At 39.2% G+C, this 576716-nt stretch overlaps 1 protein-coding gene, 3 non-coding genes and 2 pseudogenes across 4 annotated transcripts; 1 reads left to right on the top strand and 5 right to left on the bottom strand.

The window, feature by feature from the left end:
• Window positions 1-102409: 102409 nt before the first annotated feature.
• LOC142423634 (small nucleolar RNA SNORA25) lies at window positions 102410-102538 on the bottom strand. The gene has a single exon (XR_012779242.1). It is a non-coding gene; the product is annotated as a small nucleolar RNA SNORA25 (small nucleolar RNA).
• A 1527-nt stretch (window positions 102539-104065) lies between these two features.
• LOC142423604 (small nucleolar RNA SNORA62/SNORA6 family) lies at window positions 104066-104206 on the top strand (annotated as a pseudogene).
• A 71913-nt stretch (window positions 104207-176119) lies between these two features.
• On the bottom strand, window positions 176120-461250 carry TLL1 (tolloid like 1). Its single transcript, XM_075564238.1, has 21 exons — window positions 460521-461250; window positions 295688-295798; window positions 290747-290827; window positions 288910-289062; window positions 288289-288406; window positions 283682-283860; window positions 275064-275169; window positions 266854-266978; window positions 252934-253049; window positions 242364-242466; window positions 240529-240645; window positions 239289-239434; window positions 224239-224434; window positions 219543-219668; window positions 217973-218133; window positions 215520-215700; window positions 201601-201726; window positions 198348-198475; window positions 187362-187575; window positions 179058-179308; window positions 176120-177912 (listed from the first exon to the last, which is right to left on the bottom strand). The coding sequence occupies exons 1-21, from the start codon at window positions 460687-460689 to the stop codon at window positions 177778-177780; spliced, it is 3042 nt and encodes a 1013-aa protein (XP_075420353.1). The 5' UTR covers window positions 460690-461250; the 3' UTR covers window positions 176120-177777.
• On the bottom strand, window positions 278516-278679 carry LOC142423624 (U1 spliceosomal RNA). The gene has a single exon (XR_012779235.1). It is a non-coding gene; the product is annotated as a U1 spliceosomal RNA (small nuclear RNA).
• On the bottom strand, window positions 376565-377811 carry LOC142422239 (transforming acidic coiled-coil-containing protein 3 pseudogene; annotated as a pseudogene).
• Window positions 461251-535932: 74682 nt separating the features above from the next.
• On the bottom strand, window positions 535933-536070 carry LOC142423718 (small nucleolar RNA SNORA47). The gene has a single exon (XR_012779319.1). It is a non-coding gene; the product is annotated as a small nucleolar RNA SNORA47 (small nucleolar RNA).
• Between the last annotated feature and the right edge of the window lie 40646 nt (window positions 536071-576716).

The following is a 576716-nucleotide window of genomic DNA, read 5'->3' as shown; positions in this document are numbered from 1 at the left end:
ATAAATCATGTTATCCCAAAATCAAATTTTGTAAAATTCATGTTGGAGTTAGTCTCATTTTTCCTTACCATTGTTACTTCCCCATGATGATTATTATTTGCAAACAGTCAATAGTTTCATAATTTAAAATAAATATCACTGTTATGAATTGAATTGCGTGCCCCCATGCATGAAGGACTTCAATACATTTGTCAAAAAATGTAATTAAAATGATAATTTTTTCAAAGAACTTTTTGAAACTATATATCTTGGAATGTTGGAACGGAGTCAAAATTGTAGAATAGTTAATTACTCAGCTGCTAACTGCAGTTCAACACATTGGCTGCTCTGAAATAGAGTAAGGTGGCAGTCGGCTTCTGTTAAGATTTATAGCCTTGAAACCTCTATAGGGAAACTCCTCTCCACTATAGGGTAACTACGAATCAACTTAACACCACACAGTTATAGCAGCATATCTGTGGATGTACTTTCATTTGAGAACAGGTATTCTTTGTGTAAGGATTTTTGGGGCGCGAAACAGAACCAAAGATCCAATTGGCAAAGTTTAGAAGCAGGCTTTATTGGGAGGTTTGCGGGCGAATTCAGCAACTCGGGAATTGAGCCTTTGAAGCTGCGCTTTGGGGAATTTAGGCTGCGTTTTATACCCCTGCTGGCAGGCACAGCTGGGAAGGATCAAAGCTGGGGAGGGTCTGTGCACACTGGGGCTTCAGCAGGGAAGAGTTCGTTAATTTTATCTATACGTCCAGGATGCTTATCTTCAGAAAACATTCTGGCTCCAGGTGTTTGGGGTAGAGCAGGGGAGGGGGAAGGTCAGTGAGAGGGAGGTCAATGAGAGGTGAATTCTAAGAGCCAAGCTGAAGGCACCGGATTTAAAATGGAGTCCCTTTTGCCAAGACCAGGCACTTTGTTGTGTTAATGAGGACACAGCAGTGTAAGATGTATCCTAAGTCTATTGATTCTAATTTATAAGGAGCAGCATAGACGCAGAGATCAGCGAGTGTCAATGTGGTGGGGAAATACGGATGCCATATGGAGACCTCTGTGGAACTCAGGTCACATGGCCACAGAAGCTGAAATAACATTCTTTCTCCTGAGCTGGCACAGAAATAACGTTCTTCTATTGCCAGTGCTCTGAATTTGGATATGCAGATTCCTAAACTTTGAAGAGTCGATGCATTTGAATTGTGGTGTGGAGAAGAATATTGAGAGTACCATGGACTGCTAACAGGACAAAGGAATAAGTCTGGCCAGAGTGCTCCTTCGAGGGCAGGATTGCAAGCCTTCATCCTACATACGTTGGACATGTTGTCAGGGGAGACCAGTCCTCGGAGAGGACATCATGCTTGGTGAGAGGCAGTGAGAAAGAGGAAGACCTCCAGGAGATGAGTTGACGCAGCGGCTGCAACACTGGACCCAGGCGTAGGAGCACTTGTGAGGATGGTGCAGAGCCTCGCAGAGTTCATTCTGTTGTGCCTAGTGTTGCTACGAGTTGGAACTAACCGCATGGCACCTAACGGCAGCAACAGCAAACTTGAAGAAAGTAAAATTCTGTTTTCTTAAAGTCGTCCATGGAGGGTGGTTTTGTTTCAGCAGCACTCAGCAGCTAAAGAGAATTATTGTCTCAAGTTTCCAAATACTTAACTTAGTATGATCAGGCCATTCATTTTGACAGACTATAGCTAACACTTTCAAAATCGCAGGCTAAATATTAATCATTAGGTTCTTTTGCGAAAAGTTAACTCACTCAAGGACGAGGCAGATTTCAACTCATAGCAACCCTGTAAGTCACCATAGAGCCACGTCTGTGGGTTTCTGAGGCTGTAACTCTTTTTAGGAACAAAAACCATGTCTTTCTCCCACAGATCAGCTGGTTTCAGGGAGCTGACTTTTCAGGTAGTAGCCCAGCTTGTGACCCACTCTTCTACCAGGGTTCCTTGAGAAAATTACGGGCTTTGCATAAAATTCACTACACATAAATTTACTATCAATGCTTGCTTTATCTTCATGAAATCTCTCAGCTTCACACTTCATTTAATTATTCTAAATAGATAACATCCCAGTAGAGGGGGGCAAACTAACACCAAGACTAAACTCCTCCTGAAATCATGTACTATAGTTCGAAGTAGCATGTGACTAGATGATAGGAGCTAAACTTAAAACTTCTGAGGAATATAAGTGAATCTCCTACACCACAGTCATAAGAAGTAGACTGGTCAAGAGTTCACCTAACATCAAAGAAAGAGTAAATGGATAGAGTTATAATTTTCCATGTGTACTTATCTACACCTAAAAAATAAGAGTTTTGAATCAATTGTATTTTTATTTTTCAATTTTATAAGATCTAATTGCTGAGGTAAGTTGTCCACACAGAATGAAAGATAATGGTGCTATTTTCAATCACTGCATATGCATGTGCAAGGTGGATAATGAATAAAGAAGACTTTGGAAAAGTTGATGCATTTGAATTACGTGTTGCCAAAGAATAGTGACAGCACCATGGACTGACAAAACAACATGCAAATCTGTTTTGGAAGAAGCACAGAAACAATGTTCCTTAGAAATAGGAATGGTGATAATTTTTTTTCTCAAGTACTTTTGATATTTGTTTTAAAATCATTTTATTAGGGGCTCTTACACCTCGTATAACATTCCATACATCAATTGTATCTAGCATATTTGAATGTATGTTGCCATCATCATTTCCAAAACATTTTCTACTTGAACCTTTGGAATAAGCTTCTCTTTTTTCCGTTCCCTCCCCCACGCTCTCACCCTCATGAATCCTTTATCAATTATATATTGTTATTATTATTTCATATCTTACACTGTCCATTGTCTCCCTTCACTCACATTTCTGTTATTCTTCCCCTTCAGAGGTGGGGTGGAGGAGACATCATACTTAGTAGGTCGCTGAAAAGGAGGAATGCTCTCAATCAGTGGAATGGCAGTCTGTAACAATGGGCTGAGTCATTAACAATTGTGAGTTTGGTGTTGACTGATCAAGCAGTTATCTTCTGTTGTACATCTGGTCTCTCTGAGTTAAAACTAAATGGATAGCAAAAAACAATTAGAAAAGAAGATATGAAACTCTCTTTTTGGTTATGATATGACCATCTATATAAAAAATTCCAAAGACTCAGAAAAAAAATTCTTGGAACTAATTGATCATGGATAGCAAAACTTAACATTGTGAAAATGTCAATACCACCCAAAGCAATTTAAATCCTGATGCAAAATACAATATCATTCGTTAAAGAAATGCAAAAATTTATCACTCTTTATATGGAAAGGAAAACAACCTTGGGTAAGCAACCCAACCTCAAATCCACAAGAGCCACAATAATCAAAACAGCATGTAGACTTACTCTAAGGAAAACCCTAATAGGGAATTTTAAAATTCCCTTCTGAAAAGAAACCATGCCAGGTTCCTCCTAGTTCCTGGAGAGCACTCATCCCCTAACCCCATTTTCTCCTTTACTAACAGCCACACCTGCACTAGAAATCCCTACCCTTTCCATTTGTTTTGGTAACTCTGCTTGTTTCCTGGGGCAAAGTATAAAAGCTGCACTGAACCACCTAATCAGGTCCAGATGTTCCAAAACGCAAGTTTTCTGGGTTGCCAGCTAATAAAATGTTTTCTCTTTCAAGTTCTCCAAGAATGCTGCCTGGTCATTCCCCAGTCATGTTTTTGTTGTCACAGTATAATGATAGACACATAGGCAAATGAAACATAATGGAGAAGCCAGAAATAAATTTATTCACCTACAGATCTTTGACAAAGGACCCAAACACATTAACTGTGTAACAGTCTTTTCAGGAAATGATACTGGCAAAACTGAATATCCACTTGTAGAAGAATGAAAAGAGTCATATCTCACATCAGATACAAAAATGAACTCAAGATGGTTCAACGACCTAAATATAAACCTAAAATGATAAAGATACTTCAATTCAAAAGAGAGAGGCAAATATAAGGACCCTAATATATTACCAAACATAATGAAGCACACACAAAAATAGAAGACAAACTAAATTATTAGGACCCCTAAAAATTGAAAATGTATGTGTATAAAAGTACTTCACCAAAAGATGATAAAGAGAGCCCACACAATAGTAAAAATATTGGTAATGACCTATTGGACAAGAGACTAATTCCTAAAATTCATGGAAAATTCAGACCCTCACAAGACAAAGAAATAATACAATTAAAATTAGATATAGGATATTAAAAAACACTCCACCAAAGAAAATATTTAGGTGTCCTTAAGAAATTTATGAAGAAATGCTTCTATAGTGAACTGTTTAAGATATGCATGTCAAAGCAACAATGATACAGCATCTCACCCCCAGCATTAATAGCAAAATTGGAGTGAAAAAAACCCTCAGAAAATAGCAAATGCTGGAGAGGTCTTAGAGAGACTGTAAAACGTATAAAATGCTAGTGGGACTGTAAAATGGCACAACAACTGTAGAAATCACTATGGGGCTTCTTCAAAATGTTGAGAATAGTAATATTATGACCCAGTTGTGGGTTCTAGAGCTCAAGCCAATGTTTCTGTAGAGTGATGTGCAATTAAAGAAGACCAAAAAGGGGACACAGGAACTCAACTCCATTCTCAGGAGAAGAAGAAAGAGTTCTGAATTTATTTAACTATGGGTTTTTATACCTCTTGGGTCATGCAAGCCTCTCATTAATCACATTCACACGCACAAAGGAGGGCAATGTGCTACTCTTGGTATTCCAAGCATTCAAAGAGAATACGTCAAAGGGTACACATAGCATACGAAAGGCAAGAGGAACGAATGCTCCTTAACATGAGAGACAAGAGGGGCAAATGTCCTTTGAGATAAATGTCCTTTTATCTGCTTACATGGTGGGTTAAGGGTCCATAGGGAACAGCTTTACCTAACATTTATGGGGAACAGATGTGCAATGGAGAAACGTCCTTCCTAGAATTTAGTGCTCAAGGTTCGTCCCCAGTCTTGCATCACTGGAAGCTTGCTTCTGTACTAGGGATGGCATGCCAAGCCCTGCAGTCATGAGGGCTCAGACCAGACCATGTACACCTTCTTGCAGATCCTCAGTTTCCCACCCTGTTAATCCACTTTATTGATATCCAACCTAGATAATTAAGAGCCATTGCAAGAATTGATAAATTCACACCCAGGTTTATTGTAACAATATTCATAATATCAAGAAGATGGAAACAACCTAAATACCTATCAGCATAGATAAGTAAATATTTGTAAAGAATATTGTGCAAAAGGAAAAAATGAATATTTAAAATACTCTAAACATAGATGAAACTAGAATACACTATATTCGTGACTTTAGTGAATCACTGTGTAAACCTATTATAAATAGATCACCACTTGTCTGTCAGTTTGTCATACTGAGGTGGCTTGTGTGTGGCCATGATACTGGAGGCTGTGTCAATGATATTTTAAATGCCAGCAGGGTCACCAAAAGTGAATGGGTTTCAGCAGATCTTCCCAACTAAAAACAGACCATGAAAAAGGAGTAAGCTGTCTACTTCACAGGGATTAGCCAAAGCAACCCTACGGACAACATTGAAACAGTGTCGGATTCTGAAAGCCTAACGAATAAAAGCAGAACATAGAATGTGGCCAGAAGAGGAGCCCCTCCGTTCAGAAAGCACTCAAAATTTTCTGAGGAAGAGCTGTCTTCTTAAAGTAGACTTCACCATAATGAAGATCTGTAAGAAGAGAGCTGGCTGAACTTTCTCTGCAGATACATGAAAAGAAGCAGCTGGAAGTATCCATTAATAATCATAACTTTGAATGTACAAAGTACGAATCTAAAATTGACATTCTAGGTCTTAGTGATCTTAAATTGATGGCTATTGGCCATTTTGAATCAGGTTTACAAACCTGAGAAGGAAAAAATCAAGAGGAATGTCACTGCATTTATCAACAAAGACATTTTAAGATCTAGCTTGAGGTACAATGCTCTCGACAATAGGATTTATATATATATATATATATATATATATATATATATATATATATGCATACAAAGGAACCCAATCAATACAACTCATGCAAATCTATGCACCAACCACCCATGCTATTTGGAAAACTTCTGAGACCTAATCAAATACCTTGAGGAAATTAACATCTTTGGGAACACTAAGGTCAATGGTATAGCATTGTTCCCAAAGACAATATTCTACATCCTACTTTTTTGAATAGAGGCTTGGATCTTAAAAACTTGTGAGTCACCATGTAAGTTGCAGCTATGAAAATCAAAACATAGGGAGATTATTAACCCAATGAGCTAATGGATCATGCAAATATTAGTCTCCATAATTTGGAGACAAGAAAAATTAGCTAGTTCCCAGCTACCGATTCCAACTGCTTTGGAAAAGGTTCCATTAAAAAGACCTGAATCGAGTGAGAGAATAATGTAGGGGAAATTGAAAATCATAGGACTACCGTAGGTTTATTCAGAAAGGAGGAATGAACCTGGAAAACACAGGGAAGCAGTGAGCTAAGTGATGGCGAGATAAGGGAAGGCATTGCAATGAAATTGAACGGAGTTGAAAAAATGTGTTTCAGTTATCGATAAAAAAAATGTTTTCAAAATCATATTGATATTTATTGCCAAGGCTAAAACCTCACCAGATATTTAAATTTTATTTTAAGAAAGCATGATTTCTAAATTTAAATTGAGATTTCAACCTTCCTTGCAATGTTTACTTCATCTGCAAATTGCTGTTTTGTGTAAGGCAGCTTTCCTCTAAACATGCTAAAAGCTTCACTGATGGGAGAAGATGTCTATGGAGTTTGGTGAAAATATATTAGTTCCCATATCAAATACCCCCAGCCCTCACCCCTACTGCATGATAAACATGGTTTTGAGTCAACTTACTGGACCAAGCTTCTCAGTGGTTTGACAATTTGTTCGGTTCTTATTACTGCCATCCAGGGGATGCAGACTCACAGTTACCCCATAGGGCAGGATCGAACTGCCCCTATAGTGACTCTGCAGAGCAGGATAGAATTGTGGGTTTCCTACATTGCAGTGGTTCTCAACCTTCCTAATGCCGTGACCCTTTAATACACTTCCTCATGCTGTGGTGACACCCAATCATTAAATTATTTTCGTTGCTACTTCATAACTGTAATTTTGCTACTGTTATGAATCATAATGAAAATATCTGATATGCAGGATGTATTTTCATTGCTACAGATCGAACATAATTAAAGCATAGTGATTGATCACAAAGACAAATGTGTAATTATATTTTGTGAAATATTTATTTCTAGTGACTAATAAATGCAATTTTGTCTTGAAGCATGGGTAACAGTCTTCACGCCAGGCCAGGACTTCTTGTCGAGGGCCTTCCTTTTTTGTTGTTGTTCTCTCTCTACTTTACCAAACTTGACGTCCTTCTCCAGTGATTGGTTTCTCCTGACAATGTGACCAAAGTACATGAAATAAAATCTTCCCATCCTTGCCGATAAGGTGCTCTCTGGTTGTACCTCTTTTGAGAGAGGTCTATTTGTTTGATTTTTTTTGTTTTGTTTTTGGTAGTCCATGGTACTTTCAGTATTCTTAGCCAACACAATAATCCAAACGCATTGGCCCTCTTATTCAATATCCAACTTTCACATGCATATGAAGCAATTGAAAATATTATGACATGGGTCATTCCACCTAAGTTCTCAGAGTAAAATCCTTGTTTTTCTACATTTTAAAGAGGTCTTGTGCATTAGGTTTTCCCAATGTAGTAGAATGTCCATTGATCTCTTGACACACACTTCTCCTGATTTTAAACCATACCATTCCTTGTTCTGTTCCCACAGCTGCCATATGATACATGTACAAGTTCTGAACGAGCACAATGAATGAAACACTCTGGAATTATCATTCTTCTCAAATTATCCGTAGTTTGTTTTGACCCACAGTGTGGTGTGGTCAATAAAAGACAAATAAACATCTTTGTGATATTCTCCACTTTCAGCCAAGATCCATCTGCTATCAGCAGTGATATCCCTTGTCCCAAGTCCTTCTCTGAACCCAGTTTGGACCTCTGGCAGAACCCTATCATATATTGCAGAAATCATTGCTGGATGATCTTCAGTAAATTTTACTTGCATGCTCTATAATTTGAGCATTCTGTTGGGTCATCTTTCTTTAGAATGGGTAGAAACTTATGACAGGGTACTCAATAAAAACAGGAATTCTTTTTTTCCCCCAAAGCGATGCATTAAATTTTTTAATGAAACAATCTTATCACCTTCAAAGTAGTCTCCATTACTCTTAATACATTTGTCAAATTTGCAATTTCATTCTTGGAAACATTTGTCAAACTCAATGATTTGGACGGCTGACAGCACCTCCATCATTTTTTTCTTCACGTCTCCTACCTTGTCAAATTTCTAACTTTTTAAGTCCCTCTTCATTTGAGGAAACATAAAGAAGTCACATGGAATGATGTCAGGTGAGTAAAGTGCATGGGGCAAGAGAGGTATGCTTTTGTTTTGTTTGTTTGTTTTTGCCAAAAACGGGTGCACTGAGATGGCAGGTGCATTGTTGTGGTGGCAAAATCAGTCCAATTTCTGTCACAAATCAGGCCCTTTTTTGGTCACACACAGTTACACAATCTTTTCAGAACCTCTAAACAGAATGCTTGGTTAACAGTCTGACCTGGTGGAACGAAATCCAAATGCACTATCCCCTCACATCCGAAAAACAAATAAGCATCGCCTTGATCTTTGATTTCACTTGACAAGCTTTTGGGGGGCAAGGTGATGAGCGTGTCTTCCACTGGCTTCATTGATGTTTGCTTTGGGGGTTCTAAGAATAGCACCATGTCACCAGTAATCACCCTGGGAGAAAAGTCTGTGTCGCTTCAGAGCTGTTTTTTCAGAGCATGGCATGTTTCTACTTGACAATCTTTTTCCTGGTCAGTCAGAAACTGGGGCACAAATCTCACAGAGACCCTTCTCATCCCAAATCTTCCATTAAAATTTGCTACACCAAGCTCCAAGATAGTCGCAATAACTTCCCCAGCTAGTCAATGTCCATTGTAGGTCTTCAAGCACAGGTGCACGAATTCTGTCATCAATCAACATTTCACCTTTTTTGAAATGAGAAAACCACTCATACACTTGAGCTGCTCCCATAACGCTGTCCTTGTAGACTGTGTTCAACATTACAACAGTTTTTGCAGCATTTTTCCTAACCAGGAAACAAAATTTCACAGCTACACACTGTTTTCTTAAATTGGCCATCACAAAAAAGAGGTTCAAATGAAACTGCTTTTACAAAAAAATTCATAGTGACTAGAGAGAAACTTCCTAGGCAATGCTACTGAGTACACTAATTCAGAGAGAGATGCTCGATGCTATCCTATTGGGAGAAATGTGTACTAAGAAAGCTCTGCCCTGGGGAAGTTTTTTTTCCTGTGTGTGTAATCTCTGACAGATCCCTTTCAATGAGTTGGCAGAGTAGTTGTCTTCCAAATTTCTTGTCATAAATAAGTGAGAGCTTCCAGTGCTTCATAAGCTTGTTGAAATGCTTCAATTCATATTCCATCAATTTCTGGAGACTACCTTTTGGCTAATGCTTTCAGGGCGATTTGAATGCTTCATTCAGTACCATTAGCTCTTGCTCATAGTCTGTCTCCTATAATGATGGAATGTTGACTAGTTCTTTAAAGCACAGTGACTTTCTGAATTCTTTCCATCTTCTCTGGATTCTTCCTGCAGCATTCAATATTGTGCTCATAGAATCTTTCAATATTGCAACTCAAGGCTTAACTTTTTCTTGAGTTGTTTCTGTTTAAGGTATTCTGAGTATGATCTTCCCTTTTGATTTTCAGCGATAGGTTTTTGCACACTGCATTATAATACTTTACCTTGTCTTCTCCGGGTACCTTTGAAAAACTTTTCTTTAGCATTTTGACTTCATCATTTCTTTCATTTGCCTTAGCTACTTTTTGATTTAGAGCAAGTTTCATAGTCTCTTCTGACATCCACTTAAATCTTCTTTCTTTCATGTCTTTTTGATGATCTTTTTCTTTCTTCGTAAATGGTGATCTTGATGCCTTCCCACAGTGACTCTGTCCTTCAGATGTTCTAAAAATTCAGGTCAGGTAGACTCAAGGTTGTACTTTGGCTTTCATTAACTTGTTTTTTCAGAAGCCTTCATGGTGTAGTGGTCACAAGTTGCGTTGTGATGCTCATGGTCAGCATTCCACTGAATGGTAGTGAGTTTGGGTTTGGGAATTTGGATTTGCTTTAATTTTCTTCCGTTTCAACGTGAATTTACAAATGAGCAATTGGCGGTCTGTTTCACAGTCAGCCTCTAGCTTAGTTTTAGCTGCTGATATTGAGTTTCTCCACCGTCTGTTCTCACAGATAGATTCAATTTAATTTCTGTGTCTCCCATCTAGAGAAGTCCTTATGGATAGTCATTGTTTGTGTTGTTGAAGAATTACATTTGTTATGAACAAGTCGTTGATCCTGTCCTGCAATCGCTAGCTTCATTTCCATTATTAGACCATATTTTCCAACTACTCTTCCTTCCTCTTGGTTTCCAACTTCTGCATTCCAATCACCAACCATCATCTATGCACCTTGACTGCATGCTTGATCGATTTCACACGGAAGACTTTGACAGGATTCTTTCCTTTCTTCATCACTAAGATTACTGTTTGGTACATAAATTTGGATAACAGTTGTGATCAGATTATCTTCCTTTTTATGTTTATGGGCATTTAATTCACAAATCACACAATTTGATAGTTCTGATTGGATTTTCTTGGATGTGGTTAGATATGTTTCTATTTCAGACAGAAGCATACTTTAAGATCTATCATGAACTATCCTTTTTGATGATAAATTCAATTCTATTGATTATTTTATTCCCAAGATTGTGAGAAGGAAGCTGTTCCTCAGTTATATTTTTAATGCATTCTGACATCAGAAGCTCACCATCTGTCACTATCTCTGATAATTTTGTGTTTCTACCCTTTAGGTTTTCAGTATCTAGCAATGGTTTTTGATGCTACTCATAAAGTTTTCAGATGCTAACTCCTCCAAAGTGGACAGCCAATTCCATTTTTGTATTCTGGTCTGTGTATGGAAGCTCTGCTGAACTATGCCCATTTTGGGCAACCATGCTGGTATTTGAAATACTAGTGACAGGCTGTGTCAATAATCATAGCATCACACAAACCATCACAGTATAATAAAGTGACAGACAAAAGGTGAGGGTTGACCATGAAGAGCTAGTAAACTGATGGAAATTGATACAATGTAATCACACCACAATTGGATCTGCTTTGAGCAGCCAATTAATTGTACTATGGTTAGGATAAATTGCAAGACTCTTCCTTGGATCACATCCCCAACGCAATCCATTTAAAGGTGTTTTCCTTCAACACCTCGTGATCATACAGGCTGGTGTGCTTCTTCCATGTGGACTTTGTTGCTTCTGAGCTAGAAGGCCTCTTGCTTACCTTCAAGCTTTTAAGACCCCAGGTATCTTTTGATAGCCAGGCACCATCAGCTTTCTTCACCACATTTGCTTATGCACACATATGTCTTCAGCAATCGTGCTGGGAAGGTGAGTGTCATGGAATGTCCATTTGGTTGAGCAAAGTGTTCTTGTATTGAGGGAATACGTGAGGGGAGGGCCAATGTCCATTTGCTACCTTAATACTAAACCTATAAAGACATGCACTTAGATCTATTTCCCCATCATCATGTATAAATATATTTACATATGTGCATGCCTGTATTTAGGCCTCTATGCATACCCTTTGCCTCCTGCTTCTTTCCTCTATTTCTTTTTGCCTTCCTCTTGTCCCACTATCATGCTCAGCCTTCATTTGGATTTCAGTAATTCCTCTGAATTACATTGCCCTTGATCAATACCTACCAGGCATCTCACACCGTCCTTGCCACTAATTTTGGATCACTCATTGTTCCCTTGTCGCTGGGTTGGTTAACACCATTTCCCTTCCCCCACCTCCCACTCTCCTATGTCCCCCCAGAACCATCAGTCCCATTGTTTCCTTCTCTACATTGTTTATCCAGACTATCTTATCTAGATAGATCTGCAGAGATAGTAATATGCACATAAAATCTCAACAGCACCAAACAAAGTGACACAGAAAAACAAAGTGATGACGGCAGCAACAATAAAACAAACAAGCAAACAAAAATGACATACAAAATATAAAAGAAGAAAAAGAAAGAAAAGTCTGTAAATAGTTCAAGGTCTGTTTGCTGAACTTTAGGAGTGTTTTCCGGTCGAGTCTGATGTGGTGCAACACCCTGGTCCCTAAGTCTATTTTTGATACTTCCTCAGGACTTCCTTATTCTGCTCCCCTTACTGTTCTATTGCATGCCTTTAGTGCTTTGCCTCGGTGTGGTGGAGTCAGCTCGGTCACACATCCCACTCTGTGCCTCCAGTGTTGTCCCATGTAGGGCAATGGGTCAGTGCAGGATGTTGCATCTCATAGTGGGGCCAGCCGAATCGTCCTCTCTGTGCACTGGCTGCTCTGAGCAGAGCTACTGAAGGCATCAGGTAGCAGACAGCAAAGAACAAGAATCATCATTGTGTGCTCACCTTCCCCATACAAACACTGAAGACAAATGTGTGCATAAGTAAGTGTGGTGAAGAAGGCTGATGGTACCCAGCTATTGAGAGTTATAAGATCTGTGGTCTTAAAAGCTTGAAGGTAAACAGGCAGCCATCTAGCTCAGAAGCAACAAAGCCCACATGGAAGAAGCACGCCAGCCTGTGCGATCATGAGGGGTCGAAGGGATCAGATATCAAGCACCAAAAAACAAACAAAAAAATCATATCATCATGAATGAGGGGGACTGCAGGGTGAGGATCCAATGCCCATTTGTAGAAAACTGGACATTCCTTTGCAGAGAGGTAGTGGGGAGGTGAAGAGTCACTTTGGGTGTAGTGTAGCATCGATGAAACACACAACTTTCCTCTTCTTAAATGCGACCACCCCCTTCTCCGCCCCCACTAACATGATCCATATTCTACCTTACAAACATGCTTAGACCAGATTATGTACAGTGGTGAAGATAGGAACTCTAAACACAGGGAGTCCAGGACAAATGAACCCCTCAGGACTAGTGGTGAGAGTGGTGATACCGGGAGGGTGGAGGGGTAGGAAGGGGAACCAATTACAAGGATCTACATATAACCTTCTCCCTGGGGGGATGGACAACAGTAAAGTGGGTGAAGGGAGATGTCGGGCAGTGTGAGATATGATAAAATAGTAATAATTTATAAATTATCAATGGTTCATGAGGTAAGGGGGAGCGGGGAGGGAGGGAAAAAATGAAAAATGAGGAGCTTATTCCGAGAGTCCAAGTGGAAAGCAAATGTATTGAGAATGATGAGAGCAGCAAATGTACAAATGTGCTTTACACAATTGATGTGTGTATGGATTGTGATAAGAATTATTTGAGCCCCCAATAAAATGATTAAAAGATTATCAAGGATTCATGAGGGAGGGGGAAAATGAGGAGCTGATACCAAGGGCTCAAGTAGAAAGCAAATGTTTTGAGAATGATGATGGCAACAAATGTACAAATGTGCTTGACACAATGGATGGATGGATAGTGATAAGAGTTGTACAAGCCCCCAATAAAATTATTTTTTTAAAAAAACAAAGGTATTTTCCTCAGTGTTATAACCTGGGAAAGAATAGTAGTTAGCAAAAAGAGTCTTGGTGGTAGAAACCAAACTGGAGATTACATTATAGGACATTTCATAGTGCTCATCCTGAACTTGTCTAGTTATCAAGAGGCAGCTTGTAAACAGATTAAGGAAACACTCTTTGGTTTAAAATCAGGATAGGTTTGTGCCATGGTTGTATTTCATCGCCATACTTATTCAGTCTGTACACAGATCTAATAGTCGGAGAAATTGGGTTATCTGGAGAAGACCATGGCACCCAGATCGAGGGAAGGCTTATGAACAGCTTGGCATAAGCAGATGACACAAAGATACTTTCTGAACGTGAGGAGGACTTGAAGCACTTGCTGATGAAAATCAAGGGTTTCAGCCTCTAGTACAGATTACAATTCAATATAAAGAAGACCAAAATCTTCACAATTGGGTCAGTAAGTAACATCATTATAAATGGAAAAAAAGATTGAACAACAAACTGTGAGAAAATTAATTTCTGGTCTTTAAAGTCACCCACTAATAATATTTGTGTTATAGCAAAACTAGATGGGTAAAGTAATTACTTCACTTCATATTTAATATTTATTTATCTCCTTATAACTTATTTTACAAACTTCAGCAACTTAACTTATTTCCCATCATGTTTTGCCTCTTTCATTCTTCTGTAATGCTTCCAGCCTAACTATTGTAAAATATAAACTTGAATACTTATTTGTTATACATAACTGATTGTTATGATGGTGAATATAGTCAATTTGGGCCACAGAACACTTAGCAAATATATGAGTATTGCTGTTTTAGTAAGATTTTTTTTAAATAAATCTTTTTACTGGGGGCTCATACAACTCTTATCACAATCCATACATACATCAGTTGAGCAAAGCACCCTTATACATTCATTGCACTCATCATTCTCAAAATTCGCCTTCCATTTGAGTTCCTGGAATCGGCTTGGTTTCCTTTTTTTTTTCCCCTCCCCTTCCCATCCCACTTCCCCCCTCCTCCTGGTCCCTTAATAGTTTATAAATAACCATTTTATCTTATCTTACACTGCCCGACGTCTCCCCTCACCCACCTTCCCACTGCCCATCTCCCAGAGAGGAGGCCACACATAGATCTCCAAGATCGGTTCTCCCTTTCTACACCCCATTCCCTCTCAGTGTCGCGACTCCCACCGCTGGTGTTGAGGGGTTCGTCCTTCCTAGATTCCCTGTGTTTCCAGATCCCCACTGCACTGCTGTACATCCTCTGATCTAACCAGGTCCGCAAGGTAGAATTGGGATCATGATAATTGGGAGAGAAGGAAGCGTTCAGGAACTAGAGGAAGGTTTTGAGTTTCATTGTTGCTATACTGAACCCTGAGTGACCCATCTCCTCCCCACTACTCCCCCAGAAGGAATGTCCAGCTGTCTACAGATGGGCATTGGGTCCCCATCACGTACTCCCCCTCATTCACGGTGATGTGATTCCCACCACCACCCCTGCCTTTGTTGTTTGAGACCTGGTCTCCTCTGCCCTTAATGATCACCCATGTTAGTGTGCTGCTTCCGTGTGGGCTTTGTTGCTTCTGGGCTAGATGGCCGCTTGTTTGCTTTCAAGCCTTTAAGTCCCCAGACACTACATCTCTCAGTAGCCGGGCACCATCAGCCTTCTTCACCACACTTGCTTATGCACACCTGCATCTTCAGCATTTATGTGAGGAAGGTGATCACACAATGATTGTTTTTGTTCCTTGGTGTCTGCTACCTGGTCCATTCAGCACCTTGTATTCACTTAGGTTCTGTGCTTCTTCTCTGTGGGCTTTGTTGCTTCTGGACTAGATGGCCGCTTGTTTGCTTTCAAGCCTTTAAGTCCCCAGACGCTACATCTCTCAGTATCCAGGCACCATTAGCCTTCTTCACCACACTTGCTTATGCACACCTTTGTCTTCAGCGTTTATGTGAGGAAGGTGATCACCCAATGATTGTTTTTGTTCCTTGGTGTCTGCTACATGGTCAACTCAACACCTTGTATTCACTTAGGCTATGGGCTTTGTTGCTTCTGAGCTAGATGGCTGCTTGTTTGCTTTCAAGCCTTTAAGACCCCAGACGCTATATCTTTTTGATAGCCGGGCACCATCAGCTTTCTTCACCACGTTTGCTTACACACACGTCTGTCTTCAGTGATCATGTCGGGTTGGTGGGTATCATGCAATGACCGTTTAGCAGGGCGAGGTGCTATTGTATTGGGGGAGTATGCGTGAGGAGGCCCAATGTCCATCTGCTACCCTATTACTGAACCTGTAAATATATGCACATAAGTCTATTTCCCCCATAATTATAAATATATTTACGTATGTACATGTCTGTATTTAGGCTTCTCTGTATGCACTTTGCCTCCTACTCCTTTCCTCTATTTCCTTTCACTTTCCTCCCATCCCACTACCAAGTTCAGCCTTCATTCTGGTCTCAGTAATTCCTCTCAGTTACCTTGCCCTTGGTCACTCCCTACCAGTCCTCCCATCCCCTCCCTCCTCTGGTTTTGAACCACTCGCTGTTCCCTTGTCCCTGGGTTGGCCAACACCTTCTCCCTTCACCTACCTCCCACGCTCTCAAGTCCCTCCAGGACTGTTGGTCCCGTTATTTTCCTCTCTCGTTGTTTGTTCAGCCTATCTTGTCTAGGTGGACCTGCTGATATAGTAATATGTGCATACAAATGCAGATGACTTTGACAGCGCCCAAGTGGCACATATGAACATGACTTCGACAGCAGCAACACCGACACACTGATAATCAGAAAAGCCACTAACATACAAAATTTATAAGGTTAAAAAAAAAAGACAAAACAAAAAGATAGCAAAAAAAATTGCTAGTTGTTCAAGGTCTGTTTGTTGGCCTTTAGAAGTGTTTTCCAGATGAAACTTGTGTGGTGCCACGTCCTGGCCCCGAAGTCCATCCTTTATACTCCCTCAGGATCTCTTTGCTCTGCTTCCCCCGCTGCTCCATTGCATGCCCCCAATGTTTGCTTCAGTGTGGTGGGGTCAGCTCAGTTGCACATCCCCCACTGTGTCCCAAGTGCTGGCCCGTGTAGGGCCATGGGTTGGTGCAGGATGTCGCATCTCGCAGTGTGGCCAGTTGTATGGTCCTCTCTGTACGATGGACCCTTCAAGCTGGGCTATCGTCCTGTGGGCTTGGTGGGCCCAGGTGTACTCCACTACGTCCTTTCTCCTTCCTTTGTTTCAGCTTCCTTCTGGATGTGGTGTGGTGAGTCAGTTTCTTTCCCACACCAGACGATCTATTTTCATTTTCTGTGGTATTCCCTTCGAATGTGGGGGTCGGACTAATTCTGGTTTTGGCCAGCGTATGGTCCAGCCTCTTTGTGTAGTCCTCCGTACTTTACGTTGCCCTCCTTGTTTGGTGTGTCGTGGTGGGGTCCGTATGCATGTTCCAGTTCTGTGGGGACACAACCAATACTCTCCCCCGGGTGGGTTAGTACCCTGTTTCCCTGCCCCCCCATCCATGCACTCGGTTTCTCCCCCTCCCGGTTCTCCCTCTCCCTGCCCCACTACTCCTTTTTTATGCTGGGCTCCCATGTACCTCCCTAAGTGTGGCCTGCCCTCCCTCCAACTATCTATGCTTCCCCCTGTTTATTGTGGGATCGATGTTTATTCTTCTATTTCTGTCATGCTGATTGTACTTACCTCAGGGGACTCATGTTGTACCTGTCCCTTTCGGTCTGGCTTACCTCGCTTAACATAATTCCTTCCAGCTCTTCCCATGAAATAACGTGTTTCGTGTGCTCATCCGTGCTTTTCAGTGCTAGGATTCTTAAACATATATATCAAGATCCTTAGACAACATTTCAGATTATTTAATATTTATGTTCAAAACAGTATATGGGGCCCTTGCAAAAGTTGTGGGAAAATGGAATTATATGATAATAGAATATATTAAAATATTACTAAAGTTTAAATTGAAACTTTGCTAGAGAATCATAAGATTACTGAGTCATGATTACAAGAACCCTGAAGTTTTTAAAACAAAATATATTCATTAGTTAACCAAAAAAGACATGTTTATTACTCTTGAAAGAACATTTTTAAAGAATGTTTCCAGTGAAAATTAATGAAAAGTGAAACTTGTCTCTTATTTTTAATGAACCTGGTCACCTAAAAACAGTTGTGTAAAATTACTTCTAAAGACTGGTTTAAAGCATAGTGAAAAAATTATTTATTTATTTATTACAGTGGATCAATTTATAGTGCCATATAACAAGTTGTATCTGGAGAAAGATAAAGTTTAGTGTTATACATAAGATAACTCTTCCTGTTTCCACATCGCAAAAGTTATCATTTTTTATATCCCCATCAAGCACAATTTACTGAAGACAAACTGCTTTAAATACTGCCAATATATCATTCAACCATGGCTTTGCTATCCCATAGCCCATCATAACTACTTATTTTGAAAATCTTAAAAATTTATTCTATAATTTTACATTTATTTCTATGAATTTCTAATTCCTTTATAGGCTCTTTAGTAGTGATCCAAGGAGCACTCTGGCTAAACTTCTTTAAAGACAGGTTTGTTCACTTTTCAGGCAGTCCAAGGTACATTCAACAATTTTCTAGCAACATAATTCAAATTTATCTTTTCCCCCATTGGTCCTCCCTATTCAATGTCCAGCTTCCATAAAAGGTTACAAAATATCATGTCTTTTGTCAGGCTCAATCTATTCCTCAAAGTACTATCCTTGCTCTTTTTAAAAATCATTTTTATTAGGGGCTCATACAACTCTTATCACAATCCATACATACATCAATTGTGTAAAGTACATTTGGACATTCACTACCCACATCATTCTTCAAACATTTGCTCTCCACTTAAGCTCCTGGCATCAGGTCTTCATTTTTTTCCCTCCCTCCCCACACCACTCCCTCATGAACCCTTGATAATTTATACATTATTATTTTGTCATATCTGGCCCTGTCTGACGTCTCCCTTCACCCACTTTTCTGTCGTCTGTCCCCCAGGGAGGAGGTCACAGGTAGATCCTTGTAATCGGTTCTCCCTTTCCAACCCACTCTCCCTCTACCCTTCCAGTATCACCACTCACACCACTGGTCCTGAAGGGACAATCTGCCCTGGCTTCCTTGTGTTTCCAGTTCCTATCTGTACCAGTGTACCTCTGGTCTAGTCAGACTTGCAAGGTAGAAATGGGATCATGATAGTGGGGAGGGTCGGGGAGGAAGCATTTAGGAACTAGAGGAAAGTTGTATTTTTCATCGTTGCTACATCTCACCCTGGCTGGCTTGTCTCCTCCCCAAGACCCTTCTGTAAGGGGATGTCCAGTGGCCTACAAATGGGCTTTGAGTCGCCACTCCGCACCCCCCTCCCCCATTCACTATGGTAGGATTATTTTGTTCTGATGATGCTGATCCCTGATCCCTTTGACACCGTGTGATTGCACCTACTGGTGTGCTTCTTCCATTTGTTGCTTCTGAGCTAGATGGCCACTTGTTTACCTTCAAGCCTTTAAGACCCCCAGATGCCATATCTTTTGGTAGCTGGGCACCATCAGCTTCCTTCATCACATTTGCTTATACACCCGCTTTGTCTTCAGCGGTTATGTCAGGAAGGTGCACATCATAGAATGCCAATTTAATAGAAGAAAGTATTCTTGCATTGAGGGAGTACTTGAGTGGAGGCCCAATGTCTATCTGCTACCTTAGTACTAAACCTATAAATATATGCACATAGATCTATTTCCCCATCCTCATATATAAATATATTTGCATGTGTACACATCTTTATCTAGACCTCTATAAATACCCTTTGCCTCCCAGCTCTTTCCTTTATTTCCTTTGACTTTCCTCCTGTCCCACTATCATGCTCAGTCCCCACCAGGGTTTCAGCAATTCCTTTTGGTTACATTACCCTTGATCATGCCATACCAGGCCTCCCACACCTTCCTCACCATCCATTTGGATCACTTGTTGTTCCCTTGTCCCTGGGTTTGTTAACACCACTACCTTTCCCCCACCTCCCCCTCTTCCATGCCCCCCCAGAACTGTATCTTTTGCGGTAGATTTGTTCAGTGTACTACATATTTTGCTTTCTTGACTGTGGTTTCCATGAATATTGATTGTGGGTCCAAGTAAAATGAAATTCCTAACAATGTCAATCTTTTCTCCACTTTTCATAATTTTCCATCAGTCTAGGTGAAAGGTTTTTTGTTTGTATTATTGTCGTTGTTCATTACTTTGAAGTGTAATGCATACTGCAGTCTTTGATCTTTATCAGTAAGTGCTGCAAGTCCTGCTAGATTTTGTAAACAATGTTGTGTAATCTGAATATTTTAAGTTTTGAATGATTCTCTCTCCAAATCTGTTGTCCCATTCTACTTCATGGAGCCGGTTTCTTCAATTATTTATTTAGCATACAGATTGAGTAACTAGGGCTCCAGGATACATCCTTTCTTGATTTTGAACCACTCAGTATACACTTGTTCTACTCAAATGACTGCCTTTGGGTCTACGTATCAGTTTCACATGAGTACTGTGGTAGTTACATAATCTGTTGTCAATTTGAGGATTACGAGTAGATGGGTAGAGTCTATCTAGCCTGTCAATTCAGATCATAATCAAGGAGACTTCTGTGTGGGCATGGCATTCTATTGAGAATTCTGGGAAATCTGTTTTTTTTCCCTCCTTGGAGGTGGAAGATTTCTTTCTCCTGGTTCACTCCCTGTGAGATATTGCAGCTGACGAGAAACATGGAACTACTCTCGTGCCCTGAGCTGGAGAATTCAAAATGAGGCCCCTGCCACCACTGAGACACTGACAACACTACCAGATCCAATGACTTTCTACCCACTGGCTGTGATCTTCCTGCATTTGGCATCATAGCATGTGTTTCAGGAGTCTGAGGAAGACTTTATATATTGGTATCAGGCATATGGTATAATATTGGACTTATGGACTTAGACTGGTCTGGGTTGGGATGCTTTATTAATGTACAATTACCCTTCATATAAAATTCTCTCTTATACAATATGAGTTTCTATAGATTTGTTTCTCTAACATACCCAGACTAACACAAGCACAAAAGTGGTCCGGAATTCCCACTCTTCATAATGTTATTCATAATATATGATCCACATAATTCAATGCCTTAAATAGAAAGCACACATAATCATCTTTCTGTGATTTTATGATTTCAGCAAAGATCTATTATCTGCAATGATATTCCTCATTGCAGGCCCTCTCCTGAATCTGGCTTAAATTTCTGGGATTATCACTAAGATTTTTTTAAAACTTGTCTGATTCAACTCTATGAGGTCCATAAATAATTCATCATAGCACCAAAATTATTCTCATAAAGCTCTTTTTTGAAAAACAAAAACTTGTGCTATTTTAACTTAACTTCCTAATTCGTGTCAGTACCAGGTGTGGTTCTAGAGAAATAAAATCCTAAATATGAGCTTCTTAAATTGATTCCCCAGCCTGGTTAGGCTTAACAGCACTGATCATGCTATCTCTACCCCTACAGGCATGGATGAGTCTGCCACTCTTACTAACCCATGGTGTGAAGGAGGGAGGCTAATATTCACAGCATCACCACCAATAGATGAAGTTCTGGTTAAAGGAGAGGCTCTGGGTGATCGTGTGTTTGATATTTTCCAGCAGTTTGTCATGATGACAAGTACAGCAAAGATGATTGGCTGGTCCTCCTTAAGTGTGATTAAGGAGAGGGATGGCCTCAGAAGCTCGTCTGAAATGCTGAATAACAGACCTAAAAGCTTCCACATGTGCTACAAAGCAGAGACTTCTCTCCTCTAGTAATAGAACTGACATTGCTGAGAACCAGGTCCAGCAACACCATGAGAGTGGCTGAATTACAACATCAGCTGAATTTCAGGTCTAGAGCAGTCTCTGATGCCAAAGTAAGGGCATTGATAGGAAAAGGTTGGGACCCTAAGACATGGGATGGGAATAAATGGGCTAATGATCCAGAAGAGGAGGATATGAGCCCCTAGAAACAATTGACCCAACCCAGTCAATAGATCCACCCCTCCCAGCTGAGGAGATTAATCCACTATGAGTAAAGCCATGTGTTAGAATTGAGGTTAAAAATAATTAAATCTGGGGGCAAATTCTATAATAATTTCAATAGACTAAATACTAGTATTGGTATAGTTCAATTGGCTGATTTCTATAACAGTGAAAAATTATATTTCCTACCAGTTTTGGATTGAGTCTAACAGTCATATGTTTTGATAAATTCTAAAGACATGGTGTTAGAGTTTTATTCCTTGCCAAAATAACATTTTAGGAAAGCTCTATCTTGATGTATAATGTTGTCTATGATAGGATAAAATCTGTACACCCACAAGGAAGACCCGATAACAGGACTACTATTCAAATTTCCATACAAGCCACTAAAATTAATGATGAAGAAATAGAGTTCTACTCTCTTCAATCAGAAATGGATCAAACATGAAATCAATGTGTATTGATGATTACTGGTGAGTAGAGTATGGAATTTGAAAGCAAAGAGAAAGGATTTCAAAAATATTGCCTTCATTATAGAAATTAAGCTGGAGATCACATGATAGAAGTCTGCCAAGACCAAGAACTTCTCCTTAGCAAATACCATTTTTCTACCACATAGTAGAATTATTATATTATTATATTGAATTATTGAACACTTATGTCTTACCAGATTGTAAAACACAGGTATAAAATTGACTATAGAGAATTGATGATAGAGAAGCTCAATATCATCAGCCAACAGAAATCCAGGGAAAACTGTGGAACAGATAGACCTGGAGACAATTAAAACAACCCCACAAGAGCAAAATATACACCCTTCATCACACTCCACCTGAATTTAGAGAGTCTCTCAAGCACAATTGTGATATACTGAACACTAATGACCCAAGACCAGATAAATTGTGGGATGACATGAAAATCATCCCAAATGAAGGAAGCAAAAGATAGTTTAAAAATGTAGGCAAGAAGGAAAAGTGACAGAGTACTAATAGAAATGTTTCAACACACTGGGCCTGCCTGCAAGTACTCACTAGTCTATGCCAAGAAAGTTGGAAGACAGTTCCCTGAACTAAAGTCTAGAAGAAATTTGGATTTGTGTTTATTTCAAAGGAAACCAACCCAACAGAATGGGGAAAATATTAAACGTGATCATTAGGAATATTACATGCAAGTAAATTGTTGCTTAAGATAATTAAAATAATTTCAGCAATGCATCAACAGAGCTGCTTGGAATTCAGGTCAGAATCAGAGGAACTGGCATAAGTGAAATTATTGCTGATGGCAGATAGACCTGAAAACAGAAAATACTAGAAAGATATGTACTTGCATGTTTTCTTTGTTTGCTATGAAAGTATCATTGGACTGTGTGGATCATAGTGTATTATGGATAATTTTGGGGATAAATGAGAATTCCAGAACACTTATTTGTGCTCGAGTGGAAAGTGTATATAAACCAAGAGGCAACCTTTCTAACAGAATAAGAGAATGTGGCATGTTTTAGAATCAGGCAAGGTGTGTATCAGAGTTGTAGCTCTTCATTATTCACATATTGAATCTTCTTTCTTAGAAAATAATACAATAAGGTGAACTGTGTCAAGAAGAGCATAGCATCAGGACTGGAGGAAAACGCACGTGCTATTTGAGATATGCCTATGACGCAATCTTGCAAGTTGAAAGTGAGGAGTACTTGAGGAATTCCTGATGAAGATCAGCGACAGAAGCATTTAGTATGGATTGTAACTACATGTAAAGAAACCAAAAATACAATTAGCCCAATAGAAAACATAATGATAAATTTCGAAAAGACCGAAATTGTCAAGGATTTCATTTTACTTGGATCCGCAATCAACACCCATGGAAGCAGCTGCCAAGAAATGAAATGTCACATTGCATTGAGCAAAGATATCTTTGAAGAATTAAGGGACAGAGATGTCTCTTAGGACTAAGGTGTTGACCTGAGCCATTATATTTTCCATCACCTCATTTGAATGTGAAAACTTGACAATGAGTTGGGAAGACCAAAAAATAACTTGAAAAGTCCAAATATCATCTCCCAAATAGCAAATTAAACTGCCTATTTAGTCGAAGGTACAGGCCATAATTCTATTTATTCTTCCCTGACCCTTGCCTTTGGAGTAATCACCTTCCAATCCTCTCTAACCTTTCTTTCCTCCTCTTTGAAAGTAATGAGGAGGGCATGTAACTCGTCAGGTGCCACTATTTTCTTAAGATGAGGGTCCCTGGTGACGTCGTTTCGAAGGGCTGGTAACAGCTCCGCAGTTTGAAACAAACAGCCAACTCTTGGGAGAAAGACTGGACTTTACGCTCACTGTAGACAGGACTGTAAAGAGTTACAATCTCAGAAACTCACAGGCGCAGTTCTTTCCTGTCCTATACGGTAGCTAGCTATAATTCAGGATTGAATTGGTGGCAATTAGTTTGGTTTGGTACTTAATATATATGCGTATATTTTAACTAAGAGGAATAAGTCAGAAATGAATGGGCATAGAAATGGATCAAATTTGATTTTATGAGTTATGCAAAGCACAAAAAAGCATAATTATGCATCTCATTAATTAGTTAAAATTTCTTCACAGGCAATCATGGCTTTGAATTTAATTAAGCACTAATTTACCATAAAATATATAAACCAGGTTCTTATTTTTGTTTTTATATTGTGTCAAATTGCTTCCTGGAATTGAAAATCAACTTAGAATATTTTAGTAGTTTTTTATGCATTCTTCACCTATTTAACATTTATAATGTTTGGGGCAGTGGAAATGAACTGAAGTTTTCTAAATAATTAGTTGTGACTAAGATAAGATTAACTTATTTGCTACAGTCTAGCATCAGTTAGAAATGGAATTCAAATTGACTCATAAATATTGAAATTATAGGCTTAAGAAAAGGCTGTTACTTGATGCATAACCTATCTTGCAGTATTGCAATAATGTGAAAATTGCCGATAACATGCTGCTCCTTTATTATGAAAACTCTTCTCACAGTACAGTGGTACGATATCAGCAGGAGTGTAGGTGAACAGACAGCCCATCCCACCTTTACCACTAATGCTATTGCCAAATATTTTCCTCATGTATAAGAAAACATCAATATTTTCTTATGTGTTAGTATAATAATACAGAAAATAAACACTTTCATATTAACATTTTATATTTTGTTTTTATTTACTTTTATTTTTTGGTCATGGGTAAGAAGAGTTTATAACTAAAGTTTCCTCTATGGAAACAGAAATAGAAATGTGTTTTATATTATAATTGTCCAACAAGTCCATTTTGGGGGAAAAAAAGAAAAAGTATGACATATTTTCTTTAGAATCAGTGTTCTTGCTTGCTTTCTCTAATAGCTAGACGAAACTTTGAATCTAACACTTCATAAATATAATCTGTGTTAAAAGTTTTCTAGTCCAAATGATTCTGCTATTTTGCTGTAAGTTTTGGTTTGCTATATTTGCTATAATTTTGGTTAGTTCTTAACATATTACATTGTTTAACAATGAAGAAAACTCCTGAGAAATAATTTCATAGCCAGCTATTTTATTTTACTCATTTGTATTAATGATAAAAATAATCATTTGAAGTACTTTTAGCCGTGAACATTATTATTTATTTATTTGATTTTGGCTTTAGAGAAGTGAAATTTAGTTTTGTGTATTTCTAGAGGCTAGAATTTCATATCAGGATGTTGATCCTTTTTGAGGGCTTCAAGAGAAGACTTGTTTGCTCCAGGCCATCTTCTAGTTCTAGTGACAGCTGGCAATCCTGCTGTTCCTTTCCTGGTGTATCACTGTGTTTAAAATGTGTTCTTCATACTATAACATCACTCAAATATGATTCGGATTAGGATGCACCATACTTTATTATGACTTCCTTTGGTTTAACGTGTATGAAGAGAAAGTATATATTACCAAAAATGCCACATTGACAGCTACAGGGGTTATGACTTGAATATATATTTTTAGAGTACACAATTCATTCCATAAAAGTTCTTTTACAGTTTCATCCCATGTCAGAAAATTTGAGGTTATATATCATGCTTATAAAATGTAATTAAAAAAATCTTGTTTGTGTTGTTAGGTACCATTGAGTGTGTTCCAACCAATAGTGATTTTTTAATAATTATTAATCATTTTATTGGGGGCTCACAGATCTTATAACAATCCATAATCCATTTGAATCAAGCACACTTGTATATATGTTGCCATCATCATTTCCAAAACATTTTCTTTCTACTTTAGCACTTGGTATTGGCTCTTCTTTTTTTCTTCCCTCCCCCACCCTCTCACCCTCATGAATCCTTGACCAATTATATGTGAATGTTATTTCATATCTTACATTGACCATTGTCTCCCTTACGCACATTTCTATTACTTGTCCCCCTCGGGTTGGAGGTGGTAAGTATATATCCAATCTTGTTATCAGTTCCACTTTCTCCCTCTTCTCTGCCTCTCCCCTCCCCTCTTGGTATTACTACTCCCACTACTGTTCCTGAGGAGTTTATCTGTCCTGGATTCCAGGTGTTGAGAAGTGGAAGTATCTTGTGTGTGTTATTGGTGCTACATTGCACCCTGGCTGAATTTCCCCTTCCTTCTAACCCTTCTGTAAGGGGATATGCAATTATTTACAGATAGGCTTTGGGTCTCCAATCCAACACTTCTCATTTGCATCAATATACGTGTTTGTTTTGGATCTTTTGATACCAGATACCCAATCCGGTTGACACCTTGTGGCCACACAGGCTGGTGTGCTTCTTCCATGGGGGTTTTGTTGCTTCCTTTTTTTGTTTTTATTGTAACATATATTTTATTTAACTAAGTCAACTTTAGTATATTTTTTATGGTTTTTTTAAACATTTTATTAGGGACTCATACAACTCTCATCACAATCCATACATATACATACATCAATTGTATAAAGCACATCTGTACATTCTTTGCCCTAATCACTCTCAAAGCATTTGTTCTCCACCTAAGCCCTTTGCATCAAGTCCAATATTTCCCCCTCCCTCCCCGCTCGCCCCTCCCTCATGAGCCCTTGATAATTTATATAATTGTTATTTTGACATATCTTGCCCTATCCAGCGTCTCCCTTCACCCCTTTTCTGTTGTCCATCCCCCAGGGAGGAGGTCACATGTAGATCCTTGGAATCGGTTCCTTCTTTCCAACCCACTCACCCTCTACCCTCCCAGTATCGCCCCTCACACCCCTGGTCCTGAAGGGATCATCCACCCTGGATTCCCTGTGCCTCCAGCTCCTATCTGCACCAGTGTACAACCTCTGCTCTTTCCTCCAGTTCCTAAATGCTTCCTCCCCCACCACCCACTACCATGATACAAGTTCTACCTTGCAAGTCTGGATAGAGCAGAGGTTGTTGCTTCCTTGTTAGATGATTGCTTGTCTAACTTCAAGCTTTTAAGATCCTAGCTTAGATGCTATATCATTTGATAGTTGGGCACCATCCACTTTCTTCACCACAGTTGCATAGGTACCCATTTTATCTACAGCAATGTCAGGAAGGTATCCCAGAGTATCAGGTTACTAGAATGAAGTGTTCTTGTGTTTAGGGAGGCCTTGAGTAGACACCCAAAGTTTTTCTTCTATCTTAATAATTAACATTTAAATATATGTACATTGATGTATATTCCTATCATAATAAATTAATATATTTACGTATATATCCCTGTATCTATACCTCTATAAATCACTTTGCGTCCTTGTTCTTGCCTCTATTTCTTTTCACCTTCCTCCTATACCATTATCACCTTCACCCTCCAATCAGCTCTCAATAATTCCTCTCAGATACATTGCAATTGATCAAATCTCACTGGGCATTCTACACCCTCCTTGCCATCGATTCTTGTCTGAGTTTGCTGGGTCACCGCTCCCCCTGCCCCCACCACTCTCCCATGTATCCCTCACCTGCCCCAAACCACCAGTCCACATTGTTTTCTCCTCAGGATTGTTTATAGTGCCTAGCTTATATACATGGATACAGAGAAAAGATAAAAGGGGGGGCTATTAATAGTTCCAGATCTGTCTACTGATCCTTATGAATGTCTGATGAGATGTCTGATGAGATGCCAAGCCCTGTCCCCTGAGTCAGAGGTTTTTTTGGGGGGGATCCCTCAGGTACTTTGTTCCTCTTGCTGCCCTGTCGTGCTCCCTTCATGTTTCTCCCCACTCTGTGGGGGGCAGATTGGGCACACTTGCTACACTGGGTCTGTATAGCTGTCCCCTGGAACACTGTGGGTCAGTGAAGAGACATCATGTCTCCTGGTGGGGCTGGCCCTATAGTCTTCTCTGTTCATTGGCTGCCCAGAGCATGGATGTCATTCTTTGGAGCTTAGTGGACCATGATGAGGTCCACTCTCTCTCTTTCTCTCTTAGTTTGTGCCCGTGTGGTCTGGACAGACCTGCCACTATCCCAGGGCTGTATGCTCAGTGCTGTTCTCTATATTAAATATTTCTGGGGAGGTGGGTCAAGATTAGCTTGGCTTGGGTCTTGCCCAGTCGTCCTGTTAGTTCACTACTCCATACGGGTATGTTGCCCTCAAGGCTTGGTGCTCCGGAATGAGGACTGGCCCCTCTCTAACTTTCCTGTGGAAACATAAACAATATCCTCCCTGTGGGTGGATTAGTGTCTGTTCCCCTATCACTCTCTTCTTTTCTTTTCTTTCTCTTCCCCTCCTTTTTAGTTACATGTCATATGCATCCTTGAATTGAGTCTAATCCCTGTCAAAGTGCCTGAACCTCAACCTGGGAATTATTCATTAAGTAACTTATCCTCTATGCCCATTGTACTTTTTGAGTTCATTTCAGTGAATTCATGCTATGCTTGTCCTGTTGTGCTTGGCTAACTTCACTTAGCATAATTTCCTCCAACTCTTCCAATGGCCTGATGTGCTTCATGTGTTTGTCACTGCTTTGTATGGCTGCGTAGTACTCCATTGTATGTATGTACCAGAATTTTTAAAATCCATTTGTCAGTTGATGGAAATTTAGATCGTTTCCAGCTCTTTGCAGTTGTGAACTGCACCGTGATGAACATTGGAATGCAGATCTTGTCTTGATCTGTTTCTTACATCTTCTGGGTATATGCCCAGAAGGGGGATTGCTGGATCCTATGGTAAGGTGATTTCTGTTTGTTTTAGGTATCACCAGATCGATTTCCATTGTGTCTGCACATGCAGGACCACCAGGAGTGGATGAGGGTGCCTATCTCACCACACCCCCTCTAGCACTTGCTGCTTTCTGATTTTTTGAATTGGGCTATCTTTGAGGGTGTTAGGTGCTATCTCATAGTTGTTTTAATTTGCATTTCCCTTCTGTTGTTGTTAGGTGTATCCCTAGATATTTCCATTTGTCCTTGCCTCTTGGGAAGGGTGTTTCCTTTTTTGATCTCGTCTTCTGTGATCTCATCTGATATATATATATATATATATAGCAATCCAATAGACTTCTGTTTGTTGATTCTGTATCCTGCCACTCTGCCATGTTCTTCTGTCACTTCCAGCACACTCCTTGTGGAGCATTTTCAACCCATACAATAGAATGAAACATTATATGGCCTAGTGCCACCCTCACAATTGTTGCTTTGACTGAGCCCATTGTTGCAGCCACTGTGTCAATCCTTTTGAGTGTCTTCTTTTTCACTGCCCTTCTACTTTACCAAGTATGATGTCCTCTAGAGTCTTGGATCCACCCAACAACATGTTCATCCTTTCCTCTAAGGAGCACTCTGGCAGTGCTTCCTCCGAGACAGAGTGGTTTGCACTTTTATTACTCTATTGTAATATCAGTATTCTTCTCCAGCACCACAATTCAAATACATAAATTGTTCTTTAGTCTTCTTTATTTAATATCAAATTTTAGTATGCATATGAGGCAAAGAAAAATAGCATGGTTTAGGTCAGGTGAGCCTTAGTCCTCGAAGTAACATCCTGGCTTTTCAATACTCTGAGCAGGAATTGTGCCGCAGATTTACCTAATGCATCTCCTCTTTTGATCTCTTAACTGATTGCTGCTTCCACGAGCGTTCAGTATGGATCCAAGCAAGACAAAATCCTTGTAAATCTCAAATTTTTCTCCATGTATGTTGCCTAATTCTCCAGATGTGTGGACTTTGGTCTTCTTCACATTGAATTGTAGTCCATCGTGAGGCTGCAGTCCTAAAATATGAGTCAATAATAATATGCCTGTATTGTGAGCTGATTATTTTAGCCTCAGAACAATATGATCAATTATTTTATCTTTTTTTTTTTGTAGAAGTGTTTACTTCTGTTCCCTGGTGGTTTGTCCTTTCATTACTCTGTCTTTTTGTTAGTAGTGGTTACACATTAGGCTGCGATCCTATGGTGAGCAGTCCAAAACCCCTAGCAGCTTGGCAGGAGCAAGAATGGGCTTCCTACTCCCTTACGCACTTACTGTCTCTGAAACCCACAGGGGTTGCTATGAGTCAGCATTGACTGCATGGCAGTGAGTTTGGTTTACTTCTGATCCAAGATTTTTTTTTATCATTTTACTGATATGTAATTCATATTATCAGACGCTTCAATAGAAGAATTATATTAAAAGGCTTGTGCAATCATTGCTATACTTAATTTTAGAACATTTTCATCTTACTTTTGCACATTGTTGTTAACTCCTCATTTTTCCCCACCTTCCTCTGCCATGATCATCCAAAACTGCAACTCAATGCCATTGAGCTGATGTGGATTCATAATGAACTATATAGGACAAGATAGAACTCCTTTGTGAGTTTCTGAGACTGGAACCCTTTACAAGAGTGTCCATATCTCTCCTGTGGAGCAACTGGTCATTTAGAACTGCCAACTTTTCAGTTAGCAGCCTGCCTAGTAACCACCACACCACCAGGGCTCCTGCCATGACCCTAGGAAACTACTAACCCAGTCACTGTTTCTATAGATATTGCCTTTGCATTTTATATATAGAAAATGATGAAATTTTAAAAAACAAAAATACAAAGAAAAAATAAGTAGAAAAACCTTTATTGAAAAGCAATAAGAAAATATTAAAAACTAGAACAAATTTAAAATGGCTCCAAAGGGAGATCAAATAATAAGGTGTGACATTTTAACCTAACTACATCTGCCATAATTCAGTTTACAATGTCCTCTGTATAATAGGTAACAGCATGGTAAATAGAAGTTTGAAATTATGGAGGACTTACCAGTGTCATCCCTAGCTTTCTGCAAACAAGGTGTTCATAGTTGAAGTTCTAATACTATTGTTTCCTTCAGATTTGGATTCTATTTATAATCTTTGTCTCACACCAGCTGGTGAGCTTCTTACATGTGGACTTAGTTGTCACCTAACTTAGAGAGGTGGCTGCTCTTCTGAAACCTCAGAGAATATTATTTCTGATATCTGGGCACTATATGATTTCTTCACCACACTTTGAGTCAGCACCCTAATCTTCAGTGATCTCTTCATGAGGGTGTTTCTTGAGTAGGCTCATGTCTTAAGAATTAACTTTTCTTCAGTTAGGTCTATGATTAGATGGGAACTCAAAATCTGTCTATGGTTTATTAGAGATATCATAATCATTTTATTGGAAAACATTCTAAATCATCTCTATTGGGCATAAGTTAATTTTACTGATAATGTCATTAGGTTAAGCAATGGTATAGGATTTAAAACATTGTTCAGAAAAGGACATTATAAATGGATACGACAACTTTTTAGATCATTCAACAATGGTTGCAGCAGTACATTGACAGGGGTTCAGGCCAGATTCAGAGGAGGAGGATGCAGAAGAAGGGATATCATTGCCAATGCCATTTGGAACTTGGCTCAAGGCAGAGAATTGCAGAAAGATGTTTACTGTTTTTTTAATTATTATTAACTATACAAAGACATCCAATTGTGTGGATTTTAACAAAATATGCATAGCATTGAAAAGAATGAGACTCCTACACCCCTTCAATGTTCCCTTGTGGAGCTTGGATCAAGAAACAGTTGTGTAAACAGAACAAGGGAATGGTGCGTGTTTTAAAATCAGGAAAGGTGTGAGTCATGGTTGTATCCACTCACTATGTTATTCAATCTATGTTCTGGGCAACTAAGCGGAGAAAGTGGCTTATATGAAGAAGAATATTGCATCAGGATTGGAAGGCTTATTAACATCCTGAGATACACAGATGGCACACCCTTGCTTACTGTGAACTGAAGAGGCACCAGGGCTCTTGCTGATGAAGGAGCGCAGCTTTCAGGATGGTTCACAACTCAATGTAGAGAAGACCAAAATCTTCAGAACTGGATGAATAGGTAAAAGTATGGTAAACAGAGAGAAGTTTGAAACATTGGAGGATTTGATCTTCCTTGGATCCAAATCAATACATATGGAAACCGCAGTGAAGAGATCAAATGATACATTGCCTGCCGTAAATATGCAGCCTAGGCCCTCTTTAGAGTATTGAAAAGCGAGGATATTAATTTGAGGACTAAGGTGTACCCGAGACAACCATGGTACTTCCTGTTGCCTCTTATGATTGCTAAAGTCGGTCATTGAATAAAGAAGACCAGTGAAGAATTCATGCACTCGAGTTACAGTTATTCCAAAAACTATTGAAAGGCCCATGGACTGTTAAAAAGACAAACAAGTCAATCTTGAAAGAAGTAAGGCCAGAGTTCTTTTCAGAGGCGAAGATGGCAATACTTCACATACTTTGGACATGTTGTCAGGGGAGACTAATCTCTAGAGAAGGACATCAGGTCTATTAAAGTAGATGGGGCAGCGAAAGAGAAGAAGCCCCTCAGCAAAATGGAATGGCCCAGTGATTGCCACAATAGGCTCAAGTACAGGAACAATTGTGAGGATGGTGCAGGACTGCGCAGTGTTTGTTCGGTTGTCATGGGGCTGCTATGGGTCTGAACTCACTTGATGGCACCGAACAACAACAGCAAATTTTTTTTTCATTTTTTAAAAAAACATTTTATTAGGGGCTGCTATAGTTTATTGTGCCAGCCTGGCCGATAAACACAAGTAGGATTAACTGAAGGGCAGAGGGATAAATGACTTGCTTGTTCTGTGCCTCAGTTTAAAGGGGTACACTACCTGTGGGATGCCTAGCCTGCGGACTGTGTCGCTGTAAGTTGAGGTCCCTTTAAGCCCACATGGTTGGAATGTTCACCTCTGGAGCTGGGGACTGACAGTTGATGACAGTTGGGGACCTGCCCTGCAGTTTGCTGCCTGGATATATATATAGCCCAGCTCTCTCTACAGAAAAAAAACTAGTAACTGGCAGCTCTCAAAAACTTGAAGGACTGCTAGTGTCTCACTGCTTTATAACTTAACTGTTAATTTCTTGTATTATCTATCTGTATATTATTTAACGGTTTATTTCTTGAATTATATATCTATCTTTATAAATATATTTATATATAATTACTAGCAATCTGCTTTGTCTCTCTAGAGAACCCTGTCCAATACATTTTGGTACCAGGAGTGCTTCTAGAGAAATAAACTATAAATATGGATTTCTTAAATTGGTTTTCCAAAATATTTAGTCTTGATGGGGATACGTCTACTACCCGTACTAATCCATGGTCTGAAATAGCAAAGATAATACCTAAAGTAGCACCTAAGGTAGATGACGTGCTGGATAAAGGAGATGCTCTAGGCAATCGTATATTTGATATTTTTCCAGGAGTTTTGTGATAATGACAAGTATAGGGAAGCTAGTTGGCTGGTCCTTTGTACAATGGAAAGTGTTATTAAGGAGAGGGATGATCTCAGAGCCTCAAAAGCACGCCTCACGTGCAAACTAACAGATTTGAAAACGTCCATCTGTGCTACAAAGGAGAGCTTTCTCCCCTCTAGTAAAAGAGCTGACATTGCTGAGAACCAGGTCCAGAGTCTCATTATATGAGTGGCTGAATTACAATGGCAGCTGAATTGCAGATCTAGAGTAGTGTCTGAAACCAAAGTAAGGTCATTAATTGAGAAAAGTTGGGACCCTGAAACATGGGTTGGGAACATATGGGCTGATGATCCAGAAGAGGATATTGAGCCCTTAGAAACACCTGAGCAGATTAGACAAACTATTCGAGTTGATATGCCAGGTGGGGCTGCATTAGTAGCATTACCTGAGGAAGATGCCTCACAAGATATTGCTGAGAGCGCCCAGGAAACACCCTCACCACTCATTATTTCCGCTAGACCTGTCACTAAAGTTAAGTCTCAGAAACCTCCTAAAGGTGAGGTTGAGATGATTATCCAAGAAGAAGCGCGCTACACACATAAAGACCCGCTCGAGTTCTCAAATACGTACAAGCAAAAGCCTGGAGAATACCCCTGGGAATGGTTACTCAGGGTGTGGGATACTGGTGCACGAGATGTAATATTAGACCGGTCTGAGTTTCTGGATATGGGACCCCTAAGCACAGATTCTTCTTTCAATGTCTTTTCGAGACAGGCTAAAAAAGGATCTAAGTCTTTATTTGGTTGGTTCAATGAAGCATGGACTGCCAGATGGCCTAGATTAGACCAACTTGAAGTACCTGACCTACCTTGGTACACTGTAGAGGAAGGCATCCAAAAGCTTAGAGAAATTGGTATGTTAGAATGGATCTATCAAGATATTCCCATAGATCTAAAAAGGGGGTGTCCTGAAGACATACCCTTTACCACAACCATAAGGAACAAGTTTGTGAAGTGGGCCCCAGCATCTCTTAAGACTCCTGTAATTGCAATTCTATGTGCACCAGGATTAACAGTGGGCATTGCCCTAAGCGAACTCTGACATTTGCCCACAATGGGGCTGATTGGTCCCCGTGATGGTAGAGGGCAGGTGTCAGCACTGAATCAACAGAGACAGGGTGGGCGTGGTTATAATAGACAACAAATTTTCAATAATAATCAAAGCAACCTGTCTCGTGTGGAATTATGGCATTGGCTACTTAGCCACGGTGTCCCTAGGAATGAAATAGATGGGAAGCCTATGATCTGTACAGGCAAAAGAATGGTAGATCAGGTGAACAGCAGAATAGACAGTCAGGATCGCTCAATCAATTCCCAGACCTGAGCCAGTTTTCAGACCCACAACCCCTTGAATGAAGGGGAGGATGGGTCCCTTGTAAGGAGGATCCTGCTACATAACTGAAGGTTTATACTGTTAGTCTTTCTTCTAGCCTTCTCAAAAGGGACCTGCAGCCTTTCACAAGAGTGACTGTTCATTGGGAAATAATCAAACTTTTCGGGGATTACTAGACACAGGCTCAGAACTAATTCCAAGAGACCCAAAATGTTTCAAAGGCCCACCAATCAGAGTGGGGGCTTATGGAGGTCAAGTTAACAATGGAGTTTTAGCTCAAGTACGCCTCACTGTGGGTCCAGTGGGCCCCCGGACCCATCCTGTAGTTATTTCCCCAGTTCCAGAATGCATCATTGGAATAGACATACTTAGTAACTGGCAGAACCCCCAAATCAGATCCCTAAAATGTGGAATAAGGGCTATCATGGTAGGAAAGGCCAAGTGGACACCATTAGAATTGCCATTACCTAGGAAAATAGTGAAACAAAAGCAATACCACATTCCTGGAGGGATTGCAGAGATCAGTGCCACCATCAAAGACTTGAAAGATGCAGGGGTGGTGATTCCTACTACATCCCCATTTAATTCACCAATTTGGCCTGTAAAGAAGACAGATGGATACTGGAGAATGACAGTGGATTATCGTAAACTTAACCAGGTGGTGACACCAATTGCAGCTGCTGTCCCAGATGTGATTACATTGCTTGAGCAAATTAATACTTCTCCTGGTAGATGGTATGCAGCTATTGATCTGGCTAATGCCTTCTTCACCATACCAGTCTCAAAGGACCACCAGAAGCAGTTTGCCTTCACCTGGCAGAGGCAACAATATACTTTTACAACTCTTCCCCAGGGGTATATCAACTCTTCTGCCCTGTGCCATAATTTAGTCCAAAGGGACCTTGACCACTTGTCTATTCCAAAAAATGTCACACTGGTCCATTATATTGATGACATTATGCTGATTGGGCCCACTAAGGAGGATGTACCAAAGACTCTAGATTCATTAGTACAATATCTGCATACAAGGGGTTGGGAAATTAACCCAACAAAGATTCAGGTACCCTCCACATCAGTAAAATTTCTAGGAGTCCAGTGGTGTGGGGCATGTCGAGATATTCCTACTAAAGTGAAGGATAAGCTATTACACTTAGCTCCCCCAATGACTAAAAAAGAGGCACAACGCCTAGTGGGCCTCTTCGGATTTTAGAGGCAACATATTCCTCACTTGGGTGTTCTACTTCGACCTATTTATCAAGTGACATGAAAAGCCTCCATTTTTGAGTGGGGCCCAGAACAAGAAAAGGCTCTTCAACAAGTTCAGGCTGCCGTGCAAGCTGCTTTGCCACTGGGACCATATGATCCAGCTGACCCAATGGTGCTAGAGGTGTCAGTTGTAGACAAAGATGCAGTGTAGAGTCTTTGGCAGACCCCTATTGGTGAATCACAGCGTAGATCATTGGGATTTTGGAGTAAAGTCTTGCCATCCTCTGCAAACAACTACTCCTCCTTTGAAAAACAGCTGTTGGCCTGTTACTGGGTCTTGGTGGAGACTGAATGCCTCACCATGGGCCACCAAGTCACCATGAGGCCTGAATTACCTATCATGAACTGGTTATTGTCTGACCCACGTAATCATAAAGTTGGACGTGCGCAGCAACACTCCATTGTTAGATGGAAGTGGTATATACGAGATCGGGCCAAAGCAGGACCTGAAGGAACAAGTAAGCTGCATGAAGAAGTAGCCCAAATGCCAACAGTCTCCACTCCTATCACATTGCCTCCTTTCTCCCAGTCTGCACCTATGGCCTCCTGGGGAGTTCCTTACCATATTTTAAGTGAAGACCAAAAAATTCATGCTTGGTTTACGGATGGCTCTGCACGATATGCAGGTGCCATTCATAAGTGGACAGCAGCAGCACTACAGCCCCTTTCTGGGATCTCCCTAAAGGACAGTTGTGAAGGGAAATCTTCCCAATGGGCAGAACTTCGAGCAGTGCACCTGGCCGTTCAGTTTGCATATAAGGAAAAATGGCCAGATGTGAGACTATATACTGATTCATGGGCTGTGGCTAATGGCTTGGCTGGATGGTCAGGGAATTGGAATGACCATGATTGGAAAATTGGTGACAAGGAGGTGTGGGGAAGAGGTATGTGGATAGACCTCTCTGAATGGGCCAAGAAAGTAAAGTTGATTGTATCTCACGTGAATGCTCACCAAGGGATTACCTCTGAAGAGGAGGACTTTAATAATCAAGTGGATAAGATGACACGTGCTGTGGAGACTGGTCCTCCTCTTTTCTCTGCCACCCCTGTTATTGCCCAATGGGCACATGAACAAAGTGGACATGGTGGCAGGGATGGAGGTTATGCATGGGCACAGCAACATGGACTTCCATTCACCAAGGGTGACTTGGCCACTGCCACTGCTAGTGCCCCATTTGCCAGCAGCAGAAACCAACATTAAGTCCAAGATATGGGACAATTCCTCGGGGAGATCAACCAGCAACTTGGTGGGAGGTTGACTACATAGGCCCACTTCTATCATGGAGGGGACAGCATTTTGTTCTTACTGGAATAGACACCTACTCTTGATATGGATTTTCCTTCCCTGCATGTGATGCTTCTGCCAAAACTACTATTCGTGGAATTACAGATGCCTCATCCACCGGCATGGCATCCCACATAGCATTGCTTCAGATCAAGGAACTCACTTTACAGCAAATACAGTGCGGCAATGGGCCCATTCCCATGGAATCCACTGGTCGTATCATGTTCCTCATCATCCTGAAGCTGCCGGCTTGATAGAACGATGGAATGGACTCCTAAAGACACAATTACGGCGCCAACTAAGTGGCATCAACTTACGGGGCTGGGGCAATGATCTCCAGGAAGCTGTATATGCTCTAAACCAGTGGCCAATATATGATGCTATGGGTCTGAACTCACTTGATGGCACCGAACAACAACAGCAATTTTTTTTCTCTTTTTTTAAAAAACATTTTATTAGGGGCTGCTATAGTTTATTGTGCCAGCCTGGCCGATAAGCACAAGTAGGATTAACTGAAGGGCAGAGGGATAAATGACTTGCTTGTTCTGTGCCTCGGTTTAAAGGGGTACACTACCTGTGGGATGCCTAGCCTGCGGACTGTGTCGCTGTAAGTTGAGGTCCCTTTAAGCCCACATGGTTGGAATGTTCACCTCTGGAGCTGGGGACTGACAGTTGATGACAGTTGGGGACCTGCCCTGCAGTTTGCTGCCTGGGTATATATAGCCCAGATCTCTCTACAGAAAAAAACTAGTAACTGGCAGCTCTGAAAAACTTGAAGGACTGCTAGTGTCTCACTGCTTTATAACTTAATTGTTAATTTCTTGTATTATCTATCTGTATATTATTTAACGGTTTATTTCTTGAATTATATATCTACCTTTATAAATATATTTATATATAATTACTAGCAATCTGCTTTGTCTCTCTAGAGAACCCTGTCCAATACAGGGGCTCATACAAGTCTTATCACAATCTATACATATACATACATCAATTGTATAAAGCACATCTGTACATTCCTTGCCCTAATCATTCTCAAAGCATTTGCTCTAAGCCCTTTGCATCAGGTCCTCTTTTTTTTCCCTTCCCTCCCCACTCCCCCCTCTCTCATGAACCCTTGATAATTTATAGATTATTATTTTGTCATATCTTGCCCTATCCGGCATCTCCCTTCACCCCCTTCTCTATTGTCTGTCCCCCAGGGAGGAGGTCATATGTAGATCCTTGTAATCGGTTCCTTCTTTCCAACCCACTCACCCTCCACTCTCCCAGCATCGCCCCTCACACCCCTGATCCTGAAGGTATCATCCACCCTGGGTTCCCTGTGCCTCCAGCTCCCATATGCACCAGTGTACAACCTCTGCACTATCCAGTCCTGCAAGGTAGAATTCGGATCATGGTAGTTAGGGGGGGAAGAAGCATCCAGGATCTTGGGGAAAGCTGTATTCTTCATCAGTGCTACATCGCACCCTGGCTGACTCATCTCCTCCCCTAGATCCATCTATGAGGAGATCTCCCTTGGCCGACAAATGGGCTTTGGGTCTCCACTCTGCACTTCCCCCTTCATTCACTGTAGTATTTTTTTTGGATGATGCCTTATACCTGATCCCTTTGGCACCTCATGATCGCACAGGCTGGTGTGGTATATACATACAATGGAGTACTACATATCACTAAAAAGCAGTGATGAATGTATGAAGCACATAGCGGCATGGGAAGAACTGGAGGAAATCAGGCTAAGTGAAGTAAGTCAGGCACAAAAGGACAAGTACAACATGAGCCCTCTGAGGTAAGTATTAAAAAAAAATTTTTTAATGCAAAAGGGGAAGAGGGAAAAAGCTACTGTACACAAACATTTTTGTGGTGAAGACTGTGTAGTATGGCAGAGACCAGATCAAAACCAGGGATACACATGGTAGACAACGGTGGAGGAGGTGGGGAAAGGAAAATAAAAGGATGAATATTGTTTATATCTCCACAGGGAAAGTGGGACCAGACTTCAACCCAGTGCCGCAAGGTGTGAATGCAACATCCCGGTGGAGTAGGGAACCAGTGGAGAGGTCTGGGAGGCTGGTTACAGCACCAGAAATTAAGTGGATTCCTGCCCCTCCCCCAAGAAGAATTTGCTTCAAAGGACAACATTGATTCTGCAGCTCTGGAAGAGGGACATATCTGATCAGAGCACACGGGAGCAGATGAAGGGGGAGGAGGAGAGAGTAGAGCACAGCCTGGCCCGCCAGGCCGTGAGGTTGATGTTCCTGATTTGAGTAGCAAGTCCACAGAGAGAACAACATGGCTGACCCCACTATGAGAAATGATGCCCCTCAGTGGCTAAGGGCGATACAGGGGACAGCACCGGAGACACAGTGTGGGAATTGCACCTGACCTGATCCCACCACACCGAGGCAAAGCACTGGGGGAGTGCAGCAGAACAGCAAGGGAATGGAGCGGCAAGGTCCCCAGGGAATGCTGAAAGTGGACTTTGGGGCCAGGGCGTGGTACCCCAACAGACTGGACAGGAAAACACTCCTAAAGGCCAACAAATGATCCTTGAACTAACTACAAGCTTTTCTTTCTTGATGTGTTTTGTTTTGTTCTTTGTCAGAGGTTTATTGTTGTTGTTTTGTTGTCTGGTTGTATACTGATGCTTTGTTTTCCTCTGTCTTGTTTTTGTGCATGTTATTATCTCCACAGGTCTGTCTAAATAAGACAGGCTGGATGAACTATCTGGAGGAAAAACAACAGGACCAACAGTTCCGGGGGGACTTGGGATAGGTGGAGGTGGGGGTCGGGGGTTAAGGAAGTGGTGTTAACAAACCCAGTGACAACAAAACAACATGGGACCCAAATTGGTGGTGGGGGTGGGGAGGAGTGGCAGGTCTGGTAGGGAATGATCAAGGGTAAGGTTATGTAAAGAAGAGGTATAGCTATAACCCAGGTGAGGACGGAGCATGATAGTGGGGCAGGGGGAAAGTCAAGAGAAATAGAGGAAAGAGCTAGGAGGCAAAGGGCACTTATAGAGAACTAGACAAAGACATGTAAATACATATATATATATATATATATATATGGATGGGGAACTAGATCTGTGTGTCTATATTTATAGGTTTAGTATTAAGGTGGCAGAAGGACCTTAGGTCTCTACTCAAGCACTCCCTCAATGCATGAATACTTTCTGCTATTTAATTGGCATTCTATGATGCTCACCCTCCCGACACAACTGCTGAAGCCAAAGCAGGTGAAAAAGCAAATGTAGCGAAGAAAGCTGATGGTGCCTGGCTATCAAAAGAGATAGTGTATGGGGTCTTAAAGGCTTGAAAGTGAACAAGCGGCCATCTAGCTCAGAAGCAACAAAGCCCACATGGAACAGCACATTTTTAATGACATTTCTTTCTAGATTTCTGTTTTGAAGATTTTTTTCCACAGGTATACAGGAATCTAATAGATTTCTGCTTGATAACCTTATTTCCTATTACTTTCCCCAATCCCTCAATTGTTTCCAACAATCTTCTTGTTGTGTCTCTGGTTTCTCTATATATGAAACTGTCTCATTACCAAAGAGTGAGAATTTCACTTCTTCGTTACCAGGTATATTCCTTTTATTTCTTTCTGGTGGGAGCTTTAAGTGTTTCAAATTTTTAGATTTATTAAACTACAGTGATATTAAAACTTCCCTTACTGCTCATTGTTACTCCTGATGATCAATTTTCTATTGCGTTAGATTTATTTGTGTCCCATCTGCTTTGAAATATCAGCTCTTTGGTTTTTAATTCAAATCCACTGAATACAACTAGAAGATGACCAGTTACTTCATATCCTGACATAGAGACATAGCCAAAGGATATATTTTGCAATAAATCTAGGACTTAATGTCTTTAGGAAATGGTCATAAAATCATTTCCTTTGTCTTCACATTATCAGATATTTCCCATTCTCTGCAAGAATATATACATTTTAATTGGCTTTGATAAGTTAGATAATGATGTGCAAAATAGCAAGGGAGTTTGTAGCATTAGGGAACTACATTGTATATGCAACCAGAATGCCTAATGCTTTGAGTATAAGGTAAACTAATAATGTTTTATCAGTAAATCCTACTGCACCATGGAGGAATAGCATATATTAATTAAGATGGGCCATTACAAATTATGTAATAAATATTAAAAATCCTACAATAAAAATAAAATAATAAAATATTATAATAAATATCCACCAGGAATTTTAAAACAGCATAGAAACTATATTTTTTCAAAAATTAATTTCTCCCATTACATTTTTTTATTTTCCAGATGTATCCTTCAGAACTTGAGAATCCAAGTTAAGAGGTACTTGGTGTATGTAAACAATACAGCCAGAAAAAGTCTTAACGCCATCTTAAATTATTAACAAGAATCTATAATTCATGTGGAATTTTAAAGTGCCTTTTCTAACCATTTTGCTTTTTCTCTACTTTGCTTAACCGTTGTGCTGAAATAATGATATACCATAAAGAAAATCTATTTTTCTGTGGTCAGGGGGATGCACAGTGTCACAATCTGTTCCCAAGGAATCTTTCCACTGTGGTCAGACAGATACAGGATGTAATTAGTAACATATAACCAAATAGTCCTGATATACAAACTTATCAACAAATACAGCAATCATATAGTTTATGTAACCTTACAATAGTGTGGCCTAATTTGACAGACATTTTCATGCTGTCCATTAATGATAGTTGGAGTGAATGATAAGAGAAGACTTAAGAAGTGATTCATGTTGAGAAAACTAATGTAGAAAAAATTAAATAATGGCAAATGGGTTCCAAAGGAAGAAGTTAATGTAAATCAGCTGTAAAGGGAATAAATCCGGATACAATAGTTGACAAAAGTAAATAGTAAAAATACTAAAACCAAAAAGATATTGTTGAGAAATTACCATTTCCCCGAAAGTAAGACCGTCCCGAAAGAAAGACAGCCCCGAAAATAAGACCTACTTACAGTTTTGCCTCAGCGGCACGCACCACTGCGCAGCTCACTGTTGGCCGCAGCGCCGCCGGCTCAGACAGGAAGTGCGAGGTCCCTTTTAATCGGAGAGCCCTGCCATTGCCAGGACAAGCTGCCGCCTGCTGCTTGCTCTGCCCTGATCGAGTCTGGCTGACTCATAATTAGACAGTGAGTCGCACGGGGCAAGAGTAACAAGAAATTCTTGATACTGTAGGATTCATAGTTTGCTTATACTGGTTTGTGATGACAACTACTACCATACCGTATATAGGTAATACATGTCCTTTTTTGTTGTTCAATAATAAATATGTACCGTATTCTTCTTCATGGAAATATAAGACATCCCCTGAGAATAAGACCTAGTGCATCCTTGGTAGCGAAAATTGATATAAGACATTGTCTTATTTTGGGAAACAGGGAATATCAGTATGTGTCTATCAGTATGCCATGTTGTAGTGGTGCAAATGTTTCTGTAATAGTGGAAGCTCTGTTACTATCTTTTCAAATACCAGCAAGTTCACTCACAATGAACATGTTTCAGCAGAGCTACCAGACTACGGACAGAACATGAAGAAGAAAACTGTCTCCTTCTGAATAATTAGTTAATGTCATTTTCAGATATAGTGTAAGAAGATGAGCCTTTCACATTGGAAAGTACCTAAAATACAACTAATGAAGAACTGCCTTCTCAAAGCAGAATCAGCATAAAGGACTTAGATGGAGTAAGGCATTGGAGACTTTCATTTGCTGATAGGGCACAACAGGAAATTATAAGAAACAACTACAAACATCCATTAATAATTGGAATGTGAATGTTCTAAGTATACCTTTAGGAAAATAGAGATCATCTAAAATGAAAATAAATTTATAGATTGATATCTTAGGCATTAGTGAGTGGAAATGGTTATTACTAGACATTTCTGGTTGGAAAATTACATAGTTTAGTATGCTAGAAATTATACATTAAAAATTGGTATCTCATAAAAAGAACATTTAAAAATTTGCCTTGAAGTACAATACTGTCTGTGACAGCATAGTATTTACATGCCTACAAGGAAGTTCACATAATACAAAAAATGTTCAAAGTTAGCAAAAACCATTAAGCTAAAGATAAAGAATTCTGTCTAATTCTTTAATCTGAGATTGATCAAATATGTACTCAAGATGCACTGATAATGCTTAACCCGATAATGCTTAACCCAATGTACCACAAGGGATAATTTATACCCTATATTGGGATATATTAAGGATGTAGCAAGATTATAATATTTCTAACTTCTACAATATAACAAAATTTATTTGAATTGATAACATAAATTCCTCAGTTAAAATTATTGGTTTAAAGATTCTTGATTTAAAGGCAGTGAATGATGTAATGAAATTAGCATGCGAAAAAATTTTTATTTTTAAAATATTAAAAAATTATGCCATAATATAATTTAATTGGTATTTAATATTAACCAAACACAATTGACATGGATATTTGACCTTAAGACTACTTGACACTTTTCAGAGTGCTTGTGTTTTATATAGTTTATAGCATATAGAATAAACATTTGGGTTTTTTAAAGCATTTTTCTCCTTAGCACACAGAAACATTTTTGTGTGGCCCAAAATATTTTAAAGTTGTCAGTAATTTTTTACATATTGCTAAGTGACTAAAAGCAAATATTTGAAGGTAAAAAAATAATCAAGAGACCCTGAGAAGATGGCATCTAGTTAAGACTCACCCACCCGGAGCTCCTGCTGCCAGACCAGAAGATTGGGAGGTAAGGTGAGGGAGACTGGGGGGTGGAGTCTTGAATTAGAACTAGGGTACTTGAATCTGTCCTGACCCTGTTGTTTTGTGATTTCCACTCACAAAGCAAACCAAGAACACACTAAATTGCTCTAGGTTCAGCGTGCTGGACTCACAAGCTTCTGCTAAAAAGTTACCTCCACCCTTTCGCAGAGAGTAGCGATTTCCCCAGGCTGACGCCCTAAAGGGGACATAATTCGAGACATGAGGAGAACCGCACACCAGAGCTCTCTGTACTTTTAGTACTTTTAGCTGTACAAAGCCTGGGGAGTTGGGTCAGCGTGTGGCCATAATTTGGAGAAGAAAAAGCAGGAATTTATTTGTGGCAGGTCATGAGTGGATACTCATAGTCCAGGGGGCAAAATTCAGTTCCAGGTAGCCAAGAAGAAAACAACCCCCTAATAAGCTGGATCTCCCCCCTGGGGGTCAGTGTGACCACCGCAAAACAGGGCACCTCATAAGCATTATATAAAAAGAGAGAGACTGTATATTCTTGTTATAAACTGCAAATCCCAGGCTTATTGCTCAACTCCAAGGAAGCACGTAGAAGGAGCCCCTTAACATACTTCAGCATAAGAAGGGACCCCACACTAAGGAATACCAGAATTTAGCTACACTGCCTGGAGGCTTTCAGCATAACAAAGACAGTTGGAGAAAGTCTAAGTTTCTAACTGAGCACAAATCTAGAGCCCAGAGTCAGGGAGCCAATTTAATTTAATTCTATTCTAGTTGGACAGGGGGAAAAATTACTAAATAAAGTTTTAGATCCTCTGATCTAGTGGGGCACCAGCAGTCTAGAAAGGAAATAAGCCCAGCTACCCTCTCATGATTCTACACACAACTGAGGAGGGTCTGCCTGTCCTGGGGCCCTACACGGGGCTGTGGGAACACTCCGCCCCACCCTGCTGCAGTGCTACATACAGCACATGGTAGGATATCAGTGAACTCCAGCACTCAGTACCACAGTGGGAACTGAGACCTGGCCATTGTTACGATCTTGCCTTCGAAGGGAATCCCACCCAGCATCTGTGGGGCCCTACATCAAGTGGGCACACCACCCTGCAACCCTGAGGCAGAGTTGGAACTCCTCCAGCCCCACAGTTAGGTGATCAAGTCTCAGTTATCTCCTTACTTACCACTCTATTTCTTCTTCATTCTCTCTCCTATCTATCTTTCCCACCACAATCGGTCTCAACTGACTCAGTTTTGTTTTGTTTTTGCTTGCTTTCAGTTTTCTTCTTTTTCTCTCTTTTTCCTCTTCTCTCCCTCTCTTTCCTATCATACGCCACTGCTGGCTTCCAGGCCACTACCCTCTGCCATGGGTAATTCAACCCAAACAGCAGGGGGAACTCCAGCCTGCCTCTGTGGGAGTGCTGCACACCACACAAAGCATCTGTGACAGCCCTCTACAGCGCTCCTCACTGCTGAGGAAACCTCCGTCGGACCTCTAAGTGATCATGCCAACTAGGGCAATTCCGCGCAATACCACTGGGTCCTGCATTAAAGGGCACACCAACCTGCCATCTTGGGGCAGGGTTTAAACTCCTCCGGTCCCACATTCAGGAGACCAGGGATCAGCTATCTCTATATTCTTTCCTTCTCTCTTTCGTCTCTCTTTACCATCACAGCCAATCTGAGTGAGCACAGTTGTGTTTTTCCCCTTCTTTCTATTTCCTTTCTTTATTCTCTCTCTCTCTTCTCATCTCTTCTCCTCTCTTTCTGCTTTTCTGTGTCTCGCCTCTCCCTCTCTTACCTTCCACATGCCACTCCTGGTTTCCAGACCCCTATCCTCTGCCTAGGGTAACTCCACCCACCCAGTGGAGAGAGCGCCAGCCTGCTCCCTAAGACAGGCAATGCTGTACACGGCACAAGGCAGTGCTGCACACGGCTTGGCACGGGGCTCAGTTATCTCTTTATGGTTTTTGTCTTCACTTTTCTTTCTTTTTTTTGTTGTTCTTTCAGGTTTTCTTCTTTCCCCTTCTTCTATCTGTTCTCTCTTTCCTGCCGCAGTCTCAGCAGATTCACTTTACCTTTTTGTTGTTTTGTTGTTTTTACTTTTGTTTTGTCTTTGCATTTTTGTGTGTGAGGGGTACTAGTTTTCTTAGAATTTTCACTCCCATCTTTGTTTTCTTCTTTTTCTTTTCCTTTCCCTCTCTTTCCTTTCACAAGCCACTATCAGCCTCCAGGCCACTCTCCTCCACCTAGGGCAACTCCCCCCAATTGGGGGAACTCCACGCTGCCACAGGAGAACATCCACCCAACCTCCACAGAGATCTCTCTGACTAGGGTAATTCCACCTGCCAACTATGGTGTGCTTCACCAAGGAGGGCACACCCACACACCTTCCTCAGCACTCAGATCCAAAGAGAAATACTACATGCCACCCGTGGTGCTCCAAGCACACTGAGACAAACCACACTGGCCTACTTAGAGACCAACCACTGAAATGACACACTCATGCCTTCACAGCAACCTGGCCAGCCTCTCATGAGAGGATTATTCAACTCATATTCCAAATAACGGGATACTGGTTGGCTAGGGTCAGAGTGAAACCAGGAGGATACAGTGGTAGCCTAACCACCAGTACAGGTACCTGCAGTTAGTTCACAGAAGCACTCATACAAGTCCCCAAGAGAGAGCCAAGTGCTCTTCAACTCTGTAAGATGCCATTGGGATCCTCTAAAACAATACGTAAACAGCAAGCAGTTCGAAGAGCCTCAATGACAAAGCAGGAGGAATAGAAGACAATGCCAGAAGAAGTCATGAACCTAATGATGTGCATAGAAGAAGCAGATATTCACCTGCCACAGAAAGAAATGTTCAGAATGCTGCTTGGAGTCATCCAGGATATAAGGGAAGCAATGCAAAAAAAAAAGGATGAAATGATAGCCTTGTCTGATGCTGTGAAGAGGAATAATATTAGAATAATTGGACTTCCGGAATGAGACACAACAAAGAAGTCAACAGCAAAAACAGTAAGGGAATTCTTAGAGGAAAATTTCCCCAGCTTAATAAATAAAAATCAGGCAACCATTCAGGAGGCTGAAAGAACACCAGTCAGAATATCAGAAAGATGTTTACTTGTATTCTAATGCCTATCATAAGACATTCCATTGTGTGGAATATAAGAAACCATGGATAATTTGTGAAGAATGTGAACTCCAGAATATTTATTCATGGTCTTGCAGAACCTATATACATAGATCAAGAGGCAGTCATTCGAGCAGAACAAGGGAATGCTTGAAGGTTTAAAATCAGAAAAGGTGTCAGTGTTGTGTATTTTCACCATACATATTCAACCTGTGTGCTGAGCCGTTATAATCTATAAAGAAGAATGTGGCATCAGGATTACATGGAGGTTTATTAAGAATTCGCATTGTGCAGAAAGAAAATCTTGCTTGCTGAAATTGAGGATGATATGAAGCACTTACTGATGAAAATCAAAGGCTCTAACTTTTAGTATGAATTACAATTCAATGAAAAAAAAACAAAATATTCACAACTGGACTAACATACAACATCATGATCATGATAAGCAAAGAAAATACTGGACGTATCCAGGATTTAATTTTACTTGATTCCACAATCAATTCCATGAAAGCAGCAGTCACGTGAGGATTGACTAGGATAAAGACCTCTTTTTGGTGGCGAAGGGCGAGATGTCACTTTGAGAACTAAGGTGTCCCTGACCCAAGCCATGATATTTTCAACCACCTCACATACATATGAAAACTAGAAAATGAATAAGGGAGGCTGGAGAAGAACCCATGAATTTGAACTATTTTATTGATGACAAATATTGAACCAGGGATGCAAGAACAAACAAATGTGTCTTTGAAAAAATTACAACAGGAATGCTCTTTAGAAATTAGATTGGTAAGACACAGTCTCACTTATTTCTACATATTGTCAGAAGGGACCAGTTTCTAAAGAAGGATATCATGCATTGTAAACAGAAGTTCAGCTAACAAGGGGAAGCACTTCAACAGATACATTAACAACGTGGGGTCAATTTAACAATGATTGTGAAGACAACACAGAATCTGGTTGGGTTACATTCTGTTGTCATTTATGGTCAGACTTCACAGCCCCTGTTCTGTCTCCATCATTTCTCCCATTTAATTGCTTTTTTTAGCCTCTGGATATTTAACCATTATATTCACTATAATTATCTGATCATTTGTATGGTGGTCTATTTAAATATAGACAGAATGGATCAAGATTTCTATAGTCTTCATGAGAATATTTACAAAAGAATTCATGTGGATCATTATACAGTGAAATCATATCACTCCTTTCAGGGACTGTTAGCCATTAGATACTAGATGTGGGCGGTGCATATTTCTGCAAAGACTGTATAAAGTAGTTTATGTTAATTAATGAAATTCACAAAGAAGTAATTAGTAATATAAATATCTAGACAAATAAATCTTAAAATTTCATTTTCCACTTTTGTTGTTCACAGTTACCCATAACAATATAGCAAGCATAGGGAAGCAACCTAGTTAATTACTCTAACAACTCAAATTTGACATCTACCAAAAAAATAAAGGTATGCATTTGAAATTTGAATTTTTAAAAAGGGAAGAAAAACTGATGTTTCTGACGTGAAATGTGTTAAAGAAGATGTTGAAAGTAAACTGGTTTGTCAAAAGAATGAACAAATGGCCTTAGAAGAAACACAAGCAAAAGGTTCTAGAGAAGCAAGTACTGTGAAACATAGTCTGGCTTCCTTCAGGTATATAATCGGGAAGGAATAATTGCTTTAAAAAGGCATCATGTCTGTTAAGTTAGAGAACCAACAAAAATGAAGGATGGATTAGATGAATTGACACAAAATTGACAGCAATGACAAGTTCATGACTGGGTTTGCACAGGACTGGGCTTAGCATTATACATCTTTGATGAGTCAGGGCCTACTCAATAGCAATGAAATCAACCACCTCGGGCTGGCCAGGGTCTTGAGTTAAAAAGAACAAATGCCTGTCACTAGACAGCTAAATGTTTGAAACCTGAAACCCAAACCAGTGATAATCTTGGGTGATAGAATCAATGGCTGTGAGTGAGTCAAAAATCACAGAACCAAGTTTGTCTGCCTTGCTAGACTTTCTTTTCGTACCCACCTACCCAAATTCACTGTCACCTTCACTTGATCTTCCATTTCATTTTGAACATGTAAAGCAGAAAACTTACTCTACTTGATTTTCCTTCCTAAATCATATTTTCCCTTCCACCTAGTTGACTCTCAGTGTGGTTATAGAGTACCAAATTCCTTCTGCAGGGTACAATTCTCATTTTAGTTATTCACCAAAACTAAGCAGCATACTAGTACACATTATTTTTTAGAAAATATTTCTTTGCATATACTTTTTTCCCTAGTTAGTATTTTTAAAATCATTTTATTGGTGTCCCATACAGCTTTATCACAATCCATACAGCCATTCATTGTGTCACGCACATTTGTACATTTGTTGCCATCATCATTTTCAAAATATTTTCCTTCTACTTGAGCCTTGGTATCAGCTCCTCATGTTTTTCCCTCCCTCCCTCATGAACCCTGGATAATTTATTACTATTATTTTTTCATGTCTTATACTGACTGGTGTCTCCCTTCATCCACTTTTCTGTTGTCCATCCCCCTGGGAGGAGATTATATGTAGATGATTGTGATCAGTTCCCCCTTTCCTTTTCTCCCCCCACCGTCCTCTTCCCCTCCTGGTATTACTACTCTTAATTATTGGTCCTGGGGTTTTTATCTGTACTGGATTCCCTGTGTTTCCAGCTCTTACTGTACCCATGTACATGCTCTAGTCTAGCTGGATTTGTAAGATAGAATGGGAGTCATGGCAGGAAGCATTCAAGGACTAGAAGAAAGTTGTTTGTGCTATATTGCACCCTGCCTGGCTTATCTCTTCCTTGTGACCCTTCTGTAAGGGAATGTCCAATTGTCTACAGATGGACTTTGGGTCTCCACTCTGTACCGCCCTCCCCCTCATTCACATTGATATGATTTTTTTGTCCTCGGTCTTCAATGCCTGATACCTGATCCCATCGACAGCTCATGATCACACAGGCAGATGTGCTGCTTTCATGTGGACTTTGTTGCTTCTGGGCTAGATAGTCGCTTGTTTATCTTCAAGTCTTTAAGATCCCAGATGGTATATCTTTTGATAGCTGGGAACCATCAGCTTTCTTCATCACATTTGTTTATGCACCAATTTTGCTTCAGTGATCATGTCGGGAAGCTAAGCATCATGGCATGCCAGGTTATTAGAACAAAGTGTTCTTGCATTGAGGGAGTACTTTAGTGGAGGCCCAATTTCCATGTTACCTTAACCCTTCACCTACACATATATGTACATAGATCTATTTCCCTCTCGTTATATATAAATATATTTACACATGTACATGGATGTATTTAGCTATCTATAAGTGCCCTTTGCCTCCTACTTTTTTCTTCTATTTCCTTTTTTAAAAATCATTTTGTTAGGGGCTCATACAATCCATACATCCATCAATTATGTAAAGCACGTTTGTACATTCATTGCCCTCATCATTCTCAAAACATTTGCTCTCCCCCTAAGCCCCTGGCATCAGCTCCTAGCTAGTATTTTATCAAAGTCCTTTTTCATATTGGTGCTGCATAGTAAAATATGTCTAGAGAAAATATTAACAGTGACAGAGAAAGCCAAACTGTGTTTGGGAAGACTAGAAAAGTGAAAATCTTTTGCTTTAAAATATGCTCCCCTTCTCCAGAGACACAGGTGTGGTTTATTGCAGTGGAAATTATGCTTTAAATGAAGAGGATTTTTCTTAACACAGAACTAGAAGCATGTTTATTTTTCTCTCTAAACTTGCTGCTTTATTCTGGTGAAAAGATTTTCAAGAGTGAGGTGTAGATGAATTCTAATACTATCTCAGAATTCTCTAGACCAAATAGGTAGAAAAGAGAAGGTTCTCTAAAGAAGTAAGAGAAGATGGGGATAACCCAGGATTTCAGTCTCCAGATGTAGGAAATCTATACATCTACACATTCATCCTGGAAAATAAAAGGTATACATTTCAGAGCTCGAGGAAGAATCGCTAGTGATACCTACTTGGACAATGCGCAAGTGCTTCCTTGTTCTGACATGAGACATCATTTTATAATGTATTCAAATAAATTTAACATGGTTAATCCAAAATTATACTCCTATGAAGAATTGCAATCTCAGAAACTCACAGGAGCAATTGTATCTCCTGTCCTCCAGGGCCTGTCCTCCAGCATCGCTGTGAGTCAGAATTGACTCCAGGGAATGTCTGGCCTTCTTTTGAGTGCACAAAATGAGTTTGAGCCAGAGTTAGTATGTTCCTACACGTAGAAAATTGCAGGCACATATAACTATCTTACCAATATTTTCAAAATAAATGGCTGGAGACTAAGCATGGCCTTCTAGTATAAGCAGTGTTGTTGCCTAAGTAAGTCCATTTCAATTTCAATGCCGTCGTTCTTCCATTATCAGTCAGATTTGTGAAAGAAAACAAAATTTGTCAGAAACTGCGTATACTTTAGATTTCTAAGTCCTACAGGACTTTTTTCTCTGGGAAAGTCTATCAAGGTAGGGAGAAAATACTGTGTGTGCGTATGTGTGTGTGTGTGTGTGTGTGTGTGTGTGTGTGTGTGTGTGTGTGTAAGAAGATATCAACCTAAAAGGCTTTCTATTTATGTACAGTGAAAGTCAAGACCCTACTCTGGAAGAGCAGCAAAACTTTCTACTCCCCCAAATTGTGGCAATCTACGAAACCAATAGAGGCATTTCTATCATGTCCAATAGGACTGCTATAAGCCATCATATACTTAATGGCAGAGAATGAGAGATTGGAAGAGAGAGGGTGAGAGAGAGAAAGATCCTCTGGTTTGGAAGGGACAAACTTGAAGCACCAGGCAAACATTAATGAAAGTTAGGTGTTAGAAAGAACTAATACAATTAACAATTCCACATTTTACTTATTATCATTTTTAGAATTTTGTTTTATTTTAAAAACAATTTTATTAGGGGCTCTTACATCACTTATAACATTCCATACATCAATTGTATAAAGCATATTTGTCCATATGTTGCCATCATCATTTTCTAAACATTTACCTTCTATTTGATCCCTTCATATCAGCTCCTCTTTTTTCCCCTCCTTTATTCACCCAACCCTCATGACTGCTCGATAAATTATAAATTATTATTGTTTTCATATCTTACATCAACCACTGTCCCCCTTCACTTATATTTCTGTTGTTCATCCCTGGCGGAGGTTGTTCTTGAGACGTTCTCTAAATTCTCACGCGATATGCTCTAGGTTATATTTTGGGTACTTGTGGCATTTGACTTTTTCCCAGTTTCAACTTAAACTTATAAATGAGAAAGTGATGGTGTATTTCATAGTAGCCCTTGCTCTTGTTTTCCCTGATGATAATGAACGTCTCCAGTGTCTCTTCCCACAGATGTAATCAATTTGACTTCTGTGTATTCATTCTGGAGGCATTCACCTGGGTAAGTGCATAGCTTTATGCCTCTGAGCAAGTACAACTAATTTAATTTTGATTCATGTTATTGCACAACCACTAAATGTAGTGTTGAAGATATTGGGGAATTCTCCTATTTTTTTAATTCTGAAATTGATCAAACCCACAATCAAGAGCTTCCACTGATTAGTACTGGCAATTGAAATGTGAAAGTTGGAAACAAGAAGGATCAGTTATTATACAAACTTTGACCCTGGTGATAGAAATGCAGCTGGAGATTTCATGAAAGAATTTTGCAAGTCCAATGAATTCTGCATTGCATATACAATTTTCAAACAATATAAATGTTAACTATTATAGTAAATATATTGATTCATTGGGAATATAAAATCATTGCAAATTTATTTTTAATTTCCCATTCCATAAGGTTATATAGTATCCATTGATTCAACTTTTAAATTTTTGTTGAAGTTTTACACATTTATAAAAGCTGTGAACACAGTTTATAATATTAATTTCTAAATATTTTAATAGTCTTTTTCTTTTTATGAATTCTTTAGTTTCCCACTGCATTTTCTACTTATTAATTGAACTAATATACAAACACTCTGCAGGTCAGTATCTTATACCAAGATCCCACAATTGATAAAGTAGAAGGGCAGAAAAAATGAAATATACCCTCAAGCAGATGGATTCGCACAGTGGCTGCAACACTAGAGTCAAAGATAGCAACAATGATGAGGATGACTCAGAACCAGGCGGTGTTTCCTTCTATGAAGTAGGAAGTCTCTGTGAGTTGGAGGTGACTTGACACCTAACAACAACAATCTAAGGAGGGAAAATTACATACTCTTTAGGGACTTTGCACTTCTATCGATCTAAAAATTAAAACTGGTTAAACATTACAAATATACTACCAGTCCCAGAAAATTAAGAAATAACCTGTATCTCAATTATTTTTTTGTCCTGCATTGATCTAGAATCTATTTGGAGAAGTGGCATGCATCTCAGTTGCATTTGGGAAAAGATACAAAAGATACCTTTGAATTTTATTGGTGGGGGGAGGGGGTCTGGATACTACATGCAGAGCTCTCATGAAACCAGAGATTTTTGTGGCACTTGGGAAAAGAATGTTTTATTTCTATCTGGCTTTGTTCAATTGTGTACCTCAAAAGAGTACATCAAATTTCAAAGTTGGTTACAATCTAGTTAGAGTTCCTCTCTTGGAAAACATTTTCCCCTTAACAAAGCATGAAGCTGTAAAGAACAATTTCCTTCTTGCTTATGGTTTTTGGTTCAACTGATATTTTTTATATAGAGCAGTTGTTCAGGAGACTGTGGAATGCATTTGTTCAGAGAGTAGAATGTGTGTCTCAGCAAATAAGGCAACAGAAGAAAAATGATCTTCGAGGCAGTATAAAAATGTATATGTAAGAAGTAAATTTATGATCAAAGCCTATTTTGGCATGATTGGGAAATCTAATTGATTCTTATTCATGTGAAAACATAAGTTTGAGGAGAATTTTAAAGATACATTGTCACACACTTGCAAAGTTATGCATGTTTGTCTCTATTATTAAAACCGTTTCAAAAAAGAACCGAGTTATACCTATCAACAAAATTTCACCCGCAATTTTCAAGGAAAATGGAAAATTAATCACTTCTAAAAAAAGTACATATAAAAGAAATGTTCATGACCATTAGCCATTTGCAAGATTCAAATCAAAACAACAATGAAGTATCATGTCACACCAGCATTAATAACAAAGTTCAATACAGCAGGTAGCAACAAATGCTGACAAGAGTTTGGAGACCAGAACACTCATACATTGCTCATGGGACTATTAAATGGTGTATGGCAGTTACATAGTCTGTTGTCAACTTGAGCGAAGGGGTGGAGTATGGCCTATCAATCAGGTCATAACCAATGAGGCTGTTGTGTGGGCATGATCTTCGGAGGATTCTGGGAATTCCTGTTTTCCTACCTGGAGGTGGGACACACACTCTCTCTGCTGGACATTCCTGTTGAAAAGCCACATGATATCACACTGATGGCAGCCAAATCCCTGGAGTTGGAGGACCCATGTGGAGATTCCCACCAAGTCTGAGATGCTTCCTCTGCCACTGGATCCACCACTGGCCTGGACATATGGGCTAATATTGGACTTATGGACTTGATCTGGACTGGGCTGCGATATTTTCTCAATATACTATTCCTCTTTTATATAAAGCTCTCTCTTACACAGGTATGAGCGTCTATGCATTTGTCTCTCTAGTTAACCTGGATTAACACAGAGGGCAACCATGTGGAAATTGGAATAGCTCGACCTCAAGAGACTTCTCTGGGCAGAGGAGGTTGGGGAGAAATGGGGACCCAGTAACAAGGAGTACAAGAAAAAAGAAAGTGTTCTAAAGTTGATTCTGGTAATGATTGTGCAACACTTCTTGATATAATTAAACTATTGAGTTGTATAATATTTGCATTATGTCCCAACGAAAATATTTATTTAAAAACATTCTCTCTATTGATCCAATGTATAATTGTTCCAGCATTTTGTACTTTCTGCATTGTTATTGATTGAGGTTCTTCTCTGTTTCACTCTGTCATTGTTGGTGAGTCACTTGGTTTTGTTTTCATTTTGTACATTTATCTGCAAATGACGCCCAACACAAGTAACCCTATAGAGACAACAACTGAATCAACAGTTTCACTGGGACATGGCAGGGAAGGTTGGAGGGAAATGGGTAGCTAACAATGAGTACAAACAAGGAGGAAAGTAAGCCTCTGCTGGAATCCTGGTGATGGTTCACAATTCTTATGACTGTGATTGAACTATTGAAATCTATGACAGTTGAATTGTATGTGGGTGAAACTATTTATATTTAATTTGGGAATAGAAATAAATCTTTGCAAAAATAACTTTATCTGTAGCTTGTTTCAGAACACTAGTGAATATTACATACAGATAAGAAATATATGTAATATAACATAGTTTTGAAATATATAATCACTCTAAAACTCAACATTTGATTAATTTTTGCATATTTTAAAATATATATTTTTTTATTAAAGTCAAATTTTCCAATAAAATTGTAAAAAGTATTTAGTAAGATTGAAGTTTGATTTTTTAGAATATTTTTCAAACCATTAAAAATATACCTCAAGCAAAATAATAAAAATCAGACCCATTTGTATTTTATGTGTGTATAGTATTTATATTTACATATAAGTAAACTACTTATAAATCTAGCATTAATTATCCCTTTAGTTTTCAATTTTATAAAGATGGAAGGCAAAGGAATTTCTTTAATATTAAAATAATTCCTATACTACAGTTTCTGAAACTATTGAGCCAATTGAAAAGGAATTTGGGTCTTCTATTGTAAAACATAGAGAAGCAAGAATATCATTATTCTGTACTACTAGGGAAGTAGCATGGTAAAATTAATTTTATAATTGGTGTTTAAGTTAAGCAATTCATAGAATCTGCTACAAAGCATGAAGTGCACATAATATTTTTTGTCCAGGGCCAAAAGAGGTAATAGGTAATGAAAAACAAACAAAAGCTCAAGTTTTGAGGGATACTATTACAAACACCCGCTGACCTCTTACCATATCTGGTGCCTAAAGAAAACAGAAAGACGCTATTAAAGATTCCATAGTGATAAAGCATAACAAATACATAAAATGCAAAAATAAACCCACAAAAAGAAAGGCATTACTGTCAGTGAGGTGATTCCCACTCATAGGGACTCTAGTCCTCAGCAGAACTACACCTGGGCGTTTCCTAGACTGCTCCTCTTTTTTTAAACAGTGTTATTGGCATACAATTCACACATCATACAATTCAATAGTTCAATCATATTTAAGAAGCACTTGATATCTCTTTTGATCCATTTTAGAGTAACTCTATGGGAGTAGAAAGTCAAATATTTGTTCTTCAGAGCAACTGATGAAATTGAACTGTTTACCTGGTGGTTAGTAGCACAATCACCCACTGTGTCCCCCAGAACCCCTCAAATATATATACAATATAGTATTATAATATATATTTAATATATATTACTATATAGTGCACCACTATAATAGATAAAGTAGATTAAAACGTGCACAGAAAAAAATCCCCAAATGTTACATTTGCTATGGAAATGACTACTTCATCAAATTAAGGATGTGTAAAGGGATCAGACTGTGATACAAATAGAGAATCTTTGAAGACATACTCTACAGAGAGCTATTGTGAAGCCATGAGACAGTTTGACATTAAGAGAAACTGAGAACTTTCTATAATGCAAGGCATTAACGCTCAATATAAAATGTAGTATACAATATATTAGAGGTCGTTTGAGAAGTTCTTAAAAGTACATTGAAATCATGAGGAAAGAATAAGATTTGTGGGGAACGTTTATTAAAATTAGTATGCAATTAGGTGATCCAGGTAAATTAGAAACCATGTAGACCTGTGATCTATATGTGTAATAGTTGACTAAGAAACAGAAAAATAAATCATTACTCATCTCTTCTAGTATAAAGCCAGTGATAATTATTGAAAATATTTTCTAATAATATATCCTGTCATTAACGCTCAATTTTGCATAGTTCACTGTGAACAATACTAGCCCATCTCCAAAGACAACTAAAGTTGATTCGCTGCAAAACTTATATCTCCATTGCGTTTTTAACCTGACAGTTTCTAAATACCCTGCACAAACAATAGCCTCTGGCAGATGATTTTGACTATTAACTTATCTAATCCCTTCTGTGTATATTAGCTTTAAAGCACTTTATATCAGTTGCATAAATCATAGCCATTTCTAGTAAACTTGGAAAGAAGAAAATATGCCACCTGACTGTACTACAAAAGCAATTGTAGATGTTCAGAAATACAATCAAATACTTTACAACTATATCCAAGAAGAGCATGCATAAATCTCAGCTGCCTGGGTTTCCCCAGGGCGTATGCAAAGAGATAAAGCTCTGAATTGGGCATAAGCAGCTTTATTTCATTCAAAGTGTGCTTTTTTAAACTTAACTGACTATTTTACTCATCATCAAGAAAATAGTTATAATAAATATGAAAAAGAGTTTGAAAGAAATAGTGGAATTCTTTTTTTTAAAATTTTTTTATTTTAACAATTTATTGGGGCTGATACAATTCTTTTCACAGTTCATACATATACATACATCAATTATATAAAGCACATCTGTACAGTCTTTGCCCTAATCATTTTTTTCTCTTTTCTTCTTTTACATTTTATTAGGGACTCAAACAACTCTTACCACAATCCATACATATACATACATCAATTGTATACAGCACATCCATACATTCCCTGCCCCAATCATTCTCAAGGCATTTGCTCTCCACTTAAGCCCCTTGCATCAGGTCCTCTTTTTTTTTCCCCCCTCCCTCCCCATTCCCCCCTCCCTCATATGCCCTTGGTAATTTATACCTCGTTATTTTGTCATATCTTGCCCTATCCGGAGTCTCCCTTCCCCCCTTCTCTGCTGTCCCTCTCCCAGGGAAGAGGTCACATGTGGATCCTTGTAATCAGTTCCCCCTTTCCAACCCACTCACCCTCCACTCTCCCAGCATCGTCCCTCACACCCTTGGTCCTGAAGGTATCATCCACCCTGGATTCCCTGTACCTCCAACCCTCATATGTACCAGTGTACAGCCTCTGTCCTATCCAGCCCTGCAAGGTAGAATTCGGATCATGGTAGTTGGGGGAAGGAAGCATCCAGGATCTGGGGGAAAGCTGTGTTCTTCATCGATACTACCTCACACCCTAATTAACCCATCTCCTCTCCTAAACCCCTCTCTGAGGGGATCTCCATTGGCCGACACTTGGGCCTTGGGTCTCCACTCTGCACTTCCCCCTTTATTTAATATGATATATATATACATACATACACATACATATATACATATACACATATATACAAATACATACACATACTTATATCTTTTTTTTTTTGCATGATGCCTTATATCTGGTCCCTTGGGCACCTCGTGATCGCACTGGCCAGTGTGCTTCTTCCATGTGGGCTTATTTGCTTCTGAGATAGATGGCCGCTTGTTCACCTTCAAGCCTTTAAGACCCCAGACACTATCTCTTTTGATAGCCGGGCACCATCAGCTTTCTTCACCACATTTGCTTATGCACCCATTTGTCTTCAGCGATCCTATCATGGAGGTGTGCAGTCAATGATATGATTTTTTGTTCTTTGATGCCTGGTAACTGATCCCTTTGGGACGATTCGATCACACAGGCTGGTGTGTTCTTCCATGTGGACTTTGTTGCTTCTGAGCTAGATGGCCGCTTGTTTATCTTCAAGCCTTTAAGACCCCAGTCACTCTCTCTTTTGATAGCCAGGCACCATCAGATTTCTTCACCACATTTACTTGTTCACCCACTTTGGCTCCAGCCGTTGTGTCGGGAGAGTGAGCATCATAGAGTTCCAATTTAATAAAAGAAGGTATTCATGCATTGAGGGAGTGTTTGAGTAGAGGCCCAAGGTCCTTCCGCCACCTTAATACTTGACCTATAAATATAGACACATAGATCTGTTTCCCCATCCTCCTATATATATTTGCATGTACATGTCTTTGTCTAGACCTCCATGAATGCCCTTTGACTCCTAGCTCTTTCCTCCATCTCCCTTGACCTTCCTCCTGCCCTACTACCATGCTTCATCGCCACCTGGGCTAGAGTATACCTCTTCTCTAAGCAATCTTACCCTTGATCATTTCCCACCAGGCCTGCCACTCCCCCTTCTCTACCATTTGGGGTCCCATGTTTTTCCCTTGTCCCTGGGTTTGTTAACACCACTTCCTTACCCCCACTACCCCCCCACCCCATGTCCCCCCGGAACTGTCGGTCCCGTTGTTTTTCATCCAGATAGTTCATCCAGCCTGTCCTATTCAGACAGACCTGTGGAGTCACTAACATGCACGAAAACTAGACAGAGGAGCGCAAAGCAACAGTATACAACCAGACAACAAAAAACCAAAACAAACCACTGAAAAAGAACAGAACAAAACAGTTCACAAGAGAAAAGCTTGTAGTTAGTTCAGGGATCGTTTGCTGGCCCTTAGGAGCGTTTTCCACGCCCTGGCCCCAAAGTCCACTTTCAGCATTCCCTGGGGACCTTGCCACTCCATTCCCTTGCTGTTCCGCTGCACTCCCCCAGTGATTTGCCTCGGTGTGGTGGGATCAGGTCAGGTGCAATTCCCACACTGTGTCTCCGGTGCTGTCCCCTGTATCGCCCTTAGTCACTGAGGGGCATCATGTCTCATAGTAGGGCCAGCCATGTAGTTCTCTCTGTGGACTGGCTGCTCTAATCAGGAACATTATCATCACGGCCTGGTGGGCCAGGCTGTGCTCCACTCTCTCCTCCTGCCCCTTCATCTGCTCCCGTGTGCTCTGATCAAATATGTCCATCTCCCATAATTGCAGAGTCAATGTCGTCCTTTGGAACAAATTCTTTTCGGGGGAGGGGCAGGAATCCACTTAATTTATGGTGCTGGGGCCAGCCTCCCAGACCTCTCCACCGGTTCCCTCCTCCACACCGGGATATTGCATTCACACCTTGCGACACTGGGTTGAAGTCTGGTCCCACTTTCCTTGTGGAGATATAAACCATACCTTCCCCTTGGGTGGATTAATGCCCCATTTCTGTCATGCTGATTGTACTTACCTCAGGGGACTCATGTTGTACCTGTCCCTTTGGGTCTGGCTTACCTTGCTTAACATAATTCCTTCCAGCTCTTCCCATGAAATAACGTGTTTCATGTGCTCATCGGTGCTTTTCAGTGCTGCATAATACTCCATTGTGTGTATGTGCCAAAGTTTGCTAATCCACTTGTCTATCGATGGAAACTTAGGCTGTTTCCAAGTCTTTGCTATTGTGAATTGTGCCGCAATAAACATTGGAGCGCATATGACTGGTCGTGTTTTATTTGCTGCTTCAACCGGGTATATGCCCAGTAGAGGGATGGCTGGGTCGTAAGGTAGATCAATATCCATTTTCTGTAGGTATCGCCAGATTGCTTTCCACAGTGTCTGTACAAATCTGCACGACCACCAGCAGTGGAGGAGGGTTCCTACTTCACCACAGCCCCTCCTACACTTTTTGCTCTCTGATTTACTGATCTGGGCTAGCCTCAGGGGTGTTAGGTGGTATCTCATGGTTGTTTTGATTTGCATTTCTCTTATGGCAAGGGACTTCGAGCACTTTCTCATATATTTATTGGCCATATTGATCTCCTCTCTAGTGAAAGTTCTTCTCATTTCTTTTGCCCACTTCCTTAGGGGGTTAACTGTTTTCCTCTTTCATGCAGGTCATGATGGTGTTATAGATTTTAGTAATGAGCCCTTTGTCTGACGTGTCATTACTAAAAATCTTCTCCCAGTCTGTGGGTTGCCTTGTCACCCTCTTGGCAAAGTCTTTCGAGGTGCACAGGTGTTTTATTCTTATTAGATCCCATTTGTCGATTTCCAGATCACCTGTTTGTGTCCCCTTCCCTGTTGCAGTGAGCCTATGTGCTCCCTGGGCTAGTGCTCTGAGATTAGTCCCGATTCCCTCCTTAATGGTCCTGATGGTTTGGGGTTTGACTTCTAGATCTGTGATCCACCTTGAGTGTATTCTTGTGCATGGGGTGAGGTAGACGTCTTGTTTCAACTTTCTACATGTGGATATCCATTGTTTCCAGCACCACTTATTAAAGAGGGCATCTGCTTCCCACTTGACGTTTTTGGGACCCTTGTCGAAGATCAGTTGTCTATATGCTGATGATTTTACTCCTGGGCTTTCTATTCTTTTCCACTGGTCTGAGTGTCTATCATTGTGCCAGTACCATGCTGTTTTGACCACTGTAGCTGTGTAGTAGGCATTAAAATCTGGTAGGGCGAGTCCTCCAACTGTGTCCTTCTTCTTGAGGAGTTCTCTGCTAATTCTGGGTTTCTTCCCTCTCCATATGAAGTTGGTGGTCAGTTTTTCCAATTCTTTGAAGAAGGTTGATGGTAATTGGATTGGTATAGCATTGAACTTGTAGAGTGCTTTAGGAAGAACTGTCATCTTTACTATGTTCAGCCTACCTAACCATGAGCAGGGGAGCTTCATCCATTTGTGAAGGTCACTTTTAGTTTCCTGTAATAGGGTTTTATATTTATGCTTATAAAGGTCTTTAGTATTTTTTGTTAAGTATATTCCTAGGTATTTCAGTTTGTTCTTGGCTACTGTGAAGGGTACTTCCCTCTTAATCGCCTCTTCCCTGGCCCTGTCCGATGTGTATAGAAACCCTACCGACTTCTGTTTATTGATCTTGTATCCTGCTACTCTTCCGTATTCCTCTATTGCTGTAAGTATTCCAACTGTGGAGTTTTGGGGGTCTTCAATGTATAGGATCATGTCATCTGCAAATAACGATAGTTTCACCTCCTCCTCTCCCAACTGGATCCCTTTGATGTCCTTCCGCTGTCTTATGTTGTTAGCCAGAACCTCCAAAACGATATTGAATAGAAGAGGGGACAGGGGGCATCCTTGTCTTGTACCCTTTTTCAGTGGTATTGTTCTTGTCTTTTCTCCATTGACTATGATGTTGGCTGTTGGTCTTTCATAGATAGCTTGTATGAGCTTGAGGAACTTACCTTCCAATCCTATCTTCATGAGTGTTTTGATTAGGAATGGATGCTGGATGTTGTCAAATGCTTTTTCTGCATCTATGGATATTATCATATGGTTTTTATCCTTTTTCTTCTCGATGTGGTGTATGATATTGATGGATTTTCGGATGTTAAACCATCCCTGCATCGCTGGGATGAATCCTACTTGGTCGTGGTGAATGACATGTTTGATGTTCCTTTGTATTCTATTGGCCAATATTTTGTTAAGGATTTTTGCATCTATGTTCATTAGAGATATTGGTCTATAATTCTCTACACCTGTGGGGTCTTTTCCCTGTTTGGGTATCAAAGTAATGCTGGCTTCGTAAAATGAGTTTGGGAGCTTGCCGTTCTTTTCTATGTTATGGAATACTTTGTGGAGGATCGGTGTCAGCTCTTCCCTGAATGTTTGGTAAAATTCTGCTGTGTAGCCATCTGGCCCTGGGGCCTTTTTCCTTGGTAGGTTTTTGATGACACTCTCTATTTCTTCCTTCGCTATGGGTTTGTTGAGGTTCTTGATCTCTGTCTCAGGTAATCTAGGGAGAGATTGTTTTTCTAAATATTTATCCATGTCTTCCAGGTTTCTGAATTCATTAGAATACAAACCTTCATAGTACTTTGTGATTATCCTTTTTATCTCATTGGGGTCTGTTGTTATTGCCCCTGATTCATCCCTCATCCTGGCTATTGATGATTGCTCCTTTCTATCTTTGGTAAGCTTTGCCAGGGGAGTGTCAATTTTATTAATTCGTTCATAAAACCAGCTTCTAGTTGCGTTAATCCTTTGCATTGTTCTTTTGTCTTCCCACTGGTTTAACTCCGCCCTGATTTTTATTATTTCTTTTCTCTTGCTATTGGAGGGGTAGTTCTGTTGACTCTGTTCTAGTTGTTGGAGGTTTTGTGTTAACATATCTGTCATACGCCTTTCTTCTTTTTTCATATATGCATTCAGTGATATCAAGCTACCTCTGATAACTGCCTTTGCAGTGTCCCATACGTTTTGATATGTTGTATGCTCGTTCTCATTAGTTTCTAGAAATTTCTTGATATCCTCTCTGATCTGGACCTTAACCCATTCATGTCGCAGGAGATCGTTGTTTATTCTCCAATTGGTGGCCCTTGCTTTTCTGGGTGCCCTCCTATTAATCTCCAGCTTTATGGCATGGTGGTCTGAGAAAGACGTCTGGATAATATCTATGTGTTTGAATTTACTCAGGCTGGCCTTGTGCCCCAGCATGTGATCTATTCTTGAGAAAGATCCGTGTGGATTGGAGAAGAATGTGAAACCTTTTGCTTTTGGATGAAAGGCTCTATAGATGTCTATCAGGCCCTGTTGCCTAATTACATTGTTTAGCTCTCTGGCCTCTTTGCTGAGCTTCTTTCCCTGTGGCCTGTCTTTCTCTGATAGTGGAGTGTTGAAGTCCCCCACTATTATTGTTGTTTCCGTGATTTCTTCTGTCATTTTTTTAATAGTTTCTTTGACGAAATTTGCCGCACCATTATTAGGTTCGTAAATATTCAGTATGCTTAGTGCTTCCTGGTTTACTGAGCCTTTGAGCATTATGTAATGTCCCTCTTTGTCTCTTTTTATGTTTTGGATCTTGAGATCCATTTTGTCGGAGATTAAGATAGCCACTCCTGCCTTCTTGGAGTTACCATTTGCTTGGTAAACTTTCTGCCAGCCCTTTATTCTCAGCATATGCTTGTCTGCTTGCTTAAGGTGTGTCTCTTGCAGGCAGCAGATTGATGGGTTATGTTTTCTAATCCAATCCTCCAGCCTCTTTCTTTTAACATATGAATTGAGCCCATTTGTATTCAGATTGATTATTACAATCTCTGGCTTCATGGTTGCCATATTGTTTTGTGTTTTGGGTCTTTGCCTATCTTCCTTCATATCAGTGTACTGCGTTTGAGTGGAGGGTTTCTATCCTGTCCTCTTTTCCATCTGAGACCGTGTTGTCCTGGTACGTGTTGCTGGCATGTTGGCTTCTAGATGGAGATGGGCTCCTGGTGGTTCTAGTTGGAGCTTGATCTTCTGGCCATAGTGAGTCAGCCAGTATGTTCTGCAGGGTCGGGTGACTTGCAGTATATTTTTTGAGTTCTTCCTTGTCCTCGAAGACCCTTATCTTACCCTCTATCTTAATGGATAACTTGGCAAGGTATAGGATTCTGGGGAGGCATTTTTATCTTTCAGTTTTTGGAAGATGTTGCTCCATTCTCTCCTCCTCTTCATGGTTTCTACTGATAAGTCTGAGCATATTCTTACCTGCGCTCCTTTGTATGTGACTGTCTTCCTTTCTCTTGATGCTCGTAGAACTTTCTCTTTTTCCTCTAAGTTGGATAATTTTACAATTATATGTCTTGGCGTGTTCTTCTTGGTGTTTAGCTTAGCCGGCGTCCTCTCTGCTTCCTGTATGAGAGTCGGATTCTCCTTTGTTAGGTTGGGGAAATTTTCTTCCAGGAATTCCTTTGCTATCTTGGCGGTCGATTTGTGCGTTATGTTGTGTTCCGGTAGACCGATTATTCAAATATTATTCCTCTTCATAGCATCTGTCATTGATCTCAGGCTGTCTTCTGTTTCTTTAATTTTCCTATCTGATTGTTTTTCTCACTTGCTTCGTTTGGTTTGAGCGTCCTCGAGTTCACTGATACGGTTCTCAGCCTCCTCAAGCCTAGATATAGCTTCTGTGACCTTTTGTGTGGCCTCTGCTACCTCCTCTGTTAGTTTCTGCAGTTCCTTTTGGTGGATAGTATTCATCCCCTCTATTGTGGACTTCATCCCCTCTATTGTGCATTTCATCTCCTCTATCGTTGCATCCTTATTTTGGTTTGCTTCTCTTAGCTCCTGTATTACTGCAAGCAGAGTTCTGAAGATTTCCTTTTGTGGCTGATCTATATCTGTTTCTTCTATGAGTGACGTTAGGTCTGTTAAAGTGCCTTGTTTCTCTGATTTTTTTGTTGGGAGTGATATGGTCTGTTGATTTTTCCTTGATCCTTTCATAGGCCCCATGCTTCTAGGAGACAGGAGTAACCTTATTGTGTGGAGGCTCAGGCCACTGTGCCGTCTCCTAGGGTGGCTGGGGCGGGCTGCGGCAGGCTTAGGGCTGGCACTGGGGACCCCACAGGGCCCCCAGGTGGTGAGAGCTGGCTGTAGCTCACTGACGACTCCTCAGGGACTGCAAAGCCGAGTCCCAGGCTCCACTGCAGGTGGAATGTTTGATCTGCCTGGGCTGTGAGCGGGCGCGGGGAGGCCCCTCAGACAGCTGCGCAGACAGCGGTGCGACACTGCAGGGAACAATGGTGTTCGCTCTCCGCCCTGCTCTGAGCTCAGAACCCCGCGGACTGTAGTGGCTTGGCGCGAAACCGCAGGGGGTAATGGCGCCGGCAAAGGAGGCTTGGCGCGAAACCGCAGGGGGCAATGGTGCCCTTCCTCCGCTCAGGCTCAGAGTCGCGGCCGCCGGGGTCCCCGCAGCACCCTGGGGAGGGCACCTACTCTTGTGCCTTGCGCAGGGAGGGGCCCTTGGTGGGCAGACTCAGCAGCCCGGGGCGCGGTGCTCCGCAGAAGCTCAGGGTCCGGGACAGGCGCGGGTTGGGCTATGGCTCCTGTTGGCGGGAAGTGCTCAGCGCAGGGTCCCCGCCCGGAGTGGAGCTGGCGCTAGGCTGCCAGGGGCTGGCGGGGGCGGGCAGGGGTGGGAGGCCGGCGCACGGAGGGCAGGTGGAGAGGTCCGCGGCAGCGGTGCGGGTGGATGGTCCCCTGTGGGGGTCGCCAGACAACCCGCGGGTCCGCTCCCCTGAGCTTGGATGAATTGAGGGAGGGACGTGGGCCCGAGGGCTGATCGCTGCCCTGCGGGGAGAGGGGAACCGCGGGAGAGGAAAGCTTCTCTCTCAGTGGGGATCCGCGAGTGGGCCACTGGTGTAGGGGAGCGTGACCTGCTGCGCCTGTCTAGGCAGGGCAGGCAAGCAGCTCTGGGCTGGTGTCCGGTTTGGGGATGGAGCCTAGGCCGGTTACTAGTGAGCTCACGGCAGCTTAGTGGCCAGAGATGTCCCACTAGTCCGGTCCTCTTTCACCTAGACCCCTGCTCAGGACAAATACGTGGGGTAGGACTGGGGTGCTGTCCCAGGGGGATATTTCACTCACCAGACTCTTACTATTCAGCTACCTGGTCGCCAATCCCGCTTTGTTTGGAGGAGCTCTCAGAGTATGCCGGTGTCCCTGTCGGCCATCCCAGTGGAATTCTTATTAGCATACTTTATATTTATTGATAGAGATAAAATAAAATGGCAATTAGAATGTAAGTGCATTTTAAAGGAATATTTTATTTTCAATCTACAAACAAAATCATGAAGTCCAGTATATTTTGACAAAAGAGAGGGGCATATTTTCATTTCAGTTAATAATTTGAGAAATGTTTATATCCATTTCTAGTGTACCAATAAGGCCAAATATACAGTGATTAGAAATTAACATATTTCCCTCAAAAGTGTGTTCTTTAGAACAGATATATCACAAAACAGCTTATAAAAACGATACTACAGCCTTGTATACTGGTAAAAGATACATTCGTAGGCAAATTAGTGGAACAAGGACAGGGTCCCGGGCTGAACTCACTGAACTAGAAATCTAATCCCTGGTTGTTAACCCTTGTGTGCTTTTTAATGTCCTTGTGTCTCAGTTTCATCATTTCTGAAATTGAGATAATCGTAGTATAATTCTTAGAAGTTTGTGACTCTGGTTAAGAAAACTAATATTTGAATAACTAGAGTAGACACCTGTAACAATGTCTGATACCTAGCTAAGTTAGTGATTCTAATATGCAAGATTGGAACATATTTCACTTCAAAACTTTGAAGAAAAACCACAATATTGTACACAGTCATATATTGTACCAATTATATTTCCTCCATTCACAAGGCAAAAACCTATGATAGCTCTTTCTTCCCTGGCTGTTTTGAATTTCTCTAGCTCCATAATTCTGTTAACATAAACACCTATCTAATTTAAAAAATCATTATAATTGAGCCTTGTACAACTCTTATCACAATCTATCCATCCATCCATTGTGTCAAGCACATTTGTACATATGTTTCCATAATTTTCCAAACATTTTCTTTCTACTTGGGCCCTTGCTATCAGCTCATTTTTCTCTCCCTCCCTCACCTTCCCTTCCTCCTTCCCTCATGAACCCTTTATAAATATTATTATATTTTTACTTCTTACACTCATCAATGTCTCTCCTCACCCACTGTTCTGTTGTCCGTCCCCCACCTTCCTTTCTCCCCCCACCTTCCTTTTATCCTTCTGGTATTACTACTCTCATTATTGGTACTGAGGGGTTTATTTGTCCTGGATTCCCTGTGTTTCCAGCTCTTATCTGTACCTGTGTACATGCTCTGGTCTTGCCAGATTTGTGAGGTAGAATTAGGGTCATGATATTTGGTGGGAGGAAGTATTAAAGAACTAGAGGAAAGTTATATGTTTTATTGGTGCTATACTGCACCCTGACTGACTCTTCTTTTCCTTTTGAGCCTTCTGTAAGGGTATGTCCAGATGTCTACAGATGGGCTTTGGGTCTCCACTCCGCACTCACCCTCATTCCCATTGATATGATTTTTTTGTTCTGGGCCTTTGATATCTGATTCCTGATCCCATAGAAAACTCACTATCACACAAGCTGATGTGCTTCTTCCATGTCAACTTTGTTGCTTCTCACCTAGATGGCCGTTTGCTTATCTTCAAGCATTTGAAGACCCCAGATACTATATCTTTTGATAGCTGGGCACCATCAGCTTTCTTCACATTTGCTTATGCACCCATTTTGTCTTCAGCAATCGGGTTGGAAAAGTGAGAATCACAGAATTACAGGTTATTAGAACAAAGTGTTCTTGCATTGAGGGAGTACTTAGCAGAGGCCCACTGTCCGTCTGTTATGTTAATACTTAATATATATGTACATAGATCTATTTCCCTATCATTATATACAAATATATTTACATATGTACATGCCTGTATTTAGACCTCTACAAATGTCCTTTGCCTCCTATTCTTTCCTCTAATTACTTTTACTTTCCTCTTGCCCCACTATTATGTTCAACCTTCACTTGGGTTACAGTTATTCCTCCCGGTTACAATCTCTTAATCAAGCCCTACGAGGCATCCTATGCCTTCCTTGCCTTAACTTTAGATCACTAGTTGTTCCCTTGTCCCTGGGTTTGTTAACATCCACTTCCTTTCCTCCACCTCCCCCTCTCCTGTGTCCCCCTGAAATCATCAGTCCTGTTGTTTTTCTTCCAGATTGTGTATCCCGCCTATCTTATCTAGATAGACATGCAGAGACAATAATAAGCATCCAAAAAAGACAGAACAAAACAAAATAACAAAAGATAACAAACAACAACAACAAAAGCAATAACAAAAAAATAAAACCTATAAATTGTTCCAGGTTGGTTTGTTGACCTTTAGGAGTGTTTTCTATCCAAGTCTGATGGGGTGCCATACATTGGCCCCAAAGTCTATTTTGGTATTCACCGGGGATTTCATTGTTTTGCTCCCTTGCTGCTCTGTTGCACTGTTGCACACCCTTAGCATTTCACTAAGGTATGGTGGGGTCAGAGCCTGTACAATTCCTGCACTGTGCTTCCAGTGTTGTCCCTTGTAGTGCTATGGGTCAATGGGGGAGTTCATGTCTCCTGATGGGGCCGGCCCTTGTCTTCTCTGTGAATTTGGCTGCTCTGAACAGGAATATCATCCTTGAGGCTTGGTGGTCCAGGATGTGTTCCACTCTCTCTCCTTCCCTCTTCATTTGCTCCTGTGTGCTGTGATCAGAGGTGCCCCTCTACATGAACTGTAGTTCCAGTGCTGTCCTCTGAAGTGTATTCTTCATGGGAGAAGGTGTCCATGTAGTTGGGATTGGGGCTGACTCACAGACCTCTCTATTGGTTCCATCTTCATGCCAATACATTGCATTCATGTTTTGGCACACCAAATTGAAGTCTGGTCTCTCTCTCTCCCCTGTGGCAATATAAACAACACCCTTCCCTTGGGTGGGTTAGGTAGGTAACCCACATATATAATTTTTAAATTAATTTTAAGCTCCACTCACTGTCAGTTTGTTGTTTTTGGGTGGTTTGTATGATAATATTAAATTACTTGAGAGTATTAAATTAATATTTCAAATACTAGTAGGGGGTCTGAAGTTGAACAATTTTCAATGGAACTTCTAAACTAAGAACAGAAGAAGAAAGAGGAATAAGCCATCTACTTCTGAAGGATTCTAAAGATTCACAGCTATCCTGTCAATTCCAGCTCACAGAGACCCCATAGGACAGGATATAACTGCTTGAAGAGCAGAAAGCAGTTCCTCCATTGGAGTAGCTGGGGCTTTTAAATTTAGACCTTAGCAGACCAAAGTATAGCCACTATGCCACCAGGGTTCCACTCAGCCTGTCTTAAACTAAGACAACTGAAGAAAAAGTCATCTTCAGTTGAAATATTGAACGATATGGGCAAATTATCAAATTATGCAAGAAGTATCCAAAGCAGATAGAAGGAATACATAGCATCACTGTACCAAAAAAGAATTGATTCATGATCAACCATTTGAAAAGACATGTCCAAACTGCACTGAAGCGATTAGCAAAAAACAAAGGTCCAGGAATGAACAGAATGCCAACTGAAATGCTTTTAAATAGCGATGCAGTGCTGAAAGCACTCACTCGTGTATGTCAACAAATTAGGGAGAGAGCTACCTGGCCCAAACGATTGGTATAGTACCAAAGAATAACAGTTCATACCTTTAAGAACAATTTAAAGAACATCGTATATTGTGCCCATTTCAAGGAAAGGTGACTGAAAGAAATTATTGAATAATATCATTCATATCACTTGCAAGCAAAAATTTCTGAAGATAATTCACAAATGGTTGCAATGAACCTTGCACAAGGAGTTGTCAGAAACTAAAACTGGGTTCCGAAGAGGACATGGAATGAAGGTTTATCATTGCTGACATCAAAATCACCACACTTGTAGCCGTGGAGCTGATGCTGACTCGTAGTGACCCTGTAGGACAGGGTAGAAATGTCCCTGTGAGTTTGTAAGTCTGTAACTCTTTATGGCAGTGGAAAACTCTTTCTTTCTCCCGTAGACTTTTTAGAATCCTGTTAAGTTCAAATAAAACTTGGTTAAAAGCAGAGCATATCAGTAAAACGCTTACTTGTGTTTTATTGACTATGAAAAAACATTTAACTTTGTTGATCATAATATTGCAAAGATGGTGAATCCAGAACACTTTATTGTGCTCACGAAGAAGCTATATAGGCCAGAAGGCAGTAATCCGCACAGATTAAAAGGATACTGCATGATTTAAAATCAGGAAAAGTCTGCTTCAGGGGTGAAGCTTTGACCATTTTAAGTCGTTTAACCTTACTAAGTCTGTATACTGAACAAATAATCTGAGACTCTGGACTATGTGAAGGACGACGACATCAGGATGAAAGGGAAGATTCATTAACAAACTGTGACTTGCAGAGAACACAACCTTGTTTGTTGGAAGGTAAGAGGGCTCGGAGCACTTACAATGAAGGTTAAAGAGTAAACAAACTTCAGTATAAATTACCACTTACTATATTAATATAAAACTAATGATTACTTTAATTATATAATAAAGCCAAATTCGCTGCCATCAAGTCAACATTGACTCCTAGCAACCCCCTGTGGGTTCCAAGTCTGTAACTGTTTACTGTTTACTGGAGTAAAAGTCCACTCTCTCTCCTACAAAGCTGCAGGTGGTTTGAACTGCTGAGAATGCAGATCGCAGCCCAAAGCATAACCACTACACCACCAAGGTATCCCTACTTATATAATTATGTAATATATATTTCGATTATTATTTTTCTAGATGAATCTGTTGCTTTGAATTATAATTATGTAAATATAGATACCAAAATGACAAGTATTTGATCTTGTATCAAAGATTTCAAATCATGAATTTTCCTAACACATTGATTTTACTAGCATCAAAATGTAAGCACTAATCTCAAAGCAGGCATACTGCCACATCTTCTGTTGGACTAAACTTAGAACAGTTATGGTGTACTTGGGCTTGGGAGAGGTCTGAGAAAATTATCAATCACCATGGGACAAAAAGCAGAGCTAGCTAAGGTGATGGAAGCGCCACAGAAGTCCTTAACCACATTGGCCCAAGTGTCACTGGCCAAAGGAGTGACTTTGGATTTTTACTAACTCATCAAAGAGGAGCTTGTGCCGCGGTGAACAATCAGTGCTGCACATGGGTAAATAATGCAGGAGAAGGAGAAGAGAATACACACATAAGTGGACAACAAGCCCCATGGCCGCACACTGTTACATCCTGTAGACAACAGGGGGCGGGGCTGTCATGAGATATATGCACATGGGCAAGGACAATTTTACAAGGGATCTTAATATTTCAAACTTTCTTTCTCTACAGACTAGGCATAAATAAGCTTAATTTTTAACTGACTTGTGGTAGAGGAAAGAGGAAGCTTGGACCAAGGTGATGTACCTCCGCTCCGATCAATACTGCGGTATGCTTGATGGAGATTTCACTTGTGTCGAAATCCTGGTGAAGAAGCAGATGGCATCCTGTGAAAAACCAGAACTTTGAGTTTGAAGAGCCTTCCAATAGTCGCCATCCACAAGTTCAGCAAAGTTCCGGTTGATCATCAACACCCTAAATCTCTGATCAAGAGGAGGTAATGCATTAGAACCTAAATTCAATGGCACTCTGGTCAGACATCTGGTTTCATCCTATGCATTGAAATATGAGTACAACATATTCACTTATGACCCTGAACAGTCTCCCTGATGATCCAGAAGGAGGGAAGAGAAGCTTCCCTAGGAGAAAGACCAACAGATGAAGCAGGAAAATAAAGAATAATGAAGGCAGATTTAAGGGAATCCCCCTCAAGACTAAGATATGTCAATTGAGGAAAGCCATCTCCTTTGTCCTCCCCAATGACTTGACGGATCAACAAAAGACCCCTCCTGCCTATTTTTACTACAAAAGCTTTTAATACCGACCTTTGGAACAGTTACTATTTAATTTGTCTATTGAAAAAAATTAAACAATCAACAATATGAACTTATGATGTATTTCTCAGACAACTTTGATGGCATGTCAGCCCATTTCCTGACTCTCTTCTCTTTAACACATTTGCTGGAAAAGGTTTTGTTTCTCCTAATTGGGAAAAAATTCTAAACTATAATATTCAATCAACCAAAGACACCAAACTCACTACCATAGAGTCGACTGTTTATTGAAGAAGAAAGCCAAGTCTTTCTCCCACAGAGCTGCTGGTGGTCTCAAACTGCTTTCTTATGAGGATCTCAGCCTAACATGTAACCACTACAATAGCATCAACTAATTCAGTGAAAGTACAGCTATTTGTCCTCAAATTGACCCACTCTTCAAATTAATAACAACCATATCTGTCCTTGTTGTCTTAATGTTAATGGACCGATAGCCCCAAAGTGTATAGAACTCCTTATTGGATTCCTTCTGCTTTACTCACTATGTCTTTTCTCCGTGGAGGGGCTGGCGGTTCCAACCACATACAATAGTAGGCATTCACGTAGGCATTCAGGTAGTAGGCACCAGCTAAACCACTGCATTTCCAGGACTCCTTAAGACCGGTAACTTTATTTATGGCTAATTTTCTTTTTATATCTTAAAAGAGTGAATCTTAACTGGGCCAAATCTCAGCAGTGAGTGCAAAGCAAAAGTCTTTCGGCGTGTGCACAAGAGAGAAAAGATACCCAAAGGTTCCCAGCAACCATTCTTCTCCAAGGATAGGTTTGTTTGGGAGAGGGAATTTATTTACGTATATGTGACCAGTGTTCTAATGCAAAAAATAATAACATTCTGTATTTGAGCTTATAAATATTTATATTAATAAATTCAGTAAAGGAAAATAATACATTCTTAAAATTCCTGTTATTTTCATTTTGTAAGTCTGTGGTAAGATATAAATGTTTGCATGTGAAATATATATTAGTATTACTAATTTTTTTTTAACATTTTATTAGGGGCTCACACAATTACTAAAATTTTTATGACATTGTCCCCGGAGCAAATGTTTTATTTCAATTCTCATTCAATGCCAGCAAGCCAATGCCAACTCTCAAATATCCTTTAGGACATGCCAGAACTGCCCTTGTAAGTTTCTGAGGCTACAAATTTATATGGACTAGAAAGCCAAATCTTTCCCCAAGGGAGAGGCTAGTGTTTTGATTCACTATCTTCAGTTGTTCCTTGTATATGAAATGAATGGATTTAATATTTGCCTTTATATTTCAGGGAAGATATAATGTACAATTAAATTCTTTATCTCACTACATTTTGATTCCACCACATTTGTTTTTATATACGGCTGGTGACCTCAAAGGTTTTTCCAAATATTCATTTATTAGAATGAACTATTTAAAATAGAAGAGTGAGGCCAGAAATTGTAAGTATTGGTGACATTGATTTAAGTCAGTAGGTGTTATATCAGATGCTGCCTGGTGGCAGAATGGTTAGGTGGTAGGTTACCAACAAGTAGATGCCACAACTCACCAGCCATTCTGTGGCTTGGTAAGCCACTACGTATTTCAGCTACAAAGCCCGATGTTGTTGGTGCCACCAAGTCAGTTCTGACCCATAGGGACCCTCTGGACAGCAGAGTGAAACACTGAATGGTCCTGAACCAGACACAATTTGTCCTATGCACGAGTCCATTGTTGAAGTCCCATTGTCAATCCATCTCAATCCATCTCCTTAAAGGCCTTCCTTGCTTTTTCTGCCCTTCCACTTTGCCAAGAATGCTCTCCTTTTCCAGGGACTGATCTCTCGTGACATGTCCAAAATATGTAAGGCAAAAGTCTTGCCATCCTTGACTCCAAGGAGTACTCTGGCTGTACTTCTAAGAGAGATCAGTTTGTCTCTTGCAGTACTTTCAATATTCTCCAGCACCATAATTCAAATGCATAGATCCTTCTTCTCTCTGAGCAGTTCTAATCTGTTCTATATTGACTCAACAGCAATGGGGTTTGGGGTTGTTGTATGTCATCAAACTTGAATTTGATACATGGTAGCACTATAGGGCAATGTAGAACTTCCCCATAGGGTTTCCTATGCACAGGGTTAGCTTTGAAAAACATATCATATGCATAGGAAATCCTATGGGGAAGTTCTGCTCTGCCTATAGTGTCATGATGAATCAGACTCAACTTTATGACACCCAACCCCAAGCCCTATTTCTGTTGAGTTGATATAGAACAGATTAGACGAGCCCTACAGAGCTTCTATTCCTGTAAATCAAATGACTGGGTGGCTTCATTCCTCTCCCTTCAAGCAGCTGGTGGGTTTGAACCGTTGACCTTAAGGTTAGGGATTCAATACTTAGTCTACTATGCCTCGAGAACTCTACAACAGCAAAGTTTTACTTGGTCTCAACATTGTGAGTTTATTTTAGAAATTAAAAAAATATATAAAATTGCTTGCACTTTGATTTTACACAATATTTTAAAAACTAGATGTTTGTCTTAAACATGACTTGAATATTTTAATACTGAATACTTGTAAACTTTAGGAAGTTTTTGCTTGAATATTATCCAAATATGGATTTTAATTTATTTGACACTTGGAAAAAAAACAATATGTGGAGACTCAAATGAAGATTCATCAGCATCATTTTGAGTCCAGAAAAATGGTCTTAAATGGTTTTCCTTTATTTTTTTTAATTTTTATTATTTTAACAATTTATTGGGGCTGATACAATTCTTTTCACAGTTCATACATATACATACATCAATTGTATAAAGCACATCCATACATTCCCTGCCCCAATCATTCTCAAGGGATTTGCTCTCCACTTAAGCCCCTTGCATCAGGTCCTCTTTTTTTTTTTCCCCTCCCTCCCCTTTCCCCCCTCCCTCATGTGCCCTTGGTAATTTATACCTCGTTATTTTGTCATATCTTGCCCTACACGGGGTTTCCCTTCCCCCCTTCTCTGCTGTCCCTCTCCCAGGGAAGAGGTCACATGTGGATCCTTGTAATCAGTTCCCCCTTTCCCACCCACTCACCCTCCACTCTCCCAGCATCGTCCCTCACACCATTGGTCCTGAAGGTATCATCCACCCTGGATTCCCTGTACCTCCAACCCTCATATGTACCAGTGTACAGCCTCTGTCCTATTCAGCCCTGCAAGGTAGAATTCGGATCATGGTAGTTGGGGGGAGGAAGCATCCAGGATCTGGGGGAAAGCTGTGTTCTTCATCGATACTACCTCACACCCTAATTAACCCATCTCCTCTCCTAAGCCCCTCTATGAGGGGATCTCCATTGGCCGACACTTGGGCCTTGGGTCTCCACTCTGCACTTCCACCTTCATTTAATATAATATATATATACACATACATATATACATATACACATATATACACATACATACACACACTTATATCCTTTTTTTTTTTTTTTTTTGCATGATGCCTTATATCTGGTCCCTTGGGCACCTCGTGATCGCACTGGCCAGTGTGCTTCTTCCATGTGGGCTTATTTGCTTCTGAGCTAGATGGCCACTTGTTCACCTTCAAGCCTTTAAGACCCCAGACACTATCTCTTTTGATAGCCGGGCACCATCAGCTTTCTTCACCACGTTTGCTTGTGCACCCATTTGTCTTCAGCGATCCTATCATGGAGGTGTGCAGTCAATGATATGGTTTTTTGTTCTTTGATGTCTGGTAACTGATCCCTTTGGGACCACTCGATCACACAGGCTGGTGTGTTCTTCCATGTGGACTTTGTTGCTTCTGAGCTAGATGGCCGCTTGTTTATCTTCAAGCCTTTAAGACCCCAGTCACTATCTCTTTTGATAGCCGGGCACCATCAGCTTTCTTCACCACATTTACTTGTTCACCCATTTTGGCTCCAGCTGTTGTGTCGGGAGAGTGAGCATCATAGAGTTCCAATTTAATAAAAGAAGGTATTCATGCATAGAGGGAGTGTTTGAGTAGAGGCCCAAGGTCCTTCCGCCACCTTAATACTTGACCTATAAATATAGACACAAAGATCTATTTCCCCAACCTCCTATATATATTTGCATGTACATGTCTTTTTCTAGACCTCCATGAATGCCCTTTGACTCCTAGCTCTTTCCTCCATCTCCCTTGACTTTCCTCCTGCCCTACTACCATGCTTCATCGCCACCTGGGCTAGAGTATACCTCTTCTCTAAGCAACCTTACCCTTGATCATTTCCCACCAGGCCTGCCACTCCCCCTTCTCTACAATTTGGGGTCCCATGTTTTTCCCTTGTCCCTGAGTTTGTTAACACCACTTCCTTACCCCCCCTACCCCCCCACCCCAAGTCCCCCCGGAACTGTCGGTCCCGTTGTTTTTCATCCAGATAGTTCATCCAGCCTGTCCTATTCAGACAGACCTGTGGAGTCACTAACATGCGCGAAAACTAGACAGAGGAACACAAAGCAACAGTATACAACCAGACAACAAAACAACCAAAACAAACCACTGAAAAAGAACAAAACAGTTCACAAGAGAAAAGCTTGTAGTTAGTTCAGGGATCTTTGCTGGCCCTTAGGAGCGTTTTCCAGTCCAGTCTGTTGGGGCACCACGCCCTGGCCCCAAAGTCCACTTTCAGCATTCCCTGGGGACCTTGCCACTCCATTCCCTTGCTGTTCCGCTGCACTCCCCCAGTGATTTGCCTCGGTGTGGTGGGATCAGGTCAGGTGCAATTCCCACACTGTGTCTCCGGTGCTGTCCCCTGTATCGCCCTTAGTCACTGAGGGGCATCATGTCTCATAGTAGGGCCAGCCATGTTGGTCTCTCTGTGGACTGGCTGCTCTACTCAGGAACATCATCATCACGGCCTGGTGGGCCAGGCTGTGCTCCACTCTCTCCTCCTGCCCCTTCATCTGCTCCCGTGTGCTCTGATCAAATATGTCCATCTCCCATAGCTGCAGAGTCAATGTCGTCCTTTGGAACAAATTCTTTTCGGGGGAGGGGCAGGAATCCACTTAATTTATGGTGCTGGGGCCAGCCTCCCAGACCTCTCCACCGGTTCCCTCCTCCACGCCATGATATTGCATTCACACCTTGCGACACTGGGTTGAAGTCTGGTCCCACTTTCCCTGTGAAGATATAAACCATACCCTCCCCTTGGGTGGATTAATGCCCCATTTCTGTCATGCTGATTGTACTTACCTCAGGGGACTCATGTTGTACCTGTCCCTTTGGGTCTGGCTTACCTCGCTTAACATAATTCCTTCCAGCTCTTCCCATGAAATAACGTGTTTCATGTGCTCATCGGTGCTTTTTAGTGCTGCATAATACTCCATTGTGTGTATGTGCCAAAGTTTGCTAATCCACTTGTCTATCGATGGAAACTTAGGCTGTTTCCAAGTCTTTGCTATTGTGAATTGTGCCGCAATAAACATTGGAGCGCATATGACTGGTCGTGTTTTATTTGCTGCTTCAACCGGGTATATGCCCAGTAGAGGGATGGCTGGGTCGTATGGTAGATCAATTTCCATTTTCTTTAGGTATCGCCAGATTGCTTTCCACAGTGTCTGTACAAATCTGCACGACCACCAGCAGTGGAGGAGGGTTCCTACTTCACCACAGCCCCTCCTACACTTGTTGCTCTCTGATTTACTGATCTGGGCTAGCCTCAGGGGTGTTAGGTGGTATCTCATGGTTGTTTTGATTTGCATTTCTCTTATGGCAAGGGACTTCGAGCACTTTCTCATATATTTATTGGCCATATTGATCTCCTCTCTAGTGAAAGTTCTTCTCATTTCTTTTGCCCACTTCCTTAGGGGGTTAACTGTTTTCCTCTTTTTGCAGGTCATGATGGTGTTGTAGATTTTAGTAATGAGCCCTTTGTCTTACGTGTCATTACTAAAAATCTTCTCCCAGTCTGTGGGTTGCCTTGTCACCCTCTTGGCAAAGTCTTTCGAGGTGCACAGGTGTTTTATTCTTATTAGATCCCATTTGTCGATTTCCAGATCACCTGTCTGTGTCTCCTTCCCTGTTGCAGTGAGCCTATGTGCTCCCTGGGCCAGTGCTCTGAGATTAGTCCCGATTCCCTCCTTAATGGTCCTGATGGTTTGGGGTTTGACTTCTAGATCTGTGATCCACCTTGAGTGTATTCTTGTGCATGGGGTGAGGTAGACATCTTGTTTCAACTTTCTACATGTGGATATCCATTGTTTCCAGCACCACTTATTAAAGAGGGCATCTGCTTCCCACTTGACGTTTTTGGGACCCTTGTCGAAGATCAGTTGTCTATATGCTGATGATTTTACTCCTGGGCTTTCTATTCTTTTCCACTGGTCTGAGTGTCTATCATTGTGCCAGTACCATGCTGTTTTGACCACTGTAGCTGTGTAGTAGGCATTAAAATCAGGTAGGGCGAGTCCTCCAACTGTGTCCTTCTTCTTGAGGAGTTCTCTGCTAATTCTGGGTTTCTTCCCTCTCCATATGAAGTTGGTGGTCAGTTTTTCCAATTCTTTGAAGAAGGTTGATGGTAATTGGATTGGTATAGCATTGAACTTGTAGAGTGCTTTAGGAAGAACTGTCATCTTTACTATGTTCAGCCTACCTAACCATGAGCAGGGGAGCTTCATCCATTTGTGAAGGTCACTTTTAGTTTCCTGTAATAGGGTTTTATATTTATGCTTATAAAGGTCTTTAGTATTTTTTGTTAAGTATATTCCTAGGTATTTCAGTTTGTTCTTGGCTACTGTGAAGGGTACTTCCCTCTTAATCGCCTCTTCCCTGGCCCTGTCCGATGTGTATAGAAACCCTACCGACTTCTGTTTATTGATCTTGTATCCTGCTACTCTTCCGTATTCCTCTATTGCTGTAAGTATTCCAACTGTGGAGTTTTGGGGGTCTTCAATGTATAGGATCATGTCATCTGCAAATAACGATAGTTTCACCTCCTCCTCTCCCAACTGGATCCCTTTGATGTCCTTCCGCTGTCTTATGTTGTTAGCCAGAACCTCCAAAACGATATTGAATAGAAGAGGGGACAGGGGGCATCCTTGTCTTGTACCCTTTTTCAGTGGTATTGTTCTTGTCTTTTCTCCATTGACTATGATGTTGGCTGTTGGTCTTTCATAGATAGCTTGTATGAGCTTGAGGAACTTACCTTCCAATCCTATCTTCATGAGTGTTTTGATTAGGAATGGATGCTGGATGTTGTCAAATGCTTTTTCTGCATCTATGGATATTATCATATGGTTTTTATCCTTTTTCTTCTCGATGTGGTGTATGATATTGATGGATTTTCGGATGTTAAACCATCCCTGCATCGCTGGGATGAATCCTACTTGGTCGTGGTGAATGACATGTTTGATGTTCCTTTGTATTCTATTGGCCAATATTTTGTTAAGGATTTTTGCATCTATGTTCATTAGAGATATTGGTCTATAATTCTCTACACCTGTGGGGTCTTTTCCCTGTTTGGGTATCAAAGTAATGCTGGCTTCGTAAAATGAGTTTGGGAGCTTGCCGTTCTTTTCTATGTTATGGAATACTTTGTGGAGGATCGGTGTCAGCTCTTCCCTGAATGTTTGGTAAAATTCTGCTGTGTAGCCATCTGGCCCTGGGGCCTTTTTCCTTGGTAGGTTTTTGATGACACTCTCTATTTCTTCCTTCGCTATGGGTTTGTTGAGGTTCTTGATCTCTGTCTCAGGTAATCTAGGGAGAGATTGTTTTTCTAAATATTTATCCATGTCTTCCAGGTTTCTGAATTCATTAGAATACAAACCTTCATAGTACTTTGTGATTATCCTTTTTATCTCATTGGGGTCTGTTGTTATTGCCCCCGATTCATCCCTCATCCTGGCTATTGATGATTGTTCCTTTCTATCTTTGGTTAGCTTTGCCAGGGGAGTGTCAATTTTATTAATTCGTTCATAAAACCAGCTTCTAGTTGCGTTAATCCTTTGCATTGTTCTTTTGTCTTCCCACTGGTTTAACTCCGCCCTGATTTTTATTATTTCTTTTCTCTTGCTATTGGAGGGGTAGTTCTGTGACTCTGTTCTAGTTGTTGGAGGTTTTGTGTTAACATATCTGTCATACGCCTTTCTTCTTTTTTCATGTATGCATTCAGTGATGTCAAGCTACCTCTGATAACTGCCTTTGCAGTGTCCCATACGTTTTGATATGTTGTATGCTCGTTCTCATTAGTTTCTAGAAATTTCTTGATATCCTCTCTGATCTGGACCTTAACCCATTCATGTCGCAGGAGATCGTTGTTTATTCTCCAATTGGTGGCCCTTGCTTTTCTGGGTGCCCTCCTATTAATCTCCAGCTTTATGGCATGGTGGTCTGAGAAAGACGTCTGGATAATATCTATGTGTTTGAATTTACTCAGGCTGGCCTTGTGCCCCAGCATGTGATCTATTCTTGAGAAAGATCCGTGTGGATTGGAGAAGAATGTGAAACCTTTTGCTTTTGGATGAAAGGCTCTATAGATGTCTATCAGGCCCTGTTGCCTAATTACATTGTTTAGCTCTCTGGCCTCTTTGCTGAGCTTCTTTCCCTGTGACCTGTCTTTCTCTGATAGTGGAGTGTTGAAGTCCCCCACTATTATTGTTGTTTCCGTGATTTCTTCTGTCATTTTTTTAATAATTTGTTTGACGAAGTTTGCCGCACCATTATTAGGTTCGTAAATATTCAGTATGCTTATTGCTTCCTGGTTTACTGAGCCTTTGAGCATTATGTAATGTCCCTCTTTGTCTCTTTTTATGTTTTGGATCTTGAGATCCATTTTGTCGGAGATTAAGATAGCCACTCCTGCCTTCTTGGAGTTACCATTTGCTTGGTAAACTTTCTGCCAGCCCTTTATTCTCAGCATATGCTTGTCTGCTGGCTTAAGGTGTGTCTCTTGCAGGCAGCAGATTGATGGGTTATATTTTCTAGTCCAATCCTCCAGCCTCTTTCTTTTAACATATGAATTGAGCCCATTTGTATTCAAAGTGATTATTACAATCTCTGGCTTCATGGTTGCCATATTCTCTTTTGTGTTTTGGGTCTTTGCCTATCTTCCTTCATATCAGTGTACTGCGTTTGAGTGGAGGGTTTCTATCCTGTCCTCTTTTCCATCTGAGACCGTGTTGTCCTGGTACGTGTTGCTGGCATGTTGGCTTCTAGATGGAGATGGGCTATATGGTGGTCTCCTGGTGGTTCTAGTTGGAGCTTGATCTTCTGGCCCTAGTGAGTCAGCCAGTATGTTCTGCAGGGTCGGGTGACTTGCAGTATATTTTTTGAGTTCTTCCTTGTCCTCGAAGACCCTTATCTTACCCTCTATCTTGAAGGATAACTTGGCAGGGTATAGGATTCAGGGGGAGGCATTTTTATCTTTCAGTTTTTGGAAGATGTTGCTCCATTGTCTCCTCCTCTTCATGGTTTCTACTGATAAGTCTGAGCATAATCTTACCTGCGCTCCTTTGTATGTGACTGTCTTTCTTTCTCTTGATGCTCGTAGAATTTTCTCTTTTTCCTCTAAGTTGGATAATTTTACAATTATATGTCTTGGCGTGTTCTTCTTGGTGTTTAGCTTAGCCGGCGTCCTCTCTGCTTCCTGTATGAGAGTCGGATTCTCCTTTGTTAGGTTGGGGAAATTTTCTTCCAGGAATTCCTTTGCTATCTTGGCGGTCGATTTGTGCGTTATGTTGTGTTCCGGTAGACCGATTATTCAAATATTATTCCTCTTCATAGCATCTGTCATTGATCTCAGGCTGTCTTCTGTTTCTTTAATTTTCCTATCTGATTGTTTCTCTCGCTTGCTTCGTTTGGTTTGAGCGTCCTCGAGTTCACTGATACGGTTCTCAGCCTCCTCAAGCCTAGATATAGCTTCTGTGACCTTTTGTGTGGCCTCTGCTACCTCCTCTGTTAGTTTCTGCAGTTCCTTTTGGTGGATAGTATTCATCCCCTCTATTGTGGACTTCATCCCCTCTATTGTGCATTTCATCCCTTCTATCGTTGCATCCTTGTTTTGGTTTGCTTCTCTTAGCTCCTGTATTACTGCAAGCAGAGTTCTGAAGATTTCCTTTTGTGGCTGATCTATATCTGTTTCTTCTATGAGTGACGTTAGGTCTGTTAAAGTGCCTCGTTTCTCTGATTTTTTTGTTGGGAGTGATGTGGTCTGTTGATTTTTCCTTGATCCTTTAATAGGCCCCATGCTTCTGGGGGACAGGAGTAACCTTATTGTGTGGAGGCTCATGCCACTGTGCCGTCTCCTGGGGTGGCTGGGGCGGGCTGCGGCAGGCTTAGGGCTGGCACTGGGGACCCAACAGGGCCCCAGGTGGTGAGAGCTGGCTGGAGCTCACTGACGGCTCCTCAGGGACTGCAAAGCCGAGTCCCAGGCTCCACTGCAGGTGGAATGTTTGATTTGCCCGGGCTGTGAGCGGGCGCGGGGAGGCCCCTTGGATAGCTGTGCAGGCAGCTGCGGGACACTGCAGGGAACAATGGTGTTCGCTCTCCGCCCTTTTGGCGCGAAACCACAGGGGGTAATGGCGCCGGCAACGGAGGCTTGGTGCGAAACCGCAGGGGGCAATGGCGCCCTTCCTCTGCTCAGAGTCGCGGCCGCCGGGGTCCCCGCAGCACCCTGGGGAGGGCACCTACTCTTGTGCCTTGCGCAGGGAGGAGCCCTTGGTGGGCAGACTCAGCAGCCCGGGGCGCGGCGCTCCGCGGAAGCTCAGGGTCCGGGACAGGCGCGGGTTGGGCTATGGCTCCTGTTGGCGGGAAGTGCTCAGCGCAGGTTCCCCGCCAGGAGTGGAGCTGGTGCTAGGCTGCCAGGGGCTGGGGGGGGCGGGCGGGGGTGGGAGGCCGGCGCACGGAGGGCAGGTGGAGAGGTCCACGGCAGCGGTGCGGGTGGATGGTCCCCCGTGGGGGTCGCCAGACAACCCGCGGGTCCGCTCCCCTGAGCTTGGATGAATGGAGGGAGGGACGTGGGCCTGAGGGCAGATCGCTGCCCTGTGGGGAGAGGGGAACTGCGGGAGAGGAAAGCTTCTCTCCCAGTGGGGATCCGCGAGTGGGGAGTGTGCCTCTGGAGTAGGGGAGCGTGACCTGCTGCGCCTGTCTAGGCAGGGCAGGCAAGCGGCTCTGGGCTGGCGTCCGGTTTGGGGATGGAGCCTAGGCCGGTCGCCAGTGAGCTCACGGCAGCTTAGTGGCCAGAGATGTCCCACTAGTCCGGTCCTCTTTCACCTAGACCCCTGCTCAGGACAAATACGTGGGGTAGGACTGGGGTGCTGTCCCAGGGGGATATTTCACTCACCAGACTCTTACTATTCAGCTCCCTGGTCGCCAATCCCGCTTTGTTTGGATGAGCTCTCAGAGTATGCCGGTGTCCCTGTCAGCCATCTTCCCTGATCCTGTTTTGCTTTATTTTAAGCCACAGACAATCATACTTGTGAGATGAAAATTCTAAACTGCAACGGAATTACATGATTTATGTAATTGCCCATAAGTTAAGCTCCTTAGGTCTAAAATAATAAGAAATATTCAAATACTAAGTATAAAATCTCATTTAGAGATCCAAAATATAGACACATAGATATTTGTGTGTTAGAAAATCTGCAGGAAAACTTGCAGTAGAGTTTGATTAAAAGACTCATTTGCGATTACATATCATGTTAGTAATATGACCCATCTACAACCCCATTCTGCATAGTCCATTACACTGCAAAAGGTTGTTTTTTTAATGATGATTACTTGACTTAAATAGCACACACATATATAGCAGGCTTCACTTAAAACTTATCTCTGAATCTCTCAAAAGAAATAATGCTTACATGGGAGCAAATTCCTTCAAATGACATTTTATATCCAAAACAGTTAACTAAATAAATTATTCAGGCAATGAAAAATATAGGTTGAATAAAGAACATTTATGTGTTAGATACGATCAAGACTATGTTCTTTAAATTGCTCTTAAAACGTTTAGCTATTACGCTTTGCTACAATAAAATCTGTTCTCACAACTTGCATATTTAAATACACTCTTTTACCCTGGCTAAATTTAAAATTCACTCCATGCTGCGCAATTACTACCTATAATACTGAACTATTTATTTGAACAAGAGCATTTAAAGATGTTCAATTTTGTTCATTGTATCTTGAGATATAATTATGCAAGCCACTGAATTTTATGGTTTGTCTATTTTACAATAAGATTCAATGGTCTGGTAAAAACACTGATACAAAGGGTCATCATTTATTTTTTAGATTAGGAAGCGAACTTTTAGTTTGGGGAGAGTTTACTGCAAAGTTTGAGAATTCATTGAGTTTTGATTTTTTATGCTGAATAATGAAGATAATTTAAGAACCTGATCTGCCTAAGAATTAATTTAGGCTTTCAAGTAGCAGATAAAATGAAAAAAAAATGTGACTTTTCAGATCATTTGTGGCTGGAGAAATTAATAAACTGGGTGTGCCATTTCTGATGTCTTTAATGTATCTGATGTCTTTAATGTATCTGGTGTTGATAGCTGGAGGAATTCTACACTCTACAAGGGTGGATGTCATAGAATGGGAATAATGGCTCAATAAAGGGGATAGATTTTTTTGTTTGTGTACTTATCATAATGTTACTTATCCTATCTGTTGCTGCTGAGATATAAATAAAACCCCTGAAGTATTAGGAACTGCACCATCATGCTCCTCCCCTGCCAGCGGAAACAAAATCCCTTCATCTCCTGGGACCCTGTGCTTGCTGGAAAAAGCTCTGAGCGCTCTTTGTTTCTGTGTGGGGTTCTCTTGATTGGTTTTGCTTTAGCTGGCTGGCTACATGTTTCATTCTTATGCACCTTACAAGAAAGCAAAATCAAGTCAAACTTCTCCCATGAAGGGACCAATGATTTTACTGCATTTTCTTTTCTATGGCATTTAGCTACTCAGCAAAATAGAATCATTAGTGGTTTTAAATGCACCATTTTTGATGGTTTGGGGAATTAATAATGCTTGAAATATTAAGTGTTTACATTATATTTATTGTATGGTTCCATTATATAATCAGTGTCAACATTTATTAATAAACATCTGCTTCTATAAAACACCCATAAAGGGACAAACAGTGCTCTCTATTCATTAGAACTTGTACAACATTTGTGTCAAATGAAAAAAATAAGCAAATATAATGTTTACAAGTTCCAGTGTATTTAGTTAATTAGTAAATTTTTTCTCAACTTGAGCAATTAGTTGATTGATTGCTTTTTACTAAATTATCTGAATACTGCTCCCATTTTTTAAAAATTCAAGTGATAGAAATATAGGCATGATAAGCATAATAGAAGCCAGCCTCCATATTGAAAATCCAGGATGGTCCCAGATTTATTTCTTCAAGAAGCTCTGGTGGTGTTGTTGGGTAAGCAGTGGTTTGCTAACCACAAGGGTGATATTTCAAACCCACCAGCTGCTCCTTGTGGATAAGATGAGGCTACCTGCTCCTGTAAAGCTTCGTATCTTGGACATCATATATTGGGTTGCTAAGAGTCAGAATGGACTCATACCAGTGAGCATGTACATAATGTAAATATTCTTTAAATATTAGTAATATTTATTTTAAATGATCCGTGTTTATTTTGTATTTTATTGTGTGTGTGCCCCCACCTAAATTAGTGTTGCAAGTAATTCTTAACCTCTATGCTTTGGAAACCGGTTCTCTTTGCGATGTTAATGGTCAAGATTAGTGTAGGGTGTATTGCAAGTCAATCTTCTTTGAGGTATAAAATAAATCAAATAGAAGTTAACAAAAAGAAATCTGGAAGCATTATTTATGCTAGGCTATAGGAAGAGCTAGAAGCAGAAGCTTCTAGAGACAGGACCTTTCTCCAGGTGGCAGAGGAAAACTGCCCTGGTGCCATCACCAGGAATTCAGATCTCTAGCGTCCCATTCCATGAAGGAAAAGCTTCTGTTTGTTAAAGCTATACTTTAGTGGCATTTCTGTTACAGTGGCACTAAATATATGATATTTTTGAATTCATCATCTCAAGCAAAAGGAGCTCAATACACCCCTTTAATATTTTAGCACTTCTAGTAACTTGTAGTAAACTGAAAATTTTTATTTTCCTTTCAAAAAACCTCAATTTAAAAATGTAAAATAATGAAAAGAAAACTTGTAATAGGATGACTTGATGAAATAGATTGGGACAGATACATTGTTTAATTTTTTCCCCAATGCATTTGGTATTTGGGGCTCTGATTAATTTCTTTATTATCTCTCTACCAAGGTTCCAAAGTCACTCACTCTGCTTTAAAATGGAAGCCAAAATGGCCAATTTAATTTGGGTTTGTATTCTATGCTTCATGCATAGAATATTCTATGCAAATATATGAATGATGGGAAGTTGACACCCATTTCTCTTTCTTCACTTTTTTACTTTAATATTTTCTATGTGTACATAAAATTTAATATTTGAAATAGCATTTTAATTTTATACTGTTGTATAATAACTGATTTTATACGGTTAATTCTGTTAATAGCTGATTTTAACAGCACATTTTGCTTTCTACTTACTGGTCTTATGAAACATTAGCATTTCAAACATCTACACATGGCACTGTTTCATAAGTTCCTAGAAGGGAAATTTTCACATCAACAAGTTTCATAAAGAAGTATATAAATATTTCAGGATTCTTTTTCACACCAGAGACATTCTTAAACTAGCACATACCCATTTACATTTCAAACAATAGTGAATGAATACTTATTTCCACATACCTTCATCAATATATTATGTTCCCAAACTTTTATTAGTCTATAGTAAATTAATAGATAAAAGAGATCTAGTTTTAGTTTTCCTTTGCATTTTTCTTATAATGTATTATTATAATATTTTATTATTCATTAAAGCCAATCCATCCAAGGCACTACCATTGAGTTGATTCTGAGCTCTAGTAATCCAATCTACTGCTATTGAGTTGAATACAATTATATAAGGTTTCTGAGACTGTAATCTCTATGGAAGCACCATCCTGACCTCTCTCCGGGCAAGTGACTGCTAGGTTCAAACCGTCCACCTTGTGGTTGATAGACTTATGTGCAATAACACCAGGGTTGCTTTGTTATGTATTGAGAGTGATAATATTACTTTGCTTATATTATAACCTGCTTATATTCTAGTTTTCATATTATATAGTTGTTTATATGTTTATTATTAACTTGCAGGATTCTTTAAATTAGCACATTGTTGCATAAGCACTCTGCAGTGAGATGTAAATATATTGCCCCCATTTGTTTCATCTCTTGTGGTTCCATTTATGGTGTTTTGCTGCCCCGAAAATTTGATTTTCATCATGTAAAACTCATCAGACTTTCATGGCGTCAGGTATGGCTTCAAGCTTGAAAGCTTTTCCCATGCTCAGGTCTGACAAAATAATAGAGATGCTCTTTACATTTTCATATTCATATGATTAGCCATTCAGCATTTAGATGTGAGACTGGTTTCCAATTTAATGTTTTTCATGTGCTTATTGAAATCCACATGAAGGTTAAAAAGTTGAAAAACAGTATCTTTCATATAGGAAACTAGTATGAATTTGATTTTATAACTTGGCTGTCCAATTTATTCACCGTAAGTAAATAATTCCCTTGCAAATATGCAATATGTTATAAATAGGTAATATAAACACATTACCTATTTACAAAATAATAATATCCAACAGTACACAGATGAGACCTCAGCAAGAAAAAACAGGGAGAAGCAGCAGGAAAAATATGTAATTTTCATCTATATGTTTCTACTGTATGTCTCAGAAGCAGTGAGACACACACCACTATAACTTCATCATTACACAAGATTAATTACTGTAAAATGTTACACTGTTCCACAGAAACCAAATGAGAGGTTTTCAGAGATCCTCTTTTTCTTTATGAGTATTGAGTATAGATAGAAACAGACTAGGGTTAGGGTTAGGGTTAGGGTTAGGGTTAGGTAAAAAAAAAAGAAAAAAAAAAGAAACAGACATATATATTGTAATGGAACTGAGAAAAAAGGAATTTGTATCAGCCCTTTTGGTACTTTATAAAATATAATATTCATATTTTGAATTATAAATCAAATGGAAAGCAATGTCAAGTGAGGGGAGAGGAAGATAAATATTGCAATGAAAGTAATACAGGGAATGGTAAGTAACAGGGGTAAAAACACTTTGAAAACTGTCAGAGCCAGTAGCCTACAGATGGGCTTTGTGTCTTCACTCTGCACTCACCCTCATTTACAATGATATGATTTTTTGTTCTTTGCTGCCTGATACTTGGTCCCTTCTATACCTCATGTTCGCACAGGCTGCTGTGCTTCATCTATGTGGGCTTTGTTGCTTCTGAGCTAGATGTCTGCTTGTTTACCTGCAAGCCTTTAAGACCCCAGATGCTATATCTTTTGATACCCTGGCACCATCAGCTTTCTTCACCACATTTGCTTATGTGCACATTTGTCTTCAGTGATCGTGTCAGGAAGGTACATATCATGGAACGCCAATTCAATAGAACGAACTGTTCTTGCATTGAGTAAGTACTTGAGTGGAGGTCCAATGTTCATCTGCTGTCTTAATACTAAAACTACAAATACATGTACATAGATCTGCATGGACACCCCCTTACAGAAGGGTTGTGGGGAGGAGAGGAGCCAGTCAGGGTGCAGGGAATCAACGATGAAACATACAACTTTCCTCTAGTTCTTAAATGCTTCCTCTCTCCATTATCATGATCCCAATTCTACCTTATAAGTCTGGCTAAACCAGAGGATGTACATTGGTACTGAAAGGAACTGGAAACACAAGGAATCCAGGACAGATGATCCCTTCGGGACCAGTGGGGAGAGTGGTGAAACTGGAAGGGTGGAAGGAAGGTGGGGTAGAAAGGGAGAACCGATTACAAGGATCTACATATAACCTCCCTCGGGGATGGACAACAGAAAAGTGGGTGAATGGAGACATCAGGCCATGTAAGATATGACAAAATAATAATTTATAAATTATCAAGAGTTCATTAGGGAGGAGAGGAGAGGGAGGAGGGAGTGGGGAAGGCAGGGGACAAATGAGGCACTGATATCAAGGGCTCAAGTAGAAAGAAAACGTTTTGAGAATGATGATAGCAACAAATGTACGAATGTGTTTGACATAATGGATGGATGTATGGATTGTGATAAGAATTGTAAGAGCCCCCAATAAAATGATTTAAAAATATATATTTCATCAAAAAACTATGAGTAGTGATACAGAAGATAAACAAATATCTTTTGCTCTTAAAAAAAACTCTCAGAGCAGATATACAACCTAAGGAAAGGACATCTCCTTAATTAAATAACATTTCAAAGTAACAACAAAATATAAACTTTTTGGTCCTTTATATAGAAGAAAAAATGCAACACTCCTTTTAAGACTGATTTTTAAACTTGTGTGAATGTTAAATACAAAGGGAAAATATACATTTTCATGCTTAATGCTGCTTAATTTTCATAAATAAACAAAATAATGTATTATCCTGCTTACTTACTTCCTTGGTAAATATACACCATTTTAATAGCATGCTGTTCATTATTCCAAACACTATACAAAGTACGAATTACTTTAAATCACTGAAATCCTAAATAATAATTTACTATAATTTAAAATATACTCTTCTTTAAATGTCTATTGAGTTTTAGCTCAGAGCTCCCCTGGGTACAGAAAAGAACTGCTGCCTGGCCCTGGGCCGTCCTTACAATGTATGTATGCTATGCTTGAGCCTTTGGCGCAGCCGCTATTTCAGTCCAGCTCACTGAGGATGCCACCTCGACTGCCACAGCACAAGAGTCCCGGCATCCATTCACACTCCATCCTCCTTTACCCTATTTTACTACCATGGCACTCTACTTCTTGGCCAAGCCAATAATTCATTGTAGGGACCACACAGAGTTCACAGAAAATAAAATGTTGGGGGGTTATTAGAAAGGATAACAGGTTGCAACGTTAACTTTCCCCTCGTACTTGCTCTCAACCACTTTTTTTCTTACCCTCAGCTTCTAAGGCACATGATAGCTTGGCTTCTGCCTCCATGGGCCAGGATGCCAGCCCACCACTTTGCTGCATGGTCTCATTGCTGCTCTTCTGCTCTGCGTCAGGATCAAGTTGCTCCAGTCTCGGTTGCCTTTCCTGCCTCTGGCACGTCCAGGAGTGATCTTGGACCCTCTCTGCTAGTGGATCTTCTTCATCAATAGTGATAGGATTTCTTGATCCTGCTTCTCTGATGGCTTAAAGAGAATGGTACAAGTTCTCTTCCTTAGGCATTTCTGACTACAACTTATGCTGGGTTAACAGAGGCCACTCCGGCAACCTCCAATAACGCAGTTCTTACAACCTTCATTGGATCAATGACTCTTGCTCTATGTGACGCAGACTCGCTGCCCTCTAGTCAACACTGAGGGTAGGGGAGAACTGCCCCCGTGGTATTTCTGAGACTGTACCTTTTTACAGGAAGAGAAAGTTTCATCTTTTTCTAGGTGAGGGCTGGTGGTTTCAAACTGCTAACCTTGCAAATCACAGCCCAATTCAGCTCGTCCCTCCAAAATTTTGCCAGACCTTCCTTTTCCTATTCATTAATTTTAACACCCAACTGCTCCAGGCTGTCTTGAGTATATTTCTCAATTTTAGTCTTGTCACGTTTCCTTTTAAACACAGGGCATAATCTTTGGTAACAATGACTTCTCCAACTTGCCCTAAGTAATGAGGCTGAAAATCTTGAAGATTCGAGATCAAGCTCTCTTTCCCAAATACCATACCACCAATATGGTATTGGTGGTAACAATAGTAACAATACCACGTCACTATAGCCATGTATTTAACAATAGCCATGTATTTAAACTGCTTCCTACTATCACCAAAACTTGGAGCTTTTACTGCTCCAATGATCCACTTTTAGCCTCTTCAAACTACATGTACTTAGAGCTTCTTCATCAACTTCATCAGCAATTATGCCCAAAGGCTGAAGGTGAACACTGGCAATTTTATGGTCAGATACAATAGACTGGACACTAGCATTTTTCTTTTCACTTAATAGAACATAAGCACCCTAGAATTCATATTTTTGACCCCTGAATATATTAATAAAGTATGAGGAAACATAACCTCAGTCAATAGCCACACTTTCAATGCTTTATTTAAATTTGTCACCCAATGTTTTCCATTCGTTACTGTGATGACATCCATTCTCCCAACCTTTTTCATTGTATCCAAAAGGATGTCACCAGGTTTTTGGTTTCCATTTGTAGATCCTATGAATCTGAGCAATTTCTTCAGGGGCTCACAAGAGTTGAACTTCTTAAAGTCAGCAATTACAGCTGGCACCACACCTGTCCTGCTTTCCACTGGATCAGCACCTTGGCCCATGTGCTTGAAGCCTTCCTTGGCAAATGGAAGTGCCGTCTAGTGGCGATGGCAGTGCCATCCCTTTCCTCTTCAGTTGTGCTATTGGCAGCATCTTTAACACGGTTGATCCTGATAGCTTTGTATTAATACTTTATGCAAATCGATGATTCTGCAACCGTGCCACCATCTTTTGTTACTTTGTGGCTTCCCCACCTCTGCTCAAAACTCACCTTTCTTCCATTTGGCCCTAGAGTAATGGCTACAGCAACCTCTGAAAGGTCTGTTTGTCAACTATTAAGGCTTAGGTGCCTGCACCACATTTTGCATTTCTGGCATAAGCTTTTGTGAGGTGAGGTTAGGAGCCAGTAGCCCAGACACTGGCTTCATTTTTTTCCCAAAGACTACAGGTAATCAGAGCATTTCTGCAGCATAGCCAGTGGGTGAACAAGCTGGGAGACCCACGGTCAAGAATGGGTGAGGGACACAATTCAGGAAGCACGTGGTAGTGCGGCCAGGGCCCCTCCACTGCCATGCCTAAGTGCAACCTTCTTAGCCTCGCGGAAGCCTTCACTCTGTACAAGCTGGCACTCGCTCACCCTCCCCACAAACACGATGTCCCCAATGCATTTGGTCTTTGGTCACTGGTGTTTCCTCGGTCAAGTCTGCTCTTGTGACAGTCTCTAAATTCAGGTGGACTCTTCTTAAGGTTGACTTTTCGTTTTCATCGTCTTCTTTTAATCATCTTCAGCTTCGACCTGAACTTGCATAGAAGCAAATGATGGCCTGTTCAACAGGCAGCCCCTTGCTTTTAGCACTTGATGATATTGAGCTATCATCTCTTTTAATAGATGTAGCCGGCATTTATGATGTTAAAAAAAGAGATTTGCAATAAGGAAATCTTTGATGTTGCCAAATAATGTTGTGTTCTGTTTCTATCACCAATGCTATATTTTCTAACTATGATCCTTACTCTTTACTTCCAATTTTCATATTTCAATCACAAGTCATTATACTACATTTTGATTGCATGTTTGCTCAATTTCATACTTACGAAATTGGTAGAATCCATTCCATTGCTTCATTATTGGCTTTAGTGACTGGTGGGTAAATTTGAACAATTGTTGTATGAACTGGACTTCAAGGTAGCTGTGTGGCTGTTATCCTCTCATTGCACTTCAAGATGAATTGTGAGATGTATTTTTGATGGTGAATTGAATTTTCTATTGCTGACCTGGTAAACCATATGATTGTCCAATTTACAGTGGCCAGTGCCAGTCCATTTCAGCTTACTGGTGCTACTGGGGGCAGGCTCCAATGGTTCAGTTCTCTCCACTCTCCAGTTCTTGTCCCACTCCAGGCGAGGGACATAACTCAGACCAGAGAGAAAAAGTTTGAAGAGAAAAAGGAAGTTTATTGAAGGGGGGTACTTTGGAAGAGAAATTCAAAGGGCCCTTAGCTAATCCAAAAGCCTGGTAAAAAGTGAGGCTGGACCTCATATTCAGCTACTGGCAGACCTCCCACCATAGACTGGCTTTCTGGCCAGGCTTCTACTATTGGCTGATTCTCGCTAGTGGCCCCTCCTCTTTTCTCACAGATGCACCCCAGATTTCAAGCTGTGCTTTTTTCTCAGACCCAAAACTCAGGGGTCTGTTCAGTCATTGTGGGGGTTGTGTGAATGTCCTATTTTTCTTCTCCAGACCATTTCATTATCTCCAATATATCTAGGTCTCGTCCACTGATACGGAAATGTGCTTGATTCTGCTCTTCCTCTTCCTTTGTTCTACAGAAGTGTGTGTTAAAATTCTTGCCACATTCCTTCCAATCTGACCTCTTCCCCACTTGACAGCCTCTGACTAGTTTACACTAATATCTAGCCTACTGACCTGTCAGTCTTCAATTTCATTATTGACCACTTCCAGTTTTCCAAGTTAGACACTTAGTAAATTTATCATTTTTTCCCCACTCATTGTTCCAACTCTGCCTTGGGAGAAATGCAGTCAGAATCCTCCTTAGAAGGAGAGATGGTGAGACTTGGTTTCATGTACTTTAGACATGTTTTCAATTGATACTAGTCTTTGCAAAAGGACTTTACTTAGTAAAGTAGAGGGCAGCAAAATGAAGAAGAAGAAGAAGAAAGCCCCCTGGATAAAGTGGATTGACACAGTGGCTGCAACAATGGACTCAAACCTGAGAACAATCTTGTGGATGGCCCAGAACTGGTTGTCCTTATGAGTCAGAACTGACTTCAAAATATCTAACAACAGTTCCAATCACTAATGAATCTTGCAGCTGTTTCTTCCCTTTTCAGTAATGTCATATTAGCAAATGAAGGGCCTGAAAGCTGTGCTCTGGTCATATAAACATGCCTGACTATTGTGAGAAGGTATTTTCCTTCATCAGATTTTGAGTGTCTTCCAGTCTGACGTGCTCATCTTCTAGCACTTATGTCAAACAAGTTCTATTGTTATTCATAAGTTCATCAGTGGCCAAGTTTTTCAAGGTCCTAATTTCTAGTCTGCTTAGTATCAAAATTCCACTGAAACTTGTCCATCATGGTCATCTTGTTGCAATAGTACTGCCATACTTCTAATATCACAGAAACATGCCAATATAGCCAAACAAGCTGATACACAGGGATGGAAAGCATACATAAAGAGTCACATTTTCTTATCGTCAGTTATACATTCCTTCTTAATCTTCATAGTTTTCTTTTTCTCATTACTACATTCACCTCTTTCTATTCACAGGGTTGGCACAAGCTTTTGTACTGTTCTTTATTACATCACTTAATAGACCAATATACTACTGCTGTAATTGTTGCACTCATGAGAACTAATACATGTATAGATACTACTCATATGACTAATTACTTAAGAAATATTCATATTATTTAATACTGTAAGGCATAGCTGAACATAAAAGCAAGGCACCCTGCTATAATTGATATAATACCTGCAATTAAATATACAAGTCTGTAAAAGTAACAGAGAAAAAATATGGACAAGTTATATTAGTGGAAGTTTTATGTAATGCAAGAAAATATTTTAGAGACATAAAAGAGAATTAAAAGAAAAACTTAGGTCACTTTTTACACTTCCTTTCCTATTATTTCTATACAAAGTGACAACTACTAGACCTTTAATACCACAAACGAGGAAACACCATACTAAGTATAAACTAAGTGAACATGTGTACAGCAGTTGAGACTGTAAATTTAGACTTGGGCTAAGGTCGTGGCAACAAAACATCGATTGTCTCCTTGCTCTTCTCTTCTAAGATAACCACCCTGTCGATTATCATAGCTGCTTCCACTGCTTCGGGGCTCAGCGTGCAATGGTCCATGCTTGTGACAACTAATGCATGGGATGAGACGGTTATTCACAGGAGAATTGGTGACTTGGACTCACAGCTATTTTACAATTATCCCTACATTATTAATATATTTGGTATAACATCCACTAGGAATTGAAAGAGTAATAATTTGAATGAATTATCCTTATGCAAATGTAAGGCAATGTGTATTTAGGTACCCTAATGCATAATAATGCTCTAATTTTGTCTAATGTCAGGTGTGTTTCATACTAAAAAGTATCAGAAATACTTCTTTGACACTTTCAGGGACAAGGTTTACTCTACTTTTAAATATCACAATACTTCAGAAGAGCTAAAACTTTACAGCTATGGGACATTCCTTCACAGAGGGTCACAAGGAAGGGATGAGTCAATCAGGGAGCAGTATCGCTCCGATGAAGCACACAATATTCCTCCGGTTCCTTGAGGTTCATCAACCCCCAGTATCATGATCCCAGTCCTGTCTTTCACTGTGGGCTAGGTCAGAAAAGAGCTCACCACACATGGAATCCAGGGACAGAAATGGGCGTAGCAATACAAGGAGGGTAGGGGGAGGTGTGGAGAGAAGGGCAGGAAGGGAGAACCTATTTCAATGATCAGCACATAACCACACACCCCTCACCCCAGGAGTTGAACAAGAGAAACCATGGGGGAAGGGAGACAGCAGTCAGTGTAAGATATGAAAATAATAGTAATTTTTAATTTAGTAAGAGGTCACGAGGGTGGGACAGAAGAAAAAAAGAGGAGCTGATACAAAGGGCTCAAATAGAAAGCAAATGCTTAGAAAAAAGTGATGGTAACATGTACAAATATGTTTGATACAATCGGTGTAATAAAATGATCTTTTAATAAAAGTAAAACAAAATTGACATTTTAGGGAAAAAAATGAATTCACTAGTAGAAAATTTAGAGCAGACAGGAAGTCAATATATGTTGTAACAAGTGAAGGTTAAGGTTTTAAATGTATGTTTTCTGAGATCAAAGCAAGCAAAATAATATCAAGGCATCATCATCAAGAAGCAATATATAAGTACAAAGGAAGGATTTGAATTAGAAAAGCATTGTGTATTAAAAAGAAAGTGGCAGTTCTTACATATCTACTTACATGGAGGCTGATTGAGGCTAGGACTCTCATTGGAATAAATAAAATGTAAAAATAAATTCCAGTAACATATGACTGGATTAAATATATTCCAATTTGTCACACCCCTTTACCTGCTTCTACTAAAAGCTATTGGCAAGTAGAGAGTCCGACATTCTATTTTTCTCTTCTGACCATTATAAGACTTTGTCCTTATGATCTTGTTTACACTAAAGCCTAGTTACTACTGTAGATATGACCATCTGATAGACTTCTTTTTAAATTGATGTGGTAGTTAAATTATAGCGAAATAATTTAGGGACACAAAATGTTCGTTGTTAGGTGAGTCATTTAGATAAACTGTAATGGATTTACTTCTTTCATCTTTACAACTTTGATTCCAGGTTCGTTCACTTCAGCTACTCACTTGTCAGAACTATCAACTCATTCTAATTTTTCATTTTAAAATCCAGCAAAATTCCAACCCTGGACCTGTTCAGCCACTATTCTCTGCTCTACAACACTCATACAACTAAGTGTTGCTGAAGTTAAATCACAAACCAGGAAGATTGTTTCTACTGCATTTTATGACCTCTAATTGCAGTTCAGGCTTCAAAAAGCTCCTAATATGGACCTATAGTTTTCTAGTCAACCTTTTAAAATTCATTTGTCCATGATAGCTATGTTACCACCATTTATTTCACCAGGAACTTTATATTGCATTTTTTTGCTAAATAATAAATAATAAAAAAACAAATCCTTATCATTGAGTCTGCACCTATAGATATTGACCATACTGAACACAGATTAACTGTGCCACAAGTCTCCAGTCCTGAAATATTTACACAGGCAGACTGGCTGGTGGTTTCCAATCACTGACTCTTCAGTTAGCAGAGGAACATTTAACTACCGAGCAACCAGGGCACATGAGTCCTCTGCTGCTGTTGGGGGCGGTGTTAGGTGTCATCTAATCAATGTCAACTCAGAAAGGCCACCATGTGACAGAGCAGAACTGCTCCATAAGGCCAGAATTTTTAGGCAAGCAGATTTCCAAGCGTTCCTTCTCCTGAACACAGGGTGGGTGTGAATCACTGCTAAACAGCGCTAAAACTGAGCCAGCTAGCCTGTCTAAGCAACTGAAAAAGATTTTAATCCAAGCTTTCTTTGCCCCGTGTCCCTTTCTCCTTCTCTCAGATATGTGCACACCCTCTGCATCATGCTCACTTAAGACTGTAAAGATGCTTGTCCTCAGGAAGAAGACCTGTCCCTGATGTAAAACAAAGTTAATCTTTATAGTTAAAGGAATGAGAAGAATCTCTTCCAAAAATAAGAAAAATGTTTCTGAAACTGTTTGTGTATATTGTTTACCTGTGCAAAAAATCTCTGATTCAAAGTAATTCAATGATATTATGAGAAATTTACCTAGGACTCATTTGTAACTAGTGTAACCATACACTCTCCTGACTCATGTATTCATGTAAAAATCTCTATCCCCTTATCAGATGCTTATCAGACCACAGAATTTGATGTTTTACCAAGTTATGCCCTAGTTTCAGTTGTAGCAAATCCAATAATAAAATCGTGTCATTTCTCTCATTACAGTAGTTCTTATTTTGTATACTCTGATACCACCGTTAACTATTATGCCATCAGGACTCCTACCCCTTCTCCAGATAACCTAAGTCCCTACATCTAAGAGAAAATTAGGCTCGCTGTGAAAATTGTAAAATACTGTATTTGTCCAAATACACAAACTCATGGACCCTCTTACAACCACAGATCTTTTTCTTAGTCAAAATGCATATGCTTGCCTGATTTCTTTTTTGTGTGCAGAGCCAGTGAAGCACACACATACATGTGTAGATGTAAATGTATATATACATATATATACATAGACATATATAGAGCATATCTATATAAAGAAAGAGATAGAGTTTTACATTTATATCATGGCATGGACAAATAAGGAAGATCATGATAAACAGAGATTATCTTGAAATTATCCATGATTTCATTTTACTTGGCTCCTCAATCAACGCCTATGAAAAGAAGAGTCAGTTAATCAAATGACATATTGCACTAAACATATGTGTTACAAAGGACCTATTTAAAATATCATAAAGCAAATAAATCACCTGAGGATTAAGGTACACACCCAGGGTATTTTTTAATCATTTCCCATGCATGTGAAGGCTGAACAATGAATAAGGAAGATCAAAGAACAACCAATGCTATTGAAATAAGATGTTGGTGAAATATATGAAATACACTACCGACTGTCAGAAAAACAAACAAATCAGCTTTGAAAAAGATATGAGCAGAATGTTCCTTAGAAACAATGCTGGTGAGATTTTAGCTGAAATACTCAGACATGGCATCGAGAGGCCTGAGTGCCTATAAAGGAGAACATGCTTGTTCAAGTAGAAGGTCAATGACAAAGGGGAAGCCCCTCAGCGAGATAGATTGACCCCACGCCTGCAACAGAGGATGAACCATAAGGATGTTTGTGAGGATGGCGCAGGTCTGTGTTCTGTTTGTTTACACAGGGGTACTTGAGTCAGTCAGAACTAACTCACAGGTAAATAGTAACAATAACAGCAACACTTCAAAGCAATTACGAATTTAATCGTAGAGTCTAGCAAGTTTGGATTCTATGGGTCAGGACTTGGGCTGAAGACTTAGACAAGTTTCTGTTCCAAAGACTGTGGTTGCAACAACAGGTAGATGGCAGGGAAGAAAGAGTGCCTTCCTGGGACACCTACACTCTAAGGAAGCTCCCCTGTGTGAGGAAAAGCTGCTTGTTCTTTAGACAAATGGGACAGGATCCACACATTTAATGACTTAAGGTCATGGAAGAATGATGACAGCTCATCCAGGGGAGCTGATGGAAACAACTGTTGGTCTGTCTCTCTTCCTCAGATAAAATGGACACTCTGCACCTTGTTCCCTGGAAAAGGCTATAGAAAGCAGCCGCCTGCAAATGTATCCATTTTGTCACGTTCCCAGCTTCATCCTCCACCCCTGTCCATGAATAACTTGCCTGAAGAGCGAATGGCTCTTTGCATGCCTTAAGAATTGTGAATCGCCCTAGCTCAACCCTAATAAAACTTTGGGCTCTGAAGTGTTTGTGCTTCAGAGACTCCCACGGTTCAGCTATATCCTGTTGTCTTTTCTTTTGTACATGTTTTCTTATTTGCAGTCACACCCCTTTCAAACCCATTTGTAATGTAAGATGAAAGCTGGTCTTGCACCCCTGCAGTGGAAGGGTTAATCAAGTCAGATCATATCACGAAGGTGGTTACACTATAATATATGATGGAATAGTGATCAACCCAATGTCTGCCATAGCCCTGAAAATCATAGTCTAGCCAAATTGACACTTAGCATGACCACACAGTAAGGAGGACATCTGAATGCATAGCCTGTCACAGCAGGGTTTTCATTTGACTGCCTATTCTTCGCATCACTTTATTTTCTCTCCTAAGTGAGTGTCGACGTAGTACATTTCAACCTTTGCTGTAGATTAGAACCAGAATGTTTAAAAATATATACCGGTCTGAGGGCTTAGTCAGATCACCAAGCCAAACTCACTTCCACATGTTGATGCCGACTCATAGTGACCCTATAGGACAGAGTAGAACTTCCCCCTGGGTTCCCAAGACTGGAACACTTTGGGGGAGTAGAAATCCTGGGCTTCCGCCTTCAAAGAAGCTGGTGGCTTCAAACTGCTAATTGTGGTTAGAAGCCCAAGAGACAACTACTACGCCACTCGAAATTCTAACCCAGTTGGATTCATTCTTTTTGGCAGAGGGTGAAAAACCTAAGTATGTCAAGTTCAAACCCTTTCTCACTGGCAGCAATTGCTTAACAAACAGGGGCCCAGTCACCTTCAAAGCGATCGCATCACAATTTGATGCCTCCAAACAGTACTTGGTGAAGAACGGATACTTTCTGCTTTTGACAGAAAAACCATCACTTGTATGTGCTGATGTCCACACTGGATGCCGGGTAGCTGTGCCTCCCAGTACACCACCAGGGGATAAATTCACTCCTGGGAGGAGCTGGTTGCCTGCCCAAGTTGCCTGATTTTTATCTTCTGGTAAAAGGGGCTTCTGTGTGCAATTCCTCAGCTTCCAAGAGGATTTTCTATGCGTTTCTTCCTGTTCTTGTCTTACTTTGTGTAAAACAGCAGACCCCATCTGAGACTTACAGCATTGACTTTTACACAATCAAATTCTTTCCAAATTCCTCAAAGTTTCTGTTCCCTTATCTCCCACCTACACCCTTCCTCCCAAAGAAGAGTGACATGGGCCTTATTTGCTCTTTGTTTTGTGATAGAAAACTGGAAGGCACTTCTCACTGGTGCTTTTCTGTTTCATTGCCCCCAATCTGGAACCCAGTGATAACTGTAACTATGCCTTAAAGGTTTTTGCTTCAGTCTTTTTGTGCTGTTTTCTTTTTAAATAAAGTGAAAGAGGGGGGGGGTAGCTGGAAAATAGGTCTTTATAATGAAAGAAGAGGCATCAGAGATTACATATAGAATTTTGCTAGGCCAGTGACTTATTCAAGGCAAATACCTATTTTCAACAGTGACTATGCACATGGGCCTCTCAGATGACATACACAACATGGTAGTTAGATGAATTTCTGTCAACTTTGAAGATGTATGGAAGTATAGGGGTGGAATCCAACCTGTCAATCAGGTCAAAGACTGATCATGTTGCTTTGGGGTGTGGTCTTCTTATCAACAGTGGCAACTGAGAACCTTCCCTCTCTCCCTCTCCCTTTCTGCCCCTTTGCCTTCCTCATTACTGGCACTCTGCCACTGACCCTGAGAGCTACCAGTGCCCTGCCATGTTTCCCCTGACCTTTGAATTCACACAACTCTGCAACCACCAGCCTGTGATCTTCCAGCATTGTGCCTCACATTCTTGCACCACAGCCATGTGGATACATGGATTTGAAGGAGGACTTATGAACTAGCATTGGACCTATGGACTTGGGTTGGACTGGACTGGTATACATTCTTGATATATAATTACTTCTTGATATAAAGCTCTTTCTTATACATAACTAAGTGTCCCTTGTTGTTGTTTTTTTCCTAGAAAACACAGCCTATCACACCCAGGAATCAATTAGACTATATTAGTGGAAATAAAGAAATTTAGATATAATTTCAAGTTGAATTTTAAGAAAATTAAAATATGTCCACAAAAGTCAAAATTACAACCTTGACTATATGCCACCTGGATTTAAAGATAAATTTAAAAATAGGTTTCACACAGTGAACACTAATGATTGAAGATTACATAAATTGTGGGATATCATGATAGATACGACATTATGCCTTAGGGAGCAAAGGTCATTAAGAAGATAGGAAATAAATAAAAGTCCAAAGTGGCTGTCAGGAGACATTCTAAAAGTTCTGCTGGAATATAAAGAAACTAAACAAAATGGGGGGAAAACATGACAAAGTAAAAGCTCAACATATTATTATAATGGCAACCTTATAACTTTATAATTAAATGTGAAAAGACCTTGAAGACTAAGATGGGCTTGAACTATACCATGATATTTTCAGCACTCATGTATGTATGGACAAGGAATGAAGAATACTAGAACTGAAGATTCCTTTGAATGTGGTGTTGGTGGAAAATATTGAGTATATATGGACTACCAATGACAGAAGTAATCAGTCCTGGAAAAAGTTCAGACAGAATGAACATTAGAAAAGGGGATAGTTAGACTCCATATCTCATATACTTTGGATTTTTTAATTAAAAATCATTTTATTGGGGGCTCCTACAACAATCCGTACCTCAATTGTATCAATCATATTTGTACATATGATGCCATCATTCTTTTCTAGACATTTACTTTCTATTGAGGAGCCACGCCCTAAAGAAAGGCATTATACTTGGTAAAGTTAAGGATAATCAAACAAGAGGAAGACCTTCAACAGGCCAGACTGACACAGGACTGCAATAGTAGGCTAAATTATGGCAATAGTTTTAAATATGGTGCAGGATTGTGCAGGTTTCTTCTTCTTTTTAATTTTCTACATTATTAAAGTTTTATTTTACAAATCTTATTTAAACTTAATAAATTTGATTTAAGGAATTTCACGTCTTTCATTTAACATCCAAATCTTGTAAAATTTCATCCTCAAGATAGCCCTAATATCGCTTCTCAGCCTTTTGGCTAAGATCAAGTGAAGATAGTCCTAGTAAGAAAGAAATTATCCTTTGGTTAAACTTAGACCCACTTATTTATAATCATGACTCTAATCTTGTATCTACTCAAGAGAAAACATAGCACTATTGAGTGACTGTGACATTCTATGGAGAATCTTAATCTTTGATCACAACATTAAGAGCTCTTGATTTCAGTTCCACAAGCCTTCTTTGAAATTATCTGATCTTAGATTGTACATAGAGTTGCTATAAGCAAAGATTAATTTGACAGCACTAAATTACTACAAAAACCTAAATCTGTCCTACACCAAATTCACGTATGTAATAAGAACATTTAAGGTAATCATGTATGTATTTAAAGTGTAATTGAATTGATTATCTTAAAGCTTAATTTTAATTGAGTCTTTTGCAATATCTGATGTAATCATTAATTTCTTTTACTTGGACTTATTTCATTCTTCATCTTCTTTGACATATTCCTTTTTTGATTTTTCACCCATACACATCTCTTGGTTTTATTCTGAGGTAATTTTTTATATCCTTCTATGTACTGATGTTTCTAAGAGTTTCAATTGTTTCCATTTTTCTCTACTCAAATTACACATTTCCCCTGGATGATTAAAAATATAACTTCTATTATAACCTATTAAAATTAAATGGGAATCCCAGAGCACTTCATTGTGCTCATGTGGAACTTCTACATGGGCCAAAAGGCAGTCGTTCGAACAGAACAAAAGAATAGTGGGTGCTTTAAAATCCGGAGAATTGTGGTTCAGGGACTTTTCACCATACTTATTCAATACATATGCTGAGCAGATCATCAAAGCTGGGCGACATGAAGAAGAACATGCAGCATGATTGAATGAAGGCTGTGAACAGCCAAAGATATGCAAGTGACACACCCTTGCTGGCTGAAAGCCAGGAAGACCTGAGCGCTTGCTGAAGAAGATCGAGGACGGCAGCTTTCAGTGTCATATAAGATACTTTTTAAATAACTTGTGAATTACTTAAAAATTAACTAAACATATTTCAAAAATTGAATACTCTATATACATGGTAAGCATGCAAAATGAAATTATTGAAGCATATTTTAGATGCATACATAGGTTATAGATATTTTCATACCTCATGCATTATATTGCTCTTTAGTCATTTGAAAATTGAGTAACATAATGAATATTATCATTATCAATGTATGAAGACCAACAGTGATCTTTCAGTTTCATACACAGGGAGATAGCTAATGAAACTCTTATACATAATCTGTTTCTTTGCAACATTCCTCGAATTTGATTTATTTTTCTGATCTTTTACTTTGAGGTTAAACTAATCTTCTAATTACTCTGCTAATCTTGAGGTTTTATAATATTACTACCTTATTTAAATTCTTACTAGTCAAGATTTTCCAGGTGGTGCTGGTGGGTAAGCAATGTACAGATAACCACAATATCTTTGGTACAAACCCACTAGCAGCTCTGTGGGAGAAACTTGAAGCTAATTGAACTTGTAAAAATGATAGCCTCAAATGGAATGGACTCACAATGGCAGTGTTTTTTGCTTTTTGTTTTTGTTTTTCTGTTTTAGTGTCACCATGTTGTTATTGTTAGGTGCCTTGGAGTGGGTTTCAACTGACAGGGACCTGATGCATAACAGAACGAAAGCACAGACCTGGTCTGTTCCATCCACACAATCGATTCTATGTTTGAGCCCATTGTGACAGTAACTGTGTAAAGTCATCATATTAAGGGCCCTCCACTTTATTAAAAATGATGTCCTTGGCCAGTGAACTCTGAGTGTCGGAAGTGCGCTATATTAACAGGCAGGATTTTCGCTAACACCAGTAGAGCTTGCCTCGATGACTGCAGTTTGATAGTATTCGCTGCCACATGTGAAAAAAAAATGATGTCCTTCTCCAGGGACAGATCTCTCCTGACAACTTGTCCATAATATGCAAAATAAATCTAGCTATCCCCACCTCCAAGAAGGATTACGGGTGTGCTTCCTCCAAGATGGATCTGTGCGTTCTCTTGACAGTCTGTGATACTTCTCATATTCTTCGTCAGCATCATAGCTCAAATACATCGATGCCTCTCTGGTCTTCCAGATTCAATGTCCAACTTTCACATAACCACGAGGCAATGAAAAATACCTTGGCTGGAGTCAGGAGGACCTTGGTGCTCAAAGTAACACTGTGTTTGTCTGGCTACTTTAGAGAAACAAATCCACAGAAACTCAGGTATAAGAGAGAGTTTTATATAAAGGGTAAGTGCCCATTCCCATCAAGGAAATATCCCAACCCAGTACTGCCCAAGCCCACAAGTCCAACATTAACCCATATGTCTGACACCAATCTGCAAAGTCCTCCTCCGTCTCACAAAACACACACTATGATGCCAACTGCAGGAGGAGAGCTGAATAAGTGAAAGTGTATGCATCTCAGTGATGGCAGGGGTCTCCATCACCCAGGCTGCTCCAGCACCCAGGGTTGCATCAGAGTAGGTCCATGTGGCTTCTCCTCCAGGATGTCTTGCAGGAAGTGACCCTTGCCAGCTGAAGCAGGGAACTTGCTAAGGCAGCTGCACCCTGGTCCGACCATCACAAAGCGAGGCCCGAGAACTCGAAAGGCGAGGCTCACCAAAACATTTATCTGTCTGTCCTTCAGTTAACCCCACATGTGTTTTTATCAGACAGGTTGGCACAATAAAATTTAACTATATCAAACAGCTTGCTTTTCAACACTTTACAGAAGACTGTGCAACAGATTTACTCAATGCAATGGGTCGTTTGATGTCTTGGCAGCTGCTTTCATTAGCATTAATTTAAAAACATAAACCCTTGACAATTTCCATCTTTCTCCAGTTATCACAATGCTCTTCCTATAAAGTCTTAGAAACTCACAAATGCAGTTCTACCCTGTCCTACATGGTTGCTACAAGTCAGAATTGACTCCATGGTCGATAAACCTATTGGTCCATTTGTGAGGACCTTGGTTTTCTTAACACTGAGTTTTAGTGAATATGGAAGGTGGAAATTCTTGATTTCATCAATAAGTGCCTCAAGTCTTCTTCATTTTCAAGATGGTTTCATCTGCATATTACTACCTTCAATCCAGATTGCCATTCTTTTCCAACTTCTCTGATAATTTTCTCAGGATACAGATTGAATAATTATGGTGAAGAGATACAATGATAACTCACACATGTCCTGATTTTAAACCATTAGTACTCCCTTGTTCTTCCTCTAGGGCAAGGTACAGGCTCCACATGAGCAAAAATACGTGTTCTAGAATCCCCATTTTTCTGGACTATCTATAGTATTATAATTCACACAATTAAATCCCTTTACATAGTGAATATAAAACAAGTAAATACCTTTTTGGTATTCTGTTCTTTTGGCCAAGGTCCATCTGACCTCAGCAATGATCTTGTTTGTTCTATGAACTTTTCTGAACCCAGCCTGAACCTCTGGTAGCTCCCTGTCAGTGGATTGCTGCAACCAGTGTTGCACAATCGTCAGCAAACTTTTATTTCTGTGCACAATTAATTATATTGTTCTAAATTCTGTTGGAAAAAGAGGAGGGTATCTACTCCCATAAAAAGTTACAGTTTCTGAAACTCATAGGGTCAGTTCTACCCTATCCTATAGGATCACTATGGGTGAAATTGATGGAAGAGTTTGGTTGGGGTTTGGCTCTATAATTTTCTAATTCTATAGGGCCACCTATCTCTGGAATGGGAGTATCAATCTCTTTCTATCAGTAGGCCAAATAGCTTTCTTCCTTATTTCCTGGCATAGATGGGTAAGTGCTTTCAGTTCTTCATCACCTTGTTGACACAATGCTACCAGTTCCTGTAGTCTTGGTTTTGGCCAGTGCTTTCAGTACAGCTTGAAATTCTACCTTCAGCACCATTGGTTCTTGCTTATATGATACCTCCTGAAATGGTAGAACATCAATTAGTTTAGTTTTTTTAAGTTAAAATAGAAACATTTTATTATTTATAGTAAAATTATTTACATTATCTCTAATATTACCTATAACAACATGGGAATACTTGTTATTAAAATATGTAATGTGGACATTTGACTCTTAAAGCTAGGTATATTAATAATAACAATGAAAACTTTGACATACTTACCACCACTTATTATTTATTTTTCAGATCCTACTTTACCAAAAGGTAACTTATTACACATGCTTGAACAAGTGGGATAAGTATAGTATGTATATGTAGGTATAATCTATTAGCTATTGGATTACATATTTGAAAAGAGAAACCTTGAGTGTTTTCTTTTTCTTCTTTATTGCTTAATGTTTGTGTTTAGTGTTGTATTGTTTAGTGTTTATTGCTGTCATTTAGAAATATTTTGGGGGGAAACATTTAATTATTTTTAATTGCTAATTCTGACAGTTGTCACTACTAAGAAGGACAAAGGGATCCTTATTCTGAAATAGTTGTTTTTGGCACAGTGACTTTGTGTATATTTTTTCATCCACTTTGGATGCTTCCTACATCGTTCAATATTTGGCCTATAGAATCTTATAATATGGCAAATCGAGGCTTGATTTTCTCTTTATTTCTTTTGGTTTAAGATATGCTGAGCATATTCTTATTTTGGGGTTTTCTAATTGTAGAGCAGTGCACATTTCATTATAATATTTTATATTATCCTCTTCAGCTGTTCTTTGAAATTATCTGTTCAGCTTTTTCAATTCATCATTTTTTCTATTTGCCTTAGCTATACTATGATTAAGAATCTCATCTAACACACGCTTTATTTTTTACTGACTTTTTAATGACCTTTTAGTTTCTTCATGCTTGATGTTGGTTCTTTTGGAGGGGTTAATCATTTTATTGGTGACTCATACAGCTCTTATAATCCATACATATATCCATTGTGTTAAGCACTCTTGTACATGTGCTGCCATCATTTTCGAAACATTTTCCTTCTACTTAAGCCCTTGTTATCAGCTCCTCAATTATGTTTGATGTTGTTGATGTCATCGACAAATTCTTCAGTTTTTAGTGTTTAATGCACCAAATCTGTTGTTGAGGTGTTCTGAAATTCAGGTAGGATATACTCAAGGTTGTAATTTGGCTCTCACTGACCTTTTTGAATTTTTTCTACTTCAATCTGAACTTACATATATGAACAACTGATTATCTGTTCCATAGCCAGTCCCTGGTCCGAAGATCATCCAACAATGATCATGCCAGTATATTACTAGGGAGCCATCAGAGGTTCAGGCCAGATTCAGAAGAGGCTATGGAACAAAGGCCTTCATTGCTGATGTCACATGCATTGTGGCTCAAAGCAGAAAATACTAAAAAGATGTGACTTTGCATAGTCGACTGCGTGGACCATAATAAACTATGGATAAGCTGGAGAAAAAGAGGAATTATAGAACACTTAATTGTGCAAAACTGTAATGCTGAACAGGCAGTTGTGCAAACAGAATGAGAGAATATTGTATAGATTAAAATCAGAAAGGTATGCATCAGGGTTGTATCCACACACCATACCTGTTCCAATTTATGCTGAATAAAGAATCAGAGAAGCTGGATTAGATGAAGACGAGTGCAACATAAGGACTGAGGAAGGCTTATTAGCAACCTTGCTTGATGAAAGTAAGAAAAAATTGAAGCACCTGCTGAGGAAGATCAGGAATTACGGTCTTCCATATGGTTTAGGACTCAGTGTAAAGATAACCAAACTTCTCACAAATGGACCAAAAAGTAACATCATGATACATGGAGAAAAGTTTGAAGTTGAATACACAGTCAATACTCATGAAACAGCAGTCAAGAGATCAAAAGACACATTGCATTGGGGAAATCTGCTACACAAGAACTCTTCAGAGCAACCGTTCTCAACCTGTGGGTCGCAACCCCTTTGGGGGCTGAAGGACCCTTTCAAAGGGGTTGCATAAGACCATAGGAAACAATATACAACAAAAAACAACAACAAATAAGATAGGCTGGATGAACAATCTGGGGGAGAAAACCATGGGACCGACAGTCCAGGGTGACATGGGATGGGGGGAGGTGAGGCGAAAGGAAGTGATGTTAACAAATCCAGGGACAAGGGAACAACAAATGATCCAAATTGGTGGTGGTGGTGGGTGTGTGAGGCCTGATAGGGCATGATCAAGGGTAATGTAACCAAGGGGAATTGCTGAAGCCCAAGTGGGGACTGAGCATGATAGTGGGATAGGAGGAAAGTCAAGGGAAATAGATGAAAGAGCTGGAAGGCAAGGGCATTTACATAGGTCTAGATAAAGGCATGCACATGTTCAAATGTATTTATATATGAGGATGGGGAAATAGATCTATGTACCTATATTTATAGGTTTAGTATTAAGGTAGTGGAAGGACATAAGGCCTCCACTCAAGAACTCCCTCAATGCAAGAATACTTTCTTCTATTAAATTGGCATTCTATGATGCTCACCTTCCCAACAAACCACTGAAGACAAAGCGGGTGAATAAGCAAATGTGGTTAAGAAAGCTGATGGTGACCAGATATCAAGAGATATAGTGTCTGGGGTCTTAAAAGCTTGAGGGTAAACAAGCGGCCATCTAGCTCAGAAGTAACAAAGCCCACATGGAAGAAAGCACCAGCCTGTGTGATCATGAGGTGCAGAAGAGATCAGTTATACGACATCAAAGAACAAAAATCATATCATTGGATGCACACCTCTATGATGCAATTGCTGAAGACAAATTGGTGCATAAGAAAATGTGGTGAAGAAAGCTGATGGTGCCCAGCAATCAAAAGATATAGTGTCTGGGGTCTTAAAGGCTTGTAGGTAAACAAGTCGCCATCTAACTCAGAAGCAACAAAGCCCACATGGAAGAAGCACAGCTGCCTGTGCAATCACGAGGTGTCAAGGGGATCAGGTATAAGGCATCATTAAAACCAAAAATGTCTTACCATAGTGAATGAGGTGGGGAGTGCAGAGCAGAGATCCAAAGCCCATTTGTCTGCCACTGGAGGTCCCGTTGCAGAGGGCTCTAGGGGAGAAAATGAGCCAGTCAAGGTGTGATGTAGCAATGATGAAAAATACAACTTTCCTCTAGTTCTTAAATGCTTACCCCCACTCTCATGATCCGAATTCTACCTTGAAAGTCTGGCTAGACCAGAGGATGTACACTGGTACAGATAGGAACTCGAAACACAGGGAATCCCAGGCGGTTGATGCCTCTAGGACCATGGGTGTGAGTGGTGATACTGGGAGGGTAGAGCGAGAGTGGGTGGAAATAGGAAACCGATTACAAGGATCTACATGTGACCTTCTCTCTGCAGGACAGACAACAGAAAAGTGGGTGAAGGGAGACGTCAGACAGGGCAAGATATGACAAAATAATAATTTATAAATTATCAAGGGTTTATGAGGGAGGGGGGAACAGGAAGGGAGGGAGGGGGAAAATGAGGAACTGATGCCAGGGGCTTAAGTGAGAACAAATGTTTTGAGAATGATGAAGGTAATGGATGTATAAATGTGCTTTACACAATTGATATATGTATGGATTGTGATAAGAGTTGTATGAGCCCTTAATAAAATGATTTTTAAAAAATTTTAAAAGACCTTCAGAAAAAAAGTATTTCCGATGGTCTTAGAAACTGAGACATCAGGCAGGTCCACCCACATGCAGTACACAAATGAGTACATGTTTCGAGACAAAATTTCATTTATTTGTAGTTAGATATAAATATTTCAGAATATATAATTACATATTGTTTCTGTGATTAACCACTATGCTTTAAATATGTTCAATTTGTAACAATGAAAATGCATCCTACATATCAGATATTTACAATATGATTCATAACAGTAGCAAAATTACAGTTATGAAGTAGCAACAAAAATAATTTTATGATTGGGGGTCAACACAACATGAGGAACTGTATTAAAGGCTCATAGCATTAGATAGGTTGAGATTCACTGCTTTAGAGTGTTAAAAAGCAAGAATATTACATTGAGGATTAATATACACCTGACCCAAGCCCCATAGTATTTTCAACTGTATCCTATGCATATGAAAGTTTAATCTTGAATAAAGAAGACTAAAGTAATATCAGTGCATTTGAATTGTGATGCTAGAGAAGAATACAGAAAATACCATGCACTCTTAAAAGGACAAAGCAGGGAAAAGTATGACCAGCATGATCCTTAGTGGCAAAAATGACATTTTTGGAGATTTTTCCAGGAGAGACCAGTCTCTGGAGAAGGACATCATGCTTGATAAAGAAGGGAAGAAAAAAGGAATGCTCTCAAAGCGATGGATTGACACAGTGACTGCAACACTGGGCTCAGGCCTAGGGACAATTGTATGATGAAGGAATGTGCAGTGTTTCTTTCTGTTGTGCATACGGTCAAGATGGGTAAGAAATGACTTGCTGGCACATAACAACAACAACTTTTAGTGGTTGGTGTGTAAATTTGAATAACAGTTGTATTGATTAGGTTTCCTTGAATTCAGATAGACATCATGCTATCACAGACAGCCTTGTTGTACTTCAAGATATATCTAGATGTGTCCTTTTGAAGACTATGTCATTCCTCTTGATTGTGTCCGTCTAGCCTAGTAAACCATATGATTTTCTGTTTCAAAATGGCCAATACCAGTCCACTTCATTTCACTAATACCTAGACTATCGATCTTTAAGCATTTCATTAAATTTCCTATATTAATTCTTTGCACAACCCAATTTCAGCTGTTAATTAATGTTGGCAGCTGTTTCTTCCCATTTTAAGTTATACCCATCAGCAAATGAAGTTCCCCAAAGTTTTGCTCCTGCAAGCTTTACTTTCTCCATGCCATTATGACCAATTTTACTTTGAGAAGTTATCTCTTCCTCATTTACATCCGTTTTTCCCATTTACTTATTAAATGCCTTCTAACCTGAGAGACTCAGCTTCTGGTACTGTATCGACAGTTTTTTGCTTCTATCTATTAGGTTTTCAGTAGTAGAAAATATTGCAATGCTACCCATAGGGCTTTTCCTGAGGGAGTTCAGTGGCTAATTTCTCTGAAGTCTATAGCCTATGTCTCCCCTATAGTCTGTTCTTAGTCTAAGTTCAGCTGTGGGTCACCTTGCCGATATTTGAAATACCATTGACTTCTACACCACAGCAGCACACAAGCCACCAAAGTATGAAAAACTGACAGCCAATTGTTGGAGTTCCACCAGAGTTTTCAGAATTTTCTCAATAAAATTTTGTTTTATGTAAACCTCACCATAAATTTAAGCTAGTTCCCCTTATGCCAACTCCCTGAATACTCGATATATAAGATTCTAAGGAATTTATTCACTTATTCATCTCGTTAACTCTGGTTTAATAATATGTTTTATTTTCTCTGCTACATGCAAATATACTTTACACAGAATACTTGTCTGGTTCTTCTTTTTGTCTGATTCCCTGCATAGCCAAGGGAAATAAAGGAAAAATCTAGAGAAAGAACAGAGGCCCCTGGGGTTACAGAGAAACAGAGCAGAGCTGTTTCATTGCACAAAATTCTCTAGAAACAAAACAAAGAGGCAGCTGATGACATACAAATTCACTGGAGGGAACCAAAGTGTCCTTTGCAATAAAATGATAAAAGCTGAGACATTTCTGCAAGGAGCAATAAAGTATTTTATGAAATCATGTGAATAAAATTGGATATGTCAAGTAGGTTCAGCATATCACTTATTTAATTTGAAAATTTATAACTATAATCATTTTTGAGGGTGCTTCAAAAAGATCACGGGAAAATGGAATGAAAAGATAATTTTAAATGTTTATAAACTTTTGATGCCACACACACACACACACACATATTTTTCAAGAAATACATATTTACACAATAAAATATAGTCTCAACTATGTCCAGTTCATAAAAAGTAATCATTTAGTAATTTTTATGAAGATTGTGGCAGTTAAGAACAGAATGCATTGGACATAATTGTCGGCACACTAAAATAGAACATCTATAAATTGTCAGATATGATGTTTAAAGTATAGTAAGTATAAACAAAATTCATATGCTTCTCAATACAACTTTAAGATTAGTCTTTCCATAGAATTACTTGTGTTTTCATAATAAAATGCCAAATAAAATATCCCTTACTATTTTTATAATAATCCCTTTTATTGAAGTAATGCTTCTAGTTTCCAAAGGAATACACGTAATATGAGTAAAACTACCGATAGACTGCTACTACATCAATGTACTTTTGGAAGACATAGGGTATCACCAGAGAATTTTGTTTAGAGAGTCTGATGAAGAAGAAAATCTTACCAGCTATCAAGGCCACCTTGATATCCCTTAGCCCTGCATGCACATCAAGCATGTTAAAAGGTTCCCATGTGCACAAGAGTCTTGAAAAAGTCCACTAGACTAGCTAGGACTTTTGAAATATATAGTCCCAAGATGTTGTCATGGATAAATGCACATGTTCCCTCCTGAGGGAGATATTTCATATATGTAATTTTGTATGGGATCAGGCTGAGCAATGGGGGAGGAGATCTCTCTTTCTGTAGCTCTGTCCTGTTTATATGGAGCATAGAGTATCATGACCCTGTAAACTTCAGTAGAAATACAATCTATTCTATACTCAAGAAAGCATGCTTTTCACATGGAAATGCATGACCTGAGGCTGATTCATTCACAGGCATAAACTTGTTCGTGCTTTACATTCTAGGTTTCCACAGGATCAATTGGGTCTATTGCTGCAGAAAACTCCATGACAGTCATATCAAAGATTGTCTTAGGGGAAATCCTCATGGTCATGATGAAACACAAGAATAGATGTGTTGAGCCCGCTGAGGTAAGAATTAAAATTTTTTTTTAAAAAGCAAAAGTGGCATAGGGGAAAAAGCTACTGTATACAAACATTTTAGGGGTGAAGACTGTGTAGTATGGAAGAGACCAGACCAAAACCAGGGATGTACATGGTAGACAATGGTGGAGGAGGGCGGAAAGGAAAACAAAAGGATGAATATAAGGAAGAAAAGGGGAGCGGGGGCATGGGGCATTAATCCACCCAAGGGGAGGATATTGTTTATATCTCCACAGGGAAAGTGAGACCAGACTTCAACCCAGTGCCGCAAGGTGTGAATGCAATATCCCGGCGTGGAGGAGGGAACCAGTGGAGAGGTCTAAGAGACTGGCCCCAGCACCATAAATTAAGTGGATTCCTGCCGCTCCCCCGAAAAGAATTTGTTCCAAAGGACGACATTGACTCTGCAGCTCCGGGAGATGAATATATCTGATCAGAGCACACAGGAGCAGAAAAGGGGCAGGAGAAGAGAGTGGAGCACAGCCTGGCCCACCAGGCCATGAGGATGATGTTCCTGAGTAGAGCAGCCAGTCCACAGAGAGAACAACATGGCTGGCCCCACTATGAGAAATGATGCCAATCAGTGACTAAGGGCGATACAGGGGACTGCACCGGAGACACAGGGTGGGAATTGCACCTGACCTGATCCCACCACACCGAGGCAAATCACTGGGGGAGTGCAGCAGAACAGCAAGGGAATGGAGTGGCAAGGTCCCCAGGGAATGCTGAAAGTGGACTTTGGGGCCAGGGTGTGGTGCCCCAACAGACTGGACTGGAAAACGCACCTAAGGGCTAGCAAACGATCCCTGAACTAACTACAAGCTTTTCTCTTGTGAACTGCTTTGTTCTGTTCTTTGAGAGTGGTTTGTTTTTGTTGTTTTGTTGTCTGGTTGTATACTGTTGCTTTGTTTTCCTCTGTCTTGTTTTCGTGCATGTTAGTGTCTCCACAGGTCTGTCTGAATAGGACAGGCTGGATGAACTATCTGGAGGAAAAACAATGGGGCCGACAGCTCCGGGGGGACTTGGGGTGGGGGGCTAGGGGGGGTAAGGAAGTGGTGTTAACAAACACAGGTACAAGGGAAAAACATGGGACCCAAAATGGTAGAGAGGGGAGAGTGGCAGGCCTGGTGGGGAACGATCAAGAGTAAGGTTGCTTAGAGAAGAGGTATACTCTAGCCCAGGTGGCGACGAAGCATGGTAGTAGGGCAGGAGGAAAGTCAAGGGAGACGGAGGAAAGAGCTAGGAGTCAAAGTGCATTTATGGAGGTCTAGACAAAGACATGTACATGCAAATATATATAGGAGGATGGGGAAATAGATCTATGTGTCTATATTTATAGGTTAAGTATTAAGGTGGCGGAAGGACCTTGGGCCTCTACTCAAACACTCCCTCAATGCATGAATACTTTCTTTTATTAAATTGGAACTCTATGATGCTCACTCTCCCGACACAACTGCTGGAGCCAAAGGGGGTGAACAAGTAAATGTGGTGAAGAAAGCTGATGGTGCCCGGCTATTAAAAGAGATAGTGTCTGGGGTCTTATAGGCTTGAAGGTGAACAAGCGGCCATCTAGCTCAGAAGCAAAAAAGCCCACATGGAAGAAGCACACAGGCCAGTGTGATCACGAGGTGCCAACGGACCAGGTATAAGGCATCATGCAAAAATATATATATGTGTGTGTGTGTATGTATATATATGTGTGTGTGTGTATGTATGTGTATATGTATGTATATATGTATATATCTGTGTATATATATATATACCATATTAAATGAAGGGGGAAGTGCAGAGTGGAGACCCAAGGCCCAAGTGTCGGCCAATGGAGATCCACTCATAGAGGGGTTTAGGAGAAGAGATGGGTTAATTAGAGTGCGAGGTAGTACCAATGAAGAACAAAGCTTTCCCCCAGATCCTGGATGCTTCCTCCCCCCAACTACCATGATCCGAAGTATACCTTGCAGGTCTGGATAGGGCAGAGGCTGTACACTGGTACATATGAGGGCTGGAGGCACAGGGAATCCAGTGTGGATGATATCTTCAGGACCAAGGGTGTGAGGGGCGATGCTGGGAGAGTGGAGGGTGAGTGGGTTGGAAAGGGGGAACTGATTACAAGGTTCCACATGTGACCTCTTCCCTGGGAGAGGGACAGCAGAGAAGAGGGGGGAAGGGAGACTCCGGTTTGGGCAAGATATGACAAAATAACGATGTATAAATTACCAAGGGCACATGAGGAAGGGGGGAGAGGAGAGGGAGGGGAAAAAAAAGAGGACCTGATGCAAAGGGCTTAAGTGGAGAGCAAATGCTTTGAGAGTGATTGGGGCAGGGAATGTATGGGTGTGCTTTATACAATTGATGTATGTATATGTGTGGATTGTGATAAGAGTTGTATGAGTCCCTAATAAAATGTTAAAAAAAAAGAAAAGAGGAGAAAGAAAATGATTAGGGAAAAGAATGTACAGATGTGCTTTATACAATTGATGTATGTATATGTATGGACTGTTATAAGAGTTGTATGAGCCCCTAATAAATTGTTTAAAAAAAAAAAGAACAGATGTGTGAGAAGCAGATGGGTACCCTATTAATATTGTTTGTCCAAATATAATTCAAGACTAAAGGCACATATAACTATAGTTTCTACCTCCCAAACTTTACTCTCAAAGAGTGTTTAGGTAAAATTTGATATTAGTTTAACAGGTTAAAATAACAGTAAAAAGAAAGATAATGGCTTTTTTTCCCTCCATACTTTAGCTCTGAGGACAATTTAAGGCCACACTGTCAAATTTGTATGTGTTGGTTACCACACCATTTCTCCATGCTTTTTCTCTATGATTTGTCTCTTCCACCTATATAGTTTATTGGTTAGAACTTTGTAGAAAGCATACTGTAGCTAGCTTTTTGTCTGCTTAAAGAATGATTCAAGGACATCCAGGAAGATGGCGAATGAGTAATTCTTAACAGAGGGACTCTGAACAAATCAGCGCAGAAGAGTTATTAGGAGGAAAATTCTGCACTGATGTGTTGCAAGAGAAACTTCATAAAGATAAGTAAGCACAGATCCACTAGGTTTTGAGGTGATGGGGACCTTTGGCTTACCACCATGGAGACTGGATATAGTTTGGCTTTAGCCCTGCTGTCTCAGCTGGAGCCAGGTTCATTTGGAGCCAGCCCAGGGGATTTATCTCAACACAGCCACAGCTTACCACTGCCTCAGGGCAGACATTAAACACCTCCAGCCCCATGGTCAGGGATCAGGAATCAGCTATATTATTACTTTTGTTACCCTCACTTTTCTCTATACCCCCCTCCCCATAGTCTCAAGGGACATAGATTTTTGTCTTTTTTTTCTTTTCCTCTTCCCTTTTCTCTCACATGCCACTGCCGATCTCCAAACCAGTCCCCTTAACCTAGGGCATTTACACTTGCCCTCTACCCAGCTGGGAGTGCTCTACCTTCTGCAGCATAACCAAAGGCTGGGGAAAGCCCACCCATCATCCACCAGGGGATATCCTGCCCAACTTCTTCCAGGGGAAAATCAGCCCGCCCATCCTTTACACTTGGCTGCAGAAATCTGGCCCACTTTCTTTGGGGGAAATTCTGCCTGAGTGACTGGGAGCTCCTATCTATCCTCTGTAGCCCCACATGACTGTGGGAACTTCCTTGAACGTGCTGTAGTGCCTCACACAGCTTAAGGAAGCTCAGCCAACACTCACCACCATTCCTCACAGCTGTGGGAATCTCATCCCAACCTCCAAAGCATCAACCAGAGCAGGGAAATTATGCTCACCATTCATGGTGCTCTGTGGCACTTTTGTTGCAGCAGGCACCCCCACACGCTCTTTGTAGCACCCCAAGCTGCCGTAGGGCACCTCATCATGGCTTGTGAGATAACCCAGTACAGAACCATCCTCATGGGTCCAAACAACCCACCTAGATTCCCCTGAGAGGACCATCCAACTTGCCCTCCAAATAATGGAATATTGATTGACTAGACAAAGACTGTAGCCAGAGGAAGATAAAGTTGTAGGCCAATTCCGTAGTGAAATTAGTTATAGGAAGTTCAAAGAAGCATTCCCACAAGTCTTCCAAAGAGAGCCAGTGCAAGCAATCAAATATAAAGTTTCCAAAATAAGAATATGCTTAGTCCTATCAGTGGACACTATGAAGAAGAGGAGAGAGGGGAGTAACATTCCAAAAATTGAAGAAAAACAATGCAAACCCAAGAATACTCTACCCAGCCAAATTATCTATCAAGAAAAATGGAAAAGTAAGAGTTTTACCAGACAAGGAAAAAGTAAAAGAATACGTTAGAAGAAACCCAGCACTACAAAAAACCTTTTTGACCCCGTCTTTTGCAGAAGAAAAGTACTCACCGAGCATAAATAAGGGACCACCACATAGAACAACCCCACCCAGAGGGCAGCAAAGAGAAAGCAGTCCCCAAGATAGCATTGGCATAAGGGTAGAAAGAAGTCAAGAATTAAGCACATACACACATACACACGTGCACAACACACTAATAAGAAAGGGAGGTAGGAAAACATCCATCACAAAAGTATAAGATGACATCACAGAAAAGACTGAGGTTAGCAGACTGGCTTAGAAAACAAAATCCATCAATCTTCTGCCTACAAGAGACACATCTCAAGACTACAGAAAAAAAAGGCTTAGAATCAAAGCCTGAAAGACATACCAAGCGAGGAACAATTCAAAAAAAGAAAGGGTTGCCATCCTAATCTCGTATAAAATTGATGTCAAATGCAAATCATGAAACATGATAAGCAGGGACACTATATAATTCTAAAGGGAAGAGTAGACAAAGAATCATTAAGCATTTTAAACATATATTCCCCAAATGAGAGACCTGCTGAATATGTCAAATAAACACTCAAAAATATGAAAAAGAAATCACAGCCACAACAATTATAGTGGGGACTTCTATACACCACACTCTAATAAACATAGGTCACAGGGAAAGAAACTCAAAAAGGTGGCTAGAGTCATACCTTACACTGAAATACTAAAGAATAAATTCAAGCCTTGAATTGCAGTATTAAAATTTTTATGGTAAAAATATTGAATGATGCAAGGAGCAGCCAATGAAGATAGAAAGAATACAGAGAGTTGCTGCACCGAAAAGAGCGAGTTGACATTGAAGCATTCCAAAAGTAGCATATGAGCAAGAACCACTCGTACTGAGGGAAGAAGTCCAAGCTTCACTAAATGCATTAGCCTCAAACAAGCTGATTAATCACTATGCCAGGACATTTGAAAGACAGTTACTTCACTAACTGACTGGAAGAGTTCCATATTCGTACCCATCCCAAAGAAAAGTGATGAAACTAAAAGCTCATATTATGGAGCCATACCTTTGATATCACATACAAGTAAAATTTTGCTAAAGATCATCCAATAAGAGTTCCAGCAATACGTGACATGGAGCTGCTAAAGATTCCGGCTGGATTCAAAAGAGGGCTTAGTACTGGAATATTATTCCTAACTTCAGTTGGATCATAAATGAAAGCAAAGAGAATACCTTAAAGAGGTTTAATTGTGTTTTATTGACTATGCAGAGTCATTCGACTATATATATATATATCATTTAAAAAAACCTATGGGTAGCCTTGAGGAAAAAGAGAAAGTCCAGAACACTACATTGTTCTTATGTGAAACTTGTACATGGATCAAGAGACAGGTATGGGACAAATGCAGTGACAAGGGAAAAAATAAGAAATCTAAAATCGATGGTGAGGAAGGCATAGAATGCCTGGTGGAGTTCAATCAAGGGCAATGTAGCCAAGATAAATTAATCAGAGCTGAATGAAGGTTGAACATGATAGTGGGACAGGAGGAAAATAAATGGAATTAGTGGAAAAAACTAGAAGGCAAAAGACATTTATAGAAGTATAATTGTAGGCATGTACATATATGAATACATTAACATATGATGAGAGAGATATAGGTCTATGTACATATATTTATATGTTAAGTATTAAGGAAGCAGATGTACATTGGGCCTCTACTCAAGACCTCCCAAATACAAGAACACTTTAAACCGCACATTCTGTGATGCTCACCTTCCCAACACACTCGCTGAAGACAAAATGGGTGCATAAGCAAATGTGGTGAAGAAAGCTGATGGTGCCCAACTATTCAAAGATATATTGTCTGGGGTCTGAAAGGCTTGAAGTGAAACAATTGGTCATATAGCAGGAAAGCAACAAAGCCCACATGGAAAAGGCACACCAGCATGTACATATGTAAATACATTTATGTATGATGATGTGGAAATAAATTATGTGCATATATTTATAAGTTTAGTATTAAGGTAGCCTCCACTCAAGTACTCCCTCAATGCAAGAACACTTTGTTCTATTAAACTGGCATTTCATAATGCTCACCTTTCTGACATGATTGCTGAAGACAAAGCGTGTGCATAAACAAATGTGGTGAAAAAAGCTGTTGGTATCCAGCTATCAAAAGAGATATCATTTGGGATCTTAAAGGCTTGCAGATAAACAAGTGGCCATCTAGCTGAAAATCAACAAAGCCCACATGCAAAAAGCCCACCAGCCTGTGTGATCATGAGGTGTCAAAGGGATCAGGTATCAGGCATCAAAGAACAAATAATCATATCATTGTGAATGAGGGGGAGTGCAGAGTGGGGACTCAAAGCCCATCTGTAGGCAACTGGGCATCCCCTTACAGAAGGGTTGTGGGGAAGAGATGAGCCAGTCAGGATATAGTATAGCAACGATGAAACAGACAACTTTCCTGTAGTTCTTTAATGCTTCCGCGCCCCCCCCCAACCCCCACCCGCCCCTCCACTATCATGATCCCAATTCTACCTTACAAATCCGGCTAGACCAGAGGATGTACACGGGTGCAGAGGTAAACTGGAAACACAGGGAATCAAGGACAGATGAACCCCTCAGGACCAGTGGTGAGAGTGGAAATACTGAGAGGGTGGAGCGAAGGTGGGGTAGAAAGGGGAACTGATCACAAGGATCTACATATAACTCCCTTCCTGTGGAACGGGCAACAGAAAGGTGGGTGAAGGGAGACATCAGGCAGTTTAACACATGATAAAATAATAATATATAAATTATCAAGGGTTCATGAAGGAGGGGGAAATGGGGAGGGAGGGGATAAATGAGGAGCTGATGCCAAGGGCTCAAGCAGAAAACAAATGTTTTGAGAATGATGGCAGCAACAAATCTACTAGACATAATGGATGGATGTATGAATTGTGATAAGAGTTGTACGAGCCCCCAATAAAATGATTTTTAAATTAAAAAATCAAACTTAAGGGATTAAGCCAAAGAAACTAACAGAATAATTCATAATTTGAAGAAGAAAAATGTTACATACTTTAAAGTTAACACACGAAAACTACATAAGCAAAATAAATCTAAAGTTATTACAAAATAGCAACTTTTAGACTAAATGATAGTTTAAGTCAAACATACAGAAAAAATACAAATATAGAGTACATTTAGTATGTAGTTTTTTTCTAAGAAAAAACTTCAACCAAATTAATACAATTATGGTTGGCAGATTAAGAAATAAAGAGAGAAAAAGAGAAAGAGTGAAAAGGAACAAAAATGATGAACATCATCCTTGAAGGAGAGTATTAAGCTTCAAATCTAAGTCTCCTCCCAAATGTAATGTCCTGTGTAAGGTGTCTGCCATCTGTCTTCATTCCGAGCAGATTTTTAGAAGCTCAGAAGTACTGAGTAAACAGAATCAGAACAGAAAAAACCACAGGCTGTGGTGATAAATATACTTTTACTAGCATTGTTGGGAAAACTGCTTTTTATACACAGGAGGATAGGGGAAAACCCTATCTAGAAAGAACAGGCATTGGGATGCTAAAGGAAGGTCATTAGTTCAAGAACCCAGGAGTCATTCTGAGGAAGAAAGATGCACCTGTGTCCTCCAGTCAAGATGTACTGTCTTGGAAGCTCAATATAGAGCTGCTGTGAGTCAGAATGGACTGCACGACAGTGCATTATAGCTCATAAAGATCAGCAGATGAAAGAGCAAGTTTATAACCACATTTTTTACACTTGCTTGGGCATGCTGTATTTTACTTGTAGATCATTTGTAATCATAAAAGATATGTTTCAAAACCAAACAGAAATATTTGTATTAGTTTCATGACTCTCCTTCTAAATTTATTTTAAGGATAAAATTCAAAAAATCATTGGGAAAATAGGAATATGCCACTTAATCCTTCAAGGTATAAACAATATTTTTGCTGTAATTTATTTTTCAATAATTCATGTTCTTATCAGGGACAGATACTTATTTCTGATATTCAGAATAACTAGATCATTGATTCGGACAAAATTTGTATACACATCTTTCATTCTAAATTATTTAAGATTTAGAATTCTTTTCCCATCCCCTAAGCAGTCCTGATGGCATACCAGGTTACACAGTGGGCTGCTAAATGCAAAGTCAGCTGTTCTAAACCACAAGCCCCTCCAGTGGAGAAAGAGGAAACTTTCGATTCCTGCGAAGACTTAGTCTCAAAAACCTACCTTGGCAGTTCTACCCGGTCCGCGAAGGTTGCTATGAGTGATAATCAATTTGATGGTAAAGTTTTCCTCCCATCCCCCGTGTTTGAAAGGGTAGGAAGGATGGATACAATTCACTGGGCAATGTTCGCTTCCTGTTCTACCATGTTTAGATCACTGTAATAAAATTAATCAAATTAGTAGAAGGTTCAAAAAGGAAATAATTCCTGAATTTCACAGACACTAGAGCCATTTAATTTCAGAGAAATTTAAATGAAGTATGAATATATTTGTTCTTTGTAAGAGCACATACTAAACATAAATTATTGTTTTGTAAAGTAGAACAACAACTTTGAGTGTTTTGGGCCTAAATGAATTACACAAAAACAAATTTGTAAAAAAAAAACTCATAAATTGCCAGTGTTATAGATTACTTGTCACATAGCTAGAAGACAGAGCTGGATTTGAATTCAAGAAGTCTAATACTTAGAGCTTGTTCTCTTACTCTTCTCAATAGGCTCATCGCAGTACTAATGTGTAAGATTAAAACTCCTGGTCATGATCAGAATAATGCCTTTCCTATATTTCTCCCGAAAGCAATGTTGCTATGTGTTATGGAATTTGAGCCCCTTTTGCAGTACTTTCATCCACAAATAAAAAAGCGTAAATTCTATGTCATTGAATCAATCCCAACTCATAGTGACCCTAATAGGGAGAGGTAGAACTGTGCCTGTCAGCTTCTGAGACTTGAATTGGGAATAGAAAGTCCTATCTTTCTCCCTCCAAGCTTCTGGTGGTTTTTAACTGCCAACATTAAGGATCACAGCCCAATGCATAAGCACCAACCCACCCCCTCCGCCACTTATATCTAGATGTTTCTCAATTTTAGATAGATCTCAATCTGAGATCTCTGGGGGAAAAAAACCGCAGTACTCAATTGCTTTCTCTAGGTAAGTTATTAGCATAATTTTCAATTGTCCTCACTGTAAGAGTTACAACTCTTCAAGGTATTTTAACTCAGTATTTAGAAGAAAGCATATACATTAATGATTAAAGGCTTGACAAGAAACAATGCTCAAAAGTGTTCAAAAGAAGGCTTTATCAAACTATTGATAAAATATTTCTAAATTGACCCTCTTTGTTCCTGCCCACAATTGAGCTTTATCCAGAAATCCTGAAGAACACAGATTACCTAAGAAACATGAGGCAAATTAGATTACTATATACATATATTTTTTGTTTTATCTACTGGGCCTTACACATTTGTATTCTGAGTTTACCTAGTATTAGATTTTTCCTTCAGATGTTTTAGTTCTTATCATTTGAAATTTCATGAGCTAATTGATATATTTTTGTTAATCTTATATATTTTATGAGAAATGAGAGAATCAAGGAAATACAGTATCCAAAGGAAGGCTAAGCAATTTCAAGGAGAAGCAACAAAGCAATTGTGGGAGGGGTGGGAAGGGGAGATGAAGGGAAGGGAATGGTGAACCAATACTCCAGGGATAGGAAAATAGCAAATGGTCTAAAATTGATGGTGCAGAGGGTGTAGGGACCCTGGCGATGTTTGATTAATGGAGGTTTACTTCAGAGGAGTTACTGAGAGGCAAACAATGGGTGAACATGATAGTGGGGCAGGAGGAAAGGAAAAAAAAGAAACAGAGGAAACAACAAGGAAGAAAGAAATTATAGAGGTATAAATATAGATATGTATATATGTAATTATAGAAATATAGCTGTGTGTACATATATTTATATACAATAAAGAAGCAGATGGAATTTGGGTCTCTACTTAAATCCTACCTCAGAACAAGAATGGTTTATTCTATAATATAGCAATGTGTGATACTCATCTTCCTGACATGATAATTGAAGATGGGATGGGTGCATAAGCAAATATGGTGAAGAATGCTGGTGTCTGGCTATTAAAAGACATAGCATCTGGGCTCTTAAAGGCTTGAAGTCAAACAAGTGGCCATCTAACAGGGAAGCAACAAAGCCCAAATGGAAGAAGCAGGGCAGCCTGTGCAATCATGAGGCATCAACGGAAATAGGTATCAGAAATTCTAAAGTAAGCAATCAAATTGATGTGAAGGAGCATAGGAAAAGTGAGTCTCAAAGCCCACCCATAAGAGAATTGAACAGCCCCTCACAGAAGGGCCACACGGCAAGGGCAATATATCCAGGGTGCAGTAGAGCACTGATGAAACACATAATTATGCTCTAGTTCTTTAAAATTTCCTCCTCCCACTATGTGGTACTTACATAACTTCATATCAACTGTATAAATAGAATATAGGGGTGGAATCTAGCCTGTCAATCAGGTCACAAGGTAACACCCATGAGGAAGATTCTGGGAACTTCCTCTTTTTTTCCGGGAGGAGGACAACACCTCTTTCAGTTTTGCACCCCTATTGACAAGCCATGTGGTGCTATACTGATGGCAACCAGAGCCCTGGAGATGCTTCCACTACACTGGATTCACAAGACTTTCTACACATAGGCCTGTGTTCATCCTGCATTTGGCATGATTGCATGTGCTGTGTGAATCTGAAGAGAAATTTGTGGGCTAATATTGGTCATATTGGCTAATATTGAACTTATGGACTTGATCTGGACTGGGCTGGATTGATACATAATTATTGATGCATAATTACTTCTTGATATAAAATTCTTTCTTGCATACATATGTGTATCCCTGGATTTGTTTCTCTAGTCAACCAGGTCTAACACACACTATTATGGCCTTAGTTTTACCTCACTAATTTTGCTAGACCTGAATATGCACATTGATACAATTATAAGGACAGGGTCTTTCATTGCATGAAATCCAAGAGAAAGAAACCCTTCAGGAAAAGAAAGGGAGTAATGATTCCCTGAGTGTACAGGGAGAGAGGCGAGAAAGGGGGAAGGGGGGAACTAATAACAATGATGACTGTATAACCCCACTCGAGGGGAACAAACATCAGAATTTTAGGTGAGTGGATACACTAAGAGATATATTTAAGGCAAATATAGAAATATTTACATACACACAATATATTATAGGTTCGGGGGTGGTAAGGTTGGGGTAGGAAGGGATAAAAGGGAACTGACATCAAAAAGTTCAAGAAGAAAAAAAATGCATTGAAAATGATGATGGCACCAATTGTACAGCTATGCTTGATCTAATGGACCTATGGATTGTAATTATATATGTAAGAGCACCAAATAAAATGTTAAAAAATGTTAACACTATTAGTTTTTTTTAAAAAGAAAAGAAAGGCTAGGGTTAAAAGAGCCAATAAAGCCAGGATTTTCTTGTGAGTTTTATTCTACAACAATAGCTCTTCAGCAACCAATCGTGGGTTCCAGGTAGACGACTAACCTGTAGAGGAGAAACAGAAATTAAAGTGAGGTTATAAGGAGGGAAACACATATATATATTCATTCTTATAAAAGTAAGGTGTTCCATCTGAGTGAGTTCTATTTGAACTGGGTTTTTATTAGTGTCCAATTGAATTTTGAAAATCACAGGTACTACAAGTATATCGTTCCAATCAATAAAAATTAGAAGATATAAGATAAATAGATTATTTATTAAGAACCATTTAATTTTGAAAAATGTTAGTGTATGTACTTTCCATATGCTGATCAATTGATCATATGTAAGTTCAGGTTGAAGTTGAAGAAAATTCAAATAATTCCACGAGAGCCCAAATACCACCTTGAGTATATCTGTATTATATCTGAATTTTGAGAACTTCTCAAGAATGGATTTGATTCATTGCATACTTATGACCGAAGAACTAATAAGCTGTGGTAGGTCTTTGAAAGATTCTGTGAGCAAAATATTGAATGATGCAGTAAGCATCTAAAGAAGATGGAAAGAATACACAAAAGTTACATCGTAAATTCATAATTTTAAAAAAGCACCATCACATGACAAAGAACCAATGGAAAGAAGCAAGAATATTTAGCTTTCTATCTTTCTGGTCTACCAAAAATTCATGCCTTTCTGTTGAACAAAGATGCTCCTACATTGAGATTGGACAAATCGAGCATGATATTTGCCTTTTTATTTACCTGCTCCCTCTTTGCCCAATAGTTCACTGAAGAAAGGAAGCATGAATTACAAATAGAACTGGAAAATAACTCATGAGCTAGATCAGTATATTTAATTTAAAACATCTGCCATGGTCTGGCAGGTGACATAAATGACTCATGCACTGGAATATAGGGGAAACAGAGAGTTTGCTTTCCAGCTGCAGGGACTTGTCTACTGCTCAGGACCAGGTGACCAATTGACCTGTGGTATACAAGCACAACATTTCAATTTCCTCCACCCACTGTGGAAGCCACGACAGACATTGCCATTCTCTACAACTTTTCTGAGTTTGTAGCTCTCTTTGGAAGCAGATAGTCTCATCTTTCTCTCATGAAGTGGCTAGTGGATTTGAATTATCAGCCTTGTGGTTAGCAGTCCAAAACTTATCCAACAGAGCCACAAGAGAGCCTTTGCAAAGGACATATATTAGGGTCAGTACTACATATTGAATGAATTACGTGAATGACTTAATTCCAAATTAAAACCTGCTGACAGATACCAGATATCAAAGAATCTGAGTTAGCAATTAGCCCTTAAACCCATCAAAGGATTCAATCTGTTATTGGACAGAGACCTGGAAGGGAATTTCAGATACAAAGCTGTTGGGAAATTATGCTTCAAGATACTTTCATGTGTTTTCCAAATATAAAATGCTTCAATATTGATTTCTGAGCCATAATTTTAAAAAATCCACAGTACATATAAAATAATATAAGCAAATAAGTTTATTGATACAGAATTATTTCTTCTATGCTGTCATTTGTATTGCCTCTGATTTAATTCAAGTTTTCAAAGATACATAGCACTTCTATCTGTATTTGAAATTGATTAGTGCTAGATTTTGAAAATTAATATTTTAATAACTGCTTGACAAATACACCTGTTTCTTATTCATACACATGAATATTTCTTTCCTTTAGATTTTACCTTACTATTGCCCTTCAGAAAACAAAATCAAGTAAGTTAATACAGCAGGAAGAGCATTCATTGGTATGCAGAGAGCAGAAGGTAACTGCTATCTCAGTAAAAGATTCTGTGACTCAGTTCCCGGTCTATAGAATGGTCTATTTGTGAACAGCAGGTAATGCAGCATCACCTAAGCCCTTTTGTTTGGAAGGAGAAGAGCAATGCTGACATCTAGTGTTTCTGTGCTAGAAAACACTGGTTGAGAGTGTCCTTTAATTGCAAAATGATACCAACCAAAATGAACGAAGAGAGGTGGGAGTTGGACAACTACAAAAGCAGATCAATCTCAATGCGTTTGCAATAATCATCCACTATGAACTCAAACTACCTGTTTACAGTGTAGAAGGCTAATCAACTGGGGAAAAACAGAACTAGAAACTCAGAAAATAGTGCAAAATGCATACAAAAGATTTCAATCAATATAAGCATCTATTTAAATGCTGTGGGTTAGTATATATATAAATACCTAAATTCCCCAATACTGTCAAACTGAAGTTAAAATTATATGTATAAGAATTCAAGGATGCAAACTGAATTCTCCTTTACTCAGGACAGATGGCTTTCAGCCTAAGAGGATCAAAGACTCCTATTTGCTTTAGGAAGTGTTCTTGGTGTTCGAAAGACCCCATTCACTGAGAAGATAAGTACTTTAGGCTCTGATGTAAATCCTCTCTTCAACTTCAGCTTATATGCTTCACAATCCTTCAATGACTGATGATGGTGTGCTTCTTCTATGTGGACTTGGTTGACATCTCACTTAGATGGTGACTTGTTCTGAGACAAACCTTTAAGCACCAGCCCTCCCCGCCCCCGGGACTATTTTATCTAATAACCATCTAATGTTTTCTCACCACATTTTGCTATAGCGCCTTTCTCCTTTGATTTCCCTTCTTGGAGGTGAGTATCAACCAGGGCCAGGGTGTAAGAAATAATTGTTCTTATGTTGTAGCTGGAATTTAGTGCAATCCCCCAAACCATTCCTGGATCTATGTTTTTTTGTGTGGTTTTTCAATTTATTTTTACTTGTGAATGAACACAAATGTCATTCCTGAAGTCGGAGAATCTGGATTTCAGAAGTCTATGTATGACAATGGGACTCCAAGATTCAATGGTGGAACTATACAGGAAATAAATCTCCAATGACCTCCCTCTTTCCATAATTGAGGCAGAGGAGGAAAGCAGTCACTAAATGGAGTGACTTGATAAGTTGAATATAGAAGGTCAAATGCAGAAGTCTGACTTGAACAGTTAAAACTTATCAGCAGATTTCCCCTAGGATACATGCTGGACCTGATATAGTTTCCAAAATCTATGTTGTGGAAGGTTATATTCTTTTGTTTGTTTGTTTATTGTACATCTTAGGTGGCATCTTGGGAGTGTTATGACATGGGGGATCACACTCTCTAAGTACAGTATGTATTTTTGTTTAGAGGGGGTATGAAAATCAGGACTGATAAACCTATGTAGTCAGCAAGTCGAATAAAGGTGTTGGGGGGAGGGACACCCAGAAGTGGTGGCAAGGTGATGGTGATGACACCAAGGGGTCTATACAGGAAAAAAAGTTTGGAAATTGATTATGGTAGCAAATGTACAATTCTGTTTGACATTATTGAAGTAGGGAATGCTTTGTATATGCATTAATCCCAATTAATAAGAAAGAAGATGTGTACTAAATTATAGACTCTATGCCATAGATGTTACAATCAAATGCCAGCACTCTGCAAAACATGCTTTGATAATGTTACTGTGTAAGTCTGGGTAGACTAGTAAAACAAATTCATAGACACTCATATGTGTATAAGAGAGAACTTTATATCAAAGAGTAATTACCGATTGAGAAAAAATCCCAGCCTAGTACAGATCAAGTCCATGAGTCTGCTATTAGCCCACATGTCCAATACCAGTCTATAAATTCCTCTGCAGACTCACACAACACATGCAATGATGCCAAATGCAGAAAGATCACAGGTCAGTGGGTGAAAAGTCTCCTGGCTCCAGTGGGGGTGAAAGCAACTCATCTCAGCACTGGTGTGGGTCAATGAGCTTAACTCCATGTGGCTTGTCAATCAGAATGTCTCAGAGGGAGTGAGGGTATCTAGGCTCCACTGAGCTACTTATCTCTGTAGTGCCTCCAAAAGAGGTCATGAAGGAGCAAAATGAATGACAGGCTAAACTCCACCCCTTCACTCTTTTTATCTTTTCCATTTTTTAAAAACATTTTATTAGGGACTCATACAACTGTTATCACAATCCATACATGTGCATACATCAATTGTATAAAGCACATCTATACATTCTTTGCCCTAATCATTTTCAAAGCATTTGCTCTCCACTAAAGCCTTTTGCATCAAGTCCTCTTTTTCCCCCTCCCGCCTCACTCCCCTCTCCCTCATGAACCCTTGATAATTTATAAATTATTATTTTATCATATCTTGCCTTATCTGGCGTCTCCCTTCATCCCCTTTTCTGTTGTCCGTCCCCCAGGGAGGAGGTTACATGTAGATCCTTGGAATCGGTTCCCCCTTTCAAACCCACTCATCCTCTACCCTTCCAGTATCACCCCTCACGCCCCTGGTTCTGAAGGTATCATCCACCCTGGATTCCCTGTGCCTCCAGCTCCTATCTGCACCAGTGTACAACCTCTGCTCTATCCAGACTTGCAAGGTAGAATTCGGATCATGGTAGTGGGGGGTGGGGGTGGAGGTGGGGGGAAGAAACATTTAGGAACTGGAGGAAAGCTGTATTCTTCATCGGTGCTACATTGCACCCTGACTGACTCATCTCCTCCTCTAGACCCCTCTGGGAGGGGATCTCCATTGGCCGACAAGTGGGCTTTGGATCTCCACTCTGCACTTCCCCCTTCATTCACTATGGTAAGATTTTTTTTTTTTATGATGATGCCTTATACCTGATCCCTTCGACATCTCGTGATCGCACAGGCTGGTGTGCTTCTTCCATGTGGGCTTTGTTGCTTCTGAGCTAGATGGCCGCTTGTTCACCTTCAAGCCTTTAAGACCCCAGACACTATCTCTTTTGATAGCCGGACACCATCAGCTTTCTTCGCCACATTTGCTTATGCACCCGTTTGTCCTCAGCGATCGTATCATGGAGGTGTGCACCCAATGATAATGATTTTTAGTTCTTTGATGCCTGATAACTGATCCCTTCAGGACCACGTGATCACACAGGCTGGTGTGTTCTTCCATGTGGGCTTTGTTGCTTCTGAGCTAGATGGCCGCTTGTTTTTCTTCAAGCCTTCAAGACCCCAGATGCTGTTTCTTTTGATGCCGGGCACCATCAGCTTTCTTCACCACATTTGCTTTTTCACCCGCTTTGGCTTCAGCGGTTGTGTCGGGAAAGTGAGCATCATAGAATGCCATTTAATAGAAGGAAATATTCATACATTGAGGGAGTGCTTGAGTAGAGGCCCAAAGTCCTTCCATCACCTTAATACTAAACCTATAAATATGGGCTCATAGATCTATTTCCCCATCCTCATATATATTTGCATGTACATGTCTTTGTCTAGACCTCTATAAATACCCTTTGCCTCCTAGCTCTTTCCTCTATTTCCCTTGACCTTCCTCCTGCCCCACTAGCATGCTCCGTCCCCACCTGGGTTACAGCTATACCTCTTCATTACGTTACTTTACCCTTGATCATTTTCTTTAAAATGATTTTGTTGGGGGCTCATACAACTCTTATCACAATCCATATATACATCCATTGTATACCAAGCACATTTGTACACTTGTTGCCCTCATCATTCTCAAATCATTTGCTTTCTACTTAAGCCCTTGGTATCAGCTCCTCATTTTACCTTCCCTCCTTGCTTCCCCCTCCCTCAAGAACACTTGATAATTTATAAATTATTGTTTTGTCATATCTTACACTGTCCAACGTCTCCATTCACCCACTTCTCCACTGTCCATCCCCCAGGGAGGAGGTTATATGTAGCTCCTTGTAATTGGTTCCCCCTTTCTAACCCACCTTACCTCCAACCTCCGGTATCACCACTCTCACCACTGGTCCTGAAGAGATCATCCACCCTGGAGTCCCTGTGTTTCTGGTTCCTATCTGTACCAGTGTACATCCTCTGACCTAGCCAAATTTATAAGGTGCAATTGGGATCATGATAGTGGTGGAGAGGAAGCATTTAAGAATTAGAGGAAAGTTGTATGTTTCATCGTTGCTACCCTGCACACTGACTGGCTCATCTCCTCCCCATGACCCTTCCATAAGGGGAAGTCCTGTTACCTAAAGCTGGGCTTTGGGTCCCCAATCTGCATCCCCCCTCATTTGAAATGATATGTTTTTAGTTCTGATGATACTTGGTACCTGATCCCTTCGACATCTTATGGTCGCACAGGCTGGTGTGTTTTTTCCATGTGGGCTTTGTTGCTTCTGAGCTAGATAGCCGCTTGTTTACCTTCAAGCCTTTAAGACCCCAGATGCTATATCTTTTGATAGCCAGGAACCATCAGCTTTCTTCATCACATTTGTTTATGCACACATTTGTCTTCAGAGATCATATTGGGAAGGTCGGCACCCACTGATATGATCTTTTTGTTCTGTGCCCCTTCACTCTTAATAGTCTGAAGTTGGCACCAGATTGTGTAACTACCACAATTATATACGATGCCTATCGAGGTCATCATCTGAAAGAAACCAGTAGAAACCAGTAGAAAGAGTATTGAATACATGGGCCTTTTAGAATGTTCACCAATACCTATGTGTCTTACTTTAAATTATTTCTACAGAAAATTAACATGCTTCAAGAAAAAATATACCTGAATTTGTTTTCCTAATTCTTGTTTCATTAAGGTCTATACTTGAACTAACAAGAAGAACATGGCATCAGAATTGGAGAAATTCTTATTTAAAACCTAAGATATGCATATAACACAGCTTTGTCTGCTAAAGTAAGTAGGACCTGAACATTTGCTGCTTAAATTCAAAAGTATAGGTTTCGGTATGGTTTGCAATTCAATATGTATATTTAAAAAACCCTCAAAACTGGATGAATAGATAACATAATGATAAATGGAGAAAATATTAAAGTGGTTGGACTTCCAGGAAGATGGCAACTGAGAAATACATACCAGAGGGACTCTGTAGAAATCAGCCCAGGAGGGTTAATAAGAGGGAAATCCAACACTGCTGGATCACAGGTGGAGCATTATAAAGATAAGTAGGCACAGATCCACAAGGTTTGGAGGGGCTGGGGGCTTTTGGATTACCACAGTGGAGGCTGGCTAGGGCTTGATCTTATCCCCCCACCCACCCACCCATTGTCTCCACTGGTGCTGGGAACATTTGGAGCCCATGTGGGCGCTTAATCACAACATAGCCACAGTTTGCGGAAGCCTGCTTCGGGGCAGGGCCTAAACCCTTGCAGGCCCATGGGCTGGGGTCAGGACTCAGCTACATTGATGCTTTTGTTTCCCTCTCTTCTCTCTATACCCGCCTAGTCTCCATGGGCCAGGCTATGCAGGGGCTTTTTCTCAGCAGGGTCACAGGTTGCCACAGCTGCCTCAGGCAGGGAATAAACACTTACAGCTTCAGGGGCAGGGATTAGGGCTCAGCTACATTGTTACTTTTGTTTCCCTCTCTTCTCTCTATCCCCGCACAGTCTAAGAAGTTGTACTTTTTAATTTTTTTCCTCCTCTTTGTCTCTTTCCTGTTCTCTCACACTCCACTGCTGACCTCCAGGCCACTCCCCTTAGCCTAGTGCAATTATGCCTAACCCACACCCACCTAGGTGAGCTCCACTCTGCAGCTAGCCCAAGACTGAGGAAAGCCCTGCCGACCTTCATTAGGGGATTTTCTGCCCAACTTCTTACCAGGGATATCATGCCTGTGTCTGGGGAAGCTCTTATTTATCCTCTGTTGTCCCACGTAACTGAGGGATATTCCTCCTGCCTACCTTAATTCCTCACAAGGCCTACTACAGCTCAGCCAACACTTGTCAGCATTCTTTTTTTTTTTTTTTTAATTATTTTTTATTTTTTAACAAATTATTGGGGCTGATACAATTCTTTTCACAGTTCATACATATACATACATCAATTGTATAAAGCACATCTGTACAGTCTTTGCCCTAATCATTCTAAGCTGTTGCAGGAACCTCTGCACAACCTCCGCAATACCAAAGCAGGCAACCCATCAGACTTCTGGGACACTCCCATGAGAGGGAAGCCACAGGAGGATAAAGTGGTAGGTTAATTCCATAGTGAATTTAGCTATAGGCAGTTCGAAGAAGCATTCCTAAAAGTCTCCCAGAGAGAGCTAGTGCTCTTCGACTCCCTGGTAAATGGAATCTGGCAGAGGAGTTCGGCAGAGTGGCAGGATACAAGATCAACAAGTAGAAATCTATCGGACTGCTATATACATAGGATAAGACCACAGAAGAGGAGATCAGAAAGGTGGTACCCTTCACAATAGCCAAATGCCAATTGAAATATCTAGTGATATACCTGACTAAAAGAAAAAATAATCTATATGAGGAAAACAACAGCACACTATTATAAGAAACCAAGAGTGACCTCAACAAATGGAAGCATATCCCAGACTCGTGGATTGGAAGACCCAATATAATAAAGATGACAGTACTGCCTAAGGCACTATATAAGTTTAATGCAGTTCCAATACAATTACCCTCATCTTTCTTCAAAGAAATGGAAAAAAACTGATTACCAACTTCATATGGGGTGGGATGAAGCCCAGAATTAGCAGAGAACTCCTGAAGAAGAAGGATACAGTGGGAGGGTTTGCATAACCTGACATTAGAACATACTATACAGCCACAGTTGTCAAAACCACATGGTACTGATACAATGACAGATTCTCAGACCAACGGAAAAAAACTGAAAACCCAGAAATAAAATCATCAGCATACAGACAACTGATCTTTGATAAGGGCCCAAAATATATCCAGTGGTAAGCAGATGCCCTCTTTAACAAGTGGTTCTAGAAAAAAATAGATATTTACCTGTAAAAAAATGAAGCAAGATCCTTATCTCACCCCATGTACAAGAATAAACTCAAGGTGGATCACAGACCTTGAAGTTAAACTCCAAACTATTAGGGCCTCAAAGAGGGAATTGGGACCAACTTGAGAACTTTGGCACAGGGAATACATAGGCTATCAGAAATAGGGAAGGACACAAACACAGAGGATGCACAAATTGACAAATGGGATATACTGCAGATAAAACACCTGTGTACATTGAAAGAACTCACCAGGAGAGTAATAAGAGTGTCCACAGACTGGGAAAACATCTTTAGCAATGACACATCAGACAAAGGCCTTATTACTAAAGTCTACAATCCTCTGCTAGCTTCCCAAAAGAACGAAACTAATTGCCCACTGAGGAGACGGGCAAAGGACTTGAACATAAGTTTCACAGGGGCAGAAATCTGAATGGCCAACAAACATGAGAAAATGTTCCTGAGTTTTAGCTATAAGAGAAATGAAAATTAAAACAATGAGGTACCACCTAAGACTCTCAAAGACAGCCCAATTAAAAAACATAGGAAAGCAACAAGTGTTCGAGGGGCTGTGAGGAGACAGGAACTCTCATCCACTGTTGGTGGACCTGTAAGTATGTACAGCCACTATGGAAATTGATGTGGCAATATCTAAAACAGATGGAAATCGAGTTACCATATGACCTAGCAATCCCCCTACTGGGCATATACCCAGAAGAGGCAAGAAACAAACCAAGGCCAGACATCTGTGCTCCAATGTTCACTTCAGCACAGTTCAAAATTGCAAGGGGTTGGAAACAACCCAAGTTCCCATCAACAGACGAGTGGATTAAAAAGCTGTGGTCCATTCATACAATGGAGTAATATGCATTGCTAAAAAGCAGTGGTGAACGTATTAAGCACATTGTTTCATGGGATGAACTGAAGGAAATCATACTAAGCGAAGTAAACCAAGTACACAAGGACAAGTACATCATGAGTCCTCTGAGGTAAGTTTAAAAAATATATGCAAAAGAGGCACAGGGAAAAAGCTACTGTATACAAACATTCCTGGGGTGAGGACCAGGTAGCATGGCAGGGGCCAGACCAAATCCAAGGACACATGGTAACCAACTACAAAGGAGGTGGGGAAAGGAAAAAAATTAAAAGAAATGGGAAGCGGGGTCAAAGGGCAGTAACCCACCCAAGGGGAGGGTATTGTTTATATCTCCACAGGGAAAGAGGGAGCAGACTTCAACCCAATGCTCCAAGATGTGAATGCAACATGCCTGTGTGGAGTAGAAAACCAGTGGAGAGGTCTGAGGGGCCGGTTCCAATCCCAGCTACATGTCCCTTCCCCTAGAAGAATTTATGTCAGAGGACAGTACTGAATCTGCAGCTCTGTGAGAGGGACATGTCTGATCAGAGCACACGGGAACAAATGAAGGGGGAGGAAGACAGAGTGGAGTATGTCCTGAACCACCAAGCCTTGAGGATGATATTCCTGCTCAGAGCAGCCAATCCACAGAGATGACCACATGGTCGGCCCCATTATAAGACACGACACCCCTCACTGACCCATAGCCCTACAGGGGACAACAATGGAGACACTGTGGGAATTCTGCCTAATCTGATCCCATCACACTGAGGCAAAGCACTAAGAGTATGCAACAGAACAGCAAGGGAACAGAGCAATGAAGTCCCCAGGGAATATAAAAAATGGACTTTGGGGCTGGGGCTTGGCGCCCAAGAGACTCGACTGGAAAACCCTCCTAAAGGTCAACAAACAGTCCCTGAACTAACTAAAAGCTTTTCTTTCTTGTGTATTTTTTATCATTGGTTTGTTGTTGTTGTTTTGTTTAATTTTGTTGCTTGGTTTTGCTCTGTCTTATTTTTGTGCATGTTTTCTCCACAGGTCTGTCTACATAAGATAGGCTGGATGCACAATCTGGAGGAGGTAACAATGGGACCGACAGTTCCAGCGTATATGGGAGAAGGGGAGGTTGGGGTGGGGGAAACGTAGTGGTGTTAACAAACCCAGGGACAAGGGAACAACAAGCGATCCAAATCAATGTTGAGGAGGGTGTAGGAGGCCTGGTAGGGCATGATCAAGGGTAATATAATCAAGAGGAATTACTGAAACCCAAATGAAGACTGAGCATGATAGTGGTATAAGAGGAAAATCAAAGGAAATAGAGGAAAGAGTTAGGAGGCTAAGGGCAGCTTTAGAGGTCTAAATAAAGGCATGAACATATGTAAATATATTTTTATATGAGGATGGGGAACAGATATATGTGCATATATTTATAGGTTTAGTATTAAGGTAGCAGATGGACATTGGCCTCCACTCAAGTACGCCCTCAATGCAAGAATACTTTCTTCTATTAAATTAGCATTCTATGATGCTCACCTTCCCGACACAATCACTGAAGACAAAGCGGGTAAATAAGCAAATGTGTGAAGAAAACTGATGGCGGCAGGCTATGGAAAGATATAGTGTCTGGGGTCTTAAAGGCTCGAAGGTAAACAAGCAGCCATCTAGCTCAGATGCAACAAAACCCACCTGGAAGAAGCATACCAGCCTGCCATATCATGAGGTGCCGAAGGGATCAGTTATTAGGCATCAAAGAACAAAAATATATATCTGACTGATATGATCACTGAAGACAAATGGGTGCATAAGCAAATGTGGTGAAGAAAGCTGATGGTGCCCAGCTATTAAAAGATATAGCATCAGGGGTCTTAAAGGCTTGAAGGTAAAAAAGCGGCCATCTAGCTCAGAAGCAACAAAGCCCACATGGAAGAAGCACACTAGCCTGTGCAATCATGAGGTGTCGAAGGGATCAGGTATCAGGCATCATCAGAACAAAAAATTATAACATTTTGAATGAGGGGGGGTTCAGAGTGGAGACCCCAAGTCCATTTTCAGGCCACTGGACGTCCCCTTGCAGAGGGGTCTTGGGTGGGAGACAGCCAATCAGGGTGTGATGCAGCAACGATGAAGCATACAACTTTCCTCTGGTTCCTAAAGGCTTCCTCCACTCCCCACACCTGCCACCACTATCATGATTCCAGTTCTACCTTGCAAATCTGGCTAGACCAGAGGATGTACACTGGTACAGAAAGGAACTGGAAGCACAGGGGATCCAGGACAAATGATCCCTTCAGGACCAGTGGTGTGAGTGGCAATACTGTGAGGGCGGGTTGGAAGGGGGAATCGATTACAATGATCTACATATAGCCTCCTACCTGGGGGATGGACAGCGGAAAGGTGAGTGAAGGGAGATGCCAAACAGTGTAATATATGACAAAATGATAATTTATAAATTATCAAGGATTCATGAGGAAGAGGGGAGTGGGAAAGGAGTCGGGAAATGAGGAGCTGATGCTGGGGGCTTAAGTGGAGAGCAAATATTTTGAGAATGATGAGGGCAATGAATGTATGAGTGTGCTTTACACAATTGATGTATGTATGGATTGTGGTAAGAGTTGTATGAGCCCTGTGTTAGTCTGGGTACTTTAGAGAAACAAATCCACAGAAACTCATGTATAAGAGAGAGTTTTATATAACGGTTACGTTAGCATCAAGAAAACATCCCAACCCAGTGCTGCCCAAGCCTACAAGTCCAACATTAACCCATATGTCTCATAAAAATCCAGAAAGTCCTCCTCCATCTCACAAAGCAGACGCAATGACACCTACTGCAGGAGGAAAGCCAAGTCAGTGAATGTGTAAGGATCTCAGTGCTGACAGGGGTCTCCACACGACTGCTCCAGCACCCAGGGCTGCATTGGGGTAGGTCCATGTGGTTTCTCCTTGGGGATATCTCTCAGGAAGTCAGCCTTGCAAGCTGAAGCTGGGAAATGTTAAGGCAGCTGCACCCTGGTCTGACCATCACAAAGCAAGAGATCCAAGAACTAGAAAAGCGAGGCTCACCAAGCCATTTAATCCCTCTGCCCTTCAATTAATCCCACATGTGTTTATCGGCCAGGTTGGCACAATAAACTAACTAACCCAAGCCTCTAATAAAATGATTTTTTTAAAAGAAGGAAAAAATAGGTAATGTATGATCAAGAACCAATGGTAGTGAAGGGCGAAATCCAAGATGAAGTGAAGGTATTAATAAGCCCTGAGGATGACACTCCTGCTTGGAGCAGCCAAGGCAAAGAGAGGATCATAGGGCTAGCCCCAACTCTAGACGACGTCCCCTCACTGACCCACATCGCTGCAGGGGACAGCACTGGAGACACAGTATGGGAATTGTGCCCAGTTTACCCGCCCCACCCCCCCCCACCCCCCAGTGCACACACACACCGGGTGAAACATGAAGAGAGTGTAACAGAGTAGCCATGGGAGCAAAGCAACGAAGTCACCAAAGAATCCAGAAAATAAACTTCAGACTCAGAGGGCAGGGCTTGGCACCTCATCAGACTCAACTGGAAAAGGGTCTGCAAAAAGACCTGGAAGTATCCATAGGCCCTTCTTTTCTTCTTCTGCTTCTGCTTCTACCTCTACCTTTGCTTCTCCATCTGCATCTGCTTCTGCTTGGTTCTGCTTCTGCTTCTCTTTTCATGTCTATCTATGTAAGGTAGGCAAGATAAACAATCCAGAGGAGATAACAACTGAAGCAACAGTCACGTGGGGACAAGGGGGGCGGGGGAAGGGAGGGAAGAGTCAACAAACTCCAGGACAAGGAAACAACAAGAGATCTAAAATCAAAGGGGAGGAGGGTGTAGAAAGTCTGGTGGGGTTTGATCAAGTGCAATGTAGCCGAGAGGAAGTAAAGAGAGCCAAATGAAGGTTGAACATGATAGTGAGACAGCAGGAAATTAAAAGGAAATAGAGGAAAGAACTAGGAGGCAAAAGACATTTATAGAGGTATAAATACAGATGTGCACATATGTCAATATATTAATATATAATGATAGGTATATTGTCTATGTACATATATTCTAAGTGAGCAGATAAATATTTAGGCCTTTACTCAAGTCTTCCCTCAATGCAAGAACACTTTATTCTAATGACCTAGTATCCTGTGATGATCACTTTCCTGACACGATCACTGAAGACAAAATTGGTGCATAAGCAAATGTGTTGAAGAAAGCTGATGGTGTTCAGCTATTAGGAGATATAGTGTCTGGTGTCTTAAAGGCTTGGAATTAAACAAGTGGCCACCTAGCAGGACAACAACAAAATTCGGATGGAAGATGCAGATGGGATCAGGTATCAGGCAGCAGAAGACCCCAAACAAACAATCATATCAATGAGAACAAAGGGGTTAGAGTGGAGACCCAAAGCCCATCTGCAGACAGTTGGACCTCCCCTCACAGAGAAGGTCCACAAGGAAAGGACAAGTCATCCAGGGTGCAGTATAGCACCAATGAAACATAGGACATTCTTCTAGTTCTTTAATGCTTCCTCCCCCCGCTACCATGACCCCACAGTTCTACCTTACAAATCTGGCTAGATCAGAGCATGTACACTGGTACAGATAAAGGATATTGACACACGGAATCCAGGACAGATAAAGACCTCAGGACCAATAATGAGAGTAGTGATACCATGAGGGTAGGGGGAAGGTGGGGATAAAAAGCGACTTTATCACAATAATCGACCTAGGGGAACCAACAATAGAAATGTGGGTGAAGGGAGACAGAGGATGGTATAAGATATGGAAACAATACAATTATAATTTATCAATGGTTCACATGGGTGAGAGGGTAGGGGAAAAAAGGGGGGAAAAAGAGGAGCTTATACCAAGGCTTAAGTAGAAAGAAAATGTTTTGAAAATGATGATTACAACATATGTGCAAATGTGCTTAATACAATTGATGTATGGATTCTTATAAGAGCTGTAAGATCCCCTAATAAAATGATTTTTTAAAACCATGAAACAACAACAAAGCACTGGATACACTCCTTATCTATGAAAAGAAATTTGGAAGATAGCTACTTGGCAAACAGACTGAAAAAAAAAAAACCCCAAACATTTGTACCCATTTCAAAGAGAGGTGACTATGGTATGTGGAAGTTACTGAATACTATCATTAATATCACATGCAAATTTTTCTGAAAATAATTTTTAAATAGTTGTAGTAGTGCATTGAACAGGAGCTGTTCAAAATTCAAGGTCAATTCAGAAGAAGATATGGCATAAGGGATATCATTGCTGATATCGAAAAGATTTTTGTTGAATACTAGAAAGAAATTTACTTGTGTTTTATTGGTTATGCAAAGGCTGTGTGGACCATAATAAGGTATGGATAGAACACTTCATTCTGCTCATACAGAAACTGTAAATGGACGAAAAGATAGTCATTCAAAGAGAACAAGGAAGCATTACATGTTTCAAATCGGAAAATGTCTACCTTGGGGTGGCATCCTTCTACCATATTTGTTCAATTTGTGTGCTGAGTGAGTAATCTGAGAGGATGTACTAGATGAAGAAGAAAACTGCACTGTGATAGGATGAAGGTTTACCAACAACCCGTGATATGCAAATAAACCCTGAAAACTGAAGGCTTGCAGCACTAACTGTTGAAAATCAAAGATTGCAACTCAATGTAAAGAAAGCAAAATCTTCACCAGTGGACCAATGTACACCATCAGGATAGATGGAGAAAAGGTTCAATTTGTCAAGGATCTCATTTGACTTGAATCCACAATCAATATTCATGAAAGCAGCAGTCAAAAAATCAAATGATATGTTCCATTGTGCAAATCTACTACACAAAACCTCTTTAGCATATTCAAGAGCAAGGAAGACTAAGTATGTGCCTGTGCTAAGCTTTGCAACTCTCAATTGCTTCATTTGCACGTGAAAGTTGGACAGTGAATAAGGAAGACAGCAGAGAAATGATATATTTGAATTATATTGTGCTTGTGAAGAATATTGGAAGTGCTTTAGACTTTCAGTAGAATAAACAAATTTGTTCAAATATAGCAAAATTCTGAGCATAGGGCAGAAGCAGACAGTATTAATTATGTTGTACCTAGGGTCACCGTGAGTCAGAACCTACTTGACAGCATCTACCATCATCAATAATACAAAAAATTTTAAAGATTTATCACAATTTATGTGATAGAAATTTTAATCTGAAAACAGATACAAGGATAACATGTGAATTTACTGCCCTCCACAAGGAAACTGACTAAACAAGTCTGATGGTCTATATATATATTTTTTCAGAGGCCACAGAATGTTCAAACTTGTCATTTTAAATATGTTGCTGTAAAAACTTGGCATTGTCCTATTTTTAAATTAAAAATTGGAAGATATCAAAAGCTTTTATATGATTTAATTGCAACGTATCACAGGAGAAGAAAATCTTTCACATGCATTATGATACAATGGAGAATAGCATCATGGCTTGGATCAGACAGACCTTCATCCTCAAAGTAATGTCCTTGTTCCTCAAGATTCTAAAGAAGTCTTCTGCAGCAGATTGACCAAATGCAATGCGTCTTTTAATCTCTTGGCTGCTACTTCCACAAGCATTGATTGTGGATGGTAGTAAGACAAAATCCTTGACAACTTTAACCTTTCCTCCAATGATGACTATGCTGCCTCTTGGTCCAGTTGTGAGGGTTTGGGTCTTCCTTACGTTGAGTTGTCATCCACACTGAAGGCTGCAGTCTTTGTCCTCATCAGCAAGTGCCTCACGTCCTCCTCACTTCTAGCAAGCAATGGTGGGCCATCTGCATAGGACAGGTTGCTAATAAACCTTCCTCCAATCCTGATCTCACATTCTTCTTCAGATAATCCAGCTTCTCTGATAAGTATTGGGGTTAGAATTTCAAAACACATTTTTGCAAACTTGAAAACCCCAAATAACTGAGGGCTGTTGATTCAATTATGCCCCATAGAGTCTCTACACAGGGTGTCCAAGATGATAAGTCCCTTATGGCAGGAGACAGCCTCATCTTTTCACTGCTACAAAAGACTGGTTTGAATTTCCAGTCTTGTGTTGCATAGCCCAATACCTAGCCTACACTATTACGAGGGCTCCTTAAAAAGCATGATAGAGGTTTTATTTAACATCTGTATATCTTAGCTCAAAATTCTGGTTAAGCACCAATTCAATGGTAGAATTTGACTGTCATATTCACTTGTTTGCTTTAAATTGTAATACCTGTAAACCAGTCTCAGAATAAAACTTTGAATGCAATACTAAGCAATTTGATTAATGAAAACAGTTAATATTTTTCTAAATGTTAGACTGTGTGTTAGGCCAGGTTGACCAGAGAAACAAATTCAAGGATACTCATATATGTGGATTCAAATAAAACATTCAACTTTTTTTGGTTTAATTTGGAGAGGCATTTTTTTTCACCTTTTACTTACTGTGAACAATTCTACAATGAACATTGATCTACAAATGTATCTTGGTGTAAAATTGCTAGGTTATCAGACACTTTATGTATCTTGCTAACAAGTTGTTCAAACCATTTTCCCCAGATGATTATTAATAATTTTGTTGTTGTTTCTTGACTAACATTGGTTTTCTTCTTCAGAGACTGCCTTCCTCCCTATGAGGTATCTTTGTTTTTTCATCTTTCGCATTTTTGTTTTACTAAATTCTTTCATTTTTACTTTAAGTTTCTTTTGTGTCTTTTAGTGTAGTCTTAACTTCTAAAATATTTTTTCTTCACTAATTAATTTCTAATTCTACTATATCATTTCTGAATATTTTGAAATTCTGGCTTTTGTTGTTCTTTTACATCTTTTATCATTTCTCACCTCTTTTGGCTTGTTTTGAATTGCTTTAGGAAGTTGCCTATTGATAAGCATTTATTTTTCTAAAGAATGTTATCCTGTAGTCTTTATATGTTCTTCCATTGCAATAACCTTTAGTAGACTTTGGCATTGATTTTTAATATTTGTTGTTGTTCATTTTATAATTTTCCCCTTAACTTTAGAGGGAGATTTAATTTGGACAAATATTTTACTGTCACATGTCATGTCTTAGGGCTATCAATTATATAAGAATAAAAAGTGATGTTTGCCTAAAATGAAATTGAACAGGTCAGGAGGGGAACAGAAAGTAGACAGGTAGAGAGGAAGGAAGATGGGTGGGAATGATGGAAATGCTCGAACATTTTGAAGATTGCAACCAGTATCATGGAAAAACTTGTGTCTGGATTATGGATACACATGTGCTGTGTAAACATTCATTTAAAGCAAATAAATGTTCAACACCAAACAATAAAATACTAGAACATAGTTTTAAAATATAAAGAAGAATATTAAAATATGTAAATAATATGGATTTTTAGAGATTTCCTGGCTCTGAATTCTGTTTCTAATTTTATTTGGACCTTCTTTCATAATCTCTGTTGTCTCTATCCTGATTCATTTTAGCTCGACTCTCAGCAGTCTCTTATTAATTCAGAAAGCCTCCGATGAAGGAGACCCAATGACTGTTTCGTTTCATAAGTTCATACCAGCTAGCCTTCCACTGTACGTCTCAGCTTCATCATCCGTTCTAAAATGGGACCACTTCTGTTCCCGTAAACATCCATGAGATATCCACGGGTTCTCCAGCTATCAGGTTTGTCATGTGAAGAAAGAAACCTTAGCCCCCATGGGAGCTGGTGTTTTTCTACCCTCATAGTTAGTATTTAGAGATATAAATTTCATTTGGATTTATTATAAATTTTGTCTATTCGCTTTTATATCAACTCACTCTGCGTGCTTAAAATGGAGATTCAAGAATCCCCCAAATCATGTTGCTGATAACACTGCACTCTCAATAGCATCTTCTGAAATCTTTTGTTAATAATTTGTTCCCCCCCCCCCCGGTTCATTTCAGCTTTCCTTGGTTCATTTGTTTATTTTTATTTCATTTCCGTGTTTATTCAGGGACTAAAGAATGATTGGCAAGGTTTGTTCTGTGTTGTTTTATAAGACACCAAATTCTTTAAATAAGTGAGGAACTCCTTTTTTAAAGGAAATTTTTTTTCTCCAGGTAAATAATTTCATGTTTTCTTATATTTCTATCCATAGATCAAGCAAGTTATAAGTTCTGAGATGCCATGAGACTGAACATTATTATTCAATAAATGTCTTCTTAATCATTACATTCACATTCTATTATGTGGTAGGCAATTGCTTGTATTAGAAAAGTCTATTTTTTCCTAAATTTTAATTTTTATTAAGCCATCGACAAATTCAATCTTTACAAAAAAACTTTGCATGAAATTTGAAATCAACTTACAGCTTTGAGTTCTTTGTTTATTAATCACATAGTCAATGAATCATTTCAATCAGTAAATGTGAAAACTGAACCAAGAAAGAATAGAATTAAATTGACACTTAAAGGGAAAGATCATGGAAGAAATATAATGAGGGTAACAATGATAGTTCAATATCCTAGTTTTGAATGATCAGTACTATATTCTGTAAAACAGATATACATAAATATTTAACAATTGCTTATGATGAACTATACCATTTTAGATCAGTTGATAAATTTAGAGCACAATTTCCTTGAAGAAAAACAATTCCTACTGTGATATTTCATTTGCACTCTCCTGGAAAAGCTATAACACTCTTTGGGGATTCTAATTTGTGCATACATCTGTAATAGATCTTATATGTTTTCTTAACTGCTTTCTTATTTTCAAATCATACAGGTTTTTGAACCCTCCACTTTCAATTTACTGCCTCCTACTAAATAGATAGGGCATGGATCTTTAAGAGCAAGACCTAAATATAAAGTTTGTAATTTAGTGAACTATGAAATTTTCCATAAATGTACTAATGGTATCTCCAGGGTAAAAATCCAAAGCCTGAGATATTTGGAAGATTGGGAAGTTTTGAACTGTATTGGCATCTGCCATTATTACAGTTTTTTATTTGCACGTCCTCTCCTTCTTTGTGCTGGTCGATGATTATTTCCACTTGTCTCTGTCAGGACTCCCTTAGAGCATTTCTCTCAGAGTTATTGTCCATCCTGACTGCTTCACTGACTCCTTTCAAAAGTCTTTATTTGATTTTGTATGATCGCTTCTTTTACTGGAGGAAATTTGACATGTATAATTTCTAAGAGACAGAAGCAGTGTTCACATAATAACAGATTGGCCCAAAGGTTAAGGTTAACAAGTTAACACAAAAAAATCAAAACTTAAATGCATGTTTAAATTAAATTCTTCAAATTATTGCATGATACGGGGTTATTTAACAGCTTTTTTCTTTGATGTTTTGCATGGTTGAATTTGTTTATATAAATTAAATCCATGTTTTTTATATTTCTAAAATGATCATCTTTTGCTTCTCTTGCTTAATTTTTTCCAGTGACTCAACATAAGTGCACAGTATTTTGCCAAAAGTAAAATTCTCCTCTCGATTTTTTTTCATTCTTTCATACAATTATAATTTTCAGGCTGTTTAATATTTTAAATACATTTTATACATTGCCATGACCCACTAAATGTCATCTCCACCAATTGCGTTAAAGATCAAATTGAGAAGAATGTTATAATAAGCTTATAATTAGAATTTCTTAAAATAATATTAGAAGCATATCATCACATATTGCAAAATTGTTTACCAAGAACACTAACTGAGGGCCTTTGTGTCACATATTACCATAAGATTGTCATCCCCAGGTGGTGAAAATTCAATCTTCCCAGACATCGGAGCGACAGCTAATTTCTTTGAGACTCTAAGTCAATTGTAGCAAAATATAATGTGTCATCAAGATAGTCTCTGAGTCTCCCTTTCATCTACTGCTGAACCTGAGAGCACTCGGAACACTGCCAGGATGTGGCACTCTCCTGTCATAGTCCTCCTCATACAGTAGACAATAAGAAAACTTACTAGACAACAGCTACGCATTCAGCATATACAGAAATGTCACTCAATTATGTTTTTAATTCTATAAGATTGAAAATAGCATTCCCAATTTACCTAGTAGTGACCTAACATCCCCCAAACTTAAGTAAGTTACCAACAGCTAATAAACGGCCTAAGTTAAATTGGTTCCAAGCTCATGTTCTTAATTACTGTGATTTGATGCCCCCAAAGTAGTAGGTGACCTTGACCTTATCACATATACCAGAACTTTTACTAACATTTTCCCCCTTAAGAGCCTAACTTTTGAAGGCCCAAACCACTGACTTCTCATCTTTTTTAAAAGTCCACTATTCATTTACTTATATCATTCTTCACTCACTGAAGGAGCAGATAACGATTTTCCTTCCCAGTGCTGGGACCATCATTATTATTGATATCCTTATCCATGTAAAAGATCAATTTAGTATCAACTTAGCACCCAATTGTCATCTCTCGGGCTCCAGGTGGTTCTGTGTCTTTGGAGCATGTGGCTCAGTAAACCAACCACTTCTTTTGAAGCACTGCATTTCCCAGACATCCATGCTCCTGATTTTCCTACCTTTGAAATGTGTATGTCTTCTTTTCTGAATTTTGAGGGAAATAAGCATACAATATAAAAGGGGGAGGAATCAATAAGTATTTAAAAAATCTTGTGTATATATATGTTTACTGTTTACCTAGGAATAATTTTTAAAAGTCTGAATCTGAAACTAAAAATGAAGGTCTTCACTAAATTCTCATATATTCCAAAATGCCATATGTAACAAAATGAGGGAAATTCTCTCTATCATTTTGTCCCTAGTATTTCCTTTTAATAAACTTGAAATATGTATGAATTTTCCCAAGGAAGATATTGACCTCTTCGTAGAAAGAAAATGTTCAGATTTCTAATTTTGTTGGGGTGAAAATTATTAATAATTTTCACAGTGGCTGAAAGATAAATCACTATTAGACAAACAGAAAATTGTATTTTGCCACAAATTCAAGTCTCCAAGAATTTCAGAGAAAATCTGCGGGACTTACGCTGTGTCTGTATGTGGGAAAGGTGTGGAGATGGAGAGCCGCTATTGCAAGTTCTTCAAAGGGATTTGGAACTACTTACTCTATCTTTGTTGAAAAGCACCTCCCTGCTCAAATTGTACTTGGACATTTCTGCACGCATTTGTAATGCTCATTATTGAAGTTTTATTTTAGTTGCATGGATACGTAAAGAAAGGCATATGGATAAATGCTCTGAGCGCCATTTAAATGTATTAAAGAAACGTTTTTACTGTTTAAACAAGCATTCAGTATTTTAAACTTGTCTATTTTAAAAATGCACGAACATAAAGGAGATCGGGCTTTCTCTCGTCCTCTTCCTTGGACATGCACATTCCTCCTCCTGGGAGCTGGCCTCAGACTGAACCACCCTGGCAGGGTGGAAAGAAGCTGTGCCAGCAGCTTTGTTTGCAGCCCACACACTGACACAGTGTGTCTGTGTGTTCAGTCCATGGTTAATAGCTCATTCCCAAGACAGACTCTTGAGCCAAAAAGCAGAGGAGGAGCACATTTCCACGCAGTAAATCGTTTCAGGCGGATTGCTCCAGATGCAAGCATCAAAGGTCAGCTTACCATTGCCAGCTTTGCTTTCTGTTTTCTGGGAAATTTTCATTGTGATACTCATTGCCTTTTAAATGACTCAAAACATTGCCCAACCAGAGAGATTAGCATTTTACCTGCTTAGATTCCACTGTGTGCCTGGGGGAAGGAGGTGAAGCTTTTCACTTTTATACGGAGCCTAAAAGTCAAAACCAACTACGGTCTTGACCTGTGCTGACCAATATGTGGTCTACACTGCCCTGCTTGAATTGAACTTACATCTGCCGGGCAGCAGTAGCATGTTCTATTATGTAGTGCACCCGGCCTCCATCCACGCCACCTCCTCTAAAATGGCATTCCATACAGGCATGGCTTTAGCAATATTGTTCCAGAACCTCTTACCAGTCAACAACTGTTGTGGAGTTACTTCCAGCTCTTGGCGACCCACGTGTGTCAGAGTCGAAATGCGTGTTGTTGAGTTTTCAAGGGCTTGTTTTTCAGAAGCTAAACACTAGTCCTTTCTTCTAAGGCATTCTGAGTGGATCCAACCTCCAATTTTTCAGTTTGTAGCCAACCATGTTGACTGTTTACACCATACAGGGAGCCCAGCAACTCTTAAGCTTTCTGTACAAAATAGTATCACTCAATTGTTGGAAAGGAAGTAGAATGAATAATATATGCCACAATCCTGATGATGCACTTTCTAACAAAGCATTTAACTTGTGCAATAGAAAGGAATGCAACTCCCATACTACATCCTTGCTTTAGAGTATAATGTGCCTTATTTTCTTAATCTGAGTGTTTAAAATGGTAGGATCAATGTAAATTTAATATTTTTTTTACAAAAGACCATATGCTTAAGGAAAAAGGTATTGCAGAATATTTTTTATCAAATTTCCTAAGGAAAAATCCAGTACTTTTTCTTACTTGACATTAATTGTCAGTTTCAGACACGAAGAAAGCTTCTTTTAAAAAAAAGAAATTTGTTATTTCAAAGGACCAGACAAAAGCCTATCTTGTGTTTGGGTGGTGGTCCCATGAGACATCATTTACTTCCCATACTGGAAACCCAGATCTTATTTTTGGATGATGGGTTACAAGCAGATTTAACACCAGTCCATCCATTTGGATTTGTGCATTGCTATGGCGCTGATCAGGTTTCAGCGGAGATTCCAGACTTATATAGACTAGGAAGAAAGACCTGGCATTCTATTTCTGCAAATCAGTGAAACTCTATGGGTCACTGTGGTACTCAGTTTTTTACATGGTCAGGTATTTTTCATAAAGCTCTGAAGTAACTTCTGAAGCTACAGTGCCATACAGTATGATGCTACTAGATAACTGAGTTCAAATGCGAAATAGTCTGTGATTAAATAATATGGGAATATGTTATACTACATTCCCAACCACTGCCATGGAGTCAGTGCTGACCCCTAGCGACCCCTGGGGGGGGGCAGTTCAATCTTTCTCTAATGGAACTGCTGGTGCTTTCGAACTGCAGATCAGGAGGATCAAAGTCAATTCACAACCAGCAAAGTTCCATATACTACATTAGTCACCTAAAAATGCACCATGCATATAAGACTACTGAATGCTATACTTAAATTCCTGTGGTGCGGTGTGGCACAAGAAGAGAAACCATTGATTCTCAAGCAATTGATTGTAGACTTTTTTTTTTAGAAACATATGAAAGCCTGTTAAGATACAATTTGGCAAATATAATGTACAAATGTGCTTCACTGAGTTTTAAATAGGAATATTAAATACATAATACAAAATACATACTTTTCAATGAAGAATTAACTAGCTAATTTCTAAAGATCTAATAGTAAATTGAGAGAATTTTTATTAGTAAGAAATATCTTCACACCCAATTTCCTGTCTTCATCCATATGTATGCTATTGTTGCTGGTAGTCGCCATTGAGTCAATTCCAACTCAGTGCAGTTCTATTTACAGCAGAGCCAAGATTGCCTGACCCTGCATCACTCATTAGGATTGTATTTGTGCTCATTGGCAGTCACTATGCCAGCCCATCTTCTTGAGGTTCATTCTCTTTTTGTCTTCGCAAGCACGCTGTCCTTTTCCAGGGGAAGATCTTTACTGATAACATGCCCAAAGTTCGTGCATCCTATCTCCAAAGGGGCATTCTAGTTGTAATTCTATCAAGACAAATTTGTTTTTTCTGGCCATCCAAAATGTTTCAATATTTTCCCCTTTCAAATGCATCAGTTCTTCTTTGGTCATTTTTATTCTTTGTCTCATTTTCATAAGCATATGAGGCAATTGAGGATAGTGTGGCTTGGAATAGGTGCACCATAATACTCAAAGTGACATCCTTCTCTTCAACACTAAAAAGAAAAACAAAAACTTGTGCAAGAGATTTGCTCGGTGTAGCACATGGTTTGATTTCTTGCCTGCTGCTTCCATGATCACTGATTGTATATCCAAGCAAAATGAATCCTTAATCACTTCAATATGTTTTCCATTTACCATGATGCTATTTGTCTAATTGTGAAGATTTGATTACCTTTATATTGAGTTGTTATTAAAGTTATATTTCATACTGAAATTCACTGACCTTCATGAACAAGTGTTTCAAGTCCTTCTCACTTTCTGCAATTGAGGCAGTATCATCTAGATATCCTAGGTTATTAAAACACTTTCTTCCTTGATATTTTGCTGTGTGAAGTTAGCCAAGCACAAAAGGACAAATATAGCATGAATCCACTGAGGTAAGTTCCAACAGCAGAACGGACGTAATGCACAGGTCCCAGGCTGAGTACCAGATACTCTGGCATGAGCCAGACCAAAGTCAATGACGCATATGTCATTTCAAAAAAGAAGAAGAAGAAAGAAAATAGATGCAGATAGCACCTGGGCTGAAAGACCGCCCCCCCACCCCATGCCTTTAAGGACCACAGAGGAGTGAGGGGGGGGGGACAGAAAAAAAGATAGCAATGAGTAAGCAGGGCATTAATCCACTAAGGGAAAGATATTGTTTATGTCTCAGAAAGAGAGAGAGAGAGAAGTGCTCATTCCTGTGCGTCAACCCTTGAGGCTATTCTTGCTTAGAACAGATTGCTCACAGACAGGAGTGCAGGATGACTCCCAGCTCGAGACAGGATGTCCCCTCCCTGGATGATAGTACTACAGAGGACAGCACTGAAGATACTGTCCAGGGAAAGTGGACTATCTGGCCTGCCCACATGGGCCAAACCAAGAGTGGGATTGCAAGAGATCAGCAATGGGAGCAAAGCCACAAAGTCCCTGAGAAGTCCCAATTTTGGATTTCTGACTTAGGGGCAGCATTTGCCACCTTATCTTGACTGGATGGAGGTTGCTCACAGGGGGGCCACACTAAAGGTCTAAAGGTGTAAGGGGTAGGGAGCACTAGCCGACTCCATCACTGACTGCAGGAAGAACAATGGGGTTTGTAGGAGGTGTGCCTTTCAGTCATTAAAATTAAGAACTAAAAGGTATATAGTGCTGCTGGGTAAGAGGGTCCCAGGATATGGAACCCCGAGAGAAAGCAGGACTGGATTGGGGGTTTATAACATGCCCTTCTCTCTGTTAAACAGGGAGATACTCATTTACTCTGCGTCAGGATAATGGACTAGGAACTATTTGTATGGTCTTTCTTTTTTTTTTTCTTTTGATTTCTATCTATTTAAGATAGGCAGGATAAGCAAGCCCAAGGACACAGCAACTGGATTGATGATTGGGGGAGTTGGGGGGGGGGGCGGATGGGCTAGGAGGAGACCAGGGGGGTGGGCATTGAGCCAATAATGACAGACACAGGGGAAAAGCAAGGGTACTAAAATGGATGATGAGGATGGTGTAGCATTCCTGGTCATGTTTGATCAATTGAAACATATCTGAGAAGAATTACTGAGTGGTGAATTATGTGTAAACATGATGATGGGACAGGAGAAAAGAAAAAGAAGAAAGAAGAAGAAACTAAAAACTATACACACACACAAATACAAGGCAGCAGATAGACTTTGGACCTCTACTCAAATCTTACAAGTGCAAGAATGGTTTGTTCTAATAATGTGGCGATGTGTGATGCTAAACTTCCCAACCCAAATGCTGAGGACTAAAAGGGTGCATAAGCAAATGCAGTGAAGAAGGCAGACACTGCCCAACTTTTAAAAGTTACAGCATCTGGGGTCTTAAAGGTTTGAAATTAAACAAGCATCCACCTAGAAGGAAGCAACAAAACCCACATGGAAGAAGCATACCAGCCTGTGTGATCACGAGGCATTGACAGGAGTATGTATCAGAAGTTCAAAAATGTCATAAAATTTACATGAAGGACCATGGGGAGAGTGTAGATCCAAAATCCACATGTAAGGTAATTGAACAGGCCCTTGCAGAAGGGCCACATGGAAGGGAAGATATAGCTATGGTGTGGATTAGCACTGATGAAATACATAATTATCCTCTAGTTCTTTAATATTTCCTCTCCTTACCATTATGATCTTAGTCTTACATCATTAATCTTGTTAGACCTGCGTAGGTCCATTTGTATAATTAAAATCATTCGGCGTATGAAATAGTAATGGGAGTAATGATTCCCAGAGGGTATAGGAAGAGTAGAGGGAGAAGTGGGGGAAGGGACTTATTGTAATGATGTCTGTACAAATTGATGGTGGCAGCAATTGTACAATTATGCTTGATCTGATTGAATTAATTAATTGTTACAATATTTTTCAGCGCTCCCAATAAAATGATTGGAAATAAAAAGCTTTCCTCCAATCTCGATGTCATATTCTTACAGATTGAATAGTATGGTGAGAGGATAAACCCTGATGCCCACCTTTTCTGATTACAAACTAGGTAGCATTCCCTTGTTCTGTTCAAATGACTGCTTCTTGGTCCATGTATCTTTCCTGATTTGAAACCAATGTATATATAAGATTCTGAAGGGTTTATGAGGGAGGTGACAGTAGGGAAGGAGGGGGGGAAAATGAACAACTGATATTAAGGGCTCAAGTAGAAGGCAAATGTTTTGAGAATGATGATGGCAACAAATGTACATATGTGCTTGACACAATGGATGTATGTAGAGATTGTGATAAGAATTGTATGAGCCCTCAATAAAATGATTTTAAAAAATAAGATTATTCTAAGTAAACTTGAGAAAGTAGATAAATCTGATTAATTATGTTACAATAAATAGGTATAGAAACTCATTATCTTAAAACTAAAATAATAATAATATAATGTACATAAATATTGCAATATAATTATCTTTCCTGCATTGGATTTACAGACCAAATAGTTTTAGTTTCTCTAACAATAAGTCATATTTAATTTAATTTACCAATAATTGGCAACATTTGTTGCACACAAGGCACTAAAATTGCCCCTCCTCAAACATAATGTTTGGTTGCCAGGAGTCGGGCACTTCAGAAAGCATCAGACTGGAATCTTGCAGATTGACTGCACTCTCCTTTGGGGGCCAGTCCAAGACACATTCCAAGTTTACTTCATATGTCTTCTTATTTAGATTTAGTTGGTATTAAGAACTCCTATACATTTTGTATACTTTGGAGATGTCGGTCAGATTAAAACCTTCACTTCACAAACTACCCCTCTTTGAAACCCACATACCTAGTATATTGTTCCCTTAATAGACCGTCAACTATTATTTTTTACTTTGGGATGGCCTATATTCTTAGTTTTATCTCTACTATATAGTTTTATTTTCCCCTATCTTATATTTGGGTTCATTTGGATTTCAATAACATTTGGATGAATACAAGATGTAAGCACATATGCCTGTAACATCTTGAGTTAGAAATTAGTTTCATTTAATAGCTGCTTTTATTTATTTTGAGATTTACAAATAAATTATCTTTGTTTATATCCATTAAGTAAAAATACTGATAACTACCAAATCACTTGCATCTGTTGGCAATTAAACAAAAGACTATCACAATGTTTGTACTTTGAATATTATTTGCTTACACACAAATCACCTAAAATAACCCCCAAAGTTTATATATGTTCTTATCACGGATGGCTTTTAAAATTTACACAATAATGTCTATAATGTTTGAGAAATTTAGAAATATGTAATACAAATTCCAAAGTTCCTTCCCCTTTCTTTTCTCTAATGCAAGTAAATAAGCATTGTTCAGCCATTTAGTGTGGATAATTCAAACTTCTCTTCTAATTCACACATCCATTTAATTATTTGAGTTGGATGTGAAGTAGGTTATGTGTTAGGCTGTTAATCACAAGGACAGTGGTTCAAACTTACCAGCTGGCCTCCAAAGAATGATGAGGCTGTCTACTGCTGTGAAGATTTACAATCTGTTCTACATGGTCATTTTGACTTGCAACTAAATAAATGACAAAGAGTTTTTAGATTGTTTTCCCATCTGACCTATTTTTAATAGTATTTATTAGAATTGCTGTGTTAGTCTGGGTAAAATAGAAAAACAAATTCATAGACACTCATATGGGTACAGGAAAGAGCTTTATATACAAGAGCAGTTGAAGATTGAGAAAGCACCCCAGCCCAGTCCAGATCAAGTCCCTAAGTCCAATATTAGCCGATATGTCTGATACCAATCTATAAAGTCCTCTTCAGACTCATGAAACACATGTAATAATGTCAAAAACAGAAAGATCACAGGCCTGTGGGTGCAAAATCTTGTGGATCCAGTGGTGATAGAAGCATCTCAGCACTGGCAGGGGTCTCCATGTGGCTCCTCCAGTTCCCAAAGCACAGGGTCTATCAGCATAGTGCCACGTGTCTTGTCAGTGGAGCGTATTCCAGGGAGTGAGCAGGGAGAGAGAGTGTCTCCGACTTCCAAAGAGGAAAACACTGGAGTTCCCAGAATCCTCTGGAGAAGTCCATGTCACACAAAGGCCTTGTTGGCTACATCCTGAATGACAGGCTAGACTCCACACCTACCTACATTGTTAATTCTCAAATTGACCCCAGATTATGTAACTACCACAATTGCATTCTATATTACATATCCCTATCTACCTCCTGCTAAGTCAATTCAAACTCATAGAGCAGAACTTCCCTGCTGGATTTCAAACTTCTAAATATTTACAAAAGCAAACAGCCTTATTTTTGCTCCTTTGGAACAGCATAGTGCTTTACACCTTGAACAACTAACCACAGTCAGTGGTTTCATTTTGTGGTTGGCCGTTCAATGTGTAACCCACTTTGCTACTAGGACTCTTCTGATAGGCTGTCATTTTACAAACTACAAGAAGCTGTGGTCACTATAAAGTTAGCCATGTTTACCATAATATATTAATAAAGTTTATGGCAGCAAATACAAACACTTGCTATTGTACACTGTTGAATAGTTTTCATGTTTGGATAGACTATTTTTCCCTCTTCAGGGATTTTAGTTCATTTTCAGTAAACATTTTCAATGTTTAAAAGCATCTCCAAGGAGATTGTAGATTTTTATAAAAATTGTCAAATTGCTTCCAAAAACAATGATGAGATTACGGAAGATATGGGTGTTAGAGCAAAGTGTAGTGAAGAAATTAGATGGTGCCTGGTGCTAGGTTATTAGAAAAAAGAACCGCTGGAGTCTTAAAGTTCTATCTTCAAACAAGCAGCAAGTTAAGTAAGTTGTCCACTAAACCCACATAGAAGAGGCATGCAAGCCTGTGTGATCTAAGAACTGTGAACACTAAAGCCCAAATCCAAAGGAGAGAATGAAATCAGAGCTTAAGCTGTGAATGGCTGGTTTGCAGAAGGCCATGAATAACGATGAAAGTCCCAAGTCCATCTGCAGGATTCGCACAGGACTCTTACCTCTAGTGAGTCCCTCTGGCCATGGACCAGGACTATGGATAGACTTGCTATCATGCAGAGTGCACTGGAAGACGGATTCTTCCAGAGGCAATTAGGTTAAGATCCAGCACATTATTATATAATCTCCCATTTAAAATGTGCTCTAGTTTTCAATATTCTTCTGCTTTCTTTTTGATTGAGGTTTTTCTCTGTTCTGCTCTGACACACACACGCACACACACACACACACACACACACACACGTTTTTTGGTATATGTTCCTCTATACGAAATTCAGGACAGGTAAAACTATAGAGTGACTGCTTTCATTGTTTTCTAGTTGGAGAGAAAGGGGGAGCTGAGAACAATGACTACAAAAATAGGAAGTGTTCTAAAATTTATTGCAGAGATGATTGTACAACTCTTTAGTATGATTGTACTATGATTTATATTGCATGTAAATTATATGTCCATAAAACTTTAAAAAACAATGTCCACTTTACCATTTCACAGACGATACGTGCTCATTTCTCCATATGCTCATCTGTTTCATGGTGACGATCTGTTTCGCCTCTACTGTTAGTCATGATGGTCAAGAGAGTATTATGCTGCTATAAAAAGGGAAGAAAGAAAGAAGGAAGGAAGGAAGATGAATGGAGGAACTGAGGGAGAGAAGATGGTAGAATAAAAACAAGTAAGGAAGGGACAGAAGGAGGAAAGAAGACCCCCAAAACCTCACTGACAGGAATGAAGGGAGAAAGGACGGAAGGAAGAAGGCAAGAACGAGAACCCACAATCCACAAATCTCCATTGTTTAGTTCAATCCAAGTTTTTTCTATTACAAAAAGTCACTTGAAGGTTGTATCCCTCTTCCTCTAACTTTGCCACTCAGCCATCTGGAAGCAGTAACATTGAAGTCTGATTCACAGGAGCCTGCTTTTAAAGGTCTGTACTTAAAATCCTGGTGGTTACTAACTGAACAGTCAAGAGTTCCAACCCACCTGATGCACATGGGGGAAATTAGATGCGATCCCTAGGAATCATGGTAATTTGACACTCCTGGGTAAGCATGTGGGCGAACTCAACCTACCAATTGGGTCTCAGGCTGATGACACCTCCTTTGGGTAATAACCCTTTTCGTATAAGAGAGAGCGAAATCTAGAAGAGTCCAATACTCTTTGGCTCTTTTCCTTCTGCCCAAGATGGACCTTGTGTCTAGTGCCTTGATCTCCTGCTGCATTCTGTGTGTGATAGTTAGGTTTGTTGTGCCAATTAGACCAATAGGAACATGTGGGCAGAGTTTAATCAGGTGGCACTTGATTGCAGGTTGACCGAGATAAATGAAGATGGCTGGCATCCTATCTTCCTCTTCTACCCAAATGATCAGACCAGTGTGCTGCTGCTTGAGCTACTGTGCTGCACTACCTGTGGGTCGAACCACATAGATCATGTCGCCAGAGCCTGAGGCTCCTTCAAGAACTGCTTAGCCATGCTGCTGGTGCACATATTGCTTGAGCTTGAGGCTGGGAGATCTTGTCACTGTGTATCTCCTGAGTTTGGGATCCTATTGGGCCTGCTTCACTAAGCATCTATGCTGACTGTTGCTGCCCTACCTTGCTGTCTGCTAGCAGATTCTGCCTATTTACCCGAGGAAGACGCTGCTGTCTACTTCCTTCACCTTGGACCAGCAATCCACGTGCATTGAAGGGCTTCCAGTATATGCACTGTTCAACAAAAGTGAGCTGAACTGAGCCCCTGTACTGCTGTGTGGATTAATTAGCTGTTATATTCCTTCTTGCGGTGTAAATCTATCTCTGTGTCTCTGTGTCTTATGATTATGGATGATCATAAGTGTCTGATTTTGTTCATCTAAAGAACCCTGCCTAAACAACATGCTAATCCCAAGAGCCATCACTCTGCTTGACTGACTTGAACTGGACCAAACTTACCCATTTCTTCAACTGCATAAGCCATTTCTTTATGTAAAGCTCTTCCATCCTGTAACACATGTGTCACCGGGTAGCCCAGCCTAACACAACAGACTTTCTTCTCTGGTAAAGAGTCACAGTCTCAGAAACCCAATGGGGACAGTCCACGCTGTTCTTTGAGTTGGAATGGACTTGATGGCCGTGCTGGATGTTACACCAGGGGTGACACACATATTGCTTCCTTTCTTCACCTATGGGTGTTCATGACCTGTCCTATCTCATGGGGGAGTTGAGGAGGGGGCAGGCGGAATTTAAATTGCCATCAAATCAACTTAACCATAGGTAGGGTTTTTGAGGCTATAAATCTTTATAGGAGCAGACAGCCTCATCTTTCGCCTATGGAGCAGGCAGTGGGTTTGCATGCATGACCTTGCAGAGAGGGGCAACAGTTATACATAAATATTAAAAGTCACTGCCTTACTTTTAGCAATATCATGTGCGGAGAATATTTTTCTCTGCTTTCAACTTCTATTATTCTTTCTAATCTGTATTGTTTATAATGTACTGTGTATAATAGTGAGTTTTTTGCTATCAATTCCAACATCATTTCACTGAAGCTTTTTACTTCTTACTACAACTCATACTCCCTATAATAATTATCCACGGATTCACGAAAGTGGGACAAACCACAGTGTAGGGTCTTCTTTATTTTTTTGATTGAACTAAATCTACTTCAACTCTGAGTGTAAAGATAGATGCCTTTTGAAAAGTGACATGTATCACGTGTGAAAATGTGGAGACACTGTCCTAACTCAGAAATTCCTATGTTGTTTTTCTAGCTTTCCCATCAGTGTTTCTGTTCTAACTAAATTAAAATTCCTAATTTGTGTGATGCGCTCCATGACTGGGGATGGTCAATCTAAGGTTTGACAAATATTACCAAAATAATTTACAGCAAGAAAGAAAGACCTGACAGTACAGTGCACTAAGATAGCATGGCCTTATAATCCTGAAAAGATGAGGGCTGTTGGCTCTGCCTGGACTGATCACAGCAAGGCCCACAGTTCACACCCTCCATGCATTCAATACCTGTTATGGAAACATGTCCAGGGATTGGAAGCCTTGGAGTGGGGTCAAATAATAGTGATCATGTAAATCAATAGACAGGTCTAGATTCCAGTGAGTCTGCATAGAGATGACATTATCAAACCAAGCATGCAAACCCACTGCACACCAAGAACTACCAAACAAAGGCTGTCTGCTTTGCGCTCTCTGCTTTCTGAGAGTTCTCACAGGCTGGTTGTTTGCTTGCAGGAGCCCTGGTGACCCAGCAGGAGTGCACTGCTACCACCAAGAGGCCACTCGTTCAGCCTACCCGCTGCTCTGTGAGGGAGACAGGGCAGTTTGCTTCCATAAAGATTAGTGACTTGGAAACCACCCTGTGGGGGGCAATTATACTGTACCCTACAGGATCACTCTGTGCTGGAATGGACAAAATGGAAATGAGGTTAGGGTTTTGTTTATATTTGGATGACTTCAGCGACCTCTAAAAATAAGACATACGAAAACTGCCAACTTTCTCCCAGTGCGCTTGAATATCTTTGACCATTCAGAAAATCTTTCTGAGCATTTCTGGTGTTTTGAAAAGAGATTATTGGAGGTCCAGGTTCTGCAGGGACACTTCTCTTTGCGGCCACAGCAGATGCCAGAGTTGCAATCTTTCCTCCAGGAAATGCGGAGCAAAGCTTTGGGCAGATATGGCCACTCCCTGTGCAACATGAAGCAGATGTCCTTTCAAAGACCACACATGATGACATACAAAAGGACAGTGACTGTATTTTGCAGTCCACTGTAATCATGGCTGGGTTATCATCGCTTCCACTGTCAAGCACATTTCTCCAACCTCGAAATCAGTAGTGCTCAACCTGTGGGACACGACCACTTTGGAGGCCAAATGACCCTTTCACAGGGGTTTCCGGATTCATAACAGTAGCAAAATGGCAGTTATGAAGTAGCAACAAAATAATTTTATGGTTGAGGGGTCATCACAACATGTGGAACAGTATTAAAGGGTCACGGCATGAGGAAGTTTGAGAACCACTGCTCTAAATCATCTTAGTCATTAAATATGTTCCAGGTTGGAACTTGGAATATAGAGCCATAACTGAAAGGGACATTTTAAAGCCCAATGTCAAAAGAATTGATGTTACACTGTTGTAAATAATACAGAAATTCAATAGCCTTAGGACTCATGGAGCTATTTCATTCTGTCGGGGTCTTCTATTTTTAAACCCCCCCGCCTTTTTTGAGTACATTAACCCAGGACACAGAATTCACAGTATCTAAATAATTTAACTCAGTGTGTCTACTAGATTGCTTGATCTCAAAAGTTTTCTGACATGAGAATGAAAACTTAAATATAGAAGTCTGAATTTTAAAAGCCTCTTAGAAGACTACCATTCCCCCCAAATAATTTTAAATCCTAAGTTTCTGACATATTCAGGTTCTCTTTTATCAGTAACATCACCAGGCTACAGTTAGTTATAACACATATTGTGTGTGTGTGTTTGTGCCATTACCTCATAAGAACAAACCCAGTGGCTGTCTCGTGGGGCAGATAAATGATTCTTAAGAATAGGAAGACATTTGATGTCCCTCTCATTCATCAACCTACTGAGCCATCACTTCACTTTAGTTAAATGCAAACATGTAATGTCTTTGTTTGCTGACATTTTTACTCTGCCAAGGTCAAAAATTCTACTATTTCAGTAGTCATCAGGGTAACATAAATAAATAACTGAAGATGGCCAGGTGAAATTCAATAGGGCATACTTCAGTATCAGAGGAATTCTACCATAGTGTACTTACAATATACAAAAATAACCAAAAGAGAATCAATTAATTGATGCTAAAATGTACACAAATAGACCCAAGTTAAGCGTGTGAGATGGTGCACTCTTAAAGGTGAAGTTCGGTTAGAATGTGTTTCTTGTATGACTAAGCTCTGGTAGCACGTTTCACACTGAGATTTTTGTGAAGGTCACTTGTTTCACTGGATTGAGGGTGCTCTTTAAAGGTTGTGATGAAAAAGACTATTCCCAGGAGCCTCTGACTCCTCTCGAATGCCTCTGAAACCAGGGGAAGACGGTCACAAAAGGTTCCGAGAGAATGTAGGACAACTAGGGCACAGAGGCAGTGCCACGCCATTGGAGAAGAAAAGCAGTGTTTAAGGATAACTGGACCTCTGTTTCTGAGAACTTCAAAAAACCTCTTCCCCCTTCTGTGGTTCCTTTCATATGCTTATTTATTCACAACTATTTCATCAAGAATTCCAGGGACATTTGCATTTTAAATATGTAACTTTTTCAACGAAAATAATTGATATGCTAAAAGGTTAATAGATTTAAGAAGGCTTTTAAGAGTGTAAAAATGCTACCAATATTACTAAAACTATCTTAAGGAGATGAATTTCTATGTAAATTACATGTAAAAGAAGATTTGCTTTTGAAATTAAGCTGAAGGCAAGAAAATACATAGAGGAGCTTCAGTGTTACTCATTTGTAAATGTATCAGACCCAAAAGGTTAAGGTCGGTTTTCATAAGACATGTAGCTCACCACATGTCATAATACAGCCAGAACTAGAATTCAGATATTTTAGTTCATAATCTAGACTTTTTTGTACTACACCAGATGGTCTCCTTGTAAAAGAAAATCTGTTGCATCAGGCTATTTTATTAAAACAAAGAAAAGGTAACCTTGAAAAAACAGCAAATCTATCAAAATTTAATCCATTAAAATAATAAAACTAGTAATTCATATAGAAAAATTATAACTGACATATACATCTACATTGTTTTTCAAAATTACATATCAAGCTATGATTCATTCAAGTCAGCCTTTTCAAAGAGTACCAGGAGCCCTACTGGTCTGTAGTAGTAGGTCAACGTTCAGCTGCTAACTGAAAGGTCAGTGCTTCTAACCCACCAGTGCTTTGAAGGAGAAAGAGGTAAAAGCCTTAGAAACCGTTCAAACAAAGCTAGTCAATGCTATAGGATCTATATACGTTGGATTTGACTTTCCAGCAATTGGGTTTCAGATGTACACAATGCAAATAATAGGTAAACACAGTATTAAGAGGACACTGGTATTAATAGGAACTGGAAACACAGCCATCCAGGACAGATGATCCCTTCAGGACCAGTGCTGAGAGTGGCGATACTGGGAGGGTGGAGGGAGGGTAGGGTGGAGAGGGGGAACCGATTAGAAAGATCTACATATAACCTTCTCCTTGGAGGATAGACAACAGAAAAGTGGGTGAAGGGAGGGGGTAAGATATGACAAATAATAATAATTTATAAATTATCAAGGGTTCATGAGGTAGGGGGGAGCAGGAAGGGAGAGGGGAAATGAGGAGCTGATACCAAGGGCTCAAGCAGAAAGCAAATGTTTTGAGAATGATGATGGCAACAAGTGTACAAAGGTGCTTGACACAATGGATGTATGTATGGATTGTGATAAGAGTTGTATGAGCCCCCAATAAAATGATTTTAAAAAAACAAGATATGAAAATAATAATAATTTATAATTTATCAAGGGTTCACAAAGGTGGTGGGGAAGAGGAGCTGATACCAAGGGCTCAATAGAAAGTAAATGTTTAGAACACAATGATGGCAACATATGTAAAAATATGTTTGATACAATTGATGTATGGATTGTTATACGAGATGTAAGACCCCCCCCAATAAAATGATCTTTTAATTAAAAAGAAGAAGATGATGATGATGATGAAGAAAACAAGAGTTCTATAGATTCTGTGCAGAAGAGATCAAATGCTGCACACACCCCTACAACTTAGTTTACCTCAAGGAATAGTCGTTGTTTTATTTCAAGGAAGATCCATTTGAAATAAATATCAATAACTTATGTCCCTGTTTGATAATATTTTTAAAACTTACTTAGCCTTTGCATCTCTGATAGTGAAATAAGTCTGCTACACAGTTTTTATTATTTAATTAATTGTGTCCTGCATGTACCAACAGTGGCCATAAGACACTCATATTCCACATCAAGCTCCATAAGACTAGGTTGGTATGACTTTGGCACCAAGACTGCTTCTAAGCATTTGCTTTGCCAGATAAAACTGTGTGGTTCATATGAGAATGCCAGCTATCCTGGGGAGGAACTTTAAAGAGAACCACTTACTAATAGCCCAATTTATCTTCCTTTCACTATGGAGATAAGAAGACAGATTTGCCCATCAGGATCAATATATATTGCCACTGGACTGTCAATTGATTTAGGCCTGCCCAGGCATAGGTTTACACAGTTAAACAACCACTAATGATATTGAAGTTATGGGATGGGATTTAACAATGTTATTTTGGATGCACATCTATGTTCCTCATAACTGTAAATACGTGACAGGATAAAGAAAGAAGTGAAGTTTCATACGAAAGTCAGTAAGTGTTGCTGGTTCTTTCATTTAAAGGGAATGGACTTTCTAAGAATATGCTTACCGTTTGGGCTGCTGTGATAGAAAAGAGGACTCCAGGAAAACAAATTCTAATAATTAAACAAGAGCATAAATAGTAAGCAAAGTTCTTTATGAAGGATGATCCAGCAGGTCTACTAGTTTGTTATTACCCTACAGGAAATGGGGATCAAGTAAAAGTGTCTGAGATGGAGTTTTATAATCAGATTATATTGTGTATGTTTTAGATAAATTCCTCCGGTGACTCTGAGGGGAATTAAATCTAAAAGTGTGTTAGCTGGGCTTGACTAGAGAAACAAATCCAGAGACATTCATATGTGTATAAAAAATAGTTTTATACTTGAGCAATTGTACATTAAGAAAGCAACCCAGCCTAGTCCATTCCAAGTCCGTAAGTCTGATATTAGCCCATGTGTCAGTCCCAGTCTATACATTCCTCTTCAGACTCATGCAACACATACAATGATGCCGAGTACAGGAAGATCATAGATCAGTGGGTGGAAAGTCTTGGGGATCCAGTGGCAGTAGAGGCATCTCGGCGCTGGCAGGGGTCTCCACCTGTTTCCTTCAGTTCAGGGCACTAGCAGGGCCCTAACATAGCTCCATGTGTCTTCTCAGCTGGAATGTCTCCCAGGGAGTGAGTCTGTCTCCTACCTCCAGAAAACTATTTATCTCCTTAGTGGATCCAAATGAGGTCATCAAGCTGCGACCTGATTGACTGGCTAGACTCCACTCCTGCACTCTTAATACTAAAATTGACAACAGATTAAGTAACTAGCCCAAGAAGACTTTACATAATTCACAGAAAGTGCTCTCTTAGGAAACTCTTGAAATAGTCCATGTAAAGATAATTAGTGTCCAGATCAGACACAGAGGAGAACTGGTCTCTCTCTTTTCCTTCTTTTTCCATTCATTCTTGCCTGGATTCAGCATCTGCGTCTTGGGTTCAGGAACAATGTGACCTCCCAACACTAGGAATTGTGTCACCCTCTCATTTCCTACCAACTTTGGTTCCATTCAACATTGTACCTATTAGATCAGCTTCCCAATTCACCTTCCTACTTCATTGGCCAGCAGCCGCATGTATCTGAGAGCCTCCAGCTAGGATCTGACTCATGGACTAGAGCTGGATTCAGTTGGACCACTTTTTTAAAATATAAAGTTCTTTCTTATACATTTATCAGTATCACTGGTTTTATTTATCTGGAAAACTAACATGGAACAAGGTCAAATTATTTACTAACTAAAAAAGTGCTCATGATGTCAAATACAAAAAGCATGATGAATTGACTCAACATTGAGGATGAAGAAGCTTTAAATGTCTTAGAGAACTAGGTTTATGGGCTGAGTAACTGAGTAGACGAACATGAGATAAGGGTTGTTATAGTAGAGGAAATATGCGATACAGGAGGAAGATCATCTTTTAGAGAAGAATATGACATCTTTGATGAGAGAGTAACATCAACAAATATCTGAAGAAGACATAAATCACGTAAATTGAGAATGGAGTGCCTTTGTATTGAAACACAAGTTTCAACAACAGCATGCCAATCAGGTCTGCATTATTCAGAGAATAAAATGAGGGGGTTCTTCAAACCACTTACCCAGCACTCTCAAAATAAGTTTGAAATTAAGAATTCACATTAGAAAAGAATAGTTTTCTTTCGTTTATTTTCCTAGGAGATTTTGGTGAAGCAGGTGATGCTGTTGCTATTGTTTGCTGGGGTGGAGTCCTCTGCCACTCAGAGTGACTTCATGCACAATAAGCTCAGTGCTGCTGGGTCCTGTGCCACCCCCAGTTCTTCTGTGGATCAAATTGTTACGGATGTAACCACTCTCCTTCCGGTCTTCAGGCTATCTTTGTGTGTAACAGATGTTACAACACTAGGCTTTAGGGGGCTTATAGAATCCTTCAATTACTAAATGTTAGACTATCGAGAAGGCCAATGGCTACCTGTAAACCCAATTTGTGTCACAACATCCCCTACAAGTCATCAGGCATTGTGAAAGCATAAGCTTGAAATGGGAGGGAGGAAGGGAACAATATGAATATTGCCTCTGGGTCCAATAATTCTGACACACAGTGCAACCTTTCCAATCTCATTGAATTTTAAAGAGCTTGGGAGTAACACATTCTGACTAATAGGGACAGATGGGTACATCACACAGGATCACAGTCTAAAATACTTCCTGCAGTGTTGTACTAATTTCCAGTTTCCATATTCTTTTACTATTTTCATATATGTATATATGTGTATATTTTATAAAATATCCAAAGGAATACAGCATCGAATATGAGGGGTTGGTGCAGAGAAAGGGCATGAACTTTGCCAGCTTCTAATTTTGAGCACGTGATTAATATTGAAACACCCTCATGCCTGGTTCATGGACATTTCAAAATCACACAAGTGCTTCATTGTTAGCTATTGATATTGCTCTAGGATAACTTCATGACTTTTTAACTTATTTTCATTCAAGCCTAGGCAATCACACCAATCAATACATAATGTTTCAGTGAATAGCATTATTTTCTCTAACAAAAGGGTTTTATTCATTTATTTGGTTAGTCAAAGCAAATTTACCATGTTACCAATTCTTAGAAATTCATTGTTGTGACTTTTGATGTTTTCTTAAAAATTGATGACCAGTACCAGGGGCTCAAGTAGAAAGCAAATGTTTTGAGAATGATGAAGGAAACACATGTACAAAAGTGCTTGACACGATGGATGGATGTGTGGATTTTGATAAGAGTTGTATGAGTCCCCAATAAAATGATTTAATTAAAAAGAATTGATGGCCAGTCTGAGAACTGTCACTGCAGAATTGTCATCCAGTTTTCATGATGTCTTCTTAGAAATGAAGAAAAAACATGATGTAATAATAAAGTGTTCTCTCTTTTTACTGCTGTTTTCAAAGTAAAAGCAATATTGACATTCTTACATTGTCCTCAGATCTCTCTGGCATGTTCTTGCAGCTTTTTTACACAAATGCAGGGGAAGAGAAAATGGGAATATGGAATATTCTGAGCCTTAGCCCTGGTGATGTAGTGGTCATGAGTTGGGCTGAGTTTAGCAGTTCAAAACCACCAGTTGCTTCTCTAGAGAGAGGAGAGGCTTTCTATTCCTATCAAGAGTTACAGTCTCGAGAACTCACAGGCACAGCTGGATCACTACAAGTCAACCCGGACTCAGTAACGAGTTCGTTGGTATTTGAGAGATTGCCACGAATAGACATCTTCGTGTTGTTGTTAGGGAGCACTGCTGCTGTTCTGATCCACCCTGCTCGCCTTAGTACAGCAGGCAAACACTGTCTGGTCCTATGCCATTTTCACAATAGCTTCTAGCAATGCAGCCCATTGTAACCAATGGGTCCACTGTTAGAACTCGAACAAAAGGGAAAAGGACCCAGAGTGTGGGTTTTAATTAACAGGGTTGATTAGAGTTAACGACTTGCCCAGGTGTTGACAATGGAATGAGAGCACGGAGGCAGGGGCCATCTCCTGAGTCAGAGGAGTCAGGGGAGATTGGAAGTCAGAGAGTAAAGGGAGAGTCACTGAAAGCAAGAAACGGAGAGCTAGGGAGACGAAGAGAAAGATGAATGGACGTGCGGCCACAGAAGGTGAAGAGAGCCAGACAGAGAGTGAACAAAGGAATCCCGTGTTAATAAACCTTTAGGGCAGAAATAAATAATTGTCTAAGAGAAGCCCGCACCCCTGCCCCTAAGGCACCCGCAGAATCGTGAAGTGTGTGTGGAGGGGAGTGTGTGTGAAATGCTTTGAGAGGGCGACATGTCACCATTTGCTTGGTCGGGATGGAGAAGAGGTTAGAGGGGCTGGTATGGCTGAGAACCAGTGTTTCTACTGGACCCTTTATCCATTTTACGAAGGTTTTCTGTTTTTTGTTTTCCTTTTTCATTAACATGTAAGGAGCATGATGTTGAGCTCCAGCGACGTGTCCTTCTTGGTAACAAACATACAAAATATGTGAGAAGTCTGGCAATACCAGTTTCTAAAGATGATTCTGGTTGTTGTACTTCATCCAAGAGAGGTTTGTTTGCTCTACTCACAGTTCATAGCATAGTCAACACTTTTCACCAATGTCATAATTCAGAGGTATCAATTTTTATTTGACCTTCCTTATTCATTGTCCAGGTTTCACGTAGATATTAGGTGATTGAAATACCACTGTTTGAGTCAGGAGCACTTTAGTCCTCAAAGTAGCTTATCTGCTTATTAAATAGAAATGTGCTTAATGTTTTCTTAATGCAGTATGAAGGGATTTCAGAAAGATTGTGGAAATTTTTAATTGAATGACAGTGGAGTGGGTCACAGACTTTTTGAAACTTCATCTTACATTCTTTGTTTTCTGGACAGCTCCTTTCATGGGCATTGATTTGAAGCCTATTAATATGATGACACCTTTCACAATGTCAATATTTTATTTAGAATGTGGTTTATTGGTCTGCTTAAGATGATTTTTGTTTTATTTTTTTAACTTTTATTGGCACACAATCCATATATCATACAATTCAAAAGTTCAACTATATAAGAAGAATTTTTCAATCATTATCACAATCAATTTTGGAACATTTCTTTTTTATTATCATTAATTTGCTTTTAAAATGAGTTATGTAATCACAAGCAAATCTACTGCTTCCTATACCTTCTAAATACATTATTTGCTCCCAAATCCCCTAACTTACCTTACCTCTCACCCACAGGCATTTTTGTTTACTTTATGTACAGAGATGTATTTGAATCTTCATCAGGGTCTCAGTCTTCTTCATTTTTAACAAGCAGTTTTGTCACTTGAACCTCATGGGTTATAGTCAAGAGATCAAAGGATTCATTGCATTAGGTAAATCTGTTTTCCAAGGCCTCTCAAAAGTGGTGAAAAGTAAGGAGGTTGTTTTGAGGACTAAGGTACACAAGACCCAGTGAAAACGAGGAGGTCCTGTACTAGATGGATTGACACAGTGGCTGCAACAAAAGGCTCAGACATTGGAATCATTCTGAGCATGGTGCGGAACCAGGTAGTGTTTCATCCTTTTGTACATAGCGTCAGTGAGAGTCTGACCAGACTCTATGGTCCCTCTCAACAACTGCAAAATGTGTGCCTTGGGTTCCGACAAGAAAATAGCCTCAGTGGAAACATGCCAGGCTTTGAAAGAATAGCTCTGAAACAACCCAGACTTTTTGCCCACCCAGTCATTACTGGTGACAAGACTTGGTGCTACTCTTATGACCCCCAAAGCAAACATCAATAGAGCCAGTGGAAGATGCCATGGTCATCTTGCCCCCCAAAGCTTGTCAAGTGAAATCAAAGATCAAGATGATACCTTATTTGTTCTTTCGATGTGAGTAGGATAGTGCATTTGGAGTTCATCCCATCAGGTCAAGCTGTTAATCAAAATTTCTATTTTGAGCTTCTGAAAAGTGTGTAATATAAAAGCCCTGATTTGTAGAAGACAGGAAACTGGTTTTGCCACCATGCCAATGCACCTCCTCATGCATCTATCTCAGGGTGCCAGATTTTGGCAAAAAACAAACTAACTAACAAAAAAACCTCACAAAAACCAATAAAAAAAACCCAGCATGACTCTCTTGCCCCACATACCTTACTCACCTGATCTCTCTGTGTGTGACTTCTCTTTGTTTCTATGAATGAAGAAGGACATGAATGGAGAACAATTTGATGACTTAGAAGACTAAGAGAAGAAAATAACCGAGGACATGGCTCCCCACTTTAATGGAAACTACTACTGACAACTTTATGCATAGCTTCAAACCATTGGCAGATACTAAAGGCCTAATGAAGGAAAGTAGAACATTTTCAGAGTTGGTACTGGAGGATGGGCTTCTCAAGTTGGAGGGAACTCAAATTGTGAGTGAGCTGAGGAGGAGCTGATTTCTCTGTGTGGACCCGAATAAAATAAAGATGCCCGCTGCCATGTCTGTTTAATACTGGAAGTCCTAGACAGAACAACAAGGCAAAAAAGAAATAGGGAAGAAAGTATGGAGAGGGCTGGAGGGAGAAAACCTATCCAAATCATAAAGGAAGAAAAAAATTCCAAAGAATCCACAAAAAAGCTTCTAGAACTAATAAAAGAATTTAGGAGAGTTGCAGTAGATTCAAGATCTACACTAAAAATCATCCAGGTTTCTACACAGCATCAGTGAGAAATCTGAAAAAGATATTAATAAAACATTATTTTACAATAAAATCTAAAAGAATAAAATATTTATAAATAAAATTAATCAGGGATATAATGTAGTTATACAAAGAAAACTATAAAATATTGCTTCAAGAGATAAAAATAACCTACAAAATAGAAAGGTATTTTAAGCTAATGGATCCAAATGCTTAGTATTACAAGAATGATAATACTACTCAAAATGATAAATAGATTTAATACAATCAAAATCAAATATCCAGGTGTACTATTACCGTAACAGAAAATCTAATGAGCAATTTTACCAGAAAAGACAAGAGGCAGAATATTCAAAACAATTTGAACAAGTAGAGGGCATTACAATAGTAAATTTAAACCATACTGTATAGCTATTTTAATAAAAACATGCTGGGACTATTTTAATAGTAGACCATTGAAGTAGAAATGAGAACTAAGAAAATCTACATCTACAATCAACATATTCTTAAGAAGGACACTAAATCCATTCAATGGGAATAGAGTAATCTTTCCACCAACTGTTGCTGGGAAATTGGATTTCATCAAGTCAAAAAATTGAAGCAGCATCCATATGTCACAGTATATACTAAAACTAATTAAAATGGATTAATCATCTAAATGTTCAATCTGAAATCAAAAAGGGTTTGAAACAAGTGCCAGTGAGAATATGGGGGACAGGAGCTCACAGCATAAAGTTTATTAAACAATCTCTCGTTAGAATGTAAAAAGGTATAATCATACAATAAGTATGACATTTCCTCAAATAGTTAAAATAGAACTACCCTATCACCTAGCAATTCCACTTCAACTTATGTAACAGGATCTAAAAGCAGTGAATGAACAGTTACGCATATGTACGTTAATGTTCATTGAAGCTCAATTCAGCATAGCAAAAAGGTGAAAACAAAGTAAATGCCCATATACACTTGAATGGATAGACAAAATGTGATGTATGCATACGATGGGATATTGTTGTTGTTTGATGTGGTTGAGTCAGTTCCAGACTGGAGCATGGCCTGGTTCTACGCCATCCTCGCAATTATTCCTAGGCTCATTGTAGCACCCATGTCAATCCACCTTGTTAAAGGTCTCCTCTTTTTTGTCGTCTTTCCACTTTACCAAGCATGATGTCCTTCTCCAGGGACTGGTCTCTCCTGACATGTTCAAAGTACGCTGAATGAAGTCTCATCATTCTTGCCTCTATGAAGGATCTAGCTGTACTTCTAAGAGAGATTTTTTTTGTTGTTCTTTGGCAATCAATCCATGGTGCTTTCAATATTCTTTGCCAGCACAATAATTAGAATTCATTGGTTTTTAGTATTCCTTATTAAATATCCAACTTTCACATGCAAATGAGGTGAATGAAAATATCATGGCTTAGGTCAGGCGCACCTTTGTCTGCAAAGTGATGATACAATTCTGCCATAAAGGCAAAAGCACTCCTGATACATGCTAGCGCATGGATGAGTCTCGCAGTTAATCTCTTTTGTGGAAAGAGTCGATCACCAGAGGACATATAGTATTTATTTTTATTTGTATGCAATATTACTGAGGTGAGGTGCCATGGAGTTGGTTCCAACTCATAACAGCACATGCAGCAATGTAAAAACATTTTAAGAATTTAGGTCATCCTTACAATTTTTGTTATGTGTAAGCTCATAGCTGCAGCCACTGTGTCCATCCATGTCGTTGAGATCTTCCTTTTTTGGATGACCTTCTACTTTATCAAGCATGATGTCCTTTCTGTCCTAATCTCACCTTCAACGTGTCCAAATAAGTTAGAGGAAGTCTCACCACTCTAACTTCTAAAGAGTATTCTGGCTGTAGTTCTTCCCATTCATTTATTGTCCAATTTCACACGCAATGAGGCAATGGGAAATATCGTGGCTTGAGTCAGTGTTCCTTCATCCTCCAAACATCATGGCTCTTCAGCATTTTAAAGAAGCCTTTGCAGCAGATGTGCCTAATGCTATGTGTTCTATGATTTCTTCAATCGTTTCCACGATCACTGATTATGGATTAATATATCATGAGGTTGTTTCTTGGTTTACTTGTGAGAATTTTTATTTCCTTTATATTGAGTTGTAAGTCATATTAAAGCAATCCCTGATCCACTTCAGAAAGTGCTTTCAGCAAGCAAGGTTGTCATCTGCATATCACAGGTTGTGTGATCTGCATATTGCAGCCTCCAATGCTGACACCAATTCTTCTTCAAACAGTAATTTATCAGATTATTTGCTTACCTTACAGACTGCCTAAGTATGGTGAGAGGATAAAGCATGGACAAATCCCATTCCAGATTTAAGGCATGTAGTATTTGCTCATTCCGTTTATATGAGTGCCTCTTGATCCATGTGTAAGTTTATCCTGAGCACAATGAAGTATTTAGGAATGTGCATTTTTCTCAATGTTATGCAAACTTTGTTATGATTTACAGTTGGATGCTTCTACCCTTTCAGCCAAGATATCTGATATCAACTATGATATCTGTCTTGCCGCATGCTCTCTCAATCCAACATAAATTTCTGGCAGCTCTCTGTCGATGTATTGCGGCAATTGTCATTGAATTATTTTCAGCAAAATTTACTTGCGTGTGATATTAATAATATTGTTTCAAAATGCCCTCACTGCATTAGATCACCTTTCTTTAGAGTGGGCACAAATATGGATCTCTTCTATTCAGTTGACCAGATATTTTTCTTCCAAATATGTTTTCATAGACATGAGTGCTTCTAGTGTAATACTAACATTTCGATTAGTATTTCATCAATTCCTGGAGTTTGGCAATTTACTAATGCATTCAGGGTAGCCTGAAATTCTCCTTGAAATTGGTTCTTGATAATAGGCTGCCTCTTGAAATAGTTGAATGTCAATCAGTTTTTTTGATAGCGACTGGATGTTTCTTCCATCATGTTTTATTACTTCCTGTATCATTCATTATTTTGTTCATATTTCAACATTGCAACTTGGGGGGGTCAATTCATTCACTTTGAAATCTGCTGTTTGTTCTTCCTTTTTGGCTTTCTGATTGCAGTTGTTTGCATATTTCAGCATGTAACTTTATTTTGTCTTCTAGAGTTTCTCTTTGAAATATTTTCTTCAGCTTTTATACTTTATAATTTCTTCGATGTGCTTCATCTACTCTATCAAGGGCAAGTTTTTAAGTCTTTTCTTCTATCCACCTTGATCTTGTCTTTGTTTCATGTCTTTTTAATGACCTTTTGCTTTTTTCACTTATGATGTCTTGACGATATCAAACATCTTGTCAGGTCATCTGTCAATGTTCCTGAGATGTTCTTGAAATTCTGATGGGACATAGGTCACATTTTGGCTCTCACTGACTTTTTTTTTTCAACTTAAACCTGGACCAGAACTTGCAACTGAGCAATTGATAATTTCTTCATAGTCAGCCCTTAGCCTTGTTTTGGTGTCTGATAGCTTCTCCATCATCTCCTCCAACTGATGTAACTCATTTGATTCCCGTGTATACCGTCTGGTAAGGCACCTGTATATAATTGCTGTTTATATGGTTGAAAGAGGTATCCATCCTTGCAAAATTCTGTTATGCAATCTCCAGCTTCATTTCTGACACAAGGTTAGTTTTTCCAACTACTATTCTTTCCTCTACTGTCTCCAAATTTGCTCTCTAAATGTCAGTATTTATCAATACATCTCGAGTGTATGTTTGACTGACCAGTTTCAGACCAAAGAAGTTGGTAGAATTTGTCAATCTCTTTCCTAACGGATAGTTGTGTATCCATTTAAACAATAGTTGTATTAACTAGACTGCCGTATTATTGTTCATAAACAGCATTGTACTTTTACTATTGTAACTAAAGTAAAGTGGGGGTTGACACTTTAGATCAGCATTCTTTTAGGTGTTGAAATGTGATATTTTTCACATTTTTTATGTTGAATTCAATGCCATTTATTTTAAATGATCATTCCCAGGATGGGAAACCATACAATTATCTGACTCAAAATTACCAATACCATTTCATTTCATCTCTTGGATTCTTAGGATTTCTATGTTTTTAAACAAATTTAAGTGTTCTAGATTTATACTTCATACATTACATGTTTTGACTATTAATTGCTGTTTGCGACTTTTTTCTATTATTTTGAGTTATGCACATCAGCAATATTATGCTCAACTCCACTTTGAGGAGACTTCTTTGCCTCAGTACCATTTTTGACAGGTCACTCTATTAGCAACGAAGGGGTTGTCCTCCCAAATGCCAGTGCTAAACTTAAATTAGCTGTCCATGCCATAATACAAGGGTTGGAGATAAATCAAGCGCATTACATTTGACATCTATGGGAAAAGCCAGAACTGAGCATTCTCAGACACAAGTCCCTCAGGTCCAGGTAAAGAGAAACCTGGGGTCACACACAATGCCAGGCACCAGCAATATGACATCACACAGGTGCGCTTAAACTCAGCCAATTAGATTAGCCAATACTCTCAACCACGTCTCCACAGCCAATGGGCTGGGAGGAGATACAAGCAGGCCGCAGGCCCCCTGTTCTCTCTTCTCTTGCTTGGGTGTGCTCTTGCGGGTCACAGGTAGGTGCTCACCCCAGCTCCTCCTCAGGCTGTCTGCTTGGCCTCTGGGGAGTCCTCAATGGGTTCCGGCTCTCCGTGTGAGTACCACGTGCAGTCTAAGTGGGGCCGTCCTTGTACGCTTCCAGAAAGAGCCTGCACTTTTTGGAGACGGTAATACCTGAAACTTCTCTTTCCCTCATTAAAGTCACCTGGATTACAAAAGTGCTTCTGCCACGTGAAGTCGCTGAGCTTTTGCGAAGCCAGAACCCAGGTTCACCAGCCCAGCACCTCCCACTGGATGCTCTCCCACTGGAGATGCTCCTCCACCAGCCATCTCACAGCAGTTCTGCTGCTCTCCTGAAGCCTTCCACAGGCAGTCCATGCCTTTTGCTCTCTTTGTCACGATTTTAAAAGTTTAACTTTCTTCTAAAATACTAATGATTATAATTAAAATAATCTATCTTGCTCAGGATGTACTCAGTTTTCTATTTTGCTCCTGGCCCCTTTGCATTAACAAGTGATATCAAATAAATAAATAGAAGGCTCAATACCATTATTATGAAATAAATTCATTTTGAAAACTATTTTAAATAAATATTATTTTTAATTTAAGGCTAAACATGGTTATAGTTGTACTAACTTTAAGTAAGAATGGAATTTAATGCTTCTTTTAAGGAATGTACTCTCACCTCACAAAGAAAGAACTCATTCTTAAGTGCTTTTAGAAAGTTTCTAGGTGGCTGAGCAAAATTTGGTATTTGAATCTTACCAATTAAAACATTGCAGACGTAGAAACCAAAAACGGAAATTGAGAGGGTTGAAATCAAAACAAACAAAGCAGCATCTGGAGCTGATCCAGTAAATTCGGTCCTGGACAGTGATCACCTAATGAAACAGTGGTCCGTTAGGCAGAGAGGAGTAAAGAAAACAAAAAGGCCAGAAACAAGGAGAACCAGATAGTGCCCAGGTCCACTGCTGCCTGCTCCGAAAAGGATCACAGAATGGGAGAAAAGTATGGACCAAACACAAAATGATTATAAAAAGATAGGCTTGCAGCTCTGAAAGAAACATATGGAACCCCAAGATTATATAACATGTAGATACCTTTCCAGGCTGGACCGGAACTCCCTCCATGTCTCAATTTTCAACTAATCAGGCCTTTATAAGGGAAACAATCTTAGGGAGGTCCATTTTCCTTACAGCAGTGGTTCTCAACCTGTGGGTCAAGACCCATTTGGGGGTCAAACGACCCTTTCCTTGGGGTCGCTCGATTTATAACAGTAGCAACGAAGATAATTTTATGGTGGGTGGGGGGGAGAATCACCACAACATGAGTAACTGTATTAAAGGGTCACAGGCATTAGGAAAGTTGAGAACCATTGCCTTAGAGAAATTGAACCGTATAAGATTGAAAGGGCAGTAGGTGCCCAGGAATAAAAAGGGCAGATGGATGTGAAAGGGAGCAGGCAGAAAGAATGCTAATAGATGGTGGGATTGCAGTCAATGTCATTTGAATTGTTTGGAAAACCAATTTTCTCTGTCAACTTTCACCCAAATCACAAGACAAAGTGAAAAATAAATCCTAAATATGAAAAATTCATTGCATACAGCATTTGGTATTCAGAGACCTGGAAAATGTAATTACTTTTTCTTATACATAACTTTAAAATAATTTTCCTATGCATATATGTTGTTATGACCATTTTAATAAATATTTATTTTAGAAATTGGCTTCAAAAATGACAAAATTACATTAAATGAAGGAGATTGTCCTTTTGTTGTTTGTTCTCTTCTGATTATAGTCAATAATGATTGTATCAGAATTTAAACTTTGGCAACTATATAGCACAACCAGTAGGGGTTGAAAATAATTTACAAAACTAATAAGAAGCCTTGAATAGTAACTAATAATGATTAACAAAACACAAATAAAGCTGTATTTGCATTTAACAAACTTAAGGTAGTCTTTGAATCAATATAAAAACTAATAATATGCAGAAACTAATGGCTTTTATGCAATAAAGATGGGTGTTCACATTGAAGACCTACAACTTGACAGTATTGTACGCCCTCTACACTCCTATTTTCATTTCTTAGTTAAGACTCCTCATTAAGTATACTATCATGTTGATTTAAGAATGTTTCTCCCCCCAAAAACACTATCATTTCTTCCACCACTCCAGATAAAATAACATTTATTACTACAAAAGTCCTGTGGTTACTACCACTGCACCTTAAGTGTTGCGGATTTTGTCTTTTTAAATGTCAAGCACTAACTGTGGCTCTTAGTGATGATATCTATAGTTTACTCTCTCATTCTCATGCTGTTCTTGAAAGACGTATTATGCTAATCCTGAAAGGTCCATTCGAATTCACTCCTAAAATTTATTTTATGTGGAAAAGTTTCATTTAAAAATCTACTGTTTGTATCCACCAAGATTAATACTACTACTTTTGCAGAACAATCTCAAAGTCCAATGTCAAACAAGCTGTGACTCATATTCTAAATTTACACTCTGACTTTCTGAAGGTGATCTGACTTCTCTGGGCCTTAGCTCTTGAATTACAAAAGAAAAGGGCCAACGTTCTCAAAGGGTAACAGGATGTTTACATAGAGCTGGCACGCATGCCTGACCCAAGGCTCTCTAAGCTATAGGTATTCTGTAAAAGACCTCTTTCTCCCTAACGGCTTTGTTTCTAGGGTATTTAGGTAATTGGAGATTCATGGAAAACTACTGAATTTACTACGGTAAATAAATTAGTTTTATGAAAAGACTCCTAAATGTCAGGCAAGAGTTGCACATTTAAAGGTAACATTCAAATAAGGTAAGAAGTTTGGTTTTAAAAGTGTATTTACAGTTTATAACTCACATTCAAGAGAAGGCCTGCAGGGCAATAGTGACAGAAAAACAAATGAGCTACATGTCTGTATGTGATTTATTTTGTAAACATGAAGACAATTCCCAATTTTATTAAATGCTGATGAATGTTACGGACAGGTAACAGAAAAAATAAGATACTTCATAGAGCAATCTATAGCATCATCAAAGGAGCATTTTTCTAAAGGAGACTTTTAATTAATTCAGCAGATAATAACGAGAAGTTCCCATTATTTGTCCATGAAACCTTCTGAGAAAGATGCTATTTCAAACAGGATTCTAATAGAACTTGGCACATGAAATTTTACCTTACAACCACTCATTACAGCTTGTCTTATAGCTTCACTCACTCAGACAACCTTACATATACATAAGTTAATATTTAAAACACACCTGGCTTTCAAGCACAAAACTCAATCTCAAATTACACTTTCTACAACAAAACCAAGTCAGCATAGCACTCTCTGATGTTCTGAGTCATGGAAAGGAATTTCCCCATAGAACTATTAACATATTAAGTATACTATTATGTTCAACTTTTCAATATTATTTTCTACCTATCTATAGGTAGGTCTTTTTGATCAGGTGCAAGAATTCTAAGGCATAATAAGTAGCTGTTCCACAGGATAAGTTTTGCCATCACGAGAATACACTCTTCATACCTTTAACAAATCTATTTTCTTCAAATGCCACTAGTGAGACAGAGGGAAACATTCGTAGTCTATGGGTTGTTGGCTCAAGGGTTAGAAACTTTGTTTAAAAAAATACATGTATGGAATAGCACCATAGAAAGTCTTTCAGAACCAATTTTTGTGTGTGGTTTTTTTTTAACCTACTTTGCATTTTTTAACACTGAAAAGCAGGAAAAAAATACTAAAAGCTGCTTCAAATCTTTCAAGATCCAGTTTGCTTCATTCGTTAAAAAAATAAAATGACATTAACCATGACAACACCAATAATCACAACTACATCCACAACAGGTGCAGAAAATGGTCAGAAGAGAACCAGTAGCAGCAGTGGTGACTGGGATATGAGCCATCCAGGCAGCCTCTGAGAAGAATCCCGCACACCCCGCTCGGGAGTTTTCTAATAAAGTTCACAAAACATCACAGAATCCCTTGTTTTGGTGTGAGAAGGCAGCACTTTTACAGAAATAACTGAGTTTATTAATTAACTGGGCATTTACCGATATTTAAATAAGTGATGACTAGGGTTTAATTGTAATGATAGACACTAAATGACATTTCAACATAGTCAAAATGTCAGTAAAATACAATGGTCTAGAGATTATTTGTGTTTCAAGAAGATTAAAGAGGTTAAACTAGGCTCCAAGTGAAGATAACAAAGCCGAAATATTCCAGTTTCCAAACACACATTTAAAGAACAAACCACCCTCAACCAGTCCCGCTTCGCCCCCCCGTATCTGGGCTGCGTTGAGTCCCAGGTACAGGGCCAAAGCAATCAACGGAGATAGAAGAGGGTTTTCCAGTTTGTGACCACAAGATTATTTTCTTTCCCCAAATCTTGGAAAACAGTCAAAAAGTACACTCTGCAGGGTCACAGCCCAGGGAACGCTCTATCTGAACTGCGAGGCGTTTCTATGAAGCGGTGAAGCACAACATTCAGCATCTTCACCGGAGGGCGAGACGTCCTTCTGTCCAATTTAGCAATCCTGCCAAGCAAGGAGTTCAAATATATTGATAATTCTGATCCAGAAATTCTTTCAGTACAGACATAATTCTCATTTATAGTTTCTCTTTTGTTCCCATTCATATAAAACATTTGTGCTAACATCTCCAGTTTAAAAAAATATGTCTTCTCTCCATTGTATGCTTTCCTGGTTGTTCCCACGGAGGTTTGGGTGTTATTTTTTGGTCTGCATCGTATCTGGATATCGTATGCGTTTGTATCTTATATGGAATCCTTTCTTGTTGATTGTGTCATCAGTATGGAAATGTATTAAAATTGCATCCCCAATTGAATAGATCTCTTCTGGTGGCTGAAGACAAAAACAAACAAGCAAATAAATTAGAGAGCAAGTTCCTTTTTCTTCAACGCTAATTTTGTTTGGCAATGTTTTTCTTCTGTTATAAAAATTAGTGTTACAACAACATTGCAAAGTAGTCATGACTGCCTTCCTGATTTTGCAGATTAGAAAATGTGTTTAAGAGAAGCAAATGACACATCAAGAACACACACTACTCAGAGTTATATGGAGTTTTAAACACAAATCAATCTATTTCCAAGCTTGGGCCATGTGACACTTTAGTGTTCTGTTTTATTCTGTTTTTCCTCCAAAGTTTTAAGCCAACTTCATTTGAATTATAAATAAATTGAATTTCAGAAGATTACAGATAATAAATTGGTTTCAGAAGCTGCTCTGAGAAGGAGACACTGCAGAACCCAAATCCATTATTTTAAAATATAAGTACAGAGAAGCTTTTTTCTAAAATTGATTTTTAGTTGCTATTGGACAGGAGTTAAACTATATTATTCAAGAAACATATGCCAGCAGTCAATCAAGTAAATGGAATTAATATCTGTATGCAGAAGACTGCTTGATATTAATGCAATGAGAGAGTCCTGTAATACAATGAGATGGCCATTGAGAATGCTTTTTTAAAAAGTTCTCCATCCACATGACATCTTCTGTCCTTTGCACTGTATTTTGCCACACAAAGACAGTAGGCACAATGGGACACACACGTGACCATGTTTGAGCACACACAGGGCTGATCTTGCCCCAATCATGAAATAAGCTTGTTGTGAAGGAAATGCCAATTTGAAAGGTGTGTCTATTTATTTATTTTTGCTCCTTTATGGTTTAACTTAGGAAGGTGGCATGATTGCCAAAACATATTAGATTACGAAATACTTAGACATTTATTGTGCAAATAAAGACATGAATAAATAATTAACACATGGAGAGCAGCAAGAAACTATGTAAGTATTGGTTTTAGCTGTCATCTGTGTCATGTGATATTCTGCAACACATTCATCAGAGGTGATGCAGTACTAAGGAGAAAGAGAAACAACAATTTGCCAGGACAGTAGTAAAAGCTCTGATAATTTATGCATTCAATTTCATAAATCATTGGTTTTTTTTATCATGTCTATGCTATATGCTATTGGTGTCATACTTACCCCTGATCCACAGAAGCGACCCAGCCCCACAGCTGCTGAGTCAGGACCATCAAAGAACTCAACATAATCATAGCCACAGTCAGCTTCTTCCTCCACTTCAAAAGTCTGGAAGGACAACTCCAGTCGAGAGTCTCGGTCTGACACTAATAGCCACTCACAGTCCACCTGTCCTGGGTAGTTGTTATCACCAAACTGCGCATGTGAATACAGATCTCTGGGCTTCATTTCGGCTTTCAGTCGGCCCCCACACTCTGCCCAGGAAAGAAAATGAAGGAAGCCGAATGAGCTTAGTTACATCTTCATGTAATCTACTACCCTTGAGCTTCTGATTTCATTTGCCTCGCTGGGTGCATTCTCTCTAATGGGAGAATTGGGTTATGTCATGTGTTCTTTTGCCCTCGTCTCAGACTGCCTGGGCCATAATCTCAAGTCCAACACTCACCTGTCCTGGGGTTGTGGGTGACTTCACTGTCCTAGTTCTTACAAGCATAAAATGTCGACAATAACAATAGTGCTTAATAGGAAGATCTTGTCAGGAGTCCTGGCAGGGTAATGGTAACGTGTGGGGCTGCTAACATGAAGGTCAGTCAGCAGGTTCCAGACCACGAGGCGCTCCATGTGAGAAAGATGAGGATCTCTGCTCTCGCCAACAGTTATCCAGAATCCAGATCCATGATTTTAAACTACAAGTACAGTCACTGAAACCCAAGGGATCGTACTGCTCTGATTTATTGGGTCACTATGGATAAGTATGGAATTGATGGGATGGCCATGGGTTTGGGTTTTTGGAGTTAAGATCTTGAGGCTTCTATTAGACCATTTAGAACAGAGCGTGCCACATTGTCATTTTCAATAAATGCTCTATTATTACTTTAATTATTTTAATGAGGTAATTTGTAATGTTCACTTGACTTTAATATCAATGATTAATGAACCCAGAAAACAAAGAAATAAGAAATACCTTCAATTTCAATAAAATATATATAATTATATATCTATGTGTGCTTTTATTATATAGATTTCTATATAGAATATATAGAACAATATTACTTTTTAAAGTAATAATATTTATGTGAACTTGAAAAACATGGACACATCAATAATTAGTTACTTTTGTAATTTCACAATCTATTGAGTTATATTTTGCTTGTGTATCATAGTTTTATAAAAAACAAAGCGATCTATTTACAGCACCTTCTCAAGGTATACATGAATAAATATAGCCTCATTCAGATATTACCTATGACTAGGGATAAAAGTAGTGTAGTACAAAACTTAAGACCAAGTTCACTGCCATTGAGTCAATGCTGACTTGTTTCTAGAACTGTAACTCTTTACAGAAGTAGACAGCCCCTCTCTGCCCTTTGAACTAACTGCCTGGTGACTTTGAAGATTACAGTCCAACTTGTTACCACCAGGCCACTAGAACGCCTTTGGTGTAGTGTAGACAATACAGTTTTCTAAAGAAACGTCAGGTCCCTTCCTAAGTCAGAAGCCCAAGCCTTTGTAATAACTAGGGGGTAGTAAAGATAGTAGACATCTAAAATTCCCTACCAATCGATACACATGTGAACAAGAGAGAGGGATAAAACGGGACATGAAAAGGGACACAAGGAGAAGTAAGTCGGCGAGGTCTTGCTCTGCAGGGGAACGAGATGGAGTCCCCGGTAAAACAGCAGTTTTGGTGAATGGAGGACCACCTCTTCCATCTGATGCGAAGCATTTTGAAATTTCTGGGGGGTCACCAGGACACCTTACATCACTGGGAGACACCATCCTCGTCAGCCTATTAAACTGGTTTAGGCTGTTACCTCTCTAAATGGAGGCAATTGAAATGTTTACTTGAAATTCTCAATAAATTTATATAAAATTTAAAAATAAAATAAAGGCATTGAGCCAATTCTGACTCATAATGACTTTACACAGGGTTGTTGAGATTTTAACTCTTTATTGGAGCTGTCATCTTTTAAATCTTTTTTCCACAGTGAGACTGGTGACTTTGAACTGCTAACTTCAAGGTCCGCAGCCCAAAGCTTATCCAATAGCACCACCAGAAAACTTTATTGTGGTGTGATGATTTTAAATATTAAAGATCTCTGCATTCCCAGTTACATAACCACATCAACATTCATTTACATATCTATTGGCACTATTATAGACAAATTAACATTCAGCAACTTTTGGGTGAATAATAAACCCAAAATCTCCTAAATAGAATTCAGTCCCATGAAAATTTTTCCAATATTTAACTTGTTCATACAATCGATTTAACCCCCCCCCACCCAATCAATTTAAATATCCTCCTGTACCAGAAAGGAATGGCATTAGATAAGTTCAGTGGTCGAAGTTTTCCTTCTCTTGTGAGACCCGGTGCCCCTCTCGGCGGCGCACCTCTCGCGTAGCCACTGGCTGTTCATCAGTGGTGGTTTACATGCTGTTAAGATGCTCAGTGGATTCCAGACTCAGACGGTCTAGGAAGGAGGTCCTGGCCATCTACTGCGGATAATCAGTGAATGACAACCCTATAGTCAGGGGTCCTAAACTTTTTAAACAGGGTCCCTCAGACCTGTTGGAGGGCCGGACTATAGTTAAAAAAAAAAAAAAAGAACAAATTCCTATGCACACTGCACATATCTTATTTTTAAATAAAAAAAAACAAAACAGGGCAAAAACACCCGGCGGCCTGGATAAATGTCCTCAGCGGACCGTATGTGGCCCGCGGGCCGTAGTTTGAGAAGGGTTCAATTCTCAATGTATCGTGGGATTGGCATAAACCTGAGCAACGTCAGCAACCAAAGAGTAGGTATTATCAACAACACAGCCTGGTGCTTAAAGGCAAGGCTGAAGGCAGCGATGCCCATCAGTCTTGGAACGTCACCCTCCGAATCCCACAACCCTGAAGACAGGCATGCTCCTTTTGTAACCACAATTACCGTCCTCTGCATGTTCCACACTTCCACAGCCCCAGTCTCAAACTCAAACTCGCTGCCATTGAGTCCATGCTGGCTCATCGTGACCCGCTGAACGGTTTACAGGAGTAGAAAGCCCGGTGATTTAAACTGCAGACCACGAGGATCGCAGCCCAACAAGTAACCACTGTGCCGCCAGGGCTCTATAACAGCCCATTTAGCTGGTCCATATCCTTCAGAAGATGTGGTATTTGTCCCTATGTTAAAATACGGATAATAACAGATAGAACATAGATAATACTCAGAGCATAGATTCTAGGAGTGTATATGTCAATCTATGAAAAATGCTTCAAAGGAATTGAGTAAGTAAAGCCATTTAATATAAGCCATCATTTTCAACATTATTTTCCATTAAAGAAATCTTTATTTCTGAGAATTTATTCAAGAAATGCAAAGTCAGAAAAATAGAGAAAAAAAATTTAAAACTATTAAGCTGCTATCAGAAAGAGAAAAAATTACAATTTTGGAAGCTAATAAAATATTTTATGAAGGGCGCTGAATGTACCAATGTGCTTTACACAATTGATGTGTTTATGGATTGTGATAAGAGTTGTATGAGCTCCTAATAAAATGATTAAAAATATTTTATGAAAAGTATTTCTGAATTCAAATATAATATATACATGTATCATTTAAAGATTAAAAACAAAAAGAAAGGCTACCTATTCTTAAAGTTTGATATGATTGATAGGTTTACATTGTTTTCAACTTTAATAAAGGTCAAGTTCATTTTACTCCACCGAGGAAAGTCCGGTAGGAACTCAAACCCCAACCAAACTCACTGCTGTCCAGTCACTTTTGACTCATAAGGAGCCTACAGGACAGGGTGGAGCTTCCCCTGTGGGTTCGACTGAAAGCCTAGTGGTTTCCTCCACTGCAGTGCTTGGTGGTCTGCATTGCTGCTCTTGCTGTTCTCAGCCCAGAGTGTAATGCACTAGGCCACCAACGCCACCATGGCTTCTGGTCAGGAAGAACTAGAAGGAAGGAAAATTATATGCTATACGGAGGAGGCACTTGTTTTTCTGGGCCTCTTAAAAAGAAACAAGGTATCATAGACCAAAAGCAAAGGAGACTATTTTAAATCAATGCCAGTTTGGAACAAAATATAGGAGGAAATAAGGCAGGCCAGAAGATTTCAAAAAGCCATTGTAAATCTGAAAATATCATGATTAAATGTTATTGAAAAGTTCTACAAAAACAAATTATTTAAACTACACTTAAGTGGATTAAAGTGTTTGAAAAGGAGCCAGAGTTCCCATTTTCCCTTTGAAGCTCACACCCTGACTTCCTATGGGTCACTGATCAACTTATTAAATGTGTAACCAACTTTTAACCATAACAAATAAAGGAACTTAGCAACAAGCTGGGCTTTGTTCTTAAGAAGAAGCATTTACATATCATATGCGCAGGAGATTTTAATATGCCATTAGAACAATTCCATGTATCAGGGCTCAAGTAGAAAGAAAATGTTTTGAAAATAATGATGGCAACATATGTACAATGTGCTTGACACAATGGATAGATGTATGGATTGTGATAAGAGCTGTAGTAGCCCCCAATAAAATGATTTATAAAAATTACAGGAAACGCAAGGACAATTGCTTAAGAGTGCTTTTAAAAAGTTGAAATCTGTTCTTCAAAATATGGTTAGTGTATCATTTAGCACATTTATTTCAAAGAAAAACTTTCAAATATCATAAACACATTTTCTATGCATACCTTCACTTACAAAGAAGATGCGAAAACACTAGCTCAGCACTTGAGCAGATTGCTTCTAAATCACTTGTTTGAAAGTACTTCATGAGTTGCCAGAGCATCTTCTATCAACTCTGGGAACTCAAACTGAAGGGTAACGAGAAGAAAAGTCTAGGGGTGACCTTCAGTTTAATTTGAAGAGATGAACTTGTATATTTCCTGGTGAAGTATTAAATTCTAAGAGACCTGCAATGTAACTTGGCCTCTAAAAGTTGTTAGTGGGCATTTCAATTTAACTTAATTAGCTAAAAATAATTTCCCTTCCAAAATCATGAACAGTTTAATTTTTATACTATAGAAAAGATACCCTACCAAATGCAATGGCACATAAAGAAAAAATTATGTTCTTCACACATTTTCTCTTTCTGCATAATAGTCATGTCCTCTGAGAAAAGACAGAATTTTTACCAGAAAATTGTGTTTACCTAGTTTATTATTATTTAATTTTTCGTTCTTTTAAAAAAATTTATATTTTAAATCATTTTATTGGGGGCTGATACAATTCTTATCACAATCCATACATCCATTGTGTCAAGCACACATGTACATTTGTTGCCATCATCATTCTCAAAACATTTGCCTTCTACTTGAGCCCTTAATATCTGCTGCTCATTTTCCCGCTCCCTCCCCACTCCCCCCTACCTCGTGAACCCTTCATCATTCATATATTATTATTATTTTGTCATATATTACACTGCCTGACATCTCCCCTTGCCCTCTTCTCTGCTGTCCCTCCCCCATGGATGAGGCTATTTTAATAAATCATCTTATTGGGGGCTCTTACAGCTCCTATAACAATGCATACATCAGCTGTGTCAGGCAAATTTGTACAGATATTGCATCATCATTTTCTTTCTACTTGAGCCCTTGGTACCACCTCCTCATTTTTTTCCTCCCTCTCTCCTTCTCCCCTCCTTTTGAGCCCTTGATAAATTATAAAAATTTTCATATCTTACACCATATGCTGTCTCCCTCCACCCTTGTTTCTGTTGTTAATTAGGACTTAGAATTTAGACAATCAGGGAAATAAAACTCTTTTCAACAGAGTCAACGTCCCAGGTACAGTATTACTTATGGAACATAAGAGCAAGACGACTGGTGCAATATTTATTATTGTTCTACTAAATACATACTGCACTAACAAATACATAGTGTACTACTAAATACGTACTGCACTAACAAATACATAGTGTACTAATAAATACCTGGTGATGCTATTCAGTAATCATTAGAGAATTGATGTCTCAAACCCATTGATCTTTCTAGAGGAGAAAGAAGAGGCCGCTTATGCTCAGAAATCCCAATTAGGGTAGGTATGAATTGGAATACACCTGATGAGAGTGGCTTTGGGGTGGGTTTGGTTTCAAAATTCATATGGTGGGAATCTTTTTTTTCTTCTGCCTAGCATTAGGAGTCATGGTGGTGCAGTAGGTTAGGCTTCGGGCTGCGAATTCAGGGTCAAAGGATTCAAACCCATTTGCTGGCTTCTCAGGAGAAGATGAAGCTGTCTACTACTGTAAAGATCTAGCTACAGCCTTGGAAATGCTTTATAGTTTTGGCATCATCTGAATTAACTCAATGGCAGTGGAGTTTAACCAACAGTAAAATTGTACATAGAAAACAATTGTACATAGAAATATAAATTCACTTAAGCAAATTCAAATATACCCTTTATGGTTCATCAATAATAGCCCTGCATATTCTAGAATGAAGTAATCAATTAATAAATGCACTATGCCACATAGGAAAACTGGATAGATCTCCTTAACTGGTTTCCTTATGCATAGGAGCAGAAACTGAGAAATAAACTGGCAATCAACTTAACTTTTCAGGCTGCAAGTTGACAGAAGGCAGGATTTCCTTTTATTTTCTAATAAACTCCCACAAATTCCTATTCACCCTAACAATTACTGGTAGCTTACAATGTGTTTCCAAAGCAGTAGGCAAACAAATTATGTGTCGAAAGACGGAGGAATAGATGATGAACTTGCTAAAAAGAAGCCATAGGGGAGAAATAAAGAGGAGACAATAATAAGTGTTTCAGTATTTGGGACTTCTAAAATGTGGCGATGTAAAGGTGCCTCCAATAGGCTGGCTACTGAGATGAACACGTATCCACCAGCACAAACTAACAGCGACTGCCCAAGGCCTTGACAACAAGCACTGAGGAGGAGCTAGCGATCAGGGCTCTAATTCTGTCACTGACTTTCAGTGTTATTTAATCTCTGACATGAAATGGGGGGATAAAACAAATTGATAGGATAGTATTTCAAAATGACTCACATGCATGTTATTTATTGTAATGAACATTTTGGTAGACTACCCTTTTCTCTTTTGTGAGTGAAGCAAGCACTATTCCAAGTACAGCCCAATTTTTCAAGAATTTTTAACAGCTGTGATAGCCAAGATATTTAAAAATATCTTTTGAATGCTATGGATCAGAAAAATGCACATTAATTTTCTTCCCTATTCTATTTGTGAGAAGAAATCAGAAAAATATATGCAGAAAATAAATCAAATGAATGGAAAATACCTCCATGGGTTTATACAAAACTTAGGCCCATGAAATATTTTTCTCATAAAAAAGTCATAGCCCAGGAAAATAAGTCATTTTCATTATTTACAAATGTGTAAAAATTATTAGAATAAATCAGATTACTATCTCAATAATATCTTCTTTCTCACAAACTTCAATGTAAGTCTAATGCTCATGTTGAATGAAATATAGTAGAATGAAAAATAATACTGAAAATAACATGCTTTAAATATAATTTTCAGACTAATGAAATAAACATAAAGCAAAAGAATTAGGTAGTCTTGATAAAAACCATTGCATAATATCATTTCATTGATAGATGTGTACCATTATAGAGAATATTCTCCAAGCGTACTTAATAGTTTGTACTTCCAGATGGCCACTAGATGTCACTTTAAGCTAAATTACTTTAGCAAATAGCAACATCAATTGCTTAAAACAAAAACAAGCAAAAATCGGGAAAAAAAAAAGGGACATTCCCTAGACATTTATAAAACATATTAAATTGAGTCCAATTTGTAAATATCTTTATTCTACATTTTTGAATGCTTCCATATTTTCTAAATGTTTTCATTTCTTAAAGCATTTCAAGAGAGTGCAATGAGTTATTCTTCAGATGAGGATTAGGAAATCGATACGCACACAGCAGAATGAGAGAAAAACATAAGGAGCTGAAGATCTCCAACGTGATCTACAAAATATAGTAAGAAAAATCGAGGTAACATACCTAGCTACAGATTTCTCTCTGCAAATAATACCCATAAATCAAATGGTTAACATGAATGTTAAATATTTCATACATATTTTTAGGTATAGTTCTACTTGAACATGTTGTATTGATAATAAATTGTAATGAAACCATTGTACTTCTTTCTAAGTACTCAACAAAGACATTTAGGAGCCTGCCTGTTGGTCCTGCAAATATTCACATGTCTGCTCGGCTTTGAGATTCACTTATATTCCTGTTATGGAGCAAAAGTCACTCAATAAATACTGTGAGGTAAACTTGACCAGAAGCGAGAAGGATGGCCTTCATTTGCTGACCTGTAGAGTGTGTGGCTTGAAAGCCCTTTCTCTGAACAGATGCGTCAGAAACAAACCGAATAAACATTTTACTTCCAGTGGTTACAAGGGGCTCTGGTAACTTGTTTCCACACAGGCGTCCAAGAATTGGAGATTTTTCTGTTTCTCCATCAAATACTTCCAAATGATCATAAGCACATTCTTGATGTTGCTCAATCTCAAACTCACTAAAAGCCTATGGAACAAAAGAGAATTGAGTGTAACAAGATGTAGAGGGGGAGAGGGAGAGGGAGGAAGATGGAAGGAGGGAAGCAGAAAAGGAAAGGAGGGAGAAGTAAAAGGAAGGAAGGCAGGAAGGAAGGAAAGAAGGAAGGAAGGAAGGAAGGAAGGAAGGAAGGAAGGAAGGAAGGAGGGAAGGAAGGAGGGAAGGAAGGAAGGAAGGAAGGAAGGAAGGAGGGCAGGTAGGAAGGAAGGAAGGAAGGAGGGAAGGTAGGAAGGAAGGAAGGAAGGAAGGAAGGAGGGAAGGTAGGAGGGAAGGAAGGAAGGAAGGAAGGAAGGAGGGAAGGTAGGAGGGAAGGAAGGAAGGAAGGTAGGAAGGAAGGAAGGAAGGAAGGAAGGAAGGAAGGAAGGAGGGAAGGTAGGAGGGAAGGAAGGAAGGAAGGAAGGAAGGAGGGAAGGTAGGAGGGAAGGAAGGAAGGAAGGAAGGAAGGAGGGAGGGTAGGAAGGAAGGAAGGAAGGAAGGAAGGAGGGAAGGTAGGAAGGAAGGAAGGAAGGAAGGAGGGAAGGTAGGAAGGAAGGAAGGAAGGAAGGAAGGAAGGAAGGAGGGAAGGTAGGAAGGAAGGAAGGAAGGAAGGAAGGAAGGAAGGAAGGAAGGAAGGAAGGTAGGAAGGAAGGAAGGAAGGAAGGAAGGGAGGGAGGGAGGGAAGTGGGAGGCAAAAGTCATTAAATTGGTTTTTCCTTTTAGGGAGAAATACAAGCAATGGAATATATTAAAGAGTTTACAAATTATTTAATCCACTTAGAATAATATGAAAGGAATATAAAGACAACAAAATGGATCATCTTGGGGAAAGATATATAATAAGGCAACATAACAGTTTCATGTAAAGGTGTACAAAACAATCTACCAAAGTATTTAAGTCCAGTAGTGCAGTGGATTACACATTGGGCTGCAATCTGCCAACGTCAGCAGTTTGAAACCACCAGTCATTCAGCAAGAGAAAGACAAGGCTTTCTAGTCCAGTAAAAATGTACAACTTTGGACACCAACAGGGATTGTTCTACTCTATCCAATGGGGCTCTATGAGTCACAATCAACTAAATGGCAGTGAGTTGGGGCTTTGTCTATTTTTTGGGTAAGAGATTTTTAATTTAATCCAGAAGAGTCATTGAGAAATATTTAGTCATATTAAATGATGATTCCTATTGGTTATGATGTTCACATCAGTGTCCCAGCTTGAATATATACTACCAAACATCATTCTAGCTTTGAACACTCTTTGACTTTAAAGAAAAGTCACATAAAATGGAATTGATTTTCCACAGACAATCTTTATAGAATAGTTTCTAGAATAAGCTCACAGACCATATTATTCAGGAACACTCATAGGACTCTTGAATATGTTAAAGTTATTATCAGATGGGCAGTACACTTACTTTACTTTAATTGTGCCTTTGCTTAAAAAGCACATATCATAAAAGGTATCCTGGTAGCAGAGTGGGTCCAGTGTTGAGCTACTAATGGAAAGGTCAGCAGTTCTAATCCAACAGCCATACCTTAGGAGGAAGATGAAGCAGTCTACTTCCATAAAGATCTGCAGCCTCAGAATCCCTATGAATCAGTTCTACTCTGTACTATACGGGCATTGTGAGTTGGAATCAACTGGAGGGCAGTGGGTTTAGAATATACATACATACATACATACATACATACATACATACATACATACGTACATATGAGGGGATACCCAAAAAGAATAAAGAAAACAACTCAGACAACTGCTGGGTGGAGCTTTCATAGCACAGTTTTCCTGCTGGGAACATCCAGCAACTCTCTCTGAATTAGTGCACCCAGTGGCGTCACCAGGGTCACAGTGAATTTTTTTTCGTAAAAGTTGTTTCACTCAAACCTTGTTTTCAGTGATGGCCGATTTAAGGCAACAGCTGTGTGACTGTGAAATCGTGTTTCCTGTGTGGGAAAAATGCTGCAGAAACTGTTGGGATGTTGAGCACAGATTACAAGGAGAGCTCTGTGGGAAAAACTCAAGTGTACTACGAGTGGGTTTCTGATTTCAGGACAGGTGAAAGGTCGATTGATGACAAACCACATTTTGGATATCCGTCAACTTCCTGAATGGGTGAAAATGTCATCAACGTTCATGTACTTGTGCTCGAAGACTGCAGACAGACCATTGAAGAGATGGGAAGGGCATCTGGACTCTCTTGGAGCTCATCAGCGAATTTTAACAGATTTGGGAATGAGACGGGTCGCTGTGAAATGTGTGCTTCATGTTCTGACTGGCCAGGAAAAGGAGCGCTCAGGGGAACCATGCCATGCTTTGAAAGAACAGCTCTGAAGTAACCCAAACTCCCCCCCTCCCCCCAAGGGTCATTACTAGTGACAAGACATGGTGCTATTCTTAGGACCTCAAAAGCAAACATCCATCAAGCCAGGGATATATTCCCTAAATTCTCTCTACTTTTACCGATTCCACACCACATCACTACTTACTATTGCTTCTGACTTTGGAGGGAAGGGCCAGCAAAGAAATAAAAGCAGCAATGTGTAGTAATTAGGGAGCAGGAAAAGAAGGAATGAAAGTTACTTTATAAAAAGGAAGACTGCTATCTTTCTTGTCTCCACCCTTGTGTGCTTCTTTTGAAAAGTACACATGAAAATGTGACAACAAATAGTATGAGAGACCCTCTTTGTTACAAGGATTCTCACTAACAAGGGTTATTCAGTTCATTTAATCAGATATCGGGTAACAACAGGAAATTGATTGATAGAAGAATGACAGTAGAAGCAGGAAACAGTGTAGGGCAGTATAATGAACGCAGAAACAATAATAGAGTTTAATGTATCCTGAGGCAAAATATGCAAAGCAGGTAATCAGTAAAAGTTTCTCACTTGCTCATCACGGTAATCCAGAGGCAGAGAGTAGGGTAGACATAATGTGTGGGTGCGGACCTTCCTTCAGGGATGGTTGACTAAATGCCTACATATGCCTGTCCACTGATCTACCTGTCTACCCATATCATATTTACAACTCGTCTCATGCATGAAAATTCTGGGGAAGTTGAAGACCAAAACTTTACTATTCTGACTCGTCATGGAGAGTAGTCAGTGACTTTTGTCCTTATTATTGGGTTTGTAACTTTCTAGAGATGAAAAAAAAAAGAGAGAAAAGGTGGATCGATTTCACTGAGAGTTCTTTCTAAAAAATGAAAACAAACTTTTGAATGAGTAATACTTTTAAAGAGAACAAACATATTTAAGGAGAATAACTCTCTGAAAGCCATTGCACGTAAAATTATCTTCTTTAAATGTGTTTCATAGGTATCCATCGATGAATATTAGAATCAAGGAAATCTACTTAGAAAAAAAACTTTAAAGAAATTTGGAGGTAGCAGTACTCTAAAGTCCTTCCTATATAGAATGTTAACAAATGTATCATAAGTTACAGGTCACAAATGTTCAGTCCGTTCAAGGCCCCATCGAGAATTAAATAAATGAGATAAAGGACAATTTCACTCCCTAAAGACACACAGGATGTCTGGAGTAAATCCCAACATCTGTTTAACAGAAAGAAGAACAGCCCACAAATTGGGTAGGCTGGGAGGGAGGGACATGATGGTGCCTGGTCTGGAGCCAATTGATTTCAGCTTTTACGAAATTACTAATGGATTCAGACTCCATCTGTAAGAATAATTTAAGCAAATGTTCAGTGTCTGATATATGTTGAAGCAATCCGAACTCTTGTTCATGAAGGAATTAATAAATTTTCCCCCTAGAATAGAAATCAGCTGTTGTAGATCAACTTCAGCGTGTGAGTAGTCCTTGTCCAGAGACAGTTTGTCCGTAGGTCTACAAACCGAGGCAGCAATGACTCCACCTGCAGGCTGGGTCTCCTCGTCCGGCCCTTTACAGTATAGACACACTTCCACATGCAGTGTTTGGGGCTGAATAGAAAGCCCTTGGAGGCCACAACCGGGTACTCTAGGAGCCTGAGGACAGTTGGAGTATGATCTGTTATCTGTTTCTTATAATCCTCAAAGAAAAATTATACATTTTTTACTTTATTTTATGGTGCTTGTAAAGCCATAAATCTCTATATTTAAATGTTTCAAAATGTGCACTTTCCAGTCTCCAGAATCACTTCTACAGAAATATCCCCAAAAGATCATTTGGATCCCAAGACGTCATTGCAAATTCAGACCAGGAGACCAGGAGAGCTAGCGAAGCTAACCTATCAGCATATGCAAGTTCCTGAGAAATGAGTACAAACACAGATATGGACCTGTAACAACCCTGCCTTTATGCTGAAACATTGCTTTTCTTTACCTTAACATTTTCCCCTACCCATTTATGCTAGGGTTTTGTAGGCATTTTGGTATTACAAAGTTTGAAGTTGATTCATTTCATGATTATGCACATGAGGTTCCCGTTGGTAATTTAGGTTTTAGGAAGACCAGGAAAGAGTGAACAGCTCTGGTCTCTAAGCTGAAACCCTAATGCATTTCCCAAATGAAAAGATTTGGGAGAGCTACTCAAAGAAGTACAATTGAACGCCTGCTGTAGGCTCTGTAAATGAGATCTCTGTTTCTGAAAACCCCAAGTGAGCTTCATCTACCTGGCTGGCCATTGGCCAAGCTGGCACATGCAGTTCCCTCATGTGAACTTCCATAAAGTTACTTTTATTTTTAAAAATAGAGGAATTGGCTGAAGGATAAGGCTCTTCAGAGTCCCTGCTTCGATTTACAGGAGATCAGGTAATAACGTGATAACTCTGACTGCAGAAATACAGTGTTGGCAGGATAAGCATCTAGAGTCAGTATTAAAGAGAATGAGAAGCTGAGGGATGTGCCGTCGCGCTCCCGAGTCCCAGCCATCTTCGGGCTTTTCCTGCCTTTGGTAAAAAATGTCATTTGGTTTCCCACAAGTTATTTAAAGTATTGGAGGCCTTGGGAAAAAGTGGGAAAGTGGAATATAAACCCTAGTCTTATGATTCATAATCAAAATCCTTTTCCTTTCCATGAGTCCTCTATAATTTTGATCAAATATGAGTATAATTTTAGGCATTTATGATAGAGAATCATATAATGCTGATAGGTGTTTTCGTTTTCTAAGTATCCAACAACAATATCCTAAAACTAAAACCACTGCTGTGTTAGACTGTGCTGACTAGAGAAACAAATGAAGAGACATGGTTGTGTGTAAGAGAGAGCTTTATATCAAAGAGAAACAGTATATCGAAAAACATCCCAGCCCAGTCCAGATCAAATCCATAATTCCAATATTGGCCCATAAGTCCAATATTAGCCCATGGATTCGTCTTCAGACTCACACAGCACATTCAATAACGCCAGATGCAGAAAGATCACAGGCCTATGGCTAGAAGTCTGGTGTAGCATCTCAGTGCTGGCATGGCTCTCCACATGACTCCTCTAGTCCCAGGGCCCCGGCTGCCATCAGTGTGGCTCCATGTGGCTAGTCACAGCCCAATGAAGCAGAAAGAGAGTGCATCCTGCCAGCAGGGAGGAAGAGAGGAAAACTCCCAGAATCCTCATGAGAAAGCCACACCCACAAGGAGGCATCAATCAGGCTGTGACCTGATTGACAGGCTAGACTCCGCCCCTATAACTTATCACTCAAGTTGACATGAATTGTCAAACTACCACAACTGCTATCAAGTCAATAACAACACATAATGACGATGACGGTCAGGTTTTGTGTCACCTTGATTTTACCTATGGAAAGGCATAGGTGGAGTCCAACCTCTCGATCAAGACACAGCCTACTTGGGGCATGATCTTGTTATTAGAGATGGTATGGAGACTCGGTTCCTCTCCTACCCCTCTCTTCCTTCCTTCTTGCTTGGATCCTGCATCTGACTCCTGGGAACAGTGGCCCATGTGACCTGCCAATGGTGGGAGCTGTTAGCACCCTTCCCTTCCATGTTCATGCTGATCTTGGCTCCAAGTCACTCTGCACTAAGTAGCTCATCAGCTTCACACATAAACTTCCTGCCTTAGGGGCCAGTAGCTATGTCGTTCTGTTATCTGACCGCTGGACATAAGTTGGCTTGAGTTTGGCTCGCTTCTTTGTTATAAATTTATTGACACGAAGTTAGATTCTGTTTCCATAGAAAACTCATCCTAATGCAGTGACTCAGTAGCATAGAGTATCTGAGGCTGTAAATCTTTATTGGAGCTGACAGCCTCATCTAATGCCTGTGGAGCAGCGAGTGGGTTAGAACCACTGATCCTGTCATTAGAAGTCTAGGACTTAACCCACTGGCCATCAAGGTTCCTCAACTCTTATCATATTCCTCAATATCTCAAATCTTGACTAACTCTAAGCAATATCTAACTGCAAAACTCAGGTTATGGTAAAGCTATTACAAATCAAATAAAATTCACATAAGCACATTAGCCTATTGTATGCTTTATGTGACTCAATTTAGAATTGCTGGCTTCTAAAATATGTTGAGTTCCAAATTTCACATGTTTTTGCTTTTCTTTTGTTGAATTTAAAAAGAAGTTCTGCTCTTCGTTCCAAAATTTAGATTTCTATAATCTCTCATTCTATCTTACTGTGATTTGTGATGGTTATTAGAGTCTTTCCACCAAATGATAAAGGCCCTAGAGCCACAGTGGGTTAAGCCCTGGGCTGCGAATGTAAAAGGCTGAAAAGATGATGGTTCAAGCCAGCAAGCACACAGGCCGTAGAAGAACGGTGGGCAAGCCTGCTTCCACAAAGGATTACACTGTGGAGACCTTCACAGCAACTGAAGTCTGTCCTATGGAGTCTCTATGAATTTTAACGGACTCAGCAGCAGTGAGGTTTTCTGGTTTTACAAACATATTTTCTGCGACTATTGCATTTACAGTATTCTTTTGTCTTACAGGACACCAGCTACGGCGGTACTGGAGAACAGTCATTTAAAAATTCCCTGTTCTCATATCAAGTGGTATATTTCAACCTAATAGCATTTTGGCAAGATAGTCTAGATTTTACATAGAACCGACTTCTTGCATAGGTTGATACTTTCACTCATTTGTGTTATCTGTACATTCCTGCTGTGTGCAGTCTCATATCTCAATGGCTCTGCGAAGCTAATTACCCTGCGCTCTGATCCTGTCCAAATTCAGCATTCTGCCTTCTCAATAGAATGTGCGAGAAATAAAATTCTGGGACTGCTGAGATTTCCATATGGGCCTCTTAAAACATATCGACACATTACTACCTGCACTCATTCAACAAGTCTGTATCAAGTTAAAGATACACTTTGGTTAGAAGCATAGGCTTCTCAAATGTAACTTAATAGTTTTATGAAATGGTCTTAGTAGATAACTTTCTTTTATTTGTTTCAATATGGAAATTACACAATTAGAAACGTTTTCCTTTGTTCTCAATCACTCTATTGAAAAAGGGACAAAAATATACAAGTTGTGAAAATAGCTCCATGGTATATAAAGAGATACCAATTTTTTTCATCGTCTTTTCTCTCATCATTGGACAATAAAAGAGCCACATGGTAATTAAGTATCTATCAGAAGCCACAGCGAAGAATTCAATTCATAAATTTTAAGGAATAAATTATGGTCAATTGTGTCCTGCAGTGAAAGCGCAGAGGCCCTGGGAACTGCAGAGACAGGGAGAGTTGGCACCTAGTAACAGGCCTTTCTCCAGGGACCCTCACCACTTGCTCATGAGAAAGATGCCTACAGTGCAGGCGGAGAGTAAGTGCTGTTTTCTGTAATTCAGGGTTGGCACAGGTGCTACGACTGCAATGATGGAAGCATGAAGCCCTGATTAAACCCTTCTCTGCATAAGAAAGCCTGAAGCACCAAGAAAGGGGCAGGGAACCAGCCCAGACTCACAGGGCAGAGGTGCAGCCAACACAGCCAGAGGAATGAGCAGAAAACTATTCTTGACCAATTTCACCAGAGGCTTGCTAATCAGAAGTGGAAAGAGAAAAGGAACTGTCTTCCCCAAAGAAAGAAGGAAGAGTAAGTGAGAGTGTTTAAGAAGGCGGCAGAGTATGGATGCCACTGAGCGACCACTGGTAACTACTGAGAAAACCCAATATCAAGACATGATCATATAAGGCTCTATTAACACAACAAAGAAATCCTTTCCCTTTCCAGTAGACTAGCAAGTACCAAGGAACAAGGAGCTGCCCTTGGATCACCGAGTAAAAACAAGACACCAAAACCCCTAAAGAAAACATATGGAGAAGGATGTTTTCTGTGGTGATTAGTAGAGAAAACTGTTCCATCCTAAAAAAAAGTTGATAGAAGCCAGTTGTGTAGTAAAGGTAAGAATGAAATAAGGAAACCCAAACACAGTGAAATTCCTCCCTGCAGTCACTCCACCTTGCAAAGCCAATGACACACAGCAGCAGCAGCGGTGTACCCTGGGGACACATATTCTCCATTTTCTGTGACTTACACTACACATAAAATGGCAAGAAAAAACAAAGTGCTAAGAGGGAAGGAATCAATAGAAGAAACACAGATATTATACCAGTGTCAAAACTACAAACAAAACCCACTGCTATTGAATCTTCTCTGTATCATAGTGATCCTGTATAGTGTATCCTAGCTTAGAAATCATTACTGGAGCAGACAGCTGTCTTCTCCTCCACAGAGTGGCCAGTGAATTTGAACTGTTGACCTTGAGGTTAGTAACCCAATGCCTAACCCACAGCATCAACCGAGTACCTTAAAATACCACATGGAACTTACTATACCTATAATTGTGTTAAATCCCCTAGTAAAAATATAGTTACTATTTAAGAATAGGTGTGAAATTTCAGCAGAGATTAAAGACATAATAAAAAGTAAGATCGTACGACTGAAAATAAAAAATGACAACCTAAGGAATGTCTTTGACATTCTGATCAGGAGAGTAGTCAACAGCTGATGAAATAATGCTTGAACTTAAAAATAGTCCAATCAGAGTTACTAACGACAGACAAAGAGAAATGTTCTGTTTGTTTGCTTGTTTGTTTTAAAGGCGCACAAGCAAGAGCTGGGGTTATAATGACTGTGGGACTGAGTGTGTGTGAAATAATTGGTGGCAGCTCTGACAAATTCAGAGGGAAAAAAACCACACAATGATTGTATACATGCTCCTACAGACATTTACATTCAGACTACTGGAAAATAAAAAAAGAAAGAAAGGAAAATTGAAGGCAGCCAACAGCAGACATCTCATTAAAAGCTATTCAAGCCAGGAGATAACAGAGTGAAGTATTTAAAATTGTGAAAGAAAAATAAAATGGTGATCCTAAAATTTCATATCCAAAGAAAATACTGTTCAAAGTCAATGTGAAATGCGAAAGCTAAGAAAATTGCCAGGAGATATGCACACTATTAAAAATAATAGAAGGTTTTTCAGGAATGAATTGTACCTGAAAGTAATGTAGATGGACACAAAGAAACGTTTCAGGGGAATATATTTTCCCAATTTCATGAGAAAGACTTTTGATTCTGTACCTTAGCTATTAACTGCAGAGACTTGTCCTCTCAATCAGCACCTTGGGCAGGAAAAGCAACCCAAGTGGACACAATTATTTTGAAGAATGGATGAAATGAATGGATGTCGGTGCATAATATCTCTAATGCATTCCAAACATGGTGATGGCAAACACTCTATCATACAAATGTAAATGTTTTGACGACAGTCTCTGATTTTATGATTGTTATGCTATATGAACGAGGCATCTTTATTAGCCAATAAAAGTTTGTTAAAGGATAGGGCCCCAACTAGGAATTTAAAAATTAACCTTATGACTTTGCTGACCCATTAAGCTGCTTTGGCCTGGTAGCCTCATCCCCAAGATCATTTTAAAATTGTTCTGTTATGTGTTCTAGAATCTGTCAGAGCTCATGCCTTGATGACAGTACTTGTATAACAAGAGAGTCTTTATTGCAGGTATTTTTTGTCAAATTGTACCAGACGTAGAGATACATGTGTTCATATTTAGAATATACACTTTAAAGTACTACTGACAGATCTTGACGATGGAGTGAGTGTGTGGTGGGAGGGAAAGAACAGCAATGAGTCTAAGCTTTTTGGTCCAGGAATCTGGAAAAGTCCATTACTCACATGAGAACCACTAAATGAGCAGCAAGTTGATATTTGTGCTGGTGATAGTAGCTATTGTGGGAAATAAAGTTTTCATTTTGGACAAGCACTGTGAAATCTTTATATATAGCAAAGAAGATGTCATAAAAACCCTTGGTAAAAATATAATGCACCCACACACAAAAATATAGTTATTTTTTCACTTGATATTGTTTAAATTGTCCAGGATCACGCTATGAAAAACAATACATTGATACTAACTCTAAAATAAAACAAAACAGCCAAAAAAAACCCCACAAAACACCTCATTGCCTTTCAGTCAATTTCAACTCATTATAGCCCCCTAAGGCAGAACAGAACTTAATTTTTGGGTTACTGAGGCTATAAATCTGATTGAGAGCAGAAAGCCTCATCTTTATCCCCTGGAGAACATGGTGGGTTTGAACTGCCAGTCTTGTGGCTAGCAGGTTAACATCCTAAATCCCAACCCACGGCACCACCAGGATTCCATTAGATCCTTTTTATCCAGGAAATCAAATATTTGTTTAATGTATGTAGGACATTATTAGAAAGAAAACTCCAGGTGCTTGCTAATTCAATTCGACTATAAAAACACTCACTTTCCTTCCACGTGCCCTCTAGTCATGGGTTTTCAGCTCAGTAAGAAGAATAATTGTGTGCTCACTTACTAATTTGATTCGGTGGCCAGGAGTGGCGCTGATCTCCCATGTGCATTCCTTCCGACTTGGGTATTTGTCTGGCCAGTTGGGACTGGTGATGGTGCCACTTGGACTGTGAATCTTCTGTTCACACTCAGCTGTGCCAATAATGATAATATCAGTCAGGATGGAAATCAAGGCTTGGACCAGAAAGCAAGCAGCCAATTTACCCACTGTCTTGCGGAAAGATTTTCTGAATGCCACGTAATCATCACTCTAGTCTCTGTCAATGTATGCATCTGCTCTGGCAAACATGTGCTGAGATTAATCAGGAAATGTTTGCGTACCATGAATCAGATCAATATCTAAGAGAAAATGAAGACCTTCCTTAAAGGGATTGGATGTTAGCTCAGACTTTAACAGTCCACCATATACTGACAATTACAGAAGTCAACCCTTGCTATGTGCAAAATGCTTCATGCAAAGCCACAAAGAATAAATGGACTACACCATTCACAATTCTCTATTGCTTCTATTAGACATATCATTGGCAGTTAACCAACATCATTAAGCCATATATGAATCACATGTTAATATTTTCCTTCTAACTTTATCAGCCAGGTCACAAATTAAATTTTAATACCAAAATCATTCTTTCGACTGTTACAGTAAATTAACTCTGATTTCATCAAATCAAAACTGAAGAAATAAAGGGAAATTTACTGAATGGGCTAGACAGAGGTAGCTTAAAAATTTATTTTAATGCGGGCTTGTACAACTCTTATCACAATCCATACATACCAACTCTTATCACAATCCATACATATATCCATTGTGTCAAGCACATTTGTACATTTGTTGCTACCATCATTCTCAAAACATTTGCTTTCTACTTGAGCCCTTGGTATCAGCTCCTCATATTTCCCCTCCCTCCCAGCTTCCCCCTCCCTTCCTACATATAGATCCTTGTAATCGGTTCTCCCTTTCTACCCCACCTTCCACCCACCCTCCCTCCCGGTATTGCCACTCTCACTGGTCCTGAAGGGATCATCTGTCCTGGATTCCCTGTGTTTCCAGCTCCTATCTGTACATGTGTACTTGTAAGGTAGAATTGGAATAATGATAATGTGTGTGTGTGGGGACCAGTTAAAAACTAGAGGAAAGTTGTATGTTTCATTGTTGCTACACTGCACCCTGACTGGTCCATCTCCTCCCTGCGACCCTTCTGTAAGGTGATGTCCAGTTGCCTACTCCATACTCCCCCTCATTCACAATGACAGGTTTTTTTGTTCTTTGATGTCGGATACCTGATCCCTTTGACACCTCGTGATCACACAGACTGGTGTGCTTCTTCCATGTGGGCTTTGTTGCTTCTGAGTTAGGTGGTCACTTGTTTACCTTCAAGCCTTTAAGATGCCAGACATTACATCTTTTGATAGGGGAGGGGGCACCATCAGCTTTCTTAAGCACATTTGCTTATGCACACATTTGTCTTCAGCGATTGTATTGGGGAGGTGAGCACAAAATGACCTGGTTTTTTGTTCTTTGATGCCTGACACCTGTTGGAAGGTGGCTTTTGAACTGACTTTAAAGAAGCTATCATCATTCCTTTCAAATGAAATGTCCTCTTATTTTGAAATAATTGTTGCTTTAAAACAATTTTACAATTGTTGCATTCCTTGCTACTAGACCTTTATCTCAATTATGGTAGGTTCTCACAGGGAGATTTGGGAATGTAACGGAGAAACAACGAAAAGGATGAAATTAAGCGTCTTTGTGGAGGGGTGGCGGTGAAGGCTGCTAGAGCAAGACAGTAGTCATCAGAGTCCAGATCCGTCTGTGACGGAGGGATTTCTAAATTGGATTCACATTGTCCCCATCTTGACATGAAACCTGAAACCTGAAGTGATTTCAAAACTGCCTACAAAGCAAAGCCATGAGGCTTGCTACTAAATGATGTATTCTCTGTGTGGATACAATGGTGGAAGTAAGCACTCACACACACACACACACACACACACACCCTTTCTCTGGCAATAGAAAGAAACTTTGCTTAAACAGTATCTGGACATTATTCTACTAAAATTTTTTCTATAAAACAATTCCTGAAAAATACTACCATAAAAAAAGAGACTTGGAATTAAATTACATTTGTAATCTACTGTTCACATGCATGATCTCTAAATTACTTTGTTTATCTCTAGATTACCCTCTATAAATTACTTTACTAGGATATTATTTTCTATAAATTACTTTACATTCCGTGGCCTCTTATTTTAATAGTACCCTTTATGAAATAAAAATTAGAATTTTGATGGGATTGGGTCCATGTATGAAAGTAGGGAGAGAGAAAAAATGCATCATATATGACTTTGTAAGTTTTTATCTCAATGAAATAAAGAAAAAAACTGACCTATTACCATATTTGGACCATAATTAAATAGAAAAAGGGAAAATTCATGATATTATGTATTATTAATATAAAGAATTTGCCTAAATTGCTAGTCAGATGTCTATCAATCTACATGTGCTAGTGATTACAATTTTAAAATCTACTTTCAAAATTTCATTTTAAAGCTGGCGTAATCCCACTTGGAAACTTTGATCTTCAAACAAGAAAAAAGAGCTATTCTTGTTCAACCTTACTCATTGGGACAGAGAGTACAATAATCGGGTTTTGCTGTTTTTTTGTTTTGTTTTGTTTTGTTTTGTTTTGTTTGGAAGGCCTTGGGGACGAGAACCACTAGCCTGCTCTCTGTTACTATAAGGTTTGTCTGAAACTAAGACTTAAGTCATTAAGTAGCAGCTTTTCTACCATTTTAAAATGTGTTTCCTCTGGTAGGTAATTGAATTAGATACTTTGGGTATTTAAAATGATTTCACTTGTGTAGCAAATTTACAAGTGTTTCGTGTAAGGAATATTTCACCAAATGCAAACCCCTTTGCAGATGCTTCCATCGAGAGCCTGTTACAAGGTAGGTTCTGCAGAGACCCGGAGATAAAGTTGCCTGTTTCTTCATGACATCATAGCACCTTCTGCATCTGTCATACAAAGTTCATGGAATGCTACTCATGTGTGAAGTGAAGGATTTTTAGGTAATAGAATACAGTTTCTAAGAGTATGTCGTGAGTTTTCTCAAAATTCTAGAGACTAGTTCCCTGTCATTTGAATAGTCTGAAATTACATCTCTGATTGCTATGATGAAACATTATTTGGAAGTATCGCGCGATTCAACTGTATGAACACCAAGTGCTGTCACCAACAGTACACTTATCTCCGTACCTTCCTTGCAGTCATGTCTATTTTCATGCAGCACGAATCCATTCCGGCACTGACACACGTAGCTTCCCACGGTGTTGACGCATTCCTGTTGACATCCACCGTTGCCCATGGAGCACTCATCTTTATCTAACAAAGACAAATCTTCCAGGTTTAGGTACTAGCTTTAAACAAGCAAGCCAACACAAATACAGCATTATAAACAGATGTTCATTTAGTCGTGGTTAAGACTAAGGAAGAATAAACCTAAGTCACAGCTTCCACTATTTCTAATAAAAAAAGAAACAACAATCTCTTGTGTCTTACTTCCAACTTCTCGCTGGTTAGCTTAGAACTCTTACCATAGATTCACTTTCTAAGGCTGAGAACTTAAAATATTTTTCATTCCAGTTCTGGAATAGGATTTTTGAGTAGAAGAAAGGAGAAATCAACTGATCTTTTCTCAATAAATACAACCATTTGTCACCACTGTAATAATTAAGAAAGGTATTTTGAATTAAGGCAATAAATGACATTTAAATAGATGGAAATCTCCAGTATACTAACAACCGTGGTTTATAGAGAGGCTAATCACTTGTCTGAGATCTGTGTGTAATCACTCTTTAAAAAGCACTCAGCTGTATGCTGTTGTTGATTTATTTTTCATCAACTCTGTAACTGTTCTCAGCATTAGTTAATCTGGACATCTCATTAAAAGCAGAAGACAGAAAAAGGCATTGTTAGATTATTTGAGCAAATAATGCTTTATATACTTTAAACAAATCTCACCTGGCAAACCTGCTTATTAAGAAGTAATCTTCTTTAAGGACTTTTAGTGTGCTAGAAGTAAAGAAGAGTTTAGAATAGGAAATCTGAGATTTCTGTCGTCTCAGAAACCTCACATATGGTCACGATGAGCGGAAATCTATGCAAGAGCAGGGAGTCACTCATTAATTTAGAAGAATTTACAAAGGCTATGAATATAGGAACTGTGCTGAGTGTTATTATTATTTTCTAAAAGAGCATTACATTTCAATGAAGAAAAACCAAACCTCACTTCCATCGAGTTGAAGCAGACCTTCTAGGACATGGTAGACCTGCCTCTGTGAGTTTCTGAGACTGTGACTTGTCCAGGGAGCAGAAAGCCCTTTCTCTCATGGAGCAGCTGGTGGTTTCGAACTGACTTTGAAGATTGTAGTCCAAACTGTAGCCACTATGCTACTGGGGCTCCTCTGGCAAATGCCAATATGTATTAAATATAATCTGGAAGTCCAGTTTCCTTTTTAATTGTATCAAGTTAGAGTCATTACTTATGATTCATAAAGTATGCAATAAATACTCATGGAAGCAGCAGTCAAGAGATCAAGCGATGTTGTACTGGATTGGGTAAATATACCGTACAGTTTAGAGTACTGAAAAGCAAGGAGGTTCAATGGTCACTCTCGCGAATAGACCACTGAAGACATGAGTGCTACAGGAAAGTGTGCAGAAGAAACTAGATGGTCCCCAGCTAGCGAGAAGAATCGCATGTGAAGTCTTAAAGGCTTTTATTCAAACAATCAGCCATCTATGTGAGGTGGCAACTGACTCCATGTGGAAGAAGCGCACCAGACTGTGTGAGCCAAAGATGATAGTAACAAAACCAAAATATGAAGTGGGGAAAAGTATCAGAGCTTAAACTGCGACACCCGATTTGCACCCTGCTATGGAGGACAGTGGGAGCGCCCAATCTATGTGCAGGTCCCTGTGTGGATTAGCCTCTGCTATAGCCCCTCCAACCACGACTGAGAAATGTCAATAACAGGGCTGTCAGACAGAGACTACTGCAAACTTGATTATGGAGGATGGAACTAGGGTATAATGAGATATGTGTTCATTTGCTCTCCCTCTTGAGCCATTAGGGATTTGTTCTAGTTTTAAATATTTCTTGCTTATTTTCTTCTGGTTTATTCTAATATTGCTAATGATCTCTCTCTCTTGATCTCTGATATGTTCACTGTTTTCATTTTTTTGTGTGTTGCTCAATTTGCAGCGCAGCAGGGTCAAATATAGGGAGACAATAATTGAGGAAAACAGGGATGGGGATGAGGTTGGAGGCAAATAGGGAGTAAATAATGAGTACAAGTGGGAGGAAGATGCTCTAGAACTGATAATGGTGATATATAAACAAGTTTTTTGAAATACAACTGAACTATTGAAGTGTGTGGTATGTGAATTTTATGTCAATAAATTTCATGTCAATAGTGTATGGTATGTGAATTTTATATCAATAAAAACAACTGAACTATGGAAGTGCATGGTATGTGAACTTTATGTCAATAAAACTATGGAAGTGTATGGTATGTGAATTTTATGTCAATAAAAAAGAAAGCAAGGAGGTAATTTGGAGCACTAAAATATGTCTGATCCAAGCAATGTTGTTCTCCTTTGGTTTGTATGTATGTGAATGTTGGGCATTAAGAAAAACCAAAGAAGAATCTCTGCATTTCAGTTATGGTGCCGTTGAAGAATATTGAAAGCACCACAGAGTGCCAAACGAACGAAGACATCTGCATTGTAAGAAGGACAGCCAGAATGTACATGCAAGGCAAGGATGGTGAGCCTTCATTTGGACACATCAGAAGAACAACTCCTGGAGAAGGATGTCATGCTTGGCAAAGTGGAGGGGCAGCACAGAACAACAAGACCCTCAACAAAATGGATTGGCACAGTGGCTGGACCAGTGAGCTCAATGATATAGGAACTAGCAGTGTCTTCTTGTGTTATACAGAGGGTCACTGTGAGTTGCAAATGACTCGAGATCTAACAGCAATAGTGGAGGGTAAACCAAATGTAGGCATCAGCTACCTACATTTAAAAATCCAGACAATTATGAGATAGAATATTTAAACTCACTATCGTTAGCAACTTACAAGAGGTTCCTTATTGAAGAAGCTTCAAAAGCACATGCCTGCGTAAGGGAATACAGCAATACAGATTACCCTTTTGAAAACCAAGAGTCCATCCAAGATTTTCTTGCCCCTGAAGATATTTTATATAAAAATGTATATTAAATGACTTGTTACTGTTTACCATTGATTCCTTTCCAACTCATGCTCAGGACAAAAGAACAAACAAATCAGTCTTGAAAGAAGAACAGCCAGAATTCTTCCCTATACTTGAACAAGAATGTTGCCCTTCTCCAGCAATTTGTGCCCCCTAATAACATGTTGAAAGCAGGCGAAACAAGTCTGTCCACTCTCCCTTCCAAAGAACAGTTTGGCTCTACTTCTTCCAAGACATATCTTTTTGTCTTTTGGGAGTTCATGGGATTGTCAGTATTCATCACCAGCACCGTCATTCAAATGCATAGACTCTTCTTCGAGCTTCCATGCTCATCCAAATGTCAATTCCATATGCTATTGTTAGGTGCTACCGTGTCAGTTAGAACTCATAGCAACTCTATGTACAACAGAGCAAATGCTGCCTGGCTCTATGCTACCCACGCAATTGTTCTTATATATGAGCCATCGATGCAGCTACTGTATCAATCAATCTTGTTGATGCCTTTCTCTTTTTTGCTGCCCTTCTACTTTATAAGCATGATGTCCTTCTCCAGGGACTGGTCACTCATGATAACATATCCAAGTACGTGAAACTATGTTTTATCATCCTTGCTCCTAAGTCGTATTCTGGCTGTACTTCTTGCCATACTGATTTGTTTATTCTTTGACAGTCCATGATACTATCAATATCCTTTTCTAACACCACAATTCAAAAATGCATAGATTCTTCTTTAGTCTTCCTTAGTCAATGTTCAACTTTCATATATACATAAGATCTTGGGTCAGGTTCACCTTAGTTCTCATAGTAACTTCCCTGCTTTTCAAAACTTCACGGAGCTCTTGTGCACCACATTTACCCAATGCAATGTATTGTTGGATTTCTTGACTCCTCCTTCCATGAGCATTGGTTGCGGATGCCAGCAAGATGAAATTCTTGACAATATCAATCTTTTCTCCAGTGATCATGATGTTACCTATTGATACAGCTGTGAGGATTTTGTTCCTTGTGCATTGAGTTGTAATCAGGACTAAAGGCTGAGATCCCTGATCTTTATCGGCAAGTGCTTTGAGTCCTTCTCAAGCAAGGCTTTGCCATCTGCATAGTGAAGGCTGTTGAGCTTTCCTCAAATCCTGGAGCAGCATTCTTCTTTATGTAATCCAGTTTCTCTGATGATTTTCTCTGCCTACAGATGTAATAAATATGGTGTGAGGATACAACTCTGGAACACACCTTTCCTGATTTAAAAACATACAGTATGTATGCCCTTGTTTCATTCCCATAACCACCTCTTGAACCATGTAGAAGTTCCACGTGAACACAATGCAGTGTTGTGGAGTCCCCATTCTTCTCAAGGCTATCCGTAGTTTGTTCTGATCCACGCAATCTAATGCTTTTGAAAAGTCAACAACAACAAAAATATTCCAGTGCAACTTGGACTTCTGCTTTCAGGATCCTTGGTTCTTGCTTCTGTGCTACCTGACATGGTAGAATGTCAACTAGTTCTTTTTGGTACAGTGGTTCTGTGTATTCTTTTAACTTTTGATGATTTCTGCATAATTCAATATTTTGCCTACAGAATCTTTCCATATCACAACTGGAAGCTGTAAATTATTTTTTTCACACTTAGATATGCTAAGAATGTTCTTCCTTTTAAACTCCAGCTTTTTGGACATTTCACTATAATACTTGATTTTGTGTTCCAGAGCTGCCCTTGGAAATTTTCTGTATAACTTTTTGATTTCATCATTTCTTCCATCTAATTCTGTATTAAGAGCGAGTTTCAGAGAGTGTCTTCTGACATCCATCTCATCTGTTCTTTCTTTGCTCTCTTTTAAATGATCTTTGCTTCCTCTATGTATGATGTCCTTGATGTCCTCCCACAGCACATCAAGTTATTAATGTCCAATGCATCAAATCTGTTCTTGAGATATTCTCAAAATTAGGTGGCATAGAATTGATGTCAAAGTTTGGCTTTCATTGATACGTTTGCATTTTCTTCAGCTTCCATCTGAGTTTACACATGAACAGCAGACCTGATTTCTGCTGCTGATACTGTTTATCTTTTCTTTCCACAGATGTCATCAATTTGATTACTGTGTACTGCTTCTGGAGAAGTTGGCATGTAGAGTTGCCGTTTTTGTTGTTGAAAAAAAAGTATTTGCTATGAAAGTTATTGGTCTTACAAAACTCTATCATGTAACACCCCAGCTTCATTTCTATCATAAAGAACATATATTTTCCCCCAAAATGCTACGTCTTCTTTATTGCCAACTCTTACATTCCAATTGCCAATAATTAGGAATGTATCTTGATTGTGTATATGATCAGTCTCGGACTGAGGATATTGGTAGAATTCTTCAATTTCCTCATCACTAGCTTTGGTTATTGGTGCATAAATTTGAATACTACTTATATTGATTGGATTCCCTTCAATGTGTCTAGATATAATCCTATCAAAGACAACACTGTACTATATGAAAAGGATGAATGCCATGCAAATCATATATTTATATATATATTCACTAGAATAAAATAAAAATAAAATTTAAATTATAGCTCTGTATAATCATGAATTGTCTGGCTATGCTAGAAAAAATAATAACCAAAGGAGAGAAAGAGGTGAAGAAGAGAACAGAGCAAAAGAGAAGGAGAATAATGAGGAGATGCTATATACTGTTACCAAAATATACCTATATTTATTTTCAAGGTGGTAGACATATTCTGCCTTTCTTCTTATATTGAAGGTTTTCTAATTGAGTCACTGGCACACTAAAATTAAGAATTAGCAAATAACATTCTAGAATATATTTTTGGTTTAATCTAAACTTTAGCCAAATCCCCAAATTGGCAAACAAACCAAAAAATGAACTAAGAGTAGCGAAGCAAAGTTACCATCCCCTGCAAAGTAGAAAAAGTAACAATATACCTCTACATAGGAAATACTCATGTGTAAAGAGGAAATTTCAGTACATCATTGGTATACTAAAAACTAGATAATTACATCATGCAGAGAAAAAAAGAACTACATTTAACTTATCTGAAGTTGTCTAGAGTAATGGATAAAATGTGGTCCCTATAAGTTCCTGTTTGAAGAGAAGTGAATAAATCATTTTTGTTGAAAATGAATAAAATTTTGAAGTACTTATGCTAATGAGAAATAGCAGCATCATACATGAAGTCTGCAAATATATCTTGAGCTGCTTATTTATCAAACTAGGGAAAAACTATTAGATGATATGATTGATTTATGCTTTCACTTTTTCTTTCCTCTGCAGATATTTTGAACAACTAAAATCTAAGGAAAAATAGAGAGAATAAGTATACAGAGTTTAAAAATTTTTTTAAGCATGTTATTGGAGGCTCATACAATTCTTATCACCATCCATACATACTTCCATTGTGTCAAACACATTCTACATTTGTTGCCACCATCATTCTCAAAACATTTGCTTTCTACTGCACCCCTTAATATCAGCTCTTCAGTTCCTCCCCCCACAGTTATTTTGCATAGTCTGCATAATAATTTAACAAACAACAATTATATAGATAATTGTTATAATGTTGGACATTTTCTATCATTTTACTACTGTCAGCACACAAAAAATAACAGTCATCTTTATTCATAATAAAAAGAAATGTTCTGTTGAACAAAAATATTCATTTTCTGCAGATGAAAATTCATCCCCTTCTTTTGACTAAACCTACTTGCTTTCATCCTTCCCTGTTTTATGAAAGAAAGGCTCATCCTCAGGGGCACAAGGAGATGGCCTTTTCCTGTCAGAGGTCTGCAACATATGTCGGAGAGACTCTGAGGCCAGTAAGCTATAAATAATACATACTGGAAGGAACTGGAGTGGTAACCTGCATCAGGTTCTTGCAAAAGTCAGAAATAAAAAAGGTGTTCTTTGCAGAAAGCTTCCTCATCGGTAGGAAAAAGAAGTGCCTGCTCTGGGCCCCAGAGCAGAAACACTGCGAGCAGGTCTACTCACAGCAAATATGCAGAACCAGAGCTAAACTCACGCATGCACATTGTGTGTGTCCATATGAGTAAACATCTGTGTGCGCGCACACATTTCAACGCCAAACCACCTAATAATGAGGTGCTTCAGAAGAAGCACTAAACTACCTCCTTTGTGAGCTACAACAGAAACAGTTGACTCTTTTCATACATGTGTAATACTTAAATATGAATGCCGTTAACAGCAATAACTTGGAAGCAAAAAACCAAAATACTTAGGAAAGTTTTCATCATGTAACGAATAGTAATTAATCACCCTAAGGTTTAAACCTGTGTTTCCATTGTCAGGGTGAATTTCTTCTGAAACTGTTATGAGCATTCAATGAAAGAAATGACGCACAGAGGAACAATTTTACACAAATATTAATACACAAAGATGGAGGACTCAGATGATGTCAAGATCTCACAAATCCTTGTATCTGCCTCCTACAATTGTACCATATGGTGATACATTGAAAGCCAGAAAATGCTCATTTTATTCCATATTGGCTCCTGAGAAGGTCACTGGTTCCTGCAGCGACCTTGTTATCACATTCCCAATTAAACTTGCCCCTGAGGTTCTACTATTAACAACCTATTCTGTTTTATTTTTCCAGAAGGACTAGCAATTGTAAACAATGGAGTCCCAATTGTGTTTTAATATTAATTATTTGCATTGAATTAATTCAAAGTCCATTTATTCATTACGTATCATTCATAAATGACTTTGTGCCCAGTTTCCCATTAAGATTCTTCTTAGGTAGCTTTTCACACTCTTAAACCATTGAATCATCTCTCTGGTGTAGAGCATATACAGTAGGCAGCTTGTTGACTGCTTCCCACCTGATGCACCACAGCTGCCCTTGTTGTATGACACCAAATCCATTGCAACTCATTGGACCGGAGGTAAACCACTTTCTGTCTATCACAGTAAATGGACCTTATGCCATAGTGAGTGTTATTTACTTATGAGTCCCAAGTAAGATTTTTGAGGCAAAATATAGTATTTTAATGACTTTTGATTCATCTGTTAAATTTCATTCTAAATAATTTGTCATGATAAACATAATTATGTATTTTTAAGCATTCTTAATACTAGTAACATAAATCTCCTTTCCATTTCCCTGTGATGTATAGTATCTGCAGTATCTCTTCGGCTTTCCTACTCATTTTCTAATAGAGTTATCCTACTTAAATTACTTATTTAAATGATAATATTGTAACAGCAAAGAATGATAGTATGTGAAGATAACACATGTAATGTAAATAGAACCTATCTATTAAAATTCATACTCATAAATTATGATTTCGTGTAATTATCCTAATTAGGAAAATGACAAATTATTACCTACTTCCTTATTTGTTGCCCTCTCAATAATTGTGATAATAATTGTGATACTGGTACTAAACCCGTTATTTAATAGAAATATTGTGCATTTATTTTCCCCTTTCCTGTGGAAATATTATTCTCACTAACAGAGATTTTCAGAAATTTGAATGTGAAATAAGTCCAATTACTCATGGAAAAGCACAGCATTTTAAATAATGAACGTGACAGATTACTCAGACTTTTCACTGGATTGAACAGTGGATACTGAAAATTTATACATTTATCTTGGAATTAAAAATATATATATGTAAGGGATATATATTAATATATGCATATTTCTGGGCCTTACACATATTGAATGTAGCACATAATTAATGTAATTTGTATAGGGTTTGATCCGCTCTTTTTTTAAAATCTTTTTATTGGGGCTCATACGGCTCTTATCATAAGGCTCTTATCACAGTCTGTACAACATCAATTGAGCAAAGCACCCTTATACATTCGTTGCACTCGTTATTCTCATAATTCACCTTCCGCTTGGGTTCCTGGAATCAGCTCGGTTTCCTCTTTTTCCCCCCATCCCCTTCCCTCCCTGATCCCACCCCTGGTCCCTTGATAGTTTATAAATAATTATTATATCTTATCTTACACTCCCCAGCTTCTCCCCTCACCTGCCTCCCCATTGCCCATCTCCCAGAGAGGAGGTTACACATAGATCTCCGAGATCAGTTCTCCCTTTCTACACCCCCTTCCCTCCTGGTGTCATCACTCCCACCGCTGGTGTTGAGGGGTTCATCTGTCCTAGATTCCCTGTGCCTCCAGATCCCCACTGCACTGCTGTACATCCTCGGGTATAACCAGGTCCGCAAGGTAGAATTGGGGTCATGATGATTGGGAGGGGAGGAAGCGTTCAGGAACTAGAGGAAGGTTTTTAGTTTCATTGTTGCTACACTGAACCCTGAATGACCCATCTCCTCCCTACTACCCCTCTGGAAGGGATGTCCAGCTGTCTACAGATGGGCATTGGGTCCCCATCATGTACTCCCCCTCTTTCACGGTGATGTGGTTCTCACCACCACCCCACCTTTGTTGTTGGAGACCTGGTCTCCTCTGCCCTTCACGATCACCTATGTTGGTGTGCTGCTTCCGTGTGGGCTTGGTTGCTTCTGGGCTAGATGACCGCTTGTTTGCTTTCAAGCCTTTAAGTCCCCAGACGCTATATCTCTCAGTAGCCGGGCACCATCAGCCTTCTTCACCACACTTGCTTATGCACACTTTCGTCTTCAGAGATTATGTGAGGAAGGTGATCACACAATGATTGTTTTTGTTCCTTGGTGTCTGCTACATGGTCCATTCAACAACTTGTATTCGCTTAGGCCGTGTGCTTCTTCTCTGTGGGCTTTGTTGCTTCTGACCTAGATGGCCACTTATTTGCCTTCAAGCCTTTAAGACCCCAGACACTATATCTTTTTGATAGCCGGGCACCATCAGCTTTCTTCAGCACGTTTGCTTACACACACGTCTGTGTCTTCAGTGATCATGTTGGGAAGTTGGGTATCCTGCAATGACTGTTTAGCAGGGCGAGGTGCTAGTGTATTGGGGGATTATGCATGAGGAGGCCCAATGTCCATCTGCTACCCTACTACTGAACCTGTAAATATATGCATATAAGTCTATTTCTCCCATAATCATAAATATATTTACATATGTACATGTCTGTATTTAGGCTTCTCTGTATGCACTTTGCCTCTTACTCCTTTCCTCTATTTCCTTTCGCTTTCCTCCCATCCCATTACCATGTTTAGCCTTCATTCTGGTTTCAGAAATCCCTCTCAGTTACCTTGCTCTTGGTCACTCCCTACCAGTCCTCCCCTCCCCTCCCTCCTCTGGTATTGAACCACTCGCTGTTCCCTTGTCCCTGTGTTGGGCAACACCTCCTCCCTTCCCCTACCTCCCATGCTCTCATGTCCCTCCAGGACCGTTGGTCCTGTTGTTTTCTCTTCTCATTATTTGTCCAGCCTATCTTGTCTAGGTGGACCTGCTGACATAGTAATATGTGCATACTAATGCAGATGACTTTGATAGCACCCAAGTGGCACATAAAAACACGGCTTTGACAGAAGCGACATTGACATGCTGATAAGCAGAAAAGCCACTAACATACAAAATTTACAAGGTAAAAAACAAAACAAATTTAAAAAAGACAAAACAAAAAGATAGCAAATATTAAAAGAAAAATTGCTAGTAGTTCAAGGTCAGTTCATTGGCCTTTATAATTAATAAAATGATCTGTGAAGCAAGACATTTGAAATACTATGTGACATTGAGTAATTTACTCTTTTTCAACTCTCAAATGAAATACCAATTAGAATATTGAAGACATGTTATCATTAAAAGAAATAATGTGTGCCTGCAGAAGGAGTTCTCAAAAATGGCAGCTATAATGTGAAGATTTTGAGTACAACCCCTTGACTGTCATTCTTCAATTTACTTACCTTAATGCCTACATTCCATCAAATAATAAGCCAGGCTTTTACAAAATGAAGTCTTTTGTAGTAATGCATTTAGAATGAAAATCAAAAGCATTTATGAATATAGAAAACACATAATAGGAGATTATTTCCTAGATGATTTATATCAGTTAATGTGATTTTCATGTTAATTAGCTATTATGATCTCAACCACTCACCGAAGTACTCAATTACTTTTATAAATCACAGCAATACTTAACAATAAGCAACAATACTTAAGCTCTTATATGTTATGCTTTGTATTGTAAGAATTAGAGAAGTTTAACTTATATTTCAATAAAACAGTGCTAAAGATGCAAATTAAATTATCTGTGTTTACCATTTGGGAAGTTTTCCCTAACCAAAAATATCAGAAAGAGAACTTCATATTTCAGTATATTGTTGTTATTGCTGTGCACTTCTCAATCCATGGCAACTCCATTGTACCAGAGTAGAATTGTGCTCCGCAGTTTTCAATGCTGCATTCTTTCAGGAAGAGCTCTTCTGACTCAGCTAAGGCCTTCAGCTACTAATCGAAAAGTCAGAGGGTTGTACCCAACAGCCACTTTAGGACAAAGACGTGGCAGTATTTTTCTATAAAGATTTACAGCCTTGGAATCCCTAAGGGAAAATCCTACTCTGCTTTGTCAGTTAACAATGAACTGGAATTTGAAGAGACAGCAATGTATTTTATTGTTATTGACTATTATTATTTTTTAAATCTTTCAGTAGTCAATCAATGCTGTTGTCTGAGGTGCCTCTGGGTCAGTACTAACCTCCATCTAGCCTTTCAGCTGGCATCTGCCCTTTAACCATTTGGATTACAGGGTCTCCATTATGGATACTACTTAAATCAAAGGTTTGGGGTTATCTTTAAATAACCCAAAGTAATCATACTTTGTAGATAGTGTATATATTGTCTTCAACTTTATTTTCAACAAGTTAGTACAAGTTTATTTTTCTGTACACATAATTGAAAACCATGCAGTTAGTAATATGTATTTCCATTATATTTTTGAATATCCCTCAGAAAAGAGGTATTAAAATTTATTTTTAAGAATTCCTAAATAAAATCTACCACTAATTTTAAAATTCTGGATCTATTATTATTATGAAAAATATATTCACTTTATAATTTAAAAAATCAAATAATTATTCAGGTGATTGTAAGCTAAGTAGTCTTATCTGACCATTAGTTCACAAAAATTGTAAATATATAATTATAAAAAGTGAAATCTAAGAGAATCTTCTTTTTGTTAAAAATTCTTCTTTATATCACATAAATATTGTATTAATGCCAATGAAAACCTTTAAAAGGTTATTAAAATAACAGAATTCCAGGTAAAAAAGAAGAGAGAAAAGGGATCTGGTTTCCATTTATTTGAGTTGTGCTTTTGTATATAATTTGAACCTCTATGGAGTTTGTGAGCCATTCATTCAATTACACTGATACCCCAAACAAACCCTGGAGATTGTAAATCACATTAATTTTAAACACATGGGAACTAGAATAGACGGGCTTGGAATTGACTCAATGCAAATTACTTAAAATTAAAACACAATTGAAACTCAGTTGTTTAGAATTGCTAGCCTTGCTGAAAACCAGAATCAGTTACTACATTAAGGTTATTTCTATTTTATCTATTTTTGAGGTTTTTAGAATGAAAATTTTATGTGGCAGTAATTCTGACATGGAGAAAATAAGGTAATTCACTTTTTTTTTCCTGTCTTTTTTTTTTTAATTTTAACAATTTATTGGGGCTCATACAATTCTTTTCACAGTTCATATATATACATACATCAATTGTATAAAGCACATCTGTATTCACTTTTATTTACATAGATTTCTAAAAAAGTTAAAACGTAAAATTTCAGCTCTTGAAAAGAGAAATTTTACTTTGAATTGGTTGAACTAAACAGTGAATTCCAATCACACATGGATCAACCATTGCATATCTCTAATAACATATTATCTGTAATAAAATCATAATATCTATATATCTATTCATTTTTAAAAATGTCTATAGTGATAAGGTAAAGTGACTTGATTTAGTTTTAAGCTAATAATTAGACTAAAAATGCAATGTTAATAGTAAGTATGTTGTTAAATAGTAAGAATGAAAGCTATGTTGTTAAAATGAGAACATACACAAAGGTAATTTTTTATAGTATGTGCTAGGTTTTCGGAAGTCATTTACCATTCTCCATCACTGTAAAGAGTAAAGTTGTAATATGAAATATAATTATAAAGATTTTTGCGTTGTCTGTATCTGGCTCTATAACATTTGACTGTTTTATATAGCACCTAGGTTTGGGGTAAGTACCCTTATTCAGGAGTACATAAGGGCTCCTAATATTAACATTCTTACATAGGCAGTAGCGAAGTATCATGCACAGGTAAGCATGCAATCTATGTTTCTCCAAATCACTTTTACCAAAAATGATGCCATTGACACCAATCTGCCTGAAAAAGTCTATGCATGCACATTGTTGCTGGCGGCCATCAAGCTAGCCTCTGACACTGGGGTGGGGGTGGAGAGTTGGCGGGGGACACGCACAACAGAAGTGGGTCTTTGTGATCATTAGATTTCCATTGTCTGTGCTTTGGAAGTAGATTGCCAGCCTTTTCTGCCTCATCTGTCTTGGTCTAGATCTTAAAAAACACACCAAAAACCAACCCCCTGTCAATTCTGACTCACAGTGACTCTATAAATCAGGATAGAACTGTCCTTGTGAGTTTCAGAGACTGTACCTATTAATTAGAGTAAAAAGTCAGTCTTTCTCCCTCTGAGCTGGCTGGTGGTTTTGAACTGCTGACTTTGGAGATCACAGCTCAATGGATGATCACTCACACCACCAGGGCTCCTTTCCATCTATCTAGCTCTCTGTAAACTTGATCCACATTATGACAGCACGGCAACCTCCCCTGACACAGGGGTAGTGAATGAGCTTGAGTATAATGTTTGGAAATCAAACCCCAATCTCCTAACTGGAAAGAGAGAATTCTACTACTGAATAGCCTGGCCCTCCATATACACATACAGGATGTGAATATTCATACCTGAGAAAAAATGTGCTTTGAAGCCTTTTTTGGATACAGTATTGTCAGATTTGAATTCAATTCTCATGTTATTGAACTGCGACGTGATTACTTCAGGCACTTCAGCACCACAGAATTTGCCGTGCAATTTTGACTCAGAAGAAAGGCCACTCCAGATCTCCACATAGTCATATTTGCAAACCTATGACAGAAATGGATGTAGTCATCACCAGATTTGAGAATGCTAGATGATTGGAATTTATTTTTATACATCATATTTTCATATTCTCTGGTTATTGAACTGAATTTAATAGATAAGAAAAAATGAAGAAAATAGTAGATATATGAGGCAAGGCATGAAAAATAGAATTTTGCTCTATTACTAAGAATGACATGCAAATGCATACTTGTTTGTATGTGTTCATAGCATGCATCTTTCAAAATATACAAAACAAGTGATGGTCTTGGTTATTATAAGGAAAGCAGCAGCTACCTTCATATGTATATTTTTTAACTTTCAAATTTTCACTAAGAAGTACTCTTTTAATTACTGCTCACAAAAAATTATACACAATTGATACATTTAGTCTAGTAAAGAATAATCAACAGAAATAATCCTCCACATGGTAGAGGGCAAAATTGATGCTTAGAAAAGTTTACATATTTTATCAAAAAGTACACTCTTCCTGTGTAGAACTGCACTGACTCACAGCACCAGAGGTTCGCATAGACTGAGGCTGTGTCCCACAAACACTTCATTCCAAACAGACTCACACCAGTAATCACTTTCAAAGTAAACAATAGTCAGTAAAAACCACTGTTGGCCTTTGAAACATATTAAAAGTTTCTTTTAGTTAGTTGAGAACTAATTCTTAGCTTCTTTGAATTACTAAATAATTAACCTGTAGTATTGCTGCGAGGTAAACAATTAGGCTCTTATTCAGTGAGATGAGGCAAGAGTTTATATCAAAATGATATAAATTCATTCTGATTTATATCACCAAATCATCATCTGATTTATACCACCAAAATGAAAGCAATTAAGTGAATGCCAGGTATTCTTACATAATTTTATGGCCACCAACAACTATTTCCATAACACACTCTTTCAAAGTTCCTATAGGGCACATTTTAAAGAACATGTCTTGTATGAATAATCTTATTACATAATTGTGTAATTAGGAAAATTTAACAATGTATATGATTGAGCCCTAGACACAGCCTGTATTTTGCACTATATCAACTCAAATTACTTGATTCTTATATATAACTGGTTCGGTTACATATAAGGAAAATGCTTCAGGGAAAATAATTTTTTTCTATTACTTTGTTATAATTGTCATTTTTGTTCAGAAAGAATTTTAAAGCACAAAATAATGGTCCAGGACAGAGCTGTTTGCCATTGACTTTCCTTTTGATGATCAATGTAACTAATAGATTAATGCAGTTTATACCACAACTATATATTTCATAAATCTAAGTTTTGCTCAGGATTTTAATTTTATGCAACTAAGATATTAAACTATGAAAATGTACCAAATTTTGTAACATCATTCTACATGATAATGTCACTGCATATTAAAGAATTCTGGGGTATATTAGAGAGTTTTCAAAGGGTTTGTCTATGAATACTTACTATGAAAATTATGCTTTCAGAGCACAATCCTCTTTTTATACAAAACCCATCTATGATTCTTCCAGAACACAAACTTCTATTCTTATCAGAGACATCTATGTGGACCAGATGTCATCCTTGTGTAAACTAATCAGTTTAAGGGAAACCGTGAGACTAGAAATCATCCAACACCACGTTCATATCAAATCATAGACTTTTCAGGAAAACTCTCATTTTCAAAAAGCAAGGCTTATCTGAAAGCTTTCTCAAAAATACTATGCCAGTTATTTATTTCAGTTTACTATTTCCACCCATTTGAGATAATTATTGAAGAAAATAGCATTTTATGTGGATAAAGTATCATAAAAATTTAAAAATACTATTATTTACTATAAAACTTACATGAAATATAAAAATAATTTCAAAAGTCCGACTAAGCTCAAAGAGTCTATAGGTATATAAATTAAATAAACTATGTTGATCATACAAAAGACACATTTCCAAACATCCTTATTTCTAGGCTTGGCATTCCATTAGAATTTAGTATATGCTTATTAGCACATAGTCATTTTCAAATAAATGGGATATATTAAACATAGTAAGAAAATACTCCCTTTGGGAAATTTTCAATCTCACCTAAGTAGTTCAAAATATTATATAAAACACCCCCCCACACACACAAAGTCTTAAGCAACGATCTGAAAAATCACAAACAGAAATGAGCAATGAGCAATAGACAAAAAATTCAACTATAATATTATAATAATAAATGCATTCACTTTTGTTTAGCTTTTCTTTTTCATTTGGCTTTAAAATTACCAAAACATGATACGAAGAACTGTATTTCTTGTTCACTCACTTCATTGCCTTCCAGTTCAAAATACTCAAACTTCATCGAAATTCGATGTTGGGTTGGTGCGACCACTTGCCACACGCAGTTTTTGTTTGGCGGGTACTCCTTGGGCCAGCCTGGGGTGGTGATGGTGCCATTCAGTTTGGTCAGAAGGCCTCCACAAGCCGCTAGAGGAAAGGAAAGGGTATTCCTTTTTTGTTTGTTTTAAATCACACCTACTCACAATTTATAATTGATCACAAAGCACCTCAGCATTACAAATAATGCTGAAAGTTTATTTCATCATTGAAATGTAGAAATGTTCAGTCTCTGAACTATCTTTCAACTATTCTTATACTTTAGCACAAGCACTTTAACAATCTAATCTAATTTAAAAAGCAATGGAAGTTTGTAGCTCTTCATATAAGCAAAGTATTACTGTATTACAACTTTTTAGATTAGTTAAAAGTCGGGCGATGCAAAGAAAGCTGGGGCTCATTTTATATTTTAAATGACTAGACTATCTGGAGCCCAATGACTTACAGGGTTACACATTGATCTGCTAACCTTAAGGTAATTAGTTCAAACTCCCCAGGAACACTCCGGGGGAGAAAGATAGGGCTTTCTGTTTCAGTAAAGATGTATCATCTTAGAAACCTACTTGGGTATTTCTACACTTTTCTGTAGGGTCTCTATGAGTTGGAATCAAATCCATGCATATCTAGTATAGATATAGTACCTGTAAATACATGCAAATACATATGAGGGTTGTAGTGAAAATTCACAACAACATATATGGAAAAACAACAACAACACTGTCTTCAATAATAAAAAAAATCTATAGTTGATTTCCTTAAAAATTCTAGCCGGTAATATATTCAGATAAGATAATGCATTTTACTCAAAGAAACACTTAAGTAATGCATTTCAATTTTTCCCTTTTAAATATAATTCTCATAGAAATGTGCTATATATTTTTCTATTCTTATCAGAGCATCTAAATAATAAAGAAATTGACAAAATTAGGGTATTCAAAAGGCTATGAAGCAAAAATAACATTTTGCTGCAATTAATAATTTAATAATTTACTACAATTAATTAATTCCTAAGGAGTTCAAGTTACCTAAAATAGTTGGTATTTTTATTCTACATACTTCTCTCTGCATATAAGAACTCAGTGACAAGGAGTGTGAAAGAGTTTGGGTTCAACATAGGCTGTTGACAGTAAGATCAGCAATTCAACTCAACCACGTATTCTGCAAATGAGGTGATCTTCTCGTGTAAAGATTTACTGCCAAGGAAACCCTAGAAAGCAGTTCTACTTTGTCCTGTAGCATTGCTATGAATTGGAATAGACCTGATGGCAGTTGGTATGTCTGCACATATGACTATTACACATGGAGTCCACCATTAGGCTTGTCAGGAGAAAAGCCTGTCTATGTATTTCTAAAACATCAGCTGCTGAAAACCAAGTGGAATGCATTCCCACCCTGACACAGAGGATCACTACGGTAACACACGGCCACACACATCGTCCATCTGACCACAGAAGGAAGGGTTCGATTCCATAAAAGGATCCATGCAAGTCAAGCCCTACCTTCACACGTCCTTTTGTCCAGTCCCAACTCGTAGCCAGGCTCGCAAGCGCACTGATAGCTTCCCAGAGTGTTGAGGCAACGCTGTTCACAACCACCTTGGTCCGCTTTTGCACACTCATCCTCCTCTAGAAAGAGGTGAAAATTATATAGCAACTAAAGTTTGCTTGGACTATTCAGGAATACTTTTGAAGGTTAAATTTAAAGGTCTTGAGTAAACTGGGTCAACTGATTTTTTTTCCAGAAAAAAATCCAGCATCAGTTTTATAGGCCTTTATAAATAATGAACACAAATTCATGTTGCCTTGAACTAAAAATTGCATTGCATGTGAATTAAAAGAAAGAGTGGAAACCTATAGCATGGACAACTGAGATCATTTTCATAGAGATTCAATTTGTGACTTTTATCTGAGTTCAAGATTCAAACAAGGATTATTAAAACTCAGTGATATTTTTCAGGATGAAATGGAAAAAAATACCACAAATCTTTAACTTTACTTGTTAGTGCATGGTATACTGTGGTTTCCTAGATACATTTTGAAAAACAATTTAAGTGAATATCAGTACTAAGAAATGCACTGTGGTAAATATAAATTTTTTAATGAAGCAAACAAAATAAAACTTTGAAACAGGTGAACTTTTTAAAGTCAAAAGAATCAATGTTTTTATATTTTTTGTTACAAAAATGTACTATTATTCTTATAAAATACATGCAGTTTTAATTAAATATGAGAATACTATAAAATAGATGAAGCATACAAAATTATGTAAAAAACTCTTTAGGAATTTTTCAATAAAAGTTTTAACAGAGATAAGCAATATCATCTGAGAAATTATGCATCTACAAAATAATAGGCATTTTAATAAATACATTTTAAAATCTCACATAAGAGACTTTTAATAGCATATTTCTTTTATTGTGAAATATCGCACATATAGAGAAGGTAAAACGTGTAAGTATAGATTTCATAAAATGCTTTACTGCATATGATATTTTGCTATACAAAATATTACAACACACAGGAAAAAAACCAACGTTCTCTGTTTTATAATTTTATATGGCTAATGTAAAGTAATTTTCAGGGAAAATCTATTACATAACGATATACAATATACACATATATGAGAGAGGGCACACCCTCAAGATGGAATCCCCCTTCAAAGGCATGTATTTAAAACTTTTTTTAGAAAACAAATTTATCTGCATTATACTTAGTACATTTGTCAAATCAGTGATCCTATCCCTGGAAACATTTTTCAAACTCATCTGTTTGAATGGCTGGCAGCACCTCCCTCATATTCTTCTTTGCCTCATCTACATCGTTGTCAAAACAGAGTCCTTTGATGTCCCTCGTCATTTGTGGAAACAAAAAGAAGTCGCATATGTGAGCTCAGATGAGTCAAGAGCGTGGGACAGGAGAGACATGTTGTTTTTTGCAAAACACTGGCACACCGAGATGGCTGCGTGGTAAGTACATTGTCATGGTGGCAAAACCAGTCCCCATCTGGCACAAGTTAGGCCTTTTTTTGGTTACATACTTAGTTATCTTGTCAGAACCTCTAAATAGAAAGCTTGATTAACAATCTGACATAGTAAAAGGAACTCCAAATGCACTATCCCCTCACATTATAAAACAAAACGAACTCCAAATGCACTATCTCCTCACATTAACTAAAAACAATGGAAAAAATGAGCGTTGTCTTGCTCTTTGATTTCCCCTGACAAGCGGTTTGGGGGCAAGGTGACAATGACGTCTTCCACTGCCTTGATCGATGTTTGCTTTCAGGGTCTTAAAGCACCAGCATTGACCATGGATAAAATGTCCGTGCCGCTTCCAACCTGTTCTTTCAGAGCACAGCATGTTTCCACTGGATGCGCTTTTTCCTGATCAATCAGAACATGAGGCCCCAATCTCACGGCCACCCTTCTTTGCTCTCAAATCTTCTGTTAAAATTCACAGAACTGAAGTCCATGATAGTCCATGTAACTTCCCCATACCTTCAGTGCTCAATGGGTGATCTTTGAGGACAAGGGCTTGAATTTTGTCAACATTTTTGTCCATTTAGGAAGTTGATGGACATCCAGAATGAGACTTGTTATCAATCGACATTTCAACATTTTTGAAATGAGGAAACTGCTTGTTCACTTGAGAGTTTTCTATAGTGCTGTCCTTGTAAAATGTGTTCCACATCACAACAGTTTCTGTAGCATTTTTCCCAAGTAGGAAACAAATTTCACAGTTGCACACTGTTCTGTTAAATCGGCCATCACAATCAATGAGGTTCAAACAAAACTGCTTTTAAGAAAAAAATTTTTGATAGCTGGGCTCCATCAGCTTTTTCCTCCCCATTTGCTTATGCACCGGCTTTGTCTTCAGCAATTTTGTCAGGAAAGTGAGCATCATGGAATGCCAGTTTAATAGAACAAAGTATTCTTACATTGAGGGAATACTTGAGTGTAGGGCCAATGTCCATCTGTTTCCGCGATACTAAATCTATAAATATATGCACATAGATCTATTTCCCCATCCTCATATTTAAATATATTTACATATGTACATGCCTTTTTTAAAACCTCTATAAATGCCTTTGCCTCCTACCTCTTTCCTCTATTTCCTTTGATTTTCCTTTCCTCTTGTCCCCCTATCATGTGCAGCCTGCATTTGGGTTTCAAAGATATAGCATCTGGGGTCTTAAAGACTTGAAGGTAAACAAGCGGGCATCTAGCTCAGAAGCAGCAAAACCCACATGGAAGAAGCACACCAGCCTGTGCGATCACCAGGTGCCGAAGGTATCAAAGAACAAAAAACATAAGAACAAAAAATCATATCATTGTGTGCTTGTCTCCCCGTTACGATCACTGAAGACAAATGGGTGCATAAGCAAATGTGGTGAAGGAAGCTGATGGTGCATGGTTATCAAAAGATATAGCATCTGGGGTCTTACAGCGGGCATCTAGCTCAGAGCAGCAAAGCCAACATAGAAGAAGCACACCAGCCTGTGCGATCATGAGGTGTCATCAGGTGTCAAAGAACCAATAAATCAAATCATTGTGAATGAGGGGGAGTGCAGAGTGGGAACCCAAAGCCCATCTGTAGGCAACTGGACATCCCTTACAGAAGGGTCGCAGGAGATGAGCCAGTCAGGGTGCATTGTAATGATGATGAAATATATAACTTTCCTCTAGTTCCTAAAGGCTTCCTCCACCCTCCCACCCCCACTCCCCATCATGATCTGAATTCTCCCTTGCAAGTCTGGCTAGACCAGAGGATGTACACTGGTACAGATAGATAGGAACTGGAAACACAGAGAATCCAGGGTGGATGATCCCTTCAGGACCAGTGGTGAAAGTGGTGTTATCAGGAGGGTGGGGTTGAGAGGAGGAACCAGTTACAAGGATCTGCATATAACCTCCTCCCTGGGGGACAGACAACAGAAAAGTGAGTGAAGGGAGATGTTGACAGTGTAAGATATGACAAAATAATAATTTATACATTATCAAGGGTTCATGTGGGAGGGGGCGAGGAGAGGGAATGTGGGAAATGAGGAGCTGATGCCAAGGGCTTAAGTGAGAGAGCAAATGTTTTGAGAATGATGACAACAAATGTACAAATGTGCTTGACACAATTGATGTATGTATGGATTGTGACAAGAGCTGTATGAACCCCTAATAAAATGATTTTTAAAAAAATAAAAGAAAAATATTCACTGTGACCAGACAGAACCTTCACAGGTGATGCCACTGGGTGCACTAACTCAGAGTGAGTTGCTGGATGCTGCCTAGTGAGGAAAATGCCTGCTGCTATGGAAGTTCCACCCAGCAGAGCTTTCCGAGGGGTACCCCCTCATGTATATGTTCATATATAACATTTTAAGTTAGAAAAATGCTTAAATGCATTTCTCTTTCTAAATTCTGAAATAACAATCCAAACCACATTTCATTTTATTGCAACTTACAGGAAATTGTATTTGCTGTTTTCATAAAATAATGATTCTACAGAGACACAGTTAGCATATTGGCCATGCATTTTCTGAGAGCGTAGCTGCCGTTACTGTGGCCCTGTAGTGCTTGCCCACCAGGCTGCTAACCGCGAGGCCAGCCGGAGGAAGACGAGAGTTGCACTCTCACCAGCTCCCAGGAAGAGGTCTACTCCATCCTGCGGGCTAGCCCTGAGGCGGAATGCAGTCAATATATGCCCTATACTACGTCTCGACATCAATAATAAATTCCCAATCGGGGCATGAGCACAAATACAAATTTAGTGATGGTATGGAAAATGGAAGGTGGTCAGTAGACATTCTTTGTGAAGAAAAATACCTTTGATATCAGCATATTCTGCCAGGGAGGTTACACTGTAAGAGTTGGTTTAGAAAATCCATGTGTTGGAAATAAACTGAAAAACTATGCATCAGTAAGCCAATTTTTGCTTGTGAATTCTTGGTTAATTGTGATGTTTTCCCTATTCAAACTCCTCTTTTTGTGTTGTGCTATTTTGAGTGTTTGATAAATACTGATGTTAGAGTTTCAGATACCACAATCCATCTAACAGGTTTTTAATTTTAAAAATCTCCTAAATATCCTTATAAACTTTGCATTCTTAAGATTCCAACACTTTAGTTCGGCTTTCAATGAAACGTAAACATCACAATAACCTCTTAAAAAGAAAACCTCACATTTATAAATTATTTCAAATTTACCTTTAAAAAAGGTAGCAGCAAACCCAGCTTTGTTTACAGTTCCATCAGAAACAAACTTCATCCACAGGGTATTGGCGGTAGACCTTATATCTTCAGGTTTATCATAACCACAGAAACGCCCTATTAAAGGACTATTTCCGCTGCTTCCATCTCGAACTTCTAAGTAGTCATAGGCACAGTTATCATGTCTCTCAATCTGTAAGAGTATAAATATCTGACATTTTAGATAAACCTTTTCATAAAAAAGATTAGAATGTTTTCTCAATGCTCTAGTGACATGTTAATAAAAGAGTATGCATATGAAATGGGTGCATTTCTCATGACAGTACATGAGCCATAGCTATGATAAACATAAATAAAGGATAAATTAGTCTAGTAAGTAGAAAAAATGAAAAGTACTCATGTGCACACATGGGGCAAGATCAACAGAAGTTAACTGTCTTAAAAAATGGAGAAGGTAAAATGCAAGTAATGTGTTTTTTCTGTATATAGAGATGAAGAAAATATAAAAAATTTATTTACAAAAAAAAACAGAATAAGATATGGTTTAAGTAATGTATATTTTTCTTTGAAATATTATAAAAAGAATCATAATTATTATTTTATTCCAAGAGAAGCTGGATTTAAATTATGTTAAGTATAGCACTGTTTTAGGCTATCTCCTTATAAAAAGAAAATCAAACATGGGATTATGTTTCTTCTTGGATTATGAAATTATTTATCTATAATTAGCATAAATTTGCACAGAAAAATTCAAATCGCCGCCATTGAGTTGATTCCAACTCATAGCAACCTGATAGAACAAGGTAGCACTGGCCCTGTGGATTCGTGAGACTGTCACCTTGGATGGCATTAGAAAGCCTCCTCTTTCTCCCACAATTAAGCAGAGGTTCCTGTACTGTGGGATCAGCTGGGCTTCCCCCTCTCATGGTACCATGGCCTAGCATGGGTAAGCCCTTTTACCTAAGCCACAGGTTGGCAAACTGTGGCTCTTTTAGCACATCCATGTGGCTCTGAAGTAAAATTGAAAATGAAAATATGACTATCATAGTTTCATTTATAATACCACTTTTAAATTTCCTTATTTGTAAACATATATTTATAGCTTTTGGAAAAAATTGTCAATTCTTGTGCAGGGACAGGATCCATCTGAAAAGGTTGGTGCCTAACCAATAGCTCAGAGGAACTTAATTGCTTTTCTTAACAAAGTGCAAATATCGGGTCAACTTATTGATCTACAAAAAAGTATGTAGACTTATGTTTTTGTCTGATGGACCTATGTTTTGCCTCTCAACTTACATTAAAAAGCAAAATAGACCAATATTAGCTATAAATTCTTAAGATGATACAAAAATTCACAAATGAAATTCATATGTTTGTTACCTAGAGAGTAACAGAGTCAGCTAGCTATGACGTTTTAACAACGTGAACTGCATATTACAAAGTTGACTAAGAAGAACCGATCTCTGTAGTTAATAAAGATAATTTTAAAGAAACAGAAAAAGTATGTGGTCAACTATCTTTCAAAGTGTAATTCGACAACTACATGCTGACAATTCAACATTAGTCCAAACTAATATCAGGCAATATGAAGGGGCTTCAAAAAATTCATTGACAAATTCCATTATCTTTTAGTTCCACTTTTCAATAAACCTTTTGAAGCCCCCTCTGTGGGAAACAGGAAGGGCCCGGAAGAAAGTGGATGCGTTCAGCTTCCAGCACCTGTGACCACAGGTCCAGGCATTGCAGCCCGAGGAGAGGCATGCCTTCACAGTCAGAGAAAATGGAAAGAGCCAAACGCACATATTCTTCAGGAGGATGTTTCTCCACATCTATATATAGAGGCAGTCTCCTACAGATGCCTGGCTCCTCACATGCACTGTGAAAGGATGCTTATCTCTAAGACAATTTGCTCCTTTTGTCTCTTGTTCTCAAGAAGTGATTCACACCATTTGTCTCTTGCATGCCAGGGCTCCTTTGGAAGTGCTCCCTAGAGAGCTCAGAACATTCGAGATGAACACGTTGTCTATGTTACTGTGTGTGTATAAACTAGAGGCTCTGTACTAAATGCAGGTCTAGTACTATGAGACAGGGCGTTGATATAGCAAAATCTCATTTGTCGGCCACCACTCTTGGTACAGCTGTCTTCTGCTTCCTCCGGCACCAGGTGTTTTCCAGCTACGTCCTCAGGTTACAAGTGTGTCTGAGGTAGGGTCCAGTTCACCCAGTGGGCTTCCGGTATGGGGCCTCACACATGCTCCTTTGTTGGCTCCCCCACAAGCAGGATTCAGCGTGTCAGTGTCCTATGGCACCCAGGCTGGGTTCCCGGGATACCCCCAAATGCCCTAGGACAGTTCTTGAAAGCTGCTTCCATGTGCATTGATTATTCAGAAGAATGAAACCTTTGGCAATTTCATGTACTTTGTCATTTTTTTAGGATGCTGTTTAAATCATTGTCTTTTTGTTCAGATGTAATCCACACTGAATATATACTCTTTGATCTCCAACTATAAGTACTTCAATTTGTCTTCCTTTCTGGCATTGGCAGTTGTGTAATCAGCATATCTCAGATTGTTAATGAGCCTTCCTCCAATCTTGATATGATATTCATCTTCATGTAGCCCAGTTTCTGTTTATTTTTTCAGCAAAAAATATGAATATGTAATATGAAAGAATACAAACTTCCATATGCACTATTTCAAACTGCATAGTGTCTTTTGTTTTTGTTTATCCCCCAGTGACTGCTACTTGATACATGTACATAGTTTACATGCACACTTTTGAGTGTTCTGCAATTCCCTTTCTTCACAATGGCATCTAGGTGTTGTTGCTATCAAATCAGTCAAATGTTTTCCTATCGCTGAAATAACACAGACATGTTTCTAGTTACCAGTCTTTGCTCTCAGCCAAGATCCTGAGTTACTTTCCCATTGTGCAACATTTTCTACACTTATATCAAATTAATGAATCCATCTCCAATTGCATCAATTAATATAAGGAATCAAAAGAAATAGATATGGTTGAACCTATAAAGTTGCTAGGTATCCTTGTATACAAGATCCATCTGATACCAGCAATAATGTATTTCATTATACACTCTCTTCTAAATCTGATTTGGTTTTTTTAAAACTTTGTTTTGAATTTTATGTAGGTTTATGGATTGTATCATCGGTTATAAATACACATATACAACTCTCATCTTTCAAATCTCCTTATATCTGTGGACCTAATACCATTCTCCCCAACACCTATTCAGCCTATATACATTAAAAATACCGCTTATTCTGCTTTCTCCCAGTGTTTCCCATTTTCATTCTCCTTCTTTCCTCACTCTCTGGACCTTGATTTTGGGTACATCCTGCCTTTTTGATCTTAAAATGGTCGATTATTTTACCATGCATGGGGGTTCAGTTTCAGACCTGAAGGATGGATGATTAAGGGCCATAGACTCGTTCAGAATAGTAAGCCTGGTCTCTTTTATCATGTTGACGATTGTTCCAGAGGTTTCTCCACTTGATACAGGGCCTTCTGATGTAATCCTTTCAGAGCAGTTAGTAGTGGCAGCTACTAGGGAACCATCTAGTGCTACTTTCAGGGTGGTGGCAAACTGATGTGTGCATGTTCATTCATCTACTTGTTTCCATTTCTTTCAAGTCCCATCACTCATCTTTCTTCCATCTGGGAAGAGACCAATGGTTGCCTTTCAGATGCTGCCCACAAGCTGTTACATGTCCAGTCACAACCCAAGTAGGATGTGATGTCTCTATGTTGTGTCAATTAACCTTGGTTTCCCCCGAAACTCTAGTTCTGATGCCCCAGGCCCAGAAACTCATCCCTTCAAGGAGTTTGGCTGTCTCAGCAGTATCCGTAACTTTGACCCCTTAATGCTCCACCACACTCATGGTTATATTAGCAGCAATAATAAATACAAATATACAACTATAATTCTTTCAAATCTCCTGATATCACGGATTATGATCAGAGATGTAAGAGCCCCCAATAAAAGTATTTTTTTAAAAAGAACAAAAAGAGAGGGGTGTGAGTAAAAGAGTAGTGGAGAAGAGAGACCACAGCCTCTGCCCAAGTAAAATGCCCTTTAAGATGTAAACACTGACACTATGTATGCATATATATTATGACTAGAGCTGCATGAACTCCCAATAAAATGACTTTTTAAAAAAATCTCCTTATATCTGTGGCTATAATCCCACTCTCCCCCAACATCTGGTCAGCCTATATGCATCTTCAAGTGTCGTAGGTCACCCCATTGCAGGATTATGTACATAAGACCATTTGTCACTGTTGCCTTAAACACTTCCAAATCTTCCAATGGCTTGCCTTGTCTCCATCATCTTTTAACCAACCTTGTTGGTTGTATATTGTTGTATATTGTCTTCTGTCAATCCCTTGTCTATGCACAATTACAGCTATTCGGGGAATAGCTTTGGAATACTTTGTTATGAGGTGATATTAGCATTATTGTCTAGTTTCAATATGGTTTGATCCCATGTCTTTGGTATGGGCACACATATGTATTGCTTCTAGTCAGGTGGGGTTTTTACATGGCTGAGTCACAGCTTTCAGTGCTGCACCTCTTGTCAAAGCATCTCAATTGGCTTTTTAACAATTTCTGAAACCTCTTTTTTTTTTGTGCCAGTCCTCTTAATGCATCTCTGAGCCACTTATCTTAAGTGGTTTTTGATCATATGTTAGCTCGAGAAATGGTTACATGTTAACCAATTCTTTTTAATACAATGACTCAGAGTACTCTCCCCATTTTTGCTGGTTTCTGAATCTTTCTATTTTTAACCCATTAAGAAACTTGCCATATGACATCTCAAGAATACATTTGTTCTCTACTTTGATGAACGACGATCATTTTTTCCCATTTTGTTTTAAAACTCCAGGTATTTCCACATTTCATTACACGTCCCCTCGTGTTCTTGGGCTGTCCATTGAAATCCCGTGTTAACCTCTTCTGCTACAGCATTTTTGTGTTAACCTGAGCTACTCCTCACTCAAGAAAATGTTTCAGATTTTCCTTTGACATTCATTGTTGTCTTTCCCTTTAATGTCATTTTAATTACTTTTTACTTTCTTTGTGTATAATGCTCTTGATGGCACCTCACAAATATACCAGTCTTCCATCACTAGCACTTACTGCATGAAATCTATTATTGAGAAGGCTCTTAGTTTCAGGCAAGATATAGCCAATGCATACTTGGCTCTTGTTACCTTCCCATCATTTTCTTTAGCGTCAATTTGAACTTGGATATGAGAAGTTGATTGGTCTGCTCCACACTTAGCCTCTGGCTTTGCCTTGACTGATATTAATGAGTTTCTTGATTTTCCCTTACCAAAGATGTAGTCTATTCAATTCCTATATAAAATATCTGATGATGTCCAGATGCACAGTTGTGCTTCACATTGTTTAAAAATGTGTCCATAATGAAGAAGTTATTGGTCAAGTAGAACTCTATCATCCAACCTCTGGCATCATTCTTTTTTTGTTTGTTTTTTTAACATTTTATTAGGGGCTCATACAAGTCTTATCACAATGCATACATACACATACATCAATTGTATAAAGCACATCTGTACATTCTTTGCCCCAATCATTCTCAAAGCATTTGCTCTCAACTTAAGCCCTTCGCATCAGGTCCTCTTTATTTTTTCCCCTCCCTCCCTGCGCCCCATTCCCTCATGAGCCCTTGATAATTTATAGATTATTATTTTGTCAAATCTTGCCCTATCCGGCATCTCCCTTCACCCCCTTCTCTGTTGTCCGTCCCCCAGGGAGGAGGTCACATGTAGATCCTTATAATCAGCTCCCCCTTTCCAAACCACTCACCCTCTACTCTCCCAGTATCGTCCCTCACACCCCTGGTCCTGAAGGTATCATCCACCCTGGATTCCCTGTGCCTCCAGCTCCTATATGCATCAGTGTACAATCTCTGCTCTATCCAGTCTTGCAAGGTAGAATTCGGATCATGGTAGTTGGGGGTAGGTAGCATCCAGGATCTGGGGAAAAGCTGTATTCTTCATAGGTGCTACATCACACTCTGACTGACTCATCTCCTCCCCTAGACCCCTCTGTGAGGGGTCTCCAGTGGCCGACAAATGGGCTTTGGGTCTCTACTCTGCACTTCCCCCTTCATTCACTATGTTTGTTTGTTTTTTTGGATAATGCCTTATACCTGATCCCTTTGGCACCTCGTAGTGCTTCTTCCATGTGGGCTTTGTTGCTTCTGATCTAGATGGCCACTTGTTCATCTTCAAGCCTTTAAGACCCCAGACACTATCTCTTTTGATAGCCGGGCACCATCAGCCTTCTTCACCACATTTGCTTGTTCACCCGCTTTGGCTTCAGCAGTTGTGTCGGGAGGGTGAGCATCATAGAGTTCTGGCATCATTCTTATAAGCAAGACCACATTTTCCAACTACTAATTATTATATTGCATTTCTAACTTTTACGCCCTAATCACCAAAACCAGTTTCTTTATCATTGGTAGACATGCTTTTTGTTTGTAAATTTAAATAAGAGTCAATTTAACTGGCCTTCCTTGTAGGATTGTATGTCAAGATAGCTCTTGACATGTTCTTTTTAACCCTGCATTCCACTTAGCCTACATTTGTGCTCCATCTACTGAGGAGGCATGAAAGTGAGCTCAAATGAAAGTCTGAATTACTTTGTCAGTTTTGTAACATTCTCTTCATGTTTCTAAAACTATTTCATCAATTAATAGAGAGAATAGATAGAAATATATATGTTTGAAGCTAAAAATAGGCAAGTTATTTGATATCTTAATAGACTTAACCTCCATGAGAAAATGAAAGCTAAATTTGATTAATAAAAATCAAAATGAAAAAAAAAGATGTTTCTTCCCCAGTTAGTGTGGACAGTTTATAGAGCTGAAAACTGAATGCGATGTCATGAATAATTACACACATAATAAATATGTGTTGATCATGATAATTCTGATTTATTACACACTCTAAGGTAATCAAAGCAAAAATCACATGTTAATATGGCAGATTTATTATTATATAAACAGAGATCTAGTTTGTGTGTATAGAAAGTGAAATGAAAATGACAGTTTTTTTACTTTCAGGAAACTGATATTTAGTTGATTGTGAAAGGAGATCCATATATGAATCGATGGAAAATCAAATTCAGAGAGACTGTAATTGAAGAGCAATAAGTGAGAAATACTACATTTCCTTACTGATGACCATGCTATTAATGGTAGGTGTGAGGATAACTATAGAATAGGTGCATGTGATAGCTATTTAGAAAGAAATGCTATCAATTAGCTTAATCTAAAGTGGTTGCTAACCCCTTATATCAAAACTGCAAACCAGGTGCTGGCCTTTGTGGTCCTTGTGCGGGTGAGTGCTGTAAAAATGAAGGACAGTCAGCCTGGAGGAAGGAACTCGGCCTGGCCTAGAACTCACTCACATGCCTTGACTTTATTTTACAACTATATTCCCAAATAAATATAACACTGCAAAGGCTTCTACTGCTCCTTCTAATTCTTTGTTAAAAAGTCCTAAAAACTTTCAAATTTCTAGGTAATATTTTCAAGAAAAGCTCTACCTTGACCATTCAATTATACTAAAAATATAATTAATGTAACTAATTATATAAATGGTGACATTTTTACATATGATATAATTTAAAATGGCTACACTTGAAAGAATAATAAAGCAATCATTTGCTTTGAAGGAAATGTACAACTATGACTAATGAAAAAAAACCATGATTTCTCATTCAATTAAAGATAAAATTAACTAATAATAACAAAAATGCAATATCTAAGGAATGACACTACTACAAAAGTGGTTTGGAATAAAAAAGGGGGAAAACACACATATTATTCTAACAATATTATAGTCATATGTAATATTTTAGTGGTTATATTATTTGATATTTAATTTATGTAAATGATAGAGCCTTATAATACCACATATGAAAAGACAATTAATATAAACACTCATGTGGAAATAATTGCAAGCATAGATCAGCATTAAGTTTAGTGTTGTGTGCAAGCTACATTTAATATTGCCCCTTCCTTTCCCCTCCGCTACTAAGCAGAGTCAACTCCATGGTAATGGGGTTCATAATACAAATGTTTTCCATTTGAACACCTTCTAAGGCTAGCTGATATACACTTATTATAAATAGTTGAACACAGCAGAGAATAAAATAGGCATAGTTCCTAACTGATACACATGTAACAATGAAACAAATGAATTATATAACAATCAAGTCAATCATAACGTTGGGTAAACTCTGGTTGCAGGGTAGATTATGAGTCGAGCTGCTAACTTAAAGGTCAGCAGTTCAAACCAACTGGTGACTCTGCAGGTAACAGATGATGCTTCCTGCTCTTAAAGATTTTAGTTCTTGTGAATCCCAAGGGGTAGTTCTGCGGTGCCCTTTAGGGTCTCTAGGTGGCTAGCAGTGAGTTTGGTGTGTGGTCCGGCTTGGGCAAATTTACTTAAGCTTACAAGTGATAAAACTTTAGAGCAGAATTGGAGCCTAAAACTTCATTCCTGGATAACTACTTAATTTTCTCTTTGATAGTCATTAACCAATGCATATTATTAACTCCTTAAATTATTTATTATATGGAAAGGGTGTTGCGTACTTTAAGTTGTTAATTAATATCTCCATGTCTTACATACTTAATTCACTAACAAACACTAGTCTATCTTAAACGAATGTAAATAATTAAAGGAATTGAAAGATTACTTCCAGTCAGACATTCCAGCAAATATTCAGGAAAATGGGGGTTAGGGGGCCGGGCACTGAATCCAGTGTAGAGTGCTACAGCTTATAGTAATGATGGTTAAGATCATCTCTGGTTTTCATAAGAAATGGAACACCAAATTAGAATGAGTAGAAATGTTTAAAAGTTTCTCCAAGTTACTTATACACACAAATTAAACATAAACAAGCCCTGTGCTTTCTTCACTTCTTTCTAGCTTTATTGAATTTCTTGGAAGTTGTTACTGTAAGCATTTTTCACCCTTTCACACTTTTCCTCTTCTGTAGGTCAGCATGCTTGAAGTTCTCAAGTAGTCTGACTAGAGCCGTGGTCCTCACCTTCCTCGTGCCACGACCCTTTCAGACAGTTCCTCATGTTGTGGTGACCCCAACCATAAACTTATTTTCATTGCTACTTCATACCTATAATTCTGCTACTGGTATAAATCAGGTAACTCCTGTGAAAGGGTCATTCAACCCCTAAAAGGGCTGCAACCCACAGGTTAAGAACCGCTGTACTAGAGACTTTTTGGAGCCCATGGGAATTGTACAAAGTTGGAAGGTTGGAGGTTTGAGTTCTTCTAGAGGTATTTTAGAAACAAGGGCCTGGTAATCTACTTGTAAAAATAAGTTATGGTGATGTAGTGATTATGTACTGGGTTGTGATCTAAAAGGCCAGCAGCTCAAAAGCACCAGCTGCTCTGCGGGAGAAAGATGGAGCCTTCTACTCTCGAAAGAAGTTACAGTTGTAGAAAATCATACGGGTAATTCTATCCTGTCCTATAGGGCCACTGCGAGTCAGCAATGACTCAATGGCAGAGAGTTTGGGTTTTTTATACATATATGTATATAAATATGCACACATACATATACATATAAGTATACACACAATCACATGTGTATACATATCCCGCATCTCCATGTGTGTATACTGTTTAACATTTACTTCTAGGATTCCAGGTGAATGCTATACAGTCACTTTCCATACATAGAAAATATAAGTGGTATGACAAGACATCTCTACATTTCTTGTCTCCTAATATCTTCTACTAGAAACCGAAGTTCTCTAATCTAAATTCACTACAATGCACCAGGTCTTCTATAACCCAAATCCTCCTTTATCATCAAGCTTATTCCCCTCTGCATAGAAACTCAGTATGTTTTAAAAAAAACAGGTATATGGTTTTGCACTCAACCAACCACAGTACAATCACACCATTTTCACATAGAATCCACCCACCTATCCCTTCTTTCAATTATCAAGTATTCATAGAGCATAAACCTATACTAGAAATACAGTGAGCAGTAAGATATAACTTCCCTATCAGGTTTGTGTCCATATTCCAGGGGCTGAAATAAGCAATAGCTATGTAAGCCAATACCCAAAATGTAAGTTACAATAGTGGAGAAGGTAATGAACTAAAATCGACTTTTTGTAGTGATGAACTAAGACTAATGTGGGTAAGCAGCATATTTAAAAACATTTAGGCAAGGAATTTGTGAAGAGGTATTGATTAGCAGAGTTCAGCAGTGATCTTAATGAAATGAGAGATCAAAAAAGATCTTGAAGTAAAGGAATGTCCAGGGCATTCTTGAGGAAGGGAAAGAAACACCAGAACCGTGAACGAGGAAAGAGCCGAAGCTTGGTCAGTGGTTAATTTGAAAATTGCATAGGCCTATGGGAATTGAGTCTACACCTTATTTTAGCTGGGAATGAAAATCCATGGAAGGCTCTATGTACAACAGTGGTAAGAGCTAATAGACATTATGAAAGCACGACTCTGGTCATTGTGTGGAAAACACACAGGAAACGTGGGTCAACATCAGACACCACTAGCCATTGGTCAGTCAAAGAGAGAAGGAACATGGAAGGAACAAAAATTCTGCTCAAGACGTTGGTAAGAAATGATCATGTGCAGGCTATATTTTAAAGTCAAAGTAGATGAAATATGTACATAGGTTGGTTGCAATGTGTAAGAAGAAGTGTGCAGTTAGCTCCAGCAAGTACTGCCATAGGGGAGACCAAAGCAGAGTGGTGGCTACACAGCACGACAGGGGATCGTAAGTTTAGTTTTGTCATTTTAAACTGAGAGCCTATAAGTTATTCATTTATGAGCAGAATATAAAGAAGGTGGAAACGCAGCAAAGGCAGTAAAGAAAAATGCCACAATTGCTTCTTCAGTTTATTTGAAGAAATGAAAAGTAAGGAACGGACACTAGAAAGAATTAAATCCACTGTCAGAAAACTTACGACGAGACCTTTCCCCAGTTCCAAGGCATAGTGATTATTTCTGATAGGAGCTTCAATAGGTTTGTGGAAAAGTGGAATGAAAGATAATGGATTTTTTTCTATGAATTCACTGGAAGCTTCTTGTATTTTTTCCATTCAATCAATAAATAGGTATGAATGTAAATGTTTCAAATTTCTGTGCTATCCTATTTTAAAAAGAATATCAATATGGCTATATTGATAAATCAGGAATAAAACCAAAAAAGCCAGTAAAATGGGAAATTACATTAATTTATTCTTAAATTGATAAACCGAGTGTATTCTCTGCCATCACTCTGTGTGAGGAAACTCCATATAACTTTAAATTTATGCTGAAAGAAGATAATAACTTAATTCACAAAGCACAGAATATCACAAAACATAGAAAATGCCACCATTGCATAGATATTTTTTCAATTAGTTTTGTCTGAGTAAGTAAAATTTTCCAATTTGAATTTACTTTTAACCAAAAACTTTGTCTATTTGAAATATGATTATAATCTTATCAATCCATTAAAATAATAAATTGAAAGTGAATTTGTAGTCATTAAACTTAAGACTGAGACTCCCCAGTGTGAGAAGAAGCAGATTAATACCCTAAGGGATAGATCTTCCAATATTTAGAAATTCAATGTTCTCATAAATAATTTCTCCTTCCTCTGGAAATCTGTACTTGAAAAAGAAATCTGTCCTTAAAAAAGGGTTTAATGTTCTTTCTTGTGTACAGGACTCCTGGTATAATTGATTATGCACTGGACTGCTAAGTACAAGGTCAGCAGTTTAAACCTATCAGTCACTCCAAGATAGAAAGATGAGGTTGTCCACACCTGTGAAGATTTGCAGTATCTGAAACTCTAAGGCAAAGTTCTCTGCACTGTAGGGGATGTTGTGAGTTGGAATTGAATAGACAGATTTGGTTTGGATTTTGTTTATAGTCCTGTAGCTTAGCTTCCATTTGGCATCACTTTTCTTCCCCTTGGAAGATTATTTCTGAGTCTGCACTGATACTGCTTAGCTAGAAGCACCTTGAATAACCACTACGCAAATCCTTACATCTGAGACACAGTGGCCTGGAACTACCATATACTCACTAGTTTAAAGCTGTCCTTGCTTCATTAGGACCTCTATCAATCTTCTAGGCTTTGCTTTGCTGTTGTGAATGAATACTATTGGAAGATTTGCCCTATCACTACCTCCATTGTTTGTATAAATAGTGTCCCATCTTTGAGTCTAATCTGCACAAATCAACAATTCGTGTATTGCAGTTCATAGCAGGTCTATACTCATACAATTTCCCTTTCTCTACAGTGTTTTAAATTCTATATCATTAGTTAAATTAATGACACTACCAATGCATAGTGTTAACCCATTGGGCTGCTAGCTGCAAGATTAGTGATTGAAAACCACCAGCCAGCTCTACGGAGGAAGGATGAGGGTTTCTACTCTTGTGAAGATGTGCAAGATCGAGACTCAGAGGAGCAGTTTTATCCTGCCATTTAGGGTCGCCATGAGTCAGCAATGAATTGACAGCAGTGGAAGTCATGCCCTTGGGGGATGATTGGTAATGTGCTCTAACATTAAATGACAAAGATGCCTCTAAGGTAAATCAGAGACATATATAAATAGCAGATGTAAGAATGGATTTTGAGATTGACACTTACCCCAATTCTAACCCCAGTCTAAGAACAATTCATTTTCTATAGCATGAATTTGCTTGATACTCACCCTCATGAAGATATCCCTGAAGATACGGGTGCCGTGGAAAAGTGTAACGAGAAAACTAGATGGCGCCCAACTATCAGAAAGAATAACATCAGGGGTCTTAAAGATGAGGAATCAATTATTTTCACATGGAAGAAGCACACTAGACTGTGCGATCCAAGGACTGTAAATAATATAATCCAAATCAAAAGGAGGGAATGGTATCAGAGCGTAAATTGCGAACACCTGATTTTCAGAAGGTTGTGGGTAACAGTGGAAACCCAAGATCCATTTGCAAGGTCCACACATGGATTAATTCTCCTGTGCACCCTCTGCTCCTAGCTGAAGGACGGAAACAACTCTGTGTCAGACAACGAGCATGGCGAAGTTGAGCAGATAGATACACTTACGTTCAAATGTAATTTCTGGTCATTTGATCTCCCTTTTGACGCATTTTAAAGCTGTTTCTGTTTTTGTTCTTTTTTAAAGGGGAGAGGGGTGCCTGTGGATAAAGCCCTGAGTGAACCTCCTCTGACCCTAGACCAGGGATGTGAATAGCCTTCCTATCACATAGGATGCATTGAAAACTGGATCACTGCAGATGTAGTTAGGCTAAAATGTAGCGCCCTACCATTTGATTTCCCTTATGATTCATTTAAATTGGTTCTAGTTTTTAAATATGCTTTGCTTTCTTTCAATTGAGGCTTTTATCCATTTTACTTAGTTATTGTTAGTATTTCTTAAATATTTTTCTGTATGTGAAGTCCAGGATAGATAAGTCTATAGAGACAGTAACTGGGTTAATGGTTCTTGGGGGTACAGCAAGGGAGGTTGAGGGGGACTAGGGAGCTAATAAAGATGAGTACAAGAATGAAGAAAATGTTCTGAGACTGTGGTGAGGACTATACAACCAGTCTTGATTTGATTGAACGATTGAATTATATGGTATGTATATTATATGCCAATAAAACTGTTGGGGAAAACTTTAAATCAGAAGAATCAAATAACATTAGAAGCATGAGTTTCAAAACTGTAAACATAGTCAGCACCACATAATACAATGCACGGTCAAAGCAAATTGGGTTCATGGGAAGGGGCAGAGATAAACCAGGCAGGTCAACAGGGAGAATCATCAAATTCTCTTGATTTATAGACAAAGCAGAGTCCTGATAGCGTATGGAGTAACGTGTTGGGATGCTAACTGCAGAGTCATTGGCTCGAACTCACCAGTTGGACTGTGAGCAAATGAGTCTGTCTACTTCCATAAATACTGAAAATGCCAGAATCCTTAAGAAGCAGTTTTAGCTTGACTATCATGCAGGGCTGCATTACTTGGAATGGACTCTTCTGCAGGAGATCTAGGCAATGCCTTTTTTTCCGTGCTGTTATAGCCGAGGGCAGAGAGGTGGCTGTGAACACTGCACTCAGTGTCAAATACACCCTGGCAGACATGGATCTTTCTACCCCATCTGATCACGTAGACAGGAATCTGCCTCCAATCAGTAAAGATTTCCAAAAACGACATCTGGGTTTCTAACCTTCACCTTCATCTATCACACTGTCTCATTATTCCAGTCAACTTCAGCTTGGGCTCTAATTTCTAAATTATTGACTTAAGCTTTTTCTAACATGCTGCATGACCTACTCATCTTTATACCTCCAGCCAGCCCCATTCCCAGCTGAGTACCACAACCTCCATGAAAATGACTCAGTGTGCAGCTTGGTCACTTTGAACTCAGACTTTGACTGGGCTGTGGTTTATTCTGATCTCTCATCTATGAAACAATGTTGGTGCTTGCTTATCTCCTCCCCAGGAAATATTTATAATGAAGTTAAAAGCTCCAAAGAACACTTTAATTCTTATTTTTGGTATGAACAATTTTCTGTTTAATGGTAAAGAGGTGAAAAATGGATTTTTATCCTAACCATAAAAGACTGTCTACCTTTTAACCTCTCAGTTTAGAGGGGTAATAAAAGTTCTATTATTTAATGGATCTTTTCAAGTGTCTTGTGAAACAAGCCTGTGCATTTGTCAAAAGTAACTATTATTAGTACTTCAAACATGGAAAGTTAAATAGCACAGATAATGTAAACTCACTTTAATCTTCTTGAAGACGTCTTCAAAAAGGAAAAGAAGAAAACCGAAAAAGCCCTTTAGCTCTTTATGTTACATTTTATAGGCGATCCTTTGTTTCCTTACTGACTAAAAGACTGGTTTTCTGCTCCTTTCTTTATGTAATGAGGCGCCTCTTGACTGCCACTGTCATTTACTGAGGATGTGCTCTCTGACATTTGCCGAAAAGACTTTACCTCAAAGGCCTGGAAGGTCAGTCCGACATAGTAGTCTTCAGACACTGTGATTTTCCACACACATTCCTTCATTGGTCTATAGTCATCAGGATAATTCGGAGACTGTATTTGCCCTTCATTTTTGTGAATCTCACCTCCACAGATTGCTGAGGAAAGCAAACAATAAATAAACAAACCAGTCCACATTTCCTCTTCATTTTCTCCTAAGACAATATTGTAATTCCTTTTCTATAGCTCCGAACAAACAGGTCCGGTTATAAATACCAAACTTTGCTGGTTATACTCTTGTAAATACTTAGATAATAAAATGCCTCATCACTTAAGTGTAAATGTCAGATAAAAATACTTAAGGAATATATGCTTTTTAACCACAGTGTTTTCACATCTTTCCCTATAAAAAAGAAACAGAAAGAAAGAAATCATCTTCTTTTTCAATGTTTAGAAATCTGTACATGTTTTGTTAACTTATTTTAAATCATTCTACTCCAAGATTCTTTGAACTTCTCCCTTTGACCTGTTGACCTCAGGTACAACCGCTGTGCAGGAAAGCAGGTTCCTTCTCCGTTGAACGTTCTGGGCCTCTGCGACATCAGAGCCTCTGGTTCCATACAGCCAGTCCTTTTTACACAACAATTTCATTTTCCAAAGTTTAAGAGAAGCAGAAAGTTACTCTTGGAATACTTTAGAACTGGCAGAAGCAGGGGTTCTTCTCAACCCACTAGTTGGCAACCAAAAGGAGCTGCTTTGCTATGCTTTTAAACCAGGAATCATGATGCAATTACTAGTACTTTAGAGATGTCCAGAAAAAAGCGTTTGTCACATTCTTCCTTGAACACTGACTCTCTCATATCAACAAAGCCTGCTCCAGAAATGTCTACAATTTAATTCTAAGCAATCCACAGAACAGAATATTTCAGCAGTACAGAAACCAAGTAGAACAAAATCAATACAAAGAAAAATGATAACTTCTTAATATATTAATAATAAAATATAATACAACAAAATATATGAACTCTTGCGGGATTTGGAGATTCTGGGTTTATTTCCCTACACATCCTTATCGATGCCCTACAACTGATAGCAAAAAGGAAATTGTTCTGACAATTTATATTTACTGAGCAATCTTATTAAAGCCATCCAGGTGACTATCGTAAAGCAACTTTCAGAAACTTCATAATTTTAAAGGATGTCATGTGTTCTAATGAAATTGAATGAGAAAACATTTCTGCATGTGACTTGCCTTCATACACAGCTGCAAAACCTTTTCCTACCCAATTACTGCTGCTACGAAACTCAATCCACATTCTGCTGTCCGTAGAGGTAAGAACTTCAGGAAATTTGTCCCCACAAAATCTACCTAAAAAAAAAAAAAAGGAATAAATGGAGACTCCTAATAAAAATGACTATTTAGTACTAAACTGCTTTCTTCAATAGCGATAAATTATATACATAAAATCTATTTGGTTAAAATATCTAATCCATTGACCAGAGATTTGCATATGCCTTAACATGTATTTGAAAAAGGTGGATAAATAAAACAAACTCTTCAGATCTGTTTATAAACACATTTAAACATTTTATCCTCGGACTGAACACCCGCTGATGTATTATCATCTGTGTAACTGAGAAGCAAACCAAAAACATCTTTGTAAAAGGTCACATCAGGTTGGGGGACAGAACTGAAAAGATGCTCTGAGAAATAGGTTCAAGATGGCAGGTTGGTTGACAGTAGAGGAGGTCACTTGGTCACGGTGCTCTCAACCTAACAGGAACTTTCTTTGTCCAGCCACATTCAGTTTTTTTCTCAGGACAACCTCTGAATGTCTCCAAGTTTGGGGCATGTAGACTAGAGAAGTTCTGCTGAAACTCTAATATTCCCATGAATTGCAGAAACATTTAAAAATGCAAGCTCTGATATAGAGGTTACGAAGTGGGACGTGTTACTCCATTTCAACCACCAGTAGGTGACTGATGCTGCTGGCTCTGTGGACTGACTTGGAGGAGAGAGGTCTGGATGGAAATAGGAGAGGCTATACACATGAAAGCCATAATCAGACAGTCACCCCGGGGCACTATGACAATCCTGAACCACAGGATGTCGGAGGTGTTCAAAAATAAAGTGCTCTCCAAATGTTAGCCTTAGATGTGATTTCTCCCAAGGGTTTAATAAAAGACTACCTTTGAATGTCCATAAGATAGGATAAAGTCATTCACCGAGACAAGAAACTGAAAGTTTTACTCAACCAAACATCAACTTGGAGCAATTATTTTTTCTTTGAATCACATCTGGAAATAAAGGCTTTTACCCCTTATTTTAGAAAAAGATTGTAGATATCAGTATTTGAATTTATTAGGAACACTGTCCCTTTTAGTACGATTCTGTCCTTTCAGCAAAATCTTTATATAAAGAAAAATATCTGTAAAGTACACAAATACATTGAGCAGATCTACTTCTAAATGTAAATGAAAAATCATGATCTAAAAAGAAAGTGAATTAAAAGATCAATGTAGCGTAGATGCTTCCATGTTCCAAACAGCTCCACCTTTAAGTAAAGCACAACAGGTAGCTCGTTTACTGTGAGGCTTACGGGTCTGAGTCGTGGCCCCTGACGAATGGTGGGCAGCAGGCACTCATCCGCACCAAGTGATAACGTCATTGTATGACAGTAGACTGCAGTACCACACTCTGAGAAGCAAAATGGTGGCATCTCTAGCATGAGAGATAGTATGTTTGTCACAGAAGTCAGCTATTACCATGTACCTAACTAACATCTCACCCTCTAAACCCACACACACAATTTATTGGATTTTCATCGAAGGTACAAATTTTAAATGGAAGCAAAAAGAAGAAAATATTGTAGGAGTTACCATAACACATGACTAAACTATTCTCCATCATTATTTTCAAATCCAAGTGCCTACCTTTCAATTTTTAATTCTCTTGACAACTAGTTTAAATCAATTTACTAGTCCATCTATTTACCTATTTTAAACATTTTACAATGGTTGAAAAAATAAAAATCAATAAACAAACACAATGCTGGTCCCATAGTTTTAAAGGAAACAATCTCTTACCAAGGAGAGGCGACTTTCTCCAGTATCCATCTCTTACTTCAATGTAGTCATACCAGCACAAACTACTCTTGTAGAGGTCCATGGTGGTAAAGTTTAAAACAATCTGCCAAACAACATGACACAAGGCAAAAATGATTCCAAATGCACATGGCATTTGGTGTCTTGAAGCAAAGAATCCAGGACTATTGTGAATATAGATTCACTGATTTTCATTCCATATTAGTATGACCCAATATGTTTTCTCAGTGAAAACACTTCAAGACAACGTTTTCTCATCCCCATATACTTATAACAACACACTATTAATATTTGAACAAATAAACATTTCAGCCATTAGCCTAAAGTTAATGTGAATGATTGTGAAATAAACAGAAATCTTTATTCAATAGGTTTATTTTTAATTGTGCTAAGTTAAACATAAACTGTGAAAACTCTGATTTTACTAAGAATGCCTCATTTTAACAGTTGTTCCCCAGAGGTTACCAGTTACACACTCACACTTATTCTAAAAATAACCGCCATATGTTGTATTCCAAAAATTTGGTGTACACGGAAATCTTTTCAACACAGCCCTACAAAGAATCTCTCCTCTGCAATGACAGACATATGACGCTATGCTTCTCCTGGAAGAGATATTCAAACCATTTCCACGGAGTTCACTCTGACTCCCAGGACACCCAAGAGGAAGGAGTAGAATTGTTTCTGTGAATTTCCTAAACTTTAAATCTTTATGGAAGAAGGTAGCCTCGTCCTTCCTGAAGGAACTCAATGTATAACCAACTTTAGACTATATATTCCAAGAGCCTTCAAATTGGAAAATCTTTAATGATCCTCCTGGACTTTGCTTTGGAATTCTGCTGTGTGTCTTTTTTCTTTAAAATAATGCAGTGAAAATTCTAGGAAAAACAACTTTGCTAATTATAGGCTCTACTTTCAAAAATGAACTCTTTTGCGATTTCTAATATTTTAATGTAGACCTGGTGGCATCGTGGTTACACATTGGGCTGCTAACTGCAAGGTCAGCAATTTAAAACCAACAGCTGCTCCTTGGGGAGAAGAAGAGGCTCTCTACTCCTGAAGCCAACAGAGCCAGTCCTTCTCTGTCCTATGCGTCCTCTGTCATGAGGAGGCCAAGTCAACTCAATGGCAGAGAGGTGTGTTTGGTTCGGTTTTCTTTTCTTTTTTGGTGCCTTATTTTTACAAAAGCAGTGTGAAAAACTAGCATAAGCAAACACTTAGCGTAAGCAAACACTTATGTTGAAAATGTTTTTATATAAAAAACTCATTCCAATTCTTTCTTTTAGATATCAAAGATGTTTAAGATTCATAGTGAAACTGTTCAAAATTTTTGAAACTAAAAGTGTTCAGTTTATTGCTGAAATTTTGCAGAGTATTTTTTTTTATTAGGAGGTCATTTTATTGGGGGCTCTTATAACAATCCATACATCAACTGCATCAAGCATATTTGCACATATGTTGCCATCATTTTCTAAACTTTTACTTTCTATTGAGCCCTTAGCATCAGCTCCCTTTTCCTCTCCCTCCCCTCACCCTGGTGACCCCTTAATAAATTATAAATTATTCTTATATCCGTATCTCACACTGACCGCTGTCTCCCTTTCCCCATGGTTTCTGTTGTTCTTCCCCCGGAAGGCTGAGGGGGGTGACTATGTGCTGATCATTGTGCAAAAAGCTGAATGTAACAACTTTTTCAAGGTATGATCAAATATTTAAAATATAAATAATAATTAATCCTAAACCTATGTATCCAGTTTACACAAATAATATCTGTACTTTTAAAGAGAAATATTTGACTAAAAATAGGCAATAATTATGGTAAACCAATTATTAGCTTTTCCCAGAAGGAAGATACAATCTAACTTACAAATATTTCTTATGGCATATTTCGCATCAAGGAATTATGGCTATCATTGATGAATTTAACAGCAAATTTGTTTTTGTGTATAGAGATTGTGCTTTTTATTATAGAAGTCGAAACTAAGAATGTGTCTAAGTATAAGAAAGTCACTTATATCTCGTAAAGACATTACTATTTCACTATTCAACTATTTTAGTTTCCTTAAATATGAATTTCCTTAATTATAAAGAGAGAAAACTACCAAAGGTGAGAAAATAGAAACTATTTTTTTCAACATAATGCATGAGGAAAAAACAATGTGGTTGAGAGGGAACAGATCATTAATATTCGATGTATTGTAAGGCACACACACACACACACACTCATAGAGTTGGAAGAGGAAGAACATCAAGCAGAACAGTCCCCTATCTTGTTTTTAATCTTCTATTTTGAAAGCAAACATCATGGAGTAACAAGACAGCTGAATTTAACATAAAACAGGCTTTTAAAGGCATAAAATATAATAAATATAGGTTCCTAAAATCAAATCTTAGTGCACTGATAATAAAAATTAATTTCTTGCCTATGACTAAATTTTTGTATATAATCCATAGTGCACTATAATTACATAAATGTTTTATTTCTGATAGATACTAAATATATTAATTTAAAATTAAAAGGAAAATATGGGTTGACAGAAATTCTAAAATTGCTTGTAATTAGTTGGAAGCCTTACATGCTATACAACAAAATTAAATTGATACAATTGTTGCTGAGTTTCCTTTGTAATAGATTGCAGCATATGAATGCTTAAGAAAAGTAGAACAAAAAATAAAAGGACTGAATGAATAATTACGAGTCTCCAGAGATCAATACAGAGTACAATATTTTTATTTTATTTTTACCAGTTTGCTTGAAATAATTTATTCATGGGTTTTTATATACAGAGGATGTTTATAAACACACTTAAGGAAATACTTATGACCCAAACAAATCCCACAATGTTTTAAAAGGCCATTTAGAATAACATTTGTACTCTCTTGTTTTGAGAATGAAAAAGATATATACCTATATGCCTCATCATTAGAATGATAGTTTTAAATACTTCTCAATATTAGTAGAATCCAAAGCATTAAGCAATGAAGTATATTGCTAAGCTACCAGTCAGCTGCTTGGACAAGCCTTATAAGAACTGCGGTAGATCACAGTTTGCTTCTGAAAACTATAACTCCTGGATTATGACTATTTCTGGCCCACGCCCTGCGCTGCTGCAAGTAAAACTGTATGGCCGCAAAGCCAATAATCTTTACTTGCTATTCTTTGCACAAAACCTTTTGTCCGCTACTGGGTTGTGGGTTTTGGAAGTAGCTAACCAAGCCTTTCTTCTGAAGGCATTTTAATCTGGAAACTTACAATCTGCTAAAGTCTATAACAGTTTATAATCTGCTTCTGACAGGTGGGTAGTGGCTAAGCATGAAGTGCACTGGTTGGGAATCAAAGCCAGGTCTTCTACGTGAAAGGTGCAAATTCTACCACAGAACAACCAGTGCTGAATATTCTTGAGACAAGGTCATTTCCTCCCAGTAAAATCCAGTGAAAGGAAACCTTGCCATGTCATGAGTGCTTTCATATCACCTCAGGATAATTTTCTAAACTTGATCCTCAAAGACTCTTTGGTCATATGCAACTGACTGCTGCATGTCCAAAGTTCCTGTCTCAACGCTGTCTCACTCATTCTGAACCGCTTGCTATTGTACTGGGCAAGTCCTCCACTTTCAGCTTCCATTTCTTTAATTACAGCGTTCATACTTCGGCATGAGAATCTACTTCCCTTCTCTCTGGTCTTTGATATTATTTACATCTCTCAGAATTCATGTCAAACGCTACCTTCTCTTTAATCCTTCCTGCATCTCCCAGTGAGATCTGTAATCTTCTACCTTTGCACATTCGTGAAAAATGGTATTTTGCTTTCTTAAGTTACTCTTCATAGCATACTATGAATGCTATGTTTTTGCTCTAAGCTTATAAAATTATTGACAACAAAGCTTCCTTCCATATACCAGGAGATATATCAAATTTAATGAAATCATATACTTAACTGTGTAATAATTTCCAGAGTGACTTTTCTAATATGCATTATATAAATGAGTATTAAACATAAATTTTTCCAAAGAATAAAGGATAGATTTAAATTGGTTATGTAGAAAACAAAATATTAAACTCATTCAAATGAGGAATACCCTGTCCTTGTTCAAAAGGCAATCATACGAAGGGATGGCAGGATCAATATTCTCTGCTTCTACCAGATCAATAGAACTACATTCTCAGTTGCACCTTCTGGATTGTTACCAGAAAAATATGTGTAACATCTGTGAATTGATAGCCCTATTTTTTTAAAAATATTTTTTTCTCACATAAAATAGTATTTGCTTATTGTAGAAAAGGAGCCCTAGTAGTTCAGTGAGGTATGCACAGAGCAGCAAAGAGAAGGGCAGTGGTTCAAACCCACCAGCCACTCCACAGGAAAGAGATGAGGCTGTCCACACCAGGAAAGAGTTAAAGTTTTGGAAACCCAAAGGGGCAGTTCTATTCTGTTCTATTCCCTATGAATCAAAATAGACACAATGGCAGTGTGTAGAAAATGTTCTAGTGCTATTCATAAAATGTTCAGTGGCTATACCCTCAGAAATGGACAACTTTTCCTTCTCAAAGTTCATGAAAGTATTAGTCAAGAAATCAAAGGTATTTCATTGAGCAAATCTGCTGCATGAGACGTCTTGAAAGTGTTATAGAGCAAAGCTGTCACTTTGAAGACTAAGGTGCACCCGACTTAATCAGTAGTGTTTTCGATCAGCGAATGTGTATGTGAAAGCTATTCAATGAATAATGAAGACCACAGAAGAATTAATGCCTTTGAATTATGGTGTTGGTAAAGAATATTGAAAGAATCATGGACTGCCAGAACAAAGAAATCTGTCTCTAAGGCAGTATAGCCAGAACGCTTCCTAGAAGTGAGGTTGGCAACACTTTTTCTCGTGTACTTGGAACATGTATCAGCAGCGATCAATTCTTAGAGAAAGACACCATGCTTGGTTTACTAAGCATGTTTACTAAGTGAAGGATTACAAAAAAAAGGAGACCCACCACGGGATGGATTGACACGGTAGCTATAACTATGGGTTCAAATGTAACAATTGTGAGGATGGGTCAGGACTGGAGTGTGATTTATTCCATTGTAAATAAAGTCGTTATGGCTTAGAATGGACTACACAAAACCACTGTGCAAAACAATGAAAAGGGAAATAAACACTTCTAACACAACCAGTAAGCAATAAACATTATTGTGATAAATATTTTTCATGACTTAGATTTGAACCTTTACCCATGAGGTCTATTTTCAGTTGGATCTACTGAATTTTTGAGAAGGAATACATATGTAGCAAATGTAGAAAAAAATTATAATTGGCACTATGATTGGAAAGCTACATGATGTTAGGCAGACTATGCAATCTTTTCTAAAGTCCAATTCAATTTTTATATGTGAACTAGAGATGATTATTGTATCTACACTCAGTGTTGAGCAAACTAGAAAAGTTTAGCAGTGTATGAACTTCATAAGTATTTTTTCTATTTATCGAATTATAAAAAATAGTGCTCCACTTTTAATTAACTTTGTTTTTTATTAAATATATATTTTATGTCTAGTAAATACATCATTAATGAATTCTTTTCTTTTTCTATAAAAAAGAGTACATTATTTTATTTTACTTCAGATATTCCATAAGAATTGATTACAGTATCAAAAAAACTCACTACCATGAAGTCAACACTGACCCATAACAACTCTGTGGGACCAAAAAGAATGGCCTCTTTGTGTTTCCAAGGCTGTGAATCTTTACAGGAACAGAAAGCCTGACCTTCTTGTACAGAGTAGCTGGTGGGTTCAAAATGCTGACCTTATTGCTAGCAGAGCAATACCTAGCCCATTGGGCCACAAAGGCCACTTTGATCTCTTTAATCCAAAGTAGATATTAAAGTCTTGTGCAACATCAATATCATAATTTTTAATATTTATTTTTTATCATTTTATTGGGGGCTCTTTCAGCTCTTAAGACAATCCATACATAAATAGTTTTAATAACATTTGTGCATATGTTGCCATCATTTTCATAAGGTGACAGATTTTCTAATATCAGACTGCTTGTTTATACTAAAATAACTCATAATTACTATTTTAGAAACTACACAGCTTGTTTTGATTTGATTTATATGGATCCATCTGCTTGTATATACAATGAAAGCTGTTTTATCATTCTATAGCTTTATTATACAGGTGCAATGATCAGATTTATATTAATTTTAAAAAATAAATGAGGAAGCTGAATATTTTTACAATGCATTCACATATATTTTATTAATTGAGAAGTATTTGAATTTTTAGAATTTAGAAAATTGTGAAATCATCCATAAATAGCATAATTTTATTAGTAATTATTTGTCAAATCATATGATTTTTAACTTCTTAAATGTTTAATGCTCATTGAATCAATTTTAATAAATTTTATTTTTCAAATTCTAATTAAGAATTATTTCAAATGAAAGCACTTCTGTAAACTTTGATGTTTAAAAAAAAGTACTTCTGCAAACTTTTATGTTCAAAAATGTTGATTATTTAATGTCAACTACATCCAATCAACTATTTCCATGATTTGAGTTAAAACAAAACAAGACAGAAATAAACACATTTTCAACAGACAAAACATTGACAAACTATAAGCTGAACTAAAATTAGCCCAATTAGAAGACTGACATATAAGAAATGTTGAATGCAAAAATGCAAAAGTAAATATTTAAGTAAAGTAAAATAAACATTCATTTCAAAAACAAACAAAAAGAGTATTTATGTGAGAAAAGCAGGATTTACCACAAATACTACAAAGTAATAGCATATGAGAATAAGGTACTTAAAGCTGAGTGAAATAAATCCTTCAAAAAATGACAAATGTAAAAAAAAAATGACAAATGTTATATGACCTCACTTCCATAAAAAGTAAAGAATTGATATGCACACCGAGGTCAGAGTTCTCTGATGGTCACCAGGCATCAGCAGGAGAGGAAGAGATAATTACTTTCTATGAAAGTCACATTTGTGCCTTTTGGTGATGGAGTATGGGAGAAGTCAGCACAACTTGATACGAAGATGTACAAAAGAAGAGACCACTTCTTTAAGTACTATAATATATACAATTCTACAACAATCATGAAAACAGTAAAAAATGTGTGTGGTTACATAGACAATTATAGATAAATATATGTACATCGGAAGGCATATGTATATGTATAAATATATGTATAAAGGGACTTATAACAATGGTGTATCTGTAGGCATGTATGTATGTGTGTGTGTATGTTCAGCAGGTACATCTACACATATCATATCATAAAGGGCATAGTTAACAGAGGCTTACTAGATATATCCAAACCAAAGTTGAAAGAATTATACTGGATCCCAAGGTTTGGGACAGTAGGTGCAGGGGACAACTTTGTCAACTGGTAGAACAAAGACGTTCTACATTCTCGTTTGGGGAGCCCTGTACAGAGGCATGAAAGTTTGTGAGCAGCATTGGTGCAGCGAATTACTTCATTTGGCTCTTGCAGTCCTAGTCTTTGTAACTTCCACTGAAGTACTGGTTGTGACCTCACAAATGACATGTTTTTCCTCTTTTTATTACGGGGGGTCTGGGTATGAGAAAGCACAGGAAGATGTTGATAGGATTTTATGCTTCAGTTGTGAGTAATCGCTAACAGGGTTCATTGTCCACATAGACATTTGAGACTCTAACATGTTGGTTGGTCAATTTTGCCATTGGGCTAAGTAGAAAACAAACCATCTCAGAAGTAGGAGAGGAGGGTCGTACTATTATCAAGAAAGAAATCCGGAATGGAGCAAGTCGTTTCATCGCCAAGATCCCTGTGCATTAAAGTCCTGAATGTAGGAAACTAAAAGCTGTGACACGAAGAGGAGCAGTGGGGGTCAGCAGCAGAGTCAAAGCATGACCCAGCTCAGCTTGCCAGCACAGGCATGAGGAAAGATGAGAGCCATTTAGGCAGGGGCTCACATTGGCTGCTAACCTCAAGCTCAGCGGTTTGAAATCACCAGCTGTTCTTAGACAGAAAGTTGAGCATTCCACTCCTGTAAAGTGAAACCCACAGAGACAGTTCCACCCTATGCGTCACTATGAGTCTGAATTGACTGAATGGAAGGGACTCTGAGAATGTGTTTTTTAATCAAGAAAATTAGGCTTATGTGAAGTTCTCTTTGGGTAACATGGGGAATGCAACATTAGCAGAGCAGGACAGAGACAAGGCGAAGTGGTCAGTCACTGCAGGGGTAAGGCTTCTTTGAAAGAAGAACTATATGCTGAATATTTCTGAGCCTGAATTGTAATCTGTTAGCTTCCCTAGTAAAACCTGTGCACTCTGTGGGGCCATTGCCAGGAAGGTTGAGCCCAGCAGTGACACAGAGAGTACTGTGGAGGGACAGCATTTTCAAAACTGGTAAGCCAGTTGTAAGGTGGGAATATGTCTGACCTCTGCCTCGTGCACATCAGCCTTGGAGTTAGATTATCCTTGTCTCTTATGAAGCAAAAGGAGGTCCAACATTGCCGTCATGCCCCTTTTACAGCGGCCATCTATGATACAATTGTTTATGTCTATTTTTATGAAGCAAAAGAGAAAGCAGGACATAAAAGGGTCAAAGAGGATGACCCATGGGACATAACCCACATGGCCTCTGAACCGTGGCCTCTTTTACCCTGATGCTAGACTACCCAGAGGAGTCCTGGTGGTGAAGTATATTCTACCTTGGCCTGCCAACTTCAAGGTCAGCAGTTCAAACTCACCAGCAGCTACTGAGGAAAAAAATAAATTTTCTACCCAGTGAAGGTTAAATCTGAAAAAGGAAGTTCTACCATTTCTAGTGCGGTTGGTACGAGTCAGAATTGACTTGATGACAGTGAATTTGGTTTGGTATTAGAGATGACCCAGAGACTACCAACAGTCACCCTAATCAGGGTAATAATGGAAGGTGCTGGAGAGAACGGGAAGGAGAGAACGGTACGCTGAAACTCAAAGCCCTAGAACTGACAACAGCTGCTCAACTGAGAGAGGCTAACCCCGATGTCACAGCAAGATGAGGGGGGAATTGAAGCTATTTCTTCTGGTCACCTTGCAGGCAAATAGTGCATAGCTGATAAAAGAAAAAATGTGTTCTCTTTGAAAAAATAAGTATAAGACATTAAATGGGAAGCATTTACTGTAAAGCAATAATAAGAAGGGAAGAAGGAGAGAAAAATCTGGTTCATGAAAACAGAATAAAAAGTGGAACCGACCATGCCAACTCACTGTAAAAATCCTAGCGACAGGCACAATACAATCTGCATAAAAAGTTGCTAAAGGGGAATCTAACTCGCTCTGTAATTGTCACCTAACCACAAAACAAGATCACTGTCTTAAATGCTGCTGGGTAAAAGAAACACATGCAATTGCTATGTGACGAACTAGCTACATATTAAAGTGCTCAGTATATATTGTATACTACATATTAAAGTGCTATATATTAAAATAGTGACTTTCATATGTAATAGCTACTTATGCTACACGATTTTTCATTCAAAAGGTTTTCGTTATGACTGTTACAACAGCCAGACCCTTCATACCCACAATGACATCCAAGCATTAGGTCTATCAAACCTCTGAAACAGCCATCACATGCTCCCCAGAGATAATCACAGGATGGAATTCAATAATTAAAGGCATAAAACAAAATAACATCATATTTTAATGTAAATGACACACACTTTGTTTTTGCTCATGAGTCACTTCCTCATCACTGGTGGTAGTTTTTAAAATGCATATGATTTTTTGTTTTTATTATCTTTTTCTACATGTGAAAAAAAATGGTGGGGGGGTCTAGTACCATTTATGAAAACTGTCTTGCAGGAAAAAATGCAGTCAGCAAACATGCAGAAGATACATGTGGTTTGTGTTAATATGAGAACATAAATATTAATATTAATACAATCTTGGGATTAAAATACCAATGTTTAACATTCAAGAAAGAATGTAGAAATTTACAGTCCTTAATAATTTGAATTCTATAATAGAAGAGCAAATATGGTCAAGAATTGGATGTCTCACTTTCCAGCCCTTATGTGTTTTATTATATTTTCTTTCCTGAATATGCTAAGGATTTTACCATAATGTGATCATAATGAACAACCTTGCTTTTTAACCTATCTAAAAAAATAGAGAATTTCACATGTAAAAAGTTATTTGGTCTATTTTTTACTATCCCTTTTCTCAGAATCAAGAATCATTCTTTTATTCCCATTTACATTCTTAATGTTCTTAAATAATAAACATGTTTATTCTTTGATAGGCAACTAATCTCTTAGTATGGTAAATGATATTGATTAATTTTCTAATATAAACTAGTCTTGCATTCTTAGACTAAAAACCATTTCTTAATATGTTATAGAGATGTGTGTATTGCTTATACACATACAACTTCCTTTCTAAGTTTTCTGAGCTTTTAAGTCTTTTATTTGAAGATTGAATCATATTTTAAAATAAAGGAAACTGTATGTAAGATATGAGTGAAGCTTTGCACTTAAATTTGATGCCAATGGAAGTCTGGATGTTATAACCTACCTGCTCCCCTGGGGTCACAGAGACTCTCCAGATGCAGTGTGTATAGGAAGGGTAGCCATTGGGAAATCCTGGCGAGGAAAGATTGCCATTGGATTCTTGTAGAGTTTCTCCACATGCTAAAATGGGGGTGGGGAGCAAAAAAGATATATATGTAAGTTCAAAAGTACTCATATTTCTTGAAATATTTTGAGTAAGTTATGACGAATAGTCACTTTAAATCTTTATGGGAACAGAGAGACCTTCATTTTTCTCCCTTGGAGCAGCTAGTGGGTTTGAATCATCAACCTGGTGATTTGTAGCCCAGTGCTTAATCAGCAGTGTTACCAGGGCTCAAAAGATATAATAAATAAAGGCTTTGGTTTTCTGATTTTTTTGTTTGTTTTAGACAAGAATATATATTTAGATTGAATTGAGGATTTTTTCTTTTTCATTTAAAGTAAATTTATGTTTTCTGTTTAATATCAACATCCTCAATGGCATCATTATGGTGAAATAAAAAGCAAGATAGTGAGACAAATAAGTTAGAGCATTGGATGGTGCAGGTAATTAAGCTTCCAAAAGGCCTCAATCTTGAAAACATCATAGTTGTACATGGACCGACCAGCTGACTCTCATCAGGAGTCAAAATTTGTTTGATTTGAATCTGGAATTCAAAAAAGGCTGTTCCTCATGGAAATCATTCCTATTAGTTCCCAAAGAACCTCGGGTTAACTAAGAGGTCACTGTTAATGGAACTCTGGTGGCACCGGGGTGCTACTGCACGGCCATTACTAGCTCTGTGGGAGAAAGGCCAGTCTGTTAAAATCTTGGAAACCCAATATAGGCTCACGCTCACTGAGAATCAACATGATGGCAGTGGGTTAGATTTTTTTAATTCTTCTAAAATGCTTTTATTGGGGGCCCTTACATCTCTTATCACCATCCACACATTCATCCAGTGTGTCACGCACATTTGTAGATATGTTGCCACCACCATTTTCAAAGTGCTTTCTTTCTACTCAGGCCTTTAATAGCAGCTTCTCATTTCCCCCCTCCCTTCCTCACCCTCCCTCCCTCATAAACATTTGATTAGTTATAGATTATTATTTTCATATCTTACATCATCCTCTGTCACCTTTCACCCACTTTTCTGTTGTTCGTCCCCCTGCGAGGGGGTTATATATTGATCCTTGTGTTCAATTCCCTCTTTCTCCCCCCACCTTCCCCTTATCCTCCTGGTATCTCTATTCTCATTGTTGGCGCTGAGGGGTTTATCTACCCTGGATTCCCTGTGTTGGGGTCTTATCAGTATCAGTGTGTATGTTCTGGTCTAATTTGATTTGTAAGATAGAATTGAGGTCATGATAGTGGGTGGGGTGGGGAGAGCATTAAAGAACTAAAGGAAAGTTGTATGACTCATTGGTGCAGGTTCAGGTCAATGATAACTAGCCGATATGAATCTGGGACTGCATGAAACATTCCATTAATACATTTAATGTGAATTGAGACCAAATTGTGTCATATTATGCAGTTAAAATCTACAATGAGTAGTTTTAAAAAGTCATACCATAATGTATAATGAATTTTGTTCTCGAAATAAGTACCCTTCCCTGCACCGAAATGAATAAATAAAGCATCATGAAAGAGTCAAGTTTTTAAACAAGATGTACAAATTTATTGATTTTCTATTAGTCATACATAGACATTGCTAAAAATATTATTTCCCCCCTACCCCAGAGGATGGTGGAAATTGTTAATGTACTGACTTTGCTCTAGGTTCAGCTGAGACAGGAGGTCAGAACAATTCTAAAATAGTTTTCTTGTTGTTTCTGCAAAATATGCTAAGAATCAAAGCTGATTGCAGTATCCTTAACTCAAGAAGGAGTCCTTCAGTAATCTTAATAACCTTTACTCAAGAACAACTACCTTTGAAGGAGACAACAATGAGATTTAACTATTACAGAGCTACCAATAGGTAAACTCTTATCTCATCAAATTCAAAATAAATTATACATGGTTCTGCATACTTGAGGTAAAGGAAGAGAGATAGGTGATGACTTTGAAAACAAAATAGCTATATAAAAATCTGGTATAATGTATTTATTTAGTAGTGTAGGTAATATATTTGCACAACAAAATTAATTTAAGATATGATTGAATAATATTTATTCTGATGATGTGCACACAAAAGACAATTTGTAACAAAAATGCTCAATGTCAAAATATATCATTTGGCACTGTTCTATGAATCATCAAAGGAATTTGATAATTATAACATCTATAAGAAGACTTAGAAAAACTAATATTTGTTAAAATTTTATTAATACATGAGTAAGAGTCTAAGCATTAGGGAGCTGTCTGTTTCAGTGAAATATAATTCATAGTAGTTTAAAAATAATTTTGATAACGATTAAAATTGTTACCATGCAATAGAGAATGCTTTTACTAAAATTCCTAAAATGAAATAAAATATTTAAATATATTTAATTTACTAATTCATACACATACATTTTATTTCTTAAAGGTCCTCCAAACTAAACATAAAACAGAATATAGCATGTAATCCTAAAATTAAATAAATCCATAACATAGTAATTGCCTATAATGTAAAAACTGCAGATACCTAAATAATAATGTGGTGATAATTGATTGGAAAATTTCCTCAATCAATTATAATAGTTCCAGGGTAACTGGCCTCCACTCTTCAAGATGTGTCATCACTACTCCTGATCAGTTGCCTTTTCTGCTCAGATATTTCAAACTAAATTACAAACTCAAAGAGTGAGTGGAAAAGCAGAAGGGATATAAAACCAAACCAAACCAAAACCACACTGCCATAGAATCTATTCCCACTCGAAGAAAACCTATGTAGGATTTCTGAGACTCTAAATCTTTAAGGGAGCAAGCAGTCTCATCTTGCTCCTGTGGAGCTGCTGGTGGGCTAGAAATACAAAACTTGCAGTTAGCAGTAAAATGCTCACTCACAACACTAAGAGGGCTCCTTGGCAAAGGGAAGGTAGCAGAACTACAAACAACAGATCTAAATGCACTGTTGATGTGTGAACTTGACAAGTATGTGAAATAAGAAGAAACATGCTTGAGACTTGTATGGCTACTTCTCAATTATGTCACCAAAGCCACCCTTGAATATTTCAATCTCAGCGTTCACTTCTTCCAAATGACTACTTTATAAATATGTAGTTCATATAATACAGGGTTACAGTGATAATATTATGCATGAGAGGGTTTTCTTTAAATTATTTACTGGTGTTTCTGTGTCTTTTAATTTTTATTTTACTTTATTAGCGAGTTAGTTTATTGTGCCAACCTGGCGGATAAACACATGTGGGGTTAATTGAAGGGAGGAGTAATAAATGGCTTGGTGAGCCTCCCCTTTCAAGTTCTGGGGTCTGTTGCTTTCTTGTCAACCAGGGTGCAGCTGCTTTAGCCAGTTCCCTGCTTCAGCTTGCAAGGCTGACTTCTTGTAAGACATCCCCAAGGAGAAGCTACAGGGACCTGCCCCGATGCAATCGTGGGTGCTGGAGCAGCCATGTGGAGACCCCTGCCAGTGCTGACATTCTTACACATTCACTGACTCAGCTTTCCTCCTACAGTCAGCATCATTGTGTCTGCTTTGTGAGATGGAGGAGGACTTTGTGTATTGGTGATGGACATATGGGCTAATGTTGGACTTGTGGGCTTGGGCAGCACTGGGTTGGGATGTTTTCTTGATGTGCACTTACTCTTTATCTAAAACTCTCTCTTATAAATCAGTTTCTATGGATTTGTTTCTCTAAAGTACCCAGACTAACACAATTAGCTAATTATTTTATTAATACATTTTTTTACTTTTAATTTTTTATATTTTAATCATTTTATTAACTATTTTTATTAATTAACTAATCAGAGTCTTCTATGACTAGGAAGACTATTGTATTAATAGAATGTGTCTTCAAACTATAAATACTTCTTCAAGCACACCTAGGAAAGAAGAGAAATATAAACAGAAAAATCTCTCTAAAGCAAGAAAGACTGTGTCATCTGTATATCACAGATTGTTAATGAGTCTTCCTCTGATCTTTAGAACAAATTCTTCTTCAAATAGTACAGCTTTTTGGATTATTTTCACAGCATACAAGGGGATACCCCAAAAGATAACGGAATCTCTCTGGGCCAAGTAGAGCTTTCTTTGTATGCATTTGTCCCACTAAGCAAGCATTGAGCAACTTGCTCTGAGTTAGTGCACCAGTATGTTGGGAAGGGGCTCTCTGGTAACAGTGAATTTTTCATAAAAACAGTTTTATGTGAACCTTGACTTTGCTTGAACCTTGGTTTTTATGATGGCCAACCTCAAAGAACCATGTACAGCTGTTTGTTTCCTGCAGGGGGGGGGGGCGGAATGCTGCAGAAACCATTGTGATGTTGAACACAGCTGACAAGGAAGTGGTAGCAGAAAAGCCCAAGTGAGTGCATGGTTTTCTCATTTTAAAAAGGGTGAAATGTCAATTGATGACAAACCGCATCCTGGACGTCCATCAACTTCCCGAACAGAGAACAATGTCTTGTCATAGTGCATTTGGAGCACATTCATCCAGGTCAGACTATTAACCAAGTTATTTAGAGGTTCTGGAAAATTTGTGCAACAATGTGCAACCAAAAAGGCCTGATTTGTGGTAGATGTGAGACTAGTTTTGCCACCACAATGCACCTGCTCATGCGGCCATCGCAGTGTGGCCAGTTTGTGGCAAAACACAGCCTGCCTCTCTTGCCCCATTCATCTGACTCATCTGACCTCATTCTGTGTGACTTCTTTTTGTTTCTACAAATGAAGAGGGACATGAAAAGAGTGATTTGACGATGTAGAAGAGGTGAAGACAAAAATGAGGGAGGTGCTGTCAGCCATTCAAACAGATGACTTTGAAAAATGTTTCCATGAATTGAATAGCAGTTTTGACAAGTGTATTAAGTATAATGGAAAGTACTTTGAATGCAATAAGGTTGTTTTGTAAAAAAAATTTAAATGGATAGCTTTGGAAAAAGAAATTCCAGGGTTTTATGAGTTTTTTTGGGGGTGAGGGGTAGAGGATACCTCCTCATATAATTGAGTAAATACGGTGGAAGAGCACAATGCTAAGACACATTTTTCTGACTTTAAACCACACAGATTTGAACAGCTGGATTTTGATGTGCACACGGGTTCTGCATGGGTACCGTTAAGCGCTCTGGCCTATTTTGGCATCCTTTAATGGTGAGACATGCTTCCTCTCCTCATTGCATTGTCTTCACGGTTTTCCAGACTGCATGTTACTTGTGTGTATGGTCTGCGCTTTGTTAGAGGAGTCCACATATCCTGGCGCAGTGCTCATAAGCTACTAGAGTTGTCACGTCATACAGTAATTATTTATCGAGCACCAAAAGTGTATTACTGGTGGTGCTGTTAGTCCCTGACTACTGCTTTCTCACTGCTTCGCTTGCAGTGAGATGAGGGGGCCCCGTATCAGTGTCATAAGAGGACCTGGATGGACAACAATACATCAGAGGAATTGTTTTGTCTGCTTTCAGAGATGGGCCCATAAAAAACACAGTAAACAATTCTCAACTAAAATAAAGTTTTCCTCTTAAAACAATTTTTGTATCTTGATGAGGAAAAACAATGCTATAGATCTCTGGATATTTTTTGTCCACTCCCTGTCCCCGATCGCACCCACACGCGCACCCCCATGAGTGCGAAGACTGTGAAACAAGCAGCGAAGCTGTCCCTTGGTCGTCCTTGCCATCGAATACATGCTGACTCCCAGTCGTCTACGTATGCGAAATCCAACTGTTCAGCCAGCTTGGCCGGATGTGAGCTTTCGTAAGCTCATCGGGCCTCTCTTCTGAGGCACCTGTGGTGGGTTCAAACTGCCGTCTTTTAAGCTAAGAGCCCAATGCTTGAATACGTGTGCTATACAGGGAAGCCTATGCAAATCTAATCTTTATCTTATTTGGCATATATGGGCACATAAATATAGCAATAAATTATACATAATTATCAGTCTTAAAGTCCCATAGACTACTGAATATTATCTAAAGTTTTAAAAATAGATACAACTTTAATGCTTTTATTCTCGTGGTATACATTTAAAAAACAAATTTTCTTTTTAATTAAAGGGAGAGTTGTCTCCTATTATTATACTTAGTAAAAATAACATGTTCTCTTGAACTCAGAATCCCTTTTAACATAGACTATAAAAGACTTAACTTTTTATATCTTAGTGTGAACCAGATCAGCATTCCTTTTAAGAGTAAACTGTACAGCAAACCAAAGCTTCAAAGAACAAATTCATCCATGGGACTCCTAGCTCACAAGAACTCCATTATCTTATAAACTGTAACCACAAACACTAGCTTTAACCTAGATACCATAACTGTTTTGTAGTGTTATGTCCAGGGGGAAAATATAAGGTCCTAGAAAAAATCGGGGGAGGGGAGTGTAGTACAAAACTCTAATTCCTTAAAGATGTTCATCCTTCTGGACAGATAAATTCAATCTCAGAAACCCTGAGATTATCTGTGGGAAGCAGCAGCTCTCGCCGCCATTACAAGATGGCGCCGGGCAGTCAGGGCGGAGGCCCAGTTAAGTGGTAGACAACCACTTAGAGCATGCGAACTGCTTAGATGACGTAGTCATAACTCCACCCTGGAGTATGCTAATAAGGGTTCTGGCGAACGCACCAATCAATGCACAGCACGTCCCCATAGAGCGCATATAAGCAGCAGTAGTTTGGGGCTTCGGGTCTTTTTCCGCATCTGCAAATCGAACCCGCATTAAACGCCTGTGGAAGAATCCTGTTGTGGCGCGTCCTTCTTGCTGGCGAGACTGAGCGCGCGACAATTATCATCTTGATAAAATCTTGGAATTGGAATGGACGCTATTTCTGCACGTCACTTTTCAGGCAAACAAATTAGCTTAATAAAATAAACAATTTCACCCATGGCTAATGTGATCCCTTAGACAATTAGCTGCGAAGGATCCTTTGAAAGAATGCTCCAAAGCTCAAGGAATGCCAGACCCACAGATGCTAATAGGAGGCAAGCACCTTTCCCCAGAGCCCAGAGCCGCAGTATGCCCAACCGAAGGAGGCACTACCTGCCTGTGCACCAACCTTACAATTGTTCCTATGCTTTAGCCCATCATTGCTGTGACTAGCCCAACACTATGTGAATTCATCTCAGTAAGGGTCTTTGTCTCTTTTTGCTGTCCCTGTACTTTGTCAAGCATGATGCCCTCCTCCAGATAATGGTCTCCCATGACAACCCATGCAAAGTACATAGGCAAAATCTTTTTATCTTTGTCTCTAAGGAGTATTCTGGCTATTTTCCCCCCAGACACCTTTATTTGTTCATTGGGCAGCCCAGAGTACTTTCAGCATTCTTCACCAACACCACAATTCAAGCACACGGTTCTTTTTCTGTCTTACTTATTCAATGTCCAACTTTCACTTGCATGCGTGGCAACTGAAAATATTATTTCTTGGGTTAGATGCGCTCTAGTGCTCAAAGCAATATCCTTGATTTTGTGCACTTGAAAAGGTCTTTCATTGGAATGGCTACAAATATGGATCTCGGACAGTCAGTTGGCAGAGCCCAAATTTCCTGGCGCAAACGAGTAAGTGCTTCCAGGGCTTCCTCTGCTTGCTAAAAGGTTTCCATGGGCAGTCCATCAATTCCTGGAGTCTAGTTTCTTGTTCTTTATGCACCTTTGGTTCTTGCTCATAGGCTACCTCCTGAAATAGTAGAATGTGGACAAGTTATTTATTGTACAGTGACTGTGTGTATTTTCCATCTTCTTTTGATGGTTCTTGAATCATTTAATATGTTGCCCATAGAATCTCTCAATATTACACTTTGAGACTTGAATTATTTTTGTTCTTTCAGTTTAAAATATTCGTAATGTAGTCTTTGTTTTCTAATTCTCAGTTATTGATAATATTTGACTTGGTCGTCTAGAGCTGCTCTTTGAAAGTTTCTGTTCAGCTCTTTAACTTCATCATATCTTCCATCTGCCGTAGCTAGTCTACTAATAAGAGCAAGTTTCGGAGGCTTTTCTGACATTCAATTTGATCTTTTCTTGGCTTTTTAATGACCTTTGGGGTTCTTCATGAATGACGTTCTTGCTGTCTTCCCACAGTTTATCAGGCCTTCTGGCATTAGTGTTCAATGTAGCAAATTTGTTATTGAGGTGTTCTTGAATTTCAAATGTGACATGCTCAAGGTCATATTTTGACTCTCTGGATGTGTTTTTAGTTTTCTTCAGCTTCAGCCTGAATTTACATATGAACAACTGATGGTCTGTTCCACAAACAGGTTCTGGCCTGGTATTAGCTGCTGATATTGGACTTCTCCATTGTTTCTTTCCGTAGATGCAGTCAATCTGACTTCTGGTTATTACATCTGGAGAAGTCCAAGTTTTAGTCAAGTGCCTGTTGAGTTATTGAAAAGGTATTTGCTATGAATATGTCATTGGTCTTGCAAAATTCAATCATATGATCTCCAGCATGTTTATATGACCAAGTCCTTATTTTCCAACTATCGTTTCTTCCTCTTTGTTTCCAACTTTTACATTCCAATCGCCAATGGTTATCAATGTATCTTGATTGCCTGCTTGATCAATTTCCCAGTGAAGACATGGTAGAATTCTTCAATTTCTTCCTCACTAGCTTTTATTGGTGGTGCATAAATTTGAGCAATAGTTGCATTTAATTTTATTTACTTGAATGCGGATAGATGCAATCCTATTATAAACAACATTGTACTTCAAGATAGATCTTGAAATGTCCTTTTAGACAATGAATGCAGTATCATTCCCTTTGATTGCATCATTCTCAGAATAATAAACCATATGATTTTCTGGTTCAGATTGACCACTGACAGTCTATTTGAGCTCTATAATGCTTAGGATATTAATTTCCCAGATTCATATTGGTACATTTCAAGTACCAACTATTAGTAGGTTTTTGCAGCTGTTCCTTCTGACCTCAAATTGTGCATCATCAGCAAATAAAGATCCCAAAGGCTCTGCTTCCATTGACTTTATTCCATTCACGTCACCACGGTCAAGTCCCCTTTGAGAAGGCAGCTCCTCCTCATTCAAATCTAGAGTGTCCTCCGACCTGAGGATCCCATCCTCCAGCACTGTTTCCCACAATATTCTGCTTCCACTCATTAGACGCTCACATCTGACAAGGTTCCCATGGGAGGCATCAGGGTTTCAATGGGTCTTTCCTCCAGAATGGGCAGCTGATTCCTTCTTCACCATCTTTTCTTACTGTGGAAGTTCCTCTGAGATTTGTTCACTTGGGTGCCCCTGCTGGCATTTGAAATACCAGTGACTTAGCTTCCAGCATCAGAGTAACACCGAAGCCACCACAGGACAACAAACTGACAGAAGTGGTGGTAATGGTACACATCCATGGTTGCCTCAATGTTTAAGAGAATAATTAGGTAGTCAATGGCTTATTAGAGGTAAAAAAGGAAATTATTTAAAAATACTACACATTAAAAGATATGTGTTAAACTCTCACTACTTTGTCTGTGATTAAATATACATGTACTATTAATCTATATGCTCAAAATGTATGTTCCACAATAAAAATACATATATTTGTCCCTTCCAAAACCAGAACTAAACTCAGCCATCAAGCCAAGGCTGATTTATAGTGACCCTGAAAGGACAAGGGAGAACTCCCCTTGTGAGTTACTAGACTGTAACTATAAGGAGGCAGAAAGTCCCATTTCTTTCCTGTGAGGTGGCTGGTGGTTTCAAATTGCTGACTTTGCAGATTACAGCCAGAAAACTTAACCACTACACTACCAGGAGTCCTTATTAATAACATATTCCTTGAGATAGTTAAGGTTTATTGTGCCAACCTGGCCAATGCACATGTGGGATTAATTGAAGGGTGGAGAGATAATTGGCTCTGTGAGCTTTGCCTTTCTTGTTCTAGGGTCTCTTGTCCTCTGATGTTTGGACCAGTGTGCCAGCTGCCTGAGCTGGCAAGGCTCACTTCCTATGAGACATCCCTGAGGAGAAGCCACACGGGCTTTCCCTGATGCAACCCTGGGTGCTGGAGAAGCTGCATGGAGACCCCTGCCAGTGCTGAGATGCTTACACCGCCACTGGATTCAAAGACTTTCTACCTACCCACTAACTAGCCTGTGATCCTCCTGCATTCAGAGTCATTGCGTGTGCTTTGTGAGTTTGAGGAAGACTTTGTAGATCAGTGTCAGACATAGGGGCGAAGTCGGACTTATGGGCTTGGACTGGACTTCGTTGGGATGCTTTCTGAATGTACACTTACCCTTCATATAAAACTCTCTCATACTTATATGAGTTTCGGTGGAATTGTTTCTCTAGTTTACCCTGACTAACAAACACTATTACCTATTATTTCTACACTTTAGTTCTTTGGTATAGATAATAGTGACATTATAAATTGTCATTTTATTATCATGTTAAACAATACAATATATGCATTAATTATTTCTAAATTTCAAGTCAGGGGGTGACTCTATAGAGATATAGAGGAGATATATTCAATCAAACCCACTGTGATCTAGTCAGTGCTGACTCCTAGCTCTCCCTCTGGGTTTCCAAGACTGTCACTGCTCATGGGAGCAGAAAACTGTCTTTCTCCTACAGAACTGCTGGTGCTTTTGAATTGCCAGCCATGCGGCTCTCGGGCCAGCAAGTAACCACTGCACCACTAGGGCTCCTCTACACACACACACACACACACACACACACAATTGAATTGAATTTACTAAAATTTTTTTAACAGTTTGACATTATTCACATATCATACAGTTCAATGACTTAAATATATTGAAAAAGAGTTGTACAATCATCAGCATAATCAATTTTAGTATTTTATAATTTAAATAACACCTAAAACTATACTTACTAATTATATTTCTGTTAATAATGAATATATTCAAAATCCATAGACTGAAATTAAATTATAGTGTTACAAAATTTATTATTTCAACTAAGAAGTAACTTCTTAGCTCCTTAGTCCCCATAATATTTGCCAGAGTGAATTAGGGCTCATACAACTCTTATCACAATCCATACATGCATCACTTGAATAAAGCACCCTTATACATTCATTGCCCTCATCATTCTCAAAATTCACCTTCCACTTGGGTTCCTGGAATCAGCTTTTCCCTTTTTCCTCTCCTCCTCCCTCCCAGCTCCCCTCTCCCTCATGAACCCTTAATAATTTATAAATTATTATTTTATCTTATCTTACATTGCCCGGCATCTCCCTTCACCCACTTTCCTGTTGCTCATCCCCCAGAGAGGAGGTTATATGTAGATCCCAGAGATTGGCTCCCTCTTTCTATACCCCTTCCCTCCCGGTATTGCCTCTCTCACATTGGTCCTGAGGGGTTCATCTGTCCTAGATTCCCTGTGTTTCTAGATCTCAACTGAACTGCTGGGCATCCTCTGGTATAACCAGGTTTGCAAGGTAGAATTGGGATCATGATAATTGGGGGGAGGAAGCATTCAAGAACTAGAGGAAGGTTGTGAGTTTCATTATTGCTACACTGAACCCCGAGTGACTCATCTCCTCCCCACTACCCCTCTGCAAGGGATGTCCAGCTGTCTACAGATAGGCATTGGGTCCCCATCTCGCACTCCCTTCATTCATGATGGTATGATTTTTTCCCCCCGCCTTTGTTACTTGAAACCTCACAGAGTGAATTCTAAAGTAACTTCTTAGAAGTATTCAAACTGACTTTCTATAATTCCGTGCGCAGCTGAAACTCATGTGCTTCCTAATGTGTAATATAAATGCGCATGCCTCTATAGAGGTAATCGAAATCGTCTAAGATGAAAATTGCCCATTTATTTCACTGATAATCACATAACCTTTTAAAAATGCTCTCTTTTGAAAGTGGAAAGGCATAATAATTCCAGTGCTGCTGAAACTTAACCAGGGATCATGTGCTAGTGTTATTTACTTAAAATTTAATCTTTATTCTAGAAATCTGAACTTACAATATAAAGTAGTACTTTATGTGCCATTCATATACATATGATGGTTTTTAAAAGCCATTGATATAAATATTAAGTCAACTGGAATAAATATGCTTGAAACAAAAAATATGAATAAAACTATTAGGTAGCCCCTTTCATCTGATTTATATGCATGAAAAAATCAGTCATATTTTTGAATAAAATAAAATATATGAACATTATTGGGATGCAAAATGTGTTAAATGCAACCTAGGACCTGTATTACCCCCCAAAAAAATGCAAGAGAGGAAATCACAATTTATACTATTTTCCCTCAGCAAATGCCATCTTCAGAGAGAACTTTTTCTATACCAAGAAATCTCAACTGAAGCCATCTGATTGAATCTATAAATTGGTCCATCGACTTCCTATCTATTTCTTGTAAAATTTTTAACTAACTTGTTTTTCCTTACTTGAACTTGATTCTTCACTTGGTCAACAAAAAGGTTTTATAGTATATATCAATGAGAGCCCTAAGTAAAATTTCATACTTTAACGGTTAATAAAAGAGGTACCCACTGGCTGCACTGCAGGAGAAAAATCTGACAGTCTGTTTCCCTAAAGTTGAGACAATGTGCCCCCCTAAATATTTTCAGCCCTGGAAATCCCACAAAGGGCCACCATGAGACTGTGTGTAAGTTTTATAAGCATCTGTAAAAACTTCAGTGATTAATAAACCCACCAATGTCATATAAAATGATTAGAAGAATAAATTAAACCTTATATTGTTATTTTGGCACATACAACCTTAGTGTCCACAACTATATTTCCCAGAGTAAATTCTAAAGCTAAGTATTTGGATGAAAAGATGTTTTCTTAGACAAATCCTTTGGGACAAAGTTTATTTAAAAAATTAAATGCTTTTCTTTTATGTAGCATGTTTCAGAACCTTAATGAGACATATTGACCCAGCAGCTGCAATGATGGGCTCAAATATAGAAATAATGGTGAAGATGGCAAAGGACAAGGCAGTGTATTCTTTTGTTTCATGCACATAAGTGGGAACCAACTGGATGGTACCTAACCACAACAACAAATGTGCATGTGTATGTAAAGTTCTCAGCATTGCTAATTTGGTAGGATGGGGTAATGTTCTTGTCAATGGTCAATTGGGACCAACTCAATGGCAAATAGGCACTAGTGTTATCTTAAAATATTTTTATTAAGACCTCAAGTCAATCTTGTCCCCCCTCTATTCAAGATCAAAACCAACAGTAGCTTATTAGCAACATGGTGAAACAATCTATTCTCAGCCAAAAAATTACAATGTCCACTATTGAAATTTTCTATTTATAAACCATGAAAGATGGAACTTGAAGGAAAGATCATTTGGGATACAATTTTAAAGTTTAAACAAGGTATACCCTTTTAATAATGACAAGGGAGCTCAGCATTGAACTATGAAATTATTAATCATGATCAAACAAACTTTTTAAAAAGAGCAAAAGCTCTTTTCCTTATTAAACAAAAAGAAAGATGAAAAAGACTATCCTGTCATTGATTATACTGTAAAATATGGGAGAGCTTGAATAATTTATAAATGAAGAAATTTTCTAAGATCAGAGAAGAAAACTTCTAATATTTCCCACTAGGAGAGTGATAGTGAAGTGGTAAGAGTGCTACAACATGTCAAAGGTGAACATTTTTCCAGCAGGTCGAAAAAAGCCACCAGAGTCTTTCTGCTGTGTTCTGGCTCTCATAGGTTTCACTGCAGTTAGAGCAATGGATGCTCCAGTGTCCTCTGCTACCTCATGTCATGACCACTGACTTTGAACTGGAAGCTCAACTTGCTGGCACGGAAAGAGACAAATTCAAAGCTGCGCACACTGGACAGTAACGATCAAGCATAACCATGCTGGTGTGTTTGTATGATGCGGTACCTGGGCATCTATACAGCTTCCGTGCCTGTGCAATATCGCCTTTGCTTAAGCGGGTTCGCTGACCTATTGCTGGGCGAATGCCATTGTCATCACGGGAGGGGAGAATCGTATCCAGAAACATCCCCCTGGGGGGAAAAAAACAAAAACAGAAATAAGACACACTTAAGTTACTACATCAAGGCTCCTATATTCCTTATAAATATAAGAACATTTATCAAAGTCAAGGGAGAAGTATATGAGTGCTGAAAGTAGTGTTTCGGGATTACCAAATATGTTCACCAATGTAGACAAATAAATCTCTGTGTTAAAAGTGTGTCTAACATAGTCAATTATGATATTCACTTCTTTTAAAACTGAACCTTTAAAAAATATCATTGGAAAAAAAAACAAAAAAAATATCATTGGATAGTATATAGATACCTACAGTTATACCATGACTTTAATTAAATAAAGCTTTAATTACCAAGTTGTAAAACAATTCACTCGCACTTAGATTTTTTTTTTTAAAGAACAGTCTACATAGTTTTAAGAACAGTCTAAAAAATAATAAATATAAAAAGAGTCTAAATGCTCTTGAGGTTACAAAATTTATAAAGATAAAGGCAACATACATAAATTAATATTTCCAGTTGTTATTTTAAGCTAGGTAATCTTTGAAGTCTATGCATTGCAGCTTTGTGTTTTCTGTCTTGTTTTTAAAGAACCAAGAAAAACAGAGTACCAAATTTTAGATCAAAACAAAAACCAAACTCACTACTATTGAATGAATCCTGACTCAGAACATCCCTAAAAGGAGTGAGCAGACTGCCCCTGTGGGTTTCTGAGACAATTATTCCTTATGGGAGCAGAAAGTCTCATCTTTCTCCCACAAAATTTAGACAGAACAATTTGGAGAAAAGACATTTTATTAAGGCACATCCACACATACATATCAAAAAGACAAAAATGCGTATGCTAAAAAGAAAGAATTTTCATGGGAGCTTGGTTGGTATAGAGGCTTATGAGTTGGACTGCTAACTGCTAGTTGGTAGTTCAAACCCACAAAACCATTCTGAGGGAGAAAGACTATTAAAATGTACAGACTATGGAGGACTTAATCAAGGGCAATGTAACTAAGAGGAATTACCGAAACCTGAATGAAGGCCGATTATGATAGTGGGAAAAGAGGAAAATAAAAGGAAATAGAGGAAAGAACTAGGAGGCAAAGGACATTTATAGAGGTCTAAATGCAGGCATGTACATATGTAAATAGATTTATATATAATGTTAGGGAGACAGATCTATGTACAGATGTTTATTTGTGAAGTTTTAAGGCAGCAGATAGACATTGGGCCTCCACTCAAGTACTCCCTTAATGCAAGAACACTTTATTCTAATAATCTGGCATTCTTGATGCTCACCGTCACTGACACAATCGCTGAAGACAAAATGGGTGTAAAGCAAATGTGGTAAAGAAAGCTGATGGTGCCTGGCTATCAAAAGTTAAAGCATCAGGGGTCTTAAAGTCTTGAAGATAAACAAGTGGCCATCTAGCTGAGAAGCAACAAAGCCCACATGGAAGAAGCACACCAGTCTGTGTGATCATGAGGTGCTGATGGGATCAAGTATTAAGCATCAAAGACTCAAAACAAAAAAGCATATCGATGTGAATGAGGGGGAGGGTAGAGTGAAGACCCAAAGCCCATCTGTAGAAAATTGGACAAAACTTTACAGAAGGGTCACAAGGAAGAGACGAGCCAGTCAGGGTGCAGTACATCAGTGACGAAGCACACAACTTTTCTCTAGCTCTTTAATGCTTCTTCCCCCCACTATTATGACCCCAATGTTACCTTACAAATCCAGCTAGATCAGAGCATGTACACTGGTGCAGATAAGAGCTCAAAACACGGAATCCAGGACAGATAACCCCCTCAGGACCAATAATGACAGTAGCAATACCAGGACAGAAAGGGGAAGATGGGGGGAGAATAGGGGAACTGATCACAATGATCTACATATAACCACCTCCCAGGGGGCTGGACAACAGAAAAGTAGTTGAAGGGAGTCAGTGGTCAGTGTCAACACGAAAAAACAATAACATAAATTATCAAGGGCTCATGAGGGGGGGGGGGGATGAGCTGAAAACAAGGGCTAAAGTAGAAAGATGTTTTGAGAGTGATGATGGCAACAAATGTACAACTGTGCTTGACACATTGGATGTCTGTATGGATTGTGAAAAAAGTTGTTTGTACGGGCTCCCAATAAAATGATTTTTTTAAATGTACAGACTAGGAAAGCCACAGGCTAGGGACAGTTCTACTCTGTTCTACAGGACTGAAATATGTTAGAACTGACTTAATGGCAATGCATATGAGTAAGGAATAATACAGGTGACTAATTTACTATTTTTTATTAATAATGTATGAGGCTTAAAATCCCCAAATCCATACACTAAGAATTCAGTTTCTTTTTTTAGTACACACTTAGCATTTTTATTACTAAAGGAAGCACTGGACTGAAAAATAAGTGGACTTCACATTGGTATTAAAGCTGGAATGAGAGTCTACAGATTTTCCAAAAACTCAAAGTAATAAAAAGAAATATTTAAAAATCTTTTTAATGAGATAAATGGTAAAACATGTGTTCACAATGTGTGAGAATAAATTATATTGAAAGTGCATTTTAAAAACAGTATTTTCAACTTCATCCTCTCCTTTTGGAAATATTTATTAAGCACTGTTCTAGGTCTGTACTTATAGCAATAAATAAAATAAACAGAAATCCCTCCCCTTAAAACGCTCACATTGGTAGAAAGTCATTAAACATAAGGCGTGATAGGAATTGAGGTTATGTGGGAAAAACAAAGGAGAAAATTGATTTACAGTGATGGTCTAGTGCTTAAATAGAGTGATCAAAGAAACATTCGCTTGGAAGTTGACATTTTAGACAAACAAGAAAGAGGTGAAGAACAGGTTGTTGGGGGTTGTAAATTGTCAGAGAGAAAGAACAAGAAATGCAACACCCCATGACTGGAGAACCCCTAACATATTTGAACAAGACTCAGAGAATGTAGGTTTTACACAAAGGACAATTGGTGATCTCTTGGAAGGTGATAGCCAGAATAGTAACATAATCTGAATCAGTGGTGATTGGTCGGCAGAGCTTCTGGGTGAGGTAAAGGATGGCTGGCAATATCACCTGGACGACTCCGAGAGGGAAACTGGGATTCTTTAAAACCAGATCTCAGCATCCACAGAGCTGCTTGTATAGACACCCTGAGAGCAGGGCAGAGCAGCGAGGTGAGCCTGAATGACACATGGAAACTGACCATTAGCAGTGAGAGCTTGCACAGCAGCTTCAGCTGAGCCAGTTAAATTGAAAGAGGAAGCTATACAGTAGAATTGAGAAAAGCCATCCTTTTTTTTTTTGCTGCTCTATCAATATTTACCAGGCAGTCCAAATTAATGAGGTGTTACAGTGTCTGAAGTCCTTCAGGAATCTCTAAAAACCGACTTATGATTTTGGAAAACGTTTCACTTTTCTCCGACCTTTCAAAAGAAATTTTGAAGGTTTGGGTTATTCAAGCCAACTAAGGAGGACTGTCACCCAATCTTTTGTTCTTTGTGATCAGGAAGCTAATTATTTTTTCTCTCCCTTATTTCAACCATTAATTAATGAAGTTCTTCTGGGAGACCACTGCATTGAGTCACTACCGGTAAGATTATATTGGTGGTGTTGTTCATTGCTCTAGCTACATTAAAAGAACAAATTAACTATTCATTTTAAGAAATGTTATCAAATTTGATAAATCTTTTGTTAATGGAAAGGATGTCACCCCCAGTTTGCAAGCATTCACATGACACAAATCCATGCAAAAAGAAACAAAGGTTTATACATCTAGCTTTATTGTTCTCACAGATGCGTTCTTAAAACGGCTAACAGGCCACTGTTATGAAAACATCTGGAACTTTATGGACTCTCTGGTATTAGAAAAGAAGAAATCATAACACTTTCAATACTTTGAGGAGGGGGAGCTGAGAGTTACGGCAAATATTTTATCTCCTGGGTCCCAGTCCTTCACATCTGGATACAAGTTAATACCATTCTATTGAAAGTCCTCATGGCACAGGACAGTTGCTAACCATTCAGCTGCCAACAGAAAGGTCAGCTGTTCCCCTACTCCATGGGTGGAAAATTTGGCAGGCTGCTTCTATTAAGCTCAGTCTTGAAAACTGGATTGGGAAGTGTTACTATAAGTCAGACCAGCATGAAAAGAGTTAAAGGCTCAAAAGAATTCCATGATGTGAATCAGGTCACCAAGGCTACTCTCCTCCAGTTAGAGAAGGTCATTTGCACAGCAGATACGTACATTTAGGAATCATGTCTGGGATCATTTTGAAACCTAAGACTAGCAGGTCAATGCTGATCGCCATGCAGCACAATGATGGCTGTGAGGGAAGGAGTACAGGCAGGGAGCTTTGCAGTGGTTGACAGGGAAACAAAGAGTTTAGCACGCAAGAGTAGCAACGTCATCTATGAGCAATATTTGGCTTGCTTCCCAAGCTTCTAGGTGAAGAAAAGGGTAAGGATGTTGAAATCTAACCTGGGTATCCACACAGCTTCCTGTGTATACAGCCTGAGATTAGAGTAGAGAGGTGTGGATTAATGATGCATGGGGATTGAGCATCAAAAAGGACGTACTTAATAAGATGCAGCTTCAGCTAGAAAAGAGGAAAGTTAGCTCTATGGTAGAATTGATCAAATTTATTCTTGTATTGTACTGCATAAATCAATAGTCAGCAAGCAAGCCAAAATTAACAAAATGCTGATTAAGGGAATTCTGCATATATTTCAAACGTTTCTATAGACTGTACATCTATGAAAAATAGAAAACACAAATTATTATTTCTAACTTCTCCCCTGTCTCTCTTCTGCTCCAGAAAAAGAAAACTTGGGTTAGTTCTGAATAAAAAAATCAGCAGCATGTTGGCTGAAATAAGGAGCCCTGGAGGCACTGTAGGTTAGTAAGCATTGGGCTCTTAACTGTAAAGTCAGAGGTTCAAATCCACCAGGCACTCCACTGAAAAAAATAGCTGTCTGATGCCAAAAAGATCCAACAGAGAGTCCTATGAATAGGAAAGAACTCAGTAGCAGTGAGTTTGGTTTGGTTTGGCAGAAATGGGAGTCAAATCCCTTGTCATGTACTGCTAAGAAACACTGAATTCCAAGCACTGACCTATAAATATATTTTTATAAATCTTTCTATTTAATTTCAAGCCAAATCTCTGGGTATTTTTCTGTGAAGACTTAATTTCTAGTTTCAGAGAACATATGGATTTAAACAGTTAATTACTCAACCAAGGAAGTACAAGGATGGTGGGGGGCTGGAAAAAGTTTGTGGGAAGAGAATGACAATAGACCCTCAGGTGGGGGAAAGGAACTGACCTATCTACCTTACCCAGATGGAAGTGGAAGCAAAGGAAGGGGGAGGAAAGGAGTGGAGCACACCCTGGCCCACAAAGCCCTGAGGACAATAGTCCCTCCAAGAGCAGCCAATGCACAGAGAGGAGCACATGGTCAGCCCCACTACTAGATGCAACATCCCACACTAACCCATAGTCCTACAGGGGCCAACACTGGAGACAGTGTGGGATTTCTGACCGAGCTGACCCCATAAAACCGAGGCAAAACACTAAGGGCATGCAATAGAACAGCAAGGAGAGCAGAACAAGGAAGTCCCGAGGGAGCACGGAAAATAGACTTTGGGGCCAGGGTGTGGCATCCCATCAGACCAGACCAGAAAAAACTCCTAAAGGTCAACAAACAACTCCTGAACTATTTACAGGCTTATTTTTTCTTTTCTTGACTTTGCATGTCATTAGCATTTTTGTTGTTGTTGTCCTTTTGTTATTCTGTGTCACTTTGCTTGGTGAGGTCTTGTTTTTATGTGCATATTGTTATCTCTGCAGGTCTATCTAGATAAGATAGACTGGATAAATAATGTGGAGAACAAAATAAGGGGACTGATGGTTCTGGGGTACATGGGAGAGGGGGAGATGGGGAGGAAAGGAAGTGGTGTTAACAAGCCCAGGGATATGGGAATGAGTGATTCACCAGTGGCAAGGAGGGCGTGGGAGGCCTTTATACTCACCTTCCAGACACAATCACTGAAACAAATGTGTGCATAAGCAAATATGGAGAAGAAAGCTGATGGTGCCTGGCTATCAAAAGATATAGCGTCTGGGGTCTTAAAGACTTGAAGGCGAACAAGCGGCTACCTAGCTCAGAAGCATCAAAGCCCACATGGAAGAAGCATACCAGCCTGTGTGATCAGAAGGTGTCAAAGGGATCAGGTATCAAGCACCAAAGAATAAAAAAATCATATCATCGTGAATGAGAGAAGTGTGGGGTGGGGACCCAAGGCCCATCTGTAGGCAACTCGACATCCCTTTGCAGAGGGGTAGCAGGGAGGAGATGAGTCAGTCAGGGTGCAGTGTAGCATCAATGAAACATACAACTTTCCTCTAGTTCTTAAATTCTTACTTCTGCCCACCTCCCACTATCATAATCCCAATTCTACCTTACAAACCTGCCTAAACCAGAGGATGTATGGATAGGAACTGGAAACACAGGGAATGCAGGACAAATCAATCCCTCAGAACCAGTGGTGAGAGCGGCGGTACTAGGAGGGTAGAGAGAAGGTGGTGTAGAAAGGGGTAACTAATTATAAGGATCTATATATAACCTCCTCCCTGGAGGATGGACAACAGAAAAGTGGGTGAAAGGAAGTGTCTGACAGTATAAGATATGATAAAACAATAATAATTTTATAAATCATCAAGGGTTCGTGAGGGAGGGGGCAGCAGAGAGGGAGGGGGGAAATGAGGAGCTAATACCAACGGCTCAAGTGGAAAGCAAGTGTTTTGAGAATTATGAGGGCAACAAATGTACAAGTTGACACTATGGATTGTGATAAGAGTTGTACAAGCCCCCAATAAAATGATTTCAATAATAATAATGAAAAAAAGATCACAGCCAAGAGGAAAAAAATGAGAAGCTAATGACAAGGGTTCAAGTAAAAGGAAAATGTTTTGAGAATGATGATGTACTCAACACAGTGGATGGATATATGGAGTGTGATAAGAGCTGTATGAGCCCCCAATAAAATAATTTAAATTAAAAAAAGTTTGTGGGAAATGGAGTGAAAAATAATGGAATATTTCCACAAGCTTTTTGAAGCCTCTCCTATACTTTATATACATTAGGAAGAATTTTTAAATTATAGTTCATGCTAAAAAATTTTAATAATAAAATTTGCTCTTAAAATTAAAATTAAAAATGCACTAAAGTAAGCATCTCATTGAAAGTCTTTTCTATGATTTACACTTTTTTTGAACAATGAAATTAATATTAATTTTTCTTCTCTTTCTGACTCTGCTTCTACAAATAGATGCTTGTGCGTTAATGAGCTCTGAAATGGACACACAGTCGGAAGCATGGATGCGTGAGAGTGCGCATGTGCGTGCAAAATTCACAGAAATGGGAGAAATGATGCGCTGGATGTTTTCACAGTCCCCAGTTCTTTACCAGGCAACTATTTGAATGAGGATATAATCATAAGAATGAAGTAAATCAAGACTTCCGTTGATTACACTCTCAAAAAACAGTATTCATCAGTGATGAAATAATTTTAAGGTTAACTGGGAAAGTATATTATAATAGGTAAAATATTCTTCTAACATGCTCTTTGGCAAATGAATTTAGTAATACTGATTTTTGTGCCTGACTAGTACTTCAGCAAAAGAAAATATATAGGATACAAGTCATGTTACATAGAAAATGTGACATTACCATTCAACAATCAAGTTCCCTATGTGACTTAAGAATGTCTACATTCTATTAAGCAATGCTTTGCAAATTTAACATTCTGATTTATTAGTCAATAGCTTTAAAAGATTTTTTGTGATACAAAAATATATAATAATTCAAATATCTTAGACCAATGTAATTATCTTGATACATATTTGACAAAAAATGAACAAATACTTTAAAAATATTTTTAAACCTCTGATGTTCACTATAAATACTAATGAAACATTCATCCACTTTACTTCTGCCATGAGACAGCAGAATTTCAAAGTAGCTCTAGTTCGTGTGTCAAGCACAGCCTTGTGAAGAGCCATATGGAGAAAAGGAATTAAAAGTCAAAACGTATAACCTGAGACTCCAACCTTGAGAAAGTGTTCCTGGCATAGTGCATGATACTGTCAAAGTCATATCTTTCTCCCAGTGAGTTCACTTCTCCAGGCTCCATCTTCAGAAAATTGTACTCTTGACCTGAGAATCAGGAATCAATTACAACTTAGAAAGAAACCGTTTAACACAGAGAAAAGAGAAACAAAAAAGGATTGCCTAGGGCTGTATCTATGCTTTACTAAATGCTGAGGTTTATGCTGGCTGTATTTCTATATTAAAATGAAGCCGTGAAGAGAGCGTGCCTCTATCATTATGGTTTGCAACATTTTAATCACAAATTGAAAGAGCAATAATGAATTCCATTAATTAATAAGTTCATTTCTGCAAATGGATCACCTATCAAATGCATGCTTTGTTTTGTTGTCCTAGGTTTATTCTTTTGCTACCTCACAACATTAGCTTATTTGACATCTCACTGCTTCTATGCTGCAAAACATGCTGCTCTTTTTACAGTTATATTTTTATACAATGACTTTCCCACTTTTCACTGTGTCTAATTTGCTAGGATCAACAAAAAACATTTTATTATTGGCATTAATGTCTTTCTATGAAACTCTGGAAATATAATAATAAATACTATGGGTAAAAATAGGTGTCCCCAAGTGACTCAAATAGTTGAGTCGGAAATAACAACCAAGAGGTTAATTCTTCATAGCCATTTACGGATGGCTCAGAAGTAAGAACTGAAATGAACTCTTTCTAAATGTCACAGATTTGAAAATTATTTGAAAACCTATAGAGTGTAATTCCACTGTGCATGTACGGAATGGCCAGAAGTTCGGATCAACTAAACAATAATAAAAAACTTGAGCATATGCACATAGGAATCTGTAGGCTTTGTCTATTTGACTTCATCACTAAAGACAGAAGTGAAGCAAACCTTCATTTTCATTCCAGTAATGAAACAACTTTCCTTCTGACAAACATGAGGTTCTGCCTTAATGAATTTGAGGTCAAATTCAATTTGGTTCAGCGTTTAACAATCATTGTGATTTGCTATTATAAACTTCTGAACATCTTCTATCTTTGGAAGGATGAGGAAGCCTGAGGATCATTCTGGCTGAACTTTTCCCAAGACAGATTTGGTTGTCCTTTTGGCAGTCCATGGCACTGTCAGTAATCATCAGCACCATAGTTCACAATTCAAATACACTGATTTTCCTTCAGTTTTCCATATTCAATGTCCAATTTTCACATTCATATGAGGAAAGTGAAAATAGCATGGATTTGGTAAGGCACACTTTAGTGCTCAATTGTAGAACATTTTCTTCATTCGTATAGTCACTGTCATTAGCTCCCCATTTCTCTTGACTGTTGTTTCCATGAACATTGATTGTAGATCCAAGCAAGATAAAATTATTGACAATTTGAATATTTTTTTTCACTTACTGGTCCAGTGGTGAGGATTTTGGTCTTTTTAACATGCCATTGTAATACATGTTGAAGGCTGCAAGCCTTGATCTTCATTAGCAAGTGCTTCTAGTTCACCTCACTTTCAGCAATTTAAGTGGGGTCATTTGCATATAAGCCTCTCATCTGTCCCTGATCTCAAACTCTTCTTCATAGAATTCAATCTCTCTGATTATTTGCTCAGTTTACAGATTGCAAAAGTGTGGTGAGAGCATATAAACCCACCACACACCTTTCCTGGTCTTAAACCACAGAAGATCCCCTTGTTCTGTTTGCACAATGGCCTTGAGGTATGTGTACAAGTTGCTCATGAGCACGATGATGTTTTCTGGAATTCCCATTATTTTCAAGGTTATTCATGTTTGTTTTTTTTACGGTCCACATAGGCAAATGCTTTGTGTAGTAAACACCTTTCTGGGATTCTCTGCTTTGAGCCAAGATCAATCAGAATTTATGTCTCTTGATCCACGTCCTCTTGTGACTCTGGCCTGAACCTCTGGCAGCTTCCTGTCAATGTATTGCTGCATCTGTTGTCAGATGTGTCTTCAGCAAAATGTTATTTGTATGTGATATCAATCATCTTTTCTATAATTTGAGCATTGTGTTGAGTCATCTTTTTTTGGAATGGGTACAAATATGGATCCCTTGCCATCAGTTGGCCAAGAAGCTGTCTTCCCAATTTTCTGGTATACGTGAGTGAGTGCTTTTAGTGCTTCACCAGCTTGTTAAAACATATCTGCTGGTCTTCCATCAATTCCTGGAGCCTAGCTTTTGGCTAATGCTCTCAGTGCACATTGAACCTGCTCCTTCGGCACCATTGGCATATGCTCATGTGCTACCTCCTGCAGCGGACTGGCTACCGAACGGAAAGCTGACTTGCTTTAAAGGTAAGTGATTCTACAATGTCATCTTCTTTTGATGCTTCCTTCATCATTCAATATTTTGTTCATATAATCTTCCAAGATTTCAACTCAAGGTTTGAATTTTTTTACTTTAAAATATGAAAAGTGTGTTCTTCCATTGTCTTTGCACATTTAACCATAATATTTTATAGTTAAATGCCCTTTAAATACTTCTGTCCATCTCTTTGACACCATCATTTCTTCCATGTGCTTTAGCTGCTTGATCATTAAGACCAAGCTTCAGATTCTCTTCTGCCATCCACACTGACTTTCTCTCTCTTTCTCGTCTTTTTAATGCCCTGAAGTTTTCTAAATGAGAGATATTCTTGATGTCAGCTCACAGCCCATTGGGTCTTCTGTCACTAGTGTTCAATCCATCAAATCTGTGCTTGAAATGTTCTTGACATTCAGGTGGGATAAACTCAGTCACATTTTGTGGACTTGCTTTAAATTTCTTCAGTTTCCATCTGAAATTATATCTGAACAATTGATGGTCTGTTCCACATTCAGCCCCTGGCCTCATTTTAGTTGTTGATATTGAACCTCTTACCACAGAGGTAGTTAACTTGTCTTTTGTGGCTTCTATCTAGAAAAGTCCATGTGTATCATCTCTGTTTGTGATACTGAAAAAGTATTTGTAAGGAAAAAACTGTTGGTCTTCCAAAATACTATCATGTAATCTCTAGCTTCACTTCTATCACAAACCCACATTTTCCAACCATATTTTCCTAATAGTTTCTGTCACCACAGCAACATGAAAACTGCCATAATACAACAAACTGACAGACAAGTGGTGAAAATCTGTCTTTTGTAACAACAATAATGAAGAAAACCGCACTGTTATAGGGTCAATTCTGACTCATGGTGACCCCATAACATGGGTAAACTGTCTTTGTGAGTTTCTGAAGATTTAAATTTTAAAATTATCTTCTGGTTGTATAATTCTTATAGAATAGCAGTCAATAGTTCAATCATTATCAAGAAGAATTGTGTAATCACCACCACAGTCAATATCAGATCAGTTTCTCTTTTCTGGTGCTTACTGCTGTCAGCTATCCATTTCCCCCCAACATTCCACTCGGTAATTACTAATCCAGTTATTGTTCTTTTTTTTCCAGGGGAGAGCGCGAACGCAGTCCCCCACTACCACAAATTGTGCAGTCATGTTTCCCACATTTGGCGAAATCGCAGGGGTCAGCACACCCGGAGTGCAATGGATGAGCCTCACCCTGGGAAAACCACCTTCATGATCATGGTATCTCCCCTGCCAGGTAAGTATTCCAGTTATTGTTTCTATTGATTAACTTATGATGGATTTTATATACACAAAATCATTAAAAACTACAAGAAGCAACAACAAACAGCAACGACAAAATAAAGCCTCATTAAAAAATACTCTGGCTCCTTCAGCGCCTGGAGAGCCCACTCCCGCCCCTCCGGTGCCCAGTTCCCTCCCCTTCCCTGGGCTGGGACAGAATAAATGTTTGCATGGAAAAAAAAATACTCTGGCTTCTCTTCAAATCGTATAAATCTTTCACCTTTCACTAAAAAATACCCCCAAGAAACAACCTCATTAAAAGTGCAAAACAATGTGAATGAGGGGGAGCACAGGGTGGAGACAGAAAGCCCATCTGTAGACAATTGGACATCTCCTTACAGAAGGGTCACAAGGAAAAGATGAGCCAGTTACGGTACAGTATCACCTTTCCTCTCCTTCTTTAATGCTTCTTCCTCACACTATCATGAATCCAATTCTACCTTATAAATCTGGCTAGGCAAGAGCATGAAACACAGGACAGATAACCCCCTCAAGACCAATGGCAGCAATACCAGGAGGGTAAAAGGAAGGTGGGGGTGGGGGCGGAGAAAGGGGCAACTGATGACAATGATCTACACATAACACCCTCCCAGGGGGAATACACAAAAGAAAAGTAGGTGAGAATGGACTTAAACAATATACATTATAAATTACACATTATAAATTGTCAAGGCTTCATGGAGGAGGGAGGAGGGCAGGAGGGGGAATGAACTGATACCAAGGGCCCAAGTAGAAAGAAAATGTTTTGAGAATGATAATGGCAACATATGTACAGATGTGCTCAACACAATGGATGTCTGTATGGATTTTGGTAAGAGTTGTACAAACCCCATATAAAATGATTTTTTAAAGGAAAAGAAAAAATGTACAACATATTAAGCACTGAATTAACTTTAAAGTGGGTCAAAAAGTAGGTCCAATAGTAAAATATTGTTTTTTTACTAAAACTACCTATGCCATAATCGACTTTGCAGTGATCGCTGTCTGATAACAAGGCTAGTCAAAGCCTGGAGTGTGGTCAGAAGGCATTCGCCAAAGGCTTCACCCACATGGGGAAACTGCAAATGGATTTTGGACTTCCCCTAGCTATCATTTACCAGCATTGTTTGGTATCACTTATTTGCATATGCTACTTAGATATTTTTCCTATATTTTAGGTACATAAATATGTATGGTGCAGTGAACTATAATTTAAAAAACAAAATTATTCAATATTTACTTCCTTTTTAAGTTATTTTCCATTTTGTCCACATAATAAAAATGTTTGGTCAATATAGCATATAACTAGAGCTAACAGAAAATTTCTTCTAGTTACTTGACTAGAAAGTGTATCTTTCAGAAATATTATTTCCTCTGTATTTCCCTTGCAATGAATCTTGATGGCTGACAGAGTTTTCTATATGGAGAAGTGCGCTTTTTTCTTTTCTTCTTTTCTTTGATATCCAGCACCAAGATTACTTCAGTATTACCAAAATAACACTTTAGTTGCGTTTCTGCACTATCACATGCCATTGATATTTCTCTTTCCTCTTAAATCATGATTTGTTAGTCTTTGGAAGGAGTCTTCTCTAACAAATATTGCTTAAATCTTAAATATTAGTGTTTCCCATTTTCTATGCTCAAACTCCTCCCTCTTACATTTGATTCCATAATCAAATTTTGAGCTCTAGACATATTCTCAAGTCCAGCATCACCTCTCTTTTGTCTGTTAAAGCTTTCTACTTGAGCATCTAGTGGCTCTCAAACTCCGAGAGATGCTAAGTTCAACTGGCCTGTGTCGTTTTTCCTCTAAAAAAATGATCTGTTATCTATATTTCTTAAATCTGATAATGCCACTCTTAAAAATAAAACATTGACTGTTGCTCCTCATATAATGTTGTTTGTCTTAAAATATTTCTGGAAGACTGTCTTCTTCCTCTTGGCTGACACTACTCTGATTGAGGACATAGATGGTTTAGGTTTCTAACCGGTTGTCCTGACTCGAAAGTAATCCTTCCCACAGCTACTTTCCTACTCTACGTTAATAATTCTTATAACTTAGAGAATTATTTTTAATATAACTATGTGGTGATTATAGTATTTCAGTTATTGCCCAGGGGGAAAAAACCACAAAATTCAAATGACCTAAACTTCTGTTTAGCACTGCTGCTCATAACATGGCCTTCGCAGGCCTTCAGCGACTAGTCTTCTGTTTGTAATGTGCGTGGCCTGAACATGGGGAAAGTAACATGATTTCATCTTCTCCAATTCCAGCTTCCATCATGACGTTCCCTAGGCCTAGAATTTTAATCACTCTTCAGTCTACCTTAGCACACGTGAAGTTCACTATTCAATTTAATAGCCTTTGTGATATCCTCATTGACTGGCCAACATATATTCAGTGACAACTGTATATAATCTGTTGTCAATTTGAATATTAAAAGTGAAGAGAGAAGGGGGTGGGTATGGTGGGGATTGAAAAAAAAAGAGTGAAGGGGTGGAGTCTAGCCTGTCAATCAGATCACAGCTTGATGACCTCATTTGGAGGTGTTAAGGAGATAAGTAGCTCACTGGAGGCAGGACGCCTGCTCACTCCCTGCGAGACATTGTAGATGACAAGACACACAGCGCTGCGCTATAGTGCCCTGAGCTGGAGGAGCCACGTGGAGACTCCTGCCAGTGCTGAGATGCTTACAATGTCACTGGATCCACACAACTTCCCACCCCCTGGCCTGTGGTTTTCCTGCATCTGATGTCATTGCATGTGTTTTGTGAGTTTGAAGAGGACTTTATAAATTGGTATCAGACATATGGGCTAACACTAGACTTGCGGACTTGATCTGGGCAGGGCTGGGATGTTTTCTTAATGTACAATTACTCTTTATAAAAAGCTATTTCTTATATACATATGAGTCTCTCTGGATTTGTTTCTCTAGCATCCCAGGACCAACACAAGAGCGTTTTGTATTCTATAGTATTGTCAACGTAAGAAATCTGTCACTTTTTGTACTCACGTTCAATAATTTAAACATATATGTACCATTTGAGTATTTGAGAACTAGATTCACAGATTTTTATGACAGTAAGTGCATCACCTAATAAAATAGTAATAAATAATTGGTACCAAGTATGTGGAAATGCTATGGAATTTCATTTTTCCAACTTCATGGTAGCTTTTAGAAAATAAGAATATAATTACTTTACTTGCGCTTAAAATTCATACTATCTACAAGATCTTGGCAGCCTTGGGGTGCCGTGGGTGAAACAATGGACTTCTAACTGGAAGTTCAGGGGTCTGAACTGCTGAATCACGGGAGAACAGCTTGGCTTCTATGATCATTTACAGTTTTGGAAACCTGTGAGACATAATCAACTTAACATCTAGTTTTTTAATTGTTATTTATTTTATTTTGCTTTGGCCTACAAATATTCCACATGAAAGAATTTGGAGAGGTAATAAACTAATGATTTCTAGGATTGTGAAGAAAAAAATTAGCTGAAAGCTTTAAATTGAAGGCATTACTCTACAACAACTGTCAGTGAAAGTAGATAATAGTTACAAATTCTACTTCAACTATTGAAAAATTTCTTAATAATCTGCTTTTCAGGGTGGTCAGGGAGCCCTGGTGGAGTAGGGGTCACACCCCGGTAGATAGGCAACCCTGGCTGCTGACTGCAAGGTCAGCCATTTGAAACCGAGCACAGCTCCTCCAGAGGAACCAGAGGGCCTTTACTCCCATAAAGAGTTACAGTGTCGGACACTCACGGGGCAGTTTTACTCTGTATTATAAATTCCCTGTGAGTTGGGATAGACTTTACGGGAGTGAGTTTGTTTTGGGGATTGGAAGCGGTAGTTTAAGGGAAAAGCTCAAAGAAATTATTAGACTATGCTGGCAATTCATTTCCCTGGAATTCTTGTCAGAAGTTATCCTAAGAATAATATAGATTCCTAAGGCAAAATAGTATATTTCATGGTAAATCTGTACTTTTAAATATCTACTCATTATCAATTCTAGAACTGAGTACAAAAAAAAAAGCTTAAATAAAAAGGAGACATCTAATAATCTTCTTTTAAGGTTCAGTAACCAACACTCATAGAAATAAAAAGCTGGACAAGCCAGTCAGGGGTGCAGTACAGCACTGATGAAACATACAAGTTTCCTCTAGTTCTTTAACACTTCTTCCCCCCACTATCATGATCCAAATTCTACCTTACAAATCTCGCTAGACCAGAACGTGTACACAGGCACAGATCAAAGCTCGAAGCACAGGGAATCCAGGACACCTAAACCCCTCAGGACCAATATCAAGTAGCAGCCATACCAGGAGGGTAAAGAGGAGGGTGGAGGGAGATAGGGGGAACCAATCACAATGATCTACCTATAAATCCCTCCAGGGGGGATGGACAGAAGAAAAGTAGGTGAAGGGAGACATCGGTCAGTGTAAGACATGAAAAATAATAATAATTTGTAAATTATTATGATGGAGGGGGAATGGGAGAGGGAGGGGAAAAAATGAGAAGCTGATACCAAGAGCTCAAGTAAATGTTTCAAGAATATGCTTTGTAAATGATGATGGCTGGCAACAAATGTACAATGTGTTTGACATAAGGGATGGATGTATGGATTGTGATAAGAGTTGTATGAGCCTCCAATAAAATGATTTAAAAAAAGAAATAAAAAGCTGTTTTAAGAAAACCTGAAAGTCACAAAACCATCCAATCTCTAGTAAAAATAAATTATACATATATGAGGGATATTCTAAAAGATCATATAATCATTATAATATCTTTTCATTGTATTTTTCATAAACTTTTGAATCCCTTAGTATAAAACCATGGTGGGTAAACAAGCAAAATTTTGATCCTACTATTTTAAATAATCAGCTTATTCCATTCATAGAGGTTGAATATTAAATGTAATGAAAGTGCAGTTCAAAAATATTCTATCAGCTTTTAAATGCAACACGTGTTGTAGTTTCTCACCTGGCTGTATGTTTTCTCTTATGATGGTTACATGGTTATCTCGATCTGGTCGTGTGTGTTCATGCCAAAAGCCTATCACGTGACCCAATTCGTGAACAACAATTCCAAATTTGTCACAGTTCTTGCCAATAGAAATAGCCTGAGGTCCATTTCCCCGCCGACCTACATATGAACAGCATCTGGAATAAAGTAGAAAGTGGTGGGAAGGTGATTTAGTGAAACTTTTGTATGAAACTGTGGTAGACTCTAAGGTCCAGTAAAGCCATGTATTGATTTTCAGTATCCTGATAAGATTCTACATAATACAAGACACTAAATGAATGCCCTTGAATAATTGAGAATGACAGTACAGAAGACACTGCCTAACACCTTTTTAATTAAATTATAAATGGAAACCGCCGAACATTATGCTGTCGAACCTTGAGTTCCATCAGTTCAAAATCCAGAGTAAGTACATTTAACGGCCTATTTTAATGTCCCTAAGCATGAATATTCCACTTCCCCTTCTTTTCAAAGTGAATGATTATTACAACTTTTAAAACATGCAACAGGAGTTTGATAAACTAATGGATGCTAATTATTGATGAATCTATTAAAACAGTTAATTAACCTTAATTAGTCAACAATAGAAAGAACAGAGAAATAACTGGCAGAGGAAAAATTAGTGACTTGTATTGTGGTCCTTAGATTTTGTTGTTATTGCTGGCTTTTCAATAGCATATTTTAATAAATGTATTTTTTATTTATTATATAGTCAAACAGTAAAACTTAGGTGTAGAAAAACTCATAATTTGTGAACTTTGGAGAGAGACAAACTAAACTACTTGGTACTTTAAAGAAGCAATAGTAATGAAACTAAACTAGCTGATGGTTATGCGCCACACTGAGTCATTGTTAATGATTATATTCAGGAAAGAGAGAGATGTGAAGCCCAGAAATGTGGTCAATTTCTTTAAACAAAAACACCCGTGCAACATACTCACTCCCATAGAAATGTCCTATAAATAATATTGGGTTCCAGAATGAAGAGAAAAAATATACTTCACAGTGTCTTATTCATGGAGCTATTCTTGTAAAATTCTGGAAAATAAGAAGCCTGTGGTGGCTTTGATCCCGGCTGAGGGGTATGAACTACAATTCAAGGTAAATAAACCCAAGTCCTCACAAGTGTATCTATAGATAACATCAGGAGAAACTGAGAGAAGCTTTAAATTGTCGATAATTTCATCTTCCTCAAATCCACAATCAACACTCATAGAAGCACAAGTTAAAAAAATCAAACGAAGTATTATTGCATTGGGAAAATCTGCTGAACAAGATCTCTTTGATGTATTGAAGAACAAGGATGCCTCTTTGAGCAGTAAGATGCCCCTGGCCCAAACTATGATGTTTTCTATCGCCTCGTGTGCACGTCAACGTTAGACAATGGATATGGAAGAATGGGGGAGAATTGATGCATTTGAATTGGAATGTTGATGAAGAATATTGAAAGTATCTCAGAGTTCCTAAAGAAGAAATGAATCTGTCGAGGATGTAGTCAAAATGTTTCCCAGAAGGGAGGATGGCTAGACTTCATCTCATGAACTCTGGACATGCTATCCGGAGAGATTCATCCCTGGAAAAGGCAGCATTCTTGGTAAAGTGGAGGGTCAGGGAAGAAGAAGACGATAGCAAGTTAGATGGACTCACACAGTGGCTGCAACAGTGAGCTCAGACATACCAATGAGTGAGAGGATGGTGCAGGACCAGGTACTGTGTATTTCTGTGCTACATCAGGTACATCGGTCATGGTACCTAACAACCACAGATAATGATCTATAACACCAGATATTCTTTTTTTTTTCCTTTTTTTCTCCCCCCTCCCACCTCTAACACCAGATATTCTTAAAGCTCTAATTGATTAACGAAAATTATTCACAGAAGAAATTCAGTCAATACATTCACAAAGAAAAAAAGAAAAGCACTTTAGAGAATCGCCATTTTTCACTGATCATTCACAGTTACTTAACCCATTATGATATTGTTCTTGAGACTTTTACAATTAAAAGACAGGTACCACCACCTAAATCAATGGAGCAATGACACAGGTGCCAAGTCCATTCATACGCTTTCTGACATAAATAATGTAGAGTTGGCAGCAGAGTCTATCAAATCATTCATAGCAAAAAGATTAAGTCCAATTTCATCAAGCAGTTACATATAAATTTTAATTTATTGGAAATACTGGAGAAAAAGGAAATGATAAAATGATGAAGCAAACAGATAAAATCAGATTATCGAGACTTAAAGAACATTGCTTCTCGGGCAGTGTAAGATAAGATATAATAATTATTTATAAACTATTAAGGGACCAGGGGGAAGGGGGGAGCGGGGAGGGAGGGGGAAGGGAAAAAAAGGGAAACCGAGCTGATTTCAGGAACCCAAGTGGAAGGTGAATTTTGAGAATGACGAGTGCAACGAATGTATAAGGGTGCTTTGCTCAATTGATGTATGTATTGATTGTGATAAGAGTTGTATGAGCCCAACTAAAAGGATTTATTAATAAAAAATAATAATAAAAAAGAAGAAAAAGAAAAATGCCCCACTCTTTCCCTGCCAGGTTTATGAACCGCTTTGCAGCCTAACAGCAGCACATTACATGTAATTGCTGGTTTAAAAAAAAAGAAAAGAAAGAAAATTGCTTCTTTGACAAATTCTAGACCATAAGAAAAGAACTTAAAAATCAGGTGCGATGATTAAAAGATAGTTCTAGAGTAAATGAGATCTCAAGACACAAGTGAAAAGATTGGAGTTTATTTGAATCCCAGTAAATATAAATTAATTTTAGTAAAATTTTAAAAACCAAATAGTTGGTAAAGCAGAAGGGCAGAGAAGAAGAAGAAGGCTCTCAATGAGAAGCATCGATACAACTGCAACAAGTTCAAATATCACAACTGTGGGAATGACTCAGACATCGGGTCGCTATGATTTGGAACCGATTTGATCTCATGTAACAAGAGACTCTTTTCTAAATAACTGGGGAAGGCCTATATAGATTGGGACTTAACCGAGACAAATGGCTAAGAGTTTTGCTACTAATGAAAATTCTCCCAGAGGAAAACCAGCTTGGTTGTCGCAAACCCTACTTTGATACATGACATGTCCGTGAGTGGAAATCAACTGGACAGAAACCTTTCTTTTTTTCTTTGAAATGTAGCTTGGACTTTACATGAAAATAAGTAATTATTTTGAATCCCATTAATTATGTTAATGATATTGTATATATGCAAAACATGTTTACATTGTAGGACTAGTACAACACTTGTCAGTGAAATTACATGACAACAGATTTGCTTTCAAACTAGTAAAAAGGAACAAAAACAAAGACAATATCTTTAAGTGAAAGATAAAAAAGGTAATATTGTATCCAAAAGTTACTGATTCTTGAATCTGATAGGCTGGTATGCTGGATTGTGTGTTGCTTACAAACGTGTACAACAAAGAGGCACTCTCTGGAGAACTGGCTTTGATTACTCATAGCCGAATCATCAGATATGTGGACATATGTGGCGAATGAAGAAAAATCTCACAATTTTCCTAAAAATAGAAGGGGTGATCAATTCATGGCATTCAATAAATAATATTTCAAGGACTTTGGACTTTATTCCCAGGCCAGCATTTCTTAAACTTTGTTGAGAGATATTAATGTAGCTTTCTCCACTCTAAAGCCAACTGGGGAGAGTGGGGACTAGAAGTGCCATTTTTAATTGGTTTAATTCTATATTCTTTCTACTTGGTTGAATATTAATAACATTTATTAACACAGTGCTATTAAGATGTAGCATAGTATTTTTACAACTTAAAGAAAGTTATAAGAAGCAAATCTTAAAACAAAAATTATAAGAAATACCAAACAACCTAAACAATTGTGGTAAATTGATGCGGCCCATACTTTAAGAAGGTTATTTTCACGGTCATGAATTGGACACAGTTGAAATAGACCAGGTGTGAGGTAAGAGGAAGTAGATGAATAGGATGCTTACTATGGGATACAGATGGAATAAAAAAGACAGTGAGCATAAATGGAAACTGAGGTAGAAGTGCAATCGAATCAATCGACAACAAGGCTAAAGTTTCTAACCTAGGTGAGTTGGGCATTGGCATTAGTATTGTTATTGTTACAATAAGGTATTGTAGCAGAGGGAGGGGAAGAACAAACTTGGGGTCAATGCAGAAAAGTCTAATATCAAAGAATATATTTCTTAAGAGTCCTGGGGTGCAGTTGGGCTGCAAGCAGTAATGTCAATATGCTGAAGCCACCAGCAGCTCCAAAGGAAAAATATGAACCTGTCTGTTCCTTAAACATCTATTATCTCAAAAAGCCTAAGGAGCAGGTCTACTGGCTGCCATAGGGTCATAGGGTCACTATGAGTCCGAATGAACTTGATGTCACTGAGTTTGAAGGGTATTTTTGTTTTGTTGTTATTGTGTTGTATCACATTTTATTATGTGAAATTCAGATACCTCACAAACAGTATAAGTAAATATTAGAAAATGAATGAAATCTTAAATATTTAAATCTTTCCCTGAAAACTAGCATAATCAAGCCATCCTCTGCTTCTACTTACCCACAGGGCCTATATGTGAAAACAATGTAACTCTCTTCATCACTTCTTTCAATGAAAGTCACACATGTGTGCTTTTCCCAATGCCTCATGGCCTGCTTGAACATGGCTCTCTGGTTGCCTGGAAAAATTGTTAGATGTTAATAAAACAGGATCTACCCCAGGGAGAAGAGTGTCATGCTGACTTCTCAACTTTAAGACTGGCCGAGAAGTTTAGTGTGCCGTCACTAAGATCAGAGAATGCTAGCCCTTGTCGCCACAATGAACTATGTTGTCTAAAGAACGAGTATTCACCCCCCCAGCAGAAGGGTCGTGTTCACTGCCTCTAAAAGGTGGAGACACGGGACCTGCATTCTTTCTGTCAGTTGAAAAGAGGTCAGCCTCCAGAGTGAATGAACACATTTCAAACATGGTTTAAGAACCAGAACATAAGTGTAATCTTAGAATATGAAACTAAATTTACTTTTTAATCTCACTGATGTTCTGAGATAATGACCTAACTTAATGTGGTATTTCTAGTTTGATTTAGTAACATGGTTTATATATTAATAGTCTATACAAAAAGCAGTGCTTTGTATAAAGTCTATTATTTCTTTAACCACATAGGCACTCGGGGAATCTTACCAGTGAAGTTGCCTCCAATCACATAGGGAATAACACCTCCAGGCCATATTCTTTCAGTTCTTGATGTAGCAGCCCTGGGAACTCGATTTTTCTCATTTTCCCCTGAGAATTTTAGAGGTACTTTCCCCTTAACTGTATTGTTTTGCTCCAAGCCTATAGTGACATTTAAAACACTCTGTGACACTGAATCATTAGTCAGGGGGACATTTACCTCTTAAAGGGTAGAAATTGAAATACCTTATTTACATGTTGGCACAGCTATGCCTGCAGTCAAAATACATTAATAAAACCTTCACTGATATTACATACTTGGAAAAGGAATTGAAACGTGTATTTTACTTCAAACTATTTTTTCTTCAGGCTCTATGAACAAATTATGATGATTTTTTAGACCACAGGAAAATTACTTTATATTATCTAGATTATTGAATCACTACGAGTTCATCACAAGATGATGAAATTTATTTTAATAATTGTTTTATGTCACTATAGAGTCAACTCCAACACATGCCAAGTCTGTATAGTTAATAAAGTCACAGATATGCAAAGCTTTTCATACTCTAGCTAAATTACTAAATATTTCAATTAGGACTGATATTTCTATACCACAGCCTGAATGTAAGCATGTTACACTGTACAGACATTCAAATACACTACATAAAATAGATAGGTGTTTGTCATCTGGAACAATGGGTCGTGTCCATTCTAATTTCTTCGAGATTCAAAGCATGATTTACAGAAGAGCATACAGTTTGAAGCTGCCAACATGAAATGTAGTCTCCTTCTAAAGACTTTTCCAGTTATGACTGGTTTGCTTTCCCTGGTGGCCTGTCATGACCTGACAGGACAGGGTAGAACAGTCCCTATGGAAGTAATAAGCTTTGTCTTTCTCTCCAGGAGAGGCTGACGATTTGAAGCTGTTGAGCTGGCAGTTACCAGCCCAACTAAGCAGGGCTGCAGAACAGACTCTACGGCAATGAGTTTGCTTTTGGAAGCACTGCATTGGAAGACAGGCCTGCCAATTCTCCTATGCACGCATGGCAACAACCTGGTGTTAGAATTGACTTGATGACTACTACTAAGAGTGGCCTATAATCCACTCTTCATCAACACAACAAATATCAAATGCATGTCCCTCTGCCTATGTCCCTAACATGCCCATCGTTTTCATCTCATGAAGCAAAGAATCTTTGTTCAGGTAATGTATACCTTACAGAAAATCTAAACACCATTATGTATTTAATTCATAATCCACCAATTCAAAAACTATTAAAATCTGAGCTTTGAACATAGGATTTTGAAATCAGTCACTCGAAAACGTACAATTAGTGGCTAATGAACTCAATAAAATAAAATAATTAATTATAAGCCCTTTATACAGGTTCTCTTGATGTTTTTCCTTAAATAATTTTGTGGGAAAATAAGTTTTCAACTATTTTTTATGATCTAATAAAGCAGTTTGTCAATTTATTTCCAGCTGGTTTTATTAGAAAACTAAGTGCCATGACATTTTTTCATTTTATTTAAATTGATATAGCTATATGTTTGATGAAAATAATTTACTAAGATAGCAAATTAACTGGAAATAAATAAAATGATTAATATAATTTTTGACAAGGAGAATCTTAAAATGCTAGGAGAACTTTAACTTGTTTCAACTTAAATTCTTACATGAAATAGGAGTCAATAAAAGAAAACAAATGAAAGACCTTTCACATGATATACCCTTTCATATTTCAAATTATAAAGTCATACTAATTCAATATACTGAACGTCTAGGAGTATAATATTTACTGTACATCAAGTCAAGCGTCTGCAACTTTAAACATTCATATACCAGAGCCAATTCTTCTGATCCTGTCTATAAGCTGGTAGAGGGCCCCTCGTTTCTTTGACATACCATGGTCTCCAAGTCCACCTTAAAGAACAAAATAAAATAAATAAAATTTCCTACATTACAAATTTTTAATAAACAAACTATAGAAGTAGACTATCTTGACTCCTCTTTGAAATTTCTTATACATTTCATGAGATGTTAGAGTGTGATAAAAATGTACACATAACAATTGTGGGCAACTAAAAAGTAATAATAATAACAACACAAAGGGGGTGGTAAGAGGAGAGAGATCCAGAGAACAACCTAAGCATCCTTTATTTGGTCGTCATAACAATGGAAAATCCTATTGACAACAGGAATGACTCTTTCTTCTTCGCTGTGGCTTTGACATCTCAAAACTCAAACTCAATCACTATTGAGGAGATCTGCCCCTGTGGGTTTCAGAAACTGTAAATTTCTTGTGAATAGGAAGCCTCATCTTCATCCAAGGAAGGCCTAGTGGTTTTGAAGTTAAGGCCTTAAGCTAGCTGCCCCACTTAAGCCACTATGACACCTGTTCTTCTTGACTTCAACATCAGTTAGTGTTATATTGGATGGTGACAGTTAGTTGCTCTGCCCTATGGATTGCCTTCTATTTACGAAATGTAGACAGAATGGTGTCAGAATTCAAATCAACAAATTAAAACAAAAACACGAGAAAAACAAATGTATAGTGTATATTTTGATTAATTTTTAAAGTATAGAAAATTATATAAGGTATCAACTATATTTTGAAAATTATTTTCTATTATTCATAACAAACCAATCATATGTAATTAGAAGAACATCATCTTATTATCGCACATTAAAGACTAGAAACTGTAGGCTCCTGACATAGGACAGAAAGTAAATGCCTTGCCTAATATCCAAGTGCTCTGATCCTTCTACCACGAAGGATTTCAATAAAATGCTGCCCCTAATTTTGTCCCATTTTCTTTCTTTCTCCACTTGGAATTTTATAGATAAATAATTAAGAGATGCCATTGAGCAAACAACCAATATAATTCCTAAGTCACCGGAACACTCTAGATGAGTTTGTGCCACAACTAGTGTCTCTGATTCATGAGTGCCTTGGAACTCAAAGACTGAAAGAAGGCCAGAAGTCCTATGAAGACCATGAACTGTTCTGAGATTTTAAACTATTTTCTTCTAAACCTCCGCCTTCATATAATTATTATTAAAATTGAATCATTTAGGTTAGAGTGAATAAAAAAAGAGGCACGAAGAAAAATGATAGCCATATAAGCCAAGAAAAAAATAAAATATTCTTTAGAAGGCAAATATATTAGAGTGCTTTTACACTGACTAATAACTCATTTAATGGTCTCATTTTTGCCAAACTCTTGGGGAAAATTTTTTCTGGAAGATTTTAGAAAGATGAGGTAATACTTCAATGCTTTCATTCCCAAGTACTTACAAGTCTCACTTTTAAAGTATGGCATCTATGCATGTGTTAAAATATTGCTTATAACACCTCTGATGGGACAATTATGCTTTCTATTAGACAGATCTGAAATGCATATTGACAGATTTATAAGGAGGCCTTTTTCATATTCTTTATGAGAAATAGAAATGTATTTAATGTTAAAATGTTTCTTAAAGGAACCAATAGCAATGAAGAAAATTTCAAAACTATCATAGATGGAAATATATTTTTAACATATTTTTAGTGATTTTGAGTTTTATTATAGCATTTGAAATAACAATTTCTGTAGATAATTTCTTGAAATGGAACAAAAGATTTCATGAATTGAGTAATTATTTAGCACATATATTTATTTTTAAAAATATATAACTAATTTATAAAAATGTATGGGAAAGGTTATTCAATTTAAAATAAGGATATGAGAAATATAACTGAGTAAGTCAGCATTAAAAAGTTAACAGGAAGGAGAAATATATATGTGTGTACATATATTTAGTATATAATATATAGGTGTATACACAGCACATATACACAATATATAAATATATATTTATGTATACACACATGTTTATATATTTATACATACACAATATATACATACATGCATATATACATATATTCATTTATATATACTATATATACATTTATATAGACAATGTATAAGTATATTTATATGCACAATAAATATACAGTATATATAAGTATACACATACATTTATATATTTATATATACAATATTTATACTTATATATACAATATATATTTATGTACACAATATATTTATATTATACATATAATATAACTTTTATATATGCAATATATGAAAATATATATTTATACATATGCACACATGTTTATCGTATGAGGGGATACCCTGCCCCCCAAACACAGAAAAAACGCTCCACTGTGCAGAGCTTTCTGGGTACACTTTCCCTAGTCTGGAGCAACTTGCTCTGAGTTAGTGCAGCCAGTGGCGTCGCCTGGGAAGGTTCTTTCTGGTTACAGTGAATTTTTTTCATAAAAGCAGTTTGAATTAAACCTCATTTTTGTGACTGCCGATTTAAGAGAACAGCTTGCAGCTATGAACTTTTGTTTCCTGCTTGGGAAAATGCTGCAAAAACGGTTGTAATGTTGAACACAACTTAGAAGGACAGGACTATGGGAAAAACTCAAGCATACGGGTGATTTTCTCATTTCAAAAAAGGTGAAATGTTGACTGATGACAAAACTAGTCTGGACATTCGTCAACTTCCAAAATGGATGAAAATGTTGACTTGTAGTGAATTTGGAGTTCGTTCCACCAGGTCAGTTGTCAATCAAGGTTTCTATTTAGAGGTTCAGAAAAGATTGCTGTAATAGTGTGCAACAAAAAAGACCTGATTTGTGGCAGACGGGGGAATGGTTTTGCCACCGTGACAATGCGTCTGTTCACACAGCCATCTCAGTGAACCAGTTTTGGGCAAAAATCAGCATGGCTCTCTTGACCTGCACATCTGACCATGTGACTTCTTTTTGTTTCCGCGAATGAAAAAGGACATGAAATAACAGTGATTTGACGATGTAGAAGAGGTGAAGACAGAAACGAGGGAGGTGCTGTCAGCCATCCAAGCAGATGACTTTGAAAAATGTTTCCAAGAATGTAATCGCAGATTTGATAAATGTATTAAGTGTAATGGAGAATACTCTGAAGATGATAAAGTTGTTTTGCAAAAAATATTAAATACATAGTTATGGGAAAAAATTTCAAAAATTTTGTCATTTTTTGGTATGACTTCATATATATATGAGATACTGGTGTGCTTTTAAAATTCAACTGAGTACTATTATTATTAAACTTTCTAATAAATATACATTTTTCATATGTCCTATAAATAATTAGTTTTATGACTGAAAATGTATATTATTTTGTATCTATAAAATAATAGTATTTTCTTCCAGTTATTTCTATGTTAAAGTTTAACAATAAATAAAAAGACAAAATAAAATAAATGTATTGAAAGTTTTAAAGTCATAGAATATGTGTGGCACTAAAGTAAGGGGGTGGGTGTAGGTTAAGAAATTATCTAGAGTTAGAAGCTAATAAATAATTTATAATAAAAAATGCAAATGCCCTCTCTGAGAAATGTATGATTTTGCTGACCTGTATCATTGCACTACCGTCCAGAATATATTGCTTTCATGGCAGTGCTCACTGTGAGACAGAAATTGCAGAGTCAGCGAATAAACACACTCTACAGGAATGCACTGTTTTATGATGACACTGTTTTTTGTTGTTTTCCCCTTTCTGTATTAGTATGTGGTTCTTGAAAGAGCCCAGGCATAACAAGGTACAAATAATATTATTTTTAATTAGTGTTATCATTTTTCTTTTCTCATGTATAACCTTTTATATATATTTTTCAAATTTTATATAATTTTCCAAGATATAGTGACATTTTCATGCAGAAAAATTCCCTGATTCATAGAAAGGTCATGCTAGGCTACTTAAAGTGTTTTACAAACACATGTATGCATGTATGCACACACACAGGGAGTGTGGGAACCAGTAACAATTACCGAATAACACGAAATTTGGTATTCTTGAACTGTCCTCTCAATTTTTCTACGTTTAAAATTTATCATAATACAGAGTTGTGGGGGAAAATAAATTGAGAAAGAGAGGAATTAGTTCACAATGAGAACTCTCAAGTCTGCTGAATACCAAGCAGTCATAAAAACAAGCTTGTCAAGGGAGAAGTTGAAGCAGTGAGTTCTAAAAGCTAGATATCATGCATAAAGTTTTCTACCTTATCTAGAAAAATAAATATTCAACTGGCAATTTTTATTCAAAATAAAATAGAATAAAATACCTTAGCAATATAATGTAAAGTATTTTAAAATGAGAAAACAGAATTTTTAAAATACTTAAGTCATTTTTGGTACAATTTTGTCCTGTTCAAAAAGCTAAAATTCAAACTATCTTCCAGCTTTTCCATAAAAATTAGCAGTTAAAGATGTAAGATATATCTTTATATATTATAAAGATACAAGATATATATGTGTAATATAAACGTTCTAGATAAGTTTGTATGTAAGTGTTCCAAGTATATATTTTACAGCTCAATATTTCATGGGACAACTGAATATAATACTCAAGAGCATAAAGTTTTCACTTTCTCAGAATTGAATCTGATTCTAACTCGATCACTTCTTTCAGTGAGACCATAGCTGCTTAACCTTCTTTATAAATCACTACACTATTGGTACCTGCCATAACTACCTAAACAAGGTCTGGTATATAATACACAGTATAATATGCTTATGAATTCAATTAGTGAAATACATGGAAACTACCTACAAGGTTGAAATCTCTAAATATGCCCATTTGTGCCCAAGAAGCAGAATTTGATCCAGTAGGTGTTAAAATGGAATATTTATAGATGTTTAGAAAGTATATTTATTCCAAAATTAAAATGTAACCAAATAATCAAACATACCTGTGGTATGTCCAAGTTTTCCAAAGGGGTTCTGTGTAAGGTCAATTGTTCTATCAATTTGAAAGATATTTAATTCTTCATCATCTAAGGCAATATCTCCCCAAAACACAGCTAAAAAAAGAAAAGTTTAATTAAAATGTAAAATATTTAAAATACATAAAACCATTGCTTAAGATATGGAAATGTGGTTGATATAGAGCTAGCTATTGCAGATCATACATGACTATAATATAGTTTAATTGGCTCTATTGGCCCTGTGGGTGTAGTGGTTTGCATTTGACTGTGATCTGCAGCGTCAGCAGTTCAAAACCACTAGCTTCTCCTCAGGAAAAAGATGAAGCTTTCTAGTTTCATCAAGTCTTACAGCGTCGGAAACCCAAATTGGCCCGTGTACTCTGTCCTACATGATTTGGAATCGACTAGATGGCAGTGATTTTGAGTGTTTTTGTTTGAGGGAAAAAAAGTAAAGATGAGCTAATATACAGATAAATAATATATATCTAGAAGCGCCTGCATGTTTATGACACACAGATCATTCCCAATAGAGTAGATAGAGAGTGATAACATTTAACCCATGAACCTTGTAAAAGCAAGTGCCAGTTAAGACAGCGCAATATGCAATGCATTCAGCCACATTTCCACATTTATATTTTACATAAAGGCACTTCTCTAAAGATAATATTGCCAGCAAGTGTCTATAAAATATTTGCATAACTACCTAAAGATTGAAGCAACATTTATTCAGGTGACTATGAGGCACCAAGTCTTTGACCTTAATAACAACACATAACACCTAATTTAAATCCCTCAAAATCATTATCTTAGAATCTAAAACTCTGAGTTTAGCTCGATAGCAAGTCTATTTTTATACAAATTAATAATGCAAAGATGTGTAAACTTTGGCATACTGAGAGAGTTCATTTAACACCAATACTGAATTTTTCATGTAAAGTCGGTTGTGATTAGACTTGTGTCCCCAAACAAGATACTACCGTCTTAAAAACCTGTATCTGTGAATGTGATCCTATTTGGAAATCTGGTTTTCCTTTTCTAGTGTTAGTTAGATCATCTAGGGTTGGAGTGAATCCTAAATTTAATCTCCTCTGTGGTATTTCATGAAGACTCAAACCTCACTGCCATTGAGTCAATGCCAACAGATAATGACCTAATAGGACAGGATAGAAAAGTCTCCGTAAGTTTCCAAGACTGTAACTCTTTCTTGTTGTTATTGCTATTACATGTCATTGAGTCAGGTCTGACCCACAGTGATCTCCAGACATAACAGCAGGAAACACTGTCTGTCCCTGAACCTTCCTCACAATGATTCCATGCAGAGCCCACTGTAACTTTTTAAGGGAAATTTCCATCTTTCCCCTGCTGAGCAGTTTATAGTCAATCAAATGATGACCTTGAGCAGCTAGCAGCCTAAGACATCCCCGGCAATTGGTTAAATCAATGGCAGACTGGCACCCATGGAGAGGACACCCAGTGGCAATGGAGGCAGATGTATCTAAACAATCCTCAGACACTAAAGATTCCTGGCAGCCACTAGAAGCTGAAGGAGAATAAGAATCTTCCACTAGAGCTAATGAGATGGTGCTCTGAGTTCAGACTTTCAAGCTCCTGAACTATGAGAAAAAGCATGCCTTTCAAACAGTCATCTTTTGCTTGGTTGAAATTTATATTTACAAATTAACTTTAGAATCATTTTTATAAAATATTAGAGCTGTAAAGTTTATACATCAATCATGAAATCCACACAGAATTTAAACGCTTTAGCCACAAATTTATTATATAAAGTTATTTATCTACTCTCCACTCCTAGTACAAAACTTACAGGAGAAACAAAAGAGATACAAGACGTTTAACAGGGTTACACTTTGACAGAAATCCAGAAATAGGAAAAAAAGAAGAATGAAGTAGTTCAGTTATTATCAGCTCAACCTATATTAAAAAAATTGTATTTAAATTGGAATTTTCTACTAAATCCCACCCTGGACTCTGTTGCCTATGGAATTGATAGACATGAAAGACAGTAAACATGACTTTGTTTTTAGAGATTCTTTATGGTTTACAGAAACAGAGTCCTGAAGGGCTGTCCAGCAGGTATCAGCGTTACACCGTTGTTGGGTGACACTAAGTTGATCTCGACCAGCACCACTGTAAGGAACAGACTTTACGGGACATAGTAAACTTACTCCATGAGGTTTAGGCTGAAACTGTTAGGGAGCAGATGGTCAGGGGTTTTTTTCCCGACACATTGGGCTGCTAACCACAAGGTCAGCAGAACCCCCTAGCTGCTGCTTGGGAGACAGACAAGGCTTTCCACTCCAGTAAAGATTTACAGTCTCGGTCCTACCCTGTCCTATATGGTTGCAACGAGTCAGCATGGATGCCATGGTGGTGAGTTTTTAGTACCATATAGCAGTAAGAGATGGGGCTTATTGTCTAAAAGTAAATCCAAATTTCAATAGGCTTCAAACCCATACATCAAATATCACGTGATGTTCCACTATCCCCTAAAGCCAGACATCAGTTATATGTAGAGAAACCATAGTATAAATTTTATTTATAAGTTTAAGCTACTTTAAAAAACCAAGTATGCTAGTTATTGAAACCTTCCAACATGCGAATGTAACATGAAAACAACGTGCATAGACACTGATCCCCCGATGCCACTCAGTGCAGTTCTTTCTCTCCTGGCGTTGGAAACGCAAACCGTGAAAGAAAGTTTCTCACACTTTAATTTGTGTAGGAATCACAGCAGATCTAGTGAAGATGTGGACTCTGATTCAGTATATCTGGAGAAAAGCCTCAAGTCCTTCATATCTGAAAATTCCTAACCAGCCACCTCCCCGCCCCCACCAGATTACCCTCTTTGTTAGTATTTTCCCCCCTGCAAGAGAAATTGTTAGGTAGCTCTGGCATGGGTATGGGGATGTCCGTTAACGCATGCCCAGAGAGCCAAGCACAGGAACAAGGAGTGGCGCACTGCGCATGCTCAGAGCCTCAGGTTTCCCACAGGTGGGAATTGTTGAGCGCTAAACCTGATTGGCCCTCCTGGACCAGGTGAATGCAATTCAGCCAATGGGGTCAATCAGGGGTCGCCTACCACACCTCCCCGTGGAATCCTTGAAAAGGCAGGAGCCCGGAGTCAAGACAGACTTTGAGTGACACCGAGCAGCTTCTGCCAGGCTGCATGGTCGGGAGGAGTCCTTTGGGGGCCGTGTAAACCTGAAATTTCTTCTCTCATAAAACTCACTTGGATCACGAGTCAGGCTTCGGCATGGATTCTTTCTTGCGCGGAGCCAAGGACCGAGGCATAGCTCTAGCTCCAGAGAGATCTAACATGAGGTTTACTCCTTTTAGAATAAACTGGTTCATTTCATAACTAAAACATACAACTAAACAAAGCACTACATCTTACATAATAAAAATAATAGGGGTAAAATGACACACAAATGAGTTTTAGATTTTTATTTTTCTATAATGACTTTTGACATGAAGTAGGAATCCTGCCCTGATGGATTATATCCAATATATATCAGCACTGCACAGTGATCTATCACTTCAGAGAAGAAAAAACATTGCCTCTGGGGAGGAAGAATGCACGCGATGGATGACACTGAAAAGGAGATAAAAACAACTCGAGCACATAGAGGGTGGCTTTATTGATCAGTATTTTTCCTAAATGAATAACTTGCCAGCTCTCAATATGCCATAATTTGCTTCAGGAAAAAAACAAATTTTTCCCTGAGGGTAGGAAATCTTGAGTGCATAAATCAATGTACTTATGTGCAGATTTATTGCAATGTAGGCCACATACAATTTTAACTTACGATGTTACCAACAGAACTTTTTAAATAGGTATTTTCTAATAATTTTTATCCTACCACATAAGATGCATAATTTCTCTATATATCTTATATCTATGGATGTTTCTTCAATTCATATTCTACTTGACTATGCTAATTCTGCATAGTAACATATTTTACTCATGTGTGGGTATAACAAACTGGGCCACAACAATTTATATTAATGTGAATTTGTAATTTGCATTATAATCTAATAGATGTTTAATTAGTTTTGAAAGTATATTTGCAACTCTCAAATCAACCTCAGATTTTATTTTCTTTGATCCAGTACTGTCAATTTATTTTCATCAAAAATAAATTAATAAAACATATTTTAAAGGTTTAAAAAGCATGCATGCTTACTTATTTCCACCATTTAACATACGATTTAAGTTAGTAAGATTAGAAATGAGAGCAATGTGGTGGACTGATGATAACTTAGAGAAAATGATAATATTTACTACTTATTCGGATTCTTAGAGTAAAAGTGGAGGTTGTAGTTAGCCAATAGGTCAAGACAAAAGATTACAAAGGACAAATTTAAAACTACATCTAGAACCGCAGTTTAAAATTTTTCCCCTCATAAAGTTTATTTGCCTTCAGCATATAATAAATGTTTGTTTTTATTTAAAGAGAATGACCAATACTGTTTTTATTGCAATAGTTTGGGTAAACAAATGATTGATAAAATTATGATGACAATGAGCAATCCAAGATTATAATTTCCCTTATATCCTAATGTTAAGAGATGTCTCTCCTAACCAATCACCTACTATTCTTTAGCTCTTGAGATGGAAAAGTTTCAGGGATTAGCTTTATCACAGAATCAAGTTTGAAGTCCCCTGAAAATTATATGTAAAATTATGCAAGAATTTTTTGGGGGGTGGGGAGTTTTTTGCGGGAAGTCCTTTTTAAAAAAGTAAGACCTACAACTTTTTCCACGGATCAAACCTATCAATCCACCCAGGAGGAAATACTTTGAATCTCCATCCTCTAGAAGATGAATGTATTTATGTGAATTACCAACAAGATGGCCAACATTACGTTGTGACTTGAGAGTACAACGTAGCCAGTGAGATGATAGTCTCATCAGGCATTACCTGAGGACACGTTCTCAGACACTGCTGCTCCCAGCAAACACAGTTAGGCTCTCATCTGTCCCATGGGCCTAGTCCGATGCTTCTGTCAACAGTAGGGCAACAAGCAAGATTTCTGTGGTCTGATTTTGAAAATGTTAATAACAAAAACACAGTTGCTTATCAAAATACTCAAGGTTGGAGTATTTGACATCAAGTTTTTCAGTAAATGTCTTGGAACATAAAATTAGATACATGAGGAAAATATGTCAGGAAATGGTAGGTTAGGTTAGGTGTACTATGTACATCATAAATTGGCCTTAATATGCAAAATACTAGCTACTTGATCATTTAAATATATATTTAAAAGTCTATCAATCTACAATAAATGAAATATCTATATCTATATCTCTATATATCTGTAGATATGTCTATAGATATATAGATATAGACATAGATATAGATCCCAAACCAAATTCACTGGCATAGAATTTCCAATTCATAACAACCCTACAGGACAGGGAAGAATGGCCCCTGTGGGTTTTCCAGACTAACTCTTTACAGCAGAGCAACTATTGATTTCAAGCTGCAGACCTTGTGGGTAGCAGCCCAAAGTGTTTCCACTACATATGAGGAGCCCTGGTGGCCTAGTGGTTATGTATTGAGCTGCTAAGCACTATGGCCCCAAGGCTCCTCATATGTACACACAAAAAAACCTCACTGCTACAGGGTTGATGCCTACGCATAGTGACCCTAGAGGGCAACGTAAAACTGACCATGTGGGTTTCTGAGACTCTTAACTCTACAAAAGGAGAAAGCCCATCTTTCTACCGTGAAGCAGCTGGTGTTTGGAACTGACCTTGAGGATCACAATGCTTAACTACTACTCAACTAGGGCTCCTTTTCATATGCATATATATATTTTTACAGTCAATAGGTAGATGACATTCTTTTTATTGTTCCAGTAGTATATTTTAATGCATGTAGTTATTGAAAATATATACTTTTTCTCTAAAAACCATATTTTCACCTTGATTAGCTCAGGATATACAACACTGAGTTAACAGATCAGTTATCTTGAGATTCATGAGATTTGGAGAGAGAGCTGTCAGATTTCAACAATGGCCAAGAACACTTGCTTATTACACGTTTCCATATACAGCTTAAACATTTCTGCTTTTAATAATATTGAATTTAGGGAGGAAGAATGATGTCATGTGAAGGTCTAGCAAGGCTATTTTGGCTATTCTATCCTATATTGAAGGCATAATGAAAATCCCCACAGACAAGGGCAAGAGAAAAGGCTCAAAAGTCAACTATTTTTACATGATTGCCAGCAAGTAAGCAAACTGTCGAGGAAGTAAGAACTTGCAAGAGTTCAAGTGTGTACATCTGGGAGACATGCTATACCACTTAAGCATGAAAATAATTTTTTAGTGACATTTTATGTGTGTGTACCGGATAATTTCTCCCCCCAAACTGTTACACATTAAAGTTAAAATAAGTATCAAGTTTGGGAAATAGTGATCAAAATATTTAACAGGTCATGAAACAAAATAAGAATAAATAAAAATAAATTTTGTATTGATTCTAAATTTAGAAATTAAAGTAAAACTACTCAATATGGCATATTGCTTTAGTTTCTCATTATAAAAATTCATTACTGTCTCTATTTTAGTCGTTTCTCATAAGAAAGCACCCTATGCAATGATTTACTTAAAATATTTTTTAAAATTTCTTCTAAATCTATATTTTAATACCTACCATGTACTGCAACAGTAGTCCTGGTAGTTAGTGGGTTATATGTAGGATAGAGTCAGCAATTCCAACCTACCAGGATCTCCAAGGAAGAGAAAGATGAGGCAACCTAGAGAAGTGTTGTACTCTATATAGTAAGGTTGCTGTTATTCAGAATCGACTAGCTGACAATGTTTTTTTTTTTGTTTGGTTTGGTTTGGTTTGATTGGGCTTATATACTATCACATAAACTCAACAAAATAATCAAATCTACAATAGAAAAGTTTACTTTTATGTAATAATTCATTGAGTTATATAAAAGTGTCACCTCATCCTTCTCCCATTAACAAGATTGAAAAGTATATGTATCTTACACAACTGTTACCTAGCCCATCTAAAAGGAGAGTCTTTCCCACTGTAGAGAGATTTGGGAAATTGAGAAGGTGCATGCAATAGAAAAAAAATTCTAGAAACAGATTGTATCACTATCACAAAAATAAAATAAAATAGCCTATTCAACTATACTTCAAATTTAGAAGTCCTTTCACAAATGTACAGAATTATTGCTAAATTTAAACAAAATTAATCAAGACCTAACATACAATCTCAATACAAAATCAAATATGCAAAACAAATAAATGTGTGTGCAATATACACCACACTAAAGTAAGAAATGTTCCCTTCAAATATGGAGATATTTGATAATGTCATTTTTCTTGTTTATGAGTTTCAAGAATAATCTATATTGATTAATAGAAACTTGTCTTTTAAAAATAATTTAGATTGAATGTAATTTAACATTATGGATCTTATTAATGCTAAATTTTCAAATGAATAACTTTCTTTTAAATTTGAAACATAAAATATGTTCTATAACAAAAGATGCATTAAAATATCATTAATGATTTGCATATATAGGCCACAATGCCCATGAATAGAATTTCTCAGGACATTTAAAAAATATCTCTCATACCGCAAATACTCATTTTGAACTCTCTCTTCAAAGAGAAAACACTGAGAGAAGAAATTTGATTTCAAAAAATGTAGAAATAAAACAAAAAAAACATATTGTTGAGGGGGATTCAGGGCAGAGACCCAAAGCTCATCTGTAGACAATGGAAAATTCCCTCACAGAAGGGTCACAAAGAAGGGATGAGTGTACCAGGGCTTAGTATATCGCCGATGAAATACATAATATCTTTGTTTCCTTGAGACTTCCTCAGCCCCCACTATCATGACTTCAGTCCTGCCTTTCACTTAGGGCTAGAACAGAGCATGAATATGGGTACAGATAAGAGCTCATGACACCTGGAATCCTGGTCAGATAGACCCATTAAGAACAGAAATGGGAGTGTCATACCAGGAGATGAGGGAAAAGGTAGGGAGCGGAGCGTAGGAAGGGGTTATATGTTGCAATGATCAACACATAACCACACCCCACAGACACAAGGAACAAACAACAGAAACTGTGGCTGAAGGGAAATAGCAATCGGTGTAAGATATGAAAATAATAATAATTTATCAAGGGGTCATGAGAGTGGGACAGGGAAAGAGAGAAAAAAAGAGGAGCTAATACCAAGGGCTCAAATAGAAAGTAAATGTTCGTAAAATAATGATAGCAACATATGCACAAATATGCTTGATACAATTGATGTATGGATTGTTATAAGAGCTTCCAATAAAATTATGTTTTTAAACAAACAAACATATGTTTAGGCCAGGGCCGGCTAGGGCAGCCCCCACTTCCTCTCCAGCTCCTCAGGAAGATGAAACTTCAAAGCCCCCAAATCCAGTCTCTCTGGAAGATGGATGACCTATTGAACTATGCACCTCCTGCCCCAGCACCCCAAAGAGCTAATCTCTCCAGGCAGAGGTTGTATAGCCCCTTTCCCAGCACTGCAGAGAACAGGTTTGCAAACAACAAGGTAACTTCCCACGGGTCCTATCCTGACTCTAGGCCCTCCGGCTGCAAGCAATAAAAGTCTCCCTTCCTTCTGTCAAAGTATTCTTCCTTAGCTGGAGCCCTGTATATCTCCCACCAGCTCACCAACAAGCTGCGACTTCCCTGACCTAACTCTTGGGGTTGTGGAACTTGTCTAGAGTTTTCCCTTGCCTTAATAAAGCCTCACTATACTTCTCATTCTTGACGAAGCCTTATCTCCTTCTGCGCCTCCTTCTCCAACCTCTCATCGTGGTGCAGAAACCTGGAACTGCCAGGAGGGGACTCTGTGCTGCCCCGGCCTCCCTCTGGCAGGTTCATGGGCCCGTCCTCCGCTTCGACGGACCTCTGAGGCTTGTCTGCGCAAGCACTTCTCTGGTCTGTCTTTCTGTACATGTTTGTTCTGTCTCATTTGTCTTGGTTGTCTTTCTGGACCCTGAGGACCAGCAAACAAAATGTAGAAATAAATACTGAAACACTTTTTAATGTAACCTAGCATTTGCTCTTCTAAGCTCTAAGAAAATGAGTTATCTTAATTCACAGGTTGTAAAACACTGCCGTTCCTGCACTGCTCAAATAATGAACATGTAATAAGCCATTATCAAGATTTGCTTTATTTATATTTTTCATGTTGCACATCTGTAACTAGAGAACACTAGGTTTTATTTTTCCCCTTGCCTTAGGCCTGTAATTATTTACAGTTGTGGTGAATGTACCATAAAACCAAGTACTTCTTTTTAAATTCAGTTTGTCTATTTTCCAAATAATGACACTAGTTCCTAAAGCAAAAATCCCGTTCTCTTCCTGAGAAGATGAGTATTCCTGAAAAATTACTGTTTCTTGTATTCTAGCTTTATTTTTCCCATTGGCTAATCAGCTTTTCACACTAACAAAATACATTTTAATAATTCATGTTATAATAATTATTTTTATGATATGTCAAGAGAAAAACTAGTTCCATTCAAACCTTTCTGATTGGAATTATTTGTAAAAAGAGGTCCTTTTAACCACATTGAAAAGGCCTGAGATTTCATATTCCCCATAATAAAATCCATAAGACAGCAAATGCTCAGTAACATAAACTACAGACTTTAAAATTTCATAGAAAATTTAACTCCATATTGTGATTTCCATCTTTCCTCCTTTCATCTTAAGTTGCTGTTAAGAGCCATTGAATTAACTTTGACTCACAGTGACCTCATGTCACAGGAGTCACCAGGGTTCTGTTAAACCTTAAATAAGTGAGAAGATAAGGACATTGAATTTTATTTACTGCAAACCAATTACTCAATTACAAAATTTACATTTTGATCTGAAATCTCCCTGTTGTTGTTGTTGGGTGCCATGGAGTCAGCAGAACTCCTAGTAAGTGAAACAGTGCCTGGTCATTGGCCTTACTCAAATAATAATAATAGTCCATATTATAATATCTACCATTCACCTAGCAGCAAAGTGGTTTACACTAACAATAGGGCATTTTGTAGAGGTATAGAATTCTGAGAAACATCCTCTACATAAAAGTTTTATTGAGATCATGCTGGTGACTCAACAATCACAATAGTCAAATTTCATATCAAAGATATATTACTCTTTTTCAGAGTTAGAGGGGAGGACATGTTAATTGGTCTGGAATGCACATAATAAACATTACAAAAAATGAAAATGATGTACAAAGAATAATGCACTAAGGGACAATTGAGTCATACATATAATTCCTTATGTGACATATTATGATAATGGACTCTATAAACCTAAGGCTATAGTCTTATTTTGTGCAGGATTAGCGGGGGTGGGGGGTGGGTGTGGGTGGGTGAGGTGAGTTAAGACCTGGCCTTAGTAGAAGCTGTGAACCAAGCCACAACCTTTGTTTCCTTGAGGGCATCTTTTATTCTCTTTTAGTAGAGGGTATGACTTAAGACACAATTGTTTGTGGGATATAAAAAGACTTTTCCCCAGCTTTGTCTCCCCCAAAGATATGCCAAACATTAGAGGCTATTTGCCAGCACATGGTGGGAAGAAGTCAGATGCATTCAGCCCTCAGACTACTGTCTCATCCCACCACAGGTGGGGCCTACTCCCTGCTGTTAAGGACAATGGGTTACTTCTCCCTAAAGACTTGCAGCCAACAATCTGGTCCACTGTAGGTGGGGTTCACACCCTATTGATAATGGTTTCTATGGCTAGCCAGAGAACAGGTCAAACCTGCTCAGTAACATCCAAAATTAGGCTGCCTCCCTGAATCTAGGATCCTTCCATCTTGTCACATGTGTACCCCCAATACCTCCCATTCCTATTGCTTGTATACCCCTAGATGGTCCCTCTCTCATCACTGTATTACCTATAGCACAACCCCTTCCTTTGACGTATGTTTTTACCTAAAATTAGTGGGCTTGCATGCCCCTAAAAGATACATAATCCTTGGTTAGTAATAAACCTTTCTGACTCCCTTCTGCTCTCCCTCCTGCCCTGTGCCACCAAGAGGAGCTGCGGTGAACATGCTACCATGAAATGTGTCAGACTCCTTCATTTACTCCCTTTTTTAATCTATAACTTTACTATAATCCTTATTATTATTATTACTGTACAATTGTGCCTACTGGACCTGTGATGATTTTTTAGGGGCTGGCTCCCCTGACAATTGTTGCTGTCCTTGGATGGGGTATATATACTGGTACCATCACCCAGTTCTAACAAGACAGCCAGACCTCTATTTCCTGATTGAGCTTTGGCAGAAATAAAGCTTGCTGGGACTTTTGGACATTTTGGCTCTGGCTCTGGACCCTTCATTTTGCTCACTTCTGCCTGACCCTCTGATTTTGGAGCAAATAGCACCACCACATGAGGCATTTCCTCAAATTTTGTATGTCTCTATGTTGAGTTTGAGCGAACCGCAGAAGCCAGGGAGGGAATACTCAGCAGAGGAAGGGAGGTGTGTGCGGGGTGGGAGGTGGGGGAGGAATGGAGTAGAATATTATCTTGGAGGAGTTTGCACATGTGGGACATCTTTAATCTCCAACTCTTTGAGACTAGTCTGGTATTAATTCTTCTAAAAGAAATGAAACTATTACCGCAAGAGGCATTTTCATACTTAAATGGAGGCAACCATGGGACAGTACTGTTTACACATTTGTTCCAACTCAATATTTATTTAATGTTATTTTTCTGCTAATACATTTTAAACTGTTAATATCAAAGTTCTATCTACTCTTAAAAGTACTAAACTTGAGATAGTACTATAGTTTTCTTCATAAATATTCACAAGGCAATTTGTTAAAAGAATACCGCTATAGATTTTTCAAAACAAACATATAAAGAGCTACATATGTCCACACATTTGTTTGCTAACAATATTGCTAATAATACTGTAAATAAGTTTACAATTTGCAGAACATTTTAGATAATCATTATGTCTTGTAAATATATATCTAGTTAACTAAGCTAGACCCTGTTTAAAAGGGGGGAAAAAAGGAAAGGTGAAGAAAACCCCTATACAAAACAAAGAGAAGTATTATTTGTCCCTGTGCTTATTTGAGTTACAGGTAATTATATTGAATAATATATATTTGCATAAATTTTATAACTATTAGAGGTTTACTAGAAAACCCAGTTTTAAGGAATAGGAAGAAAATGTCATAAATAAAGATGCTCTCTTTTAAAAAAGAATAATAAGCTTACAAACATTTTCAAAATTTATTATTTTTGTTAAATAAGATTAATAAGCTTATAAACATTTTCAAAATTTATTTTCAGTTTATTCCTTTAATTAAAAGATTAAGGGTCCTAACTTTGGAAAATGGTGAACTCCTATGCCTGGCACTTATTAGAATACTTAAGTTAAATTGATCACTTTTTTATAAGCTTCTGTTTCTCTATGCATGAAATTAAAACTTACCTAATAGGTTCAAAGAAGGGGCATACCAGAACATTTCATTTGTGCTCATGTGGAATCTGTGCATCGACCAAGCAGTGGTTGTTCTCACATAACAAGGGGCTACTTAATGGAGAAGAATCAGAAAAGGTATGCATCAAGGTAGCATCATTGTCCCATACTGTTTCACTCTGGATGCTGTGTAAATAATTAACGAAGTTGGACTATATGGAGAAGAACAAGGTGTCAGGCCTGGAGAAAGACTCATTAGCAACTTGTTATATGCCTATAACACTACCTTACTTGCTGAAAGCCAAGAGAACTTGAAGCACTTACTGGTGAAGATCAAACACAATAGCCTTCAGCATGGATTACAACTCAATGTAAAGAAAACAAAAGTATCTCACTAGACCAATAAGCATCATGATAAAAAAAGAAAAGAATAAAGTTGTCAAGGATTTCATATTACTTAGATCCCTGTCTTCATAGAGACAGCAACAAAGAAATCAAGTGGTGTGATAGTTACACAATTTCATGTCAAATTCATGAAAGAAGGAAAGGGTGAAATTTAGCCTGTCAATCAGGTCGAAGCCTGATGATGACTCCTTGTGGGTTTAATCATAAGGATTCTGGGAACTTCCTCTGTTTTTCTACTGGGAGGCAGACCACACTCTCTCTCTCTGCTTCATCTTCCTGTTGACTAGCCACATAGAGCCACACTTAGGGCAGCCAACGTTCTGGAGATGTGGCCACAGTCATTGGTTGGATCCATAAGAGTTTGCACCCACCAGACTGTGATCTTCCTGTGTTCTGCATCATTTCATGTGACTGCGTGAGTCTGAAGAGTGATTTATGGACTAGTAGCAGACTTATGGGCTAACATCGGGCTTATGGACTGGGATGTTTTCTCAATATAAAATTGCTGTTTGATTTAAAGCTCTCTCTTATACACATATTAGTGTCCCTGGATTTGTTTCTATAGTCATCCTGGACTAACACAAAGAGTATATTCCACTGAGCAAATATGCTGCAAAATACCCCAATGAAGTACTAAAAAGCAAACATGTCTTTTTTTTGTTGTTGCAAATATGTCATTTTGAGGACCAAGGTGAAGTTAACCCAACTCATAGTATTTTCAATCATCTCATATGCTTGTAAAGCTGGATAATGAACAAGAAAGACAGACATGCGTGTTCACATTAAAATTATAGTATCAGTGAAGAAGAGTGAATATACTACAGATCACCAGAAAAATGAGAAAATCTGTCTTGGAAGCAAAATAATCAGAATGCTCCTTAAACACGAGGATGCCAAAACTTCATCTTACATACTTTGGACATATAATCAGGAGGGATTCATCCCTGCAAAAGGATATCATGATTGATAAATAGATGTCAGAGAAAAACAAGATGGACATCAGTGAGATGGACTGACACGGTGGTTGCAACAATCAGTTCCAACATAACAGCAATCATGAGAGTAGCATAGGACCAGGCAGTATTTCATCCTGTTTTTTGTAGAGTAGCTTTGAGTTAGAAATAACTCCATGAAACCTAACAACATAACAATAGGTTCATGATTGAGAATTGGCAGTATAATGCTTATAAAGTTTTACTAAAATAGTTGCTGTGGTAGTTGGATGACTTTAGGTCAACTAGATCCTCATGGCTAGGGGTGGAGTTAAAAACTTCATCTCTTTACCAGCCTGGAGTAGGGAACCAGTGGAGAGGTCTGAGGGGCCGACCCCAATCCCAACTATGTGTACACCTGCCCCTCCTCCCAGAAGAATTTACTTTAGAAGACGGCACTGAAGCTGCAGCTCCGGGAGAGGGACATGTCTGATCAGAGCATATGGGAGCAAACGAAGGGGAAGGAATTGAGAGTGGAGCACATCCTGGCCCAGCAAGCATTGGGGAAGATATCCCTGCGCAGAGCAGCCAATGCACAAAGAGGACCATACGGCCGGCCCCATTATGAGACATGACATCCCTCACTGACCCATTGCCCTACAGGGAACAACACTGGAGACAGTGTGTGGGAATCGTGTCCGATCTGATCCCACTCCACAGAGGCAAAACACTAAGGGTAGGCAACAGAACAATGGGGAAAAGAACAAGGGGAACAAAGCAATGAAGTCCCCAGGGAATACCAAAAATAGGCTTTGGGGCCAGGGCTTGGCACCCCATCAGACTCGACCAGAAAACACTCCAAAAGGCCAACAAACAGTCCTTGAACTAACTACAGGCTTCTCTTTGTTGTCACTAGCTTGTTGTTGTTGATTATGTTTGGTTTTCTTTTGCTGTTTGTTTTGCTATGTCCTGTTTTTGTGCATGTTATTATCTCCGCAGGTCTGGCTAAATAAGATAGGCTGGATGAACAATCTGGAGGAGAAAACAACAGAACCAATGGTTCCTGGGGGGACATGGGAGAGAGGGAGGTGGGGGGAAAGGAAGTGGTATAAACAAACCCAGAGACAAGGTGGTGAGGAGGGTGTACAAGGCCTTACTGAGAAATTCCTGAAACCCAAATGAAGGCTGAGCATGACAGTGGGACAAGAGGAAAATAAAAGGAAATAGAGGAAATAACTAGGAGGCAAAGGGCATTTATAGGGATCTAAATAAAGGCATGTACATATGTAAATATATTTATATTGATGGTGGGGAAATAGATCTATGTGCATCGTTTAGTATGAAGGCATCAGATGGACATTGGGCCTCCACTCAAGTGCTCCCTCAATGCAAGAATACTTCGTTCTATTAAACTGGCATTCCATGATGCCCACCTTCCCAACATGATCGCTGAAGACAAAATGGGTGCATAAGCAAATGTGAAGAAAACTGATGGAATCAGGCTAGCAGGCTTGAAGGTAAACAAGCAAGGTAAACAAGCAACCATCTAGCTCAGAAGCAACAAAGTCCATATGGAAGAAGCACACCATCCTGTGTAATCACAAGATGTTGAAGTTATCAGGTATCAGGCATCAAAGAACAAAAAATCAAATCATTGTGAATGAGGGGGAGTGCAGATTGAGGACCCAAGACCCATCTATAGGCAATTGGACATCCCTTTAGAGAAGAGTCACCAGGAGGAGACAAGCCAGTCAGGGTGCAGTATAGCAACAATGAAACATACAACTTTCCTCTAGTTCCTAAATGCTAATCTCAATTCTACCTGACAAATCTGGCTAGACCTGAGGATGTACACTGGTACAGATAGGAACTGGAAACACAGGAAAACCAGGACAGATATCCCTTTAGGACCAGTGCTGAGAGTGGCGATACCGGGAGGATGGTGGGAGGGTGGCGTGGAAAGGGGGAACCTATAACAAGGATCTACATATAACCTCCTCCCTGGTGGATAGACAACAGAAAAGTGGGTGAAGGGAGACGTCGGACAGTGTAAGATATGACAAAATAATAATTTATAAATTATCAAGGTTTATGAAGAGGAAGAGTGGGAAGGGAGGGGGAAAAGTGAGGAGCTGATACCAAGGGGTCAAGTAGAAAGCAAATGTTTTGAGAATGATGGCAACAAATATACAAATGTGCTTGACACAGCGGATGTATATATGGATTGTGATGAGTTGTATGAGCCCCAATAAAATGATTTTTTTAAGTTTAAAAACTAAATGAAATAAAGTTTAAAAAATAACAGTTCCTCAAAATGAAACAAAAATTCATCTCTTTAAAAATAACACTTCCTGGGAGGTGTGGCCTTTTATATGAGCGAGGGCCTCTGGGAACTGCCTCTCTTTACAACTTCATCTGGCTGCCTGCAGGAATGCCGCCGGCCTCCAGGGGTAGCCCCCATGTGAGCCATGCAGTCCTCAAAGCCATTGGTGCCCTGCAGTGTTCTTCATGACTTTGTGTCCATGAGACTCTGTGCCCACCAGCCTGTGATAGTCCTGCTTCCCAGGTCACTGTTCTGCATCACTGGTGTGTGGGTGTATGAGTCTGAAAAGGGGATGATGGGCTCGCCCCACACTTAGGAACCTGAGTTCGGCTGAGCTGAGATGCCTTCTTGATATATAACTACCTCTTGATATCAAATTATTTCTTACATATAGATTAGTGTCATTGGATTTGTTTCTCTAGACAACACAGCCTAACACAGTTGCCATATAGTAAGTACTCAATACATAGCTGAAAAGGACTTTATATTTATTCATATTAAAAAATATCTAGATAGACTTCAATGGAATTGTCAAATTTACTGAACTGCAGATAAAATTCTGATTTTTTGAGAGGCACTCTTACCCCCAGACTTGTTTCCCTTCCATTTCTATCACATTGAAATGTATTTGTTTCATTTGGATTGAAATAAATAAATAAATAGATAACTGGATAAATAAATAAATAAAAGATAAAAACCAATTTTACTGACCATTGAGGTTTAAAACTTTTCTCCAGCAGTTTCAGATCTTATACATCAATTTCTGTATATCATCATCTGAAAGATGATACTAAGAAACAGCTTTCTATAAGCTCTAATTAACTTGTAATTAGCATTTATATGAACGAATTTGGTTAAGTTATATGATATTCCATTTAGCTGAAAATATAGTGACTCGCAGCAATACACTAAAAGGCACTGAGTCAATTGTGGCTCATAGTGAGCCTATAGGACAGGGCAGAACTGTCTTTGTGGGTTTTGGAGTTTCTTGGGAGCAGAAAGTCTCATCTTTCTCACACAGAGACACTGTCAGGTTTGAACCTCCACCCTTGCGCTTCGCAACCCAGCACATGCCGCTGTGCCATCATATACATTGAGCACATATATGACCGATTTCCCCCTTTTGCTTTGCTCCATTATTTTTCTTGAAAGCACTTCATAATTAAAAGGAAATTGCTTTTATTTCATATGGGTTTTTTCAAGAGCCCTGGTGTCATAGTGGGTAAAGCATTGGACTGCTAACTACAAAGCCAGAAGTTCAAATCCACCAGACATTTGCAGAGAAATAGATAAGGCTGTCTGCACGTGTAAAGATTTACAGCTTCAGGAAGCCCTGAGAAGTTCTATCTATCCAACAAATGAGTCAACAGCAGTGGGTTTGTTGGGGTATTTTGTTTTTGGTTTCACTAAAATGTTGTTCACTCACTAAATAAACTTTCATTAAATGTATTTTTGTTCAATAGTGACAATTGTAGTGTTTTATGTAAAAATGTAATTTCACCTTATATTCACTGAATGACACAACATTTAGGCACTTACTGAACTATTTTTTAAATCATGTATGGGGGCTCGTACAAGTCTTAACACAATCCACACATACATCCATTCTGTGTCAAGCACATTAGTTCATTTGTTGCCATCATCTTTTTCAAAACATTTGTGTTTTACTTGAGACCTTGGTATCAGCTCCTCATTTTCCCCCTCCCTTCCCGCTCCCCACTCCTTCATGAACCCTTGATAATTTATGAATTATTATTATTTTGTCATGTCTAACACTGTCTGATGTCTCCCTTCACCCACTTTTCTGTTGTCTGTCCTCCAGGTAAGGGGTTATATGTAGATCCTTGTAATAGGTTCCCCTTTTCTATTCCACCTTCCCTCCACCCTCCTGATATCACCACTCTCACCACTGGTCCCAAAGGGATTATCTGTCCTGGATTCCCTGTGTTTCTGGTTCCTCTCTGTACCAGTGTACATCCTCTGGTCTAGCCAGATTTGTAAGGTAGAATTGGGATCATGACAGTGGGGGAGGAAGCATTTAAGAATTTAAGGAAAGTTGTATGTTTCATTTTGTTCCTAGTGTTGCACGAGGTACTGGCAATTCAAAATGAAATAAGGAAACATTCCTTTGCTTACAACTGAACAATAAGTAACTCGGGTATACTCTCTAACCAACACTCATGTCCAGTTTTTAATTAATGATTTCATTTCCTATTTTTCAATTTCACTTTTCAAAAATTTACAATAAAATTGGAATATTTCATTGTAAAGTAGACCTCATTGCTAAAATTGTCAACTATAGCAACTTCTCAGCTTGCCTAATTTTGCCGACTATGTACCTTTGACTCTTAATTACACATAATCCTGAGCCTCTCTGAGTGACAATTCATTATCACCATTGGCTGCACACTTGAATTCCTTTTTCTCTGAGGCCTTAGCTAGAACAGCCCTTTCCATGCTAGTTTCCAAGAAGCACTAATGAAATTCAAGAAGAATATGACATAGAAAAGGGATATGTTCAGAGAGAAGCTTCAAAGACAGTATTTATTTTTGATGAATTTGCACTAGTTCACGGTCTGGCCTTCAGCTCACCAATTCAGAAACTCAATCTTGCCAGTCTCACAAATCCATTACATTTGTAAATGGAGACATTCCTGAGAATATTTGTGAAAGATTGTCAGCATGAAGAGAAAAATGATAGTCACAATAAGAAGCATAAGTGCAATGAAGATTGAGCATTCAGGTTTTCTCCACAACACACCAACAATGAATATGAGTGCATGGAAGGGAAAGCTATATTCAGAAGCTTGCCTGTGGAGCATGGAATTGAACAGGGAAAAAAAAAAAGGTTTTCTGACACAATTCCTCCCCTACCTGCAAGGATTTAAATAGGCCATTTCAACATTTGCCCTTGGAGTTTTAATGGCCTTCGATCTTAATTCTGTGTTGTTAATCATCCTTGCAGTGGCTCTGACTCACACTGACCCTACATACAACAGGGTGAAGCACCACTTGGTCCTGTGCTACCTTTGAGCCAATTGTGGTAACATCTGTGTCGATGCATCCCTCTGAGGGACGTCCTCTTTTCGCTGCCCCTCCACTATGCCAAGAATGACATCCCGCTCTGGGACTGGTCTCTCCTGATAACATGCCCAAAGTACAGGAGACAAGGTTTGCCATGCTTGCTTTTATTAAGCATTCTGGCTGTACTTTTTCCAAGACAGATCTATTGTTCTTTTGACAGTTCATGGTACTTTCAATGGTCTTCATCAAGACCATTGTTCAAATGCATCAGCTTTTCTTAGATCACCTTATTCAATGTCCAACTTTCACTTTACATATGAATCAATTGAAAATACAAAGGCTTAGATCAAGTGTACTTTAGTCCTCAATGTAACATCTCTGCTTTTCAACACTTTCAAGTTTCATCCAGCAGATTTATGGAATGCAATGTTTCATGTTATTTCTTGACTGCTACTTCCGTGATCATTGATTATGGATCCAAGCAAGACAAAATCCTTGATAACTTCTATCTTTTCTCCCTCATCGTGATGTTACCTATTGTACCAATTGTGAGAATTGTAGTCTTCTTTGCATTGAGCTATAATCTACAATAAAGGCTGTAATTCTTGATCTTCATCAGCAAGTTCTTTAAGTCTTCCTCACTTTCAAGCCAGGTTGTGAATAAGCTTTCCTTCAATCCAGGTTCTGTATTCTATCTCTTATTATCTGGAAATAAATCCAGCTTCCTTGTTGATTTGCTCAGGATACAGATTGAATAAGAATGATGAAAAGATACAATCCTGTTTCATCCTTTCCTAATTTTAAACTACGCAGCATTCCCTTGTCCTGTTTGCATACCTGCCTCTTGGTCCGTGTACAAGTTCCATAGAAGCCCCATCAAGCGTGCTGTAATTCCCATTCGTGTCGAGGCTATTCACAGTTTGCTTCGATCTTCACAGTCTATGCCTTTGCATAGTCAACAAAATACAAGTAAGCATCTTTCTGGAATACTTTGCTTTGAGCTAAGGTTGATCTGACAACAGCAATGATATTCCTTGTTCCATGTCTTCTTCTGAATGCATCCAGATCTCTGAAGCTCCAGATCTCTGTCAATGAACTAATAAAAAAAGATTTTGGATGTTCTTCTCCATATTTTACTTGCAAGTGATGTCAATGATAGTGTTCTATAATTTGTACATTCTGTTGGGTCATTTTTCTTTGGAATGGATACAAATAAGGATCTCTTCCAGCGAGTTAGTCAAGCAGTTGTCTTCCAAATCTCCTGGCACAAAGAGCTTGTCTCAACATTTCAATTGGCACTCCATCGAATCTTAGAGCCTTGTTGTTATTTGAGTGCAGCTTGGACTTCTTCCTTCAGTATCCTTGGTCCTTGCTCATATGCTGCCTCTGGAAAGGTTGCATGTTCATTAGTTATTTTTGGTACAGTGACTCGATATTCTTTCCATCTGCTATACTGATTTCTGCATCATTCAATATTTTATCCATATGATCTTTCAGTATTGTAACTGAAGGCTTGAATTTTTTCTTGAATTCTTTCAGTTTATGACGTGGAACACATTCTTCCTTTTTGGTTCCTAACTCCAGGTCTTTGCACATTTCTTTATAATATTTGACCTTGGCATCTCAAGTTGCCCTTTGAAATGTTCTGTTCAGCTCTTTGACTTCATAATTTCTTCCATTTCACTAAAGACTATATTTTCCAACTACCGTCCTTCCTCCCTTCCTCTTTGTTTCCAACTTTTTCAGTCCAATGGCCAATAATTTTCAATGCATCCTGATTCCACGTTATATTAATTTCAGACTGAAGAACTTGGTAGAATTCTTCAATTTCTTCATCAATAGTCTTATTACTAGATGCATAAATTCAAATAATAGTTATACAGATTTGGATTTCCTTATATAGTGATCAATATCATTCTATCATAGACTGCATTGTATTTCTTTAAAAAAAATTTTATTAGGGGCTCATACAACTCTTATCACAGTCCATACATACATCAATTGTGTAAAGCACTTTTGTATACTCATTGCCCTCATCATTCTCAAAACATTTGCTCTCCACTTAAACCCCTGGCATCAGTTCATTTTTTTCCCTTCCCTCAGGAACCCTTAATAATTTATAAATTATTATTTCGTCTTATCTTTCCCTGTCCTACTGAATTGTAATGCTTTTTAAAAAATGTTATGATGAAAGCAACACCGCTCTTCTTGATGTCATTCTCACCACAGTAGATCATATGACTTTGATTGCAAATGGCCAATACAAATCCATTCCAGCCTACCTGGAATAATTACCTTTGAGCTTGCCATTTTTAATGACTTTCAATTTCCTAGATTCATCCTTTGTACATTCCAAGTTCCCATTATTAGATTATGTATGCAGTTGTTTCTTTTCATTTCAGGTAGTTCCCCATCAGCAAATAAGGTCCTAAAGACTTTACTCCCACGGTCTTCAGTCCATCCATGTCATTATGACCAACTTTATTTCGAGAATCATATTTTGGTTGCCTTCCGACCTGAGGAGTTCATCTTCTGGCACAATCTCTGGCAATGTTCTGCTGCTAGTCATGAGATTTTCAGTATCTCACACTATTGTGATGCTATGCATATGGTTTTCAGTGGCTAATTCTTCAGAAGTAGACAAGCTATGGCTTCTTTGTAGTTTGTTCTTAGCCTGGAAGTTCTATTGAAACTTGTTCACTGTGTGTGACCCTGCTGGTTTTTAAAAATAGCCATGACATAACTTTTCAGCATCATAGCAACTATGACAAACAGACAGGCAAGTGAGCAATTCTTTACAGACCATGATTACAGACCATGATTTATTTCAACTATACTGCAATGAATACTCCGATCCTGGCTTTGTAAAAAAAATGAACTATTTTGAAAAAATACCACAGATGGTTTTTGTAGTACAGCGTTTACATACTCAAAAGCAATTTTTCTGATTCTCATAATGTCTTCCCCCCAGATCTAGGAGTATCTTGAAGATAGTAATTTCCCATTCATGTTTATAATTTCACATTTATATAATAGTTTCACATTCATGTTTCTATAGTTTCACAACACATAAACGTATCCATAGTAATGCATAATATTGCTTTTGTCCTCCATGGTTTTTAAGCATTATAAATATTATCCTACTCGATAAATTTTTGTAACTTCATTATCCTATTTAATATTGAATTTTATATGTTTTCATGATACAAATTTTTACATGTACATTCTTCTGTTGAGTGATTTTTGTTGCGTGCTATTGAATTGATTCCATCTTATAGCAGCTCTAAAAAATTTAGTACAACCTCCTCATAGGATTGCCTAGCCTGTCATCTTTATAGGAGCAGATTGCTAGGGGGTTTTCTCCCTCTGAGTAGATAAAATGAAATATAGATGTGAGGTTGGAGAGCTTAAGTAAATGTTTTAAATTAACAGTTTAAACCGCATTATAACATTATAGTAAAATCTTTCATAAAACTTATGTCTCCTGTCCACAAAAGTCCTAGCTGTAACTAATGAAAAAGCCTAGCAACAATGAACAATGAACGACCAGTAGAGTGGTAATAGATATCACTAGCAGCCAGGAAAACTTCCCTGTGAAAAGATATATAGTTCTTTAAAGAAAAATCTCCTGGGTCTTAGGTAGGAAATGAACAACATGGACCTTGAAAAACCAGAAAGCCACAAAGCTACCAAAGATTAAAGTGATGCCATTGAAGGATCTAGAATAATTGAATCAACTCCAATTGGCCCTAAATGAGAAAATTCAAGTAGCAACCATCAAAAAGCATAATAAACATAATAAAACAAATATAATAACTACATGCAACTGAGACTTTAAAATGTATGCTGCCTATATTTACTTGTATTCAAATGTATATTTATGGTAACATGAAAATGTCATCGAATGATTGCATTTCTCTGTGTGATAGCACTCTTCCCACATATTCCCTGCTTCTGCTTTCTGTTGGTCCTTTTTCTGTTCCTTCTCCTGCCTTTTGAGCTTCACTTTCAGGCATATGCTGCCCTTTCAGTCTCGCGGGGCTTTACTACTCGAAAGAGTGTGTTTCTTGTGGGTGTCCGTGTTCATTTTACAGGCCTGTCTTTGATAGGCTGCAAGGTGATCCTGGGCAGGGTTCCAGTTCCATATTTATTGGACAGCTAAAGTCCACCATCATGGGCTTCCACCAGGGTATTAAAAAAATAAGACTGATATCTTCTATGAATTGAATCCATCTACAGTCTTTTTCCACTCTTTCTAGAACCGTCTTTGGCTCATTTCCAAATAGTCAATAGTAGTAATGGGGCACTAGCTAGTTCTCTGGTCTCAGAGGAGTGGGAAGCTGTAGTTTGTGTGACTCATTAGACCTTTGGATCATTGAATCTTCTATTTTTTTCACCCATCTTTTCTCCAGATGGGGAGAAAACAATAGATTCTTCTTACATGGCCATTCACTGGCTCCTAAGACCCTAATCATGACTCAGCGCAATTTTCCTCAGCTGCTTTGTTTTCCATATAAGTTTTAGAAGTAGTTATGCTACAAGATAAATCAAATCCTAGAATTGCATTGTTCGATGAAATAACAGTCAGGGTAAAGATTCTTAGTGTTGTTGTTTATTTTTATTTGTTGTTGTTGTTTGTTTTTAACCAATGACTATTTTAAGCTTATTTTTTGTTGTTTTTTTGTCAAAAAAATACTGCTGGTTTTTTTTCTAGGTAAGCTTCAAATTTTCATTGCTGTCAAAAATAATAAAATTTTAAGTATGTTCTAAGATTTTCTTGTACATAGGAACAAGATTTTTATATTTTGAACTAATTTTCACCAGATATGTTAAATGACATTTTATATGAAGAAAATTATATCATCTGGAAGTAATAAATTTTGTTCTTCCATTCCAATTCCTGTGTGTGTGCATGTGAAGGAGAGAGAAGCAGGCAAGGGAAAGTATAAGGAAGAGGAAACTTCTTTGCTTATTTTATAGTTCCTAAAATATAACACACAAAGAGCAACAACAGGAATACTTGTTTATAATTTTCTAAAAGAAAGTTTCATTATTGACTATAAGTTTAGGGAGAAATTTTTGAAAGATGCATTATCAAACCTAATAATTCAATTGTTACTTTTTTTATTTTAGAATATAGATTTATGAATGAGCTTGGCCCAGAATTGTTATTCATCTATTTTCACTTTTAATTTTTAAATCTGTTGTGCTAATATCACAATATGGCATAGAAAGCTTTATTTTCTCCCTTGTGATATGTAATAATTGTATTTTATGTCATAATTTGCATAAATATTTTATTGATGTGTCTAGACATGGTAATTTACATAAGGGTAGTTTTTTATTATTATTGTTTTGTTTTATATACATAAACTCAATGTTCTCTGCCTTTATTCCTTTAAAGATCAAAAGAGATGGGAATGGATATCATTCCCATCTCCCATGGACATACAGTCAATTCTAATTCATAGCAACCCCATACTGTTGGGTTTTAACCACCGACCTTGTGATTATCAGCTCAATTCATAACCCACTATGTCATCAGGCCTCCTTTCCAGTTCTTTCTGGCTCATAGATCCTATGTACACCAGAGCAAACCATTGCTCGGCCCTGTGCCATCCACACAATTGCTAGGTTTGAGCCCATGGCTGCAGCCACGATGTTCAGATGGACTTTGTCCAGGCTCTTCCTCTGTTTTGCTTCCCCTCTGCTCTACCAAGCAGGATATCCTTTTCCGGGGGTTGGTCTCTCCTGACAACATGTCCAAAGTATGTGAAATGAAGTCTCCCCATTCTGGCTTATAAAGCGCAATCTAGCTGTATTTTTTTTGAAGGCAGATTTATTAGTCAGTACTGACTCATAGTGACCCCTTGTGGGTTCCTGAGACTGTAACTGTACTAGTAAAAAAAGCACAGTCTTTCTCCAGCCAAGTTGCTGGTGGTTTCAAACTGCTGACCATGGGACCAAAGCTTAACCACTACATCATCATTATTCAATTATAAAAGGAAAAGTAGTGTATGTGCCCATTGGTATAAAGAAAAAAAAATCAAGACAAAGGTTTTCATATCAAAGAAAACAGACTTTGATAGTTACCAACAGGGAGAAGGGAAAGGAGCGAATATGAAGCTAAAGACTGGAAGGCAGACAGTTGTTAACTTGGGTTAAGGAAAGGAAATATTCCACAAGAGGGAACAGAAAAATCAAAGCTTGGGTATTGTTAATTATTGAGGGAGTTGACAAATTAGATTGATGAACATAAAATTGATAATCTGAATTTTAAACCCCCACCTATTCATAATAATATATTACATAAAGAAACAAAAGAACCAAAACAGAAATTAACATATAGTATTGAATTGATGAGTGTTGGTGGCACATGGGATAAGCATTAGGCTGCTAATCACGGGGTTAGAATTTGAATTTACCCAAAGAAAAATATGTCTGTCTGGTCCCATAGAGATTTACAGTATCAGAAACCCTAAGGAGTAACTACTCTCTCTTACAGGGTTAGTGCGAGTCAGAATTGATTTGATGGCGGTGGGTTTGGTTGTCCCTTGTTGTGTTTTTTTAAAACATTTTATTAGGGACTCATACAACTCTTATCACAATTCATACATACATCAATTGTGTAGCGCACATCTGTACATTCTTTGCTCTCATCGTTTTCAAAGCATTTGCTCTCCACTTAAGCCCTTTGCATCAGGTCCTCTTTATTCCCCCCTCGCTCCCCGCTCCCCCTGTCCCTGGTTTTTATTGCCATAGAGCATGCATTAAAAGTGCATTGCTTACACTTCAGAAACTGATTTGAAACCCATTTTACAATCTTTGGCTTGTGTAATTATAACTTCCCCCAAAGTCACACAAGATGAAAATGTGTGTACATACATTTCATACATTACCTAGAATAAGAAATCTAGTTGGGAATAACAATTTCTTATAAACTTTATATGATAAGAAGGCACCCTTAGTTAGAGTGAAATATAAAAAATAAGGCTCTTCAAAGGGTCACTTAATGTTTCATAACATTGCAATATAAATTATCTATTTGTTATACAGTGGTAAATAATTCTAGGCATCTGGTTTTCCAGATAACGAGAAAGTTATACGTCCATGTAAAGGATGGAAAAGCAGCACAATTTGGGTTCAGCCGTGCCTAAGATACTGAAAAAGGAATAAGCAGGTTATGGCATTCTCTGCAAAGTTAACTTGCATTCAGGAGGAAAGGGGATGCTTTCCATATTTTTTCTCAGACCTTGTTCTTGAGCCAGAATTCTTAAGTTCACATCCGTTCAGCATTTTTAAAATATGCATGTACATATATGTACCAAACGAGTTATAAAGACAATCCTGATGCTTAGGATGTTGGGTTCATGAATCTTACTAAAATAATGTCTACTGAAATGTAATAATGAAGGCAGAACTATGTATGCAATGATAAAGCACACCAATGAAATATTTTAACATAATAGTAGGAATGGTTGAAAGTTTTTGGCAACCTTCTAGATTAAAATTAACCTTTATACTATACTCAAACTTTTGGGACTAGGACAAACTTTAATATTGAAAAGATAGAATTCCCAAGTTCAAAGGAAAAGGTCCCATATTTATCAGAACTTGCTCATAAATTTTGGAAATGAGTCAGAAACAAAAATAATATTACTTAAATACTCAAAGGTATAAACTTAAGGAGGCAAGACATTTTCAAATATATGTTGGATATTGTAAACACAAACATCTTAGTATTACGCGAAATTTCATTTTTCTAAGCTCAAAACACTAGAATTTCTAACACCTAACGCACACACACATTCATTCATATTTCTTCCTTTCACCACCCAGGCAAAGTCAAAGTAGTTTTCTAAAACCGCAACATGTATTTCGTTGATCCAAAGTACCACAGTTCTCTATGTAGGATGTCATAAGTATTGCTATAGTAACAGAATGAAGTGCTCTAATTTTTTATCTAAAAATAAGCTACTATGATAATTCTGATATTATGGGTTCAAACGTGTTATTTTCTTATTCAACATTAAGATTTGAATCCCTTTCCTAAAAATAAAGTGATAAAATCAAAGTCATTGTCTCTCTCTTTTAGACCTTCAATATGGTCAACTGGTATAGATTTTTCTCTAGGAGAGACACCATTCTAATAATGATATGCAACATTTAATAAAAACTATTTTATCAAACAATAGTCATCAATTATATAAACCGAAGGAGTAAGGAGAGGAGCTGAGATAATTATTTCCTTTATTGAATAAATCAAAAGAATGTGTTTTTTTTAATTTCTTGATGACAGTTGTTTTGGTTTATTGTGGGGTCTGGTTTTATACTTCTATACAAGTAAACAAGTAAAATAGCAACTGTGGGTAAGAATTCAGAATGTAAAATGAACAGAGAAAGGATGGACTTTGAATTCCCTTGGCGTAGAAGCAGATCATTGCTTTCACAGAACATGCCTTTTAGGTGTACCAGATGATGTCTACGAACGTTTATTTTAAAAATAATCAAAACAAGCTTAGAAATTTAGGTATATGATTCTTGCTTAGAAATTTCATGTTGTGAAAGAAAAGAAAACATGCAAAATTAAAATGCTTTGTTCTACAAACAGAATTTTGAGACTTAGATAAGAAACGTTCTATATGGCTTGTACATGCCCTTTTCACAGAGCGGATAACTGAACTGAAACTCAATGAAATAGAGAAATATTTCTAAGTAAATAAAGAGTGGACTTCAAAGCCAGTCATTTTTATCATTGTTTGTACTGACACCTAATAAGCCATACGTCAAAGCCAGGCCAATTATAATCAGGAAAAGGATAGATCCAGCATAAATTCTACTCACTCTGAAGTCCCAAACTTACTGCCAGTGAATTGATTCCCACTCAATGCATCCTATAAGGCACAACAGCACTGTGCAGTGGTCTTTCGGGGAGGGTAGAGCCTTAAAAGGGAATATCATTGTTCTCCCTCTGGGTTGCCAGAAGATTTGCACTACTGACCAGGCAGTTTGTTGGTTGTTGTTTTTAATCATTTTATTGGGGGCTCATACAACTCTTATCACAATCCATATTTACATCTGTTGTGTGCCAAGCATATTTGTACATTTGTTGCCCTCATTATTCTCAAAACATTTGCTTTCTACTTGAGCCTTTGTTTTTCAGCTCATCATTTTTTAACTCCATCTGCGCTCCCTCCTTCCTCATGAACCCCTGATAATTTATAAATTATTATTATTTTGTCATATTTTACACTGTCCGTCTCCCTTCCCCAACTTTTCTGTTGTCCGTCCCCCAGGGAGGAGATCATATGTAGATCCTTGTAATCGGCTCCCACTTTCTACCCCACCTTCCCTTCACCCTCTCAGTATGCCCACTCACAGCACTGGTCCTAAAGGGATCATCTGTCCTGGATTCCCTGTGTTTCCAGTTCCTATCTGTACCAGTGTACATCCTCTGGTCCAGCCTAATTTTGGATCATGATAGTGTGGGGGAGAGCGAGGGGAGAGGGGCAGGAAGCATTTAAGAACTAGAGGAAAGCTGTATGTTTCACGGTCACTCCACTGCACCCTGGCTGGCTCATCTCCTCCCCATGACCCTCTGGTAAGGGATTTCCAGTTGCCTACAGATGGGCTTTGGGTCCCCACTCTGCACACCCCCTTCATTCACAGTGATGTGATTTTTTTGTTCTTTGATGGCTGATACCTGATCCCTTCGACACCTCGTGATCACACAGGTTGGTGTGCTTCCTCCATGTGGGCTTTGTTGCTTCTGAGCTAGATAGCCGCTTGTTTACCTTCAAGCTTTAAGACCCCAGACACTATATCTTTTGATAGCTGGGCACCATCAGCTTTCTTCACCACATTTGTTTATGCACACATTTGTCTTCAGCGGTTGTGTCAGGAAGGTGAGCATCATAGAATGCCAGTTTAATAGAATAAAGTGTTCTTGCATTGAGGGAGTACTTAAATGGAGCTACCCAATGTCCATCTGTTACCTTAATACTAAACTTGTACATATATGCACATAGATCTATTTCCTCATCATATATAAATGTATTTACATATGTACATGCCTGTATTTAGACCTTTATAAATGCCCTTTGCCACCTAGTTCTTTCCTCTATTTCCTTTTACTTTCCTGTTGTTCCACTATCATGCTCAGCCTTCATTTGGGTTTCAGTAATTCCTCTCAGTTTCATTGTCCTTGATCAATCTCTACCAGGCCTCTTACACCCTCCTTGCCAGTGATTTTGGAGCACTTGTTGTTCCTTTGTCCCTGGATCACTTAGCACCACTTCCTTTCCCCCACCATCCCTTCTCCCATATCCCCCCACCCCCTGAACCATCAGTCCCATTGTTTTCTCCTCCTGATTGCTTATCCTGCCTATCTTATCTAGATAGACCTGCAGATATAATAATATGCACACAAAAAAACCAAGACAGAGCAAAACAAAGTGACAGAAGAAAACAAAACAACAACAAAACCAATGACAAAAAAAAAAAAAAGAAAAGTCTGTAAACAAGTCAAGGTCTGTTAGTTTACCTTTAGGGGTGTTTTCTGGTAGAGTCTGATGGGGTGCCACACCCTGGTCCCAAAGTCTATTTTTGGTACTCCCTCAGGACTTCCTTGCTCTGCTTCCCTTGCTGTTTTGTCGCATGTCCTTAGTGTTTTGCCTCAGAGTGGTGGGATCAGATCGGGTGTAGTTCCCACATTGTGTCTCCAGTGTTGTCCCCTGTAAGGCTATGGGTCAGTGAGGGATGCTGTGTCTCATTGTGGGGCCGGCTATATGGTCCTCTCTGTGCATTGGCTGCTCTGTGCAGGGATATCGTCCTCAAGGCTGGGTGGGCCAGGATGTGCTCACTCTCTCTGCCTCCCCCTTCATTTGCCCCCATGTGCTTTAATCAGACCTGTCTCTCTCCCTGAGCTGTAGCTTCAGTTCTGTCCTCTGAAGTACATTTTTGGGGGGCAGTGGCATCTGTCCACATAGTTGGAGTTGGAGACCAGGCAGTTTAATAGACCACTACATCACTGTAAAATTGTTTTCCCGATAAGTGATTTCTTAGACCCTAGCTTCACCATTGCTCTGACTCACCGCCATCGAGTCAATGTTGATACGTAGTGACCACACGGGGGATTTCCGAGAGAGACTATAACTGTTTTCTGGAGTCAAAAGCCCAGTCTGTCTTCTGCAGAGTTGCCAGCAGTTTTGAGTGGCCAATCATGCAGACCACAGCCCAATGCAGACTACTTATACCAGCAGGGACTCTTGTTTGTCTCAAATGTAGTGTGAATCATCACATTTGATTACTCTTCCTTCTACATACTCCTAGTAACTCTTCTCCCTTTTTCTAATATTTTAATCAGAACATAAGACCAGTCTTTATGACTTGCTAGCTGAACTGGTACGTAGCTTTAAGCTTGGCCTTTGGCATGATGTTGCACCAAATTCCTCTTTCCAGAATATTTTAACATAGTTCTTCTGCTCATAATCCTAACAAATAGCTTTAACTGGTGTTCTCTCTCTCTCTGTGTGTTCATTCTGTCTTGTTGGTCTTTCCAGAGACTGAGGACCATTTTTTCGGGGTGCCTCCAAAGGGGCTTATACTTCCACTCTAGTACTAAGAGGGGCTGGAAATAACTGCCTTTCCCTGAAAGGAGTGGGAGGAGATGGACAGTTTCTCGTGTCTATCTTACCTCATGTGGCCCCCAGCCCTTTTTCTCTGTTTACTTTCTGGAACTTCTGCCGATAACTGGAATCTGGCTCTGGGCCTGGTAGTCACTGCACCTTCAGACTGGACTAAGGTGCAAAGGCAGCTGAGCCTTTTCTACCTGTTTGTGTGTTTTGCGTTTGTGACTTTACGGTGTTTTCTCTAAAAATTTCTGCTTTCCTTCCCCTCACCTTGAACAAAAGCCTCTGACTGACCTCCATTTTACCGGCCATATAGCCAGGCCCCCTCCCTGGCTTCCATTGTGTCTCTTCTGATCCAAGGTCCCTATCTGCTGGAGGAAAGCCTCAGACCTGCACCAGGGAACCTTCCTGTCTGGGAGTAGTCCGCTGGGTCCGTAACTCTGATCAGGACGCCCTCGGGGTTACTGAACCGTTTCTGTCAGTTGGGTGCAGATGGAGACCAGGGGACACCCTTCTCCTCTGACCATGCCCCCTGTAGCTTGAGACACCATGAGAAGTGCTCGGTCCCAGGCCTGTGAGGACAGTTCTTTGGGGTGATTTCTGGCCAACCTTACTAAATTGGGTTTGGCTCCTGATCTCCATCCGAAGTGCCTGGGCTTGTTCTGTAACCACGTTTGGCCTCAATACCAATTGGACAATGACTCATACTGGCCAGAAAATGGCGCTTTCAATTTTAACATTCTCTGCGACCTCGACAATTTTTGTCAGCAAATTCATATGTGGTATGATGTCCCTTATGTCCAGGTATTTTTCTCTCTTCATTCCTGTCCCTCTCTATTACCTGTCACTCTGCTCAAGCTCTCTTAGCCAAACACTCTCTTAATCAGGCCTCTGACAGAACTCCCCGTCGTCTTTCTCTGAATCCCCTGACTCATTGTCTGCATCCCCAGTAAAGCCCCCTCCATATTCTGCATACCCCTTCCCATCACCTCTCCCACTCCCCCCCTCAACTCCCAAAAGCAGAAGCAACTTTAGCCCAACCCCTGTCCCCTCCCCAGAACCGGACCCATAGGACTCCCTAAAGTCTCTCTCTCTCTCTGTCTCTCCTTCCTGGCTCCCTCCTATGCACCCTTCTCCCCATAGATCTCTCCCTGATAGAAAAGTGATGTGCAAATCCGGGGCTTGCCAGAAACCCAAGCCATAGTTACCTCCCTGAGGCCAGCAGGAGGGAGGGCTCAGAAAGCTCCAGGAAGTAACAACTTTAATCACCCACTGCACTTTTGATTTCAACATCCTCCAAAATCTTGACAATTTCTGCCAGTGAACTCACAAATAGTCTGTTGCTTATGTCCCAGTGAACCCACAAATAGTCTGTTGCATATGACCCAGTGAACTCACAGTCTGTTGCAGATGTCCCAGTGAACTCACAAATAGTCTGTTGCATATGTCCCAGCCTTCTTTTCTCTGAGCTCCCATCCCTCTCTCTGTGTTTCCTACCCCTTTCCCAAGTTCTCTTAAGTAAAAAAATTACTCTTCTCCTCCTGCTTCTGCACCCCCCTTTCGTGTCTAACGTTTCAGACCTGCCTGAGCACCTTGTCTCCCTTCCTACTCACCCCTCTCCCTATTCTGGCCACATGGAACCCCCTGTGTCCACTTCTCCAGATCCACCCACCTCGCTGGAGGAACCCGAATCTGCACTCACCTCGCCAGTTAGCAAGCACACGTGATTGCAGAATCCCCTTCTCCTTGTCCCTCCGAAGAGTAGCCAGGATTTAAAAAATGGTCCAGGTTCATGTTCCCTTCTCTCACTGATTTATCTCAGATTGAAACGTGTTTAGGCTCCTTTCTAATTGGCCCTAACCACCTTTATTAAGGCGTTTCTGTATTTAACTCAAGCTTATGATTTGTCCTGACATGATATCTTTGTCATCCTTTCCCCTACGCTAACCACAGATAGGAGAGAATGTGTATTTCTCACTGTTCAGCAGCACTCTGACCAGGTTCATTTGATTGACCCTGATCTAGGCAGTTCCCAGACAAAAATCTGGTTGGGGTTATCAAATTGACAATCAAGCAGGTAGAGACAAACATGCCCACCATGATAAAATGCTTCAGTGTGTCCTAGCTGGGCTTCAGGCCATTTCCCATATAGGAGTCAATTTTAATAAACTTAAAGAAATCGCTCAAAAGCCTGATGAAAATCCAGCCACCATTTTAAGCTGCTTAACTGATACTTTAACCCAGTACGCTGCTTAAATCCGGCTTTCCCAACTGGAACCATGGTCCTCGCTACCCATTTCATTACCCAGACAGCCCCAGGCACTAGAAAAAAAGCTGTAAAAGAAGGAGGAAGGCCTGCAAACCCCAGTCCGAGACCGAGTGAATATGGCATTTAAGGCATTTAACAGCCATGAGGAGCAGGCAGAGTCAGTCTGTGATGCCTGGTTCTGTGAGAAGGTAAAATTTTCAAACCCAAGCCTTAATAGCAGCCCTGCGGCCGGCGATTGACTGAGGGCCCAAAGGAGTAGCGTGGGGTGGGGAGTCTGGAAACAATGACTGTCATCTGGCGCCTGCCTCAAGTGTGGAGAAGAAGGGCACTGGTCATGGGAGTGCCCAAGCCCAAAGCTTCCAGCAAACCCTGCCAGGCAGGAAGTCAAAGCGGACACTGGAAGTTCCACTGTCCTTGGAAAAGTGCATCTTCACATGGGGGGACTGTCCTTCCAATTCTTGACCCTCTGTTGGCCCTACTGGGATTGTCTGAAGACTAAGGAAACCCTGACTGGACCCCCATCACCCTCACTAAGCCTAGGGTATTGCTCAAGGTATCAGGTGAGTAAATTTCCTTCTTACAAAGAGGTTACCTTTTCTGACCTGTCCTCAATTTCAGGGCTAGGCAATCCTTCCTCAATCTGTCATGGATATTGATGGCAAGCCTACTTACCCCAGGTGTAATAGCATTACTCATTCCTTCCTTATAATCCCTTCATGCCCGGTCCCTCTGTTAAGAAAACACATTTTAAATAAGTTAAAGACCTCCTTACACCACATTTCTGGTCTCACAGCACCTCTGCTCCTTCCCCTTCTTTCATCGACCTGGAAGAACTGGTCGTACAGGCCTCATTGCTTCCCGATGTTAACCCATCATAAACTGTCTCCTTTCTAACAAACTCATTACTCCTACCCACTCTCCCTGCAACATTCCAATCTTACCAGTAAAGAAACAAAACGTTATTCATTTGTTTGCTTTTACCTTCAGCCCCTCCTAAGACAGGTCTAAAGCAAACACAACCCAACTCCTTAACTTCTCACTCCCTCCAAAGTGCAATTATCTTGTTCCACGGTTATCTATTTAGACATGTGCCTCACTCCCCCACTCACGGTTTAACTCTAGATAGACGCTGGGTCAGAAAAGACCTCAACCACCAACTTCAGCTGAACAAGCATGGTTACCCCGCACCCAGAAGTTGAGAAGAGCAGCATTCCTAATCCACCCCAGTCTCTTTAGTCCCCCCTACAGCCACCAAGAGTGCTGTTATCATGATAATAAATCGGGCCTAGTAAGGCAAAGCATAGCTGTATTCCTACCTGTCCTGGTAAATCTTAGTTTTGCCTCCTCCCTGGCAGCAGCAGCAATTTCTATTAAAACACGGCAGCACAGCATGCTCCAAACACAATACTTTAACAAACAACTCCAGCTAGTCATAGACTCCAGCTCAGAGTCTCTCACCTCCTTACAGCAACAGCTTACATCCCTGGAACAGGTAACCTTTCAGAACCACCATGCATTAGATCTGTTAACAGCCAACAAAGAAAGTATGTGCATGTTTCTAGGAGAAGAGTGTTGCTACTATACTAATGAGTTGGGAGTGGTTAAGAAAAATGTAAAAGTGTTTAAAAAAAAAATGGCAGAAGAGATCAGAAGTCACCTCTGGAACAACTTAGCAACCACCCCCTGGTTCCAAAACCCCGTTATGTCCTGGGTCATGCCCTGGTAGGTCTACTGGTAATAATTTGCTTCCTGTTACTTTTAGTCCCTTGTCATTTTAAGTTCCTTCAAGAAGGAATGAGAGACATATCCAATATAACCATCAACCAACTCTTGTTAAATCCTTACAGCCTCCTTATGTGCCAATACTGGTCAAAACCATTGCAGCCCATAGTCTTCCTCCCGTTGCCCCATACCGGCAGGCTCTAGTAAGATCTAATATTGATGCCTCTTTATCACTAAAAAGGCTGGAATGTTTGGACTGAGCTAAAGCAGATCAGATCCCTGCTTCCCTGTACATCCCTGGAGGTCAGGTGCCAGATAAGATAACCAGTGAAACCAGATTCTCCAGGTATAAAGAAAGCCGCAAGGAGTTGACAAGCAATTCTCAGAGTGTCCAGACCCCATATGCTAACTGCCACACATTCCACCACCCCTTTAGAAACCCGTACCCCTGGCTGCTCAACACGACTTCGCTGACCTATTTGCCTAGATCAGGGAACCTCATCCGGAAGCTCCCCACTAATAAAGCTATATTCTGTCTCTGCTATCCCTTGTCCTGTCAGTTATGTCTGTCCGTCTCTCTGTGCCTCAGTTTCACCTTTACAAATTCTGCCTCTAGAAATCAGCCATGATCCTTGGTCCCAGTCTTATCCATCTTCGCATTGTCCTATGATCCCAAACTTTTCTTTATCTTCATTTAGGCTTTATGATTGTGTTCCTTACTCATAAAAACTCCAAAACACCAAATTCACTACCATTTAAGTGATGTCATGCATAGTGACCCAATAGGACAGGGTTGGACTGCCCTGTGAGTTTCTGACACTGCACGGTTCACAGGAATACAACGTTCCATCTTTCTTCAGTGGGGTGGCTAGTGGTTTTGAACTGCTGTCCTTGCAGATCACAGTAGAAATTTAACACCTATGCTACCAGAACTCATCCACGTTCATCTATACTTGATAAATTCAAATGTATGTGCTTCATTCTAGCACTCTAAATGTGCTAGCTCTTAGTTTTCCAGTCAAGTAAACATTTCACATCAGTCTATTCACAATAATCAAAGAGTGGGAGCAATCTAATAGTATATCAATAGGTTAATGGTCAATGAAGTACAAACTTTACATGTAATGGCATATTACTCAGCCATAAAGAAAAAAAATCTAAGTCCTAATACATGTGATGACATGAGCAAGATAAGATGTGTTAGTAGCAAAATGACAAAAATTACGCAGTCTCACTTATATTGACTGGGAAAATGGATGGAATCCAGGTGGTTAGATGGTAGAAGAGGAAAAGAGATGGCGAGTGGAAGAGGAAAAGAGATGGAGAGCAGCATTGCTCAAAGACTTTTCTGTAAATTATGGTAGAATAATTCATAAAAGGATATGTCACTGTGATAAGAGTTGTATGAGCCCCTAATAAATTGTTTAAAAAAAAAAGAATATGTCAATGGTGGCACAACATGGTCAAAGTAATACATGTCACTGAATTACTCTTGTTATGACTTGTGAATTGGCAAATGCTGAGTCACATATTTTTACCACAAAATACCCTAAAATAAAAAAGGAAGAAAACATAAATGCTCACTCAATGCAAGAACACTTTGTTTTAATAAATTGACATTCCAGGATGCACACCTTCCAGACATGATTGCTGAAGAAAAATGTGTGCATAAACAAATGTGGTGAAGAAAGCTGACGGTGCCCGGCTAACAAAAGAGTCTTAAAGGCTTGAAGATAAACAAGAGGCCATCTAGCTAAGAAGCATCAAAGCCCACATGAAAGAAGCAAACCAGCCTGTCTGATCACAAGGTACAGAAGGGACCAGTTATCAGATGTCAAAGAGCTAAAAACTATATCAGTGGATGCCCACCACCCTAGCTAAGAAGCAACAAAGCCCACATGGAAGAAACACACCAGCCTGTGTGACCACGAGCTGTTGAAGGGATCAGGTATCAAGGATCAAGGAACAAAAATTCATATCATTGAAAATGTGGGTGAGTGCAGAGTGGAGACTAAAAGCCCAATGGTAGCCAACTGGACACCCCTTACTGAAGGGTTGTGGGGAGGAGATGAACCAGACAGTGTGCAGGGTAGCAATGATGAAACATATAACTTTCCTCTCACTCTTAAACACTTCCTCCCCTCCACTATCATGATCCCAATTCTACCTTACAAATCTGGCTAGCGCAGAGGATGTACATTGGTACAGATAGCAACTGGAAACACAGGGAATCCAGGACAGATGACTCCTCCAGGACCAGTGGTGAGAGTGGCGATGCCTCGAGGGTGGAGGAAATGTGGGGTAGAAAGGGGGAAATGACTTCAAGAATCTACGTATAGCCTCCTCCCTGGGCGAGGGACAGCAGAGAAGAAGGCGAGGGGAAATGTCAGAAAGTGTAATATATGACAAAATGACAATAATTTATGAATGATGAAGGGTTCATGAGGTAGGGGGAAGTGGGGAGGGAGGGGGAAAATGAGCAGCAGATATTAGGGGCTCAAGTGGAAGGCAAATGTTTTGAGAGTGATGATGGCAACAAATGTACATATGCTCTTGACACAATGTATGCATGTATGGATTGTGATAAGAATTGTATGAGCCCCCATTAAAATGATTAAAAAATATAAAAGAAAGAAAACATAAATGTCCACATGTATGCAAGGTTACAGATATGTCTATATGCTCACACTGTAAGTAAATCATAATCCCTTATCAGAAAACTTAAGAGGTAGGAAACAATTTATAAAAAGATAACAATAAGATTAACTGAATAAAACATAATTAAAACTAGTGGACATCAAGGCCAGAACTTGGTAATTATCTGTGTGATAGTTTTAATGTGAGAACTTTTTGGTGTAATGTGCTCAAATACATAAACACATACACAAATGTACACATGTGCATGGAACACACACATGCAGTACCACGCATATAAGTTTTGAACTATTTGATGGCTGCATATTACTATGATGCTTACATAACATTTTATTCATAATCATCTTCATAATAGCTTACCATATGTGCCAATATCAGAGCTACCATGATACATGCATCATCACATAGCAGTCTACTAAATAGTCCAGTTAGTATTCTAGGATTTGAAGCGTTGTCAAATAAATGGAGGCTTTCAGAGATTTAACCTTTATCAGAGAACAGATTCAAAATCAGGACAGTGTGAGTCTAGAGTTTAAATTGCATAAGTCTTTCTTTTTCACAACATGAGCATTCCAAAACATGATGACATCTCTAGCATCTTTATTTTACAGTGCTTCATTCATTTTAATGTATATACTAAGATATGCCTCCCTCACCAGGTGGTAAATTCCCAGTGGCACCTGCTTATATTCAAATGTCATACAGAAGTCTCTCAGTAGTTTCCCTCTGAATCTGTAAAGTTTAGAACCATCACAGGAAGACTCACCCTCTCCCTGTATGTATATAGTTCTTTATCTATTGAATTTTCACTCTCATAGTCTGTGATAAATTATCCACAGCTGCCATTTTCCAGTCTTCCAATGCTATATATTCCTCTAACTTCATCAGCTTTACCTTTTCCTGCCCATTTATTATTCTTTGATCCTCATTTTAAAATCTTAGAGTGACCCTCATTATTAAAATCAGAGTCAAAATTCAACTTTCCTGACCTATAGTCCCTTTAACCCTGACAAATAAAATATGATCCATGACAAACTTAAAATAGGTTTGATCCCACCAGGAGAAAAAAATCATAATACAAAGAATTTCTCATTTGTCTTTGTCTAAAATACTGAATCTTAAATTCTTAAAGTCTATTTTGTCCTATTGCTATTAATTTCACTACACTTTCCTGGGCTACTTTCCCGATTACTATAATTAAGCATATGAGTATTTCCCCCATTTTTCTAAATTTCTATATTTCCTTATCTAAGTGTATATATTTCTGGAGACCTAAATAGCCTTTCTTTTGCGAACCCACTTTCTGCTCTTCTTTATTAGGTGCTGCTGAATTGGGTCCAACTCACAGTGACCCCACGTAAGACAGAAGGAAACACTGTCCAAATCTCTATTATCCACATGAACATTGCTAAATATGAGCCTATTGCTATAATCACTGTGTGGCAATCCATCTTATTGAGAGTTTTCCACTTTTTGGCTTACCCTCTAAAGAAGTAGCCACTGAAAACCTTCTGGATTGTTGTCCTTCTGTTGTGCATAGGGCTGCTATGAGTTGGAATCAACTTGCTGGCACCCAACAACAAAAGGAATTCCTAAAGACAATAATGTGATTTTATAAATTAAGAACTCTACTACCAAAAAAAAAAAAAAGAACTGTACTACCTGAGCAAAGTTTGGAATAGAAAGATAAATTTGGAGCAGATCATTATTCAATACCAAGAGCATTTTCAGGAAAGTAAAACTACAAGGTGATATTATAATCCTTTTTTTAAAATAAGAGATTTGACTGCAGAGTCCCTTCTTAAGCCTAATACTTCACAACAACTTCCGGGTGTTATTAACTTCAATTACAAAATGTTGGCATTCACATCACTCTATTTCAGAAACGCTTTATTCCATATTAAATATATATACATATATATTACGATTTATGGAATTTTTTAATGATTTTTAGGCCTGTGATGCTCTCAAACAAAGGAAGAAATATAAATAGCATTGTGTTCTTGACTAAACTGAGAGAAATGCATTCTTTATTTGTACCAAAAAAAAAGAACACAAAGAAACAAAACCAGCAAAGGATTGGTATATCCCAAAGATATTTTCTTTATTGTTGTTGTTTTTTGTTTGTTATCATTTATAAAGAATAAACACCTCTAAAGTTAACATTGAAAGTTAACAAATGAAAAGCAACAGCATCAAAAGCAGCTGGGGGGTGTAGTATGAGGTGATACATAAATAGATGCTCTGCGGAGAGAACATGGCCACGGAGAGGCGGCAGGACTTAGCTCTTGATGCTGCAGTGTTGGCGCAGTTAATCAGACTCCAGATGGAGAGGGAAGCATGAGGGAGCCAAAGCACAGGAGACGCACAGGCCGTCCATCTGGCAGTACCTCATGGTTCCCGAAATTGCAGGTTGCATATGAACTTGAACAAAGACAATATATAACAAAGGACAAATACTATGTATACTCACTTTGGTCTGTCTCCCACAACTTAATCATCTACTACTCATAGTTCAGATCAAGATATATTTCATCAGAAATCTTTGGTATCCATGGTGTCAATCTAATCTGTACTGTGTCTTCCAAAGGCAACCAATGTTTTAAATTTTTTTCTTTTGACCTTAATTTTTTTAAAAAAATCATTTTATTCAGAGCTCAATGCTCTTGTAACAATCCATACATCAATTGTATCAAACACATTTGTACATAGGTCACCATCATTATTTTCTAGACATTTATTTTCTATTGATGCCTTAGTGTCAGCTCCTCCCCTCTCCACCTCCCACCCACCCTTATGGCCCCTTGAAAAATTATATATTTTTTCCTTAATTTTGATGTTGTATCATTAGACATATAAAGTATGAGTCCATACTTTCAAGATATTCATGTCCCTTTTTACAGCTCAGAGCCCTAGTGGCATTGTGAGTTACACTTTGGCTGTTACCCACATGACGAGCAGTTCAAAACCACCAGCTATTCCTTGGGAGAAAAATGAAGCTTTATGCTTTCATAAAGATGTACAGTCTCGGAAACCCACAGGGACAGTTCTATTCTAGGGTGGCCATGACTCAGAACTGACTTGATGGGAGTGAGCTTATACTTCTCAAATTTTACTCATTAGTCTGCCACTGAGATTCTCCTCCATCTCCTGGCCCAACTAAGATTTTATCAGCTTTTTTATTAAACCAAATATCTCTGTGTAAACCTTGTTTAAGGACTCTGAAGGGAAATGGAATATGATTTTCCACAGAACTACATTTCCCAGGATAGTGATGAATAAAATAGCAACATCAGAGAATAATTAAAATACATTATTTTTATTAACATTTTGTGTAAATTAAAATATAAATGAAATAAATTTAAGTTATCTCTTAAATTGTAAATAGATGAGTCTGAAGTCGAATGCATGTGGAAATATGTTGAAAGTACCAATTTAAAAACAGCATTACTCAGAAAAACGAACAAACTCACTACCACTGAGTTGATGCCAACTCAAAACAACCCTATAGGACAGGGTAGAAATGCCCATTTTGGAGACCTGTTTGTAACTGTTTACATGAGTAGAAAACCTTGTATTTCTCCTGTGGAGCAGCTGTTGGTTTCAATCTGCTTACCTGAAAGGTCGCAGCCCACTACAGAACCACTATGCCACGAGGCATTTTGAAAAATTACTTTTTAGACCCTGGGGAGAAAATGACATTAATTTAAGGAGAGACAGGTTTATTGTAAACAAAACATGTCTAAACATGTCACTATGTCCAGCGGATGAGTGCGGACAAGTTTTCTCAATAAACCACTTGCCTAAGAAGGCACATATTAGGGAGCCTTTAAAAAAAGGGGGGACCTATTAAAACAGTGATTTCCAAGGGGGATCTGGAGAACTTGTTCAATTCAACACAGAGAGATCAACTCAGACCAATACATATTTTTCACATTTCAAAGGGTCATCTTGATTGATGTACTCGGAGGACACAGAAAGATCATGAGGGCTTATTACTGAGAGGTTTTAAGGAAATTAAAGACCATACTACTGAGACAAATGCCAGGGAAATTATGCTAAGGAGGATCTTTCTATCATGACAATGTGCCTGTTCATTGAGTTCATCAGAAAAGGACTGATCTACAAGATTTCCTTGGGTAAACTTGCCCTACCCACCCTATAGCTGTAATCAGACTTGCCTCTTCAGACTACTTTCTGTGACTCAAGCACAAAGAACATTTCAAAGAAGCACCACTTAACATTCTGGAGGACACCCAAACTGCCCTTTGAAGGTGATATAAATGGAAAATCCCAGACTTATTTGGAGAAGGGTAATAGTAATGGAAAAATCCTAGATGGAGGCTAGATAGAGGGGAAAAATAGCTTCACATTTAATGATTTTTTAAATAAAGTTTCTTTTGTTTTGTAACAATACTTTATATCACACACCACACACACACACACACACACACACACACATGCTGTGTTAGGACTTGGACTCCCATTTGCCTGGACAATATTTTGTTGATTGCACTGTATTATAGTAATTCTTCTTAAATATTTTGTAGAATGTTGTGGCACTTATAAAAATTATATTAACTTTCTTCAATATTTGATAGAATTTTGTAGTGAATACATCCAAATCTGAAATTTTCTTTCTTGGAATTATCTGGTTATATTTAATACATGATGGGCTGCTCAGGCTACACTTTCTTTTGGTTGCTGTTTGATAGTTTGTTTCTAATGGGAGTTATCTATTTCATTTCATTTTAACGATGCAGCTTTTCATTCTAACATCCTCTCAACCTATTGTCCCTTCCCCCTTCCATCCCTGGTGTTTGCAAACCATCCTTACTGTTTGGTAATCTGTAATCTGCTGGAAGGTTTACTTGTGTTGTTTCCGCCCCAAAGAACCAGCTTGGGTTTCATGGATTTTTCTCTAACATTTTAAAATGATTTCTGGTTTGATCAGACTGCATTCATTAGGCTTTGTTCACCCTTCTATATATATATATTTAGGGAAAAAGATAGCTAAAATAATTATATGTGAACTATCTTCTTTTCTAATATAAACATTTAATCCTATGAACCCCTTACTCACAAACTAGCTGACTGTAACACAGACCTTTAATATTATGTATATATACTAGTATACATATTTTATTTTAGTTCAAAAATATTTCTAAATTTCCTTGATTATTTATTTGTTCCATAGATTATTTAATGTTACTTGGGGGTTTTATAAGGATAGTTTGTTACACACAATGTGGTCTATCTTGGTAAGTGTACCACATATAGTTGAAAATAATGTGGATTCTGTGCTGTTGGGTAAGATATTCTATGTCAATTAAGGTAAATTGATGGATGGTATGTTGCTCTAGTTTATTTGTGAATTACCTATCAGTCCTATCAATTGATGAGAAAGACATGATGACATTCTAAATAAAATTATGGATTTCTGTATCTTCTTTTGCTTCTTTTAGGCTTTCTTCATATATTTTCAAGGTTTTTTTTTCAAGTTTTGTTTTAAAAGATTTACACATTTACAAATATTCTGTCTTGTTAAGTTGAGCCTTTTATCATTATGTAATATCCATCTATGTCCTTGGGAATGTTCTGAAGTCTCTTCTAAATGAAAATTAATTCACCCCCTTCCCTGTACTTCCAAGAGTATCATTACATTTAAATATAAACCCAAACTAATAGCAAGTCTACTTACATCCCTTGCAAGTGTAATTAAGTTAAAACATAACACCTTATCATTTGATTTCCCTTTTGATCTCTTTTTAAAATTTGTTGCAGTTTTTCTTCCTGTTTTATTTTTATTTTTTTCTGTATATGAAATTCAAGATTTGTAAATCTATAGAAACAGTAACTGGGTTCACAGTGTGGCAGTGTGGTTACAAATTGTAACTGGGTTCACAGTGTGGCAGTGTGGTTACAAATTGGGAGTTTAATTGCAAGGTCAGCCTTGGGAAACCTCTGGCTGCTCCACAGGAGAAAGACAATGGTTTCTACTGCCTTATGGGTTACAATCTTGGGAATCCACAGCAACAGGGGTACCCTGCCCTATAGAGTTACTGTTAGGTAGTCTAGCTTAGGGGCAAAAAGTGTCCATTATGCATGCCCAGAGGTCCGAGCTACCAGCACATGGAGTGGTACACTGCACATGCTCAGAGGTTCAGGTTTCCGGCCAGGAAGGGGAGGTACACCTGCGTGAGCGCTGCACCTGGATTGGCCCACCTAGGCCAGGTGAATTCAATTAAGCCAATTGGGTCATCCACCACGCCTCCCCAGGGAATAACTGAAAAGGCAGGAGCCCAAAGCTGACCGCATGACTTTCAGAGCAGTTTCCAGGCAGGCTGCACGTTCTTGAGAAGCCCTGTGGGTGCCTGTGTAAACCTGAAACTTCTTCTAACTCTCATAAAACTCACTTGGATCACAAACCAGGCTTCGGCGTGAATTCTTACTCATGTGTAGCCAAGGACCGAGGTATATCTCTACCCTGAGAGATCTAACATTACTATGAGCTAAAATTGACTCGATGGCAGTGATTTTTTGAGTGAGGGGTATATCAAGTGCGGTTGGGAGAAATGGGAGTTAACAACCATGAGGACAAAAAAGAAGAAAATATTCTAAAACGGATTGTGGTAATGATTGCAACATAATTAAACTATTAAATTGTATGATATGTCTGTCAATAAAACTGTTCAAAAGCCAAACACAAAATACAAAGCTGGATGTCCGCTTATATTCAGTAAAGTTGATTTAGCAAAAACAACAAAAGCATCCATTTAAAGTGTAAAAATTTCATGTAAAACTCCTTTGCTCAGAAACTAAAAAATCCCATCATCTCGTCAAATGTGGATAAATAATGCATTCCGTATAATGCATGGGGACAAATCATATCTATCTGTGGATCTGTGAAATGGAATAAAAACATTCTTAATGAGTTATCATCTCAAACCTAAACTTGGGTTGCAAGCTTTGAATATAGGTTCTTAACACTTCAACACCTCAATTTCAACAAGACAAAGGTGAAAGTAAAACACAACCATTGGTCCAAAGACATTTCAAAATTGAGTTGGGAAAACTATATTAAGCTTCAAGACCTATAACTAACCCTTGGTGGCCCTTGACTTTATCCCCTAATCCCTTAGTGCTTCCTCCCTCTGTGTCATGCATCCTTTCTTAAGAAAAGTAGCATCTGCTGTCAGCTGAGCTGTTTTTTCATTAGTTTTATCTGCCAGTAGAATTTGGGAGAGCAAGCAGCCTTTCATTTGATAACTTCTCTGTTCACACACTTCAGTGTTCATATTGGCAGGAAATAGTCCAGAGCATTGTGAATTTTGTGTATATTTCATAGGATTTGTTTTATAAGGAAAGAAGCCCCTGTACATATCTATTCTATAGAACCCCTTCTGTATTTTTTTATTTCCTCTGAGGTGGTGGAGAGACAAGACCCTCTAAATTCCTAGGGGCCCCTTCATTTGAAAGAGATCAGTAAATCACATTCTTAAATCTCTTATAAGTTAATAATCTGGTCGCTTGACCTTCCGAGGTCAGTTTCAGAGGAGTGTAGAGTCACACCCTCTATAATTTCTCAAGAGAATATAAACACAGCAAAAAAAGACAAAAACCCACTGCCCTCCAGACGACGCCTACCCCTAAGGACCCGACAGGACCAGGAAGAACTGCCGCTATGAGCGCTAGTCTGTAACTAGAAGAGGAGGGGGTCTAGCTCTGTAGAGGAGGACTCGTCTCTCAGAGCAACTGGTGCTTTAAACTGCTGGGCTTGAAGTCAGCATGCCAAATCATAACCACTAGGTCACCAGGGGTCCTCCCTACAAAAAGCTTCAAAAAGAACATGGAAATTTCCCACTATCTTTTAACTCCTATTTCTTACATATTTTTTGAAGCTCTCCCATGATTTCCAGATAATGATTCTCCTATTGGGTTGCTATGAATGAGAATCAACTCATTGGCAGTGAGTTTGGGTGTTCGTTTTTATGCTGGAATATTCTGTTATCTGGGAGAAAGATGGGGCTTTCTACTCCCATAAAGAGTTACAGTGGGAGCTTACTCGATGGTAGCGAGTTTCATTTTATTTTTTGTTCTGCTATCTGGAAAGGCTAAGAATGTACCAAGTTATTAAACTGACATTTCTTTTTGATAAAAAAATTCCCCCCGTTTCTCTCTGATCATATTCTACTAGAAGAAGTAAGAAGCAATCAGGTGACATTAATAATATTTTGGATAAAAAATATGCAATACAATCACTTAAGAATTCTGCTTTCCACATTATTGCAAGAATAAGATACATGTTTGCTAAGCTCTCTAACATTATGGGAATACGTAGCCCTGTTCCTCCAGTTTCCTATCCCATGTTCAGTGTTTCCTTCTGCGTTCTTACCAGCAGCACCATAGAATTTCACTATCACGCTCTCAAAATTCTTTCAGCCTCTGCTTGCTGCCTACTGCGACAGGAACTGCCACATTTTCAGGAATTTATTACACAGCTATTAATACCTCTATTCCAAGAACTTCAAAATGTATTAGTCTATTGCTGTCATAACAATGATAACTCAGTAACATAAAACACTACCATTTGTTATCTCAAAGTTTCTGCGGACCAAAAATTTCCTTTGATTTTTCGAAAATAGTTTTATTGAGTTAGAATTAACTTATCACACAATTCAATAGTTATTTCATATTAAGAAAGGTTGTGCAATCTCACCACTATCAACTTTGGAATAGTTTCTTCTTTATTGTACCCATTGCTGTTGACACCCTATTCCACCTCCCACACGTCCCCTTCCGTGGCCCCAGGAAAGGATTAATCCTGCTGCTGTGTCCATAGATCCACCCCTCTTGACTTCCCTACATAGAGAAACACACGAAACAAAGACTACAAAAAAAAAAAAGACCCAGAAGCAATGATCAAATAAAACGGAAAAACTCCTCAATTGAAAAGAATGCATGAATTATTTAAAAACCAGAGTAAATTCAAAATGGGAGAACCAATGGCAAGGTGTTACATGCCAGCCTGACTACAGCTGGCTGTACACACCCATGTTACACAATGTCCTTTGTCTGATATTAAGGCTGTTCGCATTCTTAGACAATGGTCAGTGGGGATTTTCCCCAGGCTCAAGCCACATATGGACCCTGCATGTGGATTTTGGTCTTCCACTAGGATCTGTAACACACAAACTGGGTGTTTAGAATTTTGGTTCTGATACCAAGTACTCCTCTGGTGTGGATTTTCTTATTTAAAATCTTTGAGTCACTCTGGGTATTGTGTTTCTTACCTGTGGACTTAACTGACTCCTCAAGAAAATGGATGCTTGTTTTGAGACAAGCCTTTAAGACCCCAGAAGCAATTTTTTCTAATAGTCAGGCACCATCTGATTTCTTCACTATACTTTCCTATAGCACCCATATCCCCTGTGATCGATCTCCTCAGGAAGGCGAGTACCAAGCCAGGCCATTTCACAAGGACTAATTGTTCTTAATATTAGGACTACAATCAAGTAGGAACTCAAAATCCATTAATACATCTATAATTTTTATATATCCCTGGTTCACTTTAGGAACTTTATCATTTTATTGGAGAACATCATAAATCATCCTTATGGGGGGAAAGGGTAATTCTATTGATAGTATCTTATTTTAGTCAATGGTGTAGAATTTAAAACAATGTTGAAAAAAGGAATTTATATATGTATAAGACATCTCCTTAGATTATAATACATGAAATGTTAACAGCACACCTTCAAAATTTAGACGAGTAAACACTAGTTTCACACACCCTAAGGGTTAGCTATATGCAATATCTTCAGTAACACTCCTTTACAAACCTACTACTTATCTGTCAGTTTGTCAGACTGTGGTGGCTTTTGGTTTGCTTATGTGTGGCTTATGTGTTTCAAAAATGCAATGAAACTCATAAAGATCAATATTCTAGGCATCAGTGAGCTAAAATGGGCTTCTATTGTCCATTTGAATCAGAAAATCCTATGGTCTACTATGCCGAGAATAATAAAATCAAAAGAAATGGTGTGGCACTCATTTTCAAAGAGGACATTGCAGAAGAAATTATGAAGTACAATGCTGTTTGTGATAGGATTATATCTATCTGCCTTCAAAGAAATTCAATCAATACAAATACCTTTCAAATTTATGCACCAACAAAAGCTAATGATTAAGAATTTGAAGAATTCTACCAATGACTTCAGTTGAAAATTGATCAAGCATACAATCAAGATGCATTGATAATTACTGATTATAATGAGAAGACAGAAGCAAAGAGGAAGGAACAGTAGTTGTAAAATATGGACTTGTAAATAGAAACAAGACTCGAGAACACGTTTCAGATTTTTCAAAACCAAGATACAAACCAGAAAGATGTTTCCTTGTGTTTTATTGACTACGCAAAGGCATTTGACTGTGTAGACCATAATATACTATGGATAACCTTGAGAAGAATGGGAATTCCACTCCATTATGCTCAGCCAAACTTGTACATGGATGAAGAGGCAGTTGCGAAACAGAACAAGGATATAATCCATGATTTAAAATCAGGAAAGTGTGTGGCAGGGTTGCATCCTCTCATCATACTTGTTCGATTTGTGTGGTGAGCTAATAAGCAGAGAACGAAGGGAAATGTGGCATCAACCTGTGGTTTGCAGAGGACACATCCTCACTGGCTGAAAGTGAGGAGGGCTTGAAGTGCTTATCTATGAAGATCAAGAATTGCAGCCTTCAGTATGGATTATGATTTGATGTAAATAAGACGAATATCCTTACAACTAGACCAAAAGATAACATCATAATAAATTAAGAAAAGGTTGATATTGTGAGAGATTTTGTCTTATTTGGCTCCGCAGTCAATGCTCATGGAAGCAGCAGTCAAAAAATCTAAAGACTCATAGCATTAGGCAAATCTGCTGCACAAGACCTCTTTAGACTACTTCAAAGCAAGGAAAGTGCACCTGACCCAAGCCATGGAATTTTCCACTGTTTCATATACATGTGAAAGTTAGATATTGAGTAAGAAAGACCAAATAAAAATCTACACATTTGAACTATGGTGTTGGTGAAAAAATATTGACAGTATCATGGACTTCTGCGATAGTTTATTGTGCCAGCCTGGCCGATAAACACAAGTAGGATTAAATGAAGGACAGAGGGATAAATGGCTCGGTGAGCCTCGCCTAGCTTGTTCTGTGCCTCAGTTTAAAGGGGTGCACTACCTGTGGGAGGCCCAGCGTGTGGACTGTGTTGCTGTAAGTTGAGGTCCCTTTAAGTCCACACGATGGGAATGTTCATCTCTGGAGCTGGGGACTGACAGTTGATGACAGTTGGGGACCTGCCTTGCTGTTCGCTGCCTGGATATATATAGCCCAGCTCTCTCTACAGAAGGGGACTGGCAACTAGCAGCTCTCAAGCCTTAAAGGACTGCTAGTGTCTCACTGCTTTATAATTTAACTGTTAATTTCTTGTATTATCTATCTGTATATAATTTAACAGTTCATTTCTTATATTATATATATATATATATCTTTATAAATGTATTTAAATATAATTACTAGCAATCTGGTTTGTCTCTCTAGAGAACCCTGTCCAACACAACTGCTAAAAGGAAAAATTATTGTGTGCTGGAAGAAATATGGCCAGCACACTCCTTAGAGGCAAGGATGGAAAAAACTTAGTATTCCATTCTGGACTTATTGTTCAATGAGCATACCCTGGAAAAGGGTGTTATGCTTGGTAAAGTGAGGGGCAGTGAAAAAGAGGAAGGCCTTCAACAAGATGGATTGACAAGGAGGCTGAAGCAATGGGCTCAGGCCCAATAACAATTGTTGGAATGGTGCAGACTAGGTAGTGTTTCATTGTGTTGTGCAGTGTTGGTTCAATGGCAGCTAACAACTGCAACAATATTTACAAACACAGAACCATGCCTGGTAGGCTAGCAAATGTCACAGAAAAGCAGAGAGAGCATTAGAACTGTTGGTCCTAGGGCATTATTTGTGGGGCCCCCTTAAAGCAATAGATCCAAACCAAAGTTCAATTACCACTGTAATAGTCAGGGTACATTAGAATAACAAATCCACAGAAATTCATATGTATAAGAGAGAATTTTATATAAAGGGTAAGTACACATCAAGAAAACATCCCAACCCAGTACTACCCAAGCCCACAAGTCCAAAATTAACCCATATGTCCGACACCAATCCACAAAGTCCTCCTCCATCTCACAAAACACACACATTGATCCCCACTGTAGGAGGAGAGCCGAATCAGTGAGCGTGTAAGCATCTCAGCACTGGCAGGGGTCTCCACACAACTACTGCAGCACCCAGGGCTGCATCAGGGTAGGACCCTATGGCTTGTCCTCGGAGATGTCTTGTAGAAAGTGTGCCTTGCCAGTTGAAGCAGGGAACTGCTAAGGCAGCTGCACCCTGTTCCAACCATCACAAAGCAAGAGACCCGAGAACTAGAAAGGCGAGGCTCACTGAGTCATTTATCCCTCTGCCCTTCAATTAACCCCACATGTGTTTATCGGTCAGGTTGGCACAATAAAGGAACTACCTCAACCATCAATTCTCTAACCTTTGGATAGCTATCATCTACTTCTACTAGGGGATTTCAGTTTTAAGTTCAAAGGAATATTTCGGTTCCCTATAATCTGCTACAAGTGAGTTTAACGTAAAGTCTAATTTGCTTCATGGGTTTCCATTTCAGGCCTTTCTGGTATGGTCTATGAAGAGTGCTTGTGGGAAAGAGAAAGATTTCTCCAAAGTTGTCTTCCCCAAATAAATGCCAAACTTAGCTACTTGCTACACATGGCAGATGACTATACACTTGGAGGTCAACAGAAGTAGTTGAGGGGTTATTCTCCCCAAGGGTTATCAGCCATCAAGAGCAAGCAGTCACCACTGTTTATCCCAAAACAAGTCGGACCCACTCATTTCTGATAAGGATAGTAATTGACTGTTTCCTTGTAGGAGACCCCAGAGAGGTCAAGCCCACCCAAGGGTGACCAAGGTTAGGCCACCATCATGAATCTAGGGTCTGCCCATCTTGTCACATGTGTACCTCTAGTCCTTCCCATTTCTATGTGCACACCCCTAGCTCATCCCCTTCCTGTCATGTTCATGCCTAGCTTACATCCCCTTCCTACAATGTGTATGCCTATTGTACTGCCCCTTCCTGTGACGTGTGGTTACCTGTAATCACATCCCCCTAAGTAGTTATAACCTTTGGTTAGCAATAAAGTTGGGGGCCCCGGCTGGCTCTCGCTCTCAGGGTCTCCCCACGAGGACCACCAAGCGGGGCTGAAGTGAGCATGCTACCATGAATTGTGTCTGACTCCATTATTTCAATCTCTCTTATTTCTCTCATGATTTCTATGACTTCACTATAATATTTAATTATTATTGCCATATCATTGTGCTTACTGGACCAGTGATGATTTGTTGGGGGTCCTCCAATCCCCTACAAGTGTTGAGCACCCAGAATGACAGTGTCTAATGCCCCAGTTGTCTATAGCATGTTGCCTAGGTAACCAGGGGCTGCATAGGAACTAAGACAAAAGCATTAAGCAATACTGGTCAGTATTTTTTCTAGAATCTTCAAGGATGTTCTTACTAACTGCCATCAAGTTGGTTCTGACTCACAGAGACCCTATTTACAACAGTATGTCATTCTGTCCAGTACTGTGTCACCCACACGATTGTTGTCTCTGAGTCCAATGTTGTGATCACTGCGTCAATCCATCTCGTTTTCATTGAGGGTCTTGCTTCTTTTTCTTTAACCTTCTACTTGATCAGGCTGTATGTCATCTTTTATGACACATCACAATCTTGGTTTATTTTTCATTACTGGCTATTTCTCTTTGGTCTAATTGTTAACTCCGTGGGGGTTGGGGAATCTTCCTAGATATTAGGCATTTCTTAAGATATTATTTCTCCTAGACTCATTTATCTCTTGATAATAACTTCCGAATAATCCTATCCAGTTCTATATATGTGAAAAACATTACATATCCAAAATTTACAAATTCATTTCTCTAGTTAAAATATCTTTTCTGTGTTTCAAATTCATATGTCTATGCCAAGTTAGCAACTCTACTTAGATGTTTCATACATTATAAATATATTACGTTCAAAACACTAAAAACATTTTGATCCCAGCTATAAACTTAAACCCCAATACCAGTTGCAGAAAAAGCACCATTTTTTCCCTTAATTCCTATGTTCTTTTATTTTTCTATTTTTATTACCACCACTGAAATCAAAACCACCACCTTCTTGCCTGGGTGCTGTACAAGGTCCCTCTATTAGTGTTTTCCAAAGAAAAAGCACCATCAGATGGATGGGGAAGTAGGGAGGGATAGAGAGACACAGAGACAAAGAGAGAGACAGACCAGCAGAAATTTTAAGTAACTGACTTATAAAGTTGGGGAACTGGCAAGTCCAAAATCAGTAGGTAGGGCACCAATTCTAGCAATCATGAATCAGAAGAGGTAGCGCAGTGGGTGCCAGGCTGGGAACTCTCAAGTCTTGAGTTCTGAATTTATAGACCAGACATGCTAGATAATCTAGCAGGATGAATGTGTTACTGTTTTAAGGAAGAATCTTCTTTCATTACTGAAACCTCAACACCCCCCCCCCACCACCACCACCTTAGAATCTTCACTAAGTGGATGAGTCCTCATCCATCACATCATAAATTATAATCTGCCTTTTCACTCACTGCCATCGAGTCAACGCAGACTCATGGCAAACCTCAACGGGTTCCCAAAAAAGGAATAGAAAGCTCAGTCTTTCTCCCGCAGAGCTACTGGCAGTTTCCAACTGCCGACCGTGCGGATTGCAGTGCCACATGTAACCACTATCCCACCAGGGCGTACAGTTAATTTATCACAAGTGTTAATGAAGCATAAATGCTTTCAAAACAACATCTAGACTAGTGTTTGACCAAACAATTAGGCACCATAAATCAATGAAATAATTACTATCGAGTCGATTATGATTCTTAGTAATCCTACAGAGCAGAATAGAACTGCCCATCTGAGATTCAAAGGCTGTAATCTTTACAGGAGAAGAAAGCCTCATCTTTTTCCTACAGTGCGGCTTGTGATTTCCAACCGTTCAACTTGTGGCTAGCCACCCAATGGGCAATCCATAGAGCCAACAGGCCTCCTTACTAATCTCTAAAAACCAAATTCACTGCCACCGAATAAATTCCGGTGCATTGTGACCCTAGAGGACAGAGTAGACCTGCCCCCGAGAGTTTCCAAGACTATAACACTTTATGGCAGTAGAAAACCCCACCTTTTTCACAGTACAGCCTAGCAAAATTGACACAAAACCATCACACATTCAAAACGGGTCTTCCTCAGTTCCATTCCGGCACAGATCTTATCCAAGCTCTACAAGCAGCAAGTCTGAACTTAAATTCAGGTCGTGCCATTGTTCTTGAAACCATGCAATGATTTTCCTCATTTTTTTGAGAAATAAAGAAAACATATTAATGTGGTCGTCAGTCCTTATAACTTCACCTCATTCCACTGTCCTGTCACTCACTTCGCTTTATGCACATCTACTTTCTCACTGTCAGGAACTCATCATTGTCAGCTGCGAGGAGCTCCCTGTATATTATTGAATCTATTTTTTAATCTTCATTCTTTTATATTTCTTGAGTATGTATTATCTAGTAACCACTGTGTTGGATTAGAGGGTTCTGTTACACAATGCAGATTAATTCCATATCTTAAAGATCTGCAATTATGGTAAGAGACAAACAATAAAAAGGTAAAGAAATGAACACTATTATGGCAGATAATTTGGATTGATGGGGGCTAATGTGTGATAGTATTCTGATACCATTTCTCTGAAAAGGTAACATATAAACTGAGACCTGATTAATGAGAATGAGCCAACTTAGTAACTGAATCAAGAGCATTTGGAGCAAAGAGAAGATCATGCACAAAGGCCGTGAGTCAGGAAAGAATATTGTGCGACACAAGGATGGAACTATTGCCACATGAAGTGGCAGTTTGGGACTAAGAGAAGAGATTGAGATAAAGTTGGAGAACAAACCAAGGATAAATATGGAGAGACCAAGGGAAGTTAAACTTATATTCTAAGTATACTGGACAGCTTTTGGAATCTTAAAAGTAATAAAAACCCAAAACAAAACCCACTGCTATCCAGTCAAGTCTGGCTCATAACCACCCTAGCCCCCCCTTCCCCCAGGAGAATTCCCCAGCGGCTTGCTGAAGAAAGCGATAATACAGCTGGCTATCATACCTTTCGGAACAGCTGAAGGATTCAAACCTGCCACTGAGCATTAACCACGCCACCAACAGGCTCCTCGTGCTTAATCAAATCAAGTGACTCCATTTGATGTGCCACATAACTTAGTTGCAGTACTTGTTTCTCCACAGAATATGCTCTCAAATCAGTTGTTGCCATTATCCATAAGGACATCTCTAAGCACCAACTGTGCATCCAGAGAGTTATTTTAGTACATTATTATTAAGTAATAACAAAAGAGAACTTACTCTTTAAAAAAAGCCAATTGTCTAGAACAAGCTCATCGTTGAAACTCATAAACATATCTACACACGGAATAAAGCAGTCAGTTCCTGAAAAGGAGGTGGAATAGCTAAATTCACCAATATGAGGGAACTTCAAAACGGTGTGGAAATTTTCCACTATCTTTTAATTTCACTTTCCAATGAATTTCTTAAACTCTCATGATTTGTGATGGACAGAAGTCAACAATTATTGCACACAAAACGTAGCAATAATTGTATCTAGAAAAGTTCAATTCCAAGTGAGTAGCACTGCAAAAGGTCAGAAATAAAAAATAATGGCAAACTACTTTAGCAGCAATTATTTATATAGTGTAGGCATTTTTTATAACTGCCTCGCCATAGCTTTAAATGATGGGTCACTAACAAGTATTTTGCTTCACATTTTCCAATGAGTACATATGGCTTAAAAAGCCTATAGGAAACAATTTCCAAATAACCACAGAGGGAACTCAGATTCATGACTTACTTAATACTTCCTGGCATGAGTATTTTCAAAATGCAATTGTAAGGATCTAAGCAGTTTTCTTCTAAATAAAGGTTTTTCGGTTGCATGCATGCAATCTATTCTTTTTTTTTAAAAAAAACATTTTATTAGGGACTCATACAACTCTTATCACAATCCATACATACATCAATTGTGTAAAGCACATCTGTACATTCTTTGCCCTAATCATTTTCAAAGCATTTGCTCTCCACTTAAGTCCTTTGCATCGGGTTCTCTTTTTTCCCCTCCCTACCCGCTCCCCCCTCCATCATGATTCTTTGATAATTTATAAATTATTATTTTGTCATATCTTGCCCTGTCCGACGTCTCCCTTCACCCACTTTTCTGTTGTCTGTCTCCCAGGGAGGAGGTCACATGTAGATCCTTGTAATCGGTTCCCTCTTTCCACCCCACTCACCCTCTACTCTCCCAGTATCACCACTCACACCCCTGGTCCTGAAGGTATCATTCACCCTGGATTCCCTGTGCCTCCAGCTCCTATCTGCACCAGTGTACATCCTCTGCTCTATCCAGATTTGCAAGGTAGAATTTGGATCGTGAAAGTTGAGGGCATGCAATCTATTCTTAACAACAAATTTATTAGGAGTATCAAAAATATTTTTAATACCACAGAAAGAATTATTACTTGTGCTCTTTTAAAATATGACACACTGGACAGTATCTACGATATCTAAGAATATAAATAAAGCAAGTATTACTGTGAATAAAACTAGGGAACAGAGTTTGTTTTTAAAGAGGGGTTGCTTTTTTTCTATTGAGGGCATAATGTCTAAGTAAATACTTAACTTCATCTAAAGCTTGAGAATTTATTACTTTTAAAATAGGCTCTAAGGTGTTGGGAAATTCTCTTGCAAAGGGAAAAAATTGAGGCAGTTCTTCTATTAGCCTGAGTTAGCAATTGTTCTTATATGCTGACAATTTTAAATGAATAAACCTGCAGTGCAGTATTTTTTCATTAAAGTAGCCAGTTAGCTATTGATATATTTAAAGGAAGTTAAGGGCACTTGAGCTTCTTATTTGCTTAATAATAGAAGAAATGTTTCTGCTGCTTACAACCATGAAATAAAATACTATATCAATTATAATGTAATTTGATACGGAAATAAATGCTATTTAAGGAAATCTATGATATAGTTTAATATATTATTAAGAAATGCTTTGTATGTGCTTGGAACTTTGAAAAAATAATTATTGTGTTTTAGGGGAAGGTTTACAGAGAAGATCATGAATTCTTAGATTCAACAATTTATACATAGAACAGGTTTTACTCACTGCAGTCCTTTTCTCAGATCGTGAATCTATGTGTGCTCTTTTTAGATCTTATCTCAATCTTCATGATTGACTGAGGAGGCAATTGGGCCAAATCTGGTTTAAACAACTGAAGAAACAGAAGCTAAAAGAAATATTCTGTTTAAATGATACCATATTGTCCTGGTGATACAAAAGAGGGGTGTAATTTCCTCCCTGGACTCAATTATAGACAAAGTATTAGGTCTAATAGAAAGTGAAAAGATAAGCTACAAGCCACAAATACCATGGTACATTGAGAGCATTGAAATGGATACATTATGGATAAAGTATATAAATTGTTCCAAGTAAAAACTCATGTTTTTTTCTGTAAACCTTCCCTTAAATCACACACACGCACACACGCACGCGCACACACGCACACTCACGCACACACACGCACACACACGCACATGCACACACATGCACAAACACATACACACGCGCGCACGCACACACACACACACACACAAGTTTGTTTTTTTTAATTCATGGGAGCCCATCAGCATGGTTTTAGCCTAGCCTTAAGTGACTAGGTCTGGGACGTTTGTATCATAAGTGATTCTAGAGTTCAAACTATGTCTTGAAGAATGATGAAGAGTTGGCCGGAAAAGAAATGAGGAAGGTTATGGGAAGGACCACAGACAGCCATACAGATGCGAATTAAGCAGGTGCCCTGCAGTAACCACAAATGCTACTGTTTGTGGATAAAACAGCTAAAAGTAAACTAAACTGGCTACCAGCGGATAGCTCGGATTATGAAAGTATGACTTACGTGTTCTTGGGCGATCTCTTTACTCACCTCTCTAATCCCATTGCCTCGTATGTTCACTGGATTAATAATAATACCTATATGTTTTGTGAAAATTAAATGTGTGATTACAAACTTGAACATTTTTGCCAGCATCTGACACCAAGCAAACAATCAGGATGCATTGACAGAGTCAAAGATTGGAATGGGAAATAGGATGCTGGTGATGATGATGTGGGGGGAGGGAGTGGGGAGGATTATCAAAAGTAGCAAGAGTTGGAAACTACAGCCTTGGTTACAGAAACAACACAGGATAGCATAATAGAATTTTGCAAAACTAATTATTTCTTGGTTGCAAATATCATTTTTTCCAACACCTATACATGCATGAACCTCACTAGATGAAGTGCAAAGGAGTCAAATTGATTACATATGTAGAAGAAAAAAATGGCACCTGGCCACACCTTCAGTGGGGACCCTGAAAATTGTGTTCTTGGAAAGATTTGCTAAGAGTCATAATTGACTTATATGTTCTGAGAAATAGGATGCCATATGATTCAGACCTTATGGGAATTCTACAGTGTAGTCTGGCCCTGCTTTTTCTTTTAAGCATCTCAATGAAATTTGTACCTTAACAGTGACTGTAAACATGCTATGAGAGATTCATAGAACACACTAGTGTCATATGACTGACTGACTGTATGTATTTATGTTAATCACCAACTACATGTAACTTCACATTTTAATGTTTTTGTCTAATAAAAGTTCCTATGATTTTAATAGCAAAATTTGACTTACCTTCATAACAAATTGTTAGAACATTTAGAGGATTATCAGGGTGGAAGAAAGATAAACCTAATTTAGATTATGAAGAGAAGTCAATCCCCCACCCCCAATACCATGCCATTGCTCCAGATTGGAGGTTTCAAGTGTGGTGGAAGGCTGGGATAAGGCAGGGGCTTATATGAAGTGGGTCATATGAAAATATGTCCAAAAATATTAGATTTTCCTCTTGAATCTCTCAGGCCACAAAGATGAGAGGAAAATTATGAATTCTAAAGAAAACAACCCAGTCAGACACAAGAACTAGGGGGGAAAACCCCAGAATAAATCTGAAGTATAAGGAAAATTTAAACCAATAACAATAAGTAGTATTCTGCATAGTCAGCAAGATCTGGACCACCCCATGTCCTGCCCCAACTAGTGATCTAACAACCTATAGAGGAGTGGTTCTCAACCTTCCTGATGTTGCGACGCTTTAATACAGTTCCTCATGTTGTGGTGACCCCCACACATAAGATTATTTTTGTTGCTTCTTCATCACTGTAATTTTGTGACTGTGATGAATCGGGCGATCCCTGTGATAGGGTCGTTCGACCCCGACAGGTTGAGGACCGCTGAATTGAGACTATTATGGAGTTAGCAAGCCACGCAAGAAGGGGATTTTCCAATAATTTCAGGGTCCCCAGTGAAGGTGTACTTATTCATCCAACCAGTCTCAGGTGAAGTCCCAAAGACCTACTGAGGCACAGATAATTTAGTGTCAATTTTCCTGTACTTCACATGTACATAACTGCACAGTCGAGAACACCAGACAATGCAGAAAAATCCAAATTGAAAAACAGAAAAGTATAATATGAAACAAGAAAAATAACAGAACAAGATAAAATTTTTTGAAATTAAAATTAGAAGTACAGTACTCAAAACACCTTACAAGTTGGAAAAGCTATCAGAAACCAGAAGACAAAGACCAGCAAATTTAAGGAAGAGAGGTGTAGTCAATTAACACACCCTTTCTAGTCTGAATTCCTTATCACACCTGTGGTGGGGGTAATTCTCTCTTACAGGATTGAAACCCAAAACCAAGCTCACTGTCATTCAGTCAATGCTGACTCATAGTGACCCTTCAAGGACACGGTAGAACTGCCCCTGTGAGTCTCATTAAGTAACTTTTTTACCGCTAAGCTCAGGCTGGTGGCTTCCACTGGCTGCCCTTTGCTGACAGCCAAATGTGTACCTGCAGGGTTAACTCCTGGTGTTAGTAGTGGTTATGCACCAAAGCACAGTTTTGTTTCCCTATGGGCAATTTTAAGACTGCTAGAGAGTGTGACTGAAGACACCACTCTTGGTTTCCCTGAGCAGTATGGTTGGCTAAAAGATAAAAACCCCATCTTTATCAAAGCCACTCTTCGGTATGTAAGAAGAAAAAAACAAAACACAGGGACATTTAGAAGAGCACTTCCGAGAGTCTAAAGGGGCAGAAAGCACATCTCAGCACAGATGCACCAGAACCAACAGCCGGCCCGAGGCATGGAGACTCACAGGAGCACCTTCTCCACATCTGGTCTGAGATGATGGGACCGTGAGACAGAGTGACAGCATGCAGGCTTCTAGACACATGGAAGCAAAGGCCAAAGGGCCATGTGGTTAAAAAGCTGGCCACTAGACAGGTTTGTCTATTATGTGGCTAAAAGGCTGAGGGCCAGAGAGAAACTTGTTGCTGTCTGAGGAGAGATGTTGCTGTGGACCAATTGCTGTACCCTGGTCATTTGCTCATCCTGACTGTGATAACCCATTAACTCCCCCCCAAAAAAAACCCCCACCCCATACTTGTGAGTATTGTCTGTGAGCCGTGTGTGGCATTGCAATAAATGGTAGAACCCAGTTGAGAAGAAAAGTGCCCTAGGAGGAATGGCTGGTGCCAGCATAGGGTAAAGGATGGTAGAGCATGAAAGCATGCCTGACCCCTGACCCCTACAATAGGGAAGTCAGACAGGCTTTCCCACGTGTCATTCAAACATAGAGAAACTCCAGGAATAGAAAATAAAGCAGTGCTTACAAGGGCTGATGCTGAAGAAAACAGACTAACTATAAAAAGGCTAAATACATTTGACAACTGACTAAACTGTGTAATTGGAAGGAAGAATTTTATTATAGGTAATCATACTAAAGAAGTGAGAGACAGAAAGCTGAAAAGTAGAAAATAACAAGAAAAAATAATTAGGTCAATCCAGAAGATCAAGCATGAAAAGGTAGTGTCAATCAAAGAAAATCACAGAAGACAATTTAGCTAAAATAAAAAATTAAGAGGCTTTAGACAGAAATAACTCACCTAGCCGTTAGCACCTGAATGACTAAACACTTTACAGAAAATCCTGATACTCCAGGGGGATGAGCAAAAGGGCTCTGTCACAAATTAACGAGGTTTTGAAAGGGAGCCAATGACAGATTTGCACACACACACACACACACACACACACACACACACACACACACCCAGGAACGGATTTTCAGTTTGCACTAAATCCTAGCTCCAAGTTCAGAACAATTAGTTCTTACATCATGGTTCTGCTGGATACTCACCCTCAGGAAGGGAACACAGAAGATATGGGTGCTATAGCAAAATGTGGTGAAGAAATTAGACGGTGCCCTAGTAGTCAATAAAATAGCATCTGGGGTCTTAAAGCCTTGTTTCCAAACAAGCAGTCCTTAAAACGAGACATTACCTAAGTCCAGAGGGAAGAGTCAAACCAACATCAGTTACCAGAAGATTATAAATCACATAACCCAACATTGAAGGAGGGAAGAGTATCCGAGCTCAAATCATGAGGTCTGCAGAAGGCTCAGGATGACAGCAGTGGGAGCCCAAGACACGGGTGTGGAAACCACATGGAAAATAAGCCTCCAGTGACCTCCCTCTGCCCACAATTGAGGGATGGGTGCATAGCGGTTACTAAACAGAGTGCACTTGAGATATGACTATAGAAGGTCATAGGGATAAACCTGACTTGAATTTGTGTTATATGCTTTTTGTGTTACATGTTTTTTCTGTTTTTCTGTCACCTTCTCGAATTTGTGTTATATGATTTTTTCTGTTTTTCAGTATATGAAACCCAGGATTGAGAACCTACAAAGATATCAAGTAGAATAACGGTCTCTGGATGGGTACAGTCTCTGGAGGGGATAAAAGGGAGTCAATGTCAAGTTGTTGAGGAAGAAAAAGAATAGTTAGAAACTGACTGTGGTGGCAATTATACAATACTGCTTGATGTGATTGAACTACAGAATGATATATCTGTATTAACTCCCAATAAATTGTTGTGTTTTTAAAATACTTTTATAAAGGTAAAAACATGAAATTTCATATAACATTAACATTCTTAAAGTTTATAGATTAAAGGACAAATAGAAACACGCAACTAAGGCAGAATTTAGTGCTGTGTCATTGCTTGGATCACAGAGACCCTGCATAGAGTAATAAGAAGCACTCCTCTGCCCTGCCCCACCTTCACAATGGTTATGGTTGAGCCCAATGTTGCCACCACTGTGTTACTCCATCTTATGGATAGTTGTTCTTTTTTTGCCGGCCTTCCACTTTACAAAGCATGCTATCCTTCTCCAGGACCTGGGCTCTCCTGAGAACGTGGCCAAAGTGCATAAGATGCAGTCTTTCATCATTTCTGAGGAGCGTTCTGGATGCACTTCATCCAAGAGAGAGCATTGGCCTCCTTCTGGCAGTCACAGCCCTTCCAAGATGCTTCACCCGCCCCATCATCCAACTGCATCAATTGTTCTTCCTTGGCCTTGTTGAGTCCCCATCGAACTCTCACACGCATATCCAGGTCCTGAAAGATGCCACGGCTTGGGCCAGGAGCACCTTTGTGTCCGCAGTGATGTCCTTGCTCTTCAACACTCTAAAGAGGTTTTATGCAGCACATTTGGCCAATAGAATGTCCTCTGATTTCTTGACTGCTGCTTTCGTGAGAACTGATTGTGAATCCAAACAAGATGAAATTCTCAACAACTTCAATATCTTCTCAGTTTATCATGATATTGTCTATTGTTCCAATTTTGAAGCTTGTGTTTTTTCTTACTTTTCTTTTTTTAAAAATCATTTTATTAGGGGCTCATACAACTCATCACAATCCATGCATATATCAATTGTGTAAAGCACATCTGTACATTCATTGCCCTCATCATTCTCAAAACATTTGCTTTCCACTTAAGCCCTTGGCATCAGGTCCTCATTTTTTCCCTGCCCTCCATGCTCCCCCACCCTCACGAGCCCTTGATAATTTATAAATTATTATTTTGTCATATCTTGCCCCGTCTGACGTCTCCCTTCACCCCCTTTTCTGTTGTCCATCCCCCAGGGAGGAGGTCACATGTAGATCCTTGTAATCGGTTCCCTCTTTCCACCCCACTCTCCCTCTACCCTCCCAGTATCGCCACTTACACTGCTGGTCCTAAAAGGATTGTCCTCTCTGTATTCCCTGTGTTTCTAATTCCTATCTGTACCAGTGTGCATCCTCTGGTCTAGCCAGACTTGCAAGGTAGAATTCGTATCATGATAGTTGGGGAAGGGCGTGAGGAAGCATTTAGGAACTAGAGGAAAGTTGTATTTTTCATCAGTGCTACATCACACCTTGACTTGCTTGTCTCCTGCCCTAGACCCCTCTGCAAGGGGATCTCCAGTGGCCGACAAATGGGCTTTGGGTCTCCACTCTGCACTTCCCCCTTCATTCACTATAGTAAGATTTTTTTGTTCTGATGATGCCTTATACCTGATCCCTTCAACACCTCATGATTGCACAGGCTGGTGTGCTTCTTCCATGTGGGCTTTGTTGCTTCTGAGCTAGATGGCCGCTTGTTTACCAAAGCATGTGTTTTTCTTTTCAATGAGTTGTAATCTGTACTGAAGGTTCCAGTCCTTGAACTTCATCAGCAACTGCTTCCAGTTGTCTTTGCTTTCAGCAGGCATGTTTATGTCATGTGAATATCACAGGTTGTTAATAAGCCTTCATCCAATTCTGATGCCTAACTTTTTGCATAATATTATATGTTAAACTATAATGGTGGTGCAATTTTTTAATTATTAAAATATATTAGTCTATTAGTTCATAACTAATTTAAATATTAATCTGACATCCAAAGTGTCTAAACATTAAACAATGTACTCTTTTTTTTTCTATGTACCCTTTTTACAGCAAGGATATTCATGGAACATTCCTATATAATTTGTATTTGCTATACCATCAAAATGTAGGAAATGCAAGGGACCCAATGCAGGAGAAAGATAAGGAAAACATTCCGGGGAATAATGGCAAAACGGAAGCCATAAGACAACCCCTGCGCAGCAAAGCTGGAAGATAAGGAATGTGGAAGGCAGTGTGGAGTTCCATCAGGGATTTATCCTGGAAAAGCGAAGGAAGTTTGGCAGATATATTATATGACAGGCTTTATAATAATGGATGGTATTAAACATCACTTCATGGAGCTGCTGGAGTATTTAAAGGCTCACAGAAAAATAGACTATTGTTAGTACTAGAAAAATCAAAACTATGTATAAAAGTAAAATTGATTATAGAATCCTAGTTGGCTAAAATTTGAAAAATGTTTTCTCTAAGTTATAATAATGAAAAGGGGGAAAAAAACCTAACAGGACTTTTAAAACTTATGACACAATAATTTAAATACTGTGCTCAGAGACCAGATGAGCATAAATGGATAATGCCCGAATTGAGGAACAAAGTTTCCCTAACAATTAAAAATATGGAAGTTATATTTTAAAACTCAAACTATTAAACCAATACTGGAGGTTATTATATGCATAGAGTAGAGCTTGGATAGAAATTGGAGGGGAAAAGGGATAGAGGCATTTGCTATAATTTACGACTGTAAACCTTATTATGCAACTTCGAGTTTTCAAATGTGCATATGCTACTTGGCTAAAAATAAAATTTTAGTATACAAGAAAGAATATAGTAGGGATATGTTTGGGGGTAAGGAAATACACTTGATGTTAAATAAAAAAATTTTAATTGAGGAACACATTAAAAAGGAACTATAAATGCTCTATTATTTTATGCAGTTTGGTAAGAGTGGATCTTGAGAGTTTATTAAGGTTATAAAAAACTGATACTTTGATTTTGAGATACTATCAGATATTAAATAGAAAGAAGAAAAATAAATAAATGCAGAAAATGAGATGTGTTGAGGACGAGAAATTATATCTGAGGAGGCTGCATCTTATTATCTTAAATGGTGAGAAAAAAGACACAACAGATTTCTTTATAAGTTTTAGTTCCAAGAATTGAAGGTATTAAAACCAGAAGACCCTATGAGTTCACTGAAGTTAAAAGTAGCATGGGGTCTAACTGTATGAAGAATCCTGTGTGGTTATGAAATAAACATTATGAGTAGTGAAACACATTAGCAATAAAAAAGGATTACAGAGCAACCATAAAAGTCCAACTCAGATTACATACAATGAAATTTTAGTGAACACAGTTGGCAGCTTCTTAACTATATTATTTATTGAACATTCCACAATGTGGGAACAGAAGCAGGGAAGCCAAATAGTGACAGTATCTCAGATGTAAGGATTTGTGCGGTAGCTATTCAAGGTGGTTCTAGCTAAGCAGTATCGGTGCAGACCCAGAAATCATCTTTCAAGTGGAGGAAAAGAGATGCCAAATGAAAGCTAAGCTACAGAATAATAAACAAAATCCAAACCAAACCACTTCTATCTACTTTATTCCATCTTCCAGCAATCCTAGAGGGCAGGATAGACTGTTCCTTAGAATTACAGATACCATGAATTGTTACTAAAAAAGCCATACTCACCTCTCTCCCTTGGTTGGCTGATAGGTTTGAACTGCTGACCTTGTGCTCAGCAGCCCAGTGCATAATCTATTATACCAGGAGGTCTGTACACAAGAATAGAACATTAAATGTTTTCTCAAGAATAGGTATCCAGAGAAAGGAGAAATGATTTATGAGGACACTGGGCTTCTAAATATGGAAAGGTCTACTAAAAAGTTAAACCAACTAGATGTAAGAAATAAAAAGTTCTTAAATGATCAATATTTAAGTCATAAATTTTCTTCAGATGCAATTTCCAACATTAACTGAAACCAATGCATCATTAATAACTAAATGGGCACACTCAAACCCTCTCTCTCTCGCTCATACACACTCACACACTAAATCAAATCATTCTCAGAAGACAGCAGTGGTAGAACCATATTGAGGGGATACTCCTGATTTCCCACCAAAAAGAAAAAGAAACTAGATAGTGAAAACAAAACACTACAGAAAACATTTACAACCTAAATGACAAGAAACTATAAATTACCCTTCCTGCCCCACCAAAAAAAATTGAGCAATTAAAAAACAGAAAAAGTGTATATCAGTGTTTGTGCAAGGGGAAGTAGGAGTAAACAAAGATTGCTTGATAGAAATAAAAATAAGGGACCTGAAATAACCACCCCTGATTAACCAGGGAAAATTATAGAGAAACAGCAGCTGAAATGGGGTAAAATAGGGTAGTATTCTACTGCAACACGGATGAGGAAATGGGGCTCATGCTGAAGGACGGGTCTGGAACAGTAGAGACCTTGAGAACCCCCAAAACTCAAAAGGAAGCATTTCCTTTAAATGCCCAGTCCTTCCATGAAGAGAACTGGCTCAGACACGTGCTGTAATTGATCAGGCAAGGGAAAACAAGCACACACAAAAAATGAAGGGGTGAATAAAGCCAAGGAGGACATAGAGCCAGGAAACATCAAAAAGCAAATAAATGCTTTTTTTTCTTTTTTTTAAATAATGTGTTCAAATGATAGATTTCACTTGAGTCTTGTAAAAATTTTATTATTATTATTTTTAATCATCTTATTGGGGGCTCATACAGCTCTTATGACACTCCATACATACATCCATTGTATCAAACACATTTGTACATATGTGGCCATCATCATTTTCAAAAGATGTTTTTTCCACTTGAGCCCTTGGTATCAGCTCCTCGTTTTTTCCTTCCCTTCTTCCCCCCACCCTCCCTCACTCATGACCCTTGATAATTTATAAATTATTATTATTTTTCCATGTCTTACACTGACCGATGTCTCCCTTCACCCACTTTTTTGTTGTCTGTCCCCCTGGGAGGGGGTTATATATAGATTATTGTGATTGATTTCTCTTTCTGCCCCCACCTTCCCCTTATCCTCCTGGTATCTCTACTCTTATTATTGGTCCTGCGGAGTTTATCTGTCCTTGATTCCTTGTGTTTCCAGCTCTTATCTGTACCTGTGTACATGCTCTGGTCTAGCTGGATTTGTAAGATAGACTTTGGGTCATGAAAGTGGGGAAGAGGAAGTATTAAAGAACTAGAGGAAAGTTTTATGTTTCATCGGTGTTATGCTGCAACCTGACTGGCTGGGCTCTTCCTTGTGACCTTTTCTGTGAGGGGATGTCCAATTATCTACAGATGGGTTTGGATCTCCACTCCGCATTCCCCCTCATTTACATTTATATGCTTTTTTGTTCTGGGTCTTTGTTGCCTGATACCTGATCCCACTGACACGTCAGATTACACAGGCTGGTATGCTTCTTCCATGTGGACTTTTTTGCTTCTGAGCTAGTGGCTTGTTAATCTTCAAGCCTTTAAGACCCCAGATGATATATATTTTGATAGCCAGACACAATCCACTTTCTTCACCACATTTTGTCTTCAGCAATCATGTGGGAGAGGGGAGTATCACAGAATGCCTGGTTATACTACACTTGATCTTAGCCAAAAGGCCGAGAAGCGATAGAATGCCTGGTTATTAGAATAAAGTGTTCTTGCATTGAAAGAATATTTAGAGGCCCGATGTCCATCTGCTACCTTAATATTTATTTTATAAAGATATGGACATAGATCTATTTCCCTATCCTTATATACAAATATATTTATATATGTGCATGATTATATTTAGACCTTTATAAATGTCCTTGGCCCCCCTAGTTCTTTCTTCTATTTCCTTTTACTTTCCTCTTTTCCCATTATCACAGAGGTTCTCAAACTGCGGGTTGCAACCTCTTTCATAGGGTTGCCCGATTCATAACAGTAGCAAAATTATAGTTATGAAGTAGCAACACAAATAATTTTATGGTTGGGGTCACCACAACATGAGGAATTGTATTAAGGATCCATGGCATTAGGAAGGTTGAGAACCACTGTGTTATCATGTTCAGCCTTTATTTGGGTTTCAGTAATTCCTCATTTTCCTTGATCAAGCCCTATCAGGCATCTGATGTCCTCCTCGCCCTTGCCATTGATTTTAGATCCCTTGCTGTTCCCTTGTCCCTAGGTTTGTTAACACCCACATCCTTTCTCAGGCCTCCCCATTTCCCATGCTCACCACCCATCTCACCCTCAAACTGTTGATCCCATTGTTTTCTAGTGTCAATTGTTTACCCTGCCTAGCTTATCTAGATAAGTCTTGTAAACTTACCTGCAATAGCCAGGCTCATTGTTTAACTCCCAGACAACTGGTAGAATGAGTCCTTTAACACATATTAGCATAATAAGAGATCCCATACTAAGGAACACCAGAAGTTAGCTACAAAACCAAGAAACTTTCAACATAACAAAGAGCACCAGGAGCAAACCTCAGTTTCCGAATAACTTAATTCCATTTCAGCTGGCCAGGTGGCAAAACAACACCTAAAAAACCTCTGAGCTATTAGGATTTCAGCAGCCTTGGCACAAGCTAGGACAACTCTGTAAGCCCAACTGGGAGAGCTACTGTCCACCCTCAGTGATCCTACATGCAGCTTTGGGGTCCTGCCTGTCCTCCGTGTGACTAGGGGACCCCGTGCCTGTCCTGGGCTCCTACACAGGCCTGAGGGAACATTGATGCAAAAATCCTTAACAAAATACTGGCCAATAAAATATAAAAACATATAAAAAATAATTCACCCTGACCAAGTGGGATTCATACCAGGGATGCAGGGATGGTTCAACATACAGCAGACCATTAGTAATGATTTGCCACATTGACATGAAAAATTATAAGAACCATATGATAATATCGATAAATAGGGAAAAAAAACATTGGATAACATACAACACCAATTCCTGTTTTAAGACACTCAAGAAGATAGGAATGGAAGGAAAATTCCTCAGTATAATTTAAGCTATATATGAAAAATCAACATCCAGCATGATAATCAATGGAGAAAAAGATGAAAACAATTTCATTGAAAAAGGGAACCAGACATGGATGTCCCTTGTCCCCACTCCCATTTAACATTTTACTAGAGGTCCTAGTTAACAACATAAGACAAAGAAAAGACATCAAAGATATTCATCTGGGGAAGGAAGAGGTGAAATTATCATTATTAGCAGACGAAATGATTTTATACATCGAAACTCCACACGTGGAGTGTTGGAAGCTATAGAGGAATATGGCAGAGTGGCAAGATAAAAGATCAACAAACAGAAGTCTATAAGACTGCTCTACACTACAGACAAGGCAATTAAAAGAGTAGTACCCTTTACAATAGCCAAGCACAAATTTAAATATCTAGGGATATATCTGACTTAAAAAAAAAAGATTTGGATGAGGAAAACTACAGAGAACTATTATAAGAAACCAAGATCACTCAAGAAATGGAAGAATATCCCATGCTCATGGATTGGAAGACTCAATGTAGTAAAGATGTTAGTTCTGCCCAAGGCACTATATAAGCTTAATGCTATACTGATACAAATACCATCATCCTTCTTCAAAGAACTGGAAAAACTGATTACCAACTATATGGAGAAGTAAGATGTCCAGAATTAGCAGAGAATTCCTCAAGAAGAAGGACAAAGTGGAAGAGCTTGCTCTACCTGACTTTAGCACCTATTATACAGCCACAGTGGTCAAAACTGTGGTATTGGTATAATGACAGATATTCAGACCAATGGAAAAAAAGCTGAAAACCCAGAAATAAAAACATCAGCATACAGACCATCGATCTTTGATAAGAACCCCCCAAATATCAAATGGGAAGTGGATGCCCTCTTCAATATGTGGTGCTGTAAAACATGAATATCTATCTTCAGAAAAATGAAGCAAGACCTTTACCTCACTCCAGGAACAAGAATAAACTCAAGGTGGATCAACAACCTTCAGGTAACATCCCAAAACTATTAGGCCCATTAATGAGGGAATTGGAACAAACCTGAGAACCTTGGCACAGGGAATACATAAGCTATCAAAAATAGGGAAGGATACAAATACATAGGTGTCACAAATGAATATAAAACTCCTGTGTACATTGAAATAATTTACCAAGAGAGTAATAAGCGTGCCCACTGACTGGGAAAACATCTTTAGCAATGACACATCAGACAAAGGCCTTATTACTAAAATCTACAATATCTTACAAGCTTACAATAAGAAAAAAAACTAACTGCCTACTAAGAAGATGGACAAAGGACCTGATCAGAAGTTTCACAGGGGCAGGAATATGAATGGGCAATAAACATACGAGAAAATTACCTATTATTAGCCATAAAAGAAATGAAAACTAAAACAACTATGAGATACCACCTAAAACCCTCAAAGATAGCCCAATTCAAAAAATCAGAAAGCAACAAGTGTTGAAGGGGCTGTGGTGAGATAGGAACTCTGGTACACTGCTGGTGAAACTACAGGTATGTATATCCATTATGGAAATCAATTTGGTGATATCTAAAACAGATGGAAATTGAGCTACCATATGACCCAGCAATCCCCCTACTGTGCATATACCTGGGAGAGGCAAGAAACAAAACATGGCCAGACATCTATACTCCACTCTTCGCCGTGGCACAGTTCACAATTTCAAGGAGTTGGAAACAACTCAAATTTCCATCAACAGACAAATGGATAAAAATAAAATGGAACATACATACAATGGAGTACTACGCATCCCTAAAAAGCAGTGATGGACGCATGGAGCACATTGCCGCATGGGAAGAACTGCAGCAAACTATGCTAAGTGAAGTAAGCCATGCACAAAAGGACAAGTACAAAAGCGGGGATAGGGGGAAAGCTACTATATACATACATTCCTGGGTTAGGTCCAGCAACTATGGCATGGGCCAAACAGTATCCAGGGAGACATATATATGGCAGCCAACGAAATAAGAGGGTGAAAGAAAGAGAGAGAGAGAGAGAGAGAGAGAGAGAGAGAGAGAGAGAGAAGACATGGGTAGACAGGGAGCAGGGCACTAACCCACCCAAGGGGAGGGTATTGTTTATATCTCTACAGGAGAGGAAGAGACCAGGCTTCAACCTGATGCACAAGATGTGAATACAACATACCAGCATGTACCAGGGAACCAATTGAGAGGTTTGCGGGGTTGGCACCAATCCTAACAATGTGGACACACCCCACCCCCTCAGAAAATGCACGTCAGAGGACAGCACTGGGGCTGTAATTTGGGGAGAGGTGCATGTTGGATTAGAACACATGGGAGAAACAAAAGTGATGGAGAGGAAGGAGAGGACATCCTGGCCTATCACCATGCCCCAAGGATGATGTTCCTGCTCCAAGCAGACGATGCGTGGGGAAGACCATAGGGTCAGCCCCACCATGGGGATAGCACTAGAGACACGATGCAGGAATAGTGCATGGTCTGGCCCCATCATGCTGGAGCGAAACACTAAGGGCATGCAAAGGAGCAGGAGGGGGAGCAGAGTGATGAAAACCCCAGAGAATCCTGAAAATAGACTTTGGAGACAAAGTGTGGCACCCCATGAGACTCGACTGGAAAACCCTTGTAAAGGCCAACAAACAGACCTTGAACTGTTTATTGACTTTTTATTGTCAGTGGCTTTCTGTTACTGCTTTTTTGCTTTTGTTTTTCCTCGTTGTTGTTGTTATTTTTTTTTGTTGGTTTTGACTTCTTTTGTTGTTTTATTTGACTTTGGGTGGTTTTTGAACTTATTAATGTATCTGCATGTCTATCTAGAAAAGATACGTGGGATAAATAATTCAGTGATGAAAAGGATGGGTCCAAGGGTTCCATGGGGGATGCAGGAGAAGGGGAGGTGGGAGAAAGGAAGGGTGGTGGAGAAACAACCCAGGGAAAAGTGAACTAAAATCAATGGAAGGAAGGTCATAGGATGCCTAGTGGGTCTTAATCAAGGACAATGAAGGCCAAACATGATGGTGGAACAAGAGGAAAGTAAAAGGAAATAAAGGAAAGAACCAGGAGGCAAAGGACATTTATAGAGGTCTAAATACAGAAATGTATATATGTAAATAGTATATAGTTCTATGTCCTTCCATATATATAAAACTATATATAGAACGATATATATAGAAGGAGAACTATAAACTCATATCTATATATTAAGAATTAAGGTTGCAGATGGAGATTGGGTCTCAATTCAAGTACTCCCTCAACACAAGAACACTTAGTTCTAACAATCAGGCATTCTATGATGCTCACCTTCCTGACACAATCGCTGAAGACAAATGTGTGCATAAGCAAATGTGGTTAAGCAAATGTGGTGCCTGGCTATCAAAAGATACAGCATCTGAGATCTTAAAGGCTTGAAGATAAATAAGTGACCATCTAGCTCAGAAGCAACAAAGTCCACATGAAAGAAGCACACCAGCCTATGTGATCATGAGGTGTAGATAGGATCAGATATCAGGCATGTAAGACCCAGATCAAAACCATACCCAAGGTGAATGGCATGGGGAGGCATGGAGTGGAAACCCAATGCCTATCTGTAGACAATTGGACATCCCCTCCCATAGGGGTGACAGGGAAGAGATGAGCCAGTCAGGGTGCAGTATAGCACTGATGAAACACACAACTTTCCTCTAGCTCTATGGTGGCTCCTTCACTCCACTATCATGACCTCAATTCTACCTTATAAATAGGATTAGACCAGAGCATGCACACTGCCACAGATAAGAGCCCACAACACGGGGAATCCAGAATAGATAAATTCCTTAGAGGCAAGAGTGAGAGTAGAGATAGCAAGAGGATTAAGTTTGGGTGGGGGGGAGAAAGGGGGAATCGATCACAAGGATCAATCTACAACCCCTTCCCAGGGAGACAAATAATGGAAAAGTGGGTGAGGGGTGATGGAGGACAATATAAGATATGGAAATAATAATCTATAACTTATCAAGTGTTCGTGAGGGAGGGAGGGCAGAAGAGGATGGGGAAAGCTGACATCAGGGGCTCAAGCAGGAAGAGAATGCTTTGAAAATGATGATGGCGGCATATGTACAAATGTGCTTGACGCACTGGATGAATGTATGGATTGTGATAAAAGATGTAAGAGCTTCCCAGTAAAAGTATTTTTTTTATAAGAAAAGAAAATGAAGGTTCCAGATCTGATAGACATCAATGGAGACGTTTCGACAAGGGGACGCAGAGCTGGAGTGTTCACTCATCATCACCAAGGACTTTGAGAGGCCTGGCCAGCCAACTTGAAGCGGTCTGTATTTGTTCCCATCTCAAAAAGTTACAATAGAATGCAGAAATTATCAAACAACTATCACATACAAACAAATTTTGCCGAAGAAAATTTAAAAACTGTCACAGCAATATGTGGACCATGAACTGCCAGAAAGTTAAGCTGTATTCAGAAGAGGCTATGAAATGAGCAATGACATCATTGCTGATATCAGATGGATTTGGTACAGAACACCCAAAAAAAAAAAAAGATTACTGGTGTTTTCTGGATCATGCAAAGGGATTTGGCTATGCAAATCATAACGAACTATGGATAACATTTGCAAAGAGTGGGAAATAAAAGCAATTCAATTGTCCTCATGGGAAGCCTATATGGAGAACAAGAGGTACGCTCTGGAAATGATTGAGAGGGGTATTCCATGGTTTCAAATTGGGAATGGTTTGAGTCAGGGTTATATACTTTCACCGTAATTGTTCAAGAAGGAGCAAACGATTCAGTTGCTGCCTGTGGTAGTTACATACTCTGGTGGCAATTTGAGAGGATTATGAGTGAAGCATAAGAGTCTAGTCCATCAATCAGATCATAGCCAATGAGGCCTCTGTATGGGCCTGAGAATTCTGGGAACTCTGGTATTTCCTGCTTGGAGAAGGGAGATAGACTCTTGGCTCACTCCCTGGGAGACATTGCAGCAGACAAGACACATGGAACTACACTCTGTTTGTGCCGTGAGATGGAGAAGCTGCATGAACCTACCCTGATGCAGCCCTGGAAGCTGGAGAAGCCATGTGGAGACTCCTGCCAGTGCTGGGATGCTTACAACACCACTGGATCCAAAAACTTTCTAACAACTGGCCTCTGATCATCCTGCATTTGGCATCATTGCATGTGTTTCGTGAGTCTGAAGTGTTTTGTGTGTATAACTCTCTCTTATACACATATGAGTCTCTATGGATTTGGTTCTCTAGTCTATCCAGACTAACCCACTGTACATTGTGCTAAAGTCATCCCAAATCAACCGACTTATACAAGAGCGATGACCACACCTTACTGGAAATTCAAGGCAAGGTCAGGGGAGGGCGCATGCACAACTTAGAGAACACAATTACATTTCTGTTGTGGGGAAATCAGGAGGAGCCACCTCTCATCAGGAAAAAAATGATTAATAGCACTTAAGTAGAACTCAAGGGGAGACTACGCCTAATACCAGGTTCTTAATTGGACATTTTGACCTAGGTTTTTCCCAGCCCATAGTGACACTGGCCATATGCTATAGGTTCCCGGCACTTTGGCTCTGTCCTTTCCAGATACCCAAAACCTTCACAGACCACAGAGAAAGAGTTCACGAGGAAACTACATTAAGTGAGCTGGGCTTTTCCTCCAACTCAGCTGAAGTAGATTGAAGGAGCTGACATACTCCCTCAGACTTAAGGATGAAATGACCTCGTATGACAAGGAGCAGATGACTGATATCCCAAGGTTATGTACTTGGTAGTCATTGGACTTTGGTTCAGCTCTCTCATTGAGAGTACTCAAAGAAGGGTGGCCTGGGACGATCATATATTTATTATTTCAATACCCTCCTTCCTTCCTTAACATGTATTAATCTGGCAGGTATAGTTCTGCCTTTGTGAATAAGTGATCTTGAAAGTTTTGACTTAGCAACAATTCCCATTATAGTGTACTTATGGCCCAGTTACTGAAGAGTTTAATTTGTGAAAGTCAATAATTCATGAATTGCATGAAGCTGGCTTATATTACATAATTTCCTTTTCTAAGCAGTGTTTTAAATACTATACTATTGGCTAAATTAGCAATAGGATTACCTTATATCCCAGGAAGATAATTTATAATGTTCTCTATCATAAAATGGTAATGCTGTCTTTAAAGTTTTAAAGATGTTAAATCCAGCTAAATGTGACATGACATAAAGGATACAAACTGTTAGAAACACGAAAAATTTCAGATAACGTGGTTCCTATTTGCTCATATTGAGAAATCCACTAAAAAACAGACTTTAGGAAATAAACAAAACAAAACAAAAAGCCCTACAGATTTACTAACAAAAGAATATTTGTGGAGGCCTCAATAGCTACCCTACATACTCGTGTATAAGTTGGGTTTTTCAGCACATTTTTAATCAGTATTCACGGTTAAAATTAGGTAACTCGGCTGACATTTGGCTTGGCTGGCACTCGGGTATATAAGGTATATGGAAAAGGAAAAGGAACTGAACTTTAAAAGTAATCAAGTATTATCAGCCACAGTATATGCTCTTGCAAAATACCATGGGTCATGGAGATAACAAAGCAAATCTATTTTCTTGTACTGTCTTAGTGATCCAAGTTGGTAATAGTAATTTTAGGGTTATTATTTTGAAATTATTGTTTGTGACAGGTGGCAAAAATAACTGTTTCAATTTACTTGTGTCCTTGAAAACAATATGAAACAAAAAGCTCACCTCAATAAAGATGAAATAATCTAAATCTAAATAAAGATTAAACTTTCAATTAACTAACTACTGCATGGTTACATGCATAATTAATCTTCTGAAATCTAAAGAGAAAAAAAATTAAAACAGCCAGAAAGAAATAGGACATTATCACTCTTACACCAAAACAAGTGAGAGCAGATTTACTGTCCTCCCTCCAAAACAAACAAATAAAACAACTCACTGTCAGTGAGTCCTTTGGACTCGGAGGAACCCACCAGGGCGAGGTAGCCTAGACCCTGTGGGAGTCTGAGGCTGGGGCCTTGTCGGAGTGGCTGGTGGTTGCTGACTATGGTTAGCAGACCCCTAAGGCCCGAGGAGGACAGGAGGCTGCGTAGCTTTTTATTCAAAGGCTAAATGCAAAGAACTCCAAAGCGGATTGTGAAATTACTCTTCATAAATGAAAGGGACATTCAGACTATTTTAGATGAGGAAAATTTAAAGAATCTGTCAGCAGGTCAAGAACGAATGTTATTTTTTTATCCAACAGACAGATTATTTTAACAGTAGGAATCTTGGAGCCTCGGGAAGGAAGGTAGAAAAATTAAAGGAGCAGAAGTATGGACACATGAAACAGACTATCCTAAACTTTCTAAATCACATGTGATGATGGAAACAAAGATTATAATGCCATCTAGTATCCATTGCCACAGTATTTAAAAGTGGGCAAAATGAAAGCAATATTTCTACAACTCACTTAAAGTTGTAAAATGTTGATATCCGAAATGGTGATAAGTCGTATGCATAATGAAACTGGCATGTATAATTCGAAGCATTACTTTAATAGCCCAGTTGTGTGCCATGGTGAAAGTTAGGTTTCTTGCTCCCCTGAGGATTTCCAGTATCAAAAAACCTATCTGGGCCACGGCGAGTCACTGGCAGTTGTGTTTTTGTTTTGTTTTCTAGATAAAGCAAGATGGATTCCTATAACGACTGCTTCCTGGAAAGCAAGGCCATGTGGAAATACTTAGCTTCTGCATCTGAAGCTCCAAGAATGGAGTATTTAAAACCAGATATAATTGCATAGATACACCCCGTTTTTCATTTTTGTGTGGTGGGGTTGGGACAGGCACACAGGAGTATCATCGCTCCAGGTCCAGTCACCTCAAGAGTCCAGCATCATGGTCTTAGTTTCCACACAGTTGCTGTGGGTCCTGCTTCCGCTGCTTGGGAGCGGCCTCTGGGGGGGAAGAGTGGAAGCGGGAGATGCTATTGCACTCGTTAGGTGTGATTCTCAGCGCGAAAAACAACTTGGCCGGATGCGACTTTGAAGGGCCTCCTCAATCAAATCTGACCCTGAAAAACCTTTGTGCTGTTCAAGTTATTAAAACTGACCTTTGATGTCTCAACATTCCCAAAGAAGCAGATAGTAAACAGGGCAGTTTCACCTTTAGATGTTGTCCTCTTAATGGAAACAAATTGATGTCTGTTAACTGCGGGAAGGTTTTCTTTTCATATATATATATTTAAAGTGCAGGGTATGGTTTATATTTGCTGATTAGAAAGGTGAGGGAAACAAGAAAACTGGACCTGGCTTTAGAAGCCTGGGAGCAGGGGAAATAGGAAGGGAACCCTTACTTACTCAGAATCCTGGGGAAGTGGAGCATTTGGTCATAATTACTGCCGCTGACTCACTAAGGACTCTGCCTCACATTTTCATTAGATTTGTGTTTTGTTTTTTCCAAAGTTAACATTGCACTTACATTATAAACTATAGTCAGTTGAACTGAAAACATTTTTCTTAGGGGTAGGGGGAATGTTTAGAAAAAAATCTATTCACTGTCTCTAATATTGAAAAGGAGAAATGGTTCTGTTTGAAAAACTTTCTACTGAACATTCACAAGGCTTGATATTGATTAACTGATTAATTCCCCATTATGAAAGTGTACATTAAATAGATTAAATATAAACACATTATGTTGGGGGGAGGGGAGTAAGATGGACTACCAAGGAATTTTTAATTGCACTGTACTGAAACATATCAAATTTGTTTAAAATTATCATGTCAATTCATTAAGAGGATGGCTGGGAGTAATTAATAGCCATTAGAATGGTGTCACTGGAGAATTTCAGAACACTTCATTGTGCTCCTGAGGAACCTCTACATGGATCAAGAAGCAATTTGTGTAAAATAAAATTCTAGTTTTTAATGTTTTTCTGCTCTTTTTTTGATTGAGGTGTTTTATCTGTTTTACTTTGTTATCTTGTTAGTTTTTATTGTTGTTTATTTTTTAAGGTTTTACGGCATATGAAATCCAGGATAGGTAAATCTAGAGACAGTAACTAGATTGTTGGTCCCTTGGGGGGATGGCAGGGAAGATTGTGGGGAAACAGAGAGCTAATAATAATGATGAGTGAAAGATTGAAGAAATGTTCCATAAATGATTATGGTGATGACTGTATAATGCTTCTTGCTATGACTGAACTACTGAAATATATGACATAGGAATTTTATGCAAATAGAACTGTTGGGGGAAATCCCATGTTACTAAGGAAAAAAATGTTTGAACAAAACACAAGAATACTCTGTTTTTTTACATCAAGAAAGGTGGGGGGCAGGGTTATATCCTATCACCATACTTAATGAATCTGTATTTTGAGTGAAAAATAAAAACTAGATTCAATGAAGAAGAGTGAAGTGTCAGGATTGGAGGAAGGCTGATTCACAGCCTGAAACATACAGATGCCAAGCTCCCTTTCTGCAAGTGAGGAGGACTTGAAGCACTTCTCGATGAAGCTCAAGGACCGCAATAGTGTAGATTACAACTCAGGTAAAGAAAATCAGAGTCCCAAACTGTGCCAACAGACATAGCGTGTTAAATAATGTAGGACTGGAGTTGTCAAAGACTTCACCTTAGTTGGATCTACAAAGCAAGAGTCATAACAATGGCACAGGACCAGCAGTGTTTGTTCTATTGTGCATAGCATCTCTGAGTCAAATTTAGTTCATGGCACCTACCAACGATAACAACAAAAAGAAAGAATCAAACTTTTTCCCTGGATTTTCTGTATGAATTTTACATCTGATTAATAAATTAATAGAAGGGAAGAATCTACATGAAATCATCCCAAGTAATAAACAAAACGTGTTATAAAAGAAGCACTTTGGGGCTCTGAATGGAGGATCAACAGCTGCTACAATGCATGTTCTCGTGTGTGTCGTGTATCTATGGTCAGTGGCTTCAGTGTTCATGGGACAATTCAGTAAAAAGATAATATCATTCCCTCAAGACCATGCTAAAGTCCTGTGCATTCCATCTGGAGAAGTCCAGGTGGAGAGTTTCTTTTGTGTTGTTGAAGGTACTTGTGAGGAGGACCTTCTCTGACAATGTTCACCTGCAATTCCTGAGCTGTGCGGTGTCCAGCAGTGCTTGCTGCTATCCATCAGTCCTCTCAAGAAGTCAGACCATTCCATCTTCGCACAGTCCTTTCCTACTCTGGAAGCTTTGCGGAAACCTGTTCACTTTGGGTGACCTTGCTGGTATTTGAGGAACTCTGACGGTGTCATGGTCACAAGGTGAGCTGCAATCTGCAAGATCCGAAGTTTGACACCACCAGCTCCTCCAAGGGAGAAAGACGGCTTTCTACTCCCAAAACAAGTACAGCCTCAGAAACCCATAAGGCAGTTCTACTTTGTCACTACAAGTTAACATCAACTCAATGGCAGTGAGTCTGAGGTCTTTTGACTGGTATTTGAAATTCCAGTAACCCGCAGGGGCAGTTCTCCCCTGTCACTATGAGTCAGTATCAACTCAAAGACAGTGAGTTTGGTTCTCTTTGACTGTTTTTTGAAATACCAGTGACATAACGTTCTGCATCACAGCAACATGTGAGCCACCACTATAGGACAAGTGATGGGATCTGGAGATCCCAAACCCAAACTAGCTGCCATTGAGTCAATGCTGACTAATGTTGGCACTCCACCCACATAGGTTTCTGAGCCTGTAACTGTGACGGGCGTAACAAGTCATGCATTTCTGCCCCGGAGATGCTGGTAGTTTTGAATGTAGGCCATGCAGATCATAGCCCAACGCATACACATCACATCACCAGGCTCCTTGGGATGTAGAGATGGAGAGAGAGAAATCTTGATACAAAGGAGACGTTACATAGGCCCTAATGGAAGGCAACCCACATCAAGAACCCTTTAACTAGCCCAGAGCCCGGTTATACCTGTGAATCCAAATGCTGCCTGCAGCACATTGAGAAGGCAGAAATGCAGGTTGAACTGCACCACCGCTGTGTTACCCAAACAATGGTAAAGTCTGCTGATTAAAGGCTCTACATTCTTCGTTAGGTAGATTATAAGGAAAAGAAAGGGTCTGAAAAGGGACCTGCAGATTAAAAACAGTCTTAAAAGACATCAGAGTTTTCAAAGGGGCTAAACTAAACTATATGTCTAGAAATGCACCCTTGACTGAGGAAATCAAAGAGAAAAAGTGCTTACAGGCAGTCCCAGGACAATGAACAGAGATTTATGGTAAATCTACTTCTCCCAGGTTCTGTAAATTTGCCCTCACTTAAAAAGCATGTAGGAACTCCTACTTGTAACAAATTTTGCATCACAAACACCTTCACTTGCTGCAGGTGCAGCTTTTAAATCATTGGAAGGCTTCCAGCTTTTTCTTACACTTTAAAAACAAAAAAAACAAGAAATTCACTGCCCTGGAATTGAGGAGCCCGGTTGATGCTCTGCAGGGGCATCAAACTCAATGAAAACGCGGGTCACTTGGTACAACAGGCAAAATTCACGCGGGCCACATCACATTTACAAATTTTGTGAAATTTATATTTTGACGTCAGGATTCAGGAATATGGATAGAATAATTAAAACACTATATAATTGCTTTTATTTAAACATTTATTTTATGTAATATATTTATAAAACTAAAATTATTCTTTTTTTACCCCAAACTTGTCAGCACTTTCCTCCTACTAGTTTTCACTTACCTCTTACGTTGTGAGCAGAAAATATAACAAAGTAACTAATAAAAAACACAAAATGTTGGACAGCGGACAAACGTGATGCACAATGGGAATGGCTTCCCTCTAAAAATATTAACGAGCGCTGCCGGTAGGCATGATTCATAACAGCACATCCCAGAGCGCTCTTTTTAACCTTCCCACTATTGGGATCTGTTTATGTTACGTGACACTGAGAATGTCAGACACATCGCTTCCAAATATCGCCGGAACTGAGTCAGTGCGTTGATACACGTCCACAGGCCCCAGGAAATGCACTGGGCCACGTGCATACTCTTCTTCAGTAGTTAACGAGGGAATTGTGTGTACGGTATTGCTGTGATCTCCCCTAAGTGCTAGTTTCTTCATAACAACTTTTTCTATTTTCATTTTATTTCAGACCATCGCGTAGGCCACAAAAAATTATCTCAGGGACCCTTGGGCTGCCAGTTTGACACCCTGCTGTAGTGGGTTATGCAATGGGTGGCTAACTACCAAGTCAGCAGTTCAAAACCAACAGCCACCCCTAGGGAGAAAGGTAGGTTTTTGACTCCCCTAAAGAGTCACGTTCTTGACAAATCACAGGGGCCGCTCCACCCTGTCCGATAGGATCTTTATGAGCCACATGGATTCAACAGCAGTGAGTCATGGAGTTCATTGTGATTCATGGAGACGCTACAGGGCAGATTTCCAAGGCTGTGAAATACTTATGGGTGCAGAATGACTCCATTTTCTCCCTCACAGTGGCTGGTGTGTTTGAACTGCTGATTTGGGGTTAGCCCAACTATGCCATCAGGAATCCTGGCACCTAGAGTAAGCCTAAGTAAGACCCATTATGCTCCTGGTCCAATGTATCTACACGTTCTTGAAGACAGTTAAACCATCGTTTTTGTTACCCAACGACTGCCTATATTCTATGTCATGGGTGTTGTTACAGTGGAAGGACGAGGGGCCTATGATATCATTTGGCACTAACAGTTTTTCTAGAAGATGAAGTTGTATTTATTGACTTGGATCATGGTCAGAGGATGGTCACCTTATAATTCACTAAGCTATACATGTATTCTTCTGGTTTCCTACATATGAGTTTTACTTTGTAAAGAAAATATTGAACAGATTATGTACATCAGCTTAGTTCTAGATGTAATGTGTACAATGCTAGAGCAAAAGATTCGTGCCAGAAAAGTAATACTTTCTCTTCCACAAAAACTACTATTGTGCGCTTCAAAGCTAACAACGTATAAAACAGTGTTTATCACAAGAGTTTTCTGTCACAGAGGCATTCTAACATGATTTAGTTAGAGAAGCATACTTTCATTAGAAGCCATGTTGATACAGAGAGGCTTGTCCCTAGGCTGTCTCCCGTCTTCTATGCCAAATTTAAGATGCTGCTTGCTAACACCTGACCACTGACTATACACCTGGAGGTCAACTTCTTATAAGTCATCTCCCTGAGGATTATCAGCCATCTAGAGCAATAGACCTTATTGTCTGTCCCAACCCAGGTGGGGTCCACTCCATGGATTATTCCCCTGAAGGAGAGCCCACAGACAAGGTCAAGCTACTCAAGGAGAGTCAAGGTTAGGTTTGGAGTCAAGGAGGGAAAGGAGGTCAGATCTTCTCCATCTTGGAGATGAAGTCATCACAGATCCTGGTGAGCTCGTCATTCTCTTTAGTCTTCTGCTCAATGGTCTTCTCCAGCGAGTGGGCACGCATCTGGCTCCTTCCACAGGCTCGCCTGGAAGGCCAGCGCCTCCGCCTGGGCCCTGCTGTGCACCTGGGCAATCTCCTCGTTTGCCCGGCTGAGCTTCTCCTCGGCATGGGCCTTGAGTGCCTGGTACCGCTGGCACTCCTTGTCCACCCTCAGGATGGACTCCCCTGGACACACTGCTTCAGCAACTCCTTGTTCTTGTGGCAGCCTTCAATGACCTCCTTCTGCTTCTCCAGCCACCTGAAGAGGTCGGAGAAGGATTTCTCCATGGAGTCCAGGTCTGCAGTCAGCTGGTCCCTCTCCTTCAGGACCCTCTGCATCCTGGCCTAGGCAAGTTCCTTCTCTTTCTGGCCTCCTCTGTCACCTGGCAGGAAGGTTCTTCAAACTCATCCAAGATCGTCCTCATCTCCTGGTTCTTGGCCTGAAGTTGCTCAAACCTGCTCTTCAGCTCCAAGTTCTCCACCTGAAGGGCATGCACCATGGGGTCCAGGTTCTTCTGGCTGTACTGTGCACGTCCATGATATTGCCCATGGGCAAGGACGGGCCCCCGGGCCCCAGCACCCTTGGGGGAGGGCTGGGCACTGGGACGTCCAGGAAATCAATGTCCACCAGCTTGGCTCCTGGCACACTTCCTGAAGCTGGGGTGACTGACCTGGATGCTGGTGATCTCCGTGGCTACGGGAAGCAGTCTGCTGAGGATGTCCTTCAGGAGTGGGTCAAACTTCAGATATAGAGAGTGCTTCCTCAAGGTGGACTCATTAAACAAGGACATTACAAACTGCTCCAGGTAGTCCACGTCGGCCCCTGTGCCTAGGACATCAGCAGGGTCACTGCAGTCCTCCTTGTTGAGGTCCAGGGCAGGCGTGGCCTTTTGCTCAGCCAGCAAGGTCACTGGCTCAGCAGGTGTGGTCTTGGGCTCAACAAGCGTGGCCTCATGTTCAGTGGGTATGGCCTCTGGTTCCCTGGCCGCCTGCTCAACGGGCGTGATCACAGGCTTGCAGCCAGGGCTGCTCACAGGGACAGATCTCTCAGTAAAAAAGGTCCCTCCCACCTCACTGGCCCTTCTGGGAGCCACGTGGGGGAGCTGGATATCAGGAGATTTACAATCTCCTAGCACATGCTGACTTGAGGCCCAGCTGCAGCACATTGGGAGCCGCTACCAACGTGGTTGAAGTTTGGGTCATCAAGCTTGTCCCAGTGCAGGCTGTAGGCGCATGGGGAGGCAGGGACGGGGCACTGGTCGGCAGCAGGCCCCTGGCACTGGCCCTTCTCGTGGGGAACCCACCGGGCCTCCCTACTCTTGGAAGGGGGGTTGAGGCCTGGCCTCTTCCCCCGCTTCCAGGGGCGGGGGGGGGCGGCTCTTGCCGGCAGAAAAGTCAAACTTGAGCTTGCCAGGCATGCTTGTGGCCTCAGTGGCCACCTGCCCGATTTCCTCCTCCTCATTTGCTGGATCGTTGGGAGGGGGCCAGGACCCGGGCTTCCTCGGGAGCCACAGGAGGCTTTAGAGATTAGGCACCCATCTTGTCACATGTGTACCCCTAGTGCCTCCCCTTCCTATTGAATGTATGACTATGGTAGAACCCCTTCCTCTTATGATATAATTAGGGGGGCTTGCACATCCCCCAAAATGTATGTAAGCCGTGATTATAAATGTATTCACTCCCTCTGCACAGACCTGGCTGCTGAGATCATGGCCATCCCGGAGGTGAGCAACTGCATGCCCTATCTTGTCTGATGGCTCTTTAATTTTGCCTCTCAATTACACAACCACCCCTTGGACCCATTTGATTGTGGGGGCTGGTACCCCACACTTGACCTTAAACAACTTTTTCACTCTAATTCCTTTTAGCTTTGTGATTTAGTTTAATTTTGAATTTTATTATTTGCAAAGTGGAGTATTTAATAAATTTTGTCATTTTTAAAGTAGGACTGTGCGTATAATGCTTAGAAATAGTAAAGGGGAAAAAAAGAAACAGTAAGGGCATCCAATAAATAGCGTCGGCTCATTTGATCACTTAGACTCAGTTAGAGACTGCTCAAAATGACCTTAATGACCTGCCTGAAACACTATGGAGCTGCAAACAAGGGGTCACTGAGTCAAAGTTGACTCAAAGGCAATGAACAACAACATTTGATTGAAGCAGCTTTCCCCCACAAATCCATTATTCAGTTTAACAAAACAAAAACCTCCAAAACACCGATTCTTCAAAGTAGCATGCCAAAACAAATAAATTCCACTCTTCATTACTAGATTCCAGGTACGTAAGCCAACAAGAAAGAGTATTACAGTTATTATTTTACAATGGTATTCTGTGGTTATTGTTAAACATGTTAAAATGTACTAGATTCCACAAAAGGAGTGAGCCACAGGATCTGTTTGGATTAAATGATGTGTTGAGTTGCTAACCATAAGGTCAGCAGTGTGAAACCACCAGATGATCTGTAGGAGAAGGCTGAGATGTTCTACTCTCATAAGGATTTACAGTCTCAGAAACACCCAGGGGTAGTTCTTCCTAAGAGTAGACAGTCACTGTAGGTCTCAATTCAGTGAAGTATTTGCTGGGTTGTTTGTTTGTTTTGACAGAAGAAAAGTACCTAGTACAGAAGAAAGCAACGCCCGTCTCTGCCTTGTCAGCCTTTTTTCCATGGCTTCCAGTTCACTGAGACGTTTTCTGAAAGCTAAATGTAGGCTTCATAAACAGCAAGTTCTTTTCTATAAAATTACTCCCCAGCAAAGAGGTCTGTCTTATCGTCTAACTTCTGGTTGGAGAGACCATGTGATCTGTTTGGGTCACATATCTGAAAGTACAGAAAGCACGTTTTGATTTACAGCGTGATTCCCAGCACGCACACTGTACTTGAAAAGGGAGGAGCAATGCCACCACAAAAAAGAGGCAAGTACCCCCTCAGGAGGTTCCCCGAGAAGGAAAAGAAGCTCATGATAAAAAGAGCAGGAGAATCACAGGGTCCAAAGTATACTGGCTCCCCCATAAATGTGTTGAAATAGAAGGTAGTGGGAGGGCCAGCAGCTCAAATAGGGTGAAGGAACAGCTGAATGTAAGAGGCACCTGGAAATCAAGGGAAGATGTTCCTGTCAAGTAGAATTCTCCAGAGTTGAGCAGCCACATTAGAATAAAATGCCCATGACAGAATAAGACAAACACCATGTTAGGCTGCTAAACAAAAGATTGGAAATCTAAGTCCACCTAGAGTCAACTCAAAAGGAAGGCCTGTGAGTCTACTTCCATAACGTCAACAAGTGAAGCCCTAAGAAGGACAGTTCTCCTATTGCACAAAGGAGTTCCCCATTAGTTGGAGTGGACTCAACAGCAACTGGACACAAAGCCAAAGAACAAACTTTAGATAAAAAAGGAAAGCAGAGTCAAGATACGCTGGGCTTCTTTGAGGCAAGGAAAACATTCAGGACATCTGGTGGTCTCCCGCATTGCCGTGACTTGTAGGGGATGCAGAAGGTAGTTGATGGTGTTGGATACGATTGCCAAGAGATTCAATTACTACAACAGAAGCAGAGTAGCACTACAGTTAAGAACTGAAGGTCACCGTGCCATGACAGAATGGACATGTGCCTTAGGTGTATAAAACTATTGAGGGCACATGGAGTCTGTATAAGTAGGGACACAAGGTCTTCCACCCCAGATTTCCACAGTGAGCTATCCAAGACAACAGTAGTGGGTCCAAAACCACAGTCATCGTCACCCAGAAGATGTCAGTAGGTACCAGAAACCGACAATCCCAGAACCGTAAGATTACAAAATAGAACTCCTCCCATGCAACCATGCAACATCTCAGGGAGGAGTAGGATGGTGATTGATTAGACAGGAATTTCATTTCACGAATACCTGTGCAAACGGAGACGGAGATGATTTTAGAGAACTTTACTTGCAGATTGTTAATGAGTGACCACCGCAAGCACCACCACAGCTAGTATCCACTATGTGATGGCAGCTGGACGAGTTAGAGGGAGAAAAGACACAAGGGTTTTCTGCAGAAAGTGGACAGAATAACATCATGATGCCTTCCACCCTTACAGCTACTTTAACAGTCCAAACAGAAGCAATAACTAGTTGTAAGAGTGGTATACTATTTTACTAACATTTACATTGAAGTTGTAAGAGTGGTTTTCTGTATATCAAACTACACAGTATCACTGTTTATTCCGTCATTCTGCAAAATTTACTATCGAAAAGAGAATTTAGATTAACAAATCAATACATTCAAAACGGGCTTTTTTCCCATAGGGTCACAGAAATAAGGAATACATTACTAATTTTTCAATTATGCTAAAATGCATTTATTTGACAAGTAATTCTAAATATCTTCAATAATAATATATTACAAACAAATTCCCAATAAGATGAGAAACCTTAAAATTTGAATGTCAAAACAGTCAATGGAAGGCCTGGTGACATAGTGGGCTACATGTTGGGCTGCTAACTACAAGGTAAGTGTGTTAGACAGGGTTCTCTAGCGAGATAAAACCAGGTTGCTGATAATTTTATATATATAGATAGATATAGATATATAACACAAAAATTGAACGGTTAAGTTATAAACAGATTGATATATAATACAAGAAATGAACAGTTATATTATAAAACAGTACGAATGACTCAGTGTGACTCACTCCCGTGAGAGAGTTGTGAGACACTGGCAGTCCTTCAATCTTGAGGGCTGTCAGGTAGTCCTCTGTAGAGAGAGAGAGAGCTAGGCTATCCCAGCACAGGCAGCAAACAGCAAGGCAGGTCACCAACTGTCAGCCAGGTCACCATCTGTTAGCCCTCAGCTCCAGATATATAAATTTCATTCGTGTGGTCTTAAAGGGACCTCAACTTACGACACAGTCCACAGGATAGGCGTCCCACTGGTAGTGTGCCCTTTAAATTGAGGAAAAGACCAAGCAAGGCAGCTGCACACTGGTCCGATGATTAAAGAGTGAGAGACAAGAAAGGCGAGGCTCACCGAGCCATTTATCTCTCCGCCCTTTAATTAATCCCACTTGTGTTCTTTGGCCAGGCTGGCACAATAAACTATCTCAGTCAGCAGTTCAAAACCACCAACTGCTCTGCAAGACAAAGGTGAGGCTTTCTCCTCCCATAAAATGTTATCATCTCAGAAGCCCCCAGGGGCAGTTCTACTCTGTCCTACAGGGTCCCAGTGAATTGCATTGACTCGACATCAGTGAGCGTAATTTCGCATTATCAGCCTTTATTTCTAACCTCATGGTTGAGCTCTATCTTCAGACTTCATGTGTGGTTATGGCAAATCATTATGGCATCTCCACTTGTTACAAGTATATAAACCACCCCTCCTCATTATTCTGCCATTTTACCTTAAAATATTGATAAGGCTTTTGAAATATGGTGCTAAGTTGGGATGAGGAATACTTTCTCTCATAATTAAGCATGTTCTTGACAGTTAACTTGCAACACTTATCTATCAGTTTGTCATAAAATGGTGAGTTATGTGTTGTGATCTAGAACCCATGTCACTGGTATTTCAAATACTGATAACAGTGGAGCTTCTAGACTAAGAAAAAAGTAGAAAGAAAGAATAAATTGCCCACTTCTGAGGGTCTGGCTACTGAAAACCTTGAAGTTGCCATAGATTTCATTTTACTGAGATCTACAATCAACACTTGTGGAATAAGCAGTCAAGAAATAAACAATGTATTGTATGGGTAAATCTGGGATGCCTAACACCTCTTTTGATGTTATGGAACAAAGGTGTCACTCTGAGAACTACAGTGATTTTGAGTCAAGCTATGGTCATTTCAGTTGTTTCATATGCATGTGAAAGCTGGACCATAAATAAGGTAGACTAGAGAAGAACTGGTGAATTTGTATGGTGTTGGCAAAGAATATTGAAAGTACCATGGACTACCAGAAGAGCAAAAAATTGGTCTTAGAAAAAGTACAGCCAGAAGCAAAGAGGGTGAGATTTAGTCTCACATAGTTTGGGAGAGTGCCTGGAATAGAGTATCACGTGTGGTAAAATGGAGAAACAAAAAGGGAAACACCAAGATGGATTGATATTGTGGCTAGAACAGTTGGCTCAAACATGAAAACAATGGTGAGGATGGTGTGAGACCAGACAGTATTTAATTTTTTGGATATAGGGTCACCGTGAGTTAGAACCAAATCATGGCACCTAACAATCACTTTCTATGCAAAAAGGAAAGAAAAAGAATGTTCATCTGAGAATTTCCCAGTATAAAATGATGATAATCTCACAAGCAAATCTTGAGCAGATGGTGGCATAACCCAAAACTTCTACCATCATTGCAGTTCAAACTCATAGCGACCCCTATAGCAGGAATGGAGGCCATGTAAGGCCTATGAATCATCAATGCCAGGTAGTACCACAAGCCTCACCAAAAAGAAACAGTAGCAGCCATCACATTAGGGGTGATTTAAATAAAGATTTGAACAAAGATAGCAGATTAATTTTGAGTTGATTAATGTGGCCCGCAAATGATTTTACCAAATGGCCCTTGGTAAAAAGAAAGTGCTCCATCCCTGCTATATGTAGTTTTTCTGGCTTTACATTGATAAGGAGAAATAAACATATGCATAAGAAAAAGAAGAAAGAACCAAGTCACCACCTGAATCCAATGTCCCGAAATAAACCTTCAGTCACCAGAAAAGAAATCCTAAATGTCAAACAAGAAATAAATGGGAAAACAAACAATAAAAAAAATCAATAAGACAAAAAGTTAATTCTTCAGCAAATTAACAAACTACCGGTAAATTTATCAAAGAAAAATAAATAGAAAATGCAAATATTGTTAGGCAGATTGGACAGGGATGGGATGTCCATTAACGCATGCCCAGAGAGCCAAGGCACGAGAACAAAGGGTGGTGCACTGCACATGCTCAGAGGCTCAGGTTTCCCGCAGGTGTGCATGGGTGGGTGTTAAACCTGGATCGGCCCACCTGGGCCAGGTGAATTCAATTCAGCCAATGGGGTCGATCTGGGCTCGTCCACCACGCCTCCCTGTGGAATCCTTGAAAAGGCAGGAGCCCAGAGGGAGAAGAGAACTTGGAAGAGAACTTGGGAGGAGGTCAAACACAGAGTCGCGGGGAAAGAGATCTTTGCATGACACGGAGCAGTCTCTGCCAGGCTGCAGGGTCGGGAGGAATCCTATGAGTGCCGCGTAAAACCTGAAACTTCTTCTAACTCTCATTAAACTCACTTGGATCACGAGCCAGGCTTCGGCGTGAATTCTTTCTCACGCGGAGCCAAGGACCGAGGTGCAACTCTATCTCCAGAGAGATCTAACAATATCAAGAATAAGGGGTGACATTTACAATAGAACCAAATGAACATTTAAAAATAATAACATATTACTATGAAATCGTGTACTTCAACAAATTTGAAAACCTAGATGAAAAGATGAAATGGATACGGTTCTAGGAATGCACTGTCCATTTGAATTAATACAGAATGAGGTAGAAAATCTCAACAAACCCATAACAAAAGAAATAGAGTAGGTCATTCAAAAACTTCCAACAAAACAAGTCCAGGGTCAGAGGGCTTCACTAGAGACTTCTGCCAAGCATTCATGGAGGAATTGGCATTAATTACTCCAAAATATAAAAAATACATTTTTCTATAATGTCTATAACTCATTTTGTGAATGAAACATAAACCTGCCAAAACCAAGCAAAGACCCTATCAATAAAATTCATATATATATACATTCATATATATGAATGATGTGTGTGTATATATATATATATATATATATATATATATATATATATATATATATAAAACAATGCATCATGGTCAAGTGGAATTCATGCCTGGGTAGCTCAAGATTAGAAAAACTATTATTGTAATCCATCTCATAAACAAAATAAAATGTAAGAAGCATATGATCATGTTAATCTAAGCAGAAAAGGCAGTTAATAATATTCAACACTCATTCCTGATAAAGACACTAAGGAATAGGAATATAGAGAAAATTGGAATTATCAAACCCAGCACAGATGTGAAGTGGTGTGGGAGAAACGATTGGTGTCCGCGTAGATAAAGAATGTCCTAGCCTATACTTTGTGGCAATAGGGGAGGGAGAGGAAGTCAGATGTGGCTCTCCATGGCCTTCTTAATGTACACGCTATGCGACACTAAAAACTACGAAGAACCCTATGACATGGATGGACCTGGAGATCTTTATCCTGAGTAAAATAAGCCAATCAAAATAGGACAAATACTATAAGAGACGATTATTGCAAGGAAAACAAAACAAGATAAATATTTTCAGACCAGAGAGAAGAGACTCTGGAATTTGCCAAGGGGGTTAAGGAAAGGAGGGAGGATAAACAATGGGCTAGCCGGTTGACGGGTATTGCCTGGGGTGAAGTGGAAGATAGATAGGACACCCAAAAGGGTGAAGGGAAGCCAAGGAGCAGGAATAAGCTGATGGAGGGTTGATTAGTAGTTTAGACTGTGGACTATAAAGTTCATGATTTAAAATGTAAAGCCCCACCTAAGTTACACTGAAACAAAACTTTAAGACTACCATAAATTATAATCACTATATTACTAGACTTAGATATGCGTCTTCTCTGAAATGTTCATATAGCACATCTTTCTTACTCAACATTTTCATTTCCTAAAGAAGTACAAGGCATATTGAAGCAATAAAATGAAAAGAATATATGTAGACGTCTTTAGAAGAAAATATTTCATTTGCTTAGGTGAAAAGTGACCCTGAGAGAATATCAATTGAATAAATATTTTTATTGAAAAATACATTTATTTTAAACAAAGAGGAGCAAGCTTTTCCTGTACAGAACCAGATAATAAATGTTTCATCAAGTCTTTATGCATATAGATCTCCATCATAAGGGCTTCATTCTGCAATTGTATCACAGAGCAACCATTGACTAAGTATAAATGAATGAATATGGTGGTGTTTTCGTTAAGCTTTTTGGACTCTTGCTTTAAAGTATGTAATATTCACTTACAAACAAAATCTGACAAATAGCAACAAGAAACTATAAGTTTGTGGTATATTGCATAATAAAGTCATTAAGAATTCAAAACATTTTCATTTTCATAAATCGTTTAAAAGACTATTTCTTCTTCATTATATTCACTGCACTACTGTTGCTGCTACTCCGTATAGACCAAAGGGGGTTGTATTGCCTTGTTAGCATTTACTGGCACTCTCACACTAAGTGGTTTTTGGTGCCATCTAGCTTGTTCTAACTAACTGCGAAAGGAAACTACATCCAATTGAATGAAGCATTACCAGGTCCGATGTCATCCTTATCAATGTTGTCATATTTGAAGGGTTTGTTGACGATGGGCTCTTCCTCTTTTTGACTAAACCTCCATTTTACAAAGTATGAGCTCATTCTGCAGGGACCGGTCCCTTCTGATAACATCTCCATGAACATGAGACAAAATCTTCCCATGCATTCTTCTAAGAAGCAATCATGGAGTAGGTTCGGACTTGGCCAACCTATAGGACAGGGTAAGAACTTCCATGGTGGGTTTCTGAGACTATTTACGGGAGTCGGACGTCTCACCTGTCTCTTACAGTTAGCAGCCCAATGCAAAACCAAACATACCACAAATGTGTTTACTCTTTTTGCACACCGTGATATAGTCAATATTCTGTGTTTACCTCATGATTCAAAGGCATCACTTCTTCTAAGATCTGCCCAGCTTTCATATGCATGTGAAATAAAGTAGGAGGATGCAGCCACACCTCATTTTCTGAGCATTCCCTCCATGATGAGGTGGTTAAGCACTAGGCTGCTAACAAAAAGAACGGTGGTTCAAACCCACTAGTGACTGTGTAAATGATTAATGTGGTCTTGGCTGTCATAGAGATTTATATCCTGGTTTCCCCTATGCGCACACTTTTCCGTCCTAAAGGGTTGCTATGAGTCAAAGTAAAACCCAACAATGGGATTGTTTCATTGTTTTTGTTTCAATTCAAACTTTGCTTAGATGCCAAATTAGCAAAGTGGTACTGATTCAACCCCAGCCAAGTCTAATATTTTCTGGAATATTTAGTAGGCTGCTTAAAGTGTGACAAATTCAGACTGAACAGTTACTCATGAGTTTTATTTTCAGATGGGGAAGGGGAATAGTGGTTGCTAAATACAGTCTGATCATGCAAACATGGAGCTAATTGATATCTAGGGTGGAAAACAGTTATTTGTTATTAAGCCTTTACTTCTCAAACACTCTACAGACCTTACTTCCAAAGTCCTGAGCGATAACACCGGTTCTAATAACTGTATTTCTAGTAAGAAAAGTTCAGATATCAAAGAATACAGTGCCACAGAAAGAACCTGCATACATGAAAGCAGAAGACAGATTTCTGAAAAGTCTTAGCAACTCCCTGTGTTCTCTGCCATATAACTTCTTTTTATATCTGGATATTTTCAAAGGAAAACAACAGAAGGAGTTATTCTCCTTAAAATCCCTCCTCTCCTGAGAAAAGTCACACATGTTGAATGAAAACACATGCAAAATCAATCTACTTCTTTATAGACACAGAAAGGAAAATTTTCCTCAAAATAATATCATTTGTTTTTATGACATCTCAGGGAAGCATCTGACTCACAGCTGAAAGAGAAAATTAAATGTGATTGTAGCTCCGGCCAAGCTGAGAACCTTTCAGGAATGCTGAGTAGCGATTGGTCACATCAAGTCAAAGCTGACACAGCTTGTGCTGAAATCCTGGGCACACTACGGCTGCCACCAAGTTCTCTGCTTATTTTAGAAGTGCTAAGTGGAATGGTGCTCTACTTGACTCACCCGACTTTGTAAATTAAATCAGCAGTCTCAATTACCCAAATCCACTGCCTCAAGGCTTTATCAAAATTCAAAGTTACTTCAAGGGAACTTGATGGGGGAAATCAGCTCCCCCTTTTTAAAATTGGGCGTGTTGTACCTGACTTCTTTGCACCACAAGCCACAACATTAACAATGAAGCATCATAGAAGGCGCAAGTTAAGACAAGAAAAATAGACACAGGAGGCTGAGGGAATCCCCAGATTGTAATGAAGCCCGTGCATTTTTGTGACTTATACTCTGACAATATATGAAAGTTAATGTGAACCACCAAGTTTTAGGTGACAATATGTTCACCACTTGTTACTTGTTTTTCATAGCTCTACTACTCTTTTCCTAGAGCTCTAGCAGTACTATGGGTTAGCTACTAACCACAGGCTCACAGATTCGCAGTTCAAACCCACAAGGCACTCTGGGAGAGAGGCTATCTGCTCTCATAAACTTTCACAGCCTCAGGAAATCTATGGAGTCCCTATAAGTCAGAATCGGCTAGGTAGTAGTGAATGGGTTAACATTCCTATGTGTTGGGCTGCTAACTGCAAGGTCAGCGGTTCAAAAACACCAGCCGCTCCTCAGGAGAAAGCTGAAGCGTTATACTCATAAAGATGTACAGTCTCGGAAATTCACAGGGACAGGTCTCCTCTGTCCTAAAGGGTCACTATGAGTCAGAGTTGACCGGAGGGCATTGAGCTTTTTGTTTTGTTTGTTATTTTGTTTTGTTTGAGTGATATAGCATTAGCTTTCTGAGAATCCGTCCGAAATATGAGTCGTTTGCTTCCATAAAATGACATCCCAAGGAGCAGCGTGCTTTGTCCTAGATGCTCACTGTGTTCTAATTGGTGGGTTTGCTTTGCTTTCTTCTTTTAAGATTCTTTTAGAAATATTTGATATTTTAAGGCAGTTACGAAATAATAGTCTTACTAGTGATCTTCACATCCCAGCTGTACCAAACTTTTCAAAATTATGGTTACACAAGGGCTTTCCACAACTCTGAGCTTATGAAAATCTCTGTTGCCCTTCATCAGCCAGGTCATATTTCCATCCTCCCAGAGGACGTGCCTCCCTACCCTGCTCCCCTACTATGTCACAGGACTTTCCCCATACTCATACCCAAGCACTTCCGACAGTTTATGGTAATGTCTGTTTACATGTTTGTCTCAACAATAAATCGTAGACATTCAGAAATCATTTTACTAGCATCTAGCCATTGTTTGACACAGAGTAGGTGCTCAGGCCAGGCTGAGTGGATGGTTTAGCTAAACAATTTTAATTTGGGGAGCTGAAAGAAAGTTTAGATCTCACTTGTGTCTGATTGTTTAATGAAAAAGAACTGAACGTGTTTACATGGCATGCCCATGGTCAGAGAGATATCATGTAAGTCTCCCAACTCCTGTGTCCTCTGCACATTGCACAACTCAGGAAATGACTTAGAAGATATTAGAGCTAGCAAAAGACAATCAATGCTGCTTTGCATATCTCTACTGCAAGTTATACACAGGTATTTAATTCCACCCACCAGTACCTCAAAAGGAAGGCCCAGCGATTTAATTCCAAAATATCCAACATGAAAATTTCTACTCTGATATTCATGGGGTGGCCAAGAGTAGGGTGGTCCACTTGAAGGGGACTGGCTTAAATAAGAAAGAAAAAAAATAACATAAAAAGAAAAGGAGAAAATAGCAGAAATAAGTCAAATTCAATATCTTTAGGTTATGGTTTCTCAACTTTGGCATCATTAATATCTTGAGACAATAGCCCTTTTTTGTAGTGGACTGTGCTGTGCATTCTGGAATGTTTCGCAGGCCGCTGATCTCTAGCCTGCCTCCTGTTCAGGAATGTCTGCAGACATTGCCAATATTCCTGGGGCAAGTCTCCTTAGGGAAACAATCCCAGAGGTGACTCTCCTAGGCACTTCAAGTAAAGTACCAATAAGTTAGCATGTATGGCACACTGGCTTCAAACAAAAGCTTTTATATTGCGCCAGAAGCTACAACCTAAATATGTAATTGACATATATTTATTAATCCTTTTTATTAAAAACAGAGCTGCTGTTACTTGGTGTGTGACTGGTATAAAAGGAAAAATAGCTAACATGTTTAGAAAAGTAAAAACATTTAACAAGTTCTGGAGACTATCTTAATCATTTTACTTCCGTTTTACTTCAAACCTGCTTCCTTCTTATCCAATATAAGAATCCTAAATTCATTATCTCTGAAAAATGCACCTTAAAATAATTAAAAGCAAGCCAATATAATGCTTTATAAGTTTTATCACACAATATCCCATCGATATTTGTTAGGGATTGGTTCCAGGGACCCTGTGAATATTTAATTCTGCAGAAGATCAAGCACTTGGCTCAAATTTGCATAGTATTAAAATATAACCCATGCATATTCTATTGTATACTTTAAACCAGTGTTTCCCAAGGTAGGCAATCCTGCCCCTTGGAGGGCACTGGAATGTGTGAGGGGGGACTGCAAAAGTAGATACCTACACTTGATCCTGGATTATGGACTTTCGTACAAAAGTATGTAATTACTACAGAGGCACTGAGTTCTTTTTCTTTTTTCCTGAAAAGTGAGTGGTAGTTCAAATAAGTTTGGGAACCTATGTAATTTCATAATCTATAAATTATATGTGATACCGATTACAAAGTAAATGCTATTTAAATAATGTTTTGTGTTCCCCTTAGAATTTGGGGAATTGCTTTAAACACATAATTTTCTTTTTATCTTTATTTTTTTAATCAACAGTTGACTGAATTTATGCATTCAGCTATACAGATCTTGAGAGCCAGTTGTCAATCTCAAAAAAACCATGTCTTCTTTCTGAGAATGCAAACATATCATTTAAATTTTGCATACTTCTCTATTTTACTATTGCTGATTTTTTTATTAAAAGATCATTTTATTGGACTCCCTTACAGTTCTTATAACAATGTATACATCAATGTTATCAGGCCTATTTGTACATATGTTGCCATCATTATTTTTTAGACATTTACTTTCTATTGAACCCTTGGTATTAGCTCATCTTTTTTCCCGCCCTTTCCCACACCCCCACCCTCATGGCTCCTTGATAAATTATAAATTATTGTTAATTTTCATATCTTACGCCAACCTCTGTGTCCCTTCACCCAAAGTTTCTGTTGTTTGTCCCCCAGTGGTGGTGGTGGTCGGGGGGGTGGGGGGGGTGGGAATGTGCGAATCATTACCATCAGTTCCCTCCTTCCTCCCCTCCACTCCCTACCTTCCCCCTAACCTTCTGATGTCACTACTCCCATTTCTGTCCCTGGATTCCATGTGTTGTGAGCTCTTATCTCTTAGCAGTACCTGTGCACATGCTCTGGTCTAGCCCACAGTAGAAGGCAGCACTGGGGTCATGATAGTGGGGGTTGAAGAAGCCTCAGGAACCAAAGGGATATTGTGTGTTTCATCGGTGCTATACTGCACCCTGGTTGACTCATCCCTTCCTTTGGACCCTTCTGTGAGAGGATGTCCCATTGTCTACAGATGGGTTTTTGGTCTCTGCTCCAATCCCCCTCTGTTCTCAACAATATGTTTTTTTGTTTGTTTGTTGCCTTCTGATATCTGTTACCTGATCCCCTCTACACCTTATGATCAAAGAGGCTAATGTGCTTCTTCCATCTGGGCTGTTGCTTCTCTGCTAGATGGCCGCTTGTTTAACTTCAAGCCTTTAAGACACCAGACACTATGTATTTTGATGGCAGGACACTATCTGCTTTCTTTACCACATTTGCTTGTTCACCCATTTTGTCTTCAGCGCTTGTGCTTGGAGGATGAGCATCACAGAATACCGAATTATTAGGACTGAGGGAGGACTTGAGCAGAGGCCAGAAGTCCATCCTCTACCTTAATATATTGCCATATAAATATATTTACCTGGGCCAATTTCTCTACTTTTATGAATTAATGTATTTACATATGTGTACATCAGTGGCTTTGCTTCCTAGGTCATTCCTCTGTTTCCTTTTACCTTCCTCCTGCCTCACCATCACGCTCACCCTACTTAGGCCTCTTAGTAGTTCCTTTTTGCTAGATTGCTGCTGTTACAGCATTCCCAGCATCCCTTACATCCTCCTTGTTGCTTATTTTAATTCCCTAGTTGTTCCCCTGCCTATGGTGTTATTTTCTCACTGCTCCCTTACCTGCCTTCTCCAAGTCCCTCCAGGACTGATGGTCCTGTTGCTTTCTCCTCAAGCATGCTTCCCATGGCTATCTTATATAAGTAGGCAAATCAACAATAACAGAGAACAAACAAACAAAAAAACCCCAAAAGATTAGAAAAGAAAAAAAAACCCACATAATTATAGGTCTGTCCACTGACTTTTATGACTATCTCCCCACTGGTCCTTAGGGAATTCCAGGAGCTGCCCCTCCAAGCCTGAAGTCTATTTGGAGGGTTCTTCTGGGGACTTTTGGCTTGGCTTTGTTCCCACTGCTGATCTGTCATGTTCCTTTCTGGTTCACCCCACTTTGTGGAGTTCAGACCAGACTAACTCCCCGCCGTGTATCCGCAGCATTATCCTCTGTAGTAGTATGTGTCAGTGAGGGGACAACATGTCTTGAGTTATCATCTCTATTGCCTATTTTTAAAATTTAATTTCCAAAATTGAACTTCCATGAGCACAATTGTGTTTTAGTTTTTAAAAATGTAACATAACATCAAATTCACATATTAAAACTGTGAAATTAAATAGAAATAGCCAGTAGCTTGAGCTAGAACTTTTTATTATATGAAAAAGCAGCTGGGTTTTTTAAAACAAAGAGAAAACAGACCCCAAGATAGCAATGGCTTAAGGATGGAAAGGAGTCAAGAATGATACACACATAAAACACACACTAATGAGAAAGGAAAGTAGGAAAACACCCAACACAAAAGGTATAAAATGACATCATAGAGTCCGCAGATGGAGATAATAACCCTGAATATCAATGGCCTGAGCTCAGGCATTAAAAGGCTGAGACTAGCAGAAGTTCTTAGAAAACAAAACCCATCAATCTGCTTCCTACAGGAGGTAACTCTCAAGGCTACAGACAAAAATAGGTGGAGAATCAAAGGCTTGAGAAGGCCCTTCCAAGAAAACAGCAATACAAAAAAAGCAGGGTTGTAATCCTAATCTCGGATAAAATTGACCTCACAGTGCAAACCATAAAAAGAGATGAGGAGGGACACTATATAATGCTCAAGGGAATTGTAGACAATGAACCACTAAGCATTGTAAACATATATTCCCCGAATGAGAGACCAGCTCAATATATCAACCAAACACTCCAAAAGATTAAGAAAGAAATCACAGACTCGACAATTATAGTGGGTGACTTCAACACACCACTCACTGAGAAAGATAGATCACAGGGAAAGAAACTCAACAAGGAGACTAGAGAGCGAAACTCCACAATTAGACAATTTGACCTGATAGATATTTACAGAGCTTTTCATCCAAATATAAAAAATTTCACATTTTTTTCAAGTCCCCATGGCACATATTTGAAGATAGACCACATGCTGGGGCATAAGGCAAAGCTACATAAATTTAAGCACATTGAAATAATACAGACTTCTCTCTCTGACCACTGTGCCATAAGACTGGAAATCAACAAAAAGAAGACAAAGAAAATAAGAGCAAATAATTGGAGGGTGAATAACTCTCTAGTGCAAAAGGAGTGCGTACTGGAGCAGAACAGAGATGAAATCAGGAAATTTCTAGAAACCATTGAAAATGAGCACACAACGTACCAAAACTTATGGGACGCAGCAAAGGCAGTCATCAGAGGAAGTTTCATAGCAATACATGCACACCTGAGAAAGGAAGAGAGACTCATGATGGATACGCTGACACAAAATTTACAAAAACTAGAGCAGAGTCAGCAGGACAATCCTACAATTAGCAAAAGAAAAGAAATTATAAAAATCAGGGTTGAGATCCAGGAGAGGGAAAATAAGAAAACTATGGAAAAAATTAATATCGCTAAAAGTTGGTTTTTTGAAAGGATAAACAGGATCGATAGACCACTGGCAAACCTAACCAAAGAAAGGAGGGAACAAATCTCAATAGCAAGAATAAGGGATGAACGAGGGGCCATTACAACAGATCCTAATGAAATGAAAAGGATAGTTACACAGTACTATGAAGGATAGTACTCCAATGAATTCAACAATTTGGAAGACATGGACAAATTCCTGGAAAAACAATCCCTCGCTAGACTATCCTCAGTGGACATCAAGAATCTCAACAGACCCACAGCAATAGAAGAAATAGAAAAGGTTATCAAGGGATTACCAACAAAAAATCCCGTGGACCAGATGGCTACACTGGAGAATTCTACCAAGCATTTAGGGAAGAACTAACACCAATCCTACACAAACTTTTCCAGAACATAGAAAAAGATTGCAAACTCCTTCTATGAAGCTAGTATAACTCTGATACCCAAACCGGGAAAGGATCCCACAAGAATAAGAACTACAGACCAATATCCCTAATGAACATTGATGCAAAAATCCTTAACAAAATACTAGCCAACAGAATACACAAGTATATAAAACAAAGAATTCACCATGACCAAGTGGGATTCATACCATGGATGCAGGGATGGTTCAACATACGAAAGACCATTAGTATTATTCGTCACATTGACATGAAAAAGTATAAGAATCACATAATTATATCAATAGATGCAGAAAAAGCATTCGACCACATCCAACACCAATTCCTGTTTAAGACACTACTGAAGATAGGAATCGAAGGAAAGTTACTCAAGACAATACAAGCTATATACGAAAAACCAACAGCCAAAGTGGTAGTCAATGGAGAAAAGACTAACACAATCCCACTGAAAAAGGGGACCAGACAAGGATGCCCCTTGTCCCCAATCCTATTTAATATCATGCTGGAGGTTTTAGCTAACAGCATAAGGCAAAGAAGTGACATCAAAGGTATACGTCTGGGGAAGGAAGAGGTGATATTATCGTTATTTTCAGATGATATGATTCTATATATGGAAAATCCCAAAAGTTCCACAAGGGGAGTACTGGAAGCAATAGAGGAGTTTGGCAGAGTGGCAGGATACAAGATCAACAAACAGAAGTCCATCGGACAGTTATACACATCAGATAAGACCACAGAAGAAGAGATCAAAAAAGTGGTACCCTTCACAATAGCCAAATACAAATGGAAATATCTAGGGTTACACCTGACTGAAAAAAACAAAAGATCTATACAAGGAGAACCATGGAATACTATTACAAGAAAGTAAGAGTGACCTCAACAAATGAAAGAATATCCCATGCTCTTGGATTGGAAGACTTAATATAGTTAAGATGTCAGTTCTTCCAAAAACACTATATAAGTTTAATGCCATCCCAATACAATTACCATCATCTTTCCTAAAAGAAATGGAAAAACTGATTACCAACTTCATATGGAGAGGGAAGAAGCCCAGAAGTAGCAGAGAACTCCTCAAGAAGAAGGACACGGTGGGAGGGCTTGCCTTACCTGACTTTGGCACATACTATATAGCAACAGTTCTCAAAACTGCATGGTATTGGTACAATGACAGATACTCAGACCAATGGAAAAGAACTGAAAACCCAGAAATAAAAGCATTCGCATACAGACAGCTGATCTTTGATAAGGGCCCCAAAAATATCAAATGGGAAGCCGATGCCCTCTTTAACAAGTGGTGCTGGAAAAAATGGATATCAACATGCAGAAAAATGAAGCAAGACCCTTATCTCACTCCATGCACAAGAATAAACTCAAGGTGGATCACAGACCTTGAAGTTAAACCCCAAACTATTAGGGCCATCAATGAGGGAATTGGGACCAACTTGAGAACTTTGGCACAGGGCATACACAGGCTATCAGAAATAGGGAAGGACACAAACACAGAGGAGGCACAAATTGACGAATGGGATATACTGAAGATAAAACACCTGTGTACATATAAAGAATTCACCAAGAGAGTAATAAGAGAGTCCACAGACTGGGCAAACATCTTTAGCAATGACACATCAGACAAAGGCCTTATTACTAAAATCTAAAATACTCTGCTAGCTTCCAAAAAGAAAAGAACCAATAGCCCACTTGAAAGGTGGGCAAAGGACTTGAAAAGGAATTTCACACGCGCAGAAATCCGAATGGCCAACAAACATATGAGAAAATGTTCCCGATCTTTAGCCATAAGAGAAATGCAAATTAAAACAACAATGACCTGACACCCTCAAAGGTAGCCCAATTCAAAAAATCAGAAAGCAACAAGTGTTGGAGGGGCTGTGGGGAGACAGGAAATCTCATCCATTGCTGGTGGGCCTGAAAGTATGTACAACCACTATGGAAATCAATCTGGTGATACCTAAAACAGATGAAAATAGAGTTACCATATGACCCAGCAATCCCCGTACTGGGCACATACCCAGAAGAGGCAAGAAACAAACCAAGGCCAGACATCTGTGCTCCAATGTTCATTGTGGCACAGTTCACAATTGCAAGGAGCTGGAAGCAACCCAAATTTCCATCATCTGACGATTAGATTAAAAAACTGTGGTATATACATATAATGGAGTACTACGCATCACTAAAAAGCACAGATGAACGTATGAAACACATAGTGGCATGGGAAGAACTGGAGGAAATCATGCTAAGTGAGGTAAGTCAGGCACAAAAGGACAAGAACAAACTGAGCTCGCTGAGGTAAGTATTAAAAATATATATAAAATTACATTTTTTAAAAATGCAAATGGGCATAGGAAAAAGCTACTGTATACAAATATTTTTGGGGTGAAAACTGTTTAGTATGTCAGAGACCAGATCAAAACCAGGGATGCACATGGTAGACAACTGGGGAGGAGGTGGGGAAAGGAAAATAAAAAGATTAATATAAGGAAGAAAAGGGGAGCGGGGGCATGGGGCACTAACCCACCCAAGAGGAGGATGTCAACCCAGTACCGCAAGGTGTGAATGCAACATTCCAGTGTGGAGTAGGGAGGCAGTGGAGAGATCTGGGAGGCTGGCCCCAGCTCCAAAAATTAAGTAGATTCCTGCCCCTCCCCCGAGAAGCATTTGTTTCAAAGGACGACATTGATTCTGCAGCTCCGGGAGAGGGACATATCTGATCAGAGCACACGGGAGCAGATGAAGGGGGAGGAGGAGAGAGTGGAGCACATCCTGGCCCACCAGGCCATGAAGATGATGTTCCTGATTAGAGCAGCCAATCCACAGAGAGGACAACATGGCAGGCCCCACTATGGGACAGCACCGGAGACACAGTCTGCAAATTGCACCTGTCTGCAAAGCACTGGGGGAGTGCAGCGGACCAGCAAGGGAATGGAGTGGCAAGGTCCCCAGGGAATGCTGACTTTGGGGCCAGGACGTGGTGCCCCAACAGACTGGACTGGAAAACACTCCTAAACACCAACAAATGATCCTTGATCTAACTAACGACAAGCTTTTCTTTCTTGATGTGTTTTGTTTTGTTCTTTGTCAGTGGTTTGTTGTTGCTGTTTTGTTGTCTGGTGGTATACTGTTGCTTTGTTTTCCTCTGTCTTATTTTTGTGCATGTTGTTATCTCCACAGGTCTGTCTAAATACGACAGGCTGGATGAACTATCTGGAGGAAAAACAACGGGACCGACAATTCCGGGGGGACTTGGGATAGGGGGAGGTGGAGGGGTAAGGAAGTGGTGTTAACAAACCCAGGGACAAGGGAACAACAAAGGATCCAAATTGGTGGTGAGGGGGGAGAGACAGGCCTGGTAGGGAATGATCAAGGGTAAGGTAACTTAAAGAAGAAGTACAGCTGTAACCCAGGTGGGGACGGAGCATGATAGTGGGGCAGGAGGAAAGTTGAGGGAAATAGAGGAAAGAGCTAGGAGACAAAGGGCATTTATAGAGGGCTAGACAAAGACATGTACATGCAAATATATATATGAGGATGGGGAAATAGATCTATGTATCTATATTTATAGGTTTAGTATTAAAGTGTTGGAAGGACCTTGGGCCTCTACTCAAGCACTCCCTCAATGCATGAATACTTTCTTCTATTAAATTGGCATTCTATGATGCTCACTCTCCTGACACAACTGCGGAAGCCAAAACAGATGAACAAGTAAATGTGGTGAAGAAAGCTGATGGTACCAAGCTATCAAAAGAGATGGTGTCTGGGGTCTTAAAGGCTTGAAAATAAACAAGTGGCCATCTAGCTCAGAAGCAACAAAGCCCACATGGAAGAACACACCAGCCTGTGTTATCACGTGGTCCTGAAGGGATCAGTTATCAGGCATCAAAGAACAAAAAAACATATCACTGGGTGCACACCTCCATGATATGATCGCCGAGGACCAACGGGTGCATAAGCAAATGTGGCGAAGAAAGCTGATGGTGCCCAGCTATCAAAAGAGATAGTGTCTGGGATCTTAAAGGCTTGAAGGTGAACAAGCGGCCATCTAGCTCAGAAGCAACCAAGCCCACGTGGAAGAAGCACACCAGCTTGTGCGATCACGAGGTGCCAAAGGGATCAGGGATAAGGCATCATCCAAAAAAAAAAATCTTATCATAGTGAATGAATGGCGAAGTGCAGAGTGAAGACCCAAAACCCATTTGTCGGCCACTGGAGACCCCCTCACAGAGGGATCTAGGGGAGGAGATGAGTCAGTCAAGGTGCGATGTAGCACCGATGAAGAATACAGCTTTCCCCCAGATCCTGGATGCTTCCTCTCCCCCCAACTACCATTATCCGAATTCTACCTTGCAAGCCTGGATAGAGAAGAGGTTGTGCACTGGTGCATATAGGAGCTGGAGGCACAGGGAATCCAGTGTGGATGATACCTTCAGATCCAGGGGGTGAGGGGCAATACTGGGAGAGTAGAGGGTGAGTGGTTTGGAAAGGGGGAACTGATTATAAGGATCTACATGTGACCTCCTCCCTGGCGGACGGACAACAGAGAAGGGGGTGAAGGGAGACGCCGGGTAGGGCAAGATATGACAAAATAATAATCTATAAATTATCAAGGGCTCATGAGGGAGGGGGGGTGGGGAGGGAGGGGGAAAAAGAGGACCTGATGCAAAGGGCTTAAGGGGAGAGCAAATGCTTTGAAAATGATTAGGGCAAAGAATGTACAGATGTGCTTTATACAATTGATATATGTATATGTATGGATTGTGATAAGAGTTGTATGAGCACCTAATAAAATATTTTTTTTAAGTTTTTAAATGACATAAGCCATTTATCTAGTGCAATGAAACCTTAGAATGGCTTAATAAATAAGGTCCAAAACTGCAGTCATTTAATTGCATAAAACATGAAACTGCATTATTACAAAGTTAATGAGATGACTCACAACCATTGTAGGTAACAGAGTAGGAATTCTTGGAGTCTGGTTCTAGTTCCCAGCTTTTGTATGGCACCTCTGGTTGTCAGTCATCAATTTTGGCTTAATTATTAATGGAGATAATATATGGCCATGGTGAAGCTGTGATATCAATGATGACAGCAGAAACCCATGAAATTTAAATGTATTCATTACTAGATTGTATAAATTGGACACAAAAAGTAATCAGCACTAGAAGACCTGGTCCTCTGTCTTCTGCTTCCAGAGACAAGCTTGCTTTCCATTCCATATCATCGTCTCATGTGGCCTTCCTCTCCCCATGAGATTAGAATGAAAGCAATGGGCCAATAACATTATATCCAAACTGTAGTTCTCACATGGTTGTTTTAATGTAGTCACCTCTATTTTCCACCACTTTTCTATCAGTTTGTCAAACACTGGTGGCTTGTGTGTTCCTGTGATGATGGAAGCTATGTCGTTGATATTTCAACTACCAGCAGGCTCACCCAAAGTGAACACATTTCAACAGAGCTCTCAGACTAAGAAGAGACAACAAAGAAGGAAGAGTCTGCCCACTTCAGAGGAATTATGGATAACAAATGAAATACTGTCAGATATTGAAAATCTCCTGAACCGTGCAGGAACATTGTTAGAGATAGTGTCAGAAGAGGAGCCCCTTGGGTCAAAAGACTCTCATCACAACAAACACCTTTCTTCAACAACACAAAAGGCAAATGATTGTAAATGTGACTACTTTAGATGGAATACACAGAAATCATATTGACTATATCTGTGGAAAGAGACAGTGCTCAACATCACAGCTAAAATGCTATTAGGGAGGACTGTAGAACAGAGCATCGATTGATCACACACAGCGAAGCAGAAGATCATACACGGGGTGAAGCATGAGAACTAATGTATGACATGAATATATTCCCCATGGAACTTTTTAGAACATCTCAAGAACAGATCTGATGCACTGAACACTAATGACAGAAGGCCTCACAGCTGTGAGATGATGTCAATAACATATGTGAAGAAAGCAAAAGTCATTTAAAACACAGGAAAGAGGAACAAGATCAAAGTGGAAGTCACGGAAACTCTGACACTTGCTCTTGGGCTTAGATCATTATTGTTGTTAAATAGTAGAGAGTTGATTCCAATGTAAAGAACCCTAAATGCAAAAGTATGAAAAGACCACCAAATTCTGCGCTATTCTCACAATTGCTCTTACGTTTGATTCCATGGTTGCGGGGACTTTGTCAATGCAGCTTGTCAAGGGTTTTCCTCTTTTTTCTTGTCCCTCTACTTCACTAAACACAATGACCTTCTCCAGTGACTAGTATTTCTTGGTAACATGGTCAAAGTAAATAAGATCAAGTCTTGCCATCTTTGCCTCTAGGACATTCTGGCCTTTTCTTCCAAGACAGATGTGTTTAGTCTTTTGAAAGCCTGTGGTATTTTCAATATTCTTCACCAGCACCATTGTTCAAATGCATCTATTCTTCTTTGGCCTTCCGTCTGCAATGTCCAACATTAACATACATATGAGGTGATTGAAATTATCAGAGCTGGGGTCAGGCTCCCTTTAGTCCTCAAAGTGATGTCCTCATTTTTCAACACTTTAAATGGCTCTTATGGAGCAGATTTATCCAGTGTCACTCCTTGAGCATTGATTATAGACCCCAGCAAGATGAAATTCTCAACAACTTCACTCTTTTCTCCATTTGTCATATTACCAACTAGACCAATTGTTAGGATTTTTGTTTTCTTTATATTGAGTTATAATTCATACTGAGTGTTACAATCCTTGATTTTCTATAGCAAGTGCTTCAAGTCCTCCTCACTTTCAGCAAACAAGGTTAAATCATCTGCATATGGAAGGTTGTTAATAAGCCTTCCTAGAATCCTGATGCCACATTCTTCTCTAATGATTTGCTCAGCACACAGACTGAACAAGTATGGTGACAGAATATAATCCTGTGGCACATCTTTCCTGATTTTAAACCATGCGGTATTCCCTTGCACTTTGTGCATATCTGCTTCTTGATCCAGGTACAGGTTCCAAACGAGGACAATAAAGTGGTCTGGAATTCCCATTGCGTTCCCTAAAGGTTAGCCAGTTTATTATGGTTCACATGGTTAAATTCCTTTGTGTTGTCAATAAAACATAAGTAAATATCTTTCTGGTATTCTATACTGTTAGTCAAGATCTAACTGATGTTAGCAATGCCATCTCCTGCCCTACTTCCTCTTCTGAAGTTGGCAGCTTTCTGATAGTCTCTGCTTTGAGGTCTAATCCATCTTATATCAGCAATAATATAAACTTCTCAATCTGACATGAATTTCCAGCAGCTCCCTGTTGATGTATGCTTAATCTTCAGTGACATTTTACTTACATATGACATTTGTGATAACACTAAATAATGTCCTCATTCCATAACGCTGCTTTATTTTAGAATGAGCACAAATATAGCTCCCTTCCAGTCAGTGGACCAGAGATTAGTGTGTGCATCTAGCATTGTATCCATTTGTTGAAATGGCTCAATTGGTATTATGTCAGCTCCTAGGGTCTTGTTTTTAGGAAATTCCTTCAGTAGAACTTGAGCTTCTTCCTTGAATATCATGTTACTCATCACCTCCTGACATGGTTGAATTATGGCCAACCCTAGCCAATTAAAGTTATTGCTGCCAGCTCTTTAAATATTAGGCTTTCAATTAAAATGCATTATTTTTCTTCCCTGAAAGCATAACAAATATGCTTTATTAGCAGCATAGAAACAATTTGTATTTTTAAATGCACTTTTAAAATAAGTAGTATTATATGAGTAGATAATACTACTTAATTCAAAATTTTGAAAATTAACATAGAAAATGATAATCTGCTGATTCTAAGAGTCAGTAATTTCTGATTCATGGATAAGAAATGAAACTTTTTCTGTATTTTTCGGTCTTGATATCAACATCCTGAGAGATGTTAGGAGTTACCACTTCCTCAAGGTTTCCCCTACTCTGTAGCATGGAGGTCAGACTATTGAATATGACTATAGTTTTTACACAGAAAACATACAAATGTGTCTTGGAGAAGCTGGAACACTCCTTAGAGTGAGTATAATGAGACACAGCCAGGCCTTATAGTAATTATTCTGCACTGAAGACAAAATGGGTGCATAAGTAAATGTGGTGAAGAAAGCTGATGGTGCCCAGCTATCAAAAGATATAGTGTCTGGGGTCTTAAAGTCTTGAAGATAAACAAGCAGCCATCTAGCTGAGAAGCAACAAAGTCCACATGAAAGAAGCACACCAGCCTGTGTGATCATGAGGTGTCGATGGGATAAGGTATCAGGCATCTAAGACCCAGAACAAAAATCATACCAATGTGAAGGGGACGTGGGGATGAGCAGTGGAGACCCAAAGCCCATCTGTAGACAATTGGATATCCCCTGACAGAAGGGTCATGAGGAAGAGATGAGCCAGTCAGTGTACAGTGTAGCACCAATGAAACATGCAACTTTCCTCTAGTTCTTTAATGCTTCCTCCACACCCTCCCCACTATCATGACCTCAATTCTACCTTACAAATTGGATTCGACCAGAACATGCACACTGCTACAGCTAAGAGCCCACAACACAGGGAATCCAGGATAAACCCCTCAGCATCAACAATGAGACTAGAGATACCAGGAGGATAAGGGGAAGGTGGGGGAGGAAGAAGGAATCAATCAATTGCAAGGATCAACATATAACTAGAAAAGTGGATGATGGGTGACAGAGGATGATGTGAGATATAAAAATAATAACCTACAACTTATCAAGAGTTCATGAGGGAGGGAGAGGGAAAGGGGGGGCGGATGAGGAGCTGATATCAAGGCCCCAAGTAGAAACAAAATGCTTTGAAAATGATGATGGCAACATATGTACAAATGTGCTTGACACAAAAGATGAGCTTATGGATTGTGATAAGAAATATAAGAGCCAATACAAGTATTTAATAATAAAATTATTATTATTGTTATTCTGATCAGATGGGGTACTTTTTTGTAACTTGCCTAAAGACAAATATCAGTAAGGCCATGATACACATTCACGAGAGATACGGAAACACTGTAGGAGGTCGGGACAAGTATTGAGAGAGGATACAACCCTGACGCTTACTTGTCCTGATTTGGAAACCTTCAGTGTTCCCTACTCCTGTGAGAACAATTGCCTCTTGCTGCATGTACAGGTTCTGTATGAGCACAAGAAGATATATGGGATTCCAATTTTGTGCAGAGTTTTCCACAGTTGTTATGATACACACAGGTAAACACCTTTGCATGGTCAATAAAACACAAGTAAGCACTGTTCTGCTATTCTCTGCTTTCAGCCAAGTTCTATCTGTTATCGGCAGGAATATTTTTTGTTTCAGATCCTCTTTTGACTCCGGCTTAAACCTCTCAAAGCTCCCCGGCAATGTACTGCTGCAACCATTGTGGAATGATCTTCAGTAAAATTTAACTTGCAGAAGGTAGCAGAGACATTTTTCTACAGTTTCAGCACTCTGGTGGGTCACTGTGTTATTCTGGGTCAACCAGGGAAACAAATCCATCAAAACTCATATATATATTCTTAGTCTGGGTATGTTAGAGAAACAACTCCACAGAAACTCATATATATGATGGAGAGTTTTATATAAAAGGTGAGTGCACATCAAGAAAACATCCCAACCCAGTGCTGCCCAAGCCCACTAGTCCAACATGAGCCCATATGTCTGAAACCAATCCACAAAGTCCTCCTCCATCTCACAAAACACATGCAATGATGCCAACTGCAGGAGGAAAGCTGAATCAGTGATCATGTAAACATCTCAGCGCTGGCAGGGGTCTCCACACAGCTGCTCTAGCACCCAGGGCTGTATCAGGAGAGGTTCATGTGGCTTCTCCTCAGGGATGTCTTACAGGAAGTGAGCCTTGTTAGCTGAAGCAGGGAACTGGCTACGGCAGCTGGTCCCTGGTCCAACCATCAGAAAGCAAGATACCCAAGAACTAGAAAGGTGAGGCTCACTGAGCCATTTATCTCTCCGCCCTTCAATGAATCCCACATGTGGCCAGGTTGGCACAATAAACCTAAATTATCTCAGTCGCCTTTCTTTGGAATGGGTACAAACATGGATCTCTGTCAGTCATTTGACCAAGTAGTTGCCTTCCAAATTTCTTGGCATAGGTGAGTAAGTGGTCCCAGTGTTTCATCACCTCATTGAACCATTTCAATTTGTGTTCTGTAAATACTGGAGCCTTGTTTTTTGCAAATGCCCTCAATTTAACTGGGATTTCTTCCTTCAATACCACTAGTTTTTTATCACATGCTATCTTTTAAAATGACTGAATATTGACTAGTTCGTTGTGGTGAAATGATTCTATGCACTTCTTCCATCTTCTTTTGATGCTTGCTGGTTGTTCAAAGTTTCGCCCATAGAATCATTCATTATTGCAACTTGAGGCTTGAAAATGTTCTTCAGTTCAGCTGAAGACATGCTCGCCTGTTCCTCCTTTTTTGTGTCCCAACTCTAGGGACTCCACATTTCATTAGTATACTTTACTGTGTCTTCTTGGGTTGCGCCCTGAAATTTTCATCATTTGTTTCATTTTCTGAATCTACCCTGAGGACAAGAGAAGTTTCAGAGTCTTTTCCTAGATCCAATTTGATCTTTTTCTTTTCTGTCTTTTTAATGTCTTTTTCCTTTCCTCCTATAAGATGTTCTTGGCATAATACCACAGCTTGTCAGATCTTCTGTACTTAGTGTTCAATGACTCAAATATATCCTTGAGATGTTCTTGAAATTCTTGTGGTGTATACTTATAGTCTTATTCTGGCTCTTGTGTGATTTTTGAAATTTTCTTCAGTTTACCTATGAGCAATTGATGGTCTGCTCCACAGGAGCCCCAGGCTTCCTTTTGTTAGCTGAAATTGAGCTTCTCAATAATTTCTTCTCACAGATGTGGTCATTTTGATTTCCGTATATTCCATCTGGAGAAGTACATGTGTATTCTCTCCATTTATGCTGTTAAAAGGGGTACTCATGATAAAGAAGTACTTGGTCTTGAAAAATGTTATCATGCAATTTTCAGCTTCATTTCTATCACTAAAGTCATATTTTCCAACTAATGTTCCTTCCTTATTGCTTCCAACTTTTGCATTCTAATCATCAATAATTATTTATGCATCTTGACTGAATGTTAGATAAATTTCAGACAGAATATATTGGTATAGTACGATGTTTTCATCAGGAGCTTTAGTGCTTTGTGCATAATTTGAATAACAGTATTAACAGGATTAGATTGTCCTATAAAAGGCAGCATTGTACCTCAAGGTAGATCTTGAAATGTCCTTTTATTTATTTTTTTTGAAATGTCCTTTTAAAAACTGAGTGTGATGTCATTCCTCATAAATTTGGTAATATTGGCCTAGAAAATTATATGATTGAGTGACTCAAAACCCAACACTAGTCCATTTCAGCTCACAATGCTCATTATATTAAACTTTATGAGTTCAATTACAATGACTTATAATTTTCTTAGATTCATATATCCCAACATTTAATTATTAATAGATTTAAATCTATTTTTTTCTCACTTGGAGTCATGCCCCATCAGCAACTAAAGGTCCCCAAAGTTTTGCTCCATCCAAGTCATTCTAGTCAAGTGTACTTTGAGAAGGCAACACTTTCTCCGTCATATTTAGAGTATCTTACAACCTGAAGGGCTCATCTCCAGACACTGTATCTGACAGTGGTGCTCTGCTATTCATAAAGTTTCAGTACCTGACAATGTTAGGTTGTTAGGTGCCATGGAGTCAGTTCTGATCAATAAGAATCCTAGGCACAATCGAACAAAACACATCCCATTCTTGCACTATCCTCACAAATGTTCCTAGGATTGAGCCCTTGTTCCAGTCACTTTGTCAATCCAACTCCTTGAGTGCTTTCCTATTTGCCCCTGTCTCTCTATTTTACCAAGGATGATGCCATTCTCCAAAAGTTGGTCTCTTTTGACTACACGTCAAAATTAAGTAAGTCTAAGTCTTGCCATTCTTACGTCTAAGGAGCACTCCAGCTGTACTTCCCCCAAGACAGATTGGTTTGTCCTTTTAACACTCAATGGTACTTTCAGTATTTTTATCCAGCACCACAATTCAAGGATATTGGTTCTTCTTTGGTCTTCCTTGATTTTATAGGATATCTATATGTCTACAGGGAAGTCCAGTTCACATGACTATTAGTAAAATTTATACACCAACCTGACGAAACTGAAGAATTCTCCAAATTTTTTAGTCTGAAATTTATCAAACATGTAGTCAAAACACATTGATAATTCCTGGCAATTGGATTTTGACTATTGAAAGAAAAAAAAAAAAAAGGAGGAAGGCCCAGTAGTAGGTAAATATAGCCTTGATGTTAGAAACAAAATTGGACTTTATATGATAAAATTTTGCAAAACCAGTAACTTTTCCATTGCATACCTTTTTACAAAATGTAAATGATCACTGTACATGTGGACCATGCTAGATGGATTTTACAGGAGCCAAATGGACTACATCTGTGACAAAGGAAGAATTTCTCATAGTGCAGCAGAGTAGACTTTTGGGCTGCTAATTAAAAAGATGGCCATTCAAACCCACCAGCTCATCCAAGGAAACAAGATGACATTATTAATTTTTGTAAAGATTTCCAACTTGAGATTGTCACTGTGAGTCAGAATTAAGGTGAATTTGAATGCTTATTGTCTTTTTCTTTATTTTCTTCTTCTGGTGGGAAGAAATGATGGAGAAATCAATATTATCAACCAAAATGAGTCCAGGAACCAGTTTTGAAATATCATTTGCTCACATGCTAGTTCATCTGGATTTGAAGAAAGTTAAAACAATACCACGGTGGTAGTTACATAATCTGGTGTCAACTTGAGACTATTAAGAGTGAAGGGGTAAGTTTAGCCTGGCAATGAGGTCGTAGTTGGATAACCTCATTTGGAGGCACCAGAGAGCTAAATAGTTCCATGGAGGGCAGATACAGACATATCTTCTTCATATTCCTAATGACAAAGCACATGGTGCTACACTAGAGTCCTGGAACTGCAGGAGCCATGTACAGAACCATGCCAGCACTGAGATGCTTACACTGCCACTGGATCCACAAGACTTTCCACCCACTATCTTGTAATCTTCCTGAATTCAGCATCATTGCATGTGTTTCACGAATCTGAAGAGGAATTTACAAATTGCTATCAGACATATAGGCTAATATCTGACTTTTGGACTAACTATGGACTGGGATGGGTTGTTTTCTCAATATTCAATTGTTCTTGTATATAAACTTTTTTCTTATACACATATGAGTGTCTCGAGGTTTATTTCTCTAGTCAGCCTGGACTAACACAACCACGAAATGCAAAGTATGAGCTTGATAAAATCCCAACTGAATTTAGAGACCAACTCTAGAATAGATTTAAATTATTAAGTTCTAATGACAGAAGACTTGATATGGGATGACATAAAACAAAAGGTCATTAAAAAAGAAATCAAGAAAACAAAGACTAAAATGAATGACAGAAAGACTGAAATGTGATCCTGAACACAAAGTAGCAAGAGCAAATATAAAAAGACAAAGTCGAAGATCTGAACAGAAAATTTCTAATAGCTGCTCAAGAAGACAAACTAAAGTATTACAAAGAAAATGTGCAAACCATTGGAGTTAGAAGGCCAAAAAGGAAGAGCACACTAACCATATCTCAAGCTGAAAGAACTGAAGAAAAAGTAGTTTCTCTGGGCAAAAGATTGCATGACACAGGAGCATCAAATGAAGAAGGAAGGACTATAAAGTCAATGTTAAAGAAGTAGAACATTTTAAGGAGTAAAAAATAATCAAGAACTGGTGGTACAGAAGGAAGAAATCCAAGCTTCACTGGAGGCAGCTTGACTAAAACAAAGCTCTAGGCCAGTGGTTCTCAACCTTCCTCATGACATGACCCTTTCATGCAGTTCCTCATGTTGTGGTGACCCCCAACCATAAAGTTATTTTCGTTGCTACTTCATCACTGTAATTTTGCTACTGTTATGAATCTGGTGACCCCTGAGAAAGGGTCCTTCAACTTCCAAAGGGGTTGCAACGCACAGGTTGAGAACCGCTGCTCTAGGCACTGAACGAATGTGAATTGAAATGTTGAAACTTTTTAAACTGTATACTAGCAAATAATCCAAGAAGTTTGACTATATAAGAATGCAGCATCAGGACTGAAGGAAGGCTAATGTGTTAGTCTTGGTACTTTAGAGAAACAAATCCACAGAAACTCATACATGAAAGAGAGAGTTTTATATAAAGGTCAAGTGCATATCAAGAAAACATCCCAACCCAGTGCTGCCCAAACCCACAAGTCCAATATGAGCCCATATGTCTGAAACCAATCCAAAAAGTCCTCCTCCATCTCACAAAACACACGCAGTGATGCCGACTGCAGGAGGAAAGCCAAATCAGTGAATGTGTAAGCACCTCCACGCTGGCAGGGATCTCCACATGGCTGCTTCAGCACCCAGGGCTGCATCGCGGTAGGTCCATGTGGCTTCTCTTTGGGGATGTCTTGTAGGAAGTGAGTCTTGTCAGCTGAAGCAGGGAACTGGCTAAGGCAACTGCACCCTGGTCCAACCATCAGAAAGCAAGATACCCAAGAACTAGAAAGGTGAGGCTCACGGAGCCATTTATCCCTTCGCCCTTCAATTAACCCCACGTGTTTACTGGCAACGTTGGCACAATAAACCACCTCACTCAATCCACACCTTGCCAACTTGGCATGTGTACTCAATTCTTCAGCCTCACAATTGTAATTAAGTAACACCTACACCTTAATCCTATAATCGTATGAATATATTCCCCCACCTATGCAAGTTTGTAAGCCAACCACTTCATGCCTTTATCCCCCCAATTTTGGGTATCCAGTTTAGCTAATTAACTTCCTACAATATGCAAATAGTAAAATATTACTTGCTGAAAGGGAGCATTTGAAACATTTGCTGAAGATAATAAAAGATTGTAGCCTTTAGGATGGATTCCAAATCAATGTAAAGAAAACAAATATCCTCAAACAGAATCAATAGATAGCATCATGATAGAGAAAAGACCGAAGAAGCCAAGGACTTTATTTTACTTGGATACACAACAATGCTCATAGGAGCAGCACTTAAGAAATGAAAATATATACTTCATTAGGCAAATTTTCTGCAATAGACCTCTTTAAAGTGTAGAAAATCAAGGATATCACTCTTAGGGCTAAGGTGTACCTGACCCAAGTCATGTTTCAATTGCCTCGTATGCATGTGAAAGCTCAATAATTAATAAAGAAGACTGGAGTGTGTTATAAATATGATGCTTGTGAAGAATACTGAAAGTGTTGTGGACTACCAGCAAAAAATTAGATTTGTCATGACAAAAATACAGTTATATTGCTCCTTAGTAACAAGGATGGCAGAGGTCTGTTGTTGAAAAGTAATGTTTGGTAAAGTGAGGAATAAGCAAATAAAAGGAAGTCCCTCAACAAGATTGATTGACAATGGATGCCACATGGATTTATGTATATAGGATGCTATGAGTCAGAAGAGAATTGGCTGTACCTAGCAACAACAAAAGCAAAGTCTTCCTTAAGTCAATTCATTTTAAACATGTGGTGGTGTTGTTTTTAAAAAAGATGTTCTTTTAAAATTGCAAATGGTATTGACAAATACAGCAAAAGAGTTTCAAACCACAGAATGTTCTCATCTGAAGTGTGACTATCCACACCTTTAAATACTGCCTGTTGGGTTTGGGCACAGTGGGTACCACAGGTTCTATCTTTCTGTTGTTGTTGTTAAGTGATTTAGAACTTGATGCTGTCTTACTATGAACCACCAAGGGAAAAGTGTCAAAATACATATTTTAAATAAAGTCTCCCAGGATATCAAAGTGATCTAACACAGATAAATAAAAGTATATACAGTATAAAAGGTTAGTGTCATAAGTTTTGTCTCAACTTGGCTAGACCAATATTTTCAATGGTTCCACAGTTAAGGCCTGGTAATCTCCCATGTGACCAAACACAATGCATCAACTCCATAATGGAATATGCTGTGAAAAGGCAATCAGTTATATGAAAATTAGGATGGAATGAACCACCCTTACCTCGGCCACACTCCTGATGCAACTGAAAGGAAGCTTCTTAAAGGGTGTGTGGTCTACTTACTATAAAAGTGGATGTTGTGGAAAAGTTTACTTGCTTTTTACTGGGTCTGCATTATGTATCTGCCTTATCAACTACCCCTTTGGGACACGAGGCAATGGTCTGCCACATTATATGCCTATCCTAGGAGCCATCAGTGGCTTGCCATCTGACCTGCCAACCTCGGATTTGCTTGCCTCTGCAGCCACCAGACTGAACTTCTGACCAGGGATTCATCCTTCTCTGTAGCTACAAGATGTTCTTGAAAATCTTGGGTTCATCAGCACCTGAACCTACATCCCTCAAGAGAAGCCTCTAGTTTAACAGCTGGCCCATGGACTTGGAACCTGCCTGAAATTGGCCACTTCTACCACTTTGTGAGTCATTTTTTAAATATAAAAATCTCTATGTCTCTCTTTCGTGTGTGTGTGTGTGTGTGTGTGTGTGTGTGTGTGTGTGTGTGTAGAGGCAAAAGCAGAGGAAGAGATAGAGAATTGCATAGGAGGACCAGGCAGTATTTCATTCTGTTGTACATAGGTTCACTATGAGTCAGGACCAACTCAATGGAACTTAACAATACCTATAAATATATATGTATATGTTGCTTCTCTAGAAAACCTAGCCTAAGATACCCAAGAAACAAGCCTATTTTTGTTTGGAAAGTAGGGAAGAGGGAAGAAAGAGGATGAAGAAAGAGAAAGTAAAAGAAGAAGTACACGTGAAAAGGAACTTTTTAAAAGAAAGTTTGAGTTCTGGATATGCTAAATAAACTAAACCTGCCTTTCATATCTCTATGCTACTATTTCATGCATTCTACTCCACTAAGGATGAACTACTTGATTTCTTCTTTTTATCATTATATTATATAAAGAAGATAATTTTCTTTAGATTCACTTGATGAAAATAACCATGTGATTTTTTTCTGGTGGTTGTATCCAATGTGTATGTTCATATATTTGGATTAACATATTTTCTATAAATTGTTATCCTCAGCAAATTGTTTTCATATAAATTTACCTCCCTAGTGATCTGATGCTCAGAAAACTTCAACAGCAGTGTAATAAGCAGGGGAATGTGAAAATAAAATGTATCTGGAGCATTTTATTACATATTACATTCTCTTCCAAGTACTAATTATTTTAATGCACTATAAAAACCCAATCCATTGTCATAAAGTCAATTTCAAATCACAGCAACTCTATATAAAATTTGAAAGACTGTAAATCTTTATGGAAACAATCTGATTTAAAATGAGATCAACTGAGGAAAAATATGTGACATGTTAATTGGTAAGATATTCATTCAAATTTATCTGAGTTAGATTTCAGTCATTAGGTAAAAAAATTAAGATGTGAAATTAATTTATTTTATTTACTATAGAATTTTTTCCTTCTATGTAATGGAAGTATGATCATTCTACACAAAATTCCTAGGATTTAACTATACAAAATAATTATCTTCTTATGCTCTTCAAAAGACACTATGATATAGCTCATAAATATTTAGAATAACTTTTTGAAGAGAGATTAAGATCCTAAAAACTTGATAGTAATAAAACTTGAGAATATTATAGTAGTTTCTTTCTGTCATTACTTCCTCTTCTATCCCTGTTCTTATTTAAAATTCCATCTAAATGTACACACTATATTACAACTTCATTATTTTGTCCTAAAGGAGAAATATGATCCTAATCTCCAACATGTCTAACAAATCAACATATTTGAACATATTTATTTTATCTATTTGAACACACTTCAATGGTTTTGGATACAATTTACTGAATTGATACATTTGGAAATTCCTACATGATTAGAAATTCCTTACATAGCATAATTAAAAATAAATAAAGTTGTAGGAAGTAACAATGTTCTAACTATAAAACTTACATTATTCTTGGACAAATACTTGGAAAAACAATCCCTCCCTAGACTATCCCAGATGAATGTCAAGAATCTCAACAGACTTATAGTAATAGATGAAATAGACAAAGTTATCAAGGGATTACCAACAAAAAAAAATCCCCAGGGCCAAATGGTTTCACAGAAGAATTCTACCAAGCATTTAAAGAAGAACTGACACCAATCCTACAGAAACTCTTCTAGAACATAGAAAAAATGGAAAACTCCCAAACTCTTTCTATGAAGCTAGTATAACTCTGACCTAAAGTGGGAAAGGATCCCACAAGAATTGAGAACTACAGACCAATATCCCTAATGAACATCAATGCAAAAATCTTTAACAAAATACTGGCCAAGAGAATACAAAAGCATATAAAAAATAATTCACCATGATCAAGTCGGATTCATACAAGGGATTCAGGGATGGTTCAACATACAGAAGACCATTGGTATCATTCACCACATTGATAAAAAAAATTATAAGAACCACATGATAATATTCAGATGTGGAAAAAAACATTTGACAACATCCAACACCAATTCCTGTTTAAAACATGCAAGAAGATAGGAAGAGAAGGAAAATTCCTCAATATCATATAAGATATATATGAAAAACCAACAGCTAATGTAGTAATGGAGAAAAGACAAAAACAATTTTCTACTAAATAATGGAGCCAGACAAGTATGCACCTTGTCTCCACTCCTATTTAACATCTTACTAGAGGTCCCAGCTAACAACGTAAGACAAAGAAAAGACATCAAAGGTATTTATCTGGGGAAGGAAGAGGAGAAATTATCATTATTTACAGGTGATATGATTTTATATATTGAAAATCCCCAGCACTCCACAAGTGGAGTGTTGGAAGCAATAGTGGAATATGACAGAGTAGCAGGATAGAAGGTCAACAAACTAAAGTCTATTGGACTGATATATGCAGCAGACAAGAATACAGAGGATGCAATTAAAAAGGTAGTACCCATTTCAATAGCAAAGCACTGACTAAAAGAACAAAAGATTTGTATGAGGAAAATTACAAAACACTATTACAAGAGACCAAGAGTGATCTCAACATGGAAGAATATTCCATGCTCATGGATTGGAAGACTCAATATAGTAAAGACGTCAGTTCTGTCCAAGGTACTATATAAGTCTAATGCTATCCCAAAACAAATACCATCACCCTTCTTCAAAGAATTGGAAAAACTGATTACCAACTTCATATGGAGAAGGAAGAAGCCCAGAATTAGCAGAAAACTCCTCAAGAAGGACAAAGTGGGAGGGTTTGTTCTACCTGACTTTAGCACCTATTATAGAGCCACAGTGGTCAAAACAGTGCGGTATTGGTAAAATGACAGATACTCAGACCAATGGAAAGAACTGAAAACTCAGAAATAAAATCATCAGCATACAGACAACTGATCTTTAATAAGGGCCCAAAAAATATCAAATGGGAAATGGATGCCCTCTTCAATAAGTGGTGCTGGTAAAAAAGGATATATCTACCTGCATAAAAATGAAACAAGACCCTTATCTCACTCCATGCACAAGAATAAAGTCAAGATGGATTACAGACCTCGAGATAAAATCCCTAACTATTAGGGCCATCAGTATGGGACTTGTGACAAACCTGAGAACTTTGGTGCAGGGAATACATAGGTTGTCAGAAATAGGGAAGGACACAAATACAGAAGAGTCACAAATTGACAAGTGGGATATACTGAAGATAAAACACATGTGTACATCAAAAGAACTCACCAAGAGAGTAATAAAAGAGCTCACAGACTGGGAAAACATCTGTAGCAATGACACATCAGACAAAGGCCTTATTACTAAAATCTACAATACTTTGCAATTTTACAATAAGAAAAAAACTAACTGCTCCCTAAGGGGATTGGCAAAGGACCTTGTGTTAGTCTGGGGAGACTAGATAAACAATTCCATGGACACACACATATATATAAGGGAGAGGTGTACATATGAGAGAAATTGAACATTGAGAAAACATCCCAGCCCACTCCAGATCAAGTCCAAAATTCCAATATTAGCCCATATATCTGACAGCAATCTATAAAGCCCTCTTAAGACTCATGAAACACATGCAATGGTGCCAAATGTAGAAAATCACAGTCCAGTGGGTAGAAAGTCTTTGGATCCAGTGGCATTAGAAACATCTCAGCAATGGCAGGGGTCTCTGCATGGCTTCTCCAGGACCCTGGGCTGCATCAGGGTGGGTCCATGTGTCTCGTTAACTGCTATGTCTCTCAGGGTATGAACAGAGAATCTCCCACCTCCAAAGAGGAAATATCAGAATTCTCAGAATCCTTAGGGGAAGGCTATGCCCACACAGAAACCTCATTGGCTATGGCCTGACTGACAGGCTATATTCCACCCCTACACATTTAATCATTAAATTGACAGTTATAGAACTATTATAGACCTGAACAGAAGCTTCACAGGGGCATAAATTCGAATGGTCAATAAACATATGAGAAAATGTTCCTGATCATTAGCCATAAGAGAAATGCAAATTAAAACAACTAGGAGATACCACCTGAAACCCTCAAATATAACCCAATTCAAAAAATCAAAAAGTAACTAGTGTTGGCGTGGCTGTGGTGAGATAGGAACTCTGGTCTACTGCTGGTGGGCCTGTAGGTATGTACAGCCATTATGGATTTGGCGATATCTAAAACAGATGGAAATTGTGCAACATATGACCCAGCAATCCCCCTACTGGGCATATACCCCGAAGAGGTAAGAAACAAACCACAGCCAGACATCTGTGCTCCAATGTTCATCGTGACACAATTCTCAATTGGAAGGAGTTGGAAGTAACCCAAATTTCCATCAATGGACAAATGGACACAAACTGTGGTACATACATGCAATGGCGTACTATGCATCTCTAAAAACCAGCGATGGATGCATGAAGCACATTGCCCCATGGGAAGAACTGGAGAAAATCACACTAAGCGAAGTAAGCCAAGCACAAAAGCACAAGTACAACATGAGTCCACTGAGGTAAGCTTAACAAATGGGCATAGGGGTAAAGCTAGTATGTACATATATTCCTAGGATGAGGTCTAGGTACTATGGCAGGGGCCAAACCCAACCCAGGGATACATATGGCAGCCAACTAAATAGGAGGGGGAAAGAAAGAGAGAGAGAGAAAAAAAAGAAGACATGGGTAGGCGGGGAGGGTGTTGTTTATATCTCCACAGGAGAGAGAGAGAGAGACCAGGCTTAAACATGATGCGCCAAGACGTGAATACAACATAGTGGCACATACGAGGGAACCAATAGAGAGGTCTGCGGGGCTGGTCCCAGTCCCAATTATGTGGACAGCCTCCACCTGAACCCCCAGATGAATGTACTGGTACTTCAAAAGAATGGCACTGAAGCTACAGCTTGGGGAGAAGGGCAAGTCTGATTAGAGCACACAGGAGAAATGAAGAGGGATGGAGAGGAAGGCAAACACATCCTGGCCCACCAAGCTGCAAGGATGATATTCCTGCTCAGAGCAGACAATGCACAGAGAAGACCATAGGGTTGACCCCACCTGGTGACACAATGTCCCTCACTGAACCATAGAGCTATGGGGGACAACACTGCAGACACAGTGTGAGAACTGTGCCCAATCTGACACCATCACACTGGGGCGAAACACTAAGGGCATGCAACAGAGCAGCAAGGAGAGCAAAGTGATGGCATCCCCAGGGAGTACCAAAAGTAGACTTTGGAGACAGAGTGTAGCACCCCATCAGACTTGACTGAAAAGCACTTGTAAAGGCCACAAACAAATCTTGAACTATTTATAGGCTTTTCCATTTTTTTGTCAGTGGCTTTCTTTTTGTGGTTTTTATTTTGATTTTTGAGTTTTGTTGTTTTATTGTTTTGTTGGTTTTGGCTTCCTTTGTTGTTTTGTTTGGCTTTGCCTGCTTTTTGACCTTATTAATATCTCTGCATGTCCATCTAGATAAGATAGGCAGGACAAACAATTCAGAGACAAAAGCAATGGAACAGACGGTTCTGGTGTGATACGGGATAAGGGGAGGTGGGAGAAAGGAGGGAGGTGGACCAACCCAGAGACAAGGGAATAACAAGTGAGCTAAAATCAATGAAGAAAGGGGCATAGGATGTCTTGTGGGGCTTAATCAAGGGCAATATCACAGTGAGGAATTACTAAACCTGAATGAAGACAGAACATGATAGCAGGACAAGAGGAAAGTACAAGGAAATAGATGAAAGAACCAGGAGGCAAAGAACATTTATAAAGGTCTAAATGCAGGCATGTACACATGTAAATATATTTTTATATAACAAGAGGGGAACAGATCTATGTACTTATATCTATATGTTAAGAATTAAGGTGGCAGATGGTCATTGGGCCTTGACTCAAGTACTCCCTCAACACAAGAACACTTTGTTCTAATAGGCATTCCATGATGCTCACCTTCCCAACACAATCGCTAAAGACAAAATGGGTACATAAGCAAATGTGGTGAAGAAAGCTGATGGTTTCTGCCTATCAAAAGATGTAGCATCTGGAGTCTTAAAGGCTTGAAGATACACAAGCAGCCATCTAGCTCAGAAGCAACAAAGCTCACATGGAAGAAGTACACCAGCCTGTGTGATCATGAGGTGTCAATGGGATCAGATATTTAAGACCCACAACAAAATCATATCCAATGTGAATGGGGGGGGAGGGGAGGCAAAGGCATGGAATGGAGACCCAAAACCCATCTGTAAACAATTGGACATCCCCTCACAAAGGTCACAAGGAAGAGATGAGCCATATAATCCCCCTCCCAGGGGGGCAGGGCAACAGAGGACGATGCAAGATATGACAATAATAATCTATAACTTATCAAGGGTTCATAAGGGAAGGACAGGCAGGGGAGGGAAGGGAAAAAAATGAGGAGCTGTTATCAAGGTCCCAAGTAGAAAGAAAATGCTTTGAAAATGATGATGGCAGCATGTATACAAATGTGCTCGACACAATGGATGATTGTGATAAGATATGTAAGAGCCCCTAATAAAAGCATTTACTCAAATTTTTAAAAATGTAAATTATTCTAAGGACAAAAGTCTTTCACTTTTGCAAAAGTATGTGTGTATATATATATGTTATATATATGTTTTATATCTATATATAACAATTAAAGTTCTCCTCAGCTTTAAAAGATGAAGTAAAGTTAAAAACAGACTTTTAAAAAAAAAGCAGACTTTCTATGTCCTTTTTAAAACTACAACTAACGCTAACTTTCAAAGCAATTTCAATTTTTGTCCAAGAAATATTGTCATAGAAGTGAAAACATCACTGGTAAATCCTAAGAAAAAGTTTGAATTCATCATATCTATGAAATAAGATTTTCATCTCAGATAATACATAAGTTCAATACTTGAGAAAAACTTCTAAAGTTTTATTTTAGATCAGTGGCAATAATTTGGGGTATGATAAGGATGTAAAACACACACTGTAAAATCATTTATTGATATGGATACTTCATACAGACCTAAATCACTGAAGGGATTTAGCCCATCAAATTAAGAAGTCACTTACATGGACTCTGATCTCCCATCATGAGAGGTCCAGATGCTTCTTCTTGAACTTCAAGGGCTCAATCGGGCAGCCTAGGCATTGCCCCAACACTGCTTAGAGCAGGGGTCAGTCTGGAAGTAAAGAAGCACAGGAGTAGCCCAGAGTGAGTGTGTTAAACAAGGCCGTCAAGAGGCACTGACACTGCATCCGTGTTTGGCCACGTGGCATTTGAGATTCTCACATTACTCCATCAGAGCGAGGAATAGAAATGGTAGGGAAAGTTAGAATATGCTGCATTAATGCAAAGGATGTAACATGAAAGGGTTAGAAACACATTCCCCTATATTGCCATTCACTTGGAAGTTAGCCTTCACAGAGTAAAATTTAAGTTTAAATTCATATCTTTAAAAATTCTGTGGAGGGTACAGTCAATTAATTGTGTAATATGAATCACTTTGTTGCCCATAGTGAAAAAGCTAATCTTACTAATTCATTTCATCAAAAAGTTAAAATATTTTAAATGACAGGAAGAGGTTCAATTAGAGAATATTTCATTTTATTTATGTATCATCTTATGGAGTTCAGGTAGCACAGTGGGTGAGCGGTCAGCTGCTCACCAGAATTTGATAGTTTGACTCCACCAGTGGTTCCATGAGAAAAACATGTGTCAGGCTGCTCCTTAAAGCCTTTGCAGACTCATGACAAACTAGTTGTCTGTCCTATAGGTTTACTATGAGTCAGAATCAACTCAACAGCAATGAGTTTAGTCATGAGTTCAATTACTTTAAAGGAAACAAAATTTAAATAGAGCTAGATTCAAATGCCCTCACTATTTAGTGCAGAGATTAGAGTTACTAACTAGAAATATTGAGCTCTTTATGGAACAAGTTGCTAAAGCCCAGTTTGGTGGAATGCTAAAGTGTCCAATGTTTCAGGAAATACAGATACAGAATAACCATGAGACTCTTACCCTACAAGACTTGCCTGCATGTGATGGTCTTATCCCAAGGTTTCTTGGGGTCCACATGAACCTATGATATAAACATGTACCCATAGATTCTCAAACTTATTTGGCCTACCAGACCCTTTTCAGAAAAAAAAGAAAGAAAAAAGACTGCCTCCATGTAATTAAAAATAGTTCCATAATTCAGGACTATATCTACTTTCATGATGCAGTAAAAAGACTGGTCTTTCTACACCCATATAGTGTGACAGTCTCGGAAATCCACAAGGGCAGTTCTGCACTGTCCTATAGGATCCTTAGGAGTCGGCATCCACTCACTGGCGGCCAAACAGTTGGGTTTTTGCTATCTGCTCTTGTAGCTTCCCTGGATGGATTGTTACAGTGCGCTCCCCCCTCCAGGGCAGTGCGCCCCCTGAAGGAAACATGGTAGTAGACAGTCAGAAGAAAGCAGTAGTAGAGAGTAGGAAAAACAATGGACCAAGAGACTAAGTTACTGCCATTCTGAAGGCAAGTAATGACTTCAGCAAGATAATGTGTTGTTCTGCTTCCTCCCAAAATGATGGCAAAAACATTGAATGGATGGTTCTTACACTGACATCAAAATAGAACACTGTAAATGATTTAGAAAACTTCAAATATTCAAATCTCATTCCCATAGATGCTGATGGATTGTGTAAAACCCAAATTTTAATTTTTTAAATAACTCTTCTAAATAATTTTAATGTGAAGCTAGGGTTAAAAACTAAATTGGTTTGCTGTTTTTGTTTAATTGCCTCAAAGCTTCCTTGTAAATTGGTTTGCTGTTTTTGTTTAATTGCCTCAAAGCTTCCTTGCAACCCTCCAAATTCTATTATACTGTAGTAAAAGTTCCATTTTGGCACTCTTAGAAACTAAGAGACATCACATTACTGAGGATAGTTCCCTATTATAGACAAAGAATACATTAGGCAAATACTGTACAGTAAATATAGTCTTGACATTTTATTTTCCTTTAAACATATAATATGCTGGGGGAGTATATATTTATCCAATAATTCTCATTAGTCTGGAATTGTATCTCCACTTAACACCAATATTCTTATCTGTTCAACATAAAAAAACATCATCTTTACCTGCCAAATTCTAAAAGGTATACTAAAAAAATGACACTCTCTTACTCTTTGGAATTCTACATTTCTTACATTTTGAATTCTGTAATTCAGTAATTCCACAATTTTAACACTGAACTCTAGGAACAAAAGTAAAAAGTCGTAATCAGTACTAATATTTGAAAAATAGATTCCTTTTAAAAATAATAGAATTATGGAATAAGTATGCCCAATCTTGACTAAAATGTACTTTGTTGATTACATGTGCTATCAAGTAAAAATAACAATTATAGAGTACATGCTTTATTGATACTTAGTCTCAATATAAAACCATGCAATTATTGACTAGTGTAATCAATGAAGAAAAAGTAAAATATTAAAATGTAAACAAATATATTATATACATAATTCCGCAAGTTGTTTTGTGCTATTCAATTACAACTCAAGATAACTTGATATGACAGAGTAGCACAGTCCTATGGCTTCCCAGGCTCTAATATTATGTTAATTTTTGAAGTCACTCTTAGTACATTTATTAAATGCTATGAACTTTCAAGGATGACTATTGTTCCCATTTACACTCAAGGAAACTAGATCCTATCAAACTAGTAACTTCTCCAAGGTCTAACACCTATAAGGGGCTTCAAAAAGTTAGTGGAAAAATATAATTAAAAGATAATGGAATTTTCCATAGTGTGTGTGTGTGTGTGTGTATGTGTGCCTGTGTGTATCAGAATTCAAACCTAAAGTTATCTTCTCCGTGGATCCATAACGCTTGAGTACTAGAGAGGAGCACAGGAGTGCAGGAAAGGCCCTCTTGGGTAGCCCTTCATTCTGAGTATGTCAAATCTAGGAGAAAGGACCTCATGCCACACACCCCGAGAAAGAAGGGAAACCAGTGTGAAATTAGGGCCTTGTTCTAAAGAAGGTCACTTTCACTTGTGTGCATTCATGAGAACATGACAAATACCACGTGTGTTCACTTGTAAGTAGAACACAGAATGGAAATTTGGTTCAGAGATACTATAAAACATTATTAGTTCAAAATTGACTCTTACATATTAAGCTATTTTACAGAACAGAAGAGTCTAAAAGTACTGCATCAATGCCCTTAGAAATAAGCTAAATACTTTTTAAAAGATATCTTCATGAATTTACAAGTGTCAGTAATCCTATGTAATAGCTACTTTTCATCTTTAATATTACTGAAGAGTTTATTTTTTATTTACTAGAGTTTTTAAAATTCTATAAATAACTCTTGGATAAAATGCTTAACTTGTCTGTAACGATAAGCAGTGTAATTCTTTGAAGATTGTCTTTGGGCTCGAATTCTTTCTCTGCCAACAATTAATCTAACCTCCCCTGTGTCTCACTTCCTTTCTTTATAAAAGTGAGAAGGATGGAGCCTACTGGCAGTTTATGCACATGCAGCAAGACTGGGGGGAAATAAACAGGGAGCACCTGGCTATCCCTACCTTGATTCTAATTTTAGCATGGCACTATTCTTGCTGCGCTGTGTGTCCTTCTTCTGTGCATCACCCACCTTAGTTTAGAACTTTGAAAGTAAATTGCTGCTCTCAGTATTCTCTCCCCTACATGTTCCAACAGGCGGTGTATGATTAACTTGTTTCCATTATTTATAATTTTAAATAAGTTTAAAATGCACAAAATACACAAAATGTAAGGGTCCATTCATTGAGTTTTGACAAATGTATAAACTCAAACTCATAGGAAGAAAAAAATTATTGTTTTCAATATAATAGAATCCAACACTTAAGAGACTTTATTCCTCAGGGGACCCCTCAGCCCTTGCTTGTCTCAGAAAGTCCAAGAGCTGGAGCCCAAAGGACAAGTGGCAAACCATTCCAGCAGATGTTCACTGCGATTTGTTCTAGCACATGAGGGCCAGTGGCTCTGACGACACATGCAAGTGGTTAAATTAATCTGACATTCTCTGCCTATTACCAAACATGAAACAAGGCCAATTTCTCAGTGCTTGAAAGTCTCACTAGTACATTGTAATTTGTTTAATTGTTTGTGTTTGTTGTGCTCTAGGCAGCCTATTTGCATCTCAGATAATCATCTTTTTTTAATTTAAATGATTCTGAATGTAAATTAATACCTCACTACAATACAGAAGGTCTCATGGTGCAGTGGTTACATGCTCATTTGTTACTGAAAGGTTAGCAGTTTGAACCCACCAGCCGCAGCTGCTAAACTATAAAATAATGAAGCTATCTGGAGTCTGAGGAAGAAGTCTCATTAACCCAATATGGGAAACCCTATGGGGAAGTTATACTGTGAATCAGAATTGACTTGAAAACAAGTCCCCAGGGACAAGTTCTAGTCACAAACATGATTTTTCTTAATCTAGGCTTACCAATACTGATAATATTAATACTGATAATACTATCAACTACTGATAATACTGATCACATCAATACTGATAAGGGTGAGAGGGCATTGACAATGACAAGAGAAATTTCTGTACATTTACAATTCTTGTTGAGGTAGTCCTTTTTTTTTATGCTTTCTCTCTTTCATAATGAGCAAACTAATCCCCTACAGGGAGACATGAGATGGGTTAGTTCTAGCCTCTTGGATGTGTAACATCAAAAAAATATCGCAGCCTCTGTGAATCTCAGCTTTTTAATTGGTAATAACAATTAACTTTAAAAGCCATTTTCTGACAGAAAATGAAGGAAATGTAAAAAAAAGAAGATGTAAACATGTAGTTCATCAGATCACTCAATCATTTTATCCTAAACACAATCATTTAATCCTAAACATAAGATTTGACTCAAAGTTATTAGAGACTAATTTGTGTTCAGTATTTATTTGGTTCTTTTTGGATAGGTGGTATTGTTTTCTGTGATATTTTTTATTTCTCCTATTCTTCCTCCTCTTTGTCCTCTCAAATCATATTCTTGAAAAGGGAATTCTCAAAAAAAAAAAAAAGAAAGAAAGAAAGAAAAAGAATTCTCAGTTTATACTATTTTTAGTTTACAAGTTTCCTAGAACTTCAGAAATGCTAATATTCACTTGCAATATTGTACATTTTTATGAAAGGGGTCTGATCTCTAACGAACCATTCCTCTTATCTTTGTCCTTCTAGTTACTTATGTTTTAGTAATAATATTAATATCTTTAAAAATAATAAGGATATTTGGTGGTATAGTGGCTTACATGCTGGGCTGCTAACTGCTCCACAGGAGAAGAGGAGGCTTTCTAGTAGTTCTTTGTCTTACAGGGTCTCTATGATTGGAATTGACTCACTGGCAATAAGAGAGGGTGACTAAAAAGATGATTTAGATAGATACATCCATGGGAAAACACAGCTAAATCCAAATTCATTTAAACCTTGTGCGTGTGCACTGGGCAGGACTGTTGAGGTACAGCTTGCTGTGGGACTTCAAGGTTTCCGAGGAAGGACTGGGCCAGACTTCCTTGTTAGCCAGAAGGAACATGGCAGCAAGTTCACCTTGTTGCTTCCTTGTTAGCAAAATATCAGAACTTTCACAGCTCTTGACTAAGACAATGCCATTATCTGTGTTTCTTTTCCTACTATATTACTGCCTGTGTCACAATTGAAAGAATACTGTTTCTCTTTCATATACAGTTCAACTGGCTTGAATGCCACACCTTCAAGTTAACTTTTCTGAAGTCCAATATTAGCCCATATGTCTGAAACTGATCTACAAAGTCCTCTTCAGACTCACAGAACACATGCAATGATGCCAAATTCAGGAAGATCACAGGCCAGTGGGTGGAAAGTCTTCTGGAACCAGTGGTGGTGGAAGCATCTCAGCACTTGCTTCGGTCTCCACGTGGCTCCTCCAGTTCTGGGGCTCTAGCATAGCTTCATGTGTCTTGTCCACAGGAATGTCTCCCAGGGAGTGAGTGTGTGTCCATCCTCCAGCAAGCTATTTATCCCTGTAGCACCTCCAAATGAGGTGATCAAGCTGCAACCTGATTGTCAGACTTCACCCCTTAACTCTTCTCAAGGTGACAAAAGATTATGTAACGACCACACTTACCATATTGACTTCATAGGGTTTTAGAGTGTTACCAATATGTGCTCTAAATAATTATAAACTGAAATATATATGCTTTACATTGCACCTCAATTTAAATGGCTTCTATGAGACTGCTGTTATTTTTGCAGGACTGTAAATTAAGGGGAACATACAAAAGAGAAAAACTCAGTAATATGGATTCAGGTTCGGAATCATATTTGCATACCCTGTATTAGCTTTGTAATGAATAGGAATAAGTTATATATTATTTAATTTGCTTTAAGCAGTTCCTTGTAATTAAGCCAGAGTTCAAAAACTGTCATACGCCAACTCTTGTGAGAAAAGTAGTAATGAGGAGTCAAAGAAGAGCACTATCAGCAGACTCTTTTTCATAATGAAAATACAAAAGACAGCAACATAAAGACAAAAATTATGTTCTTCCTAGGACCTAAGAAGGTCCTTGGAATTTTTTAAAATCATTTTACTGGGGGCTGGTACAATTCTTATCACAATCCGTACATCCATGTGTCAAGCACATTTGTCCATTTGTTGCCATCATTGTTCTCAAAACACTTGCTTTCTATTTGAGCCCTTGATATCAGCTCCTCATTTTCCTCCTCCCTCCCCTCTCCCCCTCCTTTATGAACCCTTGATAATTTATAAATTATTATTACTTTGTCATGTCTATACTCTCCAACATCTCTTCACCCACTTTTCTGTTGTACATCCCCCAGGGAGGGGATTATATGTAGATCTGGTCCTTGGAATTTTTGCCAGCATTCATTTAGTATTTATTGTTAATTAATATTGAAAGCTTTACTTTCAATCATAGCACACTTATTTTGTTGTTTTAAAAGGGATTAAAACATAAAATGTTCTGGGCTTGCTTTGTAAATAATAAAAGTATCCATTGGGAAATAAGTCAATATATCTTATTTCAAAAATTGTTTGGAATAAACATGTAACTACTTCACAGTTCATGTGGCATGGTGATGTTTAAAAAATATATTTTCTTATAAACCCCAATTAATGTGTGTTTTATATTGGTTAAAGAGGAAAAAGAGAAAAAGAACTCAATCCAACAGTTTCGTTTTCATTATATGGAAAAGTAAACTCCCCTAACAGCTACAAATGAAATTTGCTATGATGATTACAACTATAAACAGAAACATTTTCCTGGAGTTCATAATGCATTCTTGTTCATAATTTTCTCTCAATGACAGATCTTCTCATCGAGATGCCAGGACAGAATAATTTGTATTTCCTTAGCTGTCTAACCTGGCAACAAACCAACATCATCAAATCAGTGCGAGCATTTGCCTGGTCTAGATCGAGTCACTGGATGGGCAGAGGTTCCCAACCAGGCTTTGCATGAAACACTCTTTTCAACATAAATGTCAAGTCCCAGTGCTTTTGTACTTCTCATCTGTACTTGACTCTGATTAAAATGTTTCCTTGGGTGGTTCTGATGCTCTGACAAGTCTGAGATGTTCACATGGGTCAAAGATATTAAACAAGAAACCATAAAAGTTAAAATTAAATCAAGTTTTGGAATGAGAAGTAGGAGCAGTAAAGGGATGGGTTGTATCTGGCAGACCTCCATGTGTGACAAGAAAGAAATAGAAGTCAGACACACCAGCTGGAAATGTAAAATCACAGCAAGGTAGGACTAAAAACATAGTCATATATGGGCCCCTGCTCTATTAAGTAGGAGCCCTGGTGGCTTAGTGGTTATGCATTGGGCGCTAAATGCAAGGTCAACAGTTCTAAATCACCAGCTACTTGTTGGGAGAAAGACATGACTTTCTACTTCCTTAGAGTTACCATACATATGCTTGAATAAGCAGAGCTGTAAGTACATTTTTTATGCTGAAAAAATCCCCATAGGCTTATACTTGAGTGAGGGTCCCCCCCTACCTGTTCTCCAGTGCAGTGTGGGTGTTCTCCGGTCACTCCCACTCATCTGTGGCGCCTGCAGCTTCTGTGGGTGGTCCCAAGACTGCTGATATCACCGCTCCTCTTTTCTCCTACACGCCGGCATCCTCTGTGTTGTCCATGCAGTACTGGGCAAGAACCTGCCCGCTTCTGCGTCCTGGTACCTCGGATGTACCGCATCCTTGCCAGATGAATGTCAGATGCAGCTGCTCTTTTTACCCCCATGACTCCGCTCTTCTCTAAGGCGGTGACCAATGATGTAGCCTTTACAGTCTTACCCGTGCTTGGTGACGCCCCCATGCTCCGCCCAAGCACTGCTGAATACAAGTACCGGTATATCTCTGCTTTTGGATATACAGTACGTTTATTTACAGTACTTAGTCTGCTATTTTCTCATTAACCTCTATCCGGACCCAGTGTTGACTATGCTTGCATAGAGCAGCCTGTGTTAGCGCTCATAATATACACACTGTGGTATTGCATGTGTTTGCATTTGCACTTCCCATACATATGTGATAATGCTGTGGATGCAGTAAGGCAGCACGTGCAGTATGAGCCCTAACACTGGCTGCTCTATGCCAACAGTCATGTCATCACATTCTGGAATCTCACCAGCCTGTGTTAGGCCTCAAACTATACAAACTGCTTTGTGTACATGTGGTAAGGCAGTGCATGCAGTAACACAACGTGTATAGTATGAGCCCTAACACAAATTGCTCTATGCAAACATAGTCATGTCATCACATTCTGGAATATTATCCTACCAAACTCTCTAATCCCTGAATTACTGTCAGCTCCCTTGGTGATCCAGAATGTTTTGGATCTCGTGGTGTCTTTTGAGTGTGATTCTTTTGGGGGTATCTGTTTTCCATGGTGAAGTCGATCTGTCTTGCTGCATTCTATTGCCAATTGATTTTACTTATTTATATGTATACCAGTAGTTGCCTGGGCACAACCATTTTTACAGTAAATTGACCTCTTTTTAAAGAAACCATCATTTTATTGGGGGATTGTACAATTCTTATCACAATACATACATACATACATACATACATACATACATACATACATTGTGTCAAGCACATTGTACATTTGTTGCCACCATCATTCTCAAAATATTTGCTTTCTACTTGAGCCCTTAATACCAGCTCTTCATTTCCCCCCTCCCTCCCTGACCCTCCCTCCTTCATGAACCCTTGATAATTTATAAATGATTATTATTTTGTCATATCTTACACTGTCCGACATTTCCCTTCACCCACTTTTCTGTTGTCCATCCCCCAGGGAGGAGGTTATATATAGATCCTTATAATCGGTTTCCCCTTTCTACCCCACCTTCCCTCCACCCTCCCAGTATCACCACTCTCACCACTGGTCCTGAAGGGATCATCCACCCTGGATTCTCTGTGTTTTCAGTTCCTATCTGTACCAATGTACATCCTCTGATCTTGCCAGATTTGTAAGGTAGAATTGGGATCATGATAGTGGGAGGAGGAAGCATTTAAGAATTAGAGGAATGTTGTATGTTTCATCGTTGCTACTCTGCAACCTGACCGGCTCGTCTCCTCCCCGTAACCCTTCAGTAAAGGGGTATCCAGTTGCCTCCAGATGAGTTTGGGTCTCCACCCTGCACTCACACTCATTTATAATGATATGGCTTTTTGTTCTTTGATGACTGATACCTGATCCCTTTGACACCTCATGGTCACATCGGCTGGTGTGCTTTGTTGCTTCTGAGCTAGATGGCCACTTGTTTATCTGTAAGCCTTTAAGACCCCAGATGCTATATCTTTTGATAGTCAGGCACCATCAGCTTTCTTCACCACATTTGCTTATTCACCCACTTTGTCTTCAACAATTGTGTCGGGAAGGTTTGCATCATGGAATGCTAAATTGATCTCTTTCAAGAACTATAACTAGGGCTTATTTTTGTAGTAAGGCTCACGGTATGTTTTGAGAATTCAATCGCTATGGTACAGCACTCTTTTTCAGTCTTTTTTTTTTTTTAGTCCTGTTAGAAATGGATCCCAATACTTCTAATCCTGGACCCAAACAAAAATTTAGGTCATACAAAGCTGGTTTCAAACTTACGGTTGTGTCAAGAGCAGAAGAAAGCAATAACAGTATTGCAAGTAGGTAATTTTGTGTTGATGAGAAACAAGCGAGGGTGTGGCATAAAATGAAAGCTGACTTGGAAAAGATTCCTAAGGCATAAAACGCTCAAGTTGTTTGACGACTTCTTATGGGGCTCTAAAGACTGAATTGCATAAGTCGTTTAAGGAATGTCATCAAAATGCTTACTGCATAACTCGCATGGGGATTCGCTTACTAACACACGTGGGAATTTGCTTACGTGCCCTTCAAATAGCTAAAGATGACAAATGAAAAGCACCAGGTAATGAAAATTTTGTTGGGTCAGCAGGATGGTGTACCTACTTCATGAATAGGTTTAGCCTATGTTTGCAACAAAGAACAAAGATTTCACAGAAGTTGCCAAAAGACCTTGATGAAAAAGTGATGCAATTCCATTGATTCATCATAAAACAAAGGACCCATGACTATGACCTGGGAGATATTGGGAATATGGATGAAACACCTATGACCATTGATTTTCCAAGCCACAGAACTATGGCAAGTTTGGGAGACAAAAGTACTATTTTACTCAGAACTACAGGAAATGAAAAGAACCATTTTACAGTCGTTCTGTCATGTTTGTCTAATGGAACTAAGCTGCAGCCTGACACTATTTTTAAAAGAAAGACCTTGCCTAAAAAGGTCAAATTTCCACCATGAATTATAGTGTGTGCACATATTAAAGGCTGGATGAATGAAGACAGAACAGAAAAATGCCTGGAAGAAATTTGGAACAGAAGACCAGGAGCAGCCTTAAAGAAAAAAAAAAAACCATCATTGCTAGTTTGGGCTACGCTCAGAGTCCACATATCTAATTACATTTTAAAAAATTGGCAAAGTCTTCTCAAGTTACTTTGGCAGTTATTCCAGGTGGACTTACATCTGTATTTCAGCCCATAGATGTGTGTTTAAAAAAAAACTTTCAAAGACCATGTGTGAAAGATGCAGCTTGAATGGATGTCATCTGGTCGAGCCCGACTGACAAAAGTTAGAAATCTGATGAAGCCTGACATAGAATTGATAACAAAGTGGTTTCTTGATGCTTGGGAAGAGATTCCAGAAGACACAGTGCAATGCGCCTTCAAGAAATGTGGCATCAGTGATGCTATGGATGGCAGTGAAGACAGCGCTTTGTATGAGAACGACAGCAGTGATGGTGATGACGGCGATCTCAGTGAGGACAGCATCTATAATGACCTCAAACCAGCTGAAGCTGAAGCTCTGTTTGGACATACAGATGATGAAGAAGAATCAGTTTTGAAGGATTTTAACTGGTGTTTTAGTTTGGTTGCTGATTGAGCTAAAACTTTTGTACTTTTAAAGATATTGTTGATACCATATTGTTTTTATAGACCCTCTTTTCCACTTACAGAGCTAGTTTACTGTTTTTCATTGAAATAAATATTCAAAAACATTTAATCTACTTATGCCTCGATTAATGTAATTTTATTGGTTTCTATTTTTATTTTTGAAATTTACCAGTAGCTACTGCATTTCCCACCCTAGGCTTATACTAAAATCCATACGTTTTCTCAGTTTTTTTGTGGTAAAATTAGGTGACTCAGCTTATACTCGAGTATATACGGCAGTCTAGGAAACTCATAGGGGCAGTTCTGCTCTGTCCTACAGGGTCGGTTCCCAAGAGTCCACATCCCCTCCTCCTTGGCTGGTTCTGATGTGGGTCTCTTAATTGGAGGCCTGAAGATATAGAAGGTCAAGCTTTTCAATGCCAACCAAAAGATAGCCTGTTGCTTCCAAGTTGATTCTAACTCTCAGTGAAACTACAAGACAGAACAAAATTATGCCACTGGGTTTCCAAAGCTCAACCTTTCTTAAAGCAGACTAGCAATGCGTATTTCTCTTGTACTGACTAATAAATTCCAACTACTGACCTTTTCAGGAACAGTTGAGCACCTAACTACTGCAACAGCAGGCTCCCGAACCAATAGATATACAAACAAGCAAAAACTCACTGCTATTGACTCATCTACAACTCATGTAGCCCTGTCGGTTTCTGAAACTGTACCTTCACAGGAATAAAAAGTCTCATCTTTGTCTCTCTGAGCAGCTGGTGGTCTGGAACTATTAACCTTGTGGTGTGCGATCCAAATGCACATAACCACTGTTCCACTAGTGTTCCTTTAATCCAGCAGCTTTCAGCCTGTAGGTCATGACCCCTTTGGGGGTCAAATGAGCATTAGAGGGGCCGCCCAATTCATAACAGTAGCAAAATTACAGTTATGAAGTAGCAACAAAAATAATGTTATGGTTGTGGGGGGGGGGGGCATCACCACAACATGTGGAGCTGTATTAAAGGGTAGTGGCAATAGGAGGGTTGAAAACCACTGCTTTAACTGAAGGGTAACCCACCCAATGTGCATCAGAAAAAGGGCCTAGCAATCAGCCATTGGTAACTTTATATCCTGAACTTAATTATGTTCTGCAGGAAAAAAAAGTGCTATCACATTTTACAGATCAGTGAATTGTTAAATATTCCAGAAACATTAAAATTTGAGCATCTTAATTTATAGCTGAAGAGCATGAGTTAACTATACAAAGTTTACTGTAGGTAGTGGATGCTGTAGTTAACTTCATTCACAAGAACAGAGCTGGGATTCACAACAAGCAAGTACTTTACAAGGAATCAAAGGAGATTCAAGTTTTTCTAGATTGTAAACAAAAATAAATCAGCACCCTCCCATATCAAGAAATGGGTTTTCTTGTTTTGTACATTTCCCCTCATCGCTTCAAAATAATTATTTTTTAAAAGTTGAAAGTAGCACAAATTCTAGATGTGTGTCCCTTTCAGAACTACAAAATAAAGGGGCATCTGGAGAAATGGGATTTTAGGGGGTCTAGTTAAATCTCATAATTTTAGGGACGAAACAAAGATTTAGACATCTAATGAGTGTGAACCACATATTTCTCCTGATGGCTAGATATCACTTTTTAATTTTTTTAATAAAAGTTTTTGTTTTTAAAGAAAGTATCAAGAGGAGTCCCTGTGGTGTGATGGCTTGATTTGTTTGTTTTTTTCAAAGAGAGTAAATCTTAACAACTTTATTTTTTAAATAAACTTTTAAAAAGTGTGCTCTGGTGGCACACTGATTCTTGTTTGATTGCTAGTCCAGTGGTCAGCGGTGGGAACACGCCGCTGCTCTGCAGAGAAAGCTGTGGCAGGCTGCTTCCATAGAGATTATAGAGGCTGCAGAACCCATGGAGTAGCTCTGCTCTGTCCAAGCGGGTAATTATGAGTCTGAAGCAACTCAACAGAAATGGGTTTCTTGTTTAGTTTCGGTTTGGGTTTAAGAAAGCATTATATATTCATTATAAACCAAGTAATACAGAAGAGAAAGAAAAAAGTCTCCCCTTTTTCCCCTCCAGATTTCACTGTTCCCCAGAAGTAACTCCTTCAACTGTGTGTCCTTGCAGACCTTTCAAAAGTGCAGGAAAGGGGGTGAAGGGAGACGCCGGACAGGGCAAGATATGACAAAATAATAATTTATAAATTATCAAGGGCTCATGAGGGAGAGGGGAGCGGGGAGGAAGGGGGAAAAAGAGGACTTGATGCAAAGGGCTTAAGTGGAGAGCAAATGCTTTGAAAATGATTAGGGCAAAGAATGTACAGATGTGCTTTATACAATTGACGTATGTATGGATTGTGGTAAGAGTTGTATGAGTCCCTAATAAAATGTTTTTAAAAAGTGCTTATCAATCATTTCCTGTCAGATAGCTATGCCCTCAGCTACAGACTGAGCTGGAGAACTTGGTTTCCAGGTTTGCAGAAGGCTGAACTCTCACAGGGCTGGGGTCTAAATGCCCTCATTGCCAGTCTAGTGTTCTCTTCAATACACCACGATTCCTTGTGCTCTAGCAGATTCTGCCATTGTTTGCTTTCCAAATGGTCCCTCATGACTGCTCTTTCTATCCTGTTCTCTATTCCTTGTGTTCTGATCTCTGTTGTTTCCAGTGTGTAAATCATAATATTCTAAAATTTAGGAATATGTTTCACAGCAGGAACAGGCAGCAGTAACTGAAAAGCGAACAAATGAACAACAACCAAAAAGCAAATAAATACACTGTGCTACCAATACTTGTAAAATTAGTAACTCTCATAACTTCTTTGGACTAATATGAAAAATCAGGATAGTGATGCTGCATGATTTGCTTTTCACGCTGTTCCTGTGAGAGCAGAGTAGACATTGCTTAATCTAGTCATGAAAATGGAATACTCATCATAGTGTTTTATTATGGGCTCTTCTGATACAACTGAGGCCCCTAGCACAGTACAGGAAAAATTCGGTTACTACGAGAAATGATAAAGAATTTTATATCAAGTTGCAACACTGAAGGCTTCTATGGGGAAAGTATTGAACCATGCAGGATGATCAAAGAAAAATGGAAGTAATACACAGAGTCACTACCAAAAAGAAGGTGTCAAGGTTAAACCATTTTAAGAGGTATCATATGATTAAGAATTGGTTATACTGAAAGAAGGTCAAGCTGCACTGAAGGCGTTAGTGAAAAATAAGGCTGCTGAACTGAATCATGTATCAATGAAAATATTTCACTATTTCTATGCCAAGAAATGTGCAAGAAACCAGGTCAACTAACTGAAATAAATTCCTATTTATACCCATTCTAGAAAAAGGAGACCCAACAGAATGAGGAAAGTACTAAACAATATCATGACTATCGCATCCAAATAAAATTTCATTGAAGATACTTAATCGATTGCAAGAGTACATTGAGAGGGAACTGCCAGAAGTTGAAGCTTGATTCAGAAGAGGACTTGGAATGAGTAAAAAGATGTTAATTTTGTTTTATCACTAAGCAAAGGCGTTTGAATATGTATACTATAACAAATGGATAACATGGCAACTAATGGGAATTCCAGAGTTCATCATTGTGTCCACAAACCAAGAAACAGAGTTCTGACAGCACAAGGAAACAATGTGTGGTCTGAAATCGGGAAAGTATGTATCAGGTTGGTATCATTCCACAATGCTTATTCCATCTGTAGGTTGAGCTGATACTAAGAAACTGGGTTGCATGAAGAATTTACCATGAGGATGGAAAAAGTCTTATTAACAATATGCAGATGATATAATTTTGCTTGCTGACCCAAACCAAAGACTACAGACTTTAGTTAAGGATTGCAACTCAACATAAAACCAAAATCGCCACAGCAAAGATTGACGTTGTCAGATAATTCCTGTTATGTAGGTCCACAATTAGATCTCATGGAAGCCGCAGTCTAGAAATCAAAGTATAGGCTACAGTGATACCTATGTTATCGAACTCAGTTCGTTCAAAATTTGTGTTCAAACTCTGAAGGGTGAGGACTGACCATATTTTTCTCATTAGAAATGGAAAATCAAATAATTGGTTCTTCAGCTCAAAAATTTCACTTACAAATTCATCTTTCCAGGACTGTATATCTCCATGGGAACTTTCAGCCTCCTTGCTTATCACTGTCTTGGACAAATGATTGCCATTGAGTTGTTTATGGTTTATCCAAATTAACAGCAACTTTTCAACCTCTCTGATTCTCTGGTTTCTTTGTTTCCTGGTTAATGATGTCACACCTTTCACTACATTAGCAGCTTTAAGCACATTAAAGAAAAAAAAAAGATAGTGTTGACTTAGCCATGTTATAGTAAGCTGCCTAATCAGACAAGTGGTGACAGGATTGAAATTCTGCAATGATTTCTTTCTTTAACTCTGTCGTGGTTCTCACAGTTTTCCTTTTGGCTTTAGTGGTGGTACCACTAACTTTCTTTCTTTGAAGTCATGGTTATGATATTTTATACAAATAAAGTACAAAAAAAACTCCTCACGGTGACGAAGGTTTTAAGATATCAAGACAGCACTATTTGTTGTCTGAAAAAGAGCGGAACATAGAGTGGAGCATCACGCAACAATAACTCGTTCTTCACTGTACATGGTTTCTCAAGTTGGAGGTTGGGTTCCACCATGGAGAAAAGTTAAGAATGCTAAGCATATTTTTTTTCTTACCCCTAACTTTGCTGTTGCAGTACTGGAAAGCTATAGCTTGGAGTCATTCAACAACTGAGGTGTCACTATCTGCTGAACAAGACTGCTTTAACATGTTAGAAAACAAAGATGTCCTTTTGGATGAGTAAGGTATGTCTGATCCAAGAAATGGTATTCTCATCAGCTCATACATGTGAGAGCTGGAAAATTAAAATGAAGACTGCGGAAGAATTGAAACAGTTAAAGTATGGTGTTGGTAATGAATATTGGATGTACCATGGACCACCAGAAGAACAACTGTCTTAAAAATACAACCTGAATGCTCTTGAGAAGCAAAGATGATGAAACTGAATCTCACATAATTTGAATATGTTTATGTGAAGACAACAGTCCCTCTAAAAGGATATCATTTTTTTAAATCATTTTATTGGGGGCACATAAAACTAATCACAATCCATACATACATCAATTGTGTCAAGCACATTTGTACATTGCCCTCATCATTCTCAAAAAATTTGCTCTCCCCTTAAGCCCCTGGCATCATGTCCTCATCCCACCCCCCGCCTCTGCTCCCCCTCCCTTATGAACTCTTGATAATTTTTGTCATATCTTATACTGTCAGACATCATTTTTGGTATAGTAGATACTCAGCAAAATGAGGAAGATCCTCAACAAGATAGATTGACACAGTGGTTGCAATAATGAATTCAACTACAACATGTGTGCAAATAGCACTGGATTAGGCAGTGCTGTCATCAGTGTATGTAGGGTAGCTATGAGTTGGAACCACCTAAATGGCACCCAACAACAACAAAATTGCTTTTAAGTTTTATGATAGCATGCCTCTATAGCTTTCCCACATTCAGTATACTGCTTTCCACTAATTCCAAAACAATTATGTCCGTGTTAAGCTCCACTGCGTCTTTCAGAATTAACAACACTGAAGTTCCCTTGGGCTGAGATCTTAGATCTCTTGTCATCTTGATCAACAGTCATCACGCTAGTGATCTCACCCAGTCTTACAGATGTAAATACTAAGTACATTCTCATGAATTCTAAATTCATGTTTTCAACTGGGACTCCCTTTTAAGTTCCAGATTCACATATGTTACTGCTTATTTTACCATACCATTGAGATGTTTCATTGACATCTCAACTCAATGAGTCTACAACCCAACTTCTCATTTGTTCATTTCACAATGCTACTCATCCCATTAAATCATAATGTCATTCTTTCAGTTGGTCAAGTTTTAAACATTAGTCATTCTTGAGTCTTCTTCTCTCAATACTCATATTCTGTTCATCAGTATGCAGTTGGCACTACCTTGAAAAAGGATTTAAAATCCGAACACTACCCTCCAACCTCATTACTAAATATCCTAAATTGAAATAGCTTCATATCTAAACTGGATTATTGCTTTGTTGTATTTGAAATCTCTTCCATCTCTGATCCTATCCCCTATCTACTCAAATTGCTTCAGAAATTTAAAGAGTTTGAGAATATTCTTTTTCCCTACTGCCTACTTAATTTCAAGGTTCTATGGTGATTTTGGTTTATTTATTTGTTTGTTTACATTGCTTTGAGCCAAATGACCCCAGCCTAATGTTCTCCACCTGCTTCTTCTAAGGCTGTTTAATAGAAAACTTTGAAGATTCAGATTTGGAAGACTTGGCCATGGGTAGGTCCTCCACTACTTGCCAGTTTTGGACACAAGCCATTTGACCTTTCTAAGACTCAAATTATTTTATAACCTACATCTTATTGCAAGTTGTTGTGTATGAGGCTAAACGTAAGAATGGTCTTTGAAAATAATTGAGAAATATTATGGAGCATATTGGTGCTATTGGCTTGGTCTTATGTTACTGATTGCAATATCTGCTCACACCAATCAGACACTCCTTTGAAGAAAGATGAGGCTGTCTGTTCCTATCACAATTTACAGTCTCGGAAACCCTGTGCAGAGTCGTTATGTTGCAGAATTGACTAGATGGCAGTGAGTTTTTAATTTATTTTGTATCAATTAAAATTTAATACATCCTAGCTACTCAAATGCAGGAGAAAGATAAAACTATCCTGCTCCCATAAAGATTTATAGTTCCAGAAATTCTAAGGTTATAGTCCATTTTATAGGGATCTTATGATTCAAAGTGAACTGAATGTCAGCAAGTTTGGTCTTTTGGTCTTACCTATCCTGCCTCTTTGAGAAGCTTTCCCAACGAGAACTAGTAATCCTAGTACAGCCTTTCAGACCGATAACACTATTTTGGAGGGAAATGTTTCTTGCTTTGTAAAACTTCAGTCAGTGCCATGAACAGTTATTTCAGTGTTGGTTACAGCTTCGCGACAATATTCTTTAACTTACCACAAGTTTATAAAGCATCATGTAAAACTTACCTTCTCTGCATTTTTATTGCAATCATTTGTATATTTACCACTCCTTTCCAGTCTGTAATCTCTTTTAGGGCACAACTGTCTCTAAAAAGCATGATCTAAATCCTCACATTGTACACAAGTATCTGGTAAAAATTAAATGTGTTCATTTTGTAATTTTTGTAGCTATTCTGAGGCAATAAATAGGAACTGCTTTAGCATCTTATGATGAACATAACGCATACTTATCATATTAAAAGAAATGTACACAATGGCCCCAAAAGTAAGAGTATTGGGGCTTAAGTCCAAAAATTAAGTTGTAGGATAAGTGTAAATATGACAGTCTTAAATCTTAATTCTTGCTAAATTGTGATTACAAGCATATTCTTTTTTTTTTTTACAAGCATATTCTTCATGAGGAGATACAGTTACCAAATTTTATGTTCTTAAGTTTTATACATTTTTGAGCTCTGATATATATGCATCAAAAATCGACACTGAACTAGTTTCAAAAAAATAAGCAAGCTGTCAAAACCTCTTGAGCCTGCTTTGTTTCACATGTTTCAGTTGTCAACATAATCACTGAAATGAAAGCTTACCAATCTCTCTATTAAAATAATGCAGACAATATAAAAAAGGTTTAGAACAAGTCAAAGTTATGATGCAGAAATTTTGGAAATAATTCTGATTCATTGGTGAAATAGTTGCATGGATATGATCCTGACTTTTTTTAATGTTAAAAATAAAATAGAAAGCAAAAAAGCAGCCAAAGGCATGTATTCAACTACTCCATTATAAAATCACTACTCTGAGAAATAGGCCTAATTCAAAGAAAGTAATATACCAATGATAACTAAATAAAATATAGTTAAGTAGTCTAGTCGCACAAATATTCTATAATGTGTACTCCTGGAGAAATTCAAATAACTAAACTAAAAATAATTAAATCTTCTTGCTTAAAATTTAAATAATTCCTTTCTCACCCCACCCCACCCCCGCCTGGCCCCTTCAATTAGTTGGCTGTATTCAATGTGCTGGATTTTGGAAACAATTCTGCATCTCCCTTACTTATTCAGCTAGAATGACAGTGAGCTGCAGGTGTTAACAAGTAAGAATTTTCTGCTAATCCAAGCCCTGCTTTTTAGCTCCACGACTTAGGGCAAATGAATATCACTATGCTGAAGGTATTTCCCTGTTAAATTTAGAATAACAATAGTATGTGATGATAATATCTACCTCATAAGATTAGTACAAAGATTAGACTTACATTTCTAATGCACAGAGACCCCCTGAGGATTTCCGAGACTGTAACAGCATGGATGGGAGTGGAAAGCCTGGTCATTCTTCCTCAGAGCAGCTGGTGGTTTTGAACTTCTGTCCCTGTCTATGCTGACTCACAGCAGTGTTGTGGGACTGCGTAGAACTGCCCCCACAGGATAACCAACGCTGTAGGTCTTTTGAGAAGCAGGATGTTACCATTTTCTCCCACAGAGCCCCAGGCAGGTTCAAAACAGTGCCCTTTAACAAACACGGCCCTTTAGTGTAGCAGCCCTGTTCAACTCCTGTACCAACTATTGAGGTTAAACAACGATTGCTGTAAAGCTTCAGTAGCATATATCTCAGACCTGCACTTCACTCTGCTGCAACTGTTCACCTCTGCGGCTGCAGTAGGAAGGCAGTCATGGACAACAAGTGAAAAAATAAAGGCGTGGAGGGGCTGTAGCTCTTTTACAATTAAACCTTACTGAAATAGGCAATGGATCTTAATTTACTCACTACTGACCTAGAATGCTCAGGAAAATGCCCCTGTACTAAAAAAAATGGTGACATGTTTCCTCTCTAAGAAGACAAAGCAGAGTCATGCACAGGCTAGAAAGAGGGCAACTACTGTGTGGGAATTTGTGGAGTGTCTCACTGGTCAGAATCAACTTGATGGCAGTGAGTTTGGACTGGGTTTTTGGCTCACTGGTGAGCAACTGTAGGAGTCTGGGGAAAAATTGTGATTCTTAAAAATAATAGCTTAGAGCCATCATTGTTTCATGTACACAAAATCTCTATATATACTTGTCACTATCTTAAACATTCCCATTATTTATCATGCTTATGTGTTTATGATCCTTTCAAAGGTATTTTTATATAATGCTAAGTTAACCATATTCCACTTTCCTAAAAGTTGGTGAGTGTGTTGGTGTGTGTGTGGGTGTGGGTGTGGGGGTGTGTGAATCTAGCAAGGAAAGAGTGAGTACAAGTAGTATATGTCAATCTAAAGGAAGACAAATAAGGTGAAAGAAATGATAAAGTTATTCAGCACAGGAGATAGGAACTGAAGGAGAATACCAAAAGAAATCACAATCATGGAGATAATCTATCATACTAAATCAATTGTCAAATGAACCACTCAAAGGCAGGACAAAAGTAAAATTAACTATGAACATGTGTAATCTGAAGATGACAAATATCTATTTTCATTAAATCAAAATTCAGTATAAAAGTGAACATTTTAATGTTGAATCTATTCCTAAATCTTTCACTAAAATAAATATAATGGCACCTAATCACCTGTAAACTTTCATCATGTCCTTTTACAATTCTCTCCCATTATCTTCCTCTGTCCCCTTCCTATCTCAAACCCCTGTTCTATAGATATCAGACTTTGGTAAGTCAATTAATAGGAATATTCATATAAAAATTTTGTAGAGACACAAGATTTAATTTCTTTAGAGTGGAATATATGAATCATATTATAGGTATACTTAAATTTGTAAAATATTGTTTAATATTTTTCTAAAGTGGCTTTACTATTTGTATTTTCAATAGCATGTTTAAGAACATTCCAGTTGTTGCACCAATAAATCTTTGGTAGGATCTGTCCTAAGACTATTGGCCAAGTATTGTGTAGAATATTCTTTAATTTCAGCTTTCTGATTGTTGATCTATTTAATTTAGGACATTGTGCCTTTAATTTTCAATTCCCAATTTGCAATGATTAATGCCAGGAGCTCAGGTAGTACAATGGGTAAATAGTCACCTGGTAGGTAGCTGAACCAACGACCAGGAGCAGCCTTAAAGAAAAAGTCATTGTTACTTGTTTGGGATATATTCAGAGCCCACCTATCGGATGACATAAAAAAATTGGCAAAATCTAGTAAAGTTACTTTAACCATTATTCCAGGTGGGCCTACATGTGTACTGCAGCCTCTGGATCTATCTTTGAATAAGTCTTTTAAAGATGGTGTACGAAGGATGTGGCATGAACGGATGTCATCTAGTCAAGCCCGACTAACAAAAGGAAAAAATCTCAAGAAGCCTGACGTAGAGTTAATAGCAAAGTGGGTTCGAGATGCATGGGAAGACATTCCAGAAGACATGGTGCGACGTGCCTTCCAGAAATATAGTTTTAGAAATGCTATGGATGGCAGTGAAGACTGCGCTTTGTATGAAAATGACAGCAGTGATGGTGATGACGGCGATCTCAGTGAGGACAGCGTCTATGATGACCTCACACCAGCCGAAGCTCTGCATTGGGATACGGATGATGATGAGGAATCCAGTTTTGAAGGATTTTAACTCTTTCCATTTTAGCTTGGTTGTTGCTTGAGCTCAGGGAATTGTACTCTTTTTTTTTTTTTTGAAACAGGAATGGGAGTACCGATACCAGGAGAGCAAGAGGAAAGTCAAGGAATAGTACTCTTAAGGTAACATTGTTGATACCTTATTGTTTTTGTTGAACCTATTTTCCACTTACTGTGCTGCTTTACTAATGTTAAATGACTTGCTGTCCTTTTATTTATGTTTTTATTTAAAATAAATATTTAAATACATTACCCCACTGATGTCTCAATTTTTAGTAATTTTATTTTCATTTGTTTGGATTATTGAAACTCACCAATAGCTTCTGCATTTTGCACCCTAGGCTTATACTCGAGTCAATCAGTTTTTCTGGTTTCAGAGGTAATAATTGGGTACCTCGGCTTATACTCAGGTTGGCTTATATTTGCGTATATACGGGAAATGAGAAAAAGAGAAACACAAAACAATAAATCCAAATATTAGACTGAATAAATTAACTAGAAGACAAAATCAATTAATTTCTCAAATCTCATGGGAAAAGAACCAAGAAAACAAACCTAAAAGGAAATGTGGAATTCAATTAAGAAATCTCACATTAGAGGGGCGATGCTGGAGAGTGGAGGGTGAGTGGGTTGGAAAGGGGGAACTGATTACAAGGATCCACATGTGACCTCTTCCCTGGGAGATGGATGGCAGAGAAGGGGGGAAAGGGAGACTCCGGATAGGGCAAGATATGACAAAATAACAATCTATAAATTATCAAGGGCTCATGAGGGAGGGGGAGCGGGGAGGGAGGGGGAAAAAGAGGACCTGATGCAAAGGGCTTAAGGGGAGAGCAAATGCTTTGAAAATGATTAGGGCAAAGAATGTACGAATGTGCTTTATACAATTGATGTATGTATATGTATGAATTGTGATAAGAGTTGTATGAGCCCCTAATAAAATGTAAAAAAATGAAATCTCACATTAGAATTATTGGAACTTCAGAAAACCCTAACAAGGATAAAGGTACAGAAACAAATTTTCAAGAGAACATCCCAGATGTGAGGAGTGAAATAAGCCTGCAAACTTGAGAAGCACATGAAGTCCAAGCAGAAGATATTCAAAAGGATAACCTGCATAAGACATCCTTAAAAATGTTCAACACTAAAGACAAGGGGAGAGTTCTGAAATCAGTGAGAGAAGAATCACAATATAATAGTTCAAGGATTTTTCATAAGAATTAGTGTGAATTCCTACCCAGAAACTGTAGAGGTCATAATGTAATGCAGTGGCATAGATATGACATATGTGCCAAACAGAAACAATTGCCAACCAAAAATTCTTTACCGTGCAAAGATGTTATTCATAGAAGAGAGATATCAGCATTCACAAACAAGCAGAGGCTCTTGGAATTTGCCATTACTAAGCCAGATTTGCAAGTATTACTCACAGAAGTACTCCAAATGGAAAAGCAAGAACATTAAATATATATATGAAATAAATGAGAGTGAAAGAGATTTCCAAAAAAGGCAACAAAACAACTGATCATAAAGCTAAGTATATGATATTTTCAGGGGATGAATTAATACATAAAGTATTTGTGGCTGTTACATAATGTCAACTTGAGGAAAGATTAACTAGCTTGCCAATCAGGTCACAGCTTGATAACCTCATTTGGAGGCAGAATGAAGATAAATGGATCACTGGAGGCCAGACATAATCTCTGCTTTGTCTTTCTGGGAGGGATTCCTATTGGGAAGCTTCCTGGAGCTTTGCTGATGGATCCAAAGCCCTGCACCGCCATTAGATATACAAGACTTTTTTACTCACTGGCCTGATCTTGCTGCATTTGATATCATTGCAGGTGTTGCATGAGTCTGAAGAGGAATTTATAGACTGGACATATGGACTAATATCAGACTTATGGACTTGATTTGGACTAGGCTGAATGTTTTCTCAATATACAATTGCTGTTTTATATAAAACTTTTTCATATACACTTATGAGTGTCTATGAATTTGTTTCTCTAATCAACCTGGACTAACACATTATGGTACCTTGGAAGTGGGGTACTAGAGAAACAAATCATAAAGATGGAGAGTGGATGCTTGTTTGACCTCTGCCTCGTGGTAGTTTTTCTTCTTTGGCTAGCCACAGGTTGGATACAGTCTTTCAGTTTCCTGGGTTGTTCTCTGGAAAGAATGTAGGAATTTAAAGTTTTGATATCTAGAAATTGTCTTTAGTTAATCCTGTCTGAAATGGTGAAAATGATTGTGATGAGTGTGAATCTTGAGCTCCGGTGGCAAAACCACCTCTTGAACTTCTCTGAGACTATGCTGCTCAATGAAAATCACTGACTGGGGTCAAAATGGTTGATAGAAGGTCCTGCCCTGGCTTGAGGCAATGTAGCCAGAGCCCTAAGGCCATGTGGGATAAATTTAGATGATAAGAAGTTGATTGTTCTAAGATTGTGTTTACGATCTGGCTCTACTAGGTTTATACTATTTTCTGCTTCTCATTATTATTGATATAATGATTGATAGAAATGATTCATGGGATGTAAAAATAGAGTTTGTAAGAGTACTTGCTTTCAGCCATTAAATTGGAATTTAAAAGGGTTAGGACATGCTTGCAAAGAGGCTATAAAACAATAAGCGGCACCCAGGGTCTTGAGTGCTGAAGACATTTGAAGGTGAAGGGACTTGCCTAGGAGGAAGTTGACAGAAGAAAAAAAGAACTCTTTGGCTTTTTGAACTTTGAACTAATGGTTTGTGCCTGAGGCTGAAAAAATTTAGAGCAATTGAAGGTACTATCACTCTAGGACTAAACTGTTAAAGGGAGCCTGTGGAGAGGCTAAAATGCTTGCTAGGTGACCACCTGTATCTAATTGTTGAGTAGAAGTGAGAGAAATGCAGCAGTAAGGAGCTGGGTTGAGTCTGGTCACTGACACAATGGACCTAGTTCTCAGGGAGGAGAGGAGAAGACAAGAGCAGGTTAACTGCTCTGAAGTTCATGACCTAGCACAAGGGGAATGGACTTGTTGAGAATTTGTGATGGGCCCATGGTCTAAAGGCAAGGCAGCCAATGGGCACCCTGGTGAGGCTAAGTGTACATCCCACATTGAGTTGACCAGAACCTGACCAGAGGAAGAGAAGATTTTTGAGCCTGTGAAATGGTGCATATTGCTGCTGACTTTATGGGTGGCCTATCCTGATTTGATTTTGCCTATGGTATGTAGACATCACAAGATTCCAACTTGAAAGAAGATTCTTCACATCAAAGAATAGGATTGTCTCCTCAGAGCACTGGGCTGGTGTTTAAGTGGGCAGTATAGAAATTGGATCCCCAAAATTAGGCAGATAAAGGTATAAAGTGGCTGGCTTACAAACTTTCATAGGTGGGGGAATATATTCATGGGATTATAGAATTATGGTGTAGGTGTTCACTTAACTGCAATTGTTAGACATAGAATATTGTTGTGTTGTTCACTTATAGAATGTTTAAATGAGGCTTTGGAACATATTTAATTGTATGCATTGTAATTTTATCCTGTTAGGTACAAATATGATTTTGTTATTTTATTTTAAAAATATATATGGCTAAAGAGTTGTGCAAAATTGTCAAGTCAATAACAGGCGGTCTGTGGCAGTTACATAATCTACTGTAAACTTGCAAAGGGGTGGAGTCTAGTCTGTCAATCAGGTCACAGCTTGATGACCTCGTTCAAAGTCACGATGGAAATAAATAGCTCACTGGAGGCCAGACACGCTCTCTGTTTTGTCTCCCTGTGGGACATTCCTGTTGGCAAGCCACATGGAGCCACACTATTGGAACCAGAGCCCTGCAGCCTGAGGAGCCATTTGGAGACCCCCACCAGTATTAAGATGCTTCTTCTGCATGATTGCATGTGTTGCATGAGTCTGAAGAGGAAAGTAGAAACTGGTATCAGACATATGGGCTAATATAGGACTTATGGACTTGTTTTGGACTGGGCTGGGATGTTTTCTCAACATGCAATTGTTCCTTTATATAAAGCTCTTTCTTATGCACATGAGTGTCTATTAATTTGTTTCTCTAGTCCACCCGAACTAACACACCAACACAGTATTTAAACCATGACATCAAGTTTTTAAGAAATATGCATAAAGTATGCTTTTATGAATGTAGGCTGTGTACTGATGTTAATAGAAACACCAACAGAAATGGGGAAGAAAATATTTTATATTAAATTTGCATGTAAATTGCTCTTCACATAGTAAACACTGTTGCAGTTAGAAGTTTTGCAATGTTATATATGAAGAAATCATCATCAAAAAACATTCTGAACAAAAGAAGGAAGAAAGAAAAAAAGGCTGATCACAAGAAATCAGCCAAATACAAACAAAACCAGAAAAATCAGAATGAAACCAACATAGAAGGTTTGAAGCACTCAAAAAATGAAAAGCAGAAAGTAAATAAGTGAATATGGCAGATACTTTATTTTCAGTAACAATTTTAAGTGTATGTAGTCCAAATGCCTCATAAAGAAGAAAGAAAATGACAGGTGGATTTTTAAAAAGTAGAAAACATGATCAATAATTTTCCTGTGAACAGTACACATGCCTTAGACACAAGGACACAAACAGACTAAGAATAAATGAATAGGAATTGACTATGTCATTTTAAAAAATGCCAACAACGAAAATAACATTCAGAGAAGAATTGACACTAATCTTACTTAACCACTTCAAAGACAACAAAGACAAAGGAACACCACTGAATTCTTTCTAACAAGTCAGCATCATAATTGATAACTTAAATCAACCATACAATGACAGTATTTAAAATAAATTACAGACCAATACGAACGTAGAAACAATAATTTCCAACAAAATACTAGCCAATGGGTTTCAGCAACTTATCAAAAAAAATCATATGCCATGATGGATTGTAATTCATACAAGGATAGCTAAACATTAAAAAAAAATCAATCAATGTAATCTACATAAAGTAAACAAAATACCATGATCACAGCAACTGATAGAGTAAAGGCATTCAGCAATATTCACTCTTTTCTAATGAAAAATTTTTCAGAAAAATAAGAATAGAATGGAAAGTTTTCAACACAATTAGGAACATATATCAAAAACCACAGTCAAGATTACACTCAACAGAGAAAGGCTGAGAGCTTTCCCTTTGGAAATAGAAATAAGACGAAATTGCCCACCCTCTGCAACTTTTTACTGGAAATGTAAACCAGAAAAATCAGACAAAAAATAAGAGAGAGAGTGAGAAGGCATTCAAATCAGAAAAGAAGTAAACATACCTCTATTTGCAGATAACATGATTCTATCCACGGAGACTCTAAAAACACCATGAGAAAACTGCCGAAAGTAATACAAGAATTTAGCGACATTTGCAGGCTAAAAAGATCAATACAAAAAAATTCTGTTGGGTTCTTTGACATTAAGAATTAGCCTAACAAAGGCATAAAATAGTTGTATCCCCAAAAATGATAAAACACATTGCCATCATAGCAAACCCGTAGGACAGGAGAGAACTGCCGTCCAGCTCTTCCAAAGGTATAATCTGTGCTGGAAGCAAACGCTTGGGTGTTTCTCATGTGGAGCAGCTGGAAGCAAATGCTTGCGTGTTTCTCGTGTGGAGCAGCTTGTGGGCTGTAACTGGCCGTGTTTGGGTTAGCAACTGAGTGTCTGAACACTGCACCTTAGAGGTACCTATGAAACACTGACTAAATGAGACCTACAGGAAAAGAAGGAAATCCCATATTCATGGACTGGAAGAAGTGATAAAGTGAAAATGCCAACTTTACTAGATGCAAATTCTACTACATATAAGGTGATTGTGATACAAATACCAACAATATTCTTTACTGAAATTAAAACATAAATGAGCAACTTCATATGGAGAGGAAGAAACCCCGAATAGGCAAAGTAATACTGTAGAAAGAACAACGCAAGAGATCTCATACCCCCAATATAAAAGCATACAAGAGCGTACAGCCCCCCAAAAAAGAAAAATTTGTCAAAGCTATGTTTTTTGTTTTTTATTACAAAATAGCCTTATCACCTTCAAAGTACTCTCAATAACACTAAACACATTTGTTAAATCTGCAATTCCATTCTTGGAAACATTTTTCAAACTCAGCTGTTGGGATTGCTGATTGCATCTCCCTCATTTCTTAGGTCACCTCTTCTACATCGTCAAATTGCTATCCTTGCATGTCCTTCATTTACAAATGTAGCGATTTCATGTGAGTCAGGTGCCCTGGGCAAGAGAAGCGTGCTGCTTTGTGGCAAACACTAGCACACTGAGATGGCTGCTTGAGCAGGTGCATTGCTGTGGTGACAAAACCAGTCCCCTGTCTGCCGCACATCAGGCCTTTTTGTCCCATACTGTTATGCAATCTTTTCAGAACCTCTAAATAGAAAACTTGATTAACATTCTGACCTGGTGGAACAAACTCCAAATGCACTACCAATTGGCATTTTCATCCGTTTGAGAAATTGACAGACACCTAGAATGAAGTTTGTCATCCATCTACAGTTCACCTTTTTTGAAATAAGAATCCCAGTTATACACTTGAGTTTTTCCCACAGTGCAGTCCTTGTAAGTTGCATCCAACACACACAACAGTTTCTGTGACACTTTTCTTGAGCAGGAAACAAAACTTCACAGCTGCAGCTGTTCTCTTAAATAGGCCATCACACAAAACAAGGTCCGTGTGGAACTACTTCTATGGAAAAATTCACTGTGGCCAGAGAGAACCTTCCCAGAAGATGCTACTGTGTGCACTAAGAGCGAGCTGCTCACCTAGTGGGAAAAATGCATACCGTGAAAGCTGCGCTCGGCCCAGCGCAGTTCTGTTTTTTCGGAGGGACCCCCTCGTCTACTCACTGAATCAAAACAGCACAGTATTAACTCAAGAACAAACACATACAGCTATAGCCACGAATTGAAAACTCAGAGTCAGTTAACCAACTATGGATGGGCAGCTAATTTTCAACAAGGGAACAAGTGGTGCCAATTCCAATGAGATAGAAATTCCAGTCAGTGGTGCGAGCAAAACTGAATCTCTACCTACAGAAAGCTGAAGCAGACCCCAGACTTGAAATGGCTCAGAGACCTAGATGTTAAATGTTGTTGCTTTTCTTATTAGATGGTATCTTCTCAGTTCATGCATACAGAGACCCTACGTATAACAGAACGAAACACTATGCCATCCGTATAGTCATTGCTGTGTTTGAGCTCAGGGTTCAACCTCTGTGTCAATCCATCTTCTTGATGGAACATTTATTTTCCCTGATTTTCTCTTTAGAAGGCATGGTCCTTCCAGATAACATATCCTGAAGGGGCAGAGTTGTTGTTGCTGTTGTTGATGCTGCTGCTGTTACATGCTGTTAAATCAGTTAAGACTCACAGCAATTGGATGCACAACAGAACTAAAAACGGCCCAGTCTGCACCACCTTCACAATTGTTGCTATGGTTGCCTTGTTGCAGCCACTGGGTCAATCCATCTTACTGAAGGTCTTCCTCTCCTTCACTGACCCTCCAACCTTACTGAATAAGATGTTCCTTTCCAGGGCCAACTCCCTCCTCATGATATATCCAAAATATGTGAGATCAAGTCTTGCCATCCTCCCTTCTGAGGAGGCACCCAGCTGTACATTTTACATAACAGATTTGTTCATTTTTTAAATAACCTTTCTATTCAATAGTATACTCAAGAGCTTTTGTTAATACCATAATTCAAAGGCAACAATTCTTCTTTGGCTTTCCTTAGTCGGATATTTAGAGATATATTAAGACTGTATTTACTTTTAGATAAAAAATAAAATAATCTATTGTGGATGAAACTTTAAGTAGTGCAAATATACTTAAGAAATGTCCTTAAGTAATGTATAAATATCATAATTCCTTTAATGACCGCATCAACTGAAAATCTTGTTTGAAGTCTGAATGCTAGTTTACATGTTCACCAGTGACTCAAAATGGCAAGCACATTTTCACGTTATGACATTATCTTGAAAAAGAAACTCCACGACATGAAAACCTAATGATTTCTTTAGAGGAGAATTCATGTTCAGAGCAAAGGTAACTATGCATATTGAAAATGGCTTATTATAATACAAGAAACTGAAAGGCATGCAGTGCAAAGGTGCTGCTAAGTCCTTCTGACTCAGGGAAAAGCACAGTAAACAACTGTGCACTGCCCAGTCCTGCACCTTTTGCACAATAGCTGTTGTGCTTGAGCCCACTGAAGATCCCGTCATAGATTTTACCACACAGATTCAGCTTGTATATGTTAGATGCTATCATGGGCGAACACTGGCCCACCCAAGTTGACACTAAACTGAACGCTCACAGACTGCTAAGTGCACACCCCAGCAGCCGCTGCACCAAAGAAAGGCAGGCCGTCTGCTCCTAGAAGAAGACGATGAGCTGAGACCCGCACAGGGGCCGCTCCGTCTACAAGACAGACGACGATTTGGAGTCACCGTCATGGCAGAGGGTTTGCGTCTGTTGTTGTAAAAAGACAAGAAAATAACTGGGAAAGAAAAAAATGGCTCCTGAAAAGCAAAACTGAGAAGGAGGTAACGGCTATTTTCAAAGCTGCTTCCCTCCATTCCTAATTTTCATACTACCAGTGCATTTATAAAAGAGGCCTGAACCTCCACATGAATGCATTTCAGGTCAATGGCTTAATATTTTCCCAGAAAAGGCTCTGTAATTAAAATTAAGTAGATATAGCAAGCTGAATGTTTAACTCGATGACATCATTAACAGTATAGTTTCAGAAACAATATTAGCCAGTGAGTGATACGGTCTAGGAAGTCATCTTTTCTACTTCAATTCCATTCACTATTCATATAGACAAATTGTCCCCAATTCCACCTATTTGGATAATCTGCTCCAAGATAAATTAGGATAATTGCGATTGTCTAGAACTTCAGAATAGCATTTTTAAAAGACCAAATTACCAAACCCACCACTGTCAAGCCAAGAGCCAGTATGTTTCTGACTTCCAGCAGTTCTAGAGAACAGAGTGGCCAGGAAACACTGCCTCCTTCCTCCAAGTTCTCTTTCTCCACCTCTGGAGGGGTGAGTGCATGGGTTCCAACAGCTGACTTGTTAGCTAACAGCCATGCCCTACCTTCTGTGCCACCAGGGCTCCTGAATAGTTTTATAGTGATTGTATGCTGTAGAACTTGGTTGACTACCTCCAACTGTACATTCACAACTACATTCCTCCAAATTAACCAATAAAATTTCATGTGAGTTCTTATAACTTGGAGGTAATATGAAAAATTTTGAATGAACACAAGGTTAAATAAGATTAAAATTCTATTATTAAATGTGCAAATAAACATGGAAGAAGAGATTAAAGAAACAGCTTGTTTAAGTAAAGAAAATAAAAAATGAAAATTCTTATTAATGATTTTCAAAATTAAAGCAATGTTGCTTGTGCAATAGTAAGGTGCTTCTCTGTTTCTCAGTGTCAATAAGACAGAAATGTCATAAGATACAGGAGCATAACCCAAGTGTACCTTTCTAAATATGTAAGAAAAGTATATTCTGAGCTCCTTCTTCTTGGTTGTGAGAAAGACAGGGCTTTCAACAGCCACAGAAAGTTACCGTCTAGGAAACCTACAGGGCCAGTTCTACCTTGTCCTAAAGGGTCACTATGAGTAGCAACCGCTAGGTGGCAGTGAATCAAGTTTACTTGTTAAAAAGAGTAACAAAACCTGCCTCAAAGCAGTAAGTTAGTGCAGGGAATTTGCTGTCTGCCTTATTCAAGCAGTGTTTGTCCTTTGATAATCACAATGGCTAGACTGAACAACATAGTAACACTGTGAAATTGGAATTAAATTCTTTCAAGTGAAGGGCCAAAAGGTTAACATTAACCATCAAATATTTACAAACAATTCGAAAAACTTCTAGAGTTATTTCCATACTCAAGACTAAAACAAATATCCTGAAAGAAATAAGAGAGGTTTGATGGTTGAAAAATTTCCAAGCTAAGAAAAATAGATATGTGCTATTCTCATAGGAGATTTTATGGTTAGATTTCATATTTTATAAGAAACAAATTTCACTTCAAAGTGATTAAGCGCCACTTATTCACTTTAAAATTTAAACTTTGTATAGAAATGCCATGATTTGTAATTTTTAAATAATCCTTTTTAAAGGTTCCTATTTCCGCCAGCATGACAGATGGGGTACTAAAGCTCGTCTTTCGCCGTAGCTAAAATGTGAGGTTAAGGGTCTTCACACTGTCTTGGTTTTGTGACTATGGCACCAAAGTTAGAACTCTCCATGGTAAGTGAAGGCGGCAGTCCAAAGTGACACACAGATGTCCCAAACCAGCACATTTGCCAATTTGACTGAAATGAGTTTTGCTATTTCTGTTTCCTGGGGTTTAATTCACTGCAACATTCACTGCCATCAAGTCAATGTTGACTGATAGCAATCTAATAAAACACAGAAAATAACCCCAGAACCCACCCAACGTGCAGTCTATAGGATAAACTATGAGACGCCCAAGTCCAGGACTCCTCAGAATAAAGAAGATTAAAATTATACCCATATCACCCCAGGTAACCAAAATCTCATTGCCATCGAGCCATAGCAACGAGGCTGTAACCCAGTACAGGAGTAGTAAGCCTCTTTTTTTTTTTCCTCTCATGGAACAGCTCAAGGTTTCAAAAGGCTGCCTTTACTGAACAATGTATAGTTGAGCTAAACATTGGAATGAAATAGAGTAGCCGAGACTGAAGGTGAGAAGGAGGAAGAAGTCTCAGATATAAAAACCAGAACGAAGTTTCCATTCTGAATTGAAATGATGTCGAGGCTCAGTGCGTGGAAGTGGAGAATTTAGAGATCCCCCACCCACTCAGACACTCAAGAGAAGCAAAGAAAGATTATTTTAAAATCCACTCAAAATAATGAATTCTAGTCTTCCACTAACTCTATTAAAGCATTTGAGACTGACTCAATATTGACATCAAAACTCAGCAAGAGCCAAGAGAATACAGTTTCAGACCAACTAAATGAATGATGAAAACTCCAACAAGAATAGCAATAATCTCAGTCCTGCTGTGTTAAAAGAATAATTATGCCCACATTGAATTCAATTCAGAAAACAACTTTCATTGAGTGGCTTCTAGCTCATAGTGGCCCTGCAGGCCAGGGAAGAATTGTTTCTTTGGCTTTCTGAGACTAAATCTTTGCATGATCAGAAAACCTCATCTCTCATCTCATCTTTCATATGTTTGAACTACTGACCTCAAGGTTGGTAGGCCAATGACTTAAACCTACTGTGCATGTATATCCAGTTATTTTTGTAGAACAGCAAAAATATGTAGGGGTAAGCAGTACCGACGAATCGAGTATAATGTTTAACTCGGAAAGATTTCAGAACCAAATGCATGTGCTTTACCAAACACATTTATTTAGTGTTTCCATTTGATTTTGTTCATTTTAAGAGTGTCTGCAGCCACTCCCATACAGAGTCACAGAGGTGGCATGCCATCTTTGATTTCTCATTTTCATGTACTCTGTGTAGGTTCATCCTGAGGTGACCCAGGATGGTCACTAGTCCCTTGAGCCAACTCTTATTTTACATAGTTGCTGATGCAGTTCAAATTAAAGCATCCATCCTCACTTGCATCTATTTTTACTATGACATGAACAAGTCTCCCCGCTTCAGATTGCCCTTTAATTCTCCACCAACTACTCTAGACTGTCCTTCACATCCCCACTTGTCTTTATATAGTTGCAATCAAGCCCAGGCTCTGCTTTACATTTCCGCATCGTTTACTTTCATAAAATTTCATGGAGCTTTTCAGTGTCCGCTTCTATCCTAGCTGTTGGACTCTAATGGTTTATCTTGCCATTCCTTCAGGGAAAAACAAACAAAACATTTTAAGTCTTTAAAACCTAGCTCAAATATTGTCTTCTCTGAGAAGCCTTCTCTCACCCAAATGCAATGCATTCCCTCTGTTGTTTATTGTGCTTTCATATTGACAGTTTAAATTTCTGCTGCTTTTGGGGGGTATTATCCTATTAAGTACTGGAATTTTCATAGGAAAGGGGACATATTTGTGTCCCCAAGTAGGTTTCTGAAGCACCTCAGGTGTGAATATTGGCTACATTAATAACTTACCTCTCTACAGTACATTCCAGTTAAATCCTTTTGCATTTAATCCTTACATATTCTAGTGACTAGGTATCACTCACCCTAAGTGAAATATTAAGGAACTTAAATTCTGAAGCATTAAGCAGACCAGGATAATATAATTAAATCAAAGAAATACTGACACAACATCCAGTTCTCTTTAAATGAAACTGTACATTCTAGATTCGTGTTGTTAATTTCTAATGGAATTTATTCATAACTATAACAAAAGCCACAAGACTAACAACTTTTGGCAATGATTTCATTGAGAATCTGAGACTTTTTATTATAAACAACAACCACCACCACAAAACAACTTATGAGAAGACAAGTCCAAGCAACATCTATTACTGATAGACAGTATGATAATTTGTGGAAAGTAATTCATTTTCTTCAAAGATATTTTCTAATATAGTAATTATGACAATTAGTAAACACACCAAGTGTGTCTTGGGAAAGTAGACTAAAACTTCAAGTGATTTACTTGGATCCTACCATCTCTAAAAATTTTCATTCACTGGATCCTCGGGCTTCTTGACAAATTGGGATTGAAAAAGATGAAGTTCTTCAGGAACCTTCACAAAGCATATTTGTTTTCTCAAAGTCATTCACACATCATTTACATACATACTGTACACTGTGAACCATTTTCTTGAATTGTCTGCATTTGAAAGAAGGCTCTCACACTCTTTATGGGCTCAGACTCATGAATTCAATGAACACTCAGAAAGCAAATCCAAAGTGGGCAACAATTTCACACGGACCACACAAAATGGCAGGACTCTGCCAGGAACTGAACACAAATGCCTGGACTCTGTTCAGCTCCTGCCTTACTCAACATGGAAAGGCTGCTATTGCAATTTAGAAACTTGGGTTAACAAACAGCCGTATCCCCTGTATATTAGTTATCATGTGAATAATTCCCTAATTCTATTAACGTAGGCATTTTCAGATGCTTCACATATAATTAGGTATATCATTTGGAACTCTCCACTATTGGGGACATCTGTCTTGAAAGAGAGCAGATTGTGTGCAATCATCCATTCAACTGAACAGTGTTGGCCATCTCCACAATACCTTTTATGACTTGTAAAAAGCAAGCATACTGAAGGCAAGCAAGTATATCCTCATTAAGATAATTACAGGGCATGAATGCCCATCACACAAACTCCATCCACGGAGAAAGAGTCTTTCGGAAGCCTAGATCCACATTCTCACCACTGACCATGTGTGATAAGAAAAAGCCAATCCACTTAATCTTTTAGAGCCTCACTTTCCTTATGTGTCCAACTGGACGAAAATAGCATTACTTGATGGGGTGTGGAGAAGACAGGAGACCCTATTTCCATTTTTAAGTATAAAAAGATGAATGTATGAAAAGATTATTATGCACCGTGAAGATAAAGCATAGTATCCAAAAATAAGGTCTCTTGAAAAGTCTCCATTCTCCAAAAGAAAATTAAGTTCTCGGGTCTATGGAGCATTGTGAATTATGCACAATGCTTAAAGCATAATAACATTAGTAAAAAACACAAACTCCCAAGAATTCATGATTGGCAAAGTCAGGAGCAGAGGCGTGGCGGTTCACCTCTAGAGGACATCGACCATCTTTCCCAAAGCTGCACCGGAACCTCAGACTCTGTTACCAAACACTTCAAATCCACAGATAGGCAGAGAAGAGAAGACGTAGAGAACACAGCTATCAGCCTCCAGTCCTGAGCAGCTAGAAGGGTCCCTAGGGTCCACTCCCCAAGCGCTGACACTCTGAGGAGGCTAGTCCAGCCTGTTACCATTCCGCTTCTCCTATCACCTAAATTAAGAGTCATCAATAACAAGTTCGACAATGCATAAACTTTCCAATGTTAACAGTACAACGTACACGTTTTGCCTCCCACCATTAATAACTCCCGTGGATGGATATTTCAAACGGTGCCATGTTTTAGAAACTGTTGAAATCGCTTTTTAATCATTGAATTGGATATTTTTTAAATACCATACTAACACATACATTTAGGTTTTGTTTGGGAAAAAGATAGCTGGAGGAACTTCTGACCTCCTTCGTGGATGACTCTTCAGAAATATTATCATTTAAAGAAGCTGCTTTTAACAGATTGCGATGGCATGAATCATCCTAAAGGCAACATGACCGTGGGGGAGGGGAAATGTTCTAAATTTGATGTGGGGGTGATTGTACCATTCTCCATGATATGACTGAATGATTGAACTATTGAATTATGTGATATGTACATTACTTGTGAATAAAACTTCAGAGGAAAAAAGATGTTTCTTTTTATTTAAAAAACAACTGGTATCTTTTACTCTAGCTTAAACTATAAATGTAAATTGCAGAAGAATCACTGATTGAAACAAACACTTTCTTAATTCACTCTCTGGATTTCAATTAACACCTAGTTTACAATGCTTCTTAAAACAAATAAATAGTTGAGCTCTTTACAACAGCTTGACAGGATTAGTGCACATGTGTAAGGAGCTGACAAAACAAGCATTCCATTAGCCCAACCCACAACCGTCTCAAAATGTAGTCATTTCAGAGCTGACAATGGCAAGAACTAAATAAATAAGCAAAGGATTCCCTCCTACTACTTTCTAGGGAGAAAAAAAACAAACACATTCTATATAATTCATTCGACAACTTTGCGGTTACAAATGTTTTTCTCCCCAGGTGTTATCATTCAACAGATAACTAAAGGAAATAAACCACCAAAATCACAGTGCTAAATCATTCTGTTGCATGCAGCATTGGGGAGAAGACTCCACTCCTTAATTTAGGAAAGTATAAATCCATGATTGACCACATATCTTTAAAATATAAAAGAACTCCAAGAGGCCAGAAAAGTCTTCCATTAAATGAGATCTTACATTTCTAGGAATCTTGCCAGCCACCTGAGATCTGGCCTAACTCTGCGTTTAAGTTGGGACAGGAGGTATTGTTATATTAGGGGGGTGGGAATGGCAAATCCTCACCTCCCAGTATCCCCAGACACCAGATGGTCCCAGCAGGATATGCAATCCCTCATTTTAAGTGGATTACTTGCTTGTCCTTTCTCCGCATTTTTAGAAAGCTTAGAAATGATCTCAGTTTTAAATATCACAAGAAGATGGTATAAAGTACTATTAGACACAAAGATAGTATTCTAATTTAATAGTGATGGTAAATCATCAACCATCAACACTACCCATTTGAGTGCTCAACCAATTTATGACCTAATCCTTTTGACTGTGAAGTTTAAGGAATTATTAAATATGAGTATGACTAGTATTCATAAGAAGATTTGAAAAGAATATTGCAGTCAGTAGGGCAAGGAGGTTCAAGTTCACATCAGGGAAAGTTCTATGGTGTAGAAAGAGAACTAATACCTGACACTGAAGGAAGACAATGTGGGTCCTGCAGAGACTGTGTATGGCATCGATTAGACTTTTGTAGAAGATTAAGTGGTCATGTCGGTAAGATAAGTAATTCTGAAAATACATATTCACTTTTTCAAAACACCTTTGCTAAGTTTTTTCACACTTTTTATTGTCTCACATTGGCCTACTAAGGAGGCCTCAAAGCAATGACCTGAATGGAAACAGTAAAGATTTATGCAAACTCACCAAGAGTAGGTATTCAGGTTAGATTATTTTAATTTTCAAAAGACATTGCCTTCTACACAGCAGAAAGTGTGTGTGTGGCGGGGGGGGGGGGAGGGGGGTCTCAGGAAACCACGGATTTAAAATGGCAGTAGGAAGGTTAGAACTTGCTTAGTCGGAGGGACTATATCTGAAAAATAAATCTGTCCTGTTGGCAAATAATGAACAGAACCTAACCCCCCAAAATATAAAGCCTTTTCCATCCTTCCCATCCCTCTTGTTAAAAAAAAAAACCAACAACAAATGTATATTTGTTTACTTCTCAGTTGGCATCAGAGACAAGCTAAGAATCAAAAAAAGTTCAAGAACAGCTGAGGACTGAAAACTAAAACAGAAAAGGCTCAGTAGAAACAAAACTATGAGATTTGTATTTAGAAAGGGGCAAGTAGAGAGTTATATGTTTGGATACTTTCAATTATGAGAGAATCAAGTAGACATGGGCCTACAAAGAAGACTGAATAATTAAGGCTAGTGAATAAAGAACAGAACCCAAGCATCCAAAATATAATGCACAGTGACTGCAACAACGCCTCAAACAGAGCAATTGTGAGGATGGCGCGGGGCCGGTGGTGTTTTGCTCTGTTGTACGTAGGTTCGCTACGAGTCAACCTTGACTTTATATCACCTAGCAAGAACAAAGTGGACAGGAGGTTGAACTCCAAATTCTAAAGAGCAAAACTTACCAAATTCTCAATGTAAGAAAGTGCAGCACTGAGAACAAAAAATAATGAAAAATCTTACCAAGGAATGATAACTGATAAAACTATTTCAAGAGTGCATGTGCTAGGACTCTAGGACATGGCTTATGAAAGCAGAAAGCATATTCTAGGATGACCACAGCCTATTGCTAGACAAATGAATTGCAAATGCTACTCTAAAGGCAAGTTGTGAGTCAGAGACCTCTAATCAAGTTTGGGTTTTTTCCAGGAAATAGAGTCATTTGCTTGGGAGAGTCAAGGTAAAATATCAAAAACCCACTGCTATTGAGTAGATTCTAAACCAAAGGAGCCCTGTCGGGTGGAGTAGCCTGTCTCATGGGATCCCCAAAGCTGTCATTGTAAGGATGGAGGCAGACTGCCGCAGCTCTCACCTGCAGAGCAGGCTGGTGGGGTCAGCTGCTGCACCAGTGAGACTAGAGAATTTTTTTGCTCCAAGATGCTTATACTCTTCTGAATAAGTCTTACAAATCTCTACCTGACATTCAAAACACTAAGTTCTTCGATCTCTTTCATTAGGTCTTTAATTTTCAATTGCATGAGATTTCTTGATATCTTCTTCAAAACACACATAAAATAGAAGGAAGGCATAAAGAAAGTGGAGAGGCAGAAAGAAAGAAAGAAAGAAAGAAAGAAAGAAAGAAAGAAAGAAAGAAAGAAAGAAAGAAAGAAAGAAAGAAAGAAGTTTGGTAATAACCAGGAACTTCATTCATCATGTCTCTGCTTTTCCATGTCATCTCTAGATAAATCTGCTTGCAGATCAATGTGTACACTAAAATTTGCCAGGCACTCCAGATCAAAACTCAGAATAATATGAATTTATATAGTACAACAATGACACGAGACCCCTAAGTTTGGGTTCTGGAGTGAGTTCCTGCAGCATCAGCTCCCTTGTATCCCTTGGGGCCATTCTGAAAGAGAGAAAGTGAGAGAAACCGGATTCCGATTCCAATGGCCATGCATCAAACAGAGAAGAAATGGAGGACAGCTACACGCTCTGGGGAATTATTTGCATCATTGTGCATCTGCGAGTACATTCACACAGAAATAAATTACCTATATTCTCCCCTGAGATATCTGGTGACATATTGGAAGTTATGTTGCACTAACTTACCTACCTTCACTTATACCAAACAAAGAGCTTCCTATATCAAAATGGCAGGAGAATGGATTTAAATTAACACAAGGTGCCCTTTCTGCCCTATTAGTCCATACATTTGTACTTAGAGTTATGATAGATATACAAATTGTATGCTATTTCACAAATATATCAAGGATGGCATAATTTTTAGCAAATTGAGATTATTTCTCCTTTGTAAACGTATCTCTCGGGTAGCCTGTATCCTAGGTAAACCTGAGCTAATTTCTGTTCTTCTTACTTCAAGAGAGGCTTCAATAGGCCAGTTAAGAATGCTGTGCAAAACTCCATACAGCTCGACCTTGCAGCCAGGACACTTGTAATTCAAACTGGAATCATCTTCTCAAAGGCACTTAATTTGGCTAAGCATCTGTGTAATGGGCAGATGACCAAATCCTACCTTATTAGGCTGTGATGAATCTCAAAACTGTGTTGAAGTCATAAAATTAAGCTAACTGTTAAATCTAGCTATGAGATAGATTGAAGAATATTTGATCCCCTGTCCGTGAAGTTAAGAAAAAGGCACTTTGTTCCTGGACCTTGCCTTCAACTCTAGTCTTTGAAAAAGGTAGATCAAAAGGGTTCCAAGTGGCTGGAGAGCTCTCTGTCCCTGGCTTTTGCAAACTTATCCTCACTGACCTTGTTTGACTTCTGGATGGGATTTCCATGTACTACGGTTTTTGGTTTTTGTTTTGGTCAGTAGTACTTCTACTTGATTTTTTGTGTGTTTTTGTTTTTACAATGCCAAGAGGGGGACACTAAGGTTTTGCCAAACTTTAGCCAAGATAGAAAATGAAAGACTTTAATTTCTTGAAATTAAAGTTGGTCACTTTAAAAAATGATATCAAATCATGAGTCATTCTTATTGCTCTCGCACAACACATAAAGGACACAAACAAATGCATGCTCATGTGGTCTCTTCCACTTAGACAAGGAAGAAATAATATCAGGGTAATAATGTGTTCAAAGTGGTGATTTTTGTTCTAACAGCTATATTAACCAACCAATATTCAAGTGGGGGTAGAATAAATGTAATGATTTTTTTGCCCTAGATGTATGTTTATTGTGGAATGTAAAACATACTTTTTTTTGGAAAACATACTTGAAGCATGTTTCAATATGCATAAGTTTTAAATTTTGAAATATTCTTAAAGATAGTTTTCTTCAAAATGTTCACATAACCTCCTTCTGGGCAAATAAGCCTGAGAAAAATAAACTCTTAAAAGTGCATTAGCTATTCTTTGGACACTTTAAAAACATATTTTTCCAAAATTAGACAAATATATAGACACACCCTAGGTTTTCATGTTAATAGCCAATAATATGGTTCACAAACCTCCATCGACAATGGCCACTCAGTGCCATCAAGCTGATTACAGCTCGTGGTGCCCCATGGGATGGAGTAGGGCGCTCTCTCGGGTTTCCAAGGCTGTAAATCATTAGAGGAGCAGAAAGCATCCTTTTTCTCAGCAGAGCTGCTGCATTTGAACTGTTGACCTTGTGGTTTGCAGCCCAACACAACTCATGGTGCCCCCAAGGCACCCTTTCACACAACAGACTCTAAAAGGCAAGTCTAACAATACAAAGCTCACACAATCTGTGGAAAACTTGCATTATGTTTGGTTCGATTTTCCACAATCTAAAACTACAAAAATAGCATTATGGTTCTACATTACCACAAACAATAAATCACAATTGGCACTGGTTTCTAAACATTTTTCAAAACATTTAGTTTCTCATCATGAAGCCTACCATAGCATGAGCCCCTGCCCAGTCACTCGCTACCCAGTGTGCCCTTCCTCCCAATGAACAGGAATGTTCCAGAAACATTCGGGAGTGCTGGAAGTAACAGGACATTTACAAGCAAGAGGGGATCACGTTGAAATTTTGACTTCCAGACTGGCACGCTTCTCTGCTAGGTTATTCCCGGTGTTTAATAAGTAGCTGAGAAAGAATGTGTCAAAGAACAGCTCATGTCAGGTACACCACATACACAGCCGCCTTGCCAGAAGAGTGCCACCAGTGGTTAAAAATAAGGGAATTTCCAGCATTCCCTTCCGTTGTGAAGTCTTCCTTCCTTTGGGCCCAAGAGCAACCGAGCGCGTTTTACATAGCTATGCAGGGAAAGCCATCGCTTGGACAAACTGACCCAATATGCTTGCACAGGGCTTAGAAAAAGAGGGCATTTGTTAAGCTACCCACTGCCTTCATCTGAACTTCCTGCTTTTAACTTGCAAACAACTCTACTCCAATGTCTGTCTAAAACCACTGTAATAACTTCCTTCTCCATCAATACTGTCTCCCACGCAAGGACAGCCCGGCAGAGCTGAGAGCCCAAGCGTCCAAGGTGCAGTGGGTGCCCGGGGCGCTGCGCTCCCTCGGCGGTCAGGGTCCTGAGGGCTCGGCCCCCGCCCCCCCACGGACCACGGAGGAGAGACCGGCCGCGGGGCGGGCACGGGGGGGGGGGGGAGGACCAGGCGGCCGAGGGCCCTCGGGCGAGGCTGGGCTCCAGGTAGTGCTGATCCAAAACTCCCAGGGGTGTTCCCAGAAACGAAGACACGCGTTTGAATGGAGGAGCCGCTTGGAATAACCTTTGTTTTGCGTGAAGTTTCTTTTAAATGGGCCGTCGCCTCTGATGACCCTCTCGCGTGAGAGCGCTCTCAGGCTCACCATCCCTGCTAGTTTGGAGGCTCAGGAAAAGGAGCGGGGTGTCCTGTGCCATCCCTACAAAGGCGTGTCTATGGAGAACAGCACGTCCGGCTCTCTGAGGGCCCGGGAGGTAAGCTGACGCGGGCACCAAACTTTCCCTGGTGCCCGACGCCCCCGGCCCCACCGCGCCGAACCCACAGACGGACCTCGGCGTCCCCACACAGTGCCCAGGGCTGGGGAGCCTCTCCCCGGAGCTCAACTCAGGGGAAGTGCGGTCCCTGCCGACCTGAGAAACCCGGAGTCGGGCTGTAAACCCAGGGCAGCAGACTGGACCCACTTTGAGGCGTGGGGAGACGCAGGGTGGGATCACAACTCCTAGGGAGCCTGTCAACACTGGGGGGACTAGAGTCTGGCATTCCACCCCGAGAGCAAGAATTCCAGCCTACTCCAGCTGGGAAGGCTGCCCACCCCCACCCCCACCGGACCCCCACCCCCAGGCGAGGGATAAAAGGAGGGAGAACGGACAGAGAAGGACACAGGTGAGCCGCCACCCAGCCACCCCCCATCAAAACGGAGCGCGGCCGTCCGTGGCGCGCCGGCGTCCCGAGCTGGAGAGGCACTTACCGGCTTTACACGGGTCCTTGTAATCGATCGTGTCCACCTTCCCCTCTTCGTCCCCGTCCCAGGTGTAATCGGAGTCACGAGCGGCGCAGACCCGCCGCTCCCCGCGGAAAAGCAGCCCCGAGGCCACCAGCCACAGGAGCATCCTCCGGGCGAGCGTCGCTAAGCCCATCCTCCCCTCCTCGGGAGGAAAAGGAGGACCGGAGCCCGAGGCGCGGAGCCCGGCCCGCCGCCCCTGTCGCTGTGAGGGCGAGGGGACTAGCCCTCTTCCCCCGCGGGAGGCTGAGCCCCGCGGGTGCCGGTGGGACGGAGAGAGGGCAGGGACTGCCCGGCCCCCAGACGCGGGAGAAGTTGGCCCGCGGCCCGCGGGGGGGAGGAGGGCAGGTGAGGAACTGGGCTCCAGGCGGCGGGGGGCGCGCGCGCTCGCAGCCCGCGGGGAGCCCTCCTGGCCGCCCAACTTAGCGCCCCGCGGCGCCGCTGCCTCCCGAGCCGGAGCTCCCGCGCCGCGCCGCTCCGCGCCGCTTCCCGGACCCCGCAGCCGAGCCCGAGCCGCCGCCTGCGCCCGCAGCCTCCCCGGGAGGAGGAATCCCGCCTGCACATCAGCACGTCTGAATTGGAAGGGGCGACCGAAGAAGGGGGTGGGGGGCAGCCATTTCTTCGCCAGGAGACCTTAAAAGGCTGCAGGAGCTAGCCGAGCCAACTGACTGCGAGGAAAGCAAAAAAGTGTGAGGACTTGGGGATGCCTGCCTGCCTCCCCCGCCCTCCGGGGCTCTTTTACCCTCTTCTGAACTGGGGGCGGGGGCCGGGAGGGGGGGAATCTTCGCAGCATCTAACCCAATCACTAGCATCCTGCTCACTTATTCACACAATCAGGGTCAAGATCCGGGCCGCAGCCTCCTCGCTGACTTCTTTTGATAGTCTTATACAAACAAACAGACAGGAGTTCGCTGGCAATTCCATTTATATTTTACTCAAGATAAAATGAATACATTATGTGTCTGCAACCATGAAAGCAATTAACAGATGATGTACGTGTCATTTTCGAGCACTAACCGGGAGTGAGACAAGGGCTGGTGACAACTCAGTAGCAAATCTGAATTCCCCTCCCCCCAAATAAAGAGCGAGAGTCTGTTTCGTTGGTTTGGGGCTGTTTGACAGTGCAGGAGAAAATTTTCCTGAGCTCCGCGATGTAGATAAGGAAATAGATTACATTAAAAATATCCTGGCCAACAAAGTTTTGTGAAGAACTAAGATCCTCAGAAGGATATATATATATATATATATATATATATATATATATATATATATATATATATATATATATATATAAACCAAGTTACAGATTGCAGCAGCAGGAAACGCCAAAACCTTGCTGATGGGCTGGCGCTCTGACTCACGTGGGCGCAGGAAGGGAAGTTGGAAGGGAGACAAGGGAAGCACATTTTCTGTGACAGTTCTGGCGCCCGTGCCCAGCAGTGATCAGTATCATTCAGATCCAGTTGTTTTACTCCTTCGGAGGTGCTTGTGTAAAACCTGGAGACAGGATCAACCAGATGACTTAAAACAAACACCGGTTGTGGGCAATTGGGGAGGGGGTGAGCAAAGGAAATCTCTCCAAAACCCCCGTTGTGAGCAATTCTGAGCAGTTTCCCCACATCTGCAAGTAGTTTCCAAAATAGGTGAGACTTTACTTCTCCTCCCCCAAACTTTCAAGGGACTGGCAATTGGAAGCCTTGCCTTCTCCAAATAAATCTTTAACTGTCATTTAAACAGGGACTTGTAAAAGGAAAAAAAAAATGTTCCACTGCCTTTGTAACTCTGCCGTGTAAATGCTCCCCCAGTCCAAGTTATCGTCAGCATAGAGTTTTGTGTACAAAGGATGAAGCCAGACAAGAAACCAGTGAAGAAACATACATACACATTCTGGAGCGCCTGCACACTCGGGCACACACACACACACACACACACACACACACACTTTTGTCAAGTAGAGCTATTCTTTGTTTAGATCATTTGCCCAGATTTTCTGGTATGTTTTTTTTTTTTACAGGAAAGTGAGAGGCTAATCTTCAGAAAGTATCAACTATCTTCAACTCAAGGGGACTTGCTGGCATAGTGGATTATCTAGGGGCCTGCTGCCTCAAGGTGAACAGTTTGAACCCACCAACTGTTCCACAGGAGACAGGTGAAGCTTTTTCCTCCTCTAAAGAAACCCCTGGGGGCAGTTTTAGCAGTAGCCCTTTGCGTCCAAATCAACTTGGGGGCAGTGAGCTGAGAGTTTTTATCATCAATTCAATCTAAAAGGACATGAGAATGGGTTATTAGTGAATGCATTCAGTGTTCACAAAACTGAGACTTCCTCACACAACGGCACAACTCTATTAATAGAACTCCCTTTTAGATCCTAGACTTTTAACTCTGGGGACACAGGACAGACTGCAGAATTGAAGAGGACATGTTTAATAAGCAGGTAGAGGCATTTGGTTTTGAAATCGCTTGCTGAGTCATTCTCAAAATCTTTTACCCAACCAAAAAAGTCCCTGCATAATTAATAATGGTAGTGTCTGGTGCAAGGGTAAATGAAAATGGCACCTGCATATCCTGTCTGAAACACAGAAAATACACATTCCCTGTGCCTGAGTTGTTGACACTGTCCCTACCCACCCCCCACTCTTGTTTAAAGTACCCCTTGTTAATCTAAATGCCTGCATAGATTTCCTTGAACTATTTTTTCATATATAAATTTATAAGAGTTTGTATCTTAGAGCTTGCCTCAACAACAAGGATCATAAGGTTCATTTATTTGTCCTGAGAAAAATGGTACCATATAAGATGTCCATTAGTGTCATAACACAATAATATTCATTATATCTTTCTATAAAATTTCTCATTGCTTAATTTTATGACTTCGTTAAGGTGTACTTTGGAAAATTACAACAATTAACTTAGAATAAATACATCAAATATAGAAATGTCTCTTTAAAGATAAAATTGTTGCCAACCAAAAAAATCCACTGCCAGCAAATCAGTTCCTACTTATAGTGACCACAGGGCAAAGTAGAAGTGCTTCCTAGGATTTCTGAAACAGTACATCTTCACAGGAGCAGAAATCCCCATCTTTCTCCCACAGGACAGGCTCATGAGTTCAAAGTGCTGATCTTGTGGCAGCCCAGCACTTCAACAACCACAAAAATCACTGCAATCAGCTTAGTCTGGCACATAGCGACCTGCAAGAAAGGGTAGAACTGCCCCTGTGGGTTTTAGAGATGGAAACTTTTAATGTTAGTAGTAAGTGGGATAGCTGGTGGTTTTGAACTGCAGACCCTGCAGTTAGCAGCCCAATGGGTAACAATTATGCCACCAGGCTCCTTAAGATACTTGCAAAGTATACTTATTTACACTACAATATCCTCGGCCTCTAACTTGATTTGGTTGTGTTTTTACTTGTTTGTACATATTCACAAAATCGAAGGAAACATATAATAAATGCCTACTTTAGAATACCACTTGCTTCTCTAGTTGCTATAACTGCTAGCTAAAAGAGTTTGCCTTGTCCATGAAATAAAGTTCATGATTTTGCAAGAAATTGCTCGTAGAGAGAGCTGTGTTCAGTTATAAGCTCTCACCAGGAAGATGAAGAGACAGAGAAAAAAGGAGAATACATATTTCCTCAGTAGTGGACTGATGACCCCTTGACCCTAGGTGGCAACTCCCCCTGACTCGGATCTCTACCTACAGCAGGACCTCATCCCTCACTGTCATCAAGTCAGACTCAGAGAACACCTATAGGGCCAGCTAGAACCGCCTTTCTGGCCTTCCCAAGATTGTAGCTCTTCACGGGAACAAGAAAGCCTCTTTATTTTCTCACAGAGCAACTGGTGGTTTTGAACAGCTAACTTTGCAGTTAGCAGCCCAACGCATAACCCATTACACTACCAGGGCCATCCAAAATAGTGACAGCAAGAGACAGGATTGGCTGTACACCAACTGGTAGTTGCTGTTTGCAATAACTATACTTAAAATAAACATTCCTTGCAAAAATGTCTATTACAAATGTCTGTTTCTGACCTGAAATCCCTGGCTGATGCCAACAGGCTCAGCTGCTGACTGATAGGTTAGAGATTGAAGTTTACCTCTGGGCACCTTGGAAGAAAAGCCAGAAAATTTACCTCCCCCAATTAAGGCACTGCAAACCCCATAGCGCACTATGGGTCAGTTAGACACTGACCCGTAAAGTCAGCACGGGGTAGAATTGCCTTGACAGCAACTGCTGCTGGAGGCGGCAGTGTGGTCGTTTCCAATCCAGTTAACTTCTGAAAAGCTGTATTTGGTTTTCTGAATATCAAATTCAGTACTTCGTAAATATTTTCCCCATATTCCTTGAAATAATGATAATCCAGAAATAGATGGAATAAACTTGATGCTCTTCCCTAAGCTCATCCCCTCCCCTGAGGAAACAACCGTTAACAGGTGAACTGATAAGTATATATTTAGATGGACCCATTTGAAATTGTCTAATCTCTAGATTAAAAACACAAATATTGACAAGTTCATTTGGTTCAGCCTATTATTTTAAGCCTTTAAAAAATCATTCTTGGCATTGCGTTGTTCTTCTGAATTAGCCTATGTACATCTTCGTTTAATGAAAACATTTTGCTTTGAACCCTAATGGGTTTTGACATCTGTGGGAAAAGAGAGTATGCCGACAAATTCTCTACATTCATAGTTAAGGAGTCTGGGAAGCCCGGACTCCTGTGGAGGGAGATCTTCATGTTCATAGGTTGGATATGTGTTCCACTCACATTCTCCTAAGTAAAAGTTATGTCCCCACTCGCCCGCCCACTTCCCCTATAATACTGCCAATTTTAAAGTATTGTTTGCAAGTGCATGGTCACTTACTCTATACATGCTTGAAGGTTAGTTAACTGCTTCAGGGTTACTTGCCTGAAGATTGCCTGCCATCAAAAGCAATCAGATTCTATTGTCTGTATGACCCTAAGTAGGACAACTCCCTTCTGATAAGAATCATAGATTGTTCCCCTCTGGAAGAGCTCAGGGGCATTTAAGGTCAGACAGATCAGAGACAACCAGGGTGAGGCTGCCATCTTGCTACTATGTACTGTCCTGTCACATGGATGTTTCTAGAACAGTGGTTCTCAACCTGTGGGTGGCGACACGTTTGGGGGTTGAACGACCCTTTCACAGGGGTCGCCGAAGACTATTAGAAAACACACATTTCCGATGGTCTTAGAAATTAGGACACCACTCCTCTATCCGTCTCCAGGCAGGTCCACCCACATGCAGATAGGCCCACATACGAGTACCTGGCATGAAGACTGCTGCCAGGTTACACCCCATGCTGCAAGTCAAAATTTTATTTATTTGTAATTAGAAATAAATATTTCACAATATATAATTACATATTCTTTTTGTGATTAATCGCTATGCTTTATGTTCAATTTATAACAATGAAAATACATCCTACACATTAGCTATTTACATTATGATTCATAACAGTAGCAAAATTACAGTTATGAAGTAGCAATGAAAACAATTTTATGGTTGGGGGTCACTACAACATGAGGAACTGTATTAAACGGTTGCAGCATTAGGAAGGTTGAGAACCACTGCTCTAAAACTTCCCCCATCCTATTGCATGTATACCCCTAGTTAGCCATACCCTCCTCTAATACAACCCCTTCCTGTTACGCATGTGTGTCGTGTGACTTGCATGCCAAAATTATGTAAGCTCATGAGAGACTGCATTAATGCCTCATTATGGTTCTGGTTGCCACGGAAGACATGAGCCCTTGCATACCTGGCTCATGTCTCTTTAATTTATACAACCTCAATTATATAACCAGTCCTTGGACCCATTCAATTTTGGGGAGGCTGGTCCCCCACAGACATCTATATTTGTTTTATTTTATATACCCTATATTCAATATCAAGGAGCCTCCATGGTGTAGTGGTTACACATTGCATTGCAATCCGCAAGGTCAGCAATTCAAAACCACCAGCTGCTCCTCCAGAAATAGGATTGTCTACTCCCATTAACAGTGACAGTCTCAGAGACTCAAAGGAGCAGTTACACCTTGTCCCCCAGGGCTCGCCATGAGTCCGCATTGCTGCTACGGAGTTTGGTTTAGAACAGTATTGAACACTATAGAGCAGCAGAACTGCCCCTGCGGATTTCTGAGACTGTAACCCTTTACAGGAGCAGAGAGCCTCATTTTTCTCCCATGGAGAGTGTGTTAGTCTGGGTACATTAGAGAAACAAATCCACAAGAACTCATATGTATAAGAGAGAGTTTTATAAGAAGGGTGAGTACACATCAAGAAAACATCCCAACCCAGTGCTGCCCAAGCTCACTAGTCCAACATGAGCCCATATGTCCGACACCAATCCACAGAGTCCTCCTCCATCTCACAAAACACATGCAATGACGCTGACTGCAGGAGGAAAGCCAAATTAGTGAGCGCGTAAGCATCTCAACACTGGCAGGGGTCTCCACACGGCTGCTCCAGCACCCAGGGATACATCGGGGTAGGTCCATGTGGCTTCTCCTCAGGGATATCTTGCAGGAAGTGAGCCTTGCCAGCTGAAGCAGGGATCTGGCTAAGGCAACTTGCACCCTAGTCTGACCATCAGAAAATAAGAGACCCGAGAACTAGAAAGGTGAGGCTCACCAAGCCATTTATCTCTCCGCCGGTCAATGAACCACATGTGTTTATTGGCCATGTTGGCACACTAAATTTGAACGATCTCAGAGAGGCTGATAAGTTTGAATCGCTGACCTTGCAATTAGCAGCCCAATGTCACCTCTGTGCTGCTAGGGTCCTAGTAAAGAATACAGTGTCAGGTACTTTTTTGAAGAAGTGGACAAACAGCAATATTTGCTTCACAACAAAGGTGTTAATAAAGAATATTTTTGTCTTTCTGTTTTTTCTTTCTTTTTTTAACCCCCCCCCCCCCGGTGCTGCTGTTGCTATTGTTAAAAATAGAGATGCACAGCTTCCCAGGAAATACATAAAAGCTTTCCTTCTGTATGGGATTCTGGTCTGAGTAAGAACTACTGAGCTAAAGTCCTCGGATTATTTTTCGGTAGCTTGTCGCACTCCTCTCCAGCTGTGACACGCCTTTGCTGTTGGTAGTAGTTATTCCTTTGCTCTCATTCTAATGTGCCTGTATTTTATCATCTTTCCATTGTAGCTTCTCTCTCTTCCTGGAGCAAATCTACCTGCCATCTGCTAATTCCACCTCAGTATCTCCAAGGTAGTACTGAAAGTATTGATGGTGGTACTTAAACCATTGTTGGTACAGGAGAAAATCGTAGGTACTCAAAGGAAAGCCATTTAAATTGTTGAAATATTTACAAGCACGTGTATTTGGGAAAGAAAAGTTAACACATATGCAACTGCATATATAGGTCTTAGCTTACAGACCACATCTTTACTTGTTTACAAATGAAATAAGAGAGCATATTGCCAGGTGGAGGTGGTATTTGTTAAGCACTGATGTAATTCAATTGCTATAACCTACCTATCCACTCCTCTGTCCCTGGACAGCATCCACTTGGCCCTTTCTATCATGCCTTTATCACTTTCTTTTCCTGTCACTCACTCTCTTTTCCATTCCCAAATGACAGGAGGGCTATTGTCGGGCCCAGAAGCTGCGTCGATTTACTGCTAGTACTCTTGGTTTGCTTGCCTTACTTGCTGTGCTCATCTCCAGAAGGTCCACTGACTGTCCGCTCAGAAACCATGCCTTGCTGGCTAACAACACGTGGAAGTGACCACATCCTTCGGGTCAGGCATCTCTACTGTACCGAAGTAACAGAGAAGGAATAGAAAGGACGAAGGGAATCTTCCCTTTACCAACCTGGTAAGACCTGCAGGTTCAAGTCTCCTAGTAGGTGATCGTCTATGTGCTTCTGTTTCTCTGTTTCTTGTCCCCTGATCACCTAGCTAGGGAAGGGGAGGGTATGGCTTGGAAACCATCCGTCCATTCAAACCCCAGTTCTGTGTTGATCAGCTTGTTTACTTTGGAATCCCTTTGTGTGTGTGTATGCGCGCGCGAGCGCGTGCGCACACTCCTTTCCCCTCTATTTATTTTATATATATTTTTAATCATTTTATTGTGGGCTTGTACAATTCTTATTACAATCCATATATCCAACCATTGTGTCAAGCACATTTGTACATTTGTTGCCATCGTCATTCTCAAAACATTTTGCTTTCTACTTGAGCCCTTAATTATCAGCTCCTCATTTTTACCCTCTCCTTCTTCACTCCCCCCTCCCTCATGACCCTTCATAATTCATAAATTATTATTTTGTGATATCTTACACTGTCCGACATCTCCCTTCATCCACTTTTCTGTTGTTCATCTCCCAGGGAGGAGGTTATTTGTAGATCCTTGTAATGGGTTCCCTCTTTCTACCCCACCTTCCCTCCACCTTCCAGAGGTATCACCACTCTTACCACTGGTCCTGAAGGGATCATCTGTCCTGGATTCCCTCTGTTTCCAGTTTCTGTATGTACCAATGTACATCCTCTGGTCTAGCCAGATTTGTAAGGTAGAATTGGGATCATGATAGTGGGGGAAGGAACCATTAAAGAACTAGAGGAAAGTTGTATGTTTCATCGTTGCTTCCCTGCACCGTGAATAGCTCATCTCCTCCCCGCAACCTTTCAGTAAGTGGGTGTCCAGTTGCCTACAGTTGGGCTTTGGGTCTCCACTCTGTACTCACCTTCATTCACAATGATATGAGTTTTTGTTCTTTGATGCCTGATACCTGATCCTTTCGACACCTTGTGGTCACACAGGCTGGTGTGCTTCTTAAAACCTCATGGGTCCTTAGTTTTATCTATAAAACAAATATAATTTGGGGTACAATAATATTTTATAGAGTTGCTATGTGGATTAATTAATGTGATGTACTTAGAGTAGTGGCTAGTACATCATGAGCTTTTATACTGTTCCAACCATCTTAAGTGAGTTCTAAAAGGTCAAACTTGCCCACCCTTCTGAAGCCATTACTTGACATCAGTGGTGTAATTCCACTAAAGAAATGCTAGAGAAAGATGGTGGGCACACTGGCTAAGGACACGTCTTCCGTAGCAGAAAGCACAGCTTCAAGTTTGGCTTTGTCCTTTTTGACCTCTTTTGCCTGAGCAAGTTACTACCCTGGGCTTCATTTTGTATTTTACTGATTATTAAAATAAGAATGAAAAGTTAATATATTTCCAATGTATGAAAACAACTTAATTTTTAAAATAAGATAATGAAGAATTGCCAGCTTCTTGTGAGAAGGATAAGACTCATTATCCAGATCAATCACCAAGTTGTTATGATCTTGTACTATTTTGAAGATAAGAAATAGGCATTGAGATGAGTGAGTCGTTTATAAGCAAGCATGTGACTGTTGTTTCATAACCTCTGACCCTCTACTTGCTTCTTCACAGAGCTGGTCTTTGGGGGTGTCTAGTTCTGCTAACACTGCTGACCAATAGCTGGGTTTAGAGAACTTCAAGTAGGACAGTGACCAAGAACCTCTTAAAAGGAAAGAAGAAAAGCTGCCATCAAACCCAATCAAATGCATGGCACCCAATGGGTGCCAGAGTAGAACTCTGCTCAGTGGTTTTTAGGGGGGCAATTTTTCAAAAATGTATGTGCAGGCTTGTTTTCCTAGATTCTACTGGGTGAACAGTCAGCCTGTTAGTAAACAGCTGAGTTATTAACTGTTTATGCCACCCAGGAACTACAGAAAAACAAAACCCAAACTTACTGTCATCAAATTCGTGGGGCAGAGTCGGCATGCTCCCTAAGGTTTCCCAGGTTGTAATGTAGGTGTTCACAGAAATAAAACAGCTTGATTTTTTTTTTCTGGAGCAACTGGTGGGTTTGAACTGCTCACCTGGTGCCACAGCTCCTTCCCAAGAGCATTACTCAAATGCACCAACATAGAGTCACTATTGACTCATAGAAGCCCCCCCCCCGCCCCCCGTGGGCCTCCAAGCAAGACTGTAACTATTTACCTTAGTAGAAAACCCAGTCTTTCTCCCGTGAAGCGGCTCATGGTTTTAAACTGCAGACCTTGCAGATCACAGCCCGACATACAAACCGCTGTGCCACCAGGGCAAAGGCTTGCTTTTCCTTTCAGTTTCAAATGAAGCCTCATTTTGTCATAGTCCTTCCTGAGTCTCCAGGTGTGCTAGTCCAGGTAGACTAGAGAAACAAATTCATGGACACTCATATGTGTATAAGAAAGAGCTGCATATAAAAGAGCAATTGTATGTTCAGAAAACATCCCAGTCCAATGTAGTTAAGTCCATAAGTTTGATATTAGCTTGTATGTCGTATACCAGTCCATAGATTCCTCTTCAGACTCATGCAACACATGCAAAGATGCCGAATGCAGGAAGATCACAGGCCAGTGGGTAGAAAATCTTATGCATCTAGTGATGGTGGAAGCATCTCAGTGCTGGTGTGGGTCTCCAGGTGGCTCCTCCAGCTCCAGGGCTCTGGTGCCATCAGTTTAGCTACAAGTGTCTTGTCCGCAGGAAGAGGAAGCAGAGCTTGTATCTGGCCGCCAGTCTCTCTATTGCTCCGCCAAATTACGGCATCAAACTACAACCTGATTGACAGGCTAGACTCCACCCTTTCCTCAAGTTGACAGTAGATTATGTAACTCCCACATCAGGTTATATATTTGAAAGAAGTACCTCTACTCTACCTTGCATTCAAGTTATTTATTTCATATAGAGGCAGCATCTTTTTCATGTAGAAATGCCACAACATATACATACTTACTAGGTATAAAATAATTTCTGAATAAAAAAAGCTGAATTGAGCCCATTTTTCCAGTTGAAATTAAATCCTAATATTTCCTGCTTGAGACATTTAAGACTAGAGTATTAAGGAAATTAATTTTTAAAAGCTATACACATTTAATATAAAACCAGGGCTTGGGGTCATAAGAAATGTCTGATTCCTTGCTGCTTTTGAAATTAGAGATCTTTGGACATTTAATTTGTCTTTGCTTGATTTTTCACACCATTAAAATTAAATGGTCACTTCATATGATTATTCTGCGATGCAAAACATATCAAGTACATCAATCACATATTGTGGAGTCTGACACAGGAAGACTCGGTGTCTATAAATCACTGTCCTTTCCCCTTCCCACAAATGACAAATACCCATGAAAGCATAAACAAAGTGGAGGTCCTAACAGGAAATCCATAAAAATATTAATGAAAAACAAGACTTTCCTTACCAGTTACAAAGAGAATGGGGGAATTTTTTTATTCATAAGAGGACGCTTCTACTTCAAGATTCCATCCCTCCCTTTATCTCATACCTGCAAATAACCTAATAAAGCAACCAGAAGATTTATTCCTTTACCTTTCCCAAACAAATTCTGGCAACACGTGTATATCACTTCTTTCAGCAATCACTAAATGAAAATAAGATGTGCTTAACTGAGTTAAATTGAAAAGGCTGATAGTATCTCCTAAGCTCTTGAATAATTATTGGAAAATTGGTTTATAGAAATTTAAAAGGATCCCAGGGCCACAATAGTTACGCACACAACTGCAAAGCAGAAGGTTAGCGGTTGAAACTCGCCCAGTGGCCCCACACAAGAAAGGCCCGGAGCTGGGCTTCAGTAGAGTCCATGAGTGGCGGGGTGACTCTGTCTCATGGAGTTACTGTAAACCAAAATAAACCCAAAGGTACCTCACAAAAACAACAACACAAAATCTTTACAAGTGGTGCTGCTTCACTTTTTATAAGGCATGTACTATCACCAATTAATTTTATAACTCATTGTACTCTATTCGAAGCATGCAGCTGTACTTGAACACCAGTTTTTTATGAGTATTTTTAAATTCTCCCTTACACGCTAGCCTTGGCTCTGGGGCAGACCAAGTGTATTTTGTAATCTGCACTGGGCTTTCCTGTAGGCAATAATTAATGACCTTGGCCTTCATCTACAGGCACTGTAACTCACTTCAGGTTGCCTCTCAAACCACTAAAGAAATAGTTGTGCACCATAAAGCCAATTTCCAATCAATAGGAAACATCTGAAGTGGTCTTTTTAAAATATATTTATAGCTTTCACCTTCCAAGCACTTAAACATTAACTAATGGGCCCCAAAATATGTGAGTATGTGTTCCTCTAGGTGAGTAAAATCGACTTTGAAAGCCCGAGATGCTGGTAAATGTCTGCAACTCCAAGGGGGCAATTTCCTTCATGTTTTCCTTCTTTCTCACCTCCGAAAGTAAGCATTCATTCAGATCCTACTCTGTCTCTGTCAACTGAAAAAGAAAAAAATTCCCAAACAATTAAAAATTTCCAAAAACATCGTAAATAGACCAGAGCCAAGTTGAAATATCAGGTATCTTTTTTGTGGATGTGGTAAATATCAGATATCTTAACAGTGTTTTCCAACCTCCTGACAGTTCAGAAAAGCCCTAGAGCATCCATAATGCTTTTGCAGATATATGCAAGAACGAGGTTACCATAAGTAAAGACTCAGACAAGGCTTTGAAAGTCCCCCTCATACTCAGTTATCTAGCTATTTCAAATCAAAATAGGTGTGGTGTTTTTGCTTTGTTTTTTCTGGAAGTAAAGTGCTGACATTTTTGGATAATTTCCTGATTTATCTACTTTAGTTTGAAGATGATACCTAGAGCCTTAGAAACTACCACCACTCCCTGAAAACCCCATTTGTGAGTTAAGGTCATAGTTCATCAGTCAGCCTGTGCCACGCGTGTCACTCTCACCACGGAGGAGGCTGGTTCTGGGGGTGGCGATCCTTATTTTTGACTCTCAGCTTCCTTCAGAAAGATGAACAAGGTCTGTTGATTCATTTTGGTTCCAACATCAACATAAAAAGTAATTAAATCCTATTGCTAGAATAATTTCCAAGTATAGCTCCCTTTTAAAACTAAATCCCTTATTTTAATAATTTTAATAAGGAATAACAAAAGATTAAAGCATGGGCAGATTACCTGTGAAAATGAGTTGGTCCCCTTTTCTTTCCTTGCTCTATCATAACAATTGTTGTGAGAAATGGAAATTGTCATGTGTTTGGCTTTAAAATCGGTGCAAAGGTTTATCTTACCCTTTTGAAATCATCAGACCACATGCAGAGAAACCTGAAGTTGTTTGCTCTTAATTACTAGTAAAAGAGGAAAGCAATTAGTAGAACAATTAAAGCAATTTGGAGTGGGAACTTTTAGTCTCCATTTTTATTCAAATAACTCATTATATGAATGCCTCGGTTCACAGGACAGGCTCCCAAGGGAGCCATAAAATTACCATGAACAAGAGCTCTTCCTAAACCAGAGGATGTGGCCGTAATGACCCTTACTTTCCAAAAGGCACATGTCAGAGTAAATCCTTTGCTCACTTGTGTTCTCTACCTGATTGCCTTGCTCTGTTCAAGTCAACCTTTACTGCTTTGACTTCATCCTCTTGGTTATTCTTAGTAAATATTTTCCCAAAATAATAAATACCAGTGTAAATATGATGACACATTTTAAGAGAACTTTCACTAACTATTCTAGCTAATAGGGTGGGCACACTATCAAAAGGATAAGCTGTGCATTCAAATGTAAGTTTCCTTAAAGTACTGTATATAATGAACTTAAAAACTGATCACAAGAAAAATACTAGTATTTGCTCATGAAACTTACTAAAGTATGTTAAATAGAGAACAAGACAGTATTCCCTTCAAAATCAACCTGGTTAACTACAAATCTGAAAGGTATATTAATTTGTAAGTGTTGAATTTATAATATTGATTATGATACTAACTAAATGTCACTAATAGTTAATAAATGGTCAAGATATTTTAATAATCTACCTTATTAGATGACCCTAACTCTATTGAAGCATTTGCTCTGAAGAATCGTATACCAACCTGTCAGATCCTGTTCTTCAAAGGTCCCATAAACAGAAGCTATTAATTTCAAAGACAGAGAGTACAGGAGTGAGCACACTAATTGCCCGGATGTGTTTTGGAGTACAGAGTTCTAATTGGTATGCTGTCTGTGACATTGCCTGAACTGTACGAAGTGGATGCTTTATGCAGGCAGTGGTTGGCAGCGGTACCTTTGTGGGTTGGTCAGTTTTTTTGGCGTCCTGTGACTCCTAGTGAGCACCAGAAGATGTCAGCCAACATAAATTTCCTTGATCAGCCTTAGTCCTTATAGGAACTGCAGAGTAAGACAGAAAAATACCACAGGAAGGCACATAAAATGTTTATTCTTATTCCAGGTCACAAATTAATTCAAAATCTGGGAGTAATAATATTTTAAAATATACAAAGACCTTTAGAAAATTTTCCTCAGATTTTCTAGCAATTCCATTACAGTTATTAGATTAACTTGAATTACCACAGTAAAGGAAGAAAAATAAAAATAGGATACAGGTGGAAGGAAAAAAATTATGAGGGGCTTGAGATCCCTAGTGGTGTGGTGGTTACACCTTGGCCTGTGATCGACATGGCAGGCCATTAAAAACCACCAGGTGCTCTGTTGGAGAAGGACTTTCTACTCCCATAAGCAGTTACAGTCTTGGAAACACACGGAGTGGGGGCGTGGGGTCACTTTGAGTCCGCATGGGCTCAATGGCAGTGAGTTTCATTTGGTTATGGAGTGGTAAATATGAATTAATATTCAAAGAAAAAAATTGGTGTCATTTATGTATTAAAAAATAACTAAAGTTAGACACTTTTTGAAATTTATTTCATACTAATTTGAAAATTACATGCTTAATTCTTAGAGCAGTGTAATTATGATATGTGTTGATTAATCTTGCATAGTTCTATTCCTGCAATTAAAGTATTAGCTAATACATTTCAAAGCAAAGTAAATACATGAGTAGTACATCAAGAATGAATTTAAATATCATAATCTTAACTCTCAATGTAGTTCATTCTTAAAAGTGTCATGGTGAAACCATGGTTCTGTAATGATTCATAACTGATTGAGGTCTACATGTATTTATTAGTAGTATACTATAGTCATAAGAAGAATAGTACAGTAGTTACTAGTAGATGTACAAACAAATAGTTTGGATGAAAAATGTAACCCAATATAATGGAAACATCATAAATGACAAACAAATGAAGAATTATAGATGTTCTATGAAAAATAATTAGCATTACATTAACAAATACAGAAGAATTTTTAGGAGGTACCACATGAAATAGATATAAATAGTGAGTATGAGGGAGAATGAAAAGGAGGAATAAGCAAGCACTTGCCTGCTTCCTTAGATAGTCTCTATTTTCATGATGCACTGTTGCTAAATGAGAAATAACACAAATGAGTAGCTTTAGAAAACATAATTTTATTCTCTCACAGATTAAAAGTTGTTGTCAAAAGTCAGGGCACCACTTCTAGAAGAAGGCCATTGTCTCTTTTCAAAATCTTTAGACCTTGGCAATCTCTAGGTGTCTTGGGACCAATCTTTCTATGGATCTGAAAGGTTCTCAGCTCGGCTCAGGTACCCTAGGTCCAAAGGACACACTCCACTTCTGACTCTGCATTATTGGTCGGGAAATGTTGAGTAAGATAGATCACAGTGATGACTGTGTTCCTTTCTCTCTCCTTTTACTTCCTATAAAGTAAAAGATAGAAGGCTAGAAAGCATGATTAACTAAAGGCATAACTTAAGCAAACCTGTGATTTGAGTAAGTTTGTGAGCTGAGTCACATCATCTTTTAAGAATGTGGTTTAATACACATATCAAATTTACCCTGCCCATTAATATATAGAGGATAGGATTTACAACATATCATAAAATGTGGTATAATTCACTAAATAGAGGACCACAAGATAATAATGGGAATCATGACTCAGCCAAGTTGACATATTTGTTTGTTGTTGTTAGGTGCTTTCCAGTCAATTCTGACCCATAGCGACTCTATGCAAAACAGAACTAAACACTGGCTGATCAAGTGCCTTCCTGACAATTGTTCCTATGCTTGAGCCCATTGCTATAGCCACTATGTCAATACATCTACTTGTGGGACTTCCTCTTTTATGCTGCCCCTCTACTGTACCAAGCATGATGTCCTTCTCCAGGGATAGGTCTCTCCTGAAAACATGGCTAAAGAAAGTGAGATCACAGGTCTATCCAGATAAGATGGGCTGGATAAGCAATCTGGAGGAAAAAACAATGGGACCAACGGTTTAATGAGGACATGGGAGGAGGAGGTGGGGGAAAGGAAGTGGTGTAACCAACCCAGGGACAAGGGACCAACAAGTAATCCAAAATCAGTGGCAAGGAGTGTGTGAGAGACCTGGTCGGGATTCAGGAAGGGCAACGAAACCGAGCAAAATTACTGAAATCCAAATGAAGGCTGAGCAAAATAGTGGGACAAGAGGAAAGAAATAGTAGGCAAAGGGCATTTATAGAGGTCTAAATACAGGCATGTACATGTGTAAATATATTTATATATGATGGTGGGGAAATAGATCTATATGCATATAATTATAGGTTTAGTATTAAGGTAGCAGTACTTCCTCAATGCAAGAACACTTTGTTCTATTAAATTGGCATTCCATGATGCTCACTTTCGCAATGCAATAGCTGAAACAAATGTGTGCTTAAGCAAATGTGGTGAAGAAAGCTGACGGTGCTCTGCTATCAAAAGACATAGCGTCTAGGGTCTTAAAAGCTTGAAGGTAAATAAGTGGCCATCTAGCTCAGAAGCAACAAAGCCCACATGAAAGAAGCACACCAGCCTGTGCGATCACGAGGTGCCGAAGGGATCAGGTGTCAGACATCAAAGAAAAAAAATCATATTGTGAATGTGCAGATTGGGAACCCATCTGTAGGTAACTGGGCATCCTATTACAGAAGGGTCTCGGGGAGGAGACGGGGCAGTCAGGGTGTGATGAAACAATGATGAAAAATACAACTTTCCTCTAGTTCCTAAATTCTCCACCCACCCCCACCCCCACTAACATGATCCCAATTCTACCTTATAAATCTGGCTAGACCAGAGAATGTACACTGGTACAGATAGGAACTGGAAACACAGGGAATCCAGGACAGGTGATCCCTTCAGGATCACTGGTGAGAGTGGCGATACTGGGAGGGTAGAGGGAATGTGGGGTATAAAGGGAAAACCTATTACCAGGATCTACATATAACCTCCTCCTTGGGGGCTGGACAACAGAAAAGTGGGTGAAGGGAGACATTGGACAGTGTAAGACATGACAAAATAATAATAATTTATAAATTATCAAGGGTTCATGAGGGAGGGGGTGGTGGGGAGAGAGGGGAAAATGAGGAGCTGATACCAAGGGCTCAAGTAGAAAGCAAATGTTTTGAGAATGATGATGGCAACAAATGTACAAATGTGCTTGACACAATGGATGTATGTATGGATTGTGATAAGAGTTGTATGAGCCCCCAATAAAATGATTTTTTAAAAAAAGAGTGAGAAGAACTCTCACCATCCTTGCCTACAAGGAACACTCTGGCTGTACTTCTTCCAAGAGAGGTTCATGTGTTCACTTGGCAGATCATGGTACTTTCGATACACTTCACCAGCACTACAATGAAATGCACCAATTCTTCTTTATTCAATTTCCAACTTTGACTTGCATGTGAGGCAATTGAAAATGCCATGGTTTGGATCAGGCATACATTCGTCCTCAAAGTAGCAGCCTTACTTTTTTTAAATTTAAATTTTATTTTATTGGGGGCTCTTACAGCTCTTATCATAATCCATACATATATCCATTTTGTCAAACACATCTTTACATATGTTATCATCATCTTTTTCAAAACATTTTCTTTCTACTTGAGCCCCTGGTACCAGCTCCTTATTTTTCCCCTCCCTTGACCACCCTCTCTCTCCCCCAACCCCCCCCCCCAATAATTTATAAATTATTGGGTTTATTTTTTCATGTTTTTACACTGATTGCTGTCTCATTTCACCCACTTTTCTGCTGTCTGTCCCTGGGATGGGTGCCATGTGTCGATCATTGTGATCAGTTCTTAGCACACTAAAGAAGCAATGAAATGTTTCTTTTGATCTCTTGATGGCTATTTCCCTAAATATTGCTTATGAATCCAAACAAAAGAAAATACTTCACAACTTTGATCTTTTCTCCATTTATCTTTTGATCCAACTATGAGAATTACAGTCTTTTTTACGTTGAGTTGCTTCAAGTTCTCCTCACTTTCAGTAAGCAGATTTGTGTCATCTGAATTTTATAGGTTGTTCATAAACCTCCTTCCAATCCTGAAGCTTCATTCTTCTTCATATAACCCAGCTTCTTTGATGATTTGCTCCGCATACCAAGTGAACAAGTATGGTGAGAGAATACAATCCTGACTCACACCTTCATTGTTCTCTTTCAACAACTGCCTCTTGACTCAATGACAAGTTCTTCATGAGCATAATGAAGTATTCTGGAATTTCCATTCTTCTCAAGGCTATCTGTAGTTTGTTATGATCCGTACAGTTGAATGCCTTCACATACTCAATGAGACACAAGTAAACACCTTGCTGGTATTTTCTGCTTTCAGTCTGACATCAGCAATGATATCCCTTTTTGCATATTCTTTTCTGAATCTAGTCTGAAATATTGGCCCCTCCTACCAATGTACTTCTAGATCATTTTTGGATGATATTCAGAAAACATCTCCTTGCATATTAAAATATGATATTGTTCTATAATCTGAGCATTCTGTTGGCTCACTTTTTTGAAATGGATAAAAATATGGATTTCTTCCCATCAATTGGCAATTAGCTGTCTTCTAAATTTCCTGGCATAAATAAGTAGTGCATCTTCAGCTTGTTGAAGCATTTAAATTGGTATTACATCAATTACTGAAGTCTAGCTTTGCCTAATGTGTTCAGTACAGGTTGAACTTCCTACAGCACTATTCGTTCATGGCTACATGCTACCTCCTGAAATGCAGAATTTCGAGCACTTCTTTTCGGTACAGTGACCCTATGTATTCTTTTGCTTCTTCCTGCATCATTCAGTATTTTGTGCATACAATCTTTCAATATTGCAACTGAGTCTTGCATTTCTTCTTGAGTTTTTAATTTAGCACATGCTAAGCATATTCATCCTTTTTGTTTTTTAACAATAGGTCTTTGCATATTTCATTATACTATTATACTATGTCTTTTTGAGATGTTCTTTGAAATTTTCTGTTCAGGTCTTTGACTTCATTCATCCATTTGCCTTTGCTACTTAGATTAAGATCAAATTTCAGAATCTCTTCTAGGATCATTTATTTATTCGTCTTCATCTCTTTCTTTCTTGATCTTTATCTTTTAATGACCTTTTGCTTTCTTCCCATATAGTGTTCTTGATATCACCCCACAGCTCATCAGATCTTCTCTCATTAGTGTTCAATCAAATATGTTCTTGAGATGTTCTCAAAATTTGGGAATAGACTCAAGGTTTCATTTTGAATCTTGTGGACTTATTTTAACTTTCTTTTCTTTAACTTGAACTTACATATGAGCAAGATGGTCTGTTCTACAGTTAGTCCCTGGCCTGGTTTTAGCTGCTGATATTGAGCTTCCCCATTTACTCTTCCCACAGATGTAGTCAATTTGATTTCTGTGTATTCCATGTGTATAACTGCCATTTGTGTTGTTGAAAAAAATATATTTGCTCTGAACAAGTCATTGCACTTACATAATTCTATCATAGGATCTCCAGCATAGAGTCTATCAGTAAGATCATATTTTTCTATTCCTATTACTTTATATTTGTTTCCAAATTTTGCATTCCAATTCCCAATAATTATCAATGTGTTTTGATTGGATGTTTGAACAATTTCAGAATGAAGACATTTGTAGGATTCTTTGAAACAGTAACTTTTGTGGTTGGTTATTAAGTTTGAATAATAGTTGTATTAACTGGACTTCCTTGATGCAGGGTAGATATAATACTATCACAGACAGCATTGTACTTCAATATAGGTTTCTCTCTCTCTTTTTTTCTTTAGAGTGAGTGACAGAGTGAGTGAGTGAGAGGAGTGAGAGAGTGAGTGAGTGAGTGAGTGAGAGAATGAGTGAGAGTGAGTGAGTAAATTAGTAGAGTGAATGAGAGAGCGAATGAGAGTTAATCAGTGAGTGAGTGAATGAGTGAGAGTGAGTGAGAGAGTGAGTGAGTAAATTAGTAGAGTGAGTGAGAGAGTGAATGAGAGTTAATCAGTGAGTGAGTGATTGAGTGAGAGTGAGTGAGAGAATGAGTGAGCAAGAGAGTGGGTGAGAATGGGTCAGTGAGTGAGTAAATGAGTAGAGTGAGTGAGAGTGAGTGAGAGTGAGTGAGTGAGAGTGAGAGTGAGTGAGTGAGTGAGAGTGAATGAGTGAGTGAGTGAGAGTCCAATATAGATCTTGAAATGTTCTTCTATGACAATGAAGACATTGCCATTCCTCTTGATTGTGTCATTCCTGCATAGTAAAAGAGATAATTTTTTATTCAAAATGGCCAACATCAATCCATTTCAGCTCACTAATGCCTAGAATATTTATCTTTATGATCCATTTTATTTTTTGCAACTTCCAGCTTTCCCAGATTCATACATTGTACATTCAAAGTTCCTATTATTAGATTTTTGCAGTTTTATTCTTACCTTGAGTTGTGCCCCATCAGCAAATGAAGATCCAAAGTTTCCACTCCAACAGGATTTATGCCATTCATGGTCGACTCTGCTTTTGAGAAGGCAGCTTCTCACCAGTCACATTTCAAGTGCCTTTGGACCTGAGGGGCACATCCTTGAGCACTACTTTTGACATTGTTCTGCTTCCATTCATTTGATATCCAGTATCTGATGATGTTTTCATACTGTGCATAGGCTTGAAAGGATATTTAGTGAATATTATAATTCATAAGTCACGTACTTTAAAAGAGATATCTCCTTCCTTAAGTAATTCTAACATCTTCTATAGTGATTAGCTGTACAGTCAATTAGACAGTGCTACCAGGATGAAAATAAAACTTTGTTTCTATTTAATTTATAAACAATAACATGAATATTTCCTTACTTTCTGAAACTGAGGAGGAGTTGAAGCACTTGCTGATTAAAATCAAGGATTTCTACCTTTAGTACTCAAAACTTGTACATAGATCTGTAGGCAGTTATAGGAATAGCACAGGAAATACTGTATAGTTTAAAATCAGAAAAGGTCTAAGTCAGGGTTGTGTCCTTTAATCATACTTATTCAATCTGTATGATAAGCCACTAATCAGAGATTATATGAAGATGAATGTGACATCAGGATCGGAAGAGACTTATTTATTTATTTAAATATTACTTTTATTGGGGAGTCTTACAGCTCTTACTTATAGTTATCCATCCATCAATTGTATTAAGCATTATTTGCACATATGTTGCCATCATCATATTCTAAACATCAACTTTGTATGTGAGTCATTGGTATCAGCTCCCCTCTTATCCCTCCCTCACCACTCCCACTCTGGTGACCCCTTGATAAGTTATTTTTATTTTCATATCACACACCAACTGCTTTCTCCCGTTCCCCCACGGTTTCTACTATTTATGCCCCAGGGGAAGGGGGGTGGGTGGGATGCAAGGGTTATGCATAGATCATTGATCTGTTCCCCCTTCTTCCCCTCCTCCCTCCACCTTCCCTCTACCCTCCTGGTATATGAAGATCAAAGGTTGCAGCCTTCAGTATGGATTACAACTCAATGTAAAGAAGACAAAAATCTGCACAACTGGATCAATAGGTAACATCACAAAAAATAGAGAAAAGATTAAATTTGCCAAGGATTTTGTCTACTGCTCACATTTCTGTTCCTGAGTTTATGTGACCTGGATTCTGTGGGTCATGAGCTCTTACCTGTACCCATGTACATGCTCCGGTCTAGCCAGAACTGAAAGGCAGGACTTGGGGTCATGATGGTGGAGGGTGAGGAAGCCTCAAGGAACCAGGGAAATATTATGTTTCATCAGAGCTATACTGTACCCTGGTTGACTCATCCTTGCCTTGTGACCCTTCTGTGAGGGGATGTCCCATTTTCTACAGATGGGGTTAGGGATGTTTGCTCCAACCACCCTCATTATCAGCAAGATGTTTTATTTGTTTGTTTGTTTTTAGTCTTCTGATGCCTGTTACCGGATCCTATCAACACCTTATGATTGCACAGGCTGGTGTGTTTATTCTATGTGGTCTTTTTGCTTCTCAGCTAGATGGCCACTTGTTTAACTTCAGGCCTTTAAGACCTGTATTAGTCTGGGTACTTTAGAGAAACAAATCCACAGAAACTCATGTATAACAGAGAGTTTTATATAAAGGATAAGTGAACATCAAGAAAGCATCACAACCCAGTGCTGCCCAAGTCCACTAGTCTAACATTAACCCATATGTCCAATACCAATCCACAAAGTCCTCCTGCATCTCACAACACACATGCAATAATGATGCAGACTGCAGGAGGAAAGCTGAGTCAGTGAATGTGTAAATATCTCAACACTGGCAGGGGTCTCCACACTGGTGCTCCAGCACCCAGGACTGCATCGGGGCAAGTCCATGTGGCTTCTCCTCAGGGATGTCTAGCAGAAAGTGAGCCTTGCCAGCTAAAGCAGGGAATCAGCCTAGGCAGCTGCACCCTGGTTCGACCATCAGAAAGCAAGAGACCTGAGAACTTGAAAGGTGAGGCTCACTGAGCCATTTATCCCTCCACCCTTCAATTAACCCCACATGTGTTTATCAGCCAGTTAGGTGTGTGGGGAGGCGGGGCGGGGAAGAGGGCCCCCAACAAATCAACACTGGTCCAGTAGGCACAATTGTACTGCGATTATAAGTACAGATTACAGTGAAGTCATAGAGAGCATGAGAGATAGAAGAGAGATTAAAGTAATGGAGTCAAACACAATTCATGGTAGTGTGCTCACTCACCTCAGCCTGCTTGGTGGTCTTCTTGGGGGAGAGCCCAAGAGCGAGAGCAGGAGAGCCCCACTTTTTTGCTAGCCAAGGGTTATAACTACTTAGGGGGACGTGATTACAGGTAACCACACGTCACAGGAAGGGGCAGTACAATAGGCATCCACATCATAGGAAGGAGATGTACAATAGGCATAAGTGTGACAGGAAGAGGATGAGCTAGGGGTGAGCACATAGAAATGAGAGGGACTAGCGGTATACATGTGACAAGATGGGCAGACCCTAGATTCATGATGGCGGCCTAACCTTGGTCACCCTTGGGTGGGCTTGACTTCTGAAGGGTCTCCTACAAGGAAACAGTCAACTACTATCCTTATCAGAAATGAGTGGGTCCGACTTGTTTTGGGATAAACAGTGGTGACTGCTTGCTCTAGATGGCTGATAACCCTTAGGGAGAATAACCCCTGATCTACTTCTGATGACCTCCAAGTGTATAGTCATTTGCCACGTGTAGCAAGTAGCTAAGTTTGGCATTTATTTGGGGGAGACAAATTGGGAGAAATCTTTCTCTTTCCCACAGGTTGGCACAATAAACTAACTACCTCAAGACCCCAGATGCTATATCTTTTGATATCTAGGCACAATCAGCTTTCATCACCACATTTGCTTGTGCACCCATTTTTATCTTCAGCAATCATGCTGGGAAAGTAAGCATCATAGAATGCCAGGTTGTTAGAACAAAATGTTCTTGTGTTGAGGGAGGGCTTGAGCAGAGGCCCAAAGTCTGTCCACTACCTCAATGTATTACCATGTGTATATATATATATATATATATATATATATATATATATATATATATATATATACCTATGCCAATGAATTAATATAATTTAATGAATTAATATAATATAGTTTAATGAATTAATATAATTACTTATGTACACATTTAAGTTTATACGTCTATCCAGAGCTTTGCTTCCTAGATCTTTACACTGTTTCCTATTACCTTCCTCTTGTTCCACCATCATGGTAGCCCTTCTTCTGCCTCTTAGTAATTCCTTTCAGCTCAATTGCTGTTGCTGAAGAAGGCTTACTAACAACCTTTGATATGCAGAGGACAAAACCCAGCTTGCTGAAAATGAGGATGACTTGAAGTACTTGCTGATGAAGATCAAAGGTTACAACCTTCAGTATGGATTACACCTCAGTGTAAAAAATATAAAAATCCTCACAACTGGGCCAATAGGTAAAATCACAATAAACAGAGAAAAGATTAAAGTTGTCAAGAATTTTGTCTTGCATAGGTCAACAATAAATGCTCATAAAAGCTACCGTCAAATTGGATTAAAAAACTTTGGTATATACATACAATGGAGTACTACGCATCACTAAAAAGCAGTGATGAACTTTTGAGGCACATAGCGGCATGGGAAGAACTGGAGGAAATCATGCTAAGCGAGGTAAGTCAGGCACAAAAGGACAAGTACAACATGAGCCCGCTGAGGTAAGAATTAAAAATTTTAAAAAAAAGCAAAACTGGCATAGGGAAAAAATCTACTGTATACAAACATTTTAGGGGTGAAGACTGTGTAGTATGGAAGAGACCAGACCAAAACTAGGGATGTACATGGTAGACAATGGTGGAGGAGGTGGGGAAAGGAAAACAAAAGGATGAATACAAGGAAGAAAAGGGTAGTGGGGTCATGGGGCATTGATCCACCCAAGGGGAGGGTATTGTTTATATCTACACAGGGAAAGTGGACCAGACTTCAACTCAGTGTCGCAAGGTGTCAATGCAATATCCCGGCGTGGAGTAGGGAACCAGTGGAGAGGTCTGGAAGGCTGGCCCCAGCACCATAAATTAAGTGGATTCCTGCCCCTCCCCGAAAAGAATTTATTCCAAAGGACGACATTGACTATGCAGCTTCGGGAGGTGAACATATCTGATCAGAGCACACGGGAGAAGATGAAGGGGCAGGAGGAGAGAGTGGAGCACAGCCTGGCCCACCAGGCCGTGATGATGATGTTCCTGAGTAGAGCAGCCAGTCCACAGAGGGAACAACATGGCTGGCCCCACTATGAGAAATGATGCCAATCAGTGACTAAGGGCGATACAGGGGACAGCACCGGAGACACAGTATGGGAATTGCACCTGACCTGATCCCACCACACCGAGGCAAATCACTGGGGGAGTGCAGCGGAACAGCAAGGGAATGGAGTGGCAAGGTCCCCAGGGAATGCTGAAAGTGGACTTTGGGGCCAGGGCGTGGTGACCCAACAGACTGGACTGGAAAACGCTCCTAAGGGCCAGCAAACAATCCCTGAACTAACTACAAGCTTTTCTCTTGTGAACTGTTTTGTTCTGTTCTTTGTCAGTGGTTTGTTTTTGTTGTTTTGTTGTCTGGTTGTATACTGTTGCTTTGTTTTCCTCTGTCTTGTTTTCGTGCATGTTAGTGTCTCCACAGGTCTGTCTGAATAGGACAGGCTGGATGAACTATCTGGAGGAAAAACAACGGGACCGACAGTTCCGGTGGGACTTGGGGTGGGGGGGTAGGAGGGGTAAGGAAGTGGTATTAACAAACCCAGGGACAAGGGAAAAACATGGGACCTCAAATGGTAGAGAAGGGGGAGTGGCAGGCCTGGTGGGAAATGATCAAGGGTAAGGTTGCTTAGAGAAGAGGTATACTCTAGCCCAGGTGGCGACGAAGCATGGTAGTAGGGCAGGAGGAAAGTCAAGGGAGATGGAGGAAAGAGCTAGGAGTCAAAGGGCATTCATGGAGGTCTAGACAAAGACATGTACTTGCAAATATATATAGGAGGATGGGGAAATAGATCTATGTGTCTATATTTATAAGTCAAGTATTAAGGTGGCGGAAGGACCTTGGGCCTCTACTCAAACACTCCCTCAATGCATGAATACCTTCTTTTATTAAATTGGAACTCTATGATGCTCACTCTCCTGACACAACGGCTGGAGCCAAAGTGGGTGAACAAGTAAATGTGGTGAAGAAAGCTGATGGTGTCCGGCTATCAAAAGAGATAGTGACTGGGGTCTTAAAGACTTGAAGATAAACAAGCGGCCATCTAGCTCAGAAGCAACAAAGTCCACATGGAAGAACACACCAGCCTGTGTGATCGAGTGGTCCCAAAGGGATCAGTTACCAGGCATCAAAGAACAAAAAATCATATCATTGACTGCACACCTCCATGATAGGATCACTGAAGACAAATGGATGCATAAGCAAATGTGGTGAAGAAAGCTGATGGTGCCCGGCTATCAAAAGAGATAGTGTCTGGGGTCTTAAAGGCTTGAAGGTGAACAAGCGGCCATCTAGCTCAGAAGCAAATAAGCCCACATGGAAGAAGCACACCGGCCAGTGCGATCACGAGGTGCCAAGGGACCAGGTATAAGGCATCATGCAAAAAAAAAAAAAGATTTAAGTGTGTGTATGTATGTGTATATATGTGTATAAGTATATATGTATATGTATATATGTATATATATACCATATTAAATGAAGGGGGAAGTTCAGAATGCAGACCCAAGGCCCAAGTGTCGGCCAATGGAGATCCCCTCATAGAGGGGTTTAGGAGAGGAGATGGGTTAATTAGGGTGTGAGGTAGTACCGATGAAGAACACAGCTTTCCCCCAGATCCTGGATGCTTCCTCCCCCCAACTACCATGATCCGAATTCTACCTTGCAGGGCTGGATAGGGCAGAGGCTGTACACTGGTACATATGAGGGCTGGAGGTACAGGGAATCCAGGGTGGATGATACCTTCAGGATCAAGGGTGTGAGGGACGATGCTGGGAGAGTGGAGGGTGAGTGGGTTGGAAAGGGGGATCTGATTACAAGGATCCACATGTGACCTCTCCCCTGGGAGAGGAACAGCAGAGAAGGGGGGAAGGGAGACTCTGGATAGGGCAAGATATGACAAAATAACGATGTATAAATTACCAAGGGCGCATGAGGGAGGGGGGAAAGGGGAGGGAGGGGAGGGAGGACCTGATGCAAGGGGCTTAAGTGGAGAGCAAATGCCTTGAGAATGATTGGGGCAGGGAATGTATGGATGTGCTTTATACAATTGATGTATGTATATGTATGGATGGTGATAAGAGTTGTATGAATCCCTAATAAAATGTAAAAAAAGAAAAGATGAGAAAAAAATGATTAGGGTAAAGACTGTACAGATGCGCTTTATACAATTGATGTATGTATATGTATGAACTGTGATAAGAATTGTATGAGCCCCAATAAATTGTTAAAAAAAAAAGCTACCATCAAGAGGTTGAAAGAAGAGTTACATTAGGTAAATCCATTGCTTAAGATCTCTTATTTGAAAACATCTTGAAATAAGATGTTGGAAGTACCATGGACCACTAAAAGGACAAACTGATCTGTTTTTTAAAGTGAGAGTGCTGCTGAGAGGATTTGTCTTGCACACTTTGGACATGTTATCAATAGAGCTGAGTCCCTGGAGATGGACATTGCTACTGGGAAGGTGGAGGGCAGCGAAAAAGAGCAGGGCTCTCTGAGAGATGGGCTGCCCTGTTGGCTGCCAAACCAGGGACAGTCGTAAGGATGGCCAGACAGTGCTTTGCTCTGTTGTGCATGGGGTCACTATGTGTCAGAAGTAACTCCATGGCACCTCACAACAACAAAGCATCAGCCTGGGCCACAGCTGCAGAAAATGCAATTTCTCTCCAATAGCAATTGTCAGGAGAAATTGACTCAGCAACAATATACAGCTTCCCCCTCATTTTTATTATATAGCAAACTGCTACCAAATGTGCTATCACCTGAGGCTACTGGATGCTTGAAATGTAAAGATCTCTACAGATCCATGCTCTGCAGGTAAAACACATTCCATGTTTAAAAGAGCTCATATGAAAAGTAAAATATCTCAAAATGAAAACATTGATCATGTGCTGAAATGACACAATATTTATATCATTAATACAGCCAGTTAATCAAGTGAATCATTGCAGGTACTCGGACTGAGATTCTAAACATTGAAGTTGGTATTCACGCAAAGGTATTTCATAAGAAAGATCTGCTCTCTGCTTCAGAGACCACAGATGACACTGAGCCCACATAGCGCTCTGCGATGCACATGACCTGGGGTCGCTCGCACTGCAACTGTTCTTTATGGACATATTTTAAAAAATTTTTGGAAGCACATATGCAGTTCAAATTACATTTAGGAGAAACAATTTAATATCCAAATATTTAGCTCCAAAGAAATCAGGAAAAATCAAGTTTTAGCATTCTAGTATCTGTCATTCTGAAAGCTCTCCTAATGGGAAGTTAGTTGGAAGGCATATTGAACAAGTCAATGTATAACTTCTACACTAACGTCCTTTAGAAAAGGATTTCACCAGTTTAAAATAGTTTTATTGTATTTAAGATGTAAATTAGAAAAATAGTAATTAATTATAAATTTTTACTCTTCATTCATGTTTTCATTTTACCTTGATGTTGGAGGATATGGTTTTGTACACATTTAGAGGATGTTTAGAATTTATTAAAGTTTTTCTTTGTAGCTAAATAGCTCATCTTTTTTTATTATTTTTGCAGCAGCCCTATTGATGTGGGGAAGGAACAGGTTTTCTCTGCTTGTAGCCTAAGACATTTCCTTTGCATGTGTGAACGTCTTTATTTTTATGAGTCCAACGATCACTGTGTGTGCTTCTGTTTGCTTTTATTTTGCTTTGTTTTATTTTGTTTGAAGGCTGATAGAGCTGATAAAATCAGGAATGTTGAAAAGTACTTACCTTTGCTAAAAATAAGTTACAGTTAGGGGAACAAATAAGACATTTAACAAATGAGCAAAATGTAAGATGATATGAAATACGTGCAGCCTAGCACATAAAAACAAAAATATAGAGCCAGGAAAGTTCTGGGTGAAGAAACATTTTTGTCTCTGAATATCAGGACAAGTCACCATAAAGGATAGGGCATTTTAAGGGTTCCTAAATCATAGATATGACTTGTGGTTATAGAAGAGGGGATGTCCTTGGGGACAAAAATCCAAACCCAAACAAAACAAAAACAGAAGCCAGCTGCTTCCTACCACCCAGTGATTTTTTGCTAGAGGAAATGATGCAGCTTCTGTGCAATTAAGCTCTCAGCTAATAGCTGAGAGGTTGGAGTATTGAAACCACCCACAGGGTCCTGATTGGGAATCTGCTTGAAAACAGAGTCTTGAAACTCTATGGGACAGTTCTACTCTATATTCACATAGCTGGCTCAGTTATCTGGTGCTGGTATAACAGAAATATCACAAGCTAATGCCTTTAACAAAGGAAAAATGATTTTCTTACAGTTAGGAAGTTGGCAATTCAAGGGAGCCAACTCTAGTCCTTATTTCCTTTCAACATCTGTGGGTTTGGCACTCCTTGGAAATCTCCTTGTACTCTTGGCATCAATCTTCCAGTGAGTTTAGGAGGTTCTTTCCCCCCTTCCCCTCTCCCTCATGAACCCTTGATAAATTATAAGTTGTTATTTTTCATGTCTTACACCAAACACTGTTTGACCTTGGGAGGAGGTTATATGTAGATCATTGTGATCAGTTCTCCTTTTCTCCCCCCACTTTCCCCCTACCCTCCTGGTATTGCCACTTTCATTATTGGCCCTTAGGGGTTTATCGGTCCTGGATTCCCTGTGTTGAACGCTCTTATCTGTACCAGTATACATGGTTTGGTCTAGCTCGATTTGTAAGGAGTTGGAAACAACCCAAATTTCCATCCACAGATGAATGGATTAAAAACTGTGGTTCATACATACAATGGAGTGCTAGGCATTCCTAAAAAGCAGTGATGTACACACACAGCACATTGCCGCATGGGCAAAACTGGAGGAAATTATGCGAAGTGAAGGACTGAGCACAAAAGGACAATTGCTACATGAGTCTCGTGAGGTAAACTTAAAAAGCAAAAGGGACATAGGAGAAAAGCTGCTTACTATATGCATACATTCCTGGGGTGAGGTACAGGTACTAAGGCAGGGACTAGACCCAATCCAGGTATACATCTGGCAGCCAACTAAAAAGGAGGAGGAAAGAAAGGAGGGGCGGGGGAGACATGGTAGCAGGGGAACAGGGCACTAACCCACCCAAGGAAAGAGTATTATTTATATCTCCACAGGCGAGGGAGAGAGAGGGACCAGACTTCAACTCAGTGCTCCCAGACATAAATGCCACATACTGGCATGAAACAGTGAACCAATACAGACGTGGACCCCTGCCCCCCACCCCAAAATAAGGCTCTACAGAGGACAGCACTGAAGCTACAGCTTGGGGAGAGGGGTGCATCTGATCTGATCATAAGGGAGCAAACTAAGAAGGAAGGAGAGAAAGAGAGAGTGTAGCACATCTTGGCCCACCAAACCCCAAAGAATGATATTCCTATTTGGAGCAGCCAATTCATAGAGAGAGTCATAGGGCTGGCCCCACCACAAGGCACCGACCCATAGAGCTACCAGGGACAACACTTGAGACTCAGTGCGGGAATTGTGCCCAATCTGACCCCACCGCACCGGGGCGAAACACTGAGGATGTACCACAGAGCAGCAAGGGGAGCAAAGCAATGAAGTCCCTGAGGAATACCAAAAACACTCTGGGGACAGGGAATGCACCCCATCAGTCTTAACTGGAAAACACTCGTAAAGCCCAACAAACAGACCTTGAGCTATTTATAGACTTTTCTTTTTTGTTTTTGAGTTTTGTTTTTGGATTTGGTTTTTTGTTGCTGTGATTTTGTTTTGTTTTTGTGCCTATTACTCTTTTTATTATTAATTGGGTTTAATACATATATAAAGTCATTCCATATTTCACTCACATCCAGCAGAATTGTATATTTGCTATCACAACCAGTTTCCAAACATTCTTTTTCTATATGAACCCCCTGACGTCATCACCCCATTCACTCTACCGCCACCTCTGTGTCCCCCTCCCTGAAAAACATTTATTCCATTTTCTGCCTTTACAGGTTCATCAGCCCTGGTTTTCATAACCCCCAAAATGAAAAAGTAACATATAATGCAACTTCAAGACGGATTCTACTGATAAGTTTTAACTGTTCAAATCAGGCTTCTGTCTTTGACCTTCTATACTCACTTTACCAATGCACTCCATTTAATGACCATTTTCCTCCTATCCCTCAATTTTGGATAGAAATACACCAGAGGTTTATTTCCGAGATAGCTCCCCCAATGAATCTTGGTTCCCACTGTAATCCTGCCTTTCTGCAACCCAGATCCTCAGAGGTTAGGCTCTGACACTAATCTCTCCCTTCTATTTCAGATTACATGTTTTGCCATCCTTCGGTGGCTAATTATGGTGTGATTTTTCCATGTGGACTTAGTTGACATTTCACTTAGATGACTGCTTGTTTGGAGATAAACCTTTAAGACCCCAGATACTATTTTATCTGATAGCTGGGCACCATCTAATTTCTTTGCCTCATTTTGCTATAGCACCAATCTCCTCTGTTCCCTTCCTGGAGGCGAGCATCAAGCTGAGCCATGATATAAGGAATAATCATTCTTAAATTGGAGCTGGGATTTAATGTGAGTCTGAAAACCATTCCTGCATCTATGTTTGTTACTTTGTTTGTTTTGGTCTTTCAATTTATTCTTTCTTGATAGTAGTGAAGTACCTCTCATCAATTTCTTTCTCTCTTCTTTTCTCTTTTAAGATAAAAGGCAACACTCAGGTAAGGAATTGAGCTGAATGAACATTTTTAGTTAGTACAAAATACTTTTCCAGGTCTGTAAATTCTGTTCTCATATTGCACAGTTTATTTTTAAGTTTGTCTTTTTCCTTTTATATTTTACTACAAGTAGTAAGGAGAAAGAATGTGCATTTCTCAAAATCTGGATTAGGTATCTCATAAGCCAGGTAGGCAAGCTCATTACTTACGAGTTCTACCCTCCTCCAAATTTTGAACATAATTAAAGTAAGATTTTTGCCATTGCATAAAAAATAGTAACCTTCCTCCATTGCCTAGTCATGTGTTCATCATTTTATTTTAAAGGTTTACCAGAAAACATTTAATGTCTATTGCTAGCATTGTCCTGTTGCTGGCATTGTATGTATTTTCTAGTATGACAGAAATTTTCTCTATGGCTCTTATATTTCCTTGTGGGTCCTCATCGAAATTGCTTTTGACATATATAATTCTGTTGAGTTTTTTTTTTTAGGCAATCTAGGTTTATTCTGTCAGGCATTTTCAAACTCTTCCAGTCTTCAACCATTACCCAAGTTAATTACCCCTTCTCTATTGTAGGTAATTGTTATTTAAGTAAGGGTGTGACTTGAATAAAGGTGGAATCGATTCGTGTCTTTTTCAGAATCAGTATGTACAACACAACACTAAAGAGAAGACAACACAAAATGAAGGCCCTAGACAAGTTGACACATATTTATTTTGGTGGTGGGAACAATTCAGTTCATGGCAATGATCATGGGTTATTCAGTGCAACTATCAACAACATGAATGTGCCTGGGCTGTATAGGGGCTGAAGCTTGTGAAGAAATAGAAAAATAACATGGTACAAGTGGTACAATTGTTCATATTATGAGCAGAGATTTGGAAAAAAGATATAGCAAAAAACTTATTGTTTTCAAATATATAATTTGATGTCGTTTTCAACTATTATAGATATGTATTGCTTAATGTCCATTTATTTTATTTTAAATCATTTTATTGGGGCTCTTACAACTCTCATCACAATCCTGACATACATCCATTTTGTCAAATACATTTGTACATTTATTGTCATCATAATTCTCAAAACATATGCTTTCTACTTGAGCCCTTAGTATCAGCTCCTCCTTTTTCCCCTTCCTCCAGTATGCTCCCTCCCTCCCAAACTCTTGATTATTTATAATTTTTCCCATGTCTTACACTGTCTGAGGTCTCCCTGCACCCATTTTTATGTTGCCCGTACCCCAAGGAAGGGGTTAATACCCACTTTGTTAATACCCAATTCTTTATCCCCACCTACCCCTCTACCTTATAGATCATTGTGATCAGGTCCTCTTTCTCCCCCACCTTTCCCTTATCCTCCTGGTATCTCTACTCTCATTATTGTTCCAGAGGGGCTTATCTGTCCTGGATTTCCAGTGTTTCCAGTTCTTATCTGTACCAGTCAATGTACATCCTTTGGTCTAGCCGGATTTGTGAGGTAGAATTGGGATCATGATGGGGGGTGGGGGCGGGGAAACAGGGAAAATAACCATTAAATAACTAGAGGAAAGTTGTATGTTTCATTGGTGCTATACTACACCCTGAATGGCTCGTCTGTATTTCTGAGACTGTAACTCAGGGTTCTCAACCTTCCTAATGCCACAACTTTTTAATATAGTTCCTCATGTTGTGGTAAGCCCCCAACCATAAAATTATTTTTGTTGCTACTTTATAACTATAATTTGGCTACTGTTATGATCAGGCAACCCCTGTGAAAGGGTTGTTCAACCCACAAAGGGATCACGACCCACAAGTTGAGAACCACTGCTTTATTTCCTTTTGCTTTCCTTTTCTTCCACTATCATGTTCAGACTTCATTTGGGTTTCAGTAATTGCTCCTGGTTACATTGCTCTTGATCACACCCAATCAGGCCTTCTACACTTCCTCACCATTGATTTTGGATCACTTGTTTTTCCCTTGTCCCTAAGTTTGTTAATATCCACTTCTTTTTCCCTGCCTACCCCCTGAATAATTGGTCCCATTGTTTTCTCCTCCAGATTGTTTACCCCACCTATCTTATCTAGATAGATTTGCAGAGATAATAATATGCACAAAAAACAAGACAGAACAAATCAAAGCAACAAAAGAAAACAAAACAACAACAACAAAAACCAATGCCAAAAAAAAAAAAAAAGCCTGTAAATAGTTCAAAGTCTGTTTGTTGACCTTTAGGAGAGTTTTCCAGTCCAGTGTTATGTGGTGCCATGCCCAGGCCCCAAAGTCTATTTTGGTATTTCCTGGGGACTTCATTGCTCTGTTGCTCTTGTGTTCTGTTGCACACCCTCAGTGTTTTGCCTCAGTGTGGTGGGGTCATATTAGGCACAATTCCTGCGCTGTGTTTCCAGTGTTGTTCCCTGTAGGGCTTTGGGTCAGCAAGGGACATCGTGTCTTATAGTGGGGCTGGATTTATGGTCCTCTCTGCTTTGGCTGCTCTGAGTGGGAATATCGTCCTCAGGGTAGGTGGGCTAGGATTTGTTCCACTCTCTCTTCCTCCCCCTTAATTTGCTCCTGTGAGCTCTGATCAGACATGTCCCTCTCCCTAAGCTGTAGCTTCAGTGCTGTCCTCTGAAGTGAATTCTGTGGGGAGGGGGGATGACCACGTGGTTGGCATTGGGCCTGACCCTCAGACCTTTCTATTGGTTCCCTGATTCATCCCAGTATGTTGCATTCACATCTTGGAGCAGTAGGTGGACGTCTGGTCCTCTTTCCCTGTGGAGATATAAATAATATCTTTCCCTTGAGTGGGTTAGTGCCCTGTGACCCCACTGCCTATGTTCCCCACCCCATTTGTCCCCCTCCTTTTTAGTTGGCTACTGCCATGCCGTACTACCTGGACCTCACCCCAGGAATGTTTGAATACAGTAGCGTTTTCCCTATGCCCCTTTTGCATTGTAAAGCTTACTTCAGTGGACTCATGTTGTACTTGAGTCCTTTTGTGCTTGGCTTACTTCGCTTAGCATAAGTTTCTTCAGTTCTTTCCATACCGTGAGGTACTTCATCCATTCACCACTGTTTTTAGGGATGCATAGTACTTCATTGTATATATGTACCACCGTTTTTTACCCTATTTGTCTGTTGATCGAAATCTGAGGTGTTTCAAAATCCTTGCAATTGTGAACTGTATCACGACGAACACTGGAGCACAGATTTCTGGCCATGGTTTGTTTCTTGCTGCTTCTAGGCATATGTCCAGTGGGGGGATTGCTGGGTAATATGGTAGCTCAATTTCCCTCTGCTTTAGATATCACAAAATTGGTTTCCATAGTGGCTATATATACCTACATGTCCACCAGCAGTGGATGAGAGTTCCTTTCTCACCAAAGCCCCTCCAACACTTGCTTCCTGATTTTTTTTTAATTGGGTTATCTTTGAGGGTGTTAGGTGGTATTTCATTGTTGTTTTAATTTGCATTTCTCTTATGGCTAATGATAAGGAATTTTTTTTCATATGTTTATTGGCCATTGGGATTTCTGCCTTTGCTAAACTTCTGTTCAGGTCCTTTGCCCACCTCCTCAGTAGGCAATTGGGTTTTTTTTCTTTTCTTTTTGGAAGTTGGCAGAGTATTATATATTTTATTAATAATATCTTTGTCTCATGTGTCATTGCTAAAGATGTTTTCTCAGACTGTGGGCTCTCTTATTACTCTCCTGGTGAATTCTTTTGATATACACAAGTGTTTTATCTTCAGTATATCCCATTTGTCAATTTGTTACTCATCTGTATTTGTGTTCTTCCCTATTTCTGATAGTCTGTGTATTCCCTGCTCAAAGTTGGTTAGTCCCAATTCCATCATTGATGACCATAATAATTTGGGGATTTACCTCGAGGTCCATAATCCACTTTGACTTTATTTTTGTGAATAAAGTGAGATAAAAGTCTTACTTTTTTTTTCTTTAGGTAGATATCCATTTTTTTCTACCACCACTTTTTAAGGAGGGTATCTGTTTCCCATATGATATTTTTGGGGCCCTTAACAAAGATCAGTTGTCTGTATGCTGATGATTTTATTTCTGGGTTTTCAGTTCTTTTCCATTGGTTTGAGTATATGTCATTATACCAATACCATGTGGTTTTGATCACTGTGGCTGTAATATTATGTGCTAAAGTTAGGTAAACCAAGCCCTCCCACTCTGTCCTTCTTCTTGAGGAGTTCTCTGCTAGCTCTGGGATCCTTCCTTCTCCATATGAAGTTGGTATTCAGCTTTTGCATTTCTTTGAAGAAAGATGAAGGCAATATCGGGATTGCATTAAACTTATATAGTGCCTTGGGCAGAACTGACATTTTTACTATATTAAGTCTTCCAATCCAAGAACATGGGATATTCTTCCATTTGTTAAGGTCATTCATAGTTTCTTATAGTAGTGTTCTGTAGTTTTTCTAATACAAATCTTTTGTTCTTTTAGTCAAGTATATCCCTAGATATTTCAATTTGTGTTTGGCTATTTTATGAAGGGTACCACCTTTTTGATCTCCTTTCTGTGGTCTTGTCCAATGTGTATACCAGTCCAACAGACTTCTATTTGTTGATCTAGTATCCTTCCACTCTGCCATATTCCTTTGTTTATTCCAGTACTCCCCTTGTGGAGCTTTTGGGATTTTTTATAGATAAAATCATCATCTGCGAATAATGATAGTTTGACCTCTTCCGTCCCCAGGTGTTTTTTCTTTGACTTATATTGTTAGCTAAAACCTCCAACAAAATGTTAAATAAGAGTGGGGACAAAGGATATCCTTGTTGGTCCCCTTTTTCAATGGGATTGTTTTAATCTTTTCTCCATTGATTACCAAATTGGTTGTTGGTTTTTCATACATAGGTTATACAATATTGAGGAATTTTCCTTCCATATTTATTTTTTTGAGTGGCTTAAAAAGGAATTGGTGTTAAATGTTGCTGAATGCTTTTTCCACATCTATCTATCGATATTATCCTATGGTTCTTAGAGTTTTTTATGTCAAAGTGGCAAATGATACTAATGGTCTTTTGTATGTTGAATTATCCCTGCATCCATGGTATGAATCCCACTTGGTCATGTTGAATTATATATTTTATATACTTTTGTGTTCTATTGGCCAGTATTTTGTTAAGGATTTTTGCAAAGATGTTCATTAGGGATATTCATCTGTAGTTCTCAATTCTTGTGGGATCTTCGCCCTGTTTGGGTCTCAGACTTATACTAGCTTCCTAGAAGGAGTTCAGGAGTTTTCTGTCTTTTTCTGTTCTGGAAGAGTTTGTGTAAAATTGGTTTCAGTTCTTACTTGAGTGCTTGGTAGAATTCTCCTGTGAAGCCATCTGATGCAGGGGATATTTTTGGTGGTAATCCCTTGATAACCTTGTCTATTTCTTATATTGCTATGGGTCTGGTGAGATTCTTGATGGATAGTCTAGGGAGGCATTGTTTTTCCAAAAATTTGTCCATGTCTGCTAAGTTGTTGGATTATTGGAGTACAGTCCTTCATATTACTGTGTAATTATCCTTTTGATTTCCTTAGGGTCTGTTGTAATGTCCCCTCTTTCATCCGTCATACTTGCTATTAAAATTTGTTCCATCCTTTCTTTGGTTAGTTTTACCAGTGGTCAGTCAATTCTGTTTATCCTTTCAAAGAGCCAACTTTTAGCAGCATTATTCTTTCCATTGTTTTCTTATTTCCCTCTCCTGAATCTCAATTCTGATTTTTATTTTTTCTTTTCCTATTAGTGGGATTGTCCTGTTGTCTCTGCTCTAATTGCTGCAAATTTTGTGCTAGCATATCAATCATAAGTGTCTCTTCCTTTTTAATGTGTGCATGTATTGCTGTGAAACTTCCTCTGATAAGTGCCTTTGCTGGGTCTCATAAGTTTTGGCATGTCACTGGAGATCCCCTTGCAGAGGGGTCTTGGGGAGGGGACAAGCCAGTCACGGTGCGATGTAGCAACGATGAAAAATACAACTTTCCTCTAGTTCCTAAATGCTGCCTCCCCCTCACCCCCACACAACTATCATGATCTGAATTCTAACTTGCAAGCCTGGCTAGACCAAAGGATGTACACTGGTACAAATAGGAACTCTAAACACAGGGAATCCAGGGCAGATGATCTCTTCAGGAACAGTGGTGTGAGTTGTGATACTGGGAGGGTAGAGGGAGAGTGTGTTGGAAAGAGGGAACCGATTACAAGGATCTACATGTTACCTCCTCCCTGGGGGATGGACAACAGAAAAGTGGGTGAAGGGAGACGTCAGACAGGGCAAGATATGACAAAATAATATTTTATAAATTATCAATGGCTCATGAGGGAGAGGGTAGCAGGGAGGGAAGGGAAAAAAATGAGGAACTGATGCCAGGGACTTAAGTGGAGAGAAAATGTTTTGAGAATGATGATAGCAATGAATGTACAAATGTGCTTTACACAATTGATATATGTATGGATTGTGATAAGAGTTGTATGAACCCCTAATAAAATGATTTTAAAAAAAGAAGAAAAAAAAAGTTTTGGCATGTCATGTTCTCATTCTCGCTGGTCTCTAGAAATTTCCCAATTTTATCTCTGATCTGTGCCAGTACACACTCCTTTTGGAATAGAGAGTTATTAATCCTCCAATTGTTTGTTCTTGTTTTATTCATCTTCGTTTTGTTGATTTCCAGCCTTATGGCCCACTGGTCAGAAAGAGAGGTCTGAATGATATCAATGTGCTTAAGTTTATGCAGATTTGATTTTGCCCCACCATGTGGTCTATCTTCGAATATGTGCCATGTGGACTTGAAAAAAATGTGATTTTTTTGTATTTGGATGGGAAGCTCTGTAAATATCTATTAGGTGAAATTGTCTAATTCTTATATTTAGATCTCTTCCATCCTTGTTGAGTTCCTTTCCCTGTGATCTATCTTTCTCAGAGAATGGTATATTTAAAGTCACTTACTGTAATTGTTGAGCCTGTCATTTCCTTTTTCATCATTTGGAGAGTTTTTATGTATTCATCAGGTCTCTCATTTGGGCAATATATGTTTAAAATGCTTAGTGGTTCTTTGTCCACCTTCCCTTAAACATTATATAGTGTCTCTCCTTATCTCTTTTTATGGTTTGTGCTTTGAGATCAATTTTATCTGGCATTAGGATTGCAAGCCCCTTCCCTTTTTAAATTGCTGTTTGCTTGGTATGACTTTCTCCAGCCTTTGATTCTCAGCCAATGCTTTGTCTGTAGTCTTGAAATGTGTTTCCTGTAGGTAGCAGATTGATGGGTTGTGTTTTCTAAGCCTGTTTGCTAGCTTCAGTCTTTTAATGTTGAGTTCAGTCCATTGTTATTCAGGGTTATTACATCCATTTGTGGAATCTCTGATGTCATCTTATACCTTTTGTGTTTGATGTTTTTCTACCTTCCTTTCTTATCAGTGTGTTGTACGTGCATGCGCGTGTGCGTGTGTGCTTAATTCTTGACTTATTTCCACCCTTAAGCCAATGCTATCTTGAGTGTTGTTTTCACTTTGCTGCCCTCTGGGTGGGGTTGTTCTTTGTGGCAGTCTCTTATTTGTGCTCAGTGAGTGCTGTTCTTCTGCCTATAGTGTATTAGCAAGGATCTTTTGTAGGGTTGGGTTTCTTTTCACATATTCTTTGAGTTTTTCCTTCTCTGGGAAGACTCTTACTTCTCCATCTATCTTGATAGATAATTTGGCTGGATCTTCTTGGGTTTGCATTGTTTTCATCTATCTTTGGAATATGTTATTTCACTCTCTCCTCTTCTTCATAGTGTCTGCTGATAGGTCTAAGCATGTTCTTATTTGGGAACCCTTATATGTGACTTTTTGTTTTTCCCTGTTCTTGTGATTTTTCTCCTTTTCCTCAAAGTTGGATAGTTTAACTATTATGTGCCTTGGTGACTTCTTGGGATTCAGTCTAGCTGGTATTCTTTCAGCCTCCTGAATGGTTGCCTGGTTTTCATTCATTACGCTGGGGAAATTTTCCTCCAAGAATTCTCTCACTTTTTTTACAGAGGACTTCCTTGTTGTGTCTTTTTACGATAGCCAATTATTCTGCTGTTTTTCTTCATAGCATCAGACATAGCTCTTAAGTTTTCTTCAGCTTCTCTGATGATCTTATTAGGTTTTTGTTCACGGTTTTTAAAGTCTGATTGGCTGTCCTCTAGGTTACTGGTGTGGTTCTCTACCTCCTTCAATCATCTGGAGATGTCTGTGAGTCTGCTACTGGTTTTTGCTATCTAGTACCTAAGCTCTTATATTTCTTTGTTGTGTGGTCTTTATCTCCTCTATCCTTTCATCCTCTTCCTGTATTGTTTCTCTCATATCCTGTATGACTCCAAGCAGCATTCTGAAAATTTCTACTGTGGAAGATCAATGTCTACTTCTTCTATGCATGTCATTAGGTTCAGGGCATCTTCTGACATTTTCTTTTGTTTGTCCTATTTTTTCATTCAGATTGTTGGGGCTGATTGCTGTTTGTGTTGCATTGTGTTAGAGGAGCCGGGTGCCATTTTCCTGAGAATCAAAGAGTCCTGGGTTCTCTCTGGGAGACTCATAGTAATGTTTCTTTGAACTGTCTGCAGCTATTTGTACTATAGAATTGCCCTACCACTTAATTTTCCTGTGGCATCACTCTTTATCTAGCAACCATTATTATGTTATTTGGATGGTCCTCTCAGGGGACGCTGGTTGAGTGGTTGTGGACCCATGAGGATGGTGCTTCACTGAGTGTTCTCACAAGAAAACGTAATGGTATGACCTACTGCAGCTTAGAGATCTTCAGTAGGCATGTGGAGGTGCCTGCTGTAATGGGAGTGGCAGAGAAGGCAGGTGGGTGTGCCTGCTTTGGCGTAGAGTACTGCCAATGGTGGGTGGAATTGCCCTGGTCAGCTATATCGCTACGGCGGTTGGGCAGAGGTTCCTGCAGCAGCATGGAGCATTGGCAAGTGTTGGCTGAGCAGCCTTAAGCCATTTGAGGTACTGTGGCTGGTGGGAAGAATTTCCCTCAGTCATCTGGGACCACAGACGACCCCCAGCCATGTAGACAGGATTTCCCCCAGAAGAATGTGGGCGGGATTTCCCCAGGCATATAGCTGCAGAGGGCAGGTGGAATTTCCCGTAGTAGAAGGTGGGTGGGATTTCTCCTGGTGGAAGGTGGACAGGCTTTTCCCCACCTCAGATTACACTACAAAGGTGGATCTCTTCTAGCTGGGTTGAGGGCAGGCACAAATGCCCTGGGCTAAAGGGAATTTCCTGGAGGTTACCAGTGATGTGTGAGAGAAATGGGAAGTGAAAAAGAGAATGAAGAAAGAAAAAAACACAAAACAAGCTGACCCCATCGAGAATGCATGGGGAAAGAAAGAAGAGTGGGAAACAAAAGTAACAATATAGCTGGGACCTGATCCCTGACCATGGGCTGGAGGGGTTTAAACCATTTCCCAATGCGCCGGCAAGCTGCGGCTATGTTGAGATAAAACCCTTGGGCAGGCTCCAAATGATTCTGGCTCTGGCTGAGACAGTGGTGGGGCTAGGTTTAAGCCCTAGATGGTCTCCACTGTAGTAGGCCAAAAGCCCCCAGCTCCTCAAAATCTAGTTGAACTGTATATACTTATCTTTATGATGCTCCTCCTGTGACCCGGCAGTGTGGAATTCCCTCTGAATAACTCTCCTGTGCTGATTTCCGTGGAATCCCTCTGGTATGTATTACCCAGTTACCATCTTGCCAGAAGCCCACTTACTGTCCATTTTAGAGAGTGCTAACTGCAAGTAAGTTATGGCCCTATAATGTTTTCTAATTTTGTTATATTGTATAGGGATTCAACTTTCCATCTGTCTATTATGTTCCTCTACTGATTTTAAAAACTCAGACTCTGGCAGCAATGGACCACAGGTGTGATATAAGCAGGCAAGCCAAAGAACTTGAAACTGGGTATGGGTGCTCAGGCCTTGTCCAATGACAGGTGGGTATTCACAGTAGTGGCAGCAGCACCAGGGTTGCTACTGTGGTTCACACCAGAGAAACAGTGGCCATACAGGATGCACTCCATTCCTTTCTTGCTTGCTTCCTCTCACTTGGATGTGCTGCTGACCTCCCAGCAGCTATTGCTGCCACCATTTGTGCAGCTCTGCCAACAGCTCCAGGAGAAGCAGCAGTTGCAACAGCAGTGAAGAATGATGAGAAATGTGTTCCCCGATGATTACAATAGTCTTCCCGCAATGTTCCAAATCATATGATATACTATTTGCCAGAATATAGAATGGATGTTAAGTAACTTAAACTTGTGTTCGAAAGTGTGGAGAAGTGCAACACTACAGTTCATGTCACAGCAACATCAATAAAGATGGAAATCTCTTAAATAACTAAATGGAATAATACATTGAATTAAAGTTTGTTTGTTTTTAGTGGAAGGAATCAACAGATGAAAGCATGAATTTACCTCTATATAAAAAGTCAACCACTAATAACACCTAAACTTTAAAATCTATATTTAAAATATCAGGAAGATATGTTAACTACCAAATTCATATTTTTCTGTGCTTAAGATTTTTAAGAGTATAGCTAATTGCCAATATGTATTTGCATACTTCCTATTCATCTCAAAGCATCCATGTTCAGTTAGTTTCTTAAACACATCTTCCCCATTCACTCTTCTAGCCTCTCCCATACTCACACTCTCTTGACACAAGCTTCCCCATGACACACAAATCCTGACCATATTTATCCTCAAAACAAATAGCACTTCTATCTACCTAGTTGCTCAAGGAAAAGAAAACAAACCTAGGTATTCTAATATGTTCCTCTTCATCACTATTCAATACCAATCCATCAACATGCTCTATTAATAATATCATATATATATATGTATATATATGAAGACTCCATGGTGATGTTGTTGGGTAAACATGGGATTACTTGCTGAAAAGTCAGCAATTCTAACTTCTCAGCTGCTCCATGAGAGAAAGATGATACTGTCTACACCCATAAAGATTTACTGTTGGAATCCTTGCACAGAGTCACTATGAGTTGGCATCAACTCAATGGCAGTGGATTTAGTTATTTTTTGGTTTTAATATAAATCTGGAGTGAGTTCTTTTCTCATCATCTCCATCACCACCTTCACACAGGACCTTATACTTTCTTTTTTTTAAAAAAAACAATTTATTAGGAGCTCATACAACTCTTATCACAATCCATACATATACATACATCAATTGTATAAAGCACATCTGTACATTCTTTGCACTAATCATTTTCTTTTTTTTCTCTTTTCTTTTTTACATTTTATTAGGGACTCATACAACTCTTATCACAATCCATACATATACATACATCAATTGTATAAAGCACATCCATACATTCCCTGCCCCAATCATTCTCAAAGCATTTGCTCTCCACTTAAGCCCTTTGCATCAGGTCCTCTTTTTTTTCCCTTCCCTCATGTGCCCTTGGTAATTTATACATCGTTATCTTGTCATATCTAGCCCTATCCGGAGTCTCCCTTCCCCCCCTTCTCCGCCATCCCTCCCCCAGGGAGGAGGTCACATGTGGATCCTTGTAATCAGTTCCCCCTTTCCAACCCACTCACCCTACACTCTCCCAGCATCGCCCCTCACCCCCTTGGTCCTGAAGGTATCATCCACCCTGGATTCCCTGTGCCTCCAGCCCTCATATGTACCAGTGTGCAACCTCTGCCCTATCCAGCCCTGCAAGGTAGAATTCGGATCATGGTAGTTGGGGGGAGGAGGCATCCAGGATCTGGGGGAAAGCTATGTTCTCCATCGGTACTACCTTGCACTCTAATTAACCCATCTCCTCTCCTAAACCCCTCTATGAGGGGATCTCCATTGGCCGAAACTTGGGCCTTGGGTCTCCACTCTGCACTTCCCCCTTCATTTAATATGGTATATATATATATACATACATACACATACACATATACATACATATACACACATATATCTTCTTTTTTTTTTTGCATGATGCCTTATACCTGGTCCCTTTGGCACCTCGTGATCACACTGGCTGGTGTGCTTCTTCCATGTGGACTTTTTTGCTTCTGAGCTAGATGGCCGCTTTTTCACCTTCAAGCCTTTAAGACCCCAGACACTATCTCTTTTGATAGCCGGGCACCATCAGCTTTCTTCACCACATTTGCTTATGCACGCATTTGTCTTCAGCGATCCTATCATGGAGGCATGCAGTCAATGATATGATTTTTTGTTCTTTGATGCCTGATAACTGATTCCTTCAGGACCACTCGATCACACAGGCTGGTGTGTTCTTCCATGTGGACTTTGTTGCTTCTGAGCTAGATGGCTGCTTGTTTACCATCAAGCCTTTAAGACCCCAGTCACTATCTCTTTTGATGTCCCTTATACTTTCTTATGCAAGGATTAGTACTTGGCTGCTGGCCTAAAGGCTGGGAGTTCAAATCCACTAAGCTCTCTGTGTACACAGAACTGGTGATCCACTCCTATAACAAGGAAGCCTAGACAATCCTATGGAGCATTTTAATTTTATTACAGGGGATAAATATGATTCAAAATCAACCTGTCGTCAGCCAGATGTTACAATACAAATGAGAATGTAATTAATTATATAAATACAATTCAAATTTTCAAAAATCTAAAAAGAAAGTAATCAGAATGAGGGCAAAAGATGGAAGATTGAATTGAAATCAGCTTTTGTGAGGAGAAAAGTGAACAGAGGATGCATGAGCTGTGTGGAAACATCAGATAGTCTAATGTTTAATTAATTAGTGTTCCAGAAGTAAAGGAAAGAGATGGAAAGCAGAAAAATATTTGGAGGCATAATGTTGACTTTTAGCAACTTTGATGAAAACCATAATCATACCTAAAAGAGAAAGCCAAAAACAAACAACCTTATCAAATGTAGATTGATTGAACCTTTAAAGTACCTTGAAAAGAGAAGGTGAACATTTAAGCTCTTTCTCTGAATTTTCTCATGAAAATTCATAGGTTTCATCAGTTTCTATGTAACCAATAAGGCTCTTTTCTTTCATATAATTTTGAGTTCTGGTCCACATTTTTTCTCACTCTGTTTAGGATCTTCTAATGTGATCCCTTTTAGAGAAGTCATCGGTGGTACATGGAGACCATCTACTTCTGGCCTTAAGGTCATAGAGGCTGATATTTGCAAGGTCCATTAGTTCCCTGGACTATTTGTTTCTGTAAGTCTGTGAATTTCTTCACTAGAGAAAGACTGGTAATGGTTCCTTAGATGAGTGCTAATAATCTTTTAATACCTCAGTTGTTATTCACCAAAGTAAAATTTGGAACATTGTTTTCTGTGTTTGCCTAAATAATGGTGCTGAGCACCAAGGCCCAGAGAGTTAGTTTCTCAAGGTATTCGGTTATGTCTATAAAGTTTTCACAATTTTACTCCTACTATATTCATGGATATACTTACAGCATAAATACATACATATGTTTTAAAAACTGTCAAGGGTACAGGGGAATAGTAAGGGTTCTAAATTGGATGGTGAGGATGAGGTACATATTTTGGTCATGTCTGATCAACAGAATTATATCTGATAGGAATTACTGAGAGGTGAATGATTGGTAAACATGATAGTGCAGCAGTTCTCAACCTGTGGGTTGCGACCCTTTTGGGGGTCGAACAACCCTTTCACTGGGGTCACCCGATTCATAACAGTAGCAAAATTACTGTTATGAAGTGGCAATGAAAATAATTTTATGGTTGGGGGGTGACCACAACATGAGGAATTGTATAAATTTGGTAATGGAGTTAGGAAGGTTGAGAATCACTGTGATAATGGATTTGGAGGAAAGAAAAAGAAGAATAAATAAATTATATGTATATATATATACTTAACATATATATATCACATATATATACTTAACATATATATGCATATAAAATATATAATTGTTTACACATGTCTATTTATTTATATGCAATGCAACAAGGAAGCATATGAACTTCAGGCCTCTACTTAAATCTTACCTCAGTACAAGAATGATGTGTTAGGCTGTGTACTTTAGAGAAACAAAACCAGGACACTTATGAATATATATGAGAGGTTTATACAGTGAGAAGGAATAGAATAACCAATTAGTCCGAACAGCAGTACAGAGGGCTCAGTTCCACTCAATTACATGGAACAGTTAATATACTGGAAGTCTTCCAACTCAGGTGGGCTGCTGGGTCCAAGGTCAAGCAGAGTTCTCCCTCAGGCAAGGCAAGCAGCAGGGTGAGTCACCAAAAGTCAGTTGCTCAAGAGCTTAGTGAAGCAGGCCCAGATGGGATATCAAACACAAGAAATGCAAGGTGTCAGGGTCTACGGGCCTCAAGCTCAAGCGATGTATTCACCAGCAGTGTGGCGAAGCAGGTCTTGAAGGAGCCTCAAGCTCTAGCTACATGATCCATGGGCTGACCTGGCTCACAGATAGTGTAGCTCACAGGTTGAGGCAGAGAACTAGCTAAAGCATGCTCCAGTAACTAGCTAAAGCATGCTACAATACTCTCCGATCACCAGAGAGCAAGAGTGATGAGGATGGGCTATGCAGAGCCATTTATCTCTTTGACCTCCAATCAAACTGAAACCTGATTTATCCCACATGTTCCTACTGGCAAGGTTGGCACAATACACCTAACTTTCAGAAATGCTTTTTTCTATTAATGTGGCATTGTGTGATATTCACCTTCTTGACATGATTGCTGAAGTCAAAATTGGTGCATAAGCAAATGTAGTGAAGAAAGCTGATGGTGCCCAGCTACTAAAAGCTGTAGGGTCTGGGGTCTTAAAGGCTTGTAGTAAAATATGTGACCATCTAACAGGGAAGCAACAAAACCCACAAGGAAGAAGCACAATACCCTGTGTGATCATGAGGTATTGACAGTAAAATTTTTCAGAAGTTCAAGACCAAGCAACCAAAGCAATATGAAGGGGTGGAGATGTAGTGGAGACCCAAAACTCACCTGTAAGATAATTGGACAGTTCCTTTCAAAAGGTCCACATAGAAGAGATGGTAAGTCCAGGGTGCAGTATAGCACCGTGGACACACATAACTATCCTCTAGTTCTCTAATATTGCCTCTTCTTACTATTAAGGTTTTTATTTATTTTACCTCATTAATCATGTTAGACTTGGGTATGCTCATTTGTATAATTAAGATCATTTGATACATGAAAGTCAAGATAGATAACCCTTCAGTAACAGTAACAGGAGTAATGGTTATATGAGGGAATGAGAAGCGAGGAGTAGGGAGGGGAAGAAGGGGAAGCTGATAGCAATGATAGCTGTATAATTTCCTTCGAGGGAAATGAATAACAGAGTATGTAAATGGATATATTGGATAGTGTAAGATGTGGCAAAAAATAAAAATAAGCGTTACTGGGGAGGGAGGGAATAAAGGGTTGCTGATATCAAGGAGTTCAAGATGAAAGAAAATGTTTTGAAACTGGTAGCAATTGTGCAATACTGCTTGATGTGATTAACTGTGGAATGTTATGATATCTGTAAGACCTCCCAATAAAATGATAAAAACCAACAAAAAAACCCCAAATACCCTGCCAAGTGTATATACTATGGAGGACCCCCCTCCCCCCAAAAAGCCAGAAAAATTTCCAAAGCTATGCATTTCAATTTTTTTTTTTTACAAAACAACCTTATCACCTTCCAATTGGATGGCTGACAGCACCTTCCTCAGTTTTTCCTTCACCTCTTCTATGATATGTCTCTGCATTTGCAGAAACAAAAAGAAGTCACACGGAGCGAGGTCTGATGATATATTGGATGGTGTAAGATGCGGCAAAGCGTGTGGAGTAAGAGAGGCATGCTGGGTTGTTGTTTTGTTTTGTTTTTTTTTGCCAAAAACTAGTGCACGTAAATGTCTGCATGTGCAGGTGCACTGTCCTGGTGGCAAAACCAGTGCCCTGTCTGCCACCAATCAGGCCTTATACAATCCTTTCAGAACCTCTAAATAGAAGGCTTTATTAAAAGTCTGATCTGGTAGAATGAACTACAAGTGCACTATCCCCCTCACATCAAAAACTAATGAATGAGCATTATCTTGATCTTTGATTTCACTTGATAAGCTTTGGGGAGTCCAGGTGGTGATAGCATCTTCCACTGACTTGATTGATATTTGCTTTGGGGGTCATGAGAATAGCACCATGTCTCCTGACCAGTAATGACCTTGCAAAAATAAGTCTAGGTCACTTCAGAGCTGTTCTTTCAAAGCAAGGCATGTTTCCACTCAATGTTCTTTTTCCTGATCAGTCAGAACCAGAGGCACAAATTTCACAGTGACCCTTCTCACTCCCAAATCTTCCATTAAAATTCTCTGAACTGAGCTCCAAGATAGTCCAGATAACCACCCCATCTCTTCAATGGTCCTTCATTTGTCATTGAGCACCAAGTGCCCGGATTTTGTCAATATTTTGTCCTTGCGGGAAGTTGATAGATGTCCAGAAGGAGGTTTTTCATCATTTGGCATTTCCCTATTCTTGAAATGAGAAAGCCACTTGTACACTTGAGTTTTCCCACAGTGCTGTCCTTTGAAGCTCTGTTCGACACCACAATAGTTTCTTTTCCCCAAAAGCTCTGCCTAGTAGAGCTTTTATCATTTGGGGTGGGGGTATAGTTTTTTGTTTTCTGTAATTTTTTGAGGGGTGGTCTTTGTTTTGTTTTTTAAGTTCCTGTCTTTTTATTACTAAATCTATATTGCCCTAATTATGTTGGATTCATTTTATACACACTTAATTTAACTTGTAGTATCTGTTATGTAATATATATTTTACTGGCTAGCACTGTTCTATCTTTAGTGTTCTTTCTCAAAATTCTCCTAGCTGATTTTTGCCCAGGAAATAAATGTATGAGTCCTGGTCACATAATGGATACAATTTGGGCTGCAAACTACAGACTTTCTTAAGGAGAAAGGTAGCCCTTTCTACGCTCATTATGGTTATTGGTCTCAGAAACCCAGAGAGATTGTTCTCTGTCCTACAGGGTCACAGAGAGTCCGAATCAACTCAATGGAGTAACTTCTCTTTTGCTTGGCTCTTTTTTTCTCCCCTCCCAAAATGCTCTTCCCTATTTTTGTCCATGAATTTCTAGCAAGTTGAAGAAAATGAAAGTTGGAGGAGGATTTTTAGGACTTACCCAAACTTATATAAATTCTCATAATTAATGAGATGATTGAGACTGACTTCAGACTTCTCTATAATATTATCTATATATCTTATTCAGAAATATGTTTCTCATTTCATAATTGTTATTATTTCTCAGTAACATTTTATACATTTTCTTTACAAAACTACTGACCTTTCATTATTAAAAGTGTCCTTCAGCCTACCCACTGGCATTGAGTTAATTCTGAGGCATTGCTTTCCTCTAAGGACAGGTACCCACAGGGTTTCTGCGGCTGTACTTATTCCCAGAGGCAGACTGATTCACCCCTTTGCTGTGTAGCAGCTGGTGGGCTTCCACTGCTGATCTTTCAATTTAAGGTTCAGTGATGAACTTACTGAACCACTAGCGCTCCCTAAATTGCTTTGTTATTCTTCTTTACAAATATATGTGATATATCTAACGGAATTGCTGAAAAATTGTTGAGCTTTAAATTACTTCAGTATATTGTTTGTTCATTGGAGGTGCATAATTACTTTGCATAATGACTAGTGCTGAATAATTATTTTTCATAAAGAATGCCATTTTAATATCTAAAAATTACCATTTTGCCTTCTTTTGTGTAAGGTTCATTTAAAAGGGTGTTGAGTTCTGTTCACAGAAACAATATTTGTTTTATCAAGATAGTATTGTGCCTTAATTTTCTGTACATAGTTCTTGTGCAACATGAGTTTAAAGGGTATAAAGAAAATTCTGGACAAGGATACATTTTGTCATTGTCCTTACCTACAGTCATATATGTTGAAATATTTTATATTGCTGTTCTATAATAACAAAATATTTCTCTTTCCCCATTAGGTGATAAGCATATTTTCTTTGTTTTCCCCTGTGATTACCACTTGTCATCGATTGATCTTATTAGCATAGAGAGATTCCAACAATGAGACTGTTAAGATTGGCTCCATAAAATATTAGCAAAGAATATTATAACAATTAATGAAAAAATAAGAAAACGTGTATGTCTCCTACTAGTTAAGTATCCTTTTTACACACAGCACATTAGATTTGGTTGTCTTGTTTATTATATATCAAGACAGTTATAATTTAAAGTTATAATAGCAATAAATAAAGTGTATGTCAGCTTCATTTGGATATTTGCATACATCCTCTGTAGGTGTCAGCATTGCTTTGTATTAATCCCATGTGCTGAACAGTTTTCCCCATGTGTTAAGAAGTAACTTTCATGCTAAGCAAAAACTAGGAGTTTTTAACTCCCATATTTTAAAATGTCTTGTGAATTGCTCTATATTTTAATAATGAGCTATGACCAGATGATTAAGCTATGACTAGATGATTGGGGGAAAAGTATATTGTGCTCCTGGGTTAGGCAAATGTAAGTACTTTCACTTAGGATTCTATGAATTTGAAAATGAGTTGCTTTGTGCTATAACTTTTATAGAACCAAATTCCATATTTCAGAGGAGCTACATTGCAGGTGAACTACTTGGTATGGCTCCACGATGCTTCCACCCATAGTCTTTGTAATTCCCCTCCAATAATTGGATTAGAACATGCAAATACGGTGTATAGGACTAATATGAGGGAATTGATGTCTTACTCTTCCACTGTGTATAAAGTGAGTCATCTCTGCAGAAGGAGGAGCGAGTCGCATGACAATAAATAGAGAAGAGCTATCAGTGTGGCGGCATGTCTTAGATGCTCGTATGAAGAAACGCAGTACCAGCAGAGACGAAGAGACACTAATGGACCTTCTTTCCATATAAAATGTGTAAAGCTCCCTGCTGATTTGAAAAGAGGCTGATTTGCAGAGTGGGAGTGCCCTTTGGCATTCATCAGTGCCAAAAGATTTTTACCGCTTGCCTGAATGAGGTACAGGCCACGGGGAACACCTGACTGAAGCCAAGGACCAGAAAGAAATGTGCCTATGGGCATTACTAAGAGGCACTTCATACCAAACAACTGTATCTTTAACATTTCTGATTTTGACTTATAACTTATCAACTTCTCTAATAAGCTTCCAAATTGTGAGTTTTGTCTATGAGTTCTATGTGACCATTGAAAAAGATTATTAAACCCCACCAAGAAGATGGTGGGTGTGAGAATAGGATAAAGAATATTGGAGGGTGTCTGATCTTTGTCTCACACGAATAAGCTTCGCACAGGTGTCGAACTGGATTCTCCTTCCCTGTGTGTAGCCGAAGAAAGTCAGACAGACAGGCACCAAGTGTTATTTCTCCAGGTAATGCAGTGATAAGGGTTTTGCTGCATACCAAACCAGCAGCTACTCCGTAGGAGAAAAGACCTACTGCTCACCATAAGGATTACAGGCTAGGAAACCCTGTGGGAAAGCTTAACCCTATCATATAGGATCACTATGAATTGGAATAGGCTCTATGTCACACAATTCTAACAACTATATATTTATATTTAACATAATATATTCCATTATATATGTGAGGAGCACAGTTTACAGAACATTCTGTGAAGTAACTTACATTGGAGACACTGCTGAATCACTCAATTCATTATATGGTTCTTACAATTGCTAGAAAACTGATTTTAAAATGTTATGCAAAGATACTATGCCATAGAGAACCCTTTGTCATCAGTATTATAGAAATAGTCACAATAAATAGAGATGCACACAATCATACAACCAGAAAGAGAACTAATTATGTATGAGACAGTTAAAGTTTATTGTGTCAACCTGGTCAATAAACACATGTGAGGTTAATTGAAGGGTGGAGAGATAAATGGCTCAGTGAGCCTTGCCTTTCTAGTTCTTGGGTCTCTTGCTTTGTGGTGGTCGGAGAAGGGCACAGCTGCCTTAGCCAGTTCCCTGCTTTAGCTGGCAAGACTCACTTCCTACAAGACATCCCCAAGGAGAAACCGCATGGACCTACCCTGATGTATCCCTGGGTGCTGGAGCAGCCATGTTGAGACCCCTGCTAGTGCTGAGATGTTCACTGATTCAGCTTTTTTCCTGAAGTCAGTGTCATATTGTGTGTTTTGTGAGATGGAGGAGGACTTTGTGGATTGGTGTCGGATATATGGGTTAATATTAGACTTGTGGGGCTGGGCAGCACTGGGCTGTGATGTTTTCTTGATGTGCACTTACCTTTCATATAAAACTGTCTTATACATATGAGTTTCTGTGGATTTGTTTCTCTAAAGTACCCAGACTAATACAATGTACTGACCTTTTATTGAATAGAGTTATTAAAATTTAGTTTAGGGGAACTCATTAAGAAGACATGATGACTTCAAGATTCATGTTCACACTCACAAGGGTATCCATTCCTGGAATTAATTTCTGATTCCAATTCAAGAGAGATTAAATTGATACCTACTTTTAGTTTCTGGAGATGCAGGAATAAAATGAATAAAATTCCACAGGGTAGACTCTGATTTAATAAATGCTTTGTGCATCTAGACTTGCACTTGCTTGTAGTCCCATTTTGGGTAGCCTATTTTAGTAAGTGCTAGACAGTTAATTCCTATACAGTTATCATGCTCTACAGCATGTGAATGATAGAGACATGTTAGAATTACTATGGGGATGATGCTTACAAAAGATCAAATTCCATTTCGATGTTCAAGTGTGTCATCACAAAATAAAGATAATGGGAGTTTATAATTATAAATCACAAAACTAGTAGTTCCACAAAGAAAAAGAAAAAACTTAGAAACATACATGTACATTACAAGGAGAAGACATGTCAAGTAAGACAAAGAGCCACCGAATCTTGTCAGTTAATTCAGTTGCTGTGTTAGTCTGTGTACTTTAGAGAAACAAATCCACAGAAACTCATGTATATGAGAGAGTTTTATATAAAAGTCAAGTTCACATCAAGAAAACATCTGAAACCAGTGCTTCCCAAGCCCAAAAGTCCAACATTAACCCATATGTCTGACACCAATCCACAAAGTCCTCCTCCATCTCACAAAACACACATTATGACACCAACTGCAGTAGAAAAGCTGAATCAGCGAACATGTAAGCATTTCAGCGCTGGCAGGGGTCTCCACATGGCTGCTCCAGCACCCAGGGTGCATCAGGGTAGGTTTATGTGGCTTCTCCTTGGAAATGTCTTGCAGGAAGTGAATCTTGCCAGCTGAGGCAGGGAACCGACTAAGGTAGCTGCACCCTGGTCTGACCATCATAAAGCAAGAGACCTGAGAACTAGAAAGGCGAGGCTCACCAAGTCATTTATTGCTCCACCCTTCAATTAACCTCTCATGTGTTTATTGGCCAGGTTGGCACAATAAACTACCTCAGTTGCTTTATATGGTACTCATATAGCTAGCAAAGTTACCAGCTTCCTTCTTTTTATTACATACAATGGTGTGATAATATGTGTGGTAGTCTGGGTACTTTAGAGAAACTAATCCACAGAAACTCATGTGTAAGAAAGAGTTTTATATAAAGGTTAAGTACACATCAAGAAAACACCCCAATCCAGTACTGCCCTGCAAGGGGGAGCCAACCCCTAACACATCATCACGGGTCCAGTAGGCACAATTGTACAGTGATAATAAGTAAAGATTATAATAAAGTCATAGAGAGCATGAGAGATTGAAATAATGGAGTCAGACACACTTCATGGTGGCAATGCTCACCTCAGCCTCACTTGGTGGTCCACGTGGATAGGGAGAGATATTTAATGCTAACCAAGGCTTTTATATTCTCTGGGGACAGGCAGGCCCCCTAATTACAGGTGAAGACACACATCACTGGAAAGGGTTGTGCTATAGGTAATACAGTAATGGAAAGAGGTGATCTAGGGGTATACGCACATAGGAAGAAGAGGGATTGGGGGTATACATGTCACAAGAAGGGTGGGTCCTAGATTCCGGATGGCAGCCTAACTTTGGATGTTACTGAGCTGGTTTGATCTGTTCTCTGGGTCTCCATTTCAGTAGGGTGTGAACTCCACGAACAGGAACCAAATCTATGACTGCAAGCCTTTAGGGACAAGTAGCCCATTGTCTTTAGCACCAGGCCTACACTGGTGGAATGAGACAGTAGTCTGGCAGATGATTGCCTTCAGGGAAGTAACTTCCACCATTAGCTGCAAGCTAAGTCTATTTGGGGGAGACAACTTGGGATAAATCTTTCTGTTTCCCACACTACACAAACCCACAAGTCCAACCTTAATCCATATGTCCAACACCAATCCACAAAGTCCTGCTCCATCTCACAAAACACACACAGTGATGCCAACTGCAGGAGGAAAACCAAATCAGTGAATGTGTAAGCATCTCAGCATTGGCAGGGGTCTCCACATGGCTGCTCCAGCACCCAGGCTGCATCATGGTAGGTCTATGTGGCTTCTTCTTGGGGATGTCTTGCAGGAAGTGAGTCTTGCCAGCTGAAGCAGCTGCTCCCTGGTCTGACCATCACAAAGCAAGGGACCCATGAACTAGAAAGATGCTGCTCACTGAGTCCCTCCGCCCTTCAACTAATCCCACATGTGTTTATCGGCCTGGTTGGCACAATAAACTAACTACCTCAATATGCTAGTGAGTCATATCAATTTAGTAAGTGATGCCAAGATAATTTTGTCATTTATTTTTTTTATTCTTTAGAGCCATTTATGTCATCATTTCTTTGAAACATCTGAAATAGAGTAATTTACATGCAAAAAAAGGACCCTAGTTTCTCTTTAAATACTATGTAGCATATGGATCTTACTTGTGGTTGGCAGAGATGCTTTTGAAAAGAAAAATCAGAAATCTCTTACAAACCTTTCCAGAAAAGGAGGCCTTACAAACCAATTTTGATTATTTCCTCATGCAAAAATTAAAGAAAAATGCAACATACTAGGCTTTCTACTACTATAAGGAGTTATAGTCTCAGAAACCCACAAGGGCAGTTATACCCTGTTCAATAGGGTCGCTGGAAGTAGGAATCAACTGAGTAGCAATGGTTTGGTTTAACATACTGTACTTGAACATGCCACTCCTAGGCCTTGAATCAATCTAAAAGCCATCTTCAGTAGTTTATCTAAATGCATATTTCTAACAGTACACTAAACAGGTGTGTACACATTCTAGAAAAATCAGGACACGATTGTGGGGTTACAGAAAGAGATACATGCAGATAGATATGCAAACACACACACAAATTGGGAAGTGGGTAGAATATGCAGAGGTAGACTATGCAGGAAAAATAATTATCTTTCTATGTCTTTTAATTTCACCCAGTTTCATCAATCATCCTTTCCTGACTGTTTTTACCATAAAACAATGAAAGTATTTTAGAAGAAGAAGGAGAGGGAGAATGTATAGTGGTATGAGAAGTGGTATTTTTGGGCAGACATGACATTGATCCATTCCTCACTCCTCTTTCTTTAATATTAGTATTATGACTGAGAATTTTACTATTGTTTGTTTTGCTTATTTCATCTTTTTGTTTTTTTCTGGTTTCCCCTAAAGGAAACGAGAACCTCCAGTCACACCCATAAACCCTGTAACACCACTTGCTGGATGAGGGACTGTTATTCACTTCTGTACACCCTGATAACTGACAGAGAGCAGCTGGGGGCAAGCGAAATATACCCTCCCCCCAATTAATCTAAAGTTGACAGGTCACTGATGGCTCTCGGGATCGGTAGTCAATATGGTAAGTACTTCAGTCAAGTCCAAAGAACTAAGTTGATGAACCGGGATCCAGATCCCGCAAAAATTTAAAAATAGTTTCCCCAGAGTATTCAATTATATTGCAAGAGATTAATTGCATCAGAACTGTGACCTGAGTCAAGGTGTTGCACCCTATCCTAATCGTATTCGATGATTGAGGTTTACAACTGCTTGTCAATGTCACATCTTGGGGGGTTCAGTGGCAAACCACCAAGAAACCTGGTCAAGCCAAGTTGACACAAAACCTTATCTGTTGCACCCAGCAAAATTATTCCTCAAATACAATGTGAAATTAGGCCACTACCAAAATAAACAGAAATTAAAATAATTTAGAAAAGTGGAATCAACCTAGCAAAAAGTATGAAAGGTACTTATTAGGACAGAGAACCAGCAACAGTAAGCAACAACCTTAGATTAACATATACAATACCACCATCCAGAAATCAAATCTGATAAACTACTCTCCAGGATAAAACAAATCTATAAGGCTGAACATAGGGAACCTGAGATATTAACTAATATCTAATACAATTACAAAGTAAAAAGAGAAAGTAGAGCAATCAACAGAATTTCCAAATGAATAAATTAAATAGATTTACAGATGTTAATTTAGGTGAAGGGAAAGGAAATACGCAATAAGAGGAATCTCGGTAAACAATGATGGAGGCAAAGGAAGAGGTAGGAGGAATCCAAGAATTAAAAGCAAGAGAAATAAATCCTGTTACATAGACAATCCTGCCATAAAAATGATATATACATAGATATATAGATAGACACAGTCTGAATGGGTGTGGGAGGTAGAGTGGGATTTGAGATAGGTAGGTTTATTGTGCCAACCTGGCCGATAAACACATATGGGATTAATAAGGTTTCAGTTTAAATGAAGGGCAAAGAGATACATGATTCAGCTTTGCCTTTCTGTCTTTTGCTCTGTGATAATCAAACCAGTGTGTAGCTGCCTCAGCTAGTTTTCTGCATCAAGTTGAGAGCTACACTACCTGTGAGATACTCAACCCATATACTGTCTTGCTGTAGTTTGAGGTTCCTTCCAGACCTGCTTTGCCACATTGCTGGTGTATACATCACTTGATCTGTGGACTATTGGACCCTGTCATCTGGCAGACTGTTGGTGACTTGCCCTGCTATTTGCTGCCTGTGGCCAGACTGCCTGTATTGCTCTACAGAAGACTCAGCTGTCTGCTTCCTTGACTTGCACCCAGCAGCCCTCGTGAGATGAAGGACTGCCAGTATATTAACTGTCTCATGGAACTGAATTGAACTGAGCCCTCTGTACTGCTCTGTGGACTAATTAGCTGCTTATTTCTTCACGTTGTATCTATCTCTATCTGGATCTAGATCTAGATTATCTATCTATAGAATATCAGAAGTATCCTTGTTTTGGTTCTCTAGAACCAGATTATATATATGAATCCATATAGGTTCAACAGACTATATTTGCAGCAAATATATCCATACATGCATTAGAGCATACAGGTAGAAAATTTATTATAAATTCTTAGACATAAATAAGCACTTTGAAGGAATGAACCACTGAGCCTAGTGTATAAACTTGGAGGAAATCAAGTGAAATAGACATAAACATAGTCCATAAAGACAATGTTCTCCATCTTCCTTTGGTTGCAGCTAGGGTATTATATACTCATGAGCAACCATCTAAGGTTCTACTATTGATCTCTATAAATCAGGAGGAAATGAGCATGATGACAACTGAAAAAAAAAAGAAAAAAGAAAATGATTGGTCCAGTGAACTAATTTACCACACGATCATCAGTTTCCAACACCAGAGACAAGAAGTTCAAAGTGATGCTTGAATGTCACTACGAACTGGCCCAGGATCATATTAGAAGATCCTAGAGAGAATATAAGAAAAATATCAAAAAAGAATTCACAATCATATGAGACCAGGCTTATTTGTTCGAACCCCTGAGATTAGGACAGCCTTTAACCTTCAGGTATGAAAATGAACTCCCTCCATATCTTAATTTACAGTCAAATAGTAGACAGGGCTATAAGAGAAACAATAACACTTGTGAGTTACGCAAACCTTAGAATAATTGATCATTCGAGATACAAAGGGCAAATTTACCAAGGACAAAGTTCAGAAGGACTAGGAAAGAAAGAAGAATGGAAAAGGGAAAATTGGAAGGAAGTGAGGTAAATGATGTTATATTGAAAGATTGCAATAAATGAGATGAGACAAAAATGTATGGAATCTATCAATAAAATATTTTACATTTTTATTGTGAATTAGGTGTAAGTGTAGAGAGCAGATCACCAATTTTACAATTAATATTTTATTGACAGAACTATGTCTTAACCAAATTTTTCCATCATACTTGCAATTTATCCATGAGACTTCATTTCTGATATCTGTAAGACCATATTTTGTTACCTATTGAACACAACCTTTAAAATACTTGGAATAAAACTTGGGTGAAACTAGAGCATCTTTTTCTTCTCACAAAATAAAGTACCACATTGACCAAAGGTTGCAAATTGAACTGTTTTGGTTTTATATTGGAACACAAATCAGAAACTCTCAACTCAAGTTTGACAATTCGCATCCATCCAGAGGTACCTGAGAAGAAAGACTTTATGATTTATTTCTGAAAATCCAGCCATTCTGAAAAGACCATAGTGCATAGTTCTGCTTTGACACTTACAAAATCACCATGAATCAAACTTGGCTTGGATATGTTCTTGAGCTACAGTTAGGTGACAATGCCCTCTGGCTTCTCATATTTAATCCCGATTTACTCCTTTTGCTCCAGAATAATAATACAAGCTACACCCAACACTCTCAAAATCATCTCAGTTTACAGCATTGGCACTGTGGCTCAAACACAGCAACATTTTTTAAATGGTGCAGCAATATTTACTTTTTTGTACAATTTGTTGTGTGCACTCAATTCTGAAGCAATTAATTGCAAACAAGATATAGTATTTATAGGTCTACTACTACACAAAAATATAGCTAAAATTTGGATGAGTTCCACATTGAGTTTTTAATATGTGATTGATTTCACTGCTCTAATTTAAACCTTGTCACATCTGTGTAAATGGTTTGTTGTGGTTCATTATCACAAGTAGGCTAATTTGGAGGCCAACATGTTTTGTTTTTTTACTCACAAAAGACTGAGGATTGGTTACATTGGATCCCTGGACTGAAAGGTCAATGTTGTTAATAATCGTTATCTTCTCTTTCTAAAAAGTTCTGACTCTTTTCCCCAAATCTACAAACTGGATTAACATTAACACTGAACACAAAGCTGTTCTGCCTTCGCCTTTTCCCTCTATCATAAAAGAACATCTAAGAGATTTCCAAGTTGAGAGAGCTTTCAAACATTGGCTCAAATTTTCAAATAGTATTGATTGCAGAAAATACAATAAAATAGCCCATTTACATAAACTTATTTGTTAGGAATATTAAAAATTTATGAATATATTAGTTTTTATATATATCCTGTTACTAAAACATACAATCTTGTATTATTTAACTCGAGATTAAAGATGACAAAAGTTGATAATTAATAATAATCTGAAAAATCATATTTAATTATGCTATATTTTACTGGTCATACAGGAGAAAAAATCTTATCTCTATTGCTGTTCTGTGTGATGACTAAGGGCAATGGTTTTCAAACTAACTTTCTAGCTGAGCTCTGACAGAGGGGCATTGTTCCTTCCTCAGTGACATTGTAGCAGGCACAGGAGTTCTAGCATCAAAGGTATTCACAAAAATTTAATTGTTCTATGGAAAAGCCAAAGGCTCATACTTAGAGTTTTCCTGAATTGGTATTGATTAATAGTGTTTTCCAATGTGCATCTATGAATATTGAGTGTGATATAATAGTACTCAGAGCATGGGTAGAAGACAAAAGAAAAAATAGCTTTACATAACTTTCATATCTCTACAAGAGCTTTTGCCAACCTAACCATGATGTAGCAGTTCACAAGAAAAAATTCAAGTGGAAGAAAATTGCTTCATAAATTCACGTTTATGGCATATGACAGGAAAAAGGAATATATGAAAATATTAACATAACAGTACTTGTGGTAACATATTCTATGATAACAAAAAAACATTAAAGTCTAATTTTTCATATGAATTAAATTCATATATAAAACTCTTCATTTGATTAGCATTATACTAATCTAACATAAAATCTCTACTTGAAGACCTGAATAATTTTTTTTTGTATTTCAAGTGGAAACATGAAACAAATACATTTATCATAATTAATATTGTATTATTTTTATACTCGATCTTAGCCAAAGGCTAAGAAGTGATAATACTGTCTTATTTTTAAAAATCAATGATATAGTAAATCATTGTAAGTCTAATCAAGTCGTACCTTAGAGACCATGTGAATAACTTCAAACTCGAGATGAAATGAATAGATAAGCTCTTAAGACCTCACAAGTGAAAGAAATAATGTTGAGATTCAACTTGCCTAAATCTAGAGACCAAACCCATTGCTATCAAGTTGATTTAAACTATATTCTGGTTTTTGGTGTCACCAAGTTGGTTCCAACTCATAGTGGCCATGTACAGACAATGAAATAGTGCCTGGTCTTGTGCCGTTCTCACAATTGTCATCATGTTCCAGACCGTTGCTCAGTCACTGTGTCAGTTAATCTTTTCCGAGGTCTTCCACTGTTTTCCTACTCCACCACTTTAGCAAGCATGGTGCATTGGGCACACCCTGTGCACAAGATCTTGTAAAAGTGTTGGAAATGAAGCATGTTTATTTGAAGATGAAGACCAGACCATGGTAATTTCAATCACCTCATTTGCATGTGAAAGTTGAACATTAGATAAAGAAGACTGGATGCATTTGAATTACGGTGCTGATGAAGAATGTTGAAAGTATCAAGGAATCTCAAAAGAGCAAACAATTCTTTCTTGGAAGAAGTACAACCAGAATGCTCCTGCGAGGCAAGGATGGTGAGACTCCATTTCACTTAATTTGGATACATTATTAGGAGAGACAAGTTCCTAGAAAAAGACACCATGCTTGCTAAAGTGGTGGAGTAGTAAAACATTGATCTCTTGACTGCTGCTTTTATGAACATTAATTATGGACCCAAGCAAGAAAAAAAAATCTTTGATAACTTCAATAAGTATTCCACTTACTATGATGTTACGTATTGGTCCAGTTGTGAGGACTTTGGATTTCTGTACATTAAGTTGCAATCCATATTGAAGGCTGCAATCCTTGACCTCCATCACCACGTGCTTCAAGTCCTAATCACTTTCAGCAAGCAAAGTTGTGTTATCTCCTTCATGTACTCCAACTTCTTTGATGATTTTCTCAGCATACAGATTAAATAAGTATTCTGAGTGGATACAACCCTGACACACTTTCCCTAATTTTAAACCACTTTCCATTTGGAAATGTCCACATGTACTGCTTTCTGTGAGATTAAAAATGGTTTTTATGATTATGAAGCTGTTGGTTGTGAAAAATTCTATCATGTGATCTCTAGTTTTGCTTCTGTTACCAAGGCCATAGTTCCCAATTATTGTTCCTTCCTCTGTTTTCAACGTCCACATTACAATTTCTAATAATTGAAAAAAATCTTGATTGCATATACAGTTAATTTCACAGTGAAGATGTTGGTAAATTCTTTCCACAACACTAGCTTTAATGTTTAGTGCATAAATTTGAATAAGAGTTGTATTGACTAGATTTCCTTTTATGTAGATATATTCTATCATAGACAGCATTGTCCTTCAAAATGGATCTTGAAATGTCCTTTTTTATGGTGATTCCTCTTGAGTATGTCATCACTGGCATAGTAAACTATATGATTTTCTGATTCAAAATGGCCAGTGCCAGTCCATTTCAGCTCCATGGATCTTAATTTATATGCGGTCCATTTCATTTTTGATAACTACCAGTTCTTCTAGATTCATACATTCCAAGTTCCAATTATTAATTAATGCTGTAACTGCTTGCTCTCATCTTGAGTCATGTCCCATTAATAACCATGTATAGGACAGAGTAGAACTTCTTGGGGTGTTTGAGACCCTAAATATTTATAGGAACAGACAGCCTCATTTTTCTTCCATGAAACAGCTAGTAGACTTGAACAGCAATCCTTGTCATGTTTATCCAATGCAAGCCCTAGGCCACCCAACCGACTTAAATCCAGGAAGGGGAAGGAAAAAATGTTAATGACAAAACAAAATTAAAATACGTTTAATTGAATGGCTGTTGCTGTATCTTCATTATCTGACTCAGAAATCATGGCGTCTGGAATTCAAGTCATGATTAGTATTACTTTATGTATACATATCACATTCACTCCCTATGGTCTCCTTGGAAGCTAGAGGACCCTGGCACACTTAAATTAAGCCGACACTGGTCTCTAACTTTCTTAAATGTACAGGAATAACTTCTCCCAAAAAGGATCCTTGTAGCACAATGCTTAAGCATTCCTTTACTAACTGAAAAAATGGGTAGTTTAAAGCCATCCAGAAGTTCCAATGGAGAAAAGACACTGGGATCCATTCCATAAAGATTGGAGCATAGAAAGCCCTGTGGGGAAGTTCTACACTGTCACCTGGGGTCATTGTGAGTTGGAATAGATGTGATGGTACCTAGAACAGGTTCTTTCCATAACTACCACTTTCTGATCTAGGATCTTAGCTCTTCAAGAGTAACCCTGAACTCTAACTTAGCCCCCAAGAAGAAAGGCAAGCATTATTTTTTCTTTGCTTATCCAGGGCTCCATTTTGCTCAGCAATAATTGATATTGTGAACTTAGGAGTTGCGAAGGTAATCTTATGTATAGGATTTTATTTGAGGCAATGTGTTTAAGCCTAATCTTTTAAAATAATTGAACAATCATTATTATAATTTTTATTCCTTATTTCTATGGATACCTAATAACTCTGGGAGAGAGAAAAAAACAATATCTTGTTCTTAATAGATTATTAAGAAAAGATTAGTGAAATCTTTCTTATATTTCAAGAAAGTAGAAATCTTTCCAACATATAAACTTTAATTATATTAGTATGTGTATATATTAGGGAGTGTAGAAATGTTCTTTGAAAAGGGAAATAATAGATACCAGATTTTTCCATGAACTTTTTGAAGCTGTGTTAGCCCAGGTTGACTAGAGAAGCAAATTTATTGACATTCATATGTGTATAAGAAAGAGCTTTCTATAAAAGAGCAATTGCATATTGAGAAAACATCCCAGCCCAGTCCAGATCAAGTCCATAAGTCTGAATTTAGCCCATATGTCTGATACCAGTTTATAAATTCCTCTTCAGACTCACACAACACATGCAATGATGCCAAATACAGGAAGATCACAGGCCAGTAGGTGGAAAGTCTTGTGGATCCAGTGGCAGTAGAAGCATCTCAGCACTAGTGTGGGTCTTCACGTGGCTTCTCCAGTTCAGGGCTCATGTCCATCAGTGTAGCTCCATGTGACTTGTCAACAGGCATGTCTCCCAGGGAGAGAGGTGTGTATCTTGCCTCCAGTGAGTTATTTATCTCTGTTGTACCTCCAAATAAGGTCATCAAGCTACAACCTGATTGACAGGCTAGAGATTACCCCTTCATTCTTAATAGTCTCAAGTTGACACCAGATTTGACATGTTATCATGTAATGTTATATATAAACAATATATGTATGAATAGGAGCCCTGGTAGCATAGTGAGTGGTTACATCGTGACCTGCTAACTGCAAGATTGGGTTTCCAAACTACCAGCAGCTCCACAGAAGAAAGATGAGCCTTGCTACAATGATCAAGAGTTACAGTTTGAAAACGTACAGGAGCAAACCTACCCTGTGATAAAGGGTTGATAGGAGCTGAAACTGACTCGATAGCAATGGGTTTGGTTTCTTGAGTACATGTATGAGGGGTTTTAAAACGTTTGTGGAAAACAAATGAAAAGAAAGTGGGATTTTTCAGTGACCTTTCCCCAAAGCATTCTGATTATATATACACATATATTTCATAACTTGTTTTAGTTTCGTAGCGTAATAAGAAAATTAATCTGACCACCAAAGTTATCTGTTAAAAGAACTACTAAAGATGTCTGCAAAGTTGGAAAAATTGAAGCCAGGAACTTATGCCAGAGTTTAAAATGTTTGTTGTGTTGTTAGGTGCCATGCAGTCGGTTCCAATCCATAGGGACCCCATGCACCCCAGAATTTATAACACTTCCTGGTTCTGTACTCTCCTTACATTTGTTTTCATGGTTCAGCCCACTGTGGTTTATACATCTATATACATATTTATGTATATTTGTGATTTTGGCATAATAGAAACCCATTTCCCAAACCACACCTTTTATTTATATATAAGACAACAGAGAAAATGATAGAATTTTTAAGTTTTTAAAAATAAGATTGTTACTGTTGTGTGAACCCTTACCCTATAGAATATCACAGAACTTCCCCATATGGCTTCTAAAGCTGTAATGTTTATAGGTATTGATCATTGGGACTTTCTCCTATGGAGGCTCTGGTGGGTTTCAGCTGTCCAATTTTCAGTTAGCATCTAATGTTCTAGCATTGTGCAGCTAGGCCTCCCTTGTAAAGGGTAAAGTTGACAATTCCATGCATTGGAAAAATTCTATGAAATGAATAAAATTTATCCTGGCAAAATAATTTTCTGATTAGTTAGTTCTTACTAATTTGAACATTTTAAGGGAATATTATTCGTTTAATTACTTTTAAGGGTCCATTTAAGAAATGAAACTTTAAGAAAAGTGATTTATTATAATGCCACATAATCAGTTGGCTCAGTGAATTAAAGTTTGAATTGCTAACCACTGAATGATCTATAGGAGGAAAATGAGACTGTCTATGTCTAGTCTTATGAGAATTTCTAGTCTTGGAAACTGTACTCAGTAAGTCTCCTCTGTCCAAAAGAGTCACTTTGAGTAGAAATCAACTGAATGAAAGTAGGTTTGACTTATTTTTATGATGATGGCACAGTTGGTTATATATTTGCGTGTTAACTTCAAGATATACAGTTTAAACTCACCAGCTGCTCCATAGAAGAAAGCTGTGGTTGTCTGTTGTCATGAAGATTTACTATCTCGGAAGCCCTAAGCAAAACTCTACTCTGTCTTATAGGGTCACTTTGAGTCAACTTCAACTCAATGGTAATGGATTTTGTTTATAATTTTTGATAGTGATGAAAGTACAGAACATCAGAGTGTGTGATCACGTGGTCCTGAAGGGATCAGTTATCAGGCATCAAAGAACAAAAAATCATATCATTGGCTGCACACCTCCATGATATGATCGCCGAGGACAAATGGGTGCATAAGCAAATTATTGACGGTTATCACTGAATTTGATTGAAGTATTGAATGAATATGTCAAATATAATGTTTCTTCTTTTGTTCTTTTTTCGAACATATAGAATTTATAGATATCACTAGGAAAATAGGTCTTTTTTTTCTCTGTATAGACATGCACTTTAGTTTTTGTGAGCTACATGCAATATACAGATTCACATGGCTGTTATCCTCATGGCTCTGGAAGTTTGTCTGTAGGTATAAGCGTGCTAGTGTGAGTATGAGTGAGTTTCTATGTGGATATATATGATTGTTGATGTGAGTGTGTGTGTCTCTGTGTGTATGCAGAGAGAAGGCAGTGTGGTTGCCAGAGTAAAGTCAGCCATTTATTCTTCAGGAAGTGTTTGCTGCCTTTTTCTGCTGCTTCAAAGTTTTGAAGAAGATGCTTTTGTTTTAACATCAATGGTTACATTTCAGTCCGGGAAGATTCAATAACCAATATGGTCCAAATGAATATACATCCTTTTCCAAAATGTTTCCCAATGCAGCATATTGAATTCCGTTCCTTTTTCTCCTCTCTCTTTCTCAGGTATTCTCAAGTAGTCAGAGCCCACAAATAGTTCAAGCCTGTCAATAACGTATTAGTGTATGTTTGCCCCAGACAACTTGAGAATACCAAGTTTATCTTGTGAACATGGGCAGTGATAAGAGGCCATGAAGGAAATTCAAGCTAGAGACAAGAAAAGACAAGTGAGAAAGGTGAGTTTGACAATTGAGAAATTTCACAAATTATGTCCTCTATTCCCACTCACCGTTCTTTCTAATTGAAGTTTATGTAACATTGTTGGAAACTTGTCAATATCACACAAGGAAAGCTGATTATCTTTTTAATATTTCTAAAAATCTAAATGTAATGATAGAGATGGGAGCGCACACTTTTCTGATACTATTGGCATGGAATTAATTAGTATAAAGCTATCTTTTTTTGTTTGTTTGTTTTTTTTTTAACAATTTATTGGGGCTGATACAATTCTTTCACAGTTCATACATATACATACATCAATTGTATAAAGCACGTCTGTACAGTCTTTGCCCTAATCATTTTTTTCTCTTTTCTTCTTTTACATTTTATTAGGGACTCCAACAACTCTTACCACAATCCATACGTATACATACATCAATTGTATAAAGCACATCCATACATTCCCTGCCCCAATCATTCTCAAGGCATTTGCTCTCCACTTAAGCCCCTTGCATCAGGTCCTCTTTTTTCCCCCCCCCTCCCTCCCCTTTCCCCCCTCCCTCATATGCCCTTGGTAATTTATACCTCGTTATTTTGTCATATCTTGCCCTATTCGGGGTCTCCCTTCCCCCCTTCTCTGCTGTCCCTCTCCCAGGGAAGAGGTCACATGTGACTCCTTGTAATCAGTTCCCCCTTTCCAACCCACTCACCCTCCACTCTCCCAGCATCGTCCCTCACACCCTTGGTCCTGAAGGTATCATCCACCCTGGATTCCCTGTGCCTCCAGCCCTCATATGTACCAGTGTACAGCCTCTGTCCTATCCAGCCCTGCAAGGTAGAATTCGGATCATGGTAGTTGGGGGGAGGAAGCATCCAGGATCTGGGGGAAAGCTGTGTTCTTCATCGATACTACCTCACACCCTAATTAACCCATCTCCTCTCCTAAGCCCCTCTATGAGGGGATCTCCATTGGCCGACACTTGGGCCTTGGGTCTCCACTCTGCACTTCCCCCTTCATTTAGTATAATATATATATACACATACATATAGACATATACACATATATACACATACATACACACACTTATATCTTTTTTTTTTTTTTTGCATGATGCCTTATATCTGGTCCCTTGGGCACCTCGTGATCGCACTGGCCGGTGTGCTTCTTCCATGTGGGCTTATTTGTTTCTGAGTGAGATGGCCGCTTGTTCACCTTCAAGCCTTTAAGACCCCAGACACTATCTCTTTTGATAGCCGGGCACCATCAGCTTTTTTCACCACATTTGCTTGTGCACCCATTTGTCTTCAGCGATCCTATCATGGAGGTGTGCAGTCAATGATATGATTTTTTGTTCTTTGATGCCTGGTAACTGATCCCTTTGGGACCACTCGATCACACAGGCTGGTGTGTTCTTCCATGTGGACTTTGTTGCTTCTGAGCTAGATGGCCGCTTGTTTATCTTCAAGCCTTTAAGATCCCAGTCACTATCTCTTTTGATAGCCGGGCACCATCAGCTTTCTTCACCACATTTACTTGTTCACCCACTTTGGCTCCAGACATTGTGTCGGGAGAGTGAGCATCATAGAGTTCCAATTTAATAAAAGAAGGTATTCATGCATAGAGGGAGTGTTTGAGTAGAGGCCCAAGGTCCTTCCGCCACCTTAATACTTGACCTATAAATATCGACACAAAGATCTATTTCCCCAACCTCCTATATATATTTGCATGTACATGTCTTTGTCTAGACCTCCATGAATGCCCTTTGACTCCTAGCTTTTTCCTCCATCTCCCTTGACCTTCCTCCTGCCCTACTACCATGCTTCATCGCCACCTGGGCTAGAGTATACCTCTTCTCTAAGCAACCTTACCCTTGATCATTTCCCATCAGGCCTGCCACTCCCCCTTCTCTACCCTTTGGGGTCCCATGTTTTTCCCTTGTCCCTGGGTTTGTTAACACCACTTCCTTACCCCCCCTACCCCCCACCCCAAGTCCCCCCGGAACTGTCGGTCCCGTTGTTTTTCATCCAGATAGTTCATCCAGCCTGTCCTATTCAGACAGACCTGTGGAGTCACTAACATGCACGAAAACTAGACAGAGGAACACAAAGCAACAGTATACAACCAGACAACAAAACAACCAAAACAAACCACTGAAAAAGAACAGAACAAAACAGTTCACAAGAGAAAAGCTTGTAGTTAGTTCAGGGATCTTTGCTGGCCCTTAGGAGCGTTTTCCAGTCCAGTCTGTTGGGGCACCACGCCCTGGCCCCAAAGTCCACTTTCAGCATTCCCTGGGGACCTTGCCACTCCCTTCCCTTGCTGTTCCGCTGCACTCCCCCAGTGATTTGCCTCGGTGTGGTGGGATCAGGTCAGGTGCAATTCCCACACTGTGTCTCCGGTGCTGTCCCCTGTATCGCCCTTAGTCACTGAGGGGCATCATGTCTCATAGTAGGGCCAGCCATGTTGTTCTCTCTGTGGACTGGCTGCTCTACTCAGGAACATCATCATCACGGCCTGGTGGGCCAGGCTGTGCTCCACTCTCTCCTCCTGCCCCTTCATCTGCTCCCGTGTGCTCTGATCAAATATGTCCATCTCCCATAGCTGCAGGGTCAATGTCGTCCTTTGGAACAAGTTCTTTTCGGGGGAGGGGCAGGAATCCACTTAATTTATGGTGCTGGGGCCAGCCTCCCAGACCTCTCCACCGGTTCCCTCCTCCACGCCGGGATATTGCATTCACACCTTGCGACACTGGGTTGAAGTCTGGTCCCACTTTCCCTGTGGAGATATAAACCATACCCTCCCCTTGGGTGGATTGATGCCCCATTTCTGTCATGCTGATTGTACTTACCTCAGGGGACTCATGTTGTACCTGTCCCTTTGGGTCTGGCTTACCTCGCTTAACATAATTCCTTCCAGCTCTTCCCATGAAATAACGTGTTTCATGTGCTCATCGGTGCTTTTTAGTGCTGCATAATACTCCATTGTGTGTATGTGCCAAAGTTTGCTAATCCACTCGTCTATCGATGGAAACTTAGGCTGTTTCCAAGTCTTTGCTATTGTGAATTGTGCCGCAATAAACATTGGAGCGCATATGACTGGTCGTGTTTTATTTGCTGCTTCAACCGGGTATATGCCCAGTAGAGGGATGGCTGGGTCGTAAGGTAGATCAATTTCCATTTTCTTTAGGTATCGCCAGATTGCTTTCCACAGTGTCTGTACAAATCTGCACGACCACCAGCAGTGGAGGAGGGTTCCTACTTCACCACAGCCCGTCCAACACTTGTTGCTCTCTGATTTACTGATCTGAGCTAGCCTGAGGGGTGTTAGGTGGTATCTCATGGTTGTTTTGATTTGCATTTCTCTTATGGCAAGGGACTTCGAGCACTTTCTCATATATTTATTGGCCATATTGATCTCCTCTCTAGTGAAAGTTCTTCTCATTTCTTTTGCCCACTTCCTTAGGGGGTTAACTGTTTTCCTCTTTTTGCAGGTCATGATGGTGTTGTAGATTTTAGTAATGAGCCCTTTGTCTGACGTGTCATTACTAAAAATCTTCTCCCAGTCTGTGGGTTGCCTTGTCACCCTCTTGGCAAAGTCTTTCGAGGTGCACAGGTGTTTTATTCTTATTAGATCCCATTTGTCGATTTCCAGATCACCTGTGTGTGTCCCCTTCCCTGTTGCAGTGAGCCTATGTGCTCCCTGGACCAGTGCTCTGAGATTAGTCCCGATTCCCTCCTTAATGGTCCTGATGGTTTGGGGTTTGATTTCTAGATCTGTGATCCACCTTGAGTGTATTCTTGTGCATGGGGTGAGGTAGACGTCTTGTTTCAATTTTCTACATGTGGATATCCATTGTTTCCAGCACCACTTATTAAAGAGGGCATCTGCTTCCCACTTGACGTTTTTGGGACCCTTGTCGAAGATCAGTTGTCTATATGCTGATGATTTTACTCCTGGGCTTTCTATTCTTTTCCACTGGTCTGAGTGTCTATCATTGTGCCAGTACCATGCTGTTTTGACCACTGTAGCTGTGTAGTAGGCATTAAAATCAGGTAGGGCGAGTCCTCCAATTGTGTCCTTCTTGAGGAGTTCTCTGCTAATTCTGGGTTTCTTCCCTCTCCATATGAAGTTGGTGGTCAGTTTTTCCAATTCTTTGAAGAAGGTTGATGGTAATTGGATTGGTATAGCATTGAACTTGTAGAGTGCTTTAGGAAGAACTGTCATCTTTACTATGTTCAGCCTACCTAACCATGAGCAGGGGAGGGTCATCCATTTGTGAAGGTCACTTTTGGTTTCCTGTAATAGGGTTTTATAATTATGCTTATATAGGTCTTTAGTATTTTTTGTTAAGTATATTCCTAGGTATTTCAGTTTGTTCTTGGCTACTGTGAAGGGTACTTCCCTCTTCATCGCCTCTTCCATGGCCCTGTCCGATGTGTATAGAAACCCTACCGACTTCTGTTTATTGATCTTGTATCCTGCTACTCTTCCGTATTCCTCTATTGCTGTAAGTATTCCAACTGTGGAGTTTTGGGGGTCTTCAATGTATAGGATCATGTCATCTGCAAATAACGATAGTTTCACCTCCTCCTCTCCCAACTGGATCCCTTTGATGTCCTTCCGCTGTCTTATGTTGTTAGCCAGAACCTCCAAAACGATATTGAATAGAAGAGGGGACAGGGGGCATCCTTGTCTTGTACCCTTTTTCAGTGGTATTGTTCTTGTCTTTTCTCCATTGACTATGATGTTGGCTGTTGGTCTTTCATAGATAGCTTGTATGACCTTGAGGAACTTACCTTCCAATCCTATCTTCATGAGTGTTTTGATTAGGAATGGATGCTGGATGTTGTCAAATGCTTTTTCTGCATCTATGGATATTATCATATGGTTTTTATCCTTTTTCTTCTCGATGTGGTGTATGATATTGATGGATTTTCGGATGTTAAACCATCCCTGCATCGCTGGGATGAATCCTACTTGGTCGTGGTGAATGATATGTTTGATGTTCCTTTGTATTCTATTGGCCAATATTTTGTTAAGGATTTTTGCATCTATGTTCATTAAAGATATTGGTCTATAATTCTCTACACCTGTGGGGTTTTTTCCCTGTTTGGGTATCAAAGTAATGCTGGCTTCGTAAAATGAGTTTGGGAGCTTGCCGTTCTTTTCTATGTTATGGAATACTTTGTGGAGGATCGGTGTCAGCTCTTCCCTGAATGTTTGGTAAAATTCTGCTGTGTAGCCATCTGGCCCTGGGGCCTTTTTCCTTGGTAGGTTTTTGATGACACTCTCTATTTCTTCCTTCACTATGGGTTTGTTGAGGTTCTTGATCTCTGTCTCAGATAATCTAGGGATAGATTGTTTTTCTAAATATTTATCCATGTCTTCCAGGTTTCTGAATTCATTAGAATACAAACCTTCATAGTACTTTGTGATTATCCTTTTTATCTCATTGGGGTCTGTTGTTATTGCCCCCGATTCATCCCTCATCCTGGCTATTGATGATTGTTCCTTTCTATCTTTGGTAAGCTTTGCCAGGGGAGTGTCAATTTTATTAATTCGTTCATAAAACCAGCTTCTAGTTGCGTTAATCCTTTGCATTGTTCTTTTGTCTTCCCACTGGTTTAACTCCGCCCTGATTTTTATTATTTCTTTTCTCTTGCTATTGGAGGGGTAGTTCTGTTGACTCTGTTCTAGTTGTTGGAGGTTTTGTGTTAACATATCTGTCATACGCCTTTCTTCTTTTTTCATGTATGCATTCAGTGATATCAAGCTACCTCTGATAACTGCCTTTGCAGTGTCCCATAAGTTTTGATATGTTGTATGTTCGTTCTCATTAGTTTCTAGAAATTTCCTGATATCCTCTCTGATCTGGACCTTAACCCATTCATGTCGCAGGAGATCGTTGTTTATTCTCCAATTGGTGGCCCTTGCTTTTCTGGGTGCCCTTCTATTAATCTCCAGCTTTATGGCATGGTGGTCTGAGAAAGACGTCTGGATAATATCTATGTGTTTGAATTTACTCAGGCTGGCCTTGTGCCCCAGCATGTGATCTATTCTTGAGAAAGATCCGTGTGGATTGGAGAAGAATGTGAAACCTTTTGCTTTTGGATGAAAGGCTCTATAGATGTCTATCAGGCCCTGTTGCCTAATTACATTGTTTAGCTCTCTGGCCTCTTTGCTGAGCTTCTTTCCCTGTGACCTGTCTTTCTCTGATAGTGGAGTGTTGAAGTCCCCCACTATTATTGTTGTTTCCGTGATTTCTTCTGTCATTTTTTTAATAGTTTGTTTATTAGGTGCGTAAATATTCAGTATGCTTATTGCTTCCTGGTTTACTGAGCCTTTGAGCATTATGTAATGTCCCTCTTTGTCTCTTTTTATGTTTTGGATCTTGAGATCCATTTTGTGGGAGATTAAGATAGCCACTCCTGCCTTCTTGGAGTTACCATTTGCTTGGTAAACTTTCTGCCTGCCCTTTATTCTCAGCATATGCTTGTCTGCTTGCTTAAGGTGTGTCTCTTGCAGGCAGCAGATTGATGGGTTATGTTTTCTAATCCAATCCTCCAGCCTCTTTCTTTTAACATATGAATTGAGCCCATTTGTATTCAAAGTGATTATTACAATCTCTGGCTTCATGGTTGCCATATTCTGTTTTGTGTTTTGGGTCTTTGCCTATCTTCCTTCATATCAGTGTACTGCGTTTGAGTGGAGGGTTTCTATCCTGTCCTCTTTTCCATCTGAGACCGTGTTGTCCTGGTACGTGTTGCTGGCATGTTGGCTTCTAGATGGAGATGGGCTATATGGTGGTCTCCTGGTGGTTCTAGTTGGAGCTTGATCTTCTGGCCATAGTGAGTCAGCCAGTATGTTCTGCAGGGTCGGGTGACTTGCAGTATATTTTTTGAGTTCTTCCTTGTCCTGGAAGACCCTTATCTTACCCTCTATCTTAATGGATAACTTGGCAGGGTATAGGATTCTGGGGGAGGCATTTTCATCTTTCAGTTTTTGGAAGATGTTGCTCCATTCTCTCCTCCTCTTCATGGTTTCAGCTGATAAGTCTGAGCATAACCTTACCTGCGCTCCTTTGTATGTGACTGTCTTCCTTTCTCTTGATGCTCGTAGAATTTTCTCTTTTTCCTCTAAGTTGGATAATTTTACAATTATATGTCTTGGCGTGTTCTTCTTGGTGTTTAGCTTAGCCGGCGTCCTCTCTGCTTCCTGTATGAGAGTCGGATTCTCCTTTGTTAGGTTGGGGAAATTTTCTTCCAGGAATTCCTTTGCTATCTTGGCGGTCGATTTGTGTGTTATGTTGTGTTCCGGTAGACCGATTATTCGAATATTATTCCTCTTCATAGCATCTGTCATTGATCTCAGGCTGTCTTCTGTTTCTTTAATTTTCCTATCTGATTGTTTTTCTCGCTTGCTTCGTTTGGTTTGAGCGTCCTCGAGTTCACTGATATGGTTCTCAGCCTCCTCAAGCCTAGATATAGCTTCTGTGACCTTTTGTGTGGCCTCTGCTACCTCCTCTGTTAGTTTCTGCAGTTCCTTTTGGTGGATAGTATTCATCCCCTCTATTGTGGACTTCATCCCCTCTATTGTGCATTTCATCCCTTCTATCGTTGCATCCTTATTTTGGTTTGCTTCTCTTAGCTCCTGTATTACTGCAAGCAGAGTTCTGAAGATTTCCTTTTGTGGCTGATCTATATCTGTTTCTTCTATGAGTGACGTTAGGTCTGTTAAAGTGCCTCGTTTTTCTGATTTTTTTGTTGGGAGTGATGTGGTCTGTTGATTTTTCCTTGATCCTTTAATAGGCCCCATGCTTCTGGGAGACAGGAGTAACCTTATTGTGTGGAGGCTCAGGCCACTGTGCCGTCTCCTGGGGTGGCTGGGGCGGGCTGCGGCAGGCTTAGGGCTGGCACTGGGGACCCAACAGGGCCCCAGGTGGTGAGAGCTGGCTGGAGCTCACTGACGGCTCCTCAGGGACTGCAAAGCCAAGACCCAGGCTCCACTGCAGGTGGAGTGTTTGATCTGCCCGGGCTGTGAGCGGGCTCGGGGAGGCCCCTTGGATAGCTGCGCAGGCGGCTGCAGGACACTGCAGGGAACAATGGTGTTCGCTCTCCGCCCTTTTGGCGCGAAACCGCAGGGGGTAATGGCGCCGGCAAAGGAGGCTTGGCGCGAAACCGCATGGGGCAATGGCGCCCTTCCTCTGCTCAGGCTCAGAGTCGCGGCCGCCGGGGTCCCCGCAGCACCCTGGGGAGGGCACCTACTCTTGTGCCTTGCGCAGTGGGGGGCCCTTGGTAGGCAGACTCAGCAGCGTGGGGCGCGGCGCTCCACGGAAGCTCAGGGTCCGGGACAGGCGTGGGTTGGGCTATGGCTCCTGTTGGCGGGAAGTGCTCAGCGCAGGGTCCCCGCCAGGAGTGGAGCTGGTGCTAGGCTGCCAGGGGCTGGCGGGGGCGGGCGGGGGTGGGAGGCCAGCGCACGGAGGGCAGGTGGAGAGGTCCGCGGCAGCGGTGCAGGTGGATGGTCCCCCGTGGGGGTCGCCAGACAACCCGCGGGTCCGCTCCCCTGAGCTTGGATGAATGGAGGGAGGGACGTGGGCCCGAGGGCAGATCGCTGCCCTGTGGGGAGAAGGGAACTGCGGGAGAGGAAAGCTTATCTCCCAGTGGGGATCCGCGATAGGGAGTGGGGAGTGGGCCGCTGGAGTAGGCAGGGCAGGCAAGCGGCTCTGGGCTGGTGTCGGGTTTGGGGATGGAGCCTAAGCCGGTCGCCAGTGAGCTCACGGCAACTTAGTGGCCAGAGACGTCCCACTAGTCCGGTCCTCTTTCACCTAGACCCCTGCTCCGGACAAATACGTGGGGTAGGACTGGGGTGCTGACCCAGGGGGATATTTCACTCACCAGACTCTTACTATTCAGCTACCTGGTCGCCAATCCCGCTTTGTTTGGAGGAGCTCTCAGAGTATGCGGGTGTCCCTGTCGGCCATCTTCCCCCTCTATAAAGCTATCTTAATAGTTATGGAATAATGGAAAATTTGATCTAATGTTAAATGTCAGTCTTAGGCAGAGAATTAGCTAAAGCAGCAGCACACTGGTACAATCACCAGGTAGCAAAAGAGATGGGGGTGGGCCTTGCAGAGCCATTTATCTCCTTGTCCTCCAATCAAACTGTGACCTGATTAATCTCCACCTACTTGTTCCTGTTGGCCAGGCTGGCACAATAAACCTAACTATCACACTGAAGAAAACAAAAGGTCACTTATAAGACAGGAAAGAAAGAAAAGGTCAAAGTGGATGTCAGAAGAGACTCTGAAACTTGCTCTTGTAGAGTACCTAAAGGAAATGGCAGAAGGGAGTAAATCAAACAGCTAAACAGAATTTTCAAAGGGAAGCTTGATAAGACAAAGTTAAATATTATAATGAAATGTGAAAAGCCCTAGAGTTAGAAAACCAAAATAGAAAGACATACTCAGCATATCTTAAGCTAAAAGTGCTCAAGAAAAAATGTAAGCCTTGAGTACCAATATTGAAAAAACGAGTCAACATCCCACCATTTCAGGAGGCAGCCTATGATGGGTGGTGGGGTAGGGTACCTAGTGGGTACCAAAACTCTACTAGCAGTACATTTTGACTTACACTCATATCTGTGCATGTATGAGGGGTTCCCTCCAACACTAGAATTGTGCTGGGCAGAGCCGAGCTTTCGTAGTAGGCATTTTTCCCACTATGCGAGCATCAAGCAACTTGATCTGAGTTAGTGCACCCAGGGTAGTCATCTGGAACGGTTTTCTCTGATCACAGTGAATGTTTTCATAAAGGCAGTTTTGCTTGAACTTCATTTTTTGTGACGGCCAATTTAAGAGAAGAGCTATAGCTGTGACATTTTGTTTCCGGAAAAGTGCCGCAGAAACTGTTGTGATGTTGAACAAAGCTTACGAGGACAGAGCAGTGGGGAAAACTCAAGTAAACGAGTGGTTTTTTTCTTTTTTACAATGTTGGCCAGCAGGGCACTGCACCTCTGAAGGTGACAGAGGAGCATCCTCTGCCCTGGCGACCCTTCCCTTTTGGAGGCCTTAACGAGTGGACGGCAGCATGGTACACAGCTGCTTCACCTTCTCAGTCCTCCACGAGTGGTTTTCTTTAAAAAAAGGTGAAATGTCGACAAACTTCATTCTGGTCCGTCAACTTCCCCAATGGACAAAAATGTTGACAAAATTCATGCACTTGTGCTTGAAAACTAATGACAGATCATTGAAAAGATGGGGAAGTTATCTGGACCAGCGAATTTTAATGGAAGATTTGGGAATGAGAGGGGTTGCTACACAATTTTTGCCTAAGGTTCTGACTGACCAGGAAAAAGGAGTATTGAGTGGAAACATGCCTTGCTTTGAAAGACCTGCTTTGAAGGGACCCAGATTTTTTTTCAAGGTTATTACTGATGACGAGATATGGTGCTATGCCCTCGAAAGCAAACATCAATCAAGCCAGTGGAAGGCACCATCGTCACCTTGACCCACCCAAAAGCTTGTCAAATGAAATCAAAGATCAAGATGATGCTCATTTGTTTGTTTTTTTGATGTGAGGGGATAGTGCATTTGAAGTTCATTCCACACGTCAGACTGTTAATCGAGTTTACTATTTAGAGGTTCTGAAAAAATTGAAACTGATTGAAAGACAGCTATATTTGTGTCCATTCCAAAGAAAGGTGACCCAATATTTAATTAGTTTAATTTCTATTGAATTTCATGAGATAATTCCTGAGTTAGTAGTTTACATGTCTTTGTGCCATTTAGATTATCCATATAGGATCTAGGATTTCATAAGGAGTTATTGAATTATAATTTTTGGAAGTAGGTTTGAGAGTTTCCAAATAGCCCTCAAATTTAAAAAAATTAGAAAAATAATTTCTCTTTGTGAGTTTATGAGTCAAAACTTTGTCTAACATGTAAGAAAGTGTATTTTAAAAGAAATCAAATATTGTTTAGGACTAATCAGTAAATATATTTTTGCCATGTTTCTTGATTACTGAACCATTGAAATTAAAGGTATTTTGAGATTTACATCCTGTTTGACCTATTGCATGTTCTTAAAATAAACATTTAAAAAATCATTTTATGATCAAGTGATATAGAACTTTTGATTTTTCAAAATCAAGTGTTTGATTTTTGGGAGACAGAAGTATTCTGATATACAGGATGAGGATAAATAAGGAAGGATAAATCTCAGACTTTTGTCTTTTATTGAAAACAATTTCCAGAGTATCCCTACTCCATCTGGTCTTGTTTATATGCTTTCTGGAAAAGGTCAAGCATCCCGATGGTAAATCTCAGACCTCTCAATACATTTTTTGAAGCTTCGTGCCTCTTGACATGCTTTTCAATGTCAAACATTTATGCACATGACTATTTTTAACTCTAAGAGCCACATTATTCGTTATCTTTCTCTGAAAATATCACCTCAATTGACCATATCTTTGTTCTGTTTTTGAATCATATTATTGGGGGCTCATACAACCCTCATCACAATCCATACATACATCTATTATATGTCAAGCACATAGTACATTTGTTGTCCTCATCATTCTCAAAACATGTGCTTTCTACTTAAGTCATTGGTATCAGTTTTTCATTTTCCCCCTCTCTCTCCGCTCTACCCTCTCTCATGAACTCTTGATAATGTATAAATTATTATTATTTTGTCCGATGTCTCCCTTTACCCACTTTCGCGCCATCTGTCCCCCAGAGAGAAGGTTATATGTAGATCCTTGTAATCGGTTTCCTCTTTCTACCCCACACTCCCACCATCCTCCCGGTATCGCCACTCTCACCACTGGTCCTGAAAGGATAATCTGTCCTGGATTCCCTGCTTCCAGTGCCTAGCTGTATCAGTATACATCCTCTGGTGTAGTCAGATTTGTAAGGTAGAATTGGGATGATGATAGTGGTTGCGGTGGGCGGGGGGTGTGAGTGGGGAAGCATTTAAGGACTAGAGGAAAGTTGTACGCTTCATCATTGCTACACTGCACCCTGATTGGCTCATCTCCTCCCCGTGACTTTTCTGTAAAGGGATGGCCAGTTGCCTACAAATGGGCTTTGGGTCCCCACTCCACACTCCCCCTCATTCACAATGATATGATTTTTTTTGTTCTTTGATGTCTGATAACTGATTCCTTCGACATCTCATAATCACACAGGCTGGTGTGTTCTACCATGTGAGCTTTGTTGCTTCTGAGCTAGATGGCCACTTTTTTACCCTTAAGCTTTTAAGACCCCAGACGCTATATCTTTTGATAGCCGGGCACCATCGACTTTCTTCACCACATTTGCTTATTCACCCGCTTTGCCTTCAGCGGTTGTGGCGGGAAGGTGAGTATCATAGAATATCAAATTAATAGAAGAAAGTATTCTTGCATTGAGGGAGTACTTGAGTGGAGGCCCAATGTCCTTTGCTACATTAATACTAAACCTATAAATATATGCACACAGATCTATTTCCCCACCATCCTATATAAATATTTACACATATACATGCCTGTATTTAAACCTGTATAAATGCCCTTTGCCTCCTAGTTCTTTCTTATATTTCCTTTTACTTTCCTCTTGTCCCACTATCATGCTCAGCCTTCATTTGGGTTTCAGTAATTTTGCTCAGTTACATTGCCCATGATCAATCCCTACCAGGCCTCTCACAACCTCGTTGCCACTGATTTTGGATTACTTGTTGTTCCCTTGTTCCTGGGTTGGTCAACACCACCTCCTTTCCCTCCACCTACCCCTCTCCCAAGGCCCCCCGGAATCATTGGTCCTGTTGTTTTCTCCTCCAGACTATTCATCCAACCTATCTTATCTAGATAGACCTGCAGAGATAATAATATGCACACTCAAAACAAGACATAGCAAAACAAAGTGACAAAAGAAAACAAAACAATGACAACAACAACAACAAAACCCCATGACAATAAATAAATAAATAAAACAAAGAAAAACCTGTAAATAGTCCAAGGTCTGTTTGTTGAACTCTAGTAGGAATGTCCTCCAGTGGAGTCCAATGAGATGCCATGCCCTGGCCCCAAAGTCTATCCTTGGCACTCCCTTGGGACCTCCCTGCTCTGCTTCCCCTGCTGCTCTGCCGCATGTCCTTAGTGTTTTGCCTCAGTGTGGTGGCATCAGGCTGGGCCAATCCCGCCATTATGTCTCCAGTGTTGCCCCCATGGTGCCATGCGTCAGCAAGGGACATTGTGTCTCATAGTGGGGCCAGCCATATGGTCCACTTTGTGCATTGGCTGTTCTGAATGGGGATATTGTCCTCCAGGCTTGGTGGGCCAGGATGTACTCCACTCTCTTTTCCTTCCCCTTCATTTGCTACCATGTGCTTGGTTCAGACATGTCCTTCTCCCTGAGCTGCAACTTCAGTGCTGTCCTCTAAAGTAAAATTTTCTGGGGTGAAGGGCAGCTGAATTGACCATATCTTTGGATTCTATCAGGCTGCAAATATTCTTATATGCTTAATCATGTTCTTACAGAAACAACATTCCTAAGGTTACATAAGAGGTCTTTTTCCCAAAGGCATGTAGTATCTTTGAGTTTTGATACAAAATTTTATTTCTGATTTGCTGAGAGATGAAGTAATTTACTTTGTAAAATAAAATTTAGGTATTTAATCCTTAGACAATATATAGTGTTCTCAAAATTTAAAGGAACAAAATGCATGCAACTGTCATCTCTATCAAAGAAATATTGAGCTGTGCTGTGCACCTGTCCACTGTAAAGCTTGCATTGAATTTCCTTTGCTCCTATAAATATTTCAGAGATCCTAAGGACTGAAATATCTCGATGTCAGAAGTGACTGTTTGTGGTAGTTACATAATTTGTTGTCAGTTTGAGACTTTTGAGTGAAGGGGTGGAGTTTACCTGTCAATCAGGTTGCAGATTGATGACCTCATTTCAAGGAATTAAGGAGATAAATAGCCCACTGGAGGAAGGACACTTACTCACTCTCTTGGAGGCTCTCGACTGATAAGGCTGACTCCCTTGGAGACATTGCATCTGGCACAATACTAGTGTCCTGAGCTGGAGGAGCCATGTGGAGACCCCTTCCAGCACTGAGATGCTTCCACTGCCACTGGATCCATAAGACTTCCCACCCACGGGCCTGTGATCATCCTACACTTGGCATCATTGCATGTGTTTTGTGAGTCTGAAGAGGATTTTATAGATTGGTATATATGGGCTTATATAGAATTTATGGACTTGATCTGGACGGGAATATTTTCTTAATGTGCAATTACTCTTTATATAAAGCTCTTTCTGATACACACGAGTCTCCCTAAATTTGTTTGTCTAGTCTATCCAGACTGACACACTGTAGATAACTTTTAACTAGTTAAAAAGAATCACATGTAATTATGGTCCTTTTCATCGAAAGGGACATGACCCCAGTAATTTTTATACTTCCAGTATGACTAATAATACTAGCTTCCATTTTCCTACTCTAGTGGCTTACATGTTGCTGCAATGTTGGAAGTTCTACCAAAGGTATATCTAATACCAGTAGTATTACCTGTGGCGGACATGCTTCAGTTGAGCTTCCAGACTATGCTAGACAAAGTAGAAAGACCTGGTGATATACTTCCAAAAAGAAGCTCATGAAAATTTCATAGGTCACTATACAATATTGTTCAATATGGAAATGGAAGATAAGATGCCTGGGTTGGAAAACACTCAAAAGACTCAGTGGCCACAACAGTGAACTCAAGTAAACCAGTGCCGTTGAAGGCAGTCTGGGATCTGGCTGAATGTCGTCTGCTTTACATGGAGCTCGTGAGGCAGAGTCCTCTTGACAGCAATGAACCACGACAACAACCATATGAGTGCTGACACACTGCTAAAGCCTGACAAACGCAATTCTCATCTAATCTATACACCTGCACTGCAAAGTAGGGCCTAACATTTTCCCATTTTCTACACAAGAAAATTGAGGTTTACATAAATTAAGTGACAGCACAAGCCAGATATAATTGTAAACAGCCGAGTCGTGTTCTGAATTTGACTGGCTCCAGAACTAGCACTCTTGAGTTCCAGTCTAATTGCCTTAGGTTCCTCATTAAAATAATAGTTTAAATTAATCTACAGACCAGAGTTATCTAAAAATAATACTTAGGTAAGTGACTGTGCTGTAGGGTGTGTTTTTAGCACCCCACAACTGGGCTTAATAACTCAGAAAACTCTAGGCAATTTCTTTTTGGTTTAGATATAATTCAAATTATATTGGGGAGGATGAAGAAAAACATTCCAAGGAGAAGTTGTTCCTGAATGACTACCTCAAATTCCACTTCATGGATTGATTGATTTTGTATGTGTGTTTGTATGTGTGTGTGTTTAGGCAGTGAGAAGTCAACCTCAAAATTTGGCTCAAATTCATCCTGGGCTGCCAATGGAGACCTAGCTGGAAAATGAATTCCATTAAAGTACAGAGTCAAACATGGTTTTATTTACAGGACCAGACACAAGTCAGAAAATGTGCATGATGTCTTTTACACTAAAGAAAAAGTCTATACTGAACCTAAAATCTGGTATTTATATAATTGTTTAAATTTTAGTGAGAAAGGTTTTTAAAATATCCAGATATGAAGGAAAGCATAACTCAAACAGTATTGTATAATGCAAATAAATGAGTGGGCAAAACAAATAAATCCTTCTAATTTTATTAGTTCCACTTGAGTGTAAATAAAGAAGGGACAGCTTGGGAAGTAGGCGAACATGTAAGAAATGGATCTGGATCAAATGAAGTGACTGCAATGACAATGAAATAGATCTTAAGCCTGAATTGAGGGAGTAAATGCTTCTCTGTCATTTAGGGACTCGAGCAAGACTCGAATGAGGTTTGAGGATACTGAATAAAACACGAAATCAAAAATGATTAACTTTTCAAAGGCAAAAGCATGACTTTTTAAAATGTAAGTCAGCAGTTTTTTAAAAATGGTCTTCATGCTTCATTGCTATTCGTTTCTAGCATAGTATACTGTCCATTCACTGTGTAACCCTGGATAATGTAGCACTGGGTAAGAGAAATTCGGGGATGCAAAATGGAATGTCTTAGTAGACATCATGATGCTATTGGTATCATAGAGTTTACCATTCAAAAGAGGCATTCCCTCTGTGAAAAGGAAAAGGATGTGGATTATTTGTTTCTAACTAGCAAGGGGTTTGGTCCTAGTTTGCAATGAAGCAGTTGGACTGCGGGTTGTATGAGATACACAAGAGTATATTTGTGTCTGCACACAGCATGCGTATACAAATCTGTTCAGTTAATTTAATAGCATTTTCAATGTAAATATTGATACCACAATAGTTTTTGTAATAAAAATTATACAAATAAAAAAAAGTTTGAGTTCTACTGGGGATCTTGAGTCATTAGACCTATGTGGTATTATTGATTTAGTTTCTCTTAGAATGACTGACCAGAAACTCTATAAGATTGTCAAAAAGCATCTACCATTATATGACCGACTGTAGTGAGAAATCTTAGACTTTCTGTCCTACAGACAATTGAGTTTAGAATAAAATCAGCTTGAGGCAGCTAAAATGTCACTCCCTGTAAGTACGCCAATTCTTTCCTGAGAAGGAAAACCATTCAAAGGGCTGGAGCATTCACAGTGTCCTTGTGTGACATTAACCTATTGATGATTCATTTAATTCTCCTACAGCTGAATTAATAGGAATAAAATAAATCTCAGATAAATAATAGCTGAGAAGCGTCCCCCACCCCTGCTTTTTAGGGGTGGTTATGGGTAGAGATAGAGGAGGAGGCAGGTGTTCTTTTTTTAGGTGCTCATTTAAAAGACAAACTACACAAATAGGATCTGAATTTATTTTTAGCCCTCCTTGCTCATGATTTTACAAAGATGAATGAGCAATAAGCCTACACAGGTCTATATATTTAGAATAAATTTTTTGAAAAAGAGGTCAGATAGCACATCTGGATTATCAAATACTTTGCCTTCTAAGTTTATTTCCTTTTTCTCCCACTTTTAATTTCTTATAATCATTAGAAGCATTGGTCTGTGGGGGTGGGGGACAAGTTCTGATTATATAATAGCTTGCATCAGTTTCCAGTGATTTCAGGATTGTTCAGAGAAATAATCTGGGAAGCAAACATGGATTCAGCATGAAGTTAACTGAGTAGTTGGCATTACTTACCTAGAACTATATCAAATTATATTATCTTAAAATTTGACATATGACTTCTCTAGCTCAAATAGTAACTCAATTTCCTTTGTTGTCTTTGCATTGAATTATGTTTCTCTGTGGGATAAAAGTAAGTATCAACTTTTAGATTACATTTAGACAAGAGGAAAGAGGACTTACAGAGAATGTAATCCTTAGGTATACCAGACATGGTGGGAGATGTTTCTCCTATCATAATTGGTTTAATATTCAAAATAAATCTATAAGCACTATCTTCATTTCATGGGCCAAAAAACTAAGGTTGAAAGATAGGTTAAATTATTTGCACAGAGTCACACTTGATAAACTCACAGAACTTCTGTGAGAATCTTGTTTTGATGGATTTACAGCCTCTCCACTGTGTCATGTTGTACAATGAAGAAACAGTTACGTGTGACTCACAGGCACCGTGAAGGGAGACACTATGGCTCTGACTCAACCGAACAAGCACTCAGTATGTGAATGGGACTTTCTGCCTTCTATCCTAGATGCTAGCTAAATTTGTCTCTTAAAGTGATTCAGTCTCTTGGTTAAGTGATCAGATGACAGGGTCATTGTATTATATTGTTAGATTTATAAGTAAAACTCAATGTCACTGCAATAATTTTTTGTTTTGTTTCTTCTGCTGCTCATTTTTTATCATTTTATTGGGTTCATACAATTCTTAATCACAATCCATACATCCATCCATTGTGTCAAAAACATATGTACATTTGTTGCCATCATCATTCTCAAAACATTTGCCTTCTACTTGAGCCCCCAGTATCTGCTGCTCACTCGCCCTCTCCCTCCCCATCCCCGCCATCCAGTGAACCGTTCATCATTCATAAATTATTTTTATTTTGTCATATATTACACTGTCCGATTTCACCCACTGCCTTCTTCTCTGCTGTCCCTCCCCCAGGAAGGAGGTTATACGTAGATTCTTGTAATCAGTTCCCCCTTTCTACCCCACCTTCTCTCCACCCTCCGGCATCACCACTCTCACCACTGGTCCTGAAGGAGTCATCTGTCCTGGATTCCCTGTGTTTCCAGTTGCTGTCTGTACCAATGTACATCCTTCTGCTGCTCATTTTTTTGCCACTGACATTTCCCCCTTATAATTTTTTCTCTTTCTCTTAAAATTACCCCAGAATATATTATATATTGCTGTGACAACTTCTAAAACGTAGCCTAAAAGGGTCTATCATTTCACACGTGTTAAAAATGTTTCATACACATGTTATACTGACACCATAATTTCCCCTGCTTTACCTGCTTCTTCCCTTTTTCTGCCCTCCCCTCCCATCCTCTCACTTCCCCTTTCCTCCTCTCCTCTCCTCTTTCTCGCTCTCCTCAATTCTCTCCTCTCTTCCCTGATCCTCTCTCCTCTCTTCTAGTCTTTACATCTCTTCTATCTTCTCTATATTCTTTCCTCTCTTCTCCACTTCTCCTTTCTCTTTTATGCTTTCTCCCTATTTCCTCAACCTCTATGTTTCCCTCCCCGTCTAGGTGGGACTGCCCACCCCCTCTTTTTATTGTAATATATTTTTAAAATTTCAACATAAGTACAATTTACAAATATAATACATTAAAAATTATGTATAGTATTATTTTATTCTTTGGCATATTTCTTCTCATTTGAGTGACCTTTTTTAGTAGATTGCTGTCATTGTTTATAAGGTCATAAAAATTTCACAAGAATTTGTTAAATTATTCTTCACACATAAAATGGCTTTCAAAGTCTCAACACTTAATTGTGATTTTTCTGATGTCCACACTTTATTTACCAAAGAAAAAACACATTCAGTCGCAGCACTAGTTCCTGGTAAGGACAGCACATATTCCACAATTTTTAGTGCATTATTATATGGAACATGGTTTGTTTCAAAATGATGAAATATTTCTAACCATTTGTTCTCTATTGTGATTTTTGCTGATGCCCAAGATTTAACCTTCTCCTTATCAATACATTTTTTAATAATGATACCTCACTAAAATCATTTTCAGAAATATGACTATATGGAAAAATTTGAGTAATATGGTCGAGTGATTTTTGCACATCATCCCAATTAAGTTCTTGTTTGTTCGATATCATTGTAATGTACCATTCACTCTTCTAAATAATCTATGCAGTTGCTTTAGAACATTTTAAAAAAACATTTTATTAGGGTCTAATACAACTTTTATCACAATCTATACATATATATACATCAATTGTATAAAGCTCATCTGTAATTCTTTGCCCTAATCATTTTCAAAGCATTGGCTCTCCACTTAAGCTCTTTGCACGAGGTCCTCTTTTTTTCCCCTCGCTCCCCGCTCCCCATCCCTCATGAGCCCTTGATAATCCATAAATTATTATTTTGTCATAACTTGCCCTATCCGGCGTCTCCCTTCACCCCCTTTTCTGTTGTCCGTTCTCCAGGGAGTAGGTCACATGTAGATCCTTGTAAACGGTTCCCCCTTTCCAACCCACTCACCCTCTAGTCTCCCAGTATCGCCCCTCACACCCCTGGTCCTGAAGGTATCATCCACCCTGGATTCCCTGTGCCTCCGGCTCCAATATGCACCAGTGTACAACCTCTGCTCTATCCATACTTGCAAGGTAGAATTCGGATCATTGTAGTTGGGAGGGGAGGAAGCATTTAGGATCTGGGGGAAAGCTGTATTCTTCATTGGTGCTACATCGCACCCTGACTGACTAATCTCCTCCCTAGACCCCTCTGTGAGGGGATCTCCAGTGGCCGACGAATGGGCTTTGGGTCTCCACTCTGCACTTCCCCCTTCATTCACTATGGTAAGATTATTATTTTTTTGATGATGCCTTATACCTGATCCCTTCAACATCTCGTGATCGCACAGGTTGGTGTGCTTCTTCCATGTGGACTTTGTTGCTTCTGAGCTGGATGGCCGCTTGTTCACCTTCAAGCATTTAAGACCCCAGACACTATCTCTTTTGATAACCAGGCACCATCAGCTTTCTTCGCCACATTTGCTTATGCACCCGTTTGTCCTCGGCGATCGTATCATGGAGGTGTGCAGCCAATGACATCATTTTTTGTTCTTTGATGCCTGATAACTGATCCCTCCGGGACCACATGATCACACAGGCTGGTGTGTTCTTTCAATGTGGACTTGTTTGCTTCTGAGCTAGATGGCTGCTTGTTCATCTTCAAGCCTTTAAGACCCCAGACACTATCTTTTTTGATAGCCGGGCACCATCAGCTTTCTTCACCACATTTACTTGTTCACCCGCTTTGGCTTTAGCAGTTGTGTCGGGAGGGTGCGCATCATAGAATGCAAATTAAATAAAAGAACGTATTCATGCATTGAGGGAGTGCTTGAGTAGAGGCCCAAGGTCCTTCCTTCACCTTAATACTAAACCTATATATATAGACACATAGATCTATTTCCCCATCCTCATATACATATATATTTGCGTGTACATGTCTTTGTCTAGACCTCTATAAATACCCTTTACCTCCTAGCTCTTTCCTCTATTTCCCTCAACTTTCCTCCTGCCCCACTATCATGCTCCATCCCCACCTGGGTTACAGCTATACCTCTTCTTTAAGTTACCTTACTCTTGCTCATTCCCTACCAGGCCTGCCACTCCCCCCTCACCACCAATTTGGATCCCATGTTGTTCCCTTTTCCCTGGGTTTGTTATCACCACTTCCTTACCCCCACTTCCCCCTATCCCAAGTCCCCCCGGAACTGTTGGTCCTGTTGTTTTTCCTCCAGATAGTTCATCCAGCCTGTCTTATTTAGACAGACCTGTGGAGATAATAACATACACAAAAACAAGACAGAGGAAAACAAAGCAACAGTATACAACCAGACAACAAAACTATAACAACAAACCACTGACAAAGAACAAAACAAAACACATCATGAAAGAAAAGCTTGTAGTTAGTTAGTTCAAGGATCATTTGTTGGCCTTTAGCAGTGTTTTCCAGTCCAGTCTGTTGGGGCACCCCGCCCTGGCCCCAAAGTCCACTTTCAGCATTCCCTGGGGACCTTGCTGCTCCATTCCCTTGCTGTTCCGCTGCACTCCCCCAGTGCTTTGCCTCGCCCACCTCATCTTTTCTAAGCATTCTACCCTTTTTCCAGTTTTCACCTACAATGGGCCAGGCAGGCATTGTCCTAGGTGCCAAGCAAACAAAACATTGACTCAGTCCCTGTTTCTCCTCTTTTTTATTACAATAAATGTTCTCTCCTCTTGAGTCTTGAGCTAAAATCCATCCATGAAGATGTCCCTAAATTACTACAGAAATATTTTCTCTATACTTCTGTAGAAGGAGTAGAAGAATTATAGTACTTAGTTGGCATTAGGTACTCGGGTAGATAAATGAAGTTGGAGATGGCATGCGTATGCTTTGTCATGGATCATACTACCACAAGATTTCAGTTTTATGGTGGAAATTTTGCTAGATGAATCTTTCAAATGTGGTTAAGCAGAAGTGCCTTTAACCAATAGAATTCACAGTTTCTCAGCCTTCAGATTATCTATCAGGAAAAGCACTATTTAAAAAGTTAAATAGGCGAGGAATAATAGTCACAGAAGTCAGAGTCCTTTGATCATGGTCTCGGTTGTATCTTTTATTAGCATTTAATATTGAGTAATGTGCAATTTTGATTTGACTCATCCATAAAATTGATAAATTTCCTATGATTAGGCATCCCCCAGTGTCCTCTTCACTTCTAAAATTTAATGTGGTGATGTATTTAAGATGCTCCAAAGGGAGTAAATATTATTGCTTTGAGAAAGTGTATCTTATATCCAAAGCCCATTGCTGAAATATCACCAATGTTAAGTGTACCTGAGTCAGTAAAGTTATTTCCCCTTAGTCATATTAACTGCCTGACTGTGGTAGGTAAGGTTTCTGTTTTGTTTGGGCTTTGTTCTTGTTGCCTCACACTGTGTCTTGAAAATAATATAGTAGTTTGAATGAAGTGAGATGAGGATAAATATTGTCCTCACAGCAATGGTAGCCAAAGTTCAACAAGTAGGGAGAGGGATAATGGCCCATTTCCTCTTGTGTATAAGCATGGGTTGTAGCCAACGGTACTCTGTTGAATTTTGCTTCCTGTACACACTATGTATCATTGTGTGTGCTGCTCAGGTCAAGTTTTAGAAAGTGTGCCAAGTGGAATTTCACACCAGATTTGGAGGAAGGGAAAGACAACAAAGTAAATTTACTTCCGTGCTTCTCGTCACTGTATTCCCACCCTTCATCAAATAAGAGGAAAGACTCACTTACAGCATGTATTTTCAGTGGAATAAACTCTGATTTGCCAAAAAAGATGAATCAAATACCGAAAGTTATTATTTCTGCCATGAGTCTAGCAAGACCTCTGGGTAGTTACCATCAACATGAAGGCATGAGGGTGCTTTCCTGCCCTCTGCTGACAGAAACACTCATTGTGAGTAATTCCCAAGCTTCCACTTTTCATGTCATCTAATAGAACACCTGTAAACAGGCCTATGTACTCCAGAATTGATGACAAACTCTTAAGATAATGCTTAGGGATTTATGAGGTGAAAAAGAATTCACAACATAAATGGAAAGGAGACGGGGAAGGAACTAAACATAACTACAGAATCATGTCAGGAAACAGCCTGCACAGGAAAAAGATAGAAAGGAGCCAGCAAAGGAAGAGGAGTTCCTTTTCAGCTGCAGAGGTGAAGAATCCTTGTTCAAAGGAGCATTTTGGCATACCTGGAGCCAGTAAACAGGTGAACCAGAGAGTAGCTGAAAATGAGGAATAGGCTACGTATTTTCTGTGCCCATAGAAGGCAGTATGGGGATGGAGCATAGCATGAAATGATGAGCTATAGGGATCACCTAAATATAACCGAGAAAAGAATCCCAGATCTGTTTCTACCCTGTTGATTCTGACTCACCGCAGATCCATAGAATATGGTAGAACTGCCCAATAAATTTCAAAGACTGGAATTTTTATGGAAATAGATTGTCTCCTACTCATAAATATAGTCATGCATATTTTTGTTTTATTTTGACATAGAATAGAAGCAAATACATATAGCTAATATTTTTAAACTGAAGACTTCAAAAATATATATTATAAGTAATCTAAGTAGATGTCCGAGAGAAAAAAGGAAAAACAGATATGGAGGAAAGGCTTGGACAAAGGAATAAAGGATGTTTTGTTCATATGTTCGAGCCCGTGTCACTTTGAAATCAAACAAAAGGAAGATAGAGGAGGAAGTACCCCCCCCCAAAAAAATGGAAAATTTTTTCAAAGCGGTGTGTTTAATTTTTTTTATATACAAAACAACCTTATCACCTTCAAAGTACTCTCCATTACACTTACTACATTTGTTAAATCTGAGATTCCATTCTTGGAAACATTTTTCAAACTCATCTGTTTAGATGGCTGACCACACCTCCTTCATTTTTTTTTCATCTCCTCTATGTCATCAAATTGCTGTCCTTTCATGTCCCTCTTCATTCAAGGAAACAAAAAGAAGTCACATAAGACAAGAGAGGCATGCTGCTTTTTGCCAAACACTGGCACACTGAGGTGGCTCTGTGAGCAGGTGCATTGTCATGGTAACAAAACCAGTTCCCATCTGCCACAAATCAGGCTTTTTTTTTTTTTTCACACTGTTAGGCAATCTTTTCAGAATCTCTAAATAGAAAGCTTGATAAAGAGTCTGACCTGGTGGAAGGAACTCCAAATGCACTACCAGCTGACATTTTTGTCCTTTTCAGAAGTTGACAGATGTCCAGAACAAGGTTTGTCATCAATCAACATTTCACCTCTTTTGAAAAGAGAAACTATCATACACTTGAGTTTTTTCCATAGCACTGTCCTTGCAAGCTGTTTTCAACATCACAATAGCTTCTGCGGCATTTTTCCTGGGCAGGAAACAAAATTTCACAGCCACACACTGTTCTCTTAAATCAGCCATGACAAAAAAAAAACCAACAACAACCACAAGGTTCAAGCGAAACTGCTTTTATGAGAAAATTCACTGTGACCAGAGAGAAACTTCTCAGGCGATGCCACTGGATACACTCACTCAGAACAAGTTGATCCATGTTGCCTAGTGGGGAAAATGTGTACTATGAAAGCTTGGCTCTGCCTGGCACAATTCCAATTTGGGGGTAGTACCTCCACATACATGCACAAATATGAGGGTAAGTCAAAATGTATTGCTATTAGAGTTTTCCGTGCATACATATATGAGTTTATTCCAACCAAAATATGTTTCAACATGTCTCTGCAATCAATGGATGGCTGCAGGCAAGATCTATCAAGCAAACTCTAGTCATTGTCTTGTTACGGTATGTTAGGCTGAATTCTCTAGAGAAGTAAAACCAGTGAAGTTTGTATGTCTGTATTTCTATCAAGAAATGGCTCAAATAGTTGTAGAAGTGGAAATGTCAAGCATCGTTCAAGTCTCTGGGTCAGATGTAAGCTTGAGGCTTTTCCTGATGTGTGTAGCTACAGGGCCTGATGAACAGGCAGCAGCAGGATTAAGAGGAAGATCATAGGCTAGTGAATAGAGAGCTGAATGAATCCAAGATCAGTCAAATGAATGCAAGGTTTTCAGTCTGTCAATGGCTGCTGTGATTTGGCAGGTGATATAACAGAAAGTTGATGAAGCAGATGCAGGATCCAGATCCAGCAGAAGTGAGCTAGCTTCTGCACAATGGCAATCTATACTAAGACTAGGCCACAACCTGATGAAACCTTCCTCAATTGTATGAAGGCTGTGATGAGATTAAGGTAGTGGGACTCTACCCTATTTTTCTTACAACGGGCAAGGCGGTTCACAGAAGATCTCATCATGGATCTGACCACACACTATGTTAAATCATGTCATGGGAGAATCTTGGTCCACCCTGATTGACATAAAACCTAACTATTACCTTCCAAAAAAGGTCCAATTAAAAAAAAAGATTTCCAAGGGAACCTGCTATATGAGTTCAACTTGAGATCAGCTCAGAAAGTATGGCAACTGTTTTTTCGTGGTGGTAGTGGTGATGGTGGTGATGGTGTGTGTGTTTGAGGAGGGGAGGGCGGTGTTCCAAATGCGTAATCTCTGTAAGTTTTCTTAAAGAACACAACACACTTGTAGAGGCTTCTTATGGATAAGTGTTAAGAAAATGGGAACTGCATTGCTGAGGAAAAGGCCAGGAAATTTACACCAAGGCTTTTTCTTCCCCATCACAACAATGTACCTGTTCACTCTTCGAGGGGAGCAAGGACTGCCCTAGGAGCACTTCATTAGAAAATACTACCCTATCCACCTTGATCTTGCCCCTTCACAATGTTATTAATTCCCAAAGAAACACAGTTTGAGTCGCTCCAGAATGCCAGAGCCGCCATTTTGACATGATGCAAGTCAGAAAGCAGAATTCTCCAAAGGAGAGTCAAAAGGATGGAGCTATCACTCCTGGGCATGTGTTATCTTATGTGGAAGAATAAATATGTTGAGAAATAATGGCCTCACATATTCATACTTTTGCTTAACAAAGGTTTCTGTGAGTTTGCAGAAATACTTTAGACTTACCCTCGTGTGTATACATATACATAAAAACCAGTTATTTCCACAGCTATTCAAAGAGAATGCAAAAGTTGAAGAGAAAACTAAAAATAAATTGGGGAATATGGGACTGTAAGAATCAGTTCTATCACCTATCTATACATACACATAAATATAATAAATCAACAGATAAGGAAGTGTAACGGTATTGTTATATTTGGAAGTCAGCTTATAACTGAGTCTGAATAGGAAAGTAAACTATAGTCCATATTTTTCTGAAGTCATGATATGCTGACAGATATCTGGATGCCAACTAGAAATTGCTGAAATTGTATACATATTGTTAAAATTAATACATATTGATATGTCTAGTTCATGTCTGATTAGTTTCTATATTGTTTGATAATTGGAGTTCCTAAAATTGATTTTCTTAATATGGAAAATGGACTTTATATAAAATCCTTGATATAAAATCCCATCTTTTAAATCTTTTTTATATTCAATTCAAGGACTAATAGGTGAAAAAGTTTCTCACAGGATTCTCAGTTAATTCTTTTTAGGAATAATTACTATGATATTAGAAATGAAATTGTTTCTATTTTGGGAATGATAGCTAAATGTCACTTATATATGCTGATAATTTACTTGATTATATGAAAGTATTAATATATTATAAATCACCCATCCAATCCTGAAAAAACGTGAAGAGTGTAGCAAATACTTAATTTATTAATATGCTCATTGCTATTTTCTGTGTTCATGTTCACACACAAAAAGTATATTAAAGTTAAATATTTTTGCTCACCATAGAATTAAGCTAGAACACCTAAACAGAATTGTTTAGGGCACTTAACTATGTTTCACGAGTTGTAAAAACTATTCAATCAATTAGATAAACAAGTTCTGGAAAGACATAATATACTTAGGTATATTTGTCTCTTATTTTGTACTATGTCTCGCCAATTCCCTCACATATGAATTCAACAAAACAAAAAATTTATTATGATACTTTAAAATTTTTTTGCCTTTAGAAAAGAGGTTTATGCCACAAGCATAGTTGAAAAAGTGGTCACATATTTTAAGAAGATGTTAGCCATATGGCCAGCCCCACTATGAGACATGACATACCTCACTGACCCATAGCCCTACAGGGGACAACACTGGAGACACAGTGTGGGAATTACACCCCATCTGATCCCACCACACCGAGGCAAAACACTAAGGGTGTGCAACAGAACAGCAAGGGGAACAGAGCGACGAAGTCTCCAGGGAATACCAAAAATAGACTTTGGTGCCAGGGCTTGGCGTCCCAAGAGACTCAACTGGAAAACACTCCTAAAGGCTAACAAATAGTCCTTGAACTAACTACAAGCTTTCCTTGTAGGTGGGGGGAAAGGTAGTGGTGATAACAAATGCAGGGATGAGGGAACAACAAGTGATCCAAATTGGTGGTGAGGAGGATGTAGGAGGCCTGGTAGGGTACAATCAAGGGTACTGTAACCAAGAGGAATTACTGAAACCTGAATTAAGACTGAGCATGATAGTGGGACCAAAGGAAAGTCAAAGGAAATAGAGGAAAGAGCTAGGAGGCAAAGGGCATTTTTAGAGGTCTAAAGAAAGGCATATACATATGTAAATATATTTATATATGGAGATGGAGAAATAGATTTATGTGCATATATTTATAGGTTTAGTATTAAGCTAGCAGATGGATATTGGGCCTCCACTCAAGTACTCCCTCAATGCAAGAACACTGTTCTATTAAACTGGCATTCTATGATGCTCACCTTCCCAACACAACCACTGAAGACAAAGTGAGTGATAAGCAAATGTGGTGAAGAAAGCTGATGGTGCCTGGCTATCAAAAGATATAGCGTCTGAGGTCTTAACTGCTTGAAGGTAAACAAGCGGCCATCTAGCTCAGAAGCAACAATGCCCCCATGGAAGAAGCACACCAGCCTGCATGATCACGGGGTGCCCAAGGGATCAGTTACCATGCGTCAAAGAACAAAAAATTATATCATTGTGTGTTCACTTCCATGATACGATCGCTGAAGACAAATGGGTGCATAAGCAAATGTGGCGAAGAAAGATGATGGCGCCTGGCTATCAAAAGATAAAGTGTCTGGGGTCTTAAAGACTTGAAGGTAAACCAGTGGCCATCTAGCTCAGAAGCAACAAAGGCCACATAGAAAAAGCACACCAGCCTGTGTGAACAAGAGGTGTCAAAGGCATCAGGTATAAGGCATCATCAGAACAAAAAAAAATCATATCATTGTGAATGAGGGAGGGAGTGCAGAGTGGAGACCCAAAGCCCATTTGTAGGCCATTGGACATCCCTTTACAGAAGGGTCTTGGGAGGAGATGAGCCAGTCAGTGTGCAATGTAGCAATGATGAAACATACAAATTTCTTCTTGTTCCTAAATGCCTCTCCCCCCCCCCCTCCCCGCCACTATCATGATCCCAATTCTGCCTTACAAATCTAGCTAGACCAGTGGATGAACACTGGTACAGATAGGAACTGGAAACACAAGGAATTCAGGGCAGATGATCCCTTCAGAACCAGTGGTGTGAGTGACGGTTCTGGGAGGGTGGAGGGAGGGTGGGTTGGAAAGGGGGAACCAATTACAAGGATCTACATATAATGTCCTCCCTGGGAAATGCACAACAGAAAAGTGGATGAAGGGAGATGTCGGACAGTGCAAGATATGAAAAAATAATAATTTATAAATTATCAAGGGTTCATGAGGGAGGGGGAAGTGGGGAGCCAGGGGAAAATGAGGATGATGCCAGGGGCTTAAGTGGAGAGCAAATGTTTTGAGAATGATGAGGGCAATGAAGGTACAAATGTACTTTACACAATTGATGTGATAAGAGATGTATGAGCCTCTAATAAAATGATTTAAAAAAAATAGGTAGCAGCAAAAAAAAAAACCCAAAAACAAGTAACCTGGAGATTGGATACTTAAATTTTTTTAAACAAACGTAAAAGAATGATAATGACACATGGAAATAAAAAGAGATGCAAATTGTCTGCAGCATTGATGAGGAAATTAAACCCAAATTAGAAGATTTTCAAAGGTCAATAAAAATGGTGGATTAATTAAGTGACTCCAAAGGATAAGAACAGTTTGATTTTATTTAAATCTAGTTCCAAAGATAAGTAGCATATAAAATAAATTAACAAGTAATACAAATTAAGAGTTGTTGAAAATCCCCAAAGTAGTAGGTTTACTCCTCTCTTATTAACTTTGTAGAAAGAGATAAAGGATTATTTTATCACACATAATCTGATTTTGAAAAATATTGTAACACAATCTATTCACACAGAAAGCCTCATTTTTGTACATTTCTTCAGCAATTATTCATAGATCTAGATGATTTAATTATGTAGCAATTGACAAACAGATATTTCTTATAAGCACCTTGCAAAAGCAGCAAATACTAATCTGACAACAGAATTAAAATATTCTATCTAAATGTAAGTAGAAATTTTTATTGATTCAGCCAGATACACAAACTTAAAGATAGGAAATCATGTAAATTATGTGTAACCATAGTAAAGGAATTTTAGTGGCCAAAGCCTAAATCCACACAAAACATTAATAAACTAGTCAATGTCAATTGTAATACAAAAACACTAAACTAATGCAGATTACTGTGAAGGCTTTGCCTGAAGAAAATACTTGTCATTGGAGAGGATATTGCTACTCTTGTTTTATAAGGAAGTATCTATTAGTATGTAGCTTGATTTTTCTCTGACCTATGAAGTTCATTATTACACATGTCATATAATCAGCATAGTTAAGCCAAGATGAATGAATAAAAATGGCTCTTGCTAAAAATTTAAATATCACACACCTGTGTCTGATTGCCCCAAATCCAGTGATTCTGATTCAACTGATTCAATATACTTATCAGATAGTTTGGATCATGAACAAGGTATTGAAAAACTACTTATAGTAATGAACTTACATTATGTCTCCATTTATATCAACAAATAACAGAAATTGAAAACTATATACATCGCATAACTTTTCTAGGCAAACTGCAATGTATAGAGAAAAATAGAATCAAAATTCAATTATCTAAATACTTCTGCAATTCCAACTTTTTATTATCATTTATGTTATTTCTGAGGTGCTATGGTGGTACAGTTATCTCCTGAGAAAGGACTTGAAACAAATATTTATGAAGTTTAGAGACTATAACCTTCAGTATGGGTCACACCTTAACATAAAGCATACAAACAAATAAGCCCAAATCCTCACAACTGGACCAATAAGTAGCATTTTGATAAATAAAGAAAAGATTGAAGTTGTCAGGGATGAAAATTTACTTGGCTCTTACGATATATTGCAATGGGGAATTCTTAGGGGAGGAGATGAGTCAGTCAGGGTGCGATGTAGCACCGATGAAAAATACAGTGTTTCTCCAGTTCCTAAATGCTTCCTCCCCTCCAACTACCATGATCCGAATTCTACCTCGCAAGTCTGGATAGAGCAGAGGATGTACACTGGTGCAAACAGGAGCTGGAGGCACAGGGAATTCAGGGCGGATGATACCTTCAGGACCAGGGATGTGAGGGGCGATACTGGGAGGGTAGAGGGTGAGTGGGTTGGAAAGAGGGAACCGATTACAAGGGTCTACATGTGACCTCCTCTCTGGGGTACAGAGAACAGAAAGGGGGGTGAAGGGAGACGTCGGACAGGGCAAGATATGACAAAATAATAATTTATAAATTATCAAGGGCTCATGAAGGAGGGGAAGCAGGGAGGGAGGGGATAAAAGAGGACTTGATGCAAAGAGCTTCTTTAAAAATGATGAGGCAAAGAATGTACAGATGTGCTTTATACAATTGATGTATGTATGGATTGTGATAAGAGTTGTATGAGTCCCTAATAAAATGTATATAAAAAAAGATATAGACCAAAAACCAAACTCACTGCCATTGAGTCAATGGATGGGGCAGAGTATTTGGTGGCCTGCCATTGCTGACTTTGAGTCTAGCAGCCCAATGTATAACCCATTCCACCACCAGGGCTCCCAATATTTATTAATCAAATGAATACATTTACTGCCTTCGTGTCAATTTCAACTCAAAGCAAGCCAATAGGACAGAGTAGAATTGCCTCTGTGACTTTAAGACTTTAACTCTTCAAGGGAACAGAAAACCCTGTCTTTCTCCTGTAGTAAGAATAGGGTCATCCAAAAAAAAATGCTGAAGATGCTCAGGAAGATGGGTTTGAGATTAGTAGATGCAACAATATAAGTCCTGATGGTGGAATGGTTACAGGTTGGGCTGCCATCTTCTTGGTAGACAGGTCAAAACCAGTAGCAGCTTGGTAGGAGAAAGACAGGGCTTTCTACTTCCGTAAACAGTTTACAGTCTCTGAAACCCACAGTGGGTCGCTGTGATTCAGGATTGACTCAATGGCAACAATGCAACAATGGGCTTAAACATACCAAAGATTGTAAGGAAGGTTGAATACTGGTCAGTGTTTCATGCTGCTGTATAAGTGCTTCATATGAGTCAGAGCCCACTTGATAGCTTCATGTAAGTCAGAGTCCACTTGATGGCTTCATGTAAGTCAGAGCCCACTTGATGGCACCAAACAGCAACAGGTATTTCCTGGGAAAAGTAGAACCTAATAAACGAACCACATGATATCCTTCTGTTCTGATTGATCGACCCATTAAGCCCCACCCCCTACCTCTGCCTCTAGCAACAATATGTCCAAAATAAGTGAGACAAGGTTTCACCGTTGTTGCTCTAAAGAACCTTCTGCCTTCCTCCAAGACACTTCTGTCAGGTCTTCTGGCAGTGTATGTGACCGTGAGTGACCCTAACACCACAGTTTGAAGGTGTTAAGTCTCCTTTGGTCCTTCTCCTCCATGGACCGGCTCTGACATTCATAAAAGATGAGTGAAAACATCACAGTTTGGATTAGATACATTTTAGTTATGAAAATGAAATATTAGCTTCTTAACACATTGATGTGTTGTTGTTTTTTTGCAGTGGAATTACTACATACAAAATCATTTTACTGGGGGCTCGGCAATTCTTATCACAATCCATACATGCATCGATTGTGTCAAGCACATATGTACATTTGTTGCCATCATCATTCTCAAAACATTTGCCTTCTATTTGAGCCCTTAATATCGGCTGCTAATTTTCCCCTCCCTCTCCACTCCTTCCTCCCTCATGAACCTTTCATAGTTCATAAATTACTGTTTTCTCATATGTTACACACACTGATGTTTCTCCCCCTGCCCTCTTCTCTGCTGTCCATCCCTCGTGGAGGAGGCTATACAGATTCTTGTCATCAGTTCCCCCTTTCTACCCCACATTCTCTCCACCCTCCAGGCATCGCCACTGTCACCACTGGTGCTGAAGGGTTCATCTGTCCTGGATTCCCTGTGTTTCCAGTTTCCATCTGTACCAATGTACATCCTCTGGTCTAGCCAGATTTGTAAGGTAGAATTGGGATCATGATAGTTGGGGGAGGAAGCATTTAAGAACTGGAGGAAAGTTATATATTTCATCGTTGCTACCCTGCACCCTAACTGGCTCATCTCCTCCCCACAACCCTTCAGTAAGGGAGTGTCCAGTAGCCTACCGATGGGCTTTGAGTCTCCTCTCTGCACTCACCCACATTAACAATGATATGTTTTTTTGTTCTGGATGCTTGATACCTGATATCTTCAACAGCTCATGGTCACACAGGCTTGTGTGCTTCTTCCATGTGGGCTTTGTTTCCTCTGAGGTAGATCGTCGTTTGTTTACCTTCAAGCCTTTAAGACCCCAGACACTATATCTTTTAATAGCTGGGCACCATCAGCTTTCTTCACCAATTTTGCTTATGCACACATTTGTTTTCAGTGATTGTATCAGGAAGGTGGGCACCCACTGATGATTTTTAGTTCTTTGATGTCTGATGACTGGTCCCTTCTACACCTTGTGGTCAACAGACTGGTGTGCTTCTTCCATGTGGGCTTTGATGCTCCTCAGCTATATGGCGGCTTGTTTATCGTCAAACCTTTAAGACCACAAACGCTATATCTTTTGATATCCGGGCTCCATCAGCTTTCTTCACATTTGCTTGTGCACACATTTTTCTTCAGCAATCGTGTTGGGAAGGTGTGCATCCTGGAATACCAATTTATTTTTTTCTGTTTTTTATCGGAATATCTGCGTGTATTTTTATTTATTGGTTTATTTTTCTTCAGATTTTATTTTATTTTTAAAATCATTTTATTCAGGGCTCTTGCAGTTCTTAAAACATCGCATACATCAATTGTATCAAGCATATCTGTACATATGTTGCCATCATCATTTTCTTCTTTTAATATTATTTAATTTTAATTAGGGGTTCATACAACTCTTATCACAATCCATACTTACATCAATTGTGTAAAGCACATTTGTACATTCATTGCCCTCATCATTCCCAAAACCTTTGCTCTCCACTTAAGCCCCTGGCATCAGGTCCTCATTTTTTCCCTTCCCTCCCCTCTCTCCCCCACCCTCATGAACCCTTAATAATGTATAAATTATTTTGTCCTATCTTGCCCTGTCCGAGGTCTCCCTTCACCCACTTTTCTGTTGTCTGTCCCCCAGGGAGGAGGTCACATGGAGGTCCTTGTAATCGGTTGCCCCTTTCCAACCCACCCTCCCTCTACGTTTCCAGTATCACCACTCAAACCACTGGTTCTGAAGGGATCATTCGCCCTGTATTCCCTGTGTTTGTGGTTCCTATCTGTACCAGCGTCCATCCTCTGGTCTAGCCAGACTTGCAAGGTAGAATTGGGATCGAAGGGGGGGAGGAGCATTTAGGAACTAGAGGAAAGTTGTATGTTTCATCGTTGGTACATTGCACCCTGTCTGCCTTGTCTCCTTCCTGAGATCCCTCTGCAAGTGGATCTCCAGTGGCCTATAAATGGGCTTTGGGTCTCCACTCCCCTCCCGCCCTCCCCCTGCCCCATTCACTATGGTAAGATTTTTTTTCTCATGATGCCTGATATCTGATCCCATCGACACCTGATCGCACAGTCTGGTGTGCTACTTCCATGTGGGCTTTGTTGCTTCTGAGCTAGATGGCCGCTGGTTTACCTCCAAGTCTTTAAGACCCCAGACATTTTATCTTTTGATAACCAGGCACCATCAGCTTTCCTTGCCACATTTGCTTATGCGCCCATTTGTCTTCAGTGATCGTATCATGGAGGTGAACACACAATGATATGATTTTTTGTTCTTTGATGCCTGATAACTGATCCCTTCGGCACCTCGTGATCACACAGGCTGGTGTGCTACTTCCATGTGGGCATTGTTGCTTCTGAGCTAGATGGCTGCTGGTTTACCTTTAAGCCTTTAAGACCCCAGATGCTATATCTTTTGATAGCCAGGCACCATCAGCTTTCTTCACCACATTTGCTTATGCACCTGCTTTGTCTTCAGCGGTTGTGTTGGGAAGGTGAGCATCATAGAATGACAATTTAACAGAAGAAAGTATTCTTGCATTGAGGGTGTAGTTGAGTGGAGGCCCATTGTCCTTCTGCTACCTTAATACCAAACCTATAAATGTATGCAAAGGAAGTGGTGTTAACAAACCCAGGGACAAGGGAACAACAAGTGATCCAAATTTGTGGTGAGAAGGGGGTGGGAGGCCTGGTAGGGCATGATCAAGAGTAATATAACAAAGAGGAATTGCTGGAACCCTTGTGTGGACTGAACATGATAGTGGGACAGGAGGAAAGTCAAGGGAAATAGAGAAAAGAGCTGGGAGGCAAAGGACATTTATAGAGTTCTAGATAAAGACATGTATATATACAAATATATTTATATATGAGGATGGGGAAATAGTTCTATGTGGAATGCCAGTTTAATAGAAAAACGTGTTCTTGCAACGAGTAAGTGCTTGAGTGGAGGCCCAATGTCCATCTGCTGCCTTAATACTAAACCTATAATTATATGCATGTATTCCCACATTCTTATATAAATATATTCACATAAGTACACTCCAGTCTTTAAACCTCTATAAATACCCTTTGTCGCCTAGTTCTTTCCTCTATTTCCTTTTACTTTCCTCTTGTCCCACTATCATGCTAAGCCTTCATTTGGGCTTCAGTAATTTCATTCGGTTACTTTGTCCTTGCTGAATCCCTACCAGACCACTGATTTTGGATCACTTGTTGCTCCCCTGTCCCTGGGTTGGTCAGCACCACCTCCTTACCCCCGCCTCCCTCTCTCCCGTGTCCCCCCGGAACCATTGGTCCCGTTGTTTTCTCCTCTAGATTATTCATCCAGTCTATCTCATCTAGATAGATCTGTAGAGATAATAATATGCACCAAAAATAAAACCATAGCAAGATAGGCAATGAATGAGAACACAGCGATGACAACAAAAAAGAAAACCAATTACCCGAAGAAGAATAAATTAATTAAAAGAAAATAAATTTCAAAAGAAAGAAAAACCTGTAAATGGATCAAGGTCTGTTTTTTGATCTCTAGGCATGTCCTTTAGTCAGGTCCGATGGGGTACCATGCTCTTGCCCCAGAGTCTGTCCTTTGTACTCCCTCCAGGGCTCCCTGCTCTATTCCCACGGTTGGTCTGCTGCATGCTTTTAGTGGTTTGCCTGGGTGTCACAGGATCAGTCTGGGCAAGTCCCAATACTGAATCTCCAGTGTTGTCCGCCTTAGGGCCCTGGGCCATCAACGGATTGTGTGTCTCATAGAGGGATCACCCATATTGTCCACTCTGTGCATTGGCTGTACAGAGCTGGGGATATCATCCTCCAGACCTGGTGGGCCAGGATGTGCTCCACTTTCTCTTTCTCCCCCTTCATGTGCTCCCATTTGCTCTGATCAGCTATGCCCCTCTCCCCTAGCTGCCGCTTCAGTGACATCCCCTAAAGTAAATTCTTCTGCAGGGGGAGTGGCAGTTGTCCATGCAGCTGGTATGGGGGCCGAGCCCTCAGGCCCCTCCACTGGCTCCTTACTCCTTGCCAGTACATTGCATTCATCTGGCACTGGCTTTAAATCTGGTCCCTCTTTCCCTGTGGAGACACAAACAGTACCCTCCCCTTGGGTGGGTCAGTGCCCTATTCCGCCACCACACAGTTTTTTTCTTTAACTTTTCTCCCTTCCCACCCCCTTTTTAGTTGGCTGCCATATGTATCCCTGGATTTGGTCTGGCTCCTGCCACACTACCTCGACCTCACCCCTGGAATGTTTATATACAGTAGCTCTTTCCCTATTCCTCTTTTGAATTTCCCTTTCTGTTCTTTATTTTTTTAATATATATATATATAAAGTTACCTCAGAGAACTCATGCTATACTTGTCCTTTTGTGCTTGGCTTACTTCACTTAGCATAATTTCCTCCAGTTCTTCCCCTGCGGCGATATGCTTCATGCATTCATCACTGCTTTTTAGCGATGCATAGTACTCCATTGTATGTATGCACCAGAGTTTTTTATTCCATTCATCTGTTGATGGAAATTTGGGTTGTTTACAACTCCTTGCGATTATGAACTGTGCCGCAATGAACCTTGGAGCACATATTTCTGGCCGTGGTTTGTTTCTTGCCTCTTCTGGATATATGGCCAGTTTGAGGTTTGCTGGGTCATATGGTAGCTCAATTTCCATCTGTTTGAGAAATCGCCAAATCGATTTCTATAGTGGCTGTACATACCTACATGTCCACCAGCCATGGATGGGAGTTCCTATCTCCCCACAGCCCCTCCAACACTTGTTGCTTTCTGATTTTTTCAATTGGGATATCTGTGAGCATGTTAGGTGGTATCTCATAGTTGTTTTGATTTGCATTTCTCTTATGGCTAATGATTGGGAATATGTTCTCATGTTTATTGGCCATTCGGATTTCAGACTAGGTGAAACTTCTGTTGAGGTCCTATGCGTACCTCCTCGGAGGGCAGTTAGTGTTTCTCTTATTGTAGCTTGCAGAGCGGTGCCGATTGCAGCCATAAGCCTTGTCTGATGTGTCGTTGCTCATCGTTTGACTTTTTGACCGCTACTTCCATGGGCAGAGGTTGTGGATCTCATAGAATGAAATCTTTCACAACTTCACTTTCTTCTCCAAAAATCACAATGGAATTTACTGATCCAACTGTATACATTTTTGCTTTCTTTATGTTTCGATATAAGGGAGATAACTAGTTAATTAAATAAACTAAATTGTGCTATAAATGTAATCATATGTTCCATAGTAAGAGATCCAATTGCATATAAAGGCTGACTTCAGTAGACAAAATGAGCTGTGCTGAAAAGTTGGCAGTTCAAAAGCACTCTCCGCTCCATAGGAGAAGATGACACTGGCTATTCCTGTAAATATTTAGTTTTGGAAACCCTATGCAGGTTCAAAATATGTCAGAATAGACTCATGGAGACAAAGGTTTAACCCAAAGGATAAATAGTACAATGCGACTCAGAATCATGTGTTTGTAAGTACCTCTGCCATAGCTGTTCATACCTTAGCATCTATTTAAGGTCACTAATCTTTGAAATGTTTTCCAGCAGCACATTTAAGAGCAAAATGCCATTGAAAAGTAATGGAGGTTTAAGTGGAGAGCAAATGCTTTGAAAATGATGAGGGCAAAGAATGTACAGATAGATGTGCTTTACACTATTTATGTATGTATGGATTGTGATAAGAGTTGTATGAGTCCCTAATAAAATGTTTTGTTTTTTTTAAAAAAGAAAAGCAATGGAGGTGACTTTCATACCTAATGCTTGCTCTAACAGACTTCCTACTCGGTCACCATCTCAGAATAGACATGTATGCAGGACATTATTCTGATGGAGTCTTGTAAAAGGATTCTTTCTTGGTCAATAATTGAATCACAATTGCTTTTCTAACATGTGACAGATTTCCTGATTCATATTATCTCTCTCTCGCGCTCTCTCTGTGCCAAAATTAGCTCCCTGGATATTCTCATGCTGTTTTACATAATTGGCCTCTGAATAAATGAGCAGTCAACTGCTCACTAATATAACAAATCATTCTCCCATTGAGAGTATCATTTAACTGGATCATGATGATGTCATGAGCCTAGACAGCAGTTTCACATCATCTGTAGAAACATCGATCCACCTCCTACAATCAGTCTGATAATTTCTTATGAAAGGATCAGAGTTATTTTAAAATAACAACAATGTAAATATTATCTAGATCCTATTTTGAGTTCAAGTAATTCATCTACTTTATGTTTTCCACTGAGGATATCCATCAGTGCTGCCTCTCTGATCAAATAAAATGTAGCTCTCCCTGAATATTTCCACCAATACAAGATTAAATAATTAAAACATATTTATGAATCAATTTCTTAGCTTAGATAGAGTAGAAGGAAATACAGTAAAATATTTTTATTCATTATAACAATTAGAGTTTTTTCTTTGTAAACAATGGGGATAATCAGCATTAATACATAACTAGAAACAGATTGCCTTTATCTTTTAAGGTGTTTTTATTTGTATAAGTGAATTAACTGTTATTATATTATTTGGTAGGATTAATTGCCTCAAGAAAATCTCAGATGTCTGTTGGTATTTCTAACTAATCATAGTTACTGTAGACATGAGAGCATTTTTTTTAACCTAACCATATTTCCAGTAGACAGAGGAGCATTTCTAACAAACAAGTTACAGTAGATATGGAGGGATTTCTAACTAATCAGAGTTATAGTAGACATTGTCTTCTTTAAAAGAGGGCTTGCAGAGATTTTACAAATTTTCCCCACATTGAAGATTTGGTAATACAGGTAGTTTCTATGACAAATAAATTATTTTTATTTCATCAAAAATAGTCATCTATTTTGTATTGTAAACATTTTCAGTTCAATTTGCACATATTAGCAAAAGATCAGAGCTTTAATATAATAGTGAATTGCTAGATAGAACTATTACAGACACTTGGAAAACACTGTGTAAATATAAGTGTTCCATATCTTCTAGCATTATCACAATTATTAATTGCTAAATGGAAGGACATTATTTCTACCCCAAATCTGAAAGGACAGAGGAAGTTATGGTCAGTTCTTTGACTCCAAAAGCTAATTACTGAGTGATTTTCTTCAAAGAAAAAAAAACACCTAATTTTAATAAGAGTTATCTTGTTAAGATTTACCAAACTCATTGACTTCCATTTGATTCTGACTCAACAACCTCACTCATACTAAAATTAGGGAGGAGTATAACTGCCCAAAGGGTTTCCAAGGAATAAATCTTACAGAAGCTGACTTCCATCTCTTTCTACACACTTTATGATATGCCCACCCGCTGCCTTCCAAGCAATGCCAACTCATGGATACCTTATATAGGTTTCTGAGGCTGTAAATCTTTCTCCCACTGAGTAGCTGGTAGGTTTGAACTTCAGACTTGTATTTAACAGCCCAATGCTTATCTGACAGCAACAACAAGCCATCCCTCTACTTTTCCTAGCATAATGTTCTTCTTCAGAGACTGGTGTCTCTTAATAACATGTCCAAAGTGGGTGGGATGAAGCCTCTCCACCCTTGCCTTTAGGGAGCATTCTGGTTGTACATCTTCCAAGACACATCTGTTTGATCTTTTAGCAGTCTTTGATACTTTCAGTAGTCTTCCCAAGCACCATTGTTTAAATGCATCAATTTATCTTTGGTCTTCCATTGAAATCTCCAACTTTCACATGCACATAAGGCAATGGAAAATACCAAGACTTGGGTCAGGCACATTTTAGTCCACAAAATGCATCCTTGTCTTTGAATATTCTAAAGGGGTTTTGTGCAGCAGATTTACCAGCTGTTTCAATGAGCATTGATTGTGGATCCAAGCAAGACAAAATCTTTGGCAACTTAAATCTTCTTCCCATTTATTGTGATGTTACCTGTTGGCCCAGTTGTGAGGATTTTTTTTCTTTGCATTGAGTTAGAATCCAAAATGAAGGTTGCAATTCTTGATCTTCATCAGCAAGTGCTTCAATTCCTCAATTTCAGCAAGCAAAGTTGTGTCACCTGCATATTGCAGGTTGCTAATAAGGGTTCCTCCAATCTTGATGCCTCATTCTTCATATAATCCATATAGTCAATAAAACACAAGAAAACATCTTTCTGGTATTTTCTGCTTTCAACCAAGATTCATCTGACATGATATCCTTTGTTACATGTCCTCTTCTGAATTCAACCTGATTCTCTGTCAATGTACTGCTGCAACTGTTGTTGACAGTATTTACTTGAATGTGATATTAATGATTTTGTTATGTAATTTCAGCATTCTAATGGGTCACCTTTCTTTGGAATAGGTTCAAATATGGATTTCTTAGTCAGTTAGTCAAGGAGTTGTCTTCTAAATTTCCTGGAACAGACAAGTGAATGCTTCCAGTGTTTCATTTACTTGTTGAAACATTATAATTGATATTCCATCAACTCCTAGAGCCTTGTTTTTAATTGATAAAATAATTTAGTGCAACTTCGACTTCAGCACCATTGGTTCTTGCTCATATGTTACCTCTTGAAATGGTGGAATATCGAGGAGTCCGGGAAGATGGCCGACAGGGACACCCGCATACTCTGAGAGCGCCTCCAAACAAAGCGGGATTGGCGACCAGGTAGCTGAATAGTAAGAGTCTGGTGAGTGAAATATCCCCCTGGGACAGCACCCCAGTCCCACCCCACGTATTTGTCCTGAGCAGGGGTCTAGGTGAAAGAGGACTGGACTCGTGGGACATCTCTGGTCACTAAGCTGCCGTGAGCTCACTGGCGACCGGCCTAGGCTCCATCCCCAAACCGGAACCCAGCCCAGAGCCGCTTGCCTGCCCTGCCTAGACAGGCGCAGCAGGTCACGCTCCCCTACACCAGTGGCCCACTCGCGGATCCCCACTGAGAGAGAAGCTTTCTTCTCCCGTGGTTCCCCTCTCCCCGCAGGGCAGCGATCTGCCCTCGGGCCCGCGCCCCTTCCTCCATTCATCCAAGCTCAGGGGAGCGGACCCACGGGTTGTCTGGCGACCCCCACGGGGGACCATCCACCCGCACCGCTGCTGCGGACCTCTCCACCTGCCCTCTGTGCACCGGCCTCCCACCCCCGCCCGCCCCCGCCCGCCCCTGGCAGCCTAGTGCCAGCTCCACTCCTGGCCGGGACCATGCGCTGAGAACTTCCCGCCGACGGGAGCCATAGCCAAACCCGCGCCTGTCCCGGACCCTGAGCTTCTGCAGAGCGCCGCGGCCTGCGCTGCTGAGTCTGCCTGCCAAGGGCCCCTCCCTGTGCAAGGCGCAAGAGTAGGTGCCCTCCCCAGGGTGCTGCGGGGACCCGGGTGGCCGCGACTCTGAGCCTGAACGGAGGAAGAGCGCCATTGCCCCCTGCGGTTTCGCGCCAAGCCTCCTTTGCCGGCGCCATTACCCCCTGCGGTTTCGCGCCAAGCCGCTATGGTGGTCCGCGGGGTTCTGAGCTCAGAGCAGGGCGGAGAGCAAACACCATTGTTCCCTGCAGTGTCGCACCGCTGTCTGAGCAGCTGTCCGAGGGGCCTCCCCGTGCCCGCTCACAGCCCGGGCAGATCAAACATTCCACCTGCAGTGGAGTCTGGGACTCGGCTTTGCAGTCCCTGAGGAGCCGTCAGTGAGCTCCAGCCAGCTCTCACCACCTGGGGGCCCTGTGGGGTCCCCAGTGCCAGCCCTAAGCCTGCCGCAGCCCGCCCCAGCCACCCCAGGAGACGGCACAGTGGCCTGAGCCTCCACACAATAAGGTTACTCCTGTCTCCCAGAAGCATGGGGCCTATTAAAGGATCAAGGAAAAATCAACAGACCACATCACTCCCAACAAAAAAATCAGAGAAAAGAGGCACTTTAACAGACCTAACGTCACTCATAGAAGAAACAGATATAGATCAGCCACAAAAGGAAATCTTCAGAACTCTGCTTGCAGTAATACAGGAGCTAAGAGAAGCAAACCAAAATAAGGATGCAACGATAGAGGGGATGAAATGCACAATAGAGGGGATGAAGTCCACAATAGAGGGGATGAATACTATCCACCAAAAGGAACTGCAGAAACTAACAGAGGAGGTAGCAGAGGCCACACAAAAGGTCACAGAAGCTATATCTAGGCTTGAGGAGGCTGAGAACCGTATCAGTGAACTCGAGGACGCTCAAACCAAACGAAGCAAGCGAGAAAAACAATCAGATAGGAAAATTAAAGAAACAGAAGACAGCCTGAGATCAATGACAGATGCTATGAAGAGGAATAATATTCGAATAATCGGTCTACCGGAACACAACATAACACACAAATCGGCTGACAAGATAGCAAAGGAATTTCTGGAAGAAAATTTCCCCAACCTAACAAAGGAGAATCCGACTCTCATACAGGAAGCAGAGAGGACGCCGGCTAAGCTAAACACCAAGAAGAACACGCCAAGACATATAATTGTAAAATTATCCAACTTAGAGGAAAAAGAGAAAATTCTACGAGCATCAAGAGAAAGGAAGACAGTCACATACAAAGGAGCGCAGGTAAGAATATGCTCAGACTTATCAGCAGAAACCATGAAGAGGAGGAGAGAATGGAGCAACATCTTCCAAAAACTGAAAGATAAAAATGCCTCCCCCAGAATCCTATACCCTGCCAAGTTATCCATTAAGATAGAGGGTAAGATAAGGGTCTTCCAGGACAAGGAAGAACTCAAAAAATGTACTGCAAGTCACCCGACCCTGCAGAACATACTGGCTGACTCACTATGGCCAGAAGATCAAGCTCCAACTAGAACCACCAGGAGACCACCATATAGCCCATCTCCATATAGAAGCCAACATGCCAGCAACACGTACCAGGACAACACGGTCTCAGATGGAAAAGAGGACAGGATAGAAAGCCTCCACTCAAACGCAGTACACTGATATGAAGGAAGATAGGCAATGAACCAAAACACAAAACAGAATATGGCAACCATGAAGCCAGAGATTGTAATAATCACTCTGAATACAAATGGGCTCAATTCATATGTTAAAAGAAAGAGGCTGGAGGATTGGATTAGAAAACATAACCCATCAATCTGCTGCCTGCAAGAGACACACCTTAAGCGAGCAGACAAGCATATGCTGAGAATAAAGGGCTGGCAGAAAGTTTACCAAGCAAATGGTAACTCCAAGAAGGCAGGAGTGGCTATCTTAATCTCCGACAAAATGGATCTCAAGATCCAAAACATAAAAAGAGACAAAGAGGGACATTACATAATGCTCAAAGGCTCAGTAAACCAGGAAGCACTAAGCATACTGAATATTTACGCACCTAATAATGGCGCGGCAAATTTCGTCAAACTATTAAAAAAATGACAGAAGAAGTCACGGAAACAACAATAATAGTGGGGGACTTCAACACTCCACTATCAGAGAAAGACAGGTCACAGGGAAAGAAACTCAGCAAAGAGGCCAGAGAGCTAAACAATGTAATTAGGCAACAGGGCCTGATAGACATCTATAGAGCCTTTCATCCCAAAGCAAAAGTTTCACATTCTTCTCTAATCCACAAAGATCTTTCTCAAGAATAGATCACATGCTGGGACACAAGGCCAGCCTGAGTAAATTGAAACACATAGATATTATCCAGACGTCTTTCTCAGACCACCATGCCATAAAGCTGGAGATTAATAGGAGGGCACGCAGAAAAGCAAGGGCCACCAATTGGAGAATAAACAACGATCTCCTGCGACATGAATGGGTTAAGGTCCAGATCAGAGAGGATATCAGGAAGTTTCTAGAAACTAATGAGAACGAGCATACAACATATCAAAACGTATGGGACACTGCAAAGGCAGTTATCAGAGGTAGCTTGATATCACTGAATGCATATATAAAAAAAGAAGAAAGGCGTATGACAGATATGTTAACACAAAACCTCCAACAACTAGAACAGAGTCAACAGAACTACCCCTCCAATAGCAAGAGAAAAGAAATAATAAATATCAGGGCAGAGTTAAACCAGTGGGAAGACAAAAGAACAATGCAAAGGATTAACGCAACTAGAAGCTGGTTTTATGAACGAATTAATAAAATTGACACTCCCCTGGCAAAGCTTACCAAAGATAGAAAGGAGCAATCATCAATAGCCAGGATAAGGGATGAATCGGGGGCAATAACAACAGACCCCAATGAGATAAAAAGGATAATCACAAAGTACTATGAAGGTTTGTATTCTAATGAATTCAGAAACCTGGAAGACATGGATAAATATTTAGAAAAACAATCTATCCCTAGATTATCTGAGACAGAGATCAAGAACCTCAACAAACCCATAGCGAAGGAAGAAATAGAGAGTGTCATCAAAAACCTACCAAGGAAAAAGGCCCCAGGGCCAGATGGCTACACAGCAGAATTTTACCAAACATTCAGGGAAGAGCTGACACTGATCCTCCACAAAGTATTCCATAACATAGGAAAGAACGGTAAGCTCCCAAACTCATTTAACGAAGCCAGCATTACTTTGATACCCAAACAGGGAAAAGACCCCACAGGTGTAGAGAATTATAGACCAATATCTCTAATGAACATAGATGCAAAAATCCTTAACAAAATATTGGCCAATAGAATACAAAGGAACATCAAACATATCATTCACCACGACCAAGTAGGATTCATCCCAGCGATGCAGGGATGGTTTAACATCTGAAAATCCATCAATATCATACACCACATCGAGAAGAAAAAGGATAAAAACCATATGATAATATCCATAGATGCAGAAAAAGCATTTGACAACATCCAGCATCCATTCCTAATCAAAACACTCATGAAGATAGGATTGGAAGGTAAGTTCCTCAAGCTCATACAAGCTATCTATGAAAGACCAACAGCCAACATCATAGTCAATGGAGAAAAGACAAGAACAATACCACTGAAAAAGGGTACAAGACAAGGATGCCCCCTGTCCCCTCTTCTATTCAATATCGTTTTGGAGGTTCTGGCTAACAACATAAGACAGCGGAAGGACATCAAAGGGATCTAGTTGGGAGAGGAGGAGGTGAAACTATCGTTATTTGCAGATGACATGATCCTATACATTGAAGACCCCCAAAACTCCACAGTTGGAATACTTACAGCAATAGAGGAATACGGAAGAGTAGCAGGATACAAGATCAATAAACAGAAGTCGGTAGGGTTTCTATACACATCGGACAGGGCCATGGAAGAGGCGATTAAGAGGGAACTACCCTTCACAGTAGCCAAGAACAAACTGAAATACCTAGGAATATACTTAACAAAAAATACTAAAGACCTTTATAAGCATAATTATAAAACCCTATTACAGGAAACCAAAAGTGACCTTCACAAATGGATGAAGCTCCCCTGCTCATGGTTAGGTAGGCTGAATATAGTAAAGATGACAGTTCTTCCTAAAGCACTCTACAAGTTCAATGCTATACCAATCCAATTACCATCAACCTTCTTCAAAGAATTGGAAAAACTGACCACCAACTTCATATGGAGAGGGAAGAAACCCAGAATTAGCAGAGAACTCCTCAAGAAGAAGGACACAGATTTTAATGCCTACTACACAGCTACAGTGGTCAAAACAGCATGGTACTGGCACAATGATAGACACTCAGACCAGTGGAAAAGAATAGAAAGCCCAGGAGTAAAATCATCAGCATATAGACAACTGATCTTCGACAAGGGTCCCAAAAACGTCAAGTGGGAAGCAGATGCCCTCTTCAATAAGTGGTGCTGGAAACAATGGATATCCACATGTAGAAAGTTGAAACAAGACGTCTACCTCACCCCATGCACAAGAATACACTCAAGGTGGATCACAGATCTAGAAGTCAAACCCCAAACCATCAGGACCATTAAGGAGGGAATCGGGACTAATCTCAGAGCACTGGCCCAGGGAGCACATAGGCTCACTGCAACAGGGAAGGGGACACACACAGGTGATCTGGAAATCGACAAATGGGATCTAATAAGAATAAAACACCTGTGCACCTCGAAAGACTTTGCAAAGAGAGTGACAAGGCAACCCACAGACTGGGAGAAGATTTTTAGTAATGACACGTCAGACAAAGGGCTCATTACTAAAATCTACAACCCCATCGTGACCTGCAAAAAGAGGAAAACAGTTAACCCCCTAAGGAAGTGGGCAAAAGAAATGAGAAGAACTTTCACTAGAGAGGAGATCAATATGGCCAATAAATATATGAGAAAGTGCTCGAAGTCCCTTGCCATAAGAGAAATGCAAATCAAAACAACCATGAGATACCACCTAACACCCCTGAGGCTAGCCCAGATCAGTAAATCAGAGAGCAACAAGTGTTGGACGGGCTGTGGTGAAGTAGGAACCCTCCTCCACTGCTGGTGGTCGTGCAGATTTGTACAGCCACTGTGGAAAGCAATCTGGCGATACCTAAAGAAAATGGAAATTGATCTACCTTACGACCCAGCCATCCCTCTACTGGGCATATACCCGGTTGAAGCAGCAAATAAAACACGACCAGTCATATGCGCTCCAATGTTTATTGCGGCACAATTCACAATAGCAAAGACTTGGAAACAGCCTAAGTTTCCATCGATAGACGAGTGGATTAGCAAACTTTGGCACATACACACAATGGAGTATTATGCAGCACTAAAAAGCACCGATGAGCACATGAAACACGTTATTTCATGGGAAGAGCTGGAAGGAATTAAGTTAAGGGAGGTAAGCCAGACCCAAAGGGACAGGTACAACATGAGTCCCCTGAGGTAAGTACAATCAGCATGACAGAAATAGAAGAATAAACATCCATCCCACAATAAACGGGAGGAAGCATAGATAGTTGGAGGGAGGACAGGCCACACCTAGGGAGGTACATGAGAGCCCAGCATAAAGAAGGAGTAGTGGGGTAGGGAGAGGGAGAACCGGGAGGGGGAGAATCTGAATGGATGGTATGGGGGGGCAGGGTACTAACCCACCCGGGGGAGAGTATCGGTTGTGTCCCCACAGATCTGGAACATGCATACGGACACCAACACGACACACCAAACAAGGAGGGCAACGCAAAGTACAGAGGTCTACACAAAGAGGCTGGATGACAAGCCGGCCCAAACCAGAATTAGGCCGACCCCCACACTCGAAGGGAATACCACAGAAAACAAAAATAGATCGTCTGGAGTGGGAAAGGAACTGACCCACCACACCACATCCAGAAGGAAGCTGAAACAAAAGAAGGAGAAAGGACGTAGTGGAGTACACCTGGGTCCACCAAGCCCAAAGTCGATAGACCAGCTAGAAGGGCCCATCATACAGAGAGGACCATTCAGCTGACCACACTACGAGATACGACATCCTGCAGCAACACATGGCCCTACACGGGACAGCACCTGAGACACAATGGGGGATGGGCGACTGAGCTGGCCCCGCCACACTGAGGCAAACACTGGGGGCGTGCAAGGGAGCAGCGGAAGAAGCAGAGCAAAGGGAGCCCGAGGGAGTATAAAGGATGGTCTAAAGGCCAACGAAAGGACCTTGAACTACTAGCAATTTTTCTTTTAATATTTGCTATCTTTTTGCTTAGTCTTTTTAAATTTGTTTTGTTTTTTACCTTGTAAATTTTGTATGTTAGTGGCTTTTCTGCTTATCAGCGTGTCGATGTTGCTTCTGTCAAAGCCATGTTCTTATGGGCCACTTGGGTGCAGTCGAAGTCATATCCATTTGTATGCACATATTACTATGTCAGCAGGTCCACCTAGACAAGATAGGCTGGACAAATAATGAGAGAAGAAAACAACAGGACCAACGGTCCTGGAGGGACATGAGAGCATGGGAGGTAGGGGAAGGGAGGAGGTGTCGCCCAACACACGAACAAGGGAACAGCGAATGGTTCAAAACCAGAGGAGGGAGGGGAGGGGAGGACTGGAAGGGAGTGACCAAGAGCAAGGTAACTGAGAGGAACTACTGAATCCAGAATGAAGGCCAAACATGGTAATGGGTCGGGAGGAAAGTGAAAGGAAATAGAGGAAAGGAGTAGGAGGCTAACTGTATACAGAGAAGCCTAAATACAGACATGTACATATGTAAATATATTTATGATTATGGGGGCAATAGATTTATAGGTTCAGTAGTAGGGTAGCAGATGGACATTGGGCCTCCTCATGCATAATCCCCCAATACAATAGCACCTCGCCCTGCTAAGCAGCCATTGCAGGATACCCATCTTCCCGACATGATCACTGAAGACAGCCGTGTGTGTAAGCAAATGTGGTGAAGAAAGCTGATGGTGCCCGGCTATCAAAAAAAGATATAGCGTCTGGGGTCTTAAAGGCTTGAAGGCAAATAAGCAGCCATCTAGCTCAGAAGCAACAAAGCCCACAGAGAAGAAGCACACGGCCTAAGCGAATACAAGGTGTTGAATGGACCATGTAGCAGATACAAAGCAACAAAAACAATAATTGTGTGATCACCTTCCTCACATAATGGCTGAAGACGAAAGTGTGCATAAGCAAGTGTGGTGAAGAAGGCGGATGGTGCCCGGCTACTGAGAGATATAGCATCTGGGGACTTAAAGGCTTGAAAGCAAACAAGCGGCCATCTAGCCCAGAAGCAACTGAGCCCACACGGAAGCAGCACACCAACATAGGTGACCATGAAGGACAGAGGAGACCAGGTCTCCAACATCAAAGGTGGGGTGGTGGTGAGAATCACATCACCGTGAAAGAGGGGGAGTGCATGATGGGGACCCAATGCCCACCTTTAGAGAGCTGAACACCCCTTCCAGAGGGGTAGTGAGGAGGAGATGGGCCACACAGGGTTCAGTGTAACAACAATGAAACTCAAAACTTTCCTCTAGTTCCTGAACGCTTCCTCCCCTCCCAATCATCATGACCCCAATCCTTCCTTGCCTTGCGGACCTGGTTGTACCAGAGGATGTACAGCGGTGCAGTGGGGATCTGGAGGCACAGGGAATCTAGGACAGACGAACCCTTCAACACCAGCGGTGGGAGAGGCGACACCAGGAGGGAAGGGCATGTAGAAAGGGAGAACCGATCTCGGAGATCTATGTGTAACCTCCTCTCTGGGAGATTGGCAAGGGGGAGGCGGGTGAGGGGAGACGCCGGGGAATGTAAGATAAGATATAATAATTATGTATAAACTATCATGGGACCAGGGGTGGGATCGGGGAGGGAAGGGGATGGGGATGGGGGGAAAAAAGGGAAACCGAGCTGATTCCAGGAACCCAAGTGGAAGGTGAATTATGAGAGTGACGAGTGCAATGAATGTATAAGGGTGCTTTGCTCATTTGATGTATGTACAGATTGTGATAAGAGCCTTATGAGCCCCAATAAAAAGATTTAAAAAAAAAAGAAAATGATTAGGGCAAAGAATGTACGGATGTGCTTTATACAATTGATGTATGTATATGTATATGTATGGATTGTGATAAGAGTTGTATGAGCCCCTAATAAAATGTAAAAAAGAAAAAGAAAAGAAATGGTGGAATATCTTTTTGATACATTGACTTTGTGTATTGATTCTATCTTACTTTGATGATTCTTGAATCATTAAATATTTCATACATACAATATTTTGATATCGCAACTTGAGGCTTGAGGTTTTTCTTCATTTCTTTCTGTTTAAGATTAGCTAAGCAGTTTCTTTCCATTTTGATCTTCTTTCTTTCCTGTCTTTTTGCTTTCTTCCTGTATGATTTTGTTGATATAATTCCACTGCTCGGCAGGTTTTCTGCCATTAGTGTTCAATGCAACAAATCTATTCATGAGTTTTTCTTTTTTTAAAAAAACATTTTATTAGGGGCTCATACGACTCTAATCACAATCCACGGAGTTTTTCTTAAAATTTAGTAGGATTTACTCATCATATTTTGGCTCTCATGGACTTGTTTTCATTTTCTTTAACTTCAACTTGAATGCACATATGAGCGATCTGTGTTAGCCTGGGTTGACTAGAAAAACAAATCCAGCGACATTCATATATATGTGTAACAGAGAGCTTTATATCAAAGAGCAATTGCATATTAAGAAAACATCCTAGTCCAATTTGGATCAAGTCCATAAGGCTGATATTATCCCATGTGTCCGATACTAGTTCATAAATTCCTCTTCAGACTCATGCACCACATGCAATGATGCTGAATGCAGGAAGATCACAGGCTGGTGGGTGAAAAGTCTTGTGGGTGCAATATAGGTGGAAGCATCTCAAGGCTGGCATGGGTCTTCATGTATCTCCTCCAGCTCTCTGAGTGTGACTCCTCAATAGGAAGGTGAAACAGAGAGAGAGTATGGCCTACTTCTAGGGAGAAAGAGGAAGCTCCCAGAATTCTCATGAGAAGCCCATGCCAATAAGGAGGCAACATCAGACCGTGACCTGATTGACAGACTAGATTCCTCCTCTTCACTCTTAATACCCTCAAGTTGACACGAGACTATGTAACTACCACACCATCAATAGTCTGTTCTGCAGTCAGTCCCTGGCCTCATTTGAGCTGTTGGTAGTACATTTCTCTTCCCACATATGCATCAATATGATGTACGAGTATTCAATTTGAAGACACCCATGTGTATAATCCTACCTTTTGTGTTGTTGAATAAAGGTATTTTCCATGAGCAAGTTGTTGGTCTTGCAGAATTCTATGATGGGATCTCCAGCTTAATTTATTTCATCAAGATCTTATTTTCCAACAATTGTTCCTTCCTCTTTGTTTCCAACTGTTGCATTGCAACTTCTAATAACTAGCAACTTACAACTTGTAATGATTATGCAACTTGAATACATGTTTGATCAACTTTTCACTGAAGGTGTTGGTAGAGTTCTTCAATTTCTTCACTAGCTTTAATAGCTGGGCATAAATTTGAATAATAGTTGTATTGATTGGATTTTCGTGAATGAGAACAAACTTGATCTTATCACAGACAGCATTGTGCAAGTATTTCAAGATAGATTTTGAAATGCCCTGTTAGACAATGAATGTAAAACCATTCCTCTTGATTGTGCCACTCCCGGTACAGTAAACCATATAACTTTCTGATTCAAAATGAGCAGTACCAGTCCATTTCAGTTTACTAATAC

The sequence above is a fragment of the Tenrec ecaudatus genome, chromosome 12 (assembly GCF_050624435.1).
Source record: "Tenrec ecaudatus isolate mTenEca1 chromosome 12, mTenEca1.hap1, whole genome shotgun sequence".
Taxonomy (NCBI): Eukaryota; Metazoa; Chordata; class Mammalia; order Afrosoricida; family Tenrecidae; genus Tenrec; species Tenrec ecaudatus.
This window is presented reverse-complemented; position numbering and strand designations above follow the sequence as displayed.

Excerpts from the sequence above, each read along its gene's own strand:
- TLL1 (XM_075564238.1), bottom strand. The coding sequence starts at position 460,689 with ATGGGCTTAGCGACGCTCGCCCGGAGGATGCTCCTGTGGCTGGTGGCC. Across the intron at positions 295,799-460,520 it reads CAAGGACCCGTGTAAAGCCG|CTGTGTTTTGGGGAGATATT; the intron begins GTAAGTGCCTCT and ends TTCTTTTTTTAG. Across the intron at positions 253,050-266,853 it reads GAAGCTGTATAGATGCCCAG|CATGTGGAGAAACTCTACAA; the intron begins GTACCGCATCAT and ends CCCCCATTTTAG.